Raw genomic sequence first — 576,716 nt, forward strand, 5'->3', positions numbered from 1 at the left:
TTTTGTATGTTTTCTAACATATCTCATTATTACCTTGGCACCTGGGGACTGTGATTTGAAGGAAGGGTTTTGTTCCAGGCCAGGCTGAATTATATTACAGTTCCAAGGCATGTTTGGCAACTGCTAATAGTGGCTGGCTATTTTTAGATGTTTTTTTCTGTTCTTCTTTCAGTTCAGAACTGTCCTATTTAAACTCTATTAAAAAAAAAAAAAAAAAAAAAAAAAAAAGAGATATTTTAGACGAGCAATAGTTTTCACTCAAATTTTGGGTACATTTTTACTGCTTATGGAAAGAGTTTTCAATTAGATTGCTTCCACTTTGCATTTTCTAAAACTGTGATATAATTATTTTGGACCTAAATCTGTGTTTATTTCCCATGATGTGACAGTCTCTCAGAGACTAAGGATGAATTCCTGTCTAAACCCTTTGTTCACAGAGGAATTTTTTCATATATCCAGTAATACCTATTTCTGACATTTCAATATGAGATACCAGTCTTTCGAGGGCCCTGCCTCTCAGTCTTTGCTATTTATTTGCATGCTGCCAGATTTGCACTGCTCTAATTCACAAAGCCAAATTCAGTGACACCCTCAATGTCTGAAAATGGCTGGGGCCACTTGCTGAGCTAAGAGGAACAGGGGGAGTAGAATTTGGCACCTTCACTACCAGTAACAGTAAGCAGAAAAAAACCTACTTTCTCAGTCATCTCACCTGAACTCACACAAGTTATTACCCTATGTGGACCTAATTTTGTCTGAAACCCATGGTTCTAAAAAATGAGGCGGGCAGGGGGAAGATAATTTGGAGGGAAAATGTACAGTAGATTTTCCAAGGCAGCTGCCAAAATTGTTACACAGACATACACACAGAGGAAAAATTAGTGCATAGTGATGCTAGATCCTCTCTAAAGCCATTTTTAGCATCTTGATAAGTGATGACATTCCCAAAGGAAGGGGATGTACGCTGTAGTATACATTTAATGTACCAACAAAATACAGAATATATTAATACGTCATGCAAAATCAACTTGGCAAAACCAAAACCAAAGGTCTTGTTTACTTTCCATCTCACAGGTACCTCTAGTGCAAGCACTGATATTACTCTGGGTTTGATTACTGCTACAAGCTTACTGTAACGCTGAGGCCATGTAGGCAGACACCTCACAGGGTGATACATAACGAATGGGCCATCAGTGACCTGCCGTGCTATCATACATACACGAGTAATGTCTTCACAAAGTATGTTCCCTAGAACATTTTCAAATATATTTGATTTTTGACTCTCAGACCCTTTTTTGGCTGCTCTATTTCTTTGGAGAATTGCTGTGCAATGGAGCATGGCAGCTGATGAAAAATCTGACCCACTTAAGGGAGAGGTTGCGGGCTGCACATCAGAAAACTGAACAAGCTTTTTTTTTTTTTTCTTGATAGCTCACCATTAGAGGCTTCCTCAATGCTGTGCAAACACTTAAAAAGACTAATATCATAACTGCTGCAGGTAAATTTACAGACACGGAATGAGAAAGCTAGAATGACAACTTTAATAAAAAGGCCTCCTGATGGAAATGTGGGGCTTGGTTCTTGTCTCTCTCCTTCTTGTATAAATAAGGATTAAATTTTAAAAGAAAAAACTTACCCTGTTATAAATTTGTGAGATCAGACTGTGGCTCCTGATCTGGACGAGTGTAAAAGATCTAGTCAAAAAATGAACAACTATTACTAATTTGTCTTTACTTAAAATATTTATAAGGTGCATGAGTACGTTAATTTGGGTGTGTTTGTCTTGCAATAAAATCAGAAATTCCATGCAAGAGAAAGGATGGTCATTTCAATTGTGTTCCACAGCCCTGGTAACCTCAAGCAACCTCCTTTTCTCTCCTGCAAGAGAATGGCCCATATAGGATATAAAAGCATGTGGGGCTAATATTGAGCACTTGGAGAGCCCAAATGCTGTCAGATCAGGAATATCTGATGGAAAATAGGAGAGGAAATCCCCATCCCAGTTTTCGCTTTACCTGCTAATCTTGCTTTCCTGCCGTGTGGCATACTTGTAAGATACATCTCTGGCAAGATAGGTGCCGTATTTCTGCTGAGTTCTCGAGTGAGAAGGAGCAAGCGAGCCAGTAGCTTGCAGCCAGGTATGCAACTAGCCCTACTGCTTTGTGATTCAAATATTAGACTGTACTGATGCAGAAACTTTGCATATGCTGCAGCTCCATATTTGTGGGTTTTGCAGGCTGATTTCCTACTTGGGTCAGGAGAATTTCTGAGAAATTTCAACTATTGAGCACGGCTCAGAAATTTTGCTATGAAATAGGATGAGTTTGTGTCCTGATGGGGTTTTGCTAGTAAAAGAAAAGAAAAATGGGAAGTTTATTTATGTGGCTGGCACATCACAGATGGACGGAAACATTTCCCAGCTATATGCTTGACCTTTTCCCCAAAATTAGCACTAAACATAATTCAGTCTAGTGAGAATTGCCTCAAGAGTACTGTAAGAATTGCTGTCTAATGGCCTGGAGAGAAAGAACTCAAGTGCTGCAAACTCAACACAAAGTGCCACTCACAGCTATAACAGCCAGCTTCAAAGGGATTAAAACTGCTAAAAAGCATATCTGGGCCATTGAAAAAAAATCATGTAAGGCATTTGCTACCACACCAAGGCTAATGCAAGAAGATCATCCTTTTTCCATTTTTCTATTTCTAGTTATACTCTATCAGAGATCAGAGAACGAAAACCACACACGCTATTCATGGATTTATGCTGAAGCATAATGATGTTTCCTGTTTTGCTAGTTATTCCTTCCTTAATAATTCCTGTCATTTGATCTGCCTTTTGCTTTCCACTGATGTTTTCAAAGAGCTAAATGCAGAGACTGCAGGATGTCTTTCCCCAATGGTAATAAGTAATTAAAAACCTATCATTGCACAAGTATAGGTAGGATTCTTTTTCTCCAAAGCATTAGTTTGCATTCGTTAATTTAATCTAATTTGAACTCATTACAGAGCTTCTTTCTCAGCTCATGGCTCCTGCTTCTCACATGCACATCTGTCTTTCTCTCCATCTCCAGACACAACTGGATATAATAATGTTGGCTTTAACACAACTTCCTAGTGTGGATGTTTAAAATACAGGTTTCTTTCCAGCCAGACCAAGGCTTCAGCTGCTACAAATTTCATTGCCAGACTTCTGCCACATGCTACTGATAACAGCTTTAGGGGCTGGAGTGGGGTGCCTGTGAAGACTGCCATCACGAACAGGGTCTTGTTCAGTTCCTGCATGCACCAGATGGTCCTGTTCAGCTGCCTTGGTCACCTTCATTTATTGTAGGGTCCCTTAGTGCAGTATTGCTACTCAGAACGATGGTGCAAGGGTACAACTGCTGGATTACAGCCCTCACTGTTGGAGAGCAGCAGCAGCTTCCTCCACTTGGGAAGGGAAGCTGGGAGCCAAGAGTGCCAGCAAGGCAGGCAGGAGCAGGGACCTCGCCAGCAGGAGTGCAGTCCCACAGCACTCGAACGCGAAGAGCAGAGCAAGTCGAACGAAATTAACCCAAGTCAGCTGAGAGTGCAGACTGGCAGAGAGGTGTACAGTGGCAAGGCAGGTTTGAGGTCAAGCTGGGAAGCCAAGTGGGAAAGGCAGGGTCAGAATCAGCAAGCCACGAGACCAGGCACAGACAGGTACCTACAACATAGCTCAGGCAACGACCCAGGGTGAGTGCCTGACCTTTAGTGCAGCTCCTGAGCCAAGGAAGGGAAGGCCCTTGCCAAGGCTTCTCACAGCTTTCCCACACAGCTCTTTCCACAGCACCCTGGTCCCAGGATACACAGCCACACCGTATCAGGGCTGGCCTTCAACACACAGGCCGCTAAATCCCTGGGGTGGTGAGGGAAGAGTCTGCAGACCCTCTTTGTGCAGTCAGGACTCTGACATCCATATCATCGTCCTTTTGTTCCAAAACAGGCTCAAGATCACCCGTGCTCCAAAAGTGGTGCTTGAATATCAAATTGCTAATGGAAGATGGAATTGCTTAGGAGGGTCATCAAATCAGCACTGGTGCAAGTACCACCAGGTTCCTGGGAGACCATCGTTCTTGAATCCTCTAGGTCTCCTCTGAGGAACTGATGCAGGTTTCTAGCCACTGTATGTCATTTACTGGTCCAGACAACTATAATGGATTTCTCATTCCCTCCTGAAAACTTAGTATAAAAAGAGTTTCTTGCTCTCTGGCCAGTATCTTAGTCATTATCAGAAGTAATGAAAAAAATCTGTGTTCCTCTTTTGAATGATCATAAACAGGTCATTTTAGGAGAAAATCTAAGGTAGAAATCCATTGCAACAGTTGTAGCAATATTCTATATTCTTTCATCTAGCAATAACTTAAATAATATACAAACTACAAGAGACAAAGAATTCCCATCCGCTATTATCAAGGATCTGTGCAATCGGTATGATTTGCTAAACAGAAGGCTCTGAGCTTGCATACAGAAAAAGGTGCAGAGTATTATTCCTATGAGTAAACCATTGACTGAACCAAGCAGTTCACTGGGAACAAGGTTAAATCTGTGTTTTATGTCTGTGGGACCAGGCCCTTGGACACAATAATACGTATCTTGTATTAATTTGTTACATTCTCTACATTTTAGACACAATTCCTTTTTAATGTGGTAAACAAGCCTTTTGAAGCCAGTGTGAAAAGGCACTTGAAAGCAAGTCTCAGAGGGGGGTTTCCCTGGAAGTCTAAATCATTATTTTTGTGGTAATAGCTTAATTCTTAATAGCTTAACTCTCAGGCAGAGCTCAGGGAGCACTGAGTTTGGAATATGCAGAGGTAATCTAACTACTTACATGGAAGCAAATCTAATTAGAGCTCAATACCTTTAAAATGGCTAAATTATGCATGGTGCTGGGATCGGTCGTGCTGACTGAAAATCAACACTGGCATTCCTGGTGGAAAATAATTGTTACTCTAATTTATATATTTGCCTTGCTCACACAGTGGGAAAGGCTGCATTGGCTGCTTGTGAAACTGTATGGAAGGAGTGCAGATGCAGGGTGTTGTATTTTTTTCAGCCAAGCTTGTGTCGTTCTGTTTTAAATTCCAAAATAAGGTCACATCAAATTTTCTGCATCCAAGTGCAAGCTTCTTTATTGCTGCCGCAGTTGCCAGAAATGCAAGCAATTGTAGATTTCCACAGAAAGTTGAATCCAAAAAGGACAGTGCAGATTTTCCACAGCATCTGTCAGGCCGGTAGTCACATCCACCGACTTCAACAAATGAAAAGCTGTAACACCAAGTGCTTTAGCAATTGACTCTGATAAGAACGGCAGTAAGCCAGGTGTGAGAGGTTTTGACAGTCTCATCGAGAAAGGATAAAAATACCAAGGAGAGATGAGTTGTTTGGAAAGTATTTAAAAACACGCTGGGGAAGAAAGAATTAAACATTATTGAAGGGGAAAACATCCATTTTCATGGCACAAAAACTTTAAAAAAGTCTTCTGAGTATGGTCAAAGCCCACTGCCTGAGATGCTCAAGGTGAAACTAGTGCACCTGGGGGTACACAACAGGAACAACTCATGCTAGCAGATGAAAGGTCACCATAGCTTTCCTGTCTGGCCTATTAGTCCCTGGCCACAGACTCTGAAAACTGTATTTTGATTCTTGGCCACAAAAAAAAGCCACAAAGGGTCACATTTTCTCAAGATTGCCCTCTACTCAAGTTACCTAATCTGTTTTTAATTCTCTTTTTATATTTCTCCCTACTGCTAAATGATGAGACTAACAAGCCTCTTGGTCGTTTTTTAAAGACATTATATATTTTGATGGCCATATTTTTATAGTAAGTACCTGGCTTTATTCCCAATTGGTCAAGCTAACGCATGTTAAAATTTCTTTGGTATTGCTTTATTTGATACGCTTGATTTTGAACAGCTTTCAGCTGGAGATCTTTTTTAAAAACCACAGAAATAAGACAGCAAAAAAAATCCTGAATAAAATATTTATACCATCACTACTTAAGACTTTGTTATCTTCTTTTCTCTCATTTAACTTGTTGAGACAGTATAATGCAGTTGCCAGGTATGAAAGGTAAAAGGAGCTACCTTCAGTTTCCAGCAGTTCATAAATTTTGATAGACTATCTGATTTAAATACACTCAGAAAGAAATAAAGCAGATAAAATCCCTATTTTCTGAGTAAGAAAAGAATTACAGTTTTGGTTTGATGCTCCTGCTGTCTGCAAACTGTAATGATTTTTTGTTATTCATTCACAAGCATATCTGAGGTGGGAATAAATACCAAATTTTAAAAGCAGTTAATTTCCTCAGAAGTTGATTCAGAACTCATGGTTATGTGAAGATCAGGTTCAAGACCACCTGTGGAACTTGAACATACATAAGTCCATGAGACTGATGAGATGCATCACAGGGTACTGAGGGAATTGTCTGGTATAGTTGCCAAGCCACTCTCCATCATATTTCAAAAGTCATGGCAGTCAGGCAAAGTCCCCAGTGACTGTGAAAAGGGAAACATCCACCCATTTTTGAAAAGGGGAAAAAGGAGGACCCTGGGAACTACCAACCAGTCAGCCTCACCTCTGTGTGTGATAAGATCACAGACCAGATCCTCCTGGAAGGTAAGTCAAAAGGTATGGAAGACAGGGAAGTAATTAGAGACAGCCAACATGGTTTCACCAAGGACAAATCATGCATGACTAACCTAGTGCCCTTCTACGATGGAGTGACTGCATCAGCAGACAAGGGAAGAGCTATGAATATCACCTACCTAGACTTCTGTGAGGTCTTTGATATGGTCCCCCACAACAGTCTTACTTCTAAATTGGAAATTTATCGGTTTGATGAATGGACTGTTAGATGGATGGAATTGGCTGGGTGGCTGCATCCAGAGTCAGTTAAATTGCTCGATGTCCAAGTGAAAACCAGTAATGAGTGGTGTTACTCAAGGGTCTGTACTGGGACAAACACTCTTGAATACCTTCATCAATGATGTAGACAGTGGGATTGAGTGCACCCTCAGCAAGTTTGCAGATGATAGCAAGCTGAGTCGTGACATGGAAGGAAGGGATGCCATTCAAAGGGACCTTGACAGGCTTGAGGAGTGGGACCACTTATTACTGAGTCCTGTAGTGATATGACAAAGGGCAATGGTTTTAAACTGAAAGAGGGTAGATTCGGACTGGACATAAGGAAAAAAATTTTTACTATGAGAGTGGTTAAAACACTGGCACAGGTTGCCCAGAGAAGTTGTGGATGCCCCATCCCTGGAAGTGTTCAATGGAATGGGCTTTGGGCAACCTGGTCTGTTTGAAGATGTCCATGCTCATTGCAGGGGGGTGGACTAGATGATCTTTAAAGATCCCTTCCATCCCAACTATTCTATGATTCTGATTCTATGTCAATGGAAAATGCTTGTTGATTTTGGTGGTGGTGGGTTTTGGTCTTTGATTATCTTTTTAGTTTTTCTGTAACTTTCTTGTATAATTTCCTAATTTCTACCTTTTTGCTGTGTTGCATTACAAATGCCAGATCATAAACTGTAGCAGAGATATTGTAAACAAGAGATAATATGGCTACATTATCATAAAACCCAAGAGGTGGGCTCCTTGTTAGCTCATTAAACAGACCAAGAATCCAAGAGGCATGGAAATAAACTGTCCTCCGATTTCTGAATGGAGTCCATCTAGCTCCAGGGAAAAAAGTAATTGGCAGAGAAATTGTGGTCCTCTGACTTGTACTGCCTTTGTCTCGATAGACAGAGGATTTCGAAGTGCCAGAATGTGACTGACTATTAATAAATGTGACTATTAGTAGACACCAAATTCTTTGCTCAAAACTGCTTTTAAAGTGAAAAAGTGACCTAAAGTCTGAGCTGTAATGGCAAGCTAGTGTGTCATCACTTCCACACATGGTTCAGACAAAGCTGCACGTAGCGATCTGTGCCACATTTTTGTGGCATGTTGCAAAAGCCCAAAAGGGCATCCAGATCAGGGAAGGTTAATGTCAGCTACCTGACTATTCATGGATGCCTCCTAGAAAGTTGGAAGGAATCATCCAAGAAAAATCAGATAAGGTCTATGCAGAGATCAAGCTCAAGTCAAATCCAGAACTGAAAACAAAAATGTTCTCTTGTCTAAATTCCTTCAAGGGTTTGGTGTGTAAGGCATCAGAGTATGGCTAACATGCTTATCATATCATGTCTGTTGAAGGAGGAGGTGTAGACTAGCTTAAAAACTGATCGTAGCCTGCCATCAGCCCAAGAAAGCTAGAGAATGAACACCCATCCATCACTCTCCCTTCCAGAACTTCATTAATTCCCAAGAGCCTTTAGCATTCCTGCTCTTCTTCTTTCCTCACAGTAGACAAGTTTGACCCCGAGGTACATTTAGGCTTTTTCAATGAATGAAGGGATGTCACGCAGATGAAACTGAGAGCAAGATTTCACCCATTACTCTCAGTTCACCTTTTCACCTTTATATTACCATAAGCCAAGTTGTTTCTTGCTAATAGCAGGTTCAAGTCAAGTCTAGGTTGTCAGGTATTTTACTTTAGTTTCAAGGGGTTCAGAAAGCATGCCAAATATCTCCGAGCCAAGGATTCCTGCTCAGATATCTTAAAAATTACTGAATAGAGCAGCAAAGGAAGCAAAAGTAGACCAAGAAGATCTGGAGGCAGCACTGAGTTCTGTGGCAGTCCTGTGAGATTTGTGCATCACAGGTCAAAGAGAATTGTTTTCAAATGCGTTAGGAAAATCAGTTGCAAGAACTGTGGAAGCAATTCATTTGTTCATCCCCTTGGTCACTATTTTATGTGTGTGCCAATTTCCAAGGTGAGCTAGAACACTTCCTTTTTGTTCTGCACACTTAAATCCTAACTTTTCATGTCATATATTCAGATTTTATACCTGTGCCATTTGCTAAGGACTTCTACTGTCATAGCAGAAGAAATAGCTAGCTAATCAGACATCTCCTGTCTGAGATTACCATCTTGACCAAGGGGTTAGCTGCGCATCTACCCTGTGGGTTAATAACTCAAGGGGAAGGAACTATTACAGCTCCTAGCCTTGCTCTGGGATGGTGCTTCAGCTCTTCCCTTGCCCATTAGTCTTAATTGTCCAGGTAGAAGGAATAATCAGTTCTTATGTTCCCTGCATGCTGGCAGCCTGAATTGCAATCTGCAGCCCAAGGGTAAAGATCTCATCTGAGTCACCTTTATTCAAGATGAAAACCTAAGGAATTTTGCTTTAAAATCTTCTAAGTGAATTAAATTAATACCTAACAGGACAGCATGCTTGTTCAACCACTTTTGCTAATTTCTCAGCGCTAGCAACTGCATCAAATACATGTTCCACATTTAAAACCTATTGAGGAGAAAAGCAGTGAGGGGGTTGAGGAGGGAGGATTATGATCCCATTTTTACCCCCAAACAAGGACAACACCTGCCCTCTTCCTCCTCTGCCAGGTCTCTCGTTCTCAGTCCTGTTTCATGTTGTGATGATAGTTATTCAGGCTGCAGGACCATAAACCCTGCATTGCAGCAGGATGTTTCAACTCCATTTGCTATTCACTCAGGGACCAGTTCTATCCTTGCTCCAAACCATGCAGAAAGCAGGCTTCTCTCTTTCTGGGTTGCAAGTGATAAACAAGTACGGCCACCTCTCCTCCAGGGAACTCGGGATATTTCTGGTTGTGTCTGCCTATGGTCTCACTCTGTGGAAAGAATAAAACATCTATGGAGTGATGAGTTCTTGGATGTATTTTAAAAAAACACTGGTGAATTTCTGGGGGAAAAGATCAACCAAACAAAAAACAATACCTCCCTCCCCCTGATTTAATTAATAGTTGTTATAATCAACAGTGTTACATAAGGTCTTCCAAATGTCAATGACGATCTAGGCAGTGACTAAAACCAACAGATTTGTGTTATCCATCTACTCTTCAATAAGTTCCACATTTACTCTGATTTACAAAGCAAAATAAGATTACTCTCCCTCCTTTTCCCCAAGTGTCAGTTATTAATCTCAGTATTTCAGAGGTTATTAAAGCAGGTAGGTTAGCAGCCTTTCCGAAGTATCCCTCATTTATTGATGCCACTTACAGTTACATGAACAGAACAAAAATTAAAAGAGCTACTGTTCATCCTTTCCAGGCTGTGCATTTCCTATGTCTTCTAAACTAAGCAATTGGAGAGTGTGATGGTCAGATGAAACTTGTCCCAGTAGTTACAACACTTACCTGACCAGCCTGCGGTTCCTTACCGCAAACTCCCTCTACATCCTTCCACATGTCCCTGGCCAGGACCTTGGCATATTTGTTGTGTGTCGTGGCTGCACCTGTAAGCATGGTGCCTGGTTCTGGGAGCAGGCTCCGCAGCCTGAATGTGAGCGTTGCCCTTTTTCTCCTTACCCTGTACGTGTGTACGTCCCAACCATTAAGAAATTTAATCTACCTCCCTAGACCAGGCTGAGGGAAATGGTGCACTGGTTCTGAGATGTGACTCTGAAGAAGGAAGGCAGTGGGCTGGACAAAACCTCCATGAGCCACAAGCTGTAAATGAGACTGAAAATAATGAATAAGTTCTAGAATGCAGAATCACTTGAGTGTGGTGAAATAAGATGGGAAAGGGACTGGAGAAACAAATAAGGTCAAGAATAGATGTTTGAGATGGGAAAGAGCAAACCATGATGCTGCTGCAAGAGAGGAAAGCCAGACTGAACCGAAAAGTAGGGAGAAGAGTAAAAAAGCCTCAGTTCAGGTGGAAAACAGTCAAAAACAGTGAGCTATCTGCTCTTCACATACATGTAAGAAAAATACCATGTGAAAAGATCATTCTAGAGTCATACTGCACATGATAAGATTAATCCTGCTCTAAGCGTTGCTCTCTTTTGCTTTCATTTGCCAAAGCTAATTTGGTCATTAAGTCCTTAATGAATCTGTGGGTTTCCCTCAGTTTTACCCCACAACAAGGAAAGTGCTTGCTGGTTTTAAACTGAACTCTTTCTCTTCAGAGGAAGCCAATACCTGCTGCTAACTCAGATGCCAGATGGTGCATTTGGATGTATTTAGACATGACCCACTTCACAGGAGGGAGTGTTGCTCATATGAGATGATACCTGTACCCCATGGGTTTGCATAAAGGACCAAACATTAGCAGCCTGATAAGGCTGAAAGCAAAGTGGTGCTGAGCCCAGCACTGTATGCTGCAGGTGATTCATCGCATTAGCAGCTCAGCTGGATGCATCAGGAATTTCATGCCTCCAAACTGGCAGGTTTTTTTCAACCTTAGGAACTAAATAGTTTTTGCAAATGAATAAACTGCAAAAGTATCTTTCTGGACAGGCTTAGGGAAGAAAACAGTACAGAGCCAGAGTGGAAGAAAGAATCCTGTATTTCTTTTCACCCACATTTCTAACTTCAGCCTTCCAGAGAGATATTTTGCACTCTGTTTTGAGCTCCAGCAGTATAACAACATCTGCTATAAGAATCTAAGAGGGAACTCTTGCTAATCTGCCTAAAAAAAGACACTGCAGAGACTGACATTAAAACTTCCTGGCATCATTTCTTAGTCAGCCAAAGGAGTGCTGAATGAGCCAGACTTCTCCTCCAAAGATTAGGGTAGTATGTAATGTTTCATGCACACAACAAAACAGAAACAAGAATCCATCCCACGTCTCATATGTAGCTGTGTGGAAAGATGTCTTCGCAGAATTTTGCTGAGAAAAAGGCATGTATTTATTTATTCACAGCAATAAAACACAAATAATGACTCATAGTGTCCATAAGGATATTCAAATTTCTCAAGCAAAACAATTCTCTGGCGCCTACTCACAGGTGTTCACTAAGGTGACAGTGTCTTTGTATCATAGAATCATAGAAAGTGCAGGTTAAAAGGGACCTTTAAAGGTCATCTAGTCCACCCCCGCTGCAATGCACAGAGACATCTTCAACTAGATCAGGTTGGTCAAAGCCCCATCCAACCTGACCTTGAATGTTTCCAGGGATGGGCTATCTACCACTTCTCTGAGCAACCTGTTCCACTGTTTCACCAACTCTATAGTAGAAATTTTTTTCCTTATGTCCAATCAAAATCTACCCTCTTTTCGTTTAAAACCATTACCCCTTGTCCTATTGCAACAAGCCCTACTAAAAATTCTGTCCCCATCTTTCTTATCAGCCCCCATTAATATTGAAAGGCCACAATAAGGTCTCCCCAGAGCCTTCTCTTCTCCAGGCTAAACAACCCCAATTCTCTCAGCCTGTTCTCACAGGAGAGGTGTTCCAGCCCTTTGGTCATTTTGGTGGCCCTCTTCTGGACCCGCTCCAACAGGTCCCTGTCTTTACTGTTCTGAGGACTCCAGAGCTGGATGCAGGACTCCAGGAGGGGTCTCACCAGAGCAGAGTAGAGGGGCAGAATCACCTCCCTCAACCTGATAGCCTTGCTGCAGTTGTTTTTCATCTACAACATTTAAAAGATATTCCTGGGAAACAATTACAGGATTAATATGTCACATTTACTTCAAGTTGACTATCAGAACACAAATATCAGAGGTAAATCCTCAACTTAGTGTCTTCAAAGTCATTCATTACGGGCTTCATTTTGCAACCACCTGAATTAGGATGTCATGAGCTAGAGGGTCTCCAATGACTGTTTCTAAATCCTTTTTGAAGACCTTTATACTCTGGACTCGATAGCATTCTGCAGCATTGAGTTTAATGATTTAATCATGTACCCTGTGGAAAGAGAACTTGCATTTGTTTGCTCTTAAACCTGACACCCAGTAATTTCCCTGAATATTCTGTACTTTTCATACTGTGAGAAATAATGAATAGCCACTCCTTAATCACCTTCTCTGAACTACTCATGGTATTATAAAATTTATCACGTCTCCCCCCCATCTTCCCTCCACAGTTTGTTTTCCAAGTTGAAGGGCTGGAGGTTAGTTGCTTTTCTTCTGTGGAAGTTGTTCCACTTTGCAGTCAATGCTGCCATTCTTCTTAGCATCCTTCCCAGTTCAAGTGCTACCCTTTCAAGATGAATGGCAAGATTTTCATTAAATGTGAAATTTATTTGTGAAAACAGAACATTAACTCCTACCATTTGTTTCCTATTTTTCAACACAATGTTAATCCCTGCGATATCTTCTGGTTTAGATCATGACAGATTCACATGCCTTTGGTAAGAAATCTTTTTGAAAGATTTTTTTAAATCCTTATGTATAAACAATTGTAATCATCTGCTCATTGACACCTTTAAAACACTGTAATAAACTTGCAAATAGAAAGACATTTGAGCTGATTTTTCCCCTGTATCTCATATTTACACTCTACTCACTGACTGATTATATTGTCTCTTACAGTTTCTACAAATTTGCTTGGTACAAAAGCCAGATTTACTGCCCTCAGAACAAACTCTGTAGCTCTTTTAAAGACTGATGAGGCATCTGCTGTTATTTTTAATGTATAAAAAGGCCATCAGTATTCTGGCTGCAACTGTCTCAACTTTTGTATTCATTTAAATAAATGTCTAGATTTAAGGATATAAATAATGAATTAACAAGTAAGATACTATGTACGTCATGACTGGAAAACAATTTCAAATAGACAGTATCCAAGCAATCTTTTTCAGTCATCCATCAGTCCTTCTTCCACTTTCACTTACTTCGCTTTCTCTTAGATCTTAGACCTTGAACTTCATAGAAAAATACAATCTCCAGAGCAATAATTCAATAAAGTCTGCCTATGGAGATTTCTTTTCCCTTTAGCTTGAGTAATTCCAGTCTTGGAGGGAGGGTTGCAAGCCATCCTTTCCATCATAACCTGAAGGTAAATGCCATTTTTCTCTTATGGAAATAGACAGGAATGAAGCGCAGTGCACTCTTAACACGAACACACTGAGGTGCCCGTGTAAATGCCATGCATTTACAAAGACCTACTAAGGCCTGGCAAAAAAAATCATTATGCAAAGAAAAACATCCAAACATATGCTAAAATATGATTCTAAAAGTAAAGTGACTGGTGACTTACGGACTGAGGAATTAAGAGATGCTTCCAGGCTACTCATACATATGTACAAATTATTTATTGCTACCCTATAGTCCTTATTTGGAGAAAAACATACACAGGAGTCTCTAATATTGAGAGATCTTCTCACATAATTTTATCTACATTATTTTGAAAGTCTCTTCACTCACATTGTGCAATGCTTTGCCTCCAGCCCAAGCTCTCGTATTTCATACAATATCTTGCAACATCTGTCAAAAGTGAGACACGGCCATGCAGAAGCCCTCTGGTTTTGTACTCGGGCGGCTACAGGAAAGCGTAAAGCTCGCAATGGTAACCCATTCGGTCCACCAAGCAAAACAAATCAGTTACCTGCAAATGGCTTTTTGAAGTTGCAGGGACTTCAGCATGACAAGAAAGTGATGTAGCTCTGCTGGTTTCCTGGTAAAGTGGAAGAACAGCGCAGCAACACCCAGCTGCAGCCTTTGAACAGAGCAGCCTTGTGTTATGGCACTAAACGGGAAACTGGGAAACCAGGGAACAATTTTCCTCCTCACAGACCTCCATGACCACATAAAAATCTCTTTTAATCTCCATCTGTGAGTTCCTTGAAGCAGGAAACAGGTTAATAATGTGGCAATCTAAAAAAAAGAAGGGCTGTTTTTCTCGGGTAAGCCAACATACGTACACATGTCACATATATCAATGCCACATTTTGCAGAAATATTTAAAATGTTGGCAAGCAAGATCCACAGGTTTAAAAGACCTTTTAATAAACATCGTCCTACTTCACAGGGACAGTGAGAGGACGAATACACTGAAGATGTAAGGTGCTCCTCTAGTAATAGGACTCATATAAGAATAAATAAAACCCAGTTCAATTGTTACAGAATATTCTAGCATCTGACTGATTGAAATAAAAATATCATATAGTCCCTGAGATCATCACCTGCAGACTTATGTAACAGTAGAAACTGTTTTTCAGGAAAAATATTAATTGCAGCCTATTATTAGCAATGAAAACATTCTTCAGTGTTATGAGTCATGGTTCTTGTCATGAAGCTAAATGCTGTGAAACGTATTTCCTAAAAACAGTACCCTGAACTTTACTTAACGCAGTGGCTGTGTTAGCACGGTTAAATGCTGGCTCTCAAAGGTTTTATTATGAAATAAAATGGGCACATGTGAAAGGACTTGAATGGTGTCACATGCATTTGGACTTCTGCAGTGGAGGGCTGATGCTGCCATAGCAACAAAATCTCTGGATTGTTTGAATTTGAAACCACCACAATTAAACTCCCTGTTGTGATATAAAACAGCTGTATCGCTAGCCTGGGGTCACCAGAATACTTGAAACTACAGTTATCTGCAGTACAGTCCATACTTACATTATTAGGGACTGTATTTCCCTAGGATGTTACGTGCAGACTGATGCTTCTGTAGTCCTTCCTCCCACCTGATCAAGAATTTTGTCAACACCAGATTTCAGAAGGTAGAGCTATGTTACCTGTTTGTATTTATATAACTAGATACAAAGCTGTGACTGAAGTGGGATATTTCAATAGTAATATTGTCTTGATCTTGCTATTCTTTGATTGTAAAGCATAATAACTGGACTTATAAATAAACATATGGATATTTTTGCATTTCATTTTATGTATTTATATGTATATATTGCACTCTCAATCATAAACTAGGGGCAGTAAAATAAACCTTTTGCCAGACACATACTTCTGATACTTCAGTTCTTTTCTTTCTGGGCTTAACAGAGGTCTGGTTTAGGAGATTGCCTCTGCTTAGAAATCGTAATGCTTGAAAGCTTATAGATGAGATATTTTAAATTTCTGCCTAGTTTTTGCAATATCATGCTTCAGATGCTCAGGTTTTTTCACACTTCTTTACAGCAATTGCAGTTAACAATTTCATGAGCAAATGCTATTACAACAATATAAAGAATAGATATACATTTTTAATCTTTTTAATGTACTAAGTACAGCTCCTGGGTTACATCATTTCTCAACTGTTAGTACTTTCCGAAGTAACACCATATTTTCTTTATTTATCTACAACCGTTGTTACTCCAAACTTGGCTCCTCCTTCTCTCACGCTGCTGTCACTCTGGTGGAGTAAAAGCTCTGTCTAAAGGTAGATTATATTTTCATCTATTTTCAAGTCTTTCTTATGCATTGGGTATCTTCAAGGTGAAAGAGAATCAGGTGTTCTGGTGTATTTTCCATCCCCTCTGTAATTTGCAATTGTTCACAGTCAGAAATGGTGTATTATGGAAGAGTTGTTACCTATAACCGTATTTCTGGTGATAACCCATTAGTGAAAATTCATGTTCCATTAGTGAAATTAGTTATATAGCCAATGTAACCATCTACAAAGTGCTGGATCAACATTCCTCTCCCTCCCTCCCTTGTAACTGGCTCACAAGCAGTAGCAGAGCTTCCAACTGCTGCTACCCCAGGGAAATAAAATGGGAGCATTTTGGGGTATAGTCTCTGCTACAGAAACTTTCTGCAGAAACTTGCCTGTGAAGGGAAATTTTCCAAACAGCTATAAGAATAATAGTTACACTGCTACTACTGAGAAGGTGTGACAACTTCTGTAGATAGTGTCTCTCAGGATTTGGACTGTCTCTTTTCAGTTCAAGATATTTCTTTTCAAAAGCAGTTTAAGCCAAAATGAAAACAAGCTTAAAATCACATAGGGGTTCACAAAGGGACTAAAATTAACATACCCTCAGTGATCTATTTAAACCAGTACAGATTATAAACTTCCCCAGAGAAAAACATCCTTAAATAATCTCTTCCGTTCTGCATTAGAGATTCCCCATTAATAAAAAAAAGCACGTAAAGCACAACCTCAGCTATCATGTAAGCTGTTATATCTCATGGTACCCCACAGGATGAGATGGATACACAGTAGGTGTTGCATCTACGTGTGTTATCACGACAGTCCTGAATACGGGCGCCTCAGAGGAACAGTTACCCCTGGCTCACCTTACTGGGCATTTGTATTCCAGTTCTGACACTGAGACTCTGCTGGTGTTCAGAGAGCCCTGGGCATCCAGGCTGGTGTGTTTTCCCTGTCTAGCACCAAAGGTTCCTTGAACTCAGTGGAATAGTGTGGAAAATAGATTGTGAAGCTCAACCCTCACTCAGGTTTTTAAAAATAAACACATTTTTTATCTTGTGACCAGAGGCTAGCACAGGCTGTTCTATTGCTCTCAATAAATTTCCATTGCCTCTAAAGATTAACCAGCTTGGGAGCTTTTAATATATCATCGTCATTACATTTGTCTTTGGTAAATTTACCTGAAAGGCCTTTCCAGAGGACTAAATTGCAGCATAGCAAGGGAGATGAGAAATTGCTATCCACAAGCTACTGCCTTGCAAAGGTTAGCTTATAAAAATGTGTGCTGAATTAGGCAGTATTCTTCATTGCCATTTGGGGGATGAAGATTTGGTTATATTAAGATTTCTTACACAGCCAGGAGTGTCCTCACACATCTATAAATAAGAGGAACTGCTGAGCTCTGAAAATAAATCACTTAGCTTTGCTTGGAGATGTTTAGGAAATTCCAAGGGCCATGAAGATAGAAAAATTGCTTAAAATACTTCTATTAATCTTAAGAAAAGTCAGTTTTCAGTGGGCAATGGGATACACAGTATTTCATCAGAGGCATCTTCCAAGGGTAGTCAGGACACAGCACTGAAGAAATGAGTCAGGAGCCAGTTCTTGGTTGACAAGGTATTTTGGAAAAATCAGGTACCCAACATCTCATGTAGAGAACTTGGCCTGTCAATGACTGTTCTTCCTCAGACTAAGCACGATGAAGGACTGCAGCAGCAGGGAGCCAGAGTTTCATAAGCCTGGCAAGTAAAAGCAGGGCTGGAGCTCAGTACTCAACCTCCAACACTATGCAACCGTTTGCTCACCTACAGAATAGGAGGAAAAGCAGGCTGAGAAGACCTAAAGTTGAGGTCCTCACTCAACCAGGCTTTACAGTTTTCTGACAATGCTTTCATTTTCAAAACATAAAAAACATGTAGAAAAGAGCATTTATAAATGATTAAGTGGTCTGAAGTCATGGTTGCATCCAGATGTTATGGGAATCATTAAAATGTTGCAATGATAAAGAAAACGTCTAGGATTAAGCCCTGGTGATACAGGGCTTGAAAATGATGGCAGCGTGTTCCTATTATTTTATTTGCTTCAAAATTTTATCATGTGGAGCTCGACATCCCTGGACTTACATGCAAACTAGTGCCTCTTAATTCTTCCTCCTGTATGAACCAAAGCATAAACTGGGCCACATTTTCAATAAGTGGAGCTCCATATGAGTACATCTGTGCTTACACGTGCAAATCCCAAAGCTGTGCTTGCAGCTGAATGTTTTGATAGCTGTTATTTGCATTAAAAATGTTGCCACTAAGGGTAAAAACACAAGAATGCTTCATATCAAATTATAGGCCTCAGTTTCCTGGAAAGATTTGAACATATGAATTAATATGAATATGAGTAATATCATGCCGATATGTTATCTCCTTTTGGGCTCATTCAAGTGAGAGAAATTGTCTTTATAGTTGGAAAACTTAGCATTTGGATGGTAAGGCACCCAAACATCATGCTGGCCCAAAAACATCGAGGTGTCATTGCGCTCCCTGAATCACCAAAGGTATGTTGTTTTTTTTCAGGCAGCCTTTGTTGCAGAGACCCTCCAGCTAAAGTGGAATTGTCCCGTAAAAATCTCAGATAGCCATTTGGTTGGCAAAGCAGTGTAAAGAAGTGCACACTCTTCTCAAAGACCTGCTGAAAATTATCTTCCTGCCCACAAGGCAGCAATAGGAAAAGCATATGCTCTGCAGATAGGCATATATTTGAGGCACAGCGCTTCCTTATGTGGACAAGTTTGTATAGCAGCTTACACTTTGCTCAAAGTTCTTCCTGAGCATAAACTCCCTTGCCAGAGCTTTGCAGGGTCAGAGCAACATGCACACAGTTTTCTTTAAATTATGAAGTTTGATCATTATAATCAGTGATATTCTTAACTCTTTCCTAGGGCACTAATTTCCCAGAGCTTCTTTTATAGTCAGCTCCTTTACACAATATTTCAGCTGTTCTGGATTATAGGAAAAGTTACCTCACCCCATTGGCTATAGGATAAGCAAAAGGAGGTCGATTTCCCTGGATAAATTTAATCTGAGTAGCCCTTATACAGTAGGTTTTTTCTACCATTTTTCATGAAAGGAACAGTTCCATATAATGCAAAATATCCTGACAAAGAAGGGAGCCACAGGGTCAGGTGAAGAGTATCTGGTGCTTGCTCCATTTTATCTTGCATACTGTCATCAGAGGATAATTAAATTAACAAAGATATTCCAGGATGTATTTCAGATTTGTGAAGGACAACATTATCACCCTAGTCACCATCCTCCTTCTGTGTCATATGTTGCGTAGCTTGGAAATACTGTGCATTTTCTACTGTAGGCATTGTGTTCAGACTATCAAGACATGATCTAACTTTATAGAAGTGGATTTTTGCACTGGGACAATTCCCACCTTTTACCAGTCTTTCCTAAGTGCAGAGGAATGGACAGTCTTAACCAGCGGAGAGGAGGCCCTTCCCAGAGCACCTGTCTGAGCAGGAGAGAGCAGGGCCACCTATTGATTGGGTGGTAAAATGATGTCTCCCTTCTGACATTAAAAATGCTTGGGGAGTTTGGGAGTTGGAAATGCCTCCTTCAGAACACCAGCATTGTTCACAGGTTTTTTGTTTTGGTAAGGGTCATGCTTTAGTAAGACGTACCTGAGAAGGAAAAGAGATAACCCCCAGAGCTCAAAACTTAGCTATTAAGCATTGCAGTCTAGAACATGGCACAGTTAAGAAAAGAATACTGTACGGTGCTTTCTTCCTAGTGTTTGACTTAGGTTCTTTCTAGCGTTTAACTTAGTAGCTATCCAAGGAAAATATAAATGTATATAAGAAATGGCATACTACACCACAGAGTTATCTACTCCACTACGCTTTATCCGGAATATACAAACAACATCTCTTATACATGTCTGGAGACTTTATGCTACTGTGATTAAAGTGGAAATACTTTATTACCAATAGTTCAAAATGGGTATATACAAGGCCATGATGAACCCAAAAGCAGAAACGACTGAAGAAAATCATAGATGAATGCAAACAGAATTTTTGCATAGTACCAGCTACCAGACCCTCTATTCAATATGTTTCAGATTAAAATAAGTAGTTCTCAGCTGCGTAACTAGGATATTTAGAAATTTATAGAAACTGGATTTTCTTCCTATAGTATATAAACAGCATATACATAACAGAATACGATGCAACATACCATGACACTCATTTAGGATTATAGGCATAATTCACACACTTATTGTGAGTAGTCTTCTCAAACTCATCTTATCAATGCATACAGATGCACACGAATATCCCATGTGTGAGTGTCAAGAGGACGAGCCCAGGCTCTTTTCAGCGGTGCCCAGCGACAGGTCAAGGGGCAACGGGCACAAACTGCAGCACAGGCAGCTCCATCTGAATATGAGGAAGGACTTCTTTACCCTGAGGGTGACAGAGCAGTGGCACAGGCTGCCCAGAGAGGCTGTGGAGTCTCCTTCTCTGGAGACATTCAAAACCCGCCTGGACACGATCCTGTGCAACAACCTGCTGTAGGTGACCCTGCTTTAGCAGGGGGTTGGACTGGGTGATCTCCAGGGTTGCCTTCCAACCCTGACCATTCTGTGATTCATGTTGATGGACCCTTTGACTAGCACTTCATGCTGCCATTTATTTCCTAATTTTTTTCATTGATGCTTATATAACAAACCACCTGATTGCCAATTTCATGAAAAATGCAACTATCACCAAAGTTGGCTCTACCAACCCAATATGTTTTGATTCTGCAGGTATTCACGTAGGACTGGTTCTTCCTCTACTCCCCTGAGGCGTTAAGGCTCACGTTCACTCAGACAGCCGCAGCAGCTGTCCCACAGACCAGGCCGGTGCAGTCCCTCGCCACCGGCGCGCGCGGCGCCAGCTCCGCTTGAACGCTGGCACCGGGCTCCAGCGGAAGCCCCCGCTCAGCCCCCGCAGTGGCCACCGCCGGCCGCTGGGCGGCGCTAAACCACCGGGCTGGGGCGGCGGTGCCGGCCCGCCGTGGGGCTGCCGGGCTGCTCGGTACCATCCGCAAGGGCAGCGCCGCGGCTGCGGCGTGGCAATGCGGGGGGCTGGCGGGGTGGGGGCAGGACAAGGCACTGCCTGTGCCGGCAAGCAGCAGTTCGCTCAGTGGCTGTCCCTCTCTGACGCTAAAGCCTGCTCTTTACGTCATCCTTTCGCTTCGTGGTAACGAGATCGGCCATACATCTTCGCGGGGGAGCTCTGACGGTGCTGTTGATTGAACCTTGTTGTAAATACAGTGCTCCCCGCATAAAGGCGGGCGAGACTGCGGCAGGACAGCGTTCTGCAGGACTCGAACCTCATCGCTTAACAAATACTAACCTTAAGGCTTCAAAAAATTGCCCTCTTGCTTTGTTTTAAGTGAACTGAACATCTGAAAAACATCCTCACCCGGACGTGGTGTTTGCGATTTTCCCTGTGAAAACATAGCATCGCCATAAGCCCCTGTTCCGCGCTTGTGTGTTAACAGACAGTGACATGCGGAGATGGAAGTGGCTGCGAGAGGTCACACTGAAGGTCCACCCAGTCCAGCAGTGGCCCACAGTAGAGCATGGGGCACATGGTAACAGGGCAAACGAATACTGATGGCAAATTCTTCCAGCTCCCACCAGCCTGAAGCTCAGGCACTTGCCTAGAGGTGATATTTGTGCTTTGGTGGGTTTTTGTTTGCTGTTTTTTTTTCGTTTGGGTTTTTTTGGGGGTGGTGGTGGTGTTAATGGATTTGTCTTATTTCCATATTCTCAACATGCATATGGTTTGGCCTTGATCACTCTGCATGGCAGTAAGTTCCACATTTAAGTACGCATTGCTTGAAAAGGTGTCTCTTTTTGTTTGTTTTGAACCAGCAGAATATTGCTGGATGCAAGTATGATGCTGTGGTATTACACATGAGGGGAGAAGTTTCACACTTCTAAATCAGTAAGGATGGCTGCCTAACCAGACTTACATATGTTCTTTGCATATATATGCTTTATACTTATACATGGTAACAGGACCTGAAATTACTTCTTAGAACTTCTCTGAAGTCAGGTGATTACAGCAGCTGTAAGGCCCAGCTATAAAGGCTACGACCTTTAGAACCAAACTAGCATTCATCCAGGCATAAAGATGCTGTGAGGATAAGCTCATTATCTCAGGCCTTTCCAGACTGAGGGAGAAGTGTTATATTCATAATTACATATGGGGAGTACAGTGATACAAAGCGCCGAGGTGAGATTCTGTGCTGTGCTTGAATCATTTTACAAGATCTTTAGATGTAAGATAATTTTACACCTACCCAGTTCTGAGGGTCTCTGTCACTGAGGAGCTCTGCCTTATGCTCTTCAAATCTCTCTGGGCTGCTCACAGGGTCACAACACTGCCTTGTATCATCCCCTTATGCTAAAATCTTTTATATGACACGAAATACATGCTGTATATTTAAAGACAGCCAAAGGTTCAGTCAGTCTCTTCAAACAGACTGTAGATTAAATCCATCAGAATCAGAAGCTCTGTGGTTCCCCCTTTCAGCAGATTAGATCTTGCTGTATTGCTTCCTCTAGAAAGTCAGACCAGGGTAATTATGGGGAAACTTGCTCTCTTAAAAGGATGGGGGAAAGAACTTTTTCTTTGGAAACAGTCTAAAGATTGGTGGTTGAAAGATTTTTTTACAGAAAATACAATTAAAATCTCAAAATAAGGAACAGGAAGATTCTTAAGTTTATTCATAAGTGGCATTTTTCACCAGCAAAAAATGGGCCTTGGCATTTTCCAGTTCTAAGGTCAGCCAGAAAACTAGGTGCAGACCTAGAGTTTAAAAGCATTTCCTGATTTTGAACAAATCTGTAAACAAAACTAACTGGACCAAATTCCTTCTAGGCAAACGTAAGTGAAGCCTGTTGAATTATGGCAACAGGAAAAAATTCAACCTATCTTGTTTGTAAAATGTTGCACAAATATAACAAATTAATTGAGTAAACAGTTCCAGAAAGAGTGCAGCAGCAGCATTCAAAGTATATTCTAGGAGACATAAGGGTAGATAGTGAGGTGAACACTTGTGTCACAGAAAAAAGCTAAAGAAGGATTCAAATCTGCTCTAACACATTCAGCCTTGCTGCTTTTATTTCTTTCTCTGGTTTATTTAGGACAGAAGCAAAATCTACTTACCAATCAGAGAGGACCAAATTCACCTCTGGTGTAATTTAGCTGGATTTAAGACCAAGACTGAATCAGTATTTGATTGCTAGAGGATGACAGACAGTGGGCATGGGTAATGTGGGAGATACAATTCTGTCTACATACCTCGAATATCCAAACCCAATGAGAATACTCAGTGTTCAATGCATGCATTAAAAGCACTCCAGTACCTACCAACACAGGAGGCATGGTCCACTGGATTCACAGATACCCTGTTCTTGTCCTCAGCTTCTGTGTGGTATTACTCATCCCAGCAGGAGTTTCTTTTCAAGCCCTGCAAAGCCTGGCAAACTGGTGTGTGTAGCAGAAACTGCTTTTCACCCACTGTTGCAGCTGCAACCTGGGGACCATTGTAATGGGAGGGTTCTGAGAGGAAGAGCCAGTCAATAATTCAAGCAGTTACCTATTTATGCTCAGCTTTTAGGCAATCTACCTTTTAACAAGCAAAAAACCATGCATTAATTAAACATACAGACCTAAACATGAAGCCTTAGGTCTACAATACTGTGGGACAGATGCTGCATTGTGGTTTCTGGTGGCTACATCACGTGATGATTCTTAGCCTCCAAGGCTGTGGTGGCTGGATTTGAGAGCTCTCCAGCAGGGCAAGCAAAAACCAAAGGAAGTTCCCCAAGCTCTACTGTATTTCACTCGTCTTTACATACAGCTTTCTCATGGATCAAGCCCAGGCTGGCCCAAAGGTTTACTTCCTCTTCCCCTAGGTCAGGCCCAGTCTGTTCTGACCTGTCAGACAGATTTTACACTCTTCTGCACATAGGTCCTGTCCAGCCTCTTCAGTGGGTGCTACCCATTTGCAGACTGCATGCTGGATATCTGATTCTTTCCATTTTTTTGCAGACTGGGTACAGTTATCTTAGCTCTACTATTTTTGTGCAACTATGCCAAGCAAACAAATATTACACAATATTTCACTTCCTAAATCAAACAGGCTTGTGGTATGTCTGGGTTGAAGGCAAACAGGATGCCTCATGTTTCTGCTTTAATTCAGGCAGGCTTGTAGTATGTCTGTGTAATGCAAAAAAAACTTTATTTCTCAAATAGGTCATCTCACTGCAAAGCTATCCCTGCTGACTCTTGCTTCCTGCCATTCTGGAAGCAAACTAGCTGATCCCACAACTGAGTACAGCATGATTTTCCTTCTTTTGTCAAATCACCTTTTACTCAGCATGGAGTTAAGTCAGTGACTCATCTGACAACAGCCTCCACTCCTTCTCTACCTGAGCCACTAAAAGCTGCCTTCTCAGCATTAGGTAGAAGCAAAAGACAAAAGTGTCTTTAAATGTTGGGTTTTTTTAAAAAAAAGGGAATGGATCATTCATGTGCTTCAATGTTCAGATTATGACTGTACACTTCCCTGACTTAAAACTTGGTAGCAGTAACGATCACTTGTTTAATGAAGGCTGGATATAAATACTAGATGGAATTTATAATCTCTTGTTCTTCAACTGTGAACCACAGCAGATGGTTTCAGTCTATGCAGATTAAGAGCAAAGTAACATATTTTGTATTTCCAGAATAAATAGGAATAACTTAACACCAATTACAGTTAGAACATGCAAAATAGGAGACAGCATTCTAAGCACTGAACATCTACTGATTTGAGCAGATTTTGAGATTATAAATATTACATTTGACAGTTTAGAATCAACCATACCACAAATGGATACGAAACTGTGGGAGAGAAGAATGAATCTACACCAGGACTAGGATTTGGTTCCCCTTTCCTTCACATCGCTCTTCCACTCAACCCCTTACAGTAATTTCCAATATAGCTCTTTTTTTGCAGGGACCCACGTTAGAAGTAGTTTTGTCACTGGAACTGTTCCTCTGACTAAAGCCCCTCTCACACCCTATCCTTGTCTCCAGGTTAAATCAAAGCATTAAACAGGAGAGGACAGAAGTACTTACAGGACAGATGGGGAAGCGCAAGAAAATGACACGACAGTACCCAGCAGTGTGACTGGTATCAGTTCCAACAGTCTTAACTGTTGTCATGGGGGTTTTAGGTATCAGAGCAAAGAAGAACTTTAACAAGGAATTGAAAGATTATTTTAGATATTCGCACACATAGGAAACTTCTTCCCATTGGGCACCTGGTACACAGCTCCTCTGTCTCCTGTCTCCACACTTCTGATCAGTGCAGCGATCATGAATCATTGTGCCAGCTTTGGTGGTGAAAGACTGGCCCGAACTCTGGCGCAGTCATGCTGTTGGCACCCAGGCTTGGTGCTGGGTGTTGGAATGGCATGAGTGTGCAGGGCACACAGCCGTGGGAGGCTCTTGTGTTGTAAGCAGGACCTGTGCACCAGGATGCTCCCGTCAACTTGGCAGCGATTTCTTTCATCACAGGAGCTGGATCCTAATAATCCACAAAGGTATCAAATTAGCCTGTCTGTTCCCAACACACTTAATTACTCTCAAAGCTTTGGATATAAGACAAATGTAATTCCGGAGCTTGTAATTATTATCCGTAGAGTTGTGAAGGTAGCTCTGACTAGGTCTGCTTGTTTTGATTTACATGAGGTAAAATAGACTCCTTGGGGACCCGCTTTGATGAAAGGGAAAAACTGATGTGACCTGATGATAATGAAAGCTGTGCCAACAGAAGCATTAAGTACTGGAAGGACCATCCAAGGTGGACAGATCAAAGATTAAAGGACAAATTAAAAATAGCTTCTGATCATCCAGGATGGTGTCTATGTAATAGGTAAAAAAAAAAAGTTTTAAAAAAGGAGTTACTGAAATACAGTATAACTGTTCTAATAAACAGGTTAATAGACAAGGATGGCAGAAACTTATTTGTGCCCTAGGATACCTGACATGGTAAGAAGCATTTGTTTTCAGACAAGATACTAACACGTTAGAAAGTTAGCACCCTAGAAGTCTGACTAGGCAAAGTAAAAACAACCCTTTAAACAGCATAATAATAACAACTGCATAATAATAATTTGACCAGAAGTAAAATTCATTCCTGGTAGAATTGCCTTGCCTCTAGGGAAGAAATGAAGATGTTGTCTTCTTTCATGCTCGCATTGATTGTGTTGCCATATTTTTGTTACTATTTTTTGTAACCTCAACCCCAAGAGGTTTAATGCATTTTAATTTATTTTTAAGTAGGTCACTGGTTTTCCTTTTCTGCACTGCCCTCCTTCTAAAACAACTTGCAGTCTAAACCTTTATTTATTTTCTTTAGAATGGGGGGGGGGGGGGGGGGAAGCTCTGCAGAAATTTAAAATCTACTTTAGCAATTCTACTGTATTCCATTTTAACCTCACCCATTCAATACCCACCAGGTTGTTCTCAAGTTCTTGCCTTTCCATCTGCTAGTCCTTCACAGTTAAGGATTCAGGGAGGAAGACATCCCACAAAGATGAAAGCTGCATACTGCAGGAAAGACGAAACTTGTTCTTAAAGAGTATGACAAGGCAACGCAACTTGTTACTAGCTTCACCATTCTGGTCATGGATGAGCTTTGTAAAAATACAGTAACACACTGACCATCAGCAGCTTAAAAGAATGACAGTCTAAAACTCCATCCCATTATGTCCTTCCTGCATTTATCTCCACTGAAAATAACAGTTACGTCTCCTCTCACCTCCCAGAAGACCTGCAGAACTTAATAACAATAACCCTCAAAATGTCAAAAAAAAATTTACCCAGCATGAGGTGGGGAGAGACTGCAGTGAGGGAGTGATAAGAATTACGATATATGCAGGTAGTACTGTGTACAGGGGGATTCATCTGTGATTGCTTGCCTGAAAGGTGGAGAAAGTGGTAAATGCTTTGCTTGGGATGTTAGAGGCTGCAACATCACTGGTTGCATTTGGTCAGCACCCTCAGCCCAGCTTATGAATCAAGGGCCATGCCACGAGGACTGCAAGTGGAGCAACATTCAGACTCTCATCTCTGTCAGCACAAGATCTGAGGTTCACAGGCACTGTGGGAGGAAGACATAAATAATAAATGAGCTAAGTAATGAAGACTAGCTGTACCTAATTATAGTTCTAGCTGCCCTTTTAAATAAAGAAGGTTCAAAGCTGCTGCAAAAATATGCTGATCCCTTTTTTTGAACTGGTGTTTGAACTTCACGGATTGTTAACATCAGAAAGTCAGAAGATGCCAATAGAAGTCACACTAGCCTTTCACAGCCTTGTTGAAAAGAGCAGTATCACTTACATCAGTTTATTTACACATCAAAACATTCTTAAGCTTAAATTAATATTAAGCCTGAATACAGAAGCAATGTGTGTAAAAATTAAAATCGTGTAGACTATCTGGGAGCTGTTCTTCCTTACAGCTTTTGGTACCTGGCTTGGGAGACTAACTTAGGAAAACAGCTGTCTGGACTCTGTACATAGTCAGGAGTTAACATTCAGTTAACTACATTAACATTAACATTCAGTTAACTACAGGAGGGGTGCAGGTTCTTAGCCTGGGCATTTAAGTGTCTAATGCTAAGTGTGTGAATGCATTTACCTCCTCATCCCTCTCTTCTAATAGCTTAATTAAGGAGAATTTGTTGCTAGTGCCCTTCCCATGCCGCAGACGAAGGATTATGAATACCTGATCACTGGGAACTGAGTTTCTTTCAGACTGGGAGAAAAACATGGTCCATGGAATAGGATGCCAGGTTATAGGCTGGTGGACTTGCATTCTTTTCCAATTCTCTGTGACTTCTTGTGACTAACCAGGGGTCAGTACACATTTGCCTCCCATTTTCTATCTGTAAAATAGATACAGTAATTCATAACCACATTATAAAAAGGTTGTCATCTTTGGATAACAAAGTCTTAATTATATACCAACTTCAATTATTTCACTCCCTACACGAATAGTTATCTGTATGGGCACAGTTAAGTTATTGTTACATATTACTAAATAATGTTAGTAGTAGAACTAAAGGACAGTTTAAGATTTTTTCTAAACTTTAAGTGCATTTCCACTTTCATACATAATACGAAATCCACATAAAGGTGAAATTAAAACTGCTACAGCATATTGAAACAACTGTATTTGTAGAAAGTACAAATCTCATCAAGGAACATAAAAAATTGTGCAGTGCCTTTGTGCAAATAGTAAACACCATTAAGACATTTTTCATCACCCCTTGTTCTATCAGTGGAAGAATGTTTCATATTACTGCACAGGCTTGCTTGTTAGACCTCAGTAACACTAAAGCAACATCCAGGAACATAAGCAACATGTAGGCATGTTGAGTGAAGTACAGTGTGTCATAAAAGAAGTACATGGTAAAGAAAAACACATCATGTGCTGCCGATCTGCAATGCCATCTGTATACAGTACAGAACAGACTATATCATGAAGGAATGCCAGCAAGTCATCTTTGAATTTAAGCACAAATTAGTTTTATATTTAAATATATATAAAACTTCGTGATATCAAAGAAAACGAGCTAAGCCATGTATCAATATTTTACTGAGTTCATGTCTCCACAGCTAATGCAAAACTTCCTCTTATTTGTTCAGTGAGAGTTGTATAAAGGATGCCAAGGTTACAAGCATTTTATCTCCGTTAGGTACACAATACAGCCTGAGCCTGCTTTTATTGTCATTCTCCATTATTTACTGGTACTGCTACCATTTGCTTCAAGCAAACTGTAGAACAGAGATGCAAATTTATCATCTCTAGTACTCAAGCCATGGAAGCAAAGTGATTATCAACAAAAGAAATTAAATATGTTTGTTGCACACAATGGGCTGTGAAAGCTCGTATCTCACAATCTACTGGGCCTGATGCTTGGATGAGGAAAATCGGTTCCGTCCTCTCTCAATCAGTGCAACTATACCACCTTCCACCAGCACAGAAGATATGGCCAGTTGCCCATGGCAGCATCATGCTTCTTTTTTATAACATCTTTTCAGAGGCTCAAACACCTACTACACCTTCAGGTTGCTCTGGTATAGTAAGGACTGTTATCATCCCAGGCAACCTCCTCCTACAGCAGTATTCCCTGGTGTTCACTTCCAGTTTGGCTCTTAATTATTATTCAGCACTGTGGCTAAGTAATTGTGGGCTGGTTTTTTTTCCACGTTGGAATGTGCCTTCTCATTTTTTTTCCACTCTCTATCATTCTGCAGTTATTTCTCAGAAGAAAATAGTTCTGCAGATGTGGTTCCATGTACAATCTGAACATTACTCATACAGTCATCTTTTGTTTCAGGAGTTACTTCTATGATGCTAATAAATGCTTATTCTAGTATTTACAGTTCTCAGGTGAGTGTGTTAACCAAGCAGGCTTCATTGCCCACTTTGTCTCTACTTTGTTTACAGAAATGGGTCTCAGATCATACTTTACACTAATTTTGCTCTGTAGTACATATCCTTTTTTGATTAATTAAATCTAATCTATCACAAGGATAGCAACACTTTTTCATCTGCAACACTGATGGGTATATAAGCCAATTTTCTACACAGTGTTGCAATGTGAAGACTGCAACTTAGAATGTTTTTTTTTTCCAATGTTTCTAGGTCTTAATTATTTAATATGGTCTCTTCTGTTTGTCCCCTGTGTTTTCACACTTCCTAAAATAGATCACTGTACTGGTTAGATATGAACATACTAATGTTCTGAGGTGCCAGAAGGATCTTAATAGGCTTTTCTTTTTTTCTTTTTCTTTTACATAGTTGACAGCAGAGCTGATTGAATTTTAATGTGATAAGAAGCTTCTGATACCATTGGTAGTGTTTATGTTCTTTCCAGATGACCTGTTTTCAGAAGAATCTCTTCAAATGGCTTGTCAACATTCACAGTCCCTACACTGCAAATTACTTACTATTTACATTACTTAATGTGAGAGCATGTATCATAAAATAATAAAAATTGAATCGTTTCAAGTATGATTGCTTAATATTACTTGTACCGCTATGGCTGGAAGTACTGCTTTTGGATGTCAGCAAATACACAGCAAATGCCTGTACATAAATAATGGATTGAGGATTAATGAAAGCCAATTTGTTTATTTTTTTTATTTGAAGATGGAAAGTAATGTAACAGTCATTAAATATCCCTGGTATATTTCCATTTAAAACAAAAGCCTGAAAGCAATTATTTGGCATAATGGATACTAATAAAGAAATCCAGTGACACAGTAAATAATTATTTGATTGCAAGAATAATTGTCTAGCCTACATTTGCAGAAAACAACAGCATGTTCCATCTTTTCCTTACTAATCCATGCAATTAGAGCTTGTGAGGAGGCTGGGGGCAGAGTGCAAGGTTACAGAAAGAGGTGGTCTGGCCATTCCTCAGCCATCCTTGCACACCTGCCCTATTGGAGGCACAGGCATGAGCACATCATCTGCTGCATTTCCAGACCCTCGTCAAAACACAGGGAGTCTTTTTCTCCTTGGTGCACCTTCCCTTATTGATGGGTCACACTGGAAAAGGAGTTGTCTCAAACCATTGTGGTCCACAAAAGACCCTCTTAGCTATCACTGGCAGTTTGAGCAGTCATGTGCACACGCTGCAGGCCTGCATGGGCAGGACTTTGGCACTTCGGTTCAGTGCACGAAGAAGGCAGAATGCAAAAAGCAATGGGCAAGTCTGCGTATCACTGCAGATACTGGACTCCCATTTGAGGCCACACTGGTTTTTTAGAAATGCCATTTGATAAATTGATTGAGTTTACATTACAAATGCTTCTAAATCCTTTGGTTTTATTTGTCTAGTAACACATTTATGAAGTTCAACTGAAAAATGCACGTTGACCTAACATAAAATTAATAAAATACTGTGATTTTATATTTTATACTATCAAAATGAATGCTTATTAATTTATCTGCACAGGAACAGTCCCTGTATCTAATCATACATGGCCTTTGCTATTCTTAGACTGTATACTTAGGGCTGATTCTCAACACAATATAAAAATTTGGCTTAGCTACGGAATCTGTAATCTGTGCTTGAACATGGCTGCACCGTTATATTTGCTCTGCTTTAGTCAGTCTTTTAAGTGTTTTAAGAATTCATCTCAGGGTAGTATACAAGTACAAAAATGAGGTTTATAAGCAACTAAACAATTAGTGAAAACAAATCAATGAAAATGTCGAATACCAGTAGCAGCACTTAAATTACAAATGTTGATAGTAGCTTTCAGCACTGAGGAAATGAATAAGGCACAGGAAGACAACCACTGACTACAGTAAACCCAAATGTAATCTAACCAGAGAGCTAGCACCACAACCTACCTGATCTGTGCAAATGGCAATGTTAAAAGGACATTAATTACAATAACAGCTGCCAAATATATACATGCACATATACATGCATGTCTGTCTGTATGTATGCAACTGTCTGAAAGAGTAGTATCTTAAACTGTTCTAGCATGTGCATTGCTTAGTGTTTTGGGCTGTTGAGATACACTGGGGCTCTTGTCTCATCACATGCACAGGTCTCTCTCTACAGGGGCCCTCCAGGTGCAACTACACAGGCATAGCCGCTGCGGTTCCATGTAACCTGGCCTTTAGTTCCAACAGCTGCCCTGATAGATCATTTTGTCGGTTCAAATCCATAATGTAGTCATGAAACCTTTTTAATAAAATTCAGTTCGCTCTAGTGTAGTTAATCCAGCCTTTCTGAATGTTCGTATGAAGTCAAAAAGAGTGTTTCAACATAAATAAGCACATGAAAAATAAGTTACCATTTTGGATGAAGGAAAACACAGTAAGGAAAGCTGAATTTTTGTTTTAGCATGTATTTACTAAAAGTACTTGATACTATATCATCAATCAAAAATCACAATTTTTGCAGAAGTAAAGTATACATGGATAGATTTTCACTGGGCACTGCATGACTGTAGTAAGGCTCACCACTGAGAGCCAGGGTAGAGAGGGTGGGGAACGCGGAGGAGATGCCTCCTCAGAGAGGAGGAGGCCATGGTAAGAGATGTTGGAACATCAGCTGATGCTTTGCAATCTGCAATGCTGAGTACTCATCGGTATAAAACACTTCCTTCTTAGCTGTTATTTGAAAAACGTGGATTTATTTTACAGTGACAGACACATTTGCGCTCCTCGTTGCCAGACCTGAATCATAAGGTGTCTGTACAAGGATGGACCAAAGTTTCTAACAGCGTGCTGCATCCAAAACCCTGTTACTTAGATCTTCTTCAGTTCCAACATTTCTACTGTGTTCACTGGATTACACTGTGAAATGAGAGCGTTCACCAAAGGCCAAGAAGACAAGCAAACGTTCAGTCTTGTTTCTTCCGGTCAAGGGAGGTCAAAACAGAGATGCAAGCAGTGCCAACATTCAGTACCCCGACCAACAGAACTGGGTAGAAAGGAGGAAAACAGGACCAAAAAACCCTCAACAGTTTCTGCAGTTTCCCCTTATTTATTTCAGGTCCTTGCTTCCGAAGGAACTGGGTTTTTTTCACGCTGATGTACGTCACAGAAACTCACAATTCACCGAACGTTCTCTCACAGACCCTGCGGGTTCCCTCCGTTCTTTGACCCAGAGGCTCCCGCTCTGCAGGACAGGAACCGCAGGCTGCAGGAGGGGCAGGCCGGACTTCTTCCAGAGCAGGCAGCGCCGTCCCCGCCGGGGGAGCCCCGCCGGCCGCAGCCGCCGCGTTGTGGCCGAGCGGCCCCCACCGGGCCCGGCCCGCGGCCCGACCGCCGACCGCCGCCGCGCGCTCCCGCCGGAGCGGCCGGCTCAGCGGGCACGCGCGCGCACCCGGGCGCCTCGGGCCGGCGCATGCGCGGGGCGGGTCTCCTTGGGCGGCGCGGAGGGCGTGGGTAGGCCTCAAGGAGAGCGCGGCCGGGCGGGGGTCGCCGTTTCTGCCGCCGGCGCCATGTTCCTGTGCGCTGCCCTGCGGGCCGCGGCCACACGCTCGGTAAGGGGGAGGCAGCGGCGGCCACGCGTCTGGCCCCGCCGGCCGGGGCAGGGCGCCCGCTCGGCTGGAGGAGGCCGCGGGAGGGGTGGGAGGCCGCGGGGTGGGGGCCGGGGCCGGTGCTGCCCTCGCAGTGGGCGGGCGGGGCCCGCCGTGGCGCAGGGCCTCGGGAAGAGAGGCCCGGTGCAGACCGTGGGAGGGCGCCGGTGCCGGCTGTCTCCCTCGCCCTGGCGGCCCCGGTGCTTGCCGGAGCTGCTCGGCCGGCTCTGGAGGGGCGCTGCCTGCCTCGAGTGACAGAGGCTCCGGCAGCGACTGCTCGGTGCCGATTGCAGGTTATTGGAAAGCTTCCCAAGCGGGAATAAAACTTCCGACTTGGCGTACGTAAGACTAACCACGGGAAGGAAGCCCCTTGGTTTGTTTTTCGGTCCTGAGCAGCTCTTCACGCCAGTTGAAATCCTTTAGGCCAGTGCAGAAAACGGGGGCTCATCTTAGTTCGTCTTCAAGTCTGGAATTTACAGGTGTGGCTCTTGAAAACAGAGCAGTATTTGTGGATAGAATAAAGGGCTTCCATCTGAAGTGCATCCTTTTGAAGGAGCACCGCATGTGTGTTATATATACTACAGCATCACATCATTTACATGTGCCTTTCAGCATTGTCTGCAGAATTTCAGTTGTATTTGCAGGCTCTGCTAAGGCTTGTAAGATTTTTGCCCGAATTTTATATGCTGTCTGGCTCACTGAGGGCAGTCACACTGGCATGTCAGTGCAGTTCATTCGATGTGCCTCAGTCTGTTGATAAAAGACAACAGACTGAGGGTCTCCTGTCACTCAGGAGTGGTCTGCAGTCCACAGAGTTACCCAGGTATTCCAGAGTTCATCTTGGCCTCTGACACAGAAATGGCAGATTAATTGCTTTCCTGGCTGCTGCTTTCAGATGAGCCAGAACTAGAAAGCAAAGATGAAATGCATGTGTACAATATAACACACAACGGCAATCCAGTAAATTTCTTCCTGGAAGGACTGATCGTATGACTGCAGCCATCATGTGAAACTATGCTGCAGGTGAAACTACATGACATGCTTCTGAAAACACTGAGCTGATCAGGTTGTTCTTACAGAAGAGCAGGGGCTGTAGTTCCCTGGTACTTAGGTTTGTATTTCAAATCTGGCCCTGTGACTGTATTTTTGCTAGTTTGATGCTGAGCCACTTGGAAGTCCCACAAATTTTATATGGTAACAGAACTTAAGTAGTTGAGGGATTTTTTTAATATGCTATATTTCCACTTTGAAGAGATCTCAATCTTGATCTAGAATACAATGTAAAAATTTATGTAAAATTAATTTTCTTGATCTGTTTTGTCATGATGGATCCAGACAAAGTACTGAGAATTAGCTGAACAGAACTTGCATATGGGTCTGTGTGTGGTTATTTCATGTTTGTGTTTACGTTTGTCCTCTTATGCCTGATCCCACTGTTCAGTTAGATAAAAGCTGAAGAAGCATGTAAATGTAGAGAAGAATCTCGGTAGCAATGGCAGCTTTTGCAAACTTTAAAGCACATGTGATGTAAAAATTGGAAAATTCTTCATGAAATGTTTGATAAGAATTTGTTCAAGGCACATAAATAATAAATTATGCTGTGGCAGAATGTTACCTGTTTGAAGTTAAATCCTTTTAACTTCTACATTGTCTGAAATGGTCAAGGTGAGTTAAGAAATTTGTTCTCCTAATAGTACAGGAGAGCCGTTAATAGTCTTCTCTTGAGTTTAATTGATTTAATTGATTTTAATTGATTTTAATTGATTTAAATTATTAATGATGACAGTAGAATTAATGGCTTACACTTAAATAGAAATCAAGCTGGGTCTGAAAGCAGCTACTAGCAGTATGTAAATTATTAACTATTAATACTATCTATTTTCTTTGTAGATAAGACAAGTCCGATACTTACATAGAACAGCAGTGTGCAATGCCAGTGGAGGAGCCTTATTTGTGGTATGTAGTTTTCTACCTTACTGTAAGGGGGATGTGTAAGAAGTGTTTGGCATATGCTTTTTTAATTTGCCTAAAAGTTTTTGATGGGCAGAAATTTACTATAGAAGCCCGCTGGCATTTGCGAAGAAGCGTTTTTTCCAGTAGAACTTTTCATTAGAATTGTGACGGAGAAGCAAAAAGGCTTGCTTATTTATTTGGCCTTGTGTTTCTTTCCTTATATAGTAAAAACTCTTTATTAATAGTAATGGTAATATTAGCAGCATTTGTATGTGATTGCAGATGAGAGTTTGCTTAAACTTTTATCTCATTATGAAACAGTTTTTGTTTCCTTTTTTTATTGAGTTTGTAATTGAAGCTCATGAAAATTTTTGCAGGCACAATTTCTTGATTTCTAAAATTTGCTGCAGAATTACCCTTAGGTCCAGGTGTTGAAAAGTGCAATTCTTGTTTATATTATATTTGATATAACATGTTGCGTAATGATTTATAATTGAGGCCATTAGGCATTATCGTAATAGTTATAAATAGTAATAGTGATTGCAAAAAAGAAAAAGCCCTCAAATTTAACTGTGTAAAGCACGTGCGTTGGCTCTCTACCTCTGAAGAGAACCAGAAGCATCTCAGAGAGGTGTGTTCTGTCCCATTCTGCTCCATTCAGAGCTTTACCTAGCCTGCAGTTTAACTGCTGAATAATTTGGGATTTTTCCAACAGTTGGTAGAAATCACCACTGTACAAAACTGACAACTTTGAAAGGAGATGCTCAGCATTTTTTAACAGATTTTTGTTGTTGTTGCCTTTATGCAGCTGTTTCTACAGCTTTTTAAATTAAGATGAAGTTAATGGAATTACAGTACATGCTTTGGATACATTTCCAGAAACCTGAGCAGGCATTGATGATTTACAGAGTGAGAGCTGGTATTCAAGGGATAGAGGAAACGACGTAGGCTGACAACTGAGGAAACTTCAGATGTAGTTTGAGGTTAGTAAAGACAGGCAAAAGGTGTCATTTGTACCCTAACGGATGTTAGTGTCTGTCGTGACGGAGGGAAGACACAGTCACTCAATATAAGTGATCAGCAGACTTCGTTTATTGTCCCTTACAGTCACCTTTTATGCCTTCTTATAATTAGCTCATACATATTACAAAAGTTAAGCTCATTATTTATTAGTTGCCTAAATACCAAGTCCGCCCCTAGTTTCTCTTCTGTAGTTTTCTGTTCCCACCTGCAACATTCTTTTCCCACCGAAATCTTCCTGTTATTGTGTAACAAGGACAGCCAAAGACAGTGTATTTTGCTTTACTTCAGATAAGCTGAGAGCGATGTGCATTTTTGTCCAGCCAGCTGGACTATGTCTATGTGACCCTTTTCAGCTAGCCAGTTATCCACAATTCCCCCGTTTTTATTTTGGGTGACATAGGCCTGGTTGACCATTTTCAATAACAGCATTTTGACACAGGAAAATACACAGCCAACTTATAAAATCTCAGTTCAGAAGTATAATTCCAGAAATACTTGAAAAATAAAGTTAGCTTGAAGCTTTAATTTAGATGCTCTTTCTGTTCCAGTGATATAAAAAGTTTAAAAAATTCAAAGGCAATTTTAAAGTTCTGAACATGGACTAAGGCAAGCTCAAAACCCAAAAAGAAACCAAACTGATGTTTGACTAGGAATATTTGCAAATATTTTAGTGGAAAATCCCTGACCATTAACAATTTTCTGTCCAAATAACAACTGCTCTTATGCAACCAACCAGTCCATACATTTTCTGAAGAATACCTCATTGATATCAAAGAATTAACAAAGGGAAAAAATTAGTTCTAAGCTATATACATTCATAAGTGGATTTTTCAATAGTTACATACAGATTTACACACTAAGCCATAATGGCTTGTAGGTGATACACACAAGAAGAATACGTTGCCTATCTGTCTGAATGTCTATGCTAAATTTGACAACTATGCCACAAGCCAAGCCTACATGGGTGCTGTATGTTATGCACGTTCCTTAACAAACAGAAGTATAATAGACAAATTCCCAAGATCTAGTCCCCAACCTAATTATATTATTTTGTAGCCAATTAAGGAAAATAACACAAATGTGCATATCTACATGTGCACACACCTTTTAGTTCAGAACCAATCTGTGATAAAAGGCCTTAGCCTTATGGCATCATCGAATCTTAACGAGTACAGTAATTAAAAATGCAGTCTTACTGTAAGTGTGATTTATGCTGACATTCCCTCAAATGCTACACGTGAGTACTTCTCACTCAACTGCCTCAAGTTAAAATAGTAGTATTTGTTAATATGTATTAAAAAATCATTAATTCTCTACAATAGCAGTTGACTTCCATAACACTATGTAAGCAAAAGAGGCTTAAGATGGGTTTTCTGAATACTAACAATTTATTATAGACTGTCTAAACTCAGGTCTTGAAAGATTTCACTCTGCCAGACATGGAAACACTGTTGCACTCCAGTTGTGATATCCCTTTTCCCAAGTTGTCACATGCACATCTCGCTCAAGCAACATTATTGTTAAAGTTTCTCTCTGCTACATAAAAGCATATTGCACTTGTAGATATAAAAGATAGCACCCTTACTTAGATTATTATCTTATTACCTCATAACTCTTAGTATACCTTGTATCTCTGATTTCATCACTTCAAAAATTCACCAGAAGCAGATAAAACCACAGCATCAGACTAAACTACACCTTAACTGCCGATTCAAATAAAGGCATTCTCTTCAGATAGGCCTAATGCTTACAAATAATTTTGGCTGGTTTTGATCAAAAAACTATTATTACAATAATGATCAAAAATAATAATCCCGTTTGCAAAATGCCTTTAAGCCAGCCTCCTAGTCCCAACCAATTTCCACATTCAGAATACAGCATAAATACAGAATAAGAATAAATTATCTCCATCAAGGCAAAAAGGCTTCTCTTTAAGCACAGAGATGTTTGCTAGTTCAAGGCAGAAACCCATTTCTTGTAGGGGACATCTGAAGCACTTTTTTTGGTGGGTTTGTAATCAATTACGTATTTTCCCTTGAGAAGCTTAAGCTGTTCCACTTGTTTCAGGAGTGTTTCTAACTCTGAGTTGTTGAATAGGCCCGTATTTCCCAAAAATATCATACATTTCCTCCGCTGTGATTTTTATACGGCAGGTTCCGAATATAGAGGATCCGATTGACCTCTGGGGGCAGCCAGATGTTAGCTCGCTTGGCCGCTTGCATCGCCATGGCGCCGATTGGGGGGGGGGGGGTTGGTGCCGCCTTGGAGAGAAACCGCGGCCAGGAAGGGGCCTACCGTGCCGCGGCTCGCCGCTGCCGCGGGGGTCCGGGATACTATCCCATACGCTAACAACCCGAGTAATTCCTTGTTACAATCTATGTCCTGAACGCTCCGCTTTTCTAAAAAGCATATGAGCGAATCGTACGTCGCTTGTCTCTCCATACCTTCGTCAGCGCTGTTGCAGCCTTTGCGAGACTTCGGCGACGCGTGGCCGGCGGGACCCTCTGTAGGTGCTCCCGGGCGCGGGGACTGTGCCCTTCCGCCTCCTGCGCTGCTTTCAGGACCGGTACCCGAATCTCCGTCGAACCGTGGCTCGCAGGTTCAGCCCTCTCTAGGGTCCCTGTTCGGGCGCCATTAGTCGCAATGGAGGGAAGACACAGTCACTCAATATGAGTGATCAGCAGACTTCGTTTATTGTCCCTTACAGTCACCTTTTATGCCTTCTTATAATTAGCTCATACATATTACAAAAGTTAAGCTCATTATTTATTAGTTGCCTAAATACCAAGCCCGCCCCTAGTTTCTCTTCTGTAGTTTTCTGTTCCCACCTGCAACATTCTTTTCCCACCGAAATCTTCCTGTTATTGTGTAACAAGGACAGCCAAAGACAGTGTATTTTGCTTTACTTCAGATAAGCTGAGAGCGATGTGCATTTTTGTCCAGCCAGCTGGACTATGTCTGTGACCCTTTTCAGCTAGCCAGTTATCCACAGGTGTCTGGCTTATTTGCTGGAGGGAGGAGCCTGAAAACAGAAAACAAAGTAGAAAAGTGAAGTTGTCTGTGTTAGTTTCTTGTGATTTGCAACTGTTTATTTAATAGCATCAATTTATTTTTATTCTGCAACAGGATTTTTGCTGGAAGAGCATAGGAAATTGTTTGTGTGGGGGCTTGTTCTCTGTGTGTGTGTTGAGTTTTTTTAATAGGGTAATATTTGTTCTGTGAAGTAAAAGGCTATGAGAAGAAGACATTTGGATGTCATTGTGTGTGTGTGTGTGTGTGTAGTTGCCCTAACTACAACTAAAAACCTTCAGAGCAAATTTCAAGGGAAACTAGTCCTGCTGATTTGAGCTAAAGGCATTATTTTAATCAACAGTAGCTGTTTGTATACAATCAGAAAATGGGTCGTGTGTGTGTCCATGTCCCATTTCTCTAGAGGAAAAAACCCAACATGAAAAAGGTCTTAGCAGATAAAGGGTCAAACAAAGGCTGTGAAGAACCGCTTGTGGAGGAATAGTGTGCTTACCTGGGAATAACTGTAACCTGTTGTGGTGGTCCTCTTTGTATGTCAGTTTACACACAAATGTCTTTGTTTTGTCTTGCAAAGCATATTGGCGCTTCTTGTTGCCCTTGCCATGTATGAAATCTCTATGTGAGGAAGGGAAATGCATACAGTGTCTTTGTTTTGTAACAGCAGGGGACAGGCTAGCAGGGGACCTGGTGGTCTAATTAAAATCTAGTATTAAAAGGCAGTTCTAATCTCTGTGCCTATGCATCCCTTTGCAAACTTTTTTCATGCAAGTTTTTGCCTTACATCTTACCAGAAATGTACAGAGATAAGAGAACTTCTACTGAAACCTCGTTTTATTCTGAAACAGCAAGAAGATACTTTCTCTCAACCATTAAACTCAGTCTGGTGCTATCACAGGCAGCTGGATCACACTCCAGAAAGAGCATATCAAATTCAAAACTAGATAAATTGTTTGCCCATAGTAATATGAGGGCTGCTCCAAATCTATCATTTCTGATGGTTAGGGAAGGCCTGATTACAAACATACTTGTATTTATAATAGTTATTTTTCTTTCTTTAAACATGCCCTCTCTATATTTGACTTCTGCCTGACTTTAACCTCCTTTTTAACAGCTAAAACTTAACTCTTGTACTTTGTGGGTTTTAACACATGAACTGAGTTTCCTTAACACATCAACTGCCCTGATGTTGCCTTTGTCATAGGGCTGCACAGGGATTCAGTAGAGAAGGTTACAGAATTGCTAATTATATTTTTTGTTACTTGTGAAATGGTCAGTTACTTGGGTCCGAGAGCACTTCCAGTGTTCTTAAATTAAGAAAGGTTTGTATGTGGACTTCTGCTGGAACAGTGAATACTTGCCCTTTGGAGAAGTAGTAAATTTCTTTGCATTGCTGATTTGATACAGACTTTTAATAGGTTGTTGCCCTAAACATAATTTCCCCTGCAGACCATGCAGTTTTCATTTTGATTTACAGTGTTTTTAACTGGCATTCACTGCAGGGTACAGGTCAAATTTCAGGCCAGCTTTTTTGCAGTATACATGAAAGCTAAATCATTCTAGTTATTCTATTGTAATTCTTCAGTGCTCTTTAATAATTGTGTCAAGAAAGACAGATGAATAGATCACTGAAAAAGAAAAATAAAATGGCCCAGGTTGGTGTAGCAAAAAATGTGAGATGACCATCCAGCAGCCTTAGTACCTTCCCTGGGAGAGTACTGTGATCTATGGGGACAGCGTGGCTTGGGTAGGCCTTCTCAGTGCATTTTTCACACTTTTAAGTAGTCTAGGCTGGATGCTGCAATACAAATACGATACAGTAAAGCTATGCATGGAATCAAAACCTATTGTGTAAGACTTCAGGAAGTTGCAGAGCGCGTGAAAGGGTATCAGAAAAAATGGATAGTTTGACCTTGCGTTTCAAGAAACGGCTGTAGTTGGCATATATGTAATTGTATTTAGTTTGTGTATGGAGGAAGCCTTAATATATCTTGTTTCTTTTTATAAGCATCTCTTAGATGAGGAAAGGTTGAGAGAGCTGGTCTGTTAGAGAAGGCTGAGGGAGTGGGGATCTTATTAATGTCCATAATACCTGAAGGGGGGGTGCACTGAGGGTAGAGCCAGGCTCTTTTTAGTGATGCCCAGTGACAGGACCAGTGACAGCCTCAGAGAACATCAGGAAACACTTTTTTAATGTGAGGGTGACCAAGAACTGGGGCAAGTTGCCCAGAGAGGTTGTGGAGTTTCCACAGAAGGTCCGGAAGCCATCTGGACATGGTCTGGGTAAGCAGCTCTGGGTGGCCCTGCTTAAGCAGGGGGGTTTGGCCCAGATGACTTTCAGAGGTCCCTTCCAACCTCAACCACTCTGTGATTTAAGACAGTATTTTTTCCAGTACTATGTCCTGAATTGTGATCTTTCTCTGCAGAATCTATAGCCTAAAAAAAGGCAGAAATGCACTCACCATTTAGAAGTGAGATCGTGCAGGTCTCTGATAAATGGTGCGTCATCATACAAATGGAAGACTAGGGAAAAGGTGACTGACAAATTCCTAACAGCTTGCTAAGCCTAGAACTCTGTAAACTCTGGATGAAAACTATGAAACTTACCAGAGCACAGAATTGGGTGAAGCCCACTTAGGAGAATGGTGAATAAACAAGGTGATATGATCGTATTCAGTGTTCAATAAACAAGGTGATATGATCGTATTCAGTGTTCACCTGTGCTGTAGCTTTTACAGTGCATCTTGGAGCCTTGCTGCACAGAACTGACTGTGACAAACCAGCTTCTGATATAAAGTATTATTCCTTTTCACTTGTAGGGTATTTAAGGATATCAGTTTAGAGATGATAGACTGAAAGGAGCAGCTGTTCTAGACAAGAAGATTTTAATAAATATACTTATTTGAAAACAAATTCAGATCAAGTACAATTGTAACTGTATGAAATAGCTATGGAAAGCAGACTAGCAGCCTGAAATAAAACGGGCATGCAGATTTGAGAAGGAAAAGTTAAGTTATGGAAATACTTATCCTTTATCCCCTTGTATTTGGTCTGTGTAGTTGCAGAACAGGTCTGTAAGGGGAAAAAATTGAAAGTTGCACAGTATTTACTATCAGTTTTTAGCAAAAAATTGCTGATGGAGGAACTTTCATTAAAATTGGTATCAACCCACTAACACTAAATACAAGGACTCAAATCCTTTATCTGGAAGGGTCAGTATAAAATAATGGCAATTGTGTTCGTAAAACCTGTTTTATGTTGTCTTGTAGACCACAAAATAGACAATTAATTCATACTTCATAAAATATTTGTAAAGGGAATTGCTTATCTTTCTGTAATTCCTGTTACTAGGGGGAAGTCAGCCTCGGTGGAGAAGTGTATATTGACTGTAGTTTTATATTTGACTTGGAACTGTAGTAGGGATACATGTTCTCCAGTTGATGATGGCAGTAGTACTGTCTGCTCCAGGATATAGGCAGGATAAGCAAAGGGAATCTCTCACTAGACCCAACAGATGTAATTGAAGTTAAGTGTTTGGATTTTCTATAATTCCATATTAAAATTTCTAAGTCCAGGAATAGCTGTGGACCATACATACTTTCATTTTTGCACTGATAATGGTCTTTCAGTAGGTAAGTATCTTGCAATGTTAAAAAATTTCATTAAATCCTTTGCTGCTTAATAGAATGCAGTGTGGAAACTGCAAAATCACCCTAGGTTACTTGAGATAATGATCAAAGTCAGTGGAGTGGGTTTCTTTCTCCTAAATATACTTTTAAAGCTTTTATTATTAGGTAGTTGTGGATTACTTTTAACATCAAGCCTCAGGTATAACTTGTACTTTCCTCAAACTTTCTCAATTTGAAAATTATAAAGTTTGGAATGAAGCTTAGCTGTGATTATTTCAAGGATACCATAATGAGCTGCTTAGAGATAACTGAAATTTTTGTGCAGGAAGTTTTTTTTGGTGGATAAGGATTTTCATCAGAACTAAGATTTTATTATAGGAAAATGTCACTTTCTTCAAGACTTCCAAATTTCTATTTTCTGAAAATAGAAGAACTAATTTCAGTTTGATGTTTCCTTAGAAGACCACCTTAAAAATAGTATGATAGAGTATCTTATTTTGGAAATCTTAATTCAAAATTCTGCTTCTTCCATTCTGATTCAGAATTGTATCTAAAATTAAAATGTTTAAATCCAATACAAATCAAAAGTTGATGTTAAAATGAATTAATAATGTGTTAGAATGTGCAAACATTTTAGTTGCATAGTAAGCTTCTTGATGAATTTTAGAGTATTTATAGTTAATGTCTCACGGGAAAAGAAAAAATGGGCTGTTGTGTTAGTCCCTTGCTGTTTATTAAGGTATTAACCGGAGGACTCTTAATCTACCAGAGATGAATTTGAACATAATTGCCAAACTGTATTAACAGTGTTTAAAGAAATTTATATTTTGATAACACTGTATTCCTCAGGAAATAATTTTTTGAATAGGAAATAAGAGGAATAAGTCATTATTTTTGAGTGATTAAATAATTATCAGTATTTTTGATAACTTTCCCAGAGATATTTAATCATTTGAGTACTATGAAATTTTTATCTGGAATATATTGGTTTTACCCAAGCAACTCAACTGTAACTGTCTAATGAGAAGACATTTTACAACAGTAAATCTGTCCTGAATAATTTCCTGACAATCCCTATGTTTACACATTTTTTTTCTTTTTCTGAAGCACAGAGATAGTCCTGAAAATAATCCAGATACTCCATTTGAGTTCACACCTGAAAACCAAAAGGTATGCAGACAAACAAAGTTAAATACACAGACTTTGTTTTCACATCAGTACTGATACCTTTTCCCTCTTTCCCTTTAAAAAGCGAATAGAAGCAATCATAAACAACTACCCAGGGGGACATAAGTCTGCAGCTGTCATGGCAGTACTAGATTTGGCGCAAAGACAGCATGGATGGTTGCCCATATCAGCTATGAACAAGGTATTTGGTAATTAATTGTCTTTCAAGCAGAATAATACTGTTTTCTTTAAATATCTTGCTATAATATTAGCATACTAGTGTAGGAATTTACATGTGGTATGGAATTGTGAGAATTTCCTATGAGAATATGTTTTAAAAAATAAAAGGGAAGACTAATGCAGAAAACTGGGGGCTCTGTTGTTTACATAATGTTAGCTCATTGCTAGAAATTGCAGACAGAAGAAAAATTACATGAGCCCTGTTTAGATAGGCGCTTTTCCCAGAATCATCCTTCAAGTAGGAACAGAAACTTGAAAGATTTGGTTCGCTGCTGAATTTGGGGAAAGAAGAAAAGAACAATGGAGTTTTTCTCCTCCCAGATCAGTGGCACAACATGCATTGCCAGGATTGTACTCTAGGCCCATAAAGGCTTCTGCAGAGCAGTGTTAGTGTAGTATGTGTCATGAGTGTTGTATAATGCCTCACAGAAAGTGCCCAGAAGACTTATCAAGTTATATATTAAAATGGTTTCAAAATAAGCAAGCAACTACACTGCTCCGAGGTGACAGGTTGCATGACAGTAATCAAATACCAAGAAATAAAAATTTCTGGTTTATATTCATATCAATAAATCTGTCCTATTTTGTGGTGCAACCTGGCATATCAGTTTTAAAGTGAAAAGTTTTAAATGCACTCAAGATGTGCTGAGTGTCAGTGTTATAGAAATTATTGAAGGAGTTAAGTGCACATTTAGGGAAGGGCAACATATCTGCTAACTGTTTCTACAGTGTAACATAAAGCCTCAAATCCCCATTACTACTGAATGGGGCAAGTATTTTTGTTTATTTACTCTAAAATATAATATCAATCCAAAACTGAAATAATATTAAGATATTTTTTTAAGTGAACAGATATTTTCCGTGGCTTGTTACTTGTCTGCTATAGAGACTGGAACGTAAAACAGTTACCCTTTTGAAAAAAGAGCCAGTTCTCAACCTGAGCAGTTTGCCAGGGTTCCAGGTTAATGAGGTCAGGGATACTTGCACCAGAACTGGCTTCATGGAGATTGTGCTTCACTCCCTATTTATTAAATGTGATGCCAACCTGCAGATGCAGTTGTGGTGTTTCTTGGGCCAGCCCTGGTGTGTCACAGAACCTGAGACACACCTGCTGTATCTGAATTGGGTGAGCTAGTGCCAGCCTATAAGTATCCCATAACAAAAAAGTCCTATGTGGGTTAGTGCAAGCAGATTCATACAAATTTGTTCATTCATACAGCAAAAGAGAAGTAGTATGAGCTGGAGCTGACAGTGAAAGCTGGAACCCAGCTGACTCCTCACATCTGCTTGTGCACGGTGCTAGATGCTGGAGGGGAATTGCCTTGAACTCCACACTGCTAATCTGTGGCTTAGTGACCAAGTTTGTGCTCGAGCTGGGTGACTCCAATCAGAGTAACTCAAGTGCTTTTTCTTGGCACTTGAATACAGTTGTGCTTTGATACCCATCTCCTTCCTCTCCTTTATCCATTACCAACAGAGGACAGGTGATTTTACTGAAATGGTGTGTTAAATGCCTTTACTAATGCCCTGTGAGAATTCAATATAGTGTGTTTTCCCCTTGTTACAGGTTGCTGAAATTTTAGAAATGCCTCCCATGAGAGTATATGAAGTGGCAACCTTCTATACAATGTATAATCGCAAACCTGTTGGGAAATACCATATTCAGGTCTGCACTACCACGCCTTGCATGCTGCGAGATTCTGATAGTATTTTAGAAGCCATTAAGAAGAAACTTGGTATGACACGAATTTGTAATACTTTTTGTGATTTTTTTACCTTTGCTTAATGATACTGAAGTAAATTTTTTCATATGGTGGGGACAGAGCAATAGTATTGAAATTATAGAGTGAAATAATTGGAAAACAGGCACTAAACACTTCACATTTCGGATTTGGCATTTATTCTTTATTTTTAATAATTTCAATACAGTAGAGCAGAAAAGACCATTGTCTGGAGCACCATTCAGTGGTCTTAAAGTGGTTTTAAGGGCAGTTTGCCAGGAAATACATTATTCTAGTATGACTCTGGACTGAGAAAGTAAGCCCTATCCCATATATAGGAGAGGACTTTGAATGCTATGGGGTACTTTTTTATATGTGAAGTAAGATTTTAAGGTATATGCTGTATAAAAGTTGTTTGTGAGGGTTTTTTTACTTATATAAGGTGATAGAACCATAGAATGGTTTGAGTTGGAAGGGACCTTAAAGATCATCTAGTTCCAACCCCCCTGCTGTGGGAAGGGACACCTTCCACTAGACATAAAGGGAGGCCGCTATAAGGTCTCCTTGGAGCCTTCTCTTCTCCAGGCTGAACAACCCCAACTCCCACAGCCTGTCCTCATGCAGGGGGGTGGGGTGGCGGTGCTCCAGCTCCCTGATCATTTTTGTGTGGCCCTCCTCTGGACTTGCTCCAACAGGCCCATGTCCTCCTTATATTGTGAGGCCCCAGAACTGAACGCAGTACTCCAGATAGGGTCTTGCAAAGACCTGAGTAGAGGGGCAGAATCACCTCCCTCAACCTGCTGGTCATGCTTCGATGCAGCCCGGGATTCTGTTGGCTTTCTGGGCTGTGAGCCCACTTTTCTGAGTCATGTCCAGTCTTCCATCCATGAGTACCCCCAAGTCCTTCTCCTCAGGGCTGCTCTCAATCCACTCATTGCCCAGCCTGCATCCATGTTGGGGATTGGCTGTTAAATTTCATGATGTTCACACAGGCCCATCTTTCTAGCCTGTCAAGGTTCCTCTTGATGGCCAACGTGATGTTAATATACCTTAAGTATTCTCCATGGAAAAAGTCAATTGAGAGTACTGCATCATACGAGATATAAGGAGAGCTCATGGGTTTTGTGTGTGGGTTGGCTTTGGTTGTGGGGTTTTTTCATCCTTAGGTGGTCATGTGGAGGGGGTAAGATCAGCAACTAACAACATTTCCACTTCTATGAAGGCACAATCTGTGCTAACATTTCCTAAGAATCACTGTGACAAGAGCTGCAGAACAGCTGCTTGTTATCTTGCACTTCATATATTCTGTTGTCTGGAAAAGGCATATTTAGATTAAATTTGTCTTAAGTTTGTTACTGCAAAGGTAGCTTAATTTTAACGGAAACTCTTAAGCTTGAGAAATCGAAGCATTAAGTATTAATTGTGTAGCTCTTACTGAGACACAGACCTTACTTAAGACTTTTACTAGTCCCCCACTCCACACACGCACACCCAACTATGGAGGAAAACTGCTTTCAGCATTCTTCCTTCCATGGAATATTTTGTCAAGATCAGATTCTGAGATGTTATTCCAGCTAACCTGCCCTCTGGGGAGGTTCTGTATCTGTATTGCTACAACAGTAGTGTGTCATGAAGTTAACTTAAGTTTACAGAGTTGCTGCATAAATGAGTCTTTGTGTATAAATTTGGAACTTGATTATGAATTTGTAGCTAACAATGTTAATGCTTGGATCTGTTTATTTGGGAATTTAATACTCAGCACTGCATATTAACATATTTCGTATCGGCATGTGAAAGCTATGTTTTCCCTATTTTTTGATTCTATTGCATGGATTGCTAAAAATGTTCCTGAGTAGAGCTGTTCTGTTTGTTAGAATTGTCATTTCATAGTTATTTTTAATAAATCATACCTGCAGACCTGGAAATGAGGTCTCAGAAATGTATCTGAAAACAGACTTCACAGTTTATTAGAATTTTTAATGGAAACATGTTGGACGTATTTAAGGGGACTTAACTATGCAAATGTTTAAGGCCAAACTACAAGTAATGAGAAGTCTATGGAGTACTTAAATTTGTGCTTTATTAAACTTGTTCAATAAGCATTGCTGAACCTAGTATTCTTTATTGGTTTAGGTATAAAAGTTGGGGAAACCACACCGGATAAACTCTTCACGCTGATAGAAGTGGAATGTCTAGGTGCTTGTGTAAATGCCCCGATGGTACAAATAAACGACAATTACTATGTAAGTATTACATTCCCTTTTTAAAGGTTAAACTTTTTTGCTGGGTTACCTGTACTATCACATGTTTCAGATTGTGAAGTTTTGGTCAGTTACTTCAAATTCCTATTGGCAGGGGCAATGTTACAACCTAGGGCATCTTTTAGTTTCTTGGACCCTTCCTAGAACACTTCATCTGTATCACAGTGTGTCAGTGTATTTTTCCTTTCAGTTACTGTCTTGATTTATACAAGTGGGACAATGTATTTTTGGTGGTAGTGGTCTGCCAATAATCTGGAATTTTTAAATAGGTATTTGATAAGCCTTTAAATGTGCTTTAAAGCAGTCTGTTAGAAAGCGTGGACTGGTTTAACGCTATTTTTGAACTTCTGGAATTATTAATTATGACTCATTTAGATGCCATCAGACCAAAGGAGTTAATGTATTGACTGAATCTAAATATTTAAATATTTAGTTCTTTAAAAAAGCAAGTTATTGGTCTGACTAATATTTTCAGAACTGTTCTCTTGAGCTGTATCCACATTTTTTTATCACAGCTGACCCTATTTTGCAGTACATGCAACAGCACGTGTATAGTGTGTAGGCAGAGATCCAGCTCACTAATGTACCAAGGAAGCTGGAAACACAAACCAATGTTAGAGGGGACCCACATCAACACTGTTAAGTTTTAACATAGCTTCTGCAACTATATGTAAAACAAATTTTTCACGTTAAAATGACAGTAGGCTTTTTCATTTTCCTTATTGTTTAAACCAGTATGTGTGTTAATGGACAGGATCAGAATTACCTATGCTAGGTTAACACCTAAGAGCACAATTTTGAATGCTGCAGTTAGCACAATTGCTGACTATTTTTCTGTTTTGTCAGTGGTGGTTGGTTGATCATTTATTTTACTTTTTTTTACAGGAAGATTTGACACCCAAAGACATTGAAGACATAATTGATGAACTAAAGGCTGGGAAAGTTCCTAAACCTGGCCCGAGGTATATTTGTATAATACTGGCTAATTAATTGAAGCCTGATCCTTTTCAGAAATTAAATTCCTGTTCCAGTGATTTCAGTTCACAACCTACAGCTAAAAAGCATTAATTTACTGAACAGAATGGCATGCTTTCTGTGCCTTTCTATACATTCAAAGCCAAAAAGAACAGGAAAGAACTGAGAATTTTGATGTTATTGATGACTGACTGGAGGAGTGAAAACATCAACTCTGACTTGGCTTAGTACTTAACCGGTGAATGATATCACCTGTTGGAATTTTTTTCGTCTTGATCATTTAAATCAACAAATGCCTGTTGGTTGCTTGGGTTTTTTTTTTATTTCTGACAAAAAACAGACAGTGAGTTTGTTAAAGTGTTATTATTTCTGAACTTTTCTTATCAGTTATTTCCCACTGTTCTTTATTAGCCCAACTATGCTTATGTGATGGTGGAATTAATTTGACTTGAGCGTGTTAGCTATTCCTGTTGATTCTATAATGATTTTTTTTTAATACAAGAACAATCTTAAAACAGGTACAGTTTCCAAACACAGGGAAGCATCACTAACAAAAATCACTGATACAATTGGATACTGCCTTTGGTATTACTGGGATCAACATCATGTGTTGGCTGGCCAACCTGCAAATAAATGAAAGAAAACTAGTGGTCCTGTCTTGCATTTCAGTTAGAAGACTTTGTCACTACCCGATTTAGAATCCTTTTGATTTAAGAGTAGCATTCTGAAGGAGGAATAGGAAGAACAAAAGAAAAAAAGTGGCTTCAGCCTTAAGTCAGATTTTGTAACTTGTCTTCTATCCAGTGATTAAAATAGTATCTGAGATTATAACAATACCAGTAATGAAAAAAACTGCTTTTATTTTTCAGGAGCGGACGTTTTTCTTGTGAGCCAGCTGGTGGCCTTACTTCTTTGACTGAACCACCCAAAGGACCAGGCTTTGGAGTTCGAGCTGACCTCTAAGGATTTTTGTAATACAAAATGAACTGTCTAAAAATAATAAAGTAACTTTAATCTCAGTAAAGTGATGCATGTGCTATTACTTTTTTTAAAAAATGAAGAATGCAACAGCAAATAGTGTATGCTTACTTAACTCCTGTAAAGCATAATCGTAATTTTGGATTATAAGAAAAGTGGTTCTGTAAAGTGACTCGCTAAGAGTCCACTTACGGTCACTGAGAGGTGAAAGCTGCATCTTTTGATCTGTCATTGAAAATTCCTTCCACTTTTTCTAAGGTTCTTTGACAAAGCATTAAAACTGACTAAATTACAAATCTGGTAAATGCATAATGAAACAAATTGAAAGGAAATTATCTGTCACAACTTCATCACAGTTTACTTTTAATTGCAATTCAAAAACTATAAAAAAATGGGAAAGGAGATCCAAGCTGCATTTAAAAAAAAAAAAACAAACTGGTATGTTCAGTAAGAAGTGGTTCTTCTTGAGTCACCATTCAGTGACCAGGAAAAATGAGAAAATTACCATTTTTTGTTACAAAAAACCTCCAACCATATAGTGGTAGTACTTTACTAAAAGAATGTACAGCAACAAGGAACAACTTCCTGTACAAATTCACTCAATACAGCCAAGGTATGCAGTTGGGGGCACTTTAATACATGCGTAAGCGTAATATATGAAACTAGATCAGAGATCCTTCTCTGACCTTACTGCTGTGTATCAGCTACTTTTAAGAAATCTGTGTGAAATTGAGGTATTCCTCCCAATACAAAGTTGAATTGACTGCATATTAACACAATATCTATGCTTATAAAATCTGGCAAATGCTTTATATATGTACATATACATACATTTCACTGTAAATCAGGAAATGTGAACATGTTTGTCACCTGAGAGCATATTGTGCCTGCCTCCTCTAAAATCTGCTGTGGAACTTACATTTATTACAATTAATGTGATAGATGGAGCTTAACTGTATTATTTGTATCTTATTCTACATTATGTTGTTTGTTTTTATAATCTGATTAATTTTCTAAACTATTGTCCCTCCTTTAAGTCAGATTTTGTATCTACAGATTTTCCTGCATAATGATTTTATGTGTTTGTGCCCCACCTTTATTTCAATAGGCTCTGTGAAGTTCCTTGATTTATTGTTGAACAAGTAGTGTTACTGTTGGTAGTTCTGAAAACAATATATGTTTATCGTTTGTATGTAAAACTTGCTATCCCTTCTACATTACTGAATTTATAAAATTAAATAATTTAGTTGCATACAAATGGAAAGTAAACTTGATGAGTGAAGCAGTTGCCCTATAAGCATGAAAAAACACCTTGCAAGTGGTATAGAATACTGTGTGTATCAGAAAACATTACATTGCCTGAAGTATTATCTGTACTTTAAAGTTAACGAACGCTTTTCTGAAAGATAGTATTGAATATTTTAGGTAACAAGTATTACCAGGACAAAATTTCTGTTATCCTCAATTCTCAATAGCAGAGGGTTACTAATAGTAATTCTGGGCAGCTGATGCTAACCTGTCAAATAAGTAAACACAGTTCTGCAGTTTTGATCTACCAGTTATTATCTTGGACTGTAAGAGTACCAAGTGGTCAAATGAAAAACAAGTACAGCAGCAGTCAAGACATTCCTTAAAACGGGTAATGCAGCAAACAGAACTGATCCTGTGTTTTCAGTGGTCTTGTTTGCCCCTTTTCTCCAATGAGGGAAAAATGGAAGAATTCACATGCTGTAGAAATTCTCTAAAAGATGAAGTTAAAAAAAACCAACAAAAGCAATAAACTGGGGAGGAAAAGAAAAAAAAAAAAAAAAAAGACTACCTAGAGAAATTTTTAAGAAAAACAGGTACAGTCTTGGGAAAAGAAATGAGATTTAGAACATGGAAGCAGAAGATAGGGAAAGAATCCACTAGACTGAGTAGGTCGTGGTTCTTTCCTTTGGTAAAGATGGAAGAAAAGTCTGGAGTAATAGGAAACCACCAGATACCCAATGATGTGTTCAATGTTGGATAACTGAAAGACTTCCAGACCTCCACATGCCACTAGAAAAATGTTACTTGGAACAGTGTTCTGTCACTACATAGGAAGAAGCAATGAAATTCAGTTCTACCTGTGCAGTGTGTTAGCTGGGCTCGCTGGCTGACCTGCCAGAGGCCAGTATGTATGCTTTCAGCAGCACGTCATGCAAGTTCTTAGCATAAAAGTTCTTGATTTAGTATTTTGTACTGCAGTCTGAGATTTTTCAAGTCATTCAATTACTAGATTGAAGTCAGCAATTACACAGTTCACCCGTTTGTCTTTGTCAAGACCAGCAGTTCACACAGCTGACAATACAACCGTTTCTCTAGGGAGGGCAGATCAAGGGAAGTGCTGTGCATGCCCCCACAGTGGAGCTACAAAGGCATTTTGCAGCTATGCTGGATGTAAAAGGGAGTGGCTTCTGGAGACAAGGGGAAGAAGCTAACAGTGGTAGCAATTAACTGACTGATGCTTTTTACTAGTCCAAATAGTAGTTCTTAATAAAGGCTTAAGGAACTATTTTTTAGTTACTGATAGATACTATTAGAAAATGTTAACATCTGCTGCTGGAGATGTTCTCATGAGACTCCTTCCCTGTTACTTCAGCTGCTGGTTGCAAACACCTACCAACACACAGTGAAATCCTGGAGGTGCACCACTCACGCTGATGCACAAAGAATGCAGCATTGCACCACTGCACTACACTGGAAGCCTGTCATGTTTTACAGGGTCAGTCATCATTATCCCTATATAGTACTGTGGAAAGAAAAAATACCCCGCCTTGAGAAACAGTTCTACTCCACTTATGCTGACAGTCTATAGCCCATCTGCTCTTCATCCGCTTGCCACCTCAAGTGATGATCTCTGTAATCGATGCAACAGGAAAGTGAATGCAACTCCCTTTGTTAGGTGGTCCGAGGTGCTGGCCTACCTGCTCCTGGTCAGCTGACACTACTCACCTTACACTAGCAGAATCAAATAAAAATGAAGGCAGTTGCTTTATATATCATCTCTGTGTTTGTACACCAAGATTTTGAAAGCAGGTGAGAGAAGTCTGCCTAGACAATGAGCTGTTGTGCAGCGTGGGAATGTTTGGGATTTGTGATGCTATTCTCTACCCATTCTGGAACATGATGGGTGGAAATCAGAATATAAGGGAAGTCCACACAATAGATAGTTTTAATCAAAGTCACCTTTTAATTCTGAAAAATTCACCTTTCTGACTTGTGTAGAATATTAAGGAATTCTTGCTTTCTACACTGTAGCAGTTGAAAGTAATCCAGTAGTAGACTGAGCACAGCAAGTAAGACTAAATGGAAGGGCTTTGTTCAGCTGCCTTCTCAAAACATGGCATCCCAACAGCCCACCTGTCTTTAGCACCTTCCAGAAACAATCTGGAGAGTCTTGAGAATCTTGAGAACCCACCAGTACAGAACCACACAGATGCCTTAAGTCTCACCACATGATACTACTTTAATAAGCAGATGCAAAATCTTTCACAAGTGCAGATGAATGACCCGTTTTCAAGGTTGCAGCTAAGACTAACGTTAGTCCACTGTAACCCCTATCGATGCATTTGTATGACGTCTGTCTTATCGGTGCAAGACCACCCCGCAAAATACTGTTTTTGTTCTGAAACCTGGAAGCGGGCCTAAGCTTCAAAGGACAAGCTGTGCCCGCCGGCGGGCCGCAAGCTCCCCCCGCAGGTCCCGCAGCGCTTTGCGGGCCCCCACCGCGCCGGCTGGGAGCAGCGGGGGGGTGCGGCGGAGGCTCTGCCCAGGCCCGGCGCGGCGGGCTCGCTCTCCCCCCTCTCTACGCGGGTGCCCCGAAGGCGAACGGCCCCCCCGGCGCCGCGCCACACGCACCTGCCTCCAGGCGCTTCTCCCAAAAGCTGCGGGCCCTGTACCTGCAGCCTGCCGGTACGCTGCGCTCCTCTCAGCCCCTGTGAGCACGCGTACACCCGGCCGTGAGGCGCCCCCCCAAACGGGACCAACAGCCCCCCTAACCGCCAGCGCCCGCACCCGCCTCATTTGGATGCGCCGCCGCCACCGGGCAGCGCCCAGCGCGCAGGCGCAGTGCGCCGGTTGTTAAAACTCACTGCGCCATCGCCTCCGGAAAACCCCTCCCCGGGGAGGGAGCGGCCGCCGTGGCAGCAGCGAAGGTCGCGCTTCTGGGTCCGGGTCCGTTCCTGTCCCGTAGGGACCGGGAAGCTCTCGGCCCCGTCCCTGCCCTGTGGCCAGGCGCGGCGCGGCCGGGCCGCCGCCATTTCCAGAAAGTTCCAGCGGCCGCGGCCCAGCGGAGCGGGGCTGCGCCGGCGCGTGCGCACTGCGCGCGCCCTCCCGTCGCCGCCCTCTTCCCTTACGCCCCCCACCCCGTCCCCGCACCCTGCGAGCCCGTTATTCCTCGCCGCCTGCGTGCGCGGGGGGACGGGGCGCTCCGCCCATACAGCGGCTGAGGAGCCCGGCGGGGCGGGGTGGGGGGGGGGCGCGTCCGCGTCCGTTCCCCCTGGGATGGGGAACAGGGCGGTGCCGTGACGCTGCCCCCCCTCCCCCTTCCCTCCCCAACCGCCGCCCGGGCGGTGTAACGTTCGCGGCAGTGCCCGCCCGCCCGCGTCCCGTGCCCTGTGTGAGGCCACGTGGGCGGGGCTCGGCCAATGGGAGCCGCGCCGAGCGCTACTCGAGCCGCGACGTTAGGGAAGGGGGAGGGGAGCGGCAGCGCAGGGTGAGAGGGAGGGAGGGCGACAGCGGGCGGGGGAGGGGAGCTTTCGGAGCCGACAGCCACGGCGGCCGGAGCCGGGGCTGAGCCCGCGCCCCAGCCCCTGGGCACCGCCGGTGGCGGCGGGCGGCACCCGCGCTCCTGTCGGATCTCTGCGGCCGCACCGGCACGGAGAGGGGGGAGCGGCGGGAGGAGGAGGACGCGTCCCGCCGCCGGCTCCCAGGAGAAGGTAAGGACCGGAGCGCACCTCCACGCCCCTTCCCGGTCTGCGGCGGGGACCCGCCGTGCCACCCCCCGCCGCGGTGCCCGCGCCCGCGGGGTGCCGCCCCCCTGTCTCTGAACGGCGGGTGGCGCGGGGCGCCCGGGGAGCCCCGACCCGGTGCCCGCCTCGGGGGGTGTAACCGCTGCCCTGCCCTCCCGGGCAGCGGGCACCGCGCCGCTCCCGCCCGGCGGGGCGGCGGGCCTGTCAGCGCGGGGCGCGGGCGGCGGCGGGCAGCGGCTCTGCGCTGTCAGCCTGTCAGGGGAGCCATGGCCGCCGCTGTCACCGTCTGGCGGCCGCGCCTCTCGCCCGCCGAGTCCGGCGGGGGGCCCGCTTGCGGCCGGGGGGCGGCGACGGCTCCAGCGGGAGGCCGGGCCGGGGCTGCGGGGCGGGCGGCGGGCGGCGGCGGGGTTTGCACGGGCGGCCGGGGCGCGGGTGCCGAGCGCGGCATGGCGGTGTACGCTCACACACCCGCCTCGCCTCCGTTTCGGGAATTTCGGTCGCTCCCTGGAGCCTCGGGAGTTGCTCCGCCGATTTCGGCCGTGCCGCCTCCCTGGGCCAGCCTGCCCTCGTCAAACCGAGACCCGGGGCGAGCGGCTGAGGCGTTTCTGGCGCCTTCCGTTAAATGCGAAAGGCTGCCCGGTTGTTTGCAGAATAACACGTTCAGCTGCCTGGTGTGCCAGTGCAAGGCGGCGGGCGCCGCCGGTGTGGAGCACCGTAACTCGCACAGCACAGGTGACACCAGGCAACAAAGGAAGGACAAGAAATGAGAGAATGCCAGGCTCAGTTGCACAGTTCTAGCATGGCTTTCTAGGTACTATTGTTAATATTCAGCTTTTTTTTTTTTTTTTTTTTTTTAAGCACTGGGTAGCTGACAAGCAATTACAGGATTTTTTATTTTAGTTTATTTTTTTTATTTAAACTCCCAAATAAAATGAGCAGTTTACTACCAGTATTACCAGCTAGAGGTCTTGTGGAAATTGCCTGGACATGGCCAATGTGTTCTGTGCCTTTCTTCTGTGGGCCATGTGATGTGGAAGAAAATCTGAATTTTATACCTCTGAATTGAAAGGTAGTTTGTGGGGTAAAGCAGTTCCTTAATGGAGACAAGTGAGTAAGTTGTGATGCTTGTAGGAACAAAAAGCTATCAGACAGATGTGGAAAAGTCCAAATGTTCTTAGGTTCCAGGAAAAAACTGTATAATCTTGGAACACTAGGAAAGGGTGAGATCATCATGTCTATAAGAAATCATTAACTTTTATTAAAATAATTTTACTGTTATTGATATGTCATGATTTGGAGGTGGGGGGTGCTTCTACTCTAGTTTTGAAGCAGTAAGGGTTTAGATGCTTTTCAGTATGGAAGTTGATGGCAGCTTGGTTGTCTTCACATCTTAGTTACTCTAGGTAGGGACATGGTGAGCTCTTCACAGGTGCTGTGTAGCTGTAAAGAGCATCCTGTGCTGTCTTTCCTTCATCCACTGTAATCCTCTGCTATAGTTAGTGGGTAATACTCCCCAGAGCAATAGATCTTCAAAATGATGTGTCAGGGCATCTCACCTGTTCTTATTGTTTAAGGCTTGTGCAGATGTTGGGTGTCACTCGCTTTTCTTCATTCTTTAGCTGGAAACTCAAGGTTTTTGACTTGATCAGCTAGGGACCTTAATCTCACCCTGAGTAAATTCACTATGTTTATGTGCAAGTTTAAGAAACTGGTCAAATAAAACTGCAGGGATTGAAGTACAGTAGAATACTTCATTGGGAAGGTAACGGTAAACCCATTGACTATGTCTTCACACACACCCCCCCCTGTTATTACTTCTACTTTCCTGTATGTGTCTTGTAAGCTAAAATGTCAAGGAGTGCCAATGTTTTTCTCGGCACCCAGAGGACTGTGGTGGCATTCTTGTGGTGTCAGTTTTTTGGTGTATAGTATGTGAGTCCCTTTTCTGATTTCCTGGCTTTTCTCTAGTAATTACTAAGTGCAGACAGATGATCAGAGCGCCTTTGGTTCTTTCACAAAGATGACAGCTCAGTCTTACAAATACAAGGCTTTCTGCCTTTCCATTGTTACCTCTTTGCATGTTCTTCTCCCGCCCAGAGGATTATTCAAAATTATTTGTGAACTCTGAGTAGTAGAGACAGTAAAGCTTAGGACAGATGTTGTGTAAGAAAGCAGGCTCTGTGCAACAAACTTAGTTCACTTACAGTTTCTTCCAGCAGGCTTGCATAATAGGTAACTTCTTTGAGGAGGAGATCTTTCAATGAGCAGGCTGAATGAGTGCTTGTATGAAGCTTCAGTGTTTGGTTCTAGTTACAGGGGTTACTACTATGTTACCACTTCCTTTACAATTAAAAGTATATACTAAAAATTAAATATCTGTGTTTATTAAATTAGAGGTCATCAATCATAGTGTGAAACAGCAGTTTCTTTGCACCATTAGGTGTCTCTTTAAATTGTTACAAAACCTGTAAACTATTACAGCTTTAACTTAACTAGATGGAAAGAAGTCCTGGATATCCTTCTAGTGGAAATACAGGCACCTAGAAATGGCCGAGCTAGAACTTCTTCCTCTGTATTGGGCATACAGATAGATGAAAGTAAATTCTGTTTGTTGAACTGATGTACCATGTTTAGATGATCTTAGGCTGATGAAATTATCTGAAAGAGTAGCACAGTTGGTCCTCTTTAAAACTGGAAAAAACTATTGATCACAAAATATGTAATGATTAACCTGCTACCGCCCTGTTAATATACACACTGAGAACAACTTTTGATGTTTTTTGGACCTTATCTTATGAAGAGGTAGGCTAGGCATGAATGTTTGGTGTTTCTTCTTTTCCATGTTCTACTGCAGATGGAGTGGTATAAATGTTGATTGGTCATTTAGTCTCCAAATCAGACTTTTTTTTTTAAACTGCATCATTAGAGTCTACATAGACTCTAGCAACAGATGGTATGAAATAAATATTAGCACAAACTCTGTCTTGCATTTTGTGTTATGACACTGAATAATTTTGCTAACAGAATAACAGAAGTCAGAGCCCTGCTAACATCTTTTTTTTTAAGAGTTCATTATTATTCCAGAACCTAAATAAGTCTTTGCAAGTTCCTCCATAAGCTTATGGAGACTTGATTTGTATCTTAACTATGCAGCTGAAGACCTTTATTGCCACCTTGCATAAAACCTAAGTATTTATTTAATGAGAGACTTGAAGACCTTGGGAAGTGTGACTTTGCCTTGGCTTATTTTAGGTTGTCTCTCTGGATCTGACGATCTGCTGCAACTGATTTTATCTTTAGCAAGCAACAAATGAATAAACTCTCCTCAGTTTCATGGCTGCTACTCAAGAGTGCTCTAGGTAGTGATAACGTCACAAGAGGATTGGTTTCACACTGGTTTGTGCAAAGAAAAGCCATTAGCAATGTTAGAGAGAGAATTATGAGCTATATTAGAAGCAGCAAGTAAAAATGCAAGTTGAGGAGGGGACTTTTTCTTCCCTGCTCCTGTTATAGGCTACTGGCAAACCAAAACCTCAGTGGAGATGGAGAGTATTGGAATTACTTTCTTCTTGTCCTATGTCTTGCATTCATGGGGCTGGAAAATACCAGAAATAGAAGGTACTTTTTTCCCCTCTCCTAGCTTTGAAATTTATTAAATGCAACAGAAACCATATAACACTTTGCATTTCTAGGAGTATTGTGGTAGAAGTCTTAGGAAGTTTGATTGCTTGATGTCAGAAGAAATGAGCTTACTTATGAGAAGACATTTCCTGTAGTTTCCCTTCTCTTTCAAAGCCTTTTGTATTAGTTGTACTTAATAGGTGTCTGGTTCTTTGAAACTTCCAAGCTCTGATATAAACAGCTTCCTTAGCCAGTTTGTGGAAGTACCTTCTTGTTTATATTTGCTGCAAGATTGTGTGGAACAAAGAATGCTGAGAGAAATTTTAACTTTCTGTGGTGGTCTATGCTGTTTAGCAACCTGCTAATCTGCGTTCTTACTACTAGTTTAATAATAAAGGGAAAATGGAAAGTTCATTTCATGATACTTTCTCATGTGGGTAATACTAAATCATTCGTCTTCTGACTTCAAGAGGGGACAGGTGTTTTGACAACTGTATTACCTTTTCTAAATAAATAAAAAATAATTCTTTTGTCTTGAAAATAACTCATACTTTGCTTTGCGGTCCCTTCAATTCTCCAGATGACATAGCAGAACATTAATGAAGGTTAATTGCTGTACTTATTGTAGTTTTACAGCTCTAAATAGTTATACTTGGATGCAAACAGTATTCTGGTTATCCTGTTTCCACTCCATCTGTTCACTCACTATCTCTTGTCCCTCAAAGAAAAATTATTTATGTAGAGGAACTGGCATATGATTTTATTCTGTTACTTTTGTGATATGTGGTGATGGCCAAGAGGTGGCAATAAAGACCATTGAATGTTTTGCATGTCTTCACAATTTAGCCAGGACAAAAACCTCTGTTACCCAGTTGGGGACCTGTAAGTAAGCCTCGTCAGAGGCTTGCTTTTTTTCCTGCATCTGCTGCTTTAGCTCTTACTCGTGAATGGTAGCACTCATGCACACTGTTTTACCCGTGCTGAATCCTGCTAAAGTTGAAGCACTGTGAGTAGGTGTTGCCAGTTAGTCTGCTTTTAACCCATGAAGGGCCTTTGCGTGTTTTGTGGTTATGTTACTTCAGGCAGTGCTACAGATAAGTTGTGGGTTTTCTTGGTTTTAGCTTGGCAAATTATCATTTGCTTATGAAGATTTAAATAGAAGTTACGGAGGTCCTAGTAGTAATGTACAGAGCAGATTTGAAATCTCTTGTTGTGCAGATCTTCAGGTTTCCAGAGAGAAGTAGGTTCCTTTAGAAGAATTCAAATTTAATGGGCAATAGGCTTGCTTATCTTAAGTTGGGCAGAGTACTGATAGAAAGACTTTTATGTTTTTCTTTGTTAGGCACTGTACTAATGTATCAGTCTTAGTTGTCAGAGATCGGCTTAGTGACACCTTTAAGGAATAACCAGTAGATCAAAACTGAAGTTTACAACTCCACTTCTCCATTTAGCTTAAAGGGAGTATCATATTATTCTAAACATCTGTGCAGGTGCTTCCTTTGAACCCATAACTCGTCCTAAAAAAGACTGAAGAGGAAGCACCTGTGAACATACGAGTTTTTAGACTTGTAGATTAAAAGGGAGGACTAATGGATTTTGCAATAAGTGTCTTTGGCTCCTAAGAGCCAGAGTTCTTGGCAAGCGTGACTTTCTTTCCCAGACTTCCTCTTTATAGGATCAAGAATCTGCTTTGTTTTGAGAGGCTAGCCCGTATAAAGGGAGATCCCTTCAAGCACTCTGAAAGCTTATGTGTGTCTGATTCTCAGAGTAAAAAGGTGGGGTTGTTTTCCCATGTCAATGTTTATTTCGATAGCTAGTATGTCCTTCAGTAGGAATATGATGCTTGTATTCTGTGTGGCTGTCTTAATGATATGATCTAACTTGAGTATGACATCAGTACTCCCAAGCTACACAGATTCTTCAAGCCACCTATGTAAGTCTTTGGAATAAATTCAGTCCTGTTTACACAGCATAAGTTGCTGGAGAATATGAAAAACCTTTTCATATGCTGAATGTAGCAGCAGGAGGAGAGAACTGCCATTGGGCATGCTGCTGCTGCTGAGGTAAAGAACATCTGCATTTTTCATTCATGGAACAGAATCATAGACTAGTTGAGATCAAAAGGCACCTCTGGAGGTCATGTAGTCCACCCCTTGCTCAGAGCAGGGTCAGCTAGAGCAGCTTGCTTATAGCCATGATTGATTGAACCTGGAATTCACCCCAACAGCATGAGTAAAATGTGGTTAAGTTCTAATTTTAGTTAGTCTGTTGGGATTCCGTGCTGAACCTGGTGCTGAAGGCTTGATAAATTGTAAAATGGTCAAACTTCATTTTTTCAAATGTGGAATAGAACTTTTTCAGCTGTTGTAGGTAACGTGTTTCTCCTGACTAATTTAATTTTTAATAGTAGAAGCATGCATTCTTCTTGTACTGCCTGTGTGTGGTAGTCTTGTAAAGCTGTGTTGCATTCTACTAAGTACTGCTATACAGACTCTTAATGAGGTCTTTTTTTTATTGAAATGACTAATTAACTGGGTACATAAATAAGACTTATTTGCACTTCGTTTGGCTTATTAAAAATGCAGTTTCTGATTATTTTTTTTTAAGGAAAGACAAATATGTGTATCTCTTCTTTACGTTGTGCTGGAACTTACTTGAAGGAAGTCTCCCAATGTCTGCAACTCAGAGTAGGCTTGTGAATGAGAAACTGAAAGTGAAACAACCTTATTTTCTACAACCGAAGAAGAAATAAGAAAGGTAGCTAAAGCATAAATATTGTAAGAGCATTTATTCAGAAATTATCATTTGAATATTGCTAACGTCTGAAAAGAAACTTAATATTTTTGAGCTTGCAGCATTCCTTTCAAGGAGAAAAAACAGTTTATTCAACTGGCTTTATTTGTACCATCATCCTTCTGTTTTTCTTTCCAGTGCTTCCTTGCAGAACAGCCAGCCATATGGAAAAGCAATAATGCTAGTATCTTCCATGAAAAGACAAAGTGTTAATCTGAGAGTAGAGAAATGCACTTGAGAGTAAGACAATACTGACAAACATCCTTTGGATTCATCTTGGATTCTGGCGCTGGTTGCAGATCCTTACTGGCCCACATAGAGGAATGCTGTAGAAAGAGTACCTTGGTTCAGAAGGAACGATGCCCCTTGTCGCTATGGGGCAGCTGCTCCTGCCACGCTGAAGTGGGAGTCACTGTCTGACTTCTCAAAGTCAGGTTTATCACCCTTTTGGGAGAGGCAATGCTTCCCCCCGCCCCCCCCCCCCCCCCCCCTTTGTTAGTTTGTTTCTGTTTGTTGCTAATGCCAGGAGTTAATCCTGCTCTTAAATGTTTGTTTCTTGCATCTTGCCCCTCCTAGTTTGGGGCACGAGATGTGTACCTATACATGTAAAAAGTATCTTCAGCGGAAGTCTCAGAATCAGGGAGGATTTTCTGCTTTTAAATAATTCCGAACTGTTCTCTGATAAAAATGTCACCTGGTTTATGTTATGCAAAAGTTATGTTGCACAAACTCTGAACTTTGATAATTTAAGCTGCTTAATTTAAAATAAGTTTTGTCATAAAATATTAATTTAAGTGATTTTGAATGCAACACTTGGGTATTAAGAGGAAATCATATGAGAAAATACTGATGATGGAGCGATCTACCTTTTTATGCAAGGTAATAATAGCTTATTGATGAAGGTTCTGCCATTCTTGTACAATCTGGGATGCCATTGTGATATGAAACGTCCTACTGTTATGCCATTGTGATATGAAACGTCCTACTGTTTTATGCTTTTCTAGAAAAACTAGCATTTTCCCAGTCTTGCGAAAATTATTAATTACTTAAGGCTATGGTTTTGCAAGTTCATTTGTAATGTGTGTATCCAGTCCACATGCTTCACTATTATGGAAGCCCACAGCCCTTCAGAGACTTCTTTGAAATAATTCTGTAATCTTAAACTGTAGGACTTCTGTTCTGAAAGATTATACTGAATATAAATGTCTATACAATTGAGATGTAAATCAGAGAGTACCTATTGTAAAGACAGTTCCTTTGTCCTGTGTAGTTCTTTTACTAAACAAGTAACATTTAGGATCTCAGACTTGTGAAACTATTTCTGTTCAGAAATGAAAGGGAAGAAATCATAGTATTTGATTTTACTTTTTGTTCCTTCAGGTACCTTCTCATTCAATGCTTCCTTGTTTCAGCTGTCTGTTTATATCAAATCTTATTTTGGGATCCCTTGTGCAAAGCACCATCTTCCCCACTCACCTGTTTTCAGTGTTGTGCCACCCTGTCAGTTTAGGCCATGTTTGTCAGCATTGATTTTCACCCTGAACAGCATTAAATTAATTCCCATAGCTTTCTTTTTTTTTTCTTTTTTATTTTTTTAAGTTATGAAAGACTTCAGTGTTCTAGAAAGTGTTCAAGAGTCAACTGGGAAAGAATTCATCCCTTCCCTACTTCTTTTGCTTCATATCTTTTCTCAGCACCTTACAGGGTCTTTGGAGACAGTCTCTTGGTGTCTTCTTTTAGATGGGGCTTGATGTAGATGGATTTACCCAGGGTTTGGGTCCATGAATTTAACAGATTCTTTGAGTGTTTCCTGTCCTTTGAAAATTACACTTTTTGGATACTTGGACCTTAATGTTTAGTATACTACAGTGAGGTGTTAAAGCAGAAGTAGAGCCTAGCACACTCATTTTTTTTAGTTCTTCTGTGTTCAGTTATCTATGCGGAAGAACATTAAAGGTTGTTTATAAATAGCTGGGATCCTTTTATTTCTTTTCCTGTGCTAATAATTTTTAGCTCTTACATGCCAAGCAAGACTAGATTATTTGGTATAACACTTGCAAGGATATTTTGATAAAATGTTAGGGGGCTTTATGATTTTTTTCGGTGGCTTGGCAAAATGTAAACTGATGAATTCCATATGAGTTTAGAAGTCTGATACCGACAGACCAATTTGATTTTTTTTCATAATCTTGATGTGTGGAGTGGCATTTGCAGTGGGAGGATCTCACAATCTGAGACAGGAAACTTTCGAGAAAGTTAAGAAAGGAAATGGGAGTGTGTTGCAAAAGTAGTGAAACAAGTGCATCTTGTCTGTATTTGAACATCTTCTTGCTCTATGCTACAGTGTCACTAACCTCTGTGGTCTGCTGTGTCAGAAATTCTGTCTGCCATATGAGTAGCACTGCTCATTTGCCTTTCTGCAGAGATAGTAGAATGGGATCATGGGTTGATGGTTTTTGATTGGGACTCCACTTTAAAGAATTAACTAGGTGGTTCTCTGAGGATGGATTGTGGCATCCAGGAAACTGCTTCAAGAGGAGTCCTATTGCAGAAGTTGGAATGAGTTCTCTATCTTAAGAGGAGGTTGCAGAAAGAGAAAACGGGGTCCCATGTTAAAGGCAGTTGAGTACTGACCCTGAAAATTACCAATTTTCAGTCTGTTTTGGCATTTGTGTAAGATACAGGCTTTTTATGAGCATTTGCCAAGTGTTTTCCTTATGGATAACTGCTTTGAGACTGTTACAGCTTATTCCTTCAGCAGTAGTAGGGAAGAAGAGTTGTTTGCAGAAGCTGAAACTGAAGTTGCTAGCAGCTATGGTCTAACCAAGTATAAAGTACTACCTAGCATGAAATAATCTGGAAAATAAAGTCCATAATGTGTTATGGACATGGAAAGTTAGTCAAATTCATGACTTTATTATTTCTGTGCACTTAAGTCACCGTGTGTAAAATGAAGGAAATAATAAGTTTTCATCTTCCAGCAATATTGTGAAAATAAATTAATGTCTGTGGAAGGGGGGAGAGCCTAACCCTTATTATTTCAAATTTTGAGTTTTGGATAGTAAGTTCTGTGGTGTTGTCCAGGGTAAGGCCCTCCTTTTCATTTAGGAGGATTGTTCTATTTTCAAATTTTAAAAGAAGTGTTGTAGACACTTTCTTCTCTTTAAGAACATAGAAATTGAGGCAAGCTGAAATAGCAGGGAATTGTGGTACAAGTGACAGATAGATTCTCTTTCTGTGGAAGCAAGTAAAGCCACTTGCTGCATGTGTTTCTGGTCAGTAATTCCTCAGAATTTCACCAGCTTGTCAAAAAATTTTCACACAGCTACAGAAGCAAGTGTCTCGAATTGCTATGGGAATTTGCCTTTGCCAGTAGTAACAATGATCACAGAAAATTGAAGTCCACTTTTTGCCTTGAGTGCTGCTTAAACATTTCAGCAGGAGCATTAAGCATTAAACTAGCTTAAAAGGAATGAATGTTCAGCAAATTTAATATATTGCTTGATCACATCTAAGGAGGTATGAATCAGAGATGTAAGTTACACTAAAAATCTGATTTGTTTCATCATGTTTTGTTTCTACTTTCTGAAGCAAATCAGTACCAGTGTGTTGGTTTTGTTCCAATAGGTAGATTTTTGAGTTTTACTTAAAAGTGCATGAGGCAAGAGGTGTCCAATGCTACTCCAGTGAGTTTCAGTCCTCACTTGGTTGACATTTATTGTAAGTGTAGCTTCAAGAGAACATTACAGAAAGAAGTGCAGGTGTATTTTTAATGATGAGCTGTGTCATGAAAGAGGAGCCATCACTTGCTCAGACAGCTGTTACTGAAGCATGATCTATCTGTAATTTATAAACCAGTAGTACCTTTAAAATTCAAGTCAACCTGTGCAACAAATCTGAAAGGCATATTGGGGTGTGGTATTTTCAATCAGTGAATAAGATTTTGTAAATTAAATTCTGGGCCAAAGTGGTTTGGTTTTGGTTTTTTTGTTATTCCACAGTGTGCTGTTGTAAAACACTGCTGCATGATGTATAGGTGCCTACAGTTAATCAGGAATAGCAAGGTATGTACATTCCATGGTTTCTTTTACTGTTTTTTCCTCCTCAAGTAACAAACAACCTGATCTGTGTAAGGTATGACAGCTGAAAGCACCTAACTGGCTAGATAACTGAGCGACTTAAATGACCTCCAGATGTCCCTTGACCTCAACTATTCTTCAATTCTATGATCAATGAAATTTTTGTGTTCTTTGGTAAGCATGTGTTTAGCTTCTTTTTTTTAAAAAAAAAAAAAAAAAGGGGGGGAGAGGTGGGAAGCCTTACCAAAACTCAATCAGAAAACTACAGATTTGGTCATGCTCTTTAATAGGGTGTATTTGTTAGAAAGAGGTCGACAAGTCTGGGTGCTCCTGTTAGTGTGGAAAATAGATTGAAGGGTTTTGTGAAATCTGTGGAACTTGATACTTGAAACCATGCACAGGTAAACTCAGGCTCTTAAAATAGGAATTTGGAGGTGTTCTGGGTAGGAGCCCAAGGTCCTATACAGGCAAGTGCAACAAAACCCCTGCAAAGAGTCTTGTTTGTTTTCTGTATAGGAAAGAGTTGTATGTCCTCTCATTTTTTGCTCTTAGTAGAAATTCCTAGACTATGAGATACGTTCTTAATTTTGGTAGGAAGTAGTAGTGAGTTCCAGCTGAAGTATTGGAAAATCTTTCTTGCTGCCTGAGTGTCGGCTGTTTTTTAGGGACTTCATCCTAGCCTTGTGTAGTGTAGTCTGGCATGGGATGAGTAGGTACTTAGGAGTATTTTAAAAGCTGTTCTGGAGATTGAGTAGTCACTGCCCATTCCTATTTCACTGTTCAAGGGCACCTTTATAAAATGGGATTCAAATAATTTATTTTCCTTATTACAGAAAGATTTTTGTGATCCTTATGTTTGATCTCGGGTATCTAAACATTTGAAAATAAAATGTAGAAATACTCTCTGATACGACAGCCAGTCTAGTAGTCCATTGCATATATTAGCTGGGCTCTGAGGAGTCTCTGAAATACACATACCCAAGTTGTTTCATGGCATATATTTCTGAAAGGTGTGTTTGTTAGGCTGGTGTTTTGGGTTGGGATTTTATTTATTTATTTATTTCTAGTGTAGCCTCTAAAATCTGGTAGGGAGAATTGCTGCAGGGGAGAGGTAAGGTACTTTTTCTGAGGTTGTGCAATAGGTGCAGCAAAGAAAGGAGTAGAACTGAACTCAGCCTTGAATGTTCTAGCCACGAAGTCATCTCAAGTATTGTGTAAATCTTAAAGGAAAATTGTAATAAAAAAAATATTCTCATTTCTGGACCAGAAGTGTTTTGTCATATTTTATCATCAAATGCTGTAAAATCTGCCAAATTTGTGACTCATGTCCATGCTGGGTACTGCGTTTACACTTAATACCACAACAGACTGTTGCCTTAGGCACTGTTAGTTTGAGACTTTGTTGGAGCTTAGGTCTTTCATCATAACTCTTGACACTGGAATCTGCACGGACTGAACTGTCGCAATCGTGTGAAAAGAGCTTGCGAATATTTTCCAAATAAAAATGTTCTTGTCAACTTTCATCTGTAAAAGCCACTGCATGTATCATTCAGGCGCTCTTCTCTCCTATATATTGAATTGGTGTGCTACCTAAAGCCAGTAGTACTTGGTAACTTGTTTGCTGGTTGCTGTATTGCAAGTACAATGAGACACTGTGGAGTGCATGGCAAAAAGTGCCTGGTAAATTGTTCTGTTTGTTACATTTCATGATATTTTAGTGCACACCATATACAGGAAGGGGTGATGGTAAAAAATTTAGTCTTACATAGTATAACACACACACACATACAGCCTCTTATTTAATCTTTTCTTATGCAAAATGTGTATTCCTTTGAGCTTGTGAAGGACAATAATGCCTCTAGCCTGCAGCAGTAGGGATGTACTGCTGTGTATGTTTAGTCCATTATAGCTCTGTGTGTGTAATACATTATCAGCTTTTGGAAAAAGTGTTTCATTATATGGATCTCATGCCTACTCAGCTTTGACTTTAGCACCCTGGTAGTTAAGTTGTTTGGTAATCCTACTTAGCAGTAACGTGTGTGCGGACCCAGCAGCATCATTGGTTGCTAAATGATTGGAAAGAAGTCTTTGGGGGGGATCCATGTAACATGTTTTCATAGGACTCTGCACAAGAAACCTCAAAATATTTTTGCTCAAATGAAACCTTTATTAGCCCTTTCAATTTTCTTAATTGTAAAGATCAAATAAACTGCTGCAATGATTATAGAATAGCTGTGTTTATGTAGTCGTCTGCAATGAAAACCTTGGTACAAAACCTAATGTTTTTGTGGCTACGGTCTCTCTGAAATTTTGAAATTTCAGAGCAATATTTTGTTTAATGTTAGAATGAGATTTTTAAAGTGTATGCACTGGGCAATATCCCATCCATTACCACCATTTTGACATTCTCATGAGATGTCAGTAGTGTTTGAGACTTCATTTCTGTGAGTATGTCTGTCCAAGAAGGTAATGGAAAACTGACCACAGTAGTTAGCTTGTCATTCTCCATTAAAACTAAAAGAAGATTAAACACTTGTGCTTTTTTACAGGGCCACAGGAGTGGCAAGACTAAAGAATTTTGATTTGTGTTTTTATGTTCTGGGGAAAAAATTCTTGTGTGTTGATCATGGATTCTACTGTGCCTTCCTCCCAAGCACAATCCCTTCTTACCTGTCGTCTGAAGTTTCTCTCTCTCTGCTGCTTCCTCATCACAATCACATTCTCTTATTTAGCTAATCTGAACCTTTACTCCTCACAGGCATACTTCTGTGTGGGAAATATCAGGTAAAAGTATAGATGGTCTTTTCCTACACATGATGTTTAAATTCCGAAGCCAGAAAAACCCAGCTCTGTACTAGTGAACTTTACTACCATCCTACTGTGTGTTGGACCTGAATGGTCTTTTTCCTGACAGTCCCAAATTCCTGATCTTGTGCCTCTTACAATGTCCCCAGCCTCTAACCAAAATTTCCCAAATAATGTCTCATTTCAACTCGTGCCCTTTTTTTCTTAGTAGATGCTGTAGGTGAGAAGGAGATGCTGGTATGATAGTACATGCACTACAGTCTGACTGGGAGTGGCTGCATTGTATGGTAGTAGGTTGTGGCTGAGTAACTGTGGATATAGAAGCGCAGAGTTCTGGAAGAACAAGAAGATGATTGACAATGTTGCTACATCTCCCATCACAATGTTTCTTTTAGCGCTAGTAGTGCTGGAGTTTGTTAACCTCTCTTTTGGAAAGAAAACACTTCTCTCAGTTATTTGCTGAGGGATGCTTTATTTGTGAAATAAAATACTGAAGTCACTTGCGCTTTCCTGATGAGAAGAAAAAAAAACACCCAAAGAGTGCTAAACTTAGTTAAATGAACATCTTTTTGCTTAAACTCTGCTTCTTACAGTATTTTAAAAGCCCAGTTTTCTGTGGGTTTTGGTCCTTTGTGCTATACCCATTCCCTTTCTCCCAGTGCATTAACCTCAGCTGCCTTTGACACTCCCACCAGAACGCAGATAGCATTTGGCATGGCTAGGTGTGAGCTACCTACTTACTTCTTAATTAGCCAGTATGTACATACGGGTTGGCCAGCTGGCTTTCTCTGAACAGAATATGTAATGTTGGCTTTTGCCTGCCTTTCCCTCAGTTCAGCTGTTCTTAGACGTCGCTCTCTTATGCTCATCCACCAGCTTTTTTTTTCCCCTTTCCATAATAGACTGAATAGCTTTGAGATCTAGATCGTACTAGTCATTTCTAAATAAACTTGGAAGAGACAAAGTCATGGGTGTGGGAGGGAGGAGATTGCCAAGAGGAAATCAGGTCAGTGTCTTAGTTTGAATCAGGAATACACTTTTAGTGACTATCCTTATCTCTCCTCTCTGTAGTTTAGCTTGATCTATGCAGTGGCTGCAGAGCTTGATTCCTTCGGTTTTAAGCAGAGATGTGTGCTCAGTGTGCTCCAGCCTTTAATATGTGTTTAGTACATGGGACTGCACTAGAACTAGTCCAGAGCAAAACTGCTAAATGTAACTAGAGTAAATTCTGATTTTTTGCTACAAGCAGTTCCACTCTAGAGATCTGCTCTTGATAATTCTGTAGTTCTTGCTAATGTAGATGTAGCCTTAGCTGTCATTTTCATCTGTTTAATTTTAGCAAAACATTCTGAAGCACTCATGTCAAATATTTATAGCAGAAATTTTTTACAGTTGATTCACTGTTTCCTAGTCTGGAGTAAATCCCTATTAGAAGAAAGGGATATTTTTCTTTTTTTTTTTTTTTTTCCTCTGCAGATGAAATAAGATACGGGAAATATAGAACAGGTAGTTGAGAAGATTGCCTTATGTTAGATCCCCTGCTTTTCAAGTGCAGATGTATTCTAGAGCTCAAGCATAAATGCAGTATCTTGGAAATTAACTCATCTGCTACTAATATTCTCATACAAGTTCGGTCTTGCACCCCATTGATCTTCTATAATAGCAGTCATCTAACCTTCAAGATCAACTGTACAACAGGGCTGCCAAAGAAAACCTTCCCTAAGTATCATGTAACTTTTTGCTGTTTATATTATGGGGAAGACATGCAGGAATAAGATAAGCATGCATCATAAACCAGAAAGGAAACAAGTAGTTCTGTGAGCACCAGAACTAGTGATGCTTAATTTCTTATAGATTTGTGTCTTACAGTTGATTGGTAATGTGCAAGTCTCAACTGAAACTTGCCCTGTGACTAGGGGAAAAGAAGGAAAGTGGTTTGTAAAGGCCATCTCACATAGGGTTTTCTTATATGCAACGTAGCATGAAGCTCATACTGAAACTTTCCCTCGGGGAAAACGGTGACAAGATGATCATTATTATCTACCAGCCACCTCTTTCCATTAAATTTGTGAGTGCTTAATATATTTGAAAACTTTTCTCTGCTGTCAAGTTTGAAGAAAATATGTCTATGGGCGTGAAAGTCATTGGTGAATCATACATATGCATGTAACGAACACATGGGCCTCCGTTTCTCAAGTGGCTGGAGTGAAAGCAAAAACTCATATAAAGGGATTGAACAACAGTGGCAGCAGCGTTGTTGGGAGTACTGTGTGAGTTCTCTGGGTTTTTACGTAAGTGAAGGCATGCCCTTCTATTAGTGCTAGACGTAAGCTTATACAAATCAATACAGTAACTTGTTGGTATTAGAGTTGTATTATATGCTGAATTTTCTGAAGCTACTTGTATCTGAAATTTTGGTAGTTGGTGGGGTTTGGGTGTTTTTGGGGTGGGTTTTTTTTTATTAAATAATCCCAGCTTTTTATATCACTGCCTGTAGATCTCTCAAAATGCTCACCTTTGATACTTTAAGGAGAAAAAAGAATCTTTCAGTTCCTTTAGGTGAAAAATGAACAAGAGAAGTTGAACTGTTTTTTGAGTAATAGGACATTGATAACTATAATGAATGTGCAGGACAGATGTCCAAACGTAAAATCAGAATATCTGATTCTTTTACATGCAGAGAAGTTTCTTTTTGTAGGAAGCAGATTCTATGTTTTCTTGAAAAGCTTGAAATAGATCAGTTTGTCAGAGAAAAAGCACAGCTGTGCCTGTTTGTCAGATGAAAAGTAATGGTGCTGCTTGTTGTGACAGAGAATAATTTGAATGTAAAGAGTTTAACTTTTAAATTAAAGTTCTGTTGATTTGAAACATGCCATCAAGACCGCCTAATAAGCCAGTAATCGCATTAAGAAACAGCCCTGAAGGAAACTCAAAGCAGACAGATTTGGGTTTCCCTGGAAGAACCTGCTAATGTTCTCCATTTTCACTTGGAATGCAAATTACTGTGTTCAGAACATGAGTTGAAATGGCACTGAACTGCAGGCAAACAGAAATAAAGTTAAAATGTCAGTAAAATCACTTCTTCAGGTCATCATTTTATTGTAATATATAGTATGTGATCATGGGTTGAATAGTTTGCTTACATTTCTGGACTGTGATATCTTAGGAAATAAAAAAAAAACCTACCCTTTATGACATTTTAAAATTTTTTCTCAAGTATTTGAAGCATTTATGTCTGTCTGAAAAGTATTTAATACAGGGATTGTGGAACGGCAACCTGGTACATAAAACACTTCATGGAAATACTGCCGTGTGTCAATGTGATCGGTGGATGGTTCTACTTTAATAATACAGTATGTGATACTCAGCTTTAGTGAACTTCCAAAACAGTTTTCTCTTCAAAACATAGCTGGCTTGGGGTCAAGAATTAAATGAATTCACATTTTGTTTTGATTATGTGGTAAAGAAAATGGAAACATCCTATGCTTTCTGTTTTCATTTACTTAATTTGTGTATTATTTGTGCTGTGTTATATAAAAATACCTTTAATTTAAATGTATTTTGAAAATGTTTTCATCATCCTCTTGTCCCTATACAATACCTATAGCTTGAATTTTTTTTTGGTCTACCATTTTTGAAAATAAATTACTTCTGCTCAGTAAGGTTTGAAAGGACATGCAGGCAAGCTGGGCATTTTGTGGAGGAAGAACTCTTGTCCAGTTAATGTGTTTTAGCCCCTCTTGGTGAGGCAAATAAAAGGAGTGGAGCCAAGCCTAAGCTAATAAATTTTACTTAAGCTCAGGAATCTGGGCTCCTTACTGTCAGTACCAGAAGGGTATAGGGAATGGCATTACCAAACCAGGAAGGGAAAAGAAGCAAAGCAGGGATGGAGTTAGTTTCAGGGAGTCCAGCAGCAGAAAAAAAGGAAAGAAAACAGCAGCATATGCAATGAGAAATGTTTTTATTAAAATAATAAAGATAATTTTCACATGTTAATCTGTTTTAAAGTAGTTATAATCATGATGATATATACAACGGGAATTGTGAATGAAAGTTAAGAGGATTTGAGAGGCTAACTGAGCAAAAGAAGATTTATGACTTCTTTTTAAAACCATGAAAACAGGTATTTGCTGCTATGGTAATACTCTGTGGTGTAATCAACACAGTAGTTGTTGTCTGTGAGGATGCTATCTCATTGCTTCATTTTAGGTGTAAACTACCGGAAACTCATTCTAGGGTACTCTACGTTGCACCAATAACCTTTTTTCTTCCTGCAACTGTTAACAAAAAGCAAATAAAAAGAACAGGCAAGTAACAGTGTGCTTTGTTCATTAAAAATGAGCAATTACTGTCCCTGTCCAGTAGGGCATAAATCCTATTGACCCTACATAAATGAAGGGGATACCCTAATGTTCTTTTATCTTAGGTAAGAGTGGAACAGTAGGAATTTCACAATATTGTACCTTGTATAGTAGTGGAGACAAGATTCAGGTTATTGTATATGAGACAGTTTCTAATTAAGCTCTTCTTGTTTTTCATAAGCTTGTGGTTAATATTAAAGAAATAAAAACAAAAAACTCCGTTGTGGGGGAAAGGAAAGAAAAGAGCAAACCATAGTGTATCATTTCCTAATTTTCCAACTTTAGGATTGAACATTTTGAACTTTCCTTCCCCTCTTGTTCTTCCCCTCCTTTTGTGGAAGAATGAGAAAGTAAGATGTTACTTTGCTATATACAATGGTATTAATCTTAACCAAGTATTCTGTAAGGGAATTTCCCATAGTTTACGTCTTGTGGGGGATGGGTGGGTTGGTGCGGTGGGGTGTAGAAATTTTCTTGAATATGAAAGTTCTGTGTGTCAGGTCTAGTGTACAAAACAGTTTTCTCAAAGTCATCTGCAGTGAGAACATACCAGTCTCTGTAAGTTACCTGTGTCAAACCAAAATAGTGGCCCTGGTCCTGTGACAGCAACATTTTTGCGACATGATGATCCAAAACTTTTAACCTATAAAGCAGCAGTAGAAATGTCACACATGAAACAACATCTAGCTGAGACCTAGAATCACCACAAGACTTAGCAAGACTGTGATCACCTAAATATTTGTAATATAATACATCATATCAAAAAGACCCATAAAATATCACCAGCTTTACAGTGATGTCTGATGCAGTTGTGCTTTTCACGTGACCTTTCCTGTTGGGCCCTCTTAGGAGAGGAGTGGCTCCTTCTTCTGTGGAAGAGGTGAATCAGACCTTTTCCATTATGTGGATCTGTAATGTACTTGGTATACCCTGGAGATGAAACGCCACATTCTCTCTCTTAAGAGTGTTATGTGCATGCGTATATATATGTAGTGATGGCTTATGCGATTAATTTGCTAGACAGTGAAAGTTAAGGGTTCTAGTTCCAGGTCTAAGCTTTAGAAGATTTTTCTTCTGACACTTACTTCTCATTCTGACAGAAAGGATACCAAATCGCCAAGATTTGATCTTCTTTCCATAATATTTTGGGTAGATGATATTTCACTTTCCCAGGCTAGAAAGCTTGGTTTCTCTTCAGTGTTGCTAGAAATTATCTTCTGCATCTTCCCAGTCTTATTACTTACAAAAATGAGATACTGAACCAATGAGACATCAAATACCCAAAAGCGTTAAGTCTGCCAAAGGTGCAGGTTAGAGGGATGAGGCAGTTCAGCTGCTGACTTGGTGGCTTTCTGATGACGCTGTCCCCAGTAGCAGCCATGTTAGACCTTTTGTGTTTTCACCCCAAGGTTTAAGCTGCAGATGAGTGGGATGTTTGAAGTCAGGTGTCATTGTTAGTCATCTTTTCTGGGGCACTATTCAACTCTGCTACCATGTGCAGTAACAACATTTGCCCTGAAATAACACTGCAGTGTGTATATTTATGTAATGTTGGTTGTTTGTTTTTCAGACACACGATGAACCCACTGATGCAAGATACAGCTAGCTAAACCGCTATAAAATGCCCAAATTTGGGTCTACAAAAACAGTTCAAGTTGAAAATTCTGATAGTGATAGCACCATGGTGGAAAAACCAACTGCAAGAAAGGTAACAAAATCATATTCATGTCCATTTAATTTCAGTGAAATGAAGAGCATGTATTCTGACACTGGGGGGTTGGTTTTTTGCTGTAATGGGAAGAACTGAATATGAATCTGTATTCTGATATCTTAAGTGCAGAAAAAAAGAAGTGTAAGTTTTTACATGGCTTTAACTAAATTAAACTAGGGAATAGAATATGCCTTTTATTGTAACTTGCAACTTAATTCAGAAGAAGCTGGATGGATTGGCTTTATTTGGTGTAAGTTAGTGCATGGTTTTCATATCTTACATCATATGAAGTCCATATGCTCACAAGAACAATGATTCATATTTTATTTAATTTTACGGACTTACTCTCTGTTACAAACACATGAAACATTTCTGAAGACCTGTGACAGCACAGACCGGTGAAAAAACACAAGTTTCTTACATTCCTTTGTAACACAGGGACTTGTTCCCTCTCTTAGGAGGACTTGAAAGCTAAATGCTGCAGAAGAGTTAAGAGTAACACCTGTGCAAGGGAGTCCACTTCAAAAATGATAAGATCCATTTTTGAGTGTTAGAGAATGAAGGAATACCGGAGCTCTAGTAACACCAAAGAGTGGTTTATTGTTTATAAATGTGAAGTACCCTACCATTTTCAAACTTTGGAGCAGAGTTGCAAATAACTCAGTTCTCAGTTTTGTCTGCCTAGTACAATTTTACAATAGACAACAGTTTTATCTGTAGTACTAATGAATAACAGAAGATAAAATAAAATTCTGAATTGTGAATGATGAGTTTTATGTAGCCCTAAGGAAAGAGAATCCATTTAACACCCAAATGGTATTTAAGAGTGTCTTCTCTGGAAAAGGAGACTCTGTGTGTGTGGTCATACTTACTGTTTTGTTGAAGTCTGTATTCTCTGCAAGATCATTTAATGAATGGATATAAGATAGGAAGAGATTAAAAACTAGGGAAGTTTAGAAGATCCAGCATCTACTTCAAACCATTTGTCTTCTGAAAACATTCATAAAAACCTTTAGATTTTTTTATCTCTTCCCAGTTTGTTTTATGGTTCCCAGTAAAGTGAGGCAAAGGTAGTTACTTTTGCTAGTTGTGATGAAATACGTAGATAAGAAGAGGAAGGTAACAGAGTAGAATGAGGAAAAGAAATAGGCTTACGAGTAAAGGGATGAAAAAACGTTGGAGTGGTTTGGTTTGTGTGGTGTTTGGGGTTTTTTTTCCTGGTTCTTGTTTGGGATATGGTTGAGTTAACTGAAGTTTCGTTCAGTACTGGGAAAGAGAGGGGAATGTCTTGGGGCCTACAAGAGCAAGAATATGAAGGCTATTACAGTGACATTTAGTGGTATTAAATACTGCCTTTTTATTTATATACTTGTAATTAAGTTATATTTTGTAAAGGTTTTAGGTTATTTAACAAAAGGAATACTTTCTGGCTTTATAAACTCTTATTATATTGACACTTCAGTATTTCTAAAAAAACCCCACCACTTGGCACAGGAAAGTCTTGGAAGGCAAAGCTGCTCATGCTAGGAGAACAGACTTGACATCAGTTTTTTCAAGCTTAATTTGTATTTATAATCTAACCAAAAATTTATAAAAACCTGTAATAGAGGTTAAAATGAATTTTCATGTTTTGTTCACTTTCATCACAGCAAAAATAGTGGGTTTGCTGGAATGTATCCATTTTTAAGTTTTCCTTTTCCCTGTTTCTTTGCTAAAGGTATGGCTTGAAATGGCTGGAATGCATTTATATGTTTGAGTCTGTAGAAATAGATTATATTTTGATAGTGGAGATTACTTCCTTCCTTCCTTCCTTCCTAGGCTTTGAATTTTACATATAAGTTGCTCTGTAATCTGAGTTAAAATATATAAATCAGTAAAAATAGTTTACTTGGGAGGCAACTCTTCTTCCTCCACTTTCCACCTCTTACTCCCCCTCATCTCCTCCGTGTCGCTTGCTGCCATAGTAGAAAAACGGTGCTAGTTTACAGAGTGGCTGTTCAGTCTGCAACCACTGCCAAAGAAACTACCTTACCAGTAACCCTTGTGCCCAGTTCAGTATTCACAGGGTGTCTTGACACCTTCCTCTCCCATAATCTCCTGCCCTTGATCCCGGTAGACTGTTCCCTCTCTTCTAGTAACAGTAGCAGTTAATCTGCTGAGCTGTGTAACCCCCATACCTGCAATCTCTGCAGTCTTCTGAAACATGCGGGCTCTTTGGCCAGAACATTAAAGATACAAATTCATATGAAGGTAGGCGTAACTTTCCAGGGAGCAGAAGAGTGAACATGTTATTATTTATTTAACGGCCAGGAAATACAGCAAGATTTGATTTAGAAAGGATTATAGTAACATTCTATTTTTAATGGTCACAGAAACCCCTTTGATTGTCATATTAGTTGGTGTGAAGGTTTGTCCTTAGCTGGTTGCTCTAACAAGGAAGTGTTTGTTGAGACTGATCACCAGTGCAGGAATTAGAAATGTAGACAAATGTTAGATTCTACCTTGCCTGGTATTTGAGATTAAGATGCTAGTCAAAGCAGATTACTTAGAAAATTAGAGTCTGGGGGAAGATGGAAGTTTCACCAAGGACATAGCTAGGGAATCACAATGGTGGACTAATTACATTGATACCAAAAAGGAAGCTGATAAACTGCTTGCACTGTTAGGTTCAGTCTTGTTTGTTGTCTGCCTTGGAACAACATAATGTGAGATTAGAATAATGTAGGGTTTGGTTTGGGGATTGTATGATATAGATTGATATGTAATATTGAAAATGTGAGATGCTAAATAAAATTGCAGAATTACTTAAGTGCTGCAGTTAATATTCCTGTATTCACTTGTTTAGCATAATAAATACAGTTGGGTTGCTTTTGTCATATTTTGAGGAAAAACTGAATACATGTTTAAGATGATAGTCAGACACGTGATCTGTTCTCTAACACACAGACAAGTAATTGTCAGAAGTGTTTAGCTAGCTCTTGACTAATCTGCAATCTTTCCCCTGTGTTAGAAAAAATAGACAAAATATTGCCACTTGTAATCATTTGGATTCAGCATAGAAAATTATTTAAAATTCAACAGGCAATAGGGTAAGAGTAAAATTTGAATTTGAACAACAGAAAGTCATGAAGGTAAATCTGTATTACATACACAAACATTAAAACTCTGAAGTAAAGATTGACCAGGCCAAGTCAACAGTGACAACTTAAAATGAAGTATAGTTAGAAAGTACTGGAAGCTTGTGTAAAGCCAATCAGGATTTTTCTCAGTATGTATATTTGCAACCATTAATTTTAAAACAATAGTTTTGGAAACATTAAAACATCTTATGAAAAGTTAGGGATTCGTTAACTTGGTGCAATTGATATAAGGAAGTACTGAGGCCTAATATGAAGTGATGTTCATACAAAACAGTGCATATTACAAATGAACAGTAATGTTAAAGGACACCACTCCCTAAAAAGATCCTCATTCTCCTCCTCAAAATAAAAACTGGAATGGCCTACATATGTGATGTAAGACTGTTCCAATGGTTAATATATTAAGATAAAAGAAAAAAACACTTGCAGGATTTGGTTTTCCTTTCATAGTTGATAAAATGTTTAGCTCTTACTGGTTGTGCACTCTTAGCTGTTGACTGAAGAATGTAGTAAAGTTATTGTTGTTATGAGACTTAACTTCCACTGGACAAATATGAAAGATTAATGCTTATTGTGCTATTCTAGCAACCAGTAAATAGCTATGTGAATCAGCTATGTGTTCAGGTCTTCTGAGAGCTTAAAGAAAGTCATTAGAAATAACCTTCCTGTTAATAAATTGAGTTTATATCATACATACTTTAGGCTATGTGTATTTTTACTTCAGTTGCTCATCTTGGGATCATAAAATAAATTAAAAAACAGTAACAGTGTGTACAGTGGATAGACCACTTAGTGTTTGCATGAGATATTTTATAGACATAAGAACACAATGAAATTTCAATTTATCTGAATTTATACTTTAGAACTTAAATGGTCAAAACTAAAGAGGGAAGTGATAGGTATGTCATCCAAAGGGGAAACACATTTGGGAATTCTAAGAATTAACTCTCTTTAAGAAGAGTCCAACAGTAGTGCCCAAAGCTGTTACAGTACCATACAGAACAGGCTTCAGTATGTAATTCTCTCTGATAGGCAGAAAAAGAATGCTTATTCTCCCAGGGCTTAGTACATCTGCTAGATTATATGGCACTTTGTTGTCTCCTTTTGTGTATTGTCATTGATTGTAGCAGTACCAGACAATAGAGCTGGAATGGGATATCAAGAAATTGTCCAGACTGCTGTTTGTTAGCCTTCTGAGACAGTTTCTGTTGGAACAGATTAAAAATGTGTTCCTCATCACAGCACACTAGTATGGTTTTGTTAACAGAGAAAATTCTTCCTTGTTACTACATTCTCCAGTGAGGCATGCATTAAATGTTGAGATGTGCAGATCCAGTTCATCCATTTGCCCCAGAGTAGAATAAGCTGTACTCGGTTCTTGACAGATGTTTGCCAGATCTTTTCTTTAAAGCCTTGCCTGATGGAAATTCCTGTCTCCTTGGGCAGTTTATTCTGATACTTAATTATGCTGACTGGCATGGAGTTAGATATTTAGTAGAAGGATAAATAACCTTTGTTTGTCTTCTGTTGACATCTAAAGTCATTAAATGTTCTCTTAACTGTAGTGGACATGGAGAGTATGTAATGCCTTTCTCTTTGCAGCAATAGTTTATGTATCTGAGCAGTATCATGTCTTGAGTGTTTTATATGATTAGCAATTTTCACTTTAGATTAATGAACCTCTTTAGAAGGTCCACAGATATTCTAAGTTACAGGTTGCTTTGTAAAAGATACCAGCTTTGTTTTAGGTTGCTTCCATGGATATCGTTAAACTAATACATAGGCCTATTCATGCTGAATTTTGAACCTTGCTTTGGACCCTGAAAAAAAGAGATGTCTATGCTGTTGCAGTGAGCAGGAGCATCTGTAACAGTGAACGTTCACTCTTTAAATCAAAATGCCTGTTCTGACCTACAGGGCTTGCTACCTTCTCTTGCCTTCTTTTACCTGAAGTTGAATCCAGGAGGCTGTTACATGTTTTCTGGCTTTTAATGTGGGGTCTTCTGATTGTACAGTTAATTACTTTTATCAGTTTGTAGAACCTTGATTTTATCCTGACTTTTCCAGTTTTGTTTTGTATCTAGATTGTTTTTCAAATTCACTAGTTATTTTACTTTCCCTTCGCCAGTGCTTTTTGCTTCTCCCTCTCTCCCAGTTGCGATGATGTCTGCATATCTAATTGCATCTCTGTTTCAGCATTGTCACAGAAAATACTAAATAGCTTTGACTTCGTACAGACTTCTCAAACACCCTGTTTGTTGCATCTTTTAGGTTAGAAAGTGCACCACTGATGGTGGCTAAATGCTTATTTCTACAACAGCAAAGTGACAAAATACTCTTTCCCCTCCCCCACCCCATTTCTGTGTATTCTGTATATACCCTCTTCTTTCCTTTTCAGTGTATCTTTATTTATCTGAAAATACACATTTTGAACTGTCTTGCCTCCTAATTAGATCATCACAGAATCAATATTCAGTGATTATCAAAAAAGTAGTGCATCAGTCATAATATTTAATATAATGCATATATACAATTTAAGAGTAAGAGTAAATTTAAAGCGATCAAATTATTTAAGCAGCTTGTGTCTCTTTGAGCACATACCGATATACTTTACTGACTAGTACCAAAAAATGATACTTTTTAAGTATTGCCAACCACAAAAAGTTTGCCTTTTTTTTTTCTGTAGAAGTTGAAAGCAAGGTTTCCTGCTTAAGACTTTTAAATTATTTTAATTGATCCTTTCTATTGCATAGTACTTAACGTAAGATAATATTCCAGAGAAAGCAATAAATTGTAATACTGCTTTATCATATTGTGGGAAATTTACATGCGTAAATATGACAAATAAATGAGTAGTTTGGAACAAGTTATGAGATAGCTGTTGGTGAGATTGGACTGCAGTGTGAAATTCAGATGTGTAGCGGAAGAGATCGGTATCGGCTTAATGGAGTTTGTATCTGCTCTTGTCAATTTATCTATTTGAAAATAATCAGTTGTGTTAGATTGATTAGCTTCTTTCAGAAGTAATAGTACAGACACTGTCTCCCAAGGCCTTAGGGGAATCTTAAGGGGTTTTAGATTTTTAGACTTTCAGATTTCGATGTTCTAGCATGTAGGAAAAAGGCAGGGAGGAGTGTTTGTTGCTCCCTCTGGGATTTTGGAGGAGGGTTGGTTTTCGTGTGTGGGTTTTATTCTGTGTTTTGGTTTAGGGGTTTAGTGTTTTGGGTTGTTTTGGTTTTGTTGTTTCCCCCTGCTCCCCCCACCCCCCCACCCCCCTCCCCCCAGGTTTCCAAACTCGGAGCAAAGATAGATTTTGTCTGGGGGCATCAACCTTTTACTTCTGGACTTCTCCTGACATAGACTGATCACTTCCTTGTGATTTCCCTGGTACAGATATTTGTCATCTGAAGATTGCAGAGTTTGTTTGCAGGCTCTTTTTGTAATCACTTCTGCCTACGCTTTGGGCAATAATTCAATTTCAGTGTGTCAGATAGTCAAACTACTCTTTGTACTTACGTTTGTTTTTTTTAAAAAAGAAAGGTGTTTTGGGAATAGTACCTTTACTTGGAGTTATTTTCTAGCTTTTCTCTAATCTGAATAGATCTTCTAACTTCTTGCTTCAAAAGTACCAAGGAGCAGGCTTTTGTTTTTCACTGATTGACAAGTCAGTGTATGTTCCTCTTCTACCTTTAGAAAATGAATCTTTTAGTGTTTCCATCTGATCATCTGTAGGAATGATACAAAGCTGTGGAGCTGTGATAGCTGACAGCTTGATAATATGTTTCTGCAGCATGTAATGAACAGAAAATGCTGTGTCTCTATATTGCATCTTGATTGATAGGCCAAAATGTTGGGGTTTGCAGAGGGTTCCCTCAAGCAGTCTTCTCACTAACCTGGTTTCTTTTACATACTTTGATGCTGTTATTAAGGTGATGAAACGTAAGTTAATATTGTGCCCATCCAGGTTTTTCTCTGTTTATCTTGAAATACATTTTGTAAGCCCAGATAAAAATTCCAAATAGCTTGTACCTATTTTTTTCTACTTTTGATATGAGTTTAAAAAGTTTCTTCATTGATTTTCTAAGTTCTTTGTAAATTTTGCTTTAGAAAATGAAACACCACACTATTATTCTTGTTGAAACAGAGAGTTCTGTTTGGATGGATTACGGGGTGGGGGTGGAGGCAGGGGAGGGTTGTTAGAGGTTTTCTTTGTTGTTACTGTGTTCACAGTCTGAATTGCAGTGTGGGCTCTTAATATGCTTTTAATGTGATTATTATGTTGTGGTCAAAGAAGGAAATCGGGTTGGTCATTAAGACTTAGCAAATACTCATCCAGTTTGTGTTGTTTCTTTGCTTATTAATCAAGGCTCCAATAGGCAACAGTAGTTCTACAGTGAGAACTATCAGGAAGTAGAAATAACACAGAAGATACTCATTTTTAAAAGAAAGAAATGCCATTATTTTTAGAAAGGTTACTTTAAAATTTTTTGAATAAACTATGTAATACATTTACTTACACACACGCATATACATTCTCGCATAGCAGGTCTTTTCAGTCTGTATACGTTATAAGACTATTCTGCTTTATGCAAAAATTACTTAGTATACTTTTTATTTATATTAGAGCAAGGACAAGATTGCATCCTACAGCAAAACTCCAAAAGTGGATAGGAGTGATGTGGGGAAGGAGATGAAAGAAAAGTCTTCCATGAAACGTAAACTTCCTTTTACTATTAGTCCATCCAGAAATGAAGATCGCAATTCAGACACAGGTAGAACCTTTTTATTTCCTTAACTAATTATTTGTTGATAAAATACATCCTAATTTAATTAATTGTATATTATGTTTTTATACTGATTAATTTTTTCCCCCATAAAAAAGGATACTAAGTATAAAAGTTGCTTGCTTGCTTCTAATTGTTGCATCTCAGCCTGATAGGCATTCATCCTATCGTTAGCAAGAGCTAACATGCCAGCATAGTTTATTTACATTTTCTGGTTGTTTCATAACCTCATTCTTTTGCTTCTATTTTAGTAATAAATCTTTCTTTTCATTGACATCTCTAGAGGTCCATTTGTTTAAACAAGTAAACTGATGAAAAGACATGTAAGTGCCTTGATTTGAGAGACAGCTGTCAGCCATTTGTAGCCTTTTCAGGGAGGAGGTGGGGGAAAGATTGGTAGATGTACTGTCCTTCATATAAAAGAAAAGGTTGCTAAGGTAATACAAGTAACTAAACTAGTCATGGAGAGCAAACTTTTCTTTCAGTCTAAGCTCCTGTGATCTGCTCAGGATACCTTTTCTGCACAGGCTCGTAGTTCTTCCTAACTTAATCATATTCTGTTAGAACTGATTTAAAGACTTCAAAATACTATTCGTGACATGGCTCTTTTCAAATCAAGATGGAGGGATCTGGATATATTCCAAGAGTATAGTTATCTCTGAGTCTAGGTAATCAGTTATCTGTGTCATAATTCAGTAGCAGTTCTGTTGGCAGCAGAACAGTATCAATGCCTTCTGGAAGGCCACCAGAAGGTATGCTCCCCAAATTTCTCAAAGGTGCAGTACTACAGTTTCTTGTACAGCGCTTACTGTACATTTGAATATTTTAATAAATAGGTAATTCCCTTAATATGCTCTAGATTTAAATGCAAGACAGAAGTATATATCTCAGTACATGTTGAATTTTTGTCCAGGATGTATTTCATGCAGATTTGGCTCCTGGATATTACACTCATGTTTTTGTTACTGTAAAAAAAACATGGTATGAAATCCAAATTTGTAATAGTCACATTACAAAACAATACTCTTGGCTTTAGAACTCTGTTATCAGTGGTTTTACAGAATTTTAGTCTTACACTGCTCATGATACCACTTGATTCTGAAAAGACCATGCATAATTTACAAGTATGCTGCCAGCATCTGCTTTATTAAATTTATTGCTTGGTATTAGACCCTTACTATTTTTCATAATGGAAATAAATTTGTTTAGAAGTAATATTTAGCACTTATCTATTGTTTTCTGTGTTGAAAAACTTTCGTCATCTCTCCCTGCCCCCATCAACTTTAAATAATTCATTGTCACAGCATCTTGTAAGGTAATGTTATTGTTTGTTTCTCTTGCTATAGCATCTATTGTCCAGTTGCCACAAGCAAGATTCATTACTTTAGGCACTTAGACATGCACAAAAAGACAATGCACACACTACAAGACCTTTTTGTTGTATCAGGGAGATGAAATAAACAGTTCAAGTAGGAGCAAATATAACAATAGAAAGCACATAGCATTTAACTAATGCGTAGCAAACTTCATAGCCTGTTGTCCAGTTCATTACTGCTGAGGTAAAGAGGTAAGAGCAACTACCTTGTTTTGCAGATGAGGAACATAAGCTTTCCAGAAACTTTAGAGGCAGGAGCATTACTAGGATGAAAAAACAGTTCTTGTAGTGCTGATTCTGTACCTAACCAGTTAGATTAGACTAGTGAGAATTAACCACTGGAATTAACATTAGTGCCAGGCTTGTGACAGACATGGATTAGAACTGACATCAGTGATCATGAAATGTGGTGGTGCTTCTGACACAAACTTGGCGTTATACGTTGAAAAGGTTTGCCATCACTGGACTGAAATGTTACCTCTGACTGAAGTGTCTCCCTGATAGCTATTAAGTTTTTGGAGATGAGTGTAACCTGCAACAGACGAGGTGATGAAAAACTTCTTATCGGCTAGTAGTGATAGTGCTTAAAAAAAACAAAACAAAACAAAAACAACCCACAATCTCAGTTTTCTTCTGATACTGTGTGAAAATCTGTAGTGGTATTCTAGGGAAATGATCAAAGGTTGTGTATACAATTCATAAATGAAAAGATTCTCAAGAGATATGTGGTACTACTCCATTGATCCCACTGTGCATTACAGTTCCAGAATGTATTTTATCCTTTCCTGATAGTTTGCTTTTTAATAGCCTTCCAACATTTTCAGAGTTCAGAATAGCAAAACGTTCTTACTGCTTTGCTGAATAGTTTCTCTGTAACAGATAAGACCATTAAGTTTTATTTTTTTCAAATGTTTTTAAAGATTTAGGGTCTTTGAAAAATGTGTCTGGGTGAACAAAAATCAAGAAATGCCATAAAAAGTAGTTATAGTATTAAAAAATGCGATTTAATTGTTTAATTGAATAAATGGTTTATCTCCAAGGTACTTGATAGGTTTGCTAGCTGACTGTAGAAATCCCATGATAATTGGGTTTTGTCCTGTTTAGGCAGGTAAATCGATCAAAGAATGGGAATACCTAATTTTTAGATCATTAGAGCCATCTTGGTTCTATCTCCAGAATATTCATCCATAAGTTAAGATTTTGTCTTTTTTGCTTTATTTTGGTAAAAATTGCCACCTGAAGTTCCACTTGTTCCTTTTCATGGTGGGCTTATTTTGATTCAGGTGTTGTCTAGAAACTACAAGTGACAATGAACATAGAAAGCCAAACTGAATGTTGATTTCATGTGGAAATACTGTTTTTTAATTTGATCCCTACAAAACTCTACATAAAGTAAATTTTACACTGAGTCACTTTTGGCAAGACTGAAATCAAACAGCACTTGTAGTGTCCCATAAGAGCCTAGGACAATTCTAGTCTTTGTGTTTATCTAACTTTAGTTTTAGATCGGTGTTTTTGCCTAAGAAACTGCTGCAATAAACTAGTATTAAACACTTTCAGATTTAGCCTTTAGGTTAATTTCTTCATAATTTCGTACTGGTTAGGACTGAGTATAGTTGCCTAAAGGTAATCATCCAGTGCCGGTTGAAATGCCTGCAGTAGCAGAGAAGTCTGCAGTGGGCTGAAAGATAATGTGAGTCACAGGAGACCTGTGGCCTTCTGAAGAGGACAGCAGGACAATGACAGCACCTGAAATGGCACTACATACCTGTCTTTAAGCAACGGTGTCCTAGTCTTGTTTCTTTCCGTGTGCAGGGGTCCGTTCTAATACACAGTCCTGGTTTGGATGGCCATATAAATCTGAGGACTCTGTTATCACACACCCATTCTTTGATTAGAGCAACCACAAAAACTAATACAGTATATCTGTACTACAGTCAAATTTATTTATACTGCAAAATTTGCAGTATAGCTTTAGCCCTTATTTAAGTTAATCTTATGAAAGATTCTACATGCAAGCTTTAAGACTGGTAGAATGGCTGATGGAAGGAGAAGCGTTTTTCATACCTTATTAAGTAAGTTCTCTGATTTGAGGTCTCCTGATACAAAAACATCATTTGATTGAAAAACATCGCTTATTTAGACTAAAAAAATCTCAGAAATACTATTTAATTGATTTATCTGGTTATTTTTAAATAACCTCAGATGTGGTTACCAGAGTAAGAACAACAGGCAAGTGCTGCTTTTGCAAAGGACAAATTTCTTTTCTCTACCTTACTAGTTTGAAGAGAGAAAGCTGAATTTTTCATAATAATTAAACATAACTGCAGATTGCAAAAATCTTTGCATTGTGAAGATTAAGTGTAGGTGCTTTTTTTTTTTGCAGCATTGTTACGTAGTTGATTATTCTGAAAGAACAACAGAAGTTAAATTACACTGAATGTGCTAGTTTGTTGATCTTCCCTTGGAATTAATGTTCTCCAGACTCTCTGTTTATAGTAGCATCTCGGTTTTGTTTTCTGACCCTTTCAATTTTGTCTGTAAAGTAGTCCAAACACGGCACAGTCATATTTCTTTCAGCATTTAGATGACATGCAGAAGAACAAAGCAACTGACCTCTTTATGTTCCATGTGTACATCATAGTAACACAATTTCTATACTTGTGCTTCCCATAGGTGCAGAGGTTAGTGGGGCTGTTAAAGGGAATGTTTACAGTGTTACTGCTTGCTGGGCATGAACTTACTGTTCAGCTATTACAAGTTTCTTTAACTGTTGTTTGGGCTAGAGGCAGGAAAGTGGAGGTGGTTTTGTGTGCGTGTGTGTGTTAGTTTGGTTAAATATTCCATAAACTTGATTAATTAGGTATCACAATAGTACCTTGATATCTCTGCAGTGTTGAATATACTGTGAGGTCTCATCATCACATTCTCATCTTTCCCTTCTACTGAAGGTGGGAAGCAGCAGTCAATCATGATGTGTTTCTCTTTGAAATAACTTCAGTCAGATTAGCACAGTCACACAGACTTTAGTAACTCTTTCTCTTACTTTTGACATCTGCAGAACTGATCATCTTGACCTGTCTTCTACAGTTGTTAGTAATAAGCATATGAGTATTGTGTATCACTCCATCTTTTAAATTCCTTAGAAGCATTTATTTCAAGTAGTTCATATTTTAGCTTCACGTGGTCCAATTTCTTAATCCTGTTATTCCTTACAGTTTGCACTATGATAGGAGTTCTTCCTGAAACCAGACTGTCATGAGCCTTGAAATTTGAATTTGGTCTTTTTCCTTTATTTTCTTTATCCACTAAGGTGGTTGTTTTACAAAATGGAATATTCTGTTACTTGGGCATGATTTGTTTTGAGAAATCCCCATGTCACATTATTTCTTTTCCTGAAACATTATAGAAATTACTTAACTGGGAATTTGTAGTTTATCTAAATAATAGAAAAGAAACAAAAAAAAAAACCAACAAAACCAAAACCAACCAAACCAAAACCAAAAACAAAACCACTCCCGCCCCCTCAACAAAACAAAAAAACCCAAAAACCCACGCCAGATCCATTATTGGTTGCCTTGGGATATAATCTGTCATGCATAAATTCTCCTAAAATAATTGCTGGTAATTCTGTTGTTTCTTGTGCCAGTACATTTAAGTACTGTGAGTGTATTTCATGAAGCGCTGCTACAAGTGCTGAAATGCACCTAAAGCACTGTTCACCAAAGACTTTAAAAAAAGGATTTAAGAATAGCCAGGAAAAAGCTTACATTGCAAAAGGAAAATCTTAAAAGGAATGTTGTCTGGGTAGATTTGGCTGCATATCATGAAGGTTACTTAATACAGATAATTGAACATGGAGCCACTTGAAGAGTTTTATTTTTTTAATAGCAAGTAAGAAATTCCCTGATCTTCTAACTACTGAAGAACACCAAATAGTGACAAGAAAATGAATGCAAAAGAAAATATTTGTATTCCATAGAGTTTGAAACAAAAATTCTCAAAAATAAAATTAAAAAAAATTTAAATTACTTTAACAGTCAATCTTATACATGCAATTGTACTTAAACTTAATTTCTTAAACTGAAATTTTATTATGAAAAATTATTCTATTAGGAACAGTTATTACTGTTCCAATTGTGTAAACATAAAGCACACAGCTGTGAAAAGTTTCCTGTTACCACAAGATAAAAGCATAGCTAAAAAGTTAAAGTTGCTGAATGTTAAATTGGTCTGCTAAATAAAGTATAGTGTGCTGTGTGACGTTATTCTTGGAGCAGGGAAAGCAAATCTTATAATATATTCTGTAGTAAGCATAATGGGGATTCTCAGTAATTTATAAGATTTTTTTCTTTCGATTTGTGTAGCTGTTTTAACAGCAGTTGCATTGTTGTTTTCCTGGCATTAAAAAAAAGGTAGTTTTTTACTATCTAATTTATTTGTGGGTTTATACAAATTTTTCTTCTGTATGCCCCGCTCCCTTCCTTTTGCTTCCTTCCACCCCTTCTGTCCTATGTTGTTTTATCTTGTACAGTCAGAGCCAGGACATATGCATCAGGTTTTGGGGGGAGAAGCAATATCCACTTACAGGAGACATGCTTTAGTAAATGGATTATCAGGTGCAACTGCTGTAGTCCTGAGAATTGATTTTTTTTTTTTCGGTTTGTTGTTGGTCATATTAATTTTGTGTATTGAACTGTTCAGATTTACTGAAAACACGTGTGAGGTCTGACATAAGTTTTAATAAAATTGTGTGGGTTTTGAGTGGTAAGGGCATCATTACAGTATAGCTTGGTGAGAGCAATTTTATTTTTACTTGGTGCTTTTAATTGGTAAGCTCTAGAAATGCTTTGCAAACACTGTTACTAAAAAGTAATAGAAGAATAATGTGCCCCACCACTGAAATGCATTGGAATAGGTAGAGGAGGATCTTCATGATGTTTGACAACAGTAAACGTGAGACAGGAATAAATTGTGTTCATTTACTTAGTAGTTTTTTATAATAAAATCATTAAACAACCAAACAACCAAAAAAAATCCCGAACAAAAGCTAACAGATAAAAATACCTGGAAAAGTACACTGTATAGTAAAAAAGTAAAAGCTAGATTGTCAGAAGATTTATTTCACTTATTTTGATGTATTATTTTCTCAAGCTGATTATATCTATAAAATTGTAAGGAATAATTCAGAATGAAAATGAATGTGCTTTTCAAGAAAAGAATCATGAGCAGTAAATAGCTTAAGCTACAAAACGGCACATCATGCCAGACAAACTGAAATGTGTTGTTTTGATGGAAGTACTGAATTAGTCAGTGAAGTGTGCTGTATGTTATCCTTGGAGAGACAACAACATATTTGCAGTGAAAAGTTGAAAGTAAAATTGCGCTGTAGGTTTTCTTTAAATTTTCCTATGCAGATGTTCTGCTGATAGGGCAGTAGTGTTGGTTTGGATGTTGAATTAATTTTTTTAGGTGTTCAGGAGTATGAGATGCATGCGGTTTAGAAAAAATCTCAATTACTTCTGTAAAAGGGATCTGGCTTCCTTTTTAAACATGATGGATAAACTGCGGGGGGGCGGTGCGGGAAGGATGTTAATATGTACATAGGTCTGTAGCTTTCCATTCTTAAAATAGCCTTGCTCATAATTGTTTAGTCTGTAAAATCATGTATTTCTTTGATCACCGTGGAATTTGAGATCTGCACTATATGCATGCCTTCCTCTGCCTCGGGAGTGTTGCTTTACTACAGCCTCTGTCTGTAATCAAGCCTGGAAGATGAGATTTAGAGAAGGCTAGGAAGGCAGAAAATGAGCTGGGAGGAAACAAGTGAAACAAGGAGGGCCACAGAGGGCCTGAGGCAGAAGTGTAGAAAATCAAAAGATAAAAAAAGAGTCAGTTTGGGGCTTAATGGAACATGGAATTGCATGGTTAGAAACCTCAAAGGGACTAAATAAAAATTACAAATTAAAAGTGAATTTTTGTCTCTCTGCAGAAGATCACTGAGGTTTGCCTCAATGGAGTCTTCTGTTTTAAGATTTTTCTGCTTTTGTAGATGACAAATACATGGTTTTTTAATGATGTTTTTATCATATAGGTGTTTGAGCTTGGCATTTAGGAAGGGAAACTGGGGAACCAGTCTAATGATGGGGACAATAATAAAAGCAAAATCCCCACCCCCTACTTTAACTTAGCTTAATTGCATTTCCAGAAGTTTTGTAGTGTAACCCAAAATACTAAGATTAACTAAAATGGATGAACAGTGTCTCATCAGATGGTAATTGGTCACAGTAAAAATAAGATTAAATAACTTATTACAGAAAAAGCTAAAAAGATCAGTGTGCCAACTGGGATTAACTAATAGTAACAATCCTCAACCAATTCCCAGACGAATTCTAGCATTTTAGTATGGCCAAGTCTGGTCAAGCAGTCCCACAACTTTCCTCCCAGCCCCCTTTTCATTTATTATATATTCTCTTGTAATTTTTAGAGCTCAGCTTCGTTTCATGTTCTTACTTGCTTTATGGGAGTTGGCTCATGCCACAGAGGAGAAAAAGCAGGCAACAGACATGCTTATGGAATTCTGTCCCTATCTTTGTGGTCAGTGGTCCAGCCTGGAGAAGAGCTGGGATTACCCATGGCTGCAGGGTGCGGAGTCCTGTCCAACTGTTAAAGGACTGTTAGGAAGGTGGTCGGTAGGGAGGCTTCCAGAAGGAGAAGATGTAGTAGAGTGAGCAGAATCTCTGGAAAACCTAATACTGAACCTGGGCTTTTAGGGAAGGAAACCAGGAGAATTATTTGCTCAGGGTTTGGAGATGGTGCTTCCGTTGGTTGAGTCTGTTAGAATATTCTTCGGACCATTCCTTCCTGACAGTGGTGGTTAGAATTATTTTTTTTAACTCTTTCAAAACTTCTAATTCCAAATCACCTGATTTGTTATTAAGGTTCCTTGAGCCATCTTTTACATCCAGTGCATTTTTATTCAAGTAGTAGTCTTAGAGGCTCTGAAGAAAAAAAGTAGACATTACAGATCTAACATGTAAGCTACCTAAAAGATATAAATTGTTGTGTTTGATAAGAAGTTGTTAAAACGGAAAAAGAGTAGTTGCCTAGAAAGACAAGGTTTTGCACAAAATGAATGGTCTTCAGTACACATAAATGCAAACTAATATGTCTCTAGAAAACACAGTTAAACAATAATGACCAAGTAGGGAGATCTGTAGGAAACAGTTGTACCAAAAGAAATTTCATGCATGGAGAGTTTGTACTTGTTTGATGTTAACTGGAGCATTGTTTAATGATCTTAAGTGATTTAGTCAAAGCCACTTAAATCACAAATCAGTTGTTTTCTATCATACTTTAACCTAAATGCCTGCTTTTGGTTTATGGGACTTTTACACAGGAAAATGAAGGAGGAACTTTTTTAAAAGGATGGAAGATACAGGCCAAAGTTTCCAAATCACACAAATAAAGTTCTAGTTTTTAAATTCATTAGATGTTAAAAAATTGTGTGATTTCAGAGCACATTTAACCAATCTGAAGATCTGTGAGAGTTTGTAGGTACTGAATACTTTAGAAATGATTTGTTTATTCAGATGTGTAATTTTAGCTTCTGGTTCAAAACTTGGACATGAAATATTAAACAACTTCCATAAATATTGATGAAAGAAGTTATGTATATAAAATAGCTGTATGTTTTTGAATTATATGAAATTTGGAGAAGAAATTAAGCTGAAGTAACAGGATGAGCTTGAGAGAAATACATCTTTTATCAAACTACACAATACCAATATTAAAAAGTCTTTTCCTAATTTTTAACATGGTGTCTGGAGATAAGTAGAATAGGCCGCAATCTCAGATCTGTATTCAAGGCTGAAAGTTGACTAGCTGATCTTACAGAATTTTTTAAGCACCTGACTTGATTCTCTGAAAATCAAAGTTATGACATATGTAATCTTCTTGCTGTGAAACAGGTTTTTCATCTTTTAGATTTTTTTTGTAATCTTCCTTACAGCTTTAAGTGCTTTAACTCGGTAGCTTAGTATCCTGATGCAATTAGAACAGGTAACCAAAACTAATGCAAATGCAGTAAATTATAGATGCAATTTCTGTTTCTTATCACCTACCGCCAACTACCAGTTCACATACCTTAAAAGGATATTTTTATTTCTAGAAAAATGTTCAAATAGAACAGTGGTTTGAGTTTTTAAACGTTAATATTTCCAGAGAAGGAAGGTCCGGAGAAAAAGAAAATGAAGAAGGATGCAGGAAATAAGAAATCAACACCAGTTAGCATTCTTTTTGGTTATCCTCTGTCAGAGCGCAAACAGATGGCACTTCTCATGCAGATGACGGCAAGAGACAACAGTCCAGGTGATCTTACAAAGTTAACAGTATTCTTTCTCCTGCCTGTTTAATTCTGTTCTGTCCGAATATTCTGAACCCTGCTGTTTTTTTCAGCAATCCTTGACTTTTATTGAAATTATAAAAAATTATTCATGATTCTCTTAAAACTCTTCCTTTGCATTGATGAGTGATTTGATGAAAAAAATCTTCAGTATTTAGGTGCAAAGTTTTGCATTATGATAGGTGTAAAATCTGAAAATCTCTTTTCTTCCATTTTTTTTTGTTTGCCTCTCAAACACTGTTCCATGTGTATTACTTAAAAACTCAAGTGTTATCTGTGTTTTTTATGAAGTTTAACTACTGTCTCATTGTCTGAATTTGAAGCAGGATTTTAATTTAGAAGGAAACTGGATCGTTTCCTTAGGATCTAATGGGAGAGGAGAGACACCTTCTTTTTAATTCGGAACCTCAAACTGTCCTTGGTCCATTTGTATTTAAAAGACCTTATGTATGCTATACAGTTGTAATGTTGGTGTTTTTTTTAATTGGCATTTAAAAGTGAATGGCTGCATTTCCTTAAGGAATTATCCAGCCCACTGGAAAATATTTGGGTTGGCACAGCTGAGGAAGTACATAGAGTATAGTATACAGATTGTAATTCCTTAAACTGGCATCCCACTACATAAAAATGTAGTGGAATTGTGCTGGAGGAAGGGGAAGCAGGGTAGATACTAATTTTCATGATCATGCTTTGTTTCAGCAGAATTTATACCAGAGTATGTGAACCTTGTAGTTTGGATAGAAGTCATCTGTTCTTGAAACCTAGTTTAAAAATAGTGGCATTTTGCAAAACACCCTTTTGCACATTCAAAGAGGCATTTTGTTGATATGTGTAAAGTGTCAAATACATCCTTTATTTGTATACAGTTATTTCCTGATTATTGTCATCTTTGAGTGCAAGTGTTAAAAGAAGGTGAAGTGAAAATATTATTAAATAACTTGCAGTGACCATTTAAAAACTTATTTTGTAGATTCCACCTTAAATCATCCCTTACAAACAACACCAACACAAAAGAAAACATCGAGCTCTTCTTCAAGACAAAAAGACAAAGTTAACAAGAGAAATGAACGAGGGGAAACTCCTCTACATATGGCAGCAATTCGAGGGGATGTTAAACAGGTTAAGGAGTTAATCAGTTTAGGTGCAAATGTGAATGTAAAAGATTTTGCAGGTAAGTTGATACATGTTCTTTTAATGGCACAAATTCAAAATTAATGCCGAGGTTGTTATCAGATGTTTAATTTTGGTTCATGCTATATGCAAATGAAAAAATATAACTTTAAACTTATTAGATAGTCTGAAGTCATGGCTTTTATTTCTGATGGCAGTGGTAGTACTGGGACACTAATAATATATTATTAGAACAGTGTATTAATACCTGGAGGTTTTAGTTCTGACCAGGGCCTTTGCATGCTAGGTATTTACAAAAATATGTGTGCGTTCTTGCTGAACTTTGTAGAATTATACTAGGTGAAGTCAGTAATTTATAATAAAATTGTAGTCTGTGTGAGGAGATACCAAGTGTAGGAACAGTGAAGGTGGTAGCGCTGTAATGTACACTGTCTTCTTACTGGGACAGCAAATATGCACCAAAGCAGATGAGTGTGATACAGCTCACACTTGCCATCTAGTCCTGCTACATTAATGGTAGTTTTGATATGTCAGTATTTGCTGTGATTTCAGCACTGATTGATGAACTTCAAGGTGAGTTGTAACTTGTACCATATTTTTAGTAACCTTGATTTGGTATCTTTCTTTATGGTCTGCCTGTCTGTCTGTAAGACCTCCTAAACAATTTTTTTGAACCTGCTGACTGACTTTTGCCTATTTTGCTTTTGATAACTCACAGTAGTTGAGTTTCTACATGCTGTAGTGAAAATCTCCAGCAAATGCGAGGTCCCCAAAGTAATGCTTTCACAGAAGACAGAACCTGCAGTTCTCAGTTCAGTAGTTGCCAGTTGTTGATTGGCCAGGCACAGAACTGAATGCATTTACATAGTGGCATAAGCTACAGTACTTGCTGGTTTTTCCTCAACTAGTGTAAAAGGGCTGAAGATATAAGAGCTGGAGTATTGGGTAGAGGTTTAGGGCACAGAAGGAGGTTGGGGTGATGAGGAGGGATGTAACAGAGTGAAGGGAAGACCAAATCAGAGGATAAAGGTGAGGTGCAGAGGTTGTGGGGTTGGGGTCTAAGAGACATCTATAAGATTCATTAGACAGTAGATGGCAACACTGGTAGTTTCAAGTTTTTTAGAGGCATTGCATAACAGAAGCAAAAACATAATCAAGGTCTGAATGAGAATTTTAACTAGACCTACAGCAAAGCCTACTAAAGATGCTCAGTTTATGGGTCTGGATGGTTATCATGAGAATAATACTCTTAAATGGGAATGGGTGAGATGAGCTGAGGTATCGAGCCACCGTGGAAGAAATTGAGAACTATGTGGTAAAATTAGCTATTAATGAGATGGACTAAAATCTTGATTATTTTTTTTAGGTTAGAAACAGAATAGTAATGTCTTGGTTTGCAGTGGGTAGCTGAATTTGTGCTTGAAGATGAGGCTGCTGAGGACTGATATGTAGAGGAAGAAGAGAAAGGAAGCCTGTGAAGTCTTCAGAGAAGTTGAGAGAGGAGATGAGAAGAACTTGTTGACGAGCAATTTTAGAAAAGGAGGGGGAGGTTCAGGGTAAGACAGGCCCATAGAAATCACAGGGAGAATAGAAATGCTTCAAGAAGAGATGTTGTGGTGGGTTAACCTTGGCTGGCTGCCAGATGCTCACCCAGCTGTTCTCTTACTTCCCTTCCTCAACAGGGCAGGGGGAGAAAATAAGGTGGAAAAAAGCCCTCATGGGTTGAATTAAAGACCGTTTAATGAGAAATGCAAAAGCTGCATGTGCAAGCAAAGGGAAAAGAGGAATTAATTTACTATTTCCCATTGGCAGGCGTATGTCCAGCCACATCCTGAGAAGCAGGGCCTCAGCAGGTGTAATGGTTGCTTGGGAAGGCAAGCACCGTAACTACGAACATCCCTCCTTCCTTCTCCTTTCCCTGAGCTTTTATTGCATGACCATCTTATAGTATAGAATATACTTTTGGTCAGTTTGGGTCAGCTGTCCTAGCTATGTCCCCTCCCAGCCTCTTGTGTAGGGAGAGGGAGAAAGCCTTGACACTGTACAAGCACTGTTCAGCAGAAACACTGGTGTGTTATGAACAGTATTTTAGCCCCAAATGCAATGCACAGCACACTGTAGGCTGCTACAAAGGAAGTTAACTTCGTAGCTTCATCCCAGCCCAACCTAGTACAGACATTTAACTAATTTTAAAGGCAGGTGAAAGGATAAGGAGAATGGCTGAGAGCTGGTTCTGAGAATCACTTGGGAGCAAGTCGTTGGAGACTTCATTCAAAACTCTGGAGGAGGTGTTTGGGATCAAGTGAGATACTTTTCTATTGGTAATCCAAAGTGAGAAGCAGAGGTCGCTGAGCTTCAACATTCTGTGCAGAAGTCAGAAGAGGGAGAGGATTTGAGCAGTGAGTCATTAGTGGAGAAAAATAAGAGTTTAGGATGTAATGAAGTTTAGAGAATTACAGGCTTTTTTAGCTAAGAATTTGGCAGAACTAAAGGAGCAGAAAATGAATTAGTAATGGAGGAAGTAACTGCTCATGGGCTGTCTGCCAGAACGATACTGCTGTGTGAGAACAAGAGTAAAGGAAACAGATGTTGAGAGCAAGCCAGGGCTACAGTTGGCAGGCTGGACATTGTGATAGGATAGAAAGGAAAAGCAGTAAAACATGGAGAACAGCGAGTTACGGAGAGAATTAACAAGGGGAAAGAAGACTGGGATCAGAGGTCTGAGAGCAGAAGAGTGTCATCATTGTGGGTGAGTGGAAAAAGGGAAAATGATGGGAAAGAAGGGAAAGTGGGAAAGGGGAAAAGAAAACGGAAAGAAGGTGGTGTTAGCCAGGCACTATTGGAAGTGAGTGACCCAGGTGATAATTGGAAAGGGAATTTAGTATAAGGAGATCAGGAAAAAGTGTTTTGCTGTAGAATAAGGCCGAAGCTTTTTTATTTTCCTTTTTTTATTATTTTTTTTTAGTTAAATGAGTGGCAGGTGAGAAGTTGAGTGGGAGATGAAGGTGAGAAATTACCTTACTGAGGGATTAGATAGGTTAGGGTTTTCGTGTACCTCCTCTTCATGGATGTACAAGACCATTACTTATTACATGCAGAGTTCAAGTGAATAAACTCTTCCAAACTTGCACTGGTTATGCTGGAAACTATAGTTGAGTGCCTTCCCAGAACTGGGTTTTGAGAAGGCATCAGCAACAGGGTAGAAGTTCAGGGCATCTATGAAGTGGAAGGCATCAAGTTGTGGAGAAGGAATTGAGGTAAGGAATATAGTGTGTGGGTTGATCATTGTCTTCAGTTGAGGCTCTGCTACAAAAAAATCAATGTGGAAATGAAAATTGCAAAAATTTACTAATATTCTAGGAAATATCAGGAATTATTTCTCTGCCAATGTTTATTAATAGCTTGTTATCTAGACTAATAGCTGCTGAATGTTACTAGTGATTCCTGGTACGTGGTCAGTGGCTCTGTAGGAGCACTGGTTATGACCATTTGCCATACTTATTTCCACTAGTATGATTTTCAAACTGTTTCCACATAGGATAATGTTATTTATATATTAGCTAACACTGTGTTCAAATGCTCACTAGTCAAAGTATTTCTAACATGTTTAGCCTGGGAATTTTGTGCCAGATTTTTTCTTTTACTATTTGATTAGTGATTTCTGTGTTCAATTTAATCACAGTAAAATTTGGAATTTGGCATGAAGCTTGAAGTTGATAAAGCATGTGTTTTGCATCAGATGGATGGCATTATCTTCCTGCCAACTACTGTGTGAGAGTTTGAAATGTTTCAAGGCAATAGAAATCTACAGCACAGGAAAAAGAAAAACAACTTAAATCTTCAGCTTTTCAAACTTGCACTTAACTACTCTTCACTGTAGGTTGGACACCACTGCATGAAGCCTGTAATGTTGGTTACTACGATGTTGCTAAAGTCCTGATAGCAGCAGGAGCTGATGTGAACACACAGGGCTTGGATGATGATACGCCACTTCATGATTCTGCTAGTAGTGGTCATAGAAATGTGAGTACTGGGAGAGTGGGAAGGGAAAAAATAAGTGGTTTGAAATGCGCAGTCTTTAGAACAAATCCTAACTGTCCTGATAGCTGTCATATGGTTTTATAATTCTGCTTCTGCTGGTTTGGGTTCATCTTAAAGCTGTTCTGATTTTCATCTTGCTTTTCATTTTACTTCTATCGCCAGATATTTTCTACCCTATCTGTTTTCTTAAATGTTTAAAAGTTTCAGTTTTACTTTTTTACTAAAACACTTAAAATTACTTTCTTTTAAGACTTCTACTGTATAGAATTCTCACGGTGCTATGGATATGCTATCCAAATAGTACGTGCTGTGTATGTGTATATATATATATATATGTATAAACATTTAAAGCTATATAGCCTACATGTGTTTTTACATCTTTGTTTATGGACTTTGACACAGAGCACTGATGTATGTATATTCTTAATATTTTTTTTTTAATTTGCCAATAATTAGTTAGCAGAGAGGATAAATGGAGAACTGTAGGTATTTTATATTTCTTTCTGAATTTGTTCTAGTTTTCTGCTAGATGCAGAAATGACTCCACTCTCCTTTTAGATCTCTTTTATTTCATTACTCTGTATGATTTGCTGTATAAAGCAGAAAATAGAAAACATCCTTAATCAAGTATACCTTCCAAACAAGATGTTCCGTTTGAAAGGATCTTCTGGAAAAGCTAGAGAAGTGAATTAAGATAATCTGATTGGGAAACTTTTATTAACTGTTCAGTAACTGTTTCTTATGGGTATCTAAACAAAAGTGGGTCTTTACTACAGTTTTATGCAAGTTTGACCTAGACTTTTGGAGAACAGGACCTCTTGCTTGTCTGGTTTCAGTATATGTATCTGAGACCATCTCACTGACATTATGTATTGGAAAAACTCTGAAGTTTCATGTTAACATACCACAGTCTGGTGAAGTTCCCCATTCTTAACATGTAGGACCAAAAAAACAGTAACCCATACTGGATGCTGTGCTGAAAATGAAGTGGACTTGGTATCGTTGTAACTTCAATGATTAGTTGCCCTTGATGTTACAGGAATTGATGATTTTGCTGTATTATATTCAGTTGGGGAAGGGTGTAGTTTGTTCTTCCACTAAGATATTTGGATCTCTGTCAGGGCTTTTCTGAAATGCTGTGGTAACCAGTGCTGCTAGTACTTGAAAAACTTTACTGTTCCTTAGGGTTAAGTTCTATACAATTCAGAGCAAGGAGGTGAATCAAGTGCAGAAGAGCACCGAGCTTGGTAGGTGAGGAACCAGATGAATTGTTGAGGAAACGCTAGAACAGCAAGAACAAAAGGCCACTGTTGCTTTTATTTATGATGGTGCCACATCTGTGTAACAGAGGGACAACTTTCTTTAGTCTTCCCCATTACCTCTTCTAACAGGCAGATTACATATACCTGGACTTAGCATTCTAGTTGCTGAAGACTTGCTTTCCAGTCTCAGTTTCATAGGTAGGAGTTTAGGATCTCATATTAGTTATCCACATTCGTGTGCAATGGGAGATATTTATGGTGGTCAAGTAACATTGTGGAACACCTGAAAGTTAATTTATTTAATTTTGCAGATTGTGAAGCTGTTGCTTCGACATGGTGGAAATCCATTTCAAGCCAATAAGCATGGGGAGAGACCTGTTGATGTTGCTGAAACTGAAGAGCTGGAAATGCTATTGAAAAGGGAGGTGCCCATCTCTGATGATGATGACAGTTGCTCAGGTAAAAGTAGCCATTTAATTGCTTACTTCAGGTGCATCAATTTGGCTGAAGTTAGGTGGTTTTAATCTTTCGCATAATATTAGCTATTAAAGAGTTGCTGCAGGTAGCAGTTGCTATTGTTTCCTGCTTTTAGAGGTAGTTTTCAGATCTTTGAGTTGATTTATCTGAAATATTTATCCTGACTTTTTTCCTGCCCCTCTGCCTAATAAGCCTGTCCCCCTCTCCTTAATAAGCCCTACCTCAGAATGGTGGGTTTTCCAGAGAAAGATACAGAGAAAAATCGTGTTTATTATACTATGAAGTGGTTTCTGAGAGGTCTTCTTGGGGGAAAATATCCCCAAAGTCACTTGCTTCATGTGCTTAGTAGATGAGTTGGCAGCTAGTGTCACACGTGGGTAAAACTTACACTTGGTAAAGAAAAATCCTTGCCAGTGGGCAAACCACAAATTTGTGAAGGTGACCAGGTAGTAGCTTGCTTACATGGAGGCAGTAATTCTTGGCCCCAACTGTATTTCTGCAGATTATGGTACAGGTATCACCTCTTGGGACACAGAAAGAACTGTTTTCTCCTTGGAAGCAAAAGATTCTTGACAAGTAAGTTGAGTGCAGGGAGCAACTTCTCATTCTGCTTTCACAGAATCTTCAGGAATTCAGATCCTTTTGAGTAAAAGAAATCAGGTGGATTGAAAACTAGCTGAATGGCCAGGCCCAGAGCATGGTGATGAGTGGCACAAAGTTTAGTTGGAGGTCAGTAACTGGCAGTGTACTTCAGGCGTCAGTACTGCGTCCAGTCGTGTTTTACCATCTTCATTAATGACTGGGACAGAGTATGCTGTCAGGAAGTTTGCTGATGGCACAAAACTGGGAGGAGTGGCTGATGTGCCAGAGGCTCATGCTGCCCTTCAGAGGGGCCTCAGTAGGCTGGAAAAATGGACTGGCAGAAACCTCTTGAAGTTTAACAAGGGGAAATGTGAAGTCCTGTACCTGGGGGGAAACAACCCCAGGTACCCAGTACAGGCTGGTGTCTGACCAGCTGGAGAGCAGCTTTGCAGAAAAGGCCGTAGGGGTCATGGTGGACACCAGGTTGAACATGAGCCAGCAGTGTGCCCACACAGCCAGGGTGGCCAGTGGTGTCCTGGGCAGCACCAGAAGCCTTGCCAGCAGGTCGAGGGAGGTGATCCTGCCCCTCTGCTCAGCACTGGTGAGCACTGGAGTGCTGGGTCCAGTTCTGGTCTCACCATATGAGAGAGACATGGACATACTGGATAGAGTCCAGTGTAGGGCCCCAAAGCTGCTGAAGGGACTGGAGCATCTCTCCTGCGAGGACAGGCTGAGAGAGCTGGGGCTGCTAAGCCTGGGGAAGCGAAGGCTCAGGGGGATCTTATCGGTGTACACAGATACCTGAAGGGAGGGCGCAAAGAGGACAGGGCCAGGCTTTGTGGAGGTGCCCGGTGACAGGGCCAGAGGCAGCGGGCACACACTGCAACACAGGAGGTTCCCTCTGAACTTCAGGAAACACTTTTTACTGTGAGGGTGACCAAGCACTGGCGCAGGTTGCCCGGGGGGAGGCTGTGGAGTTTCTGTCCTTGGAGATACTCAAAAGCTGTCTGGACACAGTCCTGGGCAACGGGTTCTGGGTGTCCCTGGTTCAGTGGGGCATTGGCTCAGATGACATTGGTACTAGATGTTCCTTCCAACCTCAACCATTCTGTGATCCTGAAAATAACAGGAGGGAGAGCATCGAGTCACATGAATGTTAAAGTCAGTTTCTTTTCCCCTAACAATCAAAAAAAAAAAAACCCTAAAAAAAACCCCAACAAAACCAAACCAACTAAACAAATTAACAAAAAAAAATCAAAAACAAATGGCTAGGAATGTTTTCTGTTCAAGATTTCACTGTAGTTCAAGCCAAATAAAAAAGTCATGTTGTCCTATGTAGAGCTAGTGAATGTTCTGATGTAGTGTTAACTTTTTTTAGCATTAGAATAATCTGAAATACATGCATAGTAATTCCGTTTTAAGGGACAGTCACAGCATTGCTCCACAGAATCTACTTAAGCTTAGCTACATCATTAATCTGAGAAAAATATTTTTATATATGCCAAATAGAAACTTGTTACTATTTAGCAATTGATTCCTCAACAGTTGTGTGTCAGTGCAGGGTATTGCTTAGTTTCCATGGGCTGCTTTCCAAGAGGAGCAGAATGTTCTCTGTAGTTTCTCAAGGAGTCAGGATTAGATAATAGGTGATCTGTCTCTTGCACTTCCATTGCTTTATCTTTAGTCATGAAAGAGTAAGCTCCCTGATGTGTTTGGAACAGGGAAAGACTATTAAGAGCAAAGCAAATAGGGATATGGAAGAGAGAAGCACCAACTACCTTGTAGGAAACAGGTGAAGGGAAGCCACAGAGAAAGGAGTGGTTAGAGTTAAGGCAGGAAGATGATGCCATGTATAGTATGGGCAAGGAGGGATGTATATAAAAAGCTGGTAGCACAAAACTAGTAATATGTTCTGGGTGCATCAGATAACATAGAAGATAATAGAGACTTCTGACATCTATTTTATGGATAGTGTTGTTGAATAAAAAAGAGCTGAGAAGCCTGTTGGCAAGGTATGTGTCTTAATCACCATGTACTGGCAGTTGGATCTTACTGGACATGAGGGGTAATCTTGCAGCAGAACAACTATTTTTTTGTTATTCAAACTTTTGATGCATTGAAACTGCTTCATCACTTCCCTTACACTATTATTTCAAACTCATCTGTTACTTTTTTTTCAGTACATCAAATCTCTAGTCCATGGTACTGAATAATACAATACTCAGTTATTTTTAACAAGCAAACTGATAGACTCAGCTGAAGAGGCTTGATTTGGAACCTTATCTGGAGGGAACAATACATCCAGAAATACTACTTAAAGATTTTTTTTTGAGGTCTAGATTTTCGTGTGATCAGGTGGTGATAACACTTCATAATGTTTCTTAAAATGTAATTTTAGCAACAGTTGAGAGGTTTACATTTTGGACTTCCAAGTCCAAGATACCCAGTACAATATACTTGCTCCATGCTGTGCACTCATACAGCAGAGACCAGTTGCAGTGAATTATAGCATGGTCTGCTTTAGGCTGTCCATATTGGGTGCGTAAAGATTCATGAGCAAACTTCTTTACACAAGCAGCTCTTTGTCTTTTAAGAGTAAAATCTTATCTGCCATTGAAATATGACTGAATATTCATGTGGAGAAACATAGTTTAGTTATTAGAGAGCGTAACGGTTGATGAATTGTCTCCTAGAAGAGTGACTCATCATCGTAAGATGTCCTTGAGAAAGAGTCATGTTATGCAGGAATTACACGCAGTAGATGTTGTTTACAAAATTTAAAGTGCATTGGTTTTTTGTTAGATTGGGGGATGTAAACACTAATTAATATTTTTACATACCTGAGTGAGAGCTGTAAAGTGTGGGGAGCACTTTGGTTTCATGACCTTTTGTTTTCTCCTAAAAAGCTTATATTCCAGAGAGAAGATCTATTGTGATTTGAGTGTTTCTATGACTGCTGAACTGAACTATTTTGTCCTGAGTAAAGTGTGAAGAATGTTCCATCAATATTCAACCAATGTTTTTTTCTTACTCTAGATTCTGAAGAAGCTCCATCTGTAAATCCTTCTAGCGTAGAGGCGAATGTTGATTCAGAAGCAGAAAAGGACTCTGTAGCCAATGACAGCAAACAAATGGTCCCTAGTAAGGCACCACTTCCATCTGCTCTTGATGAGTATGAGTTTAAAGATGATGATGAAGAGGAAATGAAAAAAATGGTTGATGACAAACATATTCTTAGAAAAGACCCAAGGAAGGAGGATGAGACAGAAGTTGAGAAGAACAGCTTATTTGTGAAGCAGGAAAAAGTTGTCTTTTCAAAATCATTTAAAAGCAAAAAGCAGAAACCATCTAGAGTTCTGTATTCAAGCTCTGAAAGTTCAGATGAAGAAGTACTTCAGGACAAGAATATAGTCTCTCCTTGCTCTATTTCAGAGACATCAAGTTCTGATGTAAGAGTGAAGAAAGAATATATGGTTACAAATGAACACAAGCAAAAAGGCAAAGTTAAAAGGAAAGTAAAAAATCAGAGCAAAAATAAAGAGAATCAGGAACTAAAGCAAGAAAAAGAAAATGCTAGAGTAACAAATATAGCTACTTCTGGCTTAGATTCTTTAGATAAAACTAGAGAGGAAGAAACATTTAAGAAGTCTTTCACCCCAAAAGAAGATTCTTCTTTACATCTGTTCCATATCACTGCTGGCAAATCTCCAAAGCATCCCTGTGGATTAAGCGAAAAGCAGTCAACACCATTAAAGCAAGAAAACACCAAAACTTGCTTATCACCAGGAGGTTCTGAAATAACATTGCAATCAGAATTAGTTCGGTATGATCACAACACTGATTCTGAATATCTAGTAGAAAGTTCTAGTGGCAAGTCTTGCAAGCACAAAGATAAAAGCAAGCATCATCAGAAAGATTTTCACTTAGAATTTGGTGAAAAATCTAGTCCTAAAATTAAAGAGGAAGACAATAGCTCAGCATTGGAGAATTCAGAGTATACTCTGAGAAAGATTGACAAGGAGGGTAAAACACTGAAAAAGCATAAATTAAGGCACAAAGAAAGAGAAAAGGAGAAGCATAAAAAAGAGCAGGATGGAGAGAAGGAAAAACATAAACATAAAGATAATGTTAAAGAGGTTCAAAGAAGTATTGAGTTTGACAGAGAATTTTGGAAAGAGAACTTTTTCAAAAGTGATGAAAATGAAGAGACGTTGTTAAATACAGAACATGAATCTCTTTCTTCAGACAAAAAATCAAAGCTAGAAAAAGCTGTGGCAAAAGAAGATAAGCTGGTTAAGGAGAGACAGATCCAGAAAGAGAGAAATGCTAGAGAGGAGAGAGAGAAAGAGAAGAACAAAAAGGAAAATGAGAAGTTTCTCAAGGATGAAAAACTAAAAGATACAAAAGAAGAAAAAGAAGTTACGCTTGCAGATAAAGAGATGGAGTTGTTCTGCTTTGGTGTTAAAGATGTGGCAGCCAGCATGCATTTAATAGAAAAAGAAACAGATACTGAAAAGCAGGAAAAGAATTTAAAGGAAAATAAAGAAAAGACTGAAAAGCGAACTTTGGCCAAAGAAAAAGATGTTGAAAAGATAGAAAGAAAAAATGGAGAAAAAGAGAAAAAGGTAAGACATGAATACAAGATGGAGAAAGAAAAAGCAGAAGTAAATGAAAATACAGAAAAAGTAAAGGAGAGGCCCTGTTCCCAGCAAGGGGAAAGATGCCCTAAGGAAAATGATAAGATAAAAAGCACAGGTAGTCTTAAAAAACTTGATGACAAAGAAAGAAATAAAGAAAAAACTGATAAGAAGCATGATAAAGAAAAGGCTGATAAAGACAGGCATTGGGCTGAAAGCAAAGAAAAACACTGTACTGAAAGAAAAGTCAAACAGTGTGAAAAAGAATCTGAATGTACTAAATCAGAAAAAAATAGAACTAAAGACAAAGAAAAGGAATTTGAAAAAAAAGACAAATCCAAAGATAAGGAGATCTCAACAGTAGCAAACTCAAAACACATGCAAGAGGAAAGGAGATACAGTATTACAGAAAGTAATAAAACAGTGCATGACAAACTGTCATCTCTGAAAGAAAAACCAAAAGATGATTTGTTGAAAACTCCAGATGGTAGAGAGAAAGACAAAAAAGATAAAGATATAGACCGATATAAAGAGAGAGACAAGCATAAAGATAAACTGCATCAAAGTAGTTTACTAAAACTAAAACTTGAGCATGAGAAACCTAAGCCTAAACCAGCTCCTGCTCCAAAAGATGCTCGACCTAAAGAAAAAAGATTAGTCAATGATGATTTAATGCAAACTAGCTTTGAAAGAATGCTTAGCCTTAAGGATCTGGAAATAGAGCAGTGGCATAGAAAACATAAAGAAAAAATAAAGCAGAAAGAGAAGGAACGTTTAAGAAACCGTACTTGTTCAGAACTTAACAAGATGAAAGAAAAACAGAAACACTCATTAGCTGAAGTAAAAAGCAAAGAACTGATTCGTTCAAAAAGCTCAGAGCTGCCAGATGTTTGTGTAAAGGAAAAACAGCTGAAAGACGCCACAAGTAATAGATCACAATCAGTAGACACCAGAACCGTAAATGTTATCAAGCCTTCATTGGTTTCAGATAATTCAAATAGATCCCCCAAATTAGAAAGTGAAAAGACAAGTCTGAGCTCCAGATCAGTGTCCATGGTTTCAGTTGCAAGCTCTGAGGATTCTTGCCATACCACAGTAACTACTCCAAGGCCTGCACTCGAATATGATTCAGATTTTATGCTAGAAGGTTCAGATTCCCAAATGTCTTTTTCACAGTCACCATTTTTGGCAAGTGCCAAATCACCAGCCCTTCTTGAAAAAGAGACCGATGGTCTTGCCGAGTTGCCAGATCGCGTTAAGCCATCTTTTGCAAACAGGCTTCCACCAATGTACATTAGATCAGCATCTGTTGAAGATGTTAAACTGGTTTTAAATGAGTGTAGACCTGTTGTAGAGGTTCGAAGATGCAGCATGCCTGCTGCTGTTTCTGAACACAGCAAACAGCCTCGAGCATCAGAAGAAAATAATCAGAATGCTCCTCCATCAGCTCAGACTTACGCTAGCACTTCTCCTAAACCAGAACTGCCATGTAACGTGCTTGAAAGAGATTGTCAAAGTAGTATGTCTAGTTTGCAGTCGAACTTTACATCATCTCCAACTGCAGCTGTTAGCAGCAAGCAGGCAACAACGGGTACAAGTTCCATTAAAAATATTGCTCAGCTGGGCCCTCCAGAAGACTGTAATATGCATTTAGAGCCATGTAGTCAAAGTGGTGTGACTCAGCAAACCAAACCGTGGGATGTGCCTTTTGACGGACTTAATCCATTAAACAATGAGTTTAACAGCTCAGGTTATGGTGTATCAGAACAAGATACTAACAGTGTTACAGCAGTGCATAATTCTGAAAACAGGACATTAAAAGAGCAACAAGTATCTGAATTTTTGCCTCAGCATCCTGAAATTAAGGGAGGTTCCAGTTCTCAAGAATCTGCATCATTTTTGCCTTCACAGTCGCTTTATTCTTTACCTATCCAGCCACTCCCAGATGTGTCTAAACACATTTCTTTACCAGGCATTAGCAGTCAAGATTCATCATTTGTACAACAACAAAATCCAGTTCAAACTACAACTTCTACTTTGGAGACAGATGCTACTAGTACCAGAGAGCTGGAAAATGCTTTCTTCCCTTCAAACATTAAGGCGGCTGATGCACCCATTGCTGTACTTTCCGAGAGCTCTGTGAAGGATACTTTACAGAGCAATGAAAGGGTGAATGATTTACCTACAGTACGGTTAGAAAAAGATATTCCTGAAAGTGATAGCAATTCACAGTTAATTGTAAATTCATACACATTCAGTAAAGTTGTTTGTAAGAATGCTCAGAGTGAAGAGGATAGTAACACAGCAGATGCTTCAGACATTAGAAACGAAAAAGGCCAACAAGAAAAGTTGGTTTCAGTGCATGTTGTTGATAATAAAGGCGATGTTGATCTCTGTGAACTAAGTTCAGGAATGTCAAAGGGAATTATGAACGAATCGGCTAATAAAAAACCCTGCACTGCAGACAGAGAAAATGTGTTGACAGATGATTCACCACAGTACTCCTCTTTATCTAATTTGGAAAACAGTTTACAACAGATTACACAGGAAGAGGTGCATAAATACAGCCAAATAGTTAAACTAGAAGAAGAAATTGCGGAGGATCAGAAGGTGGAACAACAAGAAGTACCTCAAAGAATCACGAGGAACAGAGCAAATATGCTTGCTAACCAGGGTAAGCAGAATCCTCTTGGCTGCATGCAGACATCAGAAAAAGAGTCTGAATCGTCAGCATCTATGAAAGCAAGGATTAGATTAACTGAAGAGGATGATGCTCAGGTACATCATCCACGTAAACGAAAGGTGTCACGTGTGCCTCAGCCTGTGCAAGTGAACCCTTCTTTACTGCAGGCTAAGGAGAAAACCCAGCAGTCACTGGCAGCTATTGTTGATTCTTTGAAACTTGAAGAGATTCAGCCATACAGTTCTGAGAGAGCAAACCCTTATTTTGAGTACTTGCACATAAGAAAAAAAATAGAAGAGAAGCGTAAATTACTGTGCAGTGTTATTCCCCAGGCACCTCAATATTATGATGAATACGTGACCTTCAACGGCTCATACCTGCTGGATGGCAATCCCTTGAGCAAGATATGCATCCCAACTGTAAGTAACATGGTCTTTAAATAAGTAAATGTGTTGGTTTTAGTTTTGTAACTTTCATAGTCTTCCTAACTTGCTTCTGAATATTCATGCTGAAAATAGTAACTTAGTATATGTCAAATTAATATTGACCAGTAATGTCATATTTAAAAGCCCCATTCAGTGGCAATAAAAACAGTGGTTTGACAGTCATTGTAAGATGAACAGTCATGTATGACACTTGTAAAAGGTACATAGACAAATACTGTATTTCAAAGCATTTACTACACTAATACCTACCCTCTCAAAAGTGAAGTCAGTTGTTGAGAGCTTCTCCGAATTTCTGCTGGCAATAATTTGGTTAATACTAATTCTTCAAAGCTGTCACATTTGGGGCGGGGTGTGTGTGTGTGTGGATGTGCAGTGCTTCAAAATATTAAGTCCCTCGCCAAAAGTTTTAAGTAGGAGAGTATCTGCTAGCTACCTCAGTTTCTCCTTAGTACTCCCAAGAGCAGCAGATGTAATCTGCTGTGTCCCAACTTCTGTAATCTATCGATTTAAAGTGTTCTGAATTCTGTTTAATAATGTGAAATTATTTTCCTTTTCGCTGAAGGCCATCCATAGTTTAGGGGCATTTGTTCAGTTCTGGGCTCTCTGTAGTTCTGACACGAGCATATTGGGCATATGTCTGATGACAGCTGTGGGGGAGGTCTGTGCCATGCAGAACATAATTGGCTTAAATGCAGTTAATATTGCTGTTCGTTATGGAGGTGCCCCTCAAGGTGTCACACAGTAACACGGTCACTGCTGTTGAGGGTTTTCTGAAGAACTATTACTTTCGGGAGTAGGAGGTTTACAATTTCTCCACCTATTATCTGACCCATTTAAAATGCTCTAGTTCTGAGGTAAAACATATTAGCTTAAACCTGTTTGAATGGTTTAACTTAACACACGTAATACCTGAAATAGGCTAAAAACACATATTTTATTTCCTAAAGCAGTTTTTTGGCTGGCATACAGTAGCTTCATAATGTCAGAATTTAGTAGCGGTTGATTGTATGCCTATTCCTTAGCATGCGTCAAGTTAGGAAAAGTCTGTTTAGGACGACTGGGGAGAATATCTTAATCCTTGCGTGGCAAAAATGCCTACTAAACTTGAGCTGTTTGTGTGTATGAAATCTCATAAGCACAAGCCAAGCATCCAGTCTTCAGCCTCTCTATTTCTGAATAGGTTAGTTACGTTGACTCCATATAAGATAACTTGCCCCTGCTAAAGGATGTTGCCTTAGCTTTTTCCAGTAGAGTTGAAGATTCTTTTGATTAAGCAATGAACTCGAATGTAATACATGTAAGTAAATTGTAAAATGTTTGCTTCATTCCAGAGGTAGTCATAATCCCCTGTATAGACTGTTTCCTCTCATTCTTCTTCCACTGTGCCTGCTATGTCTGCCCAAGAGAATTAATGTGTATCCTCTTAATGTGAAGTGAGTTCTTTTATTTGATGGTGACCACGGTTCTTTGAAGTTAGTAGATCACTTGTAATCTGAGGAAAGATGTGGGTAAGATGACCCACATCTACTTGGTCTGTAAGTGAACTAGGATGTATAGTAAGCTTTGCTACAGTGTACCAGGCTGTCAGCCTTCCCCAGGCTACAGGTTTCTCAGTAGCTGTTGCAGCTTCTGAAATGTATCGTTATCACTGGAAGCAGAGATTTTTTTGATTATTTTTTATATATATATATATAGCAGCTGCTAGTCAAGTACATACTGTTTCCAAGCTGCAGCTTACTGCTTTGGCATCACACTTCAGTGCTTAATTTGGGATAAGCAGAAAGTGGAGAAGCATGGCATGTATTTTTCCTTGGCCCACTTCTACCTGGGCAGTAGAATTCATTTCCCTGTCATAAATGGCAGTATATGTAGGTACTGTAAGAAAGGGAGACATATTAAAGCCACTGCCTCATGCTTCCTTCATATGTCTCATGCTGTATATAATAGGGATCTGCAGTTCATTAAAATAAATTTAGGTAGTAGGGTAGCACAAATTCTTGGGCAACTTAAGTTCAGGAGATAGCAGAGACAAATGTGTGTTCCCCATTCTCAATGGCTTTTAATTACTTGTTAAAAACCTCTTTAAAAAGTTGATAAAAATGTGAATATGTACTTGAAGGATTACAGTCATTGATTTTTATCTCATTTAGATTTTTGGGTTGCGTCCCTACACATACATGTTCTGGTGATAATGATGTTTAAACTGTAACTTGTTTTGTATATGCTTCTGTGGTACTGTTAAATCTTCTACAGCTGTGGAAAGAACAGGTGGATATTTTTATTCCAGGCTGTTCGGAGCAAAAGGGAAGGAAAAAAGTTGTGAGAATCCAAAAGAAATTATGAGAAAATTGATGTTTATTTCCTTCAGGAGTAAAGTGTAAGAAAGTAGCATCTTTAAAGCATAGTTAGTTTTAATCTATCAAGGGAAATACTTCAAGCATCTTAGTTTTGCCAGAAAAATAATCTACAATGCAGCTAAATGTTTTGTTTAATTACTGTCACTTGTGTAAATGTACCGTTTTCACAAAATTTCTCATGTTTCTTTGCACAAAAAAGATAACATTTAAAAAATTATTAGTAGTTCTAGCTGATTTATTAGTAGCTTCTTCAGAGCTTGCTTGTGTATACAATTTAATAATTTTAGTTCAGCACCATTGAAAATCTCAATCATAATAGTGCCTATTACAAATACTATAAAAGGAGTATTGCTAAACCAGATATCATTTCATGCTCAGAAATAAATATTTATATGTATATTGTACACATTGTCCAACAACATGAAAAGAAGGGCTATGCCTAGCCTCTCCACAGTTGTGGAATATTAATACCATGTACATGTTGTTATGCATATAATGTGTAATTTAATGGTCTGGTGCAGTGGTAAAACGACTTTTCTCTTGGGATTCTTTTTAAATTTCTCCTTTCATGGTTCTTTAATGATTCTCTGTTAACCTGATTTTTGCCTTATGGATGTACATTGGCTATGGGAAAGTAGATACCTTTTCTTAAATTATTCCTATATTTTAGATACCACTGTGTGAAGGTCTATGTGAAGACAATATATTTAGCTCTGACACTCTGAGACTCAGAATAGTTTGTGTAACATGCTGTTCTCTGCATTGGAATTTTAATGATGCGCTATGGTTTATCTGATGAACTTCAAACATCCTGTAGGTGGGAACCAGGAGATGGTGTGCTTAAGTTTGATTTCCACAGCCTTGTTTATGTACTGTAATTTATTACCCATATCACCTAAGGCTGTAAGGATAGTCGCATATGAATTGTGGCTTCCCTCTCACCAATGCAAATACAAAACATAAGATAGGATACATCAGGTCAGTTCAAAACAGAAAGAAACAAATCTCAATCTTCTAACAGTAAATTTAAACTGCACTTAGCTAAATTGCCTTTCAGATTGCTAAATCAGTATGTTCAGCAGGGTTCAGTTGCCTTTATCTGTACAGCCTCCTGAGAAGAGATACCAAGATGATTCATTTCCAGCTTCAGATGGCTATCTAGAAGATATGTTTCTAGTAAAAGGGTTTCTGTCCAGTTTCTGACCTTCCTGTAGAAACTTAAGTGGTAAAAGCTTATGTTAGTGATGTTACCAGAAGCTTGCTTCCTAAATGCTCAAAATATGATAGCAATAGAGCAGGCCAGTTGATTTGAGTGGCACGGATGAGGGGAGATAGAGGGATGTGCGATAATAATTGCAGAAAACTTGTGTATGTGTGAATCTTGAGTTAGCTTCAGTGTTGTTGTTCTTTGTAACAGACACAAATAAGGACTGAAGGTTTACAGAGTGGTGGTCTAGTTGTAGTAGTTATGCAGAATTCAAGGCACGCAGGAAACATGTTTAATTGATTTTTCACGTGTTGGAGATGGAGAGGGTATGTCTTTGACCCCAGTGATGGCTGAATGAACCTGTTGCAGCGGCGGCTGCCTGGTGCAGCGGGACAAAGGTGAAAGGCTGAGCTCCATCTGGCTCTTCTGGGTGGTTTCTCCGGCTGGGATTAGAAAATACTGGAGAAGGCAGGACCCCTTTGCCTCCCTCTCTTCCACATGGAGTCTGAGCCCTTAAACTAATTTGATAATTTATTTTGGTTATAAAAAAAAACCCTGAGGGCACCTTTTCCTTTTGGCATTCAGTGTCATGCTCTGTTCCTGCAAGTCCAACATACGTGTTTGTGTTCTCCCAACAGGCTTTTTGAGGTCTCGCTACGAACAGCCTCTCAGATCTGAGGCCAGAGGGGCTCCTCCGGCAATTCCTGCCTTGAGCCCCTCAACTTCGGTTTCTTCCCAGACGGGGCGGTGGGTTCCCCTGCCCAAACGCGGGGCTTGTTCACCAGCAGGCGTGGTGACACCACTCGGATGGCGCTCGCAGGCGTTAAGGGTGTGAGGGCCGGCTTCCCGTGTTCCCGAGGAGAGGAAAAAAAATTCATCATTTCAGAAATTACTCAAAACAGAATCAGCCCCGTGTTCAACTTTATGTTTTGGGAGGTGGTGTAGGGCTGGCTGGAGCGAAGCGTTTCTAAGTGCATGCCGAGGCCGGGCTGATCCCCGGGACCCGAGGCACCGGTGGCCGCCGCACAGGCAGCCCATCGCGGTGCCGCTGGGGCTCGGTGCCCGCCCGGGGCGGCGGCGCTGGCGCCCGGCGGGCCCGCATGGCCGCAGCCTCAGCCGCCTCCGCGGCGCTAGGGCGCCCCCTGGCGCTCGGGAGGCGCCTGCCCAGCCGCGGGCCGGCGCTGCCGCTGGGGCTGCTGGGCACGGGGCGGCCGGCACGGCGCCCATCGGGTACTGCAGCTGGGGGCGAGCGGCGTCTGCCCGGGGGCACAGTCCGCATGGATGTTTAAGGAAAAATCCGTACAAGCTTGCCGTGTAGGTAATTTAAGTCATTTTCAGTTATCTGCTGTGGCATTGGTTGGGATTTCCGTTGCAAAACTAAACAGTCCATAAATTCAAGGGAATAACGCTTCATCATATTTGAAACTGTTCAGCTGATACGGGTGCTCGCCAGCCCCGAAATTTTTATTTCTGGATGATGTGGCTGCATAAACTCAAATAATCTTTATAGACAGGTTGTTTATCTTGCCTCATGCTGTGTGCTTCTCGGTTAGCAAAAGCACTGAGATTTTTGAGAGAGCTTTCGGGGCTTAGTAAAATTAATTAAATAAAAGCTTGGTGTTACTACAAGCGTCTTGTCTTATGTTATTGAAAGACTATGACTGCACTGTTGCACTGTGTCAGGAATGCAAAGTTTCTGGGCAAAACAAGACTGCGGTGTATCTCGGGCTGAATTTAAATACACTGATACCCATTGTGATTGAGACAGATTATTGCAGTAGATGTTTGTGGTTTGGGTTTTTTTTGTTGTGTTTGTTTTTAATACTGATGACTTACACAAAATGGGATATGCCGTAAATGTTACCCACTAGTTTGGGAGCCAAACTGTTTTCATTGAGGGAAGTGAAGCGTATCTTGCTTAGTAGTTTGAAACGTGAAGGAGTTTAATGTCATTTTATAGTAAATAATAGCTTCAGGAATGAACTGCAGTTAGTTACTCAATATGTTCTTTAATTCCAAACACATTGGCTGACTTCCACTTGGGGAAAAAAATGTCCTGAAATAATTTTCCAAGATAAAATAATTGAGTAACTGTTGGTAGATAAATAACTTTGTTACTAGAGTGTAATATTGCGAGATCGATACTAGTCATGCAGTGTGTCCATATTTTCATAATGGATTTATTGGGTTTTGACAGTTGCAGTATCCATATTATTGAACAGAATTATGTCTGTGTGTTTGTGGTAAGTACAAGTTAGAGTATCATACCTGTAGGTATGTATTTCAGCTGTGGTTTCTGAGTATCAGTGGTAGTAAGCAGTATGTAGTTTAGTTTTGATGCGTCTTTCCAAAGCAGTATCAATGCTTTTACATCAAGTGGTTGTTAAAAAACAATACTGAACTGGCATATAGAAAAGTGAACTTTTGGTGGAGCCTTAAAAACTCCCAGGATGTTTATTAGTTACTTCTCAAGAAACATCTGATTTCTGCAGTAGCTGTGAAGGCTCCAGGTGCCTTTTCAGTGTGGCATACAGCTCGGTCCAGAGAGTAATACCGGTTGTTTACTATAACTGACTAAAAATGCAAAATGTTTAGAATATAGCCAATCAGTAACAGTGTTGACAGCTCACTCAAGTTTATTTTTATTTATTTATTTGTTTGGTTTAGGCATAAGCTTTTTTAAAAAAATTATTTGAATAACTGACATGAAGAAACACTTTTCCAAGCTACTGCCTGGGGCTCTGGTGTACTTCTTGTTCTAGCTTGTGTTCTGTGTGATTGTAAGATTAGGAATATGGTTGGTTATCTTCTGTGCCCTATAAAATGCCAGTGACACTCTATAGATGTATCAAGTGACTGACTTTTTTTTAGCAATATTTTTCTTATTTTGCTCTTGTATTTGGCTAGGCATTTTTGAACTTCTCAAAATGAACAGCTATGCTTTAACGAGTCTTTAAAATTGACAGCAACTTTTATTTTTACTATCTTACAATGTATAACCCTTTCAAAGAACAGCTCTGGCATGCTGACAGTGTCTCGTTAAAAGCACTAAACAGTTTGAAATGCCATTTCAGTTAGGTTTATTAACTTTAAGGTAAAGAATCATTAAAACCTTCTATTGCAAGTGCATTGAAGTGACATAATTAATGGAATGTATGAAACTGTTGTATCTTCCCTAAAAAATATCTTGCATATGTTTTGGAGGTTTTTGTTTTTTTTTTTTCAAATAAATGCTCGTATCATATAGGCAATGTTAAACGTGTTAAATATATATTAATGATGCTATTTATAAAACTTTTTCCACAGATTACACCACCTCCCTCACTGTCGGACCCACTTAAGGAACTATTTAAACAACAGGAGGTTGTAAGGATGAAACTACGTTTACAGCACAGCATTGAAAGGGTAAGAATAAAGTAATTTATTTTTTTATCTCCCGACTTTAAGCTTTAGGGGGCTTTTTCTTTTTCAATGGACAGGCTATATTTTGCTCAATTTAACAGTGCTTTAGAAATAATACGCCTTCTATCCAAACTTATGAATTGGAGAAACTTCTAAGTAAAAAAAAAGTTTTGACAACTGTTAGTAGAATACTTATGTTAATAAGAACAGTTTTTTCCTGTTAATTGCTCTAAGATGTGGCCCAGATTTTTCCCATGGGGAGTGGGAAGAAAGCTGCAGACTGGTTTTGAAAGCTAATGATGGTGTAGACTTCAGAACCAAACTGAGTTAAAAGAACTGAAGCAAGAGTAAAATCCATTTTCATAGAAGACACATATGGCTCTAAGACTAAAATATAATTTGCAATATTCTGCTTGTAAAAGCAGCCTGAGATTGTTAGAAGTACATCTGTAGGCTTCACTGAATTTGAACACAGGAATTGAGAAAATATTCCTGGTTTAAGAGTATTCTTTATTTTTAAGCTGCCAAAACCTTTTTCCTTGGCAGGGTAGATTTAGGTGTCTTGTCAGTATTGTGAGCCAGATTGCTTGAGGACACAGACAGGACCTGTTTCTCACATGGAATGTATCTTAAGGATTTCTACACAGTTATATGAGCAGCTGGCTCATTAAAATGTGATGTGGTAGTTTTTTAGTTAAGTTGATTTCAGTGTGGCTTAACAAACCAGTTGAGGGAGGGGTTTTCCTTGAATTTGATATTTCAGTGTAAAGCTAGGTATAAAAAAAACAAACACAAAGACTGTAAACATAGTTTTAAGTTCTGACTGAAATTTGTAGCCAAAGGAAAGATGCTGCTTTTTCTGTTTTCGCAGCTTTTTATAATCTACCTTCTTTTCTTCCGGTAAAATTAGAGCCATTATGTTGCTGAGCAGTAAACACACACGATCTTTTATCTTTTATGTCTAAAATTTGGCATATGTTTATCTTGCTAAAATAGACTGTTCTTCAAATCAAATCCACTTTATACAACTACTAAGTCAAGTTTTGTCAAGTAAGCTATATTTTCTTGTCTTGGGTCAGGAAAGAATCTTTGTCCAGCTATGAATTTATGGAGTTTGTGCATGTTGTTTAAAAAAAAAAAAAAAAAAAAAAAAAAGGAACCAAACTTTAAATCATCTGCAAATTATATTTCTGCTTCAGTTTACATGGCCATTGTGCCTAGCATGGCAAGCATGTCACAAAAATCTTTGTACAGTTGAGACTCACAAATCTATATCCCAACCCTGTGCTCCTCATACCTTTCATCTTCACCTTCAGTAACTAGAACTTGCCTCAATAGCACCAAGTGGAAAATCTGGGCATGACGTTCAGCCAGCAGTGGTGGGGGAGAAGAAGGTGTTTTCAGTTCCAATGTTCAGGGAACACTCTTTGCATCATTAAATTGAAATTTTGGATTTGATTAGATGAAGAAACCACTCTTCCCTCCACCAGCCCATTTCTCACACTGTTCGAAAGTGTAAGCCCTAAAAAAAAAATGTTTAAATGAATGGACATCTTTATGAATCAAATGGAAATGCTTAATTTACCGATTGTATATTTTTATCTTGATACCTTATTCAATTAGGAAAAGCTTATTGTTTCTAATGAACAAGAAGTTCTACGTGTTCATTATCGAGCGGCAAGAACGCTAGCTAATCAAGCACTACCATTCAGTGCCTGCACGGTTCTGCTGGATGCTGAGGTTTATAATGTGCCTCTGGATGCCCAGGTAAAGAGATGTATTTCAGAGAAAAAGGGTCTTTTTAGCATGACTCAAAAAAGGAGAGTTTAGGGAGAATTCTGTTCCCATGCTGAAATGGTCATTGATCTGTCTGGAATTAAGGTTTTGAGTATTAAAGATTGTTACTTTGATTAGGCCTCATTTGGGTGTACAATAACAAGAGGATATGGGTGTGTATATGCTGGTTTTCTGTTTTGTAGCATGTCTGGTTTTCTTTCATCTCCAGAAGTTATGAGAAGGATAAAATGAGAACATTACTCTGATGATTTTTATGAAAATAGATTTCAGTCATAAACAGAATATTGGAAGCTTACAAATAGAGCTTAAACAATAAAAAAATAATATCAGAAGATCATTTTTGTCCGTCGTCCAGAGTATTGGAATGCAGTAGTATGTGAAGTGATGAGACTGGTTTGGGGGAAATGTTTGGTGGAGATATTTGCATTATACTTTTCTGCTCTGTATAAGGCAGTTGTTGGAACTGCTCCATAAAAAATATGGCCAACAGTGAAATGTTGAACACTACCAGATGAAATTATTTTTTTCAAAATCACCTCAAGCTCCGTAATATCTACATGTGCAGTGTTACCTACACTTTCAATGTTGGTATTTAGTTGTGATTAAACCAGTAAATGAGCAGTATAGTTTATGATCTGCATATCTTTTATGGGCTACCACTCAGAGGTTTGCTGCAGCTGTGTCTCTCATGAGAATACAATGTCATGATGTCAGTGTTTTGTGAACAGGTCTGCTAACTAACAAAAATGGGAACAGCATTCAGGACCTGCTTTAGGGACTGTGAGGACCACATAGTGCAAGGAAGAAATTTGATGGTTTGGATGTAATAAAAGTGTTGATGCATTGGATGTTGGGCATTTTAAAATGAAACACCTGTTTTTCCAACATCTGTGTAATTCTACCTTAGTCCTGGAGCCACTTAAGAGAATTATTACAGCTTCTAGTGTTTCCTCAATCTGTTACGTTTTCCTCATCTTTATAAAGAACTAGAGCTATGCACAAGGTGATTCACCAGGGGACAGCAGTTTATGGAGACTGTATTGTTCTCCCATTTTAAGCTTTATACTGTCAAATTGTATAATCATCGTTTCCTTAGTAAATCTAACTGAAAGGGAAAAAATGAGATTTTTCTCTTCTGTTAGCAGTCCAAATGTCATCGTTAGTTTTGAAGTTCAGAACGTTGTTTGCTTTTTCATGTGCTAATTTAGAGGCCCTGAGTTTTTTAGAAATTTAAGATACATCTGAGTTATGCATGTAAATGCACTTTTATAGTTAAATTTTAAAACTCATTTGAAATAAACTGCTTCTATGTTTGAATTCTGTGAAACAAAAGGAATCCTTCTTTCTTTATTGGGGGAGAAGTTGTGGAGTTCTCCCTCTGTCCTGTCCCGTGTTCCCTCCGCCACCAAGTACTGCAGCTTGTTTGACCATCTATAAAATAGACAGTAGCATTAGTAAAACACCTGTCCTTCCGCCTCAGTACCTCAACAGCTTTGTGTTTCAGTCTGTGGCAATTTTTCCTAGAAAATTATAATACTGCACATAATGTCCTGCACAAAATTAAATATATTTTTTTATTATAACTGAAATCAGTGTTTTCAACTACCAACTTGATGCTTTGATTTAAATTTGCTTCATAGGAAGAATGAAGATGCATAAGAAACCGTTATTTTGTCATATATTCTGTCACTTTTCTGTTACCTCACTAGCAACTCCTTATTTTGTTGTACAGTGAAGAAACATTCTGACAAAACTTTTGTCATATTTGAGCAAATAGCTGGGTAAGACTTGTCAGCTAAGATCTGGTTTATTTTGCAGGAAAATGACCACCTCAGAACTGGTTTTATGGGGTTTGTGGGTCTTTGGAGGCTTGCCTTTATGGCTGCACGTGTTGGGCAGACCTTGAGAACCGCGTTTACAGTCATACGAGGAAGAGAGGAAAAAGGCCCAAGTTTCTGGTGAACAGACTGTTAGCTGGTCACAGCTCACCTAAATGCCTACAGTTGAGGGTTACATGATCAGTGTTGGTGAAGGCTTTTTCTAGAACCAACCTGTTCAGCTGTCCTTGATATCTGAAATCTCAGCTGTTTTCTAGAGATTTCAGGCTTTTCAGGTTTTTTTCCTGTTTTTGCCCATTGTCAGTGGACAAATTCCTGCAGTGTCCTTCTCCCCACATACACACACAAACCTCCCACTCCGCTCCCAAAAAAGAAGTAACGGTAGCTTGTTCTATTTACTGATTATTATTTAAATGTTAAGTTGGCATAGTCCGGTTTTAGGACTATCTACAGAGTATCTGGAGTTTCTCACGATGGGCAGATGTGACATTCTAAATTCTTATTAAATAATTAATTAAAAAAAAACTTTTATTGAGTAGGATATAAGATACGTCTGCTCACTTTTTTAAAATCTCCTTTGGGGAATTTTGGTGGTGGAAATATTTTTTTATTATTACTTTGTGTAGTGGTTAAGTCAGGCTGCTTAAGTTTTCCTTTATTATTGGTTTTGCTTTTCCCTGAGGGAATATCCATTTAATTCGTTACTGAATTTTAAAGAGAACAAAGGTACAGCAATTTTGTGGAAGGATCTGCCTTGTACTGATGAAGACTTTACAGAAAGAATCTTTAAGCCTACTACTTGAAACTTAAAAAATAAAGTACAATAAAAAGCTTGAGGGAATCTGAAAATACCCATTTTTAGTGAGCAGCTGGCTCATAGTGAAAGTGGTGGTCAACATCTATGCTTACATATACCTCGATACTTTGAGCTTATTTTTCCATTTGAAGTATTGCTTATGAAGGTCCTACAAAGTAGGGTTTATGTTTTAAAGTATGTTTAAGTTTGAATCATAAAATGACTTAGACTAAATCTTGTTTTGCAGGCTGATGACAGCAAAACATCAGTGAGGGATCGATTTAATGCAAGACAGTTTATGTCGTGGTTACAGGATGTTGATGATAAGTTTGACAAATTAAAGGTACACTTCTTTGGTTTTCCACTTCAAAAAAACCCCAAAAAACAGCAAACCAAAACTCTAATGTCACTATGAAGATTAGATGAATAAATAGATGAATAAAGAGTGGATTTCTATGCAAAATCATAGGCTGTTGTAGAGGTTTTAGGGGCAACATAAAGGAGAGTCTAGCGGTATAAGAAACTAACATTTGTTGCTATATAGTATAATGGAATAATCTGCAAATTTCTGAATACGTAGTAGGGAAATTACTATCACCATAGAGATTCCTAGATACTCTTTCTGTATTCGAATTCGTAGTGATTTTTTTTTTAAATACTGAAATAACTTCTTTCTCAATTTTAAAACAGACGTGCCTTTTGATGAGGCAGCAGCATGAAGCAGCAGCTTTAAATGCGGTACAAAGACTGGAGTGGCAGCTTAAACTACAAGAAATTGATCCTGCTACGTACAAATCTCTCAGCATTTATGAAATTCAGGAGTTTTATGTTCCTCTTGTGGATGTTAATGATGACTTTGAATTGACGCCAATATGACAACCAGCATCTTCTGTCTCACCCCTTTCCCTTGGACAACTAGAGATTGAGGTGCAGTGATACATAAAGGTATTTTTCTTTTAAGACAGAGCGCTTAATTCTGTGGAATGCTACCTTTCTCAATAATTGACGTGTTCCTTCAGAGAAGCATGGCACAGGCTCTTGTTCAAACACAGAAGATGGATGCTAATTTTAAAGTCAGTTTCCCAGTAACTGCCATTACCCATATTTTAAAATTGCCTGTAGCTTTAGAGCTTACTGCTCAAAAAGATGACGAAACATGGTGAGTTAACAGTGCTGGAAGCTGTTAACAACTAAAACAGCCACCAAAAAACAAATGACACTTAAAATCTGCTATAAAGCTTCGTATTATGAAACTTCAGTAACAGTTGAACTCCCACAGAAAAGTGATGAAAAAGCCTGTGGAAGAAAATGTAAGACTTGGAGGAAAATAGTCTATTAATCTTATTACATTTTGTAAATTACTGTACAGTTTTCTTCTTGGAAAAAGATGTAATATTGTCTTCATTTTTGAATAATTTATTTTATACATATTGTGCAAATGTAAATAGTCTTGTAATTAATGTTCAAACTTGTATAAAAATAGATATTTTAACTGTAAAACTGTTTTTTGTCTAATGTTTTATTGGACCAAAGTTGTAGTTTTTATTAAGTGTAGCGTGTTCCTGGTTGGCAGTTCTTTTTTTGTATGGCATGTGTTTGATTTAGCTGCTTGTTTCATCACCATAACTGTAAAAGAATTGAAACTGAACTGTATTGCATGCTTCACAGAACTCTTAACTCCTTTACTCCAATAACTGATACCTAAACTGTAATATGTACAAAATCATATTTCATATTAGTCAGCTATTGTAATGCCATACCTATGACTTACTATACCGAAACTATTTTTGTGTAAAACAAAAAAAACCCCTCTTGCTCTTATATGGTGGTCTCGTAATAGAGCCTATTTTTTCCAACAAAATGCCTTTGAATTAAAATTCTTAAATTGTATATTGTCTATTTTAATATTAATCTATAGAAGGATATGTAAATAGTTGTAAATATAATGTTTAATAAATTTTATTGGTCATGTTATTACTTGGAATTTCTTAATATTGTAACACTTGATAATATCAAATTGTAGTATTCCTGAAATATTATGTAAGGAGGCTCAATGAAAAACTAGAAAAAACTCCTGTGTTGTGAAATTTAATGCTTTTTTATTCTTAGTACTGTTAATGAGCAGACAGTTAATTATTGATGAGTTAGGAGGTTACAGGTATTCATGAAAAAGATGTTACCCTCTAGTCTGTAAATTATTCAAGAATGCTTGGGGTCAGATGTCTGTGAAGTTACTTCTGAAAGAAACAGGGCTTAGGCAAGAGACCCTGTTACCCAGAAACAGGATTTAAAGTACTTGGTCCAAGCTGATTTTTAATTTTTTTTAATTACTAAGTGAACTACTACAGAGTACTCTATTCCTTATGCTTATGTGTGAGTGCCCAGGGTGTCTTCCGTGTGATGGAGAGCAAACGAGCATGGAACAAGGGACTGTATGGGCAGGAGGTTCCTGCCCCTGTGCACGTAGCTGCTAGTTCCAGTCCAGAATAAAGTAACAGTAACTCAAGCACAGTAAAACCCATTAACATGTAGTTCCTGCCCTGTAACTTTTTTCTTCCACTTTTATTAGGTGCCTGTGGAAGGAGTAGTTGTGCCTGCTCTTATGTAGGAATATCTTCCTGACATCGCTCAGAATTGAAGATGTACCTGAGGAAAATGCAAATGTGATAGTCTCCTGAAAGTAAAATATTCTTCTGAATGTAGCTGTAGAATTTCAAAATAATGCAGAAATCTGTATTAATCTGCTTCAAATCCCAAGGAAAAAAAATGGATAAAGCTACAAGGTGTTAACAACTAGTAAGTGGGTACGACTTTACTTATCAGATACTTAAGAGTAATATAACATACATATCTGGAAGTGGGCGAACCCGTAACAGACTTTGAAGTACAGGATGTGGCTAGTTAAGGGTATTGCATAACCAACAGAAGAGATAAACTGGGTCGCAGGAGTGTTGGCTGTGTTAGAAAAGAAGCAGGTGGCAAAGTACTAGGGATGGAGAAGATGGCCAAGCAGGCTTACAGCCGGACCTTGGTGTGCATGCACAGTGGTACCTTGGCACATGCTCAGAGAGCAAGGATGTCAGGGTGGGCCGGGCAAGGGCCGTACCCCAAACCAGGGAGCAGGATGATGTTGGGGGCCGCGGCAGCAGTTCTGTGCCCGCCTGGCAGCCAGAACACCCCAGGGGTCTCTTGCAGGGCTGGGAGGAGGGTAGGGGTCTGGGTGTGTTTGATGTAAAACAAACGGAAAGTTCATCTTCTGGAAGTATCAGCAAAAAACATTTTTGTGGTAACTTGAAAATATTTTGGCAGTATCCTGTCTTTTAAGGAGATGTGGAGACAGATGGTTCTTAGGGTTAGCCTGTGTCGTCTGTGCAAGGAGAGACAGTTTCCTGTTACCGGTGCCTGTGAAACAGATTTTTGGGTTTTTTTCAATTGCAACTGCTTAATAAAAATTCAGTTGCTTGAAGAAAGGGGACTGTCCACATGTTTTAGTCCCTTAGACGACGATTTCCTGGCTTCTCTCATTTGAATCCCGGCTTTGTTCCAGTCTTGTATTTATTGTTACTTTTTTTCACGTTGACTCTGCGGGATGATACCTCGGGCGTTATTTAAGGACAGCCAGCCTGCGGTGGGCTTCCCTCAACGAAGGGGTTGGAGTTGGGAGGGGAGGAGGGGGGATGAGAGGAAGGCACGGGAGCAGCTTGTGGGGTGGTCGCCCTGTTTCCCTCGCGGGGGTCCAGCTGCCTCCTGGGGGTGGGGGGGGCTACTCTGGGTTCCCGGGAATCCTGCACTCTTCTTCTAGGGACCACACTTGTTCCCTTGGATCTCGGCGGGGAGATAAACCACCTGCGCGGCAGGGTCGTGGAGATCCTGAGCGAGGCTGTCCGCAAAGCCCGGGGGGTCCCGTCCTCAGCACAGGCCGGGCCCGCCCTGCGGAGCTCTCCCCGCCGCCTGCCCCCCGCCGCCGGCTCTGCCCCAGGCACGGCACGGCACGGCCCCGCTCTGCGCCAGGCTGGGGCTGCCCGCCGGTGCCTCCCGCCGCGGCTGCCCCGTCCCCTCTCGCTCTCTCACGCCCTCCCCGCCCGGCGCCCCCCCTAGCCCCACGGGCCGGCTCGCCTCCCCACAGGAGCCCCGGGCCGCGGGGGACGTGCGGCCGCTCGCCCCGGACGAAGCGTTCTCCCGCCGCCGCCGCGCACGCCCTCCGCTCCCGTCCCGCCGGGCAGCGCCGGCCGCGAAGCTCGCCCCGCCAGCCTCCCCCTCCCGCCCGGCCCCGCTCCGCGCAGCCGCTGCCCGCCGGGGCGGAGGGTCCCGGGGCGCGCTGCCGGCGGCGGGGGGAGGGTCCTGGCGCCTGACGGTGCCCCGAGGCGGGGCGATGCGAGGCCGCGCCGCCGCCTCCGCGCTGCCTGCGGCCGAGGGGGGAGCAGCGGGCCGAGGCGCGCGGTTGCTGCTGCCGCCGCCGCCGGAGCAGCGAGAGCCCCCGGCGGAGCGGGGGGTGCCCGGCCCGCGGCGCCGCCCGGTGAGCCAGCCGCCGGTGGGGCGGAGGGAGCGGAGCGGGCGGCGGCGCCGGCGGGATGGAGCCGGTGGCCGGGGAGGCGGCGGCGGGGCCGCGGCTGCTTCTTTGTGGAAGGAAAGTTTCGGTGCGGCGCGGCGCAGCCGCCCCGCCGCCCGTCTGAGGAGGAGGAGGAGGCGGCCGGGGCCCCCGCTGCCGGGGGGGCGGCTTTTCGGCGGCGCTCCCCGTGCGGGGCTCGCCTGCCCCGGGCCGCCTCGGCAGGGGGTTCGCGCCCTGTCACCGGCCTCCCGGGCCGCGGGCAGTGCCATCTTTGGGGCCCGGGCCTCCCGGGGGGCAGCGGGGCGGCGCGGCAGGGAGGGGGAGCGATGCTGAGCCGGGGCCGGGGGCAGCCGGTGCCGCGGGGGGGGCTGCCGGGGGGCGCCGGGCAGAAGTGCGGGGAGGCAGCGGTGGGTGGGGGGAAGGTGCCGCGGTGGGGGGAGCCCGGGGCGGGGGTACGTGCGCCATCAGCCCGGGGCGGCAGCGCGCCCGAGCGGGGCGCTCCCGGCAGCGGCTCCGCGTCTCGGGAGCCCTTTGTGTGGGGGCCGGGCTCAGCCCCGCCGGGGCGCCGCGGTGCGGGGTCGCAGCGCCCTGTGTCCCGCCCGGCACCGTGCTGGCCGCGGCGCGGCACCGCGGGGCTGGGGCGGCCGGCGGGGCGGGGGGGGGGGGAACTTCCCTTGCGCGGGGGGGCGGGCGGCGAGCCCCGCGCGGGGAGCGGCCCCGGGGCCCCCCTGTGTGCCCCCGGCTCTGGCGGGGGGGTCCCCTGTGTGCCCCCGGCTCTGGCGGGGGGGTCCCCCCGGCTCTGGCGGGGCGCCCGGCGCGGCGCGGTTCGGGGGCATTTGCTGAAGCAGACTGAGCTGGGGCGGTGTGTGTGCGGGTCCTGGCTCCGCTCTTCTGTGTTCGGATGCTGCTCGCTGAGCGCGTTGGGTTTTTTTAGTTCCTAAAGCAGAAAAACGTTTCTAGATACCAAAAGAAAGGAATCCAGTGCCCCATTAGCATTTTTTTTCCTCTCCTAGGAGAACAATCCCTGTAAGCTTGCCCAAACATGGGCTGCCTTTTATTATATGTTGGTGCGGTGCCTGGTGCGGCGGGTCCCTCCCGGGGCTGGGCGCACTGGCCGAGCACCAGGACGGCCAGGCACGGGGCTGGCGACGTCCCACCTGCGGGATGCACCAGGGGGGAAAGGTGGAATGCTTTGAACAAACCCGGCTCATCCTCCGTTTGAAGTAGCAGATGCTGTCTCCGGTTGACTTCAGTCACTTGCCTGGCTCCTGAAAATTACATTGTTCAAAGCCTCCGGTCCTTTTTTTTTTCATATATATACAATGTTAGCATTTAATTTTTTTTTTAAAAAAAGAGGTTAAGAACTTTGTGATTGAATCGAAAGGCAATGTGACATCCATCAGCATGAAAACAACTGTCTGTCTACATTACAGATGACATGGCAACTTAACCTCACAGGCCATAAAAAGTTGCTGTATAGTTTTGGTCCTAGACACCTGCATGTGCCTTTAGCCTGAGGAGATGCTACACAAAATCTGTCTGCTTTATGCATTACAGAATTGTGGCTTCGTTGGTGTGTTTTGTCTTGGAAGGCATTTTTTTGCTGTCACTGCTTATAGGGTATCGTGGTTGATACTGCAAACTCGAGATTCTTCACCTTAAGTATATTGCAGCTTCAATCCAAAGGTTCAGTAGCAGAAAGCTTCAAATACACAAGTTAGGTGGGAGAGGAGGGGTTGGGTTTGTTGTTAGGCGCACCCACTTGAACTCTCCCCTACCCCCCACCCTCCCCCGAAATATTAATCTTTATTGAAGGAGTTGCAAGGGGGAAGGGAAGTAGGATTTAAGTTGTGTTCCAATAGCCTTTTCATTCGCTGGTTTTTATTTCAGTGCTGGTTGAAGTACTTGTGAAAATCGCTCACCTGCAGGAAACATGAGGTCTCAGTACATCACGGCACCCATGGTCGCTGTCCTGCTGTTCCTGCTGTGGATCCAGTCGTCAACAGGCTGCAATAAGGCTCTCTGTGCTAGCGATGTCAGTAAATGTCTGATACAGGTAGGAATTGTGGTTCCTTTATTTGCTTTTAAGTGTTCAAGAGACAGTTCTGAAGCTGTGGCTTGATCCAGTGATACAAATAACTGGTATTTGGTGTTAAATAGTGTCTTTTTAAAGAAGTTTATTTGGTCTCCTGCACACACAAATGCAGATTAACAACCATTTTATAGGTAAGATTAAGTGCATGTGTATATGGGCATGTTTCATTTTTTTAATAAAAACATTTTCAAGTTGAGAATTCTGATTGCTGGGTTACCGTTAGAAGCCACTACCAGTCACGCTTGGTTTTCAGTCTCTTTCTTCTTTATTAGTGGTATTAGGAACAAGCAGCAGTTTAAAACAGACATTTTATTAGAAAGGTTTCTGTGGGCAACAGTTTGGTTTTTTAAAGATACCTGCAATATGTGAGGTTCAGATGTGCTTACAGTGCTCCTGTCTCAGTCTGAGGTGCTGTCCATATCTGTTCCCCTTAACTTGCGATCTGTCCACTTTCTTAAATCTCCTGGCCCAGGCAGAGGGTCAGTGGTTGACGCCTGATGCTCTCCATAATGTCAGGTTTGTACAGTTGATTAAAAGATGTCTAAAAACTCACATGAGGGAACTAACATGAATAGGGACCTAACTTGTCTTAGACTCCTGAGATGCATTTGGAAAAGCATTTTGGTCAGGAGGGACCTATAGCTGCTAATGGTGATGGGCAAGCTCTGAAAGCATGTGAGTCCACCTAAAAAAAACCAACAAAAACACCCCAAACAACAACAAAAAAGCCCAAAACAAATACTTACAAGTTAAACTGCTAGAAAATGGATCTTAAACTCAAATCCAGGCACTGCTTTTGACTCGCTGTGTGTCTGTCTGCACTGAAAGAAATAGACTGAGACCAGGTTGCTGCTCATATAGGAGGAGTTAAGAGGTACAGTGTGCAGCAGAACAAAAGTGCCTTTTCTAGCAAAATTGCAAGCAGTTCTGGTAACTACTAAATATTTATTTACTAGTGGTGTATTGAGCATGCTTCTCGAGTCCATATTGAAAAAAGTAGCTTTCATGTGGTCACTTGCAGCTTCTCTAAAAGAAACCGTTTCTTACTGCCTCTTTGTAGATTGGAAATGCAATAGCAGAGAGAACACGGATCATATGCTGGTAATGTGCTAGTATGCTTACTGCAAACGTATAATCACAGCCTGAAAAGTGATGCAGAAGTAGCGTGAAGCATTTCAAGTTTACTTCATTTCATTGACTTCTGTATAAAATTTGTCTCGTTTACAAATAAAAATATTTCCCAGATCCACAAATCCAGCCTGTGGAATGAAGACTGGCTGTAGGCTGAACTGGCTTCTTTCTGGCTTCTGCACTGACATTGCTTTTTAAAAAAAATAAAAAAATATTTTGCTGATTCTCCTGGGCCTAGCATCGTCTGTGAAGTTGTTAAATACGGGAACAGGGAAGAGGCTTTTGACTTTACCTTTTCAAAGAAAACCCACTGTTTTTGCTGGTACATTGGGCATTGTGCACTGTGACAAACTGATGCACTTAAAAGTTTCTTCTGTTGCATTTTTTCAAATTACTTGTAGGCTTGAAACCTTTAAAAAGTAAGATGCTAGCTGTGACATTAGATGTATGAGGTGCTTAAACAGCAGGTGCAGTGGTACAGATCTGTTGATTCAGGGGAAAGCTGTTGGCCCACATGAAGGGGAAAACGGGGGGGATCTATTGTCTCCTTTTCCTGTGCCACTGGTGGAGTTCACTGTCCGTGAAAGCACAGGCATCTCCTTCCAGGTAGTCACCTTTTATTGTGTCAAGCTTGAGATACCCAGCATTTAAACTTTGTGAGCTAGTCTGATTCGAGTACAGCCCAGGAGAAGTGAAGCTAATGCTACTGGAGTCCTTCCTCAGCTGGGAGTAAGATGCCTGAGGTTCAGCGCTGCGTGGAGGTGGCTCACACAACCGTGCTTTACTTGGATTATGTTGCCATCTCTGCAGCAACACAACCCTGTGCATGCAGAGACCCCTCTACTGCTTTACTCGTTGTAGGTGTGCTCTCTCTTACTTTGTACAGGTGATGTGGATTCTGTTTTTAAAGCATTTCCCTAAAACCAAAATGGTATGCAGTTCTCTGAGACCCTAAAGTAACCGAGGCCAGGTGAATTGTGTACAGTTACGGTGGAATGCTGCTGTTCATTTTCACCGTCTGGCTGCTCTCTTCCTGCAAACAGGCCTGGCATACTAGTCATTCTTTATAGAAGAACAGATCAGGTCAGACTAGTCTGATTATGGATATGAAGACTCCTAAAGCTTTGACTTCAAGCAATTGTCATCCTTCTTGGCTTTTTTTTTGGTTTAAAAAAAAAGTCTTCAGCACTGTTGTGGCAGAAGTGCTGCACTGGTATGTGAAGATTGTGCTTCTTGGGCTAGTATACAAGTAGAGTTTATCTGTCATTTTTTTCCTCCACTAAACTCTTCTGGAGAAATCTGAACTTACAAATATAATATTGTATTGATGGAGTTTGCTTGACTATTGCATGATGTTTTCCCCTAACCTATTTTTATAACGGTTCTACTTCAGCAAAATCTATGGCTAGAGACCAAGATAATGTCACTTGGAGATGACTGAGGGAGCAAACAGAGTGTGACTGTTTGTCATCTGCATCTGTGTGCAGAAAGTGAGGCTGCCTGTCTTAGAGACGTAACGGGACAAAAGACCCACACTCCCAAAAAGCATACAGTTAACATAAATATTTTTGCCAGCATGGCCAGAAGTCAGTACAGTCATTACTGCCACTCCTTAGGAGCTGCTCTGCTTTAAGGGTGGTCCCTACATAAATATTTATTTTGTTAGATCTGGAACAGAGCATGAAATGAACAGCTCACATGCATTCAGCTTTCCTTTTCCGTCTTGAGGCTGTAGCTTCATTGGTGCTCTTGTAGTCTACTTCTTGGTTTTCTGTAAGCAAAGACCTGTAAGAAAATAGCTTGAGGCATCTCTCTGCGTCAGCTTAGCCTTCGCAGTAAACCTTTGTGGCTTCCTGCAGTTGTTGAAGGAGTTGTGGATAAGACTTGGGAGTGCAGAGAGTGGGACCACAAAACTAGTATCCTTGAAGGCTTTGGACATAGCTCCTTCCCACATCTCTGGAATTGGGGTGTTGATGCCAATAACTGACCTTACCTTGCTGTTCAGGTAGGCCGCTGAGCCTTGGTTGCACACAGCGTGTGTATCGCAGCGTTTGTTGTAGCACATCTGGTTTTGACTTGGATGCATGGGTGGTTTTGATGTTTCCATGTGTGGAGGAGATGAGAAGGCCAGTTACGCTCACTGGGTGGAGCGGGGGCGTATATTGTGTCCTTGAAACATGGAGGAAATCCTTGAAGGCAGAAACCTCTAGGATGGGATGTTCCCACAATTGTTTATAGCAAACGGGTTTGAGGTGAGTCCCAGGCTGGCTCTCGCAGTGCGTAGCTACCTGCAGTAGCCAGGCTGGGGTGGGGATGTCCACGTCGTGCTGGAAGCCAAGCTTTGCTGCCTCATCTGCAGCAGCTCTTTAAACTAGTACATAGGAAACAGCACTGTAGTTCAGGCAGGGATTTCAGATCCTCCTAAGAGGGGTGGGTTTGCGGTGAATACGACGTTTTCTGTCCTGAACGCTACATGCCTGCAGTCACCTCAGCTTGTGCAGAGTCATTCCACTTAAAATATCTCTTCATCTTTGTCTTCGCCTTCTGATAATCTTTTGTACAAACTTTCAGCTTGAAAGGATTTCCAAGACTTTTTAGCCCTGTGGTATGAAATAAACACCACTCCTTAACTTCAGGGCTCGGATGTCTAAAAATTGCTCTTAGTGTGTATGTTGTAGCTGTAGTACGTAACACAGTCGGGTTAACAAAACAGTTCTGGCTGGTTTGCTTCCAGGAGATTTTCTGTTGTTAAACTGTTCTAGGAAAAAAAGCATGAGCTCTTTTTCTTGTACTCCCCCTTCCAGTTTGCAAAGATGTTGCCAGTGCCTTCAGGTCCTGTATCTCACTGCACCGGGAAAATAGTCTCTGTCGTTTCAAGAAAGCTTTGAAAAAATGCAGATGTTAAATGCCTTGCAAAAACCTTTACTTGCTGTCTGGAGGAGAAGTATCTTTATTGTATGAACACGCCTGCTTCCTATTTAATGCTGTATTTTTAGACTGAGAGGCTTATTTCTTGCCTAGCAAAATACATTCTCTGATGCACCTTCAGTAGCTCAGCTTGGGAGGTTGCCAAGCTGACTTATGAGTAATATTTTCTTCCACTGACGCCTCACCACCCCCAGCTATCAACAAGGAACGTTTCTCATCCTGCCTCGCTTCACCCACATCTCGTGTAAGCATTCTTTTTAAAAGATGTATCCTGTACAAGTATCCAGTGTGGATGAGTCAGGCAGAAGGACTCAAGAGTGGTTAAGGAAACCATGTTCGTGCAAACGCATATATGGAAAAACATACAGTTACTGCCCTGAAGAGATGATCAGACTCTGAGAAGGGGGGAGCTGAAGAACCGTGCAGAAGACTGATTAATCAGGTTGGTCTGTCTTCCTTCCTCCCCCTCCAAGTTTAAAAGAAAATAAAAGGTAAAAAATAAAAACTTTCCAAAAATCACATTGCTCCTAAGCCCTTCCTATGAAAACAAACCTGTTAAAATGCTGGTGGGTATAATGATGGTCCCAGGATAGTGCTGACACATACAGATGCGAAGTAGAAATTTTTTTTATTACGTTGCAAGTCCAGAATTTAAGGTTAAGTTTAATTCTGTAAGAATACTCTTCTATAAAACTGAAACAAATTTAGTGAATTTTCTGGCTTTGATTCATGCATTACATTTAATAGTTTATGGAGAATTGCCTCCTCCTACGTAGTGGCTTGTGGGTGTTACGGTGTCTTTAATAAGTATAAAGTTGTTTGCCCAGTTTTACTGTTGAAGAACAAATATATAGGATATTTTTAATGCTAATATGTATTAATGTTATTCTCTGGTCAAGGTAACAGTGCTTTACTCATGGCTGGTTTTAAAGTTGTTTTGTTCAGGCTTTTTATTCGCAAGGCTGACACAATCTATTTATCAAATGATAAGATAAATATTACATAAATGCAGCATTCATTCACATAAGTCATCTTTCTAAGCTTGTGGTTCCTTTTGTGGAAAAATTTGTGTATCTTATTAATGAGCCTGGTTTTCATCTTTCACTTGGAAACAGCATAGTAATAGGTGACTTTAATAATTTTTGAGCATGAAAAAGTAAAAATCTTGGTAGTTTTCCACTCTAAAATGTCAATGGTTCCTAGGACTGCATATTGCAGAAATGCATGTGGAGCAGGAGCTCACACTTGCATCGGTCTGCAGGGCAAACAGTTCACAACGGACAGCACTTCTCAGCATTACATAGCACACACAGTAGTTGTGAATTGTGATTCTTTGCTGCTTTCAAGATTTGTGATCTGGGATGAAGTGAATGGAAAAATAAGGGATTGATGCATTTATACTATGTTATTGTAGCGTGTCTGCAGCACATTCTGGAGTTTTAGAACTTGCAGCTTGATTCACTGTATCCTTAAGCTTTGTCCCCAGCCAGCCCTTGCCAGATCTGGCCTCTCCCTCCAAAATGCACCCTTTGGTCTTCTGTGTGCCTGCGTGAGTTGGTGCAGGAGAGGTTAAAGTGGAATTTTGCACCCTTGGCTTCTTCCCAAGGTGCTACAGAAAGACTTTGTGGGTCTGCCTGTAAGGAGTGGTGTTGCTGACCCAGCTGTGGTTCCCTGAGGTGGAGCCTGGGGTGGTGACTCCAGGTTAGGAGAATTTCACGCCAAGCCATCTTCTTGCCCTTCCCTCCTGTCCATGTGCATCTCCCAGCCACACCACAGTGTGTCCTCCCCTGCCTCTGGAGAACAGGATCAAAGAGCGGGGATGGGCATCATCTGCTCCCCAGGCTGGTGCATAGCAGAGATCTGCCAGTGGCTCTTCCAGTAAAGCCAAGGGTGGGAACGATCCTGTGGTCAGTGTTTCCAGTAACGGGATTTTGTTTTCTCACCGGTTGTGCGTAATGTGATAGTTAGGCAGACGTCATCAAAACCAAATGCTTCGACAGGACAACTGACTGTGACTTCTTGGCTGTCCACGTTTTGCAGTATGGTGTAACTCAAGCCCATATATTATTGTCATGTAGCCACAGTCTTTTGGCCAAACGAATTACTTGTACGGATTTGAGCTAGAGGGAAGGAGGCTGCCAGGTTTTTAGATTTCCTTCATCCATGTAAGCTGTTTCCAGGCTTTGAGGTCCATAAGTGTATGTCTCCTGCAGGACTGCTAAACCAGCACCTTTAGGTTTAGGTAACATAAAGAGAAAGGTTTGTCTTCTTGCTTCCATGCCTTTTTCATCTTTTTAGCTTAATAACGGTTAACAAAAAATGTGTGTGTATACCATTTCACTTTCTAGAGGCTCCAGAAGTCTTGGAAGTATCCCAGGGTGTCAGTTTGAGGGGGGAGGAGGCGGAGGGTGATTTTCGTAATAGAGAAAATAAATCAGCTGGGCCTGGGGGGGGAAAAAATAATCTGGTCGCTAATACTGCAGATGGAGAGTGATGTGTAGCAAGCATTCAGAGATGCAGAAAATCCTGTGGTCAGATGGCTTAACTGAGTACGTTCCTTTTAGAATCCACAAGTAGGTGTGATGGTAGATGTTGTGTGTCTTCTTGAGTGTACACATGCGGCTTATAGTAACTTGCTTTTTTGCTAAATTATAACATACATGCACTATTTATATATAAAGAAACATGCTTCTTTGAATTTCCTGTTGTGATGGGAAAAACATTCAAAGGACTTCTAGGCTGAGGCATACACAGAAGTGCACACACCTTTCCCGTGAGTAGGATTTTCTTCTCTTTTAAACGCTGACTTTAAATGTGTCTTCTCGATTAAAATTGTCTTTAGAATGTCACCTATTTAAAAAAAAAGAAAAAACACAAGACCAAAACAATCTTGCAGAAGATCCTTTTGTAAACTAAGATTGGTTCTTTGGCTGGAACAATTTTACCACTTACTCACTACTGCATTAGTGTACTAAGCTTTTTTAATGCCATAATTTGAGTTGTGGCTTGAGGAAGAATCGCTCTGCTGTGTTAGCGTTTTACATTTGGGATTGCTGCAGTGTAATGAGTTTCTGTCGTTTTCAGGAGCTGTGTCAGTGCCGCCCTGGGGAAGGGAACTGTTCCTGCTGTAAGGAGTGCATGCTTTGCCTGGGCACACTTTGGGATGAGTGCTGTGACTGTGTTGGTAAGCTTGCATTTCTTTGGGATTTTCTTCTTTTTTTAAATTGCTTCCTCCTGCCACATGCTGAGCTCACGGTCTTATAATAGAAGTAAAACATCGGGACAGAATCTGTGCTTTAAACATCTTACTGCTCATTCTGTGGGTACTGAGTCAATTGCTGTGGGGAACCAAACATTTGAAGGCTGTATCTGCTCTATGGAGTGGGAGGGGTGGTAGTCCAGGTTTTTCTTGGTTAATGTCATCACAACTGACTTACTAATTTTGTCTCTAAAACATAAACTGCTTTTTCAGTTGTCATCATGAGGATACTACACAGCACCGGCTTCAAGGGGTTGGATGCTGTATGGAGGTGTCTAAACTGTCGAGTGTATTTACAGCCACCACACAGGCAATTTTAGGTTTGAGTTCCCTTACGAATCCTTGGGACTAGCAGTAAATATGCATGGCCCAATGTTTTCATCATTCTTTCATTTGCAAAAAGAGCTTTTCATGGAGAGTAAGAAAGAGGCATACAAGTTCTTACTGTAGGATTAGATGATAGTTCTAATAACGACAGTATTACTGCTAACAGGTAGTGTTCAGAGTGCCCAGAACTTTGCAAGTGAATGCTTCCCCTGCTTAAGGAGGGTGTATTCTAGTTCTGTCTCTTGTTTTACATGTATTGAAAGCTTCATCCGTCTGTGCTTGTTGGAAGTCTCCCTCTGCTGCCATTCAAAATCCTTCTGGCTTCCATGAAAGGGATGTGTTTTGAGTGTTGTACCTGCCCTCAGCTTGTCTGGCTGGCTGGGTCTTCTCTGAATTCATGAAGATGATTAGTGTCAAAATGCTCCTGTTCAGTGCAGTCCATTGCTTCTCCTGTTCTATCATGATGTAAATATGCCTTCTGACATCCTGCTTTTTGCTTGGTTCTGGCTAGCTTACCTTTGCTTTACTGTCTTTCAGTAAGCAGTGGAGTGGCACGGTCCTGCGCATGTGTGATTCTTCTCAATGGCATAAAGTATTTTCAGCCTATGCACGTGTGGAGGATATACATTTAAAAAGGAGCCCTACACTTTGGGTTTTTTTTCTATTTGATATTGAGCTCCTTGAAAAGTGAAAAAATATAAATATGTATGTGTGTATATATATCCTTTTTTCCCCATCCCCTTTGCCCTTCCAGTGCCTTCATGCTTTTTGTAATGTAATGCAATGCTAAAGTGCGCTGTTGTCATATTCATAGAAATGAGGAATGGGATAGTAGGTTATTTCTCTAGTCCAGAACCATCATCTCCTGTAGAAAGCAAGGCGTATTGTGCAAGGCTCCTCTAGGGAGAGGAAGAACCTATCTTTTGAGGTTGTAAAGGAAAAAAGCAAAGTCTACACACTTTTATTTTTTTTTTCTAAATCTGCAGATTACTTGCTATACTGCTACTCTTTCGCATGGTGTTATCCAGGAGAGAAGTTAATGAGGTTTCAGGTTCATTTTCCCTGTACTGAGTAAGCTGAAACATCTCCTCGTGGTTCTGCAGGTGCCTCAGACCTTGCTGGGTTCTATGGTGTGGTCCTGTCCTTCTTTTCAGTGTAGGGTCATCCTTGCTGTAGACTTATTCAAATGAGGAAACGGGAGCGCAAGCCATGCCCAGCTTCCTGGGGATAGTTCTTTGCTGATACTTGAGCTGATATTTAAGTCTCTTTATAAGATGATCATGTCTAATGTAAAAGCAGATAGGTTGTCATGTCTTTCAGGTCATGTCTGCCCTGAAGTCAGGAATTATCTCCTACCCTCCAGCACTAACTGTACTGATGCTCAGTTGATGCCCTGTGTTTTGTGTGAATGTTCTTTCCCTTCCCTGACAGGGGAAAACAAACCCAGTGGATGAGGGAGAACAGCAGCAGGTTCCTCTTTCCTCCATTTTTCTAAGCTTTGTGAGTTAAGTACTTATGGTCCTTCGTGTAAAAGCTTGTCTGCTCCCATCATTTCCATAACCCATTTCTGCATCTTCTCATCCACTCCAAAGCAGTAATGTAGACATGTTTGTTCCTTACCAGTTGTTCATAAGTTAAGCTTTTTTATTTTTGTTTTAACCAAAGCTAGCAATTTATAATATTCTTTATATAAAAATATAATTATTATAATTAAAATGCTTTTAAAAATAGTAAGAGGGAAGGGTCTTTGTGGAATGAGCAGTAACCCCTTAAACTATGAGCAATGGTTTCTTGGTAATATTTTAATACTGCACTGATACACACACAAGCTTGTACACATTCTGCAATAATTTAATAAACAATCTATGTTATTTTTTTCCTGTATCCTTCTTATCAGTGAAATTTTTCTGAATCCGGCATGACAGGGGGCCTCTGGAAAGGCTCACTGGTTTCCATTTCACAAAATTAATACAATTGTATCAACTGAAGTGTACGTCTCTTGATGTATGTGTATGAAATGCTAACCTGGTTTGATATCTTCCTAATTAATTTTCGGGTGGACATCCTTTATTACAGTTGTATGGTCAGTATTGCAAGTGCTTACTAAAAGGTAGTAATGCAGGGACAGAACATTTTTGTCAAGGCAGCGAGTCCAGGAACATCTGTGAAGAACAAGCCTAGTGGAGAGGAGTAGGAAAAAATTGCTTGTGGTAGGAAGTCTGTGTAAGCGGAATTATTTTTCAGTGTGACCTGATGTTGTTTGGAGGAGAGGCTTATTTTTTTCCCTACTCAATACTTGGCTCACCTTTTTATAGGAGCAGACTGCCTTGTGGTGTTCCTATTATTAAATGCTGGTAATGCTAACCACTTGCTTAAGGTTTGCCAGATCTGCTAATCGTCGTGGACAAACTTCACTCTGCTTTGTTCATTATGGAAATATATCTACTTAGATTGAAAAGATTGTGCTTTTCTGTAAGGTTCTAGTGAAATACGATTTCTGAAGCTGGAGTCCTCATGGATCTGCAGGGCAGGAGATGCTTCTCTGGTGGTGTGGGGCAGGTAAACTTTGAACGTTTATGTCCCATATCGCTTTGGTATCTTAAGGATCAGTGTGAACTGTGTCTGTGAAACTACCCAAAACAATATGCAGATGGGCATGAGGAAAATGGATTTGCCTGTCTCTTGCCAGGTGACTTCTGATAGTGTTTTATTGCTTCTGAATTTAAATACCTATGCAGATACACCTTTTCTTTTTTAATCTTTGTTGTTTCAATGTTTGGACTAAATCAAGATACCCTTCAGTTTCATTGCTACTAATAAATGTTAGTGTTTAAATGGTTATGAAAAACTGGGACCTGCATTGCATGTCACAAAAACATTTCATAGGAAATGGCAAAGAGAAAAAAGATTACAAGGTTTCAAAAAGATACCACAAAATCCATTGAAAAATAAGGAAGAGGTAACCTGGAAATAGGCATTTTGCCGGTAGTGACCCCTCCAGCTAAGTAGCAAAATGAGGTTCATTTAAGTTGTCTCTAAGCAGGAAAAGTAATTCAGAGTCTGGCTCCCTCCTGATAGTGATCTTTGCATCTCTGGCAGATGACTAAATAGATCTAGTGCACTGCTGCAGCCGATGAGATCAAATTCTTGAATTGTGATCACAAGTTTCGTGTGCCTCAGGACTTGTCAAGATACTATGTTCAGTTGTAAACTTTTGTTCCAGATTTATGCTAGTATCCATTATACTGTGCTTTGTCTCTTTTCCCAGGGAAGAGAACTCTTCTTGTTCTAAACTCTGATGCTAGCATTAAAAGAGAAGCGAAGTGCTGTTTGGATTGGGTTTTTCTTTTCACTGGGGTCTCACAAAGTCACAGGTGTGTTTTGTGGAAGTCTGCAGAGATCTGAAATCTGTCATTATGGAAAGCTCATCCTGCTCTATGTGGTGGCACTTCAGCTAGTGAGCTAAGAGTGGCATATGTATGAGAGATCTCCGTTCTGCTTAGCAAAGAAAAGCAATTTTAATTTCTAAATATTCCTGCGTGTTTCAAGGAGAAGAGTTTAGGGTATTTCATGTAACTTACTGTTTCATTTCTTTGCAGGTATGTGCAATCCTCGCAATTACAGTGACACACCTCCAACATCCAAGAGCACTGTCGAGGAGTTGCATGAACCAATTCCTTCCCTTTTCCGGGCACTGACAGAAGGGGATACTCAGCTGAACTGGAATATCGTCTCCTTCCCTGTGGCAGAAGAACTGTCGCACCACGAGAACCTTGTTTCCTTTTTAGAAACAGTGAACCAGCCACAGCATCAGAACATCTCTGTTCCAAGCAACAATGTCCATGCACCTTACTCTAGTGACAAAGGTAATGAGTGTAGTGTCTAAATTCCTCGTGTTTCCTCTCATCTCTTCCAGGAGCCTTCTTGGTGCGTATTCTTTGCTTGTCTGTGCTTGCTTCTTCTTTTCCCGTAAAAAAGTGTGAGAAGTTCAGTCTAATTTTGGGCCTGACATAAAAAAAGGAGTGAGGCAAAAGTACTGAAGAACGTGGAAGATGGTGTTACAGTGTTTGATGATCTTAGGAGATGCTGAATCACATGAGTTTATCTGTAAAATTCCTCCTGTGGCATGAGGCAGTTTCTTCACGTTATTTCATATGCGGTGGCACAGTAGGTTCTTTGACTTCAAAGCAGTTACCTGTAGCTTAGGAGACAGGACAGATCAAAAACTGAATCCAAATGAGGTGTCAGTGCAAAGGCAGGCAACTGAAATGCATGGCTTCAGAGGTTTGAGAAAGCCACATGCTATAAACCTGTATCTGGAGTAGATGTTTATTTCTTTCATCTGAGCTGGCATAACTTGAACTCTTTAGGAGGATGGTTTGTAAGAAATCCAGGATTTACAGTAAACTGAGTAAGATTAGCAAGATTGCTCTGTATGTTGAGGAGGGCTATGTGACAAGCAATCTTAAAAATAATTTGGGGGCAGGGGTTCAACTTACGGACTCATTCCTCTTACCGAGTTTTTTGTATTCTTACCTTCACTTTAGAGGGCAGGCTTCAGGATATTGTTTGCTGGGGGGGAGGATGCGCAGATTGAAGTAGTGATGACAGTGGCATAAGAAAAACACTCGCTGCTACTTAGTTTCCATACTAATCCTGAAATACCTTTCCCTGAAATTATTACACCAGACTTAAAAGAATCTCATAAACAGTTCATAGTGAAATTGCTGCTTAACAGAGAAAAAAGAGCATCTGATTTGTTTTATCAGTGCAATTAATGCTTTGCTTCCTTCCCAACACACACTTTAGATATGCTTAACCCCACATGCTGCTGTTGCGATGGCTCTTTTATCTCATCAATGAAAGATACCCTAATGGATGGGCATGCTGCTTTTCCATACCATTGTGAACCTTTGACCTAGTTACGTTTCTGAGCAGGACTGCTGTTGATTAAATGGGACTGTAATAGCAACTTTTCTAATTTCCTTTGGTTAAGGCACGTTAGGAAAATAAATTAATTCCAGATGGTTAGAAAGCATCTCATTCATATGTCTGTGACGTTATTAAAACGTTTGCTAGCCATTATAAGAGTGATGCAGAAAGCCACGTTAGATGGCAAGCCACAAAAACCCCTGTCTGCAAATGCTACAGTATTTAAAGATGTAAATTATACTTCGGGGGGGAAATATGGTGCTTAGAACAATCTTAAATATACCCCACTGTACTTAGGTCCTGCAGCCCAGATGGATGTTCCCTGACAGTCCTTTACTACCATACCAACAGGATGGGCTAATGATAGTTTTGGATTAAACTTGGAATTTGAATTGCATCTCGAGGGTGTGGAGGAGTTTTGAGTGTAACAACACAGACAAATACATAACACTGCAATTTTTTTTTAGTCAGAAGTCTCCATTTCATTTACTAAGAATGTATTAGAGATTAGGTTGAAAGAGCTTTCACTGAAATGATGACAGTCCAAAAGCAACAGTGATATTTGGAAATAGTTACCAAATGCCACGGGTTTTCAGGCTTCAGTCGACACTTAGAACAGAAATAAATGTCAAAGCTGTTCTTGTAATCATTGACTGTGCCTCCTCCCTCTTAGTGATGGAGAAGAACAGGAAGAGGTAGAAGATGGCTTACAACATTCTATACTTTAAGTATCTAAATATTTAAGTCTGTTGAGGAATCTTTCTTCTTGGTTGCAATGCAGATAGCTTCATAGTTCTGCTTTTTCAAAGTGACATTAAAGTTTGCTTATAAAAGCATGGGTGACTTGAGTATTGAGAACAGAGAAGGTGGAAAGAAAAGTTGGCTGCTGGCCTTGGTCAGCTGATGTTTATTATGGTGGAAGCAAGGACAACTGGGAAATTATACCTCTTGTGTTGGATGTTGTGTGAGCCGTGGGGTGGCATTGTTTTTAATGCTTTTTTGATTAATTTGGTGGGGAAGCAGTAACCAAAAGGTGGAAGAGTAGCAGGTCAAGGGCTAAAGAGCTTTGTGATTATGAGCGCAGAGAGGGAGCCCAGGAAGTTGCTGGAGTCTGATGGCTTCTGCTTATGCAAAGTTCAGTCATGCAATCAAGTCCCTGTGGTTTAACAAGCTAGCATGTGTTAAGGAACCACTGCAAGAGGAGGGGGGTCTGTGTGGTGTATGTGTGCATGCTCAGCTGCAGTACATACGTAGCAGTACAAGCACAGCCTGCAGTAGAAGAAATAAGACCATCTCTTGGACCCTTTCCTTCTCCCCAAATATGCTGCTGGGCTTAAGGCAGATCTTGCAAACGGAGGCATCTTTAAGGTGACCCACTAAGCAGTTGTCTTCAAGGCCATGACATTCAGGGTTTTGAAAGAATATTCCTGTGAGCAAGAACACACAGATGCTTTACGTTTTCTTTACGGTGCTGTGCCTCCTCCATTTTATACTTCTTCTGCAGCTCCTTGCGTGCTTCACTCCATCATGGTGTGCTGGCAGCAGCCTGTTGCATTGCCTGTAAGGGGAGAGGGGCTAATGAGGTAGGTTTTGGTAAGGGGACAAGTAGTCCTGTGCTATCTTCTGGAATACATACCAAAATTTGGAAAGGCTCTGCCTACCAGTACCCCTTGTTACATCGAGTAACACAGCTCTGATTTTAATTTCAACGCACATTCATGCAGGGATTGCTGTTAAGCTGGTCCAGGATGCCAGACTTGCTGAGTGCAGTTCTGGGCGAGTGCCAGGAAAAGCAGTACCAGCCACGGGAACCCGCAAGCTTTGTGCGTGAGTGGTGTGAAGCCACCGGCCCTGGGAGGGCGGCTGCAGATCCCGGAGGAGGTGGGGTACAGTGGGATATAAAGCATTCCTTTCTTGCCGCAGCCTACTGCAAGCCCAGCCAGCAGACCTTGAACTTCCCCGTTATTATCTTAATGAGTGTCTTCCCTCTCCTCCTGTGAATTGACTTGTAACGTTTTAGCTGCCAAAGTATGTGTGCACTGCTGGAGCTGCTGGAGTTCTTTGTATCAGTAGTTTCTGGCATCTGAGCCACTGCTTCAGAGAGGATTGTGATATTTATTAATCTAGACCTATATTTATACTTTATTCCTTTTGCTTTACTTTTAGCTGATACCCTCAGAGCTCTGAACTGTGAGTTCAGATGTTTAAATAAGCTTAATTGTTTCAGATGATGACAGGATGTTGGCAAGAGGCAGAGGGGAACTAGATAATCTTTTGACAACTGATGAAACAAAATCTGTTGTAGTTAAGGGTTTCTGACTTACACTGCTTGGTGACAGAGGGGATGGTGTCCACTCTGCGTTTCTGCTCTCCTCCAGTGCCAGCCAGGTAGAGGAGAGCTAGAAATCCAGTAAAGTGGCATCTACCTTTGTAGATACTCTAGGAAGATTTTTATTTTTTAAAAAATGCTTCTTTTTATAAGTTCTGATTGGCATAAAATGGTATGGCTGCTGGATGGACAGTTGCCTTTTTAAAGTACTTTTAGAGCTACCGATAAACAGACCGGCAGACAACTGAACTTGCATAGCACCTTTAAATTCAAAGGTGGCACACAGGGAATTGTCATTAACTGGGAAAGTTTTTTTTCGTCTTGTAGATACCCATTTTTTCTTAACAAGAACTGAATTTTCTCCAAGTTGCTAAATTCTTCCATAGTGTACTAGTACAGGTCTCACTTGCTGCACAGATAGAATTGTAGCAAAGCCTGATAGAAATGTGAGTTCATTTCTTGTGGTTATTTTCAATTTAGACTTGATTGTTGTTTCTCCTACACAACCTCTGTTGGGTATGAATTGCACTGGGCGGGGAGGTGAGAAACTCACGTTCTGGGGAAAAAAAGAATGCTGTTGCATCCTTCTCCCCCCACACCTGTAGTCTAGTCCTTACTGTGTGAAAATTGGCAAAATGCAAATGAAAGAGCTGTAACTGCGCTAACTAATACCCTTTCTATCTACACTGAGGGAGCCAAGTGATGACTATGTAATTAGGTTTGTGAAACAATTTAAATACTCTCCCGGATCCCATTTGAGCCTGTAGGTATGTATTTTTTTTCCCTGTGTAACTCTGTTTCTGCAGCCTATGAAGAGGGATTTAATGTGTGAGGCAAGGAACTCTCCTGCTTTCAGGAATTCCGATTCTACCCTGGCACACATAGGCTGCTGAGGGGGGGACTAGGGGTGTCCCATGACAACAGAATGCACCCTGGCCCATCTGCCTCGTTCAGACCTGGTGAGGCTCCGAGTGAACAAGACTTTGGAAATCATTTGGTAGCCTATACACGGAGCGTGTACTCCAGCTGCTTACAAGAGCTACTGGGAGCCAGCCAGATCTACTGCTGGCTCTGGCCTGCAGCGTACAGTTTGTTCTCTCCCCTTCACAGCATTTTTGGACTGGTCCTCTAGGACCTAATCCTCTTAGCTTGTGTGCAGGTGGAAATAAACTTTCTTCTCTGCTCCAGTCAAGATTAATGTCTTTGGTTGTTGCTGCCGCCTTAGTAAGGTTGAGGTTTGGCTTTGGTTCTCATTTTGATCCTGGGAGAGTGGTTGAGGAGACCAGTCTTTCCAGTCTCACAGGACCTCACTGCTGTCATCTGGTTCTGCCAGAGTTATGGGTCTGGTGCTGCTCATCCTCTGGGTTCCTCTCACCCACCCCACCCCCTTCCCGGCAATGTCTTCAGTGTCTTGGTTCAGTGTCGTTGTTCTTTACATGCTAGAAGTCATAGGCTCTTCTTCCACAAGAGGTTTATTTCAAGTTTCAGTAGGCATTAGCTGATGAACTGGGCTTCTCCAGGACTTCTGAACTGGTACTAAAATGGATGAGTCTGTCACAGGTGAGGTTAACGTGAAGGTGACCACAGATGTCTCCTCACGTAGAGGGCACTGGTCATTCTCTGGTCTGAAGACAGCCTGCAAGTGCTGGGAGCAGCTAGCCCACCTCAGAGCACGCACCGCTTTCCTGACCAGCTTTCCTGACCTACTGTGGGCTTTCCTCTGTCGGAGTGCAGTGGTCAACATGATAGCAGTGAGCAATTCTGGCAGTCCTTTGGAGAGGACTCTCATTTCTGTAAAGAGTCAGTCAGATGGAGATGGCATCTCGGAAGCTGGTTTTGCAGGAAGAAATCTTTCTGCATTAGCCAGGATTATGTATTTCGAGGCAAAGGCTCTGTGCCTCCAGCTGACGCCTTGGCACTTAAGGTCAAACTTCTCAAGAAAGCTACTAAAAACGTATCAAAGGAGTGAATTTGGTTTAAGCGAGAGGGTACAAAAAGTGTGAGTATGTCTTAGGCTTCTGTAAGATTCCTGTGCTTGTACGCCGGCACTGAACTAGGTGACTGACAGGGCACTCGCTGGTGCTTAGATTTCCTGAGGAATGCTGCCTGGAGACTCGCCTCTACCTCCTCACATCCTACTCTTCCACTGCAAACCTCCTGTGAGGTGTGAGAGGGACAGATCCCTGAGAGTGTCTGGACCTCCTGGGAATGGATGGTGTGTGCTCCTTTGTGGGACCCTGGTGAGCCTTCTGTTGCCGGTGATGAAATCCTTGCCAAGTTCTTGTGTGTCCTCTGTAAGAAGATGGACCTGCTGTATGACCTCTGGGTGGATTCTTGCCTTTGAGGCTGTAGTGGCTGCATCTCCCTACCATTTTTCAGCTTTGGCTGAGCACTTTAGGTGTATACCTGGCTGGTCACTCTTTGCACGTGGTACCATCGCGTTCACTTCTTTTGATCTTTCCTCCTGCCCTCTGTGAATAACGTGTCCTTACTGAAGCTGTAGATATGTGGGTTGGTTTTAGGCACAGGTTTTTTTTCTCTGAGAACTCTCTTCCTCTGGTTGCGGTGCCTCAGGCTTTATTATAAAGGGTCATAGAAGCAGAAGTGCCAGGAATGGGACAGGACTTACACAGGTACAGGCTATTTTGTTGACATTCCCAGCAGTACTTCAGGTACTCCAAGATTTCTTGGACAACTGCAGCTTTACTTACAGCACAGCTTGTCTGGCACCAGAAGGCTGCTATAGCTACAGGTCTGCACTTCCTCCCCAAGACCCTTACCGCCTGTTGCCCTGTATAGGGGGTCTGCAAGACGTGTACATCCGTGCAGAGCCTGAACAGGGCAGTGAATACTCTCTTGTGTTCAGTGGACTGGCAGCGTGTCCTGTGACCCTCTTGCAGCTGTTTATGTAGTAGTAGAATGATTTGACAGTGGTCAGGGTTCCCTCATACATCTTTTAACAAATGATAATTCTCAGAAGAGTGGGCAGGGTTTCCACATGTCAAGGAGGAGGATGCGTCCACAGAAAAGCTGTAGGGTACATCATGCTCTCTTGTATGTTGTGTTGTCCCCTGTCATGTGCCCAAAAGCATGGGCACCGCAGAGATCATCTACTGTTGGTACGGGGGAAACAGACTGCTTAGATCTGATGACTTGTAAGGTGATGGAGACCATTGCTAGCCTCGACTCACCTTTGGACCTCACCTTAAGGCTTGCCATGAGATGTGCGTGCTACTGAGGCTGCTCAGCTATGGAGCACCAATATTTTGAAGGGGAGGTTCCAGTGCTCTTCAGCCTCCCGAGACTGGCTCACAGATAAGAGACTGAGTAAACGCTATGGTTAACTACACTGCACTGAGAGTTACTCACCCTTCTCCATAGCTCTATAATCATTCAGAAGAAAAAACCCCACTGTCTTGCCTTACCATTTATGTTTGGGTTATATTTTTTCTAATCCATGTTGGAATGTAGGTCAGTATGTTTCTCCTGGATCCACGCACCTTATCATACTAGGCTAGAAAGACCCCTGACATCTCCTGCTCACAAATCTGTCTGATGTGCGCGAGTGAGACATTCGTGTTTACAGACAGCTTTCAGTTGTGCTTTTCCTAAAACTGTGCCAGCTTACATTGGAGGTAAACGTGATGCAAACAAGGTCCTTTGGAGGAAGAAGTAAGTGTAATCACACAGTTCAGCACAGAAGAAAGTTGGTAGCATCTGTCACCTTGGAGAACTGGAAGTAGACTGGGGAGGGATGGTTTTGTTCGGTAGTTGTGATGAATGCCTCTGCTCCAGTTTGAGGTTGCAACACCGAACTTCGTGGCATTTCAAGTAATAGCATGGATGCTAGAAGAATAAAGTAAACGGTTAGGCAGAAGGGGTTTCTTAACCTTAGTAGTGAGGCTGGTGGTGTTGCTAAAGGAATTAAAAAAGTGCAGTTTCAAGATGAGGAAAAGGGGATTCTCTAGCTCTGTGATTTAATGTGGCTGAAGAATATTGTAGAGTTGCGGGCAAGGGGAGAAATATTTACATGTAGTGGGGTTTGGTGTTTTTTTAAAAAACAACTCTAAACCTGAAGTTTTTCATGATAGCATATAGTAACTGCTGGCAACTGTGAAAGTGATACATTCATTACCTTCAGAGGACACATGCCGGCTTGTTATTTTGGCATCCTTACACTTCAGAAGGTATCTCTCATAACTGGGGGATGAAACCCCAAAACATTCCGAGGAGAGCGGACAACTGGTTGAGTTGTAGACGCTGCAGTCTTGAAGTTGATAGATTGTACCTTGGCTCTCTGCCTCTTCTCTCTCTGCTTTTACTATCTCCTTTTTTTTTTTTCTTTTGCCTCATTGTCATGATGATTTGCAATCCTACTTCAAAAGCTGCACATTTAATTAATTTTTAACTAACCTTTAAAAATATTCTAAGACCTTTTAAACCAAATTTTTTCCCCCTTCTTGGTTTAGAACACATGTGTACTGTGGTGTATTTTGATGACTGCATGTCAATACATCAGTGCAAGATCTCTTGCGAGTCCATGGGAGCTTCCAAATACCGATGGTTTCACAACGCCTGCTGTGAGTGTATTGGGCCAGAATGCATCGACTATGGCAGTAAAACTGTAAAATGTATGAACTGCATGTTTTGAAGCAGGAAAATTGTAATACTGAAATACTGAGGCCAAAGTAATCTCTCTCAGTTAAAGAGATGGGGATTGCAAATACTGCGTTTTGGTGGAGTGCCTACTGGTTGCAATTAAATGTACCTGGTTGAAAAAAAAGATGTATAAAATCTGAAAACTTTTTTTTTTTAAATTCATACGCAAGGCTAACTAGTAGAAGTTTCAACACTATGTTTTATGTTTATTTTTATTTTTGCTTGAATGGTACAGCCATGCTCATCCTTGCTGTTCTGATTGTTTTCCTTTGATTTGAAAGTATTGACTATACTGGTTTTCAGAATGTAGTACTATATCTCATAGTTTAGCGTAGGGAAACCTTAAGAATATGGTAATGAGATTTCCATCATCTAAGTTCAACAGAAAGTTAAATGGCTGCTAGGTTGGAGGGGGGTGGTTGTTCTTTAGGGGCTGGGGTTTTTTTGGCTTAGTTTCTGGCTTTGTTTTTTAATTTTATTAGCCTCCAGTTTCTGAGCTTAGTCTTCTATTGTGAAGGTGGTATTTGAGGAAAAATTTAAAAATCCGTGCTTTCTCTTGAAGTTCAACGCATGGGCTGTCGTGGATAAAATCCTACCTTCTTAGAAGGGCTGCCCAACAAAACACTATGTATGGGATATTTTTCTTCCAAGTTTCATTTGCCCTGCTTTCGTAAGTACATCGGGGCCTATGTTGCATAATTGATATATTAAATATATATCTATCTTTTCAGTCTTCTCTGAGATACCAAAATAAAGCTGTTAAGTGCAGTTGCATCTCCTTCCTTTTGCACTGTTCTCTGGGGTTGTTTACTCCCTGAACGTTCAGTCCAGTAAAGGAAACATGAAAGATGATTATGGATTTAATGACAAAATGAATAAAAAAGAATGAAATTACATGGATAAGCAAGTGGTACAGGGCTACCAGCTGAGCAGTTGGAAGCAGGCATGTTCCCATTTAGTAGTTTGCTGTAAATATTTATTCCAAAACAATTCTTCCCGCCCCCTCCCCATGATGTGTTGTCACTGAAGAAGGGAAGATGTGTCCACAAAAGCAAAATTAGGATATTCTGAGTTTATAATATTGTCTGTTTTTCCAAGTAAACGTTTTAATATGTGGACAGTTACATAGCATTTACTATGACCCGGTTAGGGCTCCACTGATAATGGTACTAAGTACAAGAATAAAGTGTGTGAGTAGTTAATGATCAGCTTTTGGTATTTATAATGATGTAGGTTTTAACTCATTGAAATTTTTTTTGATGTGTATATGCCTATGCACACACAAAAAAGAATTTGACTATTCATGTTTCTCTCACTAACCTCAGTCTAGAGGGATTAAACTGTTTTCTAGTCACACCTGTCTATCTGTACCGTGTACAAATGAAAGCAGTCATTTTAAATGTATTTTGTTGAAAAGTTTGCCTGAATGTTTTTTCATTTTTTTCTCACGATACAGTTATTTCAATGAAGTAGTAATAATAAGAATAAAAAAATCTACTCTTGTGAAAATAACATTACTTTCTTCAGTCTCTTTTTCAGCTATAAAGAAGTACTTGAAAGATTAATGTTTATTGTTTTGAACTGGTGGATAATGGAATACCTTCGTACTTTAAAGTTGCAATTAAGTGATCCAAAATCATAGACGTGAATAGAAAAACGTAGCTTCTCATTAAGTTGTTCTCCCTATATTTGACAATTCATGTTATCTTCTGCTGGAGTTTCCTAAAATGAATGGAGAGAAAGAATATGTTAGAGTAGCTGTGACTGTTTTTAGCTGAAGTGTGATGCATCATCAATTATCTTGACCAAGATAGGAGAAGACATATAGTAAGCATCACTACAGGTCATTAGCATGCCTCAGAATCTTGCAATGTTCAATTATTGGAAACATTATGGTAGTTCAGAATCTTCTTGGGGGGGAAAACCAGGGCTAACATTTCTGGGCAGGCACCTGCTGCCCCGTGGATCTGTGACACCAGCTCCATTTACTTCATCAGAATTTCACTGTGAGGTCAAGTCAAGGGAACAGCAAGGGTGGGGAGCAGGAGGTATGGTGGCAGGGGGTGGGGGCGGGGAACTGTCCAGGAAACACTGTGGGGAACAGCCGAAAAATGTAAGCTCAGCTGTCTGTGTAATGGCTTGAGAGTAGGTAATATGGATGCACACTTTCCAGGGCTTCCCTCACTTTCTGTAATTCCCAGTGCTGTCCGGAGTTTGCTGTAAACATTGTGTGTATGCAAATGTCATACAGCAACATCCAGTGTATTTTATTATGATGAATGTTTTAAGTGGTGTTTTAATAAAAAGACATTACAGGTTCTTGTGTTTTCTTTCTCAGGATTTTCCCAGGGAAGTGTTACCAGGAAGCATATTGTAAAAGTTACTGATCTACATGGACAATAATATGGTTTCTGCCAAAACTAAAATTTTGGTTTCAAGGGGTTTTTTCTTTACATAAATGAATAAAATAGAATTTTATTAATATTCAAAGTGCTCTTTCTGACGAATCTGACCATTTGGAAAGATGTTTATTTAGTCTTACTAATTTTGCAAGAAAAATCATAATTTATTTTAGGGGCTCTTATTTTACCACGTCTGGATGCCAGCAAACCATCACTCACTTAAGCGCTTTACTTAAGAACATGTTTTAAAAACTTTCTGGCTAGAAATCTTCTCCAGGTAAAGCATCAGCCAGTTTTATCACTGTCCTTTGGAAACAGAATTGTAAGTCACTGAATTTAAAGGGAAGCACAAAAGGGAATTTATATGACAAGAAGTGATACAAATCCCTAGTCTGCTGGGGTTCTGACTGAGAAGGAGTTAAAGGCCTTTAGTTATTCTTTCTCTAAAAGCAGAGAAAATTTTGTGTGTTGCTTTGTTTTTTGGTTTTGTTTTTCTGTTTGGTTGGTTTTCCCCACAGGCACTTGTTGCTTGTAAATTTCAGAAGCCTTGACACCTTGCAGAAAGAGTGAGCACAATGGCCACAACATGACATTGCTTTCCCGTCATTGCTTTTAGTACATTCAATGGATTTCACATCTAGTACTTAAGAAATAAAAGAACACCTGCTTATATCTTCAATAACATATCTATGGTCTCTTCAGTATGGCTACTTTGATACCTGGCTCCCAAACTCCCAGACTGGCTGGTCTGGCTTGATGTTTGCTGGCGATGCCACGCTTACACGCAGACCCGCACAACATGTACATGCTCCGCTGTCTCCAGCCACAGGCACCCGAGACACACAGGTCCCTGTGACTTGTGATCTCCTCCCCAGTAGCTGGCACTTAAACCTCCATGCGCACAGCACAGGCACCCCCTCACCCAGGGGAAGAGTTTAATGAGAAAACAGGACAGACTGTGGGTGATGAGGTTACCCGCAGGGCTTGGCCAGACAAGTGTGCTGACTGGCCACCTGTTTGCAGCTGAGCAGCCCCTTTTATTTTCTTATCCTTTTTCTCCATCTTTGCTGCTCCCCAGACAACCGTGATCCCTCCCTTTCCCTGCTTTTAGTCTTTCTGCTACAAATCCTGTAATGAGTGCTGTGCCACCCCAAAATGCTCTTCCTCTATATCCTGTAGGCAGGAACCCCCATAACATACAAGGATGGGTGCCATGGGACAGCCTTGGGAGGGGCTCATTTCCCTGGGTACCATATTGGGGTTCCCCCACCCACCATTGTGCCACTAGTAATTGGCATCCTCGGCACTGCACACAATCACTTGTTTGTCTTCAAAAACTGGGAGAAGATTCATTCCGGGTTCGTTAGCTGATGGGCCCATTGTGCATGAACTTGTGTTGGCAGTGTCCTCTGATAGTACTTATTCTTCAGAGCTAAGAGCCTCCGGCGGCTGTCGCTTCGAGTGGAGATCCTCTCAGGCAATCATCTCAAATTACTACGGGATGTTACTGAAGTAACCTTTCTTCTTTTGCCAGAATTAACACAGCCTTTGTAGCACAAAAAAAAAAAAAAAAAACACCCACCCTAACACATTAGCTGCAATGTTAAGTAAACCAGTAAGCCCTTGCTGTTAAACTGTTTTTTCTGGAGGGGAGGAGGTAAATTGGAAGTTGCGTAATATGTTGTGGAGACAATACCTCTGTGCTCCCAACACTAATCGGAGTGTTTACAACCCTCCCTTTTGTATTTTCTACTGAATAGCACAAATTCCTGTGGGAGACCTTTTACATTACCGCAGGAGGTTGCACAAAGAGCCCAATTGACAGGGACTAAGCAGCACTGAATCTCAAGTGAATAAATGAAGCAGGTGGCACGCTGCCACAGTATTAATGCGTCCAGTATCCCAGGGATTATGTTTGAGGCTGTGGGAATGAATCGGTCTGCTTCTTACTGAAACAAATCGCCTTGTTGATGAGGAATCCTGAAAAAGATTCAAATTATGCAGGTGCTTAACATAACAGAAATCTGCATTGTAAGAGACAAAGAATACAAAATTCCTTTTGACATCACTGTAAACAGGATGTGCGTTGAGATGGAGATGGGTTTCTTGGCACAGGTCGCCTGAAGTCGCATCCAGAGTGTTTCTCCATTTTCTTGTGTTCCAGAGTGGCAGAGACGGTGGGTAACGGTGCAAGGTCAGGTTCGTTATGCAAGATGAAGCCGAAGTCGGCGGCTGCTCCTGTGTGAGCTGCAAAACGTGCAAGTCGGTAGCTGCCTCATTCGGAAGGCAGGCCAGATGCAGACACCCGTGGAGCTGGGTCAGCCCCGGTACCGGTGTTAGCGGCTTCCGATGTGCTGCCGACTTCGCCTCGTTGCAGATTTTCTCTCCCAAGGGGTCTGGCCGCCCCGCCGGGAGCTGGCTGGCTGAGGCCGAAGGGGCGCCTGGCGCCGGGGTCCTCTCGGGCGGCCCCCGGCTGGGGCCCGGCGCCCGCCAGTTCTCCTCACGGCCGGCCCGCCTGCCTGCGCGCCTGCCTCCCTCCCGCCGGCCGGCCGGCAGAGCCGACCTCGGGCCTGGGGGCAGCGGGGCAGCCACGGACGCCCCCGGCCAGCCGCCCCCCCGCGGCGCGCCTGTCGCTGGCAGTCGCAGTGGGGCGGCCGGAGGGGCCCGGCCGCCGGCTCCCCCGGAGGAACTACAGCGCCCGTCGTGCCCCGCGCGCCGGCCGGGCCCCGCCCCCGCCGCCCTCTGGGCGCTGCGCAGGCGCAGCGCGCCACGCCCCGGGGGGCCATTGGCGCACGCGCCTCCCGTCCCACAGGCCCTGCCCCCGCCCCGCCCCGCCCCGCCCCGCGGAGCCAGGCGGCGGCGCCTGCGCGGTGCCGAGCTCGTGCCGCTCCCCGGCCGTCCTTGCGAGCCGGGCGGCGGAGGCGGAATGGGGAGCGAGGCGGGGCCCCGCGCGTGAGGCCGAGGAGGAGCCGCTGCGCCGGCGAGCGGGACCCCGGCGGTGAGTGCCCGCGGTGCGCGGCCCGCGGCCGGGGCCTGCCGCTCCGGCTTGAGGGGGCGCGGAAGCCGCTTCCGGGCGGGCGGTGGCGGGGGGCCACCCCCGCCCCCAGGCGCGGCTGCCGGGTGGGGGAGGGGCGGCCCGGAGGCTGGGGGAGGAGCCGTCGTGGGTACCGCCCCCTTCCCCTCCGCAGCCGCCCCGGCCGGCCCGGGCCGCCACCGTCCCCTGCGGGGTGACCCGCTCGCCCTCCCCCTGCGGGATCGGCCCTCCCCGGCGGGGCGGGGCGGGCGGCCTCGGCCGGCCGGGGGGACAGGTGCCGCGGCGGGGACGGGCCGCGCGTCCCGGCGGCGAGTGCCCCGTCGGGCTGCCGAGGAGGGGCCCGGCGCTTCGCTTGCCGGCCTGGCCGCCCTCCTGCCCTTCGGGGTAGCGCCGGGCGCCTCACTTAAGGCTTCCTGCAGCGTCCGCGTGCTCGGAGCCGTGCGGGGCCGCTGCGGCTCGGGCACGGAGCGGAGGTCGGCGGGGCCGTGGGGCAGCTGGCGGCGGGGTTGGTTTTGGGAGGGGAGAGGCCGGGTTCGTTCGTTCATTTACCTTCGCCTAGAGGTCACATACCAAACCCCAGACAACTCCGACTGCCGCTGTCATTTTCCTGCAGCTAGTACATTTAACAGGTTCTAAGGATGCTGCGTTGTCTACCGAATTACGTTGTTCAGAAACCATACTTTACCATACATCGTATGTCAGTGTGTGACGTCTGAATAAAAAAGCAGATCTTACGTCCAAGTGCTTATGTATTTTAGAACAAATGACAAAAAATATGCAGGCAGTCCACGCGGATAGTATGAAAGTATCAGCTCACAGGAGTGGTGTCATTTGAATTCCCCCATGCCCCAGTGTCCCTGAGGTTAATGGTCATCCTTAATGAGGAATAATAATAAAAAATAATAGACTAAGACCCTTTTTACCAGTTACATAAACCAGATGGATTTGTGTCTTTTGTTCCAGCACAGCAAAACAGCTGTAATTATGGTTTTATTCGTATTTCTCTGGAAAGCACTTACCATGCATGTTCAGCGTTGCTATCGTACACTTACTTGTTCAAGGGTGATGTTAAGGCTCTGTTGGACATGATGCAGGACTGTAATGCGTGTGATTTTCTTAGCAAGCTTAAAGAAAAATGGCAGAGAGTTCCCTTAGATTTGGGGTTTGATGTCATTTGAGGTGTTGCGTACAGCTTCTGATGAATGATGCCTTCTGGTGGCTTCTTCAGTTCGTTTTGGTACAGTCTGTCTATAGTTATACAGTCAGTGTGATACATACTTATTGGGGGGTTTTGTCTGCAGAGAAGTAAAACAGAAATTAAAAAAGCTTCCAAACTGTTGTGGTTTTGACTGCTTACTACTTCTAAGCGTTTGAAATCTACTACCCGTCCCTACTGTAAAGTTCTAAGTAGCTGGGTCAAAACCAAGTTGTTTATTATGGTGAAGCAGGGAGCTTTACATTCCCTGTTCTAGGGATCGCATTTCTAACTTCAAGAAAATAAGTTGTGTTCTTTAGTCTTCCCATATCTGAATTAGAAATAGCTGCCTCAAAACTCTAATACTCCAGGAGCAACTTAGGCATTATTCTGTCTTGGTGAAGGTGCATTCAGGGGTGGGAGGGCATGTTTTGTATTTTGGTTAGGGTTTTATTTTTTTCCCCCAAAAAAAGTAAGGCTTTGACAAGTGAAACCCCTGGCGTGATGGTTATACAGGGAAGAAAGTTTATTTTCTTGTTCTGTAGGGTAGCATATTTCCATTTCTGTATGTGCATATCTTTAATGGACTGTATTGTCTTGGTATTGCAATATAGCGTTCTTGCTTCAGAGCTGCATGGCTTAATTCTATAGATGGACTTAAAGCAAAACTGATGTGTATAGGCACCATATTTAACACTCTGAGGTTCTGATCTCAGCTGTACCCTTTAGGCACTTCCCTAATGTGTTTTAGCTGTATTTTGTTACATAAAGATTTTAATATTTTCAGAGTAAACACTGCTGTTTCTTACAAGCTGTTTTTGGACTAATGTGGAAGATGCTGCTGTTTAGCAATAAATACCAACAAATGAAAATCTGCTTTCCTTCTGTAAAGCTTGGTGTCATGTAGCTGCCCTCAAAATGCCAAAATAAAGCCTCATGTGACATTTGTCTTCAGTTTATTGTATCTCTAGTGTAAGCTACTAAGCTTTTCTCTGAACTAAAGCATCTGGTTATTTTGTATCAGTGAATGATTCACTACCCTTAAACTAGTCATGCTTTGCCATACGCCTGCTTCATATTTTCACCTAAAGCATTCATCAGCTCTTTCTGCTGTTCACCTGAGCCTCATGGACCATAGCTTTCAAAATGTTGCTCAAAAAAAAATAAAAATCATATGAGCCCCTAGTTGGGCTGGAAATAGCTTGTGGGAGGCTGTATCCCCAGACACGGTGGTGTCTAGAGGTGATTGCTGTCCAGGTAATGGTTAGTTCTTCTGCCTGCCATGGCTGAAACCGGAAGGTCAAGGATGCGGGTTGATTTTAGAAAAAGGAAAGGTATGACTCCTTTCCTGTCCATACTTACCCTTCCCTTTCCAGCCATCCCTCACCTTTCGGGCGTGACATCAGGGTATACAAGCTTGGTTGAAGCTGTGAAGGTGTAGTAGAGTGAAAGCCTTTGATGTTAGTGGCAGCAACAGCAAGCCTTTGTCTCTGAAGCTGAATTACAGTAGGGATTCGGTGCTCCCCACTTCCAGTTTTTCTTTAGGCTGCAGTAGAAAGTGAGGGATGACTGCTTACTTGGAGCAGCTGGGGGGGTGGGGAGGGTTAAATATATAATTGCCTGAGTAATGAGTGGTGATCCAGTAAGTAGGCTCACACAACACTTAGCTGAAATATGTTAAGAGATTACAGTTTAGGAAGAAATATTTTATTTAGGTTTCATCAGTAAATTGCTGTGACAATTTTGAACTAGCAGGGCAGAATCTGTGAAAAAAATAAATACAAAGTACAGTGGCTTCAGCGGATAAAGTAGTTTATTAGGAAGATAAAAAACAAAGTTAATACCTAAACAATATATGTCTGACCAAAAATATTTGGGAAGTGTAACTGGGGTACTTAGTGGTTTTTATTACTAGTTGTGTGCTGAAAAAGCTGAAGGTATCTTTTTTTCTTGTCTAATCTATGAATTCCAAGTATGTATGGGAGACTGAGATGTACCGAATCTTAAAACATGAGATCACAGTATTTAGGAGCAATCAGTTCACTACCTACAAGTGATGTTTCCTTTGGTAAGTAAATAAGACATATGTAAATAGAGAACACAGTTTGGTATTTTTTTATTGTGTAGCTTCTGTAATGCTGTGTAAACAGAAGTACAGGTAATGAACACGTCCCAGTTTCTTCCAGAAGCTGCTCAGCATACCATCCTGACTAAAAAATAGCAACTAATTATTTCATAAACACATATTTTTATATTATTAAATAAATAAATAAATAAGTGCTCACCAGCTGCTAAAACAATAATAATGTAAATCTGAAAAAGTATAGTGAGCTGTTTAATAGCACAGATCAATGTGGTATGTAGCCCACTTTAAAAAAAGAATTAATGGAGAAAATTTAATGTTTGGCTTTAAATATCAAATTTAGTATTGTCTTTTGTGTGCAGAATTAAATTGTGCAATTGTTCTGTTATAATAATAACTGAAGTGTGTGATGTAAGTCACTTCATCCTCATAGGTATGCCCTTAATTGTTAATAGTTTGTCACCTGTCCATTTGTTTTAAGTGCTGGGAAGATATGTAGAAATACAAACCTTAAGCAGTAAATAAAAGTATAACATTTCTTTCAAAGAAGGTTTATGATCCTTGGTGTTACAATTTAACCTTGTAGGCAGTTTTTGGCTTGCCTCCATCTGGGCTGCTATCTTTCCTGGAGGAAGCAGAGAATGGCTGAACCATTCTTGCCAGCTACAGCCCAACAGAAAGCACAGCGCTGAGGAACACCTTGTGTAAGTGTGCAGAGATGCGCCGGTTTAGCTTCTGGGGGTTACACTTTTTTGTAGGAGTAGATGCTGCCCTCCACTTCAGTGCAATGGAAGGGGCAGCTTTGCAACTAGTAGGAGCAGATTTCTCATTTCCACACAGCCTCCTTTATTCTCCTTCTTGCTCACAAGGAACTGAGCTTTTTTAGACTGGCTGTTTTGGTCTCCGGAGGCACACAAGGGAAGGTATGAGCGATGGCTGCTTGCATGAGGTGGGAAGGGGCCAAATGGCTGCAGTAGAGGAAAACTGAGGAGGAAGAGCTCAATGGTGAGGTTTGACATTCCAAATCAAAATGCAAGTTTGGACCAAACTGGAAATTATTTTCAGAAAAATAAATCTAGTTTCAAGTTGGTTGTTTTGTTTGCTGTCAGTGAATAACTTTGCCCAAGTATTCATATAGTTATGTATAGATAATATGTGTTTTTGTGTCATTTTTGCCCTCTGTAGTATGAAAATTCCCCGTTTCTGTGGTCTAGCTTAAGTCAGCACATGAAGTTTACTTCCTGTTTTAAAGTTTCAGTGGGATCCTTAGGCTTTTGTGTTATGAGTAACTGAGCCTCACGCTGGAGAACAAACATCTGGCAGAAAGGAACTCTTGGGACTGAACATAGATCTCTGGTGCTACCAGAGCTTGAGCTGGATACATGGTTTTTAAAAAACACAAAGTACGATGATAATACTGTTAACCTGACACTTGTGGAAAAAGAGCTATCACAGTTACAAAAAATGCAGCTTCTCTTTTTCGCAAAAAATTGAGTAAGAATTCTGCAAGGATATCACTTCTCTTTAAAACCATACCTAACTTTTTGAAATAGGAGTTATACCTAAAACTTAGAAGCTAAATTTTAATGTGTTTTCTATAATGGCTTTTTTGAAATTTAACTTACCTTGGTAACAAGGCTTATTGCTACTTCAACATTTCTAGATTGTCCAGGTGTGTTTTTTAACTATGAGCGTCACCAGTCAAGGTGCAGAATTTTTTTTGGATGTTGCAGTGAAAATAAATTTTCGCTGATTTTTATGAGCATGAATTACATTGAATACTAAATGTAAATTCTAATGCTAAACATGCCAGCAATTAAACTCTCTCATTTCATGGTATTAGTAGTGTTTTTCTATCATGTTAGTATGGGAGTCCATAATTCTTGGTCATTGTTTTCCTCTGTCCACACTGCTTTCACATACTTAATGTTAAGTGTATTAATTTGATGTTGCCTGATGTAAGATAATTAAATTGGCGTATATTTTACCATATTTGTAATAATCTAGCGCCAGTAGATTTTAATATTGTGACTCAAATGCTGTATAAAAATATAATGCTAATCTGTACAAAGCCTTAAATACTTGTATTTTTTAAATTTAATTTGAGAAAAAGTATCACCTCACAACTTCCTCTTAATTTTCAGTTGTTGTGTCTTCAATGGAAGCTGTTCTTTTAAGGTAGCCTAAAGAGTTTTTCATATTTGATGGGATTCTTTTAATTGATTGGACTAAAAATGTAAGAGCTTGGGAGGAAGAAACGCCACACCACCACCACCACCACCACCAAAAAAGCCCGAACAAAGAAAAACCAAAACCCAAACCAAACAAAAAAAAAAATCAACAGCGAACCCAAAACTGATTTGATAGAGTTACCCAGAAACTCCTTGGATTATTTTAGTCTAGTGGGTTTAGCTTTTCCTGTTCTTTAGATGTTATAATCTTCACAAATTCTCTAAGTTTTCTTTGTGCTGGCCACTGGCAAGCTAATCTTGGATGCAGAGATCTTTCACAAATCATGCTTCTGAAGCTTTAATCATGAAATTTGGGGTTGCAGTTCTCCAAAAATTATACAACTCGTACCACTGGTGATCAGGTGTAGTTTTATCGGTCATGTTTTGGAAAGGATTTTAAAAGTTGTTGGAGGAAATGAAATGCAGCTTTCCAGCTGAAAGAGGAAGTGATAAATATGTGGAGTTCTGTCTTTGTTGTCTGGATGGTTCAGTAATGTAACTGACATACAACGATGGAGATTGAAATCCAGGTTCCTAGAAAAAGGTAACTAAGAACTAATTTTCTGGCAAAGACTATCACAAACACGTCTTGGAATATGCCAAAATCTGTATACTCTACCAAAAAACAATGGAGAAGTTGCATTGGCTGTTACCTGCAGTGCTTCTTCAATTTTATGATATTTTACTTATTTATGATAAAACTGGCTTTCCGTTTTCTATTGTGTTTGGCTTCTTTTGGTTGCTAGTTCTTTATAAATCCTTTTGTAAGTAAGTTTTTAATAGGCTATTTCAGCCCAACTTTGAAGGCATCTAAAAGAATCACAAACATATGTCACAGGAGTTTGCAGTTAGTCTGTGTGATTAGAACAGTTAGTTGCGGATGCATATTTTCGAGGGGTAATTACATTTGGTGTTTTTTAGTACTTAAGAGCAAGAATTTCACAACTCTGAAAAATGTTTTATACTGACAGAGGCAGTTTTGTGTTTTTTGTGGGGGGAGGACAATGGCTTATGTATACTGGGGCTTCCGTTAAACTATGTACACTAATTTTATTTAAAGCGGCGTGATTTTTCTTGTGTAGACTAGGCTACACAGCAGATTTGGGAATGACGGTCAGAATTTGTTTGTTCCTGTCCTGTCAGATGCTGAGTTTTTTCAGTAGCTGTGAGGCATATGTATTTTTAGTGTCTATTTGTGTTATTATTGAATTAATTTTTATTATATTTGGCAAGTAAATTGAAAACAGCAATCAGTATGTATTTCCTAAGGTGTGCTTGTTTTTATGATACTCTGAAGCCATAGGATTGCCAATAACTACTGTGGTGGGTGCTGCAGACTGAGCTGAAGCTTGTTTTAGAAAATCTATCTGAATTTAATTTAAAATCCTAAGGTTGTTTATACTTTTTTTCCAGAAAGCTGGTATTTCATGTAAGTTTTCTTGTAAGGCTGTTTGGCTGTGTAAATTGGCTTAGAAGACAAATACTGTGAATTTTCGGGTCCTGTTGCTGTTTCAGTAATTGGTGATTTAACTCATCAGTTTTCCCCATAGTTGCCTCTGGCCTTTACTGGCTCTGGAGACAGATTTCTGCTTCCCAGCCTTTTGCTGCAGAGACCAGCTGCTGCCCCAAGATGAGTGGTGCCACACCTTGCCTTGAATGTATTTGTGAATGTTTTCAGTGTTCACATGCATGACATTTTGCAACATCTCAGCCCTGGAGGTGGTGATGTTAATCATAATTAATAATCTACTGAGCCTATAAATATTTAAATTTACTTTCCCTTTGGGTATTGCATGAGTCTGGGGCAGAGGAGAAAAACAGAACTTGTTAATCCCAACTTTATGCGTGGTACTGAAAAAAAACACCCTAAAAATTTAGAAATTTGCAGAAGGGCTAAATACTTCATGCAGTCTTGATGAAGGGTTGCCATTGGCATTGATGGGAATATGTCTGAAAGGAGGAGATTATATAGTTGTCTTGTACCATGGTAAAAAAAAAAGACAGGAAAAGAAAAAGATAACTTTCTTCTATGTAGCATGAGTTTGACAGACATCAGCATCCATTCCATCAGGTAGCACTGCTGTAGTTGTAACATGGATCAATAAAACCATTATCTTGTTGGCATGGCTCAAAACAGATCTTCAAATGAAGTAACCTACATCAGAAAAAAATCTTTTGGTAGGTAAAACTGCATCTACAATTAAGCTTTCCTAAAAGCTGCTACGCTGGGAGCATGACAAGGTTATACTCCTATCCATTACAGTTAAGTTGGGAAAACATTTGCATGCAACCCAATCTCCAGTTGATTTTACTCAATATGGGCCTAATAAAACAACTGGTGAAGGCATAAGGGGAGACTTTCCTTCTACTTAGGCTGCGAGGTCAATACTGCTACCTAATACTGCTGGTATTAGCTTGATAATATACAGGACTCTTTAAGCCAAAAACTAAGGTGCTGCAGATAGATGTCGTTATTAAATAATCACTAAAAATAATCAGAGAAGCTGTTACATAAACTGTTTTTCTAGATGTCTTTGTTTTTCCTTCTCTTACAGTAGAATGGGTTTTATCTCAGCCACCATAATTCTGTTTAATATTCACTAAAAGTTGGATATGATTTGCCTGTGTTACATTGGAACATGCAGGGTTTTAAATATGAAACAAAAATCATACATGGAAACTGATCATCTGTGACATATATCACACTATGAAAAGATCCAAGCGACGCTGTTTGTTCTTAGTTCCTTATGTTAGAGAGTTGTCAGTTCAAGTGACAGCCTATAAATTATAGATCTCATCATCTGTGTTCAATACATGGTGGCAAAAATTGAATGTAAAGCACAAGAAACTTAATTTTCACAGTGTTAACTCTTAAAAGTTTGTGTGGTAATATATTTTCAGAAAATGCTTATTTCTGGGAATGATGAAGCCTTAGAATTGAATATTCTTTGCCTTTAGTAAGGTAAACTAGACTGTTCATACTGACCTCCCAGTTAAAGGATTATGAATTCCGTAAATGAACTTTAATGCTGTTTGAAAAATCTGTGAATAAAATAACGAGCACAATTCAGCCAATTTAGTGAAGAAGCAATTTTTCTACATCCAATCTAAAAGATAGTATCTCAGTAATGGATTAGAAAGCGACACTGTCAGGGTTCAGCATGCAGTACTTCGTGTGGCACATGTGCTTTTTGTCACTTCCTCCATGTATTAAGCAGGTGTACGGAGCTGACAAAGTGTAGCAGGCTTCGGCCGTACTGAGCTTGGTGGCTAATAGGTGGTGGCAAGTGGCTTTTAACGGACAAACCAACAGACCCAAGTTAAGCCATGTTTGTAGGGGGGCGGCATACCCGTTCTGGTTGCATTGTAATTGGCATGGTTAAGAAAGATAATGCGTGGCATTGGCATCTGCCTATACATGTCAGCTGGGTATGTTCCCAAGATTTCCATAGAGATTTAACTTTACCTGCCGGCAGGAGCATCACGATGTATTACTGCATCTCTGCTGCTGCTGTTGTTTTTGCCAGGTGATATATTGCTGTTACAGAAATGCCCAATGTGTTATATTACGCGTTTCTGGTGTATAGACATGTCCAAAATTTGTTACCAGTGCTAAATCCAAAGCAAAGCGTCTTTAAATGTTTTTTGTTTACCCTTGTTGTTTCTGGTATTTTAGCATGGACTAGGTAATGCACTCTTAAAAAAAAAACCAAAAAAAACCCCAAAACCCACAAAACCCACAACTAGGCTATATATAGCCTTAGATTATTTTTTTTTATTTGGGTGGTGGAACTGAATGTGCAAAGTTCTGGCCTCTGGAAAACTGGATTCTGTTGTCTGTCATGCGATCTGTTGTGGTTAGTCTGTAGATGCTCTTGAAAGAATAGTAGAAATGCTTAAAACTCCAGTAAAAAATTTGATGCCAAATCCATTGGCTCATCTTCTGCTTCATTTTGCTTTTTTTCACTCTGATGATTAGCACTTGGTTTTTTTAACAGCAATTTTAGTACATTCAGCTCCACTGATCACAGTTTTTTGGTATTTTAACTGACTCCACTAAATGGACAGCTGTTCTCAAGATGGCTGAGGTCAGCTACTGGAGTGGAACTGAACTATGTCATAATTGAAATCTCTAATAAGGGTAAATCGTCATTAAATAAATCCAGCCCAGGAACTGATAAAAGTATAAAAATTAGTCTTAATTCACTAGATCCCATCAGTTGTTGTACAACTTGCTGCAGACCTTTGCTGACTAGGGATTAGACAGCTTTTTTGAAGTGTGTAAAACATGTATATAGTCCTGAGGCAAACAAAACCAGAGGCGATGCTATGTTTATAGCAGTTGTTGAAAAAGTAAACTGCACATCTTTTATTGCATTTTCCTCCCTTCCTCTGTTAAGTGGTAAAACTTTCTGTTTTAGAACCATCAGTGCTGGCACAAGCGGGAGTTTGGAGAGGTGGACAGGAGAAAAGGGGTAGGGGTTGGGAATAATTCTAAGGCCAATCCAGGCAATAGGGCATATTATATATACTGTCAATGTGGTGTTTCTCAGAAGTATAGGAGGGTTTGACAGATTTGCAGGACATTTTGTAGTATTCAATTCAGCTCTCAATAGTTCAGCCCTTATCAAAAGTGATCACATTTTCATTTGGGCTGAAAAGTTGCGTTTCTTATGCTGGGATTAAAATATTTAATCAAAAAACACTAACCAAATTGTTCAAACTGTTTCTGAGAATTTAGCTATCACGGAAGAATTGCCTGTTCTCTGTAATAAAAAAATATTTTGGTAATCAGGCAAGCCTTTGTAATACTCTTCGTAATTTAGAGGGAAAACCTAAACTTGGCTGGAGAAGACCTCCCGGGTTTCCTTGCTAATGTGTGGACTGTAATTTTCAGAAGCCTTAATTGGAAGTTAACATAGGAGAAATAAAGGTGGCAAGGGAAACCTGGGAAACGGTGAGCAGCCAAAAGGTGAGGTTAGATGAGGAACTGGGTTTGGAGAAGAGGAATGGTGAAACTGAACTTGCGCGGGCCTAAGTGCTGAACAACTGCATGGTGAGGAGGAGGTTGTGAGAAAGATGATGATGGTGGAGGAACTGGACTGCAGGAGAGGGGAATGAAGAAACTAATGGAGAGGGACTGAACCTGAGGAGTGGTGGGACTAGACCACGGAATGGGAAACTAGCGTACCAGGCTTGAGTATGGTATTGGAGGAGTTGGTATTGGGTTACTTTGTGGTCACAAGACCGTAGGAACCAGGAGCAGCATTCACAGGGTGTAAGACTGGAGGGCCCCAAACAGTGGACCAGCACTTTCTCCAGAAGTGTGAAGAATGAGGAATTATTCCCTGGGCGGGCAGTAACAGTTGTGATGCAGGTAGCTGATTAGTCAAGATACTCCTGCAAGAGTCTGTCCTGGTTACAGTGCCCGTCTGCTTCATGATGCAGAGTCCAGACATTCTGCTTATTCCTTCAGAAACATGCAGTGTCCAGCAATTAAACAGCAGTCTCTCCAGCTGTTAGCTGGCCAGTTGTTTCCAAGAATGCCTTTTATATATATCTGTTTGTGATCGTAATATAATGCACTGCTTTGAAACTGCTTCCATGGCAATTAATTCAGCCAGGGAAAGACATGTGGCAGGAGTTGCTGAGATACACCTGAAGGATGGGAATGGGTGTGGGAGTCACATGTGGCATGGTTTGTGTAACTTGGTATGCAGCTTTCGTTGTTGCCTGTAACAAAGATTTGTGCCAAGGCTTTTCTCCTAGACTGCCTGCTTTAGCTTGCTCTGGAGCAGACAGCAAGATGTAAACTGTCACAGCATGCCTCATCAGCGAAGCAGGATGTTACAGCTAAACAGGCAGTGTGATAGCACAGCCAGCGCAGGAGGTAGAGTCTTGGGACCAGGGCTTTTCCTGTGCGATTATGGTTGGTCTCTTTTCAGGTGTGCTCTCTCTGGAGCAAAGCACTTAACTCTCCCCCAGGGGATCCGAGTTTTGTTTTCCCCAAGATGTCTGTTGGAAACAGCCTGTGAATTGCATCCTGATAGAGCTCCACAGAATTTGTAGGCTGGAGACTGATACTGTTCCCCTGAAGTGAACCAAACTGGAAAGCATATGCTGCCACATACCTGGAGATTCTATCTTCATGTGATTATGAGACTTAATCATAATGTGATTGGAAAGCTTGTTTGTGATATTTCTAAAATGCTAGGGTATTATTTAATTATTTATTTTAAGGTTGGCTGTCCCCTGAATGGATTAATGAAGAGCAGGAATGCCCTCAGTAATAGGGAATAACCTGGATACTGCTACATACTCTGAATGGGAGCTGGCTCCTCCAACAGTCCACTCAGATTTGGATGTGGTCTATAGCTGTCTGCTGAGAGCTAAGGGTAGTTTTGTGTATTTGTATAGCACTACTTCTGAGCTGGTATGGACTCTCAGAGCAGAACTTGAAATACTTTGGATGGTGCTGTAACTGCAGCAGACTTTATCCACCTATGAGTAAATGGGAAAACACACAAACCTGTTTGTTACTTTTATAGTGCTGGCATTATCTTTGAAAAATGTGCAGCTTGCTCCTATGTGACTTCAGTTGTGTGATTACACACTCTCCCTTAAAGTAAATTTTCTAACATTCTGATAGCGTCACATATCCTGTGAAGTAATCTTAGGTTTAGGAGCTGAATGCTGCTAAGCAATTTGTATTTTATTCTCTATCCAAAATAATCTTGTGAAGGCCCTTCCTGAGGCTTTAGTTCTTGCCAGTATGAAGAGTGCGTAACTCACGAGGGAGTTACTTAATACTGTGTTTATGAGATGACTTATGAAATTTTAAACTTGCTTTACCTGTCTACATGAAGCATTTCCCTTTTCTTTCCCCTTTCATGGCCTTGTTGCCTTATTAAAGGGCACTGTTTATGTACCTGGGTACTGCTTGTTAAATAAAATAGATGGCCTCTAATGTAATTTTGCTATTTGACTGAATGGCAACATTTCAGTCTAAGAAGTGTTTGAAGGCAGTGTTTGTATTAAGCTTTTCAGTATGTTGTAAAAAATGCAATGGTCTGAGCAAGATACAGAACTGAGACATGTCTCAGACATTGTGCAGTCTTGGTAAATAACTTGTGTCAAACTCTGTGTCCTCATCTCCAAGTCATTTTTTTCAACCAACTCAGCAGCTGTATGGGTACCACTCACAGTTTCTGAAGTGCTTTGACATGCTTAGACCGTAAGTGGTAGTTTTTATTCTTTCCTCTTATGGTTGATTACTTTCCGAAATGGAGCTATGCTTGTTACTAGGATAATTTTTGTCCCAAAGCGATGTGCCTCATTTCTTCAGGTAGTATCAGTTTCTTCACATATATCCAAATCTGTAGGACTCGGGGCCTATGATGACGAGGCAGGGCTGTGTTAGCAGTCTTGCTGTGTTACTGACTAGTTGGGATAGAACAGGTTCTGGTAGCTGAGGGAGCGGTCCCACTCTGCCTTCATCCTTTGATTACTGACTTCTTGGGACTATTTTCAATGTTTTTTCATTTTCACACATTTTCAGAGTGTGTCTGTGGCAAAACGGAATAACCGGTGGACACCCACCATGCTTCAGATGTGGTCTTGCATAATACTTTGTTGCAGAAGAATTCCCTGTGTCCTTCAATCCGCCCAACAGCTTTACAAAATAACATCTGTGCATGCAATCACCTGCTCTAATTTGCTTCTGCTGTTGCAATTGGTTACAAGGCACAAAGTCACAATACAGACTCAGTGCAAAACAGAAATAATGGAGCCTTCTGTACCGAATGAAAGAGCTCTGAGTTTGGTCTTTTAGGCTGTGCCTCTCTTTTAATGTGTTCGTGCCGACTTAGATGACACACTGTAATAAGTGAAATCTATTAAAGCTGGCTGCAGCATGTCACTGTCTTCACTTTTCTGTGTTGTTTCCAAACCTCAGCTGTTTAATATTATTTTTTACTTACTAGACATGTAGCTCAGCTGATTTTTTTAGGAAAGAGTTCAGTTACTTTCAAAAACGAGGCTTGGAAAAACACATTGTTTTGCCCATGCCGGCACCTTCCTCTCCCCAACCCACATTCCTGTGCTTGAAAGATGGTGACATGATGGCTGGGAGGTTTTGTGTTAAGGACATGCCTTCTCCTCTCCATGTTTAAAATCTCTTTTAATTTATTCTTTCCTTGGGGGATAGAGGAAAGGTGACAATTCCACACATGTTCAGTGAAGGCTGTTTATTTCTGATACTCAGTTATTCTGAAGGTTTGACTCCACGTTGAGCAGGAAGATGGTTCGAGAAACTGCATTTTGGGAGTACTGAAAAGAGTGGCTAGGCCTGAGGAGGTGCTTGAGCTGCGAGCAGCTCTCTGACACTGTCACGTAACAGTGTTCTTGGCTCCTGTGGAAGAGAAATCAAGTGAACGAGAGCTGGTGGGAGTCGAGGAGCTTGCTGTTGGTAGTGAGGTAAGGAAGATGACTTCTTGTGAGAGTCTTGAGGGAGAGACTGAGAATCTGTGGGAGACACTGGGACAAGGTGAGAAGGTGAGGTAGATAGTCATGAGGAAACAAAAAACTGCAGCAGAGGAGAACATCCGGGAAGAAACAGGAACTGATAACTAATCAGGTAGAAGAAACAGAGGAAGAAGAGGGAGAACTTTATCTGAAGGAAGCACTGTGCAGCAGGAGACTAGGAACCAGGTGAATAAAGAACAAGGAGAGGGGAAAGTGGGAGACTGAGCTTGAGTCACAGGGACCAACACAGATGAACATGTTGTGTGTGGTATGCTGAGGGTGAAAAAGATATCAATCAAGACAGGAACCATGGGAGTACTGACACTAGGTGGTAAAGAAATCAAAACTTGAAGTTACGGGGGAAAATACTAAGAAAGAAGTGAAATCTGGGGAGATGAAGCTGTGCATACAGTATCACAAAACAGAGCTGCCCAAAGAGGGAGGCAGCACTCCAGTCATCATGGTTCTTCCACTCCTCTGCTCTCCATCTTTAGTGCTTATTGGGCTCTTCCATGAGCCAACTCGGCAGCAGAAACTTGTTGGAGCAGCTAGCAAATTGAATCATCTCACAAAGGGGTCTTGGGAGAGCAAACTACTGGAATTGGTGGGTGGGGGATGTTAATGGGAGGGAGTAGTATGACCTTCCCCATGTGGCAGTAGTGAGTTGTTGAATCTCCTGGCAGATGAGAACCACATAGGTGAAAAGCAATTTGAAGCAAGGAGCCTGCTGCAGAGGCAGGACTGAAGCAGTAACAGACTGGGAAGAAAGAGTCAAGTCTGAGAGGGAGAAGTTGGCAGACAATCAGCTGAGAGGATCCATGTTTTTTTCAGTCTCACCAGTTACTGTTGTCAGCAAAAAATCTGTTAAGAGCCAGAGGAAAGGTGCAGATTTGTACGGCAACAGTACATTAACAACCATTAGTAAAAGTGGAAGAGTTTTTTGTGGTAGGCCTAAAGGCTCTGATTCTGCTGATAAGTCTGGATATAATTTGAGCATTGTGAAATTTCTTCCTTACTTAAAGGCCTAGGAATTTACACATATAGGAAAGTAATGCTTTCTCAAAGCGGTAAAATAAAAAACATGAAACCTAAGTACAGTCTTAATTTGTCACATTTACAAATATGCACCATTACCTTTATTTTTAGTCAGTGTCTTTCCTTTAGCCAGAATAAAGAATGAACAGCATGAAAAGACCTCATGAATATTTTGCTTCTCGTCATAATTCTGTCTCTTACTGTGCTCTATTCAAATTCTGATCTGAGTAATTGTTAATTTCCATAAGCACTCTGTGAGTGATCTCCTGTAGTGAGGTACTTGGTTTCATACATACATACATTAAATTTTCGCTGCGTTCTGCATACAGAGAACTGAAGGATGAGAGTTTTTTTTAAAAAAAAAAAAAAAAAAACAACCACAAACAAAACAAACCAACGACCCTCCCCAAAACCCACTTAGCTGGATACATTTGTAATTATTAACCTGGCAAAACATAATTCCATATTATGTGTTTCCATATTCTACCAATCTGTAAAGACAGCCCCAGGAGTTGAGTAACACTGCTGAAGAGTGCTGTACGATGTTCGGGCTAAGGCTGGTTTCATCCCAGGAGCTCTGCCAGGTTCCAGAGGCAAAGCATTTGTGTCCTCATTTTCCAGGGTGGCTTTTCTGTGCTTTTGCAATGGCATTGTCTTTTTTCCTCTGTGTGCTTGCCCATCTTGCCCACTGTAGATGTGCACCAATTTGTTGTAGGTGTGGTCTGTCCTATTAGCTTAAAAAAATTATATGTAATATCTCATTCTATGAATTACTGTTGAAATACTGTCTGTTGTTTAGCAGCTTTTGCTGGGGTGTTTTAGGTTGTTTTTTGGGGTGGGGGAGAGGAATTGGTGGATGCAATGCTGTGTAGGAATTTTACAGATCATTCTCATACTCAGATAAGATGCAATAGCATTTGCCAGGCCAGTCTGTATCATTGTTAATATTGAAAATGCTTATATAGTTGATATTTTTGACCTTTTTTGATATCTGTAAGTCAGACTCTTCAGATACCTGGACATTTCTTCTAAAATCTCTTGTTAGAGCATGCCATGTACTTGTTTAAACACAATGTCAAATTAGCATAGCAGTGGATTATTTGATATAAATTAAAATATAACAAACCCAACGAGCATGGCAAAAATGAAAATGGCTGTGCCTCATGTTAATGCTATTCTCTTTTAAAGAGGTTTTCTGCTTTTGCATAAGAAGTCATAGTCTGGTTTGTATGATGTATCAGGAGTTCCTGCTCAGCCAGTATGTGTTATTTCCCTGAATGAGATTTTATAAAATACTGGGTATTCCTGATTGTTTGCCTAACTTAGCAAAGGGTTGACTGCTTTCTCCTTGGTTGTAATCTGTACATCAGGATTAAATAGCAGGAGTGCCAGAGGTGACTGCAGAGTCCAAAGGCTAGGGCAGAAGCCACAGGTATTATATCTACACTCTTGTCATGACTAAACTACTCACAGAAGTAGGTTTAATAGGGGGGTTGTGTGCGTTCTTATAACATGTTTTAATTCTGTTTTTTTGAGTCCATGGCTACACAGCCACCTTGATCGCTTTGTCTGCAGTGCAGGGCATCTTCCTCCATCTCTCAGCCTTCCTTGTGCTTGCCCTGACACTTGCATGGCTGCACAGAGAGCCAGGCTGTGTGGAACTGATGGGGCTTTAAGAAAAAGCTCTTCTGTTTGTCTTCCAGTAGATCAGTTTCCTTTCAGCAGCAACACAGCGGCACAGATTTCAGTTGGATTAAAGTCAGCATGTAACCATGACTTGACCTGTCATCCGAGTACACCACTGGGTGTGGGAAATAGATTTTTTCTTTTTCTAAGGTTTACTCTTATTTCTGTTTTCCTTTCATCCCTTGAAAGAAGGGCTCATATCTGAGGGTGACCGTTTAGACACAAAGGGCCAAGTTCAGCAAAGTGGACTCCAGTGGTGTGATGTCCCGTACAGCATATCTATCCTGTGGAATTCCGAAGTATGTATGTGCTAGGAAGATCTTTTTTGCTTACAAGTTCCATCACTGAGAATTTGTGTGTTGGCTTCCTTCAGCATATAAGCTTTTATTTGGCCCTAACTCTCAAGCAAACAATGTACCAGCATCTGGGTGTGGATGACCTGATAAACCTTCTTCAAATGTGAAGGTGGTGTTGTATACCAAAAAAACTTATTCATTCTTTTTCTACCTTCTTTAATGTGTATTAGCATAATTAGAAGACAGATTTGCTTTAACACTCTCTTCCCCTCCCCCCACCCCCCATTGCAACAGGCTGGGCAAGTTCTTATTTGCATCTATAAAATATGCTTGGGAAAGATGATAATGATCTTTGCTTTAAGTGCAGTGCTCACAAACACTCAGAGCCTCCAGACAAATTTATTTTTATGTCAAAAAAATAGTTAGCTAACTATTTTATAGTAAATGTTACCAATCAGTATGCAAACTGCCTATGAATTTTGTAAGATTTATTTCAAATGTTAAAATATTCTGATATTTAATACATAATATATTTTAACGTACAAATGGCTAAAATAGCAGCTCCCTTATTATGTTAATATGGCTTAGGAGTTAATGGACAGATTCTGTAAATGCTGAGCCTGATATTACTGTGTCTTGACAAAAGTTGGAGCATTCATTGTGGAAGGTATTGCTGTTTGTGTTTTTGGGACTGGGCTCTAAACAAGGTGTTCTGAAACCCATTGTTTAAAATTGTGTGGGGTTTCTTTTGTTGTTCCCTGCTGCAGGTGTGATGGACAGGTAGCAGAAAATTTCACTTTGATATCAGGGAATCAGAATGACTGAGTGCTTCCTGCCTCCCACTAGCAGCCCCAGTGAACACCGTCGAGTAGAACACAGTGGGGGTCTTGCTCGTACTCCTAGCTCTGAAGAAATAAGCCCTACAAAATTCCCTGGATTGTACCGCACCGGTGAGCCTTCACCACCTCATGACAGCTTGCATGAGCCTCCAGATATAGTATCTGATGATGAAAAGGAGCATGGGAAGAAGAAAGGAAAATTTAAGAAGAAAGAAAAAAGAAGTGAGTGGGCAACTTCTCTTATTTCGTGCTTATAATTTCTCTTTCTCTCTTGCTTTCTCTCTCAAAATTTCTTAGTATTCCCAATGGGGTTTTTTAGGCTTGTTTATGTGTGAAGGAAGTTAACTTGTACAAACAGGTTTTGTGCCATACCTGTGTCTCTTCCAGAAACCCCACACCTTAACCAAAAAATTGACTTGTTTTTTATTGCGAAGATACAGGTGCCAAGCAGGTGCCCAGAATTACTCATAAACATGTTTATTTAAAACCTTTAACGATGCATTGCTAATTGACTGCCACAGTGTTCTTCTAATCTCATTATCTGATCACATTCTAGGTGGAGGTTTGTAAGTGTATTTCCAAATAGATGCTTTTTGAAATTGTAGCTGAGGTGCTACCTAAAACAAAACTCTTAAGTTTGACCTGAATTTTGTACTTTTAAATTTGGAAGAGTTAGTTTCAACAGCTTTAACCTTTTCCCCTTATATCTTCATTGTTCAGAGTTTGCAGTTGTGTACCATCTCAAGTTTTCATGTGCATACTGCACCATTATTTGCAGAATAATAAAATCTGTGTCCTTTTTTTGGTCTAGCTTCTCAGTCTACTCTGATGATGCAGTTTCCTCTAGCAGTGCCAAAGTATTGCAGAGTTCAAAAACGTGCAAGCCAGCATCAAGATCTGAATTTATTAGAACCGACTAGAGTAAAGGTTAGAGGAGAGTAAAGCTTTGGCTATAGAATCCATCCTTTGTCGGTGTACCAGTGTCCAGAATGGAAGTTTTCATTTGAAAAGTGCACTGTTCCTCCAGATCAACAGAAGATCAATCTTACTTCCTGTCTTTGGATTTGTGCAGAAGATTTTAGAAACATGAGAGTTTTTATTCGATAGAAATTTTCTACATATTCTGAAAGAAAAAAGTACTTGAAAATACTAAGCTGATAGTGAGCACTCTCAGTACCGGAAAGATCCTTACTGTGCAGGTCTCTGAAACCTAAATATCACAGCCCAAATGCTAGTACTTTTTTAACTGACATTGTTTTAGCAAAATGTTGAAATAACGTTCCTCTTTTACAATGACTCTTGTCTCTTGCCTGGAAGCTCTGGGTGCCAGTGTACCCTGGCTTCTTCTTACATGTGAAATTTGGAAGATCAGCACACAGTATTCTGTCAGAATGAATATGGTGACTATTTGTAATGTGCATGCATGTATTTAAATAATTACTTTTTAAGAATTTACTGCCACTGCACTGCTTTTAATCAAACCAGTTTCCTGGAACGCAGGCATTGTTTCTCCCACAGTTTAGAAGGACTATTATTTTATCTAAAGGCTTTGTGCCTAAGGAATACTGTAACTCAAAAATATATTATCCTCAAGTTAAAACCAACAGTTTAAATTCCTACAGGTTTTAAGAAAAGTGACAACTTAATACAGATTATTGGATCGGTGGTGAAAATTTGGTATTGATTGGATAGGTCTAAATTCAGGCTATTAGTAGTTGGAGTTCTTGCAAATTGGCTTTCTGTTACAACTCTGCATCAGATACCTCTAAATTTGGAATTGCTAGAGGTCAGCATTATACGTAGCGGGGGTTTCTTTATGGTGTAATTCAGCATGTCTCATGGTGGTAGTCTAACTGAAGGCTGAAGAGGAAAAATGCTTCTTCAGCAAATACATGCAGGTCTGTGCACACTAGCACTGTAACTGCTTTCTTCTGCAAGGTTTACAACACGTTTTATAGCTGATGTAAAGCAATTTTTGTGACTTAGAAGAAGCTTGAAATGTATGAAAAATCCTCAAAAACACAAAAATGCAAAAATTAGGAAAAATCAATTTCTCTTGCAGCTGTAATGTAAAAAGCATTCATAATTTCTTAGTCTTAATATAAGTATGTCATATAATTGCCAGTCAGATGTAAGTGTAAGTTAACATACAAAGCTTTCAGTACATCTCATACAGTCCATAAACGGTTGTTATCGTAAGTATGCCCTGAACAGACTACTTATGTAAATGACAAAGGTTCTTTACACTTTCCTAACACGGTTGATTTTTAAGAGTTCCCCTTCCAACTTTGCTTTTCATTCTTTTGATTCTTCAGTTTCTTCCATCTTTTAAATTCTGTTGCATGTTCAGATTGTTTCTTTTCACCTTTCTGGCTCCCTGCTTTGATTTTGGACAATGGACAACCTGCTGTGGTCATGTAGTTTGAAGTTTCAACAAATACCATTGAACATTTCAGTGAGAGAAAGACAAGTGCTGACATTAAATTATGACAGAGTGAATGTTTGTTGAACTTAAAATATTAGTGAATTAATGATAAGGTCATCCAAACTACTGAAACTGTGTATAACTTTAGTCCTACAATGATTTGGGGGTATTTTGATAATACTTTAAATGTAAACTTCAGAAATGCTTGAAGAGCAGGAGGGTATGTGGAGACAGGAAGGATAAATATCCCAAGATTACTCATTTCAGTTTTTTTTCAGATAAATCCTGTTTGTGTGAGAAATGCACTTAGCTTCAGTATTATTATCTATATCAAAAAAAGCATCTTTGTGTGCTAGCAAGGGACCTTTTTTCCTGTGTGGTTAATACAATGATTCAATATTTTTCGTGTTAATGGCAATAACCTAATAATGCATAACATTTATTCTGGGGAAAAAGTCCTAAAAATGTTTTGGAGACGATAGAAAATTAAATGGAATGTTGTTTTTTTGTGTGGCCTGTCAGCTGCTGGAAAAACTTTTCAGCGACTAATTTCTGCTCTCCATTCCTCTGTGATAGACTGAGTGTTGGTTAGCTGCAGAGTGAGTTAGATCAGGGGACTTAGTAAGGATTAAAATTTTCTTTTTACTTTGATAGTTTTAACTCAGATCTGTTCCCTGACTCAAAATATCCCTTGCCACAGTACAAGTTCTTCCATGGACAGCAGGAGAGCAAAAATAGATCTTTTTTTAAACAGTAATGGTTTATATGAGACCGTGGCCAGTATAATTGATTTTTAAAAATTAATGTTTAACCACCTGTCAGTAATCACATGTTGATAAAGTCACAAAATATGCAGTTCCTTGAAAAAGAAAAAGGTTATAAGAAATACTTAAGAAAAAGCTATTCTATCTATTAAAATCTCTGTAGATAGAGAGTCTGTATGTGGTAGATCTTACTCTGCTTATTCATTTTACTTGGAAGATTGATTCCGTTGGGCAGGATGGGTTCAGTATGCAGCTAGGATTTTTTTGTTTAGAATAATTTTTCTTTTTATAATTCTTAGGAAAATGGAGAAGTGGTTGAATTGTAAACAAAGTTATCTTGTGAAAGGACAGTAATATCATGGGTATGAACTCGTCTGAAATTTTCAGGAAATATTTTTGAAGATCAAATTCCTGTTGTATTGGGCAGAGGGTCCTGTTGATGTAGATGAGGGCTGAAGTATTCCAGCTGTTAGTTGGTGACCTGCTCTGAACAATCTTTGGTCCAAATGGGGTGTTAACCTTCTTCCTCTGAGTTGCTGAGTTGAGGTTCTAGTGATCTGCAGCTCTCCGCCAGGTACTACCAGGTGGAAGAGCCAGCCTATTCTCCCCTGTCATCTTAAGGGATTTTTCTCCAAAATAATTTCTGCTCATGAATATGGACATGCAGCAACCATACAAAAGCTCTAACGATATTCCCAGCTGTTCCAGGTAGAGCAATGACATTGTAAGTTGTCTCTGTGCTTATGATCCTTCAGTTCTGCGCAGAGTGCTAATGGAGATGGATTCTACAGTAGCAGTGGATACTGCACATCTCTAGGAGTCTGTCAGAAACTGTAAGGAGGCCATTGTCATCCTAGAAGATAATCAAGTAGCTGCTGTTGCAGCCAAAACATTATTTTTACTGATCTGGTATGTAAGGAAACTCTGAATACAGTTTCCAGATCTACAGAATAAGAAGTTAGTAGAATTTTCAACCTGTGATAAATTAAAGGCTCTTCATACCAAGGTTTATCTTTCTGTGTTGCTACATCCTATTCTGCTGACTTAGCAAAGTACCATTTGCAAACAGTTTAAAAGTCTACCTTTCAATGGCAGTAATTATCTTAAATCAAAATAAAGCAAGGCAAAATTCATATTTCAACTTAATTTGCTCTCCTTGCATAGCACTGTGCGCTAATCTGAATGCAGAATTTGTTTGGGAGTGCTGTGCTGACATCAGCAAGTTGAACGTATATTAAAAGCAAACTGGTCTAAATGAAAGTTGGATAGTAAGCGTTGGTAGTGCCTGTAAGTTTGAAGTTTCTATTAATAACAACAATACATTTTGTGGGTGAGGAGAGGAAATAGAAGCAATCTACCCAAGCTCGTTCTGCATCCCTGTGTGTCTTACTGTTTTATTTAGAAATGGTATACAAGCTGATGGCAATCCCTCTGACAAATTGAAATTAGACAACTAATGCTAGCATTGCACATCGGCCCATATAGTCGTATTTGACCTACTAATTCTTCCATATGTTAAAGCAATCCATGTTTTCTTTCAGTGAATTAATTACAGATGCATGCAGATTTCCGCAGTGAGCCAAAATTAGGTATAGAGGTATAAATGACTTAAAAACTCATTAGAGACTTGATGTCAAAATGTATCTTTTAGGTTTGATAAGTGGCAACTCTACATAATACAACGCTTTGTGTTAACAGTAAATACTATATTATGCATTTATAGCTTCATTGTAGGAGTGCAGGAGAAGTGTTCCCAAGGATGCAGACTGATAGAAACAGTGGCCTCGCTGCACAACAAAGCTTTTAAGCCTGTAAGTTAGATTTTTCCAGAGTAACGCTGGAATTTTTTTTAATTCTTTTTGAAAGAAGTTTTCATAATTTTCAGTAAGATAAGGGCTACATTTGCAGCATCACATCTAAAATAACTGCAGTGAAGGCATGCTTGTGGGGAGGTCTAACAACGTCTGAGCATGGAACTGGCAGATAGTCCAGTTGTTGCGGTGGTGGAACTGGAGTATTTATTAAATCAGTACTAGTCTCATATAGGTGCAGGAAAACGTCATTGACATACATTAGTGATGGGGGAAAAGACTATTAGTACTAGAAGTCTTAAGGAAACAGTGGATAGAAATACCAGTTTACTAACTGTAGGTAATACTTCTTTCCACATTAAAATTACCTGATCTGTCAAGTGCTTTTGATAATTTGTGTTCTTTATGAATTTAGGTTGTATATGTTTCAATATATTGTATCACCGGTGAAAGGGATACAGTAATTTTATTACTAGAAGTATGGTAGAGAAAATGAGGCTACTGTGAGAGAGATGCAAATCCTATCTTGGTATGGGTGGGAGATTCTCAGTGAATCTGTAATTAGTATATATTTCTAAACTTTGTTGACTTAACGTCACTGAGACAAATTAACGTAGGCTGGGTTTGTATTTAACTTGCTCCTTCATGTCTTCTCACGAAGTCAAGAAATACCAGTTTCAGTAATTTGCTGTTGCTGGTGTCACGTTACCACAGATGTAGAAAGGCACTGAGGTTTGTGTTGCAACGTGGAGTATTGAGACATGCAAGGCAGGTGCTTTGCTGGTGGCACTGACCTCCAAGCTTGGGTCCCCTGTGCTGACCCAGGGGACATGCAAATGCTTTTCCATGGGTGGGGGGGACCCCTGCGCTCTTCGGCTGGGAGCTGTTACAGCTGCCCAGCAGGACAGATCGAGGGCAGGCTGGCCTGGGCTCTGGCTGGTGAGGGTCTGCCATTCTGTTTGGAAGTTACACCTGTGAAGCCCATCTTGAAACTCTGTGCCAGCCCCACCTCGTTCTCACAGAACACAGTGGTGGTGTGTGCTCCTCCGTCGTCCTGTGGCTGGCGCACCAGCAGGTCTTCCTGTATCGGAGTGAGATCTGAATCCTTAGTTTATGTGCTGCAGGTTTCCTTGCTCATTTAGATTATAAAAAGAGTGAACGATGGTGTAGCCAGTAAGCTGGGAGGATGAGACCCGGTTGCTGGTTGTCCTCCAGTTAATTTTTGCATTTTTATATTAAAATTCACTTGGACAGGAACAGTGCTATGGTCTTTCTCTGTCTTCTATGAACGGTGCATGTTTGGTAGTCCTAGGGAAGAGTCTGTGATAGGAAGGGTGACGTGGTCAAACCATTTTCGTTACTTTATGCCAGTTCCATGCTTTAATACATTTCTTGTATTTATTTGACTATTAAAAGCAGTCTTCTACAGAGCAGCCACAGAGGCTTCAAAATACAGACAGCTCCTTGAATGTGCTGAAATAATGCTGAGAAACTCTGCAGCTTAGTATAGTTTACGGTTGGAAGAACAAAAGACTGAATGTCCCCTTGTTCTTTTGCATAAGATCTTTCACCTGTAAAAATTACAGCCTCTAATCTCATCTGCGATACTCTCCTTTGTAATCTAAGGGAGTAATTTTCTACCACCCAAAACTATTCGCACCAGAAGATCACTTGGCTGTCGGCATGCTTTCTGACTTGGGCAGAGGCACTGCCTGTAGGTAGTGGAAGAGCCTCAAAGGATCAAGAGCTTGCTGCCCACTGCCTTGGGGGACCTGACTGGTGCAAATGGCATGTAAAATGTCATCTTTGTTGGCCAGCTTTCAGGTAAAATCACAATGAATTGACTTGTTGTTGGGTTTGGATGTGGGTTGTTTTTTTGTTGGTGTGGGTTTTTTTGTAACCCACCTTTAAAGATGTTCTTGTTCTTGCCTGAAGGATAGGCAGGGCTAGCTGCAGAGGCATAGTTAATAAAAGCACTTGGTGCATGTTTTAGTCAGCACTTGGTGTTTTGCTGCTGAAACGGTGCACTCCATCCATGGACTTGTTTGAAGCTTTCACATAAGCTTTTTAAGGCAAATACACGCCTTTGCTGACAGGTATTGTGCTAGTGGTACTGGAATTGTTTTATTCGTCTAGTGGAAAAGTAAGTGTGCTTGGCCTTTTTTCCCCCCTGTATTTTATTTGAGGCTGAAACTTTATTAACTTCATACTTACCTTAAAATTTGTAATATTCTGGAAAGGGATTGGGGAGTTAAGTGGCTGAAATTTAGTTTGTTCTTAATAGAAGTTTGTTGGACTTAACTTGTGTGCAGTAGATGATCCTTAACAGCGACTCTTATACTGTTGATTACAGGAACATAGAGAAGTTGCCAGACAGTTGTTTTTATTTTGCATTTCCTTGACTGTTAGATGGGAAACTAGCCCATAAGATGGACATTGCCATTATGAGTAAGTATATAAAGAATTAATTGTTTAGATCGTTCAGGAGCTGCGTGGCTTATCTTTGGTGTGGTTATACAACCTTGATTTAATCCTTGTCGACTTAATTGTGTAAATAAAATCTTCTGAAGAGTCAGGCAGGCACTGTTTTTTATTTGTGTTGCTTCTTCTCTCTGCTCCTTACATACTACTTCTTGTTCTCTCCTTGTTATAATATGCTGTCTAGAAACTAAACAGGCTTACAGCTGTCCTCTTGCCTTCTCCTCCTTTGCCTAATAGCGGAAGGTTATGCTGCATTTCAAGAGGACAGTTCTGGTGACGAAGCTGAAAGTCCTTCAAAGTTAAAGCGGTCCAAGGGAATACATGTCTTCAAGAAACCCAGCTTTTCCAAAAAAAAGGAAAAGGATTTTAAAATAAAAGAGAAACCCAAAGATGAAAAACACAAGGAAGACAAACATAAGGAGAAGAAGTCAAAAGACTTAACTGCAGCAGATGTTGTAAAACAGTGGAAAGAGAAGAAGAAAAAGAAGAAGCCAATTCAGGAGACAGAGATACCTCAAGTGGATGTTCCAAGTCATAGACCCGTGTTTGGCATTCCTTTGTCTGATGCAGTAGACAGGACCATGATGTACGATGGCATCCGCCTGCCAGCAGTTTTCCGTGAATGTATAGATTACGTAGAGAAGTATGGCATGAAATGTGAAGGCATCTACAGAGTTTCAGGTACTCTGGGCACACTGACATGCAGGTTCCTAAGGTCTTTACTTGCAATTTTCATATTGTTTAGCATTTTCATCACATAGAGACTCTGTTTATAGCTGCATTAATTTTAATTATCCAAAAGATAATCTGGTAGCTAAAGTTAAACCCGTAAGTCTGAAGTACCAGAAAAATTGCTAATATGGTGGTTCTGCTTAATGGCAGTAAAAATACACTTGTTTCGGCCATTTGTGATAGGATGGCAAGGATGAATAAAATGTGTTAGTATGTCCAGCTTGTGGTTTTTTACTTCTGCATTAGAAATACAGTGCTAGTTGATTGCAAAAGCAAAGATATGATTTTTATTACTTAAGCTTCCCCCTAAGTTGCTTATTCCAGTTAATTCCATTATGTGATTTTTTTTTTCTTAAAAATTTTTTTTCATCGAGCTAATGCACTAATAAGCAGAAAATACAGGTTTCACTGTTTAAGATTAGCAACAGCAGGCTAATTAACCATGGTAGTTGCATAACACCAGCTAACATAAATGAAACATCAGTTTTAGTCACATGAAACAAAACAGTCCCTTTATTTGTGGACCGCACCTGCAATATATAACTTGTGTAAGTACTTCTGTGGGTATGTTTAAGGGAGCAGGAACAAGTGAGAAAAGGAATTTGAGGGAAAGCATTTGAAGCAAGTTGCCTAGCTCTGTAAAACAGTAATCAAACGATTTTAAAAGCTTCATTAAGCTGCCTTCATGCTGTTGATCTGCATGGTATTTGGTAGGCATGCATAAATACTGCAGCAGCTGAAACAGTTTCTTCATCTTGCCTATTGGAACATTCTGGTTGTGTATTTTTTCAAGATACAGTGTGTTGGGAATTTTCACGGGAGGAGGTGTGTTTTCCCTCAATCACTTTTGGCGTTTGTACTTTCCTGGTGTTCTCTAGCGCAATAGCACCCTCTTGTGTGTGTGACATGGTTTAAACTGGGAGCTCAGAGAGACAATTGCAGTGGCTTAACAACCTACCAGCTGTTGTGGTGACCAACTAACTTATTTGGACATGAAACTGAGCATATTTTACCCAGCATTTACCATGGGCTGACTTCATATTTATTGTGTATGAGCCAAGCCATGGCACTGCATTAAGTTGGTGTAACTCACGTGGGTATTTGAGCTTGAAGAATGAAAATTTGAAGAATGAGTTTGGGAAGATTGGAATGTCACTGAGTTTATAAAACCATCTTACGGAACATCTTGGCTGGGTTAAGTAATTATGTGAACACACTTTTATTCATGCAGTGCCTCAAATCAAGAATCCTGTGTGGGATTCTTCCACTGAGGAGGGCCAGCTGGAAATCTGGAAACTAAGAAGTGTGGGGTTTGTTTTGACAGAGGAAAGCTGTTATAGGTGGAACGTGTTGCACAATATTTGAGTTGATGACATATTTGCTACTTGGTGTAGGGCTGTATAATTGAACAGCCAGAAAGACGCTGAATGCCAATACACAGTTGATCTTACGTTCCCCTACCCTTCCACCCTATTTTATGTTCCTTGAATAGGGAAGGGAATGCTGGCACCAGTTTGGACTCAGAGCTTCAGCAGTGCTGTTTTTGCTTCACAGTAGTAGTCAGTGCTTTTAGAAGCAGTGATCGCGTAATTTGAGTCATGATTTTAACTTTGTTACATGTGGGTAACTTTAAAAAGGTATTCTTCAATTAGTTTAAATTGTAAGGAGAGGTGAAGTAAATGCATCTCAAAAAAAAAAAGTTTATTACACATTTACAATTGAAGATTTCTCTTAATTCTTGATCTAAATATTTTAAGGAATAAAATCAAAAGTTGATGAGCTAAAAGCAGCCTATGATCGAGAAGAATCTCCCAACCTGGAAGAATATGAGCCCAATACAGTAGCCAGCTTGCTGAAACAGTACCTACGAGAACTGCCTGAAAATTTGCTTACCAAAGAGCTAATGCCCCGCTTTGAAGATGCTTGTGGGAAGAGCACAGAAGCTGAGAAAGTTCAGGAGTGCCAGAGGTTGCTGAAAGAGTTGCCCGAGTGTAACCACCTCCTAATTTCTTGGCTGATTGTGCATATGGACCATGTTATTGCAAAGGAACTGGAAACAAAAATGAACATCCAGAATATTTCTATAGTGCTCAGCCCTACTGTCCAGGTACGTGCACTACGCTGCAAGGGTCAGAGCAGAACTACAGCCCAAGAAAGACTTCTTTGTAGGAATTCTCTTGCAGGTGGGAATTGGGTATTGTCTGATACAGTTAAGCTAAATTTCAGCTTCTCTTTATACCTCAGAACCTAAAGTGCGGGGAAGGGAGGAAGAAAAGACTTTCTTAAATGTGAGCTTGCATGCTATGGGTCTGAAATTTGATTTATGATGAGAGTATTACAAAGACTGTTCTCAGGGTTTTAATGCAGTTGTGAACAGAAGTATTCATCCAATAATTCATGCAGATACACAGTTTCTGTGGGCTTTTGATTCAGTGATAATTTAGTGAAGACTATATTTATATTGTTGCTTAATTTTAATATCAAGCCATGTCCAATGTACAACCCTGTCATACAAATGGATCTTCCTGGTGCAGTAAGGACTTCAGTATAATGGCTTTGGTGTCTGCAGTCAAATGGCTGGGGAAAAACAACTGACTTGTTTTCCAGTAAGATGGTGTGGTTTCTGCATTAATTAAGTCCTTAATAAACATCTTAGAAATACTTAATTTAAATACAGCTCAGAATTAGCCCTGTGTGTAATGGAAACGTGGCATTATTTGTGTGTAGGTCTTCTAGAAGAAAACCCACACTTTAGAAAAGCTAGGCTTTATAATTAAGAGTCTAGGTGGAGGCCCAGTAGCAAAAGGGCTGGGTATCATTCTTGGCTGTTTTGCTGTGTCAGACACTTTCTAGCTATCAAAAAAAGTAACAATTAATATAAAACAATGCAAGCCCAATCATGTCTTGTTAAGTAGATTTTTAGCAGTTAAAAAGTAGGTAGTGACAGAACTCTGATCTTCCTTTCGGGACAAATTTTTGAAATTTAATGGAAGGTGTAGTATCAAAATAAATACTTGCTTCTGTCTCGTGTTAAAACAAGGAATACAGTAGCAGGTCCTTTCAAACTACTTTTTTCAACCATACTAAATTATTTGAGAGAGAAGTTATAGACTTTCAGGTAGGGGGAGGAGAGAGAAGGTAGCCAGCAACCAGCCACAGCACAGTATGGTTGATGTCCCATCTTACCTGTTGCTGTCACTACCTTTACGTGAGTAAAAAGGAAGATTTAATACATTTCTGTATCTACCAGTGATGGAAATTAAGACATGTGAAAATGCCTCAGATACACAGGTGAAAGAGACTGAAGTGATTCCTTGAGCCCAGCGCTGGGTCATTGAAAGCATCATTTTAAATCTAGCTTTTAACCTCTTAGGACAAACACTCAGAAAGGCATAGTAAAGGCTGTTCTGTTTGTGAAGAAAGATACTGTGCTTCACAGATATACGTGATATGAATAAATTTTCTTAACCAGTATCTTGTCTGTCCTTTCTTTGCAGATCAGCAACCGTGTCCTGTATGTGTTTTTTACACATGTTCAAGAGTTCTTTGGGAATGTGACCCTAAAGCAGGTGACAAAACCTCTTCGCTGGTCAAATATGGCAACAATGCCAGCACTTCCAGAAACACAAGAAAGCATCAAAGAAGAAATCAGGCGACAGGTTGGCAGTTACTTTAGTGTTTTTCTGTTTCTCGTTGTGCTGGCTTGTATATATTTGGTAGTGAATTCTCATAAACTTCTAACCTATTCTTTAATTCTATCACAATTATCCTGTCAGCGGAGACCACTGGAAAGAGATTGGTGATATTCTTACCTGTTTCATGGGTTTAAAGTTGTTACAGTATTGCAATGATTATAGCAGTGTCTGTCGTGCATTGTGTTGCTCTGTCCTTCAAGACTTTTATTGTGGGAGGGAGGCTAGGAGAACGTGTTAAGAACATGTAGATCATGTGCTGAATGTATGTTAACACGTGTTGTTAGACATCAAGCTTTGAAAACCAGGACTCTTAAGCCTGTTGCCACAAAGCCAAAAAGATATTTTGTCTGCCCTGCTATGATACCTTAAAGACACTAATTACTTTGGCAATATTTCTAGGAGTTTCTACTGAACTGTTTACACAGAGACTTGCAGGCAGGGATAAAAGACTTATCCAAAGAAGAGAGACTCTGGGAGGTGCAAAGAATTTTAACAGCTCTTAAGAGGAAACTAAGAGAAGCTAAGAGACAGGTGGGTAACTTTTCTGTTTATTGGCCAAACATCTAAATCACAGATCCCTAATTTGCAATGATGCAAAGGCACCCAGTTAGATTAAACCACATTTCAATCTTTGTACTGCGTTTTTTGGTCAGCAGGCTCTCCCTAGGGACAGCAAGATCTTCAGTGCTTCACAGCTGTTTACAAAAAAAAAAAAAAAAAAAGCCAAGCATATCATTAAAAAATTCATGTTTCACAGAGCACGTATTCATTATATGCTTAAAACAATGTCCTGGAGTACCAAGAGGAATTACTGGAAGACTCAAGGTTAACAAACTTCAGAAGCATTTTTTTTTTCCAAACTGTCTCATGTCCCAGAGAAGGGACAGACCTTGCTGAAACCTTTCAAGACAACTGAGATGGTGATTCTGAATTTGGAAAATAATACATTATATATATATAAAAAAAAAATTTCTACAGTAGATAGTGACCAGGGAAGCTGTCCTTTTGAAAGTTGTTCCCTTTCTCTGGCAGGAGTGTGAAACAAAGATTGCACAAGAAATTGCTAGCCTTTCAAAGGAGGATGTCTCCAAAGAAGAAATGAACGAGAATGAAGAAGTTATAAATATTCTACTTGCACAGGTAGATGGCAGGCACCTTCCTGTTTGTCTGCTGCTATTTCTTGTTCTGTATCTTTCAGAAATACTAAACGCTTCTCTGTTCCTTCTAATGCAGTGGGAATGGAAGGCTTAAAGGGGGTCTCTCTGTCCATTAAAATACAAGACTTTGTTCTAATGGTAAATAAATTAGGGAAGGAATGCTGCCTGCAGGAGGGAACCCCAAGCTGAGTAGACTTGTTGACGCAGAAAAGAGACCCTGTGCAAAAAAAGAAAAAGTAGCCTCTGTGGTGTTAATGTACTTAGAAAGCACTTCCAGATCTAACCAGTTCTAATACTGTTAACTACTTACTACTGTCCTGCTGATCAAAGGAAGTAAGGCACTGCTCTGGCTTTTTTTACCTTCCTTTGCTTCCCTCAGTAGCTTTGATCTTCTTTCCAGTGTACTTTCCTCCTTATATTCATCTTCAAAGAAGTATTTTAGAATTCAGTTTTTCTAGTTATTTTACTGGTTAGCCAGAGCTTTCCCCTCCTGTGATTTAAGGAAAAACAGGCAGCCAGGCCTGCAGAATTTGGTGTGTCATCGCCACAAGTATTCAGTACAGCGATAGTCTCGAGGATTCAGAACAGACGTTGTTGATTTTGAACATATATTTGCTTTGTGGTCTGGATGAATCGGATTTCAAAGCAGGCATGCTAACCACTTCTACTGAAAGTATGCCAGAGAAGAGCATAGTCTCGTATTTATGTTCCTGTAGAAAATAAAGTCTGGGCTTTAAGTGAACTAATTGATCGTTGCAGGAGAATGAGATTTTAACAGAACAAGAAGAACTGCTGGCCATGGAGCAGTTTCTGCGGAGACAGATTGCCTCAGAGAAGGAAGAAATAGATCGCCTTCGAGCAGAAATAGCTGAAATACAAAGGTAAAAGAGAAACTACTGGCACCACAGCCCCCAGCAGGAGAGCGTTCTCATTAAAAATACATAGAGGCTTTTCTGAAATCATACTCTAAACTACACTTAAAAGCTCACCCTATGAACATCACATCTGAAAGCTGCCTCTTACTGAAATCTCAGCAACTATAATATTTTGTTAGCGTAACAACGGAATTATGATCTAAAGGAAACTAGACCCTCTGCACTACAAAAAAAAAAAATCCCCCCTAGGAAATAACTGGTTTATTTAATTAAGCTTTGAAAGGAAATTCTGATACTGTTTTTACAACCATTGCAGATTATTCAGTGAATGTAAGTTCACTCTTTTAACGCTGCTACAGTTCTGGCAGACTTGAGGAAGCGTTTAAATTGGACTTTGTCATTGATCTTTCAGTCGCCAGCAGCACGGCCGAAGTGAAACTGAAGAATATTCTTCTGAGAGTGAAAGTGAGAGTGAAGATGAGGAGGAACTGCAGGTCATCCTGGAAGATTTGCAGAGGCAGAATGAAGAACTGGAGGTAAGATTTGAATCTTGTTATTAGCTGCTACTCTTCTCCCTAATGGTTACTCGATTTAGTCTGCAGACATGTTTGCACATGTGCAGACGGGTAGTTTTGCATCAGTTTTGCCGAGGGGTACAACCCACGTGCTCTGTTTTTAAATCACCGCTGTGTGCAAGTCCACATTGCTGTCCAGGTTAACAGCAAAGCTTCACTGTCCAATGCTAAATGCCCCCACCAGCTACAAGCAGCTCTTTGTCAGGAGGAGCCTGATGTTTGTTTTCCTTACTTAAAAGATAAAGAACAATCACCTGAACCAGGCGATTCACGAGGAGCGAGAGGCCATCATAGAACTGCGAGTGCAGCTTCGACTACTGCAGCGAGCTAAAGCCGAGCAGCAGGTGCAGGAAGAAGAGGAGCCAGAAAAACGCGGGGGTGTTTCTCAGCAGCAAAGAGACAGTGTCCTGGAGACAAAAGCAGCCAAAGAGCAGCCAAAAGCAAGCAAGGAGCAGCAAGTCAAGCCATCGCCAAGTAAAGACAGGAAAGAAACTCCAATTTGATCAGGCTGCTTGGATATGCATAATATCAACTGAACTGTGCAAATTACTGTAATTTGAGTCAAACTGCACAAATTATTGCTGGCTGTGTACATTCTGTAAAGAAACTTTTCTTTAAGCCCTGGAGACTTTTGTCTCTCATACTTGTGGCTTCTACTCCTCAGACTCAGGTGAGTTTGGAGAGGCCAGAAAAGTTTTCCAGTTAGTATCAGATTATTTCAAGACTGGTTTCCTTCAGGTGATTTAAAGTAATTCAGTAACGGTTTTATTTTAAACCAAAATCATCATATACATTCATTTGGAGCAGAATTGGAAGATCTCATTTTCAGTAAATAAACACCACCCCACCCACACTTACTAATTATTTGCCTTGTGAATCTCTTCATCTTCATTCACCATTATTTCTGCTTATTAACCTAGTCACTTCTTGCTTGTGCCTTTGATACCTTTCTGATGCAGATTATATACAAGGGAGCTTTAAATTTATTCTGGGTTGGCTGAAAAGTTGGGAGACTGTGGGGTATAGTGTTTACCTAACATGCCCTTAAGCTTCATTTTTGTTCTGAAATGTGCTGAATAACATCTCTCGAGTTTTTACATTTATGTCCCTGTACGATGGAAATGTTCATTGAGAGCCGTTCATATCTACTAGCAATGTAGGTAACCCATTTAGTCATAAACCACCGTCATCATACCTGTGTTTAAGACAGGCTGTGTTCACACTGTTGCCATATTGCCAAGAGCTTTTTTTTTAGTCCATGTAGAATGTTTCAGTCCCTCTGAGAAATCCACTGATGGATGCTTTAGGCAGTGACAGGGGTGGGTTATGTCACTTAAGAGACATCTACCTGACCAAGCAATATAGCATCTCTCTCTGCAGAAACAAGCCTGAAGAAGGATGCCAATGAGAGGCACTGTGGGTTCAGCAATAGCCTCTCTTTTTTTTGCTGTTTAAAAAGCCAACAGCCACCACGTGGGACTTACTTTTGGTTTCATCTGGTTTAGTGCTTGTACCCTTTAAAAGTCTCCAGCCACACTGGCATTTAAGGGCCATTTAATGTTTCAGATACACTCACAAGACTCATCCATCAATCCATATATAGACAGCAAACTCCACAGAGTGCATATAGGCTATCTTATTTTTTAATCTGGATATTTATTTTCAGCACCTGTTGGATGTGGTTGTATTCTTTATCTATTGCACTGTTGTGAATCATTGGCCATGATTTGATTTTGTACAAATAATGCTTTGATATGTTATAGAAAACAGCATAGTATTTTTTTAAAATTTGGAAAAAAAAGTTTATAAACACAGAAAATGTGGTCAGATGACAAATGTAAACTAAAGCATTCTCCCTTGCCTTCGTTACAAACATTTTATATTTGCTGGCAATATTTAAACTTTTTTTTGTTTAATTCACACTAATTCCTATTGAATTGTCATGGGTTTTTCTAATGTTCTTCAAATCTCTTAATATTGGTTAACTTTTATTTTGTTAGGATTGTATTTATCAAACAAATAAATTCAACAGCCATTTGAAAGTAGTTTCTGATTTATCTGCTCCATAATGCAAATGATAGTTAGTTATTCTTCTTGGGTAGCTGCCTGCAGCTGAGAAGTTTATACGAAAAATGCGTTCAGACTTCCTTAACCGCTTTCCTCTGACAGAATACTGTTAACTTCTGTAACTCAGCTAAAGATCAAGTTTAATTGGATCAAATTAAAGATTTTGAGACTTTGCTTCTCTATTACTACTAGAGATTTCAGTTGCAAAGGTAAAAACCATCCTATTTGTTCACATCATTACTTCCAACACATGAACACCGTTCTTTACAAGGCACTTGAACTGTGTTGCCACTGAAGTCTTAAATGGAGGTGGAATTGCTACTCCTGCAGTAATACAGCAACTGTAACCACAACCAGAACTTTAGTTTCAAAACACCAGAAAGATGCTTCTTTGAAACTTTCTTTCATGTTCTTTTAAATGCTATGTCCAACGATAAACAGTTATTGATAAAATAACTCCCGTCAAGCTGTAGTTAAAATTTTAGGTGTGAGTCAGTGCTGGCCAAATCAAACACCCACTGACAGCACTGAAACCAGACAGCCTAGGGGAAGTCCCGGGGCAGGTGGCCACAGCCTCCCAGCCCTGCGGCACACACCATCCCCTTGCAGAAGCGCTGTGGGCAAGGTGCTCACCCAGGGGCAGTGGGGCTGGGGCAAGGTGGCTGCTCTTCCTGCCCCAATAAACTCCATGATGCAGCTTTCAAAGACTTTGTGCAGCAGTTGCGAATACTTAGCCAAAAACCCCAAAGCTAATTTCAAATAAAGTGGAAAGTAATTAGAATACAATAATCTTGACTGCGTTATTCAGATCACTTTATAAAACTGCCTTACCAGCCCCAAGTGCCTTACCGTGAAATCTGCAGCTGCGGTACTCAAGCGATCACCTCCCGTGGCACCGGCACAGCAAGCCACCTTTGTGAGGTCTTGAATTTATCTATATTTATCTTCAATTTATCTAAATCAAAGCATCGTTGAAATTGACTTAAAGTCAACAGCGTGCACCTTGTATGTGCTGAGTGCAGAAACACCACCTCTGTCAGATGCCAGACTGACTTACCTTTACCAAAATGAAGAAACAACAGGCCTTCAACATTTATTCTAGTGTTCTTGACAACTTTTGTGACAGTTTGATGTGGCCCATCCACTTTCCTCTTGAAAATCTTAGGTGTTTCCACCACGGAGCATTACTTCAGGACAGGGGACAACTACATACCTTATTTGTCCTTATAGTCCTTTCCAACACAACCCTGGAACAGATGTCAGACCAGTCACAAACCCAAAGGAGCAAGAAGCACCGTATAAACAAGCCAGCGGGACTACAATGCCAACATGAATCAGGACACAAACCTGGTTTTGGCCAGCAGCAGGTGACTTCCAGCTGGAAATGTGACCGCTTTTGGACTCATCGCTTACTGAAATACTGCAACTGTACAAACCAACTTCAGGCCTCTTGAGTACAAAGAGGGATTTTTTCCTCCCAATAATGTCCTTCCATTCTGAAAAATAGCAGCCTGAAGTGAACTGTTACTGTCCAAGTGGTCAAAAAGGAGTGGTGGTGTTTATTGGTAAGAAAAAAAGAGAAAAAAAATTAAAACGGTGGGCAGTATCCCTCTCAGACCATACCCCTACCACAAGTCTAAAGCCATCAGCTTGTGTCCCAACACCTTGCTGCATTCCAGTGGCCTTCCATGTTTCCTGGGCTCTGCGTTGTCCACACCAGGTTTTCAACTCAGCTTCATTCTGATGGAGGCAGAAGCCACCTTCTGAAAGGTTTTCTCTCCTCCTCTCAGGGAACCATAAGGTGTTCCAGAAATTCATCATCCATGATGAAGATAAAAGAACTGCTGTACAGGAAGCTTCCACCTCCAGGTGCTAATTCAAATACTAGCACTGAGAGATTCATTTTTACCTCTCCGTCCTGTCAGATAGACTTCAAAAATTAGATTTAGCTCTATGTACGAAGCCAAGAATTTTACACCTGATCATGTAAGACTATTCTGTTTCAATTAAAGAAAAAAAAATATCATTAAAGCACCAACCTGAACCTCTGCCAAAAAAGGTTTCACCAAGCTTAAACTGCCAAGGTTTTCTGTTTTCAGCATGCACCTCTGACCCACAGTGTTTCATCTGCAGAGGGGAAAATGCCTCGTTCAGACCAAACAGGGCTTCTACCCAGCAGCGCAAGTTCTCTGCAGTGTTCTTTACAACGGACTCCAGCAGCGCTGCACTCTACCAGGCAATGGCTGTCAGCCTTTCCTGGTGCTGGGAGACCCGGCACAGCCTTGGCCCAAGCTCCCCGCTGCTCCTCCATCCGGTCACAGACTGTGGGTACCCAAAGTAACACCTGTCACAACAGACCCCTGGGAGACTCCGTGCCCCTGACTCGGCCCTGGCACTTTCCCTGCTGACCCTCTTGGATGCAACAGACCGCTACCGTGTTTTGTCTGGAGTTTCTTGCATTGCTATCTTAAAAGACTTGAACGAGGTGGCCTGCCAAAGGGTTATGTTGCAAAGCATATGATTTTAACCGGACAACCCCACTCCCACGCACTGGAAAAATTCCCTGTCTGAACAGCAAAACACAAGAGCTCTCAATACAGCGAAGTTACTGCTGAGGGCAGCGGGAGCAGCCTGCACTGCTGGCAGGCCCCATGCCCTGCCCTGCCTGTACCCTGCGATTATATGAGAGTCAGAAAAGTGGCCGAGAGCCCTTCTACTGTGAGGCTAAAGGTCGCTGCACCCTAAAACCTCTAATGCTGCTCCTCAAATCGTTCTGACTTGTCACCCAACTCCTCCCTACATGCAGCTCCCCGGCCTGCCCCATCAGGTCAGGGCTGCTCCATCCTCCAAAACAGGAACGCACCACGGCCGCTGGAGAGACCAGCTCACTGCGAACTGGGGCTCATCAGCATGGGCCTTCCCCTTCCCAAATCCTTCTTTTTTGCTGGACTCCCCAGTCTGGGAGAGGAACCACCATGCTGCCCCCCTCACCCACAGCCTGAAGCTCCCCTTCGGAGGGGGAAGGGAGCTGGCAGCACAGCCTTGCTTAGCTCCAGCTCAGAAGACGACTGGGGAAGTCAGCAGCCCCTAAACATTTTGATTTGACGGGTGGGAACACTGCATCCAAGATTTCTGCACCAAGGAACGCCATTTGCCAACAAGCAACAGGTCTGCCTGGGAGTCCCACGTTCCTGTTGCTGCACCCCCCTCACACAGACCCTCACCCCGGTCCTGCGAGCCAGTGCCTGTTCTATCGCGGTGTGGGACCTGGAGGGAGGTAGGGGAGGACACCTCTGCTGACTGTACTGCTCGTAGGAAAAAACACCGTCAGGCACAAAAATCCAGAAGGTGAATAAAAAAAAAAAGCAAAGCGAAACAAAACACAAAAGCCCTCAGTCAAGAGACCAGAAGAAACAACTGTGAAATAAATGACCAATACGATGCCCAGGCCCCATCTCAGCCTTGTTGTCCCCTTACTCAAACCAAGTTTATCGGGATTCTTACCTACCCAAGAAACCCGGATTGACTAAAACCAACTGAAATTTCTTTTGATGTTCAAACAGCGCACCTCTCCTCCTCTCAGTAGCCTTGTTAAAACACATGCAGAAAAGTGTGCTCAGTACCTTCACTTCTCACAGCCACGATTCAAAACCTGCAGTTAATGCTTTTAAAACATTTCCCATACAACTTTACTACACCTCTGCAGAAATGGGTGTTCCAAGCAGACCATGATTAGAGGGCTTTGAGATGTTTAAATATCTCTGTACTTGTCTCTGCTAAATCACAAGTGTATTTTAATCGGCTAGGTGTAGTCCAACCTCAACAGCAATCGAACCCCAAAACAATCCCACTGCCTTGGGCTCTTTACTTCCTTTTCTGATCCAAGTAAAAAATAAAGTAAAAGTTAAGTAAAACTAAAAGGCAGAGTCTGAAAGCACTTAGGGATCAGGGGGAGAAGAAGATCGTGCACATTTTAAATGGCCTTTCCCGTCATAATGTTACATTTTTAAGGCAGTCCAACAGTATGTCCTAACTCTGCATATAAAGAAAAGATTAATTACTTTAAATGTACCTTCCATGTTGTCTGAACGCCAGCACAGCTAGGAAGACGAGCCTTTCCCAGCAGTATCAGGGAGGGGAGAACTGACATGACAGAACAGATGAAACAGAACCAGCTTTTGCCCATCTGCCTGTCTCAGCCTCCTCTTGCCATCCTACCAAGACAGAGCGGTCCCCAGGCTGAAATGAGGTCAGAAAACAAGCACTGCACACCAGCTTCCACACAAAGGACAAGGGAACAAAAGGAGACCCTGCCAATGGGAAGGAACCCAATCAAAGCGTCAGAGCGTGCCGAGCAGAGACTTTGCCATTCTCCCCTCTCTGCCCAACCACCACCAACTCAAATCAACCATCTCTGAACCCTTGCATCTGACAGTGCAGAGAAAAGGGGGCAAGCACTAAAAAGTGCGTAACAAGCAGCTGAGGGGTTATGATCCACTGGCTGAACATGAAAACAATCACTGCCAGACCTACACCTGCCAAGCCCATGTAAACATTTATTTCAGCTGGTCCAAAATTAACCTGCTATTTTGTAGTCCTAATGAACCTCAGATCTTGTCCACAGGGCCAGGAATTTGTGCAACAGCTATCTGGGACACTCAAAAGAGTAAAAACTGATTTCCAAGCATCAGTCATGTCTCGTTTAAAAACAAACTACCCTCAAGGGGGTGTCAGTCATTTGCCAGTTTTTATTGGCATGACATCCGCAGGAAAGCGTGGTGAGGAAACTGCCCTACAAAATCCTGACGTTCTCTGGGCAGGAACAACCAAAGACAGAAAACCTGCTGTGAAAAACAGCAAGAGGGAGAAAGCCAGACAGGACTGATCTGGTATTCTCCCAAGAAGGTGGGGGTAAAGCTGTGATACTGCTTTTGGGAAACCATGGACCAACAGATGACAATTTGGTAGCCACCACACTTTCTGCTCAAGAAATCCTGACCAAAACAGAAATCAATTGAGATATAAATCTTTCTTTGGGGAAGACACACGAGAGAATTCACCAGGATCTTTGGCAGTGTTCCCAGGCACTGTCCCACAGAAAAAACATCTTTCTTCACTGCTCAGAACAGAGATACACATTTTGCCAAACTCCATATCCTTAGGGACAAGTTGAAGCTTGAATTACCAACACCACTAACACTGCTGGCATGAGAAAATTCCCTATCAAAGTTCAGCAATAGAGACGACAGCCCTCAGATCAAGTGCTCTTGGGCAATGCTGAGAATAAAGCAAACCTTTCCTTACCTTTCACTTCTTGGGAATCACCAAATGAAGCAGAAAAAGAGGCAGACAGATCCATGACATGCTGGGTGAAGGAAAAAGGAGAAAGACAGCTATTTCTTCTCTTCCCTCAATATGATCATTATTTGTTCCACGTCAGGGGAATTCAAGCACTCTGCAACTGAAACCACTCAGTTTTCCTTAGGAAAAGCCTCAAACTTTACCTCAAATTCACAAGTCCACACCAGTACCGAAGAAACACAGAACAGAGAAATAAAGCATCAGCAAGATCGGTCTCATTTTTTCAACTTAAAGGTGTCTTACCCTTAAATAACTAGAAAATACCTAAATGGATCAGATATAATGCTTCATTTTACTGGACTAGTGGAACAAGTAGATAGTACAGTAATGGAATTAGGTTGGATATGTTCATTCTGGACTTCAAACGCTAAGTTTTTTTTTTATTTATTTATTTTTTAAGTCTCACTACTCCTCCAGTGAGTACTGCATTCCATTCACAGTTAGATGACCTGAAGCATGCTCTGGTCTCAACAAAAAGCTGATGCCATTCACCTTAGAAATCACACACGTGACCCAACTACAATTCAACCGTCACTGAGGCAAAAAACAAAGGGATTTATGTACCCCCAAAAAAATGCGGAAATTCACTGGACTTCAACATGCATTTCTCAAATGGAAATCATCTGGCCTGGGAAAGGACTAGTTACTTTTAGTTGTTCTCCATGTCAGCAGGGAGAGCTCAGATATCCTCCTGCCTGAAGAGCTCACTGCTTTCTGACAGTCTGCTGGCACCCTGCCTAGTTCTCTAGGGATTTGCACATGATTTCTGAACAATTCTTAGAGAACATGAGGAGGAGAACACCTGATGAGAGTATTACCTATACTACAGTAACTTCTGACCTGGGCATATAGTTGCCTTTTCAAATTTTAAGCCAATTTTGAAAAGAAAAAGGGACAAGCAAAGGAAAAATCTAAAAGGAAAGAAAAAAAACCTCTACACCAGAACAAAACAAAAAACAACCAAACCCAAAACAAAACAAACCCCAACCCTAAAATAAATAAAAAAATATTTTAAAAATCAAACAAAAAACCCCAAACCCACCAAGCTTCAAGGCAGACAGAGATGGTTCTGTATCATGCGTCCATGGCCATGCTCGGGAATCAAGAAGCAAGCCTTTGGGGAGTAAAGAGCAGCTTTCTGTTTACCAGAGAAGAAACTGCAGAGGAATCTGTTTTCCCAAGAAAAGAGGGCCACACAAAAAAAAGACATGCCTGCCTGAGGCTGAACTCCAGAGTATTGGGCACCTGACTGATAAATGAAAAAGTTCTGCTAAAATACATCAAAGATAAGCTGACATAAACCATTTCTACTTCCTCAAGAAAATAAGCTTCGTACACTTCAGGTTTGCCAGGCTGGAGGAAAGCTGATTTAAGCAAGTTGCCCCTGGAAGACAGAGAGGAAGATATTGTATCAGTATTTTTAAATAAGAGAAAACAAAAGCAGTCAAGGGACTGAAGGTAGGTTAAGGGCAGCTCACAGTTTCCTGTAAATCTGGACTGAGGTGGATACTCACACTCACTTTAGCAAAGATGCCGTTTCACACTGGAGCGACAGGTTCCCAAGCACAACAGGGATGCTTGAGAGACAATCTAGCAAAACCTCAATTACACAGCCACAGCATACCTGTGCTGTAGTACACTCCATCTCAAAATGCAAAATTCTTCACAATCATTAAGCAAACCACTTCCCCCTGCAACAGCCATCAGAGCGTAAAGAACTAGAAAAAAAGACAACCACTTAAATTTCAAACTTATTCTTTTAATGTCTTAAAAAGGTCACAAGATTGCTTTGAATCTTATTAATAAATTTTATTTGGACAAGTAGAGAACAACTTGTATCACAACAGCTTTAAACAACATGAGTAAGGACTGCAGCTCTCCAAGGAGGCTCACAGATATGTACAGTATATGAAGAAAAAAGTTGCACCTCAGAGCCAATCATGATCAAGTTAAAAATACCTGACTTAAAGCACATGTGCTAATAAATTTTCTTTAGGTCATGACCAGCATGAAAATAATTAGGACACAGGTACTCAGCAAAGTTGTCTGCTAATGGGTACAGCAATATGCTGCATTTAAGGATTAAAATCAAATTCTAGTTTAGTGTTAGCACTGAGCCCTTAAGAGAAATCCAAATTTCTACTTTTCCCATTTACAAACATCAAAGCTATTCCCACTTAAGGGTGTGCCCAGCTGCACACAAATCAACTCCGTGAATGATAAAAACTTTTAGCGCTAATACTGGAGGTCTTGCATCCTGGTATAAATTTGCCTTTCTGGCCATTTCATCTATCAGTTGCTACAGAAAATACTTGCTAAGTTAACTCCTCAGGAGAAACAATGCAGGTCTCTGGAAATCGCATCCTTTCTACAATTAAAATGATCTGCCAATTCAAGTTTCATTTGTTCAGGAAGACAGAAGATTTAAGGCTTCGGTGGCAAAAATAATCCTCTGAGCAGTGTTTTTCTAAAGTCAAGCTGACACAGGTATGTTTACTTCTCTTGACTTAAAATTTCCTGTTACCAGGTTTAGATAACATCTACCTGTTAAGTCTGGCAAGAAATCTCTCCTTCCAAAGAGGTTGTCCTAGATCAACCATTTTAGAAGCATTTGAGGACAGTGTGTTTAATTCAATTTTTTTTTTAATTATAGCAACATTCAGAACTTTTTAATACGTTGACGAAGCAGTGCTCATAGCATCATCTGCAATTTTGGTACTGGCAGGGTGTATGCTTGCAAAATATTTGACATCACTGTCATCATCCATTTGGAGCGCCATAATTGTTTGTTCCACAGCTTCTTGATGAGAGTTGGCAGAATTCAGAAAATACTCTGTAAGAGAAAATGCACAAGACTTACAGGAAGAGAAGACAGCAGATACTTCAACACAAACCTCAGCATACTATCATGAGGTTCAAAACCTCAGAAGACCGTGTACACGTATAGTCAAACCGGAATATCTGAGCAGACACACAATATGCTTCTGAATATACCTATAAATTCACTTTTAAAAAAATTAAATCATTCCATGTCAGAATAAATGAAAATAATTCAAAGCACAGTGGCTCTAACAGTGCTGTGTTAGAGTACAGGATTTCTACGGTCCTTCAGTATAGAAGTAAGCATGACAGACTCCATAAGCAGAGGAAAAACAACCTGCAAGAGACTTGGAAGGAGTGTGCTTCTATTTGTGACAGAAGGAAGCTATCACAAACCCATGGCCATGCCACTCCATTTCAGTTCCAATTCCATTGTCAAATAATTATCAAACAATAAAACGGGTAACGTGAAATAAGAGTGGAAGAAGTTACAACATCTGACAGTTTTCATGAACTAGGCAAACTGCATAAAAGCGACGTAACTACAAAAAGCTCAGAAAGGGCAGTTTAGATCTGAGGTTTAAAAACTTCCGAACTTGTTTTTTAAATCTGCCTTTCATAACCTATCCACCATCCCTAATCATATACGTAACATCTTTGAGGCAGGGACTATCTGTATTATAAGCTGACATAGTGGCAATGCGCAATGGGGATGTACCGTCCAGGTAGAGGAACACAAAAATAGCAAGGACAACAAAAATATCAATACTACACAGTAACAGTGACAGCCTTGGCACAGTTTACAAGAGGGTAAGTTACTCCACATCAGCTGATCCATCTTAACTGCCTACATATGTTTACTCAGAGTCTCCAGTGTGCACAGGACAGCTAGCAGTAGCCTAGCTCTCACTGTGCTGGCATCCTTTGTGTTGTCCGGTGCCCTGAACATTTTGCATTTATTTTCACATTTTCTACACTACAAACAACAGTCCTCAAGCTGGTCTATGGTTCTGAGAAAGTGACCAGAACTGGATGAAGTGTTCCGAGTGTGGACACTGCTTGTTTACAAAACAGCATAGTATTTCTGATGCTGTTTTCCTTTACAGTACCTTTGGGCACCGAGCACCACTGACTCTTCTGGTACCTGCCATGTACTGGGGGTGCCTTCCTAAGCAAAGTCTGCAGTTTGAAAGTTGGAAGTCTAATTTCCCTGAAGATACTCCAGATAAACTTTCTTCCCACTGCTACCATAAAATATAAAAAACAAACAGCTGACATCTCCAGTAAGAAAACAGATGGTGGATTTGTATGTAAGGATTTCTCTTTCTTTTATTACAAAGAACATTAACAGAATTTTTTTTTAACTGAGGAAAGGGCACTGCTCAACAACCTCACAGTTGCTAGTTGTTCATGTGTGCTTTCTGTGCCCTGACAACAACTCCACAAACTACTTTGTTCAGGGAAAATGGTACCAAAAGAGCAGGCTGGCATATGAGCAAGAACTCTTATTTCCTCAGCATTACAAACAGTGGCTCTGATGCCACAACAAGGTTTGTGGGTTTATGTCCGCCAAGGTAACATCCCACACCAAGGAAACTGTAAAAGCAAGTGTGACCCACTTCTGATGTTGTTTCTTCTTTCCCAGCTGACTACAGGAAAGCGGAGGGACAAAAAGATACGCAGTGAGCTCACTGCGACTCTCTCTGTGACTAACCTTTCTCTAAAAGGGTTTGCTTCAATGTTTTTGCAAGCAGGACTCGAACATTTGGAACCCTGTCAGATGCCAAGTGTAGTAAGTGTGGCAACAGATGCACAGCAAACTGGTCCATGGGCAGGCAGTCGTCTTCGCTGATAGTCTGGCAAGAACACAGAAACAATTTCATTACATTTCAGCACAGTGAGGATAAAATCCCAACACATAATCAGAGCTAACAGATCTTATTGCCTTCATAGCACAAATACAGTAGGTGTATCCACAAAGTTATAAAATATGGTACAATACTTTCTAGCACAAAGTCATACACAATGCAGCAAGTTAGTGTTGAGGAAATTCAGGCTTGGTTAGAAGCCCACTTTATTTTGCATGAAGGCTGGCAACTTATTTTTATTGTTTGGGGTTTTTTTAATCACTATCATTTGAAAACAGGGAAGAAAAGTAAAAGACTTTCCCAATCCTTCTCAAGACTGATTTACTCTTTCTTTTAACTAGGTACTGTATTATGATAAGAATGATTCATCTCAATAAGCATCTGTTGCACCCAAACATGTTTCTCTATATACACTCAAAGCTCGCATTTCTCCAAATACTTCAAAGAACTGTCCCACTTGGGCAGCAGTCATGCTGGCTCCCAGACTGCACCTCTGCTACTGCCTCCAGATTTGACCATTTCCTCAGGACCCCAGCTAGTTTCAACTCTTCTGCTTATTTTGCTAAGAATACATTGGTTTTGACCAAGCTGCACTAGTTGGCTACAGAGTTCTAGGCAATTCCTAGTGCTTGATTTCTGAAGGGTAACCCAAAAAAGCAGTAGGCTGCTGCAGCGTACTGTAAAAATCTCATTTCATGTCGAGTAACAAAGCGGCTTCCCAATTTAGAGATTATTTTGCTATGCTTTTGTTTTACATTCAACACCAGATTTAACAAGCTGATGTTAATATGCTAAGCTAAAGATGCACTAAAGCTCATCTACGGAGCAACACAGAAGAAAGCAGCCATGAAACCTAATGGAAACAGAGTTCTCACATGTTGATTAAAATAGTGTCAATAGACAGCTGAAGAGTTCCAGCAGCTATCTCCCCTTAATTCTTACCACCACTGCCTCCCAAAACCAAATAAGACGAACAAAAAGACATTTCACCTGGCAAATAAAGACAAAAGTTTGCCGACCAGACCATTTGCGGCATCTACAGAACTTTTCAACAAGTTCGTTCATGAGATCTACCACGAAGGTTGATGTTGAAGCCAGGTACAGCTTTTTTACCATTTCACTAACCTTGAAGAAATGAGAAGAAAAAAAAATACAAAAAATTACTTCTGACCACCAACCCTCAGAAGTTTGAAATCCTGAATTTACGTAGATTGTTTTACCAGCTTGTAAGAAATCCAACGGACAGAAGACACTTTGTCTGCACAGAGGCTGAAAGCAATAGGTCGCAAGTAGTCATAAATGTCTCTGGCACTGTACAGATCTAGAAGCAAGATCAGTTGCCTACAAGATGGAAAAAGAACCAGAGTACATTATAATAAGAAGAAAGGTAGCTTTAACTGTGAATATGATCATTTGTAAGACAACACTTGCTAAATATGCAATGTGGCCATAATAAAGTTACTGAAAAGCAAAATCTATTTTTCAGTGCTATCAGCCAGACTGTGGGTCACTTACAAATTTTAAATTGCCACTTATTCACAATAATGCATGCATGAGCTCAAAGAATGAAGAACTAGGGGAAAAGGCAAGGAAACCAATGTTGCATTTACAAGGCAGGGATCCTGGTAACAGCTACAATGTACATGCAACACAGTGATCCAGCTGTGAAGGACACCGCAGTGTGCACACACATTTGAATACCTAGTAAAGACATCTCACACATAACACATGTACAGCTACAAAGTCACTGCTCTTAAGTCTGATAAGTAACCTCCGTCCACTGATATACCGAATCAATAAACTTTCTCTATTTCAGAGTATACTGGACAACTAGACAAATTACCAGTCTTCTTCAATTTGTAGTGAGTTCATCAAGATTTCAGCAAGTTGCAGACAATAGTGTGTCATGAATGGTAGAAAGCATGTCAACAGAAGTGGCATGACACGTCACAAGCAGCTGATTGAACGCCTCCATACCGCAGTAACAGGTAAGTGATTTATAGTTATTAAATCAAAGCAACACTTAAATGCAGCAAAGACATCATGGCATCATGATGAGTTGTTAAACTAGGTCTTTCAAAATTAATTCAAAAGATACACCATCACAGTCATTACTATACGCTCATTTCATCACTCCTGCTAGAAAAGCCCTGGTCACAAAGTGTCTCCTCACAGGATGAGTGTTGCAACCCTGATCAACTTGGTGGCCCTCTGCAGAACTTGTTCCAGCCAATCAGCACCTTTCTTGTATTGGTATGGATGTATGACTCCAGATGAGATCTAGTGAGTGCTGACTAGAGGGGGCTAATCTGCTCGCTTGACAGATAATGACTGTGCTCCTGTTGATACAGCCCAGGACTGTGCTGCCAACGTGCAGCTCACCGTCCTCCATGATACTCTGGGCCTTTCCAGCAGAGCTGCTCCCAGGGCAGCCAGTCCCCAGTCTTTACCACTGTCAGAGGCTCTTCCTTCCCACGCACAGGATTTAGCATCTGTCCCTCACTGAATTTCAGAAGCCCCTTCCTCTGTTAGCTTTCCTGAGCAACTCGACCCTTCAGAGCTGCCTTCCATAGAAGCCCCCCTACCAGTTCCACAAAAAAGTTAAAGTCTGCTCAGATGAAGTCCAAGGTCACTACTCTGCTGCTCACTTTCTTTACTCCCCTCAAGATCTCGATCTCCTCCATTTCACTGTCACAAATTCAGCCTACTCATCAAATACAGCAACTCGAAACCAAACAGCTAAACCACTTCTATTTGACTTCAAGAGCAACCAGATGTGGTCTTCTCTTTTGGCAATTTCTTTTCTATGGAAGGGTAATGCTTCCAGCATATGGTGATGGAACAAGACATTCACATTCCAATATTTTAAGTGATATACAGCTACTGGGAATTTTTAAGCAACAGGAACGAGTGGAGGATAGGGACTATCCACTAACTAAAAATTAATAATGTCACTGTAAAATATCTATTCTATCATTTTATCACTTTTACATATCCATAACAACAAAAACAAGCATCCAGAAAACTACATACTCAGCCAGCTCAGCACGGAAACGCCAGTTCCTGCTGTTATCAGTCACGAGGAATTCCTGAAGCTGATAAAGATACTCTCGTCTTTTGTCAAGATGAAGAAGCTGTAACAATAAATATAAGCTTACATAAAGCGCAGGCTACAATAAGCACATAGAAGAGCAGCTTTAAAGTACAACTAATGAAAAACTTTCTTCAATTTAGAAAAAAAATACGTTCAGCAATAGTGTTGCTCTCCTAGGCTAAACCCTATCATGCTTAAGTCTCTAAAATCACATGGGGCACTACTGAAAGCAAAATCTATTCTCTACTTTTACTCTAGGAAACAAGAGGGGTAAGCAGTAAAGATAGCATTGACTTTAGAAGATTTTATGAACTGTGTCTTTCAGCTCCAAAAATGAGGCAGTTAACACAAAAACTCCTAAAGAAATTTGAGAAGTAAGCTGTGTAGAGAGGTTAGAGCCGTCAAAAAAAACTTAATACTATCCGCCTGCATCTATATACTGAATAAACATGCATGAACCAGGCTCTTCAGAGAAAAGGAAGTATCAGCAATACATTCTAGTATTCAACCGACATCTGCACAGATTCCCATAGAGTTATACTGTGCTATTTTTAAAAGTCCATACAACTAAATGAAGCAAAACACATAACTGCACTTGCCCAGAGTTGAACACAGACATACCTTCAGAAAGTCATGCAAGTGTTTAAGCACACCTATCCTGACTTCATCTAAATCTTTTAAAAAGCCATTGAAGACAGGAACTAAATCTCCAGCTGTAAGCTGGTCTCCAAGGATGACGGCAAGTTCATGTATAGAAAATGCTAGTGTCCGCCGAACCTTCCACTGTAAAATAAATAAATAAGTTCCATTGATGTATCATCTGAAATGCTCTATTTTAACTTGAGGGTCAGTATCCAAGTGTGACTCCCAGTGAGCTACAGCACTTACAAATATATTCCACAGCGTCTCAATTAACAACTGAAAATTAAATGGCAAATTTAAAAACAAAAAGAAAAGGGGGGTGGGGGGAAGGGTGGCATAGACAAATGACAAGGTATCACTTCTTCCACCTGAGTATCAAGGAACTAGGCAAACAGAGTAATGAAAATATTTCAATTTTCCAGGTGTCAGGAAGGAAAACGGTATTCCTGACATCGGTACTCTTCCACATGTTACACTCTGCTATAAATTCTTTTGGATAAATTAGTTCCACACTACTACTCTCTCAGTTGTTTAATATATAAAACAGCATAAGATATATCCAACAGTGTTCCAGCTGGCATATTTTAGCTTCCATAATAGGTAAAGTTTCATCCACATCGAGTGCTCAGCAGTCTAAGGACCAGTAGAGCTTTTACTCGCCCTAAACCGAGGGGGCACTGTTTTAATACAGTAACTATTTCAAGTAAGTCTTTTCAAAAAGAAAAAAGCATCCATTCTTTAGCCAGCACTTTCCAATTAACATGTGTATTGTTCTCTTGCCCTGGTTTAGTGATTCAATCTTAGTTTAGATTAGACTGGTGATAAACTCTGGACAGTTTTGAACACAGAGTAATTTGTTTATATTTAATTTTTAAATTTATTAGCTAGTTGTTTTTAATGGCTTCAAAAAGAGTTTGGAAAATGTGAGCAATAGCTATGTATAAAATTACTCACTGCACATCACCGAGAACCGCTGCTCTGACATAGCAACCAGCAAGTTCAAGAGAGGTGAAGTAGTCTGAGAATGTTAAAAAACCCAAAACATAAAAAGAGCATCTCCAAAAAAGGAAACAAAGGAGGAATGGGGAACAACTGTAAACCAAAAGTAAAATGCACAGTTACCTCCATACCACCTGACAAGGAAAATGCTGTTATTTCCAGTATTTGTTTTTAAAACAGCAACACTGCATGGTGGTGGTGGTGATGTTATTCCCTTATGACTGACTGGATACAGCACCAAAAGGCCACCGAAAAAGGCCTGGTGTGAGGCTGACTCACTGAGCTCCAGACATGCCTGCAGGGGCACATGTCTGCTCATGCACAGCAGCACAGCCCAAATTCTCATACCTATGAGAACCGCAAGCACTGCCACAAGATCTCAGGCGAGCCGAGAAAATTGGAGACCTCCCCTTCACATTCCCACTGGAGAGAGCACAGCAACCCAACACCCACTAAACAAGACAAATCATCATAACAGTTCAGAGCATTCACTGTCAGAGCTTCTTGAGCTTACCTGCATGTCAGATGCCAGTGTCTCGTAGGTATCTTTCAAACAGTGCCAGTTCTGTCTGCCTAACGTAAGTGCCACACCTGGCAGGCTGTAGGCACAGTGTTTGGCAATCTCTGTATCAACTGTTTGTGCACGAGATGGATCAGTCATTGATAAATACTGATCTAGCAAGGCCTGAGGTACAACATCCTACAGCAAGAAAAGGGTAGAGTGTTTATACTATTTTCAGTAAATTTTCATGAGGCTTACTAAAATTCCAGGGCATGCTGTCAGAAGAAAACTTTTTCCCCCCACAAATATAGAGTATGATTTAATTACAATCTCTTAAGAATGAAAAGGGTTTAGTATTTCATAAGTTCCACCAAAAAGTTCCAAAGAAACAATGACAAGACTGAGGGCTATTTGAAAATATACAGACTAACTTAGTAACAGTTGAATGGGCAGATCACTGTCTACTTTGGCAGACCAGGATATTAAGATGCTACATTCTACCTTTCTACAAACACTCAGGCTCACAGGCTGTGCAAATTGGTCATTATAACTTATCCACACAAATAGCAGAATAGCAAGTGAGACTTGCTCGAAAATAATTTTCCTATTCCTCTCAAAATCTTGGGGAGGTAGGGAGAAGAAAACTAAATTACAACGCCTTGGGGAGGGAGGGAAGGGGAGGGGGCAGAGTATACATGTTCCATATCGCTTCTGGACTCCCTAAACCAGGGGTCCTCAAACTTTTTAACCAGGGGGCCGGCACACGGATGCAGTGGCAGGCAGCCATCTGTGGCTGCTTGGTTTCCCCCCCCAACCCCGGGCGGGGGGTTCTGTAAATACCGGGGGCTGGATTGAGGACCCTGGGGGGCCGTATCCAGCCCGCAGGCCGTAGTTCAAGGACCTCTACCCTAAACAGTCAGCAGGAAGGAAAAGACGTCTCCAGAGACAGAAATCTCCAGTGAAGACCAATACTTCTCCCCACTGACAAATTAAAGCATCTGAACTAAAATTTTGTGAAAATCTCTTTGCGTTGACTTCAACACAGTCTTTGTTTCAGCTGTTGCCAGTTTATTTCAAGCACTGACTCTACCCAAGGGGGTGCACAATAGGATTTCCTTAACACAGCTGCCAAATAGCTCAGCTTACATAAGCAACAAGAGGGACTGAGGTTCCCACTCAAGGAATCACACTGGTGCAAGGTGGCATGCTTAATACTGAACTATGTAACAACAAACAGTCATTCCTTTGGGGAAAAAAATAACAAAGAGACAGTTCAAGCTTAATGAAACCCTCTTGCAACTTTTCTGCAAAAAGCTGTCATGGGGTCGGGGCAGTATACTCAAAACCCTTAAAAAAAAAATCCTGTTTCCTCAATAACCTAATTTCCATTATAGGATAGGTTCCATAGAAAATGAAACCAAATGAAACCAGAGCCTGGAAGTCTACAACAACCATTACCTCATGTCAAAAAATACTGGTATCTCTTATACATAATTAAAACAGAAGCAACTGCTGAAATCAGCCATTATCTCTCGAGACACAGAACATTTTCAAATACTTGAGAGGTTTGCCATATTTAATAGAAGCTACACCAGAAACGACTGAACACCATGCATAAAAGCAATCCCCACATACACACAAAAAAAAATCCACTTAATTAAAACACGTAGGAAAACCAGAAATCATTGTCATTTACCTGCACTTTGGATTTTCTTTCTTCATCAGGGCTGAAACTACTGTTGGTGCTCAAATCTGAATCATTGTGAATATAGTGAAGCGTAGAGTCAATATTCTATGATAAAGGAGGAAGAAAAAAAGGGTCACACAAAATACACTCGAGGATTAAACACAAAACAAGTGTCAACATCAAGAAGTGCTGTCCTCACCTCAGGGATTTTTTCTTTGTTTAAAGGAATAAATGTTTTAATATCTAATACTATTTCACTACAGCCCAAAATCAACAGGTATGCAAGATAAATCTTTCTTCTTTCAAACACACTCCTCTTATTCTACCCTATTTTGGTTCTTACAAAATGAAAATCACAGGAGAGGAGTACCTTTAAGACTGCATTAAGGAAAATCTAACACATTGCTTCTCTCCTGAAGGGAAAACGAGAAAACATCTGTAGCTGATTTTGTTGGATTTGTGCTAGAAAAGGTCAAAACAAAGGCACCCTCACACTTAAGAGCAGAAACTGATGAGACTTACGTTGTTGTTCCTTCCCTAGAGGTGATCTGTAATCTTCTCTACAGATGAGCTATACCTTATAATACAGAATCTTAGTGGACCATTGCTGCTGACACTAGTCATCACCCCTCTCAGCAGTTCTATTAAAATAAGTTTTAGCAATCATTCAAGCATCCTGGCTACGTATCTGGGCCGTGAAGATAAGGACTGAGACTCTGTTTCAGAACTCCATTGAGCAGTAAAGGTTTGATGCTCTGTCATAAACTGAGCTGCTAAGGGGATGCACGGTCACTTTCTATACTGGTGAAGTTCCCCAAATATAATCAACTTTGCACAATCAATTGTGAATTTCAAGAAATATGTGATGAGTATTTGAAAAGTTGATGAGGCTCCTGTGTGGCAGAACAGGACAGGCATTTTTTTGCTAGATATGAGCCAAGGGATCTATCCAAAGATGCTGCAGGGTGAGCTCTCAGGGTCAACACAAGCACTGAGAACGTGCCTACTCTACCAGCTGTTAAGATCAGTTTGTCAATGAACTATAAAACTTCCTCAAAAAAGCCTTCAGGATACCATCTGCCTTCCTTGGTTTAACTTCAGACAGTTGTTTTTCCTCTTCCATGAGCTGCTTTCATCTAAGCACTGGGTTGTAATTTTAGTTGCTGAGGTATAATTACAGGTGATAAAGAACAGGTAGAACTGTGAGGCAATTACGTATCGCTGGCACAGCTGCCCAAGTCACCTGTCAGGCTTATCAAGCAGCAGCAAAGTGTCAAAGAGCCAAGAGAAAGAAGAGATATTTAAGTGACTCCATAACTAAATGTGTCAAGCAGCAAACTCCAACTGTAAAACTGCCAGAAGCTCTCAACACCATCTCAGTAGGATTTCAGTTTGTCAGCCAATTCTTCACTCTTTTTTAGCCTTTTTTTTCCCCCCAGGAAAAAGAGACAATTTTCAGCACTGCCAGAAAGTCACCTGCCTTGACCCCTTTCAAATCAAGAAATTATTAGGCAGCCACAGTGCTTTCCACGAGTTGCCCAGGTACATGGGCATCCATTCTCCTATCATCATTTCATCTGCCTCACAGGGGGCAAAGGATTCTAGGTCAGGAGTTAACTAGGTCAGGGGTTAGCAGGGGACATCTAGAAAGCTTTAAAATAGATTCAAAGGGGGAAGGGAATAAAACCAAACTCATTAGAGATGAGCCTGGGGGCAGCATGCCAGGGTTGGAGGTGTGATCAACAGTACAGCTGAAGTGCATCTATGCCAATGCCCAAAGCATGGACAACAAGCAGGAAGAGCTGGAAGCCATTATGCAGCAAGAAGACTATGACATAATTGCCATCACAGAAACATGGTGGAGTAACTCACAAGACTGGAGAGCTGCAATGGAGGGCTACAAACTCTTCAGGAGGGATAGACAAGGAAGGAGAGATGATGGAGTAAGTCTGTATGTCAGGGAGCACTGACTGCCTAGAGGTGAATAATGGTGGCAATAGGGCTGAGTGTTTATGGGCAAGAATCAGAGGCAGGGCCAACAAGGTGGACATCCTGGTCGAGTCCTTTGCAGACCACCCAACCAGGATGGAGAGACAGATGAAACATCCTACAAGCAACTGGGAGAGCTCTCCAGATCACTAGCCCTTGTCCTCATGGGGAACTTCAACCTATCAGATGTCTGCTGGAAATACACATTGTGGACAAGAAACAGTTTAAGAGGTTCCTGAGTGTGTGGACGATCACTTCCTGAGACAGATGGTCAGTGAACCCGCCAGGGGAGATGCCCCACTGGACCTGCTGTGTACAAACAGGGAAGGACTGGTGGGTGATGTGGTGGTCAGAGGCCATCTTGGACACAGTGATCTTAAGATGACAGAGTTTTCGATTATTGGAGAAGTAAGGAGGGGTGTCAGCAGAATCGCTACCTTGGACTTGCAGAGGGCCAGCTTCGCCCTGTTTAAGAGCCTGACTGACAGAGACCCTTGGGAGATAGTTCTGAAGGGCCAAGGGGCCCAGCCAGTATGGGGATATGAGAGGCAGGTCCTACTTAACTAACCTCATCTCCTTCTGTGACAAGATGACCTGCCTAGTGGATGAGGGAAAGGCTGTGGATAGTGTCTACCTGGACCTTAGTAAAGCCTTCCACACAGTCTCCCACAGCATCCTCCTGGAGAAACTGGCTGCCCCTGGCCTGAACGGGTGTACTGTTTACTGGCTTAAAAGCTGGCTGGCTGGCTGAGCTCAGCAAGTGGTGGTGAATGGAGTCACAACCAGCGGGCAACTGGTCACAAGTGGTGTTCCCCAGGGTTCAGTGTTGGCGACAGTTCTGTTTAATATCTTTACTGATGATCTAGATGAGGGCAATCTCAGTAAGTCTGCAGGTGACACCAAGGTGGGAGGGAGTGTTGACCTGCCGGAGGGCAGGCAGGCTCTGCAGAGGGATCTGGACAGGCTGGACCGATGGGCCGAGGCCAGTTGTATGAGGTGCAACCAGGCCCAGTGCCTGGCCCTGCCCTTGGGTCACACCAGCCCCACACAGCGCTACAGGCTGGGGCAGAGCGGCTGGGAAGTGCCTGGTGGGAAAGGGCCTGGGGGTGCTGGTCACCAGCCAGCTGGACATGAGCCAGCAGTGTGCCCAGGGGGGCGAGAAGGCCAACAGCATCCTGGCTTGTATCAGAAATGGTGTGGCCAGCAGGACCAGGGCAGTGATTGTCCCCCTGTACTCAGCACTGGTGAGGCTGCACCTCAAATACTGGGTTCAGTTTTGGGCGCCTCACTGCAAGAGGGATGTAGAGGTGCTGGAGTGTGTCCAGAGAAGGGCAACAAAGCTGGTGAAGGGTCTGGAGCACAAGTCTTGTGAGGAGCAGCTGACGGAACTGAGGTTGTTTAGTCTGGAGAGGAGGAGGAGACTCAGGGGGGATCTTATTGCTCCATACAACTACCTGAAGGTTGTAGGCAAGTGGGTGGTAGGTCCCTTCCCCTAGATAACAAGTGACAGGACAAGAGGAAATGGCCTCAAATTATGTCAGGGAAGGTTTAGATTAGATATTGGGAAAAATTTCTTCCCTGAAAGGGTGGCCAAACATTGGAACAGGCTGCCCAGGGAGATGATGAAGTCACCATCCCTGAAGGTATTTAAAAAATGCAAAGCTGCAGTGCTTAGGGACATGGTTTAGTGGTGGACTTGGCAGTCCTGGGTTAACAGTTGGACTTTATGATCTCAAAAGTCTTTTCCAACCTAAATGATTCTATGATTCTGCTACAATCAAAAGACTCCATTTCACAATCTCTGCTATCTCAACTCTAAAAAGTGAAGTTAAAATATACTGAAGGGTGTCACAGATGGGAATGTGTTTACCATGCCACTTTTAAAGTCAAATATACATTCCAGAAAGGAAGAGCTTCAGTACACAGGAACCACAGCACCAGTTGGTAGTTAAGTCAATGCAGGATCTCTATTCCTGCAGGTGAATTTCCATCTCTACTCTTCCCATGTAACATGCACACACTGAACTAACTGAGCGTTGCAGAGAGCCAGGACATCAAAATTCAGCAGGGTTTAGCCTGAAAGCTTCTTGCATACCGAACTGGTGAACCACCACCTTCGAGATGCAAAACCTTTGTCATGGCCTTACAAACCTCTTACGTGAGGTTTCCTTTAGCTGCAGTATTACAAGATCTCTGTGGCTGTGCTCCATAGACACCTGCTCTGCACCATGGTTGCACGCAAAGCCCACAGCACCAGGACAAGTGGTGCTGGCATTTCCTGACAGGGCAGCTGGCCCAAAGAAAGAGAGAAGACGCCAGTCTCAGGGGTCCAGTCTCCTCCAAGCATCCACCCTCCTCTTACAGAGTAAGAGTAAGTACTTGTGCCACACAGGAGTGGGCTGATATTAGTCTAGTTTCTTTTCTCTTTCTTTTCCTTCCCTTCTCCCTCTACTCCCAATTAAAAAAGAGGACTCCCACACCCATCCACTGGGAATATGATTTGGGAGATTTCTTCAGGCTTACATTCGTCAAACCTTATAGAAAGCATACAACCTAAAAAAACCAAAAATGGTGGCTCAAGGAAAAATAAAACTGTTACCCGCATCCTCAAAAAATAAGCTTCATCTATGTCCCAAAATCTTATCTGTTCATTCTGTTACAATACTTATTTTCATCTGAATACAGAATCTCTCCTTAGCATGTAGCATTAACTCCTTCGGGAGCCAATACAGCTGCAGAAGGACAAACAAACTATTATTTTGCTTTTTGTATGTGTGTAGAACTGTGAAGGCTGCTTTCAAACATAAAATGCTGTAGCTTGATTCTTCTAAAATGTCCAGTACCCTACTGACACGTAGCTATACTGAGACTTAAAAAAAAACAACCCAAACAAAAACCCAAAACCAAAGCAACCCAAAAAACAACACCTGTAAAAATCAGAGCTCTCTTCACTGAAGCAACAGTCTACTTGCTGAACAGATCACAGCTTGATTCCCAAATTCTAGGTCACCTCTGTAACATCCTTTCACTTGTAAAATGAGAACTTGATTCAGTGCTAATAAACAAGGAACTGACAGATTATAAGCATCCTTTTAAAAAGTAGAACTGAAACGTGCAAAACAAACATATACTAGCAATGTGACAGGCTGTTAAACTCTGTCAGCATCCTACTCTGTAAAGGTATAAAATGCAGCACAAGTCCCTCTAAAGAAACACCACCCCAACCACCCCCAGAAATCAGAAGGACAAAAGGTGCATTTACACTGTCTTTTTACAGATTAGCATTAGAAAGTGACAACAACAACATATCAAGCCTGACATCAGGAACAGGCTATGTGGTAGTCCAACAGCTTAGGTGAAAAGTTAATTAAACATCAGCTAGAAACGCTGCTCCAGTTAAGGCTGAAAATGTTTCCACTGGACTGATGTCAACTCCTAGACTTTTCAAAGACATTTATCAGAATTTCAACTGAAAATATCATTTAGGCAATATGATTCAACAAATCACTTGCTCTGGTTTTATGGAGCATATTTGCAACCATTGCTTCCTGCGTAGCTACAGCTTGTGGCACAACATGCAGTGAAAACAGTAGGTTTGGCCTAATACTCAGTACAGAACAGAAAATAGCATCAAATGCCACAGACTTCAGTCAGGGTGCTGAAAAATTTAGTGCAAAAAACTTGAAACTGTTACTGATTGTTCAAATCCACTTTCTCTTTCAGCAGTCCACACAACAGCCTAGACTGCAGGTTCTGAACTTCTCTTACGCAGGCCAATAAACTTCCATAAAACATTTTGACAGGGAGCGCAGGGAACAAAGTACCTCCTTCTCTCCAGATTGCAGGGGGCAGGGCAGTGAGGGCACCGGAGAAGGGGATTCGCTTATTACCAGTAGGGCTCTGTTTTAAGGAAGGCAATTTCACAGGAATAAACTGCAGTAGCATTAAAACATCTTAAAATGCCATAGTCACAACAGAGATTAATGGAAACAATTTCAAGAATTTACATGGACAAGCACAGAACTGGCAAAAACAAAGCCAACCAATACAACTAATTTCATTTTAGTAGCTAATGCTTCAATACCAGCCAACAAAACCAAACACCACGCTGCCCAAAAGTAGGAAGTACTTGGCTGCAATTACCACATGAACACAAAATACAGCTCTAGTACTGCAGCCCTGCAAATCCCAGGGCAGGGGAGGGAGAAAAAGTATACAAAACCACTCACCTCAACAGTGTCACCAATTAAAGGCACAATATCATCCAGTATAGGTTTAAAATTTTGTTGGTCATCGATGTTTAGTTCAGTCTGTGAGTCTGTTCCCTTGCCCATGCTGGCCGTTGTCTCTTCTTGAGGATCCAAACTGGATGCTCTGAGTGCAGCCGACAACACCTCCACTTGTGCTGCAGCACACGAGAGAGAAATACATGAGAGACCGAACCGCAATAAACTTTTAGCAAGTCCACAGATCAACTTTTAGACAGTGACTAATTAACTGAGAGAGGGTGGAAGAAGTATGGGAGAGGTACAAATTTGAGATTATCGACTGTTAGTAAATCCCAAACTGGGGACAATTAGCGTAAAATCTAAGGCAGATTAACACTCCACTATTTTCCAAGGGTGCTCAACCCTCAACTCAGTGAAATTTGTCTTTAAAGAAAAAAATCCAAACCCAAAACGGGAGTAAGAGACTGCTGTTATGGCAGGATCAGTTCTTTAAGAATCTCGGTACATATCAACGGTGCAAATAGTCTTCAGGGCAGAACAGCACATGAATATTAACTTACTGACTGGGTCTTTTGTGGGAGGTGGGAATAAGAGAGAGAAGGGAAAGGTAACTCAAAGGTTGAGAACAGGTTTATTCATACAGAAAGGATTTTGGTTCTGAAAGGCTGTCTCTCTCCCTCTGGTCGTTAAATTCCTGTGTTTTTACAGCAACTCTAAAGCAAGATCTATACAGGAAGATGCTAGACCCTGGTAACTCTTTCCTGGACAGGACACTTTAGCATCCTTCCATTTTTTAAAACAAATAATAAAGGTTGCACTGTTTGATGCCCTCTTATTCATCAAAAGAAAGCATTAGCACTTCACACCCTGCCATCCACTCTTTTGAAAAAGATCCAGCAGTTCTGGAACCCCTTTGCTTTTCATCCCTCTGCTTAGTGCTAATTAAAAAAAGCTTTGCTGAGCAATGTTCCTTGGATATAGCCTGACCTAAGCAGATCTGGTATCAGAGGCAATCTCAGCTGCAAGCAACACAGAATTCAGTGCTGACAGATCTACCTGGCCTCTCTCCTCCTCCACTTTTTTCCAAGAAGGTAAGGGGGAATAATCTCCTGACCCACTAAATTTACCCAGCCATCCAGAAGCTCTGTTCATCATAGACTTCGGCTTTTCCAACATTTCTTAAATGCTCACTGTAAAATTAATCAACAAACGATACGCTTGTTTTTAATCCCACGTTGCCATACTAAGTTACAGTATCTAAATTTCTCCCTCTAGCTTTTTTAATAGGGTTATTAACAACGATTAAACAAAGGAAGTTGGACTCGTTTGTAGACAGAAGACACAGATATGCAATACATCTGTTACAAGAAGCACAATCTTAGCTAGCAAAAATTGGGAAACGCATTACAGGTTCACTGGTTTCTAGGCGGAATCTGATGAGAAGGAGTAAAGATAATTCTTTACAATATGTAATGCTAGCTCTGTAACGTCATCAAATTTCTGATAGAATAACTGAAAGATATTCTTGCTGTATTACTGCAATTCACCTCAACAGGAAAAAGCACAGCAAGTTAGAAACTTAAAACCAACATCAGACTAATACTTCCACTATCAAACACATTATGTTAGAAAATAGTTTCGATATGCATCTTTAATATAATATATAATCTAGACATATAAATAGGAAGCTTTTGTTAATCTTAAACTGTAAAATTCCTATGACTTCATTCTTCAAGTGTTACTTCACTGACAAAACTCTGTACTTTTAAGGCCCATGCAAAATAGGTGGTCATTTCAGAGCACCTAAGGCACAAAAATGCCTGTGATTTCCAATTTATTCTCATTTAGAGAAATCAAATAAGAAAATTAAGAATAACTGTATTCTGCTGCACATCAAGGAGACGTTTTTCATGAAGACTCCTTTCATGAAGGACAACTTCATGGGAAAAAGAAGTACACTCCTCTCATTTTCACTCAGAAGTCAAGAAAGCTTACTCTGACTAGGCAATACATATTGCTTCAACACTGAATATGTATTTACTGAAAAAAACACAGAGTTCCAAAGATTAGTTCCAGTAACAAAAAGTGATGGTATTATCTGTCCTGGTTTTGGCTGGGATAGAGTTAATTTTCTTCCTAGTAGCTGGACCAATGCTGTGTTTTGGATTTAGGATGAGAATAATGTTGGTAATGCATTGATGTTTTACTTGTTGCTAAGCAGTGTTTATGCTAAGCCAAGGACTCTCCATCACTCAAGCGTGCATCTCCTCAGCTTCCTGCCAATGCTACAATCCCAAAATGTGGGGATGAAGAACAGGAGAGGCCAAACTCCCAAGGATTTCATTGACTGGCAAGCGCCTGCCTCCTTCTTTGATGCCGTCACCAAGGGTGACTCCAGTGCTGTCATTCACCAAAAGGTGAATGACCTGAAGTCCATAAACATCTTAAGGTCCTAAGCAAAAAAAGAGCCAAGCATAGTCACTATGAAAGGCTCCAGAATGGTGGAGGGCTTAGTAAAGGAGGAAAAGAAAGAGAGTGCATGTGTGAGTATGTGCATATGTGTGCAGAGCTCTAGGTGGCTGCCCTGAAGACATTAAACTTGAAACAGCATCCTAATGAGCAGTCTTTCACCACCCTGGGCTGCTTGTGCCAGGGCACATTCCCTCATAATCCCATCACACACCACAGACCCTCCTGACTGAGGTGGCTGCTGCTCCTTCCCATCTCCCAGAAAGATCTTTCCTACAGCCCTAAGACAGGCAACATTTTCCAGAAAACCATTAAAAGCACAAGCAAAGGATAAGGCTCCCCCTCTCAGGCCGTGACACAGAGAAATGCCTCCAGAGCTCTTGGAAAGCACGGTTTTGTGAGGAAGACTGGAAGGGAATCTGCTGGCTGACTAGCTTTCACAACTACCTTCAGGAAAAACTGGAGTGAAAGGTCAGTTTTGTGCATATTGCACTGGTCAATGCTCACTGGATCTTAAACCATCTGCTAACTAACTCTTTCTTCCTTTGACTTTTGCTTCAGGTGAGAAGTATTTTTCAGCAAGGAATTATTTACTCTTGGCTGCTGTAACTGCATCCTAAAATAACTGGCACAACCTTTAAATTCAAAACCGTGTTTCACCTGGCCTTCTTAAATTTCCTGGTCCTCAGGAGTTTCAACATGCTTTATTGTTGTTTTCCATTTCTCCTGGTGTTTCACCATAAGACACTGGTATTACTTAGCAGCACGCTCCTTTCTTCTGTCTGAAGGATCTGCCTTCCATACCCTCACTTCTTACTCAAGAGGCAAAAGCTATGGCTGCTTTAATGGGTACTGAGATGCAAGTAATTAAAACGTAAAAATAAAGAGTTTCTTCTCCTCACATACTGTTCCATTAACAATACCATTTTAGACTTTTACTGCAGGTATCACTAGCAGCCTAACTTAGAAAAACTATGTTAAGGAACTATGTTATAAGGAATGGGATCAACTGATGGCAGATTTGGGCCGGTTTATCCCCGTTAGGTCTCCATTTGGCAAAGCAGCCTGTAACTGACATAAGCCACAGCTAGCCCCACAGCTAGCCTCACTAACCTGCAAGTTGGACTTTCTCTCTTCCCCCAGATAACATTAAGAAAAGCTGACACTACACAATCTAGCGCTTTCTATGTAGAATGTAAGGAGACAAAGCTGAAGAAAGTGCCCCTGGAAAGAAAAATAAAGAAAAAAAACATCTGGGGAAAGACAAGCGACCACCCGAGTAAGTAAAAACAGCAGCAGCCTCAGGGAGCTGGAAAAAGGTGACCTGAAAAAAAGACTCTGTGATAATCTTAAAAGAGCTGGCATACTTCAAAGGAATGTGCAGGTTTCCATCTCCCAGTCTGAGATCCTCAGGATGTCTGGCCAGTGAATTGGAAAGGTCCTATTAACAGGGATTAAATACCACTGCTTAACTCTGCATATCTTGTGTAGCTCTGCTAGCTAGCAGAGTTTGTGAAAAGACAAGCTTTCTTTACCTTTGTTGCCGACTGCTCTACTACCTATTACTCAAATTTATCACTTTGGCAACATGCTAGTTCTGGAAAGAAAGCCTCAAGGTAAAGATTTTTGGCAGCGAGATGCAGTTAAAACAGTTCACCCCTTTCTGAGAATGAGATTATGGAAAAAAAAAAATGTTCTACAGCAGTTGCTGGTCACTATTTAAAATTTTTATTTGCTAGAGACCTCATCAGTCTCCATGCCTTGGAGCAAGGATTTTAAGTTTGAAATGGAAACTGCTCTGATGATAGAGAGGTATGCTACAGAAACACAGAAAACACAGTCAAGTTACAAACCTAAAACCCCCCAAAACACACACAGAAAACCCCCCCACACACAAACAGTTCATTTTATGTAAGTAAACAGTAACCCGTTAGGGCCTGGCAGCCCAGACACCTGGAAGATTGGGGTGTGCACTGAACATACTATACTCTGGGGTACACGAGATGGCAATGCCTTTCCTTTCAACTGACCCTTCCCCTTGGTAGGGTATGCCGAGGTACCCCTTAGATAAAAACTCAGTTATTCTGTTCTCAACACTTTTACTATAGTGATGCAAGCAGGTGAGGGAAGAAGCAACCCATACAACATGGAAGGGTGAGGTGAGACATGTGAATTAGAGGAATGCAGAATCCAGAAAGGAAGAGAAATGAAAACAAAAAAGGAAATGAGAGAGGAAATACATATGGAGAGGGGATAGGGGTATAAAGGTATAGTAGTTGTATTGGATGTATACATCGCACAAAGCACGGGGTGGGGTGGGGGCGCGCAGGAAACCACCTGTACTCCTCTGACTCAAAGAATCATTGCCACCTAAACTCCAGTACCAAATATCCATACCTGCCTCAGCTGTCAGAGACTCCCTCTGAAACCAACTAGAAGAATGGAAATCCACCTCCACTGATGGTACCATGAAGGATACCACTTTACTACCATCACCAGTTATTCTGCAGAGTCAAATAATCAAAATTCAGTGTGATCTTAAGAACCTTCAAAAACTCCAAGACAATGACCCTGGCCAATACTGTTCCACATAAGAGGTATTAATTTTCTTAAGTTTAGAAAATATTCTCCAAAACAAAACATGTTAAGAGAAAGATGCTGAAGTTGCACAGTCAAGCACTGAAAGGCTACAGATTAAGGTTGCCTGAACAACTTAACCTTACTGACACATGCATAACATCATACACTACAGCCTCACTCCCAAACTAGAGTTTGGTCACTCATCCCCACTTCACCTTGTGATGTCCCTAGGATGCTTGCCCCACTTGCTTCAGAAACCAGAAGACGTGTACCTATGGGAGCTCTCCAGTATGGCAGGCCTCCGCTTACCCACCACAGAGAACACAGCATCTTCCACTCCCATCCCTTGGCTGGGAATGCAGCAATAAAGACAGGAGCACAGCATGGAAGCAGGAATCCAGGACTTGGGTGACAGCAAACCAATGAAGAAAATAAGTGCAAGAAAAAGGTCACAGGGATTTTAAAAGTAAGAAAGAGAGGGGGGAAAAAAGTAATAATTCTTAGCTTGCTCAAGTCTTTGCTACTAAGAACCAACCCACTCAGTACAATACCTATAAAAATGTAACGGCTAGTCTTGCAAGGGGCAGAGGGGGAGGGTGGCAGGCAAAGACCCCAAGCACCAATTGGAACCTGGGCTATTTGGCAAACATTTGTAAGCCACATATTCTGGAAACAAAATTACTTGTGAAATTAAGAAGTTTCAGAAAATTTCTATGAAAATAACAAATTAGGACTGAATATATACACCATCAGTTTGCAACGACAGCTTTAGATGGTAAAGAAGGAAATATTATTCCTGGTATTGCCATGAGCAAAGAGGCAGTCAGGGTTCCGATCTTCTGGATCACCCAAAGGGAGTCTACCTCCCTCATGTCACAATTTACTGAGCATAAGGTCCAAAACATAGGCATTAAGTCAGCTACTCAGAGACTAAAGTCTCGATACCAACCTGTTCCATGCACACTTTAGTGTTTGAGACAAGCAGGCAAAATCCATACTATTTTATTGGTTTAAGTCTCAATTTCCTTATGCCTCAAGGCACTTTGTGTAAAACAAAAATAGCAACATTACCAAATCAAAACAGGCATGTTGGTAAATTCCAGCTTCTGAAGTACTTAGACTGAATAACGAAGAGTACAGGCAAGAGGGAGGGGGCAGAAGAGTACAAGGTTTAGGTGTGTTCCATGGGACTTTGCTGCACAGCCTTGACCAGGTCAGACATACTGAACAGCACAGGATGATGACTGAGTAATTAAGAACACCCACCCCCACCCCACTCCAAATTAGAATAAATGGTGCTGGTAACCCTAATTCAAACCTCTCCTAACTTGTGAGCACTGGTAACCCATGGTGTTGACAACCTAGTAATACTTTTCTTCTACTGAAATGTGCAAGTGCTAGTGAACAACTAACTGCATAGAACACCTCTTGACACCTTGCTACAAAAAACCCCAACCTGCTCTGAAACAAGACATGAACACACACACAACAGAAACGACTCCATAACACAAGACAATTCTAGACATACAAATACATGCCTATATAAATCTTCATTAGAAGCGTTTCAGATATGTTCTGTAACTGGACAGAACAAGGTTGTATAAAAACAAACCTGAACAGCAGTGCAAGTTTTAACAGTGGGCTTCAGAGATGGGTTCTGCAAAGACTGAGATCATTAGCAAGGCTGAAACATTTTCTTCTCTTGCCTTACAGAGAGAGTGCCCAAAGCACTCTTAAAGCAACAAATCTTCATCTGCTGACTTCACAACAGATTAAATAGAAACAGCCCAAAATGGATTAAGGAAAAGTTATCAGCATATCAACCTACTAACAAACAAAAAGAAGCTGAAAGCAGAATCAGTTTATTCTAAAAAGTTTTTCCCACTCCCAGCTTGCCCCTCCTTTTTCTTCCTACTTTTTCTGGTACAGAGGCATGCTTTCCCCTAGGGATTCTTCAGCTCTAGAGTAACAAGGCTTGTTCCTCAGTAGTACTTCTGGGCTTTGACTGCAATGATCAAGTGCCTTATGGTATTCATAAGCTGAATAAATTCGCTGAATAAATTCTAAGAAAGGTATCTCCAGCAGGTACATGTGAAACAGCCAAGTCATTTTAGCCCAAGAGGTGCCTCTGAGGTACAGCTCCACCAGCTGCTCTATACTTATGAAACCCTTCCACAACCTTCAAGAGTTTTTCAAAAGGAGGATGTGCACTCACTTCAAAAATTCAGTTTGGATCAATTCTCAGTTTGACACAAACTTGGCACACTTAAGACAACAACATCTGACTGCAGTAATAAAGCCGTTGCACAAAAATGGAGATCAATTCATTAAAAATATAATTGATAATGCATAAAATTAAAACAATTCATCACACTTCAATGTTTTAAAAAATAATCTTAATCCGCCTTCTTATTCTGCATGTATGCTAACTATACATTAATTTCCTGATCAACAGTTTAAGCCATTGAACCATTTATTTGATTACACTGTCAAACCAAGCAGTCAAAAGTTTATACTGCTAACTCTATGTGTATTCAGTTTACAGAAGGAATCATACTACCTTTAAACATCTTTACACAAACACAAGTTCTCTTTTAGTTCATCGATTATCACAATTAAATCAAAACAGAGACAATCCCTTTGAGGACTGGAAGAAAGCAGTACTTGTCACTTCTAAAACAATGGAAAGGTTAAAGCCTAAACTGCTAAAGCAACATATGTTTACCTTCGAACAGTAAAAATGCTTCAGTATCTTTACTATACCTTTAACATCTGGATCATCTATATGGGGTTCCAAATTTTCTATCATTTCTTCCAATTCTTTCCTTGTTGCCATAGGAATGTTTGGAGACACCGGCATGGTGAGTTCCTGAATTTCTCTATCAAGTATTCTCTCAGAATTCTGCTGAAGCTCAAAGTCAATATCTATTTCAGGAAGTGGAGTCCTCCAGAAATGGAAAGAGTTGTATAATTCCTGCTCTGAAAGAGAGGTTTCCTGTGAATTCACCCCAGCCTCCCGCAGACCTGCTGTACAGCAATAAGAACTTCGCTCATTCTCGTCAGCCACTTCCCCACAAGATTCTGAAGACAAAGTGCAATGGAAGGATGACTCAGTCTGGAAATCGCTTTCCCTCTGGGAGTTATTTGAGACCGTATTTTGATCTTCCATGGCATTTTCAAGTTTTGTGGAAAAATCGTCATTATCAGCATTTGAAGACAGATCCTCTGTCCTGTTGTGCTTATCCTCTGTTGTGACATCTTCTGTAGTCCTTACTTGTCCACTGCTGAATGCCAAAGCAAATGAACATTTAAAAACCAAAATACATATGTTACAAACATGCTCTTGAAAATTCACACACATGCTATCAGCTTGCTATTTATCAAACTAGTTTTAATTACCGCATAGCAAAATAAATCACAGAATGGTTGAGGTTGGAAAGAACCTGTGGGGTCATCTGGGCTAACCCCCCTGCTCAAGCAGGACCACCCAGAATCAGTTGCCCCAACAGCTTTTGAATATCTCCAAGGACAGAGACTCCACAGCCTCCCAGGGCAACTGTGCCAGTGCTTGGTCACCCTCACAGTAAAAAGTGTTTCCTGAAGTTCAGAGGGAACCTCCTGTGTTGCAGTGTGTGCCCGCTGCCTCTGGCCCTGTCACCGGGCACCTCCACAAAGCCTGGCCCTGTCCTCTTTGCGCCCTCCCTTCAGGTATCTGTGTACACCGATAAGATCCCCCTGAGCCTTCGCTTCCCCAGGCTTAGCAGCCCCAGCTCTCTCAGCCTGTCCTCGCAGGAGAGATGCTCCAGTCCCTTCAGCAGCTTTGGGGCCCTTCACTGGACTCTCTCCAGTACGTCTATGTCTCTCTCATAATGGGGAGCCCCTGAACTGGACCCAGCACTCCAGCTGTGTCTTCACCAGTGCTGAGCAGAGGGGCAGGATCACCTCCCTCGACCTGCTGGCAAGGCTTCTCCTGGTGCTGCCCAGGACACCACTGGCCACCCTGGCTGTGTGGGCACACTGCTGGCTCATGTTCAACCTGGTGTCCACCATGACCCCTACAGCCTTTTCTGCAAAGCTGCTCTCCAGCTGGTCAGACCCCAGCCTGTACTGGTACCTGGGGTTGTTTCCCCCCAGGTACAGGACTTCACATTTCCCCTCGTTAAACTTCAAGAGGTTTCTGCCAGTCCATTTTTCCAGCCTACTGAGGCGCCTCTGAAGGGCAGCATGAGCCTCTGGCACATCAGCCACTCCTCCCAGTTTTGTGCCATCAGCAAACTTGCTGAGGGTACACCCTGTTCCACTGTCTGGGTAGTTAATGAAGATGTTAAACAGGGCTGGACCTTATGTTGACCCCTGAGGTACCTGACCAGTTACTGGCCTCCAACTACGTGTCAGTCACTGATCAGTGCCCTCTGGGCCCAGCCATTCAGCCAGCTGTCCTCACTGCTTGTTCACAGCTTGTTCAGTTGATGCTGCTTTATCAGCTTCTCTTTAAGGATCTTATGGGAGACCATGTCAAAAGCCTTACTGAAATCTAGGTAGACTATATCCACTGCTCTCCCTTGTCTATCAAGTCAGTCACGTCATCACAGAAGGTATACCCTAAGGTATCTTAAGTTAATGAATAGTCATGTATTTTTAGTAAATTACTCAAAGTTCTAGTAGTCTATAAGTAAGATTAGAAGTTCCAGATCTTTCCGTCTACCAAGATAAATATTCAATTTATACAGGAAAGTTAATTTTCTTAACTTGAAGTTCATGCAGAAGAAAAAACAAGGGGGGAAAAACAATTCGTAGATTTAGCAAGTTTTTTTACCTGCTTTCCTGTGCAGAACTACAATCTTCTGGGTTTTTACCATCTTCTTCTTTAAAGTACTGGCCGCTGCTGGATGGATTAGCAAAAGTTGATATGAAAGGCCCCAGAGACTGAAAAGCAGCTTGACGGACCTAGCGGACAGGGTCCAAGGTGAAAAAAAATTATTTATATATATAAAAATCTTGCTGTGCTATAAAACAAACACCTGCTACCAGGAATTGGAAGGGTCATAAGCCTACTGAGGAAAGCAACAGCAGAGGCTCTTGCCTAGATAGTCAGCCAGCTGTATACATAACGTGCTAAGTGAAAAAAAAAAAAATTAAGAAAAAGCAGGGCAAATCATGGGTAACTAAGCCGACAGTCCTACTCCCCACAACCGAAGAAATCGCAATTACTTAGACAGTAGAAGCAGGTAAATTTGAAAGCTCAGTTAAGAATTTTAACAACTTAAAGACTTAAAGGAAAAAATTACGCAGTGAACAGACATTTCACTACTGTAAGTCCGACTCACAATAAGCTCTGCATTTTTCTCCCTTTCCTATTTGGCTTTGCTGTTCATTTGCTCCACCTTTCTCCTACTATTTTCTCTCTCCTTCTCAAAAATTATCTACCTCAATTCTTATTATTTTATGAATTCTGCTGGACTACAACTTGCACAACTTTCCAGGATACAAGATCTCATGCTCCTGTGCAAAAAATGTGCTTTTGGCTCTTAGAAGAAATCTGCTCAATAACAAACATACCAAGGTTAGAGTACATCTTCAAGACAAAAGAAACACCCCCCCCAAAAAAAAACCAAAACACACAGAGGAAAAAAAACCCGCCAAAACACCACCACCACCACCAAAAAAACCAGCAACAACAAAAAAAAAACCACACACAGAAAATCCCACCCAAACCAAACACAAAACCAACAAACACTACCACCACCACCCCAAAAAGGGAGGTGGTGGTAAGGAACCTGAAGAAATACAAATAAGTCACATCTAACTTTCCAGTTTTGTTAATGACTTTCAGCAATGTTAAGTCACAGACAGTTCCGTAGCTAAGAGAAGTTATCCCACTGATGGTTTTTCTTACATGCTGCATTGAAAACGTGAGGGACTCTACAAGCATTGACAAACTACGCAGTCTAAGAATTTAGCTTGAGTCGCGTGAAACAAGTTATGTTATCCACACCTATGGGGAAAAGTTCTATATGGACTATTACAGCAAAATCCTTTAAATATAACAGCTCATCAAGAAATAAAAACCAGTTCTTACCCATCGTGAAGGATCACTAATCAAGTTAATAAAAAGGGCTGACAATTTTGTCCTCCGGACTTCCTGTGATGTTGCACAAGAAACTGCCATGAAGCATTCAGCGCAGGCTTTCCTAACTCCCCACACATTATCAGAGCAGAGCTGGAAAAACCTCGGCAGCTATTAGGAACATAATGAATAAGTTTGCAAGTCTTAACAGGCAGCACTAGTTTGAAAGCAAGCTCTTTTTTCACATTCATTTCCTTCATATGCTTCTCCACCCTCATACTCAGATGCATCAGTTTAATATTTGCAAGACAAAGAACACACATTCAGGAGCACCACCCTTCTAATCAGTTGCTCTCACGTTACTTATGGATACAGATAAGGAAAATGCAGCTGTCTGAAGAACAGCAAGGAAGTCCTAAGTTTCTAACCTCATTTATAGCCAAAAAACCTAACTCCAAAAATATCCCCAAGCCCATAAAACCTATCATAAGACAAACTCTGATCTCTACACCATTCTTTTAAAGCAGGTCGGAACATTGATCGGAACAAAACTCATAAAGAATACTGTTGCATTAACGTTTTGCTTATCAGAGACCAGATTTTTTTGTAAGATTTTCACTCAAATGTAAACGAAGAGCATCTTCAGAAAGAAAGAAAACCTTTCTTTCCCACCTAAACTTCCCACTGTTGGATTTACCAATTTCTGTCGTTACCCTGAATCTGGGTTCTTCACCCGGGGTGCAAGCGCCGATCCACACACAGTGTCGAGATACTTGTGCAGCGCCTGTCTGCGCAGAGACGAGTGCTAGGTGGTAACCCACAAAGCCAGCACACCACTTAACACATAGCAGAACTTTTTAGACACTTTGAACAATTTTTACAGTTGTTTAGTCACACTTCACTCTCATTGGTTCTTACAAGTCTCGTCTCCACTTAAAAGTACAGTGTGCTTTTTTTAACCATGCAGGTTTGGTGGGGTGGGAGAGGGCTTTGTTAGTAGGGGGCTCTCTTTGCTTGAGGGTGGATCTTTTAGTATGCTAATTTGGATAATTCACACACAGTTCCTGTAAAATTCTGGTTAGTCTCATTAACCATTTGGTGATCCCTGAGCTTATTTTGTGCTCCAAAATGTCGTATTTATGGTCAGTTCCTTCTTCCAAGGCCATGTTTTTTTGTTAACTGTTTGTAAGGATTAACTTACATCCCTTTTTTTCAAATTCTTTCTTGTTTTTCACTATAGATGAAACGATTTGAGTGTGAGGAGTGTAAGAAATCAATTTACATCCCAAAGCAAGAAACATATGGGATGTAAATCTGCAAACGCTACTTAATTATCAAATGGCTTGAATCACACAGTACCTAGGGAAAAATGCAGCAAATGCTGTAAGAATGTAAAAAATGCCTTGAGGGTTACACTAGCCTTACCTGTCTCAGTACCACATCTGCAAAAAGCTGCAGAGCCTCTTGCTGAAGTCACCCCTGCATTTACGCTCTCTCCAAGTCAGTCCCTCACTAATTCATGACACTGACTCATCAACCCACTGTCCACATCCTCAAGAGGAGAAAACTTGAAGAAGGATCCCTGCAACTGTCAGGTTGATTTCTGCTCCCTAGCCCCATCATGTCTCCAAGCCTAGCAAAATCCACCAGCCCCTTGGACCTGCCAGGAGAACGGGAGCGCTGCTAAGGATCCTCTGCTCACTGCTCCACCCAGTTCCCTGCTTTTCCATTTTGAATTTATACCTCTTCCCTTCACTTCATTTGTTATTGCCCAGATTCATTTTCTCTGCCTTTCCTTCTCTTTCCCTCCCTCACAGGAAGGCTGTGAGGCTTTGTTAGAGCCACGAAAATGGACTCTAAAAGATTAAATCAATGAACAGCAGCATTAAGTGATGTTTAAAGAGGCCACATAAGCCACTTCTAGCCGTCTATACCCTCCCATGCTCCTCCTGTATCTGTCATCTCTTATTGGGCATTAGATGGACATTAGAAGGCACATTCCTGCCTACTTCTTGCTTAATGTATTTTTGAACTTGCAAATACCCTGCCTTCACAGCCCGACATATTTTTTTCAGCCTGGTTTAAACCCTTCTCCCAGCTCTAGAATAGAGTGGGCCTTAACTCTAGATCGCGTGACTTGGCAAATAAGAGTTCTGTATTCATAACTGTCTTCAAGATTTTGTAAATATCAATCATAACCTCATGTCAGCAAAACTGATGAGTCATGCTTCTTTTAGTCCCTCGTAAGGGAAACGATCAGACAACTACTACATTCAGGTGCCCTTCTTCTGTACCTTGTCCAGCTGTACTACTAACTTGTATTAAAAAGAAACATCCTTTCAGAAATGGCTTACCAGCATTTCTTCAGTGGCTTGCTGCCCAACCACGCTGCAGATATCTCCAAAATTGGCTGCACATACCTTGCAGACAAAACGCAAAAGATAATCACTATAGTTTTCATACAGCACACAAAATCAAAGGAAAAAATAAACAGCTTTTAAAACCATAAAATAGGTTTTAGTGCAAACTCAGTATCAGTTACTTCCCCATTCCATCAGATCCCATGGTTCAAAAAAATAAATAAATAAATTCAGACTGGTTTTCTTCAATTCAAGCTTAATCAGTCTTTTTTAATTACAAAATAACCACCCAGAAATAAAGTGAAAGGTAAGAGGGATAAAACGTGTTCTCAGTGCTGTCAAACTAAAGAATACAAGCAGTTATCAGGGAAAATAAGCTATGCAATGGCAGGGTAAAACCAAAACACAGCCTCAGCACCCAAATACCGTGCTGGAGTACTGGTTTATTTCATCTTAATGAGCATCTTTAATTCCATCTATACACAAAGATATGAGCTCAGGTGGCTGATACGCTGTATCAGTTACTGTTGGTTCACATTTTTGTGGCTACCTACACAATCATAAGGACAAGCAGAATATTTCTTTATTTCTGATAATAAAGGTAGGGAGTCTGGGAAAAAAAATCACTGTCAAATATAAAATCTGTGGGGAAAAAAACTACAAAGAAACCCCATAGCTTTCACTTATACATGTAACAAACAAGATTTAGCAGGAAAATGTCATTTAGTCAAATGAAAGTCCCAAGTTCATGACATTCACAGATAATCCAGACCAGATGCTGATAATTCATACCTTACGAACATGAAACATTCTGCAGTCACAGCACATCTCACAAAACCTAGGAAGAACAAGTCTTTCCGTGATGTCCTTTCCCACCATGGAGGCCATTTTGCACATTATCTGATGGACAGACAGACACTAATCAGGGATGCTTGCACAACACACAACTTCATGCCAGTTAAGCAGAGGCTTTTTTCATTTGTTCTTCATTCTGATGCACATAATTTTATTGAAAATTGTGAAAAATATTGGGAAAAAACCCCATATTTTTAATTGAAAAAGTTGGGCCACTTCTAAAAAAATCCTATGGTGTTTTTTTTCTTTTTATTCTCACCCTCTCATGATGTAAAATAGCTGCAGAAGACATTGCTTTTCACCAAACTAAATCAAATTCCTAACTAATGGAGGTGAATGAACTCAGAAATTACTCTCATATCTTGCCAGACCTACAAAAATAAAAAAAATACCCAAGAAGATTCTTTCACTGTTCGAATACTTAATTAATATATATTTACAATTAACAGAAAATTATTGACAATTAATATTCTGAAGTAACTTCTACAACTTCTGTTGTAAAAATTACAACATTCCATAATGAGGATGAGCCCCCCCTAACATAAAATCACTGGAAAAGCATATCCTACTAAAGAAAGTGAAAGCTCTTCCCTCTAACTGCTCTTTCAGATTTTTATTAAAACTTTCCAAAAAAGAAGGTAAACTGAAATAATTTTAACTTTACTAATCACGTCAGTAGAACTATTTAAATTAATTTTCCTGTAATAGCAAATTATTATTTGTCTAACCTCTAGGGGGTTGGTGAGTACAGAAACCTTTGTCAGGTTTCAATATCTTCAAAACAATTAAACTGCATTAAAAAATATTCTTATTTACATTATATTTCCTTACATATCTGTAAGCTTCTTCAAGCAAGTACTAGAAATTCAGTACCAAATGCAATAATGCCCAGCCTGCTTACTGTTTACAAGTTCAGCCACATTATGGAAGTAAAATATTAAATGAGGTCTCAAGCAAAACCAAAAGAATAAAAATAATTGTCCAGCAAAAAGCATCAACATAAATTGCAAAAATTCAAGGGAATCATCAAGGCACACATATTTTGCCATTTCTCCTTTATAAATTAAATTATTTGCCTACTGTTTTAATTTCACACATAGTACTTTATAATTATTACGGTTGTGTCTAATGCAAAAAATAAATCCACAAATCAACAATGAATTACTCAACTCAGATGCTTATTATTTTTTCCAATAAAACAGGACAAAATCAATAAAGAGAATAGACATAGAGCAAAGTCCAACAGAACTCAAGCATTAGATTTCCCACTGATTGAAATTTTCCACAAATGCAATTTAAACCTCCATAGAACAAACCAACCTGAAAAAGAAACAAAAAGGAACAATAGCAGATGCTTTGAATTATTCACTTAATTATGAAATATTAATTAAATAATTAATTTAACATTAATCCCATGTGCTCCCTTGTCCAGCTGGGGTTTTCTTTACAGCATACATAAGCTACTGAATCTAAATATAACCTTGAGTGTAACACAGCATGGAAAAAGTTACAGATTATTTACGGATATTAGTGTAATTTTTTTGCTTTAATACCACATGGATGTGCAACTTGGAAACACACTACCATCACTGCAGTATCAAGCATTCAAGCAAACTGTACTGTGTGATTTTGTATTGTTACTTACAGCCACAGCTTCCGTTTTCACATCATCATTGCTGTCTGGAGCTGTCAGATCTATCAGAACAGGGCATACTTTCGTCTCCACATCATATCTCTCTATGAGTTCTTGCTCCAACAGAACTAATAATGCTGCCTGGCTTGTTTTTCTTACCTATCATAAAAAGACAAAAAAACAAACCAAGGAATTCAAAGAGGTTTTTTGTTTAAATGTATGTTCTTCATTCTGGAAGCTGTACCTATACACTGCCACACACCTATACTAATTGCACTTGTCGAGAGGAGGAGTGATCCAAAAGCAGTTTTGCAGACACTTCATGTTTGAAACAAACTGTGGTTGAACCCAAGAACACTTGCATATCTTAAACTAAGGCAATGCTATTGCAGAAGTGCCCACCTACACACTTCCCAAAACACAGGACAGCGATGTCAAAAAAAGCAGTCACGGCAAAGCTCATGCAATATATAAAGAAAAGCAGCACAACTAATTGGGAGTAACAAAGTTCAGAGGAATGTGACTTTTATTAAACAAATCCTCTTTTTCTGAGATTAACAAGTTTGGCTGCCAATGAGTAACTGTGTTTATTTTGTATTTTAAGTTCTGAGACACAATTTTGCTTAGTCCCACCTAAAAAAAAGTCTGTACAACAATAAGATATACATTAATAATGGACTTCACACATGGCTAACCCCTGCCTCTCTTTAAAAAAATTCATTAGAAAAGAAAACATCACATACAGCAAGGGGCTATATACTGCAACATAACAATTTTGAAAACATCTTTGAGATCTTTGTTTCAGAGCAACCCAGCCAAATGAACTACGGAGTATCAACAGAGGTTAAGACAACAAAAAGAACCACTGAATCGGCAAGCAAGACAATATCAAGCAGATGGCTGTTGTATTATACAAGAATCAGCAAAACAACTACTAAGAACAATAGGTTTGGATACCTATTTTTAATCACGGAAAATTTAGAAAGGGCAAGACAGCAGGGGGGGAAGAGAGACAAACTCAGAGGCCTAAAATTCTTAAACTAACGTATCAACTAGGATTAGTCTATTCTGAAATGATGTGGAGAAACCTAGAGAAAGCTTTAGGCAAGCCAACTCATACCTGCAGAGCAAGTTCAATCTGAAAGCTTTATTGAATCAATATACAAATAACTGGTCGCGAAGGCATAAAAAGGAGCTAAAAAAATTGAATTATACCAAGGAGTCAGTTCTTCATGACTACTCTTCCTTTTTGACAGAATTTAAATTATGTAAGCATCTCTAAATGACTGTTTGATTTTGTCCATAAGAATACAATACCAGATAAAAGGCCCTAAATCAGAACAGATCATGTTAGATGTAAAGATGTTGGAAATTTTCTTTAATCCAGAAGTTCAGAGTGCCATGTACTTCATGTTAATTCAAAGTCTTTTTACCCCCAAAATATTACACACTTCTGTGATGCTAAATTATTTAAATTTAACATCACACCAGGTATATTCAACTAGCTAATAAACTGTTTGTAAGAGACACTTACCTGGTTATTTTGGTCTGCGAGGTATCGTACCACAATAGGCAGTAAGTATTTGGAAAAAGCATATGGGATTGAAGGTCTGTTTTCTTGACAGAACATAGCAATATGAGGCACCTGTTCCATCAGTTCTGCCCGTACTGTTGGCTCTGTCAGGGTCAAGATATAACCAAAAAAGGCACAATAAATGTTTACGAGGATACTGCCAGATACTGTCAGAACAAACTTCTTACAGTCCCGTACACACAAAGTATGTTCTCAAGTGTTCACATCAGTAAGTTTATGTCAAGCTTAATTCTGACAAGCACCATCTTTTTGCAAAACCAGGTACAGCTACACTCTGTATTGCTAAACTACTAAAAAGATGGGTCCCATATTCTTAGTAAAAAAACCCAAGAGGAGGTATAAGCAAGCAAGCTACCAAACATTACAAGTATCAGAATTTGTCTGAACTCCCTATGAACGCCACCTATTTCAAAGAAACCTGCTGAGCAGAAAGTCAACCCAAATTGGTACTGCTACGAGAAGAAACGAACTGAGGGGGCTGTACACAGCCCCTCCCACTTTTTCAAAGGCTGCAGATGGGAAACAGAACAGAATGAGGAACCATCAGACTGGGCAAAGAGGGATGGAGGGCTGAGAAGCAACTGACAAGGAGTTAAGACCAGCAACTAAAAGGAAAGGAGACTGGAACTTGCCGTACAAGAAACTGGAACCAGGGTCCAGTGCCAGGACTGGAGGGACTTACTCCCACCTTTCCCAAAAGGCTACTATTTCAAGACATGCCCAGGACATGATCTAAGGGTACGAGAGGCTCATGTCACAACACTTATCACTAGGATCTCATTCTCTCTTCTTAGGACTCCTGCCTTACTTCTTGCAGTAGACATGATGACTTGGGGCGGGGGGCAGGAAGGAGGGAGAATGAGGAAGATAAATTTGGCTGAAGCTGTATGTTTGGCAGCGGTGCTTCTTAAATTGTTTCTGAATTTCCTTCAGGCAGTTCCCACCCTCTCAAAGCCAAAACCTGCAGCACCATTATGCCAGTGCAACTGTTCCTGCAGCCAGACAACAAACCATATCAAAGAACTCATCTGGCTGACACAACTTTTGCCCCACCACAGCAGCATGATTAAACAGCAAGAACTGGCACTTAAGACTGTTCTCCCTCTGCAGTCACAGATTTCCCTCAAGTAGCAGAACTATGTGATGACAGAATCAAGCAAGTGATAGTAACAGAGGGCACTGGGACTGCTTACTGTGACATTACCATCAAAACAGGATGAAAGAAGCAAAATGCAGAGAAACCCAAGCCATTCCTTTGTCTAGCACAAAGCTGTGCAAAATGCTCAAGCCAGACTCTTCACAGAGTAACTGCACACTGCTCATGTGATTGCAAGTCTGAACTCTGCGTCTTCACTGCTGAAGAAATACCAGCACTGCAATCAAAGCAAACAGAAGAGATCTGTATTAAGCATATCAAAAGCTACGTATAAAGCTTTAGACACTAGGCACTCAAAGCAGGCACACTGTTTTGACTGTGATACCTCTACAGCTTGCCCACTCACTGGTAAAGTAATGCTAACACTTCCTTTCCCCAAATTGGCTAGATTTGTTGGGAAATTGAATTCATAAATTTCTTTATGAAGCACTCCAGTAAGAAAGCAATGTGTATCAAAACCATAAGATCCTTTTTTTCCTCAGAACAGGGTTCATCTATTATGCTGCACTTAAGAGAATGGCCACGCTACCTGACAGTACTGAAGAGCTGCTCACGTAAAGTGAGCCCCCTTCTTCCACAGCTACTAAGCAAGCTCTGGCTTTGTGAGGAACACAGACAGATGAGATGGTACAATTAAAGATTTGAAAAATTAATGCCCAGGAATGAATTAGAACTGTAAAGTCACCCTAGTTCTTACATTCCCTAACTTTTAAGTACATGGCTTTGCGATCTTAGCAAGGTCAATTCAAACCAACCAACAAACGAGCACTGTGTATGTAACTGGCTGTGTAACACAACACCATAATTCATTATCAAAAAGGCATTTGTGCTGTTCTCGGCAATTACTGCTGCTATGCAAGAACCTGAACCTTAAGCTTACCAATTCAGATAAGAGCTCAATTCTTCCAAATGCTGAAGCATATGTTCCAGTGTGTACTGAATAGAGCCTAATCTTGCAGTCTGATGAGGTTACAGTAGAGCTTTTTTTGCAGTATGTTTTCTAAAGACCTAAGCAACAATGCCAAAAATCTCCACTAAAGATAAGGCACTTTCTCATTCCCTTCATCCATTCCTCAGCTTTGTCTTTAGCTTAGACAGGTGGCAGCTCCAAATACAGATTCCAGCAGGCTTCAATATCTGACAGTATCCACCATTTCAGCTTAATCTTTTCTCTTTTTATAACCAAATTTATGGTTTGGTCATCACCACAATGAATGGATCAAGGCATTATCACTCAGAATTACTACACACAGCCTCTTAAAGTAGAAGGTCATCTAGCTGGGGAATACATCTATATTACATATTTTTTTACACTGTACAATACAGTCAGGAATAGACTTTCATACAGTATAAAGAACATCTGGGTGGAGAATTTTGCTTCACATCAAGACTTAAAAGTTTCTATTTTAGGCACTCTGGAAAATCACCGTGTACAATTAGGTTCTCCATAACACTTGCTTGGAACAGTATTTTTCCATTTAGCAGAGGAAGTATCTTTAAATACTACTCTTTTCAAACTATGTCCTGAAGGTACAAGTCTATGCCTTAAAGTAGCAGGCTACTGGGGAAAAAAAGCTGAACTTGTCAAATCAAATCTCAAAACAAATATTAATATAAAAAATTTGATCTCAGAAGCAAACTCATTTTTCTTCTTATTCATTAGCACTTTATTTCATTCTATCAGGTCTTGTGCATTCTCTAGATACAGAATTACACTGAACTGAGTTAGAGAAATCAAGCAAAACTAAGAGAATGACAGAAGAAAATGAAAATAGACTTCCCTTTCTTCTGTTTATGAAATAACTTTGAAAAGAAGGTGCCAGAATGACACAGTTCTACCCCTCTCAATTTCCAGGCCACATGAAGCCAGCAATATATTCCAACCAGCGTCTCCAGAACCTGAGCAGATTTTGATCTGCACACACCAACCTTCAATTTAGCTATTTCACAATTCACTATTTAAATCAACATTCCAAACTAACTCCAAAATCACAGAAGTCATTAACTGCTCCTTCCTCACCCATGAAAAAACATTTAAATGTCCCTTAGAAATTGACACCATCTCTCATGTAAGCCAAGTGCCAATATATTCATCTAACTAGTCCTAGGCACAGCCACTTAGCTTTCCTACACAAATTTGTAATGTTTATTTCATCCCTGCTGAGGCTTCAGTTCACTTCGTATTTCACTTCAGCTGAGAGGAAGTAAAGCACCATGGTTACCTGTCTACTGGAAATTAAAAGGGGATTATTGCAGGGCTGCACAGTACAATACCAACTAATTGCTCCAGAACAGTTATTTGCAAATGAAGTAATGATTCCAGAGCCAGCTCACAACCAGATTTATTTCACAATAGCTTATTCTACAACGTACAGTATTTAAAAGAAATTCTGCAATGCTTTCATTATCCAAAAAAGACGATTCTGGAATACAAGCAGCAATCAATTTCCCCTGCATCTGTGAGGGGCTGTAAGGTTTTTGTGTTATACTTGTATATGAAGAACAATTACTGGTGACGTTAATGCTGCTTTAACTGACATTTTTCATTATTTTTTTAAGTACACAGGAATATTAATAATATTAACATTTGTTCTTGTTAAGGGTTGTGAGTAAGAAGTAAAGGTGTAAGTGCATAGCTTCACATTTACACTTACATTCTTTAAAAAAATGTATCGGTGAAAGGCAAATGAGAAATGCTAGAGAGAAACAAGCAGCACAGAAAACACCTTCATTCCCTTTCCCCTATATAGATCCCTACTTCTGTATTCAGCCTGAATATAAGGTCCACAGTATACTAACCTGCCAAACTGCCAACAGCACAGCAATAGTACTGGATTTGTATACACACCTGTTCTCAAAGTGACTGTCATTTGCACGATCAGAGACAAAGTTTAAATAAATTCTAGTTTGTCAACTCAAACTTTAGCTATACCCTTCTTTCCCAAATACAACTTTCCCTTCCCCTCTTCTTTTCTTTCTAGGGTCATCCACGTTTTTAATTCAATTACTCATTTCCCAGTTCATCTGTCCCTCCAACTTTCATACCTTTTTTGAAGACAAAAGAAAATCTGGACAAGTAAAATACACTGTATCCAGGGCCCATCCCTTTGAGCTTAGGAGTCCATCAGAAAGACAGGTTGACTTGTGTGCTGCTTCAGTAACCAGGTTCTTTTCTCTTACTACCCAGCAATGGACTTTATTACTGACTGAGTGAGGAGTAAAATACAAACTAATTAAAGAGGGTAAAGTCACCATTAGTCACCCATCTGATGCATGGAGAGACAAAAGAGGATCACATCAAGCAAAGGAAAAAATTCTAAGTGTAGCTGGAGGCAAGAGAAGTAGTATGGAAAATCCTGAAACATTAACTTGCAGAAGGGGAGAAAACACAGGCAAAGCTATTGACAGCTGGGCAGGGTAAATATTAGCATTCCCATTAATGCTGCTTACATACGAAGATACTGTGAAATGAAATGCTGTAATATGTGCTATCTGACAGGTATTGTTGGCCTCTCTTACTATACCAACAGCAGTAATTGAAATGGTCTTACTAACATAGGTCAAGCACTCTATTAAGTAATTTAAGATTGTCAGGCCATCCATATCAAGCCTGATTATACAGCTTCAAAACCTAATGACCAATTAGTCTAATAATTGTTTTTAAAATCAGTCTGTTTCACAAACTGCATTCACAATTGATTCTATGCAGTAAAGAGATTACTTTTCATTTTGGAGAAAAAAATTCTAGTTGGTTATATTCAAGCAAATAAGCACCAGTCTTCCAGGTAGTCCCTTTCTGTTTCCCCATCATTTCTTTAGAATGATACCTATATGTATCTGTTTCATAGTACACTAAAATACCACATCTATTTTAGAAATGAAGATATAGACTCTCCCTCAGAAAATGAAGTTTAAAGCTTCTGGTGCCCCTTGCAACCACACTGAGCAAAATGCCAACAATGCAGTAATTCCAGCTGAGGCCAACTTTCAAAGCCAGTTAATTGTACTTGTGCACACAATGATGAAGCCTTTGTATCTTACAAGCCATTCACAAGCTGGTACCAAAAAAATAGAAGTTTGAATGATACTAATTTACTCAAGTGAAACAGACAGACATAAGACCCTTGTCCAAGCTCACATAAGTCTATGGCTAGTCTACATTTGAAGATGAAGAAGGCTCAGCTGTTTTAACACAAATATAAGCATTTTATCTCTAACAAGGGTTTATGGGGGATAAATTCACATTTTCCAAGCACTGGGCTTCTATGCCAAGCTGCTTCTTGGCTTCTATAGGTTCAAAAACATCATAAAAGATGTAACATCTAAGTGGGAAGCCATACCCAACATCCCTAAAGTGTTAACAGAGAAATTACAAAGCAATTAAACAGCAGATTTGAAAGCAATACCAAATATCTCAGCTGTAGCTATTCTGGGGAACTCACTACCAAAGACAGCAGGGAAATTCAGAGTTCAGAAGGACTGAAAAATACCCAAACCCCACAGCAAAATCACAGACTTAGTAGCAACACCCAACTACAGCAATGAAGATAAACACTGAAGAAAGTAAGTTTTCCAAACAACTGAAATTTGGAGAAAAAGTTTCTTCAGCAAGTAAGCAGGCTGGAGACAGCACATTATTCCCCAACTGCCACTGACGGGTACCCTCCACTGGAACAGTTAATTTCCAGTATCACCTGAAGTGGATATTTTTTCCCAGTAGAATCATAGTAGTGAACTTAAGGCTGCAAAACCACATGCAACCTGGAACTAATTCATTAGGAAGTACAAACTGCCCTGTCAGGAGAAAAGCCAATGCGTATCATTGGTACGTGCAGTTACACAACAGTAGTCGGAATTCTCCTTCACAAAACACATTTCACTACAGCTCGCTGTCTATCCACCCGTAACCTGCACACTGGCTGTTGACAGATGTTAAAACATCACTGAGCATTCTTCAGGTATAGACAATATTTAATTCTTTCCCCTCAAAGAAACTTTCATAAATTAGTAATATTAATAAGGCACTACTCAAAGAGTCCAAAGGAGTTCCCATCTAAAGCTATTTCTTTGAGAATTTTTTTGTCAACAGTTTTTTCAAAATAGTTTGGGAGCTGCTATTTGCCTTCGTCATGATGCCTCAAAAAATTTACATCTTGGCTAGCCAGTTGGTATGTCAAGATCCGTGTCAATCATACCAAACCACAGCCTCATGACTTTTTGTGCCTTCCATCCCACAACCATATATGTGGACCTAGATCCTTTTGTAGTAAAGATTAATTTTTATTTCACATTAATGCAGTGTTTAGCACAATGGATATAACATTTAGCTTCTTTAAATATTATCACAGTACATGAAGAATAAAAACAGTAACTGTTTTGAAATTCTCTTGCTCTCAAACACAGAAATGACTGTCTTATTGTAGCCCCAGCATGTTAAATAAAAAAACCCAAACACCTACACAAAACCAAAACAGATTAAAAAAAAGCTAAAAAAGCCCCACAAAATAAAACCCAAAACCAACCCCAAAAACTTAAAAATAAATCAAACAACAAAATACCTAAAAATGTTTCTTTTTCAAGCAAAGATCATGTCTGAAAAACAGCAGTCCAACTACAGGACTTCTGAAGTCGCAAGGTATTAACAGTACAGAGGACTGCTTAGGCAACTTCAGGACAGTTGGTATTTCTAGGTCACTGCTGTATCTATATTTTAGATAACAGCAGCAGTGGCACAATGAGAGAACAACTATTGTGTACCCTGGGTACATTCTTCAATTCAAACCTCATTATACCAACACTGCCAAAAAAAGTACTTCACTTTCCGAGACCTGATTTGACCAGAGAAGACAAATATCTCCAATGTTTTAAAATAGGCATATGACTATCACCTATTATAAATGAGAAGACCTGTACATAGTTTAGTTTGACTTCCCAACAGTGTGCTTTTATTTTTATTTATTTATACATTAAACATGAAGGCTTAACTCCAGGATAGCTCTAACCATACAAGTATCTGGCTCTAACCAAGCAAGTCAAAATACAGATACTTTTATAATGTTTCCTTATTATAAATTGTGTGGGGTTTTGCTTTACAGAACAAGTTGAAAAAAGTATCATAAATGGAAAAAAGCATCAGGTAAGAGAAAAATGAAAAACACTTCCAGTAATAGCAACCTTGACAAAAAAACCCCAAAACAAACCCCCAACAAAACAAAACAAAAAGCAAACAAAAAACCCTGTGTTGCAGTTTTAGTAATAGCCAAGCATATATATTAAGACACAAAGCAGATCTAGTTCTGTAATAAATTTTCACATGGTTTAAGACACAAGAATATTCTAATAACCTATCTTACAGAAACAGGCTAAGTCCAGTACTGCAACTGCTTGAGGCACAAAACTCGCAGTTAAGTTTGGAAAATTTAATTTGTGAGGCAGCTGCAGAATCCAGTGCTACTAGTTTGGCAGATCTGAGGCAACTTCCCTAACACAGGAAAAGCCTGAAATGCTGCTTTTACTGACACTGAGAAAATACCAACCCTGACTAAAAAATGTACTCCACCCTCGTTAAAGGAAACAAATTGATTTTAGCTCAACTCTGGCTGCCATTACATTTCTACCTAAACAAACAATTTGACACACTGGTGGTCACCAATGAAAAACATAAGGCTACAAAGTTCCTGCACAAGGCCATTTCCCCCTGGACAGGTCCCATTTTCCAAACTTGAAATGAAGCTTCAGAAAGTTTCTGATACTCAAAACTGTTAACATGATCACACAAACAAGCACTGTATATAGAGATCCCAGAAGCAGAGCTTTGCTAGGAAAGCACCTAGAAACAGTAGCACGCCACTGTTCTGAATTAAAAACACATTTAATCTTAAATGAATAGCAACTTATGTAATGCTCACAACAAACCATTCTCCCTGGCCAAACAAGGACATTCCCTCAGAAAAATAAACACATGCATTTTAAATGAAGATAGTAACAACAGGATAATAGAAATTAGTAGAACACCATTTTACTGTTGGAAAGCATTATGTTCTGCAATTCCAGAAGAAGGGAGAAAAACTAACAGACATTAAACAAAAGAAACATTTTCTTCTTGTACAAGATTTAATAAGAGTTTCTCTCCACAGCACTCCTACAATGACAAAAGAATGAAATTCAGATCTTCACTAATGTTTTGCTGCTAAAGCCTTCCTTCTGGTGCTTCATCTGTACCAGCTACATTGAAATCAAGCCTTTCATTCTTTCTAAGAGCATCTTCAGTCTGGAATCTTGTTGCAGCTCTGTCCACACCATTTTTCCCTTCCTCCACTCCCCCACTGCTTTTTAAGCACTCCTTTTATTTCACTTCTTTTTTTTTCCATTATCCTCCTGGTTTTGCGAGCAAAAGCCCTTCTATATTCACAGAGCCCTCCTACTCTTTACTTACACCCCCATCTTGCTTAAATTCCTGCTGCCTCATCTTCGAAACTGGTTGCCCAAAAGGGACAAAGGGAACAACTTCAGCATTTCAAGTCTACCAAAACTAAAAGCATTTTGCACAGATGTTTTGCAAGATTTTTTCAAGGCAAGACATTAATCTTTATCTACAAATCTAAAATAATCATGTAAATCTGCTGAACAGACAAAGCACATAATAAAAGTTACTCAAAAACATACTGATGGGAAGTGGTAATCCTACATTCTGAGGGGGCTTAATTCTGTTGAGGAAAATAATAAGGAAAAAAAATCATCCTTGGGGCAATGATTGAGTGAAAGGCAATTTTACAATGTTTTATTGCATTTGCAGAAGCCTAGTTTTAATACTGAAGATGAAAAAGAACGTACTGGTCCTGTGCTAAACACAGGTTCAGTAATTCTGACTTTCCCTCATTAGCCCAGTAAAATGTTTAATGCTACCTACCTGAATCATCAGCTAATCTGCTGATTCTCTCCAACACAGCAATACAATCTCTCTCATCATCACTGACTTCCTTCAAAGTGTCCAGCAAACTTCGAGCCACCATTTGCCTAGTTTACAAGAAAGATTAAAAATTAGCATTATTTGTGTCCAGAAATAAAGCCAAAGCAAAAAGTTGTGCAATCATACAAGTTTCTTAAACCAAACAGTAAGATTTTTACATCGATTCACTTTTAACTCAGTAAATTTTAGTTAGTCCTGCTTTGGGAATTCTTAATTCCGATACCTGCCGCAATCCTAAAGAACAGTTAACTTTAAAATTAACATTAAAAGTATCCCTTTGGTTTACAAGGATAACATAAACCAGCCACAAAGATAAAAACCAGTAACCATCTGCCAAGTGGGCAAACAGGAGCTGAATGTTAGGAAGTCAGTGTCAGCCTTCCATCCTCACCTCTGAATTCCCTAACTTGTTCCATAGAAAGCAAGACAACACCGCTATTGTCAGAACAGTTTTAAACAGAATTATGAACTTATTTCACAGAATCATGAACACTCAAGCTGAAGATTTCCATACCGATGGTGATGTTTAGAAGCTAAACTTCATTCAAATGCTATATAGCGCAATGGGTATACACTGTGAAAATAAAATGTACTAGCCCATTAATGTCTCCATTAAGCATAGAAAATGAAACATCAAGAAAATATGAAACAAGTCAGAATAAACTCAGTTACTACTTCCAATGCATGAGAAATTTTTCTAAGGATTAACTGGTCCGTGACAAGGTAACAAATGTGGGGGTTTGTCCTCTAAGGTTCTGTTGCAGTCTATGTTACAAAGCCATACACAGTTCCCTTAAGAGCCCTAACACTAAGTTTTTAAACAATGCAGCTGACAATGTGTGGCAATCAACCTTTCTCCTCAACAACAGCCTGTAATGGTATAACACTTGTTTTTCCTCACACTTTTGGACCACATAGGTTGAACATCAGTTCAGAGAGCTAGCAGGATTATCCCAACAGTGAAATGGGCCAAGGAACAGTGTCCAACAAGCTGCTAGCCCTTGTACTACCCCAGAGCAATTCATCAAAATGCTGAAGCAGCAAGGGTCAAGCACCAGGTATTTCTGCCTGACAGAGAAACACTGTTAGGACGTAGCCTATAAAAACTATTGACAAACAGCACGGCTGTAGGCATGAACAGAAGCATAGCTAATCCTGATCATCACTACAAATGGTAAACGTGAGTGATGCTCACAAACTGGTAAGAAACTGATGGTTACATTCCCATTGTATAGGGGAAGCTTGAGAACTTCACAATTCCATGTAACCGGAGAAATGCAGTAGGTTTTCATGAATTCCCAAAGCTAAGCAGACATTTCCATTTTCTCAAACTGAAAATCAGTAATTTACATGTTTCACATTGTCCACTCGCAAAACTATTAAACTCAACTGTTTTGACATAGAGATGAACAAAACTCTCTTAAAAAAAACCTGCAGAAAACTGTTAGCCTTTAATAAATTTCCTCTCCCTCACTCTTTTCGACTTGGTAAAAAGTGCAACATCTCTCAGCAAAGATCTTGATATGCAGTTGGAAGTTCAGCTATCAAAATCCTAATGGAGGGAAACAAGACTACATGACACACTAACCTAGAAGCAGAGTTGACTTGGTCTTTTAAAGGGCTGGACACCTCTGAAAAGAGAAGAGGAACAGATGAAGCATATTTCATAAACCAGCCTGCCTGGATACATGTCTGCTATATATAAAATGTAATATTGGAAAGGGAGAGACACGTCAACTGACCCATGGAGTTGGTCTCAGCAAGTAAGGATCCACACTAAACAGCACTACAACACCCATCTAACAAACAGTACTACATCCCATCTGGCTCCTGGAGACTACGGAATAGCCCCCCTACAATGCTGGGAGTTTTGAGAAGACTCTCATCTCCTCAAGAGCTTTGTTAGCTGTATCCTGAACTGTGGTGGCTGGATCCCAAAGGAAGTCTTTGCTAGTTCCTGTGAGTTGGGCAGATGGTTACGCAGAAGAAGCCATCCTGTAAACTGAAGGCCACAAACCTTCTGCTCAAGAGGAGGAGATGAAAACACAAATCCTAACCTGAAGCAGACATGGACTTATTCATTAAATTCACTCAAAGCTAAGAAGGGGCATTCAACTTTTCCCCTGGACTAAACGTAGAAGATAGCCCCTACCTGCACCCAGGCAGTATCTCCCTCTTTGGCTTGTAATAAAATCAATGGAACTTCTTCTACATTTAGCACATTCTGGTACAAAGCATTACAACAAAAGGCAACAGGCCAATCTAAGCTCACTTTAAAAAAAAAAAAAAAACACCTAACAGGGTAGAAAGCCAGTAATGACAGGGTACTCTCTTAACTCCATCCATCTAGTGTTCTGGGAGACAATATACACTCATGTCCTCCAAACGTTATGGGCTCTGACCTAGTTCTGCCATGATCCCCAGCAATCTGCCAAAATCCTTCTTGTGCCTGCAAGGCACGAACCCAGAACACAGAGCTAAACCTACCTCACATTTGCCACAGGCTGAGCACTAGCATGTAGGCAACTAATGCAGAATGACTTGTGCCCTGCAAGCCAAGACTTTGACATGATCCACTTACTGGGGAGCTGAGAGTAAGTAAGGGTCCCTGGTGCCCTGTCTAGCAGCCTGATCTTCCTTCTCATGCAAGCATTGGCAGTCGAGCTACAAAAAAGCCTAAAGCATAAGACTGCAATGAACTATCAATGCATAGTAGCACAACATAAAGCAAGCAGTAGCTTGCCCAGCAACTTGGCAGGTGAGTACCAGGTGAGCATTTGTGAAATTTTACAGAGCTCTGAAGAATGACCTGTCTGGTCTAGACAACAACATTAAAATAGGCAGACATGCTCCATGAAGCACAAGAGTCAAGGAGATACCCTTGTGACAGGGAAAAGGAGGAGGAGCCTCTAGGGATAATGACAACGTGCTCATAAACTGCATTCTAACAGGGAATCAGACTCCTTCAAGTACATATGTGACAGAAATAGCTCCACCAACATTAATGATGACAATATAAGTGATTTCAGTGGCATACAGTCTGTTACTATACATTACTCCTGGTTATCAGGGCACAATCTGGGACAAGGATTAATGGTTTATTGCCATTTCCCTCCTGCCACTGGCTTGGGCTTGTGCAGTGCTTGCCTCTGATGAGATACTAAGCTTCACTACAAACTTCTACCTTTGCACATTCTCCACGCCAGCAGAATTGTCTTCATTGCGGCAACAAATAGAATTGCATCTTCCTGCCTGTTCAGTCAGATTTTGTACCCGATTCCTCCAGGTCCAAAGAGACTTTCGCTAGCTGCTCTGGCAAGTGATGCTTCAAATCAATAACCTACAGCTGTGAACTCTCAAAGAGAACTATTTATTCACCACATGTGTCTTTGGCATATGACTGCCACCTAAGCAGCAATGCATCTATTTATCCATTAAATAGCTTACAGGACAAAGAAAGGCCAAAGGCTGGAACGTAGCATGCAGTAGAAGAGCTTCAGCTATTATGTGTGCTTAAGTGGAGGAAAATTAGCAAAGTTCAAGTTTTCATGAGCATGCATGGGGAGAGCTTGCCCAATAATAGAAAAACTGGTAAGTTAGGATAACTTGTAGGCACACTTCACTGCAATCAGCAGCGTGATAAAACAGGGATAGATTACAAACACCCTGTCTTTATGTCCACATGCAGGGAACGGATATTTTGAAGACTCCACACACGGATGTAATTAGGATTTGTGACAACATATGTCCAGAAGAACTATAAATATCTTTGCTTGGCTCATTCAAACTCCTTTTATACACCCCTTTGACCTTACTTGGAAACAATACTGGGAGTTCTAAGTGGTATAATTATTGTGTACCAATCACCATCATTAGCCCTTTAATAAATTTCTTGTATAGAATATAAATGAGTTCATCTGCACAATGAGTACATTTAGCAAGTAAGCAGATGTTAAAAGAAAAAAAAGAGCAAGGCAAAGAAAGAAGATTATTTTTTTCCTTGCCCATTTTTGAAGAACTTCTAAATCAAGATTTCATTTCATGTTTAAGTGAATACTGGTAGTAGCAACTTAGCGGAACACTGTTTTCCCCAATATTAGAAGACTGTGGAGACCAGTGACGAGTGGTGTTCCTCAAGGGTCAGTATGGGACCGGTGCTGTTTAACATCTTTGTCAGCAACACAGACAGTGAGACTGAGTGCACCCACAGCAAGTTTGCCAACACCACCAAGCTGTGTGGTGCAGTCGACAGCTGGAGGGAAGGGATGCCATCCAGAGGGACCCTGGAAGGCTTGAGGAGTGGGCCTGTGCAAACCTCATGAAGTTCAACAAGGCCAAGTGCAAGGTCCTGCACCTGGGTCAGGACAATCCCAAGCACAAATACAGGCTGGGTGGAGAATGGATTGAGAACAGGGCTCAGGAGATGGACTTGGGGTTGTTGGTTGATGAGAAGCTCAACATGACCCGGCAACATGCTTGCAGCCCCAGAAATAAGTGTGTGGTCTGGAGGCTGCCTCTTCATTAATAAAATCATAATCAGAGTCCCACTTGCTTTGGTTTTTAGACACAAGAAGGGTCATTTATAGTAGTATTTGTCAGGTTCCTCTCCATTCTCATAGACGAAGACATCATCTGTGGTCTGATCAACACTTAAAAGACAGTGAGGATGTAGACCATAACACGCAAAAATTGTCACACAGCAACTCCTTCCACCATTTGGGAAACTGTTAAAGGATTTCCTACCTCACACTCTCTTTTCCTGTTCCCTACCTCACACTCTCTTTTTCTGTTCATCCCATCAAAAATCATACACATATAAATGAAGAATAAAATCTTATTTGCATGTTCCAAATCTGACCTGCTAAAATTTCTTAGGATGCAGATACAGATCCATTTCCATCTCAGAGCAACTGGCTTTGGCCTTCAAGACACCAGCTGAACCATTCAACATAATCACATGCTGCAAATATGATACATATGTAGATGGCTAACCAGGCAGAAAACGATAATTAAAACAAATGCAAAAAGAAATAATACTTCAAATAAAAATCAAATTTTTTTTTCCATAAAAACCATACTAACAGCAAATTCATCCATTTAAAGAACAAAAAAATTCTTAGCCTAATTTACCCAGTCTCAATAATTATGTTTCAAGGGTTTGGGCATCTATAATTTGAAGCTTCCATACAAATGTAGGTTCAAGATCACAGAAACAACTGAAACATTGTTAATTCAATCATAATATTAAATATGTTAAACTACACATAAGTAATTGTATGTGACTATACCATACTGAGACATAAATTAAACTACATTTGTTTATTCTTATCTTTTCCCTATGAAATGCCCCAGTTCATCTGTTTAGCAAAAATTTCAACAATTATCCCTGAGATTGGCTAATGCCGAATCATCATAAACTGCCTGCAATAGTTACTCACTATCACTTACAGTGTTATCACTGCTATTCACAGTTACATCACTAATGGCTATCATATGCTATTTCCTTTATTTTCTTATGCTACATAACTCAGTAGGCCTACAAAGAGAACGAGGATTAAACAGCATGTTTATACCAGCAAAAATAACACAAACAAGCAAACACAAAAAAAAAAAAAACCAGGGAAAACTTGTTGTTACTCCACCCATCCTCCCCTGCAGAAAAGCACAGGATGCATAAAGCTGGACAGCATTATCAAAAAGATTTCAAGCTAATGCATGCCCCACACCCCACACAAACCATACTGAGAGACTCAGTCAGTTTTTTCTTAAATGAGCAAGTAAAATATGAGGACTACTATTCTTGTTTAAAATTCAAGCCACACAACTGGTGTTTCTGAGTTTGTTCTCCTCCCTCCTATCTTTCATTACATAGTTGTCACCTATAGCCCTAAAGGTTCCTCTTCCCTCCCTCCCCATGAGAAGTCACACACAAAAACTTTCTCCTGGTTGGCAACTGCTGATTTCATCTCAAATTGTAAAATACAACAAAGTCCGGATTTCAGGAAAACAGAAAACTTTAAAATCAGGCATTTCAGAACTAATTTATGCATACAGATTTATGTAAGTTATAAGAAAAGAAAACATTCTATAATTGTTAGGTTTGTTTCAATCAGAATGAAACCTTCCAAACACGGGTATGTTCATATATATAGTATAGAATTTTAAGTATACTTCTCATGACTAAAGTTAAGCAAAAGACTAAATCCTTACAGAATTCTGGCCATGAACAACAAAATAGAGGCTAGTCTACAGGGTGGTTGATCACAGGCTTATCTTCTGCATACTACTAAATCAAGAACTCAACATAAAAGCAAGCATACTTTATTCAAGATTTATTTGGAGCCCAAACTAAACTATATTAAAACACCAGAAAACCTCAACCTTAACATATTTCATACATTTCTGTGATCTTGTAACTGTTTACAGATACAATTAAAATAAATGCTGGTTTTGAATTGCTCTATTCCAATGCAGAGTCTCTGTGCAGGGGATGGGGCAGGGAGTGAGGGATGTGGCTGAAGTATGCTACGGTACCTGCGCTTTTAAATGGAGCAGCTAGTTCAGTGGCATTAAATACAAAGAGGAAAATGCAGATCACAGTATTACCTGGACAAGTCCATTTTCAATAACCAGAAACGCCCAACCTGTAAACTATGGATGAGGATGATCCTGAAAAACTTACTGGGTTCCCCTGGCAACCTACAATACTGTTCATTATCCTCTCCTGACCTTTCATGAAGTATTTTCTTGAAGACAATTTCCACAGAGCTATGGATACAGTTGACTATTATCTTCTAGTCCTGTGTTAACAGGAATGTTAGCACCCACAAAAAAAACTAAAAGGATGTGGTCCAATGTCCTGGTTTCAGCTGGGATAGAGTCAATCTTCTTTCCAGTAGCTGGTACAATGCTGTGGTTTTGGATTTAGTATGAGAATAATGTTGGTAACACAACTGTCAATATAAACATTACTTAGCAACAACTAAAAATAAGTCAAGGACTCTTCAGTTTCTTAGGTCCTGCCAGCAAAAAGGCTGGAGAAGCAGAAAAAATTGGGGGCAGGGGGGACACTGCCAGGACAGCTGCCCCAAACTAGCCAACAGGATACTCTATACCATAGAACATTATGCTCAGTATATAAACTGGGGGAAGTTGACCATGGCCTGCACACCGCTGCTCGGGGACTGGCTGGGTATTGTATTGGTCAATGAGTGGCGAGCAACTATACTGTGCATCGCTCGCTTGGTTGGCTTTTTTCTTCCTTTTAGATTTTATTCCTCTCTTCCCTTTTCATTGTATTATTATTAAATTTCATTTTATTTCAATTATTAAATTGTTCTGAACTCCTCCCATGAGTTTTACCTTTTTCCCAATTCTTCTCCCCACCCCACCACAGAAAGAGGGAAGTGAGCAAGCGGCTGTGTGGTTCTTAGTTGCCAGCTGGAGCTAAACCACAACATTCAATTAATGAAAAAGTTCCAGAAGTCCTGAACTACAGTTGCTTCAAAGGTAAGCAAATGTTTTTCTGTTATCATTAATAATTCGCTCTCAGTAAGAAGGAGGAGCATCAGCAAACACAAGGAGGAACAGAAACAGAAGAATTTTGTAAAGTTGTTGGGTTTTTTAAATTATTTGTATTTCATGCAAATTAACTTCAGTAGATTTGAATCAGATAAATAGCTTGCACACCATTAGCCAGACAGGACATTCAAAAAGCATACCTGTTAAATATGTTCTCACTTGCAGCGTACTTGTCCAGTCTTCCCAAAGGCGTCAACATTTCATCTTGTGAGACAAAGTCCAGGGCTGAAGGTATAATAATCACATCAGACTCTGAGCTGTAGTCATCCACACCAACTATCAGAGACATCAGAAATATTCCTTATAATCACAGTAGTTTAACACTAAAATGATGTCTGTTGTTGGGTTTGAAATACAGAAGTCTAGGCAAGGTCTCATTGACAACGTATTTACTAACTGTGCTACATCATTCCCCCAGCTTTCTTCAACCCCAGAAAGCCTTTTCTACACAAGAGTGATTGATGACATACCAATTGGACTAAATGGATTTTGAGTAAATTTCTCTAGATTCCCAAATATAATGTTTCACTAAACATAAAAGGTTCATGATTTTTTTAGCTGACAAACAGTATTTTTATACCTTGTATCTTTATATAAGGAAATGACTTGTAGCTAATTCCAAAGTCAGCTTTTTGAAGACACAAAAGACTAAAATCATAGCTGCAATTAGCCCAACAGTAAAGAGTTAATACATCATCTAACAGACCAAAAAACCTTTTCAAAAAAAGAAAAATCTAAATTAAGCATGTTAAAATGTTCAGATGTGTGTTGCTATATCCGACCACCACATAAAATAGGCACAATTCACCTACTGCATTATTATTAACCAGGGCATCAATAGGGAACTTCATATGAACAGACACCTTTATCAACATGGAACCACAATAGTGTGGAAAAGGGGTCCATCCCTGCTCTGCAGAACTGCTTGAAGAATTCAGATTTGAACTACCACCTTTTTTAGCTTCCATATGCCCCCTAAACTGCTCAAAAACTCAGACCCATAACACACACACCTTAGCCTGCAAATGCAATTACTTATCTGCAAGAACTATCCCAGACCACCTGCTTTACTCCTGAAAATATAACACTACAGCTATGCTTCAGTCTAGCCAAGTTTGTCTGAAAAGCCTTTTGAAAACTAGCAGAGATGAAGAGAAATACAGATAGATCTAGAAGTCTAACAATGATTTTTTTTAAAAAAAGTGAAAGCTATAGAGGAAAGAAAAAAATATTCTCCTACTTTCCGTACAATTATGCTATGTTACATAAATTGGTTATCAAACATTGTACCATCTTCAACATTCAGAATACACAAGTAGCTACCATTTTCTGAAGTCTTCCTTAATGTATTTCAAATGTCAAAAGGTTTAACACCAAATTTCTCTAGAAGAGTAGTATTTTTAGACCTAAACTGAGTCAAACAGCATCCCTTTACCAATAAACTAATTCTCCCATTTTCTAGGTAGAGAATCAATGGACATTGTTTAATTGGTCATAAATAAATCCTACGCCTGGAAGAGAGCCCAAATTCTGCAGTTGCTGATAGGACATGAAATCCTTGCCAGAAATAAAATGAAGAAGTGATGGGAGAAGAGCAAATGTGTAAGAAGAATCTGGGAGACAGGGGCAAGGAAGAAAGTGTGCTAGGAGCTGTGAGACAAAGTAGATGAAAGAGCAATCTGGGGAGAGGAACTAGTGCTCTTGGATACACCTAAGGCAGAGGATAACAAACTGCAGGGGGAGGAAGGGAAGACTCAAAAGAAAGGTCAGATGCAGAAAGCTACTGCAGCACAAAGGGAAAGAAAGCACTTAGCAACCCCAGGTTTACACAACTTTGAACCTGTTTTTAGTTTGGGTTTGTGGTTTGGTTGTGGTTTTTTTGCAAGAAGCAATTTTATTTTCACAGGAAAGGTGGAGGGAAGGTAAAAATATACTCATAATGCAAGTTAGGGTTTTATGGCAGGTCAAGTTAACAAGGACCAGGCTACATCCTTTCACAGGTTCATAGGCCTTTAATTCAACCCATCAATCCAACTGAAACCACAGGTTTTCATGGGTTTATAGTTATGCCATGATCCTTTTTCACACAAACTAGTCTTTTTAGAATAGAATATTTCAGTTGGAAGGGGTCTACAATGATCATCTACTCTGACCACCTGACCACTTCAGGGCTGACCACAAGTTAAAGCACGCTGTTAAGGGCACTGTCCGGATGCCTCTTAAACACTGACAGGCTTGGGGCATCGACCGCTTCTCCAGGAAGCCCATTCCAGTGTTTCATCACCCTCTTGGTGAATAAATGCTTCCTAATGTCCAGTCTAAACCTCCCCTGACAGACACAGCTTTGAATCATTCCCACGCATCCTGTCACCAGATCCCAAGGAGAAGAGCTCAGCACCTCCTTCTCCACGTGCCCTCCTCAGGAAGCTGTAGAGAGCCGTGAGGTCGCCCCGCAACCTCCTTTTCTCCAAACTAGACAAGGCCAAAGTCCTTCGCCATTCCTCATAGGAACATTTTGTTGTTTACAAGCTCCTACTGTTGGAGTGCTGACTCAAGACATACTTTGAAGCAACAAACACATTCTGCAGCATCCACATATTAATTAAGTTACACAGGTACTCCTCATTCCAGGAAATTAATTGCATTAAAACTTTTTTCTATCATTACAATTGAGTCCTTCACTAGGGAACTAAATCACTGCACTCAGATCAATTTCTAAACTATAGAACTTAAATTAATACAGTTAAGTTATGACATAACCAACTGGGGAGAAAAAACCCATCACTAATATTCAGTGACATTAATTCCACGGCAGGGTCCTATTTTCCTATTTTGAAGTCTGTTGATCATACTACAAATTTAAAAGCATAACTTGAAGAAACATGTCAAAAATATCAACATAATTATTGTCACCAATATGATTATTTTTATTTAGCTATCAAATGCAGGAATAATAAAAAAAGCTGACATTATATCAACCAGCACTAGTTTTACTCCCTCCATTTCTCTCCTCTCAACCTCAACTTCATATTCCATGCTCCTCTCTTCCCTCTACATTTACTCTCCCCTAACACTTCTACAGTGAGTGGTTCAATGTAGGTGCCACCTCAGATGGTGTAAAACACGGCAACTGCTCACTTTGTATGTCTCGATGCATAAACATGAACCGAAGGTGACTATATTTCTGATGCCTTTGATTTAGCAAACGGAATGTTCTGATAATTTTTGCCTTGTGAAACCAGTTAAGTCAAACAAACTCTAAATCCACTCTATATCACATCTAAATATCAATGATAAAAATACGAGCAGCTGCTTACAATTTATCTGATTGATGTCTCCTACTAGTTCAAACAGAAAGTGAGGTGTGTAGATTTGTGCTGCATTTGTGCTTTGTAAAATTAAGTTTACCACTACACTGGGCTTGATGTGCCTCTGCTATTGATGCCAAGCAACATTTATTATCTAAATAAATTCCAGCATCTCAGCTTATAGTCACAAAAGAGATCATTCAAACAGCAACATCTGGATAATCGTAGCATTAATACCAACATGGAAGAGGGGTGATAAAAATAAATGAACATGTACGTGAATAAACAAACTGTACATGAACGGTTTAAAGTTCTATTCCAGTACTGTTACTGTTATCTTACATATTCATTTTCACTTTCAACAGTAAGACACCAATCCAAGTGAAAAGAGCCATCAGCCCAGTACACTTCCCATTCTAACAAAGCCCCTTAAGTGGATGTTTGTCTTTAACTTGCCCCAAATATGACTGACCAACAATCTAACCACTCCTCATCTAAAATGCATATAGAGTATATTTTGCATTATTCAATAAACAAAGTCACTTTGATATTCCCTACACTTGGAAGATTGTTCCAAAAAAGCTATCAAAAAGGCTGTTAACTGAGCTTTGCCTCTTGCCCTCCTCTGCTTTCCACCCAGCTTTGAGCACTTGCCCAAGTACCACAACAGGACCTTTTGTAAATTCTACAAATGCAGAAGACAACCTTGAACACAAGTGTACTGCTTCTGGCTGGCATAGAGTTAAAATTCTTCACAGCAGCTTATGGGGTTGTTTCAACCTACTTGCTGGTAGGTCAGTGTGAGGAGCAGAAAAGGGCTTGACACTGTGTAAACACACTGATGTTTTAGTAACTGCTGAACAGTGCTATCAACACTAGTTTCAGCACAAATCCAAAACATAGCACAATACAAGCTAATATGAAGAAATTTAATTCTATCCTAGCCAAACCCAGTACAAGTCTTGGCTAGTTCAAATGCGGAACATCCCAATTCATTCCCACTTAAGAATATAGAACAGGCAACAGAGCCACATGTTACTTCCCTCTCCTGCTGCAGAAGAACTACAGGTCACTTTTCTTAGTTTTTCAAACCAGTACAAAAAAGTCCAGACCAAATGCTCAAAAGGCATCTAAACTATAACACACCACTGAAAACTAATGCAAGTGCAGAGCCCAAGTACCTTTTAATCTGGTTTTACATGTTCACACCAACATGCAAAAGAAGTACAGCTAAGGCAAATTAGGAGTTTCTATAAAAACCAGCAGTTTCAAGTTTTCTGTAAGAACTATCCCAGCAGTTTCAAGTCACTAGTGCTGATGGGGGAGGAACAGTAATTGGACAACAGTGCAAAAAGCAATCACAATGCCCCTATTTTCTGTCCACATAAGCACCAAAGCAGAGCAAAATGAATAAATTGATTTATCTACAGTAAGTAGTTTGCAAACTTCTTTTCAAAACTCTATACAACTACCACCAAATATAAGGCAGCACTGCATAACAAAATAAGCACTGGATTTTGTTTCAGTATCTGACTACCACTGACATGTTGTATGACACAAGCCAAGTAACTTCTCTCTGTACCTTCATTTTCCTGTCCAAATACTTAACTGTTTTTTGTAGAAGTTGTTCAGGCTTGTCTATCTATCTTACATCCAGTCCATACCATACCAGCAATACATTAACAGCCTCCCACTTTAAGTTCTCCTGTTTCCCTTACAACTTTCCTCTGTTTTATGCAAGGATACAACAACTACTTACCATGATTATTAACCAACATAAACCATATAGCAATCATGATGAGACAGACCATGTTTAGAGGTGCTTTGTCAACCACTGACAAGCTTGGTTGAGCTTACAACAACAAAAGTCCACTTAAAACTCAGTCCCCTATAAAAGTGTAGTCTATAGGACAATTTTCAAGAGAGCAAATTTTTCTACTACATATCTCATCTTCATGGTACGCTTCACAAAGATCTTGATCATGTTGTCTCTTTTAGAGACAAGTGCACAAGATCATGTTTTTGTATTTTTCTTTTATTTGACAATGCATGAGTAACTCTTTGCCATAGACTTTTCGGTAGCAAGGTCTACATGTATTCATGTTTACTATGGGCTCCATGGCAGAAACATACCCTCCCTCATTTTGGCATGGAAACTTGGTAAGAAAACAGGTATTCTAAAAATGAGCAATTTTCATTTCTGAAAGCTGAGCAACAAACAATTTTAAAGCTTTGAGATTTCCAACTAATATTACAGCTCTCTCATTTTATCTTCTGCGTTTCCCAAGCATTCTCAAGATCCTAAGTCTCTACTGCAGTTGCTACAGATATATCTAGTAAAAGGGACTATTTTTTTATTCAGCTATAGTTCCGGTAACTGCTATGCTCTACATCAAATATTACCATAAGGATGTCCAGGTTAATACAGCAAATATGCAGAAAGGACTTAGTTCTGTTCTACTGTTTAAGTAATTCTTCTGTTTAATTGCAAAGCAGAAAGAATAGTTCTGTGAGCCCAAACATTTGATAGCATAATCACAAAATAACAGCAAGTTTTGTTCTAAGTTATCCTCCTCTATGCTATCAAGGAATAAATTCACCTTACATTCAGATTCTTGCAGAACACAATATTCTCAGTCCTTCAATATTGTGAATAGATTCATTTCCATCTAATTTTCTATACAAAATATCATTTTACATCTTGATGTTCTGCAAAAAGAAATCCACTTCAGCATAAGCCTGGAAGCTAAACATCTACGTTTGTCCACAGTTAGGAATTCATTACTCTTACCCTTTCACACTGCACTATATTCCCGCTCTGATTCTGCAGCGACAGCACAGACCAAAGTGTTAGTCACACTATTTCAGCTTCATTTGCTACCACAAATTTACTGTGCTGCTTCAGTAATATTAACCAAGAGCTACTGTGATGACAGTTACACATGTATTACAGAATGCATGTCATGCTAAATTCCACCACTTTGCCTGCCCAATCCAGGTATCACTCACTGGTGACCACAGATCCCACTGTCAGAAAGTGGGAGCTGATTTTTCTAAGAGACACTTGAAATCTATCTCTGTTTTCCTGCTGTAGTCTGAGACTAAACACGTAAATAAGATGCCACAAGTTTACCCTGATATTGCAAATGTTTTTGAAGAAAAATGCTAGTGTGAACAGTGTGTGATTAAAATCAGCAAAAATTACAAAGCAGGTGAACAGAAGTATGAAAGGGATCTGCAAGTAACAATCTTATATTCCAGTCCACCCACCATATTAGGATAAATAAGAACCACAATTCCCTTTCTCTGCCTCTCCCCTAAATTTCCCCTTCAAACACAGAGTGCTGTCCACCTTGAGCCTTTTATGAATGTGAAGTTACCACACCTATATGCACAGACTCTGTCTACACTCTGAGTTTGGGGATGGGGGAGAAGGAGGAGAGAGGCAAGAGCAAGGAAGAAGTTAAGAAGGGGGAAACGCAAAGCAGCTCTGATGCAAAGCTGTGGTGTTAACAGCAAAGCTTACCACATTAGCCCCTATGTAGCACTTACACAGAAGAGCTTGCTAACAGCTTGAAGCCCAGAGCAAACCCATTAAAATAAAGCTTTGGTACAGGCTTGGTGAGGGGAGCATTTAGCAGATGAAAGACAGGCACAGGAATCAAAATCAGCAGCTGTTTACACACCGAACTTATGCAAGTATGGCACAGCAAATTTAAAAACCCGCTAGACTAAACATAACAGACTAAAATAGTATTTTCATTTAGCAAAGGCCTTAAAAAAATATAGTTAGTTATCAAGCATGCCAAAGGAGTTGCATTTCTCATCAAGCATCAAAGGAAACAAGGAGCGATACAAAATTCTTTAAGCAGCAAGGACTGGTACAGCTACAGACAAGTTTGTCTTTTCCAGACATACACAGGCAGCACTGAAAATCCTGATCTGCTGTGAAACAAAAGAAAAGTTCTACTTCATATTGCTCACTAGTTATTTATTTGCACAGCAACAGAATGTACCTTCTACCAGTTAATGGTTTGACCTGCAACAAAAGCTAGTCCAGAGGAAACTGAAACAAAGAGGAGGACATCTAAGCTACCAGTTATAACAATCAACAGTTTATATTTTGTTTCCCGTTGGGAGCATGTCACACAGATCACCATGGTACTCAAGTTCCCTGCTATTTAGGTCCCTATCTTTTACTCCTTCCAAACAACTGCATGCAATTAAGAATTGTGGAATGAAGCTGGAGTGAAGCAAAAGTCAGCTAGTGCGAGCAGGAAGTTCCTCTAAAATACTTTCTCCTCTACAAGTTCCTTACAGTCAGGGAAAAGCATCCACTCTCTCTGCAGAGCATGGTCGCTTGTGGGAGTTTCGATTAACTCCATGACTGAGAATTTTGTAGCAGTACAAAGAGAATTCCACTTCCATCCTCAGTCAAGATGTTTTCCCTGGTCCCACTGTGACAGGACACATGCATTCACTGTGCTTGGGGCCATGCTCAAATTCTGCCCCCTAACTGGGCATCTAGTACACACAAAAACATCAAGTTCAAACTACACATGCTTTAACCTTGGGCTAACTGGAAGAGAGAGCATTATGAAGCAAGCAGTTCAAATTCAAACACTGCAAAGGCTTGTGCTAGCTTTGCAACCCTGAGTGACCCCATGAGTTATGACACATCAGCTACTAAACCCAACTGTTTCACTTGATTGAAATGTTGCTCCGCTCTGGTTCAATCACAGTAACTGAAATACACTTACTTGGGCTAAATGCTGCAGGGAAGGCAAGTTCTATCATTAGTGCATCCGTAATCTATAAAACATGGCTTTGCAAAATAAATCACTTTGAACTTCCTAACTGTACTTCTCTCTCCACTTAAACCCCAGACAACACTCTTGAGACAGTCTTGACAGCATTCAAAACTCTTTGTGGGACAGCCTTTGTGTTTCCCAGACGTTCAAAGATGGAAATTCTTTCTGTAACTCTTTGCACTTTTCTTCCTTCTGCAACTCTCTACACCTTTCCTGCCCACGTTCAGCATGAAGTATAAAACTGATCTATGGGAGAAGACTGAGCAGTACAGAATGCAGCGGATTCACTCATGGATTCACTCTTAGAAAAAGTAAGAACAGTCATGGGTGTTAATTTCAGTGTTATTTAAAATACAGTTTTCTCTAACAAAACATATATACAAGCAAACTTGCACAAGCAAGTATCCCTACAGACTAATCAAGCTATTCCTCCTGAAGGCTAGAGAGGAAGGAAAAGGTAGTCTCTCTCCCATTAAAGTATTTGTGAACTGTTCAGGCACTATGGCAACGAGACAAAAAAAAAAAAAAAAAAAAAAAAAAGACTTGTTTAATCAGAGGAAAACACTCCAACAGTCTGCATTTTCGCTCATATAGAATGCCACTTTTATACATTAATATATTTAGCTTTTATGAAAATTTTATCTCAGAATAACGCATATTTATCGTACTATTTGCCTTTCATTTTTCTTTACCTTAAAAATAGTTTTAAAAACCCCACCAAATCAGTAATCTCAACTCTCTCTCTGCTGTTGCAAATGAACACCCTTCACAAACATATTTTGACCTTTTGTCCAACCTATAATATTGGATAGGATTTTAACAGTCTATTGCCAGAAAGAACCGCAGCATCCCTCCCAAACCAAGAAAAAGTCACATAAAGTTTTCTTATGCTGTACAGAGAAACCCTAATGTTTTGGGTTCCTTTAGGGGCAGCAGCCCCTGCCTTGCTCTTCCAAAGACAGAATTGTTACTCCAGCTCTCAAAGCAGAAGTTATCCTTGCATCCAGTTCTGCTAGTGTTACAAGTCATCTCTTGCAGCTACTGTTCTTACAATGAAAACTTCCTGCCCACACAGAGGGGAAGTCTTAGCAGCAAAAGACACACACAGGAAAGAAAGGCATTTTATCTTCAACAGCCTGCAGTCTGCCACCTCCACAATAGGTCAGCAGTCAGAAACAACTGCATGAACACACCAAGGCTTTACTCTATCTTAAGCTTAGGATTTTTTAAATTTCCAGCTCCTTCCTCCTTCTGGACTCATTCACTCCAACCTCATTTTGATTTTTTCCTCTGAGTTGGTGAGAAAGGGAAGAGAATACCTGAAGCCCTAGGAGATAAATAAGGAGACAAAGTCAAATTAAAATAATAAAAATAATAAAAAAAAAAGAGCTGGCAACGTTAATTGAGGATCCTTGTGAGAGACAGGAACATAAAAGTTGGCTGGCGAAAAGCACATTTCCACATCAGAAGTGATCCTACTGGTCTTAGGAAGCTGAAAGCCTAGAAAATTACCTCTTCTTCAATCTTCTGCTAGGTGTAAAGGAGAAAACTTGTGCAGCTGCATGAGGAAGGTTCATCAGCCTATACCAAACCAAGCACAATCCTTTCCTCACATAATCTCCTTCTCTAGGATCCTAAAAGGTTGCTCGAGAAAGAGATTGACCATCACCCACCTGAGACCACTAAAATCAGAATTCTACAGGGACACAGCCATCCACCGAGTCTCCCAGTTTCTATGAGGGTCAATCACCACAATAACAACAAAGAAATTAACTGAAGAGTCAGGAGAATTAAAACCTGACCTCCAGGGGAAACAACAGACTTAACAAGTATGATTCATAAGCATTAAAAAATGGTCATTAGAGTCCCAACAGAACAGAATCTCAAGTCACACCAGAGAACTGACTCTAAGCACTACAGAAAATCTGCTATTAATTTTAATGTCTGCGTTGCAAAAAATAACAGAAAAGTGCGGACTACTGAAATGCCAACCAGGTAACTCTAACTTGGCACTCTTCAACTAGAGCTAAGACTCTGATGGGACCAAAAGGTCAGTACTGCAACATGGCATTTGAACATTATGTTGGAAATTTAGCTATACTCAAAGCTGGAATGCAGTCTAAGTGACCCGACTTGCAGTCTATACATAACAACTAAGAGCATAACAAAATTTACTAATTCTTGTTCTGTGGCAAAGAAACAAAGGAATCATAATGCAAAAGCTTCTGATATTACTATGTACAGCTGTGGGAAAGGGAAGGTGAGTTTTAACACACTGAATGAATGTTATGCCAGTATAATTCACTACAAGAAAATAAGAACTACAACACAGCATCAAGCTGTGCTACCCGAAGTCAAAGAAAATAATTTAATTAAAAGCATTCAACCAACACAAGCTCACTGCTAATACCAGATGATTTGCTGATCACTTGGGAAAGGAATCTATCAACGATAAACCAGCTTTTGATATCTGCAGATGCACAAAGACTATTTTCTTCAGCTCAGCTAAATAACTGGCTCACTCACAGAGAAGCCAGCTGGGAGGAGAGCTTAGAAAGACCTGTCCACCCTTTCCAATCAATGAAAAAGAACTTGATGCTAAAACCAGAGGTATGTTAGATCACGGCTACTGTATTTGTTTTTATTTTTAGAACTGTTTGATGCACTAGTGAAATCCAACCAGTAACACTAGATTTGCTAATTGTAAAAACTATCTTGTTAAATTTTACATCTACCATACCATTAAACTCTTATGCTAAAGAAAACAAGTTTACGCATAGGTGTGTATGTATATCTATAAAAACTCATTTAACAGTTCTAAACTAGAACTGTCAAAACTATGCTTAGATATTAAAATACCCTCTTCTGCATTTTTAGTTAAAACATCTGGACACTATGCATACAGAAGAAGGTAACTATCACTCAGCATTTTTCAACATGATTAAAGTCAAAGCTTCAGAATCTGGATCTTAAGCTACATAACCACCAAAGCATGCATATAGTACCTGGAACTACCAAAAGTCGTATGTAAATGCAGCTGTCAGTTATCAATAATAAACTTTAAAAAAAAAAATGCAAAACAGTATTATAACCAGGTATTAGATCAAAATTTCTTTTCTCTCCTGATTTAAATCACAATTAAAATCCTGGAGTTAAATAAAGCTATCCTTTTTCACAATCTAAATTCTGAAAAATAGAGCCATCTGTAATTAGAATACACATCCTGCACACATCAATGGACAGACTGAAAGAAGTTAGCATCATAGTACATTTGACTGCATCTATCTGTACTGATCAGTTCAATCTTCAGAAAAATCCGGGGCAGAGGGGCAGGACTGTCTAGGAAGAGTCAAAGAGTATTTTATTTATCATCAGCTATATGTAATTCTACAACCCCTCGTTTGCTTTTCAACCAGTTTTGTTGCTTATTTTCTTTTCTGTTCTATACTTAGCTTACGCATTTACACTACTGTATTTTGCCTTTGTATGCACAAAAAGATTTGAACAAAAGCCAGTTTTTCCCCAACTTCTTTTCATATCCTGTGCAAGATTTATGACAAAAGATCAAGGAAGCCAACAGTCCAAGCAGTGTTTATGGGTAACTGTCCAGCTGACTTCGAACCACTAACTTAATTTTGCCACCTTATAGGAACCAGATAGGATGGGGAGGCTTCTGCTTGCTTCCACTTCAAATTTCCACCCTATTACTGGGGTGGGGTTTTTAGCATGGCGTTGGTTGGGTTTTTTTGCTTTAATGAGTATCACACAAGGATTCTTATGAGGTTTACCTTAACCCAAATGAAATGCAATGATATGTTACTTATTTGAGGGGTTATAGTCAATAATAAAGTTGCCTTTCACAATAAGAACTTGCATTTAGGAGTTAATATAAGGTTTATAACCTTCTGCATGTCCAGCAAGGATGCATTCACTGACACACACCCTTTTTTTTTTTGTAACTACTGAACAAGGAAAAGCCACTGGCTGAATATGGGAGAACCAGAACTTCTTTATCACAGCCCTTGGCACCAGAAGCTACCTCTACAGAAGCAAAATATTAGCTAAAATTAAAGCACTGAAATGCCACATGCCAAACTATGTAACTACTTAAAGCAATCATCTGTGTAATGCACCATCAGGTATAAAGTATGCATTCACCTGAAAAAGAAAAAAAATAAATAAATCTGAGCTTTCCAGTGGTAACCAAGCAACCAAGAGCAGAAAATGTGAAGCTTTCAAAATAGAAGTGCAAACCAAAGCTGAAATTAATTATTTAAAAGTCAATCCAGCTGGTTTATCAACCACTCTCTAAAAGCCTTTCTTATAAAAGCTCCTGTTTAATCTCTGACCTCTTAAGCAAATAAACAAAAGGCAATTTTTAAAAAGATGCCTTCCACAGCATATATTCTATTGCTCCCCCAGCACTCCAAAAGCAGATTTACTACTCTGCTCAAATCTAGGAATTTTCATTTAACCTAAATATTTATCAAGCTCTCTTTATGAAAATGTAAACTTCCTTTTACAAGAAACTATCAAAACCATACTCCAAAGATACAATAATTTACTGGTTTATGTTTCGGGTTAATTAGCATCCAATGAGTTGGCACAATAAATGAGGGGAAGCACAAATTGTACATTTTTACAAGTCGTTGTTTAAACTCCAACTTCCCAGTAAAATACTTGATTCCAGAGACCTTAAAGACAAAGATCATAAACCAGCCTGTTCTTAACTCTGCATATCCAAGAAGATACACAGATGCTTGCATCATTACTTTTAGCAGCAACTGTGCATTTTTTTTTGCTCAGCTCCAGGACCTTCTCCTACTGCTTTAGATTAAGACTAATAAAAGGTATCTCTTAAGTCACCTTAAAGATTCTTTAATTTTCTTTTATACTTTTATTGCGTTAAAAATCAGTGAATCACATTGTAGATTCTCATTATCAAAAAAACCCCCGATGTTGTGATTCAGAATCAAACCTAGACTCACTGAGGAGCTACAAAGGAATGCCTAATCTAGTAAAATGCCCTAAACCATATGCCTAATTAGAGACCCAGCTTCAGATGTCCAATCCAGATCTTTACACAGGTACCTAGTCTCAATCACTCCCTGTTTCTCCAGTGTACCTCACTGATGTTCTGCTATTGCTTGATACCAGCTCAATTAAAAGCCCAAAGATTTATTGAAAACTATATAGCTGTCTTTCAAAAATAGTCAATCCATTGATCCCATCTCAGTCTTTTCATATAATTAACAATATTTCACATTTACCTACGTGTCTGCTCCTAATTACACTAACCAGGACTACAAGTATGCCCGTATGTCTTTTTCCTTGTTTGTCTTTAACTATAGCTTAGCACATGTAATAGCAAGACCGCAGCTGGCAGAATCACACATGCATAAAAGCTGCCAGCGCTTCCAGTTTTCTCGCAATTGCGTTCTCCTACTTCAGGAATACACCTCTAAAACAGTGTCTAACTCCACTACTCGAAAGAACAGGAAATATTTCAGCTATTTACAACAGAGAGGTACTGTAGGGTGGGGTTCAGACAAAAATTGCAGCTTTGTGTCTGTCTTTTTTTTTTCCATTGTCAGTTTCATATGTGCAACCATGAAATGTAATCCCCCATAACACATCAATTGGGAATGCTTTCATAAATTATATAAGACCTGTTTCACGGGTACAAAACATGGTTATTTCAAAGAAATACCACTGCACAATAAACAGTCTTTCTTTTGACCAGCATGTACAGTCTCCCTGGTCTGTGTTATTTTTCTCTAGCTCACGGCCATCTCACAAGAAAATCATATACAATTTAGAACCATAAAAGACATCATGTGACTGAACTATGTCCAGACAGCACACATTCATTCACACAGCTTCCTGTTTTTTTCTCTTAACAGAATATGCATAAGTATTGAGATATTCGCTTTCATCTGCTTCCATCAAAACCTCAGTAATTTTTAATGAGCTTTCAAATTTTTAGATTTCTATGGCTCCCACCTTCAGGATGCTCTCATCTGGACTGAGTCATACCTCCATGCATGTATTATTTTTTCATCTTTAAACACAAGACCATAACATTCAAACCACCACCAGGAGCCCACAGGTTCACAATCACCTCTCCAATGACTACACGCAATTTCTTACTTCAACGCCTCTCTTACAATCAACGAAAATCATAATCTTAAGTGGAAATTTAAAGAACACACTTTTATTTTTCAGTATGTCACTTCTGAAGTCCTTCTCCTGTAACCATACAAAGTTTCCAAGCGGCTATGCTATCGATGTGGATTTCAAGCCATCAGAATTTTAAAAAGCAAGCCTTACAGCTTGCTCCCCCTTTGTGCAAGGCAACACACAATAAGGGCCTTTTAAACGTCAGATGTCAAAACTGAGAAAGAAGATGCAGCAGTTCAATTCTGAAAAGTTAAACCAACCCTCCTCTAAAAACGTAAGCCATGCACGGAAAGGTTTCCCTCCCGCGACCCCCCCGCGGCGAGCGGGCGGCCGTGCAGCACGGCACACCTCCGGCACCGGCCGGGCCCCGCACCCCGCCGCACCTCCCGCCTCACCAGCTGCCTCCGCCTCCATTTTCACTTCCAGCCCCAAATTTATCCTCCTCTGCTTCCAAGAAGCTCCCTCGGTACCGACATCGCCAGCAGACACCTCCTCACCTGAGTAACATCTACCTGTCTGCCCAGCCGCGCTGCGTACCCCTGAGTTACGCATTTTGTACCTGAAGCACATTCTGTGATTTGCACCGCGACATGAACTCTTTTCCACACATCTCCCCAGCGGGGTCAGGAAGGGGGGCCGGGGGGGGGGGAGAGGGAAGGATACCACACACACACACATACACAATATATATATATATATAAAACAACCACCGTAGATATAAAAGGAACGAACAACCCACACGCTGCAGCCTCCGGCGCGGCAGGATTCTCCTTCCCGGAGGCGTCCCCCCCCTGCCCAGGCCATGCGGGGACGACGCCCCTCGGCGGCCCGCAGGCTGCCACACCTCCCGGCGGGGCGGCCTCCTTCCCGCCCGCCCTCGGTGGCCGTTAACGGAAGCCCCGCGCGCTGCCCGCCGGACAACGCACCCCGCTGCGCGCCGCCGCTCCCCCGCGGGAAAGCCCGGCGGGATCCGGCCTGTCCCACGCGCGTCCGCGACCGTGTCATGGGCACGGGGAAGCGCGGGGCACGGCCGCCTCCTCCCCCCACCGCGCCGCCGCCTCCCACAATGCACCGTGGGCGCTCCCCGCTGAAGCCACTTCCTCGCCCGACAGCCGCCCCGCGCCGCCGGCCCCCGGCCCCACTCACATGCGTCGATCTCCTCCTGCAGGTCCTCCTGGAGCAGCGACAGATCTGCGGGAGATACACCATGTGCCAAGGCGCCCGGCCCGCCGCGCCCCCGCCACGCGTGACCCGGCCCGCCCGCGGGGCCGCCCCCCGCCGCCGCTGACGGGCTCCGCAGGCTGCGCCCCGGCGCCCTCCCCGGCCTGACCCCACCCCGCGGCCCCCGCGCTCCGAGCCGGACAGCGGCGGGAAGCGCTTCCGAAGCCGGGGCGGGGGAGCCCGGGGGGGGGGGGGAGGGCTGGCGCCTCACCGGGGAGGCGGCGTGTGCGGAAAGGGGGAGGGGGGCGCTACCTACCCGCCATCTTGCTGCAGCCCCCGCGGGGCGCCCGCCTACATTTACCCGGCGGCCGAGCGAGGCAGGGGGCGGCGGGAGCGGGCAGGCCCGGTGCGGTCCAGGCCCCGGGCCCGGCGGCGTCTCCCTGCGTCCCCGGGAGAGTCGCGGGAGGGAGGAGGGAGCGGGCGGGCGGAGGAAGGCGGGAGGAGGGGTCTGGGCCGGACACGCTGCCCCCGCCTCCGCCCGACGGAGTCGCGCTCGCTCGCACAGGCGGCCGCGCCTCCCCGCCCCTCGCTCTGACTCACGGCCGGAGCGGCACGGCGCGGCCCGCGGGCGGCGAAGCCGGCGACCGGCGGGGCACGGCACAGCACGGCCCGCTCACCTGGGCTCGCCCCCCGCCCCAGCCGCCCTCCCGGGGCTCGGCTGGGTACCTCCTGCCGCCCGCCGAGGGGCGGGCATGGCGGCGGGCTGAGGCGTTGCCCCACGGCGCTCCCGTGCGGCGGGGCCGGCCGGAGGGAAGGGCCCCCGCCTCGCGCCGCGTGGCGCCGCTTCCAGGGGAGAGGGTCTGGGCGAGACAGCGGGGCCGCAAAGTCCCTGCTTCGGGCCTTGCGGGGTCGCCCGAGGAGAAGGGACCCCCGCGAGGTGGCCCTGCCACCGGCGCCCTGCGACCTGCCGGCTTCCAGCGGCCGAGAAGCTCTGGCTGAAAAACACGGGCTGTGCTCCGCTCGGCCGCCTGCCTTCTAAAAATACACGATTTAGTTGAATGTATGTGCAAAAGCATCTATCATTTTCGGCTTTTGTTGGCTTTACCTTATGGTCAGTGCTGATAGTTGTTGTCATCTTAAATAGGTTTTCCACTGTAAATGAGAAGATGAAGTGCTGGATAAAAAGGATGCTCTAATTAGTTGATACCCAGAGCACTGGGTAAAGGAAAGGAACATTACTGGTGCTACCTGGGAGTCTTATCCGAGCCTTCCAACAGCCTTATTTTTATGTCAGTAATAGATGAAGTTGTTAATACTCTGGAAAACAAAATAAGTTGGTTTTGTTCAGTTTTTCAGAAAAGGATGCAATTTCAGTAGTTCTGTTTTTAACTGAGTGTTTGACAGAATGTCTTGTAAGCTGCTCTTTAACATCTTAAAGGTTTTTTTTTATTTTGTAAGTTGGACAAGGAGTAAATCTCTGTAGTCATTCTCTTTGCTATAGAGGCTGAAAATGTGTAATCTTCTTTTAAAATGCATCTATCCTTTTCCTTACAATCCTATAGGACAAGCTGAGTCCTGTTTCATGCCCATTCAATCTTCAGACAAGTCACTAGGGCCAACTGGATACTGATTACCCAACACTTGCTTTTATTCAGATATATAACCTCAAAATTGGAGTAAATCAAGTAAATTCACCATGACTAAGTTATATGAACCATGCTATTTTCTGCCAGTGTAATTTAAGAGGCGATTCAGGGGAAATACTTGACATCACAAATCACTGGCAATGCTGGATGTAATAGCAATATACCTAGAACAGAAAAGTAAAGTGTACTTGAAGATCCCATTTTTATTATCTCTGTTGCTGCAAGTTATTTCCAGGAAGTTTTTTCTCATCTCCTCTCTGCATCCTTCACCACAATTGAGGCCCAGTTTTGCTTCCTCTGAATTCAGTAACAGCTTAAAATGTGATGTGTTTTGTTCCACTGAAAGAATCGAGAGGTTTGGTTCCTTTTTCCAACTATACGAAGAGGCAGTAATGCACGCTGACTATAGGTTACTGTGGTCTGAGACCATCAAAGCTACCTTGACCATTATTATTGTCATCAGAATGAGAAATGGAACTTAGTGAGATACATCTATGACAGTTGGGTTTATAATTTGGAATGCACCAGAATTACTGCTCTTAAAAGTGTAATAATAGTGTTAATTATCATCAGTTAAGGATTGCCCCACATGTAATGGTCTCTGAAGTGTTTTGTTTTGTATTTCTATGTACATATTTGTTTAAAGAAAGGAAGTACAATTTATGCAATAAAGCAAGTTAAAATGATTGGATAAGATTATACTTAACATAATTATACATAAATGAATTTTGGATCTTCCTATGTGCATGTGCTCTTCTTAAGTGGTGGTTAGTTCTTTCTCTGTAGGCAGGACTGTGTTGTATTTAAATAGCACAGATAACAAGGATAAGTGTGATTTAGCCTTGCAAGACAAATTATAATTGTTCATGAACTGCAATTTTTTTTGCTATGTATTACCCATAGAACATCAGACTCTTCGTCAGGCGCAGCTGGTCCCAGCAATATTGCTAGCAGCCATCAGGAAAGGTCTCTTCCTTTGTGAGTAGAAACTCTGCGGCAAAACCTTTGGCTTATACAGTGATACACACATGGAGAGGGGAAAATAATTTTAAAAAAATGTGTAATTGTTTGGCTTCATGCTAACACACAACGCAAAATCCCACTTAATGAATAAGTAACCAGGTATTTCTACACTTCTAGGCTTCAGTGAATCCCCAGGTACTGATTAAGGGCCTGATTCAAAGTTGAAGTTGGTGGTAAGATTCCCTGCCACTGGTCACATGCAAGGCAGACAGAGACCCTGTAAGTGTACAACAGACACTGACTCTTTCAGACAGCATGATGAACTGCCATTCTAAAATAACATACCTAATTATCCAACAAGACGTGTTAAAGAGCAAGTAATATAGCACCTGCTAAAAAATTCTAGCACATTTTATACTGGAGTTCTCATTGCCAGTTTGAGTACACTTACAGGTGCTGGAAAGTAAAAAAAGCTAAGAAATAAACTCAACGTTCGCACACGCTATCCCATGGAAAAACACGCTACAAAGGGTGGAAGCCAAGGCTATGGATGGAAGGATACAAATGGAAGGCTCTTTGGCAAGATCCTTTGCCTGTGATAGAAGACACAAGACACGTGTATTGCTATCTATGTGATGTATCTCAAAAAAAGTCCACAGCAATCAGCAAGACATTACAGTATTTACATAAATTACTACATAAATCCTTTCAAACCTACACAAGTGACCAAGTTAGACACAAGATACACAACATCCATCTAGACATATCTGCAACATGTTATTCTGTAGTTGGATTAGTAACATTTCTTCAGTCAAAACTGCTGCAGGTGTAAAGGCCTCAGGCTCAAAACCCTGCAGCCCCAAGAATTCACGCTTATCGCTATATTATTATCTAGCATATTATTATCTGTTTTCTTTCATTTGCTGTGAAGAAGCAAGTCTGATCAGATAACAATGCTAGCTTTCAATGTCTGCATATTAACTAGCTTTGCATTTCTCACAGGCTACCCTTCCTGTGTGGAAGGAGCTTCCTGTAAGTACCTATGCAGCCATCTTGCTACCCTCCTTCAGATTCCTCTTCAAAACTCCCTTTTCCTGTAAAGCCTACCAAAAATGTGCTGGGGTTAGACTGCTGGTGCACCAAGGCAACTACTTATCCTCTTGAGTTATCCTGAGTCATAGTTTTCTTGTCCACCCCCAGGATTTTGTCTGCACGCATATGCTGTGCTTTATGGCTAAACTATACACTGTTTACTTCTTAGACCACCTTTTTGTTCTTTATAGAGTGCTTAACCAAAATTGGCCCATGACTAAACACACAGATTAAGATACATATACACACACATAAGCACAGGAGTACCTATAATACCTATGGATGCAGGTGAAAACCTGATGGCTGAAGCCTGGGGCACAGTCAATTTGCATTTGAAAATACAGTAAAGCCTTTCTGCTAAAAAAGAGGTGTTAGTCATAAAACTTGTCTCCTTTCCCTTTTCCTTCCTTCTCTCCTTCCCTTCCCTAGTCGTGTTCTTTTTTTTCCCCTCCAATAAAAATACTGGAGGGTTTTTTTTGATACATACCTTGTGGTTGTGAAAGTTTTTGACAGTGCGCTAGTCATATTTGTTTAGCTTTCCATGTTTCCTGAGTAAAAGCTTGAGCTGGTGAGTACCTGCAAACCTTAATATCAGAGTCCAGCTGCCACTGCTCCCAGTGAAGGCCTCACAGAAGAATCATAAACACATTAGTATGCCAACCATGAATAACTTAACACCTAAATTTGCTGACAAAGAGCTTGGTTAATACAAAATTAAGTTTGCCTTGTGGGTTCCTTATGTCATTCCAGGACAGCAAAAAATTCAGCAGCAAGCTCAAGTGATGCTCAAACCCCTGAAAACTAGGACATATCCACCTGAGGTACACCCCGGTGCAACATTAAGGCTACACCGAGGGCTCACAATAGCTCTTGGAATTAATTTGCAAACAAATCTATAGCACCAATGGCATGAAGATGGTAGCTGTGTGGGCAAACAGAAGAGAGGCATGTAAATCTGGAGACAAGTCTTGCAATTAATACCACTACCGGTGGTGACATCCCCAACTCCTTTGGCTATAGACACTGCATGAGAGTGGTCTGTGATCTTTACAGTGGGCAAATGAAAGTTTCTGTATCTGATTCTGTAGGTGCTCAAGCTCACTGTGAAAAAGGTCAAAGAATTAATGTGTCAGAGCTGTTTCAGGGAGCTGCATCTCAGTGTTTGAGTGCAGCATTTGTACAGGATTCCCTGTTAAGTAGCACTGGTCCGGACACAAGTTTTCCTTTAAGAGATGATCTGCTTCAGGAATCATGTGTATGCTACCGGAAGACTGAGTCACTGATCAAACAAGGCAAAGTTCAGGTCGTACCAATGTACCTTAGCTCTGGATTTCCTGGTTCTCAGGGGTTTGTGGCTCACCAACATACTGGAAAGAAATAAGACTGGGCAATCAGGAGCTGAATCTTTTCCTCAGTGAACTGCCAGTTTAATTTATTTCTTTATTTTGAGCAAGGAGAAAAAAAAATCCAAATTTTAACTACTTCAAGAAATTACAGCAACTACATATAAGTGTAGCTGGGATACTATTGTAGTAGATACTGATATCCCCCAACCCTTCATCCTAGATCTCCAAACAATTTTGAAAGGAAATAAATATCATTATTCTCATCTTACAGGTAAGGAAACAGAGAACAAAAGAAGAAAATGTGCCTGATATTGCTCGAGGCCTGAGATGAAAAACAGTGAATAAAATAAAGCACACCCAAAAAATCTGTGCTATTTTTTGCTATCTGATGCCACTGCATATATGACAGGTAGCAATCTAATGCGTGGTTCCTAATGTGCCAGCTCCGAGTCGTATGCCAGGCCAGACCCTGCCTCCCTGTTAGACCTGTACTTGAGTCAGCCGGGCTTTCCAGCCTTTCCTCAGCCCACGCAGTCTCCCTTCCCCACCCAACCGGTCCCTACCTGGCAATACCTAACCTGATTTTCAGATTAATATATTTGCATTTATTCACTCCTCCATTTCCTGGTCTACTGAGTTTAAATTTGCATCTCTCTAGGTCTGCTGAGATACTGGCACATACAATCAGCTTTCACAAGAAGAGTGTGAGCTGACTGTATGTGCTCACGCCCTGAATCAGAGTGCTCGCATCTTCTGAATCAGAGATGAGCTATTCAGATCCCAGAACATATCTCAGAGGGACAAATGGGACTGAACTACCATTACCACCAAACCTGCTTTTCCTTTTGGTGGTTGTCCTCCAACATCACTTTCACATCCTTCCAACTGGTCCCTTCCTAAGATCCTTTCTCTTCTTACTACAGCACCAGCTCTCCCCACCCTCTTGCCCCTCCATCCCAAATTCCTTGCAGCAAGCTGCTGTGTACCTCACTTCTAGTTCTGTTTTCATTGATAGTTTTTGAACCTTCTTACTGTTTTCATATACTCACATTGCATTTTTTTCCAAAGTAAAATAGAAACAAACCCCAAATCCTGGCAGAAGTGGAGCCTGGCAACCTGTCTGCGGACCTTTTTCAGATTTGAACTGGGTTTATGTCAGATCCAAGAGTAACACTGTTTCACAACCCGTGTGGATACTGGCCGGCTGGAAGTCGCCTTGGCCACCCTATTCAGCCAGCAGCAGTGTAATCCATTTAGTCAGGGAGAAATGGGTATGTGCCCATGCAGGCAGCCATGCTCTATTTTGCTGATCTGAAGGGTAGTAAGGTGCCAGTGGGATGCCTGTCAGGAGAATGATTGCTTTAGGACATGGCTTGTTATCCCAGTCTGTGTGATTGCTAGGACATGTCAATCCTAAAAAATGTGAGGGGTGGAGATGTCAAGGGGTTACATCCTAAGAACTCTTTGTTTAGATAACCCTGGCTCTTGTAGGAAGCACACTGAATTTCGGGGTCAGTTACACACGTGTATTTTAGACCTTTGGAGGAGTTAGTCTTTAGATGTGCGTATTTGTACAGTCTTTTGAGGGCAGATGTGAGCTCATTCTGCTTGTGCTCCAACTCAAATCAATAGCTGTGTAATTACAGTTCACGTAGCACTGAGCCCAGACAGATGTATGGACAGGCAGTGGCACAACATTTGGAAATCAGTCAAATATATCCAAGATATAGCAGAGGTCTGTTCATTAAAGAAGTAATTGAAACTGAAGTTGTTCTTCTAAAAGTGGAAGCTGAGAATATTCTAAAAGACTATCTATCTTATTTACAGTGTTAGAAAATGATCTGCAGACTATGAGCAAGGATTGTATAGCAGAGGGAAAAACCACCAAAAAGCCACCCAAAATAAGAGGACAACTGAATGATGGTTCTTGATATGTGCCAGTTCCTACACAAAACTTTTCAGCTATTGAACTGGGAGGGAATCCAAAGAACAAAGTGTTTTATTTGAAACCAATGTACACAAAACTAGACGGGAGAAAAATAAACATAAAACCCCATGTATAATCTCTGCAGAAGATGGTGATACAGTATGAGTTATGAAATCCAACAGTATACAGGGCCAGATGGTTTGTAATAGCAAGTACCAAAAGTTTAAAGAGCCGTCTGGTCCAAAAATAGTCCCTTTGTATAATTAAATTACCTAGGATGTGAAAGGGACATTATGGTCCTAAAGCAACTCCTGGCTAGGCTCATTTCTCAATAATTTCCAAATTAGCTTTTCTCACTTGATATATAAATGACCATTTCCTATTTTTCTTACTATCATAGGGCCTGAACCACTGGATGCCTGGTTGTGATACAAATGTAAGCTGTAGTATTTTTTAACTGTGGGAACAGTTAAAGAGTGTCAGGTATATTAAGAAGCTTTAGATTACTGCACTTAAACTTCTTCTTGGATCCAGGCACAGGCAACATTTCAGGGTCAAAGGTTTTTGTTTAAAATGAGATTTAATTTACGTAGACCATAGCATTGCCAATAATATCTTGAACTGGGTGTGTTTTATTGGGTGATTCATAAAGAAAGTCAGACAAAGTATGCACAGTGGTATTGGAATGTGGGTGGGATCAAAGTAATGATTTAGTGGAATATGTTTTTCAAGCACAGCATACAGGAAATCTTTCTGAATAAAGATGGATTTACCCCATGAGAACCTCAGTATATTTCCAAGTGTTATTTATTCCAGTGAAACCCAGTGAAAATATCAAAGTAAAACAAGAAACCTCATCGTTCACCTTCATATTCCATTGGCAATGAGACTACAGGCAGACTGGTTGGGAGTAAAGGGCAGGAAAATGAATAAAATTAATAAAAATAACATTTATTTAAAAGGACACTGTCTGCAGTTCCAAAATAGAAGAAATGTCTATCTATTCTCTAACAGGGTAGCTGCAACATTTTTATTTAAATACAATTTTGCTATTAAGTGAGGATCCATAAGCCCACTGAGATGGGTTTGTTGAGGCTGCACATTTGCATGCATATACCTCACTCCATCTGCACTCTTCCTCTTCACATCTCTTTCCAGGCAGCATTTTGAAAACCACAGAGCTGATTTTGTTTCTGAGACTAAGGAGCCACTCATACGGAAAGCAAGGAGCTCTAACACTGGGAAACTGAGTCCTGCTTAGGGGGTTTCATATTGGTATGAGTGATAATGTTGTCCTGAGTTCAATTATTAAAAAGCAAGCTGTTACGTTTATAAAACTTCTGTTTAATTATATTATGTTTAATTACTTTTTGGCTCCTGATCAAGAATTATGTCTTGCTTTTTTTATAGTGCTTGCTAAACAGTAAGAACAGAGTAGTCTGCCCTTATCCCTGCTTTCTCCGCTTTGATGCACTCAGAGGGCATAACCACCTTGGAAGCCCAGCCAAGTTGAGGGATGTTGTGGTGGGATCAGCAGAACACCTCTGCTTTTGTGCAGACCCAGAGGATGGTACAGCACGCGTCATACCATGCAGTGTACATGTGCTGTATGTCAGGGAGCCAGAGGAGACAGGCTTTCTCATTGCTTTAACAGTCCCAGTGCCTTTTTTCAGTGCCTCGGTATGATTCAGTGGCTAAATGGTGTTATGATAGTGGTAATCCTAACTGATTCCTTGGCATAATCCATGCATTTGTGAGGTAGGACAGCTCACTGGAGTAAGAGGAAAACTAGCCAGAGGAAGGTTGCAGATACCCTGTCTCATGAGGAAGAGTTTTATGGAGGAGAGGGAGCTTGCAAGACTCACGTTCCCAACAAGACAGGAGCAGAATGGGACAAGGCAAACTCTCCTGCTAACAGGAGCTAAAAGAAAGGTTGGCTCTGCCCCCAGTGCTGTAAAGGGTTCGGTATAGGAAGCAGTGTAGATACAATGTTTTCAGAGGGCTTTTTACCTTTGACTTGGAAAAGCAGTCTGCTGTTTTTCAAGACCTTTGTATAGAGAATTAATATTCCACAGATGCTATTTAGTTCTCAATATTTCCTATCAACTGTGGCTTTTTAAGGGTATGAATGCTATTAACCTGTGGTTAATGGATCAGCTTTAAATAACATATTACATCCTTTCACTCAAACGTCCATTAAGATTTAAATTAGATTAAATATACAGGGAAGATTCTGTTTTGTAATTTTTCTCAGCAAGAAACAGATGAAATAGAAGGCTGTGCTTGCTGCGGTATCCTTCACCTACCCATTAAAAGTTAATCTGTACAGTCCTCAAAATTGTCAGGAAGCAGAACTTCAGGATATTAGGAACTTGAAAACAAAGGAAAGGTTATTTCTCTTGAAAAGCTATAGTTTATATGCATTAATTATCTCATGATACCTTTTGGTAAGCAAACAGAAAAGCATGCAGTGTACAGCATGCCAGCGCAAGTTAGAGGAGAGGCAGAAAATTTGGCTTATCTTGAAAAAACAAGTTGTTAGAGCAATTTTATTTCTTTGATCCAGAGACAGAGCTTTCATAAAGATAGAGCTGGAAGCAGCATGTCTTGCTTTAAGACAGGCTCTGTGTGTGCTTATGCTCAAAAATCTCTGCATCCTTTTCTCTTCCACATTTAGCTCCTTAGTTGCCACTAGCACAGCATATGCGTGTTGAGCCTGATTACTTGCCTAATTGACCTCTTCCCTTGGGCTAGACAAACTAACCAACCAGCCCTCAGTTTGAGCTTATGTTCTGACCAGTCCAAGAATAGGTGTAGAACAGGTGACCCCTCAAAGGGGTGCTTACGTCCTTGCTCATGTGTTAGAGCAAGTAAAATGTGAGCTTGCTATTGCTATGGGGTAACACACCCAGGTAGTGCTGCGTTTGCATAGAAGTCTTTGAACCCACATAGTGTCATTTACCTCCCCTTCCTGCAGGACAGAGCCAGCCAGGAGCTCAATTTTTCTGCATCCTCTGTGCAAATCATTTGGGACCCAGCTCCCCAAATCCTGTTTCCAGAGCTCTGATTTCCTTACTTTCCAGGTTGCTGTTCGTTCTGCAGCCACAAGCAAGCGCTATGACCTACATCACCCAGGTGCCCAAGTGCTCCCATCCTCTGTGGAGGAGCCAAAGGGGATACTCCCACCCAGGTGCAGTTCATCTGAGCTTTTTTTGGAAGAGGGATTACAGTCAAGACACATGCCCAGACGTTCAGTGAACAATAGTAGCTCGAATAAAGTGCAAATTTTTCACGGGTGAAGCTCCTCCTTTGCTAATGACTGCATGAACACCTGGACCAGGGGGCTGGGGACCACATCTCCATTCTGGCCACCTGTCTTACTGAAAGGATTTATTTGGCTTCAGCAGGACTATGTCAAACTTAGACTTCAACCAAGAGCTGAAGAGTTCAGCTAAGAGATTTTTTTTTAATATGCCCTAACACCAAAATGAGACTTCTGACTCTTTCTGAGTTTTGACTGAACAGTATTTTGTCTCTGTCATAAATATTTTCTAATCCATTTTATCACCCTCCTGATATCATTAGAAAGATTATGACTGTGGTAGCTTCTCTCTAAGGTTGTCCTGCAGATAGATCTTCACTTTGCTACTCCATTACTGCAGATAACTAGTGCCAGTTCTCTTTAAACTATACCTTCACAACTGACCTTTCCAATAATTGCTTTATTATTTTAATTCTCATCAGTTCTTAAAACTTTTCTAGCTGTGAAGGTGAAAGATGTGATTTCCTGATCTAGGTGCCACTTGGTGAAGATATGTCTGCGTACCCTTAGAATGCAAGCTTAGTATAGAACTTTGCTTGGCATTTAACTGCCCTGAAAAATAACATTTAGAGCCTCTTCAGATACTGCAGGACCTTTGGACCTGATCCATGCATCACTGTTCAATCACCTTTAACGAAACCACAAAAAAATGAAGGGGAGGGTAAAAAACCTGGACTGATAAAATATGCTGCATTGTGCATATTTCCAATTTCTGCTCTTCACGTTAGTCTCTTAGTTATGTCTGGGTAATCAGCATCTTTTGGTACAGTCAAGGCCCTGAGAAGTCATAGCTTATTTGAAGAGACTACTATATCATTACTCCTCATTAGAAAAACAAAGCTGTTGATCAAGTAGTGCATTCTTTTCCTCCTTGTAAAATATTTTATTACTAAATATTCAAAACCCTACAAAACAAAACATACAGTCTTCTCATTTATTTTTAGGTTTGAACAAACTCAGATTATCTATGTTGAAGGCAAATTCTGAAGTCCATAAACAGGCAGTACTACCACTGATGTACATGGAAATTGGAATAAATATTAAACAAGGACCTGTTCTGAAAAGAAAAACACAGACATCATAACAGCAATAATCATAATTCATGTGGTCAAAACTGCAGGTTTCTTTAAGGGTTAATTTGTCCTCCTAAAGAACAGAGACCCAAAAGGAGATTTGGAGTTTACATCAAACATCCTCTGCACTTCAGAACTGTTTAGACTGGTGGTGGGAAGAGGAGAGGTCACACTCCCAAACTCAGTCTTAAGGTCATTTGAACACACATGAATTTCATTCATAGCAGAACCAGGGGAGATGGGGGAGGATGGGGGGGGGGGGGGGGGGGGAGAGCGGGTGGGGAGTTGGGGACTATCTTTCATGCTGTAGGAGATTTTTTTGAATTCATGAGAACTTCTTGATCAGATTTTTGTTCCTTTGAGATTTCTTTCTCAGATTGTTTTCCTGTTCAGTTTGGACTGCAAAGAAACCTCTCACTGTTAAATCTAAACAAATGAATCAACCTTAGTCAATAAGCCTCCTCAGTCACCACCTGGCTTACAACTGAATTTTAATTTCTCCTTCTCAGTTGCCTCATAGTTGTTGATAATGAACAGTTCCACTGATACAGGCAAAAACATAGGAGTGACACCACAAGCTGGCTACAGACACCCTACTCACCACCTAAACTACTGGCAGGCCAGCATGGATAGATGCATTTTCATTTGAAAATTTTCATTTGAGGTTTGTTTGGAAGATCCCTGTTTGGTTCTTCTGTAACCAGAGGAAGCACTACCAATGTGCATTCATTGCCCGAGGATATAATGAGAAAAATCAATGTGAATTTCAAACGCCCTCTGGCTGGCAGCACACACACGCTGGGCATGTTTTAGATGAACCTGATGCCCACTTGGCAGGACAAATTTCTGACAGTAAAAGAGCCTTGTTATCTCCCCTTGGCAATATGCACAATAGCAGCCTGCTTGTTTGACAATAGAACATTGGCCTTAATATAATACCCTTTTCACAGTTTACAAGGCTAAGCTTAATTAAAAGGAGAATTGTGGATGCCCTCCTTTCATTTGGTAGTAAACACAGGCTCCTTCACCCCATACAAAGCTAATGGTGGTAGACTGGGCAAAGTTAGCTACTAGATACTACTCTATTTTCTATGAGAATAATGTACTGTAGAATATACTGCTAGGAGGAAACAGCACTGCCATTCAGTAAATCCAGTTGTAATTTATAATGACCCTCACTGGGCTGCTCCCGCAGCGTGCTGGAAGGCAAGAAGGTATCACTGTCCTCCCTGCATTTTGAAGTAGAAGTCTCTCCGCAGTTGTCACTCCAGTCAGACAACATCTAGTTGGGTGAAGCTGATCTCTACATTCCCTTTCCAAGCAGCAACTAACCGGTATCAGTTATACCAGAAGCGTGAAAAGAATGGAGCAACCCAATGTCAACGCCACCAAAAGTAAACTGAGACAGTTCATGTCACCTCCATGGACTCTTAACAATCATCATAATGTCTTCTCAAACGGTGCTCAAAATTGGCAGCCCAAAGAGAGGACCTGCAAAACGAAACATATTACAACAACCACAGACACAAACGAACTGCGTCCTTGAATGCCCACGGTCAGTGAACCCCCTGTTCTGAACTGCACCATGGTACATGAAAACACCACAATCTTTTGTTTGGACTGGTGTTTACATTGCAAACACATGCATGCTCAGGCATGCTTTTGTATGGAGTGTAACAAGAGAAAGGACTCATCCAGCACCATGGCTCACATTAGTATATGCATAATTTTCATATAGAAAAGGAAATTGATATAAGATCTGGAGCTTTCATCAGGAGTTGATTGTATGAATCCATCCTGCCTAAGTGATATAAAGGCTGAAGGTAATAGACAGGCTGATGCAGCTGGACGGCTTTTGCTGGACTGAGTGAAATACATCAGTATATTCAATCACAGTAGAAAGAGCTCTAACGATTCATTTGTGACATGTTGGGCCTGATGTCCAGCCCCAACAGCTGATGTTGATTGGAAAATTTACTTAGTGGTATGGACAAATAATCTATTGGATCACTGCGTCTTGACTTGTGCTATTTCAGGTCATCTCTGAAAATTCTCGTTACATATATAAAGCTCTACTTTTAAATTAGTTTAATTTTTGTTTTTTTATTCTGACAGCTACTATTAGAAAAATTTTCCAAAGCCTCAAGAAGCCCTACTCCTAACTTCCAGACTAAATCCATCTAATTATACAATTTATGTCTGGTTTTGAGCAGATATTTTACTTTCTTGTCCTTTCTTGGTGGTTAACTGCCTATAGCATTTGTAGTGTTCTCAATTTGTACGTCAGCTTCTGTTTCTCAGCTGTAAGAAAAAAGCTTTTTTTGATTCTTTCCCCATTTCACAGTCTCGGTGAAGAAAGGTAGCGCTACCACCAGCTTGGGGCTATGGCACATCCCTTGCAAAGAATGCAAAGAAACTTGCATTACTTTTCATTACCATTCTCCTGCAAGGAGAGATTGCCCTGGGGATTAACAGCGAACCAGTAGAGTAAATTTGACCCTCTTGACAAATGTACATCTATACTGCCAAAAATCTTTCCCAAGCACTTTAGGAGCAGTGCATCTGTTACAAGGTCTATCACGCAAGCCGGTAAGCTTTATACAAAGAACCCCCAAGTTTTTTTCAACAGCAGTAATGCTGCTTTTCAAAGTACTTGGCAGTGAAGCTGCAAGTAGGATCTTGCAGAGGTTTACTCCCCTCCAACCTTTTCCAGCAGATTTTCTCTTCAGGAGGGAGTGACTGGACCATATAAATTGCCACAAACAAGAGATGTTAAAACATGAAGCAACCCTACAACAAAACAACAGGCAGCTGCAGATTCTCCTGGCATTAACGCTGGAACCAGTAGGCTATGAAGGGCTTAATTAATGTGAAATGAAGTGGAATAACCCCACTCAAGTTAAAAAAAATTGCAGTGGCTTAAGACCTATGTGACTGAAATCAGAATCAGGCCCTCAATTTCCACCAGATCATTCCTATACTTCCCTGGTTTTCCTATCTCGGGAGTCTCACGCCGCCTTTCCAAGGCAGCCCTTTTCTAACCTTTGTGGTGATTAAGTAAACAAATGAACAAAAAACAGCCTCTTCCAGAATTTTAGCCATTTCATAACACTGGATTTTGCATGGGATCTAGGGTCTGAGCTGGAAGCTGCTCCTCCTGCTCCAAGAACTTCTTGCTCAGCAGCAGCTGCTTTCCTTTTGAGAGATTTTGGCAGTTCCTTGGGCAGGCACCAGCAAAATTTCTGTGGCAGCCGTCACTACTGTACTGAGAATTTGTGTCATCCATGGGACATGGAGGCATTTTTCCCTGGGCAGCATGGAGTTAACTTGCCTCCTGCTCTGTGTCTTGGGAATAAGGGCTGGGATGGCAGCCCATAGTAGGAGGGCCTGGACTGAATTTGCCATCGAAGAGGAGGGATTACATTTTTGTGTGAGGAAGATGCTTGCCAAGAAATTAAGAGGGAACGCAACAGTGGGAGAAAGGAAGTAACTCATCGGGTGCTCGGGACAGACAACAGCAGTTTCGGGAGCTGGGTACGTGTCAGGGTCTTGGATGGATTTTTCTCTACGTAGGTCACTCACTGGAGTGAGAAAGCGGGAGGAAGGCAGATGCCTTTATAAGCCTGGGAACATCAACAGCACCCCACAGGCATCCAGTTTCCTACCAGTACAGGCTCAATAAATACCACTGCACCACTTGTAGAGGAAGAGGCTGAATTTGTAGAAAACTTTTAAACATAGGACTAGTTTTCTACCAGCACGAGCCACAGGGGCAGGAACATGCAGGTAGGGGCAAAGAGGAGGGCAGCAGCAGCCCCAGCCACCATTGCCCCAGACAGCTGGATGGCCACACGCCGGGACAGAGCACGGTTAGGTGCCCAGCCCCTGGCCTCACAGCACGGCAGCACCGCAGGCAGGGAAATAACCCGGCCTACTGTACTCCTGGTCTTGTGCCCCTAAGCAGGAGGCCGCCTTCCTTCCTCTGTTACATGAAAGCAGTGGTGTCACACTGAAAAAAATAGGGTGAGTGACAGGATAGTCCTGCTTTAGCTGTCTAAGCCAGGGAAAAAAAAAGACCAAAGTGAAGGATGAGTCAATCTTACCCTCCCAAGGTGACTAGTACTGCCTTGGATTTCCAGACAGAGACAGGCCTGAACAAACTTTCCAGCTATCACACTCAGAAACACCTTGAGCCAGATCACATCTTTCTGGCTTAATCTCAGCTCTGATGACCTAAATCTCTCACACTAAGGAGTAACCAGTTTGAGATCAGTGCAGTTGCACTGTTATAAAATCAGAATAAACTAAAGGATGGTCTGGCTTCTCCAGTTTCTGGAAACTGAGGGAAATTATTTCTGAGGAGAGAAGAGATTACTTGAAACTCTAAGGAAAGGCTGCTGAAAAACAAAGCCACTTGGCTTTGTATTTCCCAAAAGTAAAATACAGTTGGGTAGAAAGAAGTGAGGTAAATCATTGCTTCAAAACTTATAATTATTCATTGACTGAGACGCTACAAAAGGGAAAAAAAGAAAACCTTTAGGATGCAAAGACTTGTTTTCCTTTGCTTTTAACCAGACATTTGAAAACACTGCAACATGACCAATTCCTCAAAAATGTTTTCCTGACCACAGCGTTTGCATGCAGACAAACACAAGGATTATGCCAGTTCCTGGAAGAACGAATGTCATTAGCTTTTTTTAATACTGGAGCACGTGTCTGTTTATATTGTTAGTTTTCTCTCTTCTTATCTCCCCAGTTTTGGGGCATATTTTTTGCCTTTTCTTTTTTTGTTTGTGTTGTTTTGGTTTTGTTCCTAGACTCTTTGTTTAAATGAGTATAGAATAGGTTATTTTTTTCCTCTGGTTGTTCTTCTTTTGTTTGGCTCTTCAGTCTTTTTGCCTGTGCAAGTAAAACTGCCCTTCCTTCATACTCTCTCTCCTGCTGTTTCAGCCTGAACAGCTTCCACTGGGTCACCTTCATGCTACTATTTTAAACAATGTGCTTGTTTGTAAGTAGCTAAATAGTTATTTGCTATCTTCAGAAGTAAGCTTTTGAGGTCTGGGCTTTAACCTTTTTTAGCGAGGGCGCCCATTTCAACTCCATATTTTAGAAGTTTCCCCAGATAAGAGGAAAGATGGGAATCTGACTTGCTTTCCTGGGCAAATTTCTCAGGCGCTGTTTTGTATTACGGTGGTACTGCGTCAAGGCAGCAATTAGGCATGTACTTACATGCCTTTGAAGTTGGTAGGATGTATTACTGTCTCAAAAATGGATAGGCTTAAGCAAGTGCTCTCCCAGACTGGAACTCTATTAATTGTACTCTAGTGCACGTCGGCATTGAGAGGCTTTAGAATGTTAAGGCACCTCAGTTAAAGCTGCAGAGTCAATGCACATGCAGTAAAGTACATTAACCTGCTCTATGGATGCTGCCATTGCCATTACATCATTGCAGGTTAATCCCAGCGCACCTATGGACAAACCCTCAAGCTGTGCTTGCAGCACTGAACAGCTTTGAACATAGCATGCCACTTCTCAGTCTCTTTCTGTAATCCACAATCTAATGCAGATTTGATTAGAATCTAATGTCATTCAAGTGTTTCTTGCTGAAATTAATTCAGCTGGTATAATCTTTCACATGTACAATAAGCAAAAATTCCCACACTTCAAAAATTACAAATTCTCAACCAAAGAAAAGGGAGAGATGACTTCTGTTTGAAGATGTGACCAGAAAAAAATAGAAAAAAAAAAAAAAAGAGAGAAGAATTTATGAAAAGGTGATCCTGAACCATAACACCATCTGTGAATCTCAGAATCTCAGTCCCTCAACAGTGGAAAAGTCTGAATTAAAAGTCAGAGGAGCAACATTCAACTCAGACTTAAAACTGAAAGAAAGGCTGGAGTAGGATGGTGTAAAACCTTAAAAATTCACATCTACTGTTGATTTGTAGAATAAATTACTGACTGAAATGTCAAGCTCTTTGAACTTAGTTGTGCTATGAGTGCAAACTGTAATTGTTCTGTGTTAGTGAGTGTATCTAATTTGCTTATTGAAAAACTTTATTGTATAATGCATCCTTGTGGAAAGCCAACGAGCAGACAGAATCCTAATATTAGTCTTGGTTGTCTGAAAACCTGGTGTGTTTTGCTTCTCTTTGCTAAGTTCTCCTGAAAAAAGAAAAGCTTAATTTAATCACAAGCATCTCTCTGATGATCCTCTCCTCTGATCTCCTGCTGTTAATACTCTCTCCCCTGACAGGCTGTAATACTCTACTAGAAATGCTTTGTGTTTTCCTCCTTGGGGATAACAACTTCTCTGCTCCAAACATTTCCTTGGCCTAGGATTCTGGAGCTCTGGAAGAGTGCAAACATCTTCCAGCCTATCAATGCGAGTGTGGGACCCCATGTGGAAATAGTTAGTGACATAATGAACACCACAAGAGTTTATTGCCAGGAAGCTCCTAATGACGTGGCAGTAATCTCACAATGACTAATCAAGATTTCCTTCATTTCTTCTTAGCAATTCTACCAGATAGATTACTGAAAAAAAATGAAAATAAAACTATAGAACAGAAGCTATCATTTAAAATCCCTGGCAAATGACACTCTTGTGCTTTGCTTTCCCCATTAATTCTAGGATTTTGGCTACCAAGAGCAGAAGAGTGGCTACAAACCCACCTCGCTGATTTTGGTGGACTGGTCCTAACATCAGCCACGGTGCAGTGTTTAGTGCAACTTTTTGACGTGTGGGGTGCAGCCCTGCTACCAACCCGAGGCTGGCTTGTTCTAATCGAAAAAGGGTCCATATTACCAGAACTGGGTACAAATGGAGTTACTCTTTTAAACGTTTTCTGCACACAGGAAGTCAAACCAAAACAACCCCTCCACTGGACGGGCAGACGGATTCAGATCGTTCCTAACCGAAGCAGCCCAACGCCCGCACCGAGGCCAGCACACTCCCCGCCCTCCGCCAGCCCTGCGGCCACCGTGCCCGCTCCGGCCCTCTCGCAGGCGGGACGCGGGGGGCTGCGGGCGGCGGCGAGGCGGGGCCGGGCGCATGTGACCGGCGGCGGGGGCGGCCCCGGCGGGTGCTGTGCCGCGCCGCGGCGGGGCAGTGCGGAGCGGCGGCGGCGGGCTGGGGGATGCGGAGCGGCCGGGTCCCGGGCAGATGATGGCGATACGCGAGCTGAAAGTGTGTCTGCTTGGAGTGAGTAGAGGGGAGCGGGGGGGCGCCTTCCCCCTTTCTTTCCCACCCCGCAGGTGGGGGCTGAGGGAGACGGGGGACTGGCTAAAGGGGGGAACACGTCCAGCCACCCCCCCCTCCCCGCCTCACCCCCGGCGGGCACCGCGTCTCCCCGTCCCGGGCTTGGCCGCAGCGACCCCCCCCCCCCACCACGCCGGGACTTGGCAGCCGCGCACCGGCCTGCGGGCAGGCTCCGGTGGGGTGTTCTGATCAGTTTTTGCCTTGTTTCAGAACTTTTTTCAAGCGGGGGGGGCGCGAGGGGTGAGGGGCTCTCTGTGGGGACGCCTTCCCCCCGCGCTTCCCAAGCCGGGGGCGGCCCCGTGGCCGGTGGCCCTCCGGTGCCCGAGCCCCGAACGGCGCCCGGGCGGGGTTTGCCGGCCGCCCCCCGCCCGGCAGGCTGTCGGGTTTGGTCACTTCGGGCTCGCCGAGCCCCTGCAGCGATGGTGGGGAGCGAGCGGCGGGATTTGGGCTGGCATCTTCTGCCGGGCGCCTCGGCCCCGTGGCACCGACGTGCTCTGTCGGTGCTTTGTTTCGTGACTTGCCTGGGTTTATTCAGAGCTTCTTTCGCTCGCCTCCTTACGGGAATGTCCTTTTTGCCATTGTGTTTTTGGTGGTTTTTTTTTTTTTTTTTTTTTTCTTCTTTTGCTTTTGGCGAACCCGTGTGCGCGTTTCCCATCTGGAGCAGCAATGTGCTTAGCTTTGCAGTTTGGCTCCGCTGGCCCCGCGCTGCCCTGCTCGCAGGGAGCTACAGCAAAACGCCTCGCCGAGCTGCTACAAACACGGCCGGGAGAGCAGAGCCGCCGCTTCTGACAGTTACTAGCAGAGCACCGCTACTTAGCCGTTGTTTTGGTTTGGGTTTGGTTTTTTGTTTGCTTGGTTTGTTTGATTTAAAAAAACCAAACATCTCAAATGTTTGCGATGCGAGTTAGGCTGCTTTTAGGTCTGTGTCTCCATAAACGTTGAGAAAAGGTGCATGACTGAAGGAGTTTTAGAGTGGATTCTTGTTCACACAGTGCAAGTGAGTCCAACATTTATAAACCAGACAGATGCAGGCACTCCAGTCCTGGTTTGTGTTGACGCTTGCCCCAGCAGGAGTGAGTACCTTGCCTGGAGTAAGTGCCAGGGCACTGGGGAGTTCAAAGTATTTAGTGGTGACCATTCCTCCTTCCTGGTTAGAATTCCTACCTTTGACTTTTAAAATGGCATAGAGGCAAAATAAATATGGTTTATACAAATGTGAGGAGTCTGTGGTAGAATATGTGGATATGTCTTTTATTTTTTCTTCCCCAGCAGAAAATCCTGTAATTTTATGGAAATGAAATGTCTTGTGGGATGGCATTCCTCTTGCCTATTACTTATTGCTGTTTTGTAACATTAAAATGTACTGGAGGTTTTGCAAGGCAATTGTTTACTTTTAAGACAGGAAAAGAAACTTACAAAGCAGCTCCATGTTACTAGGAGTGTGCAATTACTCTGTAGATTGGTTAAAATGATAGGGTGGCAGTGGGAATACGTAGGAAGATGTGTCTGTAGTTACAGTCACTTAGCAGTTAGTGAGATGTTCTTTCCTGAGTTTTAATAGGGTATAATCCTAGAAAACCATCTACTTCTGATCATAGACATCTCATTTACCGTAAAGGTTGATACACTGTTTTCCCGAAAGAGAGGAATCCTTCATATGACGAATCCCCTCAGTAACTTCAGACAGGTTTCCAGAACAGGGAAACTGTCCATGTGAACAAGTGCAGGCATTAATCTTCTGATCTGCTTGAAAGCTAGATGGCAACTCAAAAATACGTTTTCAGATCTACCAAAAGGAATCTTAACAGTTGTCTTTTCAGTAGGTCCTGGACCTGGTAGGTTAATCTGTGCTGTATCTAGAAGGTCCCCTGATAATCAGCCAGGTCTGGCGTGTCCAGGTCCCAAGGGGAGTTCCTATCCTTGTCATAAGTAGGGATTAAATTGGTTTGTAAACCTGTATCCCTCTCCACTTCTGAACAAAGCCCTAGTAGGCCACACCTCTAAATCAGACGGGAGGATCACTGATGGTCTGTGCCTCTCAGCTGTGCAAAGGGCCTGGATTTGGGCTGTTTCTGCCAGCTCAGAATTCCCCAATGGGGAAAAATTGCAGCTGGCACAATGATTGCAAAGCCAGCTTCTCCACAAGCCCTGAAGCCCTGTTTGGCTGTAGAGGGTCTGGATGGGAGGGTGAGGAGAGGGGGATAGAGAAAACAGAGCTGTGCTTCATGCTGCCAGCCCTATAAGCTAGTGCAGTACTCCAGGGCCAGTGTTTGGCCAGGAGCCATTGCAGCAGGGATGGGGAGTAAGTTACTGGCTCTTGGATGAAACCCCTCATTGCCAGGAGGGAACCTGGCCTGTGATTTGTAGCATAAATCTAAAAAACCTGGGATTTGGGTATCTGCATTTCACTTCCTCCTCCTCCAGAGAATCTTGGGGTTTTTAAAGCTGTCTGTGGGTGTGATGGGAACGATTTGGAGCAGCGTGGATTACTGCACAACAAGAGGATGGTGGTAGGGTTTGTAGGCAAGGAAGTGGCCAGCAAGAGGAGGACAGGGAGGAAATCTGTGGCAACTCAAGGCCAGGTGTGAGTCAGTTTGGAAGACAGCGTTGTTGATGGCAGAGCTTTGCTATTCATGAATTTGAGAAGGCAGTGCTCCTTGAGGAGAGGTGGGTACAGTTTGCTGCTGGGCTGGCAGGAACAGGATGCCTGCCTGATTGTTCAGTGCCTCACAGCCTCAGGTGCAAGAGCTGTGGAGGTACAACTTCAATAGCTCTCTTGAGTATGTTGCCATGCAAGTGGCCTCAAGCCTGCTCCTAAACTACTTCCCCCAGTAAATTATTGCTGCTGGGCAGTGAGTTATCTGGACGTGGAAGGTGTTCGTCTTTTTAAGTGCACTTGAGCATCAGCTCCAAGTCCTGGCTTGTCACCCCAAACTCTTCCTGGTCTCTCAGTCCGGTCTGTTGTTTGTTCACACCAGTTGTCCCTGTGCTGAGGCCACCTGCATCTAGGGCTAAGCATGTTTGAGCTGCAGCTCAGTTTACGCAGTGAAATGAAGTGCAGCTCCCATTTGACTTGCGTGATGTCTCTGTGCTGAGTGGGTGCCCTCTCGAGGGGGTGAAGGAGAGAAGGGCAAAGGGGGACTGGTGTGTTTCTGAGTGCCGAAATGTGTGCAGCTGCCAGGTTTCCTAATCTGGCTGTGCCGTTGAGTACCATGTGCCTTGGCTCCTGACATTTTTCTTTATGCAAGCTGGAGGAGCGATTTACAACTCTCTGCCAAGTCCTGACATAATTGTGTGTGGCAACTGCAGAAGAGATTGCCAGATTTCAGACTAAGGCAAAGTTTCTTGTCTTTGTTGCTTCCTGAGGAAACTTTGACGGCCCTTCAGAGAGACTTTGGGAGGTGGCTTGCTAACTACCATCTAAAGTGACCTCCATTACTCCTTTCCTTTTGTTTTTTTGTTTATTACATTTTTGTGTTGTGACTGTCCATCATAGGACCAAAGAAGGTAGTACTGGAAAAGGCTCAGCTGTCATCCCTTGGCCCTAAAGCTCCTCTTATAACTTTACTGATGTATGTCTCACCTGTTCTTAAAAAAACTCACGATGAAAGTTTATCTTCTCTCCAGAGTTACGTCCCAGAGCTTAACTGCTCTTACTGCAGAAAGTTTTTCCCAAACGTACTGCCTATATCTTCCTTGTCTGAGGCTTTGTTTCTTTAGCCTCCTGTTTGTGTTTCCATTTTCTTGCTCATAAGAAGTCACTTGCTGGCACATGTCCTGTTAGCATGTAGTCTGAAAATACCGTCTTGAGGTTGGTAAGCCTACATTTGTAAAAGGAGTGACGATTCCTCTTTGGCAGAGAAGGAGGTTTCCTCAGGAGTTTCTCCACAACTGAATCCCATTTGCTACGTATGGAGAACAGTTTATTACCTTTGACAATGTCATGCCACCTCGGTGGGCAGCGTCTGCATGTGTAGGCTGTGGAACTGAGCTCAGAATTGTTTGATGTTCAGAGTAATTGGGAATGTGATAATAGTTTTCTCAAGGAGAAAATCTCTCTTGTTTTCTTTTCTTCATGTTGTGATAATGTAAAGCTCTGGATTCTGCTGGATGGAGAACAAATCCCTGTAGTGGAGCACATGCGTATGTCAGACCTTTTGGTGCAAAGCTGAAGTACCCACTCTTCTTCTCTGGGTAGCTATTATACTGAACATGTATGACTGAGAGTGTTATAGTTTGTGTTGGTGTTAATAAAAACCAACAATTTTATTTCTCTTTTGACTCTAAAATGTTTGTTGCTATTCATGCTCTTAGTGGCTAGATGTCCCAACCCAAATAGGAGCACTGCTGTTAAAAATGCACCCCTGGGTGGCTTGTACCAGTTAAGGATCTTTCCTCTCACTAGATACGTGCAAGGGGGTCTACATGTTAAGGTGAGCCTCCTGCTGAAGACAGTAACACTACACAAGTGCAGAAGCTGTGCGTACATCAGTAGCTACAGTGCTGTAGCCTAAAACAGAACAAGAGGGGCCAAAGTAGTGCAGACAGCAAAGGTGGTTGTGAGAAGATTGTACTGATGAAGTAGATGTATGACTTCTAAAATTTTGTCCACAAAATAGTCGTCTGAGAGAAGAAGAGAGACTGACAAGTGATCATTTTTTCCCCCTTCCTTGTTAATTGTTCTTCGTAATCTACTTAGTAATTCATGGTTTATTATGTAAACAAGTAACTCTATCACGAGGGAAATTTTTGAATCATGACTTTGCATGGCTGCCTGTCTTGTGGAGTCACTGGTGTGAAGTGTCCATCATTGCAGCCTTTCCATCAAAGGAGCCCTCCTCTGTGTCTCTTTCCTAGCCACTTATTTCTTTGCATTGTAGTGAAACATGAAATCACATGTAGAACTGGACGATGATTTTAAGTTCACAAGGAACTGAAAGGCAGACAGCCAGACACGCAGTTAGTGTGACTACATATGCCTCATTTCCTTGGGAAATGGCTTTCCTTGTATTCTTCCTTGGTGAAGAGTGCTCTGGTTTGCACTGCATGTGTGCATATAGCACTTCTGTACGCCATTGCTCTGCTTTGCCATTCAAAAGAACAGTCTACCAGGATGCTGAAGGAGACTGGGGCTGGTGATTTGGGGTTGGATTTTTTTTTAAAAAATATTGCATAAAAATCCAGTTACATACCAAGTGAGAAATGCCTTTTCTCTTGTATCAGTAAACAAGTATGTTCAGAAGCCTAAACTAGCTTTTTCCTATTAATTTATGTTTAAATGGCTACGATCAGATTTTTGTGATGTAGTAGATATTTAATATGTAGGTAAATAATTTCTCAGAATTTAACAGAATTCAGGATTTCATATTGACCTTGGCCTTACTGCTTTCCTGATGTATCTGCAAAACTTTATTTACTCATATCTTCCAAAAGTTTTATGTGGGATTGCTTAGAAAGTGAGTAGGCTGGGTTGACTGGAACATCCTTCTAGGAAAAGATGAGTGCGGAGGCCACATTTTGCTTTCGTTTCCAGCAGCACAACTATGTTGGATTTCTGAGGCAGCAGAAGGCAAGACTTGGGGCAGATTTTACTTTCAGAAGCTGCAAAGCCTCTGAAGGGGAAGCTTGCTGCTGCGAACGGACTGGGCAGCAAGAGAATACCCCATGGCTGGTGCCTGCTGCTGCACGTGATCGGCACAGGTCCGCTGGTAACCAGCTCTCTGCTCCCATCCACTGCTTATAACTTGCCTGTTGAATGAGACTATGCTGTGGCTATCATCCAGAAATCATATGCAGTCTGTAATTATACTGTCTCTGAAATTGTATTTATTGGTTTGTTTATATTGTTATCAGTCGGGGCTTTTTTTTTATGTTTCCCCAGCCCTTCTTTTTGATTTCTTAGTATTGGCTGAAAAATTGAGAAACCTTGTTTCACGGTAATTCTGAGAACTCAGTAAATTCTTTCTACCGAAATTAGGAAGTTGAATGGGTAATAAACTCTCTTTTTTTTTTTTTTTTAACGTGGATGAATGCAGTTTTAGCCCTACCCAGTGAATTAGTGCTGAGGCAGACTGTGTGAAGCAACCAGAAACTCTGCATGTGAGAAATGTGTGGGGAGAAGAAAAAGCCTCTCATTCTCATCGGACAAGTACTTTTAACTGGCTTAGGTCAAAGCATATTAAAAGGCCATTTTTTATTTACATTTAAAGTATGTTTTCTGAGACTCTGGTTGATGGTACAGCTTGTTTCTAAAGTGTTAATTTGCCTTATGGATGGGGTGTGTTGCAGTTAAAGGAAGTGGGGAGCAAAATAGGCGTTAGCTGAGCTGCTCATGGGTGAAGGCCTCTGAACCTGCAGGGATTTTGCAGACAGTGATGTTTATAAATTACAGTGCTTGTAAATTTTGCTGGTGTTGGGTTGTGTCTGAGCTGGGTATGTGGGTGCTGCAGAGCGCAAGTGTACAGACTGGAGAGACGTATTCTTTCTAAAATTTCTCGAGCTAATGCCTTGGTGTGAGACGCATGTACAGAGAGGCTGGAGACACATCTCTGCTCCGGTTGCTCTCAAACACCTCCCTTTTCTTTTGTTTCCCTTCTGCTCCCTCTTCCAAGTGCCATTCGCCTGTTCTTCAGGTTAGTTAGACCCCCCAGGGACTGTTGTTGATCGTGTATTTTCTGGCTGCACCCTGTGCAGAGGAGATCAGGGCAGGCAGGCACCATTTCCTTAGCTTCCTATGCCTTGGTTTTGAGGGGGACGACGAGAGGTGCCTTGAAATGGAACAGAGCTGGCTTTAGCAGGTTCACACTGTTGACCCCACCTTCCTCGTAGTTCAGCTGCTGCCTCAGAAAACAAGCTGTTGAGTGCAGGGCAACCTGTTTCTTCTCAGCTTCGGTGGTTCATCAACCTCCATTGATGAGAGGCTTGTAGTTTGGAGTTGTGGTTCGACCACCTTGCCATCATCTCCATCTGGAGGTTTGGGGCTTCCTCAGCTCATGTTTTCCTCAAGCTATATCTGGGGCCAGCTGAATGCCCAACACATGGATGGATATCCAGAGGTACCTTCCAAAAGGGTCAGGAAAGGTGGTGGGGAACCTGGGTGGGTTCATCTGGTCTAGTCTGCTGTATCCTGATATCAAAGGGAACAAGGCATTTGCCTGGCTAAATTAGATAGCATGCCCATCAGGTGTTTGTTTCAGTCTTTCTCGGGGTTGGTCTCCTTCTTTTATAAAGCTCATCTGTAAAGCTGGGAGCACCAAGAGTCTAGTTTTCAGGCCAACAGTCGTTTGCCGTCTCCAGAGCTGGCAGTGCGTGTCAGTTCAGTAAGTATCTATTCCCTCTTCCGCCCCTGGTTTGCTCACACGTGCCGTGGATGCTGGCACGCAGGCTGGTAGCCGAGTGCTTCCTGCTCTGGCTTGTGCCTTCAGCTGCTCCCACAGCTCTGCAGCCCCGTGGGTGAGCCGGACCCAGCAGCTGGCACAGGGGGCTGTAGGGTAGCACACAGCCCCCCAGGCACGGCCAAAGCTGCTGGCTGTGGGTTTCTAAGTGCTTCGCCTACTAACCTTTACAGCGGACTTAAGCTGGTTTATTTTTTCCTCTCCACTTCCTTTGGATAATTGGTTGCATTATAAAATATTAAAAAATAATAATCCTGCCTCCATCCAGCGCTAATCACACTGATGGGTTAGATCATCCCACGCTTTTTGGACGGAGTAGAGCAAGCCTTCAGTGCTCTGCTCCTTGTCGGGGCTCATCATGCCCCCCACCACCTCGCATTTGCAGCCGAGGGGCAGCTCGTGTGAGTACAACCGCAGCCCTTCGCTAGGAGGTACATGGGAGCTCCATGGGGCACGCACACCTGAAGTAAACGAGAGTAAAAGATGTTTTTATTCTCACAGAGATGTTGTTCTTCTCGTTACATTACCTTGTAGAGGCTGGGTAATGGTGTAAGGGTCAAGGTGAAAGGAAACTTTTGAAATTCCATCTCAACTTGTAATGTACCAGGGAAGGGACATGGTTCAGTTTTCTTCTGAAACGTCTTGTACAACCTTCCCGTGGACACATGCGGTTTTGAATGCCACCGCAAGGAGACAAATCCAAGCTTTAGAAAGCTGACAGAGGAGGTGGATGGGAGGCCAGCTCGGAGCATGGCCTTGTGTAAGCAAATGCCAGTGGTTTGATTTACAGTCTCCAGCCTTGCAGGGCTGCTCCCGAAAACAACAGGCAGTGGAACAAGCACCGTTTATTTTCACTTGACTATTTTTAAACATAAATGCTAGTTAGTGTGTGGTTTTCATATTTCTTGGAGAGGATAGAGCAGTTATGGTTTTGCACTTTTTGTTTTGGACAGAGTATGTTCTTTTTTGGGCAACATGTGGAAGTACATGTGCAAGAAATCCAGCTACTAAATACTTTGCGTCCCTGAGTTATTGTTTCCTCCTTTGTCAGCAGAGCGACAGGATGCTGCAGACGTCACTGGGTGTCCCGACTGGATGGGTCAGCCTCTGCTGGGCGCAGCTGCAGGGGACTATAAAAAACTGTAAGGGCAGTCTTTTAAAACAATTATCAGCCTCTTGCAAGAATTCACCTACAGCTAGGGACCCTCTGAGGCAGGTTTTCCTTTACTTTAAAGCCTGTCTACAGAACCAAAGTGAGATAGAAGAGGTTCCTAAAGTGGGTTTAATTTTGAAAAAAGCAAACTTTTTGGCTCATTTCATTCTGCAGCAAACAAAACTTAGTAAGCGTCAGTAGGATCTAATGGTTCATCAGCAAAGCTGTGCTGCTGAGTGATGAGATGTGTCCTCCCATGCTCACTGGTGACCTGTGAGGTAATACTGTGCATTAGAGAAGCTTTAACCTTCTCTGTCTTAGGCTTGTAATCAGTAGCTGGTACCTTGTCTCCAGGGTTGCCTTCTCCAGATGTGCCCATTTCTTGTTTGTGAGGCTGATGCTGGGAATTCAGCGGCAGAAGAGGAATCCTTAGAGATTTGGTCAACATCTGGTGTGTGCCAACACAGAGAAGCTGTAGTGGGTCTTACAGCTTCCCAAAGACTGGTGTGAACAGCATTGGTGAGAGGACTCCCTTGAATATGGTGTGGAGTCACACCAAGGCTCAGCTTGGCTCTTGGGATTTTAATTCTTTTTTAACTGTTTGATTTAAGGGAAAGAAAGTACATTATTGTTGTGGTTGGTAGTTTAGGAGTTAGAAACATATTACAGCTGAAAAATTTGAGGTGTTTGTCCATGCACAGTCACAATTTTAATCTCAAGCAGCTTCTGCTGTCCGTGGAAGCAAATACTACGTATGTTTCCTTAAGGCAATCTTTGTTAGTTTAAAAAAAGCAACCCTTTCACTGATGGATATACACAGCAGCCTGTAAAGGCACTCTTCCACTTTGTGGCTGGGTAAATCTGGCAGTTGGTTAGTTCCTGGAGGGATTTGGGAAATTAGAAAGAACAGATTCCCATTATTGAATAGGAAGCCCATGATAGCTTTTTCTTCCTTGGTGTACTAAATACATGTACGTCTATTTTAAGAGTCCCAGCATCAACACTTGCAATATATCTTATTAAAGCTAATATGAACAGGAAGCTTCCAACCACATTTAGGCCAGAAGTCCTTCATGGCGCATAATCCATGCTGACTTCAATCTTTGCAATACTATGCAGGCAACCTTATTTTTAGGATACTCAGTCCTTGAATGTGTTACAAACTTTTTTTTTTTTCTTGCATTATCCCTTAAGTCAGCATTTTTCTTTTTTTGGACGATACTACTCTTGTGGAAAATTCAAGGAAAGCTGGACTTTATTTTTGTCTTAGTTTGCTTGAATGTCAATGAAGGAATTAAACATTGCCCCCCACATTTAATGTCTTCAACTGTTATGACTCCAGCAGGAGAGGGTAGCTAGTGTGAATAGTCTTCAGAGTCAGTTGTTTTGTCCTTGGATATTTACTCTTTTTTTCCTCGGATTTTTTTTTCTTTTTTCTTTCCCTTCAGGGTTTGCTTGAAAAGAATAAATGCATGCCTGGGCATTAGACAGACAACTGGAGCACATTTTGTGTTACAAAATGTGGTTGTATAAAACCAAATAACATAAATGCTGATTTAAGATTATGTTACTGAAGCCCTAATTTGAGTAGTGTCCTTAAGCATCTGTTTGATTCTAAGCACTGGGGTGTAATCCCTCTTCAGTAGTGTATCAGGGTATGTCATTCAGCCTTCACGGAATGGGCTAAATTGAATCCCAAGCTTAAAGCTTAGTGTATACTTTAATATACAGCTGAATGCAGTGCTGTGTGGAGGACAAAGATAAAAGTTTATATAAATTAAATATTTGAGATAATGCAGCTCTTGAGTGATTCCTGTCATTTAACATTAAAAGCAGATAAAAAGCAGGTAGAGCTCAGTTTAACCTCTGCTTGGTTTTCAGCATCTGGTAGGCTCTTTGAAGATGGTGACCAGTTAGTAAGTTTATCCAGAGTTTCGTGACCAGGCTTGCCTTCTCCTTCAGGCTGGTGTGGAGAAAGGCAGAGAGAGAATAAACCTTTGGCACCCATAGAATAAGTCCAAATTAAAAAAGGTTGAAGGGCAGTGGTAGCCCTACAGCCCCCCAAAATTTTCAGGAATATTTTAAGTGATGGCCAGTAGAAAAAGGGGTGTAAAAGTCGATGTAGAGGAGATTTGGAGGAACTAACGGAGGAGGAAGTGGAGGACTGAAATTGAGAGAACAAGGGAAAGCATTAGAGGAGCATTGTGGAGGACCAGTGGGAGGGAATGAGGAACATGGAGAGGGTAAGTCAGAGTGGGAGGGAGGGAGGGAAAGAGAAGCTCCTTTTGTGTGGCTGAGTCTTTTCTGCTTTGGGGGGAAAGATCAAATCCACTCTTCTTCTACCCCTGCTATTCTCATCCCTTGAGCTGTCCTTAAATGTACTGAACTTCATGGTTTAGCATTCCACTTGAAATGCTCCCAGCACGTTTATCAGTTGAGATTTGCGAAGCCTGTATGCTTTTGACCATTTCTGGTTTACAAACTCCGAGTGAAGATGAGAAAAATTGGCCAGGTGGATAAAAATTTCCTTCTGCCAGTCAGTTCCAAGTTAGATACTTATTTCCTAGTTATTTTTGTGTGGAGAGAGGAAGGTGCTGTGACAATAACAGCAACAAAGTGTTCGTGCTCATTTTAAGGGCTTTTCCCTAAAAAGTTGAATTTCATAGCATTGGTGGTACCAGCTTTAGGAGTTGCTGGGTTTCATTCCAGCTGAAATCAAAGGGAAGTGAATATACTCAAGAAGTCATCTGCTTAAGGGATACAACCTTGTGCTGATGTCTTCCATTTATGAGCCTGTTTGGTGCAGATAGCTTTACTCTCAGAAAGTTGACAGCAGCACACAGTAAATCCACAGATAAAAAACTCAGCCCTGGGTTTTATTATACTATGCTTGCTGTTATCCCTGCTGTTTACTTGCATGGGTGACAGAAGGGAAAGCACCAGGTGGGTCTTTATATGATGCCGTTTAAAATAAGTGTTGACATTTACTATATTAGGGAAAACTTTAGATCCAGGCAATAGGTGAAATGAAAATGAAATCGCTATTAATCCAAGTTAATTAAACATAATAGTTCGGTGAAAAATTTCTTAATGCAGATCTAGGTTTATCCAAACCTCTGGTTGTCCATTCTCAGTCCTGCACATCAATTCAGGAAATGAAAACCCCCAGTTTCAAGGACTTTAGATCTCTCCTTGGTGCCATTTAATGTCCATGTAGATGTACATTATCTACATGATATTTACATTTAATGGTAGATAACAAATGTTATCTCAACTCTGCCCCCTCACCTGCTGCCCTGGAGGAAGGCATGCTTTTTAACGCATCTGGAAGGCTACAAAGGCAGCTTTTCAAAGGCTGTGGATGGGCTGACAAACGGTAAGGGCAGTATGCATAAAGAAGGTGCCATTAGCAGCTGGTCAACCTTCACCTTCTGATAAAGGAGGGTACCTCAGACCTTTGATGGTCATCAGAGACTGCTGATTTTCCGGGCTGTTGTGTCAGCTAAAAGGAACTGATAAGCAGAGGCAGAGTTTTGGGCAACAAAACCAGGAACAAAATCCTTAGCCCCTGTCCTCACCCTCACGGCACCCTGAACCACTGAAGGCTGCTGGTGTCTGGCCGCCTTTGGCCAGTGGACAGGCTAGGAGTTGTTTGCCTCTGGCTCTCGGTAGGTGACATACCCAGTACTAGGGCTCTGCTAATTTGGAGCAGAGATCGAGGCCACAGGGCTGGTTCCCATTTGTTAGGGGAAGTGTCTTTATATAGCTGCCCTCTGATGTCTCCTTCCTCTCTGTTGCCTGTTGCTGCAAGAGAGAAGGGATCAGGCTTTTTTTCCTCCAGGGCTGAAGTTTTCAACTGGTGTTTAAATTGGCACTCATAATGTGTGTGGCTTTTTTCTTCCTTTTTGGTATGAAATGCAATAATAAATTGCAGGTGAGGTAATTACAAATTGGGAGGGCAATGTCTGAACATTGGATTGAGTTGCTTACTGAGCTTGAATGGGCAAATCTGAAGGTAATTCAGCCCTTACACAAATTTTCCAGGTGACTGCTGGACAATTTTTGTATTACTGAAATAGTAAACTCAACACCAGGAGTAGTTTCTTCAAATGCTGTACCTAGCTGATGTGCATAGAGTTGATTGCATAAGAGCCACTGCTTTCATTTAATAAAAGAAAATTGCTTTGTTGGGATTTGTAGGCACTCTGTAATAAGAAACTATAATGTTTGGGTTGGTTTATTAATCCAGACTGGCTGGAAGACTGAATATCTTCTGTGTGGGGGCAGTTATATCAAATCTCTGACACTGCCACCCCCACCCCCCATCCCCCCCTTTTAGTAAGTGACACTAACAAGCCTGCATTTTGAAATTATGGCCCCTAATGATAGGATTTGACTATGGAGGAGACAGGATGTTGGAGTATGAGCAGAAACTCGTGTCAAACAGCAATTCAGGTCAAAGATTACCTCCTCATCATACCATTATTTTGAAAGTTTCAGCTGCTACAAATATGTGTGGGGAAGGTTCACTTAGAAAAAGAGTTTGGTTTGGAAATAACACAGAATTGTTTATCCCGTTTTTTGCTGCCAAACTGTACTCAAAACCAACATTTGTCAGGATGATGTTGCCTAACATGTTTACTGAACTACAGAAGCCTCAGGATATTTATGTATTTCGTCTGAAAATTGAATTTAGTTTCTCTGATCACTGCATTGCGCAATGATGATGAATGATATTTAACCAGATTATGCTGGTGTGTGTGCACATGGCCGATAGAGATAACAGCCCCTGCAATCAATAGTCATTATCATTGATGATGTGAGGTACAGTGCCTTACTTCTAGGTTACTTCCTTACACTTACCCCGTACTTAATTTTTCAAGTCCAGGGCCAATTGTCAGGATTCCTAAGCAGATATTATTCGTACAGATTTTTACTCTGTTTTTAATAGGAATATATCTGTGGAAACAGTAGTACATCAAGTGGATTTTTATGACTGCTTGTGTATTTTGCCATAGAGTGGGTAGGAAAAAGATAGCAGATGTTAAAAAATCCCCAAAATTTGTCCAGCAGATAAACTGACCATCTGAGTTGCCAAAATCGGGTCTCACTGTCAAGAAGATTGCATAGGCATTAAAGCAGGGCTTGCAGTTTTTCTTTGTTTTACTTCATCTTTGGTTTAACTCCTGCCTGTTGATGTTTCATGTGCTGGAGAGATCTGCTGTTTGCTCTTGGTTCCTGCTTTGTTGGTGGGGGGGATGATGAGTGGTGACCACCACCCATGTGTGGCACCACAGTAGGAATTTTCCCATGGTAAACCAGGGTTCTCGTTTCTCCTTCTCACCTGAAAAATGAAGTGGTGTACATGGATGTGATCATACTTAAGTGTCTGTGGTGATGCTTACTTAGGTGGGAAATCAGCAAGCCAGTAGCAGGGAGAGGTTATTAAGGTGAACAGAGGTGTTGGGAATGAGAAGTTAGGAGAGCACACTGTGGAGTTTGAGGTAATAGACTTTCTTACTGCTTACAGGGCGTCTGGCAGGGTAGGTTTACCTGCTGGTCTGTGTTATGCCTTGGTCAGGAGGATCCTGTGATTCAGTGATCAGTAGAAGGCAATTGGAATTATGGTTCTTGTTTGGACGGTAGTGACGCTATGAAGTCCCACAGCTATATGTCTCCTAAAAATGAACAATAGAAACCCCATCCCCCTGTGGCATACAACATTGCTGATACTGTGCAGACTTGGGTGTGGTTGGTTTCCCCCCTCCCCCCCCTTGGTTCATTAATGCGGTGATTTATGTGTGGCGTATGGCATCCCTTTGCAGCTGCCTTTGCTACGTTCACACCACTCATTGTCACACAGGGCTCCCGAGGGGGTAACAGCAGTGGGAGATGCCCGTGTTTCCAGGGGAAGGTCTCAGGCTCTCCTCTTCTTTCCATCTCTGTCTGTCCCGCTTGCCTATTTCTTGTAACTATGCCATGCAATCCTCTTTCCTTCCTTACCCAGGCTCTTGGTTCCCAATTCATTGAGCGACTTGGCCGGTGCTCCTTCCTCCTCCTTCCTGTCCCAGTATGGCCAAGTTGGCCGTTTCCTTCTCCCTCAGTACCAGAGTCACCAGGTGGTGCTATTTCCCAATTAAATGCCCTCCCTTACACTGCAGCATAGCCCGGCCCTCCTAGAAGGGTTGGGGTTTATGGTGTCTGGTTTTGTGGTGGAGCTTTCTTTGGTGGGCAGCTGTGCTGGGTACCGCGAGGGGTCTTGCTTCTTGCCATGTGTTCAGGTCCGAGTCAATTTTTTTGCAGCAAAGTTGCTCCCTGTGACTTAATCAGCCAGTGCCTTGTTCGACTTCGAGGTCTCAAAAAGGCTGGACTGCTTCTGCACAGCTTGTGACCACAGAGTTGTACTCAAAAGCTGCTTTACTGTAGTGTAAAGCATGAGCAGGTCTCACTAAGGATATCCTCAGGCTTTGTGCTTTTGGGTGCCCCCCCCCATCCAGCGGGAGGCTTTTTGCTTGTTCGTTGGCATATGCTGCTACTCCAAAGGAGAGGGGTGGGTGTGTGACTGCTCCCTTGAAAGGTGCTCCTCGTTTCTCCTTTCATCCTCTCATCTTATTAGTCAACTAGATTGATACCGTCTTATGTGAAGCTGCTTTTTATAGGGATCATGCTCTTCCTTGAAACTGTAGAGGCAGTTCAAAACAAGGAGTTCAGCATCTTAAGTGAATAGCCAATGCCCCCAAAAGCCTCAATTTGAGATGAAGGAATGCAAATAAACACCAAGTTCCCGTCTTCCTTTTCACTGGGCTAAGCAATTCTTCTTCTGCAGCTGTCCATACCACATGCTGTCAAGGGCATAAGAAATCAGTTGATTGAGATTCTGCTCTTTGATTTTAATTTAAAATCCTCCGTTTCTCTCAGCAGTTCAGCTACCGTTCTGAATTTGATAGCTTGTGTGGAGAAGGGAAGGAAATGTGTAAGAAAAGACACAGAGGATTAGCTGGAAATTTGATGTGGGGAAGCAGTTTCTAAATAATATTAATAACAGTTGAAGGCTGTTATCTTTGCCATCCACACTCATGCTAGCGTGGCGGTGTGGTTAGCTTGTGGTTAGGGATTTTTTTGACCAAAGTAGATGAGCTTTAAAAATTGCAAAGTTGGACATTCCAGAGCTAGGTTGGCTGCAGTGTTAATTGGTTGTTATAATTAATGCATACTACAGTGTTGCTTTTCTTGAGTCATGTGGCAGACAAAGGAACTGAGGTAGCTGGAGTACTGACCCATGGGCTATGTTTTCTTCATCAATAGCATTTCTGTTTTGCCTTATGGTTTTATTTATTTATTTTTCTTCTATTGGAGTTATTTTAAAGAACAGCTTTGAAGGAAGCTTCTTTGTTCTCCCTTTCCCTCCGCAGCTCCCTGTCTCATAAAGATCACTTTATATTCCCATGCCAATTTGACACACACAAGAGTTGGCAGGTCATGAAAGAGCAATGTGTTTTCTAAGTGCTGGGTGAGTAAATGTACAGCAGCCTGTGGGCTGCTTTGTGATTTCTTGGGTAGTAGATAGTTTTAACTGACCACTAATCCTGCCACCCACTGCTAGTGCGGTGTAAAACAAGGATTTGTTCCTTATTGCTGGTTTAATGACATGTCAGTCACTGGATCATGCACGAAGGAAAGATAACTCCCTTTCCAACTAGGTCATCTTTCCCACACTGTCTCTTGCATTCTTTTGAGGTGATAATGCTCCTTTCCTCAAGTCCCCGCATTTGGAGAAACCTTTCCATACTCGGAGTCAGATCTTCAGCTGAAGTTAGTGGATTGCCTATTAGCTGTCAGGTGAGAGCGAGCACTTTGGGTGAATCCTTTTGAAAACCAAGTGTTTGGAGAAGAAAGAAGAGGGAAGGTACAGCTGGTCCACTTGTCTTGAAGTTTTTCACACCGCAGCTGCAACTCTCCATGCCTTGAGCTCAGCATGAAGAGCTGGAGATTGGAGCCCTGCTTATAATCGGATAATGCCAAGTATCTTGAAAACACTCTGGGAGAGATTTTGGTTTCATATAACATTACATACACAAATACGTGCATATCTCTAGGAAAGTGAATTTATTGCTAACATTAGCTACTATACAGACATTAGCCTGCTCTTCTGTCTTTCTCATCTCTGGCCAGGCACATTGGTTTGATAGAATGATAAAGTGCTTTTGGCATCTATGTTTGCTTTTGTACTTTATAGTTTGGTGAGGCCATGGCGTTGCCTGCACTCTCCAGGTATATTTTTGTCAAAAGTAGATAGATGGAGAGATTGTAATTAATATTCAAGGCCAGGGGTGGGGGAGAGCTAGCAATATCTTTATTTTCTGTATAAGAGAGGAAAGGATGCAGGCAAATATTAAAGAAAGTGTATTTGAAACTGTTAGGGGGTTTTGGCTTTAAAAGATTACTAGGCTGGCATCTGGTGGAGAGCAATGGATCTGTGACCGTGAATATGGAGGAACTTAGTGACTCCAGAGGAGCCTATAAAATGGCTGGGCAAGTAGGACTGCATTCCCTGGCTCCAAGTATGGCAGGTATCAGAGTAGTTATGCATGTCTGAGTTCAGTTCCACAGGAGGATGTGTGCAGGACGTGTGTGAAAGGAAACCACATGGTGAATAATCGCACTGGGACAGGAGCCAAAACCTGGCAGCAGGCATTTGGCTGCAGTGGCTGGTGGGGAATGGGAGAGGTGGGCAGGGCTGCAGGTGCACCCAGCTCTTGTGCAAGGCAGATGGGCAGTTGCTGTACGTGTTTTGCTAACTGCTGTGACCTGAAGGAAAACAAATCATCTGATTTCTTCACATGATATTTTATACATTCAGAGGTGTATTGGGTTTGTGTGGCAAGGTTTTGGTAGCAGCGAGTGGTGGGAGCTACAGGGGTGGCTTCTGTGAGCAGCTGCGAGAAGCTTCCCCCATGTCCGATGGAGCCAGTGCCAGCCGGCTCCAAGACGGACCCACCGCTGGCCAAGGCCGAGCCCATCAGCAATGGTGGTGGCGCCTCTGGGGTAACACATTTAAGAGGGGGGGAAGAGAAGAGAGAGAGTGTGAATATGTGAGAGCAACATCCCCGCAGCCCCCAGGTCAGTGCAGGAGGGGCAGGGGGGCTCCAGGTGCCGGAGCAGAGATTCCCCTGCAGCCCGTGGTGAAGCCCACAGTGGGGCAGGCTGTGCCCCTCAGCCCGTGGGGGTCCATGGTGGAGCAGATCCCCACCTGCAGCCCGTGGGGGTCCATGGTGGAGCAGATCCCCACCTGCAGCCCGTGGGGGTCCATGGTGGAGCAGATCCCCACCTGCAGCCCGTGGGGGTCCATGGTGGAGCAGATCCCCACCTGCAGCCCGTGGGGGTCCATGGTGGAGCAGATCCCCACCTGCAGCCCGTGGAGGACCCCACGCCGGAGCAGGTGGGTGCCCAAAGGAGGCTGTGACCCCGTGGGAAGCCCAGGCTGGGGCAGGGTCCTGGCAGCGCCTGTGACCCCGCGGGGACCCAGGCTGGGGCAGGGTCCTGGCAGCGCCTGTGACCCCGCGGGGACCCAGGCTGGGGCAGGGTCCTGGCAGCGCCTGTGACCCCGCGGGGACCCAGGCTGGGGCAGGGTCCTGGCAGCGCCTGTGACCCCGCGGGGACCCAGGCTGGGGCAGGGTCCTGGCAGCACTTGTGACCCCTCGGGGAGAGGAGCCCAGGCTGGGGCAGGGTCCTGGCAGCACCTGTGACCCCGCGGGGACCCAGGCTGGGGCAGGGTCCTGGCAGCACCTGTGACCCCGCGGGGACCCAGGCTGGGGCAGGCTGTGGAGAACTGCAGCCCGTGGGCAGGGCTGACACCGGAGCAGCTGATGGAGGACTGTCCCCGCGGGAGGGACCCCAGGCTGGAGCAGGGCAGTGTGAGGAGCCTCCCCCTGCGAGGAAGGAGCGGCAGAGACAGCGTGTGATGGACTGACCGCAGCCCCCGGCCCCGGCCCCCTGCGCTGCTGGGCGGGAGGGGGGACAGAAATCGGGGGTGAAGCTGAGCCTGGAAATAAGGGAGGTGTGGGGGGAAGGTGTTTTAAGATTTTGTCTTATTTCTCATTATCCTTCTCTGATCTGATCAGTAGTTGTTGCAAAGAAATGGTTTATGTTAAAGTCGCTTAAAGAAGCACCATCAAAGATATGAGCAAAATAGTTCTAATATGAGTTTGCAATTTTACAAGTTCGATGGCAAGGTTCACTCTGTTACTTATTATATGGATAGAAGACAGAAAGAAAAATAATTTTAAAAATCAAATTAAAAATCAAGATGAAATTAGCCCAAAATGATTTTACACAGGGATCAAAGATGTGATGTAAGGGGTAAGGGAAGCCTTCCATTGAGTCACGGGTTTCAGAGTGGCCACCCTTGTTTTCTAATGCTTTGATAGCAGTTGTGAGTGGTAGATCCAATCCTAGTTGCGGACTTGGACAACAGATTATATCTAAGGGTATATAGAGAGTGGGGGTTTATTCACAGTTTAAGGTTGATCACAAAATAGTAGCAGCACTTAATCAGCCATTAATTTAATATTTTCCAAGTGATTCAATAGGATTTAATTCAGTTATAACAGCGATTTGATTATGGATCTGAAATGATGTCGCGTATACTGTATTGGTCATGAAGTATCCAAATTGCACACACGCACAAACGGAAAGGAATAGGTATATGGAAATATATATACAAAGGTATACCTATTAAATGTTACCCTCGAGTTCAGTGAAATGTTCACATTGAATGCCTTTGCATTTCTCAGTGGTCAAAGGGTTGAGCCTCTAGGAGCAGGGGTATTGGCCCATGCTCCATCATCAGCCTTTGGTGACAGTTCCCCTTAGGAGTTTGTGATGCTGGTTGCAGCTGGTGCGGTCCAGGAGAGCTGGAGAGCTCAAAGGGTCTGACTTCAACCACTACTTTATAGGGTTGGAGATGACTGGCTTTAGCCATCCATAAAACTCCATCCTGGCCGTTACGTGAGTTGGTCGTTTTTCAGTGGCAGCGGTACCATTCCACTTGGGCTACAGTTCAGTCAGGAATGCCCCAAGGCTGTCGGGGGATGAACATTTACTGTTTTCATTTCCACGTTCACCAGGTAACAAGAATTTCTGGTACAGGCAGTACCGCTCCCCACCTTAGTCACGCAAGAGCTGTTGGTATGATCAAGAGGTGCATAACTGTCCAACTCGTTACTCAAATGCCAAAGCCTAACAGGGATTCCTGAGGTCATAGTGCAGCCCAGCGAAGGGGGTGAGATGTACCACCACAGCAATAAATTAAACTAATTTCTAAAAGGTGAGTCTGTTTTGCCCATGACAGTAATGGGTGGATTATCTCCCTGTCTGTATCTTGACACACCGGCCTTTTGCTGTATTTTTTCTCCCCTGCCCAGCTGAGGAGGAGAGTGATAGAGCAGCTTTGGTGGGCACCTGGTACCCAGCCAGGGTCAGCCTGCCATGAGAGGCCAGAGAGCATTAAGCCCTGGCCAGCAGATATTTTTCTGTTTTAAAATGGCAGTTAGGAATATGCAGATGATATTGAAGATGCATATAAATACCAAACACACACAGTCCGCACTTGGCTGTCTCTTAAGGCACTTAAATGGTTCTTTGTAACTGTACCGACTGAACACTTTACAACTATCACTGACTTAAATCCCCATAATGCTGTTACAAGATAAAAATCAAGTAATTACTATTGAGGTGAGGAGGATAGATCCAGGAATCCCTGTGCCAAATGCAGTCCTTGCAGCCCTAGGAGGAAGGATTGTATTCTGATATAACAGGACTGACCTCATTGGGGGTAGAAAAATGTCCCTGAGAACAAACAGTGCACTTCCTATGTGCAGAGCTAATGCTAATGTGCACCAGAGGAAAAAGCCTTGTGCTGTAGCTAATTTATGCTCCACAACACCAGCATTGACCTGAAATTACACTAGCAATTAGAAATGATGTGTAGGGTGTCCTACTGTGGGAGAATTGACACAGACCATCCTAACTTTATGGGAGTAATATACTGACTGTCTTAAAAGATACCAGTATTACCATCTATTACAAGTTTAAAGCAGGTCATGCAACAAACAAATGCAGACAGGGATGTACTTGTAAGGTTCACACGTGGACAGATGACCAAAAGAACTGTGGTGGTTCCTACTGAAAAAGTGAGACCCTGCAGAGTAATCCTCCCCCTCAAAACGCAGTTGCGTTGAGATCTGTGTGTTTATACTGGGATCTTGGGGAGCTTGGTTCCAGTGTTCATTGGGAGAGTTGCTGTTCCTTTGGCAAGCACCCTTCACTTGGGAAAGTGCATGATAGTGCATTGACAGTCCTGGAGACCAACTCTGGTTCTCGTTCTTCTTTTCAAAAATTGGATTTGCAGCTGGTATCCCCAGACCTTTGCAGAAATTCCTTGTAGATCACTGCTGGCATAAGGCCACGTCCAGTGTTGTTTGGGGCTCTTGTTGCAGAAGTACATTGCCAGGCTTGGTAATGAAGGAAGTCAAACTATGAAAGGTACTGATGATGGGTTAGGGAGGAAACATACAATGGACCTCTTGTTTGATAGAGGCCCTGGCGGGGACTTGAAAAATCATGGTGCCACTTTGGGGAGCAGGCATGCCCCTGGGCCAGTTCTGTAGCTCTGGAAGGAGGATCCCAGCAAATCAACAGAGGGAGGAACTTCTCCAAGAATGATGTTGCTCACGGGAAATACCTCATTGTATAGGGCTGTAACAGAAGTTGGTATTTATCAAAATTATTTGTGTCCCAAATGAGATGCGTATTCTTTTGATCGCAGAAGTGAGGCTTCAGAGCACCTCAGCCTGCATCCCTCTAGTTCAGGCTGAAGCCTCAGGCAGTTTTGTGTTGGTGACGTGGCTGTGAGCCAACGTGTCAGTCTAAGAGCTGCTCTTGTATTTTCATCTGTGTGCTTATGCAGTGGTGGGATTGGCTCGCTTGATACATCTTGCAGATGGAAAAACTGAATACAGTGAGAAGCTATTTGCACTTCTTCCTTAGACACTGCTCTGCAGTGCATGGCTGCATTTTTGTGGGGACAAGCCTGATGCTTGGCAGATTCAGTTCAGTCCCAGGAGTGTCTCTGAACCCAAGTCTCCTGAAAGGTATTTCTCCTTACTGCAGTGTTTTCAGGCAAGTAAGTGATTCCCAAGTACAGGGAAGGACAAAGGATGTGTTTAAGGCTAGCAAAAAGTTTACTGGGTAGAGTAATTCTTAGATTAAAATACTGCCCTTGGAAACTGTGATCAGGAGTCTGTTGTGCGTAACTCTTCCTAGTATGTTTGTACAGTTGATAAAAATCCAAAGCCAGTTTCAGATGCTCTTCAAGATGCCTGCCACAGCCTTCCAGAGCAGCTGTAACTGGATTAGTAAGACATGGAAAGTATTGCAATACTGCCTGTGTCTGATCGTCTGAGTAATGATTAAAATGTTAATGGCAGGCATAGAGGACTAAAGCAGGCTGCAAATTGCAAAGCTTTATTTTGTTGTTCAACTCATTGCTTTTTTGCCTCCATTGGAATTTAAGACAGCTGTAATCCTGTACTCAGCCTTACCATACCACGTGCCTTTGGGTTAAGGACCGGCATCTCTGAAAGCATGAAAGATGCAGGTTGGATATCTCAGTGCTGCATGCCAGACCTTGCCTGAGGAGTGACATTCCTCGCAGATACCAGGCTTGACCAGAGCTGAACATACATTTCCGCGAAAGCCCAGCGATACTTTACAGTGCAGGCCTAGCGATTTGTTTGATGACAGCTGATAAAATGCTAACCATCTAGCAGCACTGTGATGTGATTACGCTGCTATGAATTTTCAAATTCCATCAGAGTCCTGCTGAGGATAATGGGAATGGGCCAGGGGGATTCAACTGTAAATCAAAACCTAAAGCATGGCCAATTCTGACAGTGGAAAGAATAGCTATTTTAATGTGCAGAAACTGAACTGCCAAGTCAAAACCAGCTGCACTTTACAGAGCTACTAGAATGAAAGGTCTCTTTGCATTTGCATTTTTTGTAAGACTCATTGATTATTTTTTTCCCCTAAAGTTTAAACCGTGTCTTTCTACCTCAGATTTGCCTGGCCAGTCGCAGAGATTTTGAGTGCCTTTTTTTCTTTTTTGCATTTAAAATATCAAATGCATTGATGATAAAGGACAGTTTTCTCCTTTTTGGCAACTTCATACCAATTAAAATGTTTGCATCTGTACATCTTAATTGCTCCAACAACAAAAGTTCTGCACTGAGTAAGGCAAGGACCTCTCCTTCCTCTCTGCTGTAGCACTGGCAAGAGTCAGATCGGTGTAACAAAGGGGAGAATTTAGCTTGGAAATCTTCAGCATAAACTGGCTCTTCTGTTATTTTTCCATTAGTAATGAACCAGCCAAGAAGTCTGTCCGGTGGCATGAATAGGTGACAGGGAGCCAGGAATTGTTGCTTCTCTTAATATCAGGAGCAGCCAGCTTCCTCTCTGAGTAGATCCTCTTCCAGGAGAGCGGGACAGCTTTTTGACTGTATGTTTGATTGAGGCCTCCCCCCCATCTCTGAAAGATGGCACAAGGCAGCCTTATCTCACTGGAAGGTGCACCGAGAAGATCATTAGTGAGCCCAGTTTGACCACGGTTGTTTCTGGTGCATGCACTTCATGCACCTCTGGAGCTAACCTGTCTTGGGAAAGCTTCAAAACAGCTTGGCTGGTAGGCTCCAGTTTGCCTTCTGTATGGAATCTGGGTGCTCATCGGTGTGAGCAGCTTTGTGACTCCAGCTGCATGCCTGATGAAGAAGCTGCTCCACAAGAGGCTGCCACCAGGGGGTTATGCTAAATCAACCCTGACTGCGTGGGTTGCACACTTTTTTTTTTTTTTTTTTTCTCTCCTGAGTAGGGATTCTCAGAGGAAGGGCTGGGCTGCCAAAGGCTCCTGGTGCAGTTAGGGTGGTCGGCAGGCTGGCTTTGGGGAAGCCCCAGCACAACCAGGCTCTGAGGGGCAGATGCATTCCCACTGTGTGAGGTGCAGCAGAGTCCTGCTGTGTTCGGTGGAAACCACATGAGCCATGGGATCAGTTTCTTTTTTATGGGAAAGGATAAAGACTTGTCACTTTCAAAGGTTTCTCATATTATTGTTGACATAACATCTGCTTTACCTGCTTTTCTTGAACACTGGGTATTAATACCCTCCAGGTTGCTAGGGCACGATCGTTCTTCTGACATGTAAGACTCGGTCAATGAATCTTGGTTACTATGAGAAATGCTTAGGGCAACAGACATTTTTGATTTGTAAAAATTTATACAAATTGAAATACCATGGATGTAATCCTGGCTTTGCTGAAGCTGATGGGAAAATTTCCAGCCTTCCAAAGGAGCCTTTTGTTGGATCCCTGTTTTACGGAGATCAGCTCTCTGTTACTTCTCAATGCAGATTTTTGTGGCACCCGTCTCCAGGATATCTCAACCTTCTCTTGAAGCTGAAGCGGGAAGTTAGTCATGAGATCTGTGGTGGTTACAAGCCAGATGTTCACTTTTGGGTTTTTTTTTCCTTTCTTACTTTGCGAGTGGGAGGACAGAAGGTAGTTTCTTCAGTATGTTCATTTTTAGCATGACATTTCCTTGTGTGAAGTGCCGTCTAGTATTTTTTTTTTTTATTTGTGTTTCCAGAATCCTAGAGTCATAAAAGGATTTTTGCGTGGTTTATTTAATTTTACATATATTTTAAAAGTCCTATGTGTTAACATAGCACAGAAAGATTCTGTGTAGTCAAGAATAAAAAAGCTCTTGCAGCAGTGTGCATAATTATAGGGCTGCTGTTTAGTCATCAGTCACGATATGTGTGGATTTTTTTGTAAACTGAACATTTACTCCATTTCAGATGTAAAAAGAATTTACATGAAGACTTCAGTTTGCTCAGCACAATAGGTCTTGACCCATCTGAATCTATTAAAAGCTGTTATGATATCAAGGCTAAAGACTAACATCCTTATCAGGGATGTGTTTACAGGGTAGTGTAGTTCCCTTCAATCTGGAAAAGTGCTTGGAGGACTGGGCCCTCTGGTTATGCAAAGATATAAATGAGACATCCAGATTTAAATTAAAGAACTAGATTTTTCTGCATTAGTTTTTTTCTGCCGGGATAAATAGAGCTGGAACAATGGACAGAGGAATATACCAAATGCCTATTTGTAATGGGAAAATGGTTTTCTTTTTTAATATATTGCTGATAGTGAAGTTCTGCTTGCTTTTTTTTTTTTTTTTTTAATCTTCTTCTATGTTGCTACAAATCAGCCAGAAGAAATCAGCAGCTCAGTTGTTTTTTTGCCTGAAAACGAGTTGCCAGCACCCTGTAATTCTGCTGGCTTGAAACACAGTCTCATCTCCTTTACAGTAATGTGAGCTGAGAAGAGCCAAGTGGGGTGGTTCTCTGCGAGCAGGAGTGTGGGTGGAAGCACTGGTTTTTGTGCCGTGCTGCTCTCTTTCTGGTGCTCTTAAAATCCTCATGCCTAAACCTGTGGGTAAGGGATTTTAGAAGAATAGAGAATGTCTTTTCAGGGTTAAAGGGTAAAAGTTGGAAAGAAGTCATGCTTGCATGGTTCCTTGTATTTATCAGAAGCATCTGATAGGGTTTCAGATTTCCATATCCATTTTGCTGACCAGTGAGAGATTCTGAAGTGGTAACTACTTCTTCTGGTACTCTAATAGTGGTTCACTTACTGTAGGTTACAGTTCTACTCCTTTCCTTCCTCCCTACCCCGCACCTTTTGCTTATCTCAGTATAATGCAGTTTATAACTGGTATTTTGTAAGTGTGCTACAAGGCTTATGAAGAAGAAAGGAGAAAAGCAAAATGCATTTGGTCCCATGAGTGACTCATCAAATGTATCATGAACATCTTGATTCAGAACAATTATTTTACATTCACTCCTTTCTTGCCACTCCTCTCATGGAGTGGTGTGTGCTTGATTGTGATGAGTCAATTAGTATAGAGCTGAAACCCTTGCATTTTCTATGGATAAGGATTTTTCTGAAGAATTGCAGGGTCTGTTCCTTAAAGTGCGACATTAACTCCTGAGGACACGTTCTCAGTTGCTGAAACTTGTCCAATCCACTTAGCTCAATACCACTGTCACCTTTTACATAAGCCAAAATATAATTTGTTTGTATATGTTTGATGTTTTACTCCATGTTGGCGTACATATAACAAAAAAGAAAAACAGATTAGAGGGGGTAAAAAAAGCTGGCAAAAGGCAGAACTTTGAAAACTGAAAACCTAAGTCATCTGCATGCCAGAATGTTACCCGGGCGTGTGGCATGGTAAGCCTGTTATAATCCTTTGAACAAAAAAGGAACAAATGATTATCCCTATCAGATGTTAGAAAAATGTATGTTTATAGAGGAAGACCATATAGTAAAGGGCAAAGCAGATGGTAGCAGGAAAGCTTTGTACAGCCTTAGCAAGGAAGTTTCAATTCATTGCTGAGAAGTGAATGCCTTTTCTACTTACTTGAAGCAACCCCACTTTCCTTGACTTCTGCCAGATCGACCTGAAAGATAGTTCCCTATTGTCAGTAAAAGATAAGATCTGAGTAGAAATCTTCTACTGCTAATAAGTTTTCAAGTTGTATGTATAACATTTACATACCATGATTTGCTTTGCTTTCAGGCAAGGGAACATCTTGTTTGATGGGTGCGAGTACAGTAATATGGATTGAAAACTAAGTATTTTAAATCCTGCGATGGAATGATAATCACTGCCTTAAGTAGGAAGCTTTTTTCTTTTTTACTTCCTTCCCCTCTGTGTTCTAATTATACTCCAGTAGCTGGCCATTTGTATCCTCCAGGCAACAAAACAGAAGCTGGGAGTGCTTGTTTCAACTGAACCCCTTGGTGCAATAAATTGCCCAGCTCCTGGAAAGCACTGGCCACTGGCTATGACCGTAGCCATCTTAAGGACAGGTTCATTTGTAGTCCAGGTCCATTGGTTTCACTGAAGTTACACCGAGGGTAAATTTAGCCCTGCTGGTAGTCCAAGGAACCCCAGGAACGAAGTGTAAGAATGTGTTAAGCTTCTTGAGGGCTATTGATGTGCCTGGCGTATGCTTAAGTTTAACAGTGCTCATTGCGAAAGATGCAAGAGCAATAGAAACTTTTTTTAAAGTTCCTTTAATGTTACCGTGAAACGTTAGTAAGGGCCACAAACTGAAAGATGAAGAGGCAGGAGCTTCCAGGAAATGAGCTAAGCTTTAATCCCTGCTTGTGGATGTCACGTCCCTGCCAGAGACCAGGCTCCTCTTGCTCCGGAGCTATAATTGCAGTTGCCCTTCTGAGTGAGCTGTCAAGGGAGCTGAAGGAAGCAGATGGAACTGAAGCATCATCGGGTCATGGGAGTCAATGTCTAGTTTCGAACACTGTGGCAGAAACTCTGTCCTCACAAGTAGGAAATGCAACTCCTTGCACCCAGTGGGTGATAGTTCTGGTTTCTCCACAAGGTTTGAAATCTGGAATTAGATCCTCAGTTTCAGCACAGAGGACTCCGCTTTGTTGAGTTTTCGGGGTTTTTTGAGTTTTTGTTTGTTTGGGTTTTTTTAATGTGTTCTGCTTTCTGGTCTAGTGATTATACAAAGATGTCAGCTGGAATTGAAAATGAAGGCAAAATTTGGGAATAGCAACAGGATGTGTTGCTGCTATTGATCAAAGGCTGTGGGGCTGGTTTTAAGCACTGCTACTCTCTTTGATCTTTTTTTTCTATTGATTGAACACAGTAGATAAACAAACGTCTGTGTACCGTGAGCATCTATTATGGCTTTTAAGCTAAGGACAGCTTTGAATTAAATATGAGAGTTTAAATTACGGTTTTCTAATAAGTGCTGTCTATAAAGGCTTTGCTTGCTGTGGTGTTATAGTTTGTTCCATTTGAGCCTGGTGAAAGGAAATCTAAATGCAGGCTTTCTTTTTCTTTCCTATTCAAAAAGAAGATAAAATATTGTAAAATTGATTACAGGACTTTTTTTTTTATAAAATATGTAGTTATGTGTGGGCAAATGCTGCTTTTTTTTTTGTTTTTTAAATGTGTAGTTATGTGTGTGGTGCTCTCAACAAACTGTATTGTCATGTCTTGGCAGTTTTCAAGAAGTTTGTGTAAATTATTCAAGTGTCTTAAAATGTGGATGCAAATGGAACTACCAGGTGCAATCTGGTAGTTCTGCAATCACTTCCAATGAAATTAATAGAAAACTTTCCATTGACTTTTTAATGAGTTAGATTGGACCCTGGGCTGTCATTGTTAACATCTTGGAAAGGTCAGGATCGATTTCCTGGCATCCTTTTTGTCTCCAAGGAGGCTCTTAACAGTTCTGTGGGAGACAGAGCAATACTGCTATTCCTCCTCCTTGATAATTCTCTGTATAATTTAAGCTGTTCTACCTACCATCCAAGGCTTCGTGGAATAACAGAGACAAATCAAAAAATGTTGCATTTTGGAAAACTTGTTGCTATCTTAAATGCCTAAAATTGTATTCTGCATATGTTAAGCTTTCCCCTGCCCACCCCCACCCCCCATTTATTCTGAATTTTGTTCCAGTACTGTACTGCTATGATTTTTGCTTACTGGTTGGGGGGTTAAAAAAAAGGCTATTCCTGCAAATGGAAACAGCCCGCCACATTGCAGCGTAGAGAGCAAGTTGTGTTGCATTTAAAGTAATGCTGTTTTACCGCAGTCAAGTAACACAACCTGCACAGTGATAGCTGCACATCTCTGGAGATCCAAACCTGTGGATTCCTGCCTTTTCAAAACCACCTGCAGCCTCTGCAAAGTTTCCACCAGGAGGCTTGTTTGTCTTGCCATGAAAAGGTTCCACCAAGTTGGTGCTTGAAGCGTACTGAAAGGTTGGTGTTAGTAATCCGTTTTGGAAGCACACTTGGGCTGCCCTTGCAGCAGGCTTGAGTGCACCTGTTTCTCTTGCTTTGCTGGGTAATGCGCCATGTGTTCGAAAGCACAGGATTTCCCTGTACGAGTTAAAGGCTGTGCTTGAAGTACTGCAGTCCTTGCAACAGGAATATAAAATCCGCCCCAAAAGATCACGAGGCCTGGAGAGAAGGGAGTGTTGGGAGGAGTACCAGGGAGCTCCACTCACAGCGCTGACATTTGAAAAGGATAATCCACGTGCTCACTTTTCTTTTGAAATGTTTAACCTGTCCTACTTGCCACTAGAGAGGATTTAATTTCACAAATTAATATTTGACTGTTTCTTCAGGTGAAGTATTGATGTCTAGGGTCTCCTGAAGTCACTGTCATGCTGTCCTTTATTTTCAGGATACTGGCGTTGGGAAATCGAGCATCGTGTGTCGGTTTGTCCAGGACCACTTTGACCACAATATTAGTCCTACTATTGGGTAAGTACCATGCATAATAGCTTTTTTCTTCTGTGTATTTTTTAACTCACTGCCCTGTGTTGAGCTCCTTTCTTTATTTTCAAGGCTCTGAGTACTGTATATCTTTTTTCCACCCCCACCCCCCTCCAGTTTATTAATTTCACTCAACTCTGTACTCTTCTTTAATGGCTTTCAAGCTCATGTTACCTGTTTAGAGAGCCTGGGGGCTGCCCCAAACCAGGTCTGCTCTGCTTTCCCTGATCTGGGAATACAGAGGGCCCTAAATTTACTACGTTGCAGCGTACTCTATTATGGAGAGGCTGGCAGAGCCCTGCCATTCTCCTCCTGTGAATGGAGTCTCTTGAAATAGCCTGTTTTCTGGGGCTGTCCAGAACCATGCTGTATTGACTTGTGTTGTGCATGGCCATGACTTCCAGCTGTTCTGTTTTGTTCACCCATCTCACACCAAGAGATTCTTAGATGTCTTACTCGGCTGTTATCCTTTTCTTTTTGTCTTGTCAAGAACTTCCCACTTTAGCCTGTTTCGATCGTAGAATCTTAGGATTAAAATCACTTTAGTTCCTACTGGTCAAGTAAGTATGGAATCTGATCCTTGCAGCTTGAAGAACCGAAACCCCACAACCCAAGAGGCTGTGATCTGCACAGCGACCAGGGCACCCCATAGCTGAGTAATGGCAGGAGAACCATGCGGAGCCCTTGGCATACCTGTGTTGTGTGTCCTGCCAGCCTGGGCTGGAACGTGGACAGTGTCTGTTCCCAGGTGTGGACATGCTTTCATCTAGGTTTAGGTGTCGCATTATCCTGCCCTTCTCAAAATAGGGACAATGCAATTTCAACCAAGTGTAATTAATTCGTACCTGTTCTGTAAAAACTGCCAAGCTTCCATGTGTCAGACCATCAGAAGCCTACTAGTCCTGTAGTTGATCTTCTTCAAATTTTTTTTCTTTTAACATCTTAGAGACAAATCTGCCACGTCCAGCAATACCTGAAAAATTTTGAGAATTCTTGCTCTCTTATGAGAGGAAGCTAATATGTAATGTTCACAATAGAGTGGGTTGGGTGGGAAGGGCTGATCTGGTTTGTGTGTTGAGAGCTGTTTTAAATCATCTGGGAAGGATTGGTATTGATGGCTCGGTGTTGTTCAGAGGGTTAGATGGTATCTTCAAAAACTCTGCCTTTTGAAGCATGAAGAAGTCTGAGCTGGAAGTTGCACATTGATGTTCCAGGACAATTTTGGAGCCCTGAATGTAATGAATAGAGAAAAATGGACAGAGGGAAGGGAAGTGTGTAAGGAGTAACATTACTGACTGAAGGACACTTCTTTGCAATGCAGGAATTGGTGGGAACTTGAGTGGTTCTTTACTTCTAAGTCATCAGCTTCCTTTTCCCACAAGTAGTTGTTGTTGCTAAGTAAATTGTCTTATACTCAAATAGAAAAATGTTTTCTCTTTGTTACTGTTAATTATGAAAATTTACGGGATTTTTTTTTTCCCATTTGAAGATTAAAATACGAAGGCTGGCTTGCACGCATGTGATATTACTTGTCTATACAGATAAGGTTTTTATTTTTACTTTCTTCCAAATTAATCAAATGTTTTAAATATACAAACCCTGCAATCTACAGTAGCTACTGTGGCTCTAAAGTTTCTGGTTTTGAAGTTCTGTAGTGTTGTTTAATGATTTGAGAAGGAGAGCAACAACTGAAAGCACACACCCTGGAAACAACCAAAGAAAATGCTGGGGGTTTTTGCTGTACTTAATATTTTTATGAACGATGCAACATGACTAAATATGAGCCATTTGCAGATGGCTATAGAGGACAACTCTGGTATATCGTTCTGAGGAAATATTTTCATCAGTTGTATGTCATTTGGTGCTTTTGTAATGACAGTACATTGTATCAAATGCATCTTTATAAGCCAGGAAAAAAGTTACAAGAGAAATTGTTCAGCTGTGTCCAGATAGAATGGGGAAAAAATACATCTACCAGAGTTTGGCTCTCCTAGCCAGCTTTCAAATGAAATGCTGTCATATAGAAAAAGCTTAGAAATTTGTAACCTTCTTTCCTAAAAGAAGAAAAATCACACTGTGAAAACATAGACAAATCACATTTCCTACAAAAGAAATACAAGAAGCCACAAAACTTGATCTGAGTTGAGAAGGGGGATAACTTTTTTCCATTTGTTCACCAAGTGCATTCTAACAGGTGACTCTTTTGTTCCCTGATGATCCAGTCTCCTAGGTTTAACTGAAAAGTTGCTTATTTGTTGCCTGGTATGATGCTGGCTGATGCCTTTTTCTCAGGTCCATATCACTGAGAAGATGGAACTAGCTAGCAGCAGAAGCTACGTGTGAGTGGCAGGAGCATTTGTGTTCCTGGGCCGGTGCAGAAATACCCTCTGAACCTCAGAGGCTCTTCCTTCCTTTTTAAACACATATATAGGTATCATATATTTTATCTAAGAAAAGAGAGACTTTCACTTCTATAGGCATTTTACGAGGGTTTTGGAGTTTCCCCACATGAAGTCTCACTCAGCAGAACCAGATAAAGTCTGTAGGTTGCATATTTGGAATGTCAGTCATGTTACAAATTTCTGTGGCTTCCTTCTTTTCAGAGCGTCCTTCATGACTAAAACTGTGCCTTGTGGGAATGAGCTTCATAAATTTCTGATCTGGGACACAGCTGGTCAAGAGCGGGTGAGTATTCCTTTGCAGTATATCTTTGTTATACTGATCTCTTTTAATGTGTTGGCATATTTTGTCTAAATCTTTCATCTTCAGAAGACTTTGTAAGTATAAACCTACTGAATCTTTGCAAAGCTCTGCGAAGCAGGTGGTCATTAGTCACCAAGTATATAGATTCCCATTTCATAGGTGGGGAAAATGCAGAGTCAGTCTGACCATACCACTTACCTGAAAAAAACAGCCTGGTGTGAATTGTCAGCTACTTCCCTCCAAACAGCTTGGACAATGCCCAAGTGGTGTCCAGCCCCTCTCTGGTTTCATCAGGTTTATGTGTGGCAGCTTTCGTTGGTGCTGGAAGGGACTTGACTTCCAGCGCATAAGCTGGCAGATGGTCTGAGCTTAGGTGGTGTCCCCAGGGTTATCCCAATTTGGGACATTGAACATGCACATAGGTTGTGTCTGCCATTATTATTTTGGAAATTAGCACTGGCAATCTGAACCACTTAGGGTTTTTGTCTTGATTTTTCAAGTGTGTGATATAAAGTGCTCAAATTAAGTAGTTTTTCCTTTGGCTTCTCAAAAAAGCCATAGTGGAATTTGTGGGCATTAATTGATGTTGACTGTATGTAAGCCTGGTTAGCCATTTGTTTCTTTTAATAGTCTCAATGGCAGTAGTGTGCAGTAATGGGCTGTAGAACTGTAGAATGTAAACATGCTCTTTAATACGTGCCCACGTTTATCTTGAGAAGTTTGAAAGAAATAGAAAAAACCATGCACATGTTTTAAAATATCTTCAAAGTTTCTTGTGAAATAGCGCCATTTCTGTTCTTAGAAAAATGTAGCTATGCTCGTGTTAGGTTGAGGTAAAATAAGATGCTTATACAGGCTGTAATGTCAGTCCTGGTACAGCCCACTGTATTATCCATACATTCTAAGTGAATTGCAGGCAATGAAAGTTTTTGCTGTTAAGTGCAGGAAACGCTCATGTTTTTATTTACAATGCACAGTATGATGTAAAGTGGCCCTGATGAAGTCTGTTGACTCTTGGTGACTCAGTGTGCTCTTTATGATGGGAAAATGGATCTTGAAAAACAAATTTGAAGTATAGCATAGTTCCTTCCCTTGGATCCTGTTTGTTCCATTTCTGCATGATATGCAGCTGATAACTGACTAATTATTGCAAGAGGTAGCAAAGGTTCCGTTTTCTTTCCCATGGTTTGAGTTTCCTTGCTTATTCTCTTTCACTTCCCTCTGCTGCCCTGCTCTGCTTTCTTTTTTTCTTTTAGCTCTTTAGCACACAAACCTCAGTTCTTGACATTTAGATACAAGTATTAATCTTTTTTCCCACATCATTTCAAGACTTTCAAAGCTTTTTTCTGAGGTAGGTGAATTTTAATAAAGTTGTATTAACTGAACTAAAAGATGTCTCATTTGAGGCAGGAAATCTGTGACTGAGCTCTGACTCTTGGACACAAAATCCATCCTTCCCATCTAGTCCTTTATGTTTCCTCTCAATTTTTGTTTTAAACTTGTCATTTTTCAAACATCTGCTTTCCTTTTTTTTTTTTTTGTGTGTGTGTTCAACAGTGATGAGCAGTGACCGCCGCAAACCTTGTTAAATTGCTCAGAATCTGTTACAGGTTTTCATGTGTAATCCTGAATTATAAGCTCTTTAGGCCAGGGACCAGCTTTTTCTTCTGTGTTTACACAATGTATTCCCAGTCCTTCACTAGGACTCTAGGAAACGCGTGATACAGTAAACAAAATTGATGGGCGTTGAGTGCTAGCTGCTGAGACAGACAAGTTTTCCAGGGTGAGGTCCATACTGTTCAGGTCATTCTCTGTCCTAGAACATACCCATTTTACAGCTAAACACATGATGCTTCTCAGTAGCTTGTTCACTTCAATTTGTAGCTGGGGTTTGTCTTGGGTCGCTCCTTCTGAACTGCTATTCAAGAACAAGTGTCTCCCCCTGTGTTGATTTCTTATCCTCTGAACAACTGTGGTGACCCAAAGATTCCAGCCTACCCCCAGCCTCTGGGCCCGTTGCTGGTTTTCGTAGTGTACTAATAAACGTCTTCCACGTGATGTTTCTCCTTTGGGAGCTGTTGTCCGTCCTTTGTTCTTTGCAATTTTTGTGGAGGCTCTGTGTTCTACTGCTAAAGTTGGGCAGTTTCATCAATGCCCCTATTGTCTGTACTGCTGACAGCAGTGTTTAGGACTTCCTGCTCTTTCAATATTGCCTTCATTTGGCTTTGTTCTCCTAAACGCCAGGCCAAGCATAGGATTTGCGTGTGCTAATTCTGGAGTCAGGGTGCTCTGTGCTTTCCCAACTGTGCCAGATGTTGCTCTGTCTACATCCTGATGTGGAGCCTTCACAGCAGAAGAGCCCTAGGTGAAATTTAACTGCAGCCTCATGTATGCCATGGAAGTTAAGCTCAAACCTTAACCATGGTAGAGCAGGCAGGCAGGAAGAACAGCAGCAGCACTTCTGTGCTCCTCATTCATGGGTTTGTCCTTTTTCCCGAGTTTCTCTGGGCAATGAACTGGGAAACTGCCAGCTTGGAGAGCGTAGAGAAACCACTCTAAAATACCTTAGTTGCAAACCCTTATTTAAGCAATGCTCTTTGAGAACCAGTGTGCCTCCTGGCTGCCTTTAGTCAGCTGGGAGAAACTGGAAATACATGTGGCTGCTTCTGGAAAGGAGCTGTGTCCTGGGTGCTCAGAGAAGCCAGTTGGAAGCACTCAGCACCCCCTTGAGGTATTAAATCAGCTTTCAGCCAGCCAGCCACTTGTGATGTTGCAAGCCTTCTGAAATGCTGGTTGTTGTTGGGTTTAGTAGCTTGTAGGAAGACCTGAGTTAGCTGAAGAACCTTAAAGTACAGACCAGCCAGTCGGAGGTTGGTCATGGAGATCAGATAACTTTTGACTCATACAGATAATAGATATAGTATTTTTTCTTTTGTGTCAGGAAACTCAGAATTGTAGGCAGAGTAGAGAAGGAACCAGAATTGCCATTTTGTGGAAAATAATAAGCAAGTGTCACTTCTGCAGAATGACGATAATACAGCAGAAAATGGAGATCAACAGTGTTTCTGTCATAGCCTTAGTGGGAGCAAATGCTCAGCGTGCTTCCTGGTGGAGACCCTGGAGAGGGGTACATGGCTCTCCAGCAGGTCTCGCTGTGGAGAATTCACACGTGATTACAAACGGAGAGAGCTTCTTAAATTCTTTTATCTTGTTTTTCTTTTCCCTTTTTTGGGTAGGCAGAACTTTCAACTGGCAGCACTTTTAGCAAAATCCCACTGCTTTTCTGTGCCTAAGTACTGGTCTCTGTGGACCCAGCGGGTTTGTGTTGGTGTGTTATCAGACAAGCTCGCTTTATTCTGTTTCTCTGAGTCACTTTCCCTCCACCCCACTATTTTCCAAATGTCGCTTTTTTTCTCTGTCTCACTTTTTTCTCCCTCCACCCCACTATTTTCCAAATGTCGCTTTTTTTCTCTGTCTCACTTTTTTCTCCCACCCATCAGCTTTAAATTGTTGCTGTGGGTTTCGGGACATGCACGACAATTATGTTATTGTTAGCAAAGATTCCCTCCCCTAAGAAGAGTGTCTTCACAAGTTAGTTAATGATGTTTTTATTAGCATGTATTTTGGTTCATGGTGCCCTAAGTACCTTCTAATTACAATGCTTTGTCTGAATACCTTGGGTGGCTGCCAGCTTTCCATCTTGCCAGCTGAGAAATATTGTAGCAAATAGTTAGGGAGCTTGAGGGCCATATTTCTAGGGCAGGAAAATTTATCTGTGTCCTATTTAAATTTACTGCGTCAAACGCTGGGATTTTTAATTTTGTTTAATAGAAGGAGCCTCAATTACTTGAGCCCAATTTAAACCTTGACAGGAATTACCCTGAGTTGTGGGCTGCTTTTTTCTTTTTTAAACTGCTCAATTTCCAGGAAAAGACTGACTGATGAGATACCTACAGTGCTTTATAGCCCCCTCTTTTCTGAGTGATGGTAATTGCCCGGGTGATTCAGAGGCAGTGTCACGAGGTAGGGAGTGAAAACGCTCCATGAGAGGAGGACTTGTCCTTGCTGCGGTCTTGGCTGGGACATTTCCCCTAAGCTGAGCCACCTAGTCGCAAAGCTTATGGATGTTTCCTCTGAAACTAGACTATCCTGAGAGGCGCTAACACCAATGACTTGAATTACTTCTGCAGTGAAGGCATGGCCTGAATTTTGCTCCACAGTTTTATATAGGTGACTCTGAGGGTAGTCCACAGCTCAGTCGGTGTGGAGGTGGTTCCTTGCATGTGGTGTATGAACCTCCCTGCAGTGAGATACTGCTTGCATGCTGCAGAGGTCAACAGGTGATCTGGTAGTATGTGTGTTTGTGAAAGCACAAGTGGCATTGGAGCTAGTAAGTGAATGTTAGTTAAACTATTTTTAGAGTGAGCATCAAGCGTAGTAAATCATTTAAGAGATGCATGTGGATGTGTTTTTTCTTAAGCTTCAACAAACCTGTAGCATGTGTATCTTGACCGAGACAGGGTTTAGGTGTAGTGTCTTTTGCATCCTTTGTTTAATGACTGTAAACTTCAGAAGGGCTAAGCACAGGTTACTTCTGTGATATTGCAAAAGTTTGTTCTCTGCTTATTCAAAGTTTCTTCAAAAAATTATCCTAAAGCATTGGAATTTTTCCCGGTTCACTTCAAGAATTCATACATATTTGGGAAAAATGCTAATTTTTTTTTTTATATCTACCTATCTATCTTCAATTTAACTAGCAAAAAATACACGTAGTTTGGAGACAGATCTTTCCTGATTTATTCAGCTTGCAAATCCCAAGAACTGGAATCTTAGCCTTCAATCACGTAGGGAAAACTACTCAAGGTTCTAGAATGTTAAACAGTATTTGATAGTGGCTTTCATGCATAACATTTTCACATTTGCTCTTTGCCAGCTGAGAATTCCAGGAATTTTGTATCCCTGCTTGTGCGAGAAGCTTATGTGTCAGGATAATCTGTTTCGTGCTTCTGGTTTTTGCCTTTGCTTCTCTTCACACCCTGATTTTCTTTCTTGGCAGCTGCTGCCTCAAAAGTGACAGGAATGGGGCATGTAAATGCCCTGACTTGTGCAAGTAGTGTCTCCCAAGCTGTGGAATAGGTGCTGTTCATGGTGCATGGGCTGCTTCAGTGAGCTCATGCAACACAGACGCAGTGATGGCAACCTCTGGCTCTCAGAGGTCGCCACTCACTTACCCTATGGGTGCTTACCTGATCCACAGAAGCAGTCAAGGCAGCTCTCCTTAAGCAGGCTGATAGCGACAAATTTCTGGCACCGGTCTACTATGCATTTCACCACAAGGACCTCAGTGGTTTTAGTTGGAGAAGTGGGGACCAAAGCATGAGAAGGAATGAGCTTTACTTGGGTTTGGGGACAGGACCAAAGTGATTTGTGGGGTTGGCGTGGCAGGAGGGGCCAAGGACAGGAGAAGCAGGACACCCAAAATCACCTGTAGAGGGGCTGGGAATGGACAGCTGAGCAAGGGGACCGAGGTATATGAGTGTCCTAGTCTAGAAAGGTGTGTGTAATAGGAAGGGGAGGGAAGTTGCAGAGCTGTGTCACTGCCTGCCCGCGTGAGCGGCTAGCGGAGAGCCAGCAGCTGTGGCTGTCTTTATCATTAATGGCACCCAGATAAAGAAAGGGTAAGGGTCTCTGACCTTGAGAGGAGCCAAGCCATTTGGTCCTGGCCACTCAGAGGCAATGTGTGTAGTCAGAAGCAGCTTGTCAAGAATAGGAATAAAATCTAGTCAAATGATTACAGCTGTCAGGAAACAAATCTTGTGCTGCTGTGCATCTGCAGGTGCTTGGAAAGGTACCATGTGGAAAAGTCTTAGCTGAATTTGGCCCCTGATTGGAGAAGGCGTGTAACGCTTGCTGGACGCTGGTCTGATTCTGCTTACTCTGTGCATCCTTACCTTTTCTAGCCATGCTTGTAGGCAGAATTATAATCCTTTTGCAGGAAGAACAAGTGATGTTCTTTACAGTCTAGAATGGTAAAAGCAGTGCGATAGAGTTAGGGGTGGGGGTGTTGGGTTTTGGGTTTTTTTTTTTCTTTGGTTTATTTTTCCTCTTGGCAGTGGAGTTCGGAAGAGACAGCCATGCCGTGGCAGTAAGCCAATGCTGGGGTGTAGCACTACAGGATGGTGCAAAGAGCTGCTGACATGAATTAGTGTTCCCTGGTGTGCCTGGCAAATTGAATGAATCCAGACTGTCTTCAGCAGCATTTGTCAGCTTCTAGATAAACAGGCAGGAGTGGTAGTTTTTTAATTTCTGTATTTATTTGGCCTGTTTTGCTTCCTAAGCCAGCATTACGTAAGACACGGTGAAGAGACTTCTACTACTACAGCTCAGGTGTGATTTACGTTGTGTTCCCTTGAATTTGTTTTTCTCCTCTAAGTATTGTGGTATGGCTGCTCTGTAGGGCGTTCTTCTTCCTCATTCGGTGCTGTTAGTACAGAGGAAACGCAAAAAGCATTACCTACGACCAGATATGCCCCTCCACGATGAGGTGCAGAGGAAATGGAAAGCAAAGTACTGCAGAGCTTTTAAATAGGTGGTATATTCCTTAATGGCTTGTTGGTTCCATTTTTCTGCCCTTCACAAGGGCAAAGCTTCTGTTGACTTCAGTGTAATGGCCAGATGAGGGGTTGCAGAATCCCCAAATACTCTTGGAATCAACGAGAGCACCTCTGGTTAGGCTGAGCTTGCATTTGCACCCCTTGAGACTGAATTGTCCTCTGTGCTGCAGGGCTGTACAGCTGTAAAGGTTGGGCAGCTTCTCATTGTACCCTGAGAAAAAGGGGACCTGCTTTCAGAGGAAATTTCATAATACTCATGTGGCCTCACCTCTTCCTTAGTGGCAGAGATGGTGAACCGCAAGGGCAAAGTGGACGTGTCGGTAGAGGAGCACTAGTATGAAGGCACTCTGAACCGGTTTAGCATTGCACCAGTACTTTCGCAGCTGTGTAGGTATGTAGCACGCTGTGTGGCGAGCTCTAAGGAGGAGAGTCTTAAAAGCCTGCATGAAGCTACACAAGTAATTGATTTTGGTTTTTGGAATGTCTTTGTTAAAATCAGTTCTTTATATATGTTTTGGATGGCCCCTTTAGCCTGGCTGTAGCCGTTGAATTGGAAGATGTACCCCTACAATTTAACTATCGCATCGCCTGGTTTAGTGACCTCAGCCTCAGAAGTTGTTACCAACTCCTACAAAAGCAGAACAGGCCTAGTAAGTGATGAAGTGGGTCAGTATTTGCAAATAGACAAACCTCTTGTGGAGACTGAATGAGAGACACGTGACTTCTAAATTTCCACTGCAAGTGAGCAGCTAACGATAGTTTACTCAAGATGGGAGGTATTCCCAGTGCCTAGAAGGACACTGTGGGGATGAAATTCAGTAGTGTAAGTAGAAGTCCCTGTACCTTTTTGACTCCTAACAAAAATGTATGCTGTAAAGTTGTATGTAAAGTGAATGAGTGTATTGGTTAAAGGATGATCATGCATGTATGATGCAGCCATGAGGAAATGTGTTACACATTAGGGGAAGTACAGTTAAGGCTGTTTTATGTCTAGAGTCCTGCATACAAACGTGGTCACCAGCAGTCAGGAAGGATGAACTGAAGCTGGACCAGGCACAGAGAAACGTGATTAGACTCTGCTTTCTCCCCGCTACCTTCAGACTGGAAGAGCGTGGTTTAGCTGACCGGAAAAGTTAAGACTGCAAGACTGTTCTATATTCCTATCTCAGCTAAAGGCAAGCACTGATGCTTGAATTTTAGTAAGTCAAGGTGCAAGTAAATTACAAGTAATTTAGGAATTCAGAATTTTATTAATTGTTAAAATAATATTTTCATAGAAGTATCATGGAAAAAAAATTATTTTAGGCTGAACCTTGATCAACTTTCAAAATGGGTTAGGAATGTGGTTATTTGTGATGGTGGGAGCTGATACATGACTGTTTTGGGTCTGTTTCCCTGGTAGCCCAAGGTGATGTGAGCTGCTGCTCTCTGCAGGTAAGGGTGACATCTGCCAGAGCGCTGTTCTTAGCTGTGGGTTACGGAGGGGCTGACTCCCCAGAGAGTTGGGGTTGTGACCTGGGTTCCCATGTGGCAGAGCCAGGGGTGGCTGCCCAAGCATTTTTGTTAGCCCTTCTTGAGAAGCAGAGCTGTTCTCATGCCAAGTCTGTCACTGCTCCTGGTTCTCCTAATTTTCATGGGAATTACTGGATACGGAAATACCGAGCTATAAAATCAAGGTTATAGACAATGTAATTTATAATACAGAAGGTAGTCCTGTGAGATTTAATTTTATGAGCTGATTTTTTTTGTGTCTCGCTTGTTTTGGGCATTTGTCCCACATTTGGTCCTTGGCAGATGAAAAATGTGCACACTGGTATTTTGTATCCCTTTAATTAATTTTGTGTGACTCTCTTTTTCCAGGTAATTAGGCCAGAAAAAGGCTCAAGAGGGCTTTGGTTTTCGGCAGTGATTTAAAAGGGAAAAGAAAACCCTATCAAATAAACATAATTATTTGCATAGTATTTTTACTAGTGTGTTTGTGATATTGGAAAATCTATGCTTGTAAACCACATTTGTTAAGAGTTTATTATTAGATCATGAAAATTACTCAGTTACAGTTTTTCAACCCTTCTTGATTCATTCAGTGTTGCAAAGAGTCTTTTGCTGTTTTCTTGTGGACAGCAGTAATTTCTTATGTCTGAGACATAATGTATTGTATTTGTTTATTAGACCGTACAAAAGAATGACAAAAGAGATTTCATTTTGGTTTTATTTGCTATTCTGTACTATGATAACTGGTAATAGTTGTTACTAGTGTACTTTCAGTTGTTAGTAAACAATTTCAAAGTATTTTTTTCCTTGCAGACTGTAGGAAATGTAATTGTAATCCCAATTTTCTCACTTTGTCCAATGTAAAATATGAAATCTTGAGCGTCAGGTTTATCCAAATAGGAATATAAACTTATGTGCCAGATGAAAGCTATGACTTGATATAAAAAAAACCCCAAATCCTGAAGCTACATGCCCAAATGTGGGTAGAACGTTTTTTCTTCTTAAAAGCCCTTATAGCTAAAATATTACTATAGAACCATGAAAGAGGAAATAACTGTCCTGTCAGCTGAGCAAGTAAATAGATTTTCAGTAGAGCAGAGAGGTCGTACGTATGTGTTAACAACAGCTACTGAATCTGAGCGCCTTTCAAAGGCAGTTGCCTTTCTGAGTCTAGCTGGCCCTCCTTCTTTCCAAGCTTGTGAGGAACTGGAGTATTTCAGTAGATTTTGTCTTGAATTACAGAGGAACTGCATTCCTCCTGCATGCTACATGTCTGGTCTCTGCTTTTTATGTTTCTTGACACAACAAGCAGGTCAAACATAGTTTGTTGTTTGGCGTTTCTGTTACTGAAATGCAACACGCTGTTGAAGTGATTAATTAATCTCAAAAAATATTTCAAAAGAATTTTTCTTTGTTTCTGCATGTTACCTGCACTGATCTTAAAATGATTTTTGCTTCCATTATAGGAAAACAAAAAAGCAAAACTGCCAGTGGCAGTAGACTGACTGTACCAGCAAAGGTGTGCACAGAGTAGTTCTGCAAGTGCAGAGCTATTGGAGTGTGGTCTAAACTGAGGTGGATATGGCTTCTAGTGGTCCTTCTTTTTCTCAGCCATGCTTTCCTACCCCCTCCTTTTGGCTGAGCCTGGGGCTTATCTGATGCACAACAAGCTGGTTTGGGAATCCAGCTAAAAATTAATTCTACCGAAAACAATGGTAGTTTGTGTCCTGGTTCCATTTTGCAGCTGGTTCTACTTGTCCAGAATCCAGTGACAGGTCTGCTTTTCTGTTTGTTTGGGTGGTGTGTTTTGTTTTGGTTTAGTTTTGGGTTTTGTTTTGTTTTGGGTTTTTTAGAGTTGTTATTGACATTGATTTTACTTTCTGGCCCTAACACTGGCAATATTCTTCAATGAAACCAATATTATGGAAAGTGTTCCTGTCACCTGGTCAAAGTAAAAGGGAGAGAAATTCCCAAGATGATAGACACATTCTCAATGTGCTTTCTGGGATGGTATTGAAGGAATTTGAAGCATGTTAGTTTAACTGCATGACTCCTGTGAAGTGCAGTTACTGTTATCTGAGAACTCATTGTAAATTCATGAATACCGTGTAATCTAGATTAAAACCAAGTCAGCATGTGTGTAGAGTATGTCCTTATTTTTCCGGGAGTTTATAGACCGGGAGGAGCGTGCCTACAGCATCAAAGGTCAGATATACCCTCTACACTTAAGGTCCCTGATTTTCAGGCTGCTTTAATGCCACACATGTGTTGATGAGCAGGTCTTGGAAATTCTTGAAGTTTGCACAAGATAACTTCTTGTCACAGGTACTCAGTGAGCTACCTACAAAAGATGCCCAAAAGTCTCTACAAAAGACTTGCTGTATGTGAATAGAGAAGGGTTTGTGGGGGATACGATGGTGTGTGTGTCTGCCTCGATGGTGTGTGTGTCTGCCTCGGTTGCAATGCTCGTGAAGTGGTTGAGTGTAATGAGAACAAAAGGACAGCAAAGTTGCTACCCTGGACTTCAGGAGAGCAAACTTTAAACCATTCAGGGAGCTATTTAGCAGAGTACCCTGGGAATCTATTTTTGAGGGCTTAGGAGTCCACAAGTGCTGGTCAGTCTTTAAGATCCACCTTTTAGAAGCACAGAAACAAGCAATTCCACTGTGTCATAAGTCAAGCAAGCAGGGCAGAAGACCAGTCTGGCTGGCTGAAGAGGGAGCTCCTCATGGAGCTCAAGAGGAAAAAGGAACTGTGTGATCTCTGGGAGTGAGGTCGGGCTTCGCAGGGAGAGTACAGAGCTGTGGTTTGTATATGCAGGGAGAAGACACAAAAGGCCAAAGCTCGGTTAGAGTCGAAACTGGCCAGCGTTGTTTCAGATAACAAGAAGGGCTTTTTAAAGTATGTCAGTAGCAAGAGGAGGTCAAACAAAAACATCGGACTGATACTTGTTGAAGACTGTCATCTGACTAATAGGGATGAAGAAGAAGCGGAAGCAAAAAATGCATTGAATGCCTCAGTCTTTAATAATGCTGATAGACTTTGGGCTGCCCAGTCCTCTGAGTCTGAGGACCACGAGTGTGGGAACAGTGACTTTGCATTTCTGGACACTGAAACTGCAAGGGACCAGCTGCGGCAGCTGAATGTTCACAAGCCCATGGGGCCTGATGGGATTCATCCCAGGGTTCTGAAGGAGTTAGAGGATGCTGTGGCAGGATCCTTTTCAATCCCTCTACCAAAGGTCTTGGGAGTCTGGGGAGGTCCCTGCTGACTGGAAGCTAGCCGATGTTATTTCAGTTTACAAAAAAGGTGTGAGGGAAGACCCAGGGAACTACAGACCTGTTAGTCTAATCTCAGTTCCTGGAAAAATTGTGGGGATTATACTGGGTACTGTTGAAAGGCATTTAAAGAATAATACAGTCATCAGGCATGGTCAACATGGGTTCATGAAGGGAAAGTATTGTTTGATATTCTTCTATGATAAGGTCACCCACCTGGAGGATGAAGGGAAGGCAGTGGATGTAGTTTTTCTGGGCTTTAGTAAGGCTTTTGACACAGCCCCTCACAGCATCCTTCTGGACAAGTTGTCCATCTGTGGGATGAGCGGGTTCACAGTGCGCTGGGCGAAGAACGAGCTGAACAGCAGGGATCAAAGGGCTGTGGTGAATGGGGCTGCACAGGGCTGGTGACCGGTCGGCAGCGGTGTTCCTCAGGGTTCAGTTCTAGGGCCGGTTCTGGTCGATACATTTATCGACGGTACGGATGCCGAAGCTGAATGCGCCATTAGCAAGTTTGCTGATGGTACTAAACTGGGAGGTGCTGTTGGTGTCTTGAGAGGCAAGATGCCTTGCAGAGGGATCTGGATAGATTGGAGCATTGGGCTGTGATTAATGGGATGAAATCTGACAAGTCTAAATGCTGGATTCTGCACCTAGGATGGAGCAGTGCTGGGCACAGGTATGAATTGGGAGAGGAGTGGCTGGAGAGCAGCCCCGCAGAAAGGGCTCCGGGGGTGCTGGTCGGCACCAGGCTGCTGTGAGTCACAGGGTGCCCGGGCAGCCCAGGGGGCAAACTGTGTCCTGGGGGGCATCAAACAGCACAACCAGCCGGTCACAAGAGGTGATCATCCTGCTGTGTTCAGCACTGGTACAGCCTCGCCTCGAGTACGGCGTGCAGTGCTCAGAGCCACAATTTAGGGAGGATGTGAAGGTCCCTGAATGCGTCCAGAGAAGGGCAACAGAGCTGGTGAAAGGGTGGGAAGGGAATGTCCTATGGGGCGTGGCAAAGGACTCTGTGTTTGTCTGGTTTGGAGAAGAGGAGGCTGAGGGGCGACCTCATGGCTCTCTACAGCTTCCTGAGTAGGGCACGTGGAGAAGGAGGTGCTGAGCTCTTCTCCCTGGGATCTGGTTGACAGGATGCGTGGGAGTGGTTCAAAGCTGCACCAGGGAAGGTTTAGACTGGACATTAGGAAGCATTTCTTTACCAAGAGGGTGGTCATACACTGCAACAGGCTTCCTCTGGAGGTGGTCGTTGCCCCAAGCCTGTCGGTGTTTGAGGCATTTGGACAGTGCCCTTAACAGCGTGCTTTAACTTGGTCAGTGCTCAACTGGTCAGGCAAGTCATTGTAGGTCCCTTCCAACTGAAATAGCCTAGCCTAGTCTGTTCTGTTCTAACACACTGGAAATTTCTGTCATGATCTGGAAGCCTTAAAATTCTGGAAATCGTTTATTGCATTAAACATGCAAGTAATAAAGCCACACACTAAAAGCCTGAAAGGCACACGTCTACCCAACTCCCTCAGGATCTTGGCTGATCCCTTTTCTTCAGACCATGCTTCTTGACTAATTCCTCTTTCTTTTCTAATCCTCCTTCCTGCTGTTTTCTCCTATTAATGAGCTCTCCCACCTGCCTCTCTCCCCAAAACACTTCAGCGCTTGACCATCTGTCACAGCTGCTGTGCATCCTTACTGTTACAAAAGAAAGTATCGACCTTGAGCGGGAGTGTGTGATCTGTGATAAATAGTTTACCAACTGGTGGGTGAACCAATATTGCAAATATCTCGCTTTATACGTTGTATGTGAAATAGCAAGAAATGTGGAGGCAGCTAGATCTGAATGCTCAGTCTGTAAGTACAGTTCTGGGAAGATGGTGTGTCTGGTCAATCTGCAGAGGTTTGCAACGTAACACATGGATCCATGCACGCTCACTGAGCAGGGAGATTTGTACCCTGCTCTAATAATGCATTTGATTTAGGAGTTGACATCAGTTATTAGCTGTAGCTTTATATGAAGCTTTTGAAGATCACTTTGCAAATAAAAAATTGTAAAATGTCTGCGTGAGTACAGTGAAACTAAATGCCTTTTATAAGAAAGATTATTTTTGGTTTGCTTAAGACTGAGTTTAGTTGAATCAGCAGAAAGGCTTTTTGACTTCCTTTCTCTCTGTAATTACAAGCTGAAATTCTAAATCAACTGCTTAGTCATGGTGAATTATGAAAATTATGCTGTTCATTGGCAAGCTGTTGTTATAATAAACATATTTATTATTTGGCTTTTTTTTTCTTAAAGGATGCTTTCCTTGAAACAAAAAGCTGAAGAGTAACTGCAAGAACCCATGTTTTTCAAAATATCTGTCATAGTATATAGGATAAGTAAACGTGGCAGGTGTTGAGTTTGTTGACAAGTTAATTTTACCCAATTCATTTGCAATGTTTTATAAAACATGAACCCAGGCTGAATCCAGTCTGTCTGTTACAACTACAAAGCAAAATGTTGTGGTTTGCCAGGGGAAGGGGGTCTGCACGCCGACAGGTTAGGCCTCCAAGTGTAGGTGATTTTCATGTCGAAACTTGTCGTGGGAGTCCTTACCCTGTAATGGAAAAGATGCATTGAACCAGTAAGTGCTGATGGCCTAAACCCACTGGGATGAGGAACAGCAGGAGATAAGGGAGCTCAGCTTCCTTGACATTTAAGGAAAATTAAGAGATGGGCAGCCACCAAAGAGGTCTGTTCTCTGTGGGAAGAAAGTTGATGGTCCTGCCACGGCAAGTCCTGACAAAGTGTGTGATAATTCTGATTTATTAATGCTTTTTTTTTGTTGGGTGGGGTGGGTGTTGTTATGTTTTAACAGTTTCATTCTTTGGCTCCAATGTACTACCGAGGTTCAGCAGCAGCTGTCATAGTTTATGATATCACCAAACAGGTAAGACCTTCGGGACACTTTTTGTCTTTGTTAGTCTGTGTTAACTCCTCTGCTTGGGCTGGAGTTGGACTTAAAACCCACAATTGCAGAAGTATTTATATGTTAATCCCTGTTCATGTCAGTGGGGTATATATGCTTCAATAGTTTGCGTAGGTTTGGATGAAGGTGTCCAACTGCCTTAAAAAATTACATGAAGTCCTACTTCTGTGTTTAAACTTCATTTAGATAAAACGTTGGAGACTGCGTTTTGTCAGTGTTTTTTTGGATTTTGTCTGGCTAAATACAGGATAGTATCCTGCAATACCCCCTCCCACCACCACTAATGTTCTCTGCATGGAATTGAATTTTTACTACAAAAAGCTGCTGTCTGTTTTATCAACTGGACAGAAATTCAGTTCTTTGATTTAAAATCTACTGATTTAAAAAATATTTTTAACTAAGCATGTCATCTCATCTTTGGATTGCAGGCCTCATGTCTTAACTTTGAAACCAGTAATGAAATGATAAGTCTCTGACCTTTGTCTCAACATTATTCATTGGGAATGAAAATTGTATTTTCAGATACAACTGCTCTGGCTCAGCTCTCAGGCAGAGGAAGCTAGGAGGTTCTAGCTGAATGCCTCTTCCACTGCTGCTGAAAGAAACCCCTGCTGATAAAGCTGAGTTAGAAGCGGCATTAATGGATGGATGATCATGATAGTTCACTAGCATTTTATTCCTTTACTGCCAACTGAATTATTTACTGAATTATTTACTACTAGGTTGAGAGGGTTGGCTTGGTTCTCCAGTGCATTAGTGTAATGATCTGTGGCTAATGATGGAGACCACTGTTGCACAGCAGTACTGTTCTTCTTTGCTAATTTGCCAAGAAAATATGAGGAAGAGTGAATTGTGGTGGATTTATGCTTATTTTTAATTTAAATATCTTATAGTTCATCTTGTAATGCATTGTAAGAATAGAGTTTTGTTTTGCCAGCCTTTCTCCAAGCTTGTGTGGAACAGCTCTTGGAATAAAGAGGGGAAAACAGGAGAGGAAAGTCTATGTCTATTCCAGTTTCTGATGCTTAATATTCAGTGCTGATCATTAAAGCAGAATGGATGTTTTTGTCCCAAATAACTGATAGTGCTCTCCCTTCAGTGATACTGATATAGCCATTGCTGATTTAGACACAACCCTTATGTGCACTTCTGAAGGCAAAAAAATTATTAATAATGCATTTGGGAGCTCACTTTGAGTTTCAATTACAATTTCAACCGTGTGTTATAATTAGAATCTCTAGGAACAAAAGTGATTTTAATGCTATTAGTTCATTAGTGTAAAGAAATAGAAAATTTACTATTAAAAGGTAGGTAGCATCAAAAAGTGTTTGAATTTTGTATTTGGAGGGAAAAGGCCAAGTGAATTGTCACTTGTTTCTTTGGTTTCATGATGAGTAAATTGAGATTTACCAGGTCACAGATTCAGAAATTTGAGAGGAGGGGGGACACTGCGAAAGCTCTCCTGGATGTTACTGGAAATGTGACAGTGGTTGAGATGGTAATCCACTGGGCAGAGGCTGAAAATGGACAAATGAAGCTCACATCAGAAGTGAAGGAAATTAGCTACTAACTTAAAATAGCTGTAGTAGTGTTTTCATAGCTGAAAGTTCTAAGAAAAACATTCAGCGCTGCTTTGGGTAGGGGCGCAAAGGGGGAAGTGTCTAAGTTCAAGAATTAATTTGAGAAAGTCTTATGACCTACGGTTTGAAAAGCAGATTACATAGACACAGCGATCTTCTTCTGGTCTTGCGATCTATAAAATTATTACTGCATTAACACTGTCAAAGCTGTGTTCCTCTAACTTCATAAAAAATGAGCAATACATCAACAGAGACTAGGCTGTTGGCTTATTCATTATTTCTTTGACTTAGGATTCATTTCATACTTTGAAGAAATGGGTGAAAGAATTAAAAGAACATGGTCCTGAAAACATTGTAATGGCCATTGCTGGAAACAAATGTGATCTTTCTGATATCAGGTAATACATCCATTTTTGTTGTTGCTTTGGTTGCAGTAACTATATTGTTTCCTTCCTTCAGGTAACCAGTTTGTTTTGTTGTTATAGTAGTATGTAATTTTGGTCAGCTATATAGAGTCTTTCATGATACCAGTGCTTCTACCAGTGTACCACTCACCAGCAGCAGCACATCTTGAATTATGTACTTTTATTTAACCTTTTACTGCCCTTCCTGTGTGTTTGTAAAGTCCACACCCTTTAGCTGCTGAATCATTGGGAATGGAAAAATAATGTCTTTTTTTTTTTTAACTTTCCATTTGTGTTAAAAGGTGCAGAATGTATTAAGTGATGAGCAAACCAGCAATGTAAAGCTGTAAGGATGGGCCTGGCGTAGAATAATGCTATTCACAGAGAAACTTTGGGAATTCGTGCGTTGCAACAACTGAAACTGTCCCATAATACTGGATGTAGACAGTGTATTTTGGGTTTTTTAGGAGCATAACCTCAAGTAAAGCTCGTGTCACCTGCATGAAGCAAAGAACATCCTGGGTAAAAGAGGGGAGGGTTAAATCTTCTCTCCTGCAGAAGAGCCAGGTTGATGCTGTTTGGGATGAAAGTGAAGCTAGTCACTTTTCTGCTTGTTAGCTCTCTTTTGGATTTGCATTTATCCCTTCTGGAAACGGAATCATATTCTGCTGTACAGTAGCAGTCTTTTGTGTCAGTCCATTTCTTTATTCAGCTATGAGTACTGATTTAACGGCCATATTTAATGTTTTCCTTGTAGGCTCTCGTGATTGTTCAAATACATCCCTCTGTTGTTTTATAATCATTACTTTGGCCCAGGTTCGCAAGAGCCCTGAAGCACGTGTGTAACTTCAAGTAAATGGTGCAGTGCTTTATTGAATCAAGGCATCTACAAGAATTGGACCTGTGTGGGTTTTTGGGTTGGTTTGTTTGGGGTTTTTTTTGGTGTCCTGTCCCCCTCAACCCCCACCACCGTTAGCCATGAACCAAACAATACTGTAAAGTCACTGCTTTCTCTTAAGACCTGAACGAGCTCTGACACTAGAAGATTCATGGTGTCTGTTTGCCTAAGAATCAGGGACACAGAGAGTGTATTGGCGTCTCCTACATGACATTGTGATGTGCTTGTCGACGTGGTGAAATGGAGTCCCATAAGATAAAACTGAAGGTTTCCAAGTATGGACTAGAAAAAGAGGAAAGGACAATTATAAAGTTAAAACCAAAAACCAGTTAGCACAAATTGGGAGTTTTCAGTTGCCCTGAGAGTCACTTTAAATTTGTTGTTTAAGTGATCCCAGCAATATGATTGCCTGATTAAATCAAGGGTAATAAGTTTGGAGATTGTGACAGATGGCACAAGTTGCAAATGAATCCATAACCAGCCGTGCCCCTGCTTTTGGTAGTGTTTGCCATGGCAGCAAGATTTTAAATACTGTTCCACCAATGACAGGTTAACGTAGGGGCATGAAGAAAAATCTGCACGCCAGAAATGTGAGAAACCTGGGGTTCCTCACGGAGTATGATTTTCCCGCTGTGTTATTCTTAAACACTACCTGTTGTCTACTGGTTGCTGGCCATCTATTTCTTGCTTCTGTTAAGCCTGTACAGCTCTCCCATGCGGTAAATGTTCTGGTATTTGCATGGTCTTTACTGTACTCTGTAAGCTAATGTTTTGTTTTGTTAGGGAGGGTGCTTTTTTCTCCACATAATTTTGAATAGTTTTGAGAATATTGTTTTCATGCAGTTATTCTTTCTGCATCCCCCAGGCTTTTTTCTTGCTAAAGTCATTTAGTCATGTCCACTTAAAGAGATTTTGGTGGAAAAATAGAAGGCAGTCTAACTTGTACGTGATACGTTTTCACAGTTCTAGAAATCTGATTGTTTAAGCAATACATGCAGCTGTGTGCATACTCTGGCTGGTTTATATCTTCAAATTTACTTCAGTAAGAATGATTTTTAGGTGAAATGTGTCACCAGTTTATCAGATTGTTTCTAATGAGTAGAAAATGCACATGCCTTTGGGCACAGAGAATTTAAAAATAAAATGATGTGAGCAGGAGCAAGCTGCTGTTTGTATGCATTTTTGGCATCTCTCTTTAGTTTTGGAGAATTTCTGGCAGATGTTTTGCTGGATATCAGAGACACAGCTGCTATTAAGACTAATGTGACTACAGGCAAAAGAGGACAAGCTCATCCAGTTCAAGTTGATTTCATTCTGCCATCTCTATGACTGTAGGAGATAACGTAAGGAGGAATGAATGGAAGCCATAAGAACCAATTCTCTTCCTTTGAGGAAAGACTGGCACTGTTTCTCATAATCATTGACCATGTTACCCTCCTCATTTAGCACCTAAAATTTGGTTTTGAGCAGCCAAGGTGGATTTGGGACACTCAGGGGTCATTTCTCAGTGTTGTTAATAGGCTGTCAGCAGTTTTTGGCACTCTGTTGAAGTAAATTTCTTCTCCACTTTGAAGGGACTGTCTGCAGATAGACAGGCAATTTTGTTTAGTATATAGCCTCATCTTTGTTATAGTACTGTCAACTCTAGTACTGTTGAGTATTTGGCATGCTTTAAAGTAATAGTAATATACTTTTCCTTCTGATATGTGTCCTGTCCTTCTGACAGGTCATTAAAAAGTAGTTTCCAAGACAGGAGCCGAGACTCCAATGTTGAAAAGTTTTGAGTGTCCAAAATGTTTTTGGAGCATTATAGAAGTCAATAGGCATTACAGCAACGAAGAAGTGTTTACTTCCCTATAAATATGGTGCATCTTCTTAACAAATGTGTTCACTGGAAATTGCCAGATCCTTTGTTAAGAGAATTCAGCAGAATTTTGTGTTCAGATCTTCCCTCTATGCATCCAGAATATTTCATTATTCAGTAATTACTCAGAAAATCTCAAGGGAGATTGGATCAATAGGATGATTTGGAAAGGATAAAGTGAAATAATTGACATCTCTCTAAACTTTTCCTGTAGCCCTCGAATAACACTTTCTCAACACTCCACTGATGGTTCTTGCCTTTGTCCCTCTTCACCCCATCTTGTTTGTATTCACCTGTCAGCTTAGAATTCAAGCATTTTTGGTTTTCTGTTTTGACAAGGTAGGATCTGAGCAATGTTGACATCCAGATTATGATAACGCCACTTGATGTATGCAGCTTTCTTGGTGTCAGGAGCACTGGATGGCATGATAATTATTGCCCACGTGCTGCGGACATTTGTAGGTTTCCTTTAGAAGTGTCGTTACAGAAGACTTAAGATATTTCCTTGGAATAATCTCACTTGCTGCAGTTTTACTGTTTCCTTGATTCCTGAAGTTTGCTTTCTCATCTAAACTACAGCCAGTTGACAGTCTTCATTACATACCCCTGTGCTCTCAAATTTCTTCCTTTACTGTTGTTTGAATAATATGTTAGAGAGTGAGTGAAGCTCCTTTTTTCTTATCTCCAAGGCTATCCGCAGATGGTGAAACCTTTCATAATAAAGGCCAAGGTGCCATTTCAGAAATAGTAAGGGGAATGTTGCCTTCCCTGTGTCTTCTGCAATAAAAAGACATGTAATACAAAGAAGTGAGTAATGGAAACAAGCTGTGTGAATCCAGATGCTGGAATTGCAGGCTAATTTTTTGAAAACCACTTGTAATATATCAGGCAATTATTCTGCTTCTCTGCATGTTTCCCATGAGCAGCAGATCCAATTTATTTAAAAAATATACCTCCATAAACCAATTGGGAAATTGCATTGTTGTGCTTCCACCTAGGTACCTTCTGTTAAAGTCAGAGGCGCTCATACTAGGAGGAAATTGTGCTAGGAGTCTCTGAGTTGGTACATCAGAGCTGTGGGGTGAAGGAGTTGGTGCAAATTCTGCGTGTGCAATAGCTATAAAGACACACCAAACACGTCAGATGATGTATTGAACAACTAGTAGAAAACTAGTGTTGGCAGCCTGGTGTCTCAGCATGTGCTCCCTGACTAGGTATACATTGGGTGCCTGTTGGCATGTTCAGTCTCTGATTCTAAGCTGCTGCTCAAAAATCAGGAACAGTGGTGGTTACAGGCAGCAGCGGACACAGGCAGATTCAGCTTTGCCACCTGTCCGAGGCAGATTACGAGGTCAGCATGGAGCTTGCTTTGTGTCTGAAGCAGAGGTCTTCTGCACATTGTAAAATGCATTTACCAGCTTTTGGTACTCCCCCAGTGAACCTGGCACTCCCAGACTGATCTTGCCAATGTGCTTGGATCAGTGGCTTTCTTATTTCTTTCAGCATCTCTCTTATTTTCTTGCTGCTTGCAAACACTTAAGCATATGATGCTCTTATCATTTTCTTCCGCAGCAGTCGTGCCCTATCTTGTTTGAACACTCAGTGTGGATAGTGCTGGTTGCTGCCTGGATTAGCAGAGCTGTATGTCTTTTTCTCTAGTGTTTCAATGCTTTTCTTATTTGGGTCAGGTTTAAAAAACAAACAGATGGGGTTGTCATGTAAATTATCTTCCTTTTTCCAAGGCAAAGATTCAGCAGCAAGTCCAAGAAATCTGCAGATTGATCATTGGTGAAACTTTGATAATTTGAATATGGTGATCTAAATGGTATAAGAAGAAGAAAGATAGTACTACTTTTGCAGAAAAGAATGGAAGAATAGCATACAAATGCTCATCTGTTTAGGCTGTGTTTGATGTCTTCCCCCCACCCCCCAATTAAATTCTTTTTGAAAATTTGGTTTCTTTTATTTGTAATTTTTTTTTTTTTTTAATTTAGGGAAGTTCCTATGAAGGATGCCAGAGACTATGCAGAATCTATAGGTGCAATTGTTGTTGAAACCAGTGCAAAGAATGCTGTTAACATTGAAGAACTTTTTCAAGGAATAAGTAAGTCAGTGTTCCCTTTATTTATCTGTTTGTTTATTTGTGATTATTTGGAGGTCTGAAAATACCTGTCTGTTTTGGGTCTGAAAAATTCTTTCCCAAGGACATCAAGAAATCCACTGGGCCAGTAGTATGGCTGCTGTTCATGCAGATGAAAACTAAGAATGACTTGGAACACACCAGAGCAAAACATAGTAGATTGTAGATATGGGGTAAGCGTATTCCTTCTAAATCTGTGTATAAATGCTGACCTGGGCCACTTCTTCTGTTTCAGACCAACCCTGCTGTAGAGGCGATACCATTGCTCTTATCATCATGTTGATAAAAATTTACATGTTGAGAAATGCACCTGGAAGGCTATGATAAGTAGAAAATAGTCATTGCAGTGGAATCAATTTTAAAAAAACAATTTTCTCTCCAGGTCTCTTAAAGAAGATGAGATTGACATTCCTTGTGAGGAGAATAAAAAACAGTCTTGTTCAGTTTGCCTCCTAGGGGTTCCAATTTTGGTCTCTGGCTGCAAGTGGGAAGGACCTTGCAGGTTGGAAGGCACCTCAGGAGACCTTCAGTCTGACTTTCCACTGAAAACAGACTTGATAGTGAATTCAGACTAGGTTGCTTGGGCCGTTGTCTGGCTAGGCCTGAGAGCAGAGGTTCTGCAACCTCTCTGGGCAGCCGAGTCTGATGTTTAAACAGTCCTCATGGTGGCATCCCTCAGGTGTATCCAGTCAGAACCTCTCCTGATTCAGTTCACGGCCACCATTGCTCATGGTCCCGGAGGCACCACAGTGAAGAGTCTGGCTCTGTCTTCCCAGCAGCCCTGCCCGTGGGTATGAACAGGCAGCTTTGCAGTCCCCCAAAGCCGTCTCGTCTGCAGAGTGGACAGGCCCCGTTTCCTCAGCTCTCCTTGCAGGCCAAGCGCTCCAGCCCCCTGGCTGTCTTGGTGGCCCTCCTCTGAACTTGTGCCAGTTTGACGTTTTTCTTGTATTGTGGGGCCCAGAAGTGGACACATTACTCAGCTTGTGTTAGACTGTCTAGAACCACCTCACCTGATACACTGGCTTGGCTCTGGTTGGTATGACTTAGGGTGCTGTTGGCCATCTTTGCTGCAGGGTGCACTGCTGGCTTCTGCTCAGCTTGCTGCCCTCAGGTCTTTTTTGGCAGAGCTGCTTCCCGGGGTGCCAGTCCCCAGCCTGTCTCATAGCCAGAGGCTCTTCCTTCCCACAAGCAGGACTTGGCATTTGGCATTTCTGAACCACATAAGGCTCCTGTTGTCCCATTTTTACTCCCCGCCCCCCCCCCCCCATCCTGAGGCGATCTGAACAGCAGCCCTGCCCTCAAGGGTATTGAATGCACTCCTGAGTTGGGTATCATCTGAGGGCTGAAGTGGGTGCATATGTTTTCCTCCTTCAGGACACTGATAAAAGGTATTAAGCAAGGTACTTCACTTGTAACTGGCCTACGGACAGATACATACTGTTAACCACTGGCCTTTAAATCTGATGATCCAGCCAGTTTTTCACACAGCTGTCTGCCTGTCTAGACTATAATATCCCAGCTTGGATGTACCAGGATGCTCTAGGAGAAAGTATCAGAAGCCTTGCTAAAGTCAAGGTAGACAACATCCAATGCTCTCCCTCAATCGCAGATCCAGTTGTACTGTTATTTAGGGCAACTAGGTTGGCTGGACACGGTGTGCCCTCGGTAAGTCCGTGCTGACTGGTCCTGGTCACCTCTTTCCATTTTGTGTGCTCAGAAGCAGCTTCTGAAATTATTTGATCTGTGATTTTCCCAGGAAGCAGAGTGAGGCTAACCAGCCTGTAGATCCATGGCTTGTCACTGCCCTTTCTGAAGACAGACATAACGTTCACCTTTCTTCAGTCATAGGGAATCTCCCTCATTGTCCACAACCTTTCAAAACCAATAGATAGGGATGATAAGGAACAGCTTTGCAGTGGCATTGGCTTGTATTCTGTATCCTCAGGCTTGTATGGGTTGAGATTTCTTAAGAGCTATGTGACTCGATCCTCTTCCAGTACTGGTGGTTCCTCCTTTCCCTGAATTCCTGTTTTGGGGTGCAGAGGCCTAGGAGACAGCATGTCCAGAAACTCCACTTTATTTCCCTGAAGTCTTTTATTTTATTTCACATATTCATAATCCACTCATATTATCTACCACACTTCGTCTGAGGTGGGGCCTACTCAAGTGTTTGCTTCACTTGCGTGGGATGTATTTTGAAATGGTTAATGAGAACTGATATTCCTAGAATACGCCACCTTTCTTTTACCTCCTTTAAAAAAAGGAGTGTGTGACATGGCTGTCTGGAGGAACCGGTTCTTTCTTGTGACAGTTTACTGATTGTCTGCGTCTGATGTTTGTGAACGTTCTTGAGGAGGAGCACATTCTTGCCATGTAATTAGATAATTAGTTTCTGTCTTTGATAGGCAATGCTGCAGCTGGCAGCGTACACTGTCCCTAATAATGGATATAATAAACGAAAATCAGCTAAATTCAGTTTAGTATGAACTAGATACCCAGGCAAGTGCACTTAATTCCACAGGCAATTATTTCTATATATAGAAATATTTGGTCTCAGTGAATGTTCTCGTGACCTTATCAAATACTCAGTGGAGAGAAAGGAGAGAGTTGGTAGTGTACGTTTATAGAAACATAGTGGAAACCAAGTGAAAAACGCTTAATTAGCAGGAGAATTAAGTAGCGTGATTGTGACTGGGCAGAGGGCAGGGATAACTTTGGGATGCTTGATACCACTTCAGTCTTTGTGCAGTTTCCAGAAAAGTCTGGCTATGGCTAACTTGCCTGGCAGCATTTCTGCCTTTTCAGTGTATGAAGTCCTTCTGTGGCCATGTCTCCTACCCTGTTGACTAATTTTATTTGTGCGGTGCCCTAGAAGTCATGCTGCAGCTTTAGTTTGCCTTTCACGCTGCCTGACAGTTCGTGTCCTCCTCTTTGTGCTGCTGTAGAAGGGCATGGTGCAGCTCCCCGTCCTCTGACCAGGGACACAACAACTTCTGTTTACCTTGGATCTTGTAGGTAGACTGTGTTGGCTGTTTTACAGCCTAGATTTGGAAGCGTATTCCAACATGCATGGATAATTTCTCCATTAAAAACCTTCTTGAAATTGATACCCCAAACAGAAAGGGGTAGGCTACATTTTAATTTAGCTGAGAAAATTGCCTCCTGCTTGCTTATGCTTTTCATTTCCCAGGGGTATTTTAACATAATCATTTTTCCTTCCTAAGGTGTCTAGCAACTGTCTCTTTTCCAGGGAAAATGTTGTAAATGGAGTGGAATAGTATAATGGGAAGAACTTACTTGACATAATGATATAAAAAAGGTGGAACATAAAAGGGGAACTGGGATGTTTTGCTGACAACCAGATAAATCTTGGAAAAATTATAGAGATTACAGACAGTTCACTTAATTTGTCAGGTTATTATATGACACTATTTTTGAACGGTTTTTTTACAATAAGTTTCTCTCAGGGTTTGAGGATTTGACTGCTTTGAGGGATGTCTTAATAACAGTCTCGACACAAATCCATTGTCCTTAATTCTTCTCAGGAAAATACAAGATGTGAAAGACTAGAATTAGTCAGTTTCTGATTTTTTTGAAGATGAGGCAAACTGGCAGGAGAGGGACTCTGCCGTCAGTGTACTCGTATGAATAAGGCTGAGGAGGCAGACTGTGCACAAGTCAGCCGAGTCTGTGTTCTCTGTGCCGGAGAGTTTTCACCGAGTTGCGTAATGGGATGCAGCTCCTGGCCGAGTGCTGTACCCCTGTGATTTCAGATGGCAAGCCACTGCACTTACCCTGGTTACATTTAGCACTGCCTTACTGAAGGCTTGCTGTGACTGTGAAACATCACGTGGCTGTTTTCTCTGTAAACAAGAAAATAATATTTTTAGTACAGTTGTATATTCCCCACTTGGGCTAAATTTTTCCTTGTGCCTTTCTTGAAAGGTTTTTGATGTGAAAAGCGCTTCACATTATAGTGGTTTTTCTCATGTTCCAGTAGTTTAAAAGCTGAGTGTTTATAGGACCAAATGTTATTAACTTTTTATTCTGAGCCTTAGAAGAATCATAGGCACAGCAGCTCCTTGTCACTGGTTTATACTTCAGCAGCAGCAGCAAAAATTCCAGGAATGTATTATACAATAGCAGTATAATACAGTATAAAATTGTGTCTGTGCAGGAGGTCATACCAGTTCTGTATTACCCCTTCTTGGTCGTGGGGCTTTAGTCCGCTGACCACTGCTTGTGCCTGGGAAGGCAGCTTACCCGTTAAAACTTTTTTAATTTTCAGTGACTAAACAAGCTGCCCCAAGTGTACTGTCATTTAATAGCAATCAGACCCTTGTAATTGTCAGACACCTGTTCGTTTAACAATTCAAATAAGCCTTTGTTACCTTACTCAAATCTAGTACGCACCCAGCTGTTTCTCTGCAGCCTGTGTGTATTGCCTGTTACCCTGGGCATGAAGGTGCCCCAGACAGGAAAGAGAAGATTACGTAAAAGCCATGCCGAGACTGTACCTCCCAGGTTAACACTAGTCTGTATCAGTAGGTCCAAAGGTAAACAGGTGGCAGGATAAGTAAGCTGCTGAAGAATACATAGCCAAGTGAAATGTGAAACGAACATGTGCCTAAACAAAAAAAATAAAATACGGGCACGCAATTATTACTTTTTTTTTAAGTCTGGCAAATCATAGAATCGTAGAATGGTTTAGGTTGGAAGGGACCTTTAAAAATCACCTAGTTCCAACCCCCCTGCAGTGGGCAAGGGCACCTTCCACCTTCCACTAGACCAGGTTGCTCAAAGCCCCATCCAGCCTGGCCTTGAACACTTCCAGGGATGGGGCATCCACGGCTTCTGTGGGCGTTGGAGGTTAGTGTGCTACCAAAGGGGACAAGATTGAAGCATTTTAGCATCTTTTGTCAATGGTGAGAGGGAAGCAAGAAGTAAGATTATCAGAATCACTCTACAGAAAGTGTGTAAAGAGCTGTTAGCACACTAGGTCTTACTGATGATGTTTCTATGAGGAGAGACAGGCTGATGTTTAAAAATCCAGATAAGGATGTTCTTGCTAGGCAAGGCTTCCTGAAAAGAGCAGCGAATTTCTGACTCGGGATACAACCTTTCATGTGGTAAATGCTCAGTTATAAATGTATGAAGCTATTGATTTTCTGATGCCTTGCCGGTAGCTCATATATTGAATATTTAATGTAACCCAAATACTTGTTTCCTAGAAATACTGGGAGATTAAAAAAAAAAACCACCCAAAATGAGAAAAGAAAAACAAACCCAGTCTCTACAGTTTATAGTTTAACCAGTTGTATACTGGGCAAACTAGAGAGGAATGTGTGATATGTCTGTCTGTGGAATGGGGAGGGATCATTTCCAGCAAATGCTCAGTGTTTGCACTGACTCGGATAGACTTGGATGGGTGGAATTGCAGATGGGCAATTTTCAAGCTTTGTGAGTGATGAGTTTTCATCCTTTATCTGCTGATCTGCCGATATCTGTGAACTACTTTGAAGAGGTCTATGAAAGACGTTTTAAGAGAAGCAAGTATGTTTATATTATGAAGCAATTCACATACACCATTTTTAAGGCAGCCCAAGCTATAATTGACATTTTGTAGGGTTGAGCCCAAGCTCATAATTGACACCCTGTGAGAGGATGGAAAAACATTGCCCTAACTTATGTTTGACATTATATTCTTTACAGTTTATGCTCCCTGTATTCTAGGATTAGTTCTTCTCTTGCTTTCAAATTTTAATGAATAAAGCAAAAGTTACTGGCCTTTGGACTACTCCTAAAGTTAAACTTACGAGGTCCTGAATTTCTCTCCAACCATAGGAGAGCTCTTCAACATAAGCTAGTAAATAAGCAGAAACAGCCCAATGTTAATTACAGCAGGACCTCAAATCAAGGTTGGATCTCTTAGTAATTAAAGTTACTAGGAATTCTGTGGTTTACTTTGGTGCCTGTAAAATTTACATATTTTTTTTTTCTGCAGATTTTAATTAAATGAGCAAAATCTAGTTGTATATCTGCTGCTCCTAGCAAGAACTTCAATTTCAGCAATCTGTGCTTTTGCTTAAGAAAAAAAAAGCTTTATTTTCTTGCATGGAGATGCTGTTAGGTATGCTGTTAGGAGTATTAACAGAATTGCAAGTTAACTACGTTTAGTTATGCAATATCCTTTATTGTAAATATGCATTACCTTGCATGTAAACTTACAACATGAAGTAAACAGCAGTCATATCTGTAAATTGGGGAAATCCTGCCCCACTGCGAGTATGGGAGAGGAAAAGAAACTAGAGACTGACCAGTGGGCCAAGCTTTATAATCTATGTGAGAGATGTGGGGAACTTGTAAAATACCAGTGAAACCAGTTTCAAAGGATGAAAGTATTTGGGGAGGTAAGAGTGCCTGTCTTAAGCCCTACACGTGCAGAAAGTCTTGTACCCAAATGCCAAAACTGTTGGATGGGATGTGGCTGCTTCGTTCTGCCATAACTTCACAGATGTCCGTGCTTTATTAATGAGTTCTACAGAGAGAATGCTTTGCAGGGGTTTACCTTGCTGTGACACAGCTCGCAATTTTAGGAGGAGTTTCTGGCCATTATATAGCTGTTGTCTGCCTTTGCTCAGGTGAGCCATAAGAGCTGTGGCAGCTGCTAGTCTGTTGCTCTGGGGCAGTGTGAAATGAATTTCACATTCTGCACTAATGAAAATATCCCCTTCCTCCAGCCTCCTAAAAAAATCAAGTTGTACCTGATTTTCAGGAAGAGAACACATGGGAGAAATGTGCAGAATGCCACCGTGCAGCACTGTGATGTCTTGCTTTTTATACCCTTAGCAGAATTGTTGTAGTTGTGTTAGGTGGTAGGACTATGTGGTTCTTTTGAACTTTTGACTTAATGTGGATATGCCAGCTCAGGTTGATCACATCAGGGTCTGTTTCCACAGTAGACAAGTATTTGTTCAATGCACTGTTGTGTTTGTCCCTTTGTCAGCATGGTAACCACTTGTGGGGTTTTTTTCCTTATGCTCAGCTTTAAGGCTGTTTCCAGCCGTTCATGCAGTCTCGTACAGGTCAGTGATGAAACTAGTTTCATGTTAAAAAAAAAAACCAAACCAAAAAGCTCAACTCCAAGCCTGATTTTTCTGAGCTAATGGATGTCTGGGCTTGCAACTGGAGCATCACATTCAAAAAGGAACGAGGAGGGCAGATTCTTTTACTGTGATGATACATCCTGCTTCCAGCTGCAGCAGAGCAATGCCCATCTGCCTTTCTTCAAGTTCTACTTGCAGAGTTTTCACCCAGTCCCTGCTGTCTCTGTTGCTTCCCTGTTCCAGTTTTCATTTTTCTCCCTTTCCATTTTGTTTATCTCTTGTCCCACCCTCTCATTTCACAACCTCTTTGCCTCTGGCACTCTCAGAACAGCAACTCCCAGAGTGCTGATTAATCTCTTTAACAAATCTCAGATTCAATAGCAGGAGTTGGAACTCTGCCAGGCATTGGAGAAGACTCTGACCTTCATCTGGACTGTCTTGGCCCAACTCAAACGTGCCAGAAAGGAGATGCAATTGATGTAGTGCTTCTCACCTGTTAACCTGGGTGGTTCAGAACTGTGACAATTTCTGTAACCCCCACATTTGAGCAGTATCTTGTGACACTATTTTACACACCCTGGTGTGTTTACTGAGATGAGATCATGGAGGACCCCAAGACATCAGCATGAATGTGCAGAGGTTACAGACAGTTTTGTTGCACAAAATCTGTGAAACATGGCGTGAACATTAATGAAATGAAACTGAAGTATATAATCAGATATTTAATTAATGCAAGTGCAAAATCTAATTTTTAAATTGCAGTCAGAGCATCTCACTCCATAGTAATATCAGTAATGGGAACTATATGAATCTTTCATACTGTCACAGTAATAGTGTATCCCTAAACTCCTCATTTTACTAGTTCATCTGCAGAGTTTAGATAAATATACACACATCTGCTTTTCTCTATGTGATTGACCGTTTTATCTGTAATCCTAAGATGTGCTGTTGGTAGAAGACTATATGTTGTCTAGTTTGTCATCTTTAAGTTAAGCAACAGATGAGTTGTCTCTCATGGACCTTTTGAGCTGATTCTGCCTTAACAGAGTAGTCTTTGGTTTGAAGAGGAATTGTCTTAATCTTTTTATTTCTTCAGCAGGAGAATTGCAGGGCTGGATGTCAAAGCACTACTATTCCTTTCTGACATGGACTGGATGAAAGAAATAGCATAAATTAACAATGTTATAGGCTATCTATTACAGAGGGTTTTTTTATTGCTCTGGAACAGAGACTATGTATGCCAGTGAGATATATGTTTTAAATGAGTATATACTTTCTAAAATGAATTCACTTTATGACCTCTGTTGATGCTGACTCGGTGCCAGCTATATTTGTGTTTGTGTCAGCAATATTGAAGCTGTATTTATCAAGAGCTGAATGACAAGATGAGATGATCGCAGTGCTTTTAGGTAGCAATAGTGATTGAGCTGGTTTAGAAGCAGGAAGTGTAGATGCAGGCTCAGCATTTCACTGTGCATCCTTAATGTTCTGCTGCTGCTTAAACCTTTTTTCTGTTACAGCATCTGCTGCGAGACTAGCTGTCAAGGAGGCCCAGGGAGAGACAATCAGTCAAACTGATTTCTGATTGATTATTTTTATTCACTTCCCTGAACCTTGGCGAAAAATCACTCTATCATTTGCTGTGGAGCAGGTTGTCAAGTGTTAGACTGAGTCTTGTGCTCCAAGAGAGTTAATCCTGTCAACTGTGCATCAGATAATAAAAGCTGCTTGGGCTGGGATAAGGCTTGTTACTAAAACTAGAATGATTTAACTTGATGGTTTAATAAATCTGGTCATAAGAGCCATAAGTGAGAGAAAACTCACTTACTAAAAAAAATATTTCTCAAATCTGAAAAAAGTTTAGACCATTTAAAGGTTTATTTTCTTGTATTGAATTCAGAGTGGGAGTGGTATCCAAACAGCGGAAAACATGGCTAGTTAATGACAAACAGTACTTAAGATCAAAGGCCAGAATAACTAATTGGCAAATATTAGGTCTAGAGATTTTTTTCCTCTTTGTTATTTGTAGTTGTTATCTATGTGGTTTTTATCATTTTGAGAAATGAAAAAAATCAAGGTGATTCTTAACAATGTGTATTGTGTCCTGGTCTGAACTGGACAAGGTGCTCACTGACCTTGAAGCCTGCCATGTTTTTTGCTCCAAAGACAAATTTGCCTGTTTCTTCACATATACATCAAGAGTACTGTAGAAAAGACTTGAAACACATAAGGAATATGAAACACTGAATGAAAAACAGAGGTAACAACTGTTACGACAATTGCATGACAGTGTTACCTTCTTGGAAAGCCTCACATAGATACTGTGTTCTTCATATTCTTTGTAGGGTTTTAAGAATTAGTGGATTCTCTTTGTTTCCAAATAAAGCCAGCAGAAGTAATGCATCTAACATCTGTGTCTATAACCATCCAGTCTGCTTTTTATTTTTAGTTTGGAAGGGCACTTACAAACATGAAGTCCAAACAGATTGTAAGCAGGGTGTGAAGCTGATATTTTAGTGACCTGAATATTGTGTAGTATTGTAATGTCAGTGCTTATACGTGCTTCAGCCCTCAAGATAACTGTTTCTCACCCTGTTGGACCAAACCCAGTATTCTTAGCTTAGTAATGTGAGGAATTTTCCCCCCTCTCATTCAGTTGTACAAACACCCAACATTATCTGCTTCAAAAGTCACACTTTTGTTGTATAAGATACCTGTCCAGAACTGCCTGAATAAGGTGAGATTTTGATAGTCTCGAGCAAAGGTTTTTTAGGGACAAGTTCTGCTGTGTGATTTCATTGGGAATGCGTTTTACCTCACCCTCCCATAACCACTCTCCCAAGTAATTTGTAGGACTCGGGCTTCAACATAGGTACATAATTCATAGAACATTTGGCAAGAGAGAGCTCTGACTAAATGGGGAAATCTGAACTGTGAAATCCACCTGGATTATGATGAGCTGTTCACAGGAACTTTATGACTTCTGAAAGTGGCATATAACAAACAAATGTTAAATATTTTACTCTTGTTATTTAACATGAGTAATAGTAAACCCAGGAGTAATTCATAGAAAGTAGACTCAACTTGAGAAAAAAATTCCAGGAGATCCACAAGGTAATGAGAAAATACGTTACCGTGACTGTAAGCTCTCCAAGATACTGATGGAGAGATCACACAATGTGTTTAATGGAAAAGCCAGACCCACACCAGAGACAGAGGACAGATTGAACCTGGGAGGATCTTGGTTTTCCATTTATAATTCTTTTTATTAAGCACGTACTGTGTTGTGCATGAGTAGGAAGCCAGTTAGACAAAAGATGCAGGAGTACTAAAAGGACACACAGTTGGAGCAGTGCCTTCTGCCCCTGGGAAAAATCTCGGGCTCTCCTGTAATGGCTGAAATTCTCTCAAACACTTAAAATAATCACCTCATAAGATGATTTAAAAGTCAGGAGGGTTGGGGGGTTGTGTTAAGTAATGAAAGCTGTCAACTGCAAAGACATGGTACCCCCTCAAAGGAGGCGGGGATTAAATGAAAAGAACAGATTTGTTTTTCAAGTATAGGCAGCATGTATTTAGTTACAGTGCTTTGTAAAACTCAAGCGTACAAGGACTAAACGCTGTGCAGATTTAGGACAGCCAAGATCTCATTAAACTAGCACCATTACATTTAAGAGGAATTAGGAGAAAGCCAAGAATTTTCTCATTCTTACTTGTAAGGTGCTCAATAAGATAACTATTTTTTAAAAAATACATGGATAACAATTTCAGTGTACTGCATGCATGCTCGATAGTTGTATTTCATGCATTTTTTTAAATGTGAGAATCTTTCATAAGCGGGATGAAAGGGGATGGATTCAAGGTGCACAGGGGGCAGTTGTTTTCTGGTGAAGTTTCACAGATCTAATTCTTACAGAAGCTAAATCATTCTGTTATCTCATGTTTTGTTACTACAGGAAAATGTAATTCAGTGTCTCCTTGTGTGTTTCAGGCCGACAAATTCCACCCTTAGATCCTCATGAAAACAGTAACAATGGAGCAATCAAACTTGGAAAGCAGACTTCACAGACGGGTAGGCGGTGCTGCTGACCCAGCTTGATGTTTTTAGATTTACTTGAAAAACAGCACCATTTGCTTTTTTCACCGAGAATGGACTTCCTGATCCCAGTGAAGTGGCTCCTTATCTTGAAAGCGGTAGTTTCAGTACTTCCCAAGAGCAATAATGCAAGGACCAAAAGCAGAAAGCTTTACTTCAAAGGGAATTTGCAAATCCTAGTTGGAAAATCCTCTCAAATACCCTGTCAAAATTACAATTTCAAAGTGCTCCAATTCTTTGTTTAAACCAATGATTGTTCTTTTTTTTTTTCATAAAAAGATCCTTTTATATATAAAATCTAGATTTACTACAAAAACTTCTTTTCTTACATTGCAAAGTGGACTTGGCATGTTTTCAGAGTTCTCTCTGTAATAATAGAGTGGAAAAAACCCTTTAAAACCTGAGATTGGGCTTACAGGTTTTCTGCCATCTTTCTGGCTGGACTTTGCTTTAGTATTTTTCTAAATCTGTAGCTTCATCTCGTACTTTCAGTAAAAATCAGCAAAAAATGTACTGAATTTGCTAACTAGAAAAAAAATTGATCCAAAGGATGAGCGGTTGCAATTTTTACAGGCTAGAAATCAAAATCTGTGTCAGGAGGTGCTGTGTATGTGAAAGAAGGAGTTGTCATGAAGGAGACTGCTGGACCCGTGCAGTTCCAGTCTGCTCTGGAAAGAAGTGAAGATGCAGCCAACTGTGCTTTGCCTGAATTGATTCCTTTTCCAGGTTGTAAGCTTCGTTAATTACTGAAATTGTAAAAAGAACGCAAACGCCAGCTTAATCTCAACTACTTACCAGATTTCCTCCAAATCTGTGCCCCTGTCCAATGTTGTCTCTGCTCGAAGATGCCGCTTCCTTGATTTGTAGAAGAGGGGGCCGGTGCTGCACTCCTCATGGTCTCACTGTTGCACACAGAGAAGTCTTCAAGTTGGAAGGGTGATATTTCTGTACAAAAACAGCTTTAAAGAGCACAAATTATTGGGGTTAAAAGCTGGAATCTAATAAAAGAAACCAGAACGTTGCTTCACAAATGCAATTCTGTGAATTTGTGCAGTGGTCTCCTCACTTGTGTGGGGATGCAGTAGGGAGGAGCCACTACCTGATACCTTTGAAGCCTGAGGCACTTGAAAACACAGTGTAGAAAAAAAATCCAATAGGTGGTTATGAACTAGAAATAATGTAAAACTGTATGCATTCTCCACTTCCATTTTTTTACAAATGTGTGTGACTGACATGATAAAATAAAAATTTATCATTTCATCAGTTTCTTTGGAAATGGGAACTAGGGTGAGAAACGCAGGCTTCAAACCCAAAATCTAGCCTGCATTTCCCAATATTAATTTGTTCTCTTCCGAGGAAAATTAACTTCGCTGCACATTTATTGGGGGACTTAGGAAGAGCAGACGAAAGGGAAAAACAACTTTCCACAATAACTTATGAACAGGCAGGCTAGAGCTGGGTTTCTGTGTTTATACAAAACCTCCCCCTGACTTCATTGCTTGGTTGTGAGATTGCTTTGATAAAATGGCAGTAATTATCAGGGCTTGAAACAGAGCCAGATTAAATCAATGGGAAGGTTTCTTTGTCTTAAGAGAGCTTGAAGTAGTTACGGGTGAGAAACATTCTACTGGGCTTCATCTAAGAGTCTTAAACTGCATTGTTTTTTCACATATAATCCATTTTCCCCATATTTTGGACTCCTTTGAAAGCACCCATGCTTGAAAATACGCCCTCAGATAATACACAGACTCAGACAGCAGCTATGAGAAAGGGTATTGCAGGTCAACTTTCTTGTCACCTGTGCTGGTATGAGATCTTCGTCACTGCTTCATTGCAGCAACAATCTTACAGGTAGTCCAGCGTTAAGTGAAAATTCAGCAGTCATCATTGTTGATAGGTGAGGAGGGAGACAGGCTCTTTCAGGTAACATTTCATCCCGTCCTAGTACAAGCAAGTCTGCCAGGGATGCCTGGCTCCTTTACCTGGCTGTGGAGGGAGAGGTTAACCCAGCCTGCAGCACTGAAGAAATATCAAACTTACCAACATCACAGATTCATATAATTTATGGGATCTATGACCCAATGCTGCAAGAGATCTGGTTCTTCCTAAATAAAACCCAGTAAAAGTAGATGTGTTACCAAGAAAATAAGGTTGAGATTGAACCCATGTTTCTAAAGGTTCCATAAATTTTAGTTCAATGTATAGTTAGTCATCCATAACTGATTTTTAAGCTGTCATAAATCTTTTGGTGTATTTTTTTGTCTAATGTGACATCTCAAACCTCGTTAAACCCTACTTGAGATGTCTGAAGGCTTTGTAAGACAATTCTGCAAGTACCTTGTATACTCTTAATTTATGCTAGAATTGCATGGCAATTGATGCTGATCTGTATGGGATGTTGTTCTGAAAAACCAGCTCTCTCAGCTGCTGTTGAGCTGTTTGTGAATCAGAACAGGTTTATGAGTTATATGCTAAAGTAGTTTAAAATTGGAAGTTGTTACAATGGATCTATGGCAGATTTTAAAATTCAAATGCTGGCTAAGTAGGCTCAAAGGTATTTTTGCATTTGGTGGACCAAATCTAAATCACCTTTTTGTGCTTTTAGTCAAGAAAAATATTTAAATTAATAAGGATTCTGATCATACACGTTCTTGAGATTTGGGTTATCGGGAGCTTATGGAGAGTTAGTAGGGAACTCTGAAGTCACAGGTAGAAAAAATAACAGGCCGCTATGCTGTGTAGAGCTGCTCGCATTTTGTTTGAAGACAGGGCTTGCCTTCGACCATGACGTTGTCTCTCCGCTGTTCATCAAAGCTGAAGTGCAGCTTTACCATGCCTCTTCAAATGGGGAAATGGTTTGTTTTTACAATTATTTTTTTTTACACTTTTTATTTTCAAATGCAAAATTCATAATTTCTTCTTCATTTTGTTGCCTGTGTTGCTTGGATAGTGCCACCACCCTTCATAAACAGCCAGAAAAACTACATACGAAAAACCCCCAAACTCTGAGTCAAATGCTTCAGCAGCAACAACCAGAATTCCCCTTAATAGTTAATGGCTGGTGAAAAGCTGGATTACTGTACAGGAGCATCTGACTCTGTAGCTGATCTGTTATAATAATAATAAACCAATAATAATAACAATAACGCTGCAGTTCTAGGTTGGCCAGCTGGTGCTGGATTTGTCCATAATTGGTTTTCTCAAGAGAGCTGTCAGCAGGACCGAGGCATAGGCTGCAGTGCCAAGGATATTTGGTGGAGCTTGTTTGCACCATGACTCAAGACTGTGACTGTCCAGTTGTGGGTGACTTGCTTTTCTGGCTTGTCATGAACTAGTTTAAAAATAAGATTATGAAGGAACTAGTTTTCATATATGCTCGGCATATGTGTGTGTGTATATAAGTACAGTTTTATATTGTTATGCTGACATGTAGTGTTTTTTCACTATGTCTGGTTCTCATATACTGCACATTGTATTCTGTAAGTACATTTTTTGTTAATGTTCATTTCACCTTTATGAACTTATAGTTACGGATCAAAGGTAGCAAGAAGACGGAGATACATGTAGGTACAATTGTTGACTTGCCATTCTTATGTGTGAAAATGGCATATTCTAGAAAAAGTTCACCTTGCAGACTGAGAAATCTAAAAAAGACCATTGTTATCCAAGAATTGAGACGCAAGTAATAAAGTGATGCTGAAAAAAAGAAAAGAAGAAAGAAGTATTATTTTTGTTCATGGTACAGCAGGTCTATCTACAGTGCTACAATGGAACATGGGTCTGTGTGGTTACCTAGGAAAGTTACCTGTCGTCCCTTGTCTTCACTAACCCTTCATGGCATGTGGTAATAAGCGTGATTAGATTATACATGTGAGCACTCTGACTATAATCAGACTTTTTTAGTACAATGATGATATATTTTACTATCCTACCCTTAATTATTTAAACCAAAGTGATACATTGTCAGTTTAAAATCACCTGATAAGTACTTTTCCTCTGTTTTTTTATATAAGGGCTTTGACTGGGCTGGACCCACTCGCTTCACGTATGGGATGCTGCAATCTGTTAATACTTTACCTTCTGTTTTACACATTAATTGTATCATACCTAGTAATATTTTTCGCCCTAAAATGTAGTTTTTGTGTTTTATTTAACCTACAATGATTAACGCTAATAAATGTTTTAAATACCTCTGATTTGGGGATGTCTCTGGTCTCAATAAAGCAGAACAAAATAGGTCCTATTTTTCACATCATCTTCTCTTGAAAAAGGGCTGTCTGCAGTCTGGATTGCTTACCTGGGATTTAAATCCTGCTTGAAATGTGTGTGGCTGGCTTTTTAGCAGAAACTGGATGTATTCCTAGAAGATCCTGCAGTGCAGGTGAACTTTGAAAATCCCGAACAAGATTATCTGAAAATCCCTTTGTTAAGTTATTTGATTTATCATTACAAGAGAAGTACCCAAGTGAGCCGGTATCAGCTTGGAAATTTAGAAGTGTAGCTATCAGTAGAAAGTGAGCTTACAGTTACCACTTGCTCTGAATAGCAATCATACCTAGTATGGCTCATAAGACACTTTCTCTTTTGTATGTTTTTATTTTTAATTTTCCCCCCCTTACTTTATATCCCTCAAACTTGTCTTCAGGAGTTGAGAATTAACACTCCCTTAAGAAGTATGCAGTATTTCATACCTCTTAGTGCTATTGTTTCAAGATGTCTTTAAATTCACCAGAAGTTTTTTGCACTGTCTGGGTCATATTTTCAAAGTTGTTACCACAACAGTGAGGAATAAAGGGTTGGAGGTTTTTTAAGGAAAAACAGGCTTTTGAGTAAGGCTTTTCTAATTACTATGATAACTTCAGTGCACAACAGTACACAAGAAGCACTGTAATTCAAATAATACCACAGACGCCATTTCTCTTTGTAAGGAGAAACCAGTATTTCAAGGGGGATTAGACAGGGATTACAAAGGGTTGTGAGTTTAGTTACTGCTTGGAGTTACTTGGCAGGATCTGTTCCCTGCTTTAAAGCATTTCTAATTGTATTGAAAAAACTATGTGTCTTATCTCTAGCTATGCATAAATAAAAATGAACCCAGGTACATAACCATAAACTGTAAGAGGTGATGTACTTACTTCAAGGAAAGCCTAAGTAAGCCTCTCCTAACTATTATCAGTGTGTTGGGAAGTCAGAAGCAAACACCGTTTTTCCTTTTAGTGTGGAAAGAGAGTTGTGCCCTTCAATGGATCAGTCACTGCATTGTCAATGGGATGTTTTACGTGGCTCGGAAGCATGTTCTTGTAGTGCTTTAGCTTAGTTTAGAGTTGAGTTTAGCAATGAGAGGAGCTGGAAATACATCTCTGCTGGAAAATAAATCTGCTTTCCTTTTGAAGACCGAAGGTTGTGTCTTGGGGTACTTAAGGAAAAGTATTTGACATTTTGGCCTTCAAAATCTTCACGACTGTGCCTTCAGTCTTTCTGCAAAATGCATCCCAGGACACCCTGGTGTGATCCCCTGTCATCAGGACAGCAAGGCTGATGAAATAGTCCATGTAACTACTTCATACCTCCACCCCCTCACCAAATCTGCAAAAGTGTTTAGACTACTACCACATTTGTGAAATGCCTCCTTTCCCTGAAAGGAAAACAGTGAGGTTAGGATGGTTTGTTTTTTTTTTTTTCCCTTCAATGTTGTTTTACACGAGGCTACAAAGTAGTTTTCTTACAAGTATTAAAACACTCATGGGAGGAATGACTGGCTGAAAGTATTTGTGCAAATGCCTCCGTTAATTTGGTGCAGGTTACTCCCTAAGGACTCAGCATCACCGATAGGATGCATTCACGTGTAATGGGGTTCTTGACCATTAATAATATCTGCTTTTGATTAAATCTATTTTTTAACAGCTGGACCAGGGGTAAATTAATTGCTTGATATAAATGCTCTCTCACTGTAAAAAGTAAGAATCTTTACTAGAAACTGTAAAATCAATGGTTGATCACATTTAGCAGGTTAGGATGAGCAGGAAGTAATAGCATAACGTAGCAAAACGCAGCCTTTTTTGTGTCTGAAAAATCTGTCAGATGGGTTTCTTCTCTTTCAATTAAGAGTCCTTATTGCAAAATTTATGTATTTCTGATACTACCAAGTGGGTCTTGATGCACATTAGTTTGAATTATCACCTACCACTGTCGTGTATTTTGTAGAAATATGAAGACAGGCTCATAATATTAGCATTCATAATCACTGTGTTTTTAATAGATATGGTGTAGAAGCATTACTGAAATTATTTTGCAACACAGTTGTGAAAACCTGAAGATAGTACACTGGCAGAACCTGAAGTGTAGGAGACCTGTACTAACTTGCATTTAGTGCCACACCAATTAACAAGATTTTAATAAGATGTCATTATTCAGTGCAGAAAACTCTAGCACTAGTGTGGAGGAGAATTTTGAGGCTTCTGGTTAGGTATTAAATGTTTATCGGCTTGGGAAGGATTTCTTTGTTCTGGCTGTTAAATTACTCCAGCCAGAAATCATTTCTATCCCTGAGACTCCCTCAAGTATTAAAAAAAAAGAAAAAGCTTTCTTTGAAAAGTACTGACCTTGTTTTCTCAAAACCTCCCTGAGAATCCAAGCTTTATCTTCCCCATCATCTGTCAAAAGTTCTTTGAGACACACCTTATTTATGATTAAACACTCAACCGTTCTGATTGCCACACTCTGGGAATTTTAGAAAACAAAAATGCATTTCCCCTGAAGTCCATTTAATTCACATTAATTTTACCGAGTCAGTGCCATGCCTGTGCCCTCCATGACAGTAAAATACATGTTTAAATAAGAAGATAAATACCTAACAACTACATCCCTGTTCCCCTACAGCAAGTAGAGTATTCTGGGGAAATGATCTGTTACGGACTAAAAGACATACAATCCTTATGCTTCTGATTACATATTGACAAGTACCAATCAATAAGGAAGTTGGCTTACATGTCTGAGATGCCCTTGAGGAAAATGAACAACACGTTCCTTCCTCTTTGTCAATATAACATGTCTTGGGGGGCAAGCAATAGCATTGCTGTTACTGACTTAAATAAAAAATAAGAGGATAGTAACAGTTTCTCTTCACTTGTTTAATATAATTGAAATGTGGGTTAAGCACCTTATAAAAGAAATCCCTGCTTCTTGTCATCTTCAAAGAAGCTGGCTGCTTTGCTGACAAATATGTTGGGAGTTTTCACAGAGGTTTAGCAAGGAAGAGCAATGGATGCAACCTGGACGACAGTGCATTTCAAAATCCTTTTCCAATATTCTAGCTCTGCAAAAAATCAAGTCATTAGCAAACCTAGAATGACTACCAAATATCCAAGTTCCTGTGTTCATCACTCATCATGTGGGACAATTTTGCACTGTAGATACTGGCTAAAAAAACATAAAACATGTAGCAGGAATCTAGTAAGAGCCCTCAGAAAGGACATTAAAAATAAAGACTTAAATTTTCTGTGCTATTTCTTGAGACAGTCAGAAACCCAAATTGGAACAAAATAGCTTTCCTGGCACCATTCCCTTTAGAGATACCATTTGTCCTCTGAGTTTTACCACACTCTATAGGTCATTCCTGGTTCTTGGGGAAAATTTGCTTTCAAGGTGGCAATCTGAACCACCTCCTGGCATCTAACCAGCTCTTCCCCCATGGCATAGCCTTCGACACCACAATGGTTCTGCCCATAGTCTCAGTAAGGAGGAGCAGAAGCCGTACTAGCAGCTGACATTTCTAATAGAGGTGACTCAGTTTCTTGGCAGTTTGGAACACAAAGGAGGCTTCTGAGATGTGCTGGAAATATGAACTCATAATGATCTATGAAAGGGCTCTCAACAGATAAACTTGTTTCCTCATGACAGAGAAACCAGAAAAGGAAATGTCTTTTTTTAATAAGTGTTTTCACCACAGTCTTTTTTTAACGTTTTTAGGAGGTGTAATTTCTGGAGGGGAAATAGGTTTCTCGAAACGAGAACAAAGCCAGAATATGACATTGATCACAAAATTCTGAAGAGGGAAAATAATGTTTAGGATTGAAAATAAGGGACAAACAACATAATGATATCCTAACCTGGAAGATACTCTCCATGGTGGGTCACAACCCCATCAAGGTGATGAGAGAAGGAACAGAAGTGATGTCTGAAATGGAAGATTTGGGGTAAACAGGATGTCACGTTATAAATGGTCAGAGTGCATTACATGCATTTCATGGCACAGCCACGTTACCAACATTGTTACTTGAGAACCCTGGCTAATAAATAAGCATAAACAAATACAAGATTAAGAGCCTATCAGGTGCCTAGACTCCACCTGTAAAAAATGATACCGTATCTTTACGTGTGGGTATGCCTGAATTTACATAGTGCAAAGTCCACTGAATAAAAGAGGATACTCATTCGTGTAGTCCATGACACGTTACTGAGTTGGAGCCCTGGACAAAGGGCTTTGGCTAATACATTCCAATGTACTTACGCAGCCACCCTGCCAGCATTGTTTAGCTTTTCATGAAGCTTGATTCTGGCTGAATGATGTCTTGGAATGACGGGTAATTTTGTATGAAAAGGGCAAATTGTTCCAGAGAAGAAAAAGGAAGAAATGATGAGGTGGTGATAAATGTATCCAAGTAGATTCACATTGACTGATTTAACCATAGCATGTAGTATGTACTTAAGTACTTGCTGCTGAGAGTATAAAGGCTTTACAATAACACAACATCCATCACTGCAAGATAAAATGGAGGGATTTTTATTTTATTTTTCCCAGGAGGAAACTGATGCTTTAGAAAATCCACAAGATTTGAGTCACCAAGTCATCACTGTCAGCGGGCATGTCTTTCAGACACCTCACCTCATCTCACTGTGAATCACACACCAGTGAAAGATGCATACCACAGCAGAAAATTGCATCCTTCTTTGTGCGATAGACACAGTTAAAAAAATTACAGGGCCTGAAGCAACTACCAGATTAGAAGGAGAGCCTCCTTCTGAAGTTCCCTCCATCTGAGAAGCCTGTTTCGCATCACATCAGTGACAGCAAGGTGAGGATGTCTGGGAGCTATGGGTTTCAAAGCTCTAAGAAAGTGGTTACTAAGCTATTTGGTGAGATTACTCAGCCCATGTCTCTGGGTAGCGCAGCAGAGACTGAAGTTATTAAGACTGCCTTCTGACGGGTCTGCTTTTGAATAAAGCTAGCTTTTTTGGTGAAATGATGCCAGAACTTCTATGAGAGATCCCTGTTCCCAGAGACATTTGAGAAAAGACATGATCCCTGCCATTTTTAACCAGCATCAGAAATTTTCCTTCCTTGGACGCTCCAAGCCCTAACAAAATCCTGGATGTTAGCTAATTCCAATGTATACTTTAAGCCAGGCAGCCACAGGCAGGAAGTTAGGAGTTCAGGAACCTGTAGTTTTCTTACAGTATCTTCAGGTCATTCTGGAAATGTAAGCAAGCTGTGTTTCAGGCTAGGTAGCTTATCTGATTTTATATACAACCATGTCATAAAAAGTATGTGATGAGGTGATGGAAAAATTCTCTATCAAATTTTGCAGTCATCCAGAATTTTAAACAGAACCATTACTATAATGTCACAGTTGTCATTTACCTACCTCTTTCATACTTGGAACTTGGCCTACGGAAAGTGACATTTGGACAGATTATGACAGATTGTTACCCTTTTCCCACCAGGGTAGATGCCTCCGATGTATGTATCCGTCCTTTCTGGCCTCAAAGTCAGGCCTTTGAGACCATGAGGGCTGGGGTTGTCTTAGTGTCTGTTGAATTACCACGCTGTCAGGTCTCCATGGCAATTCTATCACTTCCATCAGAACTGGCCTCTGTATTGCCTCATACAAGAGTAGGCTTCATGAGTGGGTTTGTGCATTTCTAAGTTTTCCTGTGAGGCAACTGCAAGTATTTAATTTTCTTATGATGTCATCTGGTATCTGCTGATGACACAATGAGGGAGAGTTTCATTTTATTAGCTACGCAGGTTACACAAAGGCAACAAGGACAGTAATGCGCAAAAGTCTGTTTAGGCTCATCTTGGGCAAACTCTGCTGTTATAGTTTCTAGAAAAGAATATAAAAAAATAAAATCAGATAATTGATAGATGTGGCTATGATCATCCCATCCAGTGAGTTACTTCTGCATGCATTTAAGAATGAATCAGTTTATGTTATCCAGGCTGAAACAATCAGATGTTGGGCCAGTCATAACATTGCCAGAAGCCCTCCCATCCTGTCCAGTCTTTTATAATGAATTGTAACTGAAATTGTTACAATTGAGTCAGTGGTCCAAATGAGTCATTCAGAAACCTCTATTCAGTTCACTCTCTAAGAGACAAACAGAAGACTTAAAACCTCATTTCACTTTTCAGTAAATATAAAGGAAAAAAATTGTGAAGAAATATCATGCATGATGTCACTGCAATACACAAGCTTTCCCAAATGCATGACAGTTTTTAAGGAAGAGCGTAATTCTCAGATTTAAAATGTGACTTACTAAAAACATAATGATGCAGTTTCTTGCTTTGCTGCCCATCAAAGCTATCCAGATCAAGCCTCCTAAGATTTGCTGAAGATTACATGCCAGACTTGGAAACTCAATTTACAATGTGAAAATTGCTTAAAGGGTGACCTTTTTGGCTTAGTTATCTCTGAGATTGAACATCCAATATTTTAACTTGGTTAAAATTTCTGTTGTTGATGCATAAGCTAAAATCCAGCTCAGCTGTTTGTCACAATTATATTGTTTCTAAATAGTTAACAAAAGCAAAATGTAACGATTTGTTGTTTGCCTTTAATGTGAATGAAACTGAATTCATCTGGGTACTACTTTCCAGATAAGAAATCACAGTTTTTATGAAGCTACTTTGAAAAGCTGGATTTTTTCTATTATAATAATGAAGTGATATGAAATTCTCTTTCACTGTATGTGTGAGAGAATATTCATTAGCGAAAGCAAAACACATTTATATCTTCAGGGTTGAATGGTCCCAGGAGTATGACAAAAATTGGTGGGGATACTCTTGGAGCCATGCATATTCATTCTGAACAAATATTAGTGCATGGAGGAAATTTCAGGGCTGGTAAACAGTGAACATGGTACTCTGTAAAGAATAAGTATGATGGGTTCAGCTAATTAAAAGCACTACATAGACCCTGGGCAAAATGCTAATAAAGACAGATACAGGAAACCAATAGAAATTAATTCATAGGTAGTAACTATGTAATGTTAATCAATATATTTTTTATGAAAAATAGGTGCATTCAAGCAACAAGATGAGACTAAAATGCAGTTCCTTAAGGTAGATGTATTGACAATATACGTGGATTTCTTTAAGTCATTTGATATAACCATGCATGACAATCTGGTAAAAAACCACTGGTACTATACAAAATCAATTTACCTGTATCAAATGCTCTGTGAATCAATTAGCAGCTACATCAGCATGTTTCTGCTCTCTTCTAATGGGTTATTTAATGGCTTCAAAGAGGCTAACACAGCTCAATGTCTTTATCAGTGATCTGGAAGAAAACATAAACCCTTTGCTGATAACTTTGCAAATGACACTAGAATCACTGGAAAGGAAAGAACAAAGAGAACAAAATGACATAAGGGTATCTAAGGTGGTGCTTCAGATCTTAAGCCTTAAGTCGGTATTTAAGAATAGGATGAGTCTTACTGTGGAAGTGATACTATCTGCTGTCTGTCTATGGTGGGACTCTCTGAAGCCTCTGGTGCTGGCCCAGAGAGGGAGGGTGGTGAATGAATAGAAACTACTCTCTGACCCACTACAGATTCCCATTTTCCTAATTTCTATTATTTGCCTTGCTTGGGGAAGAAAAAAAATGCAAAGAATGGCCAGGCACAGGAAAAAAAATCACATTCCAGGTCTGCAGTGGCTGACTGTGGTTTTCTATTAAATTGGTATTAATTTCTATTAAATTGCTTTTTCTCATACTAGGGACAAAGGAGGAGAAAAAACACCTGCCTAATTTGAAAGTAAAAGGAGGGGAAGTTTCTGGCCTCTCTGTCTGATAGCCAGCAGGGAGAGAATGGCATGAACAATGTGGAGAGGGAAGGGAAAAAGCCCCTAGCAAAACAGGACAGAAGTAGCTTTGGGGTGATAGAGTGGGAGCAGAGGAGTCTCAATAGATTGTAGTGTGTTTCCCTCTGAAAAGCAGAACAGAAGCCAGGAAACACGTGGAATTAAAATAGTGATTGTGCAGTTAAAGTCTGTATTGAAAGGCATGCTAACAAAGTATTTACAAGCATTTAACATTATGAATTTAACATTGAAACATCTATTTATGGTTTTTATCTGCAACAGTATGTTGGCATATGACCAAAGTCACAGGTGAGTGGGTACACCTTTCCTAACCCTCCCTGTTAGTGCTGGGTGTCGGGGGAGGAAAATGGTGAATATTCGTGGTTGCAGGCAGAAAGCTGTGCACAGAGTTGCAGTGCCCATGGCCTAGGTAGGACATGCTGAAGGGCAGAAGGGGCTGGGTTGTGCACAGGGAGGGGGAGCAGCAGGGAATCATGCACAGGATGGTAAGATATCTGGCTGATGGGCACACATGGGTTGGCAGTGGAAAGGTCCCACACAGGGTAATCCAGATCAGATCATCTTTTCCTACATGGGGCTTTCTGCAGGCCTTTTTACCCCCTGCAACTTCAAAAATGAATTGGGTATTCCAGCTTTGCCTCTGCAAAGTGTTCATACCTGTTTTAACGTGACTCTGCAAAGAACCAGAACAAAGTCTGAAAGACACCTCCCTGTTTTTGCAGAGTGTATCAATTGCATATTGCAATCTAACAGGCCCTCATGGGTATCATTTGTACAGTTAATGTATAAATAATTCAGTATTTGGCAGCCAAAGAGTCCATCAATAATATTATGCAGACTTTTTCTTTTTTTCTTCCCTGAATGCAAAGTAAGTATTTCATAAATAATCTCAGGTAGCGTTCAAGCTTGTGTGCAGGCACGGAACATGTCTGCAACAAACAGTGGGGAGATGATTTTACCTTTACTCCTAGAGATAATGAATTAATCAAGAGCAAAGATCTTTCATGTGTGTATTAGCCCCATGTTAGTAACCTTAGGTTCCTGCATCTGTTAGAGGAGCATTTTGAGCATTTCCCTGTTTCCTGCCACAAGACAAGGGCAAGAGAGAAAAAAATTCCAGGAGATGCACACAACCCATGAAAGCAGAGCAGCTGTGGATGTCCACAGGAGCTGCGATTTTGCAAATCTGCAGACTCTTAACTTCATGCATATTAGTATTCCTCTGGATTGCATAAATATGTGCCACTGCAGAGGCAGATCTTTAGCTGGCGTAAGTGCTTGTCGTTTAATTGATCATTCAGAGTGGAGGAAGATCTTTACATTATTTGGTACAGACTATGGGGAAATGGATATTTCCTCATGAGTCACTATGCAACTGATTGAATCCACTGACAATTTGAATTTCTCCATGTCTCCCCTTCTTTTGCTCTGCCCATTTTCAGGCTCTCAGCCAATCTGATTTTTTGGCAGAGACAAACATTTCATTCTCATGTTCGTGATACCTATTTATTTTAAAGTGTTGTTAACATAGTTTTTGCTGTCTCTTTCTGTCTGACTCTGCTTAATTGATGTAAAAAATAGCTGCCTAAAATGTTCAACCTTGAGAAAAGTTGCTAATTTTTCCCCAGAGATCTCCTTGTGTCTGTCTTCAGTCAAATCTACTCAATTTTGTGAGAAAAATCTAGCACTGCTTCTTCAGTGTGTGTTTACTTTCTCTTGTAACCATTGCAAACTAACGTACCCTGGGAAAAGGAGCTGGATTCTTCTCGTTTGCAAATACCATTAACAGAATTGTGGATCAAATTCCATGTGCAGCTCCAAATTACACACTCAATTAGGGCCTGATCCAATGCTTATTAAAGTCACTGGAAAAATTCCCCCTGATTTTAATGGACTTTAGCTCAGACCTTGGGGAATGGACATTTCCACTGTGGATGATCAGTTTAAACTTTGAGCATTGCTGGAAGTTACACAGTCATAGACTCATAGGACTGGAAAAGGCTTCAGAGGTCACATCTCAAGACAGGATCAGCTAAATTTATATCTCCCAACAGATGTCTAACCTGTTCTTAAAGGTCAGTGACTGGGACTCCATGTATTGTGTTTCCAGGCAATCTTTTTCATTAATTAACCTTACTCTTAAAAAGTTCTTTGTATCCCCTCTAAATCAGTTCTTCCTCCAATCTACACCCATTACTTCCTGTTGTATTCAAAGTAAATGAGAACAGACTATTTTCTTTCTCTTCAAAATAGCTTTTAATGTACTTGAAGACTATTACCGAACACGTCAGTCAATTGTGTCTTCTTTAGGGGAAACAAACTTGGTATTTAAAGCTGTTCTCATGTTTCTGTCTATCTTGTTTTCTGCATCTTCGTCATTACAAGTCCTCTCTTCTAGACTCCTTTCAATTATCCCACACCTTTCCTGAAGGACAGAGCCCAAAAATGTACACAGCACTTCAGTGAAGGTCTTAGTAGAGGGAAACCTCTTCATGTGTCATGCGCAGTCTCAGCACAATGCTTGTCTTTCACACATTGATATGACATTATTTGCTCCTATTTACTTTGTGACCCATTAGAACTGAACCTAGGCATAATCTGACAATATGATTTGAGGGCTTCCTGGAACCACTTAGGAGCTGCTCAGGGCAGAATTAGCATTGCAGAGCTGCTATGTGTATTAACAGGGCAAATGAAAGGGGAAAGCTGAATTCCAGTTGCCAGGTAAGTTCTCCAAACTGAGACTGAGAAAGACCATGATGTTTTTTTCCAAGAATATCAGATTGGAAGAGAGATGCAGTGACCACAGGCCACCAGCATGCTGTTTCTGCAGGATTACTTCTCAGGTTAAGACTGTTACTTAAGACCGTTTTTCTCTTCTGGAGGTGAATTTCAACTATGTACTTAGATTTGCTTACTTAATTATGCATATTTGATTTTTGGCTACTTTTTAGGAAAGTTATTGTGCATTTTTAGAAATGTAGCACCAGCAAACACCAACCAACACATATACATTCCATATTTTGTATATTTAATTTTCTCATTATATCCCTTGTGAATCTATGTGAACTGTACAAACTGATTCTTGAAAACAGAATAGATTCAAAAATCTATCTTCTTAATAACTTTGTCCTTTATCAAAGGACTAATGGCTTTCAGCACATTTGAAATTGGATCAGGAATCATTCAGTTCTTTAAATGCTGCTTTAAACCACAAAGACAAGATACTATTTTTGTCTTGTTCCTATATAAGTTAATACTCTAGGGCCTTTTTGTGTTCAGCAGAACAGAATTGGGTCCAAAATATGAAAAGTACATCAAATTTTATGTTATAGCTATTTATGACTATGCCATTACGTGTTATTGGCTTCTCCCTGCTTGAATATTCAACACACATTGGTGTTTTTATAATAATGTCATTAGGTAAAGAAATACACTGTAGTCGAGCAAACTTGAAAATATTCAACTAAGATCTACTTCTCCAAACTGTGGCAACATTTGAATAATGGCATAAATCTTCAATAATAGTGTGGACTGCAATCTTACCTCTGATTTACAATACAACAATTTGGCCTAAATTTATATATGGAATTCATTAGTAGCAAGTAAATGATGACTAGAGCCTGCTGTATGATCAGTTTTGTATTTCAGAAGATAAACATCAGCACCAAAAGGCTGAGAATTTTCCTAAAGAGAAATTAAAACATACTCTTACCTTTATACTTTTGCATTTTTCAGTATTCGCTAACTTAGCAGTGCAGGATGCATGAGATACTTCGCTGAGTGAGATCTAGAATTTTCCCATTAACACGACAAGGAATGTGGCACTTGGTTGCTTTTTCTGACAGTCTTAGTAACACCAAGAAACTGCAAGGAAGGTCATGATACTGTTTTATTGCAAGACATTTTTAAATTCATAATGGGTGGGACTGAGTAAACTATCTGCATAATAAAGAGTGAAAACACTATTATAAAACTGAATCTACACTGCCACTTCTCAGGTATAAGGAGAGCTTATTTATTATTTTATAGCGAACAGTTTTGAAGACAGTCAAACTGTCTCCAAACTGAGATATTATAACAATGATACTGAATTCACAGTGTGAAAAACATGAAGATCTACAAACACACAGGACAAAAGTTGACCTCAGATTAAGCAAATGTTATCCTTTTGCAAGCAATGATGAATATAGACCTATGAAGACAGTTTCTGAAATGACGACACGATCTCACCGAAATCTGATAGGAGTTCTATCGACTGCAACAGATCCAAGATTTCATTCCTGAACTGTGCTACAAGGTATTAAAACGAAATGAATCAGATGCTGGAGAATGTTGCCAGATATTGCTGATCAACAGCACAGGTGGTGTTTAATATAAAAAAATTACATCAGTCTGCATGAAATAAAAGCATTAGATTAGAAATGATACTAAAAGCAACAAAACAGATTAATGTATTATTAAGGTTCTCAATGTGTTGAAGCAACAACAAAGACTACAGTAGAAAAACATGCTAATCCACAATTACCACTAAGCTACCTACTCAGTGTTTATGTACTAACTTTGCCCATTACTGTGACACAAAAGAATCAGGCTGAAGCTGGACAGGCAAGCACTGAGCCCAGCTGCTTGGGGAGGCTGTGAAATCTCTGTCCTTGGAGGTTTCAGTGACCCCACAGGGCAAAGCCCTGAGTGAGCTGGCCTGAATTCAGCTTTGACCCTGCTTTGATTTAGAAATTGAACTACGGCCCTTCAGGGGTCCCCTCCAGCCTCAGTGATCCTGTGATACTCCCCCCTGTGAGCCACAGCTTGAGGCTGTGCCCTGTGGTTCATTCACAGCCTCCAGATATGCTGGTGATAAGGTTTAACCCAGTCCTCCCCCAACCCATGCACATCCTCTGATGTCAGTTATATCTATCATGCAACCACGTGTAACAAGGTACATTCACTGGAAACCACGCATGGGAAAACCTGTTAGAACTGTTGTCATATTAAGAAGAGATCTTAAACTTCTGGTCTCCTCAGGTTTTCTTATACAAGAGATGTACAGAAGAATTAGAAAACAGAGGTATTTCTGTCTGCAGCTAAATCTGCATAAAGGAAGCTTCTTTTGAATTTGCACTTTTTACTGTTATTTTTTAACCCCATTAAAAGGAGAAGAGACAGAACTTTTTGTGGCATTTGGTACTCTGCAGCAGTTTCCCATGCTTCAATTCTTTGCAAGCTGAGACCCAGTTCTTCTGGTACATAATCACCAGGTAATTCTGGAGCCAAATCACCGCTTCAGGCTATGGCTTAATCTTTGGTGGATTCAAGAACAGAAACAGAGTGGAGGTAATACAGTAAAAGTCCATGTTAACATATACTAGGACAGAAAAAACCCTCTATCTTCCAGTTTATCTTCCAGATCCCAAAGGCAAGAATGCATAAACAGAGTGGAAGATTGGTTTTGCTAACAAAACACAGCAGACCACCAGCCAAGAACTTTAAATATTACACTGTAAATGAAAGATGTAATTTAAGATGCGGTTTTATGCATATCATAAAATAAGTCTGTAGCAGGAAAACTGCAGCCAGAGTAGTTGCAGTCTTCTAGCAACATTTTCACATACGTGTCATGTAAGCCCACCTATTGAACCCAATTCCAATCATGTAAAACCACTGTGAAGCACTTTCTAGAACACTTCTCACTTATTTTTTGTTCAGTCAGTGATGGTATTAAAAGTCATATGCGTATCTGCATGGACTGAAGTGCTGAAGTAGGCAGCTGTGATAGTGGCAGGCCTGCAAGAGAGGCAGATAGCTGAAATGGAGAATGAAGGCTCTGCTGAAGCCAAGGCAGAGCCTGAACTTAAATTGCTCAAATGGTGGCCCCCGCTGAAAGACCTTACAACCCTTCCTTCATGGTGGAGCTGAGGTGAGGGTATTTGCCAGAAATTATGTGATCCACTATGATGAGCTGATTTTGAAGGTAAAGAACTTAAGTCATTTCAATGTAATTATTATCAGGGTACATTTTTTAAATGGGTGATTATGTCTCTCTACATGTTCTTAGCACACCTATACTGGGTTGCAAGAGAGGAAAAATGTGTAATCCTTCTGACTTCATTTCCACCACCTGTATTCCAGCCTCTCATGAATACAAACGTTATCTATTGCACAGCCAGATTCTTCAGAAGTAGATTTAGGACACAGGAATCATCAAGGTTCAGATGGATTTGGCTGTCGTTTCTTGTTTGTTACCAGTGTATTCAAATCTCCAAAGATGCACCATCTGCTTGAAAGCATGGTATTAATAAAAAGGCCTGCGACAAAAACTGTGTGTCTGACAAAATGTGCAAGTGAGAAAGATGGCAAGTACCCCATGTGTTCCTGCCTACTAATAAATAATGGCTCTTATTTCTCATTCAGAGTTTTGCAAGAGCTCAGTCTCTCTCCACATAGACTCCCTGTTACTACTCCTCAGCCTTCACCAAACAACACTTCTGCTACTCGAGGAGAGTTTTGGGCAGTTTTCCCGGCCAGTCTGAGAGCCAGGCCCACCCACCACGGTGCCGAGGTGCTGCCCGGCAGCGACTGAGCTACCCTGGGGCAAGGCCGCAGCCATCCCTACACGGGCACCTGATCGCCGGGAGCCGGCCCCAGCGCCTCCAGCCTCACCGGTGAGCGGCCTGGACCCAGGCCTGAGCTACCAGCAGCCACAAGCACGCCGAGGCTGCCTGCCTGCCTGCCCCCTCCCCTTCCCAACTGCCCCTCAGGAACCCGCCACCTGGGCTCACCCTCCCTCCGCCCAGCTTCCAGGGAAGGGCCGGCCAAACCGCCCGCGGGCCGCGCTCCCCCGCAGCCCCGGGGGGACGCGGCCGGCTGAGGCCACCCGGCCCGCCGCAGGGCCCGACCCTGCCGCGCCTACGGCCCCCCAGGCCGCCCCCGCCCGCCGGGAGCGGCGGTTCCCGCACCGGCGCCACGGCCCCAAGGGCGAGCCAGCCACGCGCTTCCTCTTCCGGCGGCGCATGCGCGCTGTGCCGCTGCCCCTGCCCGGACCGTGTGTGGCCAGAGGGGGCTTCTCTTCTCCCCTCCCCTCCCCGCCCGCCCCGTGCCGCTCCGCTCCGCTCCCGCGCCCCGGCGGCTCCGGTGGGCGGCGGCGGTGAGGGCCGTGCCGCGGGGTCTCGCTGCAGCCGCCGGCGCGGGCGCAGGGCAGCCGGCAGGCGCGGGCGCATGCGCGCAGGGGGCCCCGCCGCCCTCGTGCCCGCGGAGGGGTGGCGTTGCCGGCCGCTGAGCCAGGCGCGCGGGGAGGGCGAGGGAGGGCGGCGAGCGCGGCTCGGGGCGGCAGCGCGCGCAGCGGCAGGCGGCACCGCCCGCCCTCGGCCCGCGCCCCGCCGGCAGCGCCCGCAGCCGCGCGGAGCCACCGCCCGCGTGCCCGCCCGCCGCGAGGGAGCGGCGCCGCCGACCGGCCTACCCCTCCCGCCCCTCCTCCTCCCTCCCCCCACGCCTCCTCCCGCCGGAGCGAGCGAGCGAGATGGCGGCCGCCGGGGCTCTGGCAAAGCACGAGCAGATCCTGGTGCTCGATCCGCCCACCGACCTCAAATTCAAAGGTGAGGGGGAGCCCGGCGGGGGGTGGGGGGCGGCCCGGCCCTGCGCGGGGTCCCGTTTCTCCTCCGTGCTGGGCCGCCGCCGGGCGCCTCGTTGCCCTCCTGCGCCGGGCCGCGGTGCCGGGCCATGCCCGCACGGGCCCGGCGGGGGGGCGGGGGGGGCGCCGCCGAGCCGGCGAACGGGCTCGTCCGCCGCCATCTTGGGATCCCGCGGGGATTCGAGAGCGTGTCCGCGGCCCCGGCGGGCGCCCGCTCTGCCGGGCGCGGCGCTCGGGGGGCGGCCGCCCCCTTCCGGCCCCCGCCGGCGGGCCCGGCCGCCCCCTGCCCGCGCGTGTCCCCCCGCGCGTGCTGGCGCGGCCGCTGCCGTGTCACCGCCCCGGTCGGGAGGCCCGGCCCTGGAGTAGCGGGTCCGGCCCGGGGAGGAGCTGTCGCTGCCCTGTCATTGCTGTGGCCGCCGGTCCCCCGGCCGGAGGTCTCCCCCTGGCTGCCGAGGCAGGGCAGGTCCGGGACGGGAGGGGAAGCCTCGCCGCCGCGCCGAGGGAGCGGGCGGGAGGGCTGGCGGCACGGAGCTGGCCTCCCCGTGCCGCGCCCTGGCGGGCCGGCGGTGGGCGCCTGTCCCAGCCCGGCCTCGGCCCCGCCGCCGGCCCGCGGGGGCTCCGGCCGTTCTGCACCATCGCGCCGGCGGTGGGCGAGGGGGGCGACGTGCGGGTGCAGGCTCTCGCACTCTGTGCCCGCTGCAGCCTGGCCCGCAGGCCTGGCCAGTGGCTCCCCGCCCGTTCCTCCAAGCTGTCACGTTTCAGGCAGGTTCTCAGTACGGACACGGGGAGCTCCCTCCTTTCTTGGGAACGAGGGAGAGGAATGTGTGTGTGCGTTTCGGAAGTTTCTGTGTATTGGGTATTGCGTGCCGACCGCATGACTGACCGGCATGACATGCCTCTGTCAGAATAGGGCCCGCTTAGTGCTGTGACCATGGGGGGGCTTTTTCTCTCCTAATAAATTAGAGAGTTGTGAAAAGGAAAGCTCTTCCGAAGATGAGTGGTCCTTGAGAGGTAAGGACGTTAAGAAGAACGTGATGGCATAAGTAGTTTTCAGTAGTATCCTGTTTCTATTTTACACCCATAAGGGGCATTGAGAAAAATCTCAGAACGTTTCAGATTTAGAATCGGCGATGTTAGAATTTTCTTAAAGCTGTTAGTTTCCTGAACTTGTGACTAGTGTCAGCACGTGTACTTGCCTCATCCTATAAATGTTTATCTTCTGTTTCTAGTAGACTCATTTTTCATTGTTTTAGAGGGAGGGGTTGGAATTTACGATGTTCTGAAAATCTTTAAATGGACAACTAGAACAAAATAATGTTTGTATTAGCAAAGAAGACTGTTCCCCCAAAATACCTTTGGCTGGCCTGGCTTTTAGACAAACTTCTAACAAACTATACTTGTTTTATTGATCCACCATTAAAACCCAAACTCTGTCTGATCACACATACTAATTTCTTGATAGCTTCAATTTTGAAATTTTTTAATTGCACATCTAGAAGAGTCAAAACTGTAGCAGGAGCTTACCTCTCTTGCTTCTGTTTTTTTGTGTTTAAAATGCTGTCAGATATGTCTGCACTCAGATTGCAATACTTGCAATACACTGTATTTTTACTGCAAGAACAGGTTAGGGAAAATACATGATTTTTTAAATTTTTTTTTAATTAAGCTACTGTGTCTAATTCAAAGCTTTCAAATGTTGAGCTGTCTTCAAGCTGCAAGTAAGCTGTATTTGTGTGATATGAAACAGCGTTGATACAGGGAATATAGAATAAATACTAGATTAGAAATGCTGTCTGTATGAAGCCATTGTCAGTCAGTGATCTTTATTGTGCTGTGTGTTTATGTACTTAGAGCATGAAATGTGTATTCTTTAGGCATAAACTTTGGTTTCAGGCTAATGCATATATTAGGAAGATTTCTGTAGAGCAGACTAAGCAGAAACAAAATCTGAAGCATAATGAGACTGCAGTCTTAATGCTCTATGAAAAGCTCTCTATTACTATATTATTGCAGTAATACACTATAGAAAAAGCTATCTGTCAGGAGAGCATCGAGTGCACTTTCAGTATTTTCTAGCTGATTATTCCGAGGTGTTTAAAAAGGTTTGTGGGCCACAAACTAATTCAGTTCTGAAGTACTGCATTGAAGAATACATTATTGGCAGAAGGGATTTCTGAGAGTTCTCTTAAAAAGTGTTTGGCTAGTAAGAGAAAGTATGACTCAGAAGAAGTGTAACTTATTATCAGAAAGTATCTAATGTATTTTGTTTAGCTTCTCAAATCTGAAGTTGTTTGGGTTTGAGACTAGATAGGAAGAACTGAAACAGGAGGCACTTAAAAGCAACTAATTTGGAACCTGGAACATCTGCTTCTTACTGGGGTCTTTTTCATGTGACTGATGCATATAATGTCTGTAGCTCTAGTCTAGTGAAGGTTATGATAATTTGGAATTAGTTCCATGTGAGTGAATACATTTTTTAAAAATAATTTTTATTTAAAGAGTTGTGTAGTTAAATAGCACTTGAAGTTTTCAGTTCAAAGATTTCTAGCATTTTTGTGGAAGCTGTCTTCGTTAAGTCAAAGATGCTAGAAGCAATTGTAACTAATATATTTAAGTTGGTCTTGGATGATGGTCCTTTTTTAGAAAACCTTCACCAAATCTTTAAATCTTTAAGTAATAAGACATGATTCTGCAACACCTAATTGAAAATCAGCACTAGTTGATGAGCCTTGGAAGATTAGGAGACAGTGTTTGGAATTTGAATTTCATGTGATTCAGAGATGTCTGACTAGCAATAGTCAGACATTACAAAAATGTCTGAATATTCTAAATTGAAGTCCTTTGCTGAAGTTCTTGCTTAGAAGTGTGTGAAATCCAGTTATGTTAACTTTGTAAATGTCTCAAAATAATGAAGCACACTTTTCCTTTTTTTTTTTTTTGTTATTACCTCGAGGCTAGAAATGTTAGCAAGTCAGCAGACTAAAACCAGCTTTTGAGCATGTCTGCGTGCAATACATTTTCCCTTTGATGGTTTGAGTTATTGGGAGAGATTATTATAAACAGGTGATGTTTTAATTTCTGCTTATTAATCTGATTAATAATCTAGGATTGTTAGTGTGTGAAATCAATGATCAGCTGGTTAATATGTTCAAATGACTTTACAGGTGAGGTAGAGAGCAGTTCACTTAAGTATTATATCTCATTCTGACATGCAGATTTCGACGACCTTTTGAATAATACAAAGATATTGCTGTAGATTTTGTAATCATTACACTACTGTTGGTAACATTGAAAGCCACAGGCTATGTGTTGCTGTAAATTGAGAAGGTGGAATTTAAAGGTAAAAATAGCTCAATGTTAAATGCATCCCCTGCCCACAAAGTCTGTTACCAGAGTTGGCCCAGGTTATCTTTTAGTGTAGGCAGAATTCTGAGTCCTCAAATGTGATTTTTGTGTGCCATATTTGTGTGTGTCTTGATGATACCGCTCTATTCAAAAGTACCAACAAATTTGTGATGTCCCAGATCTCTAAAACAGGTTAAAAAAAAGGTGATTGGGATGTTAATTTTCTGGTGTCATCATTCAAGAAAGTTTTTGAAACTAAACAATGGGAGTGCAGAGGTGAAAAACTGGTTGTAAGTGATTAGTAACACGGTTGTGGCTTTTCGATATTTTGAAATGATTCCATTTAATATTTTTGCCAGCTGAATATTGTGTAATGACAAAAACTGAACATCCCATAGAATGGCTCAGTATTTAACAAGTAATCTTTGACGACTTTTGTTGTCTTTTTTTTATTTTCTTTTTTTTAATCTAAGAGGGATTCCTGGAATTGTTTACTGTTCCTATGTATCTGTATTTCTATCCGTTGTTTCCTGTCTCAAATGTAATATTTGTTAGTATTTTAATTTTTTTTTAATGGTAGTTGTTAATAAAAATTGAGACACAGAATGATTGGTGGGAATGTTGAGGAAGAGGAAGGGAAAATAATATTTTTTACTAGGTGTTGTATTGCTTATGAGGTGATGCTATGTTAATACGTAAATGTCTACCATGGTGTTAGACTGCATTTAAAACTGGCTAATAAAAAGGGAGTTGCATTGATCTGTGAATATAGGTGTATTATAGGTGTTAGATTATATTTCAGCAGATCTAGTTTGCCATTTGTTTTAAGATTCAAAATGGAGGATTTCCCTGTGATGATAGGGGTATATAGCAGTGAGGATTTGGAAGTTTTTCCTTTGCCTGCAATTTGTAGGGCTGTGTTTTACTTAATATTGCATCTTCACTAAACAGAGAAACACTGTCCAACCTCACTGTCTTGTACTTCTGGTGTAGTCATTGGTGTAAAACCTTCACCTTTACATTGTGATCAATGTAAAGTGCCTACTCATTCTGCTTGTTGATAGCCTAAGCAAGTGTTCTAGGTCACTGTAATACATCGTAATTAATATTGTAAAAAATACTGTATTATACATGATCACTGTACCATTGTTCAACACCAAGTTGAAAAGTAGAAACTTAACATGAGCAAGAGGAGCTGTTTTATGCATCAGTTAATAGCTTTGAATATTTAGTGCACCAGCTGTCCATTGTGGTTTTATAAATTGTTCCTGTTTTGGCTTGACTGTGGTTTGTGAATATATTTTACTTTCTGACCAACTTTGTCTTTGGGAGATGTTTGTTAATCAGATCTTTGTGACCATCAGTCATTAAAGGGTTATTACGTGCTCAGTTTACAAGCCATAAATTCAAGTTGGAAGAGGCTGCTGGAGAGAACTTGTTGTGTGTAAAGTGGAAAAAAATATCACTGACTAATCAGATAAGTATTACATTTTCCACTGTGAAAGTTGTCAACTTCCAATCCAAGGCTTTTATTGTCAGATGAGCCAGACAAAAGTGTATAAGCTAATTTCATAAAAAAAAACCAACCCAAAACAAAAACAAACCACCCGCCTTCTCCCCCCAAACCCAACCCAACCTGCCCCCCCCCCCCCCCCCCCCCCCCCGCCCCCAGCCCCAAACCAGCAAATGACTACTAAGACAGTTTCTGATGTCTTGGTGAAAATAAAAAAGCAGAAAAGAGTTCTGGTAACTTTGTTTTCCTTAAGGTAGTAAGACTTTATCTTGTGGTGCATAGTGGTCTTGGCCTCTTTAGCTTCTCTTGCCTTTTAGTAGTTTTTAGTGTTGTATACAGTTATTTCATTGCATTGTAAATTATTTGGCAGTGTTGTATTTAATTTTAGGGTTTGCAAGTATTTAAAATGCATTGTTATGTAAATTAAAGAAATATTTTGGGTTTATTTCCATATGAACAAGGTCTTGAGAGTTAAGATAATTTTCTAAGTAGTATCCTGGTGTAGCACTTCAGGTGTTTGTTTTTGAATAATGAAAAAGGAAGAAAAAATGGTTTGCCTGGATTTTGAAAAGATAGTCACATCAGAATTTTCCCCTCCTGTGTTTCTCAAAATGTGGTCTCACTTGGAGTAATTCTTAATTTGACACTTCAATGCTTGAATAGGTCTGACCTCGACTGTGCAAAGTCTTAGAGGAAATAATAATTAAAGACATGGAGGTAAATGGAATATGGAATAAAATGCAGTGTGAGTGTTCTGGGTACAGTGTAGCAGTCTGATCTGAGACCACCTTCTCTCTCTATCTGTGTCTTTTTAAAAATTTTTTAATTTGTTTCTTTTTCATCTTTTCTGTTGGCATCCCCCAAACAGAATCTGATTTTACCACTGGATTTACTGGGTGTCAGTACATTATTTCATAAAATGGTTTGGGTTGGAAGGAACCTTTAAAGATCACCTAGTCCAACTCCCCTCCTACGGGTAGGGACATCTCACTAGACCAGGTTACTCAAAGCCCTATCCACCCTGACCTTCAACACTTCCAGGGATGGGGCATCTGCAGCCTAAGCAAGCTGTTCCAATGTCTCACCACCCTCATCATAAAGAATTTCTTCCTTATGCCCAGTCCAAACGTGCCTCTTTCAGTCTGACTTCGTTGCCCCTTGTCCTGTCACTACAGGCCCTGGTAAAAAGTCTTTCTCCATCTTTCTTAGAAGCCCCTTTTATACTGAAATGCCGCAATAAAGTCTCTTCTGAGCCTTTTCTTCTCCAGCCTGAACAACGCCAACTGTCTTAGCCTTTCTTCACAGCAGAGGTGTTCCAGCCCTCTGACCATTTTTGTGGCCCTCCTCTGGATCCCATTTTTAACAGTTCCATGTCTGTCTTGTACTGGGGATCCTTGCACTGGATGCAGTACTCCAGGTTTATTGTGAGTGTGACAAGTCATGAAACAAGGCAAATAATGAAACTATAGTTTTGTAGTGAGGGAAGTATTAATGTCAAGGTTTGTGGTATTGATGAAACTTTTATCTAAATGCATCTCTGGCAACCCCTAGTCAGTGAAAATTAACCCAAATGGGAATGGTGCAAATGAAGAGTTGTAAATGAAGTAGAATAGCTTGGCTTGTTTATCTTAGCAAAATGAAGACTGAAAAGAGATTTGATTGCTCTCTATAATATATCAGAAGAGGTAAGCACCGGGGAGAAGAAAAGCTGTGTAGGCTAAAGGGTAGGATTGGTACAAAAATTAATTGGCATCAAGTGGCTATGAATGTGTTTAGATCATTAGAAACTAGTTGAATTTAAAATCTGAATCATGTCAGTCTGAACCAAACTTCTGAAAATTATGTGGGCAGAAATAGTTTTAAATTCATTAGATGCGATCTTACAAAATGGTTTGCTTCATGTGGACTTCAGAAGGCTCCTCCTAGGTCATGAGGTTACAAATTTCTTGAAAGTTTGGTAGGACAGTGGTGGTACCTAATTATGTACTTGAGCTAGAAGCCAGTATGTCATGGTATATATTCCAAGACATTAGAATAGGTTGGCTGAGATACATGTTTAATGTTTTTTTCTTTGTAAGAAGGAATGTTCATAAATTTAAAAATCATATACCTAGGAGTAACTGTTCCATTTGTGAAGTAAACTTTGTAATTATAATTCACAGGAATATGATGGTTTAACATGCTTAATGTGTTAACAGTATGATGTTAATGTGGCCACTAAGTCTAGTAGACCTAATGAAAGTAAAAACTGGTTTTTAATTTGTATGTCTACTAGCCATGTTCCATGTTACGGCTCAAGTTGGATTTCTAGCTGCTTCTGTAGAAGTGAGCTGACTGGTCATGGGTAGCGTGGCTGCATTAGCTCAGCTCAGTACTGTGACGTGAAGGCAATGAGGGAATGGAGTGTGTGATGCTGCCGGAGTGACAAGGCTGTGACTGGATGCAACTTTTACTTAAAGCATGTTTTCCTGAGTGACTGTAGGATATGCTGTACTTGACTTTCAGAGATTTGGGATGGAGACCTGTAGTCTGTGCTTCCAGAGAATGAAGGGTCACACTGAAACTAAAGTGAGTTGTTAATGTCTTTGTGGGTGTAGTTCATTGTTAGCTGGACCTGCCTGTGGAAAATGTTAATGTCTTATAATATAAGCCTGTTTAGACCAGGCCCATTATGTGCTGAGGTTAGGCACCATTTAACAGTCAAACACCTGAAACTGTTTGGGTTTTTTTTAAAAGAACTTTCTGGGCTTTTGTCCATGAGAAGTGTGAAATCAATTTATTTTTAAAGTTACTTTGTTCCACTCTTGGGATACTACTTGAAAGGAGACTGGTGAAAACCGCAAGAGCTCTGGTGTTGTTTAATCTTTGAGTCTGGCCACTGATAGCAAGTTCTTCGAGCACACTGGGAAAAGTGCTAAGTAGCAGCTTTTGGTCAGGTCTTCTGTAGAAAGACTGATTTTTCTATGTGCCGCTGCAGCTGTCATCTGATATGATTGCAAATATTCTGATTACTACTATAGAGTTTCAAGAGTTTCTTGTATATTGCCATTCAGATCAGAAAGGTGTATCCAATTGTAAATTTTGTATTTGAGGGTGCATACATATTTGAAAGTGCTGAATATTTGAATATTTTAAGCAGCAGAGCTGGGCTTTTCAGCATCACTGGAACTGAAACCTTTTGTAAGCTATAGTTGGTTAAAATGCAAAGCAAGTTTAAAAGGGAACAGAAAGGGAAAATTTACTTGTTTGTTTAGTTCTAGTTCAAGCTAGTATTCTTGACATTCAGGAGCCTCTGTAATTATCAAATTCATTAGTTATCCAACCTCATGCAAGTAAAGAGAATAATTGCTCCAGCAAGGAAGGGTTTAATAACACAGCCCTTACTGAACTAAATTGTAAATACTGCATCTGTACTGAAAGATTGCTTGTACATATTGCTTAGTTTTTTCAGGACTTTGGGGATAATTTGCTGGTTTAAATGTTCATGTTTAGCTGGTAAAAATATTTCTACTGCCCTTATTTCAACAGTGAGAGCACTTTGGGATGAATAATACTTTATTTATCATTAGATTCTTAAGACTTTATCCTAGCAGAATAGCTACTAATTTTAGTATGCTCTTCATGTGTATTTGGCAAGAATAACAATGTGACCAAATAAAGCTAAATTGTAAGTAAGGAATTTACACTAATGTGGAGGTTAAGTTTAAATAACAAGCATGCCTTTGATGTTAGTAACGTGACAGTTCTTTAGTAAAGGCACTCTTTCAACAGGAAAACATCAAGAATAGACCTATATGAATGAATTGGACTCAAGACTGCTAGATTATAAAGCTTAAGCTAAATACAAGCATTAATATCTTTGGGTAAGGTTGTTCCATTGTACACCATCTTACTAATAGTGTTGTGTGTTGTTGTGGAGGCTAAAGAAACCGTTGTCCATATTTAATACTAAAAGCAGGACAGTCTCCTTTTAGTCTGTTTTTCATCTATTATATAAACCAGATAATGTTCTCTTTACCAGAATTCATGGTAATGATCTGTGGCTCCACTTTACCATTGAGATAAATGCTTATTACTTTTTTACTGTGTTTTTGGCCATTAACAACATGTCAGTAACAAGCTGGGATGAATATGAAATTTAGATCCAGTAAGAAAATGTAAGAAAGAAAATTGTTTGGTTTGTCTGCTTTGAAATGCTACTGTATTGTATCACTGACTTTTCTGTCAGAATGGCAGGCAAAAGGTTTCACCTTTGCCATCAGACCCCAGTAAAGCATGCATGCATGCCAGCATCTGCACAAGCACGTCTAGCAACCTGGATAACCATATATAGGCTCTGCTTGCCTGTTTGACAGGAAGATTAGCTCTTTTAGGATTAAAAAATGGGCATTGTCTCAGCATTTCTTAGAAGGAAAAGTCTTTGATAGATACATTATCAGCATGGATGCAGACAGCGTGTCATTGTGGGGAGCTCAGATAAAATCTGATGTTACCCATGGTAAACAGTGCTAGCATAGAATCAGCCTTCAGGAGCTCTGGGCACTGAGATGTGTCAGCTTTCTTATGAAGCCTTTTGCATTCTGACATTTATGTACAGGTTGATGATAAAACTAATAACTTTCTCAAGTGCTAGGGTAGAAAAAGAAGGAAATATGTTGTATTATTGCTCTAATGTATGGATATCTACATGAGAGCCATGGTTATTTGTAGGTATTATTGATCTTGCACCTTCATCCACTGATTATTCCTCATCATTCAGACCTCTAGTGTTGAAGTATTAATCCATGAAATGTAAGCTGTTATGCTTCGTAGACCAGGAATAATTTTAACATAGGTAATTTGTCAGTCGGAATTTTTCTTCCAGTTGAAGAAGGTATTTGAATGGTTATGGTTTTGGTATTTCAAGAGGAAGGGATTAGGCTCATTGGCAGTCCATGTTATGCATTCTTTTCAGATTATTTTCACAGAGGTCTGAATATTAATTTCTTAAAAGTAATGTATGGAAATAAAAAATCTCTCAGTTTTGTGTCAGCTGTCACCTATGCTTTTTTCAGAAAGTACTATAAAGTTCCATTTGGATAAGTGCTTTATGTATATTTTAAGATTATTTTTCTTATCTGACAGTCAAGGTAGTTTTGACTTGCTGCAGGCCACTGGTCTTTCATTTTTAGACATCTTTCCCTCATTACCCTTGGTGGAGGATGATCAGGTCAGGGAATACTTAAGTAAACTGGACATACCTAGTCCGTGGGCCCTGATGGAATGCATGCACGAGTGCAGAGTGAGCTGGCAGATGACAAAAGAGGCTGATGATAACCTTTTGAAGTTCAGCAAGAAGTGCACAGTCCTGTACCGTGGGAGGAATAACCCCCCATGCACCTGTACATGCTGGTGTCTGACCAGCTGGAGAGCAGCTTTGCAGAAAAGGCCCTCAGGGTCATGGTGGATACCAAGTTGACTGTGAACCAGCAATGTGCCCACACAGCCAGGGTGGCCAGTGGTGTCCTGGGCAGCACCAGGAGGAGCCTTGCCAGCAGGTCGAGGGAGGTGATCCTGCCCCTCTGCTCAGCACTGGTGAAGACACAGCTGGAGTGCTGGGTCCAGTTCAGGGGCTCCCCATTATGAGAGAGACATAGACGTACTGGAGAGAGTCCAGTGAAGGGCCCCAAAGCTGCTGAAGGGACTGGAGCATCTCTCCTGCGAGGACAGGCTGAGAGAGCTGGGGCTGCTAAGCCTGGGGAAGCGAAGGCTCAGGGGGATCTTATCAGTGTACACAGATACCTGAAGGGAGGGCGCAAAGAGGACAGGGCCAGGCTTTGTGGAGGTGCCCGGTGACAGGGCCAGAGGCAGCGGGCACACACTGCAACACAGGAGGATCCCTCTGAACAGCAGAAAACGCTTTTTTTTTTTTTTTTTTTTTTCCTTTTTTTTTTCTTCTATGAAGGTGACCGAGCACTGGCACAGTTGCCCTGGGAGGCTGTGGAGTCTCTGTCCTTGGAGATATTCAAAAGCTGTCGGGGCAACTGATTCTGGGTGGTCCTGCTTGAGCAGGAGGTTGGCCCAGATGACCCCACAGGTTCTTTCCAACCTCAACCATTCTGTGATTGCCATGTCAAATGATGGGAAAGAAAAACAATTAAATTTTGGCCTAATTAAATATTTTTTTATTACATTGTACAAATGTAGATTACATGGGGCTATGTTAACTTATTCTTTCTTTATTCTGTTTTTACTTCTGATTCTAGCAGAATGTGTTGGTGGAGATCCTACTCTGTTACTGTCAGGTCAATCACAAAAGTTAGTTCACTTATTCTCAAAATTTGTCTTTCTGGCTTTATAATATTATTGCTAGTTTTTATCCTACTGACTTTTAATTCCGTTCTCATTCATTAGGGCTCAAATTGTCAAATGCACTAAATGATTTTTCTTTGCCTGCCCAACCTGACTTTATTGTGTGCTGGAAGAAAACTTCCCCAGTTTGTTTTGGTAAAGATGTCTTGAAGTGCTTTGTATCTTTCAGGTGCTCTTGGAATTTCAAAGGTAATGAAACAGTTGTGAAAAAACCAGCATCTCACTTAAAGCATATAATCCCCATAGTTTTTGAAATTAACACTGTAATTTACACATTTTAAGGAGTTTGGGTTCCTTTTGCCAGTCTGTGTACTTTTTTATGTGTGCTTATATTGTTTTCAGATGTGGTTGAATATATCCCTTTACTGTGCCAGTTTACAGCTGAAATAAACTTTAGTTCTGTGCGTGAAATGGAGTGCTCTCTGGCAATCATCTTAGATATACGTCTTTATAACAGCTATTGTTCAGTGTCTTAAAGAGACGATATACTTAACCCTTAAGGTTTTACATATAAAATGTTGTTGAATCTGTTTAATAGTGCATGCTCATTTTTTTATAACTCCAGTTATCGGCCTTCTAATTATCAAAGATTTTATATTTAATAAAATGATAATTTCTTATCCAGTTTTAGGTAGAGGTGATATTCTGTGACAGGCTCTGTGTGTGCATTGTGACAGATTTACTAATTTGAATGGAGCTCCTTGATAACCAAACCTGTCCGCTTCTTCGAAGTTCTTTTATATTCACTCTGTACTACCAACAACTAGAGATACCGATGGTGATCTCTCACCTTTTCCAGGGGTACCCCAGGCTGAGGAGGTTGGTTTGAGCTCTTCCTTCCCACTCTAGAAAGGCATATTCATGTCATCATTTTTTCCCTTATATTTGACCATCCCAGGCAGTAGAAGGATGACTTTTGGAGCTGAGGAACTGAAGGAGACTTAAATTTGAAGAGAAGAAAACACTGTTGATCAAAACAATCTCTGTACACGTTCTACCTGTCCAGTAATACATAGTATTTTGGTTTTATTGCAATATAACTGGCAAGCTTGTGGCAAGCCAGGAAACTTGGCCCTGTGTTTCAGCAGTGGAAACTGGCTCTGCTGAATTTGTGTCACTTCTTCCTTGCCCACTAGTTGCTGTAGTCTGTGATGTGTAGTTGCCAGAGGCAACCCCAGCGTTAATGTTGCGGTGGCTGCACTGTGAGATTGCTGGAGTAGAAATTCAGTACCTAATGTTTTTGGAGATATCTAGTATTTCTGGGTGTGATTAGGTAGGTGTCTGTCATTCCTTTCTAAGACTCTTTCTTGTAAGTCAAAAAGACAGGAAAAATCTCGGCATGGATTGTCATGGCTCCGTTCAAAACTGTTGGAATGATCTGGCACTCTCACAACTTTTATTCTAGGAAGATGCTGTCATTGGTGTCTTGAATTTACACTGCTATAAGGGGGTTGCTGAACTCCCTGTCCCCTTTAAAGTAGCTTTGACTCCCAGAGATTGTTAGATTGAAAAAATAGATCTATAAAGCAATGATCTCTTGTCATTAGACATCGTATTTATATTTGTATAGCTTGAGAATTTTGTTAGTTTAATTACCACAGCTTTTGAAAACCCTAGTTGCAGATCCAGAAGTCCATTGTCTTAAGTTGTACAAATGTAAGATAAAAGATAGTCTTAAGCAGTTGACAGTGGAAGTATTGGGCAAACAACAGTAGAGGGTACTCGCGACCTATTTTGTCTGGTGGGTACAGTTAGAAATCAGCCAGTCTGAGGGTTAAGTGCTCCAATAAAAACCAGCTTTGGCCTGGGTGTCATGCAAGCAGTGAGATGCTCTTTTTCAGAGGATAATGCTGTCCTGATATACCTGTATGTTTTCTGAGATGAAGCTGGCATGCATTTGTCCATCTTTTGATGCATGTGCAGTCTATCCATCTTTGCCTGTTCTTTTCTTTGTTTAGATGCTGTGTGGTACAGCCAAAGCGTTTCTCCTTCCTGATTCTACCCCTCCCCTCCCTTCTCTTGTTTTTCTCAAGTAACCGTCATGATTTAGGCTTTTGCGCTCAGACTGTTAGTGCCAGCTTGTACTTTATTTCCTTACTCCCCCAAGGGTAGTGGTGTTTATGTTTGTGTGAATGTGAACTCCAGAATCCTCTTCTGCTGTTGCCTGGTTTCTTTTTTGAAGGCTATGTTACATTAATTTAGATTGTGTGGCTTCTGAGTGGTTAGAGAGATGTTTTTCTGATTTACTGTCCTCGCGTCTCTTCCTGCCTGTCCATGCTCGGATCAGTGCTGTCTGTTGGTATGCCGCTAAACTACCACAACAGCTGGATTCTGCAGGAACAGTGAAATTCAGTCATCTTTTCCTTGTGTACACCAGTTTGTTATCAGCTGTTTATGAAAACTGGTGGTTGCAAGTCTCAGAAGCTTTATACAGCTTTTTTTTTCTTTAAAGCTTTTAAAAAGCAGGGGAAAGGTAAAGCTGTAAGAAGGGTGCTCTAGACCTTGAAAAAGATTTCAGTCTGCTCTGAAAGAAATGTCTGATACTAAAAAATGTCCCTGAGCTAAAGGCTCTTTTTTTTTGGGGAAGTATCCAGGAAATGCAAAGGAGGTCACTGCATTCATGTACCTGGGGAACAAAAGCAGATTTATTTTTTTCCCAATTATCTGTGGTGTTAGGATTCAAAATACTGTTCAAATTATTCTGATATTTCCTGTCAGTTCTATCTCATTAGTATGTACTTCGAGAAGGCAGGCATTAGGGCAGCTTTCACATCTCAAAAGGAACAACATTTTTTTTTTCTAAAGTTTAAAAAACAGTTTATCATCACTTTATAAATTCACTGCTTTGTCTTAAGTAAGCTATTTTTTAATAGTATAGCTCCTTTTCTTGGTGACTGTGCCTTTCAAAATGAGCCTCTGAACTGAGCCTTTTTTTCCTTTGAGTGGAATTTCATTAGTAATAGTAGTTGAGATGACTGAGAAGCAGAGCTCCTCAGGCTGTCTAGAGTTGCAGTTAAAAAAAGCAGCCCCCACCTTTGAAAGCCAGATTCAAGGTGCTGTATGCTGCTGGGCACTGCAAAGGCAATGCCTAGGTGGCTATTACTAAGAGTCTCTGAACAACTTCCTCAAAAATGTTTGTGTAGCTCAAAAATAGATGTTTGGTCTTTTCTGAGTGTATCACCAGCCTTAGATTTAGAGGAGTGTTCAGCTGCCTGATTTTAGTTCAGCTTGTGGTATGGGTGATGCGAGTTATTTTTGGACCACACTATAATAAATGCAACTGGATCCTGCAAGACCCGTCAAGAGGCAAGTGGCAGGAAACTTTGAAGTAGTTTTGTAAATCATCCTTGTGTGTGCTGTGTAAAATTTGCTTGGATTGAGAGGGTGACTATTTAATCCACCGTATAAAGCTAGATTAGAAGTGAAGTTTCTGACAAGTACTACCAGTTCTTATTTTCACAGAAGAACCTTGTTGAATGTAAATCTAGGTTGCATTTATCTTTGTCTACGTCTCTGTATTCTGGTTCTTATTAATTCCTGTTTTAGTCCTTTATTGATTTGTATCTTGGTGTTTGCGTCAAGACTCTCAAAATCTGGCGTTTGGAATGAGACAAAGATTATCTGTCGGGTAGTGAGCCCTCTAGTGTAGTAACATGTTTGATAGTGGCCAGTACCGTTTCCTTTGGAATAGTCCAGACGCCCCTGTGGAATCAGGTGTTCAGAAAAGAGTTTAGTTTACTTCCTTTGTCTCATGCAATTAGTGGTTTTGTTGTGCCTTACAACTTGTTCATATCATGTATAGCTTTCATCCAATTTAATCTAAAATTTGCTTTCTTTGTGTTTTTTTAATGGAAAAGTAATTGTCATGTTTTCAATACTAATGAAAATTATTTTGTAGTAATTTAATGTGTAATTTGTAAAGAACGATAAAGAAGGTTCTTCAAATTTATGTACAATGAAATATTATTGAATTGATTTCATATTCATATGAGATTCCATTTTCTAAGTTACATTCTTTTAGTGCCTGTGCAGCCTTGCTTTCAGATGACACAAACGTAAGGGAGATTAACACAGCTCAGAACACTGTGAACCTTACTTGCTTTTTGTGCTGTTACTGTGTGGCATCACGTGGCAGTGACCTTTGTTGGAAGACATGCTTTTGCAACTTGACATTGAAATTGTGCCTCTTGTCCAATCCAGTTTTAGAGGCAAGTCCTATCCTGGTGGTTTAACATAAACACAGTTTAGAGAATACACTGCATTGAATATGTAAATATGGCAACTATAACTTCTTTTCTGTGGATCAGTTATAGAGTAAGTGCATAAACAACATATCATCTCTCTTGCCTATTTTGAGTTTAAAAGATGAGGCTGGTGTCTGTTTCTGTCAAGTCTATAGGAGCTCAGAAGCACAACAGAAGTTGAAATTTGAAATCTCAAGAGCAGTTAGAAACACTGTGATACTGAAACATACTATCTTTGAACATTTGAAAGAGTTCCAAAGTGTGTGTTGCTTCTGTTCCTGAAGAAAACTCCAGCAAAATTTACATTTGCATATGACCATTACCTTCTAGGTATTTAAAATGTTAAGAATGATTTGGTAAAATTAGCATATATATATATATATATATATATATATATATATATGAAATTTTTGCACCAGCAGCTTGTGTCTATCATGCTATTTAAGAATTATTTGTTCATTGCTGTAATGTTTATTATTATAACTAAGATGATAGAGCGTGCTTTGTGTGTAACAGTATGGGCTTAACAGATGTATGATTTAACATGCTTTTAGAATTTTGTTGCCATCAAGTTGTATTTTAAAAATGTGATGTATACACAGATTTTTTTTTTTCTAGAGTTACATGAATATTTAAAACAACAACCCTTTTTCCAGGTCCCTTTACAGATGTAGTAACTACAAATCTTAAACTACGAAATCCATCAGATAGGAAAGTATGCTTCAAAGTGAAGACCACAGCACCTCGTCGATACTGCGTGAGGCCGAACAGTGGAATTATTGACCCAGGATCATCTGTAATTGTTTCAGGTAAAACCAAATATAAATATATGCAGTGGTAGGTTAGGTGGTTTTAGGCCTTTAATGAAGCTCTCTAATGCTTGATCCTGCAATGATACATGAAAAATCTTCCATATAGAAATACTTGCCATTTGTCACATTTGTCTGCAGCTGTCTGAAAGGAGAAAAAGAAGGTTGGAAATAGCAGTGACTTTAACGGTATCTGTTCTTCAGACTACTGTATCCATGCTTATATCTTGAAGTAGGGCATTTCTTGGATGCTGTGATGTGTTTAAAGTTTTAACATTTGGCAGTTCATTGCATTTAAGAAAACCCCCAAAATAATTCATTCTGTTGTTTTGAATAGTTGTTTTGACCATGGTACTGGTCCCTGAACTCTGTTGTTTCATAGTTCTTCCATTTATCACAGTAATATATGTTAAGTGGCAGTCATTAAATTGCTTTTAAAAATTAGATTTGCTGTTACTTTAGGTAAATGGAGCAGTTCATAGCCCTTAAATTTGAAAAATCTAGTATGTTTCACTATAGAGACACTCTCCCCTTATTCTGTTTCTGGGTTTTTTTTAGGTGAGAGAATGAAAAAGGGAAAAAATATCCTTACTTTTCAGCAGAGTGTGAGCCCTGAAGCCAGACAGTATTTTATTTTTTTTCCATGAAACTCCATGTAAATTTGGCTTACATTCAAAATTCTGTGGATTGTCAGAATGAAGTTAGTTGGATGTATAATGGTCTAATCCTATGCAATGTGTGTGTCAAAAAGACCAGGTGTTAGTTATCATGGGAGTAGACATTGTCAAGGAAATGGGGTAAGACTAAGTGTCAGTCTTGATTTGGTAACATTTTCATGGGTCATTCTCCCAATTATCTAGAGGTAGGAATCTCCAGAATAAAGGGGATTCTCAAACCAGTGACTCCAAGAGGTGAGAAACTCTTTTATTTCTCTAGACCTACCATATTTCCCAACTTGGAGAGCGGATAATCCCCTCTTTATAGGTTGTGGAGATCACAGACAATACAGGTGTGAGCTCGTGTTCTAAGTCTAGAAAGTTAATTTTTGTAGAATGATTGCAGAGCCGTAGCAAAGCAAGAGGGGAACATGGAGCAAACCTCAGAGCTTTTCAGATTCATATCCTTATACCCTTTGGGAAGTTTAAAAGAAGCTGGAGAAGCTTCACGTTATGTGTTCAAATGTTGCAAGGAGTAACTCAGAAATACTTTGTATTTATGGTTGATTGAAACCTTAGACTAAGTTTTCTTGTAGGAGAGACACCAGTTTACTTATCTAATATGATCTGTAGAACGTGACCCTTTAAAACTTCAACATTGTTTACCGTGGACAATCCAGCATCTTGTGGATGAAAGATCATTTTACTGAGAACTGATTCATGATTCAGTAGTCAAAAGCCTACTTCATTTCCATCTTCAACTTCGACTTGCAGCCATTTTGTCTTGACTGAGTGTTTGATCTGGTATCAGGGATCTTCCCTGTAGGTAGTCATATATCACAATCAAGATATTGCTGGACGTTCTTCTCAGAGAATTGAAGAGATTGAAGGATTCCATTTGCCTATTTTAAAATGTGTTTTCATAGTTATGTCATTCTTTTAATGCTTGGAATATTTCAGTGTTTTAAATGAGATAATACTGGAGCTGTAAACAGTATTTCAGCTTCAGATTCACCAATAAAGGGAAACAGTACTACTTGACTCTTCAGTTTGCATAGCAGGGAATCTTTGATATCCCTTTTTCTGTATTACTGGATTCTCATGCAGTTATTCAGCTACAGTGACACCCACCCACCCCCCCCCACCCCTCAAGATGCTTTCACATGTACTTGTTTAGTTACAGTGCTTTTCAGAATTAAGTTCTCTTCCCGAAGTGTCAGCTTAATCTTTTTGGTTTTAAGCGTATGATTTCTTTTGGGTCACTTGGTAAGCTAACTATGCAGATGATTTTTCTAGTGACCCACTTTGTTATCTCATTGATCTCTCAACTGAATCTTTTCACTGCTGACTCATCTTTCATATAATTAAAAATAGATTTATCTCATGTTGTTGTGCAGAGAGAATTCACTCTAGGATACCATGGGCTGAAACTGTTTTCAAAACTAAACGTTGACTTCAGCCTATATAATGCATCGTGCTCATTGAAAGTCAACCCAGTTTTTAAATCTATTGTTGGAGATGTAATTTACAGTCATTTTAAGAAAGTCCATGGGCGTTTTGTTTATCATTCAATTGTGAATCACTAGGTAGCCTTCAGCAATGTTTACACTTTCTTTTTTCCTCCCCAAAATACTGATTTGGAAAGATCTGTTTTTCTTTACCTTGATGCCCTAAATTAACTATTTATTATTGTATCATGTATTGCTTGTTGTTAACAATTGCTTGTTGTTTTTTCTTTTCAGAATATAGTGTGTTACTCTTCTTTTAGAAAACTTGTTATTGTTCTTCCTTCTGGTTTTCAGACCCCTTTGCCATTTATTTTGTGGAGAAAAAGCCCTCCTGTGTAGAAAACCTAGGCCTATTAACAAGAGGCTTGCTTTCATAACTGTTTATTGCGGTTCCCCTAGAAGTGATCTTTGAACGACTCGGGGATTCCAAGAATATGTTTAAAACTGTGCTTTCGTATATTTAGGAGATTTTCCATGATTACTTAAAATCATGAAGAGCTTTAAGAGCTCTTTGAATTTGTGGATTGTCTTTTTCTGCTGCTTTTCAATTAAATGAGATTTTCAGTTGTTACCGAGTGGCCAAAGAACGTAAAGTTATTTAACTAGTTATCCAGGGATTCTGCCAGCATGTGAAGAAGTTCTGTGGTGATGGAAAGCTGGCTTTGCCATAATGGAACAAATCTTAGAGATAAATTGCTATAGCATTGATATATGGAAGAAGTATTTAGTTTGATCAGTTACGTTTTGGACCACAGTGGGACCAATGATTAAGAAAACCTGACTTTTAAACCTTTCTAAACAGGTTGTTTGAAAGCATGTCAAATAATGCAGTTCCTTTTTGTACTTTATTTGTGAGATAGATCTGATTCAGATTATTCACTTACCCTTTGATTACATTGTATATAAAATTTAAGGGGAAAAAAAAAATATATATAACCATCCTGTAGCAAACACCTGCAAATTGTAACTAGTACTTAAGGCCTAAGGTTGGGTGGCAGTGTAATTAAATTTAGAAGTAACTTTTCTCGTAGGTACTAGTGAATGGAAAATGGAAAGGCCAAGTTAGTAATTTTGATACTGCACTTAGCGTTTTATATACTAATGCAGTTCAGTCCTACCATGAAGAATTTACTTTCTGTGAAGGGAAGCATATTGAACTGTACATCCAATGAAGATTCAGAATTGTGGAAAATATAATTGAATTGTTTAAAACTATAGCAGTATTGAAGTCTACAAATTGGTTTAGAATATATGGGAAGGTTGTTCAGAGACTACAGTGTATTTTTCTAGCTCAGTCAGTATTTCTGCTATAGGTACATTTACAGATACCTGTTGATAGGACTCCGAAAAATGTTATTCTTGGGGTTTTTTAAATCTTTATCCAAAACTACTTCAGCTTCTCCGAGTCCTTATCCTCTGATAGACCAAGTCACAAGTGTTGTACCTACATACACATGTTTAAATATAATTTGTGTTGTTCGGTCCTCCCATCTGGACTAAGGCAACTAGTTGTCTCTGAAAGGAGACAAGCGGGCTAACATGATAGTTTGTTTCAGGGTCTGCTCCAGCCAGTATGGTTGGAGGTAGATGCTGCTTGTTGTGTATCCCTCTCTCTGCTTCAGTAGTCCCCCAGCACTACCATAACAAAACTTGTGTATTCAGGTGGTTCTACAAACCCTTATAATATGCCCCTGGGTATGCAACTATATCCTATAAAAGTTGTGATCTCCTGGTCTGTATTATAAACATCGTGTTATTTCAGTCCCTGTGAACTAAAGAAACCACACACATAATAGTGATGCCAGGATGATCGGGACAGCTGCTATGTAGTGTAAAAACACAGTCTGCGCCTGGATGACCTTGTATAACTTGGATGGATGAAGGTGGTGCTGTGCTGCTGTAATTAAAGCTTTCATTTAAAAGTATTGTATTGTAGAAATAATGGAAGCTATACTGTCAGTGATGTAATTTTTTTCACCAGGATTGTGCACACCTCAAAATAACAACTTTAGAAGCATAAGTTTCTGTTCTTAACCAACAGAGTTTTAAGCTCTGGAAAGATGAAAATACAGTGAAAAGGCATTAATTTAGAAAGTATAAACTGCTTGCATAATCAGACTCTGGTAGCAAAAAGTACAACAAAAACAACAAAAAAAAGTAGCACAAACTTTGTTGTGTCAAAGAATCTGGTTCCATCCAGGTGGTGGTGTGGGTTTTTTCTTTTTTTTTTTTTTTTTTTTTTTAAATCTGCATTACAATACGTTGAAAGCTGAAAATGCAGAGAGAAAATACATAAGATAAAATGCAAGGAGTATTATGCATTTTATTTTAATGTTTCACTTAAAGCTGCCTTTACAGGGAATTTGATTTTGAATCTCATCCCTCTATTTGCTGGTAAGGTGCAATGGACACCCAAAACGTGGCATGGAGTTAAATTATGTACCTGGTTTTTGGAGTACTTTTAACTGTTAGACTGGATTTACGGTTAAGAATGTTAAAACCTGAGTATAATATATTGTGTAGTTATTATATAACTTAAATGCTAGATGTTTTTTTACAAAGAGCTCAGTTTGAAAGCATTTTGAAGATGTATTATTAAAACCCTAGACAGCTTTACCTCCTATAGTAACTGTAGTTTGAAGTATTTTAGTAGTTTTGCTCCCAGCTTAGATTAATATACCACCCCCCACCTCCCGTGTAACTATTGTAATGTGTGCTACAATTCTTTAAATTTGCGTGCATTTAATCACACAATGTGTTTATTCCAAAGCAAAGTCCTGTGCTGTTTGCTTCAGTTTGTGGGTTTTTCTTTGTTTGTTTGTTTTGTTTTTTTTTTTTTTTTTTTGGTGTCTGCCTTACAGGATCTGTTTGTTCATACTTGTATATGAAATGTCTTTTAGCTATAGTAATTACAGAAATAATTAATGTCATCTACACCAGACTGAAAAAGTTAAAGCTCTTTCCTCTCAGTACTGGTTGCTACAGTGTATATCTGCTGTATTTTCAATACTGTCTTTTGCATTTCAACTTTCAGTGTCTGTTCAGTGAGAAGCAAATCTGAAGCGTATAGCATGCTTGTTACAGTGATTAACTGAAGAATCAAGAGTTTTATCCTTTTTTTTTTCCTGTGAACAGTAATGCTGCAGCCTTTTGACTATGACCCAAATGAGAAGAGTAAACACAAGTTTATGGTACAAACAACCTATGCACCACCAAATATTTCAGATATGGAGGCAGTGGTAAGTAAAAATGGGGTAAAATGACTGTTGTATATTTTTTTTTTTCTTAGAAACTCAGGCTTAAGTGTAAATGAGTCGTGTTTTTGCAATTTCTTTCTGGAGAAGAATTGGGTTTTCTCTGAACAAGTACAACTTGCATATGCGATTCAGGTATTTTAATATTAAATACAAGCTTAGTTCTTAGAACTCGCTTAGTGAACTGGTGGAATGGAAATAGTGAATCTAAGGTAAAGTCAGTTCAGTGTTAAAATATGAGCATGTTGTACCCTATATGTGGCTAATCTGAAGGGGATCAACAGATTGTATTTGAAGGAATCAAGAGTATGTTTAAAGAACAAGCCTGAAGCTGTATGAAATGGGTGCATTTGCTTTGAAAAGTGTTTCAGTGAAATGTTGTATGGGATTATAACAAATTAAAACATTTGGAAGACTAAGATAGGTCTCTCTAAGAGATACCAAGTGGCTAAATACAGCAAAATCGTAGATTTATATTCTGTTTTAACAGAATATGCTGTAGATTCTGTTCTGAGGCAGGACTGGTCTGATGAAAGGTCCAGAAAGAAGATATTTAGGTTTGTGTTTGTTAATTCAGAAGGAAGGACATCTGTTGCTGACGTTACAAGCTGGCAGAAATGGGAAGGAAGCCTTCGGTTGTGTTAACACGCCCTTGAGGGTGTACATGAACTCCCGTAAGCTTGTATATTAAGGTGGAGGGGAATGATGCATAGGCTTCTGTCTCTAGAGACTGTTTAAGGAATGCCTGGGTTTACACAGGTATGTTCAGTGCTCACTCAAGGCAGAGGAGGAGAGGGGAAACAAAGGATAGAGACGAGGTTTTATAAATTGCTGAAATCCACTAGACCTGCAGATTGAGGCTCTGTCCCCTTATATGAAAGGAAAGACTACTGTGGCATCACGCTTCACTGCAAACAGTGGAAAACCTTGTAGATTTTGTGAAATTTTTTGAGACATGTAGCTCGAAAGTTAACATTTCTCTTCCTTCTTGTTCTGGTTTACTTTTTCTTACTATGCTTTGATAGCTTTTGGTTATGTGTGGTAAGTGAAGTGTAACTATTTGGTGAGGATATAAAAAGCCACTTCAGAAATACCTTTCAGATAATTGCTTTCTCGGTGTGTTTAAGTGTAGCATACTGAGAAACATATGTTGCAGAAAATCGATAATTGTAGTTACAAGTCAACTGTACAACTAATGCCACTGAAAAGGAGAACAAACAAAAAAAGGGGGAAGTGTGTTGTGACAAACCTGGGTGTAGTCTGTAAGACCTGCAGTTCTAAGGTAATTTCAGAGGACCTATTGGAAAAATTGCTGTAGACTTCAGATCAGTTTCTGAGCCTAAGGATTTAAGGCAACTACATGAAGTGCATGCTTTAAAAGTTAATTGTCAGTTGAACAGCGAAATTCCAGTGTATTTTACAATTATTTAGATATATTGGTAACTGTTAAAATTTAAAATGTTTTTTATAAACATATTTGAAAATTCTCTAGGCCTAAATTGTAATGTATTATGCAGTAAAATGAGGAAGTGGTTAAAAAGCTAAAATATGAAGAACTAAAGAAATTTCTTCTGAAACTAAATATGGAGACACGAAAAGGTGTCTTTCAACCTTTTTGTTTAAAATTGGTGCTTTCAAGATAGGACATAAGGAGTACATTTACCAAGGAGTGATAAGGCTAGAACTTTGTTCATAAACAGACTCAGATACACTTGTTCCTCATTGTGTGTTAAAGGAACGACTGTATTGTCCCCTCCCTATCCCCTACAAACCTCTGGATCCATCCTTGCATTCAATTTACTAATTTCTATTTCTGGTTCCATTAATTAACCATTTCTAGCTTTCATTGCAGTAGTCAAAGTGAACAAAAACATACTCTTAAGGAAGCAAGTCAGAAACTGCAGCTAGGGTAAGGGCAGTATTCGGCTGTGTAGGAGGCAAGTACCAAGAGCAAGCTTATGAACTGTTCAAATGTTTGCATGAGTTAAATAGAGTTAAATAACTATATTAATTGTTGTCTTAGTGGAAAGAAGCAAAGCCTGATGAGTTAATGGACTCCAAATTGAGATGTGTGTTTGAAATGCCCAACGAAAATGATAAACTGGTAAGTAAGAAAAGAGTAAGAAACTGTCATGCATTGTCTGGTAGGATCTCACGGAAATTTGTTTTGAATTTTTTTTAGGCATATATCATTAGTTAATTAAATGGATTCTAGAAATTTGTACTAAATTAGATGGGAGGGATGTTCAATATATAACATTTTCAAAGATTCATAGGATTGTAGAACAGCCCAGATTGAAAGGAAATACCATCTGCTCAAGCCTTTCATTGGAAAGGGAGCACCTTGTCCAACTGTATCTTAAAATCCTTCAGCCATGGAGACTAGTGCCAGAAGTTATTATCTTTCCATTATTCTTATTGTTGATTTGCTTTAGAATGTTATTGCTGTCAGATTAAAAATAAATAATCTTCAATACTACATAAACAATGAAAAGTGAATTGCATAATTTGCTTTTTAAAAGATTAAGTGCTTTTCAACATAAAAAAATATGTTTCTAATTCAGCTGAATTAGAAAAGGAAGTACCAATTAGAATTAGTGCATGTTTTAGGAATCCTAAATGCATTTTTTTTAAGGTAGTGGGTAAAAACAGATAATCAGACAAAAAAATTTCCATTACCTTGTTCATGCTCTTGCCTTCAGACAAGTTCTATTCCAGTTGTGTAGGAGATGACATTGCATTGTATATAGACTGAAGGTGTCTGTTTTGTGTTGCCTGGTATTTGGAATAGTAGTAAACTGTCAGTTACCTAGAAGTTTTGCAGACTATGACTGAATTCTTATGCATGAACGTTTTTTTTGCCCTCATACTTGAAATTCTGATTTATGGAATCTTAATAGTGTATATCCTGGGTTTTTGTGGGGGTTTTTTTGGTTTGGTTTTTTTTTTTTTTTTGGTTTTGGGCTTTTTTTTTGGTGTTTAGCATTGTGAAGTGGAGTGCTAAAGTAGGATTTTTGTGAACAGCCTTCTTCACTATGGCCTTGACTTTTCTCTTTAATACTGTCTAGTTTTTACAGTAGTCTATAAGGCATGTTGGGGGAAAGTAGCATGGCTCCATGCATGTAAAAACCATCTTGTTACTTGTTATTTACATGCATAAAGGGTCTCCATGAAATCTGCTGCTACCTGGCCAGTAGATGTCTTTGCAAGTATTCTTCCAATATAGTTTTTTGGAGTGTAATGTAAAGAGATTTTTTTGGATGTAATGTCAGCATAATGTTCTTGATGAGTTTCATAGTTTGTTGTGGGTTTTTTTTTGTTTGTTGGTTTTTTTTTTTTTGCAAGGGTAATTTGAGTTTCAGCCTTTTATTCAGGTGTAAGCTGCCTAAGTGTGTGTTAAATACTAAAACTATAAAGTTAAGCATTTGTTATCAAGGCACTTAGTTGTCTACTTTCTGTGTTTTTTTACCTTCTTACTAAATTGCATCTTAGATAATGAAAAAAATATACTTGTTCTTAATTGTATAAAATGTGTAATGTAGTGAGAGAAATGTAGTGGATTATACAAAACTACCTCCTTCTGTGCTTTCTTTAGTGTGGTATCTTCATAGTATTGACTGTATAAAATACTTGTATTTTTCTGAGTAGCAGCATGGGGTTGCAAACCCCTGCTTTAGCAGTTGATTTAGTCAATGTCCTTAAACTTGGCAATAAGAAATCTGTCAAGTCCTGGGGTAAGCCTCACCTGCCACCTCAGGATATACCTACACCAGGACACAAGTATTTCGCTCCAGTAAGCAACAACTTTCTTCAGATGCCTACCAGTCATAGCCAGAAAATTGACGTGAAGAACACCAGTCAGTGAGGTAGAACAGCAGAAGGAGGTTTGTTCCAGAGATATAAGACTTAGGTCTTTCATGAAGTTTCAGTGCTACTAAAGGAATTCAATTCAGCTAGCTAACCAGTTAAAAAAGCAACAGATTGCAATCTGCTTACTCATGATTTAAATGTGTTGGTCTTTTTAAATCCACTTAGGAGTATCTGTGGGGAGTAGCAGGATCTGGCTGTTTGCCTGTCTATGGCTGCATTGCAAGAAATTGTAAAATGCAAGTAGATGTTGTAGACCAAATAACTGCCACTTGCATAGGAACTAAAGAAATTCTTGCAGCTTTTTTTAAGTTGCTTTGTTATTACATAGATGTGATTACCTTTTAATAGGTTTTCTATTGCATTTAGTACTTAGCTTGGACTACTTTGGTTACGAAAGGTGCAGTATGGTGGTGGTCTAAATGGCATAGCTGTATAGCCAAGCAAGTAGCAATATAGAAGCCTGAATCTGATCTGATCTGAGTGTATTGCCATATGAATGCTGTGTTTTTACAAGTGGTAACCTGGGCTATACAGCTGAATCCATTGAACTATTAATTTCTGCTGAAGATCATTGTGTATTTTGAGCAGAGCTGTGGGAACTAGATTCTTAATCTTATTTTTTGGCTTTTTCACAGCTTTTTATGTGACTTTTCACTTGTATTCAAAATTAGTCATGTGTAATTCAGAGATGCTGTGAGACCTAAATTCCATGTTTGTGCAATACTTTATTTTCCTTCAGTAAGAGGTGCTGTAAGTGCAAAATATTTGTGCCATACATACTTTGTATTAGGTTGTGACATAACCTGTTTTCCTTCTACTTTGTTTTGTTTATTACTATTGCGGGATTACTTTCTTCCTTTTATTCCCTGCGCGCGCCCCCCCCCCCCCCCAAGTTCAAATACTGTTTCATGCAGTTTATGCTGTCATTTGGATGCCTTCTGGGTCACAGCTAAAGTATTTATTTTTGTCTCAGTAGCATGTAGTACCAAATGTAAATGGTGCAATTTTCTCTTGCTTTTTAATATTTGAGCTAATCAGAATTGAACTGATAACAGAAGTTTTTGTTCAGATTACTGTAAATATAAGCTTCATTGAACTATATTGGTAGCTGGATTGTCTCAGTTTTAAGCTGTGGATGATTTTTCTCTAGGTAAGTAAAATTCTCAAGTAATTCTTAATATTTGTAGAATGATATAGATGCAAGCAAACCCGCGCCAGTACTGAATACATCTAAGCAGGATGGACCGATGCCAAAACCACATAGCGTTTCACTTAATGATACTGAAACAAGGAAGCTAGTGGAGGAGTGCAAAAGACTTCAGGCAGAGATTATGAAGCTGACGGATGAAAACCGGCACCTGAGAGTAAGTTCTGCTTTTGTGTTTATATTGAAGTGGCTTCATTTTTCTTGATTGAAAGGTCTGTTTTGTAATCAGGCCAATAGATGCGTATTCCAGAAAGTAAATAGAATTGTTAGAATGTCAAGATTGATATGTAATACGATTTTACTGTCCTGTATATTTTGAACTTCTCAGTGATTGAAACTTTGTGATTGTCATGGATGAGATACTGAAGCTGTGGAATTTTCTTAAGTGAAATGGTCCTGTTTAAGGTGGTTTTAGTTACTTTAAGTCTAAGTCAGAAATACGGAATGAGTAGCTTTTAATAAAAGCGCATTATTATTATTAAGAATGAGTAAATGAAATCCAAAGAGGTAATATTCTGTATTACAAATTATTAGTGAACAAGAACAATTGCTTGGCCAGAGAAGGTAAGCAAACACTACTTTCCAGTACTTTTATATAAAGGTCCCATTTCAGTAATCTGTAATTAGTCAATACATGACTTTTGGTGACTTTTCTATAAATTTGTGTTTGTGTATCTGACAGTTTCATTGGCCATGGTAGCCTCTTAAAGAGCCATAAAATAATGGTGTCTCCACAGCTGTAATTCTGATGGCACTGGAACGTTTGGAGAAGCCCTACATAAAGTAGATGTTTCTCCTTAATATTAAGGAATTCCTGCTATTCAATTCTGACACGGTAACTAAAAGCAGGCTTCTTCATTGTGCCTAGCAAGAATTTCAGAATCTTTCTTAATGAGAGAGACTAGTGATTACCTGTCCTTATTTGAAATACTATGGTTTCCTATGTTTATATTTTGGATTTTGGTGTGGTGTAATGTTGGTCGTTGGTTTGTTGTTTTTTTTAACTTATTTAAATATTCGCCAGCAAATTCGGCCTTTGAGTTCAGTTTTTACTATTGTAAAGAAGGTGTATTCATAATTTTTTTTCCCATCTGTGTTGTTTTCCCCCTCAGGATGAAGGCTTGAGGCTCAGAAAGGTAGCGCACTCAGATAAATCTGGATCACCCACAGCTTTGGCCCTCAGAGATAATGGCTCTAATTCTCTTCCTTCACTTCTTGTTGTAATTGCAGCCATTTTCATTGGATTCTTTCTAGGGAAGTTCATATTGTAGAAAGAATGAGTGAGAGAAGCATGCAAAATGCAGCTTCCTTTTTTTTTTTTGAGGTTTTTTTTTGGGTTTTTTTTGTTTTTTTTTTTCCTCGGCCAGAAAAAGATTTGTTTACCTACCACTTCATTGGTAGTATGGTCCAAGTGGCCATTTTTGTGTACAGCATCATAACAGGCTTTGCCTTTAATGGTCTCGCACGATTAGAAAATACAATCTGAAAAGAGAAACTGTTCGGCTACTGGACAAAATTGTACATTAAGTCATCAATAGCAGGTGTCAGTTGCACAGTCAGTCCTTTATGAAAATTCATAAATAAAGAATTGTTCTCTTTCTGTGGTTTTAATAAGAATTAAAAAATTGTTCAGAGTCTTGTAAATGTTATTTTAATAATCCTTTAAAATTTTATCTGTTGCTGTTACCTCTTGAAAAATGATTTATTAGATTGCTAATCCCACTCATTCAGGAATATGGCAAAAGGTATTCTGGGGGAAATGGTGCCTCTTACTGTGTAAATTTTCTCCTTACCTTACTTTGCTAATATCATGGCAGAATTCGTTTCTTACTTCTTGTGAGGCATTGTTGAGAGTTCTTCATCCTTACAGTCCTGTCCCATAATATTTAACATTACAAAAAAATAAAATTGTTAACATTTTTCTGCTGGGTAGCCTGTTTGTGTGTGTTGTACTTTTAGAAGGGATTCCTAACAAGTTCATTGTTCATGGTAATTTGCTACTTGTAACAAATGGCTATTTTGAAGTTTATTTGCTTAAGTCTCTGGCTTAGACTGTTGTAATTGAAGTTTTTTTTTGGGGAAAAAAAAAAGGTTTGCATTCCATTTGTTTAAAATGAACTGTTTTCTGGCTGCTTTCAGCTACAGAGGGGATGGTTACCAAACTTGTTTTGGAGCAGTGTAATTTGGATATCCAGCAGGTACAAATACCAGATGTGAATGTTATCAATATATTAACAGTTTGCTTGAATTGTGCGGGAGTGTAATAATCAACCTTCTGTTCCATCTTTGGATCTTCTGGGTGTCTTCCAGGAGTCAACATTATTCTTTGATTTCATAAGAGTACTTAATTCATATATACTAACTTAGTTCGTAATTCTGTTTCAGCAGATATTCAGAAATGCAAGCTGAATCTTTCAGACACCCATAGTGAATTCCATGATGCAGAAGAGTTGATATTTGCTGAGTGAGCCTCAGTTGCTCACCTTTTGAAAATGAAAATAATTTTAATGCAACTCTTGGCAGATCTACCTGTGTTAGTCATGTATAGCTAAGTTTTAAAGAATGCATTTTGTGGGGGTCTGAAATGCTTCCCTGCACTTAATCTTATGTCTTGCCTCATCTCTGAATAAGTCATAAAACCAAACTGTAGTATTGGAACAAAATATTATCTGTACTTCTGGCTACGCATAATCCAATACAGGGAATTACTTGTAAACTTGAAAAATTGTGGAAGGGGTATACTCCTGTAAGCAAAATTGTATATGCTCTTGGACAGCTTGACTTGATGTGGTGCAGCTAAGTGTGTTAGACCTTGGTGTATGCACACCTTATGTAGCTGAGAAAAATGTTCTGGAGAAGATGTATGTTATCTTGGTTGCCTTTGATTCCTAGTGCTTTTTTTAAAAAAAGAAAACTATAATTACATCATGTTCTGTCATTGCTTTCTGTGATAAACTTTTTTTATAAAATCGTGCATATTTTCAAGGAAGTTGATGAAGAAAATGCAAATATTGTTTATCTTTTCACTTAAGCATGCAAGCACAGATGTTTCCAATTACTTGTTCAAGTGTCTGCATTCAAGTCTCCTTCTATCCCAGTGACTGGAAAAGCTGTGTTGAGGTCTTGATTATTTTGGTTCCGCTGGTTCAGAATGTTGTAGTTCTTCTGATTTTTTTTTTTTTTTTTAAATCTTTTTATTTCCTCTAACAGAACATTGCCACATCAGACTGTCATAGCCAGTTCCAAACTGATTACATGGAAAATAATGAAAGCAATAGTGTGCAGGATGTAGTCTGCTTCAGACAGAGCAGTCATTGCTGCATTGAAGGTGGGGTGGGGAATTATCTGGAAGATGTTACAATGTTTATAGCATAGTGTACAGAGGTTTTCAAGGGTAGCTAGCACTTTTAGGACTTGAGAGCAGAAAAAGGAGTCATTGATCAGCTGACCCAGGTTGTGATGTGTGGCAACAGTAATAAGGTAAAAATAATGATAAAATCAGATTGAAATAACTTTTTTTTTTCATAAATAACAAACAGCTGGTGGTAAATCTTGGTCATGGTTTAAGTAATGTCTTCAAAGTGACAGTGTGTAGCGGCCTCATAACCAGTGTACTTACTAATGGTATAAGGATAACGTCTTGGTTTCCAGTAATCCCTTCACAGCTGTATATAAAATGTAATGCTAAAACTATTTTGCTCTCAGGAGTCACTTTGGATGAGATCAATTGTATTCAGTTAATTATGTAATATGGATTAAATTGTTTGTCTTTGTTCCTGAAATGGTTAGAACTTCTTGCTTTGTCTGCCTGCTTACTTGTGTATGTAAGCACTCTCCACTGCTCCTGGTGATAAAATCAGATGAAGATGCCCATAAAATTGTGTGAGGGTAAATGTATAACTTCAGTTAAATATGCATTGCAGGTTGCCCTTCTGATTTCTCAAAAGGGCAAGACAGAACAAGTATAAGTATCAAAGTAGTATTTTAAAGTTTTTATGAATATAGCACTTTAAAAAAGGGTAGTGTGATGGTTTTGGGGGAAAAAGCCTAGTTAAATAGAAGATATAGCTTCAGTTAATTCTGGGCACCAAATTTAACCCACTTATAAATAAATATATATGAACTTCATTTAAGAAAAAGTTATTTGTATCAATTCACAAGTTATTTGTGCATTTCTATGCATTCTCTAAAAACTGTTGACAAACACTATTGCCCCAGTTTGCATGTTTCTGCTGCTATGATTGAAGCCAATTTTTACATAATAAGCAACCAAACACTAGCTTGAAACTTCATTGTCTCCTTGGGAGGGAGGAGGTGGAAGGTGACATTTTGACAAAGGGGAAAAGACAAAGTCAATAAGCAAAACTTATCTTTCAGGGCTTCTTCAAAGTTATTAAAAGTTGAAGTGTTAATAAACCATTCAAAATGTAGTACTGTCCTTTTTATTTTGGAACTTCTTCCTGACTATGTACGTTCTGTAGACTGCTGATACTGAATGGGTGTATCTAGTGCGCTGCTGCTATGTGCTGCTAGTAAACAGCATGCAGCTGCCTTGGATGAAGATTCAGTGTTGGTGTGAAGAGCCGGTGCCTGAATCCAGACAACACTGAGGATGCTGATGGTTTGTCAGGTTTATAATAATAGTTGTCGTGACAAAGAATTTTTTTTCCTGTTTGGAGTCTCTAGCTTGAACTGACTTGCCAGGGCAAATGCTTGCTTCAGTCTGTGGTAAATGATGGAATGAGAGCTACATGGTTACAGAGCAACCCTAATAAACATCTACTGTAATATTGAAATGCATGGCTCTTCGTGTTTGCAGGTGGGATTGAAATTCTGTAGCTGGTCTTTTGAGTCACATTGTTGTGAACGCAGTAGTTCACCGCTTTGCTTTCTACGCTGGTTCCTGTTGAATGGCTCTGTGGAGTGAGTCCAGGAAGGCACATCTATGCGTAGCACTGACCGCTGCTGCCAGGGAGGCTCTGTCTTTGCTGATCTTGACTTTCTTTGGCAGCTTTAGACTGGGGGCACACTTAAATGTTGGACAAGAGGGAGAGCTAAATACAGGAGTGGGTTTTGTGAGACAGATTTCTTTCTTTCCAGTCTGAATTTCTTTTACAGGGGCACTCTGTTAAAGTAAACAAGTATATGATCGAAGTTTGTCTGTTGTGGTTTTGTTTTTGAATACAAGGTTGTGTATGTTAAAGAAGAATTGCTGATTCTGACAGCATAAGCAAAAGTAGCGATGGTGTCGTCACATTTATTGATTTGACCTTTAAGTGACAAATGGCTATGTAGAAATGAGGTCTTGTGCAAAAGCAAATGATTGATTCTTATCTTTTATCTGGCTTTCTCATTGCTGCTGGATGGTAAGGTTAGTGCCTGTTCCTCATCTGCTGGGACAAGGGTTTATGTGTTTGTGTGGTGGTGAACCAGATCTGGAAGCTGCTTCGGATTAAATCCATTGTTTCATCCTCTGCAAATTATGTTTTACCTAAATTGTGCTATAAGCATCTCCCGCCATATTACAGTGCCATTTTATTTAAAGCTTGTTACTAGTTTATGTAATATTGACAATACTGACAGCAGGGTATTGAATCTCTGTACGATAGCAACTTCTGTTGCTGGCAGTGGTGGAATGCTGCTCTTCCCCTCCCTCCTCTTTAGAAAAGATTTAAAGGCTGTTATGGTATCCACGCACAGAGGTGTGAGAGAGATGGTTATAGCTAAGCAGTCTGAGCTCAGACATTTGAAATAAATGAAAAATTGAAAGGTGATTGAAATAGTTATTCTTACCTTTCAAACTTGTGTATAAGAGAAGAAGTGCTGTGAGTTGTTTTAAAGTTAGTCTGTGTATCATCCACGTTGTGTAAAAAATTTTTTTTTGCCATTGTCCGGGAATAATTGTCTCAGGATGTTGAAAGTTTTTACTAATGCTGGTGCAGATTCATGTGCATAGGAGAATTTGGAGGTTGTCACACTGGTGGTTAATGTCTAGGCTGTTCTCAGAGTGGGTAGTGACCAAACAGCAATCTTTGTGAGTGTCTCAGTCTGCCTTGTAAGGATGGCTCACTGGCTTCAGAGATGGGGAAACTGAGGCACAAATGTCGGGACAAATTACTGAGAAAGGATGGCTGAGGCACAGCCCCTGTTCTCTAGCACAGATTCCATCCTATTTTTCATCAAGCCTTCCTTGAGCCTTGTCCAAGTCTGTCTTGTTGGATTTCTAAAATGCTGCTTCGTGTTGCTTGGAAATCTTTCATAAGCCTTTAAAGCACCTTCCTAAAGGCTTAGCTGTTGCCTTGTCTGTTCTTGAAGCCGAGTCTTCAAAGGGTAGAAAACATGGCTGTTAGGTGTTTGACAGTGGATTGTGCTCACTGGGATTGTAATGCCTGACTGCTGCTAAACACAGTAAGCCCGGGGGGATGGGGAAGATACTAAACATTTGGGCATGTTGTGTTTGCAGCCTTGGAACGTTCAGGTGTGTCTGTGTATCAAAAAAACCTGTGGAGCCAGTGCTGTTTGTACCTTTCAAGTAAAAGAAAACAGCCCTAAATCTGTACAACTACCCTGTTAGTGGTGGTATATTTTGCTGTATTTGGTTCGCACGGCAAGGTTTTGGTAGCTGGGGGTTCTCAGGGGTGGCTTCTGCGAGAAGCTTCCCCGTGTCCGATGGAGGCAATGCCAGCCGGCTCCAAGACGGACCTGCTGCTGGCCAAGGCTGAGCCCAAGGCAACGGTGGTAGCGCCTCTGGGGTAACATATTTAGGAATTGGGGGGGGGGGGGGGGGGAAGCTGTGCAACAAATTGCCGTGGGAGAGAGGAGTGAGACTAAGTGAGAGCAACATCCCCGCAGCCCCCAGGTCAGTGCAGGAGGGGCCGGGGGGCTCCAGGCGCCGGAGCAGAGATTCCCCTGCAGCCCGTGGTGAAGCCCACGGTGGGGCAGGCTGTGCCCCTCAGCCCGTGGGGGTCCATGGTGGAGCAGATCCCCACCCGCAGCCCGTGGGGGTCCGTGGTGGAGCAGATCCCCACCTGCAGCCCGTGGGGGTCCATGGTGGAGCAGATCCCCACCTGCAGCCCGTGGGGGTCCATGGTGGAGCAGGTGGGTGCCCAAAGGAGGCTGTGACCCCGCGGGGACCCAGGCTGGGGCAGGGTCCTGGCAGCGCCTGTGACCCCGCGGGGACCCAGGCTGGGGCAGGGTCCTGGCAGCGCCCGTGACCCCGCGGGGACCCAGGCTGGGGCAGGCTGTGGAGAACTGCAGCCCGTGGGCAGGGCTGACACCGGAGCAGCTGATGGAGGACTGTCCCCGCGGGAGGGACCCCAGGCTGGAGCAGGGCAGTGTGAGGAGCCTCCCCCTGCGAGGAAGGAGCGGCAGAGACAGCGTGTGATGGACTGACCGCAGCCCCCGGCCCCGGCCCCCTGCGCTGCTGGGCGGGAGGGGGGACAGAAATCGGGGGTGAAGCTGAGCCTGGGGGGAAGGGAGGGGTGGGGGGAAGGTGTGAGATTTGGTCATATTTCTCGTTATCCTACTCTGATTTGACCGGTAATAAATTTCCCGAGTCCAGCCTGTTTTGCCCATGACTGTAGTTGCTGAGTGATCTCCCCATCCTTACCTTGACCCAGGAGCCTCTTGTTATATTTCCTCTCCCGTCCAGAGCAGCTGTGGGGTGGGCACCTGGCCTCCAGCCTGCGTCACCCCACCACGACTGCTGTATCTCATAGGAGTGGCAAAATAATTTTCCATTGCTTCTTTGATAGTCCAAACACAGATGATAAGACAGCTAAGGTACGGTTTTCATCAGAGCCAAGCACTTTTTTAAAATCCAAACATGTTTGACTCCTGGAAGCAAAGGTGCTCCAGAAATAGTAGACTCTTCCAGAGGTTAAATTTACTCATATGTTTTCACTCCAAATCAGTAAATGCTTTGCTCGTATTACTGCTTTTCAGACTGCAGTTCACTTGAGTGCTCGTATAATGATAATCTAGTGACTAATTATGAAGATGGCGCTCTGTTTCTTAGTGGCTGAGAGGCATTGCTTTAAATCATTATGTAGGACAGTTTAGTTTATAGAACCGTGTTTTGGAAAGGCTTAGGAGGAAAATCTACAGGAAACACAACTTGAACCCTGGGTCAAATAGAGGTGGCCCTCTGGAGCTGTAACTGGAGATACTAAAGAATGTAACTTCAATAATGAAGTAGTGAGTCGTTAGTAGAAGGTGGGAGCTCATATGGTGGCTAGTTTTCCTTGATTGCCTTAATCACCTCAAGTAAGTTTAGAATTTTGAAATGATGAATATGAGACACCTGTCCCGCATATCATGAGTGGCTGGAGTCAAGTGAGGAAAGGGAGTATGGCAGGAAGAGGCAGTCATGAGAAGAAGGAGGTGGACTGCTTCAGAAGTGGCTTTGGTGATGGCTTTGTCTTCCTGGAGCAGCTTGGCTACGGTCTGTACGAGCTGCCTTCTCCTCAGGCACAAGCTGGAATCCGCTGTGGCTGCCTGCAGTGATGGAAATGTTCTCTCTCTCCAGCCTCAGGGTGTAAAGCCTCGAACGTGGTGACTGGTGGTGTAAGAGGGAATGCCAGGAGAAGGATTTTCATTGTATTCCTGTCCAAGATTGTCTGACTTCAGATTTCCAATGCAGCTTCAACTTCATGGCACTGCTTTCAGACTTCACTTTCTTGCGTAATACCTTGAAATACTTCAGCCCTTGGGCCTCTTATTTCATGTCCCAGCTTCAAGAAAATCAGAATAGATTGCTTTCCTGATTAGGTGAAATTACCTCTTCATCCTGCCTCCACAGGAACCAGATTACAAGGACAAAGGAAGGTCAGCGTATTTGTGGAAAAACTTTTTACAGGACAAGGTTTATGTGATTGTGGTGTCTTTGTGCTGCTTCTCCCTGTGTGAATTTGAAATCTAATTCAAGCCACATTTGGTAGAGGTTGATGGTTCACAGATAGCAACTACCTGCAATGACAGGAGAGGCGGAGCCGAGATGAAAGACATTAAGACGGGTGCTCCCATCCAGGGCAAGCCTGCACAGGGAGCTGCGAAGATCGCTGCCCGGCTTGCTGCTGTTGGTCCAGTTAGCGCCGGCGTGGTTGCCAAGCTGTCGGGCACAGGCATGGATCAGTCGCCCAGGCAGCCGCCGGTGGTGGCCCGTGGCCTGTCAGCAACGTGGGTGAGAGACAATGTCCCCTGGGGTCCGGACCTGAAGCCTTGCCCGCGTTCAGCCCCCCAGCCGCGGCTGCTCCGGGGAAGGCGGGCGGACACCGGGCTGTGCCGCAGCCCCTGGCCGCCAGGTGGCGCCATCGCCCACGCCGCTGGCGGAGCACCCGGGAGCCTGCGCGCCCCTGCTCTGCGGTGTCGAAACCACTAATCGCCTTGGCTGGGTGGCAGGGTTGTTTCCAGCGATGCTGGGCATAGGGTGGTTGATAAAGGTGGTGTCTAGTGTCTACATACCGTCTTGGTCACCTTTGGGGGTGTTCGGGTTGGTGCTAGAACGGTGGCTGGGCGTTTATTTAAAGAGATCGATGATGCACGAGTCTGGCGAGCACCTGCCCTCCAGCTGAAAATACATAGGTCTGATCCAGGGCTTTTTCTGTGGGTGGAATTGCAGGATTCAGGCAGTTAATCTGGGACATCTAATGCCTGACAACCCCAAGCATAAGTGTTTTTTCTCCCAAGTTTTTAATTTCTTTGAAGACAGTGCTATCCCGTGCAGCCCACTGTCTCATCTTCCAATAGGCTGTCATGGAAATGGCAGCAAGCAAGGACCGTGGGGTTCCCACGGGACAAGGATGTTGGGGATCATGCCTGCTTGAGGCAGCGGTCACAGGCAGTTCCCATTAGTGGAAGATGCGTAGGAATTAACTGCTGTCCTCGGGGCTTGGTGGCACAGCAGCTAGAATGCATCGGGTGGCCTGGTGCTGTGCCCCGTGCAGAGCTGTGAAGGAGGAGGGGTGGGGAGAAAGTGCCCAGTCAGTAATTGCTCAGGCCGACAGTGCCGTTTCCCTAATGCTTGAGGGTACTCAGGGTTTGGTTCCTCACAGCCATATTTGTTTCTGCCTGCTTCAGTGATGGAGTGGAAATTTTGTTTCTTCATTTCCTTATTATTACTTATTGTGGGCAGCAGATAGCAGCGAAAAGAAAAATCAGCAGTGATTGCGCTAGAGAAGACCAGAAGGGAAAGATGCTTGGCAAGTACTTGTAGTAAGAGGGAAAATTAATGAAAATATAAAATTCAGAATGAGTGGTGCTGGTTTTTATTCCCTAGCCTTCCCTGTTGTGTCAGGAGTGAGAAAATTAAGCCACGCAGAAATCTATTTATGCCTGAATTAATCTGTGCCCACCACTTTGTGTGGAATGGAGGCCACTTCTTCACAGGCTGTGGCTGCTGCATTTGGAGTACCTTGTAATTTAGGGCATGCTTCCTGCAAACCCAGCTCCTCTTTCAGGGATCTCCCGAGTCACTTCTGAAAACTCAGAAGCTGCTCAGCTCCAAAGCTTGTGGTGGTGGTGGAAGCCTCGCTGACTGCCATTTCACCTCTTCTTTCTGTGTGCAAGTGAGGTAGGAATGAAACTGCACAGCACTGAGGAAAGGTGCTTTTGCTATAGTGTGGCTTGCTTTCCCTTCTCAGTTGGTTTCAGCTTTTTCTTCCTTTTTCGGAGAAGTGTCCTTTCTAATCCCTCCCTGCTTCTTCCCCCAGGCTGTAGCCCTTAAATCAAGCAAGATGCAGTAGCAGGGCAGTAATGCTGCTCTGTTTGCTTACATCTCATTTTATGAAAAATACTTGGTTTCTGTTGAACCGCACCTTTGTCCTGACACAGCTGCTCTGACCCTACTCTTCTTGCAAGCCAACACCATTGTTATGTGCTGGGCACTTCCAGCCCCTGTTTTATTCAGAGAGCCTGAAGATGTGCTGTCAAACCCAAATCACCCCAGCTGTATCCATCAGAGCTGTTTCTAGTGATGTGTTCTCAAGCAAAAAATGTTTTCTTGTGTATGTAGTAAGAAATAAGCTTTTCTGTGCAGAAGTTACTCAATGGGCATTTTTGGTTAATGCTTTTTGAGACATCTATCACACTTTTACAGGTAGAAAATCAACAGAACAAAAATCTAACGTGTATAGGAGGCAAAGAAATCCTTAATTCTTCAGTCAGGCTTTTTTATTTCAATCAATAGTTTAACAAGTGCTTAAACTTCCCTGGCAGTTTAATCTGGAAGATAGTTGAGAAGAAAAATATCTTCTATAACTTTACAAAAATAAAAAGATTTTTTTTTAAAAAAATCCTGCACTTTAAGCAAGCACACTCCAAATCAAGCAAGATAGACATTGTATCTTAAAATACGGACTTCTGTTCATAGAAATGACATTATACCCCTGGGCAGCAGGCAGAATATGTAAACAGTATAGAAACAGAGCAAGAACAATTGTTTTGATTTTTCTGATCCCTTTTGTCATATTTCTTAAATAGAACCTGTTAAAACAATTTGCCCGAGAAACTTCTTCAGGTTACCGCTTCTTCTGTCAGGTGCCTCCTTGAGTAGGATGTTACTGAGGGAAAGACTTTCACCTGTCCTGGCAATTGGCAGTTATTGAAGATACCAACATTAATTGTTTCATTTTTTTTAAAAGTTTCTGCATTTATGTATGGGACAAATCACTCTGTAGGTCTTCCACTGCCAAACCACTTGCAGCGTAACTTCTTTAGCAGTCAGGGCTGCCAGCACATGAGGTTGGGCTGGAGAAATAAAATGAATGGAATATTGTATCAGAAATGTACACGGTGCTGTGCAGCAATTAATTTAGTGCATGACGAAACCAAAACATAAAGGAAGCTTAGCTCCTAGTTCTGTGCCTGTAGCCTAGGAGAAGCCTTGCAGAGAATGCGGATTGGCAAATGAACTATATGTACTCTGAAGACTTAAGTCTTTGTCCAACTTGTACTGGTTAATAGAAAAATAAAAAATATAGGCACGTGGAGGGAAGCTGGTGCATCATATGTAAAGAACCCAGATCATAAAATCATGGTTCTGGTCAACACTACAAATGAACTAGAGTAGTCCCCAGTCAGATCTCTTGTAATGTATTTTGAAGGCCTTTTCCAAATACTTCCTTTTTAACTGTCTCTAGATGATAGGGGAAAAAAAATGCAGTTCTTGTACAGATTGTACATTCAGTCACGTTTGCATTTAATGTAAGTGTAAGCCTTGGAAAACCTAGACCCTCTGCAAGTCTGTGATTCAAAACAGTTGAGACACGAATGTGCTTTTTAGAGGTGAGAACCCAGCAAGTCTTTCTCTTGAAACTGGTGTAACGTTTCTCACATTAGGCAATTTACAGAGGAGCCACAAAGCACTAATAAACTGTAGATCATTGTCTGGTACATACAGAGCATCCTGCTGTGGAGCAGTTCCTTTGCTCTCTGCTGCAGTTCTGCATCACAAGCACGTACAGATTTTAGCCGGGACCCAGCTGTGTGCGGCGCTTGCACAGGGAAGGAACAGGGTCTGACATTCTGCCCGAGACAGGACCACCTAATGCGCGAAAGGTTGATGGTGGTGGAAGAAGCTTGTCTTGTGTGATCTAAGGAACATAGCACCATACCCATCCTCATAAATAAAAACTAATGTGAATTTACTCATGCCACTAGGTTTCAGACAGAAGGCAGAATGAAGCTAGTATTTAAGGGACTTGTTTGACTGTAGTAACTCAGTAAATCGGCTGGAGATACGCTGGTGTCAATCTGAATACAAAACTTAAGTCTAGCGAGAGAAAACCGAACTCCATCCCGGTTCCTAGCTTCTCTTTCAGAGATAGTGTCTCCTTCTTGCCTCTCTAGTTCAAATGGTGCTTCTGCTGCCTTTGATCCAGAACTGACTCCTCAAGTAGGTTTGTGTGGAGCAGAAAACCACTGAGAAATGCTGATCAGAGCAGCCGTTGTCCACAGGGCTCAATTAATTCAACATGGTGAGTTGGCTTTCGGCTCCTTCCAGCAGGCTGAAGGGAGGATCTGAGATCAGGTGGATGGAGGAACACTTTCTCTGGTGACTACTGAGCCATCCTGAGCTCAGATCCTGACGTGTAATGAGTTTTCTGTGACTTTTCATCTGTCTGAGGAAAAAATGTGAAAGATCGTGATCTGACCTGGCAGGGAGTCTATAATACTGTTCTTTCTCCCCTTCCTCCTACTGTCTCAAAACTAGATGAACCAATTTTGTTCCAACTCTGATGAAGTTCACGTCCAAGGTTGATACCAGCTTGGAAAAACTGTCAAGAAGGCATGGACTTTGGGGAAGCTGGGGGCCTGATCATAGCCATTTGCCACTTGAATGGCTTTTTCCTGCTGTTTTTGCTAGCACTGCCACTATGTTTTCAAAGAATGCTTTTGCTATGGCAGACAGTATGGAGACTCGTCTGTGTAAAGCTGAAAGACCTTCATTCAAGACACACTTCTTCTATGATGCTGAAAATAACACATTAAAGGCTTTTTTTCTCATATAGTACTGGGCTGGGCAGCTGGAAGCTGCCGATACTGATGAAGAAATGCTATGACCTCACTCCTTATGTTTCTTACACAGGTTCCTGCTCCTTCTGGGAGCCAAAACACATAAAAGCCACAGCCCAAATGCCGCAAGGTTAGGCTGTGCCCTCAGCTCGTGCCCCGTTAAAGCAGGAGAGCATGGTTCACTTGTTCCTCCTTGCTGGCCCTAAATATCTCCCCTAGTGCCTCCAGAGTCTGCTCTGGTTGCATCAGTGCGCCCAGGGATGGATTTGCTACTGGGGGAAACCCGAGGCTTTCCAGGGCAGGCTCTTGTTGCAGAATGCTCTCTGAGGGCTGTGCCTATCCACCTTCCCAGCAATGCCTCCCCACACCAGTGCTGAGTGAAGCTCCCTGTGCAACCATGGGATGTGTTGGGCCAGTCCAGCCAGGAGGAAAGGGAGGCCGTGGCTGCATTCATGCAACTCTTGCTTCTCCCTCTGGTAAGACCAGGACAGTCTCTGTCCATGATGGACGTGGGTCTGTTTCCAGCCGCTTTCTTGCTCTACTAGGGCCCACGGTGTGTGTGCTGCTGAAACCCTTCACTTGTTCCTACATGAGGTCAATCACTAAAAAAGATGCTGCTAAATAAGGTTGCAGAAACACATCAGACCCCACTTGCTTCTTTACTTTGCCCACCTGGCTGAAACAAAATCCAAGGCACAAATACTGCACGTGGAGTAAGTAAGGCCTCAGGAATATGCCAGGAGAAGTCATCCCCACTGCCCGGTGTCAGCAGCTTACCTGCACTGCGTGCACCCGACAGAACAAACGCTGCTTCTGTCTGGCTTTAAGGAGGCTTGGTTGTAACTGCTCACTAGATACAAAGGGAGGCCTTGAAGCAATTACATAGCTAAGGAAATTGAACAAGAAAATATTAAACCACTGGTTATTTTTACAACTTAGTGATTTTAAAAATAGCTTAAATTACTTGGAATATTTTTTTTTAATTGGAAGTATTAACCGTTCAGCACTATCTGAACAGAGGGCTGTTGAATTGCTGTTTCTTTTTGTGTTATGGCCTGTGAGATAACAAGATAAATCTTTGTGGGTTTCCTCCTTATATACATATCTACATTAGAGCTGTGAAGTCAGGGGCGAAAGCTGCTATTACAGCACTGGCGTGACACTGAGCCCTTCCCCAGAGCTAAATTCTGATGGGAAACTGGGTGTTGGGGAGTACCACAATGGTAAAACGGCAGAGATGACTGAAGCAGGATCATAATGTTCATCCCAGCAGTTAAAAAAAAAAAAAAAAAAAAAAAGGAGACCCCCTCCCCCCCCCCCCCCCCCAACCCCCAAGAAGTCTGCAGTCCTAAAGTGCAATTACTTTTGTGCAGTCATGTCAGGCCAGGGATCAGACTGGAAGAAGTTCAAAGCACAAACATCAAACGAGTGCCGTTCGGGATTCGAGGAGGAGGGGGGAAGTAAGGAAAAGAACAACAGTTCTCAGGCATTCAAGTGCATCAAGAAAATAAATGTCCCTTTCTTTCGGAAGAAAAACAACCCCCAGTCTGGTGGAATCCTGGCTTTGTAGTCATGAAAAATAAGTTTTTTTCACTTCTAGCTGAGAATGTCCCAATATGACACAGTACAAATAAACACCAAAGCAAGAGCTGGGGCACTTGGATATTTTTCTGATGCTCTGCTGCTATACAGCCTTATTTTATTCTCCTCTGGTGACTCTTCAGATCTGGGTACTGATGAAGCACACTGAATTAAAGGCATCTGGTAGGAGGTGGCTCTCTTCTCCGGTCGGTCGGGGCTGGACCCGTCGCTTGGCCTCTGGCCGTTGTACAGCAAGTACCTGCCCCGGGCATCCTGCTCCATTTTGAAGATTTCGTACTCGGTGTGAGGTAGGCGGATGCCAAGTGCGATGCAGCCATTTGTGTGGGTGACGTCTTGCTGAACCCCAACTTGCCAGGACCCCTGTGCTCCACACTCGTTCCCATTGAAGACGTTGAGCAGCGAGGCTGTGGATATATCCATGGGAGTGACCTTCATGTGATTCACTGCGAGAGAGCAAGAGGGGAGCTATTAGCAGAGGGAGAAAAACAAAAGCAAAGACAACATGCAGATTGGGGTGCACCTGTGGGATCAGAATTGTCTCTCCTTGTTCATTCTTAAATTCAATTTTTCATATTGCAGGTATGGCCAACGAATCTATTTGCATCATTTTACATCTCTGACATAATGGCTTCTCGCCCAGAACTCACACACACCAACTCAGTTGAAGAAAACCTGATGGCCACGTATCTCAGCCAGAGATTAAGCAGAGCTTTTAATAAATTCCAAACAATCCTTTACAGATAAAGCCTGTTGGTTATACTAGGAGATAGGTAGAAGAGGAAACAATAAAACTTTACTCATATCTTATTACCATCTGTATTAATCCATAAGTAGGGCTGTTTATCATGTATTTTTCATCATTTTTTTAACATCTGTTACCCCGTAAAGCTAATGAAATAGTTAGTTCATATTAGAACATTTGGAAAGTACCACAGCTGCACTATCTTCCTGTATTACTGGTACTTTTTTCATGAATTATAACATGTCTCTGAACTACAGAGAGATGCTTTTTCTCATTATCTAAACAGTGGCTGCAGCTTGCAGTATCAAATGTAGAAGTGCTGCAGCTTCTTCAGTTCTAACCTGGCTGTATTTCAAAAGAGCTTAAAGCACATAAAGTTTTATTTTTCAGCCACATTTTAAAAAGTTGGGAAAAGCCAAACTGAATGAGCTTATGGAAGCCTTCCTGGTGTGCATTTGAGACTGTATGTAAAGAAAAGGGGAGCTGAATGGATCGGTGCTGACCAAAACAGAAGCAAATAACCAGCCCTCGTGCCTCCCAGCACATCAAAATCCCAAATTCTCTCACAGGTCATTTTATAGTAAGATTCGTTGGGAGGTTTATTCTGAGGTTTTATAAACAAGACATTTGACTCAATGGCTCTACAATTCCCATTATTTGCCCTAGCTGGTGTAAAAGGTAATTTATACAAATTGAATCAAAATTTTTACCGAAACCAAATTACTGACCTCAATCTGTAAGGTAAGTTGGCATACCATAAATCAGAAATTCAAGCAAAAGCTGGATTTCACCCCAGGAGCTGAGCTGGGACATGCTGCATGCAGCTCTAAAGAGCAACAGTTCTCACAGGCAATGGTATCTCCTGCCTCCTGTGAAAATCCCAGATTAGTAACTTATTTCTTATAGTTAGATGTTTATCTAAATTGGAGCCATGCAAGAAGCTTTATACTTCTCACATGTTAATTGAAATAAGGAGAAGAGCCCACAGAGTGCTTGGGGCTTTCAGGGGCTCCGCTGGGGCTGGTGCCATGGTGGGACGTCATATTTAGGAGCTGTTTGTTTGTGTGAGTGGTTAAAGCCACCGAGCTCTTTCTAAGCAGGGTGCTACGGGGATGTTTGCAGAGAAAATCTTCTCAGCTGCAGGGAACCAGGTGGAGTCACCACTGAGCACTGCTTCCCAAAGTACTTGTGGGGCTTCAGTTAGATACATCTAGTCTTCACTGTGGTGGGATTAATCAGAGCTGTCTTTGGGGACATCCTTATTTACTGTAGGGCCCCTTGGAAGCTGATGAAAAGACCCAGGCCGCTACACCTGTCTTTGACAGAAAATGATTTATACCATTGCAGACTTAAAATGCCTTCTGAAGGTGCTTCTTTCTCTCTGTTGAAGGAGCCCTAGGACACAGATCTAATCTTGGCCACTTTGTTTAGATGCTTGAAGTCTGGCCACTGGACTCCAAGACTTTGTGATGTGAAATCTTATTTTTTTGTGCTGTACTTCACGATCTCTGCCTCAAATGAGTATTGCTTCAGCGGTGTGAAATGCTGTGCAGATGTGTAATTTAGCCGGGCACTCACACAGCGCCTGCAAACTTCCCAATAAATTACCAACTCCTGAAAATGATGGAATGAAATTATCAGCAACCAAATTGTTATGAGCAAACTCTGCTCCGGTCTGTAACTGACCACCTCCGCCCCAGAGTAGCAAGCCACTCTACCTTTGAACACAAACTCCATGCCGCCCATCACTTTGGATGAGTGCACTCCCCGGCTATAGCGTCCCTTGGCGTAGATGGTGAAGGTGGGGTGCTTGCAGATGGGGTCAGAGTAGTGGTAGTAGTGACCTTCCCAGGTGTTGTTGTTGTCATGGAAGATGAAGTGTCGAGTGAGGAAGAGGACCTCTGGTCGCACCTCACAGCGCTGGCTCACCCATTCTCCATGTAGGCCTATGGTCAGGTCCGCCTTGGGGGGTAAGATGGGAGGATGGTGCTCATCTGACCGGTAGATGATTCTGCATGCGATGCATGTGCGGTCATGGTTCTGAAATGAAGCAGAGAGAAGCTCTTGTTAGGCATTATCTGCCATACAGGGCAATGAATCAGGCTGCCCGTTTCATGCTGAAGTGACACCAGCTCCACATTTTGAGGAATATGTTGTCATTTCTTATCTTGCTAGTGTTCTCCTGCAGGTCCTTATCCTTCAAAGCACCTGAAACAAGGCATCATTTGGTTTTGTATGTATGAGACTGCACAGCAGGAGAGCAGTTAAGATATTAATTCCCTCATCTGCATTTATCTGAAATGAACATTTTAGTTCAGCTTTTTATAGGATCTAGAAAAGGCTGACTTTATCCTTCCAACCATGTGAGAATCTGGCAGATGGTAATTTACCGTGGTAGGGACTCGGCAACTCTTGCGTTAGAAATGGGTACATTTACTGAGCTCTTATTTTGCATCTGTCTTCATTTTATTTGTTAACTTTGGGTACTGCAGATAGACACGGGTGTCCTAAAGACACTTTTCATTTTGGGTGGCAGCCTGGGAGAACGGTAACCAGTGATTTTAACCTTTCGCAGCTTTTGTGAGCCCTAACACAAGCTTGTGAAGCGTATGATATGGCTGGCTGCTGCCAGACACAGCGAAAGCTTTACGGCCCTCTTCAGCAGGAACGGGGTGCGTGGTGCCTGCTGGGCCCCACGTGGCTCACTGCTGTGGGCCAAGCAGCCAAGTACCCCAGCCCCATCTGTGGCCACCAGGGGTGTCTTAAGAGGGGCGTGCAGGCTCTGAGTCCATGGCAGGAGGGGTGGGCATTTCACCCTGAGGCTTCCACCTCCTGACATCAGAAACTGAACTGCAGACACCTGCGCAGTCATTCCTAAGGCTGTTCCTGCCTGTGCAAGGTTTTGTCTTGTTGTCAAAAGTGTTTGACCTCTCACTTTTCAAACTGTATTTTGCATTTTTTCAATGGCAAGAGAGACGGCACCATTAGCTTTTGTCTTTGCTCTGATAAGCCTTTTATGGACTGATTAAGTATTATGAAACTAATTTTTTAGCTCACTTAATTGATGAATTGATATAATTAGATCAAGAAGAATAAATGCTGCCCCACAAGATAAAAGCAGTGTTTTCTGTTTTCCTGGTGCCCATTTTGGGTTGGCAGTGTGCTGTTTGTTTACATCTCGGGACCCGATGGTGTTGGCTGGTGGCATACAGAGGGGCAGCGCTCTGAGCTGTCAGCAAGCTTACACTCAAAGTGTAAGGCAAAAGTACTAAAGGCAAAAGACCACACAGACAGCTTGTGCCTTCATCTTTCAAGGACATTGCTTGAGCCTTCCTGGAGAGAGGGGGATGCACTGGGGGGGTTACTCACATCCCCCTTGTTCGTGCTGCAAAGTGTTTTCCTGAGGTACAATTCAGAGTGCACCAAGTTAAGAGCTGAAGCTTTCCACACAGCCATCGGGGAGAGAGATTTATACAAATAATTTTTCCTTGCACCCCTTTCCATCTCCCTTTTCTGAGATCTCTCTGAGCTCCCTCCATAATGTAAATACTCACATTCATCGCTTGTACTTTGAAGTCCGTGTAAGCAGCTATGGAATCAGCATTTCTCCACTCACTGCCTTCAGCTCACGGCACACTTTAAGGGTGACATTTACACAACCTTCATTACTGCCCTGAGTTTCTCCAGTAACATGGCCATAGGTAGCTTCAGAGGATCAACATGCAACTCCCACAATATATCCTTTTTACACATATTAAACAGGGTTTGTATTTGCCCCCACCCCAGGCCAGATAGACACCAAAAATCAGGGAAATCAATGAAAAGTCTACTCTCTTCTACAGCCCTGGGATGTACAGTAATGGTCTATGTGCAAAATAACTATAAATGGAGTAGCTCTGGTTGATCTGAACCAGTGCTGGCCAATAGCCCTGCTTTGAGGAGGAAGGAGGCTGGACTTGGTGACATCCAGAAGGTCTTTCCAACCCAAAACACGTGGTCTTCTGGGAGCGACATGTCAGCATGTTATTGAAGTAGATGCAGTTCTTTCCCGTTGTGGAGCTTGCTGACTAATACTAAGATACATTTTTTCAGCTAAATTCTGCAAGCAGGTACAAGGGCCATTAGTATCTTAGCGAAAATACAAAGAACATTTAATTGAGTAATTTAACTGCAACTGGTGAAGTTAGCATGGATTTGTGCCATAGTAACAGGCAGCAGAGGCTGGTGCATAAAATCTGGTTCTCCTGAACTCTGAAGCACAGATAATGCAGAAGGACCGTGAAACTGAGCCGTCTTCTTGCAAGTTTCAGTTTGGGTTTTCTGATGGTCAAGAGCAGAACCAAGATCCAGTTATGTTTCCTATTTTGCTGTAGATTTCTTGTGTGACTTTCCTGTCACTTTCTATGAAACCTCATTTCATAGAAACGCGGACAATTGCAGCTCTCCTGTTTGGGACGGGACTGGTAAGAGGCTAAATAAAGACACTAAGCTGTCAGAAAGCAGACAGAAATGTCAGGGGCCTGGATATGATTAAAAATACAGTAGTAGTAGTACTAGTAGTAGTAATAATAATAATAATAATAATAATAATATGTGTAACTGTATTCCTGGAACGAACATTCAAATAGAATCTGACAGAAGTCCAGTGTCCATCTTCCTCTTGCATACAGTAAAATCTCACCAGGTTTCATCTGCAATCTTTTTTGGGATTTATGAAACCAATCTGTCGAATCCCTAGCTCTCTTCAGAGGATGTCAGTCCTTTTCTCCGGAAAGCAGTCTGGTTTACTGGGCTGTTCGCAGCTCAGGATTGCTGGGGGGCAGATGCCTTATAAATGACTAGGAAATGAGTTGGTGCTGGGGAGAGGTGGAAGCTGCCTTGGCCCATCTTGGGCAGCAGCAGACCTGCCCCGTTTGTTTCCCTGAAAGAAAACTGTTGGCTGAGATGTGGGATTCTGTTCACTGCCAACCAAAGCACCAAGGAAACACACATTTTTGAAGTGTAATAGAAATAGCACTTTTTCTTCTTGGAGATCAACATGCAAAAGAAGCTGCCGCTGTGTTGCACAGACACCTGCAGTGATCCGGGCCGAGGGGTTGCTCTGTGGAAGATACTAGTGTCTACCAAGCACTTGTTTCTCCAGTGTGGCTGTCCTGCCATTGGGCAGACTGGCGCCACTGCTCCCTGAACGCTTTAAGGGCTAATAATCTGATGATAGTGACTTTATTGCTGTGATTGCCCCACTCACACAAAGTGAAGCAAGAAAGCAAGGAAAAGACAGTGTTAAAACCCTAAACATCACTTGTATAAGCTGAATTGGTTAATAGTCGGAGACAATTTCTGCTACAGTCCCTTCTCTATCCAAGTTGAAAGCTTTTATCAGCTCCCAGAGGAGACCCTGGCACAGCAGCATGGTGGTTTGGCTTATATTCGCACTTCCCTCTCGGGAGCCTGTCCTCCACAATCAGTTTGTAAGCCAAGGCAATTTAACCTGGGAACCAGTGGTTTCTGTTGCCCTTGTTCAAAATCTGAAGAAAACCAGGCAGAAGCCCAGCCCGCTGTCTTCTTGATCGCTCTTGGCTGTTTATGGCATTCCTCTGCTGTTTTTCAGGTCTAGTGGATAGACAAGAAGGAGATCTGTAATCCGTCCTATTTGCAGCTACGTTACATTTTTACTTTTTTGACCAGGAAGGACTATCAAGCATAAATGTTCTTTTTGCTGTTTTTCTAGCAGTGACTTCAGGTGTGTCCTATGACATTAAAAAACACAAGTATTGAGTCGAGGCTCTAATGCTGGGCAGAGAGCATTATCATAGTTTGATGCCTTCTCCATCATACTGGGAGTGCAGAAGGTGCAGACCAGTAACACCTGCAGCTCCTTAGTCCCTTGGCTGTGGCCAGAGGTAGAGTGGGCAGAAGAAGGTCCATGGACCTCCATGGTGGCAGGAAATTCGTAACTACAAATGGCCCCTTTCTCCTTATCAGGGGTGGTTTCATGTCTTGAGGCATAAAGAGGAATTACTTCCCAAAACTTACAAAACTCGTGGTGTGACTACTCTGCCTGCCATTACACTGCGAGTGGAGGTGACTCCTTGGGCAAACTCAAGGAAGGTCCAGGTTAACCCACCGGTAAACTTCACCGTGAATTCTGTGAGCTGTCTGCAGCTCATCTGGCCCTTTGACCTCTGTGGTCCTGACCTGCTGTAACTCTGTGTAGCCCTTCTATTTCTGAATGCCCTGCACCAGCTCTGAAGGCCTGCCCAGCTGCACTGCTAAGGCATGGCCAGCCTGCCTTCCCGATACCGATGGTGTGCCCAGGTGAAGGGGCTGAGGTGAATGGGCATGTTTTTCCAACAAACAGGGAGTGGGACAGGGAGAGGTTGGGGCGGTGAGGATGGAAGCAGAAGTATCCCTTTCACAGCAGCGAGGCATCAGGCTGGCTCAGGCACCTCATACGGCTGTACCCCGCAAGCATCGCCTCCCTGAGACCAGGGCTCAAATCTAAGTCCACATAAACCTTTCTGTTGGTGTGATACTATCTTTCACAGAGTCATGAACTTCTTAGTGGAAGAATATGCCACATGCGAACTCCGTCAGTACAATTTTTGTCCAAGCAATGGACAAGGGAAAGATCTAGTTTTGTTATGAGGCAATTTGACTTAATTGTGGAGCAATTTACGTTTAAAAATTGACTGTATTTTTCACTTGCTTTTTTAGGTCAGCTGCTCTTAGCTCTTAATTATACTAGTTGAGGCTTTGCAAATCACTCCCTTTCCATGTGTCTCAGGGAAAGATTATTTTCAAAGACATAGGGAACAGAGAGAGAGGACATTCGAGTCCAAACACGATTAAGTACTCACTAATAAAAAGCTCATTTGGGCATGACATAATCTTAAAAGCAATAAAATGAACAGCGGACAGGATGAACATCTGTTTTATGTTTTGATTACCTTAGGTGTACAACGCAATATTTTTAATAGTGGAGTGTTGCAAGAGGTACTGGCCCCTGAAACAGCTGCTGCCCAGCGACTGGAAGATTCCTTCCTATGGAGGCGCCTCCATGCAGCTCTGCTGTGCCACATCCGTGGTGCCCCAACTCCTCGCCCTCCTGGCCGTTTCTTTAAAGTCAATTCCTGCATTAATCCATGAGGCCACGTGGGCTGAAACAAGCCTGAATTTCTGGTTGGAAACTCAGTTCTTGTAGCTGGGAAGAAAATAATTTGTGATCTGATAATTTCTGCCAACATTTTTCCTTATCCATTCCTTGGCTGAAGTGGTAACAGGTCCAGAGAGCTCTGGAAGCCAAGCAGGGAGGTTTCTAATACAGAAAAAAAGCAACCAAGGCTGAGGTTCCTTGATCTTTGTCCCAGTTGCTGTAGATAGTCAGAAGCATAAACCCTCTCAGCAATTTTAAGTTCCACAGGACTCTATGGCTGCCTAGGACTAATTTGCCTCTAATCAAATCCCAGTGTTATTTATGGCCCAGGCCAAAAAACTGTCACAGAACTGGGATGCACTCTGAACAATGGTGAAATGAGCTTTGAATAACACCTAGAATGATCTTCTTCTAGCTTGCTTTGAACACCTTTGTACTTCGATGCTGTAGTTACAGAATAAGACATCTACGGACCAAACCCTTTTCAAACTGTACAGAAAATCTACCCTTTCCTTATGGTTCAAGCAGAAGCTGAAATCAATGCTTTACATCAAGGAAAGGATCTGCAGGATGTACTGCAAATTGTATTCAGGGATAAAACAAACGAGCACTAATAGTAAAGAGGAGGCTGAAAATGCAGTTATTTTTCAACTGAACACCTTATTCAAACAGATTTGCTCTCTCTTCTATCTATCCATTTATTCCTTATATCTTGAAAATGTGTCTGTATTTCAATCAAAAAAAATTAAAAGGCTATTTGTCTGAAACAGCTCAAATTGTAACTGAATCTTTCTCCTGTAGAATTACAATAGATGACTATTCTGATATTTGGCTATTTACATAATGGAAAATTAACATAATTCGAACTATAACGTTACATTTTTAAAGGGAAGATTCATTGCTCAGGCTACTTGGAGTCTGAGAGATGCAGTGCATTCTCAGCAGAACAGACTGAAAAAATAATGTGGTATTTTTCATTAGATTCTTATTTTAAAAAGGATGTAGGAAAATATTTCGTTGAATATACATAGTCTGGAGGAAGAGAAATACAAAGCAAAATTTTGTTTTCTGGTATACAGTTTTTCTCTGAAAAGCAAATGTTTCTCTTTAAAAAATGAGAAAAGCATTTTTAGGGGATATTTTGGTATTTTTAATGGAGAATTTTGACCATTTTCTGAAAGGGTCTTTCTGTCATCTTTTATAGTTGCAAATAATTGGTATTTTACCAGACCAGACACATTAAGAAGACAAAAGCATAGAAGGCAGTGGTGTGTAGTAAGGTCCTAAACCATCCAAAAATATGGCAGCTCCTGTGATGGCAGACCTGGTGCTGGGGCAGTTGTGGGACTGCTGCTGTTCAGAGCCGACCCGAGCAAAGGAAAAGCAGGGGACAATTTTGAGAAGCAGTGAACCTGATCCGTTTTCTCAGTAGCAGCTTGATCTACACCTGCCAGGTTGTTAAACTTGCATGAAATTACACAGCAGTTTCCCAAAGTAACTTGGGAAATCATCTCTCCTTCTCTTTTTATCTGGAGCCACTGCACAGCAGACACATCCTTCCTACACCACAGCCTGGTTAAGAGATTCAGGTCTCAGCTCTGCCCCAGCAGAACAGAAAAGCACGTGAACGTGGCGGTCGGCTGGGCTGCCTTCGGGCTCCTCACTCTCCTCTTCCTGACCCAGCGATGCTGGTATTGAACCAAAGCCCAGCCCGAAACCCTTGGCAGAGCAGTAGCCTCCCTTGGGGCTCAGGACTTTCAGCTTTCACCTTTTATTCAAACCCAGATATTCAATGCAGCTACTCTAGGTACGCCCTTCCCTGCCTGGCCCCTGCACCGCTGCCCACTGGTCTCCCCAGGGGCTGCCACCCCCCCCCTGCCCAGTTACAATAATACTATGCCGAAGTCACTTATTTCAAATTTCTGTAGCAATATCCTGCTGATCTGAGCCCCCGCGGCTGTGCTGGTGGCTGTAGCGTGGGAAGCTTGTTTGGAAGAGACAGGTTCTCAGCTGATACGGAACCACCTTTGGCCAGCCCTGATTTGCACTAGTTACCGGCGTGTAGCAAGAAGCAGGGCTCATTCATGGGTGGGACAGGAGGACAGGTTGCATCTGTATGGTATTGTGAGAAACAAGGGCTAGCAAAAGCCCCTGTGCCCACCTCGGCTCCCTTCTGCACCTTCCCATCCCTGGGAAGGTGCTCCTGACCAAGCTATGAAGCCCACATGAGGCAGCCCGGGCGCTGGTCGTTCACAAGGTCGGGTTGCTCTTGCATCAGGGGCTTCCCTTTTAGGGCGAGTCCTGTGGCTGGCTTGTCTGACATGTTGGCTATGCAATGTCACTGGATGGGCCACACAGCAGTGGCTGGGTCCATCATGTTACCCCCAGCATATCCTTGTTGCAGGACGACCTGTGGTGAGGGACCAGCCATCGGGTTTCCTCAAGTGCAGCCTCAGGTCTGAAATGTGTGTGCAGCACAGCCCTAACTGGTGGCCCAGTGTCTTGTAGGGTCTAACAGTAACAAAAGCTGGGGTAGGAAACCCCTGCCATGTGAATGCACATACTACCATGAGGGAAAGCACTGAAGAAGAGGGAGAAGAAAAGCCATGCTTTGCAATGATTTCTCACACCTGCCCAAATACCATGTGTCACAGGCAGGGCTAGATGGGACTGGAACGAGACATGCCTGGTCAGGATGCTTTAAACCTCACCACCTGAGAGAACCAGGTGCCAGCTTTTAGTGTTAGTAACTGAGTGCTCCCAGGACGAGCACAAATGGAAACCCTTGGGAGAATGTCAATTCAAGGAAATGCTTCCAACTCGACACAAAAAGTTGGATGACTTTGGCTCACATTGCCAAGGAGCTGCGTCCACAGCAAGGAAACTTCTACGAATTGCTCAGTATAGTATCAAGCTCTGCTCCTCCACCGCTCTAGATAACTGCAGACCAAGACAGCACTTTAACAAATGGCTACAATCTCTCCCCACCACAAGTGATAATTTGCAGGCTTTCCATGACCTCATACGAAGCCGAGTTGGCTAATATGCATTAGGCTGGCTCTGGGGAGTTGACAAGCACGGCTGACACAGTTATAATTCATCCTGCCAAACGGAATGAAGAATAACAAAGATTTAAAACTTTAATTAAAAATCTTGAAGCGAGTGAAATGCTGGAGAGAGTGGTAACTCCTTTACAGGGTTGTCAGTTTGGGATTTCTTTTGGTGGGGAACAGAGGTGCTGCAAGCAGGGAGGAGGGTGGAGATATGTTCAGATTTATCTGCAAATGCATACTATGTATTTCAAGATGTTGAGGAATGGTTTTTATTAACTGCTCCCATGAAGGGAAAGATAGCAAAGGAATCTGAAGGCACTACCATTACACAACTGTCTGATCTACAGTGTTGATTCTGTTGCACAATGCTGCGTAAAACTGAAATAAACACAACAGACATGAAATGCAAAAGTCTTCTGGTTGTTCTTGTCTGATACAAAATATTTCAGCCTGGGTAAAAGACAAGAACAAAGAGAAAACCAGCCTTTTTCGCAGGTGAATGTGTTTGTGTGTCATCTATCCAATTAAGATGATACTAATTTATGGTGACATGAACGTTTTGGAAGTATCAACAAAAAAATTCCTGGAAAACCTGAAGGGACAGCTTCAATGTCCATCTTCAGGAACGGAATATTCCAAAATAAAGCTGCCTTGTGTGTTTATTATGCCTTTAAAAAGCAACCTATATAGCCCTCTGAACCATATAGCGACATTACCAGCAAGTCCTCCCTCCCCTTTTGCCAAAGATGAAGCAATTGTGTTTAGATGACAACAAGAAGGAAGGTGTTGGTAGCTGAGACACATGTTGAGTTGATCTGAAGGCCTGCGTTTCGTTTTGCTAGGCTAAATAATTAATTTTTATCGTTGGTCCTGTATTTGTGTTGGGGCATGCTTTTACTGCAGCTGCAGAACAGACATTGGTAGTTAAATCAACAAAGATGAATAGGGTTTTAAAAGCAACACTTAGCTTTTTGAAGGTTCACACGGAGAGTGAAAAGCAACGTTTTGCTTCAGCCCTTGCCTAGCACTAATGCTAGCGCAGGCAGTGAGCGCAGAGTGGAGCACGCTTCTGCAAGGCCACAGCCAACAGTGCTGCCCAGCATGGTGAGGACCAGCCTCGGCCGGAAGCCGTTTGCTTCTCTTATCTCTGCAGGGCATCATCACATGCGCTGCTAGTGTTCGTAAGCCTGGAATTAACCTATTTGAACATTCTTCTGAATATTCTTTCTTTGCTTCCCCTCACAACTTCCCTAACCAAGAGTCTTCTACAAGTAATAATGAGCAAAAGAAACCCTTCAAGCATTGGCTTAATTTAAAAGTCTAGTGGTGCTACTCTGACAAGCAAAGGAGTTTTGTCCTCCAAAATTACACTCTTCGGTTAAGATAATGTTTTGCATATTCCTCTGAGGTGCTTCACATGTTTAACATCTATTTATTAAGTTATGCTCTCATTTCCCTGGGAGCTCCTCAAGTACATAGCATTCCCCTATAGATGAAGTCACTGAGTTTCAATAAAATGAAGAATCAAATTTTGAAAAGCAGAAGAAACTTTGTTGTTTCACTGCCTGCCTAAAGGAAAGCCCAGGCAGCAGACTCCACATGTTGATTCTGTATTAGCTGCAAATGCCAGGTGCTGCTGGAAGTCAGCTCCCAGCGGCAAATAAACCTGTAACAAAGAATTGATCCACTGGAATTGTGTTTTCAAGGGAAAATATCTTACTGAAGGTCTGCGGCCAGCAAATGTTTGAACATGGCAAAGGCAGAAGGAAGGCTATCCTGGTAAGTTTTAGGCTTCCTGTGATGTTCCAGACCACTCCAGCCTTATTCCTAAATAATGGTCTAACTAGAATGACCTGTCATCACAGCCCTGCTCTGGTCTTTCCCACTACTCTGTCAGGCGATAAAATAGCACAAGGAATTCTTTGTTTACAAAGCACTATTGCTAGGCAATTACGTGTGAAATAAGTGTCCCAGTATTGCTGTTGTAGACATTTCCTGTAGTTTTAGAGTAGATATCTCTGCAAACATCTTCTGCCCTTCTGCACAGTGAACGAATACTGCATTCAAGCCTTCCTTCATGCTCCAAGCCCCTGTATGCATTCATAAATAAGGTGTGATTTTGCAACCAATCAGCCAGGCTCTTTGGTGTTGTCCTAATCGGGAATATTTTGTGTAATATACGTGAAGATGGCCAAGAAGTTCCCCCATCCTTGCCCTTTCCACCCATGTGCTCTCACATGCTGGTTAAAGAAGTTGCATGTGCAATAGCTTGAACCCCTTATCAACTCATAATGTCAAGAGACATCAAAGATGTTCAGGCCCGTTCATCGGCTAGTCTTAACTGATATCTTGAGTAAGGCTAGAGGACTGCTACGATAAATCTATACAGTGACTCATTCATCAGCTGCACCGGGAAACTTCCATTTTACAGAAGGAATTTGTTTAAGGTATGCTGTTATCTATGAGAATTCATAAACCCTTAAGAGATGACATATTATATATTTTTAAAAGCTCCCTGATTGTATATGAACACTTGAGATACAGTAATCTGTGAATTTATTCAGATTTGTAGCTCAGCATAAAGTTGTCTGGTTTCTGGACAGCCCTTTTGATTTACCATCCTGTGGTGAAATCGCTGCAGGAATTTGGAGAAGGTCCAATTCTATTTGTTTAAAGTCCTGATCATGTGGCTTTGGCATTCCTAACATATCCAGCAATCATTTGCTTTTAATTACCATTCATTTCAACCACATAAGTAATGAATGTGGCTACCACATCCAACTTACAGGCTGTGTAAACTCTTGAGCTGGGTGGAACTTTCTTCTATATAGAGGCTTAACTATAAATTTAACACAAAATGTGAATCCTCTTAACTTATTTTAGGCAGGCCTTTATAAGTTTAAAATAAAAATAAATAAAAAGGAAATGAAAAAAGCCTTAAATGAAGGATTCCACACAATACACCTGATTCACTTCAGAAGCAATTTCCTGGCCTCCCCAGCCTCTTAGTATGACTGTAGAAACCTTAAAAAAACAAGTTGATTTAGCGTTTCTATTTATTCATGGTGTCCAGTTTCCAGAGGAGTCTGTTACTTGTAGTTTTAAACTCAATTTAGCATTTAAACTCATTTTCAGCTGGGTCCCAGTGGAGCAACAATTAGAAAAGGAAAAGAGTTCAAAGAAGAAGGGTTATAACCTTTCAACGGTATGTTTGCCTGGACTTTAAAAAAAAAGCATCTCTGTTACTGTTCTTCTTACATTTGGCAAACACTAGGTCAGATGGCTGGGTTGATAACCTGTTGGCATAGAGAACTTCATGGTTAGGTACAAACCAACACCCAGGAGTCTTTCATGGCAGCTGAAGCAAAGGTTCGGTTTTTTAAGGCTATTTTTATTTATATTGTGCTGAAAGCCAGTATCAGCAGGCCCAGCTTCTCTTGAGAAAAAAGGAATCTCACATCAAATCTATGCAAGAGGAACCTACCAAAAAACACAAAGATGAGCTGCAAAGTTGTGCTGTTGCAGCTTAAAACTTGTGTTAAACCTACATATCTTTTGCTGTTGAAGGCTCCAGTTGAGAGTGGTGTCCCAGCAGCCCAGATGCTGTATATATATACACATTGTAGGAGCCAAGGAGACCATGCAGACAACAGCTGGAGGAGGAACAGAGGTAATGTGACTTGTCAGAAGTCATAACTGCCCAAACTGGGAGTTGAGCAGTGACCTGCAAGTCAGGACCTGGGCCTCCACTTATTAAACTGCAGTGGTTTCACCCTGGAGAGCTGGAATGCATACGTATTTTCGTGTACTCAAAGTTAAGCTTTGCTTTATCAAGTAACAGTACTTTCTGTAGCCCATAGTACTGTTACGAACAAGCTTCCACTGTCATAATTTAGCCTCAAGATCCACCTCCTGCCAAGACCTGGCTACCAACAAATGCATTTGGAAGCACTGTACTCCATGAATACCAATGGAGAACTAGTTGGCTTGTTTGCTTTTCCTCTCCCCCTGTCCTTGCAACTCCATGATGTGGAAGCCTCCCCTGGGACCCACACTGCAGGCGCTCCCCGATCGGAGCACACGGGTACCCGCAGGCAGCACCTGCATGCCTGGACATGTGGGACTGAGGGATAACAGCATGCAGGGTGACTCAGGCAGGCAGGCTGAGGCTGCTCTTATCTTCCACATAGTGATGTTACCCACTCAGGTCAGAATGGATCGGATCACACCTGAAATAATGGTCTTTGTGAACATAAATGAGAGTTTCCATGCTCTCACGGTTGATTTAGCTAACCTGGCTCAAGAAACCGACCTCTTATGCAAGATTTCATCCCTTAAATTTTAGCATTATATTTTAGAGGGAAAAAGTGATGCTACAGTAGCAGAAGAAATGGGCAGGGAATTCGTTACCCGTGTGTACCAGTGTGTCCTAAAAGACCCGGACAAAAATCTTATTTTTATAAAGCTGGTTGGTAGTACAGCTGATCACTCTGACAGTAATGAAATTGCTACAAGGTGGAAGCATAAGCATTTACTATGTTATGTACCAGTCCATAATAAGACAACTAGATTTGACCAGAAAAAAATAATCAGCTAGGGTAAATTAAATGAAGATTTTTGTCTCTGTTTTATGTGGTCAGAAAAACACCTAAGATATTTTCTAGAATGTATACAACATATAGGTGGTGTCAGATAATTTGTACCTATAGACACCTGCAAGGAAGACATTTAGGAAAGAACCCTCACTCCCAAATAAGCAAAGAGAAAGTCAATGCACTTGTTTGAATTAATAAAAGAAAAGTAAAATTTTAATGAGGAACGTGCTGTGGTTCATCTGCTGCTGCTGAAACTCTCTGTTTCAGGAAGATATGTTTTAAAAGAATATGCAAATTTGTACTTGGTCACTTGAAAAGAGCATAAGAATGACAGAAATGACAGCAGCTTTCATACAGAGACACTGTTGACTCTAGATTAAATTACCCCTCTGCCAGGCTATTAAGGCAATTAAAGGCACACCACATTAGGTCCTGAACTATTGAAATTTGATGTTCACAGGAGGCAGATGCAATCCAGGGCAGACAGTTTTGAATGGCAGGGAAAGCCCATGCTTTCTCATCAGAACTCTCCCTTTCCCTGTTGCGTTTCCCGCTATTGCCAATAAGCCATAGCTGATTTTTTAATTGGTTGCAATGAGATTATTAAAAATGGTCATATCCCATTAGCTAGAAGTGATGCTGTGGCAAGCGCTCAGTGGGAGCACACTGACGGCAGCAGCACCTGGCAGTGTGGTTCCAGTTGCTGCCTGCCTTGGAAATGTCACCAGGAAAGATCTAGAGACAGCCGTCCTGCTACAGACCATCAGCGTCTACTCTTCCTGTTTGATTTTTATTTAGCTTACTATGGTTTGATCGGTTCCCAACAAAGCTGAGGGCACTTTAAGGCCCCTTTGAAAACCGAATTATCAAATAGAATTAGGGCCCCATTCAAAATTCACCTGTTTTTCATTTCATTAATGTGTGTGCCTGCATCTGGATCCATGACCTGCACAGCCCATCAGTTTTTTCCCCTTCATGTTGCCCCTTTCATGTGTCTACCTTACAATTTCCTCTTTTTCTCTTCAGGTTATTGATCACCCAGCTTCCATATGCTGACATGGTTCAATTTCCTTTCTCCCTGGCACCCCTGCAGCTATACAAACATACACAAACTCTTTCTCTTCTCCTTTCTCAGTCCTGTATGAAACTTTCTTCTCAGCTGCCAGCCCACAGCCCTGGTCCCAGCCAGCCACTCCCACCTCTGCATACAAGCCTTCCATCTTTGGCGTGGCCTTTATGGACCTTAGCTCATCAGACTACTTTTTGCATATTTGATGCAGTCACATAAACCACAGCAAAGTTACTATTCTCACAGAATACATTCTGTGATCTTTTGTTAACTGGCTGCATCACCTGTAAGGCTGCAGTTGACCTCTTATATTAGAAGCACATCTACCCTTTAGGTTACGCTACTGCACTGACTCAGAATAGCCGAATAACGTGAGCTTTGTCACTAGTATCTTAAAAAGAGGTCATATATACACACACATACCTTGGCATTTTGAAGAGGAGGTTGGTAACTGGAGGGCCGGTAGTACCTCCTCTGGGTAGCATCAGTATGAATGTCTCCGAGAAACAGCTCCTCCACAAGGTGGTCTAAATTGTGGTGCAGGTACTGCTTCTCCACGCGGATCAGCTGGAGTTCATGCATGGCGAAATTCAGAGCCTTGGTGCATTCACAGCCATTATCTTCTCTCAGCAAATCGTAGCTCACATCTTGCTCCCAGGGACTATCTTCTGGTATAAATCCAGGACATGTATGGTTCACCAACTCACTTAATTTTTTGGCTATTGCTTCATTGTGGCTTATGATCTGTATGCTGCGTAGCTGATAATCAGCTTCAGTACCCCCTCGGATGATCCAGGATGCTTGGCGGAGTCGAATTTTGCCACGTATAACTAATGTGTAGATAGGATTTGTGCAGCGATTGCCACCGTAATAAAACTGATAGGCCTTAAATGTATTATTGTGGTAGAACCTGTAAGATCTTGTGATGAACTCTGGGCCTGCTCTAACTTCACAGCTGTGGGAAGACAGAAAGTGATAGAAACAAAATTTTAGCAAGGTGACACATCATGTACACTGCAGGTAACGAAACTGAGCAAACTCACATGAGTCCACAGAGACACTTGGGTGCTAATGTCCCACTGGCATGAATGGGAGTAAATAGGAACTTGGCACCTGTGGCCTGCCAATTAACCAACAGCTTCCTCTGATGTTATGCTGTTGTTAATACACTGCTTCATGGTGATCATATTGAGGGCTTGATCTTTGAAGGTTTAAATACTTTTTGTCTAGGGACCACCATGCGACTCCATTCTTCTCTGAAAAAAAGTAGTGGCTTATCAAACATCTATTCTTCGCTTTTGCACGATAGATTTAGTGAAAGGACTGATGACATCACAAAGCAAAATCCCAAATGTCTGCACAACAGTACAAAGCACCGACATCTATGCTACTGTAGAAACTTCTCAGTGGAGTTCCACCAGTTCTGGTCTGCAGAGGATGTGCAGGATTGTGTCCTCAGCTTTTCCTCTTAAAATTTCAACAGGAGTGGCAGTTAATAGAAACCTCTGACCTTTAACACAAAATTTCAATTTGGCTTGAATCTGGACCATGCAATATTCAGGTTTTGTGGGGTTTTTCCCCCGAAGTCATAAATGACAGTTAAATTCCACTTCCTGTAGAAAGTCCTTCTGTGCCTTCAAGCTTGTCCCCGTTTTCACATCCCCTCTCCTTAACATAAATATACTCCTTTCTGTTAAAAAAACCCCGTCTGTCCTACTACAAGTCACTTCAAATAGCCACGTGAATATTGCCTGCTGAAACACAGAAAGCAAAACAGCTCTCTGAATTGCAAGTCATCGTGTACAGAGAGTAACAAACTTGTGAAATACAGCTTCTTCATTTCTTTTGCTAATAAAACCTGTGCTAGACACATGCTCTGAAAACAAGGACCTATTCAATGGATCTAATGCATGCAGTCAAAGATGTTATGTTTGAATAAGCATCCAAGTTTTGGCAACTTGTTGGGCTCCTTCCTATTCAAAGAGAGATTTAAAGATATTTCACAGCATGCTGTTTAAAATCCAAACTATGAATTGATTTATCAAGGCAGCTTTATAGCACGCTATTCTAAAGTACATAATGCCCCACCTTCTTCTTTTATGCATGAACATATAGAAAGCAGCTGGAATCTAGAGCATCACCATATTGAAGAAAATATTTCCCCTGCTGCTTAAAGTGGGAATATTCATACTTCCACCTCTGCTTCCTTGCCCTCTTCTCTTCCACATATATCTTGGTTTATCTTTTCTTACCCAGTAGAGACCCAGTGTCCCTCAATATTGGGAGGCATCTGCACAGTGATCCGGGCTCCATTGTGAAGGTGTTTCAGCATATGGTGACACTGTGACTCCTTGAAAGCCCTCCATGCACTCTTCTCCAAGGATCGAGGGTGGGACCTGCTGTCCGGGTGAAGAAGAGCAGAACCTTCTCCCAGCCCTGTGGCAGAAAAGTGTAAATAATCATAAGACCCTGCTGAGACGGGCTTCAACACAATAAAGGAGATTGTGAACATCTTGTGTACAGTGACACTTGTTTGCACTGTTCTGTGTCTGGGAAAGTACTGTTTATGTGTCTTTTCTCGTCTGGGGAAAAAAAAATAATTTGGAAAGCTATTCTCCTCTGTAAGCCCACCAATAATCCATTAAATAAATTTGCTTCATGAAATATACTGGGAAAAAGGGCTTGAACCAGAGTTGCAATTCCACACCCAGGAAACGTGGCTCTGAACCTGAATTTTACAGACACCTCTATAATCTCTGGTCAGGACAATCAAAAACCTGGACCTTGAAACTTTTAGAAAGTTGCATCCAGATCCGGACATAAACTTTGTGGTTTCAGCCCACCTCTAATTTGGACGCTTCTATAATAAACTTGCAAATAAAGACTACACTTTAAAGCCAAGGGAAAACAGATACTAAAAGCAAAGCCTCTACACACAGGAAGCCTCTGTGATGACTGAGGTGGTCAATTAAAGGCAGATTCTGCTATTTCTATTTTAAAGGGGAAAAGGAATTTCAAAAGCTAATTTTATCTGCAGCACACAGTAATTTTGGTTTCTAGTAATGTATACATACAAAACCCACCAGCGTTCTCTTTACACAATATTAATTGAACAAAATGAATACATAGCTTCAGAAGGAATGTGTCTTTACTTTTTCAGGCACAGCCAGCTCTTAGATATGTTGGAAAACATGGATCAAAAGAAAAACACACATCTAGAGGTTAGGAGGTGATAAACACAAACCTGACATAATGGGTTGGAAATGGTATTACTTTGCCAGAAGGAATTTAAGAACCAGCAGGCTAGAAAACAAATACGGGGTGGGGTGGAGGGGCCGGTCGTGTGCCTGGGAAGTCAGGGTGGCCATATCAGGAGAGGGATGTCTTGCTAACACGTGCTCCCAGGGGCAAGGTCTAGGTTCACTCCCATCTTTTCTGGTGCCCTCTTTGCTGACTCGACTCAGGAAATGAGCTCTTGGGGATCACCAGTGGATGGTGCAACCCTGCACCATGCTGAGCTGCCTAACACAGGACCCTTTGTAACGCTTTATTCCCCAGGCACATGCTTGGGCAGTGCACAGCATCGCTACAGAAGTTACAGGAAAATCCGTATTATTTGGTTTTAGGTGGACAATATTTCAAACCTTTGCTGTTTCCTATTGCAAAAAAGAAAATGGTGTCAGTGATTCATTATGTTGTCTAGGTCTTAGATCTTCTGGAAGAAACTTGGACTTTCCAGGTGTTACACCTGGAAAAATTTCATTGCTAAAAATACAAATACATGTCAACCAATTAAAAATAGCTAAACAAAGGCAAGGACTTATGTAGTAGGCACAGTAAAGAATGATCAGAAGAAATACAATAAATACCTGAATGTAAACAGTGCTCACTTGAGAATGATCTCAAGATTTAATGAGGTTAATAAACACAACCTTACAAAGTCTTTATTGGAAAATCTGGCAGCTTTGTTGCAGGTTACAAACAATTCTTCAATGTGAATGAGAATTTATGGCCTTTCTGTCTAAAGGGTAATAAATACTAGAGATGCTTTGATATTTGAGCATGCTGTCTGAGATGCCCTTAAAGGAGACTGATTTTCAGGGGGTGAACACTCCTCGCTTTCTGGAAGTCAAGGCTTTCAGGCATTTCTGTGATGCTGAGCAGTCACTCGTGTTAGCGCCAAACAATTCCCGTTCTGCAGCCAGAAAAGGCTCGACTGCTTCAGAAATGGCATGGCCACAACAGGGTGATGCTCTGCTTGAGCCGACTACAACTTTGGAGAGGCAGAATTTACTAGGTAAGGTCAGTGCCTCACGTATGTGGCGTTACAGCCCCCGGGGCTGAAGCCAGCATCTCTGCACAGCAGCTCTGTGCTGTGCTGTGCCTGCAGCTCACCGCACCTGGAGCAGCGCTTGACTCTCTCAAAAACTTGGGCTTGTTTGGGTTTTCTGAAACCTTGTGGGTATGGGGTGGATATCACAGGCCTTCACACCACCAGCAGAACAAGTTCACCCAGGTACAGGTGAACTTACCTGTATACTTATTTTCGTCATTCTGAACCACAGCTAGTGACTGAGAGTGACCTTTTAGCACCCTTCTCCATCTCTAAGTCTCCACACACTCAAAAAGCCCCCATTATTTCAGCACGTCATTCTGAAATGGAGCGAGCGCTCCTGTCCATAGGCTCGGAACATCTTTTGGGTCAGAAGTGACACCTCCTGCAAGGTACCTGGTAGAGGCTGTAGCCATCAGTATTAACTTTCAACAGAAACGTAGCTGTTAGAATGTGTCCTGCATACAAATTATCTCACACTGAAAAAGCCTTTGAAAATTTACATTTCCACTTGAAGTTGTTAAGTGTTTGAAACCTGCCATCAAGAGGAGGTTTTGAAATGGTTCAAGTGACTATTTCCAAAGTGTATTTATTATACCACTTGCTTTTAAACAGTTGTATTTTTGCCTAGCTCATGTCATATGATTCATGAATACAGATGCACTTAAAAATGAATCATTTATTCATTCAAACATACTTGGGTGTTTAATTTCTCCAAGCAAAAATCCTTCTGTGGGTGGCTACCATCTTGTTTGTGCACATATCAAGCGAGAAAATGCAGTAACCACATTATGCATTCCCAGTTATTCCCTGGAGGAAATAATGAAGAGGTTTTTGAACAGAAGCCAAACTTTATGTGGTATTACACAGTGTCTTTTCTTTGATATAGTCCAAAAGCCATTGGGTCCCCACTCTCTCTGTCACATGTATGTAGTTCTGTCTGCAACTTGCAAATGACCAACCATAACCAGTGAACGGAAGGGAGATCTGCTTCAATAGCCCCAGAAATCTGTACCTGCAAAGAGGGTGTTTGTTTGGGACTCTATCCACCCAACTGTGACAAATGAGGGCATGAACAAGCTTAGGTAATCAAGACAGGCATGAGAAGGTAAGGACGGCTGCAGAGACAGAGGAAGGGATGTAGAAATACACACATGCTAGGCAATACCATGTAAGTAGGACAGGAATATCTGAGTATCAATTACGGTATAAAATCAAAAGGCAGCGATGGGACCTTTACCTATGTTTGTGTTGCTGGGGTTAGGAAATAATTTAGCACAGCCTTCTTCCTTACCAAGTAATCGTTTCAATGCTTTTGTATTTACTGACATATGCCTGCACATACAACTAGTGTGCAGAGGAGCCTTAACTTCCCCTTATCCCATCTGAAGATCAAACACCAAGACCGGCGATACGTTTCCCACGCAGGGCAGTAAGCCGCACGCTGCCTTCCCGTGCTTCTGCTCTCAGCAGGTGCTCAGGGGCAGCGCAGTGTCCCCCTGCTCCACCCCGGTGGTGCACAACCAAGTGTCCTGCAAAGCTGAGGTCCTGCAGGGATGATGCCACTAGTTGTGAAAGATCTATTTGGCCACGTTAAACGGGATGCTGCTGGAAGGCTCGAGGTAAAATATGTGCTTTCAGGAAACTAGGAAAAGAATTTCATGGCTCTTTAAAAGCCCACTTTGGAGCCTAGACGCAGTTGCAACATAGTTGGAGACACAACTTTCATTCAAGGAGATCCAAGTCTGCTACTCTCTACAGCGCAGACAGATGGTAGGTTTCAATACCTCCAGGACACGCCATGGAAGAATCTCAGACTCTCTCTGACTGACTGCCTTTTAAATGCTGGGGTATTATGAAAGGAATCTTACCCACTTGTTAAAAAATAAAAATAAAATCCACCATGTTATTACTCAAAAGTGTGACAGACTTCAAACAAAAAACTATCTTTGTATGAGACTAACAGCAGTAATCCTGTGAAGCCTCTGGTCGGCTTTCACTTTAGCAACACCACAACCAGAGGTTGTAAGATTGTATCACCCACCCCACACCAGCTGTTTACACAAAGGAGCAAGTCCAAAAGGAGAAGGAAAATTCCAGAATCCATCAGAAATGCCAGCTGGAAAAGCAAAGCAAAACAAATGCATTTTCCGATGAGTTGTTCTCCAAGTTCTCTTTCATAATCAAGCCCTAGCAGTGTGGATCACAGTTTCAGCATCAAACTAACTGAAAATAGTGTAAGAGGTGCTACAGCTAGCTGGGGATCCCTGCCCGGGCCCTCACACATTACACTTTACAGGGGAAGATGTAACATCCAAGTGGGAAGGTGGAGGTCTGCACAGCTGCTGCTCCAGTAGGATGGATAGAGGTACGCACCACAACAGACAGAGGAGGACTTCAGGCTCTCAGATTCACCTATAAACCTGTGTCTGACGTGGGAACAACCATCCAAGATAAAATAATTGTTATGGGAAGATAGGTTACTTTCAAGTTCTTCAAAGATTTCTGCATGTAGCTGCGAGTAAAATACGAATCTTAAAAGGGCAATCTGTTGGCAGCGTGTTACTCAAATGTGTTTCAAAAATGGCTCTGACAAAGCTCTCCGCTAACACTTCTGCAAAAAACTGCCAGCTGCTAGAATAAATGTTTCAGTTTTCTGAAAAATAGTATGCAAATAACATACAATTGCAACACAGATAATAAGTAGGGTTGTGCTGGAACAAATTCTTATAATTTAATTCACGCCTAAACACCATGGCCAAATTCTGTTCTGAGCTATGCCAGATTGCAGAAGTATAGTGCAAATAATCCTAAATCTTAAACTGTTTAGATTTAATCAGTTTAATGAGCACCTCTACCAGAATCTACACCATGGCTTCAAACATGTTCAAGTGTAGTGCTTCAAACCAGACTCCAAGCTACTAGGCATTCAGCAGGTTCACCCTTTGCTAAATGGGAGAATAAATGTTACCTGAATAGTAGGATTCAAACCTGGCTTCGGATTTGGATTGCTCAGCAGAAACCACTTCACTTTTTTCTTTAATTTATAGCAATGTAAATCCAGAAGACCACGATTTTACTATGAGTTACAACAACCTTGAGTGACCGTACAAGTTCAAAATACGTGATGGCTTCATCTGGGATAGAAACATTTTAATGTTCGTGCTTTATTTCTGCAGCAAACTCTTTTCAAGTTAGAACTTGTTTGGAACTTGAAAAACCTTACAACAGATAAAGAATAATTGGCTGGATTAAGTTTATAGCTCTCCTTATCTGGGCAGTTGCCCTGCACAATTAAATAAATAGACATCTGGATTACGCTCTTTCTTGATGTGGGATAGTGTTAGATAACGCCTGTGACAGGCTTTTAGCTACAGTGAAAACTTACATAATTGCCATGGAGAATATAATGTCCTGTTACCAAGCCACGGTCTGTGTTTACCAGTGTTTTCCCTTCACTTGAAACTTCAAAGAGTTCTTGCAAGATTGGGACCTAAATTAGCTACTACAAACAAAAGGGCTGGAAAAGGAAAGCTGGGTTTTACGGCAGCAGACGGGACGACGATTTCCTTTCACATGTATCTGTTGCCTTTCTTGTGCATACAGTTTCCAGGTACAGCTTTCAAAGAGATGTGAAATAAACGTTTCAGAGGGTGGAAGGTCCTGAAGAGAGATCTAAAGTATGTTCAGATGGGACAGCTAAAGAGAAACTCCTGGACACCTTGGTCCTTACTTGATGCCCCTTCTTGGAAGAGGTCAGAGAACCCAGCAGTTGCACAGCTGATAACCTCTGCTAAGCTGAAGTTCAGCTCTAAGCTGGGATGCCTGCTGCTTGCTACCCGGGTCAGGTGAAACACTGCTGCCAGGAGCATGGGCTTCTTTACGAAACTCTGAAGGGTTAAAGGCCACCTCCCTGCAGGGCAGCGGGAACTCTGCCACTGGCACCAGTGGGATGAGTGGGTACAGCGCTGGGCCGTTAGTGCAGTTCAATATCAATGGTAGTTCGGTCTTGCTCTCTTTGAAGGGAACATCTGCTCTCTGTCAGAGACATCTGCCACGCAGCCTGCAGACCTCTGCCCCATCCTCCGACCACACCTCAGCACCAGGACTTATTCAGGTGGAACTGCTCCCAACACCAACAGGACTTGTGTCTGAGTAAAGACAATGCCAAACGAGCCCGCTACATATAATCCTACCCTCTACCAGCCCTGCTTAAAGCGTCGCGTCTGTAATAAAATACTAGCCTTGCCTTGAATAGCTGAAGGTATTTGCCTTCATGGTTGAGGCTAGCTTTGGGCACCACAGCCTGCCAGCCTACCTCCTACCGACACTCTACAGGGCGTAAAAATTGCCCTTACTGTTCATGACACCTACATCGCACCACTGTTAGCCCATAGTCAAGCTACAGAGATCAGTGAAATCGAATTTACACTGATGAAATTGTGAATAAAATTGAGTCCACCTTCTAACTCTCCCTGCAAACTCCATAAGCCTTACACTGAGCGGTGTCTCTCCCCCTTTTTCTCTCTTTATTGTCTTCCAGATTTCCAGATGCAGTACTTTCCTGAGGGAACAGATCACATATGCCTCTAGTATGGCGCCCAATATTTTTCCATTTTATGGATATGAGTGTTGGTATCTTCTGATGCATTTACATATTATTTTCTTGAACAGGTTTTGAAATAAAACACTTCTATGTAACTAATTTAAGCAGTATTGCCAGAGAGCTTTTAAAAGCATAAACAGTTTCGCTCCAAAAAGCCTCGCAGTTCTGTCTTCATCACCTTTATTAGTACTATTTCCATGAAATCAACAACTTGGTTTAAAGTTTCTAATTCATTACTCTAAGAGAAACATAATCAGAAATACACTGAAGTTTCTTCATAGCATCTGTATTTGTAAAAAAGTTTACGTTTACAAAAGAAATTATCCAAATTTGTTTTGAATCTACTTGAATGTAGCTTTTATTAATCAGGTGTTCTGGAGCTGAATGATCTTAGCATTTGACATCTGAAACTTCTGTGGCTTTTTGTCTAAGCAAAGAAAACAGTGATAATGGACAACTTCCAGCTGCAAACTTTTTTTTTTTTTTTTGACACTGTACAGGTTTTATTTTGATTAATGAAGACAAGTTTTTCCAAATTTCAATTCAGTGATGTTAAAGTAGGCATTTCTTAACATATTGAAAGAAGCTTTAGCCAACTTCTGTTATAAAACTTTTAAGCCCCCAAAATCCTCAACCACCCACTCACACTCACTCGCTTTTAACCCTTAAATTGCCACATGCAATAGAAATGCAAAGGAAAACAACAAGTGGCATAAAGAGGCTTAGCACTGTGATCCCCTGGGATTGCTGGTTATTCTTACATATTACCAATTCAGGCTAGCCGCTGACTGGGGGATGTTCCTATCGACTCTATGGCACAGAGGGAAGAACTCTAGGCCAAGTTAAAGCTAACAGGGTAAATACATTTAGACAGGATACATTTCAGCGCGTTATATGCCACTGATGTAATTTTCAAGTTTGTAAGAGGGCAGCAGCTTCCCAGTGCTTGAAGCTCAGATCCAAACTGTGCACTACTATTACAGAGGTGTTTATCTTCACATGCAAGGTGCTGAGTTCTGTCTTTCTACAAGAGCTTAGGTTTATGTTATTTGGTGAAACACAATTGCATATGGAAGAAATAGATGATTTTCCTCCTTCATCCTCTTTTGGCAGCTGCCTTTTTGATCTGATCACTGGCCTTGATTTGTTTCCTGCTCCAGCCAGGGTTCAGCTCTGTTCTGTAATTCCAAGCAGATGAGCTGGGGAGTCCAACCCTGTAATTACACCTCCTCTCTTTACCCTCTAACTTCAAACCTCCCATTTCGACTTTTACATCTCAGATCACAGAGTTCTAAAGAACACCTCTGGCGTCCCAGCAGGTCTGGCTCAGCTAAACACGTTTCTGCACTCTCCGGATTTCATAGCTGAGCTGTGAGAAAGGTATAAAACCCCCTCCTGGGGAACAGGGTCTCCTGCTCTTTCTTTCTCAAAAGAAAATACACAATCAGAAACCCATGCTTCTTATTATTTATTAAATGCCATCTGCGTGCTTAGCACTTGTACAAACACAGAGAGGCAATCCCTGCTTCACAAAATCAACCCCAGGAATAACTTTGAAATCTTCACCCCAGCTCACAGATCTCACGCTGACTCCATGTAGGTCACTTGCATTGTAATGGTTAAAAAAATTTCCTCTCTTTACAAGGAAACTTGGGGTCCTAAGAACATGAACTGAAGAAGGCTACATGCTACGAAGTACATGAGAATTAGGAACACTCTTCAGAACGATGCTGTAACTGAGTAAGTTGAGTCACACTTTCAGAATATCGCGCCCAGATTTTTCTAATCTGGCTGCCAAATCTTAGCCATACCTAAGCAGCTCATTAAGTAACCCCCTTTTCAGGAGCTGCTCTTGAAGAACACTGGCTTTCTGGAAAGATGGGTTATCTGTTTAAGTGCTTAAATACGGATCGACAAGATGAACTTGTAATTTTAAGTTTAAATACACTGGCTTTCCTCATTAAAATTTTGCCTACTGTGCAGTTTCAGGGAAACGTCAGACCAGGGCGAAGCTGCGAGTGTCGAGGCGGGACTGTGCGTAACGACACCCCCGGTCCCCGTGCGCCGCAGCAAAGGCTTCTCCGTCTGTGCAAGCCCCGGTGCTGGCACGCCCCGCTGCCCCCGGCTTCCCAGCCGACACCCCCACGGCAAAGCCCGCTTCCTCGCCTGCCGCTGAAACGCGGACGCCGCCGGACGCCCCGGCCAGGCTCCCCGTGGCTTGGCAGCGCCAGCCCCTCGCCCGCCGGCGAGGAAGAGCCTTTGCGTGAGGTGCCCGGGCCAGCGGCTCCATCCAGGCAGCGCCGGGCGCGCAACCCAGCGCCGCCGGCACAGCCCGGGAGCGCGGCGCCTTTTGCGTGGTCCCACCCGGCCCGGCGGGCTGCGGCTCCACGCCGCGCCCACCCGGTGTGCCAAGGGGTGCCGCTAACCGCCGGGGTCGCGCAGCGCCGGCAGGGTCTCTGCCCGCCTCGGCATCCATACGGACCTTTCCTCTGCCAGACCCCCGGGCCCGAGCGGCCGGGACCGACGGCCGCCATCGGGAGGGCGAGCGCACCCACCCGCGACCCTCTGCCCCCACCAGCCAGCGAGCCGCGGGGCCCCCTTCGCAACTCAGCCAGCTTTTCGGGCGCACCCGCGACGGCGGGGACCCCCGGGCAGCCGGCCCGCACCCCCCCCCCCCGGCCCCGCACTCACCGTGCAGCAGCAGGGCTGGGAACAGGTATCTCATCAGGCTGCCGTACGGGGCGGACATCTCCCCGCCACGCAGAGCCCCTTCCCCGCTCCTGCGCTCCGGCCGCCACCTCCCGCCGCGCCGCCCGCGCCTCAGCACCGCCGCGGGCAGCCCACGGCCCGGCGCTGGGAGCAGGCGGCTGGCGGGGCCGCGGACCGCCGGGCACCCTCCGGGGCCGGAGACCACCGCCGCCGCCCCCGCCGCTCAGGGCCTCCGCCGCTCAGGGCCCCCGCCGCTCAGGGCTCCCGCCGCTCAAGGCCCCCGCCGCTCAGGGCTCCCGCCCCGGCCGCCGCTCGGTGCCCGAGAGTGCCCGCTCCACCGCCGTGTCTCCCGCCGTCTCCGCCGAGCGCAGCGGCGGCTCCGCTTCATATTTCCCTTTCCAGCAGGAGGAGGAGAAGGAGGGGTCGGGAGGTGGGGACTCGTCCCGGGGCGGGGAGGGGGCGGCTCCGCCGCGACGCCGGACACCGCTCCCACGGCGGGGGAAGGGTCGGCGGGGGACCGGCGGGCGGCCACGCGGGGCGCGGGTGGCGGGGCCGAGGCACGGCCGGCACCGGGCTGCGGGGGGGGCTGAGCCCGGGGGCCGTGAGGCCGCGCCCGTGGGGCCGAGGGACGCGCGGGTGGGAGAGCGGGCGGGGTGGCCGGTCCCTTCCCAGCTGCGGGGAAGGCGCCCGAGCAGGGGCGGGAGGCGCCGGCGGAGCCGCGGCTGCCGGTGCCCGTACCCCGCGGCTGCCGGCGCCCGTACCCCGCGGCTGCCTGCACCCGTACCCCGCGGCTGCCGGCGCCCGTACCCCGCTTTCCCCGGGGCCGCGGGCGGCCCCGCCGCTGCCGCTGCGCCCGCAGGCTGGAGAGCACGAAAGTTGGCGTGCAGCTTTGCCGCGAAAAGAAGCCTTTGTGTGGTTGCGGCTTTCCGCGTAAATCGGGCGTTTTAAAGGCTAAAAATAGCTGTCAAGGTTGCCGCCTTCGGTGCTGCACACTCCTGCATGCTTTTCACTCTGTTGTTGATGAGTTTTGCTTTTTAGTCTGGTGTGAGGCCCTGGCCATGCAAACACGCGTGGACTTAACGTTGTGCATGTGAGTTGCCGGTGTGCAGCCTGCGTCGAAGCGCAGGGTTTTCTTCTGTAACCTCTCGACAAGGAAGCGTGTTTTCTAGTTCGCATTTAGGCTCGTGGGCTCAGCTGTAGGGCCTCATTGCAAAGAATGTGTAACAAATTGGAGGAAATTTTCAGAAAACGACAACATAACTGAGTTCTGAACAGCTCAACCGAGCTGTTTACATGCTGCGTGTTTAAAAAGAAATACAAATGATGATTCCTTCCAACTCCCTTGAGAGGGAAGAATAAATTTAATCTTCCTCACTTATACAGGGAGGAAACTGGGACAGAAACAAGTGAGCGGTGAGCCAGAATTAGAGCTCCAGTGCCTTGGATTCTCAGGGCTACGTTTGTGTCTTCACACAAATGTTTTTCAAGCCAGTAAGGATAGTTTCCAGAGCCCTTGGTGGCAGTCTGTGCAAGGCTGTGGCTGTCAGATAGCCTTCCAGTGACCTGGACAGAGATGCACAGAGAAAAGCAACATATGTCTATGAATATAAGCAGGTAACACTAGGTAATGCTGTAAAAATAGCCTTGGCTGACATTGCTTGCTTGTCTTCCACCCGTTCCTGTAGTTGCCACAGATGTGTTTGTCATGCACATGTGTGAAAGGAGGCGATTCTTGCCATAGATGCAGTGCATTCGGAAAAAGCCTTGTGTGTCCACTTGGCTGTTTCCAGGACTAATCCAGGGCAAAATTCTGATTGCGCCACTTGTAGCAATCCTACAGTGGCAGAGACACCCAAGTAGTTTTTCTTCACCTGCATGTTCAATAAGTGAAACAGATCTAGTGAGTAAGGAAAACGAAGTTTGCTTAAATCCGGTACAAGCATCTCTATTTCTGAGTCTTCAGGACCCATGATGTACTTCAGATCTGTGTGTGAGGGTTGCCTCTCCTAAGAGAAGTTCCTGCCAGATTGATCAGCGAGATAATGCCAGGCGTGTGAACAGGTGATAGAGAGAGAAGTGAGAGGCAGCGTATGTGGGAGAGCGGATCGACCTGTTGTTGGCCATAAGCACCAGATTATTACGAGGGATTCCTGCCTGGTGGAAGAAGCCAGCTTGAGGACTCTGACGTGTTTGGCAGGCGTACGGGTAATACAGCATGCAGGAAGGCTCCTAATGTAAGTCACCTGCTATTTGCCTGAATGTAAAAGGTGGGCCAGCATCACTGTGAGCAGTAACTAAGGACTAGCAGTTTTGCAATATAATTGTATGAGAGCAGCAACATCAAAAAGCAGAGTCCTTTTCTATAGACACAACCTGCTTTACTGTCCTCAGATTGATCAACATAATAATCTGCAAAAAGATGAGGCTAAGAATCGCCTGCAAAAAAGTATTTATCCCAAAAGCCAATTATCTCAGAAGCTCATGATTTCTCTTGTGGGAAGTGACAGTCCCTCACGGCAGCATCACTAACAGCTTTTCATAAGAGGAAAGGGCAATGATTTTATGGCTCCGTTGGCCAACTTGGTAAATTAGACTCCACTTGTGATTTACTATCGGTGCAGCTTCTAGATGTGGTAATGAAATGAAATCAATACTCAGTGGGTTCAGACATAGGGGAATGTGCCAAAACCAACAGACTGTACTTTGTCTTTTACTTGTCTTTTTTGTTTTGTGTTATTTTAAGGGTATGGGGCTTCTTCTGCCTGGTGCACAATATTTTTTTAAAAAAATACCCAGTCCTACTTGTTTCATTACTGTGTCCCTGTTCAGAATGCTGTAATGGGAGCCAGTGACAAATAACAGCTCTTTGCCCTTTGATCTAGGCAGCATGTCACATCAGTGCTCATTAAAAATTGTATTAACCAATCCAACCATGACTTTCTGAACTTGGGCTCCTGGGGCAGGGTATATACCTAATGTGGGTATAATGTAAAATAATTTAAAAAGGCATCTCTCTGCCATACTATCAAAAATACCATAGAAGTCAAAGCATTTCAAGAAGGAAGTCGTCTGCAGAAGTTTGCACAGAAAGGAGCTGTTCTGAAAAAAAAAAAAAAAAAAAAAAGATGGGAAATGTACTTTGTGGCTGGGGGCCTCTGCAAAATTATTAAAATAGGAAGAAAACTAACTTGTTGGACTTGTTGTGTGACACTTCAAAGATCTAGGCATATCAGCATAGCACTTGCCTGGCTTAAGTGCCGGCTGGCTGGCTGGCTGCCAATGCCAATCTGGTGGTGAAAGATATCTAAAAGAGAGAGGATGGGAAAGAATGGAGGCAGTGAGCATGTGGGACACTATACTGTGGGGAAGAATGAGATGGGGCAGAACTCTTTGACTTGGTAATGTTTTGGCAGTGCCACATCTATGATTTGCTAATGGCTATATTATGTTTTTAAAAAGACAATATGTTCCTTTGAATAAGTCAAAGGAGCGGGACTTATTGGAAAGGAGTGCAGTGACTAATTCACAAAGAATCAAATGTCTGTCAGATTTGTATATGTGAATTGTCCATGACAAATACATCAAATTAAATGATTTGGAGAGAAGTTTTCCTACATGTCCAGCTTGAGTTAGAATCCACAAGATGAGCCTGGAGCCTGTCTGATACATAGAAATACGCACTATGTGATTTCTTATTTTGGCTTCAGCTGTTTGAGGGAGAAGTTAAACTGTTTTATGATGTAAAACAAATGGGAATTAGTTTGTTTCTCCTTTCAATTTGGACTGAAAACACTATAGTTTCTGGGGTATAGCAGGGTTTATCAGTTACTGCATCTATTATTTTTGTATTTTTAGAATACGGTGTTTAAGCTGCTGATTTTTCCCTTATTCTTTGTTGCAAAAAGTAACAAAGAACCTTTTTCTAGATATTTGAGTCCCAAATTGTGCAGAATATTTCACCTTCCCCTACCAGAGACCTGATCTTCAATGCAGCCACTGAAGCCAGCGGACTTTTGTGATTATTTTAAGGGATGGTGAATCTGGTTTTGGTTTTCTCAAGCGTGTACCTGTGGTAATGCTCACCTGCAGCCTGTGCCTCTGAGATGGTACAGGTTACCACAGAGGTCTGTCCTATATTGCTTTTCCTTGTTTAGGTAGATAACTGATCTGAGAAGTATGTTTTGCAAATGCATTTATTTTAGTCATCTAAGACACAATGCGTATGTTGAAGCTTTGCTACCTGGTAATAGGTATAGAAAATATAGACCAAACATAGTAAAAAAGAAGGTCTTATGGCTGTCAGGATAGGCTCTTTTCCCTCCGTTTTTTTCAGATACATGCAGAGACATGCATGTACACACACACACAGAGACAGAGCCCATCTGCTAGAATAGACTTGCTGGTTTCACAAAAATGTAGTTATATGAAGCAGGTTTTTTAAATTTCCTAGAACAGTTTAAAGAGTAGGTGGGAATAAAGGTATAAAATGATGTGAAGAGTAGACCCTGTGCAGCTCGGGCCATCCCAGACAAAGAAATCGAAGAAAGATGTAAAAAGCAAAGCAAATGGCTTTCCATAAAATAAGCTCTCTCCTCCTTGTTTCTCCACTTGTTTCTGGCATTTAAAATGTGCTTGTGATTTGATTGTTCAGAGCCAAAGAGGAACCTCTCTGTGTAGAATTACTTTAATATGAGCATGGACAATTTCATGGTGCTGTTGCTGCAACCAGAGCTTTAGGGCTGGGACCAGCTCCCAGTGTGCGTGGCGGGGGTCTTGCCTTTGACTATAGCAAGGGCTGGAGCAAGGCCCTGGATGAGGCTGTTGGAAATGCCAGCTGGAACAGCTAGTGCTTGTTGTATGCTGACAGCATTCATCTGGAAGCATGGCAAACAAGGGCCAAAGGTATTTCTTCATCCAGTGTACGTACAAGCACTAACCCTCTCCAGCGCTGCCAATTTCATTCATTCATGGCACTCAAATACCACGAAAATGAGTGTGGTAAAAATACCTTCATAAATGTTGTTTATGCCTCTTATTGTTTGCACAGTGGCTTTCTGATGTTGTGACTTAAAAAAACCCAAACTACCCCACACAGTCGAACCAGCAGATTGAAAAACTGTTGCAGTCTGGGCAAAAATGCCCTCTATGTATGTATCTTCTTGCTCTGCAGTGCTGTGCAACTGGTCAGAGTAATGATTGTTTCCATTGCTGACAACAAAAGAAAACTTCTGGAAAAAATTAAGCACATGTACAGTGTTCGTCACTGCTTATATTTTCTCAGAGTGAAATTGAACTTTGATTTTGATTAATTTCTCAGAGAAAATGGAATTTCTGACAATTTTTTATAAACTATCCAAAGAAGCAGTTTTCATTTCCAAACTGAAAAATGGATTAACATGCCCTGCCAAACCTGTGTAAGAGTCTCAAGTAGCAGCTAACACACCTGGGAGCTACTTTCTTAGTTTATATTCTTCTTGTAGTCCCTTTGGGGCCAATGCTTCTTCAGGTTAATAACATCCTTGGGGAAATGTGATTTTCATCCCTCAGGGAGCACTGCCCCTGGTCTTCATTCCATTTGGTGATCTTCTGCACCAGGGGAGAGACAAAGAGTGGGAAAACTGAATGTATTGCAGGCAGCCCTGGTAAAGATAGAGCTGTTCCTCTGCAAGGGGCGAGGGAAGCCCTCCTGCCCTTCTGCCCGCAGCTGACCTGAGTAGTGGTCAGTTGGACCCTGAGCGTTGCCTTAAGGGAGCAGGTGGGAAATTTTCTTTCATGGTTTTGGTCAGTGTTTGGTTTTGCTGACCAATCTCTTGTAATGTGCCTCAGATACACGAATGGCTAAACACAAGTTGAAAGTATGACCTTGTCTCACAGTGCTCCTGGGTTTTTGTAGTGGCCCTTTGGCCGGTCTGTATCTGGTCTCATTCTTGTGCTAAGGCTATTTCTCAGTGTGGTATTATAACAGCCACTTTCAATCTTGATCTTGAAATGCGGATACGATGGTCTTGGAGTTCTGCAGATATCTCAAGCATACCCACATGCAGGCATTTTTTCTCCATTAGTTACAAAGCTGACTCTTGTTCAGAATATTCACTGAATTTTAGAATCAGGATCCTGGCTCTCAGATCCACTTGTATGTTCAAGCATAAGTGCATTTTATCAAAGCTTCTTCCCAAAGGGGTCTAACTAGCATCTTTAAGCAAAAGAATACCACTGCCGTGCAGTTTCAGGCAATGACATAATCGAGGTGTCAGCATGGCCACTGAGGGCACAGTTGGCTCCAAAAAAATGTAAGTTTTCCCAAGTAGTTTGAAAATAAGGAGGAGGAAAAACGTAAGTAATGAAGTCTTGGAGACTTACCATTTCTAGTCTTGGCAGCCAGGATGGAACAGAGGCCAGAGTCAAGCCTCTGCTCTGGCCTGATGTGCAAGGCCAGTGCAAATCACTTGGTTTCTCAGGGCCTCAGCTTCCCCAACAGTAAGGGGAAAAAGTACAAATTTGTGGGTAACTTAATGGTCTAACAGTAATGCACGTATGGTATGAACTGTAACTTAGGGTGGGAGTTTACCCACAGATAGAATGGCATTAGTGTGGCTGTAAATACGAAATATCACAGGATCGCATAATCATAGAAAGGTTGAGGTTGGAAGGAACCTCCGGGAGTCATCCGGTCCAGCTCCTCTGCTCACACAGGGCCACCTAAGAGCCAGTTGCCCAAGATCATGTCCAGATGGCTTTTGAGTATTTCCAGGGTGCGAGATTCCACAGCCTCTACAGCGCAGCCTGTATATTACATCACCTCAGGGTATTCCCGATCAGCTGCAGTAAGTTTTGAATCCCTTCCATCATTTTCATCTATTTACCAATGTAGAATATATGTTATATACATATATTTGTATAGGTGATGTATGTACATATGCTTAAAATATGTCTATTTTCTATATGCATAAAGTCTTTGAAATATCTGGATAGTGCATTATCCTAGTACATGCTCTTCAAGTCCATACGCAGCCAGCCAGCTTGCTGACTGCCTGAAGTAAACTGCAATCTTCCCAGACAGTTCTGTCTGCAGCTGTAAGGTGTTCTCTAGGCTACTTAAAAGCTGCCAGGTTCTGTAGGAAAACTGCTTATCTGCTGAGGAAATATTACCAGCAGCTTCTTGGGGAGAAGCTCCAAGTTTCTCGGAGCAGTGGCTAAATTACAACTGTAGGTGATAAAAAGAGCAGAGAAGAAGGAAAGGAAAAACACCAACCAGCTGAATTCTGGCTCATTTCTTTCCTCTCCCGTTTCTGTGCTTGGTATAAGAAGTAGGAGCATAACTGGCGGGGTGGCATAAGACATCTGTGTGTTTCCTGGGGCTGATGCTATTTAGGCTTTAGAAAATAGCTAGTGAGTAACCACCCCGAGTAAGAGGGCAGCTCTGTCCCCTTTTGCATCTTTGCCTAATATAGATAACTGCCCCAAGCAGTCACATGGTCTCTGTCCAGAGAATCCCTCATGCCTCCCTTCCTGCCTTTTGTGTTTGCTCTGGACAAAGTTGCAATTAGCTTGTGTCAAACAGCACATAGCAGTACCTTCTCTTCCTGCTGTGGGAGGAATTAACAGCAGTGCAGAAGCCCTTTATCCCCGTACCATCCACCGCCTATAACCCCTGCAGCTCCGGCAGCCCCTTCCCCAGCTCTCCTCTTAGCCCCTTCCCTTTGCACTGCTGCCCAGCCTCAAACCAGCAAGGAACATCTACCTGTGGAGGGTTATAAAAAACACCTGGTGAAAGGGACATGCTCACACCTGTGTTGCCTGGCATGGTAAGGGATTGAGCACGTGGGATGCTCCAGGATGAGAACAGAGAGCAGAGGTGTGGATTGTGGAGAAGGCAGCCAAGACGTGGTGGCCCTCACACTGCTCTGCCTCCGTTGCACGCGCGTGTGCGCACACACACACACACAAACACCCCACAGACAGGCAACCCACGGAACAGTTTTTCCCATTGGAATAATCACAGCTACTCCAATTACAGCCACACGTGTGTGCAACTTACTCCTGGCAGATAAATCAGTGATCAAATATCCTCTTCAGCCCGCTCGTTAATTACTGAGCTGTTCCCCATCACATTACAGAAATAAAAAGTACATTTGGTAGCAATTGTTGATGTGAAGGAGTCTGCACACAGAGTGCTCTGCTCATCATGCAAGTGTGGTAAACTCCTGGAGATATTTTTAAAGGAGCATTTTGCAGAAGTTGCCTCCGTTGTGAATCAAGGGGCAAACAGCTGCTGATACTTTCACTTTGCTCTCTACTCTCCCAGACCTGGAAGAAGCTAACATGGTCAGAGTGAGCGGCTGGTTCGTGACTCTGCATTGATGCACGTGTGGGGAGCAGAATTTTCTTCTGAGTATCACTGTGTGTGAAATGGGAGCAAGCTGCCTGCAATGAGTGGAACTGTTTGGAAGGAAAAGCCCGTCCAAATTCCTCAGGTCATACCAGATCTGCCTTGTGGATTTCCATTTTTCCATGAGGGGCACAGAGCGACGCAAGCACTGGATAGGAGCTAACATTTGACTCACAGGGAGTAAAACAACAGTGCCTTTCTGTAGCTAGTATCTGTTTTTATTACTGTGTATTATGAATATAGTTAGTAGCATGGCTACTGTTTTCTGACAATACCACCACAGCAAGGTTGAGATTCCTATGGGCTAACACCTCCAAGGAATCAAGGGAAGGGGAAGAGGAGTACAGATGGCTGTGTGTAAAGGGCCCTCTGCAACATGCTCCACCACTCACAGACTCCCTCCTCCCTTCCTCCCTTGAACATCAAGGCTGGGAAATCGAGAACTTGAGAGAAGTGCAATTTAATTGCTCTCATGCTTCCATGGTCAGCCATTACCAAACTGTTATTACTCATCTCCTTCCTGTCTGACATGAGTCTGTAGCTGTTTATGAGCTCCCCAAACTTTCTTTTACTTGCTTATACTTGGTTTTGGGAGTCTTGACAGTACAGAAGTTTGCTCTGAAGAGCTATGTATTCCTTATTCACTGGGCAAATGTCCTAGATGTAAGCACTGGGAATGCTTTATGGCGTGATAGGCCGGAGAACTTGTATCCCAGGAACAGAGACATGCACAGCAGTCCTCAAATAAAGGATGGTAATTAGCCTACTTTCTGCCAACTCTCATGATAAAAGCATTTACCCCTTTACTTGCTTTTTCAATTTTCAAGCCCACCTCTACCACCAAGTATGTCGTTTGAGGGTTTGTCCAGGTTTATACAGTTCAGAAGTTTCCTACTGCAGTCAGTGGGAGTTTCACCTTTGGTTTTAGCAGAAGTGGGGTAGGTTGCAAGGCTAGTGACAAATCCTTTATAGTTCGGTCTGAAAGCAAGTGCAAACAACTGAAAGAAATGTCTTAATAAAGATAATTTGCATGTTGAAACTTACATTGCGTAAATGTGCCATTAATATCATTAATATCTTCCTGGAGATAAGATGCAATGAACTTCTTTGAAGACAAATTGCTCAACTCACCCATGGCATGACTTCAGTGGAATCTCACCCACTTCTGACAGTGATGTATTTTGTCTGGAGCACTTTCCTCTGGGAGTCCAAGATGTCTATCTCTTCAAATCCGTACAATCTAACATCAGAGAACTCAGAAGCAGGACTCTCAAGTTCCAGTACCAGCTCAGCCATGAACTAGCATTATACTGGTTATCTCATTTAATTTCTGTGGGCCTTGGCTTAATCATAAATCTCATAGGCATACTTATTTCTTGCAAAACTTTTCAGAATCTCACTTTGAAAAGTATACTCATGAAAAATTTAAATTACCACAAATTAAATGCTTCTAAAATAATTTGCAAGTAGAGAAGGAGATTCATTCCCACTAAAAGGAAAGGAGGAGATGTTTCCTGAGGCTGTTGTAGAAATTTTTGACCGTTTCTAATACAATGGAAGAGCAAAGAAATATTCTTGGGGTGTTTGATTGCAACAGAAAGGAAGTCCTGTACTCAGCTTTCTCTGTTGTTGTATTGGGGTTTGTCCATGTATTCAAAAGTGAAAAGTGTTCACTTCTACTGTAGGAGAAGTGACAGTCGTTCAGGCTTGAGCATGAGTTGTGATGGGCTGCATTTTAAATTTGTCATCTTTGACATGGAACAAAAAATTGTCTGTATAAATGTTAGTTTAAGAAAACAATGCCAACATTTTAAACCTTTAAGTTAAGCAAACACTTTTATGTCTCCTTGATGTTGGCTGGGAGCCATTTTAGGTCTGAAAGGGCTTTAAGCCCTTTTTTTTTCATTTCAAAGTCCTAAGTTTTAATGCATGTTATGCATCTTGCCTTCAAGAAATTATGAATGATAAGAGTGGGAATGGAGGCACATTTCCACAGTCTGTTTCAAGGAAATTTGCCTGTATTGCAGTGATACAACATGGTCTTCAAGAGTAGATGGAGCCCTTATTGGTCCTCTGCTTTTGAACCTCCACTCTTTTTTTCATACCTTGACTTTATGTTATAAGAGCTCAGGGTCCTTTTTCTCTCTGTGATGATCACACCAAGGGAGCCCTGGTCTAGCCTGGCCTCTTGCTTAACAGAAGGCTTTTAATAGTGCAGTCACTTGTTGCTGAAGTCAAAGAAACCATGATTTAGCTAAACAGTCTCAGATATTTGGACAGAGCAGAGGCAATTCAAAACACTCATAGGCAAAAAATATTTTTATATAATGGTATAGGGAAGTAACACCCTCAGAGATATGGTGGCAGTTAACACTTAGAGAGATGTGCTAACAAGAGACATTTTATAAGCTTTTTGTGAAGAAATATTTATCTGCCAATGAAAGACACTTGGTACATAGTTGCAGCTGAAGAAACACTAAGCAGAATGGGGTACAGTTTATCATCCCAACTACATTATATTCTCCTGTTACTATTTCTCTACTGCATATGAATATTAGTGTTAAAATACTCAAGCTGTATCTTAAGTATGTGTCTGTTCACATATGTGTTTGTGTATACATATATACACACAGACATACACACACACATAGATATATATATATGTATCTATGCCAAATCCTTTTATGTCTAAACTGTAGATTGTGTCACAAGATTAAGCAGCTTGGTTTTGTAAAACTAAAGTAAAACATCTGTTTGGAAAGGCCCTGGCATTGTAAGAATTTTTTGCAGGCTGTATCTGCATTCAATGAACATTAACCCACATAAGTTTTTATAATTATTTCAACTCAAATAATCTCATCACATACATTCAGAAACTGAAGATAGAATGCCTGTTGAACTTAAGCAAATGCTTCTCCTGAATTACAGTCATTAAGTTTGCATAATGTTCTCAATGGTAAGCTGTTGTTTTCACTGGCTCGTAATTTTCTGAGCTGTTTTAGCTGGGTCCCTACTTTAAGGTGAAATATGTTTTTCAGGGCTTCATCAATAAATGATTAATTTTCCACCACTTCTGTGAAAGGCAAGAGAAAAAATTCACCTTACTTAGCAGAAAATGCCCTCTGTGAATCTAGCGAAGAGGCCTGGGGCCAAAACAGGGGATCTGGGGATCAGAATCCTTCTTTCTTGTTCAAAGGAACCACCCATCTTTATAAACATTTCTTAAACATACATGTTTAAATATTAAATGTTAATGTTAAAACAAGAATCCATCTGAGGTGTCCAAAATTAATGAGCATTTAATGCTCATTAATGATTTATTCCAGGTCTTACAGTCAGATCTTGGTACTCAGATTTCCGAGATGCATGGCACTGTTTTGTCAATAAGGCGTGGTTGCCTCTCAGACGGAAACCGTTCCAGATTCTGTTCAGTTCTGTTTCCTGGTGAGCAGAGGATATATTTACCCATCTGGGACAATCGCTTCATGATCTACCAAGGAAAAACACTTTGTAATTGCCATACTTTCTTAGTGCTGCTGGTACAGATTGGCTGCCTGATGTATGGATCAGCAGTGAGTACTGCAGCGGGTGGAGGTCTGCTGCTCCTCTGAAATTCGGATCGCTTCTAGTTACACCATAATTTCTCAGTCCTTTCTGGATTCCCTTCAGATAAGATAGCTCAGATATGAATGCTTGTTCTGAAAGCAAGGCAAGGACAGAGAAGACCTTTGTCTTTTCATCAACATACCAAAATCTGTGTCAGAGCAAAGAAATGCGGATTCTGAAACAGAAAGTTTTTTTCACTTTATCTGCCTGAGTAGAAATGAAAGCAGAGTAACAGCGTATTACAGTTGTGAAAAATCTCACATTTTTTCCAGACATAATTGTCCCTTAGTAAAACGCACACACTGGGAAGCATGAGGGATCCGGTTCTGTGAGTATTGCAGAGTGGAGCAGGCTGGGTGGCAATGCAGCGTGCCTTTTGCCTTTTGCAAATAGGCTCAGAGAAGCTGAGGGACTCTTGCAGCTGTTCCCGCTCCATGCCACTCGTTTTGCAGACCGTTTGCTGCACCCTACTTTTGGGCCTTGAAAAGATGATAATTTATAAGCAGCTCCAAGCTCTTAGGGAAGTCTCTAGGAGTAAGGCTGTTCAGTCTTCCACACGAGGCTCTGGATGCAATGACACTGGACCATGTCTGGACCTTTTAGATGTACAGGTATAAAGGAAACAACAACAAATAGAAGTTTTTGGAAGAGTAGAGACCTGAATGTTTACCATATTGTTCTACACATGCAGGTGGAGGTCCTTTAACATCATTATGCATCCAAATAATTGCATTAGGCTTCCAATGCTTGCCCTCCTATCCCGAAACTCATGTCCCCTCAGCCATGCAGACTAAACAATCAAAGTACAGAATTGCTGTTTTTCAGTTTTAGGCCCCCTTCTTTCCCACATGCTTTGTGTTTTGGTTCAGCAACTGGCTAAGACTTTAGAGACTGCTTATTAGTAGCCATGTGGATGCAATTTAACTGTCTTTTATTCCAGTCATGCTTTTATTTGAAATTTGAAAAGATAGTGGTACAATACCAAAAAAAAAAAAAAACCAACAAAAAATTTAACATGTGATTCCTTTCAGAAAAGACACATTATTCTATGAAATTGTGGACCACTGTGCAAAATAAATCAGGCTATTAAAGAATAGGAATTAAAATGAAAGCCAATAAAAAATAGCAAGTATCAGTGTCCAGCAAAAACTAATGTACTGGCTAGGTACCACAGACCAAGTTTAGGCTCCAGTCTTGCCCTGTGTTTATGTTCTTGAACAACCTTATATACAGGGGGATTGTCGTCTATATCTGCGTCTGGAGGACATGGCTCTGTGTGAACAACCCTGCTATATGGAATGAACTGATGCATCCATTTCACTGTTAGAGCTGTAGGTAAGTGGTACTAAAGCACTGAATTAAATTACATCAGATTAAAACATTCTCGTAATAACCTGAAGGAGTAGGTAAGCGTTATCATGTACTACAGGAGAAGATGAGGCACACTATATTTTCATGTGTGTACTCTGTAGATCAGGCAGCTAAATTAATTTTGACTGAGGTTTATTTCCTGTCTTTGTTAAGTGTATTGGATCCAACAGTGTAATATACATGCTTTTTATGCGGAATGAAGCAAGATCCCGTATCCACATAGTTTATTTCTGATGAAATCTCATCTTATATATTTGTAAACATTGCTATTTCCTTTCTGGAAGCTCTTAACATTGTGCATAATTTCATCAATTTCTAGCATAGCTGTTTCTGACATAGCACGTACTCGGGCGTGCAGCACAGGCACACAGAGCATTTAGAGAGGCCAGCATCAGCTGTGCTCTCACAGAATGGATTTGCCCTTGCTTACAGGGCTTCTGGGCCATGGGGAGGCCAGCACGCTATGTGGTGGTAGAAGGGGCAGAGCTGTGCCTGTCTGTGGGGGACAGGCAGTTCCTCCAGGTCACCCTCCCGAGGAGCCCCCAGGAGCTGCCTGTGCCCCGTACATGACCGCTGGCATCCCTGCAGCCAGGGCTGACCTGCATTCGTGGCGGCAACTGGGAAGTTCAGCCCAGCCTTCCCGGAGATGGGGTCTGTAATTTAACAAACAGGCACTAAACTCTGAGCTGTACTTTTTGCTCTTCGATGCTTGTTCCTATCTGGGAGAGCAGCCGCTTCTTCTGGCCAGCATGAGCACATCTCTGGTTACCCAATGACCTTGAGCAGGGAAATGATCTGCCCCAAAAAATAACCACTGCCCACCCAGTCACTTTTTAGCACGAGGAGATCGTGCCTATGCCGGCATCAGGAGCGTTAGGAAGGACTGGCCAAGGGGTTAGAGGGTATCCCAAGGAGCATACTCCTTGGGAAGAGATGTGAGGGATGCAGAGCACCGTCAGTCTGGGACTGCAGGGACTTCTAGGTGAAATGGACTTACAGCCAGGGTCAGGACTGTTGTCTGACTGTTTCTGCCCTAGTACATTGTATGTATGATGGGTGAGATGAGACCGATTTAGGTTCAGTACTTTGCCTATTTAAATGGAAAAAAATGCATCATAGAAGTTGCATTTTAAACAGTATTTGGTTGAGTATAAAAAGATAAAAATAGTGATTGTATTTGTTATCTCTTTTTGTGACCTTCTTCCTTCCAGTGCAAAGAAAAACTTAAGAAAAGGTAACAGAGAGAGGATGGGGAGTTTTATTGTGCTTTTGAAAGTAGCAAATGTTAAAGATATTAAAAGATAATAAAAATAGAAATCAGTTGGGATTGTTTAAGAAACACAAACATCAAAACTCTATGTTTACGAAAATAACATTTTTTGATAGAGGAAAATCCTCTTTAACTGAAAAAATTCCTGCCATCCCGCTGACTGAATTATACAATGGTTTGGTGACAGTTCCACAAATGAAACCCAGAAAATTTAGTTCTTCATGTCAAGCAGGCCACATTGCTCCATTCTTTCACAAGCAGAGCCAATTCTTAGTGCAGGATGTCTCACTAGTGTGGAAGGCCTGTTTTGAGAGTCTTCTGAAAAGCTGAAGTTTGGGATGAGTCCAGGGTAAGTGTTACTGACCCTTTTTAGACTGAATATTTATTAAGCAAGCCCAGAGGATTTTTAGCTTGACCCTGTCAAATTTAGCAGCCAGGACTGTTGTTGGATGTTCTGTCGTTGCTGCATTGGTGTTTATGCTTTCAGTGTGTATAAATAAATTAAAAAGTATTTTTTTTGAACAAATGGGAGAATGTTTGCATGTAAACAAGTAAGTCCGCAACAAAACAAGACAAAAAGTTCATAGGCCCTGAATTTTTAATTATGGTTAGGCAAGCTTGAAAATATAGTTCTTGTTGACAATCAAATATATGTACCCATTTGCTCCATAACTTCTGAAGTTTTCTCTGCAAGATTTTTTTTTTTTTAAAATCCTTCTTTACCCTGGAGGATAAGATAATCCAATGTAGCTCTTGAAATATATAGGCACTTATACAGGACATCAGTAAAGCAGGATTATTTTCTGTTTTTTTGTTTGTTTGTTTTTTGTTTTGGTTTGGGTTTTTTTTTTTTTTTGTTGTTTTGTTTTTATTTTAAATATTTATCTTTAGCTTTAAACTTACAGGTCAGGTTCAGCCCAGCTTATCCTTTAGTCATTCTGCTCTGACATGTCAGCCCAATTAAGTGCCTAAACCATGGGGAATCACTTATTCTGTGGATTAATTTATCCATTTTTAACACGCCTTCTGTACATTGCAGTGTAAATACCAAAGACTGTTGTTAAGCATGCGCAGTTCCCCTTGACTTCAATATGGGTGCAGTTCTTTATCAATGACTGGGATGTTCCTCAGATGACTCCACAGAAGACATCACCAGGAAGGACCTCTTTTCTGGTAAAGACGAAGGACAGAAATGTTGGAAGAAGCATGTCTAAAGCAAGCTGTTGCTCTCATACAAAGGTGGTTGGCAGATAACTCGGTGCTGTGGTTTAACCTGTATTGGGTCTGGCTGAGCCCCACAGCAGCCCGCATAGCGCTGTGCTTTGTGTTGGCAGCTAGAAAGGTGGTGATAACACACCAGCGTTTTGATTGCTGTTGAGCAGTGCTTGCGCAGAATCAAAGCTGTCTTTCCAACATTCCCCCCACCTCTCACCAGCAGGCTGGGAGTGGGCAAGACCTTGGGAGGGAACACAGCCAGGACAGCTGACCCAAAGTGACCAAAGGGATATTCCATACAGTATGATGTCTGCTCAGGTATAAAAGCCAAGAGAAAGGAGGAGGAAGCGGGGACATTCGTTATTTACGACATTTGTCTTTTGGAGCAACCACTACGCATACCGAAGCCCTGCTTCCCGGGAAGTGGCTGAACATCACCTGCCAATGGGAACTAGAGAATAACGTCTTTTGTTTTCCTTCGGTTCCTCGTGTATGCCTTTTGCTATTGCGTCATTAAACTGACTTAATTTTGACACACAAGATTTTTTTCATCCCATTTTCCACACACACATGCACACACACACACCCACACCCATTCTGCTGAGGAGGGAAGTGATAGAGAAGCTTGGTGAGCACCACACAGCTCTCTCCCCCTCCCTCCCAATGAGATGGGGGAGTCAGAAGGGGAAAAGTGAGGAAACTTGAGGGTTGAGATAAAGACAGTTGAATAGGTAAAGCAAAAGCCACACATGCAAGCAAAGCAAAACAAGGAATTCATTCACCACTGCCCATCAGCAGGCAGGTGATCAGCCTGGGAAATATCCAGGAAAATAGGGTTCCATCACACGTAACAGTTACTTGGGAAGACAAATGCCATCACTCTGAATGTTCCCCTTTTCCTTCTTCTTTCCCCAGCTTTATATGCTGAGCATGCTGTCATACGGTACAGGACATCCCTTTGGTCAGCTGGGGCCAGCTGTCCTGGCTGTGCCCCCTCCCAGCTTCTTGTGCCCCCCCAGCCTGCTCGCTGGTGGGGTGGGGTGAGGAGCAGAAAAGGCCTTGGTGCTGTGTAAGCGCTGCTCAGCAACAACTAAACATCAGTGTCAGCACTGTTTTCAGCACAAATCCACAAAAAACTAATCACTATGAAGAAAATTAACTCTTCCCTGCCTGACGCCAGCACACTTGGATGTGAGATGGCTGAGATGCTAGCAAGTATCTTTCCCTAAAAGTAGTTTTCAGCATCAGAGATAGAAAATAACAATGTAGGAATGGCAGTGCTGGTCAGACCAGGCACCCATCGAAACCAGGGTCCTTTCTCTAATGGTGGGCCATGGGTGTCTAGGTAAAATAAGAACAGGGCTTAGTGCTTAGTGAATGGTACTTGCTTGGTACGCTCTCCTGCCAGCCAGAAATTTGGGGCTTAACACCCCCCCAAGCTGGAAGTTGCATCTGTAAAATGCATCAGTTCCCTGCAAACTTTTGTTTCGTGAATTTGTCTGGCTGTGTTTTGAAACTGCTGGTATCCATAGCATCCTGAGGCGAAGTACTCCAGAGCTTAATAACACGTTGTGTGAAGAGCCTCTGCCTTTTGCTTATTTTCCACCTGGCACCTTCTGACTTCATGCTATGCCCCTGATTCCTGCCCTGAGGGGACAGTGCTGCCATTGTGCCCAGCTTGCTCCCCCTGTGACACGCATGTGTGATTTATGGACCTCTGTCGTACTCCCACTTGGTCATTTTGTTTCCAGCCTATTCTGTTTAGTGATTCCTGGTGGGGAAGCTGTTCCATGCGTTTGATCATCCTTGTGACCTTTCCCTGAACCTTCCCCAGTTCAAATATATCCTTTTTGGGGTCAGAAGAGCAAAACTGCACAGGGTGTTCAAGGTGCAGGCACATGAGAAATACATGCAGTGGCATAATAATAACAACAACTCTTTTTGGTCTTTTCTTTAAAAGCCCCAGTGTTTGAGTTTCCTTACTGATGGTTTCTTGGTGCCAAACCTGTATTTATGTGAAAATATCCACATAAAGGATTGTACTCTAGAGGGGTAATTATCTTAGAGGCCATCATTTTATATCTGTCTGGAGAGCTAGACTAGACCAGCCTAGCTGAACAGTAGTAATAACAGAAAGAGAAAAAAAAAAGTTTGTTTTAAGAAAACCAGAATGATTTAAAAAAATACAGAATGAAAATAAACACTTTTAGGGCAATTCACTCAAATTTTCTTTTCACACTCTTGTTCAAAAAAGTTTTGTGTGAAAGTTTATTTTTTAAAGAAATATTATATTGGTTTAGAGACAATTCAGGAAGTTTTAGAACATGAACCTTACATTCAGACCTTGCAAAAGGCTTTGAACTAATGAAATAAAATGAATCTGGAAGATCATCATGCATGTTAGCAGTGAGAGATTGTGCTGGGCTTGGATTTCTTTGAGTATGTCAATGAAGTGGTCAGTGGATAATGTAAAAGGAGTTGGTAAAATTTCTTTAGACTTTGAAAGACCTTTGACAGCAGCTAGTGAAAAATTAATTAGTCACTGGCTCCAAGTCCAACAGTCATTATTACTGAAAAAGCTGGAAGGAATCAATTTCCATCAGTGACCGGTTTTTATTATTGCAAAATCCTAAGAGCAGAGTCTGACAAGTTTCCATGTTAGGGCCAATGTTTAGTGTATACAGTAATAACCTGGAAATGACGGTGAGCCCAGAGGCAGTAAGTCAGCAGATGGCCCCCAAATAGTTTAGGTTAGTCAAGGTGAAACAAGTAGATGGGAAGACAAAGACTGGGAAAAATTTGGTGAACCTTAAGGAATCTAGATAAATGAACTACTCGTAGCAAGTGAAGTTCAGTATTGCTAAATGCAATTTATAAATGCAGTAATAATTATAAAAACAATGGATAAATACACTGCAAATGTACAGAATGTGTTCTGTACATTGTAGACAGTCTTATGTTACAGGAACTCAATAAAAAAGTGAAAAATCTCTTCCCAGCATGTAGCTACTAAGCTGCTACAAGTAGCATATGAAGTAGGGAAAGTCCTACCCACACAAGAAATAGAAACTATTCAGGTAGGCAAATCACTCTTTTTAAGTTTAATAAGTCCCTGAGCCACACAGGTTTGAAAGACAAAACATTAATAAAGAACGTAATTTTAAAGATGTTGCTTCCCTTTGCAAAATTATAGTCTTGGTAACTGCTAGAAAAGTGTTCTGACTGGCCAAACCCCCGACTTTGACTAAATTAGGTTAATTATCATTGTAAGTTGTTTGAAGATTATAAAGATAACTAGCTTTTGGTGTACAGATACTACCAGTAAGTTTGAGAAAGTTCTCACGTCACAGGCTTAATTTACTTAAGATCAATGAAATTGTTTCGATTTTGTTACTGACCACTGTTAGTAATACAATCCTGCTTCTTGTCAAGTTAGGGGGTAATGCACATTTAAATTTTGTTTTTCCTCAATATGCAACCTTGTGTATTTCTGCCTTCTAGAAACATTTGAGCTAGTAAAACTCACTATTGTAAACATCCAGAAAAAGCAAACATAAAAGAGCAAAACAGCTGGGAAGCATTTGTTTAGAAAGTTGATCAAATGTTTGCAGACCCTTTTTTTCCCCCCTCAGTATTCACTCGCCTATGTAGGCATGGAGGTAGCTTTACTTCTTTATGTAGGCCATACTTTTCACCTAGAGAATTCCAATCCCTTTTACAAACAATGAGCAATACATAAACTCCAATTGCAGCGTTGTCTGAACTGCACTTGCCTGTGGTGTGAAGTAGACACGGCACACCAATTCAACGTCCCTTAGTTTCGATAGCATGCCAATATTGTATTGAAGGGGCAAAATAAATGGCAGAAATGAAATTTGACCAGCAGACTTGAATCAACACTTTCACTGCAACGAGCAACGTCCTAGGTCTTTCTGTGCGTGCAAATGGCAAGGAGCAGCACTTCAGCCAGACCCTCTGAGTGATTCACTGGGTCAGGGAGGGGATGGGGAGAAGGTGCAGAGGGCTGCAGCGCTTGGATCAGAGGTTTGTCAGAAGTTCTGCAGTATCGTACAGACCCTTTCCACCTTCTTTTAATGTGAAAGGAGGTATTTAAGGCATCAGAGAGCAGTAACCCTGAATCATGCACGGGGCACACAGTGAACTGTTGTCTGTGTCTCCTTTCTTTCTTCTGCTCAGGTAGATTTGCCGCAGCTTGAATCAAATGGATTCCATTTGTCAGTCTTCAGGGTTGATGCAGTATCTTGCCTTACATCTTGATTGACTTTTCACTCTGTTCTTTTTGCTCTGCAGCTGCTCACGATTCTTTACTGTAAGTTGTCACAGATGTAGACTTTGACTCACATGCTTGCAAAGTGAATCAGTGGCAACATCTGTTCCCCCAGAGGGATGGGTGCACCAGCCTCAAACCACCCACAGCGGCAGTGCCTATGGAAGTTGGTATTTCCTGGCTTGCCTTCTGGCAGGCATGTTCATTAAGGGGGAAAAAAAAGATCTATCTGTGCTTCTGTGCTTTTGTGCATAGGTGTGAAGATCTCCCCTGTATTCAGAAAGACAGGGTCAGAGAAAAGGAGTCATATGGCATGGCTGCTAACATGCGTTTGAAAGTTCCAATTCAATCCAAGGTTTCCTATATCATTACTGCAGCCAGAGACGGCATTTTTCATGTGTGGCAGATTTTCCAGCACCCTGTAAGGAATTATTTGTTATTAAAACAAAGAACATTTTGTAGGATACATTTTCCCCTCTGTTGCTACAGTGGATGTGCATGCACGTACCTAAAGCTGAGCTGTATATGGATGTTCCATGCAGAACTGAATGTGAATCCTTGTGGGGTTCTATCAATCTGCAGTGGCATCTGAAACACAGTGGGATTTTGGACAGTTCAGAAGAAGCGATACCAAGAAGAGGAGAGCATGTGTGAGGCTGATTAGGCGTGAGTTTCAGTCCTAAATCATGACCCAAGTTCTGCAATCACCTGTGTATAGTCCTTTAAAGACTGCCTTGGAGAAAAATCATATGTTTGAAAACTCTCCAGCTTCAATGGTAAAATGGAGGAAAGCTAGAGATGAACGACCTCAGAGTCAGAAGCAGAGGAACTGATTTATGAGGAAGGATTAAAAATGAAGGGAGGTTTACCAGGGTGGCTTAGTTTCCCCTTCCCTGTATTAGTGACACAGGAGAATTGTGGATTGTGGGTGAAGCGACTGTGAAACAGCCATGGCAAGGTACAGTTTCACATCCTCTTTGTGACCACACTCAGCCCTGCAGCATCCTATGTGAAGGTCTGGGTGGTCAGTGGAAATGGTCCTTTGATCCTGAGGAATCACAGGCCAGGGGTGCAGGCTGGCTGTGGGGGGACTGTGTGGGCCTCTTGGCCTACATGTATTTTGAAGGTCTAAACATCTTATTTCTCTAGTTTTAGGGCAGAGGTGCATAATGTCAGGACCATTTTTCTCCCGGATGAAATCTTGGGTGAAAACTTGGCCTCTGGTGTGAGGAACTATGGTATGTGGGCAGGCAGCCTGAGATCTCCACAGTTTGCTGGCAGCAGCTGTGCTGAGGGAATCGCAAGAGAGTTACCTCTTTACCAGACCCTTAGGACACTGGTTTACAAACAAGAGGTCATGGCACTTAAGAGGTAGCTTTATGGGAACTTGTTTGCAAGAGTAGGGCTTGCAATCAGAAGTGGGGTCATGAGCCTGGAAGTGCACTGGGAAGTGAGGTCATGGGTGGAAAAATTTGAGAAACTGCCCGAAGAGCTGGGTTTAGTGCACAGTTGCCCTTGGCCTCTCTTACATGCTCCCATCGCTGTGTCCTTAATGCTTCTACAGAGTATTAAAAAACCCTTTCCTGATCCATGACAATATTCACTTGATCCTCATTTCTTTGGTACAGTTCAACACTTGCCAGCAGGCTAACAACAATCTCCTTTGTCAATGTGAGGAAAAACCTGGGAACTTTGTGATCAAGGGCTATGTCTTATTTTCATGAAAGCAACAGGAAAGTGTTGAGCCACAGGGGAGACATTTGGAGTCAAAGAATAGAACTTGCCTCAGCAAAGCTGTAATGCATACACACACACCAACCAGGGGAGCTTAGAAATCACGAAGCCTTGTAGCACCAGACCAGCTTCTCTGTAAGAATGATCATGCATAAGAAATGAGACTTAATAGCTATTTGTAATTTAAAAAAGCTATTTGTTTATATGTGCTGTTCTTATGAATCCAGAAGAAGACTAGTTTTTCTCAGTCTACATAAAAAGAAAGTTGAATAATTTCTCATATTTTCCTTTGGAACTGTGTTAATAGAGAAAGTAACATGAAGCATGTAAAAAAGGTGGTGAGATGTTTAATTAATATTAAAGCATTAGAAAGGGAGATGGTGCATTGTTCTATGCAAGCAGTATAAGAATTTTGTATGATATTCAGATGTTTTACGGTACAATATTTATAGCCATACAGCTTATATTTTATTAGGAACATTTTCCTGAATGTGCAATAAGATCCTTATCTGTATGTACTAACAATGTCCTCTTATAAGGAGGCCTTGGAGAGGGCTTGGCGATCTGCAGGAGAGGCAAGCGAGTTGCAGGATTTCCTCAGAACTACATTTAATCTATAAACAAAGTTCCTCTCCGTATCTCTGAAAGTTTAAATGCCACCTCTTGAGCAAGAAACAATAGAAGTATCTCAGAGTTCGCCAATTTTGAATAATTATTTTAACTGAAAGTGTTGGGTTGTGTTCCCATTCCTGCACCAAAATGTCTTGCAGGCACAGAGAAGAGAAATTATTTGTGGAATGCAGCATCAGCCAAGTCTCGACACACATGCTGGGAGGAATTGGCATAGGCTCACCTGGTTTTGCATGCAGGGGAGTGTTGAAGTGTAGGAGTTTGGACTAGTTTCTCCTTTTAATTCTTTTCATTAATGTAACAGAACAGCAGATCCAAATTGCCCATTACCTACTTGCTTTTCACATTTCTCGAAGTCAGAATAACTGTGGCTGTCAATGGGACTTACCTTGTTGCAGACAGCATCAGATAATTTCCTCTTCTCTTCTCTTCTCTTCTCTTCTCTTCTCTTCTCTTCTCTTCTCTTCTCTTCTCTTCTCCTCTCCTTTTTTTTTTTTTTTTCTCTTCTCTGCTCCCTCATTTTCCCTTTCCCTTTTTCACTTGTCTTACAGTAATCACATTGTCTTCTACTTAGATGTGCTCCTTGGCGCACCGTTTCCTCTCGCAGCAATTTGGTTTTGTAGCTTGGAGTTCTTACAACAGCTGAGCAAGTGAGATCTAGCAGTTGCAATTGATTGAATATATCATTAAGGCTACATGAAGAATTTCTCTAGCAACTGGGTTTAAAAAAATATCAAGATTTTGGTTTGGATTAAAATGAATCTAGCCTTTTTTCCATATTTTTTTTCTCCCCAAGGAAGAATGAGAACTCCCAAAATTACATTTTATGTTGAATGAAACATTCTGTTCAACCCAAAATGAAACATTTCATTTTCCAAGCATTTGCAAGAAAAGCAAAGGAAATTAAGGGATAGATTCACAAAACTGGTAAATGAAAAGAGGGAATTGGACACTTTTAACCTATTGCCAGAGAACTCTTCTGTTTTGTCACTTTTCAACTTCATATAAATATTTATTGAAACACAGAAATGAGCCCAGAGGAGTGTTCCAAGTTGCAGGCTACCTACGCCTTCTCCTGTATCTATTTCCCATGAAGATTTTTAAAAAACATTTACAAAAAAGTAGACCAGAAGGCAGCACCTTCACTCCCGTCCCCATTCTGAAGCACAGCAGCGGTAAAGATGAGGGGTGAGTTTACACATACCTTCTTTGTGTGGTGTAGCCTTTAACTACTTCTGACATGTACAGCTCATTTTTCCTGCACTACCAAGCCCCTAAATCAGAAAGCAGTGAATTTTAAGTCAGATCTCTGTAGTAAACATCCAAATCATCAGGTTTTAGTGGGGGTGTCTCAGTTGCTTCTGTTGAAGCTCTTCTAGCCTGTATAGGATTTTTAGGAACTGAGCCAACTAGAGCAAGTGAATGTGACTCCCTACCCCAGTGGGTAGGATGCTCAAATGGAAGGTGGGAAACCTGCAGTATAGTTATTTCTTAAGTTCTTTAATTACTAATCAAACTAGTTAACAGGGTAGATTGAGACAGATACCCTGCCCTGAATACAAAGAGTTGATATTGTGGGTGAACTTCTGGGAGGTGAGGGCTATTGGTTACCTCTCCTCTGGCAGAGGAGGGAAACCAGTGTTTTCTCACATCCACCTGCATTCTCCAACTGCTATAATACCAGTTAAAAGAATACCACAACCAATGCTTTCCTGAATCTGGCTTTTTAAACTTTTCTTCAAGCCAAAATGATTCGGTGAATTTGACCAGTCTGCCCTTTGCTACACATATTATATGGCAGATATTCCACCAAATAAAAAATGTCCTTGAACATGTGTGAATTTACAGTATGAGTCCAGAGTAAACAGTGGGCTGAATGAAGCCTTTAAGGTGAAATTCACCTTTTCTTTCAGAAAGCTCTAGAAATCAAGTCTATATATGGCATTTCTCTCAAAACAAATAGAGCTATAGCAGAGTGGTCTATAGGCAGCAAAGGAATTTAAATTTTAGATTTTATAGGGTAGATACTATATCCTCTAGGTATAGTTTTGTACTTGGTCTAAGCCCTTGACTGAATAAGCTATGCTGAAGTTGCTTTCGGCATTTGGGTGTCTATGGAGAGAATATTAATGAAGAAGAAGAGGAAACAGCCACTTCAAACTGCTTTACTGATGAGGATGAGCTGAGGGAAGCCTGGCTTAGGATTGAATAGGTTTTCCAGAATTGTACATTTCTGTGACAGCATCTTCATGAACATGGAAACTTCTCATGTTTTCCTGATACAGACAAGGAAAAAAGCTGAAATCAAGCCAATTGCTCTGCGTGGAAGTAGGTTACTCATTCCTTAGACTATGGAAGCTTGCAGGCTCTTTCCAATTCATTCTTAAGAAGAACTCTTATTTCATTTTTGTAGAAAATGGCACCCCTATATGTGTTTTTGTATACACAGATGGAGAACTTCTGTTGGCAACATCAACTTATGCTCAGAAAGTCTAATGTAAGTTGAGTAAGCTGCATTAATAACAGTCACATACTAGTGTTCATAGCTTGAGGGTAAGCAAACAGAGAGAGAAATTGGATTTTTTTATTCCTATTTTTTACTAGAGCGAGAAGATGAAATGTAATTTTGGAAAAGTGAGAAAGTTTCATTTTGTCCATAAAAAATCAGAAAATTTAGACAAAAGTGTAAAGGGAGAAGCAAGCCCTGACCCAAGTGTTTCATACAGGCTCTCTTGCATGGAATTTTCAGTTTGGTAGCTGAGTTGAGAACACTGGAATAGGGTGTTGCTGTTTTGGTGACCTTAAGTGAAAATTCTTTCCTGTTTTGCAAGGACTCAACATCAAGAATTTCTTGTGGCATTAAAATACAAAATTTCAGTATATTTCAGAACCGGTAAAGAGGAAAATGCTTCTCTCCACACTTTACCAGCATGGCTGAGAAAGTAGGTACACATAATTTACTTTATGTTTGATATAACTATGTATGTTTACAAAATATTACTATCCATGCTAAAAGCCACATACCCATATGCAATTATACTATAAAAACAAAAATAATCTAAGAATGATCAAAACCTTTCATTTGACTCAAAGTCAAATATTCAGTTTCCTTTGTGGGATTTTAAACTTCTAAGAACTCTTTAAAGTAATTGGACAATTTTAAAAGTAAAAAATACCATTTTAAAACAGGAAAGGGAAAAAATACTTGAAAATATCAAATGAAACACTTTGCCCTGTCATTCCTCTTTCTAAGAGCTCACTGCCCAAACTATTAATTAAATTTAACCTGTCCATCCCCTGCCCCCTTGCAATAAATGTTTTTCAGCAAATACAATACTCACTGAGAATAAATAACCTAACTACCCTAGAGTCCTTACGCTGTACTTCTTTCTCTAGTTCACACATGTTGTATTTGCTATTATTTGCATGCTCAAATAACTGCCTTGGTATTCACTCACCCACTGAGTTGTGCACAGAAATGTACAAGGCATACTCTTCAAAAGTTTAAACAGAAAAATCTAAGGTAAAAATATGCTATGGCTCCTGAAGAATTTGAACAGCTGTCCTAATAAATTTCCAGAAGTGCAGTGAGCAACGTTAATTTAACTGCTGACAATGCTGTGCTATCCTGCCGTCAGTGATCATCTGCCTGTTATGGCCCTTTCTTTTCTGCCTCCTCACGGACGACCACGCTGGTTCTGCTGAACTTCAAGTTTAGATCTGAGTGCTTGCAGAGGAAATTGGATTATTTTTCGCACATTTGTACACTTGTTTTGTTTTCTTCTGTCAAAAACATTTTTTCACCTGAGAAAGAAGGAGTTAATGAAAATAGGCTTTCTGCTGTTGAAATGTCAGCCACAGCTTCTCATCACCCCATGAAAAGCCCTCTTGTTTCCTTGCTCAGCTCCTCCTGAACTTCAAACAGTCCTATAATCCTTTTGACCTTAGAAGGTCAAAGATATATAAAAAGTATCATTCTTTATGTAAAAGCACATTAATCATTCTTACCTAGCCCTGTATTCTCGTTTGAAGGCCCTGTGAAGTTTGAATTCCAGAACCACCTTCTAGCATTAACATATATAATTTCAACTATTTTCTTAAGCAGGTAAAAGAAGAGAAATCCTTTCTGTCCCTGCTTTTGCTGACTCCCCAGGTACAGACATCTAATTTATGTTTGTGATTCATTTAATTGTATAATTTAAAATACCAATATTCACTTGAAATACACATGCATATGTCCAATTGTACTATAAATATTATTTATTTAAAATACTTTAATGAGTGGAAGGAGATTTTTAAGTATGCTGCTCTCCATTTCTATGAATTTGGCAGGACTTGAAAGTCCTAGGACTAAATTCTGATGTCAATGCAAATCTGGAGTTTAATTTAGGTCAACGAAAAAGACTCTGGAATTTCAGCTGAAGACAGAATTCGTCTCCCTTGAAGAGCTGCATCCTGCAGCAGCGGGGGAAAGGGAATAGGCAAAATGAAAACCCCACTAGAAATGAAGCAACTTACAGCCAGACTTAATTAACTGTGTGGAGCCTGTCAAAGGTCAGGGCAAGATCACCGCAGGAAATGCAAGTGTGAGGCTGAAACAGCATTGGCAGCAGGAGAGCCAGGGCAAAGGCAGAAACACGCTGCAGGCAGGCACGGCTTCGTGCTGGAGAGCTGAGCCAGCCCACGGGGGAGGGTAGCATGCCTGCCAGGGAAGAGCTCCTGTCTCCTTAGCTCCTGCCTGTGAGAAGCAGCTCGGTGTGTATTGATGCCAATGGGCAGTAACCATGCTTTTCATTGAGCACGTGCTCAGTGTAACAGCTGCATCGGGTCCTAAATGCAGAGCAGGTGGTGGAACAAGCCGCACCAAGGAAGTTAGTGAGAACTGGGCAGGCACCGAAGCTGTTCTGAGCCTGACTCATCCTTTCTCAGCCACCCATACTTGATGCTCTTGGAGGAGCAGCTTTTTTTAACGGAAATACCCGTGTGCTGGTACTCTGTTTTCCTGCTTTGCCTTTTTTTTTTTTTTTTTTAAAGTAGGATTGTTTGCCAGTGGATTGGCAGCACACATTTTAACTCTAGTTTCATGAGCGATGTTGAGACTAGTATGTTTGATTGCATATTTGGAGCATGTCTGCAACAAGATGCTTGGAAAGGGAGTGCACAGAAGCCTTTCTGAATGGGGTGACAAAGGAAAACCACAGGCTGCAGAGCTGCATCAAAGCATCATAGCTGGGGAAGAAACACCAAGCTCTGGTATTTGGGATCTTAACTTTTTCTGTATAAACAGCCTTGCACTAAAAGAATATAAGTAGCAACCAATTGCTGTGTTGATGTGCCAGGGAGGTTATGTTGACGTGTCCTGACCTGTCCACCTTTTTCTGTCCCGGTTCTTTTATGACTGGAAAAATGACTGGACTCTTATGACAGGGGCAACAGCACTTCCCTGAAAGGTGGGTATCTGACACAGATGCTCTCAACTTCCTTCAGCCTTCCTGGCATCATTCCAAACCCAGCATAAAGTGCTTACTGGTATCCTTAAATCTTTGGGACAGGACAATGAGATGATGAGAGAAGGGACACTCAAAACAGATGAAAATTCCAAGGAAACACATTCATTTTTAATGTGCTGTGTTTCTCCAGAGAGGGAGGCAAAATGCCTCTCACTGATTTTTGTTTCCTGCTGGCTACAGAAAGGCTGTTTCTGACAGTTGTACGGTTCCCTGGCATTTTAATCTTTCTTTCTCTCTTCCCCTTGCCAGGAAGCAAAGGGAGCTGCAACAGCTCTGACTTTTCACCAGTAAATTCTGTAAGCAGAAAATTAACCAAAATGATGGATTGATGCCAGAAGAGTAAGGGTGCACTGCAGACAAAATGTTATCTTGGCTGATAGCATGAACTGACAAGCCATTGGGCTGTTCATGCCAGGGGAAATCACATTGTAAGCCAGAGGACTGGATGGAGAATAGGAGGAAATATTCTTGTGCCTGTGAGAGAGTTACCTGCCTGTGAAATTCTGCGTCTTAACATAGGATCCTGCTGTCAAATTTGTCTCAGACCATCAGCCCACGACCCTGTCACACACTTGTCTTCTCAGTCCTTTGATAGTGCCACCCTTGCAGCATGGCAGTTTTCTTGAGCTGTTCGTGATGGGTGCCCTAAGCTCAGGCCCATGGCTCCCTTTACTCCTGAGCTTCTCTGTCAGCCCTTTCTTCCCCATAGTGTGGTGAGCCTCAGCCTCTTTCCTGCAGCAACTGCCTCTTCTCTTTTCCCGGTATCAACACTCAAAAAATCCCACCACCACCACCCACCAGGACATGTAACCACAAAGGGCTCTTTCCCCGGGTCCTCACAGTCATGCAGCACTGTGCCCCTGGCTTGTTTCTATGGGTATTTTTATCTGCTTTCTTCTGAAGCCTCAGCTTCTTTTGTTCTGAAAGAGTTCAGGCACCTCTGTGCCCCCCAGGGATGTGATCCATTTTAACTTCCTAATCTTCTGCACTAAACATGGCTCTTATGTTTGTACAAGAGGGGCTTTTCCCAGTCCTTTTCTCATATATGAGGACTCAAAATCACATCACAGGAGTGTGTGTGTTTACTGTTCTTGGTCAACAGCTACTTCTTTGTCCAAGCTGTGAATGGCTTGGTGTCCTAATCCTGCTAAAGGTGCCATCTGAGCTAGCCCAGCCATTATGAATCCCCACCTGGCTCAGACATCTGATATTGGGCATGAATTTCTCTAACTTACCTCCCAGAATTTGAGAGAGGTGGGCCAATAGTTCAAGCCTGATTTGTAATCCCAGCCCATCTTGGAAAACCATTGAAATCAAACCCTCCCTTAATGTAGAGAGGACAGAACCCTCCTCTAGAGACTTGTTGAGAAAAGTATGTAGTTGCCTGCAGGTTTACTGGGGGGGAAAAAAGCATCAAAATTAACCTAGGAACTGTCAGGCCAGGTGCTTTACCCGGTATTATGGGTTTCAGGGTATTGGCAAGCTCCAATATTGTTAATGGATGTCCCAGGTTTCCTGCTGGGACACAGAGAATCGGGGCATTTATATTTTAGCAAAGAGCATTTCCAGACACATATGTGAAGGAAAGAATTGAAATTGCAAGGGCTTGCATGAAAGGCAAAGAATCTCTTATTTATATCTTTGGGAACAATGCACAATTTATTCTTGGCACTTGAATGTGCAGTCAGGGTCTTATCTAAGCCCCCTTGCTTTGGTGGAAGTTCTGACACACTGCCTGCCTTCTCCTTGCTCAAATCCTTCCCAGATCCAAGAAGCGTGAACACAGCCTGAAACGTGTTCCACATACTGAGCTCCTACCTGTTTATGGTGAATATGAGGAGGAGTTCAAGGGAAAGATCTGAGGCATCCAACCCCTTTGCTTTCTTTTCACTCCTCTTTTATAGCTGGAGCAAAGCTAATAAACCTGCCTATGAGAAAGGCTTTTCATGTGTTACAAAGAAGCTGGCTGGAGGAAGTTGACAGTTCATTGGTATCCAGGAAAAGGTTGATTTCCTTCTTTATAAACATCTCAGAGAAGTAATAAAACATTAAACCCCCACTTATATAGTTTCTTGTGTACTCTTTCAGGAGAGAAGTGAGGGAGAAAGTCAAAGAATCATCAGTGTGCTAGTGCATACTGATTGGTTTTTTTCCCCAGAAAGGAAAGTGCCTGTATTTTGTACAGGTAAAGAGGAAAACCACATAACTTCTTGCTGTTGGATTCACAAACACCCACCCAGCCGTGCTTCCTTTACTGGTTCTGGATCACTGCTTCACAGACATCAGGAGTTGATTAAAGGAAGGATTTAGTACGGGCTCTAGAACTTATTAAAAGTTGCCTGTGACTTTGAGAAGGCATATCTTTGTGCAGCCTGGAGAAGAATCTGTGCATAAAACCTGCCTTGTTCTTATTGGGTTTCCTAATATTAGTCAGAATCATTTTACACCTATTTTTGAGTACCCTGTGTACGGGAAACTTATTCTGAATAGTCAAGACTTTACCAACAGCACCTAAAGCTGATTTTGCTTGACTAGCTTTGAGCTGATTCTGAGTTTGGTGATATGGAAGAGAACAATGCTTTTCCACCAATCCCATCCCCAGTTTACAGTGCTGTCTAATTTAAGCTGTTTGGGTGTGTTGTAGCATCCAGACTTCCAAGGAGCTGGGGCATGCAGACAGGAAGCATCCCACCTTCTCCACCTGATGCCACTGGAAAGAGCCAGCAGATGCAGCCAGGGTGTGCACAGGGGAGATAGATTCATCAGCAGGGTTAAGCTTTTCTTGCTCCAGAAGGAGTAATTTAGGTGGAGAACAAGGACCTTTAGTTCAGGACGGGCAGACAAAAGGAAGGGCAATGCCCTCATGGTTGCTTGGTGTCCAGCCACTCTGTGATATTGCCAAATATTCAACTGTGTGACAGGGACTGCATGCTGTGCAAGGTGGGACCAATAACCCCATAAGAATCCTTTCTTGGTCAACACACCTGTTGGACTATGAAGGTTAGGATGGAAGCAGGAATGAGAGGCAATACAGGAGAGTATCACAAAAAATATAATGAGACTGGGAGGGTAACATGAGACTTGGACGTTTGAATGGTTAGCACTGCCTCGGGCTGATGCTGGCCGTTGCCAGAGTGGGAAATGTCTTTTGTAACAGACCATAGAAGAAGACATCTTTTACTTGGAGTGTGCAGGGTGGGTCCTGGATAACTGCTGATAGTTCAGGACCTCTACTGGATTCGAATGCTTAAGTACAGGAATGTAAAAAGAAAAAAAAACAATTTCAGCCCCAAAAGTCTCCCCAAAAGGGGGAGAATTTTTGATGTGGAAGAGAGGGGGTGGCTTAGCAATGAATGTAGGCTGGATATTGGTAGTTATCACAGATGATTCAGGAGCTACTTTGTCATGTTCCTCTACCCTGGGAGGTAAAACACACACAGTAGCATATTGGGGATCAGGCCCCCTGACAAGAGTCAAACTGGAAACGGCATTGAAGATGGCATGAAGGTACTGCAGTCAATTAGAATCTTGGAAATAGGCTGCACTTAGCCGAAAGGTCTGGTCAAGAAGGTTCTCAGAGGCTTAACCACAAGATTAGGGACCATAAACTGCAGAGCAGATTCTGGGATAGCAGATGAGATAAGGTTTAAGCAATGTAAGACAAGCAGATCAGGATTAGGAGGAAGAAAATAAGCAAAGGTCAAATCAGAAGCCTGTGAAGAAGGGTCAAGAGCTAAGTAAGGAATTACAAGTGAGGTTCAAAGGCCAAAGTAAAGACTGAGCAGACAAGGAGCACTGTATGCTGAAAACATACACATCCCCCATGGCAGAGTCTACCTGTAGTGGATTAAGTAGACCCAGAAAATCTGGTTTTGTGCTGGGCTGGGTCTCAAATTCTTACAGAGACCAAACTTGGAGGCTGCACTTGTCTTTCTTCAAAGAAAGGAGACTTATTTATCACAGACAGAATCCTGTGAGATTCTTCTTTTTGTAGGCTCATTGGAAATAGCTAGCTTTAAAAAGAAAAAGATCTGAGGTACACGATGGTAGTTCCTTCTCCTTGCTTGAGGCAAATATTCAAAATATTTACTGGTGTCCAAACCCTTCTAACCTAACCTTACAAGTCACCCAAGGGTTGTGGACTGACTGCAGGAATTGCTGAGTGACTTCTATGGTCTGCACACCACAGGCTGTGATTACAACAGTCCCTAATGTCACCAAGTGTCAGGATGCTTTGTAGAATGTCACACCTTGTGGCACCTGCAAGGGCTCCTTACCCATTACTGTTGCTTATTCTAGTTAGTCTTCTCTTTCATCTGGTTAAAAACTGGCCAGCAGAGAAAAGAGGCTAAAGTCATGGCCATTTTTCTTGGCCTCAACAGGCTACAGACCCATATTATCGACTGCAATAAAATGATGTTGGAAAGGACTTGAATATTTTGGTGCAGAGTACTTGAATGAGCTTCAAAATCTTGTGTGTTCCAGCTGAAAGATCAACATCGTTTTGGTTTGAAAACGCTGACGCTGCTCTGGATGGCTGCTGCCGCTATGACCTCATTAGCGTGGCGCAGATTCTTGTCTCCCTTGCCCTGGTTTTACTCTGAAGTAGCTCTGTCAGCTCACTGGAGGTATATCTGACCTGACTCAATCTGAGAGGAGATTCAGGCCACAAATGTCCTATGCCTAACTCTTTCAGACAGGAAGGAACTTCTGGTTTGGATCCCTTTGGGTTAAGAGAAAAAAAAAAGAAAAAGAAAAAAATGCTTTTAAAACCTCAAAAATAAACATAACCTTTCTTTCCCCTCAGCAGCAGGTTTTGCTTATGAAGTGATAGTATATGGCTCTATTTAGCATGCTGGAGCTGCCCCACAATGATATAGTACGTTTTCTATTTCCCTTCTGGGAAAGAGCCGGCTCCCCAGCAGTGATGTGCGGACACAGCTCGGTTAGCTGCTGAACCGGGAAACAGTGGGTTTGCAGAGCTGACGCACTTTGGCTACCTCTGCCATATTCCATCCTCTGATGGCACAAAGTTCGTCAAGGCAGACATGACCTAGAAGGATGTTTATGCAATAAAACAATGAAGTGTTTGTTTCAGGCAGCTCTGATGACACTGAAATTATATCACTAGAAAAGCATCTTTTCTGATGGTAATTGCAGCCTACTGCTAGATCTAGATCTTGACAGAATTTTATTAGTCTTACTGTCTACATGATGTAATGTGGGTGTAGTGCAAAACATCAGGCTAAAGCAGAGACGATGAGAATGGCAGAGCATTGGCATGGCATGGGTAAGGTCCCACCACAGAGCAATGGCAGAGCTGGGAGTTCTGGCTTTCCTAAGCACCTGAGGTCTCCTTTGTATGTGGAAACATGATTACAGTGTACAGGCCCAGTAGTTTTGCCAGAGGAAGGCAAAATATATTACTTCTTCTCCATTGCAAACTCTCTGCTTGTGAGTGCAGCTGAAGATGTTGATGCAGATTTCTCTGTGACAACCTGACACAAAGGGCTCAAGGATTTTTGCTTCCTTACACAGGTCGGAGGAAGACCTTTTGAATTACTACTTGTCTTGCCAAGACAAGTGAGATGAGTGGATTGCTAGTCTAAACAGTGGATTATTAGTACTGATTGATTATGATCGACTAATGGTAGATCTACTAATTGTAGATCCCAACCAATTATTCTTAAGGAAAACTACTACCTGCCACCTTTCATCCCCATTGATCTAGGAGAATTTGAGGCTACTGATCTTCATGAGATGATACAAGGCTCAAGTCACTTCCAGACTTCTGTCTGATGGATGGGAGTTGTTGCCTGGATGTTGGTTTTATTCAGTAGTTTGGTTTAACCTGATCTATGACACTGTCTATACACACTCAGAGGCTTTGGTAGTAGAGGCATCTACAAACCAGGCAGCGTACTACTCGGCAGCCTGTGCTATAGCTCATGCAAGCCAGCACTTTACTACACAACACAATAGGCTGGATTCATCAAAGTGATAACGGGGTCAAAAGGGTAGAGTTGCCAAGACATAACTCACTGTAGTTTAGAGGTAATTTTAGTTTTATTTCCTCTGTGATTAATGTTTAAAGGTTGATTAAAAGTTTCCAGGAGAGAACAATAGAGCTGTGGGATAGATGTTTAAGTTCAAACTGATAATGCAAAACAATTAAAAAAAAATGTCCCCCTAAATCTCTCAGTAGAACTTTTTCTGAGAGAAGTCCTTCATGTCAAAACAGGCTGTTCCCCTGCCATCTCTGTTCTGTGAATGAGAACTGTCTGTAAATAAAGCTAACATGTTACCCATCTGTTATGCACAGCTAAAGGAAATTGAAAGACAATGCTACTAGAACTCCCAAAGATACCATCTAGCCCCGTAAATAATTTATTTTCACAGCTCAGATCAAAGAGCTCGTGGATATTGGACTCAGTCCATCAGTGGCATGTCCTTTGGAAGAAAATCCCACAGTCACATGACTGTTTTGCCACTAGCCTCTGAAAAAGTCCTCGGGCTCAGAATTTCCCTTTCCTCCATTTCCCTCTCCTGTCCCCTGGGTTACGTTTCACATCACTCGTGCTGCGGCCATTCACACCATCCTCTCTAGGTGAAACAGGGTTTTTACTTTTTGTGGGTGGTGCTGAGATCCCCTGTTGCCCCACGGAGGGTGTTGGGTCACAGCATGATTGATGGACTGTCAGAAACACCTCAAACTTGAAGAGGAATATTTCACCCCAAAGTGGGGCTGTGCTTCTTGCCTTTAGGTTTACAGAACTAGCTGTTGATCTGTCCATAATGCTGCTGAGATGGCTCACCAGTAACTTTATCTTAGGTCTACCAGCTTTGGGAGGCTTTAAGAAAATGCTGGTGCCATTCATGCTTCTAGATAAAGCGAGGAGGGCTTAGGCTTTCTCTTTGGACCATGCCATGTCTCAGGCAATCAGCCCTTGTGTGGTGGATTAGGTGTGATGGTGTCACACAGGGGAGACTTGCACCTGTTGCAATGTTTTTAAAGCTGGCCAGAACACGCAGGGTTATGTTTTATACTAGATTATGTGTTAGGTGCGTCAAGCCACAAAAATGTGGAAAACAGGCTGCATGGAGGGGCAGACAAATGTCAGCTCAGACATAATCGTGGTGATCCAAGGCCAGTGCACTATGAGCAACCAAGAAATTGGCTTTCCACTGGTAACTGGGAGCTCTGTGGCTGCTCTGTGCAGTTGGACAGCTTGGTGCTCACAACCAGATGCAGATTAATGCAGAGAAGCCACACAAAAGCAGTCTTCTCCTTTCTAGTTAAATGGTCACTACTGACTCTCCTCATGCAATGAGGAATGTTGTTTCATCTATATGGTAACCATGTTAAACAGCTGTCATACTTCTCCCAAGGAGTGCTTTTTGTAAACTGGTCCTTTAAAATTGGCAGAGCAAAACATCTGTGGCACAGGCATTTTGTGACTTGATCTTCCTCTCAACTGGTAAACTTTCTAAAGTCCTTTCCCCCCCCCCCCCCCCTTCTTTTTCTTTAAAGTATAAATGAGAAAACTTTATGATTTTAATACGTTGCCTGTGGTAACTTTGATAAAAATAATGTCTGCAGCGGTCTTGAGTGCTCTGAGAAACAGGTTGCACCCCATTGCAGGCAGCTTGCAGAGCTCCGACAATAGGAAGCATGGCCATGGCATGAGCTGTAGGGTAAAACAAGCCGTGTTTCGTGTAGCCTGTTAAAGCAGGAGAAGCTGAGAAAAGCCACACTCAGGTGTATTTTGGCAGCTACTTAAGTTTCCCTATTCTTAGCCACTTTAAATCCTCTGGGGACTGAGGACTTGATTTGGTGGACTGAGAAAATCTGTTTTGAATTGCCATACAATGTATGTATGTCTAAGCAGTGAGATGAACAGTGAGGCTGTTTGTAGTGCAGATCAGCCTACATTATATTAACTTTCAAAATGCCAGGAATGGGAGTACTTATTTTTGAAAAAGCTCTGCTATACCCTCATCTAAATCCTAATTATTTATACATATACAGGAACAGAGCAGTTCTTAACATTATATGCTTAAGGATGTAGCTAAATATCTAAAGATCTCATTACTTTAAAATTCTTATTGCTTTAATTTACCTGCTTTGATTTATTTACTGTGTTGGATCTGTATCTTTTAAAAGGGCAAAAGGTGATATGAGTAACGATAGAGCAGCAACGTCTGCATAGAGTGATGATTCTTGCTTAAAAAGACCATTGGAAGTGAAATAATAGATTAAGGCTATCATGATACACATGAATGTAACTGGCACAACATTTTCAGTCTATTAATAAACTTAAATTGGGTCATAATAAAAGAACAGATAAAGGAAAGTCAGTTGATAATTAGTTTCATTGTTCATTATGGTAAAAAGCCTCCACAAAAGGTTTAGACAGTCATGGTGTGAGAAACAAAGTGTTTTGAGAAAACAGGAATGTCCACATCCCTACCTACTCCACCAAACCCCAAGAATATCATAGTAAAATATTTACAAAAAGGCAGCTGAATTCGTATCCTTGGATAGAAGTTATCTTATTTTCTAATGGTATGAAAAAAAGAGGTGAAAAAAAGCCATGTAATAGCACAAAACTATTTCAACAAATGTCACTGGGGAGAGCGTCAGATGGACGTAAGTGACTTGAGTAAATGACAGATAAAATTCAAAGAAAGCTGTAAAGTAATATGCTTTTGGAGGAAACATTTGGAACTCTGAATTAACCCCTACCAACACAGAAAAAGACCTTAAACTAAAGCCAACCAACAGCGATAAGGAAGATCTCCAGCATGGGAGGAGCGAAGATCATCTCAGTCACTTGCTGTAGGTCTTGTGTGTCTTCCACTGAATCACCTAGACATTGCTGGAAATGGGACTGCAAACTGAGACTTTGACTTTGACCTAATATGGCATTTCTTATATACTGAAAGTTGGTATTTGGCTGTCATTGTGAAAGCTTTGCATTCAACATTTAAAAAAAGAACTCAAAATCAAACTTGGTGGTCAAATGCCTAAGATATTTGATGTCAAACAATTAAATGCTCTGATCATCTTCACAGTGATGTGGTCTTATGGGAAATACTGCGTTCAGTTCAGTCATCCGATCTTAAGACCAGTTTTAGAGTTTATTCTGGGAAGGAGATAAATGCCTCTGGAGATGCTGATATGGACAGGTCTTGTAAATAAGGCTGTGGACTAGCTGGGGCAATTCCTCTGGTTTGGTTCGACAGTGGTGTGTTTCCTTTGTCTCTAGCGTGTTAAATATCTAGGCAATGACTGTTTCATTTCCTGAACTTGCATTCATCTTGTTTAAAGATGCACTTAACTGATGTTTAATAAAATATCATGGATAGTCTTGAATTTAATGAGTTGCCATGTCAGATTTCATTTAAATCCTTTGATTTTTGTCTTACATTTATAGCCTAAAGCTCTGTGTTTCATTTTGACCAGAATTATTGCTCTAGCTATTGGCACTGGATTGCCTGTATTTACATACCTACAAAATAAAGATTGAGCCAAACTAGATTAAAACTTAATAATAATAAAAACCCCTCAGAAAACGAAAACAACAACTGAGCTCTATACTTCACCTCCTCAGAAATCCTAAACCACAACGCATTAGCAAAAAGTACCTTTTTTGCTTTATTACTCAAGGCATGTTTATGTATTTTGGGCCTGAAATGAATGGGCCCTTCTTACATACGACATCTGTGTATTTTAAAGCAAGCTAAACCTTTCTGTGGGGATTATGCTAAGTTGACACCCACAGAGATTACAGACTTGTCTTTTCATGTGGGGAGGATGTCACCCCACATATTTGTTTTTGTATGCGAGAGCAACCCATGCTCCTGCAGTGCCTAAAATAGCTGGTCTGCTGGGGTGGATTGAGGGATAACGCAGCCCATGCTTCTGGAGCTCCAAGCCTGCTGGCATTTGCATGTATGCCTTTGCACATGTGCAGTCACAGAATCACAGGATGGTCAGGGTTGGAAGGTACCTCTGGAGAACACCTAGTCCACCCCCCTGCTAAAGCAGGGTCACCTACAGCAGGTTGTGTAGGATAATGACCAGGTGGGTTTTAAATGTCTCCAAAGAAGGAGACTCCACAGCCTCTCTGGGCAGCCTGTGCCACTGCTCTGTCACCCTCAAGGTAAAGCAGCAATGGACTTATGTATATGTGGCTCTGTTGTTGTGATGGGTGGCTGCAAGTATCCCATATCTACATCCAACCAGAGTGCCATGCTTGTGTGCATAAAGAGCAAACGCAGGGCCCTGTTACTCCATTGGAAGGCACGAGGCCTTTTGGTAAGAGAGCAAACCAGGAGGAGCTGTGTGCTGCCCTTGCTGCTAAAGGATCGGCCGTGGAATAACTTGTCTCTTTTTCTATGTGACTGACATTTGTTTTTAAAAACTATTTCTGCCTGCAAGAATTTTTGCAACCAAGAGTAGGTTTTTAAAAGTTCTTGAAATTATTGCTCTTTTTTTTTTTTTTTTTAATTTTTTTACTAGAGGAATTATTGGATGTGTCATGGTGTTTCAGATTTCTGCGGTGGGGAAACTTGTGGTTCTGACTTTTGAATTACACTTATTCTGTTTGGTAAAATCTTTATTTTGCAGCTCTGTGTACACAGGTATGTAAATAGTCTGATCACCAGTATGTACCCAGAATGGCACAGATGAACAGAAAGTCCACAGTTTATAATGTGAAATTCCACTTTCCAATACCACTCTTCATTTTCTGTATTATCTGAGAAACAAAAGCTGGCATGTCATTAGATAGAGCTGTGGTGAAGATGAGCAATCCATGCAAGAGAGCCTTGTGGAGGCTAAGCTCTGGCATTTCAAATTCTCATATTTGCCCTTACTCTTAAATCCTAAGCTAGATCTTCTTCTAAATTAAATTTCTAATGAGAAAGGTGTTTATGAGCTTGTTGCTGATTTAACAAAGTGAGATGTATTTTTGGTGCTCTGTATGAGACCTTTTAAAGTCCTGTTTGACAGGCAAACAGCAGTTACTGCAACCATATTCTGAAGAAGCAGGAGCTCAGGTGTGCCCTGGTCAGGTAGAAGCTGCCTGTGAAGCTGGTACATGTAGCTTTTCATGCTGTATTAGTTGTGAGATGCATTAGCTGCTCTTTTATTAACTGTTGCTGTAATCTCTTCAGAAAAAAAGATCTGCTGGAGGGAATGGCACTACAAATTCTCCTGACTAAATCAAAAGCCATGCTAAAGTTGTAATCAGGCGTAGCCACCCACCCCCACCCCCCGACTCTGGGAGAGGTTTATTCCCCGTTTATAGTGAGTTCAAGTAGGACAAAGGATTTGTGTGGCCAAGGATTGAGAGGAAAAAAACAAGGTAGCCTTTCTAGCATTGTGTCCCTCTCTAAACCAGAACCCAAAATGGTATATAAAGTACTTCCCTTCTTACATTTGGGTAAACCATGAAGTTATTTCCTTGGTTTTTCTTTACCTCAGCACAGGGCATTTTACTTTCAAAGTAGAAAACCTTATTTATATGCTTCACTATTTTCCTTCCCTTTCTTTTAAAGTTTTCACAGGGATTACAGATTAAGCAAACCCTACAAAAGTAGTTTGAGAAAGTTTTAAGTGCATTAAACTTCCCTTCATTAATGAAGGAGAAGCGATTGAAATGAAACATAGATGTGTCTGGGGCTTACGCTTTCAGGGCTGATAATGAGATAAAAAAAAATAAAGATAAGTAAATGCTCCTTAATTAGGCACCTGTTGTGTTCTGTCGTGATCAGTGCTGTATGGGATAAAAATGCCAAACGACAGTGACATTTTGCACAGTTTTGAAAAGACAGTATTTCTCCTCACCCTTTGCTTAAGAGACACAATGAGGCTGGCTTTGGTTTGCTAATAGATAGTTTTAAATCAGTTTGGGGAAAGTTATTCCATGAGGTAAAGATCCTGTTTGAAATTGAAGCTGTTCATCTGAAGAAACATCCATCACAAGACATGAAAAGAATGATTTCTTTGTGACTGGGAAATCAATGAGACATCTGTTTTAATGTACAGGCCAGAAATAATGCAGCTAGTTCAAAAGGGAATCATAAAGAAGGCAGCTTTTTGTCTCTTCTCGGCAGAGTCCTTAGGATGGGATTCAGCAAGGTATTTTGCACTAGCAGAACTTCTTGAGTTTGTGTCCTTAACTACGTGGTTGAGGCGGACCTTTTGAGGATGTTGACTTTTAGGACTGGATGAGCTACGGGGATTCGTGTTTAGTGGCCTCATAAAAGATTCCTGTTTAGGGCTGGATTTTGCCCCTGTTTTCCAGGCACAGACTGCTTGAACAGCTGTCTGCTCCTACCCCCATTCTCAGTGGGGAGCAGGAACTGGAGGCTGCGCAGCCGCTGGGATGCCTGGCAGGAGGTCGAAGCACTGGTTCACCATGGGCTTGTTCATCGTGGAAATACTGTGCCTGGGCTGTAGGCTCCCCATCTGGAGAGGCAGCGGACATGTGTGGACATCTCTGCACGTGGTATGATTGTGTCTGTCTGTCCTGCTTGATTCCTTTCTCTCCTCTGGAGCCTCTGGAAACCTTGCTGGGTCCCTGTCTCTTGTCTTACAAGTGCATGTGCAGTGAAAGTAGGTTTTCCTTTGCAGGCTGTTGTTTGCAGTCTCTTTAGCTTTCCTGAGCAGTAATGGTGTGGGAAGCAGCAGAAAGAGTTTAATAACAGTATACATCTCCTTATACTGGAAGGACCCTCCCCACAAAACCTAGATACCCTGAATGAAACCTAACCTCTTATTTGTAAGTTTTTTTGAGGACAATAAGAAATTAAATATCAAGGACTAAATTACCTCCAGGCACATCAGATTGGCAGTGTTTTACAGCTGCTTGGTGCATATGGACTGTACAAAATACAAGAACAAGAGGAACCCCCAGGCGTTAGGTAATGGTTTGTTAGAGCCCCGCTGGTGTGTGTAGTATGGAGTGTCTGTACAGCAAAATTGGGCTCACACACATCTTTTTCCAAAAGGAGGAGGGAATAGAAAGAGGATATACAGCGCTGGCAGTATTTTAGATTTGAGATCAATGGTCACCCTTGGAAACAGCATGTTGAAAGTCTGAAAAATATCCTGGCAGCACGTGGGTGGAGTAAAAACAATCCTTTGGGTTGTGTGTGCAATTCCAACAAGTTGTGCTCGGTAGGAGGGAAGACAGCTGCTGAGGGGACACATGCACGCGTTCTCTGGAGAGCCATCTTATCACTTGTTCACACAGAAAGCTGCTGAAAATGATTTTGTTTAGGACATGCTTTCCCTTGGGAAGAATCAGTAAAATGAATACATTTTTGTTCCTGTCAGCACAGTCCCGTGGAAAGAAGTCTGTGGAGAGATGCACAGAACAATAAAACAAATAGTCAAAGGTGGGAGAGCTGTGCCCTACCAAAAGCAGCAAAAACTCCTTGCTGTTCCCACTGAGTAAGATGTTGCCATTGCAAATTCCAGCCTGGCTGCTGACAGAGCAGGGTCCCAAACCTCCCTGTGCCCTGATGTCATACTTACCTGTATTGGGGAATGTTGCAATCCAATGTTTGTGGATTAACTGTTGAAGAAGACCCATGGGAGACCATAAGCAGGAGCCATACAGCCGTTCCTCATGTACATGTAGTGCAGTGGTCTGACTTCAGTGCTAGCTACTACCACTGGACAGCTTGTAATGATACTTCCTTGGTGCACTGTTCAAGCTCCAGTGAGATGTAGTTCAGGGGTTTCCTGAGCCAGAGATGGGTGTCCTGACATCTGACAGCTCATGAAAGATTTTTCTTCAATTAATTGATCTAATGATATCTTTTAACAATGTAAACTTTGTCATCCACAATACTGTCTGAAAATGATTCCCCAGTTTAAGCATATGATGCTTTAGAAGATAATCTCCCTTTCTCTGCTTTGAAACTATCACCTGATAACTTCTTTTGATGCTTTTATTTCCTGTATTATTGGATATAATTAAGTCTTTGGTCATATCATTCTTTCCACTTGTATTTTCCACATTTATCTCTTTTCCAAGATGAACAGTTCTAGTCTTTTAAATCACTTTTTGTACAGACATTGCTTCATGCTTTTTGTCATCTTTACCAGGCTTTTGTGGGCCTGTTCTAGCTTTGTTATATTCATTTTGTGATGGTGGGATGAAAACTATATTTAGTATTCAACATATAGGTGTGCATAGACTCATGCAACTGTGAGTCCTTCCAGGAACTACATCAGCATAGGGATGTGACTTCCTTCTATGAAAGCTGCATGGATTCTTCCCAGCATATTGCATTTATCTCTGTGCCCCTTCAATTCTATTATTTAGAATGATTTTACCAATTTGCATGTGCAGCTGTGCAAAGGAAGTCCCACAGCATTAAAATGTAGTGACTTCCCTTTCGAACACTGCTAACAGGAAGCTCTATGGAAATCACATTATTATGCAAAGGAAGCCAGTGTATTTCTGTGTATGTAAAGAAATCACATTTTTCCACTTTTTTGTCTTCATTCACCATAAATATTAGATAGGGTATGGGTGGACAATACCATGATATTCCTGGTTTTGTTGTATTTGTTCTTTAGCAGCCTTGCTAGAGTTAAGAGCTAAAGCACTGAAGACTGGAGTCTTGTGTTACTTGTGAATACACTCCACCAAGTCTTCCTTTTATTTTTTTTCCTTTCTTTCTTTTTTTTTTTTTTAAACATGTAAATAGTTTTTAGGCTTTAACGGCAGTAAAGACTGGTAATGAGGCCATGCTGAAATATTAGCTGAGAAATGCAAGACCTGAGGGGACATTTAAGTCTTGCAGAACGAACTTGCAATTTCTAATGTTTGCTGGGTTGTTTCCTGCAGAGACTTCCTAAAGAAACAGAAAAAACTCTGCAAAATTAAAAACGGTTACTGGGTTTTTTTTTCACTATTTCCATACCTTGTGATGATTATAAAGTACCATCCTGCCTTGATTTGCCATCTTTTTTTTTTTTTTTAAATGCTTAACCAAAATAAATTGAATTTCCCCAGACTTACGGACTCCCTTCAAACATAATCTGTATTTGAATTTGCTTTTTCTGTGGACCTGGGTAAAATATAGACTACACTAAGAAATGTCTGTTTATTTGATACCTCAGAGACTTCCTTGACGTGTGTGAAAATGGTCTTTGTGCCAAAGATGCACAAACCTATGTGGAGATGAAGTAAGCAGAAAAAAAAAGTAAGCTGAGTGCTTTAAAACTAGCAAGAAAGGACTATGTGCACAGGAATGTTAGCACTGTATCTGATATATCAACTTGTGCTCTGAACATTACAGATAGGTGCAATGCAATTAATTTTCCTGCTATTGGTCCTTCATTGCTTGGGGAATGTGTCTGCTAGGAAAGACAGAATGAAGCTGATACTAAATTTACCGTGCACAGAAAACACCCTGCTTTCTCACTTTATAGAAATAAACATATCAAGTCTTTTATTTATGCATACAGCTAATCCCACTGAATTCAAAATACCTCACATGAGTAAAACTCTGTCTACATATATATGTATGCACATTTGCAGAATCCAAACTTAAGTGCTGACTTTTTTCTATGGAACCTAATATTTTTGTATATGTCCTGTTTGTGTTGTTTCCTTTTTTTAACAAATCATAATTTATGATTTATATTCTGTGAGAGACTATATTTGAATTTCCCCACAGCACATTTTATTGTCTGCAGTGACTGCTTTAAGGAAAGCGTATGTTCCCTTCTTTTTCAGCAGAACTGGCTTAGATGGAGCATCTGGTTTTCAGTGAAGCTGTTTTCCTACCTAGTTTTCCAGCTGAACTGACTGAGGTGTAAGAAAGTTAAAAGTTGGGTCCAAAGTCATACTGTGGGTCAGAGGCTCAAAGAGGATTGAGGTTGCAAGCATTTTGACCTTGGAGTCCTTTGTTTAAGCCTTAGTTGGCAAAATGATTCCAAAAACCTTCAGACTGAAGGGAATCGGAAATACAATTTTGAGCGTAGGTCTGGGTGACTTTGCTTGGATCTCTGTAACTGTCTTTAAGCCCATAGATTTGGCTCCCTGTTCCTAGTGTGGGTGTGTTATCTGTATCTAGTTCAAACATACTGCTTCTGCAAGCACTGGGTTTTACTTTACAACCAAAAACACCCATCAGAAGAAGTAAAAGTAAACTCTAGCTTGCCTTTTCTCAGGGCTTCTTGGCAGAGACCTCAGAAAGCAATTCTTTCTATAGAAATGTTCTCACCTGCCTCCTTAAATTACAGGGTTTATAGGTTGTATTAACTCTTTGTGGATGGTATGAGACCGGCGTATTTATTGGTGGGGTGTTTCACTAGGATAATGGTGGTATCGTTATACATGGCAAAACTAGAACTCTATTAAATAGGAAAGATCTACAGAGCTAAATAGCAGTTAAATTAGTGGAATTCTGCTGAAATACTGTTTTTCCACTTAAATTTAGAAAGAAGTGGAAAAAAGTCACTCTGTAAAAAGCACACAGACATGAAAACAACTTACAGTAAGATTCACTTTCTGCATTCACTCTGGCTTTTAGAGTCATTAAGCATCCTTTAATTTTTAATAGTAAAAATTAAATTTTCTGATATAATCTGTGGAAGTGCATGCAACTTCTTAGTTGTGAAACCTGAATGTTTCAAACACTTACAGAATCACAGAATGGTTGGAGTTGGAAGAGACCTTTAAAGATCATCTAGCCCGACCCCCTTGCTGTGGGCAGGAATATCTTTCATTTGATCAGGTTGCTCAAAGCCTCATCCAACCTTACCTTGAACACTTCCAGGGATGGGGCATCCACAGCTTCTCTGGGAAACTTGTTCCAGTGTCTCACCACCCTCACAGTAAAGAATTTCTTCCTTAAATCTAATTTAAATCTACTCTCTTCTAGTTTAAAACGGTTACCTCTTGTCCTATCATTACAGACCCTTTCTTATAAACCCCTTTACATATGGAAACAGTGCAACAGTTGGTTCCTCTCTAGTCATATCCAAACTTCCTACAGGCATTTACAATCTCTGCTTCTGTGGAGGTAGCTGTTTTCCCTGCTGCAGGCTATGCTGTCACAAATGCTATATAAGCAATGAGGTATGGTGCCACCTGCTCCACGGACACTAGAAAAGCAGTAAGATACGTTGCCTTCCACTGGTTGTTGTCACTTGTTGGATGCCAGCGCATGCGCATAGCATGACCACTTTCCAAGTTCTCAAGTGAACCCTTGTATATGGGTTCCTTTTCAGTCCATGTGTTTATTTGTAGGAGTGGGCCTCCTAAGGAGCTTGCTAGTAATTCCTTTTGGCCTTTGTTGGATAGGAAAACATTTGCAACAAATGAACTATTCTTGGAAAACATATACTTTGCCTTCTTCAGTCTGTCCTGTTCTTGCATTGTACACCCCTCTGACTCTATAGGGAAGATGTCTTCTGGGTTGCTGGAAAAGAATGTTAATAAATGAATGATCTATAAATAAATGAATGGAGACCACTGAAAGAGGAGTGAAGTTGTTTAAATGAGTAGGACACCAAAGTAGCATAATTGTTTCTGGGAATAATCCCCTATTACAAAACACTTAACTTTTTCCATGTTTCAACTTCTGGGTACAATTGTCCTTTAATACATATTTTAATTCAGAATACAGCATGAACTCATGTGGCTTCATCTAAAGTGCTGTGGAATTCCATTGCTTCATGATTTTTCTTTTTGTAAATTGTTATTTATTACCATGTGGACACTATAGAAATGCAATTTAAATTTATTTATTCACTCTGAAATTAAAAAGTGGAAAATTCCTCCTAGCACAGCCTAGCACTGAGGCTTCACAGAGAAGGTCTTTGATCATGTTGAATCGGTGTCTTGTGGTGTTTTTTTAAAGTGAGTTCAGGTGGCTTGCCTAGTATGCATGTAATTCTGACTGAAGTTAGTCACTCTGAAAGATTAGTGATTCTATAGTCATTCCTGCAAGTCTTAAGTTAAGAAAAATCTTGGCATGAAACGCAGAGAACCAGCTTTATAGATTACATGTCTCCCTTACACATAGTGCACCACATAAGAAAAAATCAATTCTGTCCATATTAATTTGGCCTGAGGTAGGCTTCGGTTTGGCAGTTTACTTGATCTAATTTGCCAGCTTTATAACGTGCTGGGTTTAGTTATCTTTTTCTCAGTGTGTAGGAGGCTAGGCTGCCTGTTTATTAGGAAGAATACAAAAGTACTGGACTAGAATGGACTTTCTGGGTCGCTAAGTGCCTCTTGCAATGAATAGGTTTGGGGTTAGGGTTAGTATACTATTTCTCTGTTTTTTAGAAAAATAATTTTAATCTACAGCTTGGAAGTATTCATGATTATTTTATACCTTTTGCTCTTATTCTGGTCTTGTCTTGCAGTTTAAGTAACTTTTATCAGTATCTACATTTGACACTCCCAACTGTTTTTTACAGATAGCATTTTCATCTGCTTTCAGCCTCCTTTTTGTAGGATGTATAAGTCAAACTGGTTTAGCATCATCCAGCCTAGCAGTTCACACCAGTTCCAGTATGTGCTTTCATGCGTGACTGGGACTGTATGATTAATAACATACAGAGATGGTTTCACAAAAGTCTTACATAATGAAATCTGTATTCCTGCTGGATAGGGAAATAATTTTGCCTCTCTATATATACAGACTGCATTTTCATTTGCAGTGACATCATAGGTGTGCCTTTTGCTCCTCCTGTTGCTGATTGACTCTTTTTTTTTCTGCTCCTCATCAAACTAATAAAATCCCAGCCTATGACAAAAAATCTTGGGGATTTCTAACTGCCTGACCTTACGCTTGGCACTGCTGAATGCTAACTGATTTCCAGAGCCCCATGCCTTAAGATCATCTGGTTCTTCTCAATGTCTGGAGAAACTAGGAATTGCCTTCCCCTTGTCCCCTGCCACTGAAAAGCACCAGCAGCTTCAGTAGTAGTGGTGGGTATCCAGTGGACCTGCTGTTACAGTCACTGGCAGCTTCTAGTGGCATGCAGAGCCACACATTATCTACTGAAATATGTATAATATATTGCGGGTGGTGCACAAAGTCATGCTTTTTAGGTACCCCACTTTTTGACTGCACTCTGGCTGTCGTCTTGATTAATAGATCCATCCTTCTGACATTGTTTTTTAAGCCAGAGGCTTGAACAAAAATATATAGTTTCTCGAAGAACTCCAAGACAACCTCCCCCCACCCCCAAACTGTTTTGCTGTCAGCACATCCTTCCCTGTAGTTAGTTTCTTACCATCTTACAATTGTTGAATTCAATTCCCATTTTCTACAGCATAGTCTTTTGCCATATGACACTGTAGAAAGAACTTTAATGAAGTCCAGATATATAAAAACTGGCTCATTTTTCTCATTTAAGACTCTGTTATTCTGAAAAGTCCAGCCTTCGGTAAACCCATTTTACTTTATACCCCCAATTTTCCACTTTCTTCCATGTCTTTAATTTCTTTCTTTCCTTCGAAGTGTGCGCTAAAACTGTGGATGAGGTTTTCATTCAAAAGCCTTTAATTGTCCAAATAATTTTTCCTCTTTTCTTATAGACAGGGTTTTCTGTCTGGTATATGCCAAAAAAGTAGGCTTAGTGTGTCTTATTTTGAATTAGATGGCAGAGAGAACAAAAAATAAAAATAATCACAGAATCACAAAGCAGAATAATGTCCTAGTCCATGAACCAGGAATAAACAAGCGCGTTCTGCTGAGGAGGACTTAGAGAGGCTCACATCACCAAATGTTCCCATAAGAATCAATACACAGTCATATATTTATTAAATTAAGGACTGATAACTACGTGAATCTGTGCAAACCTGGGAAATTATATCCTTCAGCAAACTTCTTGCTGATATCAATGAAGGTAAGTTTGCTGCAGCTCAGAAAGCACTCATCAAACCAGAGTAATTTTTACCTGCATTGTCTGGAGATCCGTATGTCCTCTTATCTGTTATATTCTCCTTAATATTCCTGCCCTCCTTTGAACCCATTGGCCAGTTTCAACCAAAATTGAAAAGTCAGCAGCAGTCAGAAAGCTTTTACATTTCTGGAAGTTTGGATGGATGGAGGAAAGAGAAATGTTAGCATTGACACTTAGGGAGAGACCAGCACTGAGTATCAGCACTGGTTCCATAGGTAAAGATGTCTTGAAATCCCCAATGATGGGAAGAGTTTCAAGTGGACCTTGCATCTGTTTTGGACAATGAGGAACCAAAAGATGAGAGCATGTATCTCTAGTCTTTCTGCCCATGAAACAACAAGTTTAAAACTGTGGATGGGGCCTGACTTCTGCTTTTAGCTTTGGGCATTTCCTATCCTGTGCAGATATGTCCTGTCAAGTGACCATCTTTGAGAAAGGCCCTATTCAGAGTCATGGGATTGCGGACTTTTGCCCAGTAAGTGTCTCAAGGTTTTCTGGCATGTCTGATAGTACCACAAGGTTTTCCAGATGGCAGCTGAGCTATGATAAAAAAAAAGATTCTCTTATGGCTTTCAGATCTCAGGTTCCTTTGTTTTTGCTTGACACTGTGCGGAACATTCATCTGGATAATCTAATTCTGCTGTTCCTCTGTGCACAACTATGAGATAGAACAGTTGTCTTGGGAATAAACAAAATCACGAATGTCTTTGTCTTTATCAGCTGCCAGTTATATATACCTCCATGCTTGAGTGGTCATATTGACAACAGGTTATGGGGTTAAATTGCTGATTTTTGTTGCTTCATGGTTAGAATATGCAAGATATTAGGAAAAAACTGATTTTTTCTTCATTGTAATCCAGAGATGGTTTTTTTATCTTTTCACTCTTCCTGGAGAGGTATAGATTTTCCACCCCTGTTGTCTGTGCCTATGGCACTTACTCCTGAACATTTAATATCTTCTTTCCTTACCGAGCACGTTCCATGCTATCAGACATTTGGCAGGAGTGTGGTCTGTGAAAAAGGCCATCTACCCATAAGTTTCTAATCTTCCTTCTCATTCATTTTTCTTCATTTGTGTTTGGCATAAATTTTTCCTTACTGTAGTCAAAACCACCATAATAAACGTGATTTGTGGCTGGGAGATCTCTGCCATTACTTTTGAATGGATAAGCCTGTAGAACTGTTTTTCTGATTGGATGTAGCAACGTAAAGGAGTGATTGGGTTAACCAAGGGGATGCTTGGAGAATGAGTTTAGAGAAATGGCCTGAGGGAATGGGATTGAATTCATTAACTTTGAAATTGGTAGTAGAGTTGTAGTTGCTATAGAGTAGTATAGTTAAGCAAAAGCTACACGAAGAGGATAAGAACAGCTGGTTAAATAGCAGATCTTGCAGAAAAGCATCTAAGGGTTGTTTAGTGTCACAATTTGAATGGAAATCTGTGATTGCCATGTTCCTTTCAAAAAAGATGGACTTGTACTTTGATTTGTAAACTACTTTTTGCCTGCAAGATGTGTGAAGAAAGTTCCCGCTCTGTTCCAAAATTATTAAGATGCAGCTGGAGTACTATGTCTATTAGTGCACTGAAATATCTGTCGCTGAAGTTAAATTAACATTTAAGAGCACAGATGATTTTGCTAAACATGTATTAATTCTAGCTTAATTGTTGTTGGCATTCAGAGGAAGAGTATGATCTTGAAAAGAGTGATATGAGCTGAGTACAAAATGCATTTTGATGTTGAAGTGCTCATAACAGTTGTGTGGCATCTTCTGATTGATCTGCACATGATGTACAGTGTTTGCAATTTGGTTACGGATTGAGGCATTGGTTTTGGCTTTTTGAGCAGCTGAAGAAAGCCCTGGTGAGTTCCACTGCTGGTTCCCCCGAGACCGCAAGCAGGTTTTGAGGACTAGCAATATTTAATTGCTGATTGATGTGTTTAACAAGAAAGTTGACAGAAGAATCCTCTAATATTTGACTTTTATTCAGGGACTTCTGCCTAGGTCAACTTTTAATATCAATACTCAGGACAATATTTTGTTACTTCACCAGATATGGGGATATTGCAGAAGAAAAAACTAGCAAACTCTGGCTTTGACCTTGAGATCCAGATGAAGTTTCTCTCTGTAATATATTTTTGTTCTGCCCCAATTAGATTTGCGTTTAGAGAAACACTGCTATATCTGTCTTCCTTAATTTAAGTCATCAGGTGTAATTGCTTCTGTCTGATGAAGATGTGGCTGCAAATCTACATTTAGTAACAGGAACAATAAGTACTGTAGAACAGCTACATGGATGTAATACTATTCCTACACGGCAAAAGGATCAGCTTTTAGTAGCTAAAAAATGCTGCTCTTGCTGTGTTAGATTTCCCATGGCTATAGATATTTTCCCCCTGTTGTGAGAATTGCCATTGTCCTGTGTTCGGACAGAAGTCTCTGGGCTTGAGTCAGCTCTGACTTGCCCTGGGGTAGGCAAAACTGATTTCAGTTCACAAAATGAAGTTGAAAGGGGATAGGCAAAGCAACACTGCTTGCTTTTGGATATGAGTTACTTTTTGGAGCTCACACGCCATTTGACAGTGTACAATTGTTGGAAGGGAGAGTGTGTTAGCAGATGGCTTGTTTATATGGGTTTTAGTGGAAAAGCATTTGTTTACAGCAGCCTTACTATAAACTCAGGAGGAACCTTGGCTGTAGCAATCAGCCAGACCCAACAGCGGGTTGCCAGGTCATGGTAGAACAGTTTCACAAAGCTAACTAGTAGGAGAATGACCCTTTCCATCTCCCCATTCCCCACCCATGCACTGATATGTGGTATTTCTCTTCTAGCTCCTTATAGATTTTTTTCACTCCTTGTGGGTTATTTCTGTGCCGAAGGGCATTGCAGGCACTGCCAGCAACTCTGTGGGTTATTTGCTTCTTGTTGTTCTCTCTTAACATCTCACAACACATTCATTCAGTAAATTCTTTGATCCCCTTTCACTCTCCCTTTATAATGATATATCTACCAAGACTTCCTAAGGCTCTTTTTTCCCTAGTAAAAAAGACCATAACCCCTTTTCTGCTGGAGTCAGCAGTTTTATATTTCCATAGGCCTGAAACACTGCTCACACAGAGCAGGTGCATCCTGGGGGCACATGCTGGGATCTGCCTAAAGCCATCACGTGGGACTCCAGAGACAGCGGTGACTTCGGCTGGTGGGCTCCACACTGGGGGAAAGGTCCCACATGCATTTAGCCTAACACCCAACCTTATGGTACACTTGGCAAGGACTTGGGTTTAGGTGGCGATGCGCCCTGCTGCCTCTGTCTCCATGGGCTGGAGAGATGTTAAACCCACTGCTGCTTAGCTGAGTTACCTACAAGCTGGAAGTGGTTGCAGGGTGCATTAGTTTTGTGGTGATGTCCTAAAAAGTGGGTACTAGTTGGAAAGGATTTGTGATGTTCTGAGCTGGGGTTAGAGAAGCAGGTAGGAACCGAGTAGTGATTCAGGTCTGGGGGAAAGTAGGAAAAGTGGTTTCTAGACGAGAGCACCTAAAACAAACAGCAAAGTTATGAGCAAAATCACAGCCTCAAGTTAAAGGCTTTAGAGAGAAACGCATGCAGGCTGGTACGGGTGTTTTTAGTAGTACCAAACCTGTTAACTTTAGTACAAAGTAGCAGCTGAAATGCTTTATAACCAGATGTTTGTGATTACAGAGGGAGTCCTTGGGCTAAAGGGTGGGGTGAGTTTACAGACACCACTAGGTTTTAGTAAGATGGAAAGTAACTTTGGAGCCTTAGGGGAGCCTTGGTGGGTCACAGGGTGGGTGGCTCCCTGTTACAGGGTTTATTATTTTTTGAGAGCAGGAACATCTCAGTTTTGAGATGTGATGTAAATAGAAGCATAAAGCTGGCTCAGGCGTTACATAAATGTAGGTAGGGCTGGGAGATGTAGAGAAGGCAGAGTCTGGGAATCTGTGTGAAGGGTGTTTATCTGTCTATAAAATGGGTGGCTTGCTTGTTTCTGCAGCACTGTTTTTTTTTTGAGGGGGGGGAAATGTTGCTTTCACCTTATTCTTCTGAAATCTGCTACTGCACCCTTGCTTTTCATTCTGACCTTCTTGCTTGTGAGAGTCACTGAATGACCTTCTCTACACAGTAAGTACATGCTCCTGGCCATCAGCTCAAGGCCACTTGTGACTTGGTGGTGCTCTGTCTGTCACTAACATGTGTTAAGCTCTCCCACAGACAAAAAAAAAAGAACTAAAACCCCATCTTACCTCTGCAAAGGGTGACCCTCCATTTTCTGCATTTCTTTACAGTTCAAGCATACTTTGTCCGTCATGCCTTGCAAAAGGAGCAAATCTGTCAGTCTGAAGATCATCCATTACCTTGAATGTATCATCAGGAGCAAGGTTCCTCAGTGAGAGGCTGAATGGTGCTTGAAGCACATCTCCGTCATGGGGTCCTTGGCTTTGACTGTGCTGCATCGTTGATTTGTATGCTGCTGTTCCCCTGCGGTTGGTTCTCAGGAGGGCACTACGGGACCTGTGATGTTTCCCTTTCCTTGTAGTCTGCCTTGGTCTGACACGTCAGGCAGCAGGGCTTAGGGAGCACACCTGCCCTGCAGGTTACACCCAGCTGTTACATCCTAAGTGGCATCATCTAGAAGGGTCTAAGTAAAGTGAAAACCTCACTGTGCTTCAAAAATAATTCTGCCTTCCCACTCCATTCTGTTTATTCTGTGTTTTGATTGTCTTGTTATAAAGCTGGGTCACGAGCTCTTTAGGAAATACACTCTTGTCCCATGGTTGGAGACACATTCTCCTGCTCATTTTGTTCTGCAGTGGGGTGCACAGCTGTCATTTCTGTTCAAGAATGATACTGTGGCAGCACTGGTTAAAAAGAGGAAAAATTGCTATCAATCAAGTAGAAGGTGGACTGGGATTGTTTATTCAAAGACTTCTGTTGTGATCCTTGGATATTGGCCTGCTCTTATTTCCTGACACAATTGTGAAGATGTTTGAAATCCCCTCTCCCTGATAGGAGCTAAACTGTCAATATGTAAGGAATTAAGACTTTTATATATTTTCCAGTGTCACAGTGGGAGCAACTGAGTCATAAATGTTCTTGAAAATCTCATCCTGTTTGGAGACTGCAGTGCAAAACATGGCTGACAAATGAAATGGCATTTGCCATGCTATCGACCTTTTGCAGACGAAGACTCGTTTAAGCAATGCTATGTTCCTTTCAACTTGCAAAACCCCCTTTTGTTATGCAATACCACAAATGTTTCTTTTAATGATTCTAATTCTATAGGTAAGATATCCTCAGAAATGGTCTCATACAAGCACTTACGCAGAGAAAGAAGAGCTTACTTCTGACTGAGCAGCCTGCCCTTTCTCGCTTCCTTGACAAATTTGCACTCGATTCATGTTCTTAAGACCTCCATTGTCATCAGCCCCCAAGTCCTCTGCCTCTGCAGGGAGAGGCAGGGCATGAATTCAGCAATCATTTTGAAGATGAATGAGTTGGATAGTTTTGATTAGTAATTTGCTATTTTAAGTCTGCATTGTGCTTTGATGGCTCTTATGGGATTTTTCTCTCACAGTAAGGGACAAAGATCTAAGAGGTGCCTGTTTAGTTTTTCTCATCCTGTAACAATATGAAATGTCATCTTGGCCTAAGTAGATACACATGTCACCAGCCCCGTGGCAGTGTACTGAAGAAAAACATTACCCTTCATACAAATACTTGAATATTTAAGTGGACTTTAGAGAAGGGAACCAATAAATGAAATCCTGTTAGAATATAAAACTAGTCTGCTATTGCTTCATGGTCAGTTTAAAAGTAAAAACATCTTAAAATGTCCCCTCTTAATTTTTTAATTATTATGAATTATTAATTATTTTTAAGATCACCACATTTAAAAGATTGCCATTTCCAGGCCAGTATATATGACAAATTTATAGCAAAAGGACAATTATACATCATCTTAAATCCAAGTATTTTTTCCACTGATCCAATTAGCTTTTCATTAGGTGTCTTAATATAATCTCTCATTCTGGATTCAATGAATTTAATGGTTTCCTCCTCCCACTGTAAGGTATTCTTGGTTTTTACTCGCCTTTGCTCTCACCTAGACCATAACCTTGCAGAGATGGGAACTAGTCATTGTTCCGTATTTAAGGTACTACTATACTATTAAACTCAATACCTTTTTGCTTGTTTCTTATTAAAATGATCTGTATTAAAAATGGTGATTTGTAATAATGCTGTGTATTTACGTAGAAAACACTTTGAAGCTAGTTGGGAAAAACTTTATATGCAGTACTTGTTCACTAAAACCTTGCCCAGTGTAAAAATTGAGTCTGGTTTGTTTTAATGAAATCAAGACTATTTGAAGTCTTGAAGTTATGCATGTACTTAGATGCTTGCTGAGTAAGTACCAAGGACACTATGTGGTAGCTTTACATTTTAGCTGCATGTCAATATCCGGTTGTAAACTGGGGTCTGATGCTGCAGTTGCCTAATGCCTGAGCTGCATCTTACAACTCTGAGTAGTCTTAGCTGAAGCTAGCACATTACTTAGGTTGTCAGTACTTGGAGGATGACTCTCTGATGGCCCCAATCCTCTCAACACTTCTGCATGTGCTTAATTTGGGATTACTGATGAGTTTACAATGAAGTGCATATGTAAGAGCTGGCAGGATTTGATGTTCCTAATTTGTTGCTACTAGGAGAGATTTCTTAATATACCTATTGTATTTTAATTTAAGATTTATTTTTTTTTGGTAATCAAGACATGTTTACTACAATCAGCAAACATTTTCTGGGACCAGGACACTAAGTATTAGCAGAAACTAATATGCCTGCAAGAGCTGGTACTATTTATTTTCTTACAACAAACGTATAATTCAAGAACCCTCATTGTACTGAAGGTTTCAACTTAAGCTAGTGCACCAGGGTGAATCTCAAGAGGCATAATTTAAGAGACAGAGCAACTGTACTCCCTATAACGTGTACTTATTATCTCAATTTAACATATACCTCTTTGACCATTTAGATGCAGTTTGATTAACTTGGTGCGTGTCCTTCTTTACCTAATACTTGCAAACTTCTGACCTAAGTACAGAAACAACCTGGTGTATTTTGGATTCTGGCAAAGGTTAAATTTAGAGGCTTTAATGCTTCATCCTTTTTGGGGTGAATGGGGGAGTCTGCACTATTGTTTTTGCTTGTCACTTTTTATTTTGACAGGTGTAGCTACATACTATTTCCCTGATTCTCTACCTTGTAAAGCCATCACCTCTACCAGATGAAGTCCTGTGCCTTTCCTTGTCACCCACTCTGAGAAACGTGAAGAAACATGTAGCTGAGAAATATCTGAGAATTCTGAGAAAAATATGAGAATTCATATTTTGTTTTAATAGCAGCCCTGTGACTTTTGCAGATGGTGATGCTGGGCAGAATTGTCCCCTATTGTGTTTCTTCTGTAGTTGCTGCAATGAAATCTGAGTAATGCAGCCTCTTCTCATGGGTTATGTCCTGAACTGCCAGAAAGAGTGGCAATGATACGATGATTGTAGTACATGATTAAATGGGGTGTGCGATGATCATCACGATTTATTAAAAAAAAAAAAGAAGAGACAGAAAAAGCATGACTGGCTTAGATGGAGGTGGCTAATGTGTTATGTTGGGAGATCTGCATAGCAGTCCTATTAGTTGGGTCTGAAAAAGTCATTGGTTGTGTGGCCTTCTCTTGGTTTTTTTCCACATTCCTTTTAATTTCTGTTTTTGCTGTGTAGTCCCATACAGAACCAGCCGGCACATCCTGAAGCTCATTCCCTGATGGAGGACCTTTGTAGGGAAGCTGGTGTTTGACACAGTTTGGTTCTACTGTTGCCTGATCGGTACCCTTGGAGTGGTGGGAGCACTGCAGTGCCTGTGCTGGCTGCCGCTCTCCTGCAGCCCTGTCCTGCAATGCCGGCTCACTGCTGCTCTGCTGTGGGCTGTACTTCCCACCTGCCTGGGGGTGGTTGTGCTACACTAGAGACCAAGGTGTTTTTACAAACTGGAGCTACACAGAGCCTGGATGTCTTACTGAAAGGCTTCCCTGTGCTTTATTCCCCTGGCTTTCAATAAAATAATTCCTGTTTTTCTCAACAAAAATTTCACTTACAAACTTTTTTGTACATTCAGCTGTCTCAGTGAGAATTTCTTTTTGTTTCTCTGCCTCTTTTTTTTTCTCCTAAAAGTGTACTTAGTGAAAAGTGCTGGATTGATAACGCTGGAGAAAAAGGTTCACAGGAAAAGAGCACTATGAGAAAAAAAGGATGTAATTTCCATGTAATAGAGAATGATACTGTACCTGGGGTCCCAAATCTCCTTGGTTCCTTACACAGCCTCTTATGTAGGCTATAAGGTCTGGTGCTTTTCATCCCTTACTATATCTGCTCTCATAGCAGCTGTGAAGAGAGGAAAGCTTTACTGAGAGTTCACAGACTGGAAAAAAACTTCATGGCACGCCTACAGAAGCTGCTAAACCCAGACTAACCTATGGCAAAGGGAAAGGTATATGAAAGCTCAGCCTTCTGGAGGTGGCTGCTGCAGTCATGCAGGACGAGTGATGTAGAAATAAGGTGACAATCGGTAGAGATGCTGGTGTGGGGTAAGAGGTATCCAAACATCCCGCTAAAGCTCCCTTTGTGCTTTATATCAATTGCTGGGCAGGGCTTGTGCATGTGACTCTCTCAGTGCAGGCAGGGGTGCTGCAGGTGAATAGTCTTAGTCTGGGGGCACTACAGGATAGCCTTGAATATGTCCTGCTGTACAGATGACCTGGTTCGGGCTTGCGCTGATTTGGGATTACATTTCACAGTGTTAACATGTCCTAAATGTGATTTTGTCACTCTAGAAATCTGCGGCAGAACAGACTCGAATTTTTAGAGTGGAGTCTCCTAAGTTTTAGGCTGAAGGTTTCATTAGTTGACTACTTCTAAATCCCCAACACCCACTAAATCAATGTGCAGTCCCCTAAAAAGTTCTGATTTTGGCAATGAAGATACTTTAAAGACAAAAAAGTTGTTTAGAAAAGATGTCACTGCATGTCTCCGCGAGAATGACTTGGAAGCATTGGAGGGAATTAGCTATGGTTTCTTCAAAGCAGATCCACGTATTGATCCACACTGCACCATCCTTTCTAACATCCTTAGCTTTGCTCAAACATTTGCACTGTGGAGGGAAAACTTATTTGAAAGGTTACCTGGTATGTTCTGTTTATAAAGTCTACTTAATGAATCACCAAATCTAGTTGGTTTCTTTGAGCTGATAAGATCCAGGCCTCCTAAATATGATGAATATGATAAATACCTTATAAATTTGATTAAGAGATGTTTCAGGCATGGCTCCTGGCCTTTGGGTTTGATATATAAACTTATAAAATCCCTTCTGTAAGAGCCAGAGACAACCTAATTGTTGCTTTACAGTGTGTTTCTGCATTTGTTTAGAGGTGATGCAATGGGTAGAATTTGAAATCATAGAAAAAATAGAAACCAAAGTAAAGTTTCATGAAAGGATAGCTTGAAAAATCACATGCAAAAATAATTTTTTGATAATTTCTTTCTGCGTACTTCAAGATAGATTCTGGTGAAGAGCATGTCCCGTTGCTAGCATGAATGCCTTTTTTTATTGCTTGTCTATGTACTCAAGTTTTTGTAAATCTTACATACATGATTTAGTAATATCTCTACTATTTAGTGAAATCTCTACCCTTTGCTTTCAAAAAGGTAGAGGTGACCCTAAAATAATGGCTCTATGATCATCTGTGATCCAGATTTTTCAGACTGAAACTTTAGCCTCCATGACAGAGGCCTGTGTGGCCTCCAGAACCTTCCATTGACAACCGGGCATATAACGTGGGCCATCTGGATTTGCCCCAGATCCTTAAAGCAGCGTTGCCCTCTGCATCTGCTGTCAGAGGGTAGTGCGGTGATGCCGTGAGGTACCTCTGCAGCTGCTGGAAGGAGATGGTAGGAAGGCGGTGGGGAGAGGACCTCCACCTCAGCCTCCCCATCCAGCCTTCTGGTGCTGGGCTGCTGAGCCGAGCGGGCTCGCAATGGTCGGTGGAACACTGTGTGTGAGCTCTTTTTATTTTCTAAATACACAGAATTAATTATTTACCACAGTGCTCAGTGCATAAGCTGTAGCTATATGCATGCTGGCCTTCCCTCCGTCACGCTTCCATGATATGTTGTCATCTCTGGTAAACATTACAGCCAAAATGCGGGGCACATCTCGTCACTTTACTATCAGTAGACAGACACTTTCTAGAACAGCGAAGGCATTTCTTTATTCCTTATATTCTTCATTACTTATTTTCTGTGTGTTCTTACTGATACATAGATATATTTTTGTGGCCATGATGTAAAATTAATTTTAAAATAATGCAGAAAAGAAACCTGTTTGATGAAAGTTAGTCTTGGCAGTTTGAGTATCTAAAATATTCTTTAAAACATGTCAGAGGGTGGCTTAGTTGCATTACTAATGCTCATTCTTGGTATGTTATTTGTGACAGTAACATGCTGCTGCACTGTTAAATGCTGGAAAAAAATGCGTGAACTCTTTCCAGTAGGAGATGACTTGGTCAAATATAATGTATTTACAAGAAAATGCAACATTTTAAGTTAAAAGTTGAAGTTAAATATGAGAAAATTGCACGTTTCATAGAATCATTTAATGGGGGCCAGATTTTAAGAGTATTGTATAAAACCCCAGCACATTTATTGTAAATTCCACAAAATACGAAGTCTTTTTAATTGTACTGAGGTGGAATATGGTATCCAACAGGAAGACATTTATCTGAAACCTCCACCATGAGCAAGAAGACAAAGTAAGAGCTGTGGTGTATGTGTTTATACAGCAAACTTGGAGTAGGGCTGTGCTGATCATGCAGAGGACAAATTAGTATGGCTGAGCTGAAGGAATTAGCTGGGGCTTCCATGTTTTACTGAACTGTGCATTTTTGTTGTTTAAGTTTTAAATGTGAAGTTTTTGATTTCAGTGTACTTTCTAATTCTTTGCTTATTATATGCATGGCCCTTTCTCCATCCACGCTTAGTAAAGCAATAGCATGAAAAGGAGTATGTTTTCTCTACAGGGCACAGACCAAACTGGTAATAAAGTCCTAGTTAATTTTTATTTAATTTTTGGCAATTAAGAGGGAGATCTTGTTTTTCTCAATGTTTTTCTGGGATGCCCACAAAGTCCAGTGATGGTAGGTATTGCATGAAATGCATGCCCCAAGAAAAGTTCGTTTTATGTCAGTGTAGCTCCTCTATATTCTGGAGCAAACATTCAGCTCTTTCCTAAACCACATTAAAATAAAAAATCCACACACACACCCTCCCCCCCGCCAAACAAAAGAAGTTTTCCTTCTCTGAAGAGCCTCTGTTATTTAGCAACATCTGAATTTCCATAAATAATCCCAGATTTCCCGTGCACAAAGATATAAACAATTGTTCCATGCTCAAGCCTCCCCCAGTTTTGCTGCCTCCCTGCACAAGGAGAGCAGGAGAGGAGGCACCGATGGCGGGGTCTGCAATGGGACCCACATCAAGACAGAGGTGGGGCAGGGCAGAGGTGGCTGCTGGGCCCCCATGGGGTGGTAAAACTCTTTGGCTTTGTTGAAGACCTCCACCAGAGGGGATTTTTGAGGCTGTTGGGTGTTTTGAGCAGCCAGCTTGCCATGTGGACTGGTGATCCTGCCTGGCTTGGGAGGGAAGCTAGGATGCTTGGCCATGGGTTGGAGAGGGTAATGCTGGGATAGGGAAGGGGAGATGCCACCCTCCCCCTGACCTGAGACGTGAGACTGATGCCTCTGATGGGGCCCCACCACAAAGCTACTCAGGACTGGAAGCTTCCCACCAGTCCCAGATCTGGGCTTCTTTAATATAATATTTCTGCAGGAGGGAGCAGAGGGGAAGCGAACATCTTCTGAAAATTCTTCCCTTTATTCATATGCTGGGAGGTTTGTTTGTTTTGGGTTTTTTTTAAAGCGCTTTATTAGGTAATTAGAAAGAGTAGTAATTGAGCAACAAAGGATAATGGCACAAAGGGAAATGAGCAGTTCTAGGGGCACCAACTGCTTCATAAACTCATGAAATTAATGAAATTCTGCTTTTGGCTCCCTGCTGTAATGATACTGTATTTTTAACACATGAATATACAACTTGAGAAACAACTTCCCTTAAGAGGTTTGTTTGTTCCCTTTGCCAGAATGTATTTTGTTTTTTTCTGCTGGTCTACAGCTGCTGACAAATTAAACCATACCTTCAGCTAGCTTAATTCCACTCCTTACCCCCACCCCCCCATCCCCCACTTATTACTATTTTTTAATTGCAAAATGTCAGAATGCTTAAATTTCTTCAGTGATTCAGTAAAGAAGGACACCACTTAAGTCTTGCAATGACTATTTAATATATCCTTTACGTATACAGGCAAATCAGTTTATCTGGGCTAAGGTGCCATTTCACAGTGAAGCTCATTTTTCCTTGCATTGACCTTGCCCTATGATTATTTCTCTTCCATTCTGTCACAGGTGATTGCTTCATACATCTTTTCTATGCTTTGAAAATATTGCAAAAATTAATTTCATTGTTAGTCTGAATATTACTCCTTAACTCTTTAGTGAATCCCTCACCTGCTGACAGCTCTGGTGGAACTTTTTGGGACTGCAGTACTACTCTTCCAATTTACTTCTTTTAAATAAAACTACTGGGCACTGAATACAACCCGAACTAGCATACCTGTTCAGTATTTGCATTTGGTTTACCTGAAGAACAGCAGGAACTAATCCTGAAGTTAAGGGCTGGATGGAGGGGCTAGTGGATGCTGTATTTATATGTATGAAAATCTTGCTGTTGGGAGTCCAAGAGTGTGAGCGAGATGTGTACAGAGAATGACATTCACTTTCCATCCTAACATGGCAGAACAATGTCAGCCCACTGTCAGCTGCTGAAGTTGGTTTGATTTGAATTCAGTAGAACCTTAGAAGTGCTTTTATAAAGCTGCTTTGATATTTTTATGTTGCCTTAAAAAAACTCATTTAATGACTCTCAGTAGTTTCTTCTTTAAAATTTCACAATAATGAAATAATTGATATGCAAAAAGAAAGCAAGAATATCTTAAACATAGTAATTAGCCCCCTTGACTATCTCTGATTTTAAAACTTATGTACCCATGCATAAATTAAATAAAAATTATAAACTGTAGTTACTCAAGCTCAGCAAGGAAGTTTTGACTTTCTATGCTAGCCTTTGTTCTTGCCAAAGTGGCTGACTGCTCAGAAAAACTATTTTGCACTGGTACCTGAAATACATCTGTGAATAGGACCCCTAGTCTCCTGTTAGCCAGACCAGCCTTTTATCTCTTGGGTCCTGCTGCTTCTCTAAATATTTCTGTTTAATCTGAAGAACTTGTTTTTCTAAAGGAAGAGATTTCTGGGGAGGGATCCAGGAGTTACCGGTGCTCAGCTGGACTCAGAGCTCTTGCAGTGTGCAGGATCAGCAGCAGTGGGTGAGGAGCTCTCTGACGCTGTGAGTTAAGATGGGAGGAAAAGATTATGAAGCCTTCCCTTGCCACAGGACTTGAGGAACAATACTTCTCATTCTGAACCATCCCAGAGGGTGGTGGGATGTGGTCCAGTGGTTCTCCTTCCGCTCCTGTTGTAAAAGCTCACCAAGAAGCAGTTTGCCAAGAAAAGTATTGTTTCTCTGAAAAACCTGACATATTGTTAGAAATAATATTATTTTAAAGCATCATCCACTTTCATTGTTGCTTAGTTGTTTCTTTTCCCCACTGCCCTAACCCCCAAAAGTGAATATGATCTTAAAGATGAGCACTGTCTATTTTCAGCAGCACCTAAGGCTTCAGTCTGCTTATTTGAATTTTTGGATGACATCAACTGCTGAGGTATTGGCGTGCTTTATCAATGTATGAAATGAAATTCAAGGTTTTGGCTTGGACATGTGAATGGTCTTAGATGTAATTACCAGGGAGACTGCCCTTTTCCCCTCCATGATGCTACCACTGTGGGAACTGGCAGAGATGACCAAGCAAGTGCCCTTTCCACAGATGGGAAGTCTTCTGGCTGTTTGTCATCTTCCTCACTGAGTTTTAAAGGTTCCCCAGTGAGCTTCAAAGTGTTATCCTTTCTCAGGACACCACAGAGGGGCATGGCTGGCTGTTGGCTTCACTGGGCTTCTGATCAAGAACTGTACCAAGTCTTTGTCTTGAGTGTCCTGGTCTTCCATGGTGGTGAAAGCCATGAAGTCTTGTTGTGATGCAAAAGATGTTTTTTGGAGTTTGATGTTGATGGAGTTTGCATCCAATGTCTCATGTACAGAGTCTAAAGCAGTAAAGAGGTATAGGTGGTTAATGTCTGCACCTGAACATAGGAGGTATACATGTTTACCTGTGCCGATGCCTTCCTCTGAACATCCTGCAAGGGGTGTGTGTGTGTGATGCATCGGAGTTGTACAAATACACAATTCTGGGGAGATTCTTGGTCAAGAAAGTTTCTCTATTAAGGGGACAGAGAAAAAAATGGGTGGAAAATAGTCCATGCCCATCCCAGCCCTGCTAGCTCTTCCAGGTGGCCGAGCTTTGGTGAGCTGTGGGGGCTGACCTGTTTACTGAAAAGTAAATCCTGGCATGTGTGTGGGTACGGGATGAATGCTCTGTTATCAGCAGAAGTGCTGCAGCCAGTGGCTTGTGCATTCTAACAGCTCAGGCTCTGGTCCACCTCTGCTACCGGGAGTGCTGGGGATTTCATGTAGCATGTGCAAGTCTCCCTGTTGGCTTCCAAACATGGAGTGTCCCATGAACATGCTGTTACCAGTGCTTTCTTGGGCAAGAGGCTTGGGGCAGAAAACATGCTGATGAACCCTCACCTTGCAGGCAGTTCCATCAGCTGTCTCTCTGTGGGCACAGACATGCGAGTAAAAGCTTAGTGGGCTGGAGGGCATTAAGGGACTGCTGGCTGCTGTGTGGAGGACAGGATACTCTGCAGCTGGAAGGGAGCAAACTCTAACACAGAGAGAAGTGATGAAGGTGGATTATGGCACTAAACCACACAGAACTCAAATCCTCAAGTGCGGGCTTGGCTGTAGCAAAGATGTATCTTAATCTTTGTCCAATACTTGAGCCCACCCAGAACAGACTCTTTCATGAGGTTTGAAAATGTTCCACTGCTTTATTACGAATGAAAAAAAAATTGCTGTTCTGCTCAAACACACACCCTCTTCTTACTGGATATATATGCTATTAATTTATGCTGATGGGAGAAAAAATTTGCTATTTTGCTTTGAAAACAAATGATGAGATTGTGTGACAGAGATCCTTTTTGTAACTGTGACTTCCCAACTGAAAAGTGAAATTGTGATAAACTTTCTGGAAGAATCTTTTCTGAAAAGCCTCCCATCTATATTTTCTTTTCCGTGCCCTCCCCAAAACAAAGCTGCACACACTTGGTTTGCTTGGCTAGGATTCAGCTCAGCTTTTGTTTTATTTGTGGCATTCACATGAATTCTGCACTTGTGAGTTTCATTCACACGGCTGAAGAGCCCTGAGGAGGGATAGGGGGTATGTCCATCTGCTGCTCAGCTACTGAATGCATGAACAGTCCCTTACTGTCTGCTGTGTAGGTTGGAAAATGTTAAGATCCCCATGCAATCTACCATGCTTCATATAACTAAACCTTTCTCTGCTTCTGCTCCCTGAATTTAGAACATAGCCTGCTCGTGAGAAGGAAACTAGTGTCAGAGGAAAGGGTGATGGCATAGGAAAGCACCCTGGCCAAAGCTGCTTGGCTTGTGCAGCAGGAGGCCAGGAGACAGTGTCAACTGCAGGTCTGAAGAGGGTTCTGTGCAGCCCAGCCATATTAAGACTGTCAGAGTTTGTGACATGGTTACTAAGGAAAATAAGGAACAATCCTGAGGAACAAAACCCAGGAACTGATGATGTTAAACTGCAAGTGCCACAGAAGAGAGAGAAACATTTTACCTCTGGTTTCTAAAGGTGAGGCTTGCTGCCATGGCTCTGCCCCTCACAGCATCTCTTCCCCAATAGCATCTTTGCACTGCATCCCTCCTCCTAAGCGAAATCATGGAGCGAAACTAGTGCAAAGCTAACTCCCCCTCCTGCTGTGCCCTTCAGAAGTGCTGTTACTGTCCTGCTGGCTCCCCTAACCGAGCCAGGGCACCCAGAGGGGCTGAGTGCTGGTACAAGGAGGAGGGGAGCATAAGGAGACTGAGAAAAAGGTGGTTTTCTAACAACACCAAGCTCAGTTAAGGGGGCAATACTTTACTTATTTCTTCATCTACCCAAGGCTGTCTTCTAAATTTTGCTGTCTCAGAAATCTGGTCTTTGGTCTCACGGTTTTTATTCTGTAACAGTACCAGACTATGTCTCTCTTTTGTGCTGCTTTTCCAAGATCCTCAGATAAAGGCTACATGACAGCGGGCTGGGTTTCGGAGGTGTATGCAGACCCCCTAAGCACCATGTGCTGACTGCAGGACTTGAAAATTGGCCTTTTCTAACAGGTAGGGTTTCCTCTGCTCTGCCGACCAGCTGTAGTTGGTGTGCAGTTGCGGAGCCTAACCCGCTGCTGTCTCCTGCAGTGGAGACAAAAATGTGTAAGACATCTGTGTCAATAAAATGCCCTGACAGGAATTCTTCCGTTGCTGTCTGCGACTGAACTGGCACTGGCAAAAATCATAGCTGGATCAGGATACATATGTGGGGTTGTGTCAGCCTGGGTTGGATCCACCTCAGTCCTGTTCTCAGTGGATGCAAATAATGTGGCAGCTTCACTGAGTTTGGTGGAGCAAATATTTAGAAATAGAGTTGCCTTAAGTTCTCTGAGGTGCTGCTAAATCTTATGTTGCAAAAGTTTGCTGTTTACCAGAATCCTGAGTGACTATAAAGCTCCCAGGAGCTCTCTCACCTTTTCTGCAATGAAGACCTTTGCAGGCACAGATGCCCACTGAATTTCTGCCAAGAACAACTTTTCTAGCTCCGGTATGTGCACGGGCAGGGAGGAGAGGGCACCTGTACTGCTGGTGCTCCGGCTGCTGGCTGAGGTACCAGCAGGGTTGTGCTCATTTCTCTCTGACTTAGTGATGTGAGTGCAAGTAAGGGGAATATCTGAGGCTCTTCTATCTGGCCCCTGGTTGCCTTCTAGGCAAATACCAGGTTCAAGGGGGATTAGACCCTCCTTTCCTCACAGGCAGTACCTCATTGCCTGCGTAACCCACTTCCTACACATCCACTGTTGGGCTCATCGTTCCAGGCTTTGCTCGGCAGGAAAAAGGAGCACACGTATAATCACTCGCAGGTGCTCAGAGCTAGCGCTGCTGCAGAGGCTGGCTCCGTGCACTGGGTCAGGCAGGACTCGGCAGTTCGTGTTACTGAACATGGTTGAAGTCTCTGGTTAAGGCTGTGGCTGCAACACAGGAGACTCCATGTGTTTTCACTCTTGATCTTTGGTGAGGACGGCCACACGGGTTGCATCCCACGCTCTGTAAAGCTCAAAGGGTCGGTTTATTTTTCTTTCTACTTACATGCAGTTAATTTTCCAGGAGTTTCTGTTTCTCTCCCACAGCACTGGAGTAGCTACTAAGAGCCAATGCCTTTACTGCTTTACTGTGGTCCCAAAGGCTTAGCAGTCCATGGTAGGTTGATCATCATTGTTTGGCAGCAAATGCAGGAGCTACAAGTGAAAGACGGCAAGGGGATGGGCTGTCCTGGGCTAGCTCTTTTGGCTACCACAAGTCTGAGTGACTACTGAGCAGTGAACTAGTGCTGCAGCAGCAAGTTTCAGGGTTTCTCAGAGCTCAGAAGAACCTTTGGTAAGTGAAATGGCCATGTTTATGCAAGTACTGCAGCATGTTGCACCTTCTGTGCAAAAAGGTGTGGCTGTGCCATTTCTGTATGTCAGGGGCAATTTCTTAAAAATTCTGGCAAACACTTAACTTAGTGATTGTAAGGCTCCTTCAAAATGATGTGCAAGAAAATAAAGAACAATAGAAAATTAAGTGTCTTTTGTGCAGAGGAGGTGGGAGAGCTGTTGAGTATGTTGTCCTGCTTCTCCATGTGTTCTAGCTCAGAGCTGAGACATGTTGCTACAGCCCACTGCTTCCATGAGAGAGGAAAACCTCTGACTGGAGAGATTTCTGTTCCCGCACACGTGGCCCAGCACAGATGCACTTCGTGACTGTGGGGTCTGACCAAGGGCAGTGTCAGGCTCCTGTGTATGCCAGTCAGGGCAGTGTCCACCCTCAGCGCACGCTAAATGCCTTTGCAATTGCACATGACTGCACCTTGGTTATGTGATGTGGAAGTGAACATGCTGCTCCAGGGGTTGCTGGTGTGTGGGTTGTAGCCACCTACAACATTGACACTGACCTTGATATTCCAGGTAAAATGGTGCTTGATCCCTCGTGTAGGAATCTCTTGGTCAGTCTAATGTCTGCTTGCTGGGTCCCCAGGTTTTATTATAACATCATAACCCAATGGCTTGTGATACTGGAAACAGTTCGTAACTGGTTTTTTTTTACCTTGTGTTGCTTACATCTGTGCAGACTGGATTTAAAAGGCTGACAGGCACATTGGAGGCACGCTGTGCATGCTATCTGTGCACCCTCTGTCCCTGTAACACTGGTAGAGATTTTGGGCTGATTTAGGTTTGACTGTGGTACTCTAAATTCCATGAATTACCATAGCACAAGAGAAGAAATTATGCCTAGATTTGGCTAGATTTAGCCACCAGATTTGGAGATGGAGTAAGACCTTTCAAAACCCAGTCAGTCTATCCTAGCCACTCCTACTTCCCTTTGCAAGTAAATGCGTTGATTCTGTATGCCGATAAAGCTCCTTCAGATCTGGGATATCTTTTGGCTGCATCTCTCCCTCCACTGGAAATAGCGCATTCCCTCCCTCCCATCCCCTCCACCCCACTCAAATTCTTCAGCTGCAGCAGGGCAAGCAGCCAACTCCTTTTCTGAGCATCTCTTGTCTGAGGCTCCATCCAGATGCTTCGGGAGAGAGGCCTGATCAAAGCAGACAGTGCTGCGATTCAGCCTGTTTGCAGGGAGTTCTGAAATGGCCCTGTACCCCTCGGAAAATGCTGCAGCTCTACATCAGGCTGCTTTGATGTCAGCTGCCTGGACAACCTCACCAATGATGCGGTCATCCCCCGCATCCAGGATGGCACGAGAGACAGAAACAGATAAACACAAATGTTTGGTTGGCAGTGTGAGTGGTGGAAAGGATTTCATTTTCTCTGTGACAAGGCTGATATTTGAATCCTTTCTGTGATATTATTTACCCTCCCTGTTTTTTTTTTCCTTTTTAACTACAGCAAGCTGAGGACCTTACTCAGCATTTCCTTGGCTGAATGATACATATCATTTGATGATGAGTATGGCAGCAATAGTAATTTTGTACTCTACAAGAGAAGTTGCATTTACAGTGGAAAGCTTTTTATATTTAAGGTTATATTTACCTATAAACCCTTGAGCATTTTGAACTGTTACCTATATACAGTGCTGACGGTTTTCTGAAAGGCTTAATGTAAAACTGTTCAGCCAAAATGAGAAGCACTTGTCCACACTGTAACCCATACATATGGCAGTAAGTCATACTTCTTTTTCTACTATATACCTCATAATCTACAATCTCTGCTACACTCAATTTTATTTCAGACAGCTTTAGCAGTGCACGTGCAGTGAGTCTGAGGAGGCTTACAAGAAGCTACCCATCCCCAAAACTGCATTACCACAAGTAGCTTAAAATGGTGACATTCTTGGCAGTGTGAGCAGAGACACCCCAGGCAGCTTGAAGCCGCATTGCAGGACTGTTCAAGCTGCTGGAGCCAGACCTGGTAGCTGGAGCTATTTAGGATAAGCATGGGCATTTTGCCGATTGGATACTCCCTCCATCACTAGGAGGGTATGGTTTAGCATCGCTGTTGCCTCTGCTATTGTTTTGGATAGAAAGAAGGCTTCATGCTCTGGGATTGCACACCTGGCTACCTGCACAGAAATACTGGATTAACACACACGTCGCTGACAGTGACTGTTATTTTTTTATGGGAAACCAAAGTCACAGATGCTTTCTCAGGCACTAAACTGTTGTTCCACCTAGCAACAAGTACTGATGGTCCCATTTCAGCATGTCTGATGTGTGATGGTGAGGCAGGCAAGCCGCTAAAATCCTAGGCTCTTACCACAATCCCATGTGAGCTGTGTCACTGTCCTGGGCCTGCCAAGGGTGATGGGAAATTGGGTGAACATGCTCCATCAGGAGAGCTCAACATAGACAAAAAGAGCGACAAAATCATCACAAATATGTAAATTCCCATTTTTATGAGCAAATTGGTGAAAATTTACATTAGTTCCTCTCTTGCCTCAGCAAATTTACTCGTTCCTCCTAATTTGAGCTGGAGATGTTCCAGATAGGGTGTTTGTGTGTTCTACTTACCTGGTCATGATTTATCCTCATGTCACATTGATGACCTGAAGGTGGAGTTATTGTAAAATATGAAGTGTTTTTCCTCATAATTTAGAAATAAAAGTTAGAAAAAGAATTATGAATTTTTCATCAAAAATGAAAAAGAAATTCAAGACCAACTGCGATTATTTTCCTTCCAGCTTTCTGTTATGAAACACATTTACTATTTGTGAACTGCTCTGGTAAAGGGCAAGTCATGTAATTCCTGGAGAAGGATGATCTCAGGATATGAAAGACTGTAAAGTGAAGCCAGATGAAAAATGAGTATTTGGGGGATTTGCTTTTATATTTCTCTCCAACTTGCTGGTGTTTTTGGAATATGCCTAGGTGCTGCTTGTGCCTGCATGTTTTCTGAACCAGGGCCCCTGCAGAAGTAGCAAACCTGAAACCTTGCCTAAGCATATAAGCAATTAAGTGACATGTTAGAAATTTAGGCAGTTTTTGAGCCTTATGCCTAGTGTTTTCATCCTCGGTGTTTTTTTAATATTACCATAACTCCAATGAAAAATACCAGGGTCACAAATGATAGTCTGACAGTTATACCTCCTTCTGCTAGCACTTCTGCTCACTTTGCATTTTGTTAAGCGTTAGGAAATGCACCGCTGCTTCTCTGAGTGAGGAAATTTGCTGGTATATTGGCAAGTTTTGTGTGTGTGTGAGATGGATATTGCCGAATGCAGCCTGTGAGATATAAACCACGGAACATCTCTTGACTTAAAACTTGTCCCCGGGTAACTTTGAAGAAGTGATGGACTACACTGCTGTCCCTCCTGTTGCTGGAAGTGCTGAACCTTTAGAAAGTTGAAGTGTTCCCACATTGCCAATATTACCACAGTTCTAGTCTTCCATGTAATTTCATGTTGAAGTGACAAGTTTGGAGATCAAGTAGTTATGAATTTTGATATAATTTACTTTATCTGTGGTTCTCCAACATCTGTCAGCTGCAAAGTATATGCAGGTGCTACTGCATTTTAGCCCAAGACCATCTCATAACAACACATGCCTCCATAACCCTGCAGATCAGTTACGGTCTTTCTTTCACAGTGGTATTTCTGCAGAACTCCTCTGTCAGGCTCAGACTGCAGCAGAACTGTTTGCTCTCCAGCTTTAAGCTGCTGCACTCAAATTACTCTCACCCTATATTCTTTATACTGCATGCCTATAAAGTGGCAGTTTGATTTTAAACTAGCAGTGTTAATTTGAGATTTTGGCTGCATCGGATGCTTCCTTCTTTGGCTGTTGCCTTCACAGGTATCACAGGAAAATGGAGTTTTCTTTATCATGGATTGATCAAAGGGTGACAGGACCGCTGCTGCTAGACGAAGCATGCTCTATCCTGAAATTCGTGTGTTTCTCCTTTACAAGTGTGAATGTTGTGGGTTATGGTGGGTTTTTTGTTTGGGTTTTGTTTGGGGGGGGGGGGGGGATAGTCCAGACTTGTTTAGTTTGACAGAAACTGGACTTCTTTATTCTTCCCCCCCCCCCCTCCTTCTTTTTTTGTGGTCTTTTCCCTTTCAGATATTTATATCCCCATCTAGGAAAGCATCAACATTCATGTGCACATCACTTTCTGTTCAGAAAGGTTCTTAAATATAGCAGGAAGGTGCCTCGCTCCTGCTGAGGTCTCAGTACACTACTGACATGCTTAAGCTTTTATTTGTGTGTGTTCTTAAAGAGTAACTTCTATTTAATTTTTCTGAGAGAATTCCCCTTTTGTTAATACATTGTTTTATCTGGCAGATGAAATCACATACCCTTTGGTGGATGACGAAGTGGCAGTATAAATGACTGGTGAGATCTGAAACTTCCTGCTCTGCTTCTTACTGCTTCTGTCATTGCTAAGTAAATGAAACAGCCAGGCCCTGGTCATGCGGCTGGGTGCCTGGCATGGAGGGGAACTGGCACAGCACACTTCACAGGTATGCAGCTCATCTCCTCTCCCACCAAAGCAGGATGGTCCTGCTTATTGTGGTCATCCCTGGCTCACTGCAGTTTCCAGAATGATGCTGGAAAATAGCCTCTGGGAGGGTTGTCTTGGTTGCGTCCTGTTATTACACCCACACTGGAGCAAGGCATTGCACTGTGAGGGTGGTGGATGACCCTCTGGGTAGGAGTATTTGGTAGCTGGCTGGGAGGAAAGGTTGGATTCTAGATCCCGAGGCAGGTTGTTCAACCTTCAGTACAAGATATCTGTGGTTTTAAAAGACTTTTTAAAAATCCAGCTCTAAATTTTGTAGCTCTTGGTTAACTTTGTTAGAGTGTTATTACATGAGTAAAATACTGAACTCACACTGAGCAAAATCTAATTAAAAGCATTAGAAGATTTTTTTATTAGCATTGTAAGAAAGAGATGAGTGAGGACAAATTGATAATTACTGTGTTCCCATGCTAGTTTCACAGTCCCTGCCATTGCCTTCTTAAACAATATTTCAGCACAAATAAAAGCCTCTGCAGTTTGACTAAACTTGCTTGGCCCACCCTGTCTAACCCATGAGTATGGTAGTGCAAAGGATGCAGACGTGCTACTGCATGTCTGCAGAGAGATAAGGCTTGTGTTGTGTGAATAACAACTTGCTTCTGAGTGTAAACTGGAGCAGCTGTGGACTGCAGCAGCCATCTAGCCAGTTTAACTGGTTACATACAGTGGGCCCACGTGGTAGCATTTAGCAAGAAATCCCCTGCCTGACTTAGTAGGCTTTAGGAGGTAGTTGGCTTTGGGAGCTGGGAGAGGATGAGTTAGGATCCAGAGGCAAAGCTAGAGCTACACCAGGCAAAACAGAAGTGAGGTGGAGATTAGCTTTCACGTTTTGAGAGCAATTTAACATTAGAGTTCAAGAAAACTCTTTGTGCTGTGCTTCGAGTGACTCACCTAGGTGCTTCGCCCCAGCTGAGGGTGAGGGTGCCATCCTGCACGCTGGGACTTTGCAGGAGCTTCAGCTGCCAGGACTGAAGAGTGGAGCTGCAGGGGGGAGCAGGGACTGACCCATGTGGGGAGGTAGAGAGGGACTTGGCTACGGTGTCACTGCCAGTGCTTCATCCAGAAATTTTATTTATCTGAAGATATGAATGTTGTCCGTGGTATAAATGGTTAGCTTTCAGCACATGAATAAACATGGAGAAGACAGCTTACAAGCTGGGGAAAGGCAGGGTTTGGAGGTGGCTGTGGAGAGTGGGAAGTTGCACAATGACACTGGCTTTATCCTGTCCCCTGACACAGTCATTTGGGGTTGTTAATGGAGGACTACAGGTGCCTGCTCTTCTGTGCCTGACGGCTACAACCCAGGGTGCTGCTGAATAGGTGGTCCTTTTCTCTGTACATGGTGTCCATCAGCAAGAAACAAGGGTGCTCATCATCTGGTGAGTATGCTGATCCTGGTGTCATTCAGGTGTTCATATTCACACTTACCACTGCCTGAAGGGGAGGAAATGGGAGTAAATCTCACACATTTTGTTATAAATCTGAACTGCTAAATGCCATCTGATGTTCTGGGCTATTTGTCCAGTAGGATACAGAAATGACTGGTCATCTCTGGCATCTCTAAAATCACCAAGAGATTTTGGATGGAGGTGATGAGGTGCCTGGAGGAAGTCTGGGCAGCTTCATAAACACTCCCCTCTCACCACGGTGCAGCAGCAGCAGCAGCAGCTCTGTCTCCCTTTGGAGGGGATGGTATTTCCATGCTTGCCAGCTCCAGGCTTTGGCTTTTACTGCTGCCACCTGTACCGCGGGAGGGTGCAAGGAGCGGGAGACATGTAAAGAATTTGTACCATCTCTCTGAGAGCTGCAGAACAGGGCAGAGCATGAGGACTGCTATGGGCCAGCGAGGGCTGGGAGCAGAGAGCGGGCACGCATGGTCTGCAAGTCAGCAGTGCGAGAGCTGAGGTGTCCTCTCACTGCGACTTCTGCTCAGCCTCTCACTCAACAGAAGGACTCGCTCTGAAACAGCTTGCTGTGGGGAGGCAGGACCTTGCCGCAGGCACCTGCTGGGTGTTAGCGAATGGGTGCTTCTTACAGGGAGTGACTTTTGAAAGCTGCTTCTCCCCCGGCCCCATTGAATCAGTTTTGCTTCACTGGCTAGTGAGGGATCAAGGGGAGAAGGAAGAGCACAGGGGGAAACGGAGACACCTTTTCCTATGGGCAGTGATTTAATGCACGAAAACCCAGCTGATAACGTCTCCCCTGTGGCACCAGGGAAAGTGTCACTCGTGACCCTCTCCCCAACCTCCTTTGACTAAAATCCTTTCTCTTTTTTCTGCACTGTATGCATACAATGTGTACTTAACCAAGCCTTACTAATGTCTGAGCCGGAACTAGCGTAGGGAGTTTTCCAGAAAAAAATGGGAAACCCTTTCTGATGTGGTTATTGCTGATGTTAAGTGAGAGCTGTCTTGGGGAGGGGGGAGGCTGGAAGGCATGGGCAGCAGCAATATGGTCTTTAGGAGGTGTTGGGGAGAGCAGAAACTAATGAGAATCATAGAAACACTTGAAAGGTTTTTAACTCCATACAGGATTTTCAGGAGCTGTTGATAGGAAACAGTAGTGACCCAACTGTCAGTTAAAGAGATGAAAGGAAGCCCTTTGGATTAAATAAGACTTAGGAAATAAAAGGATTAGTGCTACACAAAAGCTAGATTTAGGGGTTTATTTAACCAGTGCAGTGTGGCATGATGGGATGTGGGGCATCAGAAAGGACATGAAAGACAAAATAAAAAGATGAATGCGGGAGGTAGTAGAGAGGCAAGGAATCAGCACAACATCTCCAAAAACCCTTCGCAAATCTTCTTATAATTGAAAATGGTACAACCCCCCCTAGTTTTCATTAGCGATCCCGGCTTCTTTACATAGTAACAAAAAGTGTTACAATGATGAGAAATCTGTGATGGGGCTGCCAGATCAAATCCCTGCCACAGGAGAGAAGAGCCTACATTGCCAGCCTGCTTGCACTTACAGATTAAATGTCTGATAAGGTAAAATCAGATTTATGTGAAACTATCACTCCATTAGATTAATAATTCATTGTGCTCTCAAGTAGGGGCTGCTGAAGGACCATTCTTGTTTAAGACATCTCTATTTGGAAGTCTCTGGTGAAGTTGATGGTAGTCATAGAAATTAGGGGTATGCATGTTGGTGGAGGCGTAAGTGTAGAAGTCCTCCAGGCAGCATCTGTTACAGCAACATTTCATCTTGTAGCTGAAAAAACAGGATTGAGAGGTTTCCAGAGCTCCACTTCTCAACTTCTGGCTGAATCATCTATAAGTGACCATTTGTACTATTAGGGAGGTATAGGAAAAAAGGATACAGTAAAGAATTTGACTTGAATGGATCTGTTGTTCACTTAGTGACTCCTCCATAGTCTGCTGAAGAGAGTAGAGTGGCTACCAGCGGGTTTGGCTTAGACTTAAAATGGCACAGTCAGCTATTTGTGGATGCTTTTGGCTTCTTGCAAGTGCTGCATGGAGAAAACACCACCTTCTCTGTTCCAGAGATGCTGTTACTCCAAATCTCCGGGATAGTTACGGATCTCTCTAGTACATTGGAAGCTATCAGAAGAAGAGCAAATGCATCTTTTTTCTCCCTTTAAGTCTCCGAAGTGAGATCGGATTCTTTTTTCTTGTCCATGTGCAAAAGAAAATGTATTTTGTGGCCTCATTTTACCAACAGGAAGATTTTTTTACAGTCATAGTTATGACTAGGAGGGACTGGACTAGGAATGTTTATAATGCTTGGTGAATGTTCAAATTAAAGTGATCCAGATTTCTTCTGCCAGTGTTTCTGGAACGATGTTAGCATAGAAATGCTTCTTCAGACAATGCTTTCACCTGTTCTGTTGTCGTACAGGAATGCTAATAGAATTAACAAATAGTTAGTAGGGTTTACAAAAAAATTAAGAAGTTAAGAAATGCCTTTATATAAGTTTCTTGGGAACATTTTATATGGTATTTTGTGGTTTGGTCCCTGGGATGGCCCAGAGTAGCTTTTTCACTCAATTCTAACCTGCATAAGAAATCTAGATATAATTCTATTTTTGATTGCTTTGTATTTTTCATTCTGCTCTCTATAAAGAGATGTATTTTCCAGTTGGTTGACTTTGGATGGAAATGGAAGCCTATGAAAATGCAGAGAATGCCTAAGAGACATTTTATTTGTTCGGTAAGATGAACTTCAATAAGAAAATATTAATTTTTTTTTATATCTAAATTACCCTTTTCATTTATTTTATCATTAATTTTGTCCAGTTGAATGAAAGCAGTTGAAAGCTGTTTTTCTTAATAAGCTGGTCACCACATTATTAATACAAAAGTAATATGGTCCCCACGCAGACATGATTTTCAAAGGTACTTAGATATCTGCTTGGGTTTTCCAAAACACCTAGCTGGATGAAGTGTCTAATAACTCCTGATATCAGGGAGCATAAGTCAGCATCTGCAAGTGCTTAAGGTGCCCTTGGAACTGGGGTTTTCAAAGTTCACTTTAAATAACTTGCCTGCAGCCCCTGGACTCCTTCTCTGTGTCTTCCCAGTTCCAACCAAATGCAGTCAAGTTCAATGGGCAGAAGTGTTGCTCTTCAGACCACCCTGCAGCATAAGCCCTTCTTGGCCGCTGGGCTCTGCAGCCTTGATTGCGTCATGTCCTTGCTTTTGAGGGCTTGAATTTACAGCCCAAACACATGTCCTATAACAGTAGGTTTTGTTCATGTGCACTTCAGAAGGAAGTCGGGCTTGCTGGTTTGATTGATTTATTTCCCCCCTTCTTTTTTTAAAAATAATGATGTACACCTGCCAAATCCCATTGCACAGCACCCAGCTGACACTCAAAAGATGCTTCTGGACTTCCTTTTGCCACCAGCCCTTCCTTTCCCAAAGTGGATAACTTGGCTAAGTTTAAGCCGGTTTTCGTGAGCATAGTAAATGCCAGGAAATTCTGGCACAGGTTATTTCAAATCTTCCCCTTTCAGAGTTTCACATCCTCCTTCCAAGGCATGAGGACGGTACTGCAGGTATCTGCCTGCTTAATAGAGATCACCGGAACTTCACAATAGCTCATTTTTCAGCCGTTAATTTGGTTGCCATTGGGTTTTCTGTTTGTTTTTCAATCTGAAATCAATTATGTGTCATGGGAAATGTTTTTTTGGATGAGCAACATTTGGAAAAAGTGTTTCAAAAAAGAGAAAATGAGGGTATTAATAAAGGGAAATTTGGAGCATCATTTTGAGCATATTAAGTGCCACTATATAGGTAGTACATGGATGATTGCTTTAACCATTATTTCAGAACAACCTGGAACATTAATTTTTACATAAATGCATGTTTATGATAATTTATTCCAAACTTTGAACAGGTTCTGTCATTACTTTCTTTTGAAATTCCACTTAATTTGAATGTTCTTCTGCACTGCTGTCTTCTCTCATTTTTGTCTCCCTTTCAATTAAAGGGGAAGAAATGCAGAAATATTGTTGTGGTGGACTTGAAATTGCTCAACCAGAACATACCAGAGGTTTCAGGAGAACAGAAACCCCTTTTGTCCTGAGCCACAACAGAATACTATTCTGTTGTTCAAAAGTCTCCGGGGGGACAGCCTTCGCATGTAAACAATTTTTGCTCACTAGCAACAGGGGCTTACCTGGGAATTCCTGCTCTCTGTGTCCTCCTACCAGATCCCTTGACCCAGCCACTGCTGCTAATTGTAAGCTCAAAGGAGTTCATCCCCCTCTCAGACACTATCCAATATCTTTCTTTCAGCCCCAAAATGAAATCGGCAACAGACTATTCCATGTTAATCATGTCTTACAAATAGCTACAAAATAAAATGGCTAAGGAAAATGCCTGTGTTTTTTCTTATGTCTGGTTTATTCATTCTCCAAACACACTTTTTCTCCAGGAAATACATGTGATCTAAGCTTAGAAAACTTTCGATGTCAGCTTGGGAAACTATAGGGCGTAATCTATATGACTTCAGATTCAATGACCTTAAAGGTCTTTTCCAACCTAAATGATTCTATGATTTTATTCCTGCCTGGTTTTTTTAGTAGACATTATTTATGATTTTTTTTTTTTTTTTTTTGCTTGTGTTCCACTGTGGTAAGCAGCAGCAAGGTGGAATGCTGAAATCCCAGCTCATATGGTCTGGGTCTCTATGTAAAGGCATCAGATGAAACATGTTGAAGTCAAACCCTCCCCTACATAAGGTCATTGGGCTGATTGTCTCAGACCTCTGGTCAGCTTTGATGTGAGCTGCAATATTTCTGTGATCTCAGCCTAGGGATAAGCTGGTGGCCCCAGGCTCAGCAGTGGTTAAACATGAATATAAACAAAGTGGAGATTTGCTTTGTGCCAGACGAGGTCACTTTCAAGTGTACCCACAAACTCATAGAAAATTGACATCTTTGGTTTATCGCAAATATGTAATGATACCAAAAGAAACAGTGTTCCAAGCAAAATAATATTTAATGCTTACCAGCTCACATACCTTGACTCTGTGATTTCAGTCTGTGGAACAGATCAGACAGTAACTCTGTAAATCCTGGTGGAAGGCTTTGCATGTATTATCAGCTTCATTTCTTACAGATTAAAGGGTTTCTGCACTACCTATTTCAGCACTTCATTTTCATTTTTTTTCCTTAAGCCACTGAAGTTAACTTTATGGGGCATTAGATCATGTGTCAAATGCATGTATATAAGTGGGTAGACATGCTTCTTTTTGTCCTAGTGGATATTTATTTTGAAGGAAGTTATGTATAAACTATCAGCAGTTCTTAAATGACTGAAGCATTCAGCTGCTGCGTTTTGGGGAGCAGATGGTTTGTCTGCAACTACTGAAGGATGGTATCCTATGTTTTATATTTTCAAGCCAAGGGAAAGGGAAAATGTAAGCATACATAAAAGATGGTGACATGGAAGGAATTGCTTAAACGTTCCTAAGTACTGTCATCAGTGAATTATACCAAATGTGGCACATTAGAGGGAGGATGGGAAGCTTCTGTGATGGTGCAGAGGAAGGAGGAAGGATTTTTGTAAGGACAGAGAGACGTGTGAGCTGCTTTAGTAGTCAGCTTGAACAGTCAACCCTACTCCTTGGCCTAAGTCTAAGCTGAACATAAAGCTGTAGCCTTTGGAGAGAGGCTTGGTTTACTTCTCTGTGCCTCTGTGTGCTGTGGGGAGCTTAACAGCATGTTCTAGCTCTGTCTTGGTGTTTAGAAATTGAGTTTATTTTTTAGTGTTTTGGTTAAGCTTCACAGGGTCATGAAGATTCCCTTTGGGACTGTTGTTGAAGAGTAAACTTAAAAGGTGGGCTCAAGCTGAAACCTGCTAAAGCGGCTTCCCTGTGCATCCACCGCAGAAGACGACGACCTCTTTGGGAGCAATTCTTCCAAATGATAATGAAAAGCTATGGAGCTGTCAGTGCAACCCCTGAAAATCCAGACAGTTTTGAAATGGTAATGTGTTCACCGTAACAGGTAATGGGAACATTACATATGGTCATATTCAGGATGAGTCACACACTTTTCCTCTTTACTAATCCTGCAGAGACTTGGCACCTCTGTGTGATGAAATCCATATACTGGCTGTGGTTACAGGGCTGAGCAAAACACAGAGCAGATGAAGAGATACAGGTCAGTATGTACATCTATAGCTGTTTGCCAGGATGACACAGATCCAGAGGAATGTTTGAATATCATCCAGAATTTGTCATTCCTGAGTATACATCCACTGAGATGACCCTAGAGAATACACACCTGTTTTTTTCTTAACCAATTGCAGAAAAGATACCAGCTCAAGAATGCTGAGACACTGGAAAATTTTCAGACAGGTCAATGCTGTTGCTAAAACATTCTGGGATTTAGGGTACCAATGGGCTGTATTTTTATTTTTGTTTAAATTAAAAAAAAAAAAAAAAAAGACTGCCTAAGAAAAAGGGCAGAAAATGTACAAAATTATTTCAGTTTTAGCATTTTGATGAACAGGCCACTTCTTGTTTTTTACCACTTGCTTGTTTTTGTTTTTTATCTTACATAAGCAATAGATGATTTTTAGCAGTGGTTTCTGCAATGAACGATATTCCCTGCAACTAGCAGGCCCTTTATCTGGAAGAAGATGCGTACGGAGAGAAACCCTCTCTGGTTTCTGAGGTTAACAGTGCAAGATTGTCCTCCTCATATTGACTGGCCGTAAACTATGGGAACAAAACTGCATGTTCTATGCAAAAGTGTTTCTACTCAGTTCCCTGGGAATATTCTACTTCCTAGGACCTGTTGTGGTAAAAAAATATTTGATATTTAGTCTAAATTTTGCCTTTCTTAGTGTTGTTATTTCTAGCTGTTCCTCTTCTACTATCCTAACTTGTTATTCTTCTGCTAGCTGTTTATTTCTAACAGATGCTTGTACTGAGTTAACATATGTCTCCTCAGCCGTTGCTCAGCTAAACTGTACACAATGCAGTTACTCCTTTCGTTTTTTGCCGCCAACTGAACCTACTCTTCAGCTACTTACCATTTTCTTTGGTTTCTCATGGTGTCTAATATGTCTACATTTCTGCAGAGCTGGCTGAAGTATACTGGGAGTGGCAATTCGGCTTTAAAAATAAATAAATAAATAAATACACAATCTTTTTTTAATTAAAGCTATTTATTATTTTAAGTGTTTTGCTCATGAGGCCTCATTGTTCTGGAAGGCTGCATAACAAAACAAGAGGCTGTGCTCTACAGAACTATTGCTTCTGTGAAGAAAAAAACCCGACAAATCCCAACCAAGAGCTTACTTGACAGACAGAATATTCATTGCCAAAATTGTCTTGGTACCTGGTGGCATCCAACCACTCTCTTTGCTCTGTTGCTTGTTCCATCACCTCTGCAGTCTTTGCTAAATGAGTTTTCCATGAATTAATTCAGTAATTATAGGTATACTTGGGCTTCACCTTGGGCTTCAATCCACAGTTTGGCCGTGATTTTGTTTCATGTCAGGAGCCTCTGCTTAGTTTAAAGCTCACAGTAGCTGACAGCTTCTTGTTAGAACCAGTTGATGACGAATGCCACTGCACTTGAGGTGCTTTGTGTGCCGAGGCAGGCAGATGGTTTCCAGACCGAGCCTGTGCGCAACACTATAAAGCAAGCTCTAGTCTCATTCCTGGAGGCTTCGTTGAAAAGTCCAAGGAAGATGTAGCATGGTGTGACTGTGGGAAGAGCATCCACCTTTTCCAGGTTAGACCTGCAGCACCAGGAGGGCTCCTCTTTTTGCAGATAGGGATGGGAATGGTGGCTGCCCTTTTGGGATGGGAACAATACCAGCAAGAGCTGCTCCCCTAAGCTGCTGTTGCCTATCCTGTGGCACCACGGTCAGCCACCCAGTGGCCTGGGAGGTCTGCTGAGATGGAGCAGGTGATGGGGTTGCAATTCTTTGTGTGGCCTTGGAAATGTTGCAAGCAGGCATGGCTCAGTGAGCCTGACTGAGGACTGTGAATGTGCCACGTGGGACCGGCTTCAGTTTCTTCCTCTAGTGACTGTGTTCACATATGAAAATAGTAACACAGAGATCTGAAGAAGAACAGACCATGGATGAAAGCAACAATTGTTCTTAAAGGGCCTTTACAAGAAATTATGAATGACTGTCCAGTATAGCAGAAAACACCAGGGTAAGACACTTCCCAAGAATAAGTGAGGGATGATTTCTTCTGTCACTGACATCAGATGTATGTGGATAAGCATGACAGTCAGCATCAGTCTTGCAGTAATCCACAAGGCTGCTGGAGGAAGAAAAGTCTTGGGTGACACTTCCAAGCAGTCAGTTAGATTTTGTTCTCCAAATGTACCTAGGCAAAGGATCTGTGATCCACCAAATGTAGGACTTGTGCAGTGTCTATGTGCTTGGAAAAGTAAAACACTTTTCCAAGAGTTTAAAGGTTGCTGTTAAGTGGATCCTGTTACTGGTAATTATTTCCGTTGATGGGAAGAGTGAGGTGGGCATCTGCACCCAAGTAGCGCTGCTATTTTAGCATTAAGTTGGGAAACGCGCAGGAGAATATTGAGAAGCAAAGCTGCAATTTTCTCCAACATTTTGCTGTCTCCCTTCATTACATGTTGGGGAGAAGTAAACAAGGTCCAATGCATTTATATTGAAAACAGTTTTGGCGAAGTTGGATTCTTTCAACTGCAGATGCTGGAGGTAAACATGATGCTTCATGTTTCTGGTCTGCTGTGTACACAGGACTCTATCTGCCTTCAGTCCCAGTAGTGCTTCAGCCCTCAGATCATTAGGTTCATTTTGTTCAGCCTTCAGCAATGTGGTTCCCAGATGTGTTTTCCGGTATTTCGTTTATAACTGTGAGGAATCTACAGCATCCAGTCACCCCTGTGTCTGTCTGTTTTTTTCCCTGGCATTGAAGTTCTTTGAACAGGACATTCCTATTAACATCAACAGTCAAAATAAAACCAAAAAACCCTGTCAGGTTTTCGTTCTCACCAGGAAGATCTTTAAGGTAGAACTTCAACACACAATTTTGTAGAAATATTTGCTGGTAAAGCTTTGGGGTTTTTTTGTTTGCCAATACATGAGAACAGTTTTCAGCTGACATCTTGCATTCACATGCAGTACGCCTTTTCAGTCTTCAGCTTTGTCTCAGTACCAGTGTTGTAGCTATGATAGTTTTGGGATGTAAATGGTTTATTTTATTATAGCAACTTAGGAAGTTAGGAAGAAAAAATAAGCTGAAGGAAAGCTTATATGTCTGAAAGCTTGTCTGCTTCCTCCAGCTATATGGACTTGAAAGATATTATCTCTCTTACAAATCTTGCCTTCCTTTGTAAGCATGTGATTGGATAATTATCTTCAACTACTGCTTGGATAAATGGTTTCTAAAGAATTCGGGCACACAAAATATCTTTTGCTAAATGGTCTAAAGATAACTTCTTAAAATAAGTGATTTTCTCTATCAGTTTATTTCACAGACACACAAAAATTCAGTTTATGATTAAAAACCAATTCTGCATGAAGTATTGCATTTCCCCAGGAAGTACTGAACCCCAGTTCTGAAGCATTTAATGGTTTAAAAGATTGGGATATGCCATGGCAAAGCCTTATGAGGTTTCTAGTTCTGTAGCCTCTAGTCATTCTGCCATACAGGTCACGTTAACCAGGCTGACTTAATCTTCTTTGAGGCAAGATAACAACCACTCTGGATCCAAGTATTTTAATTCTTATATTATTTTGTTTATTTTTGTGTGTGTGTGTGTATGACTGAATTCTCTATAGTGGGGAAGGGAAAGGAGAGAGGGTTTTGTGTTTTGTTTTCTTTGACCAGCTTCTAGTTAAGCTTTCGAGTGCTGTTAAGATCTAACGTACTCTCCAAGACCCTGTTCCATGTATTATAATCTCTAATCATCTGTCCTACAGTTTTCACAGAAGTGCTAAAACTGTTTTACCACCACTTCCCTGGCAAGACTATTCAGTTTTTCAAAGAATGAAACTTTTCATGAACTACAAATCCAAGACATTTGTGAGGCCTTTACAAAAACTTGGCATTTAAATGACACCATTAAGTCCAAGAGTAGTTTTCAGATCTGCAGTATATAAAATCAGTCCTCTAGCTCCTTGTAAATATCAGCACAGAAAGATGACTGTGAAAAGTCAATTGTTCATATCATAATTAGTACAAGAAAGTAAATGAATATGAAGGGCTAGAAAACAGGTTTGCAGAGGAGAAAAGGCCTCCACACTTCTGGTTTTTCTTCCAGAAACTGAAAATTAGTACTACAGATTTAGATGTTTGTGAGTATTATTGTTTTAATAAAGATATCCACTCTACAATAAAAAAGACTGTAATTCAGGACAAATGTGACTCCATGTAGAACAAGGCATGTTTTTTTACCCATTTTATATACCAAAATTTTCAAGTTCCCAATTTGCAAAGGAGGAAAGTGGAGGAAAGGAAGGTACAAACTTTTCCAAAGTGAAATGGTATAAAATATAAATTTCACAGATTCCTCCATTTCCTCATGAGGAAGACCAGTGCAATCAGACCTTAAAGAAGAAATACAAAGCTATAAATTGGGTGTTGTGGGTTTTTTTTTTTGTTTGGGTGGTGGTTTTTTTTTGTTTTGTGGTTTGTTTTTTTTTTTTTTTTTAACCTTTTTAAAACTGGCCTTTATTTTCAGGTTAGATTCTGATCTGGAGCATTTGGTGTTTTTCAACTCACTCCCTTTTGCCCCACCCTTCTATTAAATATGAAAACCAGAGATGGAATCAATTTCTGATTTCACTTGACCGTGACAAAAGTCTTGAATACTATCACTCTACCCGGTGAAAATGAGTGTATATGAAACCAGAGCGAAGGCCTAACTGTTTTTATTGGACAGGTAGGTGGCACGGGAAGAATGCATGCAAACAAAGTCCAGCACATTGCTGCCACTCCAGCTTTGGGTGGAGCAAACATGCTTTTACCTCCGTGAACTTAGAAAAAATATCAACAAAGCCTTTGCTTTTCAAATCCCATGAATATCTCTCCATCTATGGGACTGTGTAAAAGCCACAGAAATCTCATTCTTGACATTTGATTGATGCCAGATAAGAGATCTGACCCCCTTCTTTACCAAGGTTTTTGTAAGAATCAGATGGATTGATCTCAACCATACATGCAGGCAGTGAAGGCAGTGCTAAAATTACAGTAATTTCCCAGGTGGAGAGGGAAGTTACTGAATGCTTATGAATTTTTTGGGGGGTCTGGACTTGGCACAGTTAATGGCTTTAGGAATTTGTTCTGGGATTGTTTCTAAATCTTGTGCTGTATTCACATGCTGTGACAATAAATCACTACATAAATATCTGACACCTTACATGTGCACCTAATTTCTTCTTTTTTCCTAACGTATCTAGGTACAGGGAATGCTTGTGTGGTTATGCTCTGTGCTTTACTGATGGGAGAAGAGGAGCTCAGTGACTCTGCCCTTGCACAGGCATCTGTGGCAGAACAGGAGGCTGAGCACAGTTCCTGCATCTCAATTTGATGCTGTAGCCACACGACCAGTGAGCTTCTCTGTAAGTATTTCCAATGCCTTGTGCCTACAGTGGGAATTAGTCTGAACGTTTGAATGCTGTAGTTATCCAAGGTAAGATCATTGAGACAGAAATGGTTTTTTGCCCGCATGTTTGATGGAGGTAGATTCACAGCTCTCAGGCTGCCGTATAGATGTTAATAGACGGCTTGATGTGCATCAATTTTGAGAAGAGCACACCTGCTTACTCGAAAACCACCTCAGAGATTTGGTCTCTTGCAGTTTTACTTTGCTCTTCTTCCATGGATGAGAGGCATGACAGATGCCACCATACAGATCTGACAGTAAAGAATGAAGCAGCCTCTTTTCTCAGCAGTGAAATGTGAGTGAGTGCGGTAATTTACAGACATTTTAATCCCTTGCTGTTAATTCTATTTTGGAACAAAAGGGTGAAAGATCTTGTGTTTCCTAGAGGCCATAAGCCAGACTGTCAAACAAGAAAGTTATCCACAGCAGACGATAATAGTAATAATTTAGATATCAATACCGACATTTATCTGATCCTATCATAAAACGTTTCTGAAATTTAACAAGATTTCAGAAAAGCAGTAGCAATTTAAAATGTGATGCAGCAGCATGATGGCTCTGGAGAGCTCTTACTCCTATGACAAACACGACGGGATATTAATCATTCTTTCAGACTAGAGCTGAGTACTTCAGACCAGTGGTATTAACCTCGAAAGGGTGAACCTTGACAGGTGTTTTCTCAGTTCCCATTCCTCATCTCCACTGCAGCTGCCTCTCCCCTAAAACATCGTATTAGAGAAGTCAGCTGGAAACATGTCATGAGCATATTGTAACACCACATTACATGTACCATTTCGGAGCGTGAGCACATCTCACCATAACACACAAGAGTCTCATGAGACACCACTAGCAGCTTTACCGTGGTAATTTCTCTTATTTCTATGGATTTTTTTCCAGCAACCTGAACTAGTAGATCACTTATGTGAAATATACATCTGAAGTCTTTAGGATTTTTCTTAACCCCACATCTTTGTCTGGCTACAGTGTTTGTAGCTTTCTACTGGGACGCTTTTTCATGGGGTGAAGCACCTGTTGGTTCCAGGGGGTGAACCGGGAATGAGCATAACCCACTGATGGGTCAGAGCTTAGCACATTTGCCTGAAAGGGCAACGACATTTCTAACTACTGTACATCTGCAAACCTGAAGACTCAGAGCTCCTATGTGAAGTTTTTTGTATTTATCTGAAGTAATGGCTACGTGATCTTTTGCAAGATGTGAGCTTGCTCTGTCTTTGCTTTGAGCTGACTGGAAGCCATATAGCAAACTAGTATGGCACCAGGCCTAAACTAATATGCCCTGCTTCTCAGCTGAACTTTATTAGCTTGGGCTTGGTGCCCTGCTAACCACAGCTGTGGGTTTCTTGTCAGCATGGGAGTACAAACAGAACAAACTCAAGTCTCTCTACAGGTTGTGCTATAGGGTTTTAATGCTTATGAACAGTGCCAGCAGTAGAAACCTGAATGCTTCTTCTTTCTGTCCTCAAAAAAAGGCACAAAGTAAGTCGCATGTCCTATTTACAGCCCTTCCATCAGTAAAAGCAGGGTATTTTTTGGTCTTTGTGGTCTTTGTTTTGCTGTCAGAAAGTAATTATTTGTGCTGTTAATAAAAGGAAAATAGTCTTTTCCTTTGCACTGTTTTTGTAGTTGAAGAGACAGTGACTTTTCTATCCATCTCCTTTAAAAAAACCAAAACAAAACATAAAACAAGCAACCAAACAAGGCAACTGTAGAAGATTAACAAAGAGTAACTGCAGAAAGACTTGGAAATTCATGTGGAAGAAACAGATGTTTCTTGGAAATGTCTTCAAATTATTTAATCTAGATCTCTGGTCTAGAAATTGGCTTGCTTCTAAGAAAAGCTTGTTGGGAATTTTCCTTGTGAAAACATATTGCTGGAAAATGCCTATTTGTTAAAACCAAACCCAGCATTTAGCAAAAGATAAAGTGCCTGTAGGATAATGGTCCTTCTCTGGGTTCTGGTTCAATCCAGTCTGAATGAAGTTGGGTGGAGAACTCCAGCACAGGTGAGTGCTGACCTGCTGTGAGGGGGTCTTCTGGAGCAGGCCTTCTTTATTATCTTCGTGCTGCTCCATTTTGTAACTACCGAATCTGTAGTTCATGGATTCATGGCGCTTAGGAGTAAGGGGGTACCCTGCCTGCTGAACTGTTAGATTAAGTGGGTTCTCTTCTCCCCTTTTTCACTTTCCACTTCTTTTCACATCCAAATGCCTGCTACTGTTGATATGGGTGCTTATCTCTTACTGATAAATTTGAGTTTGACAAACTGATTTTTTTTTCACAGCAAAATTTGCGATCAGTGCTTAGCAGCTCTTTCTTCTCATTCAGAATTGCTCAAGCATTGTGGCTAAGTTTCCTAACTTTGAGCGAGGTGGAGCAATTGAAAGAATAAACAGTTATACTATTTTTTTTAGACTTTAGCTAAAACTAGATAGAAGATCATGTGGAAATAGAAATGAGTCTACAAAAATGTTTCCATGTCAAAAGCTCTGTTTCCATTTGGTTGGTTTTTTTTTTTTCTTTGTTTTGTTTTTTTCCCCAGAGATTTGATTGATGTGCTATAAAGGTATACAAATTTGCCATTTTACATAAACTGCTATCAGTTTACAGACACCTCACAATTGCAAAAAACGGTCCCCAAAATGCATTGACCTTACCACTAAGGGCATATTCAGAGATATTTTTCTGGCTCACAAAAAAAAAAAGAAGACAAAAGTTCATGTTTTCCACCTGCACACTTCTCTGTAAAGTCATGGAATCCCATGGGGCAGAATCCAGTCCTGAAGCTGGAGATACGGTATGAATTGTATGGCAGTTGGACATCACTGCGCACCAGATCAGTGAGAGAGGGCAACTGAGAATTTTGGATGCTGTCTGATGTTTCTACGTCGGTGCCCTCCATGCTGTTTTGGAGGAAATATTCCTATGGCATATCAGAGGGTAGTGCAACCAGCCTACCTTCTCCTTAGCTGTAGAGCAGCAGCTGTTTCCCAGAATGGGAGATTGCCTTTAAGCAAATAGATGTTGTTTACTGGGAGTGCCATTTGATTTGGCTTGTGTATTGTTCATTTTTGTGCTGGTAGCAAGGGTTTCATGGCACTGGAATAGGATGGCATCTGGAAGATCATATTTTATGCTCACAAAGATGGTATAAGGATTTTGCAATGAATGTGTCTGGAATTCCTAACACCTGTTTTTTATAATCCTAGAGAGAAAACGATGAATGTGTTTTGTTGTTCATCCTTCAAAGGAAGAGAGATAGGGGCCTGCATACCAGTGAGGAAAAAGCTTATCACAGGAGATGAGAAAATGGCTCCTTTATCTATGAAACAATGAAAATGTATCTTGTAACAATGCCAGGTTATACTTTCCACGCAAATCAACATTTACAAAATACCACGTTTCCTCTTTTTTGCTTCTTCTGGACAGATACCTTGTATTTTGAATGTCCTTCATTAAAGCTGATGGAAAAATTGATTTTGAAATTAAAATGTTTTTTATCTAGAGGCATTTTTCTAAATTCTCTATTTACTACATGATTTTTACATTATACAGCCATGGGAAATAATTCAATGGGTTTGATGGGGGTAGATGAAGGAAGGGAAAGGAGGCTTTTCCTCATTTTTCTTTCTGTTTTTTTTTGTTTGTTTGGTTTTGTTTTGTTTTGTTTTGGTTGCTGTTATGTTGTTGTTGCAGTGGGCCCACATAAGCGGGCCACCCACTTGTCTCCCTTGAAGGAGTTTAGTGAGCTGCTGCCATTTGCTAAATTCACATAATCTTCTGCTCCACTGCAGTTGCCTCCATAGCAATGAAAGACGATATCACAAATAATCAATTATTTAAAATGAAGGAAGTAAGTAAATGAGCAGACAGCCCTGGCTTTTTTTCTTCATTATCATTATTTCCTTAAGATTCAGTAAAACGTTAAGGGGAACATGACCTGGGTATTAGACAGAGGACAGAAGCAGCAACATATGAACTGATAACCAGGTTCTTCACAGTCTTGTCGGAGGTGATTCCTCCTGCTCCATTTTTCCCCTGCTTTCCCAGCTGAAGCATGCTCTCTGGCCAAGATAAAGACTGTGTTAAAAAAAACAAACAACAAAACAAAAAAAAGAACAAAATCCTAAGATTGATTTGAAAGTCCATGAGCCTTAAAAGGAACGTTCATTAAAGTGTGGTGCCAGCAGTCTTGTTCCTGCTTGCAGTTTGAGACAGTTGCAGGGCTGGGATTGTGGCCCTTAGTTTTGTCTTGTAAACTTTACAATCCCATCATGTGTCAATGCTCTCATGATGCAAGTGAAGTTAATTAAAAGTGACTGGGTGAGAAAAGTTCCATCTTGGTGGAAAAACTGCAGCACTCAGAGTGTGATTTTCTTTGTTCCCCACTGGAACAAAACAGACACTTAAAACTGCTCCTGGGGAAAAACCCTGAATTAGCCTAATCTGGGTCTTGAAAACGCTCACTGAGTTTAAGCCAGGTCCTGAATATGGGATTTCTTCACTCTAAAGAGGGTCCTAATCGTTCATTTGGTTTGAGTAGCAGGGGGTGGTCTTGCTCTGTCTTGAAGAATGATAATTTCTGTGTTTTGCCTCTGTGAATATGCTCCCTTATAGCATATAGGAGGGATTCTTTTTTCTTTTTTATTAAGAGATATTTGACCTCTCTTGAGTCATTGCTTGGGACAGTTTAAATTAATAAGGAACAAAGTGCATGCCAGACTTGCTCAATGGTTTCTTTGTTCTGAAAATAACTGTAAAATGTCTAATAATTGACCAAACCTATATGAAGCGCTGTGTTTCAAGGTCGGGGTAAAGGATGTAGTATGTACATGAACTCGGGAGATGTTTTTTCCATCTACCTTCCCCTTTGATCACAGGTGTGTTCTGTCTTTCCACTTCAGTAACCAAACAGATTAGCTCCTAAAATGAAAAATGGCTTGAAATTTGATATAAAAGACCTAGTGTCCAGGCCAAAATGAAAAGAGGAGGGAGACAAGTAGTTATAAATTACACTGTCTTTATATTGTGACACTGGTGGCACGATTTTCTACAAAGGAGATAATCTTTCCTCTTTATTCAGCTGGCCAGTGAGGTGCACAATTTTGGCCAGAAGCAGGAAAAGTCACTATAAAGCATGCGTCAAGTTATAGTTTGCCAAATTAAACATCAGCAAAAAGAAAAATATCTGCTATCTTGATATCTGCACTATGGTGACAGCTGGGTCACTTCTGCAGGCAAAGAATCTAGATTCACAAATATTCAGTGTTGTGAATGGGTTGGGTAAATGACCTTGTGATGATGTATTGTCCTGAAATTCTGTTAAAAAGTTGTAGCTGATTGCAGGTTTGTGTTTATGACATGCATAGAAATAAATATTACAGTATTCTTATCATATGCATATGAGCAGTGGGTATGGAGAATACTGACTAAACAGCTTAATAACATGAGTGAGTTGAAACACCCATGGTTAGCCTACATCTTTTGGGTTTCAGAAATCCTCTGGAACTTATGCTCACTGCTGTGGCTCTTTTAATTGTGACTGTACACAGTGGCTCATATTAAAATAACTAAGCATTGCTGGAAATCTGAAGGAAACTTCTCAAAGCCCAAGGGTTGCTTGAAGAGCTAAAATGTACCGGTTGAGACTGTGGTCAAATTAAGTTTGAAAACATTTCTAGATATCACTGTAATGCTTTTCAAAGTGCCTTTTGTTAGGTAGAGTAACTTTGAAATAATGGATAAATGAAAGAAGTTCCAATGTATGAAAAGATGACAAAACACTTTCCTTTTTGGCTGTATTTTGTGGGTCGGCATCGGGGCCTAAATCATAGTGTGCACTGTAAATCTCAAGGCAAACACTGGGATCAGTGTGATTTACTTAGCTGCAAACTGTCAAACTCTCCCACCTTTATATATAGTACAGGCTTTGCATATTCAGAGAAACCAGCTAGCTGCAATACTCTGTTTGCAGAAAGCAATGGTAAATCAACTTTTCAGCAAGAGTAGTATATAAATCAACGAACAGTATATTCCTTTGAGACTCTCAAACCTGCACAGGAAAGCCGCTCTAAAACCAGATTAACAGGGATCCTGATTTATGGGTGAATCAAACAGCCAAAGCCTATTTTCAGAGATCTGAAATACTAGATTTATGAAACTTATCTAGGTGACAATCTTATGGCTTTCCACTGGTGCTGTTTATTCATTTTTTGTAGGTGTGTAGGAGCTCAAAGTATGCATTCCTATGTGTATGCATACATATGTTCTACACTTGTAGGGGTTACTGCTATATTCAGCTCAAACATACGATATCCTACCTGCTACTGCAGAGCCTCTGCACGGGTGCTTTTTTTCTTCCCTTCATCCTTTTACTGCGGCTTGTATCTCTGCTACTTACCATAGTCCATACTTGAACATTGAACCTGGAACTCTTACAAGGAAGCAGGTGACCCAGGTCTTCAACTGAACTAAGGAAACAGCACTATTGCAGTCAGCAGAGTTTATTTCCCCTCGTTGATGTGACTTGCAGTACAAGGTATGTTGTTACTGCTACGTGTTCTGCCTGGCTGGCTGTCATGGCTAGTTATCATCCTGTGCTTCCTGTTAATCAGTGCGTGGAGAGCTGCACCAGGACCGAAAACAACGTGAACTGCATGGAGGCAAATTGAAAAAAATACTTTGTGAACACATCTCATGAATTAAAATGCACTGCATGGCATTGGCTGACTGTAGTCAAAGACATGGAGGCAGTTGTAGAGCTTCGGCTGGGGTAAAAGGACTTTTGCAACAATAATATGCGTCTCAATGAGATTTTAAGGGGTGTGCGTGTAGATCTTAAAGGTGTGTGTGGGATGGGTTATCCTGCCCTTAGCTGGACAGCAGCAGTGAGCTCCCTCACTTTCCAGGTGCTGAATCACAGAAAAGATAACTTCATATTCACAACACCACAGTAGATAGTCCTAACTCCTGTGTTAAATGTTCCTATTCACAATTTTTTCAACACTCAGCTTCTCCCTATAAAACTACCAAATCTGAGCTTCAGAGGCAGGGGGTGAGCACAGGCCCTGTGTGTGGCCACCACCCAGGAGGTGAGTGGGTGTCACAGCACTCTCCAAACTATCATGCTGCAACATCCCGTACCAGTATACTCTTCATACAGTCCCTCTGCTGCCTTCCATCCAAGGAAGTATGTTCTTTTTGCTCTTCCTCAGCTGCTCTCTCTTCATTGACTCTCAACCACTTCACTTAACCAGCCACAGCTGCACCTTATCTACTTCGGCCAGCCCGCTGCCCCTGAAGCCAACCCACAGTTGTATATTATCAATGCTAATTAACCCAGCTTCGTTCCTCTACAAGTGGGCACCTGCCTTTGCCCTCTGGTGGAAGGTGCGTGCAGTGGAAGTACACGCCAGCACCCTGCTCCTAGGCGTCTACTCTGCAGGTGATTTATCTAGCAGTGGCCTTACTGGTAATATTTTTCAAGACAGGAGCATCGAGAGATGATGCTTACCATGTGCTGCTGAACAGGAACTGGCTGTATACAAGCAACAGTATCTCTTTATATATAAAAAAAAATCTAAAAGTCAAAGGCAAATATTTGTTTGTGGTACATGAAATTACCAATAACTAACACAAACACTGAAGCAAAAGGACAGTGTAATGGTTTGTTCTTGATTCCAGTAATTCGGCTGTTTGAATTGTGCATAAAATGAACCAACAACTTAAGGAATTATTAGAAGCAGCATTATCTCCAAAACCTCAGATACCTTTTGCCAAGATTACAAAGATAAGATTAACCATAAATTTCAGTGCAAGCAGACTGTAGCTTATGAAATACGAGAAAGTAATTAAATTTTAATTTAAAATATTTTTTCCTTCCACAGCAGGCAAATGAAATGACTGCAAATCTTTTGAAAGCAGAAAAAAAGTCTCATGTTTTTTAATGCATAGCTGTAGCCAGACCTGAGGTAGCTTCTCTTATTTTATTCCAGTAAATTTTTGTTACTATTTAAAAAAACTGATTGTTTATCTTTGACCTGAAGTTGTTGCTCTGCTTTATTAGCTAGAAATTTTGATTTGGGACTTTGCCACCTTAATATCTACTGAAATAAACTCAGGCTGCAGGTTGAATTTCCTTGTCTAGACCCATAGTTTCCATCTCCTAGGGGCGGCTTTTTGAGGTAGCCTCCATACCTGGCATGTCTATTCCTTTCTTGATCTTCAGAAACCTAAATTTATCTCATCTTTCTCTTCTATTGTCATTTATCATTTCCCCACACTTTTGTTTATTTTTAGCTGCCAAGGTTTTGTTTTTCCTCAGGAAAGGAAGAGGGAAGCTTTCTGAGCCTTCTTTTTTAACAGATAAAAGCACTGTTTGTTCTGAGAAGAGGGTGCAAACTGGTAAATCCAATTTACTACGGCACATCACTGCAAAACACAGTGCAGGCTGACTTCTTTCACCTGGCTCTGCAGGTTGTCAGCAGGAAGAAAGAGCTGCTGCGTATTGCTGGAGCAATTGCAATCTGTGGTCTGAGTCTTTTGGTGGTGTATTCAACTTAAATGTTGCCTAATTTACAGCTGCCTAAATCTAGGTGAGGTGTACAGAAGCAGTTTGAGTGTAAAGTCCTTTGTAGTCATGTCTTGGGTTTGAGGGGATAATTTCTGTCCTGCTGATGTGACGCTGGATACAGGGTTTAATTCTTTATCATTACCTTATAAAAAATCTCCCTGAGTTTATTTGGACTGTACTTTAAAGTGAGGGCTGTGTGGCTGGAGTAAAGACCCTGAAGGATTTCACTCTTCCCCTTCCTTTTCCACTCTCCATTTATTTCCTTGCCCTGTTAGAAAATGTCCCTCATCCCTGGCTGAAGGTAGGTGGGAGGAAAGTGATGGGGAAAGCCTGGAGCTAGGCAGAGGTAAAAAAATTAGATATCCCTTCTCAGAAGTGGCAGTGTCTTCACAGAATATAAATAGCTTGTGAAAATAAAGAGCGTGTTTTGGAGATCTCTTCCCCCGAATTCTGCCTGGTTGCCACCTGTACAATTTAGTAGAAGCAGCCTCCCTTGTCTTCAGATTAATCTTTACAATTGCTTTCCTATCTAGCTTTTCTTTCTCTGCCATATTCTCTGTGACTCTTGCCACTTTGACAATCCCTTCTTTTTTATTTGGATCTCATAGAGGGGTGGGCTATATTTGTTGCGCAAATGTCTTGCTGCCACTTTGATTTCTTGACCTGGGGTGCTGGACCAGAGTAGGAGAGGATGCAGTGTAAACGCTGCATCTATTGTGAACCATCTAATGATGGTTTAAAATATGTATCACTGATTTAAGCCAGATATATGTAGGGAAATACGAGTACAGAGAACATTAATTAAGCTCTTGATTTTTGTTCTTGATGATACACAACTTTATCTAGTACCAACCTGGTGTCTAAAATTGCACTTTTCTATGGCCTCGTTCTAACATGCACACCTTGCATGCAAAATTCTTATGTTACGTACATTGCGACTGGCTGCAATACAATTGCTGTATCATTGTCATATGTGAATGGATACCGGCACTGTATCCACGTGTCAGAGTAGCTGTTTGCTCAGACATGTTGTGGAAGAAATAAGTTTGTTTAGGCAAGCTTGTGCTTTGCAAACTGTTGAGTTGGTGGTTATCTAGCAGCATTAGGAAGCTCATTGAATAGCTTGTGATAGCCTTTGAAAACCTGGGCCAGCCTTGGATGTTGGCAAGTGTGCCTAGATTATTTCTGGTGCTCAGTTTTTAACTTCATCTGATAGAAAAAGGAAGGAAACAGTTTGAATAAATGTGGCACTCCTTTATTACTGTAACTTGGAAATTAATTTATGGCTCACCGTAAAAACTTTCATAGTCCCTCCTACTGAATGCCGAAGTCTTCAAAGGGCAGCCTAGTAAAGTCATATTGTTTTTAAGGAGCTTTGATTATATGACATCCAGTTAAACTCCTAGCAGGATTTCCAAGAAGCTTAGGTACCAAATTCCCATTGGAATGCACTGAGGGATGAGGGGTCTGAGCTAGTTTTAGAAGAATTTATTCTTTAATTATTTGATTCTGCAGTATTAGTAAGCAGAGAGCTTAGTAGCTTTATGGTGCTGGACTCGGTGTAAACGTGAGAGGAGGGAGTCATCCTTTGCCATCACAGGAGGCAGGGGACGGGTGAAGGAAGGCACAAAAAAGGAAGCAGGTTGCACAGGTAGTGGCTGATGCTCTAGAAGAGCCTGGTTCACTTCTCCACCACCATGACATTAGCCACTGGTGGCTCTAGAGACTCTGCAGAACCTCTGCAACCTCAGCCCAGCCCACAGGGACTGGGAAGAAACGGTGCCTTTTAGAATGGTTTGCTATGGTTATTAAAGGAAAAAACTTGGGCTGTAAATTGCGTTTTCCTCTTCAGTGCTTAGCAGATCAGTTGGGCTGATAAAAAAGCCAGGCTGCCCAGTTTCCTTGGTCTGCGCCAGGTGGACAGACACTGTGGTGATCTGCAGCCACTGTGCTTGTTTTCCTGCCCTCCATGACCATCGCCCAGCAGAGGAGCTGCCTGTTGTAGGAGCAGGGCCCCACAGCAAGCCTCAGCCACCCTTTCCAAGCACCAAGGAGCTGCGTTTGGTCTGGGGCACAACATGCCCATGCCACGCAAATGACTACAGCTGCCACCTCTCTGCTTCCATTTTATAGCCCCCAGCCCTCCTGGAAAGGGCAGTCACTCTCTTGCTTTGGGAGGCTAACAAACTCTATCGTTCCCCGGGAGCTCTGGAGGTCAGGCTTTCATCTGGATGCCTTGACGGATCAGGCTGCCTCCCCCACCTTTCTTTTCTGTCCTCCTTTTGCTGGGATTGTAGAAGGCCATAAAATGCTTTGATAATTAAGCAGGGAAAATTTCCACAACCCATAAAACATAAAAGGTAATACTAAGCCCAATTTAGCTTTCAAATGCCTTTCAAATAACCTGTATTTAACACATGGTAAAGGTGCTTGGTCGGTGCTCTTGAACAAACAAATCTCTGAGCCTGGTTTTTAGTGTTGTGTGTCCAGACTGGCTGTAGCTGTTCTGAGAGCATTCCTTGGTTCAGGTTTCCATCGTAAACTGCAATGTGGGAACTGGTGGAGGTAAAATAAAGAGCTGACCTGAAACTTTGTCCAAACCATGGACTGGGCATAAATTATTCTTTTGAAATTTGAAATAATTTTTGCTTGTTTGTATAATCTTTCTCAGCCAAGATTGCAAGAAACTTGGTAAAGGCTGGCACTTGCAGCAGACTTGGAGAGAAATTTGCAAGTCTGGAAAAGTTTGGAGAATAGCCTGAACTGTGCTTGGAGATGACAGACGGCTATTCATAGAAACTGTGTCAGATTAGTTTGCTTAGAAATTACAACAAAGCATTTAAAGAAGTCAGTGATACCTGCTGCGTTCTTCAAAACTTTGTATGCAGGACAAATTCATAGAAACTGATCATGGATTCCTCAAAATTTAAACCACCATGTTTCATATACCTCTGTCATGGGTGGAAATGGCTGTCCTGAGATAATGTTTTATGGCTAGCCTGTAACTGAATTGCAAGTTGCTCTTAATTTTTTTGGCCCATCACATTTTATGGGTAAGGTAACACGTTTGGCCTGTTCAGCTTTACATTGGCTTATGCTCGTCACATGGTCACATACCTGCAGAGCAAGGAGCCACCCTTGCTGCAGCTGCATCCCCTGGGTAAATGTACAAAGGGGCACAGCAGAAGCCAGTGAAGCCCTTGAGGTAGAAGTAGCCCCAGGCATTTGGCCATCTTCTTTCGTATGCTGAGCAGCAGAAAAAACCCGGCATGGCCAAAACCTCCTTTTTGCAGCTCCAGACACAGTCTTTGCGGTCAGGAGGAAATTTGCTTTGCAATGGGAATATCACTGCCAGGCTGGGATATTGTGGGCAGAGGGGAACAGCTGGTGATTTTAATCTTCAGTTTTTAAGAGGCAGGCACCATATTTCCATGAACTAGCATCACCAGCCTTGGGCTGGGGAATGTGGGGCTGTGGTAAGAAAAGAGTAATGCAGAAACAAAGGTCTGAGGTGGGGGAGCCAGATTAGGAGGATTAAGGAGAAAGGCAATATGGGACCAGGAATTCTGGATATGGAGAACGGGAAAAGACCCTGATGTTGACAAACTGCAAGTCTTTTGCTGTCGGTGTCCATTATAGTTGCAGATCCTTGTATTTTTGTTTTTCTGACGAAGGAAAGTTAGGAAGCACTGGAAATGTGGAAACTGTACAAATCAAATTAGAATTTTTCATCTGTGATACACTTAATGAGATATCTCTCACAGAAGCCTTTGTGATAACCTGTTCCTGTGCTGTCTCGTTAGATGTTAGCAAGGCCAAATTAAGGTGCAAGCATTAGTCTCTTAAAGTTTATGTTATTTGAGATCTGGTATTGTTGAAGTCTTTTACAGTACTTCCAATGCTAACTTGCTTCAGATTTCCTTGTTGGAGAGCTGGTGGCAGGAGTTCTCAGTGGAGGCTAACATTGTTTGCAAGGTAGAGTTTCGCTCCTCTGCTTTAGACTGACTAATCTGCCTCCAATAATCATCCTGTCCTGATAATTCCAAGGCAAAATGCAATTGCCTCTGCCTTTAAAGTTCATTTTGTTATTTTAGGAAAGGATATAGCACTGTCAGGATCAGCCCTCACAAGCTCACTGAGTTAGCCTTGTGTAAATTCCAGAAAGAGTGCACTTAATGGAAAGCCTAATTAACTCAGCTTTTAGTTAGACAATAATGACTGGACAAGATTGATAGGCAGCTCAGACATTAATTTCCTGAAGCACTTGTAAAATTCCTATTTTGAGTAACCAATTTATGTTATTTCCCTGAAATCAACCAAAACAGCCTCTGACAAGCGCTAAATAATTACTGTCATAGCTGTGCCCATTTCTTTCTTTTTTTAAGAGGCAGGTACCATATTTCTATGAACTAGCAACTGCCAACCAAATCTCTATCTGTGCTTCAGTAAACTGTTCAACATTTTTAGCAGTGAATTTCAAGCTCTGGAAAAGCTTCTGTGTGTGTCAGACTGGTCACTTTTTATTTATTATTTTAAAATGTTTTAAAATGAAAAATTGACAGAAATAAAGATTGTGCTTCAGGAGCACCATGAACTACTGTAACCCAAGGGAAACCTGATGCCCCAAACAACCAACAAAGCCAGCCAGGTTGGGTGATGCTTCTTACATGTATGCTCATGCACAGCCATTTAGCCAGGGAGACTTTTGTTTTAAAGACTATTAAATGACTTTGGGGGAAAAATACGTTGCAGATGTTTTTTTTTAATTTAAAAAAAAAAAAAAAGAGGAGCTTTTTGCTGCAGTATGTTGAGGGACTGGAGGTTAAGACCTTTTACATCCTCTAATATAAGTTACTGCTTCATCTTGAAATGAACTTCATATGCTTCCAATGATCCTAGGTCATTTCCGTTAGACAGAAATCAGCATGGTGTCTAATATTCTAAGTGTGGGTAATTAAATGTAGTTCCAGGCATAACACAGTGAAAATTCAGTCCTAGTTAATTTTAAGGAGCAGAATGGTAAAGAATTTAATTGAACACAATATATTTCGAAAGGTTTGGAAATGAATGTTGGATAAAAAGGAAATTGCAGTAAAATTGCATAAATTTTCTTTAAAGTTTTTTTTAATAATGCCCTACAGGTATAGTAGCTTACATATACCTGTGCAGCTATGTGATTTACTTGGAGGTTTCACCCTCATATGGGAAATAACTTAAGATATATTGTCACTGTCTGTCGCATGTCCCTTTCTCCTCACACTGAAGACACTGCCAAGATTTCCCTGGGTTTGCATGATGTTGAAATAAGACTATCTTCTCTTACGCAGTTGGAAAATGTTGATGCACTGTAGTACTAAGTTCAAAGGAAATATTGGTCCTAGACCTGACTCTGTTGAGCTATCATCTGTGTAAGTACCTTGAGGGGTGTTTGCAGAAGACATAGCTTCAGCCCAGGAAGGGTAATCTGTGGTTTCTCCTGTCCTTGATGGAAGATGAGATTGCCCAAGAATTTGATTCAGAAAGTCTAAAATAAGGCCATGTTGTTAATCTTGCCTTCTGGAGAAGGATCCCTCTATTAGATACAGAGGCTTAATTTCCATTTCCCCTCATCTCAGCCCCCACTCCTGATCTCTGTCCTCAAGCAATGAGGAGAGCAGAAGTGGAGCTTACCAACAAGCCAGTTGTAACTTAGGGAAGTCAGGTATAAATGCCGATACATAGATTTTCTAATGTTATGAGTTTTCATGAAGTGTCACATATGTGTTAATTATGTTCATTGGTTAGAAACATTATATATCTGCTTCACTGATAAGTGGGCAAAAAAAAAATAAATATATGGCTCAGATGTCACTTTGCACTTTTCCTCTGAGTGTTTTCATCTGCTGAAAGCATAAACAGAGTTGGTCATTCAACAGAATTTCCATATGACTCAGCTTGATTAAAATCTTTGCTTACATTCTTTTTTTACACAGATTTTTTTTTTTTATTTATGGAAAATCTTATGGAACTTTACAAATTATATACAACAGTACCATATTACAAGGTACATTAAAATGTCACTGTCTCTCTAATTACCATGCAGTCAGGCATCTTTCCCTAGTTCACTAATAGAACCATAAAAGTGAAGATATTCTTTAACATAAAATTTAAATTAGAGGGGTGATTTGAAAAGAGACTAGAGAAGGATGTTGTTAATTAAGCTTCCTTGCAATACTTACAAATGTATTCTTTTAAAGAGGGCTTATTAATGTCTGTGCTGTAACAAACTTTTCATTTCATAAGCTCTTGAGTTAGAGATTTACCAGAGTGAAAATGCTGAGTAGCTGATAATTGGAGCATAAGGAATTGGCTGCTGCTGCAGCTCTGATCTCCGCTCGGCTCTGCTCCACAGTTTGAGACAGATTCCACATTTATGGCATGCTCAAGACATGGTAATGTTACAAACTGTGCTCTGAGCAAGAGAAACATTAAGAAATCCTCCTTTCTGCCTGAGAATTAAACCAAGTTTGATTTGTCAGGGAAACCAAAGTCGAGATGCATGTGATAATGGAGATGAATTGACGAAATGGGATGCCAATAAGGATAAACAGTCACAGGTCTGAAGCTGGGCTGCTGTTGCTCCAAGAGCACTCTAAAGCCAAGATTACTGCATTGCAGAAGCATATTACTGCAACAGTGTAGAAAGAAAACATGTCATTATCAGTTCAAATAAATCCTCTGGATGGAGGAGTAAGTTTAGGCATTTTTCAAGTGATGTTATCTCCCAGGCTTTCTCATCTCTTCTAGGAAAATGGACTGAAGTGTTCTAATATGTAGCCTGGGAGATACATAACTCAGACCACAGATCTGAAAAGTTGACAGCTGTGCTGTCTATCCACTTAGAGCAGAGGGATTGCTCAGTGGGTTGAAGTCGCAGGTTCCACTTTGGTCCCTGTTTGAACAAAGCTCCTTTTTAAGATGGTGTGTTTTGAACAAGAAAGAGCAGCAAGAACTTTGAGGTTTGGTCCAGTGACGTGGAAGTCACTTTGGAAATATTATGTGTTTTATAGGGTCCTGGGAAGTTTTGGGAAAGAGCAATAAACAGTCACTGAAAGCTTAGATGGAATCCATGGAGAGAAAAAAGATTCAAGCTTTGGAGAGATTTAGAAAATAATTTTAAAATTGGAATTGGCTTTTGAAAACCTAAGGATATTTGAGGACATTTTAGGCCACTAGAGGGTTGTTGTTGTTTTTTGGTTGGTTGGTTGCTTGGGTTGGTTTTTTCTTTTTTTTTTCTTTTGGTTTGCAACATCCCAACTTCGGTGGTGCACGGCAGGAAATAATACAGGAGATAATGGCAATATGGTAACATAACAAGCCCACAAACTACTAAAACTGGTGAATTTCTTTTTATGAAGCATTCCTTGAGATTCACCTCAGCAAGACAGATTTCTGTGGGGTTTTTTTTGTTTTCTTTTGACTGGATAGAAATAATCAGAAATGCTACAAACAGATCAGGCAGCCTCAGACAGCTGGAAACCTCTCACAAACAGTTCTGGTCAACCTACAATTACAGGAGAAAATGCCCGACTCATCAGCTTAATTAAAATACCAGCAGATCTTTCATTCCTTTGATGTCTCTTGTTTTGTTGACTGAACTGAAGTAGTGAGACCTTGGAGTACAGGGGCACACCCAGCCTAGGTCCTTATTTTTCTTCAGCCAAAATCTAGATCCTTATCAGTATCACCCAGGTCACTCATCCTCCTACCGGATCCCTACTGGAAGGAGACTTGACCATATATAAGTCTGGGAACTGAATCTTTTTTGATAAAGTGGTGTTGAGGAAATGATTGGTGGTGTGTTGTCTCTCTTTGCATGCTTCCATGCACAGAAAAGCCCTTCCATATTGAAGCTTTACCCTATTTTTCAGTTATCTTCTTCACTGATGCCAATGCAGATTTGAGAATGCTGGGAAACTGCAATTAGCATCCTTTACCACTTGTGTTCACCTGTCTTGATAGCCCTGCACTAAGGATGATTAGTGATGCTGAGGCATATTTTTTCCTGAAAGAAAAATTACATGCAACAGTGCAGTCAACAGAAAATGCTGAGTCTTATGTAGGTAGGACCTCCAAGTTTGTAAGAACTAGTGGTGGTTTATACCCCAAAAAGCTTAGTGTTTAACTAAAATGTCCTGTCTAATGTAATTTTGAGTAAAAAAAATTATTTTAATGAATTTCACTAAATTCATAGTGTCATGCAGTATCTACTATAAAATAGGCATAACTACTTTTTTTTTTTGTTAGTTGTAGCTATATTCCTCTCAATTCTGTTGAAAGGCTTTACAGTTGTATTTGGGAATGTGTAAAAGCACATTGCTTGCTGTCTAAACCATACTTACCCCCTGCCCCCCCCTTTATGACTCTATCTTTTTTGTTCCATTTCCAGTAATCTCAGCCATACTGGTCTTTCTGTGAACAAGGATTGCAAAACTGCGTGCTTGTTACTAGAGATCACACAAATAACAAAACGGATTTTAACCTTTCCTGACATTTTGGGACAAACTGTGTGTAAGTTTTGCTTCAGACACATTAAGTATTGAGAGGGGGCGTGTACACATGGGTATGGGATAACTGGGGTTCTCACCAACTCGGTGCTGAAAGTATTTCAAGTGATTGCAGGCTTCATATCTATCTAGTTCCATCCCCAAAGAATGAGTTTTGAATTCTGAGGGCTGAGCTGACAACGTAATGGAAGGCTTATAAGAGGCTCAATATATAAACCAGAAATTCTTCTTCCCTAATTTTTCTCTGCTGGGTGGTGGGGAAGAGGAAGAAGGAACTAAAGTCTGCATAATGATTGGGCAACACTTTGGAAGACAATTGAAATCCTAGCTTCAATAAAATCCTTTAAAAAAAAATCAGTCTGGCTTCAGGGAATCTCTTCCCATATTTTGTTAGGAAACTGGAAACTTAATGTAGCCTTTAATTGATCCTGGTAACATTCTGCTGGAGCCTGGATAATGCTACACAATTACTTCAAATTTCAGGTATTAAGCTTCAATAGTTAACTTCAAAAAGGTGAACAATGCTGAATTGCCAGCCTCCCCCTGCAAAATCTCCTTCATTAACAAAACAAACCTGAAGGTAGCCTGATAGAAGTTTTTGTAAGGCTCCTCTTAGTCTTCTTTTTATAGAAGTCAGTAAAACTAATGAGAGAAACTATCTGCAGTTAACCCTAAGGTCATGCGATAATTCAGGATGGTCTCAACTCCAACCTCCTGATTGCAGCCAGGTCAGCTCTGAGATCAGTCCAGGCTGCTCAGGAATACGGCCTTGAAAACCTCCAAGGATGAAGACTGCATGTTACAGTTTTTGGGATGGTGGTATTTCTACCTGTTGAGCAGGCATGTTGCCTTTGAGTGTGCCTGAGAGAACGGCAGCGTGTGGCGCGTAAGTAACTGGAAATGATCCAGATTCCCAGCTCCTGAGGTGCAGGGAGGAGAGAGAGAGATGACTGAAGCTTTTGAGCCTTGAAGGCTCTTTAACTGCAGCCTTGGGGCCATCCAGCAGCCTGGCCGCTCCTCTTAAGCGATACAGCTCCTCCAGATCACTGGATTGGTACACAGTGGCATTACTGTTTTAGGATTCTTCTTCTTATTATTATTTTCATCTGCTCAGGCTTGTGTTGTGTTCAATGCACTTGAAATGTCCTCTTCAAATGCTGGGTAAGCATGGGGCGAGAAGGGTATCGATGGATGCAGACACGCCTGAGGCACCCGTTGTGGCTGACCAGGAGCGGTGTCAGGCTGGGGGCAGCACCCGTGAGGTGTGGAGCTCCTCGCTGTTTCCCCAAACACAAGAAATGTTAAAAGTGATTAGTCAGGGACATATGATGAACTGTTTGAACTCTTCTACTGTGGTGTGTTTGATTTCTTCTTTAATCAAAGCTGGATTCATGTGTTGGTATTTGCTGTGAAGCCCAGGTCCTATGATCACATCAATCCCAGCTTTCGTTAAAAATGTGTCTTTCTTGACAAACATGATAACATATTCCCAGGGTAACTTAATCCAGCCCCTCTTTATTCAGGACTAAAGATTTAACACTTTCAAAGTCAAATGCCAACACGAATGCCTTGTCTTTTTCAATAAGCCACATTTTCCTTTCATTTTTTTTCTTTAGAACAGCCTAACTGAGTTACTTCTAACACTGCAGTCTACTTCTGTTTATGCAGCTTGGGGTATATGTGATCTATGGACCTAAGCAAATGCAAAGGTGACAGCTGACTTTTTAGGCTAATATTTAAACAGGGCAATAAATAATCTGAAAAGTAAGATAAAGTTCTTAGATATTTTGCCTATGGTGTAATTTGAATTTTTGTGGTCTCCTGTTGCTGGTCTGAACTGAATTGTTTGAGATTTGCCTGATGTTCTTCTGGCAAATATGCATCTGAACATTTTTCGTTGTTTTGATTTTTCACTTGACATTTTGTTGCTAGTCAATGTTGGAATTTTACGGAGGAGGAAAACTGCTCTGTAACAAGGTAGGGTACCACTTAGTTTACTAAGCGAGAGTGGCAAAATACTGCTCTTGGGTTATATCTGCAGCATCTGTAGTGAACATAATCTGCTCCACAGAGTTTTGAGAATGGCCCAGAAAGTAATAGGCTCCAGGTCAATCGGCTGCTGCTTTACACAAAATGCTCTACAGGAAAGCTGAGGACAGCCCACCTGGTGTGCTCAGCCATGTACTGAGCTGCCAAAGAGGCTATTAGCAACACACTGGCTCTCTAGATGTCCTGCAGCATATGGTCCCTTCACAGTTCCAGAAAAAAACCTTCTGATTAAGCATTTAATTTTGCTCCCACATTTGTTGCCTGGGTGGAAAGTATGCCTGTCTCCAGGTATAGCCCTTGCAGACCACTCAAAAACACCAGTGTCCAGGTAGTTATTGAAAAACCATACAGGGAATTCATTCATACACTGAATAAATGTATTGACAACACTGTAGTTTCTGCCCAATAACAGACACAGCTGTGGCTTTCATTCAGCAGTTTCTGGCAGACTCTGGAGTATACCATAAATTGTTATTCAATAGAGAAGAATTTGGCATATGAATTAAGGTGAGCAATTTTATAGCATTATCCAGAATGGATTTCCTAGTGCATGACATACTCCCTTAGGAATGTTTCCAAAAAGGCGGCTGCAAATTTCCCCTTAGTTAAATTTATCTGTGGTGGAGTCTGTTCGTTTTCATAGATGTTTATCTTCACAAGCAACTTCAAAACCCTATAAAAAATCCAGTTGTTTACATGGATAAGACTTAGGAACAGTCCAAATTGTACTATCAGATTAATTTGCATTTCAATTGTGCCTTTCCAATGGCTCTGAAAGATGTTACAAATACAAATTAGTTTTCACACTAGGACTGTAGAAATCTCTATTGCAACCTTTCAGGGTTGGCAAAATTAGAGATGCCATGACTGTGAGCCCATACTTCCAAGATGAGATGCCCTGCAACTCAAGCAGTAGAGATTCTGCCCCTTCTAAAACAAAAGTCATTGTTGATTAAAATGAAATGTTTTTTGCAGTATGTTGCTGAAGTGGACATATTGTTGAAAAGTTGACATCATTTGTGGTGCCAGCAGATACAAATCTACTGTAACCGACTGTGAGCCTTTCCTGCGTTCATAATTTAACTTGAAGAGAAGATATTTAAGTGGTAACTTATGCCTAGTATTTTCCACATTGGTATTCACTTTATCACTAAACCAGTGTCAAGGCACTGCCTGCAGAACAAGTTATCTGATAATTAATGGAGCAGCTGAGATTGGGAAAAAAAAAGAAAAAAGAAAAAAAGCTATGCAAGCACTGAAGAAAACTGGCTAAATCATACTTCTACCTTAGTTGAAAGTGGAAGTCTGCAATATTTGGAGAGTCTGTAAAAAATTCATAAATTTCATGTGTATATTGGGCCTGTCAGACTTGGTGTTTTCCCAGTGCCTGCTCAACATTGCTTAAACCATGTGAATTGCTGTCACTCAAATGTAAGAATTGGAAAGGTTGGATGAAAAATATGGTTTGAAGGGTTTACTTGCTGTTTGATTATATCCTATTTTAATTTCTTCTCAGCCTTTCTCACCCCTCTGTTTCAGTAGCTCCTTCAAGGATACTTTGTGTGGTTCTGTTCACTCCGTGTGATTGTTTGGAAAAGGACTTTTGCTTGTACCTGACCAGAGTCACCAAGCAGAGAGGTGAAAATGTGCCATGTCCCTTCACAGACCAGCTATGCAACTGGTCTGGGTCACGTGCAGGGACTGTATCCATGGAAAAAACCAACCCAACCCTGCCACTCAAATATTAGTGAAAACCAGTTCTTCAGCATAAATACTGTTGCACTGGTTCAGTGGAAAGACTTGGTGAGACTGGTGTACTGTTCCTGATGATGGCCAGTGTCAGGTGCCCAGGGAAGTACACATTGGTAGGAGAGTTAACCAGCAGCACTTCCTTCTGCTTTATTTTAATGGGTTCTTGCAATCTGTGGCTGAAGACCTTCTTGTGCTCAAGGCTACTTTATTGTTGTGTTTAAGCATCTTTTACGGACTTCTCCTCTGCTTGTTGGTCTGATTGCTCTTGGGACCCTTTTGCTTTTAGTCCCCATAAAACTACATGGCAAAGAGTTCCACAATTCTGTCATCTACTGTGTGAATAAGGACTTCAGCAGCTTGTGTTAAATGGGTTGTTTGATGGCATCATGTGAAGTTTAACATCTCTGTTCACATTCTCGATGTCCTTTGGAAACCGCAGATCATTCATATCTGTCACTTTTTCAGACTGAAGAGACCTGACTTAGTTCATTTTTTCCCTTATGAAGAAATTATTCTATACTTCTTCCTATCTTACTGCTTTTATCTGCACTTTTTCTGTTCTAACGTATCTACTTTCTGTGACCACCTCTGGCTGCATCAATCAAGCCACAAACCCACCACAAGTTTATACCACTATAAAGGCATTGAAAGTGATGTTTTACACTTCTAATGTCTCTGTTCTTTTCCTATAAGTTTGGTAAGTCTACTTTTGTTACATATTCCTAGTCTCTTTCCTAGATCTTTCTTGAATGATAATTGGCACAGAGCCCGTCATTTTGCCTGTATAGCTAAGGTTATTCTTACTGACATATGTTACTTTATGTTTAATGGTGTGGACAACTATCTGACATCTTATTGTTCAGTCATGCAGCAATCTTTCTGTAACTGTGCAGTATATTTTTGTTTATATGATGCTAAGAAATTTTGTATTTTGAATAACCTTTACTCACTATTCAGCCTTTGCGATAGATCTTTTATGGGTAGGTTGAGAAGTAGAAATCACACACCAGATCCTTCTCATCATTTCTTTCTTGTAAAAAAATAAAAGTTACTAATTATATATTAACTCCTGAGACAATCTTTCTCCTTTTTCCATGACAACTTGGCTTCTTTATGTGTTTCTCAATCTGTCAAAAGCTTTTTGGGAATCCAAATAAAATATATCAAATGGATCATCCTATTCACATGTTTATTGGTGTCTCCAAAGGACTGCAATGCATCTGGGAGGTATGACAACCCTCTATAAAAACTACTTGTTTTTCTCTCTTATGAGATATTTATGGGTATGTCTGCTATCAAAGATTCAACCAATCTGTCTGACATAGAGACCAAACTAATGGTCTATACTACCCTGCATTTCCTTGCTCCTGAGACCTCTTTAATAAGCTTTGCCATCTGTGCAGCCTTCTATTTTTCTGGGATGGGAGCCCTTCAAAGCCATTGAGGTGATAAATCACACACTTAGGATTTTGTATATTAGTTCCTTTAGGACCGCTGTGTAAATGGCATCTGGTCTTAGAGATTTGCTACTGTTTTATTGACCTACTCTAATGTGCTGCCACTGGCATTTCATTTGGAGATTTCAGATTTGCTTCATACATAAAACCTCTGTGAGGTTTTCCCTTATAAACACCAACTCAGATAATTCATTTAGTCAAAGAAAACTTTTCTGATGCAGCCTTGAGCTCTCCTTTTATACCTATGTCATGTATTAGTTACATGAACTCTGACAAAGCTCTTGCTGCTTCTGTGTTTGCAAGACTTTTGTGATTAATTGGGATGCCTGTAGTAAATTGTTCTTCAAAAGGTTTTCTGTTTTGTTTTTGCATTTAACATATAAACTTTTATACTCCTTTTATTTTCTTCATTGGACATGACTTTCACTTCTGAATAGTGTCTTTCAACTTGCAAGGCACTTCTTTAGTCTGACATTCAACAATGCTAGACTGTTTTTGGTCCTGTTTGAAACTTTTAAAGAGGTGGTACACATTTACCCTGAAACTCTAGTAAATATTTTTAGATAGTCTTCCAGCTGAAGACATCTTCACCCTCTCAGCAACTTGCCTTGTTTTACTAACTTCTCTCACTTTTATTTATTTCTTAAGTGATACTGGAGTAGTTTTTTTCCCCCTTATTCCTACATGGATCTCGAATTTGATTATGTTATGATCATTAGCAATCATGGAGGCCCTTTGCAATAAATTTTAAATTAAGTCCTGTGGATTTCTTGGAATTAGGTCAAGACATACTTCTTCTTCTGTCAGGTCTCTGGCTGGTTGCTCCATGAGGCAGTCATTTGTACCATGTAAAAAATAAACATGTCAAATAGCTTTTTGCCTCACAACCCACTGTGTCACTTTTCCAGTTTGCTTGGAAGTAACTGAAGTCTTCTGTGATTATTGCCATGTGTTTGCCCTCTTGGCTTGGTAATCAGCCTTAAAATGTCCTGGGCAACTTTTATTCCAGGGAGATCCTGTGGCTGAGGCATGTGCTTTTTCATTTGCCTATAGAGTGATTCCAAATTTACTGAATTTCATTCTTCCATCAGTATGACTGTATTAGTTGCATTTGGGTGACTTGTATTCTGATCCCACTGATTTTTCTTCCTTCTGTCAAAATTTTGAGGTGATTTGGAAGTGATTTTAGTCCAGGTCTGGTTATTTAATTTTATGTGTTAAGTTTAAATGAGTCTTTATTTACTTAGACTGTTTTTCATGATTTCCTCCTTGGATTTCATTCCCTTTATCCCATACCTTCTTATGGTGTGCTTTGGCAGAATGATGTTACAGAGGTCCTGAATTATTATGGGAATTGCATGCCCTAGGGAGACCTAGTTGACCAGATGAGGATGTGATGTGCAGCTAGCTTGGGAAGGGAAGAGGAGGAGACAGGTACTGCCTGGAAGGAAGAAATGGAGAAGTTTAGCAGCTCCCCTCCCACCTTTTGCAGTCATCCATTGAGGATGAGGTGAATTCCCAGGACTCAGAGAACAGAAGAGGTCTTTAAAAATTATAAGAGAAGAAGGGACTGAGAATGGTCTGTCTTGAAAAGAATTGCTTACTTAATGGTTGGATGTGCTTTTAATCCCATACCCTAAAAGGATAAGGGGCTCCAGGGACTGGTTTGTCTACATGTTTAAAGAGTGAGAAAATCTGAATGTCTCAGTGGGGGATTGCAGCCATGAGAGGGCACAGCAGCCCGAGAAAACCACTAATAACAACCTATTCCTAAAACATGTTCATTCGTTTATTTTTTCTTCTAGGATCAAATGGGACAATTGTTTCTGACTCAATAAAGCTTCTCAGATTTTTTTTTGATGGCGTATTTTATCCTTATGGAGTATTTATTCACTGAAATAAGCTTGATCTACCAGAGTATGTCAGGTTCTGGTGGGCACCTGGCTTGCCTCTTGCCAGCTTGAATGGCTTTCTGACCAGCCCTATGGCTGATGAGAGGAAACCAAATTGCTCCAGAAAAGCCAGAGCTTCAGTTTCCAGGGGTGAGCAGTTTCAGCATTTTAGTGATGAAATTGCTCCCATATACCTGCTTCTCCCTGGACTGCTGTGGATGATCTTGGGTTTCCCAAGGTGCGTTGCTCCTTAACACACCTCTGGAAGCTCAAGAAAGCTTGAATGGCTTCAGAAAACTGACATCAGATTCCCCTTTGCTGATGGGCTTTGACATTTCATTTTCCTGTTTCATTGTCAAGCCAAAACTCAAAACTTCCCATTGAATAGAAATTTTGGGGTCTAGCATCCCTCATAGCCAGTTCCACTGAGGATTCACAAGCAAAACATACTGGCTGGCGTATCTGAGGTTTGGAAGACTTCTAGGATGTAGGGAGAAGTGTTGCATCTGAAATCAGTATAGTATGGCCCTACCAGCTGTGTAAGTGTGCCACTGCTGTTGCTATGAATCATTATGATGGGACACCGATACAGCGTGAACTGGGAAGGTTGAGGGCTTTGTGTTAGTAACTGCTTGTTTATAACTTTTAATCTGCCCTCATAAACTGGAGATAAAGATCTACCCATCACAGGAAAATACATTATAAATCACTAAAAAGAAAAAGAAGTTTCTTTTCTATTATCTTTTGACCTGCATGAGAAGGTATAGCCATCTGCCTTGAGCAGCCTCCCGCTGCCCCAGTACGTACATGTAAGAGATGTTTCCCATGGATGTTTATGCCCGCGGATGTCTGTCTCTGATGTCACTCGCATATCGAGTACCTGACATCCCGCTATGGCAACGGAGCCCTTGTCTGACCACAAAGCCACAGGCTTCCTGTTGACAAAACAGCACCTGAGAACAGTAACCTCTACCTGTGTGCATGCACCCAGACCCAGGGATGAGGCAACAGAAGGGTCCCAAGACCTCCAGACACATCTGGAAACCCCCCTAGAGATGGTATTGGGCATGCACACCACTGCAGAGTGGTGGGCGAGGTTACACAAAACAGTTCTTAGAACATGCTAATTGATTCTCGGAAGGAGAAACGCACCTTTATAAAAGGCCAGAAAACTGAGCATCCCATGGAATTCCCCACCCGACCTGACCTCGAACCAGACCGACAGGACGCTGCCGGACCCCTGCTGTGAGCTACCTTGCACTTTACTCTTCCCTTTTTCCCTCCTTTTCCTTTCTTGCACTTCTGCGAATTTAGACGGGACAATTAAACATCTTTGAAATACAGCATCTGACCTCGTTTATGTCTTATTCTCACTCAGGGAATAAAAAAAGAATTTCCCTCAACTGGAACAGTCCGGAACAGGACAGTACATGAGAATGTTTTATTCCATGGTCCCACAAAGTTATCCCATGATTACAAAGCGTATTAATTGTGTTTGAAAAACTTGTTATAAACTAGACTTTTAAAGGCATGGTGGTTTTCATTAAGTCACCAGACTAGCTTGCAGTGTCGTTTGAAGTCAGTGCTGATACCTGTTCATCACAGTGGACACAGCAATAATCTTCCCTCTATTGGCTACTTCTTAGCTGAAATGTGCTGATATAGGAAAAACATTGACACAAAGAAAAAAAGCTCTCTCGAGTATGAAAATTTTCATTCTATTTTTGGAGTGTATTTTATTTTTTTCGTTTTTTTTGGTAGTCAGGTAAATGTGACCTGAGAACGCATATGGAAAAACGTCTGTGCTAAAAAGGCACAATCAATTGGAATTGATGCTTCACTCAGTGACTGCCTAATAATTTGTCTGTGTTAGAAATAACCCCTAAAGATCTTTTGATTGGAAAACTTCAGGGAAGAAACTGATGTTTGCTCTTTTAGGCAGTTTACAACATTGTATTTATTTGACAACACTACATAGTTGCTTTTTCTTCAGTTAAATCAGATGCTTTCTCCATCTGTTGTGAATGTGGGTCTTCCAAAGTTTAAAACAGGAATGAGGAACTATGTATGTGAGTGTATATGTATCTATAGCATTAAAAAAAAAAAAAAAAGAAAAAAAAGAAAAAAAAGAAAAAGCTATCCTTGCCAACCTCTGTAGTTTTGGGAGTGGGCAGAATTCTTGAGACCAAACCAGCTGTGATTTGTAACTGAGCCTGATTGAACTGACTTGATTTGGTGTCTTATCTCTAAAATTTGCCACTGACATGGTGTGAATGGACTGAGAAAACTGGTGTTTGCAAATAGTACATTTAATGTGCACGGATATTTTGTCCTTTGATTTTCCCTCCTATCTTTCTCTAACTGTGCAAGTCTGTAATTTCTATTGACACTCATAAATTCACAGAAGGGGTTACACTGTGGGTAGAATAACACTTCCCACTATTTTGGAATTTGAGCTATTTTTATGAGAGATGTTAATACATTAAAATCAAGGTGTGTGTGATGGTTTTACAGTATCTTGGATCTGTTTTCCCTTTGATATTAGCTGAACTTTGAGAGGGTTAACAGAAATTTGGAATAAATGTGTATTTTAAAGGTGCTTTTTGTTCTCATGGGACTTTTTTTTTTTGGGGTGGGTGTGTCAGATGCTATCAGTACTTCTGAAACAAAACATTGGTTTCGAGCAGTGAAGACTTCAGTTTGGAGATATTAAGTGATGGTCAGGCAGGAACAATTGTAGGCGTTAAAGCTTTTTTTAAAATCGTAACTGTATGATTAGTGATGTCCTATTAATTTTTTTTCCATTTTTCGGAATATGTCTTTAAAGGAATAATTGAATCTTTTTTTGTGAGCATAGGCCTCTGTTCACCCTTCAAAAAGGACCATGTTTTCTGTTTCATCACCATGCAAAAAGCAAGTTTTACATTTTCATGGCATATGCTACTTCTGAACATTGGTCTGACATATTCTTCCCTCCTTCATTCTGTTTGTGATAAACTTATCTTTTAAAATAAGCTCTTCAACTCTCAAAACTATGAAGCAACACTTCTGTAGGTCACTGTGTTCATGGACAGCCAGACCCCTGGAGTCAGTAGTATAAACACTGGCAGACCCCAAGAGTCACCCTTCTGAAATGAATGAAGATCTTCCAGTGGTCACTAGCAATTTTTTTCCTTCTTTTTTAAAAGTTATTAGGAGGGTTAATATAGGTGAGCAGCACGCTTTACATCCCTTCCATTCCCTACTTTTTTTTTTTTGTTCTTAAGAAATGTGTTTGCTATTATAAGTTAATCATGGAAAAATGTACATGAATAATTCTTTGGAGAATATATAAAATATGAAAACCAAAGCATATTTATTCTGCTTTGAACTGAACGTACACTTTCCTTCTGTGAACATCCTCATTCCACTAATGAAATCAACTATCGGTATGAACAATTGCTATTACAAATGTGAGTTTAATTTTCTTGGTGTACTCCATTTTCCTGAACGTATAAAACGAGCTCAGGAAGTACAGGAATGCTACTGAGGAGAACAAATTGGGTTAATATTTGAATTTGTTACGGAAAATGTTGGGCTACTTCAAGTGGTGAGTGATGGTGTGTGGGGTAAGATGACTATTGATATCTTTGTCTGGTAAGACTGCTTTCCTGTCCTCAATTTGTTTTCCTGGATGAGAAGAGAAATCATCAGTCTGCCTGGGTCTGAGAGACTACCATAACACTATGAAGAACGGCAGTACCAGTCTGGACCTAAGGTCCATCTCTGCCAATGCTGTCTTTATCAGTAGTGATAAACAGGCACACTAGGACTGGGAAAATATCTTTAATATTACCTCCCCCTTCACAGCCTCTATTTTCAGCTCAAGGACCTGAAATAAATGCATATTTTAAAGGTGCTTTTTTTTCTCATGGGGCTTTTTTTGGGGGGTGTGTGTGTCAGATGCTATCAGTACTTTTGAAACAAAACACATTGGTTTTGAGCAGTGAAGAGCTCATTTTGGAGATAATAAGTGATGGTCAGGCAGGAACAATTGTAGGTGTCAATTTAATTATTTATTTAATTGATCCTGTGATGGTTTGTCTGTGTGGGTCTCTTTGGCACCTTCTTCCGAATAACTTGTGCAAACTTCTCGCATTCACAACGCCCTTTGACGAGGACAGCCTCACTATGGTAGTATGAAAAGCCATTGCCTTCTGTCTATTTTGAACTTGCTTTCTACGAGCTTTGTCTGAGTGCACATCTTTCTGTCTGTGGAAAGAGTGGACCGTTGATGTTCCTCCACACTCTCTGTGCTGTTTGTGACTTTTTAGACCCTGGCTGTAGGTACTTTAAGTTCTCCCTCTTCCAGAGCAAAGAGGCTCAGACTCCTTGCTTGTTCACCATATGGGAGCCCTTCCATACTCCTCATCAGCCTCCCTGTACCTCACTGAACCTTTTGCAATTTAAACGCTGTTCACCTCCTCTCCAAAAGGACTGCAAGCAATTTGAAAGGTAAGTGTGAACCAAGGGCTGATACAACAGCACCAAAATGATTTTGCTTTGTTCTCTCTTCCTTTTCTGATGATTTCTGACATTTTCATTTCGCTTTTATGGAACCATCTATCATAACACCAAGGTTTTGCTCCAGAATGTTAACTGTTATTTCAGAAACCACTGCTGTCTATGCAGATTTAGGATTGTCTTTCCCCACATGCATCACTTCAGTTATACACAATGAATTTCAGCTGCTGTTTTATTGCCCAGCTATTCAGTCTTGTCAGACCCTTCTGTAATTCTTCACAGTCTGCTCACGTTCCTATTATTCTGCATAACTCAGTGTCATCAGCAGTCTTTACCTCATGCCTCATCCCTTTTTCTAACAATGCCTGCCTATATTAAAAGGCTCATTTCTCAGCACCAGTGCCAGTAAAACTGAACTGGTGACCTCTGTTGTGAGAACTGACCACTTACTCATACCCCATTTCCTATTTTTTAAATAATTTATTCATGCAAGAATGTTCCTCATCCCATAGTCACTTAGCTTCCTGTGCCACCCATAGCTAAGAAACCAAGGAAATCTCAGCCTGTAGCTTACTTTCCGTGAACCTACATTACCTCGGGAGTGTCTATCTGTTGCCAGTGTCACTGATGCCCAAGCAGACCACCACTGCATGTTCTTTCCCCAGGCTTCCTCACACACTGCACAGGTTTCCGGTGAAATCCACCACCTTTCTGCTCCCCTGCGGTCCTCTCCAGGGTCATGCACCCCTTTGTTTATTTGCCTGATGACTGAATCTTCCACTGCTACAACCTGCTTCTTCCTATCTGGTCTTTGATCTTCCCCTCACTTTAACTTCCTTTGAAGAAATCTGTCCTTGGACTTAAGAATGTAGCTTCCAGGAATTTTCTGTTTGGTGAAGCTTTGTTTTGAAGTGGGAGAGGAAGGCCTCTCCTGTTGCTTCCTCTGGAGACCCTTCCCAAGAGCCAGGTGCTGTTTCTGAGCACGCATCGAGCTCTTGCTGCGAGGGCTGGCAGCCTGCAAACTGAGATACACTGCTTTACAGGCATGTGTTGATGAGAGGGATTAAGACCTATGTAGAATATTGTTATAAAATCGTAAGATAAAAGGATAAACTAATCTCCAGACATGGGTATTTCATGCTTCCACATAGTTCTTCTGGACTCAATTTCACTGTCTGGAAGGAAAATCTTCCCATATTTTGTATAGGAGACTTTCAAAGGTTGTGGTACTCCATTTGTACTCATAGCCTGCTAATTTTCACCCAGCCTTAGCAACGCTTCTAGTCCATATACACCAATGTGCATGGCCTTTGATACACAAAAGACTGTAATATACCTTGTCATTTCAGAAGCCTAATTGCTTCCAGGTATAAAAAGAATGAGCAACTTAAAAACTGGATCTTTTCTTTCCTTCACAAAAATTTCCTTTCCTTTTGCACAAAATTTCCAAGGAGAACCTGATGGCATTGCTTCATTGAGGTTGGATTAAATACATGTAGCAAACAACTCCCGTTGAGTGTCAGCTGAGTTATACAGATTTTTTTAGAGCAGGGAAGATCAAATTGATTATTAAAATAGTACCTGAAAAAGCTTGATTTTCTTTTTTTTTTTTAGAGAAAATCCACCACTTTTATGTTTGGGTGACAGATTTATATGTAGTTGTGAGCAAACATATGAAACCCTAAGAGATGTCAGCAAAGAGCTGGTGACTGTACACTGCCTGGTCTGAATTGCTGCTGGTATGCAAGAGTGGTGATTTACAGCTTAGTTTAGATCTCTGGTGTAATCTTTCTATAAAATGAAAATTAGAAGCCAAGTAAGAAAAAGGAGGAAATGTCTTTAATATGGCGATTAAATTATTCAGTAGGTGAGTGTTAGATTTGCAGTGAAATATCTTTGAAATGATAAATCTGTGAATGTTCTCTGATGCCCTGTGGGGGAGGTGGGGGAGAAGGAGGAGGGCAGCCAGGCAGTTTGAAACGAAGCACGCACGCATACTTCTTGTCAGCAGAGATACTCAGAGAGTTAAATATCTGAGTTGGAGTTCAACCATGGTTGGCTTAACAGGAAGCAACTGTGCTTCTTATGAAGGCTGAAATAAAATCTAAACCATACCCAGATGGAGCTCTGAGCACTGAGGGGATGGCCTCCAAGACCTTTTTCCCTAGTGTGTTGATGAATGGCTGTGACTATCAATGCCCTTTGTGGCTTGGGGAGCAACTATCTGTAGCTGCCTACTCTTTTTGGAGCACACTGTGGGCTTTTGGAGCCCTAGTGTCCTGCAGGCTGGCAAATGTAGGGTTTTCTGTGGTGTTTTTTATTTCGTTGTTGTTGATTTGTTGGGGTTTTTTTTGTTTGTTTTGGGGCTGGCTTTGAAAAGATTCTCTTTGTGCAGGGTCTGGTTGAAGACTCCAACCTGCTCAGCTGCTCTGTGGATTATACAGGTGGAGAGAAGCAGGGAAGGGCTTGAGATTTTTCCCTTATAAGAAGAGGAGAACCAAACCAAAACAAAAAGCAAAGGGAAGAAGCTGCTGGCTGGGTGCCACCCTGAATGGCCTTGTTGTTCTCCAGCTCTCTGGACCTAATTAAACAACTCCATTTCTATAGGCAATGGTGAAGTCTAATGGCAGCAAACAGAAGATCGCTAACACATGGGGCAGGCCTGTGATGTGGCTTTCTGGAATGAGAGATTGCCGTTGTGGGAGGAGGAGAGAAAGGATGAGAAGGAGTATGGGGAGCGGAGGGAAGGAGGTCCCTCCGCAGAGACAAAAGGGGCAGACGCAGGAAGGAGTTTTGTTTCCTCTCAGGAATGCTGGGAAGAACCAGGCAGAGTTTGATTTCAAAGTCCAACAATGCAGCTACGGCATTTGTTTCCAATTCAGCAGGAATGAGCGTATGGTTTGAACAATTCTTTCGAGGTTCCTGGCAGGGGGAATATAACTCATCTCAGCTGGCTGTTTTAGGAGATCAAATGACACAAAAGTTTTCACTCAAAGCCTAGGGTATCCTTCTGGCAGCCAGAGACCATGCACATCTTCACAGATTTGTTATTTGCTCTAATGTGGACCGAGAGCTGCGTGCTGTGTAGAAAACTGCTTGCTTACAAAACAATCTTATTATTGCCAGATGTTGGCTCCCTGCCCACTTTTACATAATTCAGGCTTTTCTTTGCTCAAGATGTTACAATTTAAAGGTGCTTTAGAAGTTTCATTTTAAAAGCCTTGATAATACTTTTTTCCTTGTTCTTTTTTCCTCTTTCTCAGAGTGGCTCTTCTACCAGCACATGCTGCAATCTGAAGCGTATGTGGTATACGTTAATGTGTACAATCAAGAACAGCAAAAGTCCTTCTTAGCTCTACCTCTGAGTTGATTCAAACAAGAATAAAAATAGATGTAAGGCCAGGCCTGCATCCTGGTGAATCACACATACCAAATACAACATGCACCTTTGTTTCAAATGCTGTCCTACATAGTGAATATAGCTTTTGCTTCTTTTTAAAATTGTTTTTTCATAATGTTTTAAAAATGTGAAACTTCAAGTAATGGATTGTTGTAAGTGTCCAAAGACTGATAATGGACGCTTAAGTCAGGCAAGTGGTAAACCTCTCTAAACAAACTTCTCCATGTGGATACTGGCTCTTTGCTTGTAGACTTCATCCTTCATCCACATATCAAATAACTGTTCAAAAAGTGTCATAATAAGCCTGTGACAGATTTCTTATTGATTCTGTGGTGGGTTACCCAAAGCACCAATGACTAATAATCACTTTTACAAGATTACCCTAGCACATCACCAGCCGAGTTAGAAGCGGGGTGCTTCAGTTCTGCCTCTGAGCTTTTTGCTTACTGCAGGAGTGGACGCTTGCTTAGTTGCAGTCTGGCCACCTAAAATGTGCAGATCTAGGTGAGGCTGATTCTCAAGGCTCCCTTTATTGCCAGTGGAGAGAGAAAGATAACTTCAAGTGCCAGCTCATCCCATTTGGAGGGAGGCACAGAAATGGGAAAACCTTCTTCAGAGGTCTCTGTACGGTGTTATGGGAGGAACCGAGGCAGCTCACTTGCAGCTGAACTTTTCAGCAGCCCATGCCATGCACATGCTTGACACAGTTGTTTGTGCCTAGCTAATGACTTCAGTTGTCCATTTACTGGGAGAACAGACCATGGTCCATAATTTCTTTTATTATACAGTGTACTTGTTGTGCTTCCTATTCTATAGCCAGGAAATTCAACAGTGCTTAGAAAATTGTAGCGATTTCAAGGAAATAATGCAAAAAATCAGCACTGTGTCTCTGAGGTTCTCCTCTAGTTCTACACCAACATCAGGGTAACACCAGTTTGAAAACAGTAACTGTAAGCTAGTTATTTCACTGTATCTTTGGAGAAGCAATATGGCAAATCACAGGATAATCCTACCAGAACTGCAGTCATGTGAGTTAGTGAAGAAATATTCTCCCTCCACTACCCTTCATATTTAGGGTTTTGAATGAACCATTCTCACTGGGATATCAGTTCCAGTGTATTTTACCACGCAAGTTCACAATTTTCCAGTGATAACTAAAACGCTTTAAAAAAAGTCCCCAACATAAACCCCTCTCATGCTTGGAATAAACACCATTGTAAGTAGTAGAACAAACAAATAATGGCAATAGTTGTAGGAAAAAATAAGTGATAACAAGTTTTTGTCATTTGGGAACTGAGAGCTAGTTTGTATTTTACTTGTTTACTGAGTTTTGGGTTTTTTTTTAAACTTAATGGATAGGATTTATTTCACAAAACACTGTCCTACTGGCCTGAAATCATTATAGTGATTAGAGCAATATGAATTACATGAGTGTCTTGAATAAATAGAATAAAACTTTGTCCCTTTTGGTGGACAAATAGCTGAAATGTATAGAAAATCTGCTTTTCTTTTTTTTCTTTTTTTTTTTTTTTTTGAGACAATTGTGAGCTAAGAGAATCTGTTTACCCAAAATGGGACTTCTTTTCTGCATTGTCCTATTGCTGTGACCATTGTCAGGGTCTCTGAAGGCCACAATTTGTGGCTAGCAGTAAGGACTACTTAATTCACTTCTGAGCATTTCTCTTTCCTGTATGTGAAAGCATAACTTTTATCTCTGTTGGAGTCTTGCCTATAAAATAAGAGTTTAAAATGTTTCTCTAGCTTCCGAGTTTGAATTCCTTGGCCAATATTAATTATGTACTGTGCTGGGACTTGTATGATCAGATGTTGCCCGTTATTTGCCAGTTGGGGTAAAGACTGACTGTGTTATGCTTCCTGGAGGAGCTAGTTGGTAATAAGATCTGGTTGAAATTAGGCATTTTTATCTTCTTAGATACATCAATATTTGGAAATCCATTTTGGTTTGTCTTAAAATGAAAACACATTGTTTTAAGATTTCATGCAAAACAAATAGCTTCAGAAAATTAGAATGTATAAATAAGTGATCATTTGTTTTGAGATGCAGGCATTTCAAAACAGATTAAACATAGAATGTTTTGAGAGTTTCTTTCAATATTTTTTTCATTATAAAAGGAAGAGATGTCTGAGATGTCATGACATAGTGTATGAATAATACAAAAAAAACCTTCCCAAAGAAAAATTCCCTTAAAATCAGAAAATTCTTTGAAATAAAAAACCCCATGATGTTTCTCCTTTTTACAAGCGGAATCAATGCATTTTTCAAAATGCCTCACTTCAAAAGCAAGTATTTTGAACACATTTGGGTGAATGCAGTTAGCAAGAGCTGGTTTTCTGGGACAGATACCACTCAGAAATACAAGGGGCAAATACAGCCTTGTTGATCAACTGCTCTCTGCTACTGAAGAGCTACTGAATTAAACTTTTTTTTTGCTTTCCATAAACTTTGTTGTTTTTCAACAGAGAAGTAAAGACATGTTGCAGCAGGCTCTCATTTGGCTGTTGCACTGAAACCAAGAATGGCAGAGTGTTTGCCAGTCTGTTTTTTTCCTCTGGGCTCTCTGTTCCCCAAATCTAGCTGTGTGTACTGTTTGAGTGTGGGTGTGCATGTGCCCACACGCACATGGAGGGAACTGCAACTCCACCACGTCACCTGGAGCATGCATTTCCCACCAGGTGGTGCTAATGGAAGAATCTCAGCCATGCTGGTAAACCATGTGTACATATATAATTGAGAAAAGAGACACAGAATACTATTCAAGATGGACTGGGAGCTATCTAACTTTGAGCTTTAAACACGTCACTTCTAGCCCATGAGATTAAAATTCAGTTCATGCATTGTTACAGGAGGATATATATGTACCGTTCTCACATAAATGATGGGCATCGGTTATTCTCTGATGAGAAAACTGTGCAGAAAAAACAGCTCTTATTTTAATAATACCTTCTTTTTTTCATCCACTTTCAAGACTGCTTAATAGTTAATGACATTGCTTTCCAGAAGCATACAGTAGCAGGTCGAAGGAGGAGGGAAGGGAAGAGAACAAATAGTTCTGGGTTTTATTATGAGGACCCATTTGACTTGAGCAGATCCTTTAGTTTTACTGCATCCCCAGTCTTAATATGGATGTAATGATGATTAGCAATTTCTAGTGTATTTGTAAGATTAGGCTAATATTGTTGGGATTATTTGATGAAAGGATCTCTAGAAAAGCATAGTGTCATCATACAGAAAAATGATTGGGTAAGATTGTATAAGCCTGCTTTATTTTATCATTAGAGTAAAACAATACATTGGAACATAAGCTCCTGTTCAAAGGATCATTTTAAATAGCATTTCTGAAAAAAGTGTTTAGGTCTGGAATTTTCCAAAATGATCAGTGCTTTCCTGCCACTGGAGCCAAAGGTGAATCTCATGAGTCAGGGAAATGCTGAGTGATTTTTCAACATCTCACTCCAAATACTTGCTCAATCTCTTCCCAAATCAGAGCTAAAAAAATATGCATCACAAGATTTGTTGAGGAGAAAGGCTTAATCAGCTTTTGCACACTAGAAACTACTAGAGTGTTTTTGATTCCTGAAGATGAGAACAGAAGATGTGAATGATGTCACCGTGAGCTATTTTTAGTGTATCTTGGTCCCTATGATACAGGGCAAAAGCAATGCAAGCCATCAATCGACAGCACCTTTTTACAAGAAAGAAGTGGATTTTTTTCTTTGTTGCCCCTGAATAGCAAACTGCCCATGTGACACACAAATAATGTGATGGATTTATAAGTAAATTATACTGTGCATGGCTGGGCCAGTTCCTTCCAAATTGGAAAACTGTGTGGCTGGGGGCTGGATCATTGGATAACACAGGTGCTCTCAAAGCACTCTTCATAGATATCTGTTTCTTTACTGTTTGTAACTTAAAAAAAGAGAAAAAGTCCCTCAGTTGACAGGTAAAACGAGCATTTACGAATCTCAGTATTAGTGAATCTCCCATGCCTTATATTTTTCTACTGTCTTTGGAGATGGCAATGTCCTTTTATAAGTATGGTTTCCTCCTAAAATATACAGATCTCCTGTGAATCTTGGAAGAAATGGTAGGGATCTTGGTGCAAGGTATAAAGAGGTATCAGAGCTTCTGAGATTACAAGTGAGAAACTGGTAATGAGATTGATCTGCCTAAAAGCATTTACCTTTTGGATATCTACAGCAGAAACTAGTCATTCATGCTCCTCTACAGTCGCTTCTGGAAACAGGCATTTTCTAGAGCACAGCCTATAGTTTTTTTTAGATGTCCCTCTTAGGGCGAGATGACTCATAAGACAACTGCCTACGCAGAGGCTGATGAATCCCACCCTTTCCATTGCTGACTGCAACACATGTTCCAAACACAAAGACAGAAGTCATGCACGCTGCCTGTCTCCTGGCAACATGCAAGCTCTGCCTTGCAGGGCTGCTGGCAGAGAGGAATCGGGGTCGGTTCATCCTCTTGGTTTGTTCTCTGTCCACTTGCTCTTGGATGCCCCTCTCTGTCATACCCTAATACCTCAGTGATTTTCAGACCATCCAGAAAATTGGCAGAATTGACAGAAAACATATTTTTCAATGAAGACAGTTTAATGTGAGCAGAAGGAAAGGTTGCGTGAGGCTGAGTGATCCTGCCCACCAAAGTGTGTGTTTGCTGCTGATGCTGTTCAGAGCTGTTCCACTTCAGCGCAGCTCTGGGGCGGCCTGGCAGGGCTGTTTGCCCCATTCACAACCCGGCATAATCAGGCCTCCTGAAGGACTTGTTTCCCCCAGTAGAAAGCATAAATATGTACGCAGAAGCTATCAGCGCCTGTGTGTGGGGTCCCAAAGTAATAAGGAATCATGCTGATCCAGATGGTGTAACCCTGAAACTGATAACTGCAGTGGGAATATATTCAGTTTCTTTGGATAAGATTGGATGATTTTCATCATTAAAAATAACGATAAAGTGGTTCATTCCTTTTGTTTTCAAACTAAGCAGTAAATTCTGTCTGAATAGACGAGTGTGTGTGAGCAATGTTACCCTTGTTCAGCATTTAAGAGGAGGCTGACTTGAGGCAGATATATAGTCAACCCCCTGGATTACTGTCTTCACTACCAGAACCAGGCTCTGGTGTTGGTAATTGACGTAGCAAACTGACTGAAGCTGAGACAGAAGAGAAGAATAAAAAACCACAACTCCAGGCTCTTTGACTAACACCCAGGCTAGTGATTTGTGCTCTCTTTCAGTAGGATTTGGCTTTTAAAGGGGGTTTGCACTGCACAGCTAGCATTGCCTGCTGCTGAGGTGTGAATTATTTAATCAGAGAGGCTGCTGGTGAAGTGTGACTGAAATGATAAAAAAAAAAAAAAAAAGTAGTTCTCAAATTTAAGAGTTTGAGGAACTCTCTTAATCGTGTAGCAAGGCATTCTCCCTAAGGGAAGCAATAAGTAAAAGCTTGCATCAAGACCAATAATTTCAGTTTGATCTTTTCTTCACCTTCCCAGGAGACTTTCAATCTGCGACTTTCTGGGATGACATGCCCAGACCTCATCCAGACAAGGAGTCAGGACCCAGCAAGGGTGCACCCTAGGATCTGAGAGTGGGAAGTACTCTTGGATCCCACAGTCTAGACGTAGCTTCAGGGAAGATTTCCTTTCCCCTTCTTTTTGGGTTGGTTTGTTTATTCCCCCTCCTCCCTCTCCTTTCTCCTTTTTGTTTCTTGTGAATTCTGAATTGAATTGCTGCAACTTACTTGTATGAGCACTTCTGCTTGGTGTAAGTGACCAGTGGGGGGAATGTGTTGTGTTGACCTCAGAATGATCTCTGAAGGAGAAAACACTTAGAAACCACTCTAATTTCACACTAATGGTATGCAAGCATAGTTTTGCCAGTGTCAGTGGAGCTACAACAAGGGGCTTCCTCTTGACAGTGAAAACTCTTCATAAGATGATAGTGTTAGATCAGGATGTTTTTGGCTAGGGTGGCATGGAGAAAACTAACAGAAGGCAACAGCTGACCAAGTAGATTGCTGAATTTGTCATCTCTGAGATGGGTACAGGAAAACTGAAGTTAGAGAACAAGAGTTTTTCTGAATTTATGGTGAGACAGTTAATGGGACTTAGGATGTGGAAGTGCAAAAATATTCCAGGAAACTCTGCTGAGGCTGGCGAGATCTTAGATTCAGGTCAAACTGTGAGGTCTGGAGGTGTTTCTCTCATAGCTATGTCTGGAAGAGCTTTGTTTGTGTTTGGGGATCTATTCTCTTTGAAACCAACACCTTCTTATTCATCTTATTGCACCAATACTGAACTAGAAGCTCCTATGATTTGCTAATGTCCAAGTTTTTAAAACACCAACAGCTTTTTTTTTTCCCCAGTGCATGTTTAGCATGGGCAGATAAAGCCAAGCCACGGCAAGCAGCAAAACTGAGGAGGATTCATTATTTACATATTATTTCCTTACTACAATCTGAAAAATAATATAGAACATGCTGCTTTTGTGTGATAAAGAGAAAACAGTGCAAGGACCTGGCAGCTGAAGTTTTGAAACAGCCATTTAAAACAAAAACATGAGTAACCTCACAACCCAGTTTTTGCTGGATACCATCCACAGCCCTCCAATCAACCTTATATGTTGTGGGCTATGCATCATACATGGTAAAAATATCTAGCTGTGCTTTCCTCACTTGTGTTCTCAGACAGCTGGAGGCTGGATAACAGTATGCCGTTAAATACACTAATAACTCCCAGCAGTGCCAACAGAGAGCCATGTGTTCTAAAGAAGAAAAATTAGAGTGCTTAGATGTTTTTAAACATTTATCTTTTGGATGGAGAAAAAAATGATCCCTTTTAAGTAGCACTGACTGTCACCTTCTCCAACCAGAATAAACAGCCAAGATCTTCTGGCACGGGAGGCTGAAAGTAAATTTGATCCTTGGTCTAATAAAATTAACAAGTTAAAAGATTATTCTGCTATTATTTCTAATAGATTAGTGGCATCTTGAGCTATAGATGACGAAGTGTGATTAAACAATTAAAAGCTCTGGTTGATACAAATGCATGGATAAGAACTGATGACAGAGCTCCTAGATCTATGGTAGAGTTTCTTCTTAAAATCATCTGTTCTTCCATCTTTTACTTATTATTTTTTCATTGAAATATGTTTATGCTATGTAAGCAAGGGCAAAATTATCTGTTATTCATGCAATAGCTGAGGAGAATCAGCCAGTGTCACTACAGAAGCCTTTCCTAAACATCTCACAGCTATGTCAAAGCATATTTAACAGTCTAAACATCCATGTGCTTTAAAAAACACATTGGAAACCTGCCACCTTCCCTTGGGTTTTTATTCCGTCAGAAAGGCAGTCAGATTGAATAACCACTTAGATTTTTACTAATTCCAGGAAAACTGAAATTGGTATAAATGCTGTGTTCTTTGAAGAAAAAAATAACTGTTTTATGCTTAGACTTCAAATCCTAGATAAAAACAAAAGCTTTCAGAACTGTAAGGTGTCTTGACAACAGAAGGCATTTCTTGTAATTAAGATTGCTATACACAAGGCAACTTCTCACATTTTTTTCTTTTTTTCCCTAACACCCCCCGAGTTAATCCAGTATGAAAACCTAAGAAATTACTTTTTTCTTTGTGGAACCCTGCCCTACCCCCTTAGTCAGTTTGACCTGCTTTCATTGGAATAGTTAAAGGATAAGTCAACAGTGGGGAAATAATAATCAAATCCTCATTTTATCACAAACTCTTGGGTTTGGATAAGGGGGGGTGGGGGTGCTGCCTGCTACTGTAGAGAGGGGTCAGAAACGGGTAAGACAACTGAAGGACTGCATTGCACAAGGCTCTGCTTTCCCAGTGACTTGACCCATGCCTGGCTGCAGGGTTGAAGGGATCACAGACAAAGTCAAAACAGTAAAAGAAAAAGTGGTCTTCACAATTGTAACCCTTACGGAGCAGTCTGTGTTTCCTCAGAGACGCAGCCTGGGGTACTGCAGTGGCCTGTGACCAGGTGGGATGCAAGGCGTTCCTCCATATGTCCTGCCCTAGTTTCCTTCCTCAGAAACTTGGGCACGGGTGGAAGCTGCTTTGTTCTGGCTGATTCCCAGTTGGGATAATTGGGGGACTAGTATGCAGGATGCACTCTAAAAAAGAAATCCTGGTTTGGTCAAAAAACCTACCAAAAGTACTTAAAGATACTTGGACTTGCAACCTGTCTTCATAGGGAGCAGCAATGTGGACTTTGGGTAGAAGTTGTAGGAAGCACCCCAATCACCACAGCGAAGGCTGAGTGCTAATGTGACCTTGCTCACTTCCCAAATTCAAGGTTACACCATTGCTCTGCAGGCTACCTCAGAAAGCCCTGTTGGTAGGGAGCAATGTGCCTGTGCATTGACTGAGAGGCACTTCGATTTTTTTAGCGTATGAAGGGAATTACTCCTCTGGTTTCTGATCCTTTGGAGCTACCAGTCAGTTTTCCACTTGGAATTGCATGTGCTCTCTCACTGAGTGTGAAAAATGTGCTGTGACCTAAAAAGACCTTCTCTTCTTGTGCCCACAGCTTTGATTATATCTTCAGCAGTTTGTACAAGAATCTGGGTTAGAGTATCATGAGGTTTAAGTGGTGGGATTCGTAAGTGTGCATTAGAAGTGCTGTGCTTGTATTTAATGAGTTAATAACACTGATTTTATGAACGATGTATGGATGACTGGTTGCTTGGCAGAATCATGGTCCAAAAGCCAGACCTGCAAATGAGACAAAGTTACAAGGACTAGTTCTATTTCTGTGGCTAAAGTGATGTGCTATTCAGTTAACTCAGTTGCAAAGTACTGCTACACACAGTGCATTTCCACATTTTTTGAAAGATTAAAATTCCCCGGTGGTCCAGTTTATCTCTGCATAGAACAAACACGCTCATTGTGTGGTCCACACATAAGCCCAAACTTACCTAAATGTAAATTGAAACTTACATTTTCATTTGTTTTTTGCATGCAACTAGTATTCTCCTCTCAGTTATCCGAGTCAATATTTTTCAGTTTCATTTTCTATGTAAGAATTTGTTATCATGCAATGTAGTATTTGTTCTCCAGAAGGCTGAGCCAAAAGCCTTAGTGAAGTAAAGAAAGAGTCAACAGAAAACCTCAAAGAAAACAAATTCTCTCACTATTTTTTTGTGATTTAACCCCAGCCAGCAGCTAAGAACCACGCAGCCTCTGACTCACACCTCTGCCCTCCAGTGGGATGGGGAGAAGAATTAGAAAAAGGTAAAACTCATGGACTAGGATAAGAACAGTTTAATAATTGAAATACAATAATAACAACAACAACAACAATAATAATGATAATATTGTAATGAAAAGTGAGACAACGAAGAGAGAGAAATAATCCCCAAGAAACCCAAGTGATGCACAAGTGATGCTCACCACCCACTCACCAATGCCCAGCCGGTCCCCGAGCAGTGATCGGCAGGCCCCAGCCAACTCTACCCAGTTTATATACTGAGCATGATGTTCCATGGTATGGGATATCCCTTGGGTTAGTTTGGGTCAGCTGTCCTGGCTCTGCTCCCTCACGGCTTCTTGTGCACCTGCTCACTGGCAGAGCACGGGAAACTGAAAAGTCCTTGACTTACAGTAAGCGCTACTTAGCAACAACTAAAACATCAGTGCCTTATCAACATTATTCTCCCACTAAATGCAAAACCACAGCAGTGTACCAGCTACTAGGAAGAAAATTAACTCTATTCCAGATGAAACCAGCACACAACCCCCCTAAAAATGTGTTTGAGCGTATGGATAGATTACATAAAGCCTACTGGAACATTTCTTATTAGACCCTCATCAGTCCTATCTTTTTATTCCCAGACTGCAAATTTTACCCTCAGACTTATATTTGCAGTGCTTTAAGTTCAACCTGTTATTTTATTACTTCTGTCTTCAGGTGTGAGCAGAGAGGGAATGGCCCAGCTACTAAAATGTCCTGAATATCAATGTGGAAAGAGATAATTCAATTAAATTAATGAAAGTTATGCCCCTCTTAACACAATAGTGATTCAGGCTCGCAGCCCTGTTCCTTTCAGTCTGTCAAAAGCACACAGTACCAGCATCAGCAAGACCCTGGCAACACAAGTTTCTTCCAGTTGTTGTAGCAACAAGTTAGACCTCAACTAAGCAACAGCTATATCATTCTGGACATGCTATTTCCCTTGTCTTTCAAAACAGACTTCTCTAAATCTGAAAATTATTAATTCAGTCAGCTACATCAAATCCCCTATAATGTTCTCAATAAAAACTGTAGAATAACAATTCTAGCCTTAGAACGACGTTGGCTTAGGCTTAATTCATGAATTGAGGAAAAAAATGGTAAAGGGAGTTCACAGGCCAGAGCTACTCCTAAAATGATGGATTCAATCTTCCAAAAGGTTACTCTGTAAAGAATAAAACAAAGACACTTTGTCTTCCACACCCAGAGGGTTCACTCAGAAGAGGCCAGAGTTATGTCGACCCAGACATGGGTCTCCAAGGTAGATTTTCTTAGCACTGCTCTGCTCTGATGCCTTATTAAAAATTATGCCAATGCCCCATAAGCATTAATAGGTTTTAACTCTAAAGACACGTTCAGAGGGCTACAGAGGAGCTGCAAGGCATTTATAGCCTAGGGGAAATGGCTGAGAGGCATATTTTCCCCCTTGGATGTGGTGTCTCACTTAACCATGACAGGTTTTTTTTATGAAATCTTTTTATGCTGAGTTCACTTTGGCTCCTTGCAATGCGAGTTCGCAGGAGGTGCTAAGAATCAGAGGTTTCTTCAGGAAGTTCAGGATAGTCAGAATTGTTTTTCTTCTGCATCTGAATGAAAATCTGCCAGAAATGTGCAAGCGCTGGAATATTTTCTTTATTTTCCTAACACAGTCATTATTTTCCTCACAATGTGATTTCAAAAGCCTTTAGGGTCTTTCAGCCCCTCCAGTCACCGGCTAATGGCTGGCAAGATTTAGACTGCTATTTGCTTATTCTCCATGTTGTCTCTCAAAAACCTTCCCATCAGAGGAGGCTGTTGCTGTGACCTCATCTCGACCATCCTTGGCCGCAGTTGAAAAATGATGGTGAAGGAACAGTAGAAGTCTGATGTGGTACTTCCCGTTATCCCACTACTGCACCATCCAGTGCCTCTGCAGTGACAAATTAAGCTGGAAGCACCTCGGAGGGGTTGGCTGCAGGGCATGGCAGCTCCAGGCACCTCATGAGGTGGAAAGGTCTTATTTTCTGTAGCCATGGCCACACAGCCACTTCCCATGGGAGACAGAAGCACGTGACCTAGACTTAGAGGTCAGCAGCAATAGCTCATGTTAAAAAGCATAAGTTTTGCTGTCCCTGGGGCCTGGATGGCTGTCTGCACAACGTAGTTTCAGTGACTTTTACAGGGGCAAGTACGATACAAGGCAGCCTTGGCTGGATGCGGCACTCCCAAATCACTGAATGGCACTGCCCATCAACCAAGAGGTTCAGAGGGACAGTGTGAGCAAAACAGACACTGGCTGTGCAAAGGCACGGTAGTGTCAGTGCCTTATAAGCCATGGTCACAGTCCTTTCCAATGGTGACTCAGAGATCACTCTGTAAAAAACAGGAATGTTTTTCAGAACGTACACCTGCTCTAATATTCTCATGAGAAATGAAGGTGTGTTTATAGGTTTCTAAAAGTGCCTGAACTGCAACACTCATTTACACAGTTGTTGGGTTTTTTCTTTTAGGGACTCCAGTTCCTCTGCTTTAGGGGCCTGCGCTGGGGGACCAAAAAGGCAGAACTGGAGACCTTAACTACAAATAAAAGCAGGTTCCAGCTGGAGTTATAATACTTAATGTTCTGGGGTTTCAGTTCTGATGAGAAATAGTTATTTCAAAAGGACTTTTAGTGTGTTAAAAATGAGTGATTGTATTCCCTTACAGTACAACCACTTCCAGCAAAAATCATATGTACATTTGGGATAATGCCTTGGATACAGGGAATTGCAGCTCTCCTTTTATTTGTGTATGTTGACACCTTACAGGACTGTGGTCACAGTGGAAAAGAGCCATCAGCATCCCTGCTCCGACCAGGGCTCCCACATGTTGGCTGAAGGGTAACTGCTCTTGTATGCATCCCATCTTCCCGTGGTTTCTTCATTCCTAAATAGCCCAACAGACTGAGCAACACATGAATGAACAATATCACAAATTCCAGAACAAAACCTGTGGTTTTCTCTCTGGTTTGGCTCTCCAAGTGACTTTTCTGCCATTTAAAAACGTGTAAGTAAAGGCCAAAATTTTCCCTCTGGCTGAACTGTTCTTTCAGTCTCTCTCCTGAGGAGATATTTCCCTGAAATGATATACCTTGAGAGGGGGAATAAGGTTGTGCTGACGCCTCTTTCCTCAGTGAGGATCACAACAGGATCTCCTTAGCTAGACACCTGCATGTACAGAATTGAAAGTCACTTTGACCTGTTTGGTAACTTCTGAAATTGGCCAGTGGACCCAAGAGTCACAGGGAGGAATAGAGAGGAGTGCCTTGCACACAGACACGCACTCCAGGTATGTCTTATTTCCTTGTAATACAAGGGTGAAATCTTATCTGTTATTGTAGATAAAGCCTAATGGTTCATTTTTAAACTAGCCTTTTCTCATGTACAGACTTTTTTCTTTGCATCCATAGAACTAACAATTGAGCACACAAATGGTGGAATTTCCATAAACAAAAAAACATTTGTTTGAATGGCGTTTTTGTCCGTGAAAGGTTGAGCCCCTACAGGTAGATGCAATAGGAATATTATCTACCGAAATAGTACTGGAACTGGGCCCATCTCACCAGGAGAAGGCATGCAGTAGTAAACAAATGTATGGAAAAATCACACTTTCTTTCATCAAGAAAAATCTTGCACTGCTATAAATAATATCTAGATTTAAACTTGATGCTTGGAAAAACAGCAGAAGTCCTATGCAACTTTTGAGTGATTTGTCCAAGTCATGGCTGCAACTTTCTAAATCCTGCCCATAATAATAAGTCTTCATTATTCATGCTTGAGCCATTGATAATGCTATTTAAATAAAGCCATCTACTAATGAAAATACCAGCATACCAAAATTTAAGACAGTGACCATCAGTTTATCACTAACCACAAGTCATCTTCCAGATTTTACCTGGGTATAGTGAGCAGCAGTTGTCAGAGTTTATACCTGACACATACTGTAATGTTTGCCTATGAGCATCTTAGAGTTGTCTCAAGTGACTCAGATTCACACCTTGCATATTTTCTAAAAAATAAGCTGGTCTGAAAATTGCTCCTAAGAAGCTACCTGAAAAAGACAAGGAAAAAAATGTATGTTTGTTGGTTCACTCATACTAAAATACTTCTGAAAAGCATTTCAAGGACATAAAGAGAACAATACAGCTTATAAGAAGGCAGATTTCTAAAAATCTGCCGATGAACCTGCCTCTAGAAATGATAAATGAGAACAGAAAGAATATAATAGTGTCCTGGTTTCATCTGGAATAGAGTTAATTTTCTTCCTAGTAGCTGGTACACTGCTGTGGTTTTGCATTTAGTGGGAGAATAATGTTGATAAGGCACTGATGTTTTAGTTGTTGCTAAGTAGCGCTTACTGTAAGTCAAGGACTTTTCAGTTTCCCGTGCTCTGCCAGTGAGCAGGTGCACAAGAAGCCGTGAGGGAGCAGAGCCAGGACAGCTGACCCAAACTAACCCAAGGGATATCCCATACGATGGAACATCATGCTCAGTATATAAACTGGGCGTAGAGTTGGCTGCAGGAGTTGGGGGAGGGTGGCGGCGATTGTAGCTCGGGGACCAGCTGGCCATTGGTGAGTGGGTGGTGAGCAACTGTACTGTGCATCACTTGGTTTTCTTGGGGTTTTATTTCTCTCTTTTTCCTTGCTGTTCATTACACTTATATTATTATGATTATTATTATTGGTATTACATTATATTTCAATTATTAAACTGTTCTTATCTCAACCCACAAGTTTTACCTTTTTCCAGTTCTCCTCCCCATCCCACGTGGGAGTGAGGGAGTGAGCAAGTGATTCATGAGTAGCTCCTTATTAGGTGTCTGATTTTCAAACTACACTGGGCAGATTTTCTTAAACTGACAATTTGCATTGTATTTCCTGATAGGAGGGGTGCAACTCCCACATGAATTTGCAAGTGGGAATGCTCACATCAGTAACTGAGATTACTCCTTAAAATATACATTTCCATAAAAATATTGCTGACTCCAAACTTGTCCATTGGAGCATTTCCCAGAAAGTTAAAAAGATCTGTCCAGAAAAATAAATGAAACACAATGTGTTTGATCGGGTGTTTTCAGCAAAGATTTACAATAGCTGCTCTCCATGGCTTGTGGTGGTCTAAAGTTTCACCTGATAGTGTTGCTTTTGGGAAGACAATAAAGGCAAGGCTCTTCATAAAGTGGAGTTTTCCCTTATAGATTAACCTAGTGCTTACCTGCGGGCACAGGCTTCAGTTCTGGCACTTCTCAGATTGCTTAAGCCAAAATTTACAGTAAATGACCCTGTGGTGTGACTACCCTGAACAGGGAACCAGTCTGGACCCAGCGCTGTTGAGACTGTGGAGTCCCCTCCCAATCACAAAATATCAGCCCTCTGTAACCATTTCAGGATAGACACTCACTCAATCTGTTTTGATATTAGAAATGAAAACCTGCACTTTTTAACAAGAAAAAGATCACAAGCTCTGAACTACAGGAAAGTTCTTCTTGTAGATTAGGGCTACTGTTTTCTGACAAACATCTCAACAATGGAAGTCCTTTCTGTAAAAAAGAAAAAGGATGAAAAAGTAAAGAATCATATCTCTAAAGTATTGCCATTTGTACAATTGGATGGGCTGTACTGAAGGGTTTCCATGAACATAGTAGAATAAAAAGATAATGAGAAACTCTGCCAGCTGTACATTTACAAAATGTTTGCAGTTAGTCTTGTGTCTCCCATGCCTTGATTCTGTAAAATCCTATTTCCAAATTCATTTAAACCTTAATACCTTAAAAAAAGAAGTACTAGTTAATTCAAGTATCTGACAAATAGCATGGATTCTTACTCCTATTAAAAATCACCCAGCTGGAATAACAATGCCCCACTGCTTGCCAAATCAACACCATCACAGCTCAAAGAGATAAAATTGCCTTGTAACTGAATACTCTCACAGGCACAATGAAACTGTCCTGAAATGCTCCCTGCTCACAGCAAGCTGGGTAAAAGTTACTCAGGTCATAGGAGTCAATGTTAAATTTTCTGCTTCCAAGGTTCTTTTTTCACTCCTTGCTTCCTTCCCTTGGAGGTTTCTCTAATGTGTTTCTCTGTTTGGGTACATCATATAAAATCACACAATTCCTTAATAAGGAATTACTTTCTTACTACAAAGATATTGGATTTGACATTGGGCAACCAGTCATCAAACACTACCCCTTGGTATTTTGATTTATGGATCCCATAGGTTGTAACCAACTTGTTGCACGTGGCAGCACTGGAATGCTGCCCCTTTTTAGAAGTAATAACTTCACCCATGGAAAGTCATTATGTCTTTGGCAGCTCAGAGGTAGAAACTGGGAGGTCACAGATTATGGAAAGACACCTCCAGAAAAGGTCTCCACTTTTTCTTTCCCTCAAAAATGTTTTTGAAAGCCCATAAAATTGTGTGGCTTTTGCCAAATGACCTGTGAAATAAGCATCCACAGCTGTAGTTGTAAGAAAAAAAAATTACGTACCACTGCTGGCACTCACATTGATCTAATGAAATCTTTTTAATGTGAAATCATCAGGGCTTTGAAAAAGTGAACCTGTGCATCATGAGAGAGCATGAAACACATTTTGGAGGAACAAAGGTTCTCTGCCATCAACAGCTATTGAAAATAAGGAACATAGAATAGATTTCTGGGAATGCATCTGAAATTGCAGATGATCTGCTTCGGAGATTACTCTGGCAGAGCAACAGAAAGTCACATCCACAGTATAGAAACTTTCTTGCTGGAAGAAACTCTGTGCAGAAATTTTGATCCAACATTCTGTGGAGAGGACCAAATCACATTAAATTGTGGCTTAGTAGATTCTAATGTATATTCAGGACTCGTTTATACCCCTTTTTATATCAGAAGCTCAAGATGTGACTGAAAGGCATACACAAATAGCAAGGCTAAATTGTGGCTTTACTTACTGAACTGTATTGTACCTCTTTTTTGTTTGTTCATTGTGTCAGAACTATGAATGGGAGACCGTATGCCTCAAGAGGAGAGCTGTTATTTTTGATGCTCTTTCCTCCTTTTTTCTTTCTGTTTTTCCATTCTTTTTGATCTCGTCTCTTTGCAGCCTCCCCAGTCAGCAGTGATGTGTTACAGGCTCCACGGTTGTTTCTTTGATGAAACCGATGCCATCTTCTGACACCGATCAGCTACATCAATGGCAAAGGTGAATGCTTCACATCTTGTTGTCTCAAGTTCATGTTGCCATCTTGAAGACATGAGCAGAAGAATGGAGGAAGTTCAGTTGACCTGCAGGCTTTAGTCTATTTTGTGTTTGCCTTAGGAAAGTTACCTTCGTGAAAATCATCTTTTGTTGTTTTAAACTTTTCTTAAGGATGGACTGTTAGTTTCTGCAGTGTGTTATAAGTGCCTAGCATGTCACACATAAGCACAGCACATGGTTCTACTTATTAATCTTATTAATAAAAGAGAGTGGGAAACAAGCCTTGTGTACACCATCAGCGCAGATGGCCATCCTCAGACAAATTCTCTGCCAGGCTGTTATCAAGTACCTCACAACCATTTGCTCTTGCACTGCATGCCTGGGACTTGCTGGCAGTGATCAGAAGATGCCTTTTTATTTTCCAGGTTTAAAAGTGGAAATTGATAGCTAACGTTTTCCTATATGTGTAATTTATCTGGGAGCTGCCTTTCTTCTGATTTCTTTTTTGCCAGTGCATTTACCAGCTGGCAGAAAATCTACTTGCTTACTGTTTGAGAGGTGGTAATGAACACATGATAAACTCCTCAAACTCAACTAAAGCTCAGAATGGCTGGCGCTTCGTGTGGTGAGACGAGAGAGAGAGAGAGAGAAAGGCAAGATGCACAAACACCTACCTCTCTCCATGTTGCCTGCCTGAGACTTATAGGATCCCAGCCAGGATCCAAACCAGAGTTTAGAGGTTAATAGGCTAGGAAGGATGACCAGGTCCGGTTTTGCCTGGTAACCTTTCAGGGGTTTGTCTTAGAAACAGGGCACCTTTCTGTTTTTTTGGAAAGGGAGAGCTGCGAAGCAGACAGTGCTTTCCTTTATGATCCCCAGGGAGCATGAGGTAAGGAGTGTAGCCCCATGTGTCTGTCTCCCAAAGGCAGAGACGAAACAGCAGGTCTCCTCTCCAACCTACTGCTGCCAAAAAATAGATGACTGTAGGAACTTTATTCCCTGCCATCCTTGCTCTGAAGAGTGAATCTTGGAGGCTAGCCCCAGGAGCACAGTAATCTCTGAGATGGTCTTGCTGCTTCGCAGCAGCTTCTTTGGGAACAAAATAGTGTAGCAGGTGTCCTGTCAGAGTATCCATGGTAAGCCCAAACTATTTTGAAACAAACATACAGAAGGCCTTAGTGATTGCTACAGGGTAGTTACACAGAGGTTGTAATGCTTTCTCCATGCTTCAGGTTTGATGGAAGTGAGTTTTGGATGCACACCAATAATTTCCAGTACTTGCAGGCTGTCTACCAAAGCAACTTTACATATTAGCTCAGCTGGATTCAGGTGCCTCTGAAGCAGAAATCCTGTGTAGCCCTCACTAGTTGCTGGAGTAAAGTGGCTGTAAGCAAAATCGCAATAAAATGTTTGAAATCTATTTTTCCTTTGACTGAGCCCTACATTCATTTAAAGGCATGTTATCTTGTTGGAAGATATTGATGGATGCTCTCTCCTGGCACTTGTCTCTTGTTCTTTTTCTCTCACCTCTTAAATTGGTATCGTTTCTAGGTGGCTAGTCCTGGGAAGTGCTTAAATACAGGAATGCTCCAACCTAAACACATGTGAGTAAATAATGACTACACAATTCTCACATCCGAATAAGAATCTAGATTAAGTGGCACATAAAAGAGTCCAGGTCTCACAGTTTCAGGCATCAACAAGAAGCTGTTTCACTTCAGCTACTGATGTCCGCTGTGTTGGCCTCTCTCTTTTGCAGAGAAATCTCCGTTATTACCTTTGGGAGTATGTGCGTGCATGTTGTCAGTGTAGCATCCCTATTGCTGTTACCAGAGTCTTGGCCAGGCTGGGCAGGGTAGGATAGACCCCTTGGTGGTAGCGGCTTAGGAAATCAGAAGCTCTCTGAAGAATTGATTTCAGACCTGGAGACTGGCCCGTCCTCTGGGAGCTTTGGGCCATGCTCAGATCCCCATCATAGCACCTTGCCCTGTGCTATATGGATGTAAAAAGCATTAGAAATTTAGTCCTGCTCAGGATGGAGTTTGAAACATGCTTTGTTGACATAAATGTCAATAAGGAAGTAGCTGCTGCCATCCTGTTTGCTCACCAATCATGAGCTAAACTTCTGATGATTTGTATTCTCCCTCCCAAGGCAACTGTCTGTCACTTTGTAAGATCAGTAATAAAGAGCTAAGTGAAGGACACTTTACACAAATTGCCATATTTCTCATCAGATGAATCTGTGCTCTGCACGGGCCCATCTTATCCTGAGAGCTTGTTATTTTAAAACATTGTTCAATAAGACACAGACTGGGAGCCTGGCACTTGTCACCTTGCCTGCCCCCTCTCTGTTTCTTGAGAGCAGGGCTGCCCCCTTCTCTAGGGGCTCAGCAGGCGGTGCTGCAGTAGCCTCACCAAGCAGTGGGGACACCCCCTTGGCAGAATAGTCCCAGTCCAGGTACTGTTTGTGCCTTCACCTACTGGCAGCTGAAAGCAAAATGACAGTTTGCTTCTATTTGGAAAGTGCTTTGAGAAGGACTCAAAATTGTGTAGGAAATCGAACTGCTTATTGCCATCAAGCAGCGCATCCAATTTAATTGAAAATTTGCTGGATTGTTACCAGAAAGACTGGCCAAGTTATCAGATTCCTGGTTCGTGGGAAATTCTGACATTTGGTTTTGTTCTGAACTGGAACAAAACCAGTTATTTCGAAATTACCCACAAAAGAGAAGTTTATAGGGAAAAAATAGGAATAGGAAACAATGACGCATAGTATTTCCAAAATAAAATACCCTCCTCAGAACGTGCTTCTTTCCAGCCTTGGTGCTGCCTCATAACAGAGTGGCACATTGAGCCAAGGCTAGGGCTGGGAGCTTGCACTTTGGGACTGCTGACTCCAGCCAGGTCTCCCAGCACTACCAGGCTCCCACTTCGGTGGCAGTGAGCCTACGATCCCTGTGTCCTAAGCAGCCCACCAGCCTAGCTGGTAGAAAGCCAGGCAGTTTTCCAGTGGAAAACTACCTGTGGTTTGATGTCGGTTCATTGGAACAGATATGCTTCAGACATGAAAATTTCTGGCTCTGACAAATCACTGTTTTCCAGTGAAACGACATGTAGTCAGAAATCTCATGACTGGCTCTAATTGCCACTTTGATGACCAAAATCTTTATTGACCGGAGTCCCATAACTTCCTGGCAATCACCAAATATCTTGAGCAGAAAAACCAACAAAAAAAGCGTATTTAGTTTTGTACTCAATAACTGTGAGATTTGCAGGACCATTTCTGGACAAGCACGTTACGAAGAAAGTTCCTGCCTTCAGGGCATTGATGGTGGGGACACATATGCCTCCATTTGAACTTCGTCACTGCTGCATTAGCTTGCAACCACCTGAGAAGTATTGTGTTCCTACCTCCGAGGAGAAGACGATGGCTTCATTGCCCAACAAGGCATGTTGTCCAGGTCTAATTAGAAATAGAAACTCGCTCAGTTGAGTGCTGTTTACGCTTGTTCTTACAGACCAAGATTTCAAAAGTCTTTTTCATTGTTTTTATTATTATAATAGAGAAGGCTGTTTATTGATTTTTCTACTACATGAGTGTCTGTATACACAAACTTCCCACTCCTAATGAAATGGAGTGTCCTGAAAACAATAATAAAAAATAATAATGACCTCACTCAAGAGTGAAATAATTGTGGCCATAATCATACTTCAGTGAAAATGTTCCCCCCTTCTGAACATGCTGCCAGAGACTTTCTGTGGTCTGACAGTGGCCCCGCAGTCTCCATGGTGGGAAGAGGACTTGCCTCCCTAGACAGCAGAGTGCCTGGGCCCTTGCTGGGTCTGCTCCTGGATGGATTCTCCCCTCTGAGAGCCAGATTTCTCCCTTTCTCTGAGCTCACCTCCATTTTGGGCAGCATTTGGTGTGGGTAGGTGTGGCAGAAGCAGGCTGGTGGCAGTCATGGCTGGGTCCCCCTGCTTGGACTCCCATGGCTCTGAGGATGCTGCAGAAGGAACACCAAATGGGAAGGACTGTGGAGGGAATCATACAGTTACAAACCCAGATTTTGTTTCCTGACACAAAGTTTTTCCTCCTGATTTTTATTGGGCACCTCAAAACTTGAACTCCCAGAAATCTGGGAGCAACTGATACCTTTTCCTTCACCCAGATTTTACTCTTCCAGTTTCCTTGCTTCCTTCCTTGCTCTTCAGACTGAAAACTGACTTCACCATCAAATCTGTCTAGATCTGACCTCATTGGATGAAACTTGCATCCCAGAAGAACATCTCAATCTTTTGCCAATGCGTCTAATACAACTCTTCTGCTCCAGAAATATTGGCATCTGCCAAGATTTCTTTCTAAATCTGTTCTTAAAAGTTGAAAATGCTCAGAGCTGAAGACCACTTGCTGGATACAGGTCAGTACTAAAAACATCCTACAATCACATTATTTTCCAAGGAGTTCATCAAGGCTAGAACAAAAGAAGCAAAATTCCTTATAGAGTTCCCAGCAGTAGCCTCAGCATTTTGGCAAGGATATGTGCAGACACAGTAGTACAATGTAGCAGTGTGTGAGAGCAGATTTGTTACTGGAATTAGTCTTATAACAGCAATAGAAGTCATCAAGTCATTTGGCTTTGTAGTCATTCTGCTTCCGGTACCCCAAGACCCTCACACATCTATAATATAGCTCAGTGTTTGGGGAGGTCTTGCTTCATCTAACCAGCTCTTGTGTGGGTACGGGATGAAGCACCTCCATCAGTCCTACAACTTGTCTGAAGTACCTGTTTCCCCAGTAGGAAGGCACCTGATCCATGCTTCTCTGTGACAGAGGAGATCCTTGGCCTGGTTTCTCCGTTCCTGCAAGGACTACACCCAAACTAAATCTCACTAAAGCCAACTTCTTCATTTTATATTGAAGGTACTTTCCATCATCATCATCATCATCATCTCGGCATGGGTATGTACAGCTCATGGGACCATAACCAGCCCCTGGGTCTAAAGGCACAGAGCTTTATTCTCCTGGGCACAGATGGAGTCAAAAGACTGAATGAACCATCTACCTCTTGGTGCATTATCTTCCATGCTCTGTCTGCCTCTGCACCAGAAGAGGCAGAAAAGAATGAGACCATTTTCATCAGACTGTTTCTGCAAGAGGGCATGGGGGAATGCAGAGAGGTATTAGTTGGTTGACCCTTTGCAGAGGTGTTCCCATGGGTGGGTAGTGCCTTGTCTGCATGAAGGTGCAGTGTTACTGACGGGTTGCATCCCAGTCTGAAAATAATTTCTGTTACATTTGGTTTTGATGCTTAGTTAGGAAGATGTCCTGCTGGTGAGAGACTTTCCAGACTACGGCAAAGTTTCATTTTTCTTTCATGCTCTGCTTATGTTGTGAGCGGCCTCTCAACTGTGCAGTGGGTGTTGGCACAGAGACACGGACCATCTTCATTTCCCTGGACTGAGTCATTGGTGAGGCCATGTGGGGAGGGAGGACTGATGAAGAGATTCATGTAAGATAGGGTGGTTCTTTTGTCACGCTGCTAGCTGCTGTGCAGTGCCATAGCCTTTCTCACACTTTGGGATATGATACATGACAGGACTCTGTCAGTTGGTCTCTTGTGCTTCCTGGTATGGGACAGCAGCCCTTGGTGCTTGCGGCAAGCCATGACTCCTCTCTGAGGACAAAGCCAGGCTTCCCTGGTGTGTTGCAGTGGTGCACTTGGGTCTGACCTTGTCATAAGCTCTGAGAGCTGCTAAGGACAATGACGTTCAATGGGCTGGTGGGCCCTCAGCAGCAGAAGCTCTGATTAGGGAGCTAAATCCCTCTTTTAAACATTATAAATCCAGGTTTAGAATTTGCCCAGTTAAATCCGTCTTTTTAATGTGTGAAAAGGTGCTTTCCTGACTCTAACGTGGTGATTATCACATCCACAAAAACAAAAGCCCTGTTAAACTCCCACTGAATAGGAACCAGGTACCTGAAGGCCATTTGCAGATCTGGCCTTTACTACCATGATTCAGCAGCCAAAAAAAAAAAAAAAAAAAGTCCTATGGAATAAGGTGCAAAGCAATGGTTGTCATCTTATGTTTAACTTTAAATGTTACTGCAAAACCTGATGAACCAGAAATAGCCCTTAAGAAAGAGTTGCTTTGGTTTATTTGGGATTGCTTAAGATTGTTTAGTATTATAGTCTCTGTTTCCATTTCTGTAGGTAAAACTCCTGACAATAACAAGGTTGACCGGGAAGTAAAGTGTCATCTATCTATCTATCTATCTATCTATCTATCTGTTGGGAGTGATATATCTGTGTAATGGCTGATTTCTGGAGACTAGAAGGATAATGTATGTTACATCAGCTGTGTGCAGTCAGTCAATTGCATTGTCCATCACTGTTTCATTAATCCAGGCCAAAACATGCTGAAGAGAACCTAAAAACCCCTGTGCATTTAAACGAGCTTTAGGCTGCTGTGGTGGGTTGACCTTGGCTGGACTAGGTGTCCACCAAGGTGGCTTTATTGCTCCCATTCTTGGCTGGACAGGGGAGAGAAAATATTATGAAAAACTTGTGGGTTGAGATGAGGACAGGGACATCACTCACCCATTACTGTCATAGGCAAAACAGTCTTGACTTGGGGAAATTAGTTTATTACCAATCAAATCAGAGTAGGGTAATGAGAACTAAAGATAAAAATTTAACACCTTCTCTCCACTCCTCCTTTCTTCCTGTGCCCAATTTTTCTCTCAATTTTCTCTACCTCTTCCACCCTATCAAGGCAGGGGACAAGGAATGGGGGCTGCAGGCTTCCCACGGGGTCACAGCCTTCTTTGGGCACCCACCTACTCCCGCGTCAGGTCCTCCACGGGCTGCGGGTGGGGATCTGCTCCACCATGGGCCCTCCACGGGCTGCAGGTGGGGATCTGCTCCACCATGGTCCTCCACGGGCTGCAGGTGGGGATCTGCTCCACCATGGCCCTCCACAGGCTGAGGGGCACAGCCTGCCCCACTGTGGGCTTCACCACGGGCTGCAGGGGAATCTCTGCTCCGGCGCCTGGAGCCCCCCTGCCCCTCCTGCACTCACCTGGGGGCTGCAGGGCTCTGCCTCTCACGTAGTCTCACTCCTCTCTTCCACTGCAGTTGTTGTTGTGCAGTTTTGCCCCCTTCTTAAATGTGCTATCCCAGAGGCGCTACCACCATCGCTGATGGACTCGGCCTTGGCCAGTGGCTGGTCTGTTTTGAAGCCAGCTGGCTTTGGCTCCATCAGACACAGGGGAAGCTTCTAGCAGTTTCTCACAGCTGCCCCTGTAGCCCTCTCACCACTAAAACCTTGCCACGCAAACCCACTACAGTTGTTGTGCATGTGGCAGTGTTTCTGGACACCTCACCTAAGTAGATTTCAGAGGACTGTATGGGAGTGGAGTCTATGCTGATAACTTTGTCAAAGGTGGATCTGACTTTTGGGACTGTGGGGTCCATCCCCACCAGGATGTCCTAGCCCTTGTTAAAATCCTTCTGAGCCTTGTTTCCCTCCTGCGCCAGACACATGGGCACTCATCCTGGCACCACCACTCATGGCCAGGAGGGACCTGTGCCTGCTGCCAGTGGGATCCCCATCAGCAAGAGCCTTCAAGACACCCCACTTTTGCCCAGGCTCCCCCATTAAGAAACTTTGGGTAGCTGTGGAAGGGGGTCTGGCTTCTGTATCTTCTCTCGAACATGCTCTAAGGGCAGTGGGTTTTATGTGGATACAGCTAAAATCAGTTCCCAGTGATCAAAACGTGTGTTTTGCTTGTGCCCCATGTGCCAAGTGAGATGAAAGTCATGTGTTGGCTTTAAACTAAAGGCTTCTCAGATGGGGTCAATACATGGTGTGGGATGTCAAATTTGTTTAGTTTTCTCCAATAAAATAATCTTTCTTCATTTTAATCCAGAAAAACCATCCATAGTAAATTGCAGGATTGTGCTATGTGCCTTGGGAAAATGAAACAGTCTTTAAAGAGGGACTCACTGACAAGAGCTGAAAGTCTTGGGTTCACTCTATGGAAACAGTCAGACTGATTCTTTGCTCAGAATTGGTATAAATGACAGAGGAACCAGCCTCTTTCCTCGACCTTGTATTTCCAAGTATCTTCTGAGGCCAAGTCAAGGCACTGCACGATAGGTGTTTAAACACACTTGTGTCTATTGCCCCCCGTCCCCCCTTTGCTAGAAGCAATGTCTGGAATACAGGTTGTAAATCAGGTCCTACAGTGATTGATCCATGTGCCAGCAAGTGAAGCATAAAAATAGCAGTATGGTTGAGAGGACATAAAAAAAGGGGAAACAGACCATTATTATTCTGAACTCAATAGAAAGAGCAGTTGGATCCGATGTTCTGGCCAAGTCTGAGTAGCCCTGGCCCATCTAAAAAGCACAGACGACTGCTTTGCTCCCTCCCCTGCTGCTGTGTGTCCCCTGTAAACAAGGAGTAGGCCTCATTTTCTGGCCTGTGAACCTGGCACCCAGAGGTCTGATTCTTTTCAGAAACTTCTCTCCAACCTCTTTGTGTGCTCTGAATCAGCTCCTGCATTTCTCTGGTGGTGAAATAACATATTGGCAGGGCAAATTGCATCTTTGCTCTCTCTGATTCCTTCATAAAAGGTGTTGACATGCCAGCCATACATGCACCTTTCCCTCCCTTATCTTTTGCTGGAGGGGAAATTTCTGTGGATTGCAGAGTATTAGTAGATGTCCAGAATTTGTTGCTTAACTATTCTGATGGCTTGATAGGGAGTCAGAAGGTTCTGCCCTGTTAATGTTTAAATAACAAGAACTGTTGCTCAAGCAGGAAAAAGCTACAATAGGATAGCGATATTTTCATTAAAATAAGTAGATGGAAATAAAGATAGGAAAGGAAAACCTGCTGCTTATATTTACACATTTATCCACCATTATTTTATTACAAAGGAGCACTGTGTAGAACTGAAACAACAGGAAATGCTCTTCGTTCTCAAAGTGTCTTTAGGTATTTTCCATATACTTAAAATAATCTTCTGGTATGGATGGGCAAAAGTAGTAATAAAACTGTTTGGTAACTCATTGTCTGCACTGAGTGTAGCTGTTTCTTTCCCAGGAGACAGTTTCACCACTTCCTTACTTCTGTTGCATATGCCTGGAAAACCTCCTCACCTCAGTAACACACACGGGCACACACACGCATACAGGCATGCATGCACACACATGAATACAGGGTCTATTTTATATATAAAAACTATAAAGTATTGAGGGATTTGTTGTCACAGGATTTTGTCATTACTCAGGTGGCTCTAGTGTCATTGAGTTCACCTTTAAAAAAGATGAAAAATGCTTTTGTTTCTGAGTATGACACAGTTTTAATTACAGACATCAGCAAGCTTTCCGATCTGCCTCTTCCTTTATGCCACCTGAGAAGCTAAAAAAGATCCTGATGATTCGTGAAAGAATCAAATATGAATTCCCACTCCTGTGATTTGATGGTTTCTTAAGATTTCTGCTGTGGTCATTTGGCTTTGGCTGGACACCAGGTGCTTACAAAAGTCATTCTATCACTCCCCTCCTCAACTTGACAGGGGAGAAAAAATACGATGAAATGCTCATGGATCAAGATAAGAACAGGGAGATCACTCACCAATTGCCATCACAGGCAAAACAGACTGGACTTGGGGAAATTAGTTTAATTTATTACCATTCAAATCAGAGTAGGTTTGTGTTTGGTACCTGTTATTCCTTCTCTAACTTCTCTGAGACTGATTTAGCCATCTGTCTCTACTTCGAAGGCATTTTTGTGCTGTGTATGTTGTTACCACCAATACTTTCTCATCAGACTTTTTGATCATTTTTTATTCTTGGAAACATGCACTAGTATTCAACAAGACCCAAAACCGATTTGTATTGTGCCCTCAGTTTCTCAGCAAAAACTTGTCTTGAATGGCTTGAAAATTTCTGCTGAAAGCATGGTGGTTATGTCCAGCTGTATATCCCTGAATGTTAACATGTCATTTTCAATGTACTATTCTAGAGGTATTTTCTAATCACTATGGCCTTACTTCTCTGTGTATGGTTTGTTTCCAGGATAACAGTTCAGATGAGACCTCTTTGACCAGAGCATCTGTGGCAGAAGTGACATTTGCTACCAGGCAGTGAAGGAGCTTTTTCTTGGCTTAATCAGTTTTGCCAAGCATGTGCTTTAACTAAGACAGTCTCCGTATTAATCAAAATAATCCTCAGCAAGGCAAAAATTAAGGCAATTATCATATTAGATCAAAATGTTAGTACCCACGCCTTTGTACATGCCTATCAGCATCGGTATAATAAACCCAAACAAAGTCTTGAGTAACATAATACTCAAAGCATGACAAAAATCTACAGTATTCTTACAGGCTTCTTCACTTGCTGAAATCATGGGTCTTTTCTGACACATTTAACTTCAAAGAAATTTTAGTGTGGTGTGGACACTTAGTTCAATTGAGGAGCAGCTTGCTTCAGTTTATTTTAAACCCATTCAGCCTAGGGGCTGACATACTTGGTCACATTACAGCCATTCAATAAGCTGTTTTTCAGTGGCTGAGTCTGCAGTGAGGCCGAGTCAAACTGAAAGAGAATCAGTCCTGCCATTACTGTGAAGTACACAAATGCATTTTAATGGTTACATCAGCTTGCTTCTTGAAGGGAGAGAGAAAAGTAAGACTGTGTGTCTAAAGGCACAGCAATATGCTTTTGCTGTGGTCCAGGCTAAGAGGTAACTGTTTCCTGCATTCTTGCAGCCGTTGCTGTTCATCCCCTCCCATTGCAGCCTGTGTAACTTGTTCTGTCATTGCTCTTAAATGGGTCCTGTATAATGATGTGATCTGGAGATGGCTTCCCCCTCGACGCACACCTTTAATTCACCTCAGATGGTCAGCAGTTTGAGCCTGCACCTTGTACTAGCCCCTTTGCTATAAACCTTTTGGATGCTGTTTCATGCAGCCATTCATGGATTTTCTAGCTTGGACCTTAATCTCAATGGATGCAGCTTTATTAAGGTGTCAAGCCCAGGTAGTGGGGTTACTTTCTTATGATGTCCAAGTAACCAATATCTCAGTGTCAGGACTTAGCTTATCCAGGGATTATTTTGACAGCTGAAACAATAACTTGAATAGACTCTGAAATGCCAGCTAAAATCTCTGTTTACACTTCTTTTCTTCATTGACACAGTATCTTCCCTTTCCATACTGATGCATGTCCATTTATCGCATTTAGTTTTTTGTCAAATGCAAGCAGCTGATGTGAGCTAAGGGCTTATAAAAATCTAAGGCTTCATGAGATGCATGAGGACTGGTAAGCAGATTTATGGGTAACAACAATTGAGAGGTCTGCAGGTGCTAAGGAAAAAAATACAAGCCTGACAGTATTTATCTGAGTGCTTGGGACTGGTTACCATATCAGGGACAGCCCAACCACCATTCTTTGTATTGCCACTCCAGAGTCTGGAGGGAATTTGCAGCATCTGGACACTTCTTCAACTGGTTGAAGCAATCTCTATTTACTGCAAGGCACATGGGGGAACAAGGGGCTGCTGCAGGATTCCCCCATCAGATACGAGTTAAGTGGAGGTTAGGGGAGACAAGATCCCATGGGGACCTGGATGCTCCAGAGGGGTCAGGAGCTTGTAGCTGAGATACCAGCCTGTCAGCTAAGCTGCTAAGAGGTGTCATTCCTCACAGCAGTACACTTACTGTTTCCATAGACTAAGCATGTATTATTACATGCTGTTTAGAAGGGAGATTTAAGGATCCTTGATGTAAATCCTGCAAAAGGGAAATCGCTGCCCTCCATTTCTTTCCTTGCATCCTGCTGCAGGGCTTGTCCCAAGTGGCTGTGTTGGATGCTGTGCCCCATGTACACAACACTACAGCACTGACAGTTTTCCCAGAAGCTCCAGGAGCAGACATGAAAGTGGTTCCTAGATGTTGCTGCTTGCTGGACAAAACACAGATGTGTAACATGTAGTTTTGTTTGCTTGTCATCCAGGCCTGCACTGCCCCCTTCCCCTGGCACACAGTCCAGCAGAGCACAGCAAAATGCGTGCTTTTGTTGAGCTCCATAGATGCAATTACAAGACTGTTTTGGGGACAGTAAGTCAAACTGGCAGTTGAATTCAACAGCTATACCTTTGGCTTTCCTCAGACTCAATCAGTGAATAGACTCACTTAAACTCTCACTCAGTGGCATGTCTGTGATTTTCACCGCTTCTCTGTTAGCTTGCTATGGATCACTGAGGTTGCAGAATTGAGGTAAATTGATGTAGTTCACTCTCTGAGCTGCTGGGACAGCAGGAGTTAAGCAGCTGAGCTGGAAATCCCATGAGATCAGGCTTTTCTAGTGGGAAGATTTCCCATACTTCCTGCATTTTGATGTGCTGGAAATGCTTTATGCTCAGTCTTTCTTGTGGTATCTTGGTGCTACTTCTGTAAATAGTTGAAGGGACATCATCAACATAACAATCATGCTTCTGTCTAAAATGTTTTCATTACTCCAAGTCAGGACTAAAAAAGGTCCCTGTCATTCCAGCATGTAAGCATGAACCAGCTTTCCGAAGTGTTGGTCAGAACATGCTCTAGAAGATTTAGGATTTGAATTTAGGACTGTGTTGGCTTTGCTGACGGTACTGGTAGAGGAAGTCTTGACAATTTCTTGCCATCTCCACCACAGTTTGCTGACCCTTTGGTTGTGCTGTTACAGCTCTGCAAGTGGCTACCCAGTCAACCTGATTGCTTGCAGGATTTGCGTCGGAAGTATTCACTTTTTTTGTTTGTTTGTTTTTCTTTCTTTCTTATTTTTAATCAGAACAATTTCACCACCCTGGTTTTACAGTGGGACTCCAGCATCATGTTTTTTGGGCTGAACTGTGGGAATTGGTAAGGTGGGGCAGGACGAAGCACTCGCGATGGGAAGCTCAGAGACCTGGAGACAGATGTGCTCAGTGCTGCTGGCTGACACTTTGACCGTTTTTGGGCTTTGCACTGAAAGCCCGAGGGCTGTGCATATATACTCATCACAGCTCCTCTCAACTCACAGGCCTAAAGACTGAAATGAAGTTACTGTTCTCTGCTCTGCGATGATCCTGTTGTGTTGTGCAGCCCACTGGCATGGATGGTCTGGTATTAGTTGTGTGGTCTTTAGGCAGTAGCATTTCTTATTACCTTCATCGTATTTTCAGTAGTAACTGAAATTATGCCAGCTACAGGGCCACCTAACAGCTATGAAAGTCCTGAGAGTTTCCAATGAGAATATGGATTTAGTAACTGAGGTGGAAAAGGTTCTAGTCATAAAGCTAGTGTTCAGAGCTGAACTGAAGCTTAGCCAAAGTTCAAGGCTGTTTGGAGCCAGTGCATTATCTGGGCGCTGTTTTCAGTCTAAAACCAGTTTTGGAGTTGCATGAAGTTTATAAGCATACAAGCAGGTCTGTGCTAGTGAGCACACGCTTCTGATAGCACCGCTGGCACTGGGATGACATTTCTAGATGCACTAACATGATTGTGGGGTATGCTGATAAGGAAAACTTGTGCACAAACTGCTTTTACGTTATGAAATGTATTCTCAGAATCTTAAAATGTGCTAATAACTGTCCTCAAAACTTCATACGCTATGTCCTCTTTTCACTTCTACCTCCTACCGGTTTGATTCCCTCATCACACTGTGGATGCCCCCGCTTGCAGGGGAGACACAGATCCTCCGTGTGCCACATGCTACTGGGAATGACAGGGCACGTTCTTCCAGGGCTGCC

The 576,716-nt window shown here is 41.3% G+C and overlaps 8 protein-coding genes and 3 long non-coding RNA genes across 38 annotated transcripts; 7 read left to right on the plus strand and 4 right to left on the minus strand.

The window, feature by feature from the left end:
- Positions 1–213: 213 nt before the first annotated feature.
- Positions 214–32,986, minus strand: LOC308060367. Of its 4 annotated transcripts, XR_013926687.1 has the most exons (5): positions 32,846–32,986; positions 27,986–28,145; positions 27,178–27,359; positions 26,713–26,806; positions 214–25,781 (listed from the first exon to the last, which is right to left on the minus strand). It is a non-coding gene; the product is annotated as an uncharacterized lncRNA (long non-coding RNA). The 4 variants fall into 4 exon arrangements; XR_013926688.1 differs by having other exon boundaries at positions 214–26,806; XR_013926689.1 differs by having other exon boundaries at positions 26,713–27,359.
- NDUFV2 (NADH:ubiquinone oxidoreductase core subunit V2) lies at positions 32,980–50,335 on the plus strand. The gene is made up of 8 exons (XM_080378993.1): positions 32,980–33,279; positions 35,206–35,271; positions 44,055–44,117; positions 44,200–44,316; positions 45,922–46,090; positions 48,209–48,318; positions 49,222–49,298; positions 50,181–50,335. Exons 1-8 carry the CDS (start codon positions 33,238–33,240, stop codon positions 50,272–50,274), a joined length of 738 nt encoding a protein of 245 aa, XP_080235119.1. The 5' UTR covers positions 32,980–33,237; the 3' UTR covers positions 50,275–50,335.
- LOC308060368 lies at positions 35,278–42,325 on the plus strand. Its single transcript, XR_013926691.1, has 2 exons — positions 35,278–36,299; positions 39,284–42,325. It is a non-coding gene; the product is annotated as an uncharacterized lncRNA (long non-coding RNA).
- Positions 50,336–55,073: 4,738 nt separating the features above from the next.
- ANKRD12 (ankyrin repeat domain 12) lies at positions 55,074–121,799 on the plus strand. 4 transcript variants are annotated; one of them, XR_013926686.1, is made up of 13 exons: positions 55,074–55,250; positions 74,513–74,650; positions 82,418–82,565; positions 92,176–92,322; positions 93,327–93,527; positions 97,368–97,510; positions 99,102–99,249; positions 102,886–107,588; positions 114,486–114,584; positions 116,205–116,348; positions 119,260–119,355; positions 119,703–119,957; positions 121,582–121,799. XR_013926686.1 is itself a non-coding variant. In XM_080378956.1 (12 exons), the coding sequence occupies exons 2-12, from the start codon at positions 74,564–74,566 to the stop codon at positions 119,886–119,888; spliced, it is 6,102 nt and encodes a 2,033-aa protein (XP_080235082.1). In that variant the 5' UTR covers positions 55,074–55,250; positions 74,513–74,563; the 3' UTR covers positions 119,889–120,986. The 4 variants fall into 4 exon arrangements, 3 of the variants coding, with proteins under 3 accessions (XP_080235082.1, XP_080235083.1, XP_080235084.1); XM_080378956.1 differs by lacking the exon at positions 121,582–121,799 and having other exon boundaries at positions 119,703–120,986; XM_080378957.1 differs by lacking the exons at positions 55,074–55,250; positions 82,418–82,565; positions 121,582–121,799 and having other exon boundaries at positions 74,512–74,650; positions 119,703–120,986.
- A 1,421-nt stretch (positions 121,800–123,220) lies between these two features.
- TWSG1 (twisted gastrulation BMP signaling modulator 1) lies at positions 123,221–146,733 on the plus strand. Of its 2 annotated transcripts, none has more exons than XM_080378995.1 (5): positions 123,221–123,528; positions 125,452–125,617; positions 132,800–132,899; positions 136,901–137,167; positions 145,032–146,733. In XM_080378995.1, the coding sequence occupies exons 2-5, from the start codon at positions 125,495–125,497 to the stop codon at positions 145,211–145,213; spliced, it is 672 nt and encodes a 223-aa protein (XP_080235121.1). In that variant the 5' UTR covers positions 123,221–123,528; positions 125,452–125,494; the 3' UTR covers positions 145,214–146,733. The 2 variants fall into 2 exon arrangements, with proteins under 2 accessions (XP_080235121.1, XP_080235122.1); XM_080378996.1 differs by having other exon boundaries at positions 123,222–123,528; positions 125,490–125,617.
- A 3,751-nt stretch (positions 146,734–150,484) lies between these two features.
- RALBP1 (ralA binding protein 1) lies at positions 150,485–185,105 on the plus strand. 3 transcript variants are annotated; one of them, XM_080378987.1, is made up of 10 exons: positions 150,485–150,621; positions 168,474–168,767; positions 176,264–176,707; positions 178,516–178,865; positions 180,256–180,417; positions 180,853–180,984; positions 181,486–181,593; positions 182,370–182,491; positions 182,898–183,021; positions 183,300–185,105. In XM_080378987.1, the coding sequence occupies exons 2-10, from the start codon at positions 168,524–168,526 to the stop codon at positions 183,561–183,563; spliced, it is 1,950 nt and encodes a 649-aa protein (XP_080235113.1). In that variant the 5' UTR covers positions 150,485–150,621; positions 168,474–168,523; the 3' UTR covers positions 183,564–185,105. The 3 variants fall into 3 exon arrangements, with proteins under 3 accessions (XP_080235113.1, XP_080235114.1, XP_080235115.1); XM_080378988.1 differs by lacking the exon at positions 150,485–150,621 and adding an exon at positions 164,489–164,641; XM_080378989.1 differs by lacking the exon at positions 150,485–150,621 and adding an exon at positions 175,899–175,993 and having other exon boundaries at positions 168,628–168,767.
- A 7,121-nt stretch (positions 185,106–192,226) lies between these two features.
- Positions 192,227–263,470, minus strand: PPP4R1 (protein phosphatase 4 regulatory subunit 1). Of its 11 annotated transcripts, none has more exons than XM_080378978.1 (20): positions 258,359–263,470; positions 258,028–258,072; positions 242,723–242,858; positions 234,942–235,048; positions 225,817–225,959; positions 224,295–224,441; positions 222,587–222,694; positions 221,789–221,854; positions 219,447–219,605; positions 218,184–218,314; positions 216,131–216,648; positions 208,319–208,494; positions 202,110–202,205; positions 200,426–200,611; positions 198,892–199,053; positions 198,210–198,310; positions 196,397–196,517; positions 196,167–196,301; positions 195,023–195,164; positions 192,227–193,321 (listed from the first exon to the last, which is right to left on the minus strand). In XM_080378978.1, exons 1-20 carry the CDS (start codon positions 258,363–258,365, stop codon positions 193,158–193,160), a joined length of 2,850 nt encoding a protein of 949 aa, XP_080235104.1. In that variant the 5' UTR covers positions 258,366–263,470; the 3' UTR covers positions 192,227–193,157. The 11 variants fall into 11 exon arrangements, with proteins under 11 accessions (XP_080235104.1, XP_080235106.1, XP_080235103.1 ...); XM_080378980.1 differs by having other exon boundaries at positions 216,131–216,651; positions 242,723–242,807; positions 258,359–262,213; XM_080378977.1 differs by having other exon boundaries at positions 216,131–216,651; positions 258,359–262,213.
- Positions 263,471–276,079: 12,609 nt separating this feature from the next.
- On the plus strand, positions 276,080–344,987 carry RAB31 (RAB31, member RAS oncogene family). 4 transcript variants are annotated; one of them, XR_013926698.1, is made up of 8 exons: positions 276,080–276,615; positions 305,563–305,642; positions 308,258–308,339; positions 322,593–322,664; positions 324,575–324,681; positions 329,444–329,553; positions 329,654–329,762; positions 340,687–340,784. XR_013926698.1 is itself a non-coding variant. In XM_080379023.1 (8 exons), the coding sequence occupies exons 1-8, from the start codon at positions 276,577–276,579 to the stop codon at positions 341,367–341,369; spliced, it is 576 nt and encodes a 191-aa protein (XP_080235149.1). In that variant the 5' UTR covers positions 276,090–276,576; the 3' UTR covers positions 341,370–344,987. The 4 variants fall into 4 exon arrangements, 3 of the variants coding, with proteins under 3 accessions (XP_080235149.1, XP_080235150.1, XP_080235148.1); XM_080379023.1 differs by lacking the exon at positions 329,654–329,762 and adding an exon at positions 341,365–344,987 and having other exon boundaries at positions 276,090–276,615; positions 340,687–340,767; XM_080379024.1 differs by lacking the exon at positions 329,654–329,762 and having other exon boundaries at positions 276,093–276,600; positions 340,687–344,987.
- On the minus strand, positions 344,335–359,848 carry LOC308060378. Of its 2 annotated transcripts, XR_013926699.1 has the most exons (3): positions 350,436–359,848; positions 348,900–348,967; positions 344,335–348,106 (listed from the first exon to the last, which is right to left on the minus strand). It is a non-coding gene; the product is annotated as an uncharacterized lncRNA (long non-coding RNA). The 2 variants fall into 2 exon arrangements; XR_013926700.1 differs by having other exon boundaries at positions 348,900–359,848.
- Positions 359,849–360,185: 337 nt separating this feature from the next.
- On the plus strand, positions 360,186–390,462 carry VAPA (VAMP associated protein A). The gene is made up of 6 exons (XM_080379021.1): positions 360,186–360,492; positions 376,637–376,789; positions 382,089–382,192; positions 384,231–384,311; positions 387,265–387,441; positions 388,397–390,462. Exons 1-6 carry the CDS (start codon positions 360,417–360,419, stop codon positions 388,553–388,555), a joined length of 750 nt encoding a protein of 249 aa, XP_080235147.1. The 5' UTR covers positions 360,186–360,416; the 3' UTR covers positions 388,556–390,462.
- Positions 390,463–390,592: 130 nt separating this feature from the next.
- Positions 390,593–440,878, minus strand: APCDD1 (APC down-regulated 1). Of its 5 annotated transcripts, none has more exons than XR_013926695.1 (5): positions 421,266–422,567; positions 419,437–419,968; positions 404,859–405,180; positions 402,160–402,841; positions 390,593–399,029 (listed from the first exon to the last, which is right to left on the minus strand). XR_013926695.1 is itself a non-coding variant. In XM_080379019.1 (5 exons), exons 1-5 carry the CDS (start codon positions 430,699–430,701, stop codon positions 402,393–402,395), a joined length of 1,545 nt encoding a protein of 514 aa, XP_080235145.1. In that variant the 5' UTR covers positions 430,702–440,878; the 3' UTR covers positions 390,593–402,392. The 5 variants fall into 5 exon arrangements, 2 of the variants coding, with proteins under 2 accessions (XP_080235145.1, XP_080235144.1); XR_013926696.1 differs by having other exon boundaries at positions 390,593–401,682; XR_013926697.1 differs by having other exon boundaries at positions 401,574–402,841.
- Between the last annotated feature and the right edge of the window lie 135,838 nt (positions 440,879–576,716).

This window comes from Falco punctatus (assembly GCF_963210335.1).
Source record: "Falco punctatus genome assembly, chromosome: 3".
Lineage (NCBI taxonomy): Eukaryota > Metazoa > Chordata > Aves > Falconiformes > Falconidae > Falco > Falco punctatus.

What these genes read in the sequence shown, in the direction of transcription:
- NDUFV2 (XM_080378993.1), top strand. Translation starts at nt 33,238, where the DNA reads ATGTTCCTGTGCGCTGCCCTGCGGGCCGCGGCCACACGCTCG. An exon ending in CCATATCAGCTATGAACAAG is followed by an intron (nt 44,317 to 45,921) that starts GTATTTGGTAAT and finishes CCCTTGTTACAG; the next exon opens with GTTGCTGAAATTTTAGAAAT. An exon ending in GTTCCTAAACCTGGCCCGAG is followed by an intron (nt 49,299 to 50,180) that starts GTATATTTGTAT and finishes TTTATTTTTCAG; the next exon opens with GAGCGGACGTTTTTCTTGTG.
- ANKRD12 (XM_080378956.1), top strand. Translation starts at nt 74,564, where the DNA reads ATGCCCAAATTTGGGTCTACAAAAACAGTTCAAGTTGAAAATTCTGAT. An exon ending in AAAAACCAACTGCAAGAAAG is followed by an intron (nt 74,651 to 82,417) that starts GTAACAAAATCA and finishes TATTTATATTAG; the next exon opens with AGCAAGGACAAGATTGCATC. An exon ending in ATAAGTTTGACAAATTAAAG is followed by an intron (nt 119,356 to 119,702) that starts GTACACTTCTTT and finishes ATTTTAAAACAG; the next exon opens with ACGTGCCTTTTGATGAGGCA.
- TWSG1 (XM_080378995.1), top strand. Translation starts at nt 125,495, where the DNA reads ATGAGGTCTCAGTACATCACGGCACCCATGGTCGCTGTCCTGCTGTTC. An exon ending in TGAGTGCTGTGACTGTGTTG is followed by an intron (nt 132,900 to 136,900) that starts GTAAGCTTGCAT and finishes ATTTCTTTGCAG; the next exon opens with GTATGTGCAATCCTCGCAAT. An exon ending in ACCTTACTCTAGTGACAAAG is followed by an intron (nt 137,168 to 145,031) that starts GTAATGAGTGTA and finishes TTCTTGGTTTAG; the next exon opens with AACACATGTGTACTGTGGTG.
- RALBP1 (XM_080378987.1), top strand. Translation starts at nt 168,524, where the DNA reads ATGACTGAGTGCTTCCTGCCTCCCACTAGCAGCCCCAGTGAACACCGT. An exon ending in TAAGAAGAAAGAAAAAAGAA is followed by an intron (nt 168,768 to 176,263) that starts GTGAGTGGGCAA and finishes TTTGCCTAATAG; the next exon opens with CGGAAGGTTATGCTGCATTT. An exon ending in TAAATATTCTACTTGCACAG is followed by an intron (nt 181,594 to 182,369) that starts GTAGATGGCAGG and finishes TGATCGTTGCAG; the next exon opens with GAGAATGAGATTTTAACAGA.
- PPP4R1 (XM_080378973.1), bottom strand. Translation starts at nt 257,886, where the DNA reads ATGACACGGTCGCGGACGCGCGTGGGACAGGCCGGATCCCGCCGGGCT. An exon ending in AGTGAGAACATATTTAACAG is followed by an intron (nt 235,049 to 242,722) that starts GTATGCTTTTTG and finishes CTTGTAAACTAG; the next exon opens with GCAAATGGTGGCTCGAAGTT. An exon ending in AAGCCACTGAAGAAATGCTG is followed by an intron (nt 219,606 to 221,788) that starts GTAAGCCATTTC and finishes TGTTCCTAATAG; the next exon opens with CTGCCGAGGTTTTTCCAGCT.
- RAB31 (XM_080379022.1), top strand. Translation starts at nt 276,577, where the DNA reads ATGATGGCGATACGCGAGCTGAAAGTGTGTCTGCTTGGA. An exon ending in TGTGATCTTTCTGATATCAG is followed by an intron (nt 324,682 to 329,443) that starts GTAATACATCCA and finishes TTTTTAATTTAG; the next exon opens with GGAAGTTCCTATGAAGGATG. An exon ending in AGAACTTTTTCAAGGAATAA is followed by an intron (nt 329,554 to 340,686) that starts GTAAGTCAGTGT and finishes TGTGTGTTTCAG; the next exon opens with GCCGACAAATTCCACCCTTA.
- VAPA (XM_080379021.1), top strand. Translation starts at nt 360,417, where the DNA reads ATGGCGGCCGCCGGGGCTCTGGCAAAGCACGAGCAGATCCTGGTGCTC. An exon ending in TTTCAGATATGGAGGCAGTG is followed by an intron (nt 382,193 to 384,230) that starts GTAAGTAAAAAT and finishes TTGTTGTCTTAG; the next exon opens with TGGAAAGAAGCAAAGCCTGA. An exon ending in ATGAAAACCGGCACCTGAGA is followed by an intron (nt 387,442 to 388,396) that starts GTAAGTTCTGCT and finishes TTTCCCCCTCAG; the next exon opens with GATGAAGGCTTGAGGCTCAG.
- APCDD1 (XM_080379018.1), bottom strand. Translation starts at nt 421,525, where the DNA reads ATGTTCACAATCTCCTTTATTGTGTTGAAGCCCGTCTCAGCAGGGTCT. An exon ending in CTCCTCTTCAAAATGCCAAG is followed by an intron (nt 405,181 to 419,436) that starts GTATGTGTGTGT and finishes GCTTCATTTCAG; the next exon opens with AACCATGACCGCACATGCAT. An exon ending in CATGGAGTTTGTGTTCAAAG is followed by an intron (nt 402,842 to 404,858) that starts GTAGAGTGGCTT and finishes GCTCTCTCGCAG; the next exon opens with TGAATCACATGAAGGTCACT.